Source organism: Ciconia boyciana, chromosome 7 (assembly GCF_034638445.1).
Source record: "Ciconia boyciana chromosome 7, ASM3463844v1, whole genome shotgun sequence".
NCBI lineage: Eukaryota > Metazoa > Chordata > Aves > Ciconiiformes > Ciconiidae > Ciconia > Ciconia boyciana.
In genome coordinates this window covers 42,262,214-42,792,693 of record NC_132940.1, presented here as the reverse complement: position 1 = coordinate 42,792,693, position 530,480 = coordinate 42,262,214, and the positions used below count along the sequence as shown (strand labels likewise).

General features: G+C 43.8%; 9 protein-coding genes across 27 annotated transcripts; 5 read left to right on the top strand and 4 right to left on the bottom strand.

The window, feature by feature from the left end:
- Positions 1 to 98,051: 98,051 nt before the first annotated feature.
- Positions 98,052 to 314,866, top strand: GPC1 (glypican 1). Its single transcript, XM_072867073.1, has 9 exons — positions 98,052 to 98,793; positions 205,603 to 205,761; positions 287,145 to 287,536; positions 303,734 to 303,899; positions 308,409 to 308,539; positions 311,654 to 311,773; positions 312,533 to 312,666; positions 313,839 to 314,014; positions 314,517 to 314,866. The coding sequence occupies exons 1-9, from the start codon at positions 98,637 to 98,639 to the stop codon at positions 314,729 to 314,731; spliced, it is 1,650 nt and encodes a 549-aa protein (XP_072723174.1). The 5' UTR covers positions 98,052 to 98,636; the 3' UTR covers positions 314,732 to 314,866.
- Positions 314,867 to 326,037: 11,171 nt separating this feature from the next.
- DUSP28 (dual specificity phosphatase 28) lies at positions 326,038 to 327,906 on the top strand. The gene is made up of 2 exons (XM_072866487.1): positions 326,038 to 326,506; positions 327,455 to 327,906. The coding sequence occupies exons 1-2, from the start codon at positions 326,159 to 326,161 to the stop codon at positions 327,587 to 327,589; spliced, it is 483 nt and encodes a 160-aa protein (XP_072722588.1). The 5' UTR covers positions 326,038 to 326,158; the 3' UTR covers positions 327,590 to 327,906.
- A 345-nt stretch (positions 327,907 to 328,251) lies between these two features.
- Positions 328,252 to 348,140, bottom strand: LOC140653860 (claudin-19-like). Of its 3 annotated transcripts, XM_072866484.1 has the most exons (8): positions 348,007 to 348,140; positions 345,889 to 346,055; positions 345,093 to 345,204; positions 343,236 to 343,511; positions 334,283 to 334,447; positions 334,055 to 334,136; positions 331,144 to 331,254; positions 328,252 to 329,773 (listed from the first exon to the last, which is right to left on the bottom strand). In XM_072866484.1, exons 4-8 carry the CDS (start codon positions 343,453 to 343,455, stop codon positions 329,674 to 329,676), a joined length of 678 nt encoding a protein of 225 aa, XP_072722585.1. In that variant the 5' UTR covers positions 343,456 to 343,511; positions 345,093 to 345,204; positions 345,889 to 346,055; positions 348,007 to 348,140; the 3' UTR covers positions 328,252 to 329,673. The 3 variants fall into 3 exon arrangements, with proteins under 3 accessions (XP_072722585.1, XP_072722584.1, XP_072722587.1); XM_072866483.1 differs by having other exon boundaries at positions 345,093 to 346,055; XM_072866486.1 differs by lacking the exon at positions 345,889 to 346,055 and having other exon boundaries at positions 348,007 to 348,081.
- A 110-nt stretch (positions 348,141 to 348,250) lies between these two features.
- On the top strand, positions 348,251 to 361,334 carry PARL (presenilin associated rhomboid like). Its single transcript, XM_072866480.1, has 10 exons — positions 348,251 to 348,462; positions 348,560 to 348,755; positions 349,024 to 349,164; positions 351,741 to 351,789; positions 353,593 to 353,688; positions 355,084 to 355,233; positions 355,736 to 355,806; positions 357,168 to 357,269; positions 359,092 to 359,189; positions 361,008 to 361,334. The coding sequence occupies exons 1-10, from the start codon at positions 348,416 to 348,418 to the stop codon at positions 361,123 to 361,125; spliced, it is 1,068 nt and encodes a 355-aa protein (XP_072722581.1). The 5' UTR covers positions 348,251 to 348,415; the 3' UTR covers positions 361,126 to 361,334.
- A 4,941-nt stretch (positions 361,335 to 366,275) lies between these two features.
- Positions 366,276 to 383,249, top strand: MAP6D1 (MAP6 domain containing 1). 3 transcript variants are annotated; one of them, XR_012043253.1, is made up of 3 exons: positions 366,276 to 366,879; positions 367,129 to 367,471; positions 378,215 to 378,282. XR_012043253.1 is itself a non-coding variant. In XM_072866482.1 (3 exons), exons 1-3 carry the CDS (start codon positions 366,377 to 366,379, stop codon positions 381,159 to 381,161), a joined length of 648 nt encoding a protein of 215 aa, XP_072722583.1. In that variant the 5' UTR covers positions 366,276 to 366,376; the 3' UTR covers positions 381,162 to 383,249. The 3 variants fall into 3 exon arrangements, 2 of the variants coding, with proteins under 2 accessions (XP_072722583.1, XP_072722582.1); XM_072866482.1 differs by lacking the exon at positions 367,129 to 367,471 and adding an exon at positions 381,135 to 383,249 and having other exon boundaries at positions 378,215 to 378,332; XM_072866481.1 differs by lacking the exon at positions 367,129 to 367,471 and adding an exon at positions 381,084 to 383,249 and having other exon boundaries at positions 378,215 to 378,332.
- A 915-nt stretch (positions 383,250 to 384,164) lies between these two features.
- Positions 384,165 to 438,431, bottom strand: YEATS2 (YEATS domain containing 2). 8 transcript variants are annotated; one of them, XM_072866466.1, is made up of 32 exons: positions 437,751 to 438,214; positions 437,114 to 437,223; positions 433,893 to 433,990; positions 433,693 to 433,785; positions 430,378 to 430,620; positions 428,060 to 428,175; positions 426,682 to 426,843; positions 424,870 to 424,981; positions 423,273 to 423,317; positions 422,036 to 422,222; positions 420,098 to 420,337; positions 418,034 to 418,192; positions 415,689 to 415,792; positions 412,959 to 413,066; positions 411,716 to 411,889; positions 410,239 to 410,497; positions 409,279 to 409,440; positions 407,629 to 407,741; positions 405,650 to 405,805; positions 404,745 to 404,918; positions 403,143 to 403,341; positions 399,983 to 400,114; positions 399,605 to 399,703; positions 398,459 to 398,570; positions 397,121 to 397,194; positions 395,941 to 396,020; positions 394,752 to 394,953; positions 393,052 to 393,278; positions 391,795 to 391,869; positions 390,291 to 390,364; positions 389,271 to 389,408; positions 386,216 to 388,190 (listed from the first exon to the last, which is right to left on the bottom strand). In XM_072866466.1, the coding sequence occupies exons 2-31, from the start codon at positions 437,211 to 437,213 to the stop codon at positions 389,300 to 389,302; spliced, it is 4,188 nt and encodes a 1,395-aa protein (XP_072722567.1). In that variant the 5' UTR covers positions 437,214 to 437,223; positions 437,751 to 438,214; the 3' UTR covers positions 386,216 to 388,190; positions 389,271 to 389,299. The 8 variants fall into 8 exon arrangements, with proteins under 8 accessions (XP_072722568.1, XP_072722567.1, XP_072722566.1 ...); XM_072866467.1 differs by lacking the exons at positions 386,216 to 388,190; positions 389,271 to 389,408 and adding an exon at positions 384,165 to 384,356 and having other exon boundaries at positions 437,751 to 438,215; XM_072866465.1 differs by lacking the exon at positions 437,751 to 438,214 and adding an exon at positions 438,326 to 438,431 and having other exon boundaries at positions 386,216 to 389,408.
- A 2,673-nt stretch (positions 438,432 to 441,104) lies between these two features.
- KLHL24 (kelch like family member 24) lies at positions 441,105 to 464,624 on the bottom strand. 7 transcript variants are annotated; one of them, XM_072866474.1, is made up of 9 exons: positions 464,423 to 464,624; positions 461,433 to 461,545; positions 458,487 to 458,554; positions 456,894 to 457,881; positions 451,597 to 451,781; positions 450,295 to 450,413; positions 449,179 to 449,367; positions 448,572 to 448,760; positions 441,105 to 447,376 (listed from the first exon to the last, which is right to left on the bottom strand). In XM_072866474.1, the coding sequence occupies exons 4-9, from the start codon at positions 457,811 to 457,813 to the stop codon at positions 447,176 to 447,178; spliced, it is 1,803 nt and encodes a 600-aa protein (XP_072722575.1). In that variant the 5' UTR covers positions 457,814 to 457,881; positions 458,487 to 458,554; positions 461,433 to 461,545; positions 464,423 to 464,624; the 3' UTR covers positions 441,105 to 447,175. The 7 variants fall into 7 exon arrangements, with proteins under 7 accessions (XP_072722575.1, XP_072722578.1, XP_072722576.1 ...); XM_072866477.1 differs by lacking the exon at positions 464,423 to 464,624 and adding an exon at positions 463,635 to 463,721; XM_072866475.1 differs by lacking the exon at positions 464,423 to 464,624 and adding an exon at positions 462,895 to 463,625.
- Positions 464,625 to 480,320: 15,696 nt separating this feature from the next.
- Positions 480,321 to 501,999, top strand: KLHL6 (kelch like family member 6). Of its 2 annotated transcripts, XM_072868568.1 has the most exons (8): positions 480,399 to 480,531; positions 480,611 to 480,686; positions 485,785 to 485,950; positions 491,505 to 491,954; positions 494,381 to 494,618; positions 497,954 to 498,156; positions 499,093 to 499,306; positions 501,012 to 501,999. In XM_072868568.1, the coding sequence occupies exons 3-8, from the start codon at positions 485,789 to 485,791 to the stop codon at positions 501,311 to 501,313; spliced, it is 1,569 nt and encodes a 522-aa protein (XP_072724669.1). In that variant the 5' UTR covers positions 480,399 to 480,531; positions 480,611 to 480,686; positions 485,785 to 485,788; the 3' UTR covers positions 501,314 to 501,999. The 2 variants fall into 2 exon arrangements, with proteins under 2 accessions (XP_072724668.1, XP_072724669.1); XM_072868567.1 differs by having other exon boundaries at positions 480,321 to 480,686.
- A 6,110-nt stretch (positions 502,000 to 508,109) lies between these two features.
- On the bottom strand, positions 508,110 to 509,168 carry GPR148 (G protein-coupled receptor 148). Its single transcript, XM_072869102.1, has one exon. The coding sequence runs from the start codon at positions 509,166 to 509,168 to the stop codon at positions 508,110 to 508,112; it is 1,059 nt and encodes a 352-aa protein (XP_072725203.1).
- Between the last annotated feature and the right edge of the window lie 21,312 nt (positions 509,169 to 530,480).

Here is a 530,480-nt window from a genome sequence, read left to right as displayed (position 1 = left end):
CAGGTTGGGAATAGAGCTACGCTTTGTTCCCCCTGTGCTGTTCAGTCATCCAATGTGTTTTTCTGGTTGAAGTGTTTTTAAGAGCTGTTGAGGGGTTCTGCAGCCATGTTATGTAAAAGAGCTTTAAAGAGCAATCTGTTTCTCTCACTTAAACTTCCCCTCAACCCACACACACAGGTGCTGATTTTGTGGCTGTAGTGATTCCCCTTTAGGAAGGGTTATTTAGTGATACAGTTAAAACACAGGCAATAAATTTTAAAGCTCTCTGGGATAGTACGTAGCCTTTGTCAATGCCCTCTTCTCATTATCTCATATGTGTTGATTTTGTTTCTCCTGCTTAGAGCAAACTTTGTGTTACAGTGTATTTGGGGGACAAGGTGTGACACCAGGTTTCTGAGCACTGAGTGCTAAAGGCAAATACTGATCTGATGGCACCCTTAGCAAAAGTGTGTATGTTGGCTCCACGCCCTGGTCATATTTTTGCTGTGCTTGGTATGTTATGAGTGGTGCCCCTGCAGTTTCAGTGGGCTCTGGTGGTAGTCTCTTTCCAGCCCTGGGTGTTGTGCAGACTTGCCATATACTGTGAAGAAGGTGCTGTCTTCCCACATGAAATACCTGCGTTTCAATGGCTTGGTGACTCCCCAGTGGAAAGAGGAATGCACCATCAGGTCTGAGTGGTCCTGTGGTGAATTGGATCATGTAAACACAAAGATGGCATAATTCAGTGGCCACAACTGGGGAGCTTTGGTGATTTTGTGTGTGCATGTGTGTGTAGGAAGAATGAAATGACGTGTCTAAGTCATCACTCCCAGGAAAATGTGGCTACAGGATGACTTTTCATTTGGTTAGAGATGTAAGCAGGGAGGCAGCATATGTGAAAATTTTACTTGTTTGTTTTTTTTTTTCTCTCCTCTTATTTCTGGCATACAAACAGGGAAAATCAATATAAGAATGCCTGGGTGCATGTAATTCCTGCTATCTGATTTGATTACTTTTTTATTTCTAGTGAAGAAACACTTTCCTCTCCTGCTCTATAAAATACCATCTAATGATCTAATGCATATATTTAAAGCAGTGACTAGGTAGTTCTCTGCAGTCTCTCATTTGATGACCATCAATTTACTGGTCTAGCTTTCTGTCTCTGGTGTAGCCCAACACAAACTGACTGGTTCATGGGTAGTTTAAGCAGTAAAGAGTGTGGAAAAATCCTTATCTTGACTCTATTTTGTCTGTTTCTGTGCCTAGCTTCTGGCAAGGGACTTCGGGACCTTGTCTCTCCACAGTGTCCCACCCCGGTTAATAGGAAAGACTTCTGATATGAATACAAAATCTGCAAACTTAAAATTCACATTCTGCAGGACACCTTTCTGAACTAAAGGAGATTGCTTGTACCCTAATGGAAGGTGAACATCTGGTTTCCTGCTGCCTTGTTGATGCTGGGGGACTCAAGGACTCACAGTTCAAGTGCAGGCGCTCTGTTGTGTGGCTGTTGAGAGGTTTGGGACATTCAATACTTAACTGGAGAAGGCCCTGAACAACCAGGTGCTTTGACCAGGGAGCTGGGGAAGATGATCTCCTAAACTATTCTGCAAGATCCAGACTGGATCTAGAGTGGGATCCTGCTGAGCGAGGAAAGTTTTGCCTGAATTGGGTACTGGCGCAGACGGGGGATTAAAGAGCAGAGGCCATTAGACAGGGAGGTCTACAAGACTCGGCCTGCTCCCCAAGGGTCCGGTCGAGGAGGGAGGGACATCCATTGCAAAGTGCGTAATTCTGATTCTGCAGTTTCAATGATGAGAGCTAAGGACGTTGTACCTACTGCTGGTGACTTCATTTTAATCCATTGCCACCATCTCCTCTGCTCGAATGCTGGCAAAATCTACTATACTGCTGACCTGTAGCAATTGCTGTTTCATGACCTTTTTTTCAGTGGATATAATTGCTAGTTCCATCCTACATTTTTAGAAATCATTTTAGTGTTACTAAGACAGTGGTTCCACCTCTTAAAAATGACCAAGGGTTATCTAGCCATCATTAGGTTTAAAAACACCATTGCTAAAGGACCAGTTGTAATTCTGGGAGAAGATTGCACTTTCCCAGGGTGCAGTGATGTATAAAACTGGAAGAAAGTTCATTGTAATTTTAGTAATTCTGTTAGTGAACTTCATCTGCCTGCAAAGGTGTCTTCTGCTGTTAATCATTAGGTCATTAACCTTAACAGTACTTCTTGGTATGCAGTCTGCCTGAGCAAAATGTGTCAGTGCATCTCTACGTCTAAACTCAGCAGAACTCCACAACTTGCTGACATTTAGTGAGGAGACATCGTGTTTTGAAGAGCAGGTAGAAAGTGTGTAAAAGTGATTGTGGATGTAGGAGTACTGGGTCTCTTGCGGTGAGCATAGTCCTCTTAATACTCAGCTCTTCTGCAGCCACAAGATTCATTCATTTAATCTGAAGCATCTTGAGGGAAACGAATGCAGGGACGTTCAGATCAATTATCACACCAAAAAAAGAAAAAGCTTGCATTTCTCTGGGCAATCTGTGTGCACTGTAATGTCAAGCTGTGCATGAGAATATGTTACCACAAAGGAAGGTAGTATGCTCTAATTAGCAGTCAGAAAAATGAAATACCAAGGTGTTATTTCAGTGACTAAGACCCAGACATGTACAAATTGTGATACATGAATGTTACATAGATGCACTGTCCTCTCTGAGAGATGCTTTTTCACAGGAGGATATTGCATGCTATTAGGCACTCATCACATGTGATTGTACTCCTTTTTTTGTAGGGTTCATATAAATTAAGCTTGAAACGGCTTTAAATGCAGTGCTATTTCTGTAGGTGTATATCACAAGTACAGTGGGATGGGAACTTTCCAAGAACACTTTTTTCCCCCCCTAGGAGAGGGAGTTTGTTGGGAAATGTCAGTTATGTCAAAACCAAAATGTTTGAGGAAACCTGGCTGTTTGACAACCTATTGCTGACATATTTGTGAGTTTCTAATAAAGAGCTGTCTGGTTTCTTGCTGCCTTGTTGATGCTGGGGAGCTGAAGGACTCATAGTTCAAGCGCAGGCTCTGCGTGGGGGCTGTTGAGAGGTTTGGGACCTCAGGCCTTCTGGGCTCTTTGATATGGGGTCTAGAAATGGGAAGGTCTGGGCCCCTCAGCTTCAATGTGAGATGGCTTATTCTAGTCTCCTTGGCAGAGAGCCTCAAAGGCCCTTGTTCAAGGTTTTGTCCTTCTCCTCTATGTAGGGTCCCACTGACAACTTTCAAGGACTTCTTATGAAGTCCCTCAGAGTAAGAAAACAAGCAGAAGCTGGGAGCAATCAACTGTTCTGTTTAATTTGGAAAAAAAAAACCAAACAAACCCTGTTTTGGTTTCTCTACTCTTCCCCTCCCCCCACAATGTCCTTAGTTCTGGATATTTCTAAATTTCTTTTTATTGTTCTAATTCAGAGCAAAGTCTTTCACAAAATATCAGAATTTCCCATAGGAAAGAAATCCTGAGTTTTTCCAGTCTATGTACAATGTCTTTGGGTTTGGTCCCTACGGGGATGGTGCTTGCAAAGGAGATAATAAGGCTTCAGAAGGCCACTAACTGGGCCTTTGCTTTTTAAGAACCATTTCTGGATCCATTGCTGAGATGAATTAGAAACATCAGAGTCCATGCTCTTACTTAATTCTCTCACAGAGCACACTAAAGTGGTCATTGTAACTGCATCCCGTTACCATTTCATATGTATTTCTTGATGCATGTGCTAGCCTCATTTGACTTCATTATTTCATCATAGGGATGTCTCATATTTCTCTAGATTTTATTTTATTAAACTATTTCTAGAATTAGGGTTCATACAGAAAAAAATTAAAACACAGAACACACACTAAATCGTTTCATCGCATTAGACCCTGTCTAGCTGATTTCCCATTGCCTGCCAGGTCTAGTACTTAATGATTTTAAATGTTGTTCTGGCCTGAGCTGACAGCAAACCTTTAGCTAAGGCCATTACATGTAAGCCACTGGGTAGTATCTCTTCTACAATGAAACTGAGCAGTTGTCTCCTTTGTTTCTGCAAGATATTTGCTCTCTGTTTTGCCTGGTCTGCACAGATCTGGACTACATTATTTATGCTAGATTCACAGTATTCTTTGTCACAGGAATGGCTGCTAAACGGAGCTGACATTTGGGAAGGAGGAGCAAAGAGGAAACTGCCCAGTCCACTTTAATTACTTATTGACTCACTAAACTTTAAAATTTGAAAACCAAACAGATTTCTCAACAGTTATTATTAAGACCAACAATATCAGTTTTCCAAACTACATATACTTTGTGCAACAGAATATGTTAATGTTTTGAAATATTACTGCCCTGCTTTTACTTGGCTGGTAATCTTAAGAGGTAAATAGATAAAACATAGGTTGTATTCACTAAGGATAACTGTTTATGGCAATTTGATGATATTGTGTATGAGGTGTCTGAAATTACTAACGATTACAATTCATCCACTTTGAAGCCTTGTCTGATAAACTGTGTTTCAAGGGGTGCTAATCCATGTAATCCAGAAGAGAAGACAGAGCCACAGAACCAAAATTCATTCATCAAACATTCATTTAGTCTCTAGTTCAAGTTCATAGTACTGAAAAATAAGGTCCTCCTTATGTAAAAGTTTTTGAGTTGAAGACTCTGGAAGTATCTTTCTGATTTAGACCTCTGCAAAAATGAATGAAACTGTTCAGTCAAACCTATTGGGCTCCTACCCCTATTCAGGGACCACAGCGAGATGTGGGTTTGCACAGGGACAGTCCTAATGTGGCACTTCATCAGCAGTGCTGGCTATCACAGGGAAGTGTTGGAGGGGAGTTTCTCTCTGGTGGATAAATTCTTGACATGAGCAAGAAGAAACAACTACCCTGCTTCCTGCTGGATATAATGAACACCATAACTAGAAATAGGTTTGGTTGGTTTGATCTGTTACCTGAGGCAGGAGGAGATGGCACTGAGGAATGTCAGCTTTCAAATAAGCTAGGGCCATCTAGTGCATCAGAGCCAGCTAACGCCTTTATTAACCTTCTGATAGGTTTGGAGCAGACACACACACGAAAACCAGTGTAGGATCCATGCTCAGCAAAGGGAAAAACACTAAAATAGATGCTGATAAGCTCTACTAATACCTCTAAAGCATCAGTGTCAGACATACTCAGCTGACCCCCTGGAAGTTGGGTAGTAAGCGCAGTTCATTTCTGACAGGCTTGCAAAATCCTTCTGCCCTGAGAAAAAATGAGAAGACTGACAGCACAGTAGTTTCCTGAGAGACTTCTGTTGCTGCCATCCACTTCTCCAGAGGCTAAACTTTAATCTAAATGGAAGAACTAACTTTTCAGCCCATGCAAAGAAACCCTTCTGAGCATGAATCTTGGCAACTGCTCAACAGCATACAAATGCATTTCTAAATCTGCCTCAGTTCATCAGCGAAATGAGTAGAAACGTTTCAGTAGCCACTTGTGCAGGTTTATTTTGAAGAAGCACTGTACAGAGGCAACCAAGAGCATGGGCTATGCAAGTCCTTTTTTTCCTTGGAAACACACATGGGGTTTGTACCGCACCCTTAGCAGCAGCTGGACCCAGAAGGCTTGGTGTTGCCAGCCCAGTCCCTTTCCAGGCTTCTCCTCGGGACTCAAGAGGGAAGTATCTCTCCAGTAACAGGAGAAATGACCCTGCGGTTTTGCTGGTACTGCACTAAGTAAGCATGCTTAAGAAGTGTAGAGTATCTGCAGGCTCCAGAACTGATTTAGAAAAACTGACAAGTTTGGGAGCACAGTGCTCTCTGGCAGAAGGCCTACTTTTCAGATCAAGAATGGTTAGAGGCTGTGCAAGGGTGGATGTGTGACCCCTCACCACTCCAAGAGAAAACTGGGGAAGCATTTCTAATTTCTGTGAATAAATCTCCACTCCAAATGTTATAATGATTCACTGAGCACATGGAGCTGAGAGAATACTCTGGCATTGGTTAAAATGTCATATGTAGACAAAGCACGTCTATCGTGTGTCAGGAGCAGGAAAGAAGTAAAATAAAAATACTGCAATTGTTAAAAAGAAATTGTGTGATCACATGATGCATCACCTGTTTGTAACTGTAACTTACTGGCCTGCTTTCCTCTTCTTGCTTTGCAACTTTTGCTGATAAAGAGAAACATGCATTGCTCTCTTTAAGTCCTTACTAACACAAACATTTCTTCCAGGTGGCATGTGGCTTTTTACTTCTTTCTTGACAGCACGACTATCAATCATGGCACGTTTTCCTACGTAACTGTGTGTCTGCAACCCTCCATCTCTCTTCCGTTCACAATTACTTGCTGTGCTAAAGTACCAGACTTTCATTTATACTCTTGCTAACCATTCTGCCCACCAGTAGGAGGATTATAATAATTTATCATTTTTAAACCCAGTAGGGGTGTGTTTGACTTTTAGTCATTCACAACATGCATTGGAGCGGGATGAAATGAAACACTAGTGGCGCAGTTTTTCTCTACTCTGCAAACCCTCTAAAGCATTGGGAACAATGGGAATGAGCTCTTGCCAGGTGTGGATTGTTTAACTATAACAAGGGCATTATTTCACGGAACAAAAGATCTTAATATACAAGGTACTTCATTTTCTTCCATCTCAAAACCAGCAGGTGGGTGTTTGCCCTGTGGTTATTTCCCATTGTCTTTTGTGTTTGTTGTGAGGGCTTAACAAACGATTCAGCACCATGCATGAGAGAATGAGGGTTTTTAATAAGTACACTTCCTAAGGCCATGTCCTTTGTTAGCGTGTCAGGATTCAGTGTGACAAAGGTTTGTATTTCCTAGGTGCTGTCTGTATGGCTGTACCCCTCTTCTGCACTTGGCAGTGGTGCCGAGAGCAAGCTGCCCTCCCGCAGGCCTCGCTGGTCAGCTCGGCTCACTCACTACTGCTCCAGGCACCTAATCTTGTGAGACTTTGAGCTGTGGTACTGAATGGCTCTAGGTCTTGAATGTTCCCCCGTCCAGCCAAGTGATTTGGTCAGAAAAATAATCTATAGAGAAATCATAATCTTTTGCATAATTTACCTCTGAAACGTGCCATCCTTGAATGTTCGTGGGGCAACTTAATGATAAAGCTTATTAAAGAAGCTGATAACATATGCTGAAAAACCTGATATAGAAGCACAGTATACTGGAACAATGATTATTAGCAGATTGGTTCACACTTTTTGAAAGGTTTGTTAGGGAGAGACTAAAAAAAAAAAGTAATAATTTACAAATTATTTACAAGGGGAAACATAAACCCCATTTTTCAAAAGAGAAAAAAGGAAGACCTGGGGAACTACAGGCCAGTCAGTCTCACCTCTGTGCCTGGCAAGATCATGGAGCAGATCCTCCTGGAAACAATGCTAAGGCACATGGAAAATAAGGAGGTGATTGGTGACAGCCAACATGGCTTCACTAAGGGCAAATCGTGCCTGACAAATTGGGTGGCCTTCTACGACAGGGTTACAGCATTGGTGGATAAGGGAAGAGCAACTGATCTCATGTACCTGGATTTGTGCAAAGCATTTGACACTGACCTGCACGACATCCTTGTCTCTAAATTGGAGAGACATGGATTTGACGGATGGACCACTTGGTGGATAAGGAACTGGCTGGATGGTCGCACTCAAAGAGTTGCAGTCAACAGCTCGACGTCCAAGTGGAGACCAGTGACAAGTGGCGTTCCTCAGGGGTCAGTATTGGGACCGGCGCTGTTTAACATCTTTGTCAGCGACACGGACAGTGGGATTGAGTGCACCCTCAGCAAGTTTGCCAATGACACCAAGCTGTGTGGTGCGGTTGACACGCTGGAGGGAAGGGATGCCATCCAGGGGGACCTGGACAGGCTTGAGAGGTGGGCCTGTGCGAACCTCATGAAGTTCAACAAGGCCAAGTTCAAGGTCCTGCACCTGGGTTGGGGCAGTCCCAAGCACGGATACAGGCTGGGCGGAGAATGGATTGAGAGCAGCCCTGAGGAGAAGGACTTGGGGGTGTTGGTTGATGAGAAGCTCAGCATGGCCCAGTAATGTGCGCTTGCAGCCCAGAAAGCCAACTGGGCTGCATCAAAAGAAGCGTGGCCAGCAGGTCGAGGGAGGTGATTCTGCCCCTGTACTCCGCTCTCGTGAGACCCCACCTGGAGTACTGCGTTCAGCTCTGGGGCCCCCAACATATGAAGGACATGGACCTGTTGGAGCGAGTCCAGAGAAGGGCCACAAAGATGATCAGAGGGCTGGAGCACCTGTGAAGACAGGCTGAGAGAGTTGGGGTTGTTCAGCCTGGAGAAGAGAAGGCTCCGGGGAGACCTTATAGCAGCCTTCCAGTCCCTGAAGGGGGCCTACAAGAAAGCTGGAGAGGGACTTTTTACAAGGGTATGTAGTGACAGGACAAGGGGTAATGGCTTTAGGCTTAAAGAGGGTAGATTTAGATTAGATATAAGGAAGAAACTCTTCACTATGAGGGTGGTGAGGCACTGGAACAAGTTGCCCAGAGAAGTTGTGGATGCCCCATCCCTGGAGGTGTTCAAGGCCAGGCTGGATGGGGCTTTGAGCAACCTGGTCTGGTGGAAGGTGTCCCTGCCCATGGCAGGGGGGTTGGAAATAGATGATCTTTAAGGTCCCTTCCAACCCAAACCATTCTATGATGAAATACCTGAAAAATGTTCTTCCAGGTTCAGGTCTTTAGCACTCTGTTTATAATAAACTGTACAAAAGTAGTATAGGCTTGCAGTCTGCTGCTGCTCATGTAATAAGCTTGCTGAGTCATGATTTTCTGTTATTACTGATACAATAGAATCTATAATTGGTGTTTCACAGATAAGTGTGAGGAACTTGCTACTAAGGATAGGCTTTCTTTTCTCCTTCCTTTGCCAGCAGGTTGCTCCAGGTGTACTCTGTAAGGGAAATGGGCAGTTATGGCAGCACCAACACAGCATTTTGTTTTCTTCCAGTTCATCCTCTGGTATCAATCTCTGGTTCTTTAGAGGCAGCAATCGGCACATGACACTTGCCTTGCACAGTGTAGGGGGAAACAGCACAGTATTGAAGAGATGATGATACTGTGGTAGGAGGGCAAAGACACAAGGAAGAACTCCTCACAGGAAATCCTCTGTGCTGTTATAATAATTGATACAAATATTAGTTTCTAGCAAGCTTACTGCATATTGTATTACACACCATTGACAAGAGTGAACAAACAGGCACAAGCACTCTTCATTTCATGTGGTATTTGTCATTGCATTTGGTAGTCAGGGGTAGATACGGGTGATGAACCCCAAAGGTGTGTATTTTTTTTTTTTAACTAGGGAAGTACGTACAATTTAGCGTCACTTTTCTTCATGTTGTGTATTTGCTGTCTTGAATGGCTTATGTTGTCTTCCAGGTTGTGGTAGTAACACCACTGCAGTCATATATGAGCAGTGGTTGTAAGTGAGGCAAGGTCTATATGGAGAGGAAATGCTTTTCCATAGATCAAGTGGGAAAAGCAGACACTTAAAAATATAGTCCTTTCTACAGATCACTTAGCACTCACAGCTCTGGGAACATTGAACAAAGAAGATAACAGGCACTATTGCCAATTCACAGGGCTGGACATAGATGGAAAGGAGATCAAATTGGCACAAATGTTAATGGAAGCCATGTCTCCTGAGTCCCATTCATGTGCTTGGTGATTTCTCTTCAGTCTTCATCTCTAGATATGTGAGCAAAAGGCGCTCCTGACATAAATCTAGTTAAAGCTGAAACTGTTGAATTGATATAAAGTCAACTTTATTATATACTTCATTTCCAAAAATTAATGGTCAGGTATTTGCATCTTCAGATATTTATCCTTAAAGCACCCAAAAAGTAATAATGACTGATGAGACATATAAAAGGAGCCTGTCCTTCATTCTATTGTCTTTGGCAGTCATTTTTCATTCCTTCATTGCACACATGTATTTTGTGCCTCAGTAAGTGTGCAACCCATGTGGCCTTGCCAGATGGGAACTTCATAGTCAAAGTGATGAAGATACGGACAACGGCAAGAATTGTTAAGGGGGCTTAACGTGAGACAACAGTAGGTTATGCTGAAGCGGGGAGTAAAGGCTAGAGGAGATTTACAGATGGACTGATCTTGTTTAATATTTTTATTAATGGCATGGGTAGGTGGGAATACATATATAAAATTTATCCAAACCTTAGAAGATCAAAATATACAGGAAAAACAAGAGAACTCTAAGGACTGAACTAACAAAGTGAGCAGAAATTCCACAGTGTGCAGGGCAAGTCTGTGCTGTTAGGGACTAATAAGAATAGTTTCTTATATACTGTTGGAGCTCCATATTTGAAAAAGAAGAAGCAAGGCATAAATATATCAATTGATCAGAAGATGACTGTCACTGTGTGCGTGATGAATGTGAACCTAAAATGTCAGGCAATATTTTTCCAGTGGAGACGGGGCTATGCACAAGGTCCTGAGTTAACTTCATCTTAAACAGTGTGAATAATTCTAGTCATTTGTGTTCAGAAAGGATTAATTCAAACTGGAAAAGGTACAGAAAAAGGTTACTAGGACAGTGGAAAACCTGTCTTATAAGTGGAGACTAAGCAGACTTAGCTGGTTTACTTTGGCAAAATGATTGTTCTCTAAGTATACGCTGTGTGGTAACATCGGAGGCTGGGTGTAGAACCAGTTCTTTAAAAACACATAAGCAGGATCTGATGACTAATGTCTAGAACTTAGAAGAAAAACCTGGAAGTAGTAGTAGTGTAGGCATAGTAATACCAAAAACTGTAAATGAGAGAAAGCCTGATCAGTTTGTGAAAAGATTTTTGTAATGGGGTCAGATGCTATAGCCCATGCTTCCAATCTTGATATTATTAAAGGCCAAAGGAAGCTCATGGGATTTATTTTTAAATTATTTGAAACTACTGAGTTGTCAGGTGGTCCTGTAAGCCCTTAGGTTCATGAGAAGTCTTTGAAATAAAGTTCTATGCTTTGGAGTGAAGTCAGAATTGCTTTTAATCAGATTGCTTTTGGCTGTCACCAAAGACCTGCATGCTCAGATCTTAACTTAAAATTCTATTGCGCTGGGATTAATAGTCAGATCATCTTCTAAAGTCAGTTGGTATAATCCTCTGATTTCAGTGGAGTTATGCTAATTTCCAAGAGCCCCATAGTTTAAGGTAATGGGAATTAATGAATTTTATAGTAAGTCAAAGAAAAGAATATAGCTGGGGTTCCCTGTGCTATCTGGACGATTATAGTAGAGACTACAAATGTTTAAAAAAAAAAAAAGTACCTATCAACCTGTCATTATAGAACTTTATGATATATTGAAAACTGGGATGATATATTTAGAAGTCTGGGATTTTAAGTTGTCTTGTTCTAGGAGACTGTCGGCAAGAATCACAGCATCACAAAAGTCTAGAGAAGAAAGCAATAAAACAAAGTGGGGAGGGGACAGACCACACAGATCACATCTAACTTCTTACTTGCAATTATGCGTACCCTGTGTTCCTGAAAAAAAAATGTTTTGGAAAAAGGTAATCTTTAGTATGATAGTCCATAATGCAGACCTTTCAAATCTAAGGTCTTCAGGTTTGAAGATCATCATAGGTTTGAAAAGAACTTTCAAATCTTCAGAAAGTCTTCTAGAAAAATAAACCCAGGAGAATCTAGTCTGAACTAAAGTGTCCAGGTTTAACACAAAACCAGAATCACACAAAATCACAGAATCACGGAGGTTGGAAGGGGCCTCTATAGAGTCAGTTGTTCAGAACAATGTCTGATTGGGTCCTGAATATTTTAGAGGATGGAGACTCCACAACATCTCTGAGCAACTTGTTCCAGGGTTTGACCATCCTCACAGTTAAGGAAGTGTTTGGGTTCTTTTCTCATGTTTAATGGAATTTCTTGTATTCAGTTTGTATCCATTGCTTCGTGTCCATTGTTTCTTGTCCTTTCACTGAGCACCACTGAGAAGCATCTGGCTCATCTTCTTTATACTCTTCCATCAAATATATATAAAATCCCCGTGAACCTTCTCTTCTCCAGGATGAAGAATCCCAGCTCTCTCAGCCTCTCATCACGAGAGATGCTCCAGTCCATTAATCATCTTTGTGGCCCTTCCCTGGACTTGCTTCTTCCCAGGGATCAAGGTGAGGCTGACTGGCCTGTAGATCCCTGGATCCTCTTCCTTACCCTTCTTGAAGGTAAGAGGAAGATTTGCTTTCTTCCAGTCCTCAGAAAATTCGTCTGATCACTATGACCTTTCAAAGATAATTGAGAATGGCCTCACAATGACGTTGGCCAGCTCCATCAGTGCTTGAGAGTGCATCCCATGAGGTCCCATGGACTTGTATATGTCCTGTTTGTTTAAATATTTCCTAGCCAGCTTCCCACTACTGAGCATAAGTCTCCATTTCAACAGTAAAAAATAAATGAAAGCATCAAGTAAGCTGTTGTCCTTGCAGTGAGCTGACCTCACAGCAGTCTTTCTCCATAACTGTACTGAATGCTTGTTGGTGTGTGTTACATAGCAGTAGGCAGGAAACCATAGTGCTCTTGCACAAGAAAATTTCCCATACAAACAAGAATCACATGTTTCTTAGTGCCCATACATTCAACAGTATTCTTCCATGGGTAACTCCACAGCAAGACGTTAGCTATGTTTGAAAAATTAAAAAGGAACTTACTGGCTGAGAGATATAAATGTGATGAATAAAGGAATGGAACAACATGAGGGCAAAACATTAAAGGGATTATTTTCTTACATGCTCTTTTATCATTTTAAATATCTATATATAGTCAACATGCTGTCTGCCATAATCACCAACTAAATTTTCCTTTGATCAACCATGTGCATTTTTCCTTCAGGAGAGTCTTCTGACACCACTTCGTATTTTCTAGTATCTTTCATTGTTTTAATCTGCATTATAACTGGAGATGAAAAACAGGTAGTCTAAAAGACTGCCTGTTGCAGGCAACCTTTTGAGAATGCTAGCTGTAGCCTTGCAGCTTGCCAGACTTTGACCTGATATGGCTTTTTTTTTTTCCTCTGCAACTTCTGCTTATTTCTAAATCACATTTCAGTGCTGAGGTCTCCACATGCCTGCTTTGTTTCTCCATTGCTTGATTCAGCGTTTGTGGGTTTTTTGGATCAATATTTAAAAAACCCCGTCAGACTGCTGACTTACATACCTTGTAACAGCAGCAAGAGGCTCTGAAAAGGAAAGTAAATTAACTTTTATAGGTTTGGGATAGTGACTCTTGTTATGACTCACCACATGTTTTATCATGAATTCTGAGTCGCTGTGTAACATAGCAGGGAAAAGTAATGATAGAAATAGCAAAAAATCTCTAGCAGTCATACCTAAGGCCCTATATGGTGATTCACAGCATCTGGAGTTCACCTATCCCAAAATGCGATCAACAGATGATTATATTTGGAAGCCCTAGTCCCCAGTACGTCAGTATCTGCTACTTATTTTTCTCCCCTGACTCTTATGGATGGGGGTTTTGGTATGGCCAGGCTGCTCTAGGCTCTGAACCTGAGGGTGGTGAAGACATCTTTTGTGATGCCTTTTGAGTGGATGCAGGGACTTGTTCTTCTCCAGCACTGCTATAGCAAGTGAGGAGGTCATTTTGGGACTGCTGTATAAAACCCAGGATTGCTGAAGCACAAGGCTCTGCTTTAGCTTCTGCCACACACCTTTGTCCTCTCAGGCCATCAGTCAGGCTTTGTCCCATGGGCAAACCAGAATGAACAGTCTGGTTCACTAATAATAATAATAGGAAATAAAAGAGGTTAAAAAAAAAAAAGAAGAAAGCACTCTACCTCCAGTTTAGGTGTTAGTGCCCTTCTGTTAGGTATGGGAATGCATATGTGGCAAGGATTACCTTGAAGAAAATTATGTACAATTAGTTGTGTCAATGTATCTCAGCATTCTACGAAGATAACACATGTAATAAATCTGTTTTATCTTCAGTGAGAGAAATCCCTTGCTGGCTGTTCAAATCATCTTTTTTACGATTTTCCTTCTTTGGTATCTTAGTTGTGCAAGCTCTTTATCTACTTTAATCTTGCAGTAATCTTTCTGTGTTACCCGATTTCAGAAGAGCTGAGCAGACACCACTGCCCTGACTTCCTTCGGATGAGTGGCCACTCTGCACTGCTCCTGTTGGCACTGCCAGAGCATTTCACGGCACGCCTTCTGCTCAGACCTCTCCTGTGATCAGCAGTGTCCTTTTGCATTTCTTTCTCTCGCACCTTCTGGTTTGTAGCTCACTGCTCTACCAGTATAAGCCAGCAGGATAACTTTAGGTTTCTCCTACGCTTGTGGAAATAAATGGATACAAATGAATTGTCACTGATATTTTGCCCCAAAGTCTGTAGTCTCTAGTTTTACTGTATAGGATGTATTCATTACCTTGACTTTTCTTTCATACAGTGTTTCAATAGACTTTTGGTCTACATCATTCCAGAGGTAATGCAACTGACTTGTACTAACTAAACAGTCACGGGTTTTGAGGAGATGTTTCCAATACTTTAACCAGTTTGTCAGCTGCATTCATTGTAATGTGACGCTGCAAGCAAATACTGAGCAGCTTGTTGGTTTGACCACAGCAACAATTAGCTCTGAAGTGACTTTCATTAAGTATTTATGAAACTGAAATGTTTCTGTTAATGAAACACAACTGTAGCTTCTCAGGGAAAGATTGATGTGTAAGTGCTTTGCTTCCTATATGATTTAATGCATTCACTGACTTGTAATGTCTCTGACATAAAGAATAAAACAAGGAAAAAATAAGAAATGATAGAAGCAGCAGCTTTGAGCCCAGTGACATCTCTTAGGAGAATAACAAGCAATAATTGCCACTCCAGTATTTCAACCTATGCCCAGTGAGATGTGATCCCATGAGCTAATAGCACCTGGTACTTTGGCAGCTGGATGCATACCAGTTCTGTGAACCCAGCTGCAGCCTGGGCTTGTGCTCTTGTGCAAGGAAGGCCATGCAGTGGCCACCAGCCAGCATCATGTATTCATAAAACCATGCATCTCACAGCACAGCCTGGTCCTGGAAGTCACAGACATCATTTAATGGGCAAGGCCCAGAATTGCCATTAGAATTCAAGTAGTTACATACTGCTGGCAAAGGGAAAAGAATGCATGTAACAAATGAAATTACCTTTGGATTAATACTGAGATGCTGGGGTCACTTCATGGCTAGCATTTAGTGTTTAACAAGTTGTTTTTTCATATGAACATAAGCAATGGAAGGGACCCAAAGACTCTGGCTATCAGCAGGTCCCACATTATGATGAGGTATGGTAGTCCGGGGCTGTGAGCAGACAAGGGGCACAAGTCACAGCTGATGGTTTTAAATAGAGACCAGCTGAGAGAGAGAAATGGAGTAATGGAGTGAGTGGTTCACAAAGACCTGGGCAACTGGGACCTTCCCTAGTGGAAGAAGTTCCCTGTTTCCCTGGACTAATTAAAAGCACTGCTGCCTAACCTGGAAGAAGAGAGAATGTCTGTCTCTTTCTTCAAAGGCCAAGTTTCTCTGTGTCAATTTTTTGAATAGAGTCTGTCTGAGAGCCTGCGGTGGCTATGATAGTCAGTGCTTAGGCCGGCAGGAAGCAAGACTAGTTTATACAAAACCACAATGGCATGAGCTAGTTTTAACTTAAATGAGCTCAAACAAAGCAATAGTATACTCCAACAGCTTCCACCTTCCTGCTGCTTCTACAAAAGAAAAACCAGATGAATCTATAGATGTATGATCAGCAGGCATACTGGGGCTTGATCAGGTAGGGGTGTCTGTGCTGAACTTTGTGCACTCAATAGGCCTTTTGGCTTAAATGTGACTACTGCACAACTACACGCTTGCCTAGTTGGGGAGCTGGGTGACTTTAACTTTGCTTTCATGGTAATTTGTAGGAGTGTTTGTCCTTCGTCTGAATGGGAGAAGGGCCAGGTATCACTTTAGTCTTCTTACCCAATGGCAGTGTAGCCACACAGCCAGGAGGAAACAAGAAAAAAAAAAAAAAACAAACCTAACAACCCAACTGGTTACAGCAGTAAAACACCGGGTGGGTAGGTTTATCCTTTTATGAAGTTTATAGAGCCAAACATGGACTAGCAAGAAGGGCTTCACAGGGCAGAAAGTCACAGTTTAGTCAGGATCATTTCAGTTCTCTGATTTAGTTACAAATATTTCCTTAAGGAAATAGAGCAGTACCCAAGAAAGAAAAAAATTGGATTCAATATTAGTACCTTTTTTTGGTACCCAAATGATATGATTTGATAAATATTTCCAACATTCCTTGAAACACCAAAGCTATAAAAAGTACTGAATGCAAAGCAGAGGTCTCTAAAGTTATTAAAAATTCTTCCTTCCAAAAATAAGCAAGTAAACGAAATGAGAATTCAACCTGCATTGCATTTTCTCCTTTTAGCTTTAGGTAAATACAGCCAGAAGTTCAGTTCTCTATTTATTTGCAAACACTGCATAATAAACATAAATGTACTGCTGTTAAGAATAATAATGCAATGCTAATGATTCTGAAAAGCAAGAAGGGAATAAAAGAACCATCTGAAGGAAAGGGACAGCTAATTAGGCAAAGCAGGGAGATGAAAAGGGAGATAAGTACCTAAGAAAATTACACAGTAAAGGTGATTAAGAATAAAGGAATAGAAACTGTATGTTATATACTAGAACAGAAAATACAGAAAGTGCTGACAAGGATGAGCCATGAAAGGTGAACCTAAACTGCAAGTGTTAATTATTTGAAATGTAGCTATCCCCCAGTTCATCTGATCAGACAATCCACTGTTTTCAAAATAACTGGGGTGAGACTTTGCATTATAACCAAGAACATTGACCACAAATAAAAACAAGGCAAGCATGAAAGTTTTGCTTTCCATATCTGGTGCAGAGCCCTTTGCTGTCCTGACAAGTCTCCAGCTCTCACGGCTCCTCCCTCCCACCTACCTTTTGCATTACAGTCTCACAGGAGCTCCACTATCTGCTGTTCACTGATGCTCAGCCATGGTTTTTCAATCGTGGCCCATTTCCTGCAATGCAGTTGGCCAAGAAGGTTTCCATCTCCTCTTGGATGGACTCCCAGTAAAAGGAAATTTAAGGGATGCCACCTGGATCAACACATCTAGGCTAAAAATAGAAGGCTTTTCCATATGCGTGAGAGACAATGGTTCTCAGGCTGACAACTGCAAAACTAACAGTCCCAATGGATCAGCACAGGGGAAGCAAGGTTCCTAACAGGCAGTGACCAGTAGATTACATAAATTAATCATGATTTTAAGTGAATGTTTGCTCCTACTTCCCTCTGTACCACTTTTTCCATTGCCTTTGATGGAAATACCTTATTTCTGTTTCCCAGGCCTATAACTGGAAGAACACAGACAAATATAGGTATTATAGAGATGTTAACAGAAAAAATGTGATGCTGATATTGTATGTGGAAAAAAAAATGAGGAGTGCTCAAACCTTAAAAAAAGCTATTAATTCATTTTATTAGTAACCATAAAATGTTCTAAAAATTTAATTTTAATGCTTTTTTGTGGTCAGCAATAAAAATTGGATTGCTTTCCATTTGCACGTAGTGAGATTGGGACACTGCAGTTTGTAATACTATGTCTGCTAACTGAGAACAAGCTCCCTTCATTGTAGTCAGTTGCTACAGAGTTGTTGCTGAGGAGCAACACTTTTTACTATTGCCAGTGAATGCCTCTGATTGAAGGAAGTTTTAATCAGAAGTTACATCTTGAAAGGAACAGTAAAATTGCAGAAGTTCAGCTTTTCCCTGGGAAAAGCTCTGGCTCAGCTGCCTGGAGCAGTGACGAGAAGCTCTGACTCCTTGGGTGTATTGCTGTTGTGTGCAGTTACAGGGATTGCCAGATTTTTCTCCCGAGGAGGGAGTGTCTGTGCAAGTAGAGCAGTATCCAGATGTTATCAGATACACAGAGGTGCAGAGAGCAAACAAAATATGAAGTAGAGCCATACAGTGGCACTGTTTCATGTGAAAAAAGTATCTTTTTTGCTACTGCTAATGACAGTGGTACATCTTTTCTCAGACTTGATTCCACTGATCATTCTTCTCTGGCTATCAGTCTGCTATATGTGCCCTCCAGTTTTTTGGCAGTAAAATGATTCTGACCAGCCACCTTTTTATATAATAATCACCTCTGAGTATTCTGAGCACCCCAATAGGGAACAATTGAATAGCCATAAGCACTCAAATGAAGGGGTCCCTGTGAACTATCAAATAAAACATCAAAAGATTAGGCCTTGTGAAAGTCATTAGTTGCTTTGGGAGGTGCATGCCACAGTGCATTGGTTTCCCACCTGTGAAGTAGTTAAGGGCACTGTGATATTTATTTAATATTTGTAGAGGGTAAAGTGGTAAATATTTTTAAACTACACTTTTCCCATCACAACTGAATTAATACTTTCCCCTGTGACAGTGCAAACTTGACTTTTGTCTAAGATTAACAGCATGGATACTCCATGTGTTTTAATACTACTTCATTTTAGCTCAACCAACCAACCACTATTATTATTACTTCAACATTTCTAACCAAATGTCACCTGTACTCCTTAAGCATGTCATGGTAATGAAAATTTAGTTGATTTAGTGATTAACTGAGTTGATTTAATTATCTTGGGTAAATAATATTATATGCTAATGTAAGGTAATTTATTTCTTTTTAATCTCTTAGAACCCTGTATGCTGCAATCAGATTCTTTAAATATTTACTGAAGCGCATAGATGTAATAAATCGGATAGAATTATTCTTGAGTGACATGATGCTAGTGCCAGCATAAGTTCCTTCTCTGATCATTTGTAGAAAAGATGGGGAAAATGTTCCTGCTACGCTTACAGATGCAGGGAAAATTATTTCTGAGGCATTCCCAGGCTCTCATTTATACCCACAGTAACTCATGGGCTGAAGTTGCCTTTGTAGTTGATGGGCCAGGGAAGCGGTCCCCACCACAGCTGGCCTCCCTTCTTCCCACCAGCATTCCCACAGCTACCCTCAGGCAGAAAGGAAAGCAGGAGAAGGAGAAGCTGGCTCAGGCGAGGGAAAAGTGGTTGGTGATGCAATGATGGTAGTGGGAGGAGGTCACACGATGCAGTGGGACAAAGTGTGATGAGGATTTCCTTTGGGAGAGTCCTGTTTGAAGTCGGAGCAGAAGCTCAGCTTCGTTTCTGGCTCTGCTGCTCCACCGACTGTCCTGACTTCCACAGACATGACAGAACAGTGTACGTCTCCAACCAAGTACAATATATTTGAGTCTCATTGCATCTTGCTGCATTTTATTTGTGTTAAAATTTATAAAGAAAATGAAATATTTACTGCTCTAATAAATGCAGGTCTTTGGAGTCTCATAAAAATTCTCTATTGATTCAGTTCTTTACTAAACTATTATATGAAACTGCTATAAAGATCCATAAAGTTTCTAACTACAAGGAAGCTTGTGTAAGTCTGTATCTGGCTTTTGTAGCATTTTGAATATAGCCATTGGAAACTGCATAGACATCTTGTTACGCAGAGTTCTGCATTTCTCAGACGTGTCCTGAGGGTAGACACTATTATGATTGGCTTCAGTTACAGCCTAAGCCCCTATTTTGAGCAAAACTATGGCAGAAGCTGGACAAGATCTGAACATGAAGAGTGACCTGCTGAAGGTTGTTCAGCACTCCACAGTAGCAGCTGCTGGGTGATGAGCTGTTCTAAAACTCAGACCATTTCAAGTAGGTACTTGCGTGAGTATCAAGCCTGTTTAAAATGCCTGTCCAACTTTATGGGCTGAATATTTGAAAATTTGACTCAACATCCACAGATATTTCATAGAACAGTTTCAAAGTTACTAGATGATATTAATGTTTTGTAAGGACAGTATTCTCAGAAGTAGCAAAACTTGTATGAATGTATTTAAGTACCAAGTTTGTATTTAAGTAGCAAACTTGTATGAATGTATTTAAGTAGCAAGTATGAATGTATTTAAGTAGCAAGTTTCCAAATATGCAGATGTTTGAAGTGTGCCTTTTCTCAAAAAATGGGTAAACACATTAAAAACATGTAGATGCCTTGCATTCTCCATAATGATGAAGTAGATGCTACCCTTTTTTCTTTCTTTCTTTCCTTAATGCTGAGATGTCTCTATTCTTCATACTGGAAAAAAGAATAAATCTTATCTACTGTCTACCATAAGTATCGAGTAACAGGTTAACCTAACTGAACAGAGAATACTAATAGCAATCAGAGTACATGCCTGTCTAAATTAAAAATATCACCAAATATTTATTTCATCGTCTTAAAAGAAATCATAAATGTTAGAAAGAAGGGGCAAAATAATGATAAAAATTCTTATAATGAATAAAATTACTGGAAAGTAGGACTGGAGATGAGATCCATTAAAATAAAGACATAATATTCTCACACAGGTACTAACAATATTTAGAAGAAGCCCTAAAGACAATAGTTACATCGCTAAACTCTTCAGATACTTTCATGGTTTGCCAAATGCAGGAAAAACCCCCAAACTGGAGAACATTAGCAGGATGTGAGACATCCTTAACTGCTGACTAAGTACTGATACGAACAACACAGTGCAATAATATTATCCTTACAAGACAATCTCTTAAGCTGTTCTATGCCAGTCTGTGCCATCAGACTGATAACTGACATTGTGAGCATTGGACACCACCTTCTTGCACTTGCAAAATGTATTCTGTAATTTGTACTCCTGATACTCAGGATTCATCAGCAGGCAAGATCTGAGAATGGTCAGCCTGTTCAGCAATGATGTCCACACAAATTCTATCACACTTGGTTGGATGTCAGGGCTGATTGAACATCCTGCTGCTACAGATAATTCATTTTCAGGCCTGACCTCTGAGAAATGTGCAACACGTGGTAAAAGAAGTTAAAAAATACTCTGTAATCTGCTACTTCTGAGGCAAAAGGGAGTTATTTAACATATATTAAGAGGTCATTCCCAGGAACTAAAATGGGACAGCTATAAGCCCATGTGCATTGCTTACGTCTTCGCACTATAATGATAGCTTATTGATATTTATATCACATTTTAAAGCATCAAGGTTCTTCACATTATTTATGATATATATAACTCTACAGCTCCATCCAATAATTTTCAGATATAACTGGATGCATTGTGGAAACAAAGCCTGGTTTCACATAGGTGTGCAGGGAAATCAGACTTGTAGTTGCTTATTTTGGGGGCCCAACAGCCAACTCACACCAGCAGATCTTTATAGCTGCCATATATCCTATTATTGTTGGATGTGGCTTATTTTTAATTTCTTCAGAGCAGACCTAGGCAGATTTTGGGCAAGTGTAGCCTGTGTTGAAGTTTTGAAAATGTTTGCCGGAAGCAGAAGACAGAACAACCTTCTGCATGCAAAGTCCCCGGAAGACATGAGCTTGGTTGGCCAGGGTGGGAAGTTAGAAGATGGTGATGAATGCTGGCAGGAAGTCAGAGCTCGGATGAGGGACAGCGGCAGCCACAAAGTCAATAGTCATGTCAGCACAAGTAGAACAGCTGGGACCCCAGCAGGGCTTGTGGCCCTGAAGTAGGGAGTCCAGCTGGGTAGAGATGGAGCCGTAAAGAGTCAAGAAATTAAAGTGAAGGGGCATTCTGGTGGGTACAAAGCCAGAGGGGAAGGTGTTTGGGAGACAGGGGAGTGGGAGATGTGGGACAGAAGCAATGAGGGGCTAAGGTGTGCAGGATATGGGAGGCTTTGGGGTAGACAACTGAAAGTCTTCGGAAGTATTGACAAAAAGGAGGGAGGTGGACTTGGGCTGGAGTAGATTTGGGACCAGAGCTCAGGGAACAGGAGATCTACACTGGGAGAGCAGAGGAGCTACAGGGCTTGGGAGACGAGCTCCCAGTGCGAGAGGTCTGGTGCTGCGGGTTATGAAGCACTGTGGGACATGAGGGTTGTAGGTATCACAAACTTGCTCCATCTGGGCATCTTTAACAGTGATGCTAGCTTGAGAGCAGGCACAGTTGTCCCTTCCACCCATTCCCCATGCTGCCTTCCCTGCCTGACGCATGGTCAGAGTGTGTGAACTAAAGCCCCACAGTCTGCCTTCAGGTTAGAATTGTGCTCTTTCAACATTCAGACTTTTATTCGACTTTAGGGGCTATTCTTACACATAGGCCTGTCAGGTTAATATGTAGTCCTTTACATCCACATTTCATTTTCTCTGAACAACAGAGAAAACTGAGTTAATTCACCTTAGCCCTTGGCTGCCTAAAGCTTTCAGGTACAGTATAAAATAACAGCATAAATATAATTTTACTTTTATAAGGAATTGCAAGCTGAATTTACAAAATAGTGATGGGAACTGGAAAGCTTTCTCTTATATCGCTGGGAAAACATATTTTTTCAGTCCAGGAAGCATGTATTTTGAATCGAGGGAGACAAAAGCAAATGTTAAAAAAAAAAAGTCTTTTTTAGGCATAAAGAAAACACAAAGCAATTATCTTTGTAACATCCTGCGTATAAAACACCTGTCATGAAACATTGAATGGCAGCTAGAAGACAAGGTATAAAGAAAAATTAATTCATTTTCTCTTCCCCTTCCTGTCATTTTAAACTGTTGAGTCAAAATCCGGCCCCAGATCAGAGGTTAGATCAGAGACGGACTTAGGTGCCTGACCACCACTGAGCTGCTGAAATCCGAAATGAAGAGTACTCTGACTGGGTGCTGAAGCTGCCTCTCAACACTTGCAGATGTACATTGTTTTGGCAATTTTGGGGGTAGGCAGGCACTTCTCTCGCATTTATTCCTCGCCAGGCTTCACAGACTGAGAGTCTGTCTTCCTTTTCTCAAAGGATCTCAAGCCTCAGAGCAAATCTAGTGGTTTGGTCTCAGCACCAAATACAGCTGACAAAAGAGGTAATACTGTTTGTTCCTTGTTATCCAGCAATTTAGTAGTCAGGGCATTTGCTTAGCATGCAGAAGACCTGGATTCAGTTATTGCTTTTGTTGTGCCACATGAATTTGTAAGTTTGGGCTACCCTGGGCTGTGTGAGGACCCTCAAGTCCTTCCACTCGAGCTGTTCCACTTTGCCTAACATAATTAAATATTAATTGGGCCAGACCGAGAGAGTAAATGACTTTTTATAGCCTGGCAACTAGGCCACTCACCCAGGAGAAGAAAATCTCAAGTCCTAGCAATTGTATTTTACAACTAGAAGCATAAAGCTATATTTAAGCATTTGAATGCTTGTTAGATTTTTTAAAACATTTAGATGTTGTCTGTTTAAACTTCACTATGCTAAGCCCTTTTGAGGACCAATCCACTTTATTTGGATGCCTAATGTAAGGACATATGCATTGAAGCTTATGGCTCCATTTAAAAAAACAAAACAAAAAAAAAACCCAAACCACCTTACACCTTTTGGCTGACTTTGAAGAATCTGAGAACAAAGTTCAGCTCAGTCTGATGCTGCAGGAGATGATTCACTTTGGAGCTTTTTCAAGAGAATACAGTGAGTTGCTATAAATCACTGCCTTAGTTACCCAGTTTGAAACAAGAGGGCTGCTATTTTTGGAAGCCTTGTTGGGAGCACTTATATTTCCAGACAAACCTTTTCTTTCATAAACTTCAACAAATTAAAAAATTATAGTTTCTTATAAGATTCAGGCCTACATTTCCTGCTAGTCTAAGTAACCATCTGATGGATTAAGGTAGACTTTCCAAGGTGTACACTTCTGCCAGGCATTGGTAGAGCTTAACCTACGAGCCATAAAACACACAAAAACCCCTTGTCCTGGTGTAACACCACAGCTGTCTCTGAAGTTGTGTTTGGGAGGAGTTTGTATCGCATGTGAATGCCTTCTTGTCTTGTCTCCTGCGCGCGTGTGATGAAGCAGTGTGAGCTGGCACAGGTAGTTGCAATGTTCAGGTTTATTACAGTTAAACCACATTCCCACATCCCCACATTAAACCAATATTACAGTTGATCACATACTTTTGATTCCTTGCAAGTTGCAAGCACAAGCTTTAGCTGTACAGAGGCTAGGTTCCACGGGCAGACACAGTGAGCACTCCTGTGGTACTTCGTACCCCTACTATTTCAATGTTGTATAGGATGAGATGACACCATCGCCTCTTTTAGTGACCCAGGAGCGTGAGGGTGTTAGGAGGTGACTGGCCTGGTGCAGCTGGAGAGCAGGCAGGGGGAGAGAGACTGCCTCGCATGCAGGGACCTCTGCCTTCGTAGTGGGAATACGTGCTCTGGGCATGCGCCGTGTAATTTGAATTCAGGATGTGAAAGAGCGACCAGCCCTGTACGGGGCTCCCAAACACCCAACTGTGGGACTGGGGGCCAACGGAGTTTTCCTTCAAAATTTAAATAATTGAACCAGCAATGTTGAATAATAAATGATTTTAAACATTTCATAAAATTTAGTTATCAAACATTAATTTTTTTAAACTTTCAGTATCTTTTATCTCCAAAGCATTTATATTCACTGTTTTGCTCTAAAAGCACAATATAAATTATCTCTTCACTGAAAAATACTTTTAACTCAAATGAAATATATAAAAACATAACTCCTCTAGTTATCCTAAGATAGATACAGTAGATGAAAATAGATAATATTTTTGTTTGTGAAATTAGATGCTACAATGTCTGCCTTTCTTTTTAAATTGAAAAACTGTGATCCTTGAAAGGGAGAGGATCTTGTTCTTCACTCTCAAAAATTAACTGGTGTTCATACACAATATCTAGGCTTTTTCAAGCATTCTGAATGTATCAATCACTTCAGATTTCTCATGATAAAAATCTGACAGTAAAAATAATGCTTAGTCCAAGTTATTCTTAGTATTTGAGAAATGTACAGACCAGAATCAAATGAGCTGTTAATTTTATGATTTCTCTCTTTAATAAAATGTACCTTATTTTGATACAATTAGGGAAGGCCTTTGCAGATGGACAAAATTACATGTCCAGCTTTTTTTTTTCTTTTGCTACATAGGTTTTTCATTAAAGATTCACAACAAGACAGACCTGAATAATTTACATTGCCTTAATTCACTGGGCATGATAGTTAAGGTAAAAAAGACCACAGTCATTCAGGCAACAGAAAGAATATGGTTCAGAAAAAGAGCTTTATTAAAGCCACCCTCTTTGAATAGCAGACTGTATGTGTGTATGTATCTACATTTTAATGTTGGCTCATGCTTGTCTGTTCTCTGTAGGTGGTTTCCAGTTTTAAGATGCTAGATTGATAGTGGAATTATTTGCTGTTTAATAAACTCTGGACCATTTCCACTCAAGTCAGTGGAAAAAGACCCTTTGGTATTTTACATCCTTGCCTCATGTTAAAATGAAGGTCACAGAGGAATGTACTCTTGACCCTGATGGAGAGAAACCTGTACATTTTCTCAGCGATTCTCACAGTGATTCATGACAACGCAGAGTACTTAACACAATATGGTTTTCAGACAGTCATATAATAAAATATATAGCTCATAATCTTCAACTCTATAAACATAGGTCACTACCTCGTGGGAACTCCCATGATTTAAGTCTGTGAATATACTGCTGTATATTGTAGATCTGACATGGCCCTTACTAGGACTTTTTCCAGAGGATAGTCCCCATCCACAGAGGTGAAAAGCTTAAAGAGTGAGATTATCCATGCAGTTGCATCCAAATAGTAGAAGACAGTTTTGAAACCCCACGAGAAAGCTCACTGCATGGTTTACAGCTAACATGGATGTATGGATGATAGCGTACATGCATGCATGCTCAGCCATGGACTTCTTTGCAAATCTGGTCATCAAAATGCTGGCTGCTGCAAAAAAAAGCAGGGAGCAATGCTGAAATCTGAAATTTTAAATTGAGACCTTAAAAATTAAACTTTATGATGCCTAATTGCTTTCCAAGCTTAGAGTTATGGAAACAGGACTGGAAACTTCTGTTTGTGCTCAAGTATTGTGATTTTCCCACAAAATGCACACTTTAATGTTGTAGACCATGCTTCCAGGTGCAATCATGTCTACAAAGTATATTTGTCAAAGTTGATATTTGATATTCAATGTGAAAACAGTGGCTAGCACAATCTCTTTAAAGCCAGTGAAATCATTAAATAAATGCCTTGACATACAGCAATATCAGTGCGGATGTATCTTGTAATCTTCACTGAAGTACATGGGAATATGTTGACATATTCCAAAAAAGAGCAATAGTCTTTTGCCTGAGATATGAGCTTCTAAATAAAAGTACAGCAAACTTGTTATTGGTGCAACAGTTTTGTTGTCCACTTCATACTGCTGATATGTGAATATAGCCAGATGCAAAATCAACACAGGAACAGGTTTCTCTTTAGCAAAATTCTAATGTTATTGAGAATACATCTATAGCAAATATTACAGCATTGAATGAAGGCTGAATTCTGTTTATATTATGTTAGTTCAAGTGTTAACTCTCAGATAAGCAAAGCTTATTAAAAATATCCTTTGTTAACTCCATCAGAATAATTATAGAAGAAAACAATAACAAACACATTGTAATTTCTCTGAAAAGTAATAACCCAGAACTTTGTCTGACATCTGAATTAGTTTATTGCAAGAAATTGCAAATGAATTGAAGTCAGCCCTTCAGGCTTCCTACTCTGAAAAGTTTGAAACAAAAAAATTCTTTCATAAGTCACAGGTGCTTTAAAGAGTGGTAAAAGCTTCAGTCCATATCCCATGTTCTTTAGGTCCTTTCAGCTTTCCAAAAAATAATTTCTGGATTTCCAGAAGATGAACCTCAGATTCTTCATCACATCGGATGTGGAACTGAATCAGCTAAAATCCTTGTGTTGTCTTTTTTTTTTTCCCGCTAGCATGTAATTTCTGTGTCAGCGCGTTTTGGAAGGAAATAATGTGCCGAATCCATAGTGGCTGAAATTGTTCTTTTCCATTGATTCCTGTGAAGTATTTCTCTTTAAAGTGGAAGGTCAAGGCCAATGTCTTCACAACTCAGTACCTCAATACTATATCTGTGATGCTTAGGGCTGAATCCACACACAGGACTTAAACCCCATAAATCTGTGTGCAGCAGCATGCAAACGACGTGCCTATGTTCCTTGTGCAACACGTGGAGAGACGCTGGGCAGCAGGGTTTGTAGGCAAGGGACTACCTTATACCAAATAAATTGATATAGTTGGCCAGTGGGCAAGTCATGCAACCCCTTCTTCTGCAGGATATCACAGCTGGATTCAGAGAAGTCTGCTGTGAATGTAGCCATAGGAAATGCCAAATCCAGGAGCATTTGCTGAACAGGGGCTGCCTCCTGAATGGGAGCGGGTGAGCATTTTGCCACCTCCCCAGTATTGCATGCCTCCTGCTGAGCCACCACGTTCATGCTGGCACCATTCATCTGTTCCCAAATCAGGCATCCTGCTCTTCAAAATTGCTGAGCGTCCAGAAATTCTTACTCATCGCAGTGGGAGCTGTGGGATAAGTGGTCTGGAAGATCAAGTGATATGTCTCTCTACTTGAAATAGCATCAGGAACTAGTTTTGAAATGCTTGTCTGAAATCCTGTTCTTTCTCCTTGAATGTGTCTGAAGCACTCATCAATTTAGGAACTTCTGATTCAGTTGATCAACGTACAGACAGTAATCCTACTCAGTACCATGTAAATCTTCCAGTGGACTGCTCCTCAGTCAGACAGTAAAGGTATGCAGTGAAATAAAGGTAGTGTATAGGAACACATTGGGGTTTTTTATTCACAATTCTCTAATGGGACAGTGTCTTTTCAATTCACTTGCCCTCCTAGCAGTCTGCTGCTGGATTGGCAGCCTGTCAGAGGACATCTCAAAGCAGACAGAAGCACTTACAGCAGTGGCCACAGACCTCAGTGGGTCTGACTGGCGTTCCTAGGGTTTCCCCACTCCTGGCTGCAAGACTGGGATCTTGAAAACTGCCGCTAGGCATGACTTTGGAAATCCCTCCTCAGTGTCCTGGTCAATGATATGTTTGGAGTTTTCATCAATTCAAATCTCTTTCTGTGGTAAAATCTAAGGATTATTTAAATAGGAGACTTTTAACTTTTTTCCAATGACGTTGTGTCTGTGTGTTTGTTTTAATGCAGTGGGAATTCTGAGCTCCTGTGAGCTGTAGGCATGTTTCTTGTGCTTTCTCCAGCAAGTTCTGATTGTTGTTGCTGTAATTGCTTGTTTCTGCAGGCAAAGAGTTGATGTTCTTTCCTTTCTCCCACTAACCAAGGAAAGTCTCTCCCGTCCATTAGCAGCAAAGAATACCATTTCTCCCACTTCCTGCCTTTTCTGGCAGCTGCAGACAAATGACTGTCCTGCTAATAGTCCCTCTGTTCCAGAGATTAGTGCTTTAAGCATGTGAGAACAATATTTCTCAATTTATTTTGATGGACTTTTATTTGTCAAGTTTATGGAAAACTTAACCAAGTCAGATGCTGTGACAGTCCTTCCAAAATCTTCTTTAACCGGTTCCAGTGAAGAAGCTAGCATTTGCTCACCACCCATAGTGTTCTTTCTCCCCATGCATCCTTGCTGGTATTTTACCCTTCCACCCGCCTGTTGTGGTTTAGCCCCATCCGGCAACTAAGCACCACACAGCCACTTGCTCATCCTCCCCCCTGGTGGGATGGGGGAGAGAATCGGAAGACCAAAAGTAGGAGAACTCATGGGTTGAGATAAGAAAAGTTTAATAATTGAAAAAAAGAGAAAATAATAAATTGTAATGAAAAGGAAAACAACCAAAGAGAGGGAGAGGAACAAAACCCAGGAAAAAACAAGTGTTACAACTGCTTACCACCCGCCAACCAATGCCCATCCAGTCCCCAAGCAGCAATCACTACCCCCTGGCCAACTCCCCCCAGTTTATATACCGAGCATGATGTCATATGGTAAGGAATAGCCCTTTGGTCAGTTTGGATCAACTATCTTGGCTGTACCCCATCTTCTTGTGTGCCCAGCAGAGCATGGGAAGCTGAGAAGTCCTTGACTAGTGTAAACATTACTTAGCAACTACTAAAACATCAGTGTGTTATCAATATTATTCTCATACTAAAATCCAAAACACAGCACTATACCAACTACTGGGAAGAAAATTAACTCTATCCCAGCCAAAACCAGAACACCACCTAACACCAAGCACACTGTAGATAAAAATATTTTTTTAATCTCTTTCTTCTGTGATACAGCTATTTATTCTATTAGAAAAAAGATTAACTACTAGTATATATCTGACCTGCAGCACAATTATATAGTAACAGAGGTGACTTAGGCAAGGAAATGTTAGGAAGTTCTCCTTCTTAACCATTTAAACCTAAACTTTTCATGCCTAAGGGACAGAAAAAAATGGGCATTAACCAAATATAAATTCTGGAGAGTAGAAGGAAGTTTTCACCATAAATGTAGTGAGTTTTGGGGCGGGTCCCAGTAGGATTAATGAGGGGGTCTAATTGTCAGGTGGAAAGAGATCACTTCATGAACAACATTATATGACGTGGTTGTCTGCAGAAGTGGGCTAGACATGGTGATGCTCGGTGATAATGGCAGTTCTGTTCTGCGAAGTCTCTGTTGATGGAGGGGTACTATGACAACAGCCTCTAAAAGCCATATTGCTTAACTGGCTTACATGCTTAACTCCAAGGAAGATTTATGGGGATAGTGGTGAGGAGAAAAGGTGACTGTGATTAGTTACTACTGTGAATTCCTGTGTGTGCATTTGGGCTTGCCTGGAAAGACTACAGGTATGCCTCTAATATTAAGCGTGCCAGTAGCTTTTTTGAAAGCAAAATCCAGACCCTATGGAAATCAGTTGTATCCTTTAAGTTTACGTAAACACCCAGGAGCTCTGTTCAAACCTATCAGAAAGCAAGAAATATCCTTAGGGGAAAGAGTTGCAGGAGAAGAGAAACACCGAGGACTATAGCAGTGAGCGCAGCAAACTATGCTCCATCCTCCCATGCATTGTCTCCCTGGAGTACGTGATGCCGATCCCCTGCGGTGTTGAGTGATGAACAGTGACAGTCTGAGGAATGAGACATCTTCCTGTGGCAGCAGAAAAATCAGACCCTGTGCATAAAGACTAATACTGACACCCTCCCCAAAATAGGGCAGGCAAAGTAGTGAGGGGCTTCCTACAGGGAATAACGCTATGCGGAGGCTAGATGGAGCAGGTCATTAGCGGTAGCTATCTATGTAGTGTATAATAGCAAAAAGCATTCACAAACATTTAATTAAAATGAATGTAATGGCTGGATTTAAGCTGTTATTCCAGAAGTTAAATGCCAGTTATAATGTGTTAAAATGCACAATAATCATTGCATAAATAAATATATTCATTGTTCTAATCTGTAACTATAGTAAAGTTGCATATTCAGTAGAATTGTGCTGGGGGCCCTAGCTTTCAACTGCTATTGCAAGAGCTGTCATCTATCACATTTTCTTGTCATGTTCATATTTTTGCTATTGTTCACTGGTTAAGAAGGAGGGGTTTTTTGTTTTCTGAGCAACTCTGGGAAGTAGGGAAGTAGAGAAAGTAGAAGCCAAAATATTAATGTTCTAGTTGATAATCCTTGTTAGGCTAAAAAGACAAATCTCTGGATTTTTCAGTCTGGGAAGTTAATTTAGACTCTAGAGTTTTGATTTAAAAAGGAAAGCGAAACCATTTGGACTCATTGTGGAGCCCACTTCAGGCTACAAGGCTTTGCAGGAATTTCTTCATGTTTCTTGCTACTTTAAAAACCACCTTAGATGTCATGCCTGTCCAGTCTGGCATCTGGTCTCCAAGAAGGGCTAACACTGTATGTGTCAGAAGATACATGTGTGTTGTGGTTTAACCCCAGCCGGCAAGTAAGCACCACACAGCCACTCACTCACTCCCCCCTGGTGAGAAGGGGGAGAATCAGGACAGAAGGGTAAAAGTGCGAAAACTCTTAGATCAAGATAAAGACAGTTTAATAGGTAAAGCAAAAGCCACGCACAGAAACAAAGCAAAACAAGGAATTCATTCACTCCTTCCCATCGGCAGGCAGGTGTTCAGCCATTTCCAGGAAAGCAGGGCTCCATCATGTGTAACAGTTAATTGGGAAGACAAACACCATCACTCCACATCTCCCCCCTTCCTTCTTCTTCCCCAGCTTTATATGCTGAGCATGACATCATATGGTATGGAATATCCCTTTGGTCAGTTGGGGTCAGCTGTCCTGGCCGTGTCCCCTCCCAAGTTCTTGTGCACCCCCAGCCTCCTCGCTGGTGGGGTGGGGTGAGGAGCAGAAAAGGCCTGGACTCTGTGTAAGCACTGCTCGGCAGTAACTAAAACATCCCTGTGTTATCAACACTGTTTCCAGCACAAATCCAAAACATAGCCCCATACTAGCTGCTATGAAGAAAATTAACTCTATCCCAGCCAAAACCAGCACAATGTGCTATACTTCTTTGTTAAAAATATTTAATTCTCAAGGTACAGAGTAAGTTACATGAAACTTATCTGCAGATGTTCTGAGGGTGTTATTATACAGACCTGAATTTTTAAAGGGAAGACATCAACATTTTTTTTAAAATATTTTATCAGAAAAAGCCACATTTAAGAAAGCAATTCAATGAATAAGCACTTCTGAATAAAGACCTGAACACCATAAACAGTCTTAAGCTGCTAAAATTCTTGGACAGTGCTGAGAAGTCCTCCCTGCTTGCCAGTTTCTTACATTAGGCACACATTTTTCTAAGGTTTCGTTCTTCCTTTGGGATGTAAAATTTATTATGAAGTGAAATTGCTGTGAAATGTTACATTATCAAAACTTTAATGAATTGTTTCCTGTTACTCATTAACCTTGCGGGTTTTGCTTTAACTCTGAACTAAGCAGTAGGCACAGAACTGTTCTGTTGATTCAAGATGCTGTAACATCTTGACATGGATGAGAATTAACCTGGTAAACTCTGCTTGGGTCTGAAAATGTTCCAGCTTTTAATCTAGTGAACCTTCAGTGAGAAACTCTCCTGTGAGCATCAAGCAATAAATGATAATGAATAAAATGTTCACTGGAAAAAAATCCCTAAGAAATGAGTGACTTGAAGTACATAATATGAAATATTAAAGAAATGTAAAGCCAAGTTAGCAAACGTTTTCCCTTCAGTGGCTGAGTGGTATGTCTCTGGCTGAGATGCTTTCCCTGAGGAATCTACCAAGACCATCCCCATGAATGCATGGTGCCACTGCCGAGGGGGTCCTACTTCAGTGCTGGGAATCATCTCCTCTCTTCCCCTTCCTACCACCACTGCCTACGGACCACTGACCATACTGGGGAATTGGGCTCTGAATAACACCTAGGTAACCTGAAGCTGACTCTGTCAATACCTCCCATCCCATCCTCCCGCATTCTCTATGCCCAGGGAAGGAGTGTTGTTTGTTTGGGGTCCCCACACCCCGAAGACAAAGCTGTCCCAGAAGGCACTTTGGAATGTTCAGAAATAGGCCCAGCAGCAGGGAAAACTAGGAGAAGAAGTGGACTTGAGTGATGGCTGCCTATCCCAAAGTAGAGCTTTGGTGTTTTTTAAAGAACTCTGCCAGACATAGGTATGAGAAGAGTGAGTTAGCACATTTTATGGGTCCAGAGAAAAATGGGGTCACTCAACTGTTTTGGCTATGTGAGCTCCTTCAGCACATCTTTCAGCTGCACCGTTTGTGTTTTGTTTCTTCCTGTGCTTATTTAAGTATTTGCTGACACACTCTTTGAAATGAATTTCAGAAATGGGCTGAAGACATCAGAGATTGTACACATTCATCTTTGACACAAACGAACAGTGTGTTTGACATACAGATACACTTCATGCACTCTAATCTAAGTCCTTTCCTGTATTCTAATTCTTAAATGGCAAAAGATCTTATGGAGGTCATTTCAGCCTCCGAGCATTGCCTGTTAAACTGGGGAGAGAAGGGAGGATAACATAAACAGTGTTCATCTGTACATGAAAAGGTCACTTAGAGAAATAGAGAGTTAAAGGCTTTATTTGAAGTTAAGAATTGTTCTATTACTGAGTTTTTTAAAAGAAAGAGCATAAATGGGCATCCCAGTTAACCAAGCTTGAGAAGCCAGATGGTCACCTTACCTGCACATGTGCCCCTCAGAGAAACGTGGCACTGAGCTGTGGCCACTGACACCACCCTTCAGCCCACACCTGCTGTTCCCCACTCTGCAGTGGGCTTTCTAGCCCCGGATCCCTGGGGGTGCTCTAAGCAGGTAAAATGAGAGAGGGGAACGTGACAGTATGTTATCCCCAGCCACTCCTGAGGTATATAACCTGAGAGCAGTCTGTCAGGGAGGTAGGAATGAAGATTTTGACCATGTGTAGTTCCAAAGGGCCTTGTAATTGATTGTGAGCAAGGCTGTGAGAGTGTCCCAAATCTAATTCCAGTTACTGCACTGCGCCCATCTAAATCCCCCCGACATGTTATTTGGATATTGTGCTCCCTTATAGATTCTCCATAAACTGCCAGGCAGGGCTGCTGCGTGCAGTTAAATTATTGCCGTACTGTAACCCAGAAACTGCCTGTGCACAGCAATATACAATTCTATACAGAGTTTGTTTTTTAACAAGGGAGGTTGTCTACATTTTTATGATCATATATGGGTGCCAGATCTGGGCATCTTCATTAATTTTACTCTGTCTTCTACTGAAGATACCATATACTGCATTTATTGGTTGTCCATTGTGATTGATTGTGACTGTGACTCGGAGTGATGTAGATATTTTTTTATTTTAATTCTGTGCAAGTCTTCATCCAAGAGAAGATTAGTTTTGAAGAACAGGTGTGCTGGAAGTGAAGCACTTGAATTTTAGGAGATTGGGAAATGGTGCTTTATTGTCTGAGCTCTTTTGTGTCTCTTCTTATCTCCACCTTGGCAGCATGCTTCTACTTGAAGGCCTGTCTGCATCATAACAAATTTGTATCCTCATGTCTTGCTCCAGACCAGTTTCCTTCCAGTTACTGATATTGATCTGATAAGTGCTGAGGAGAGATTTCAGAGTGCTATTACAGTATGTAGTGACTGGCTGTTTTGAAGTCTTTTGTCCTGTCTTAGATGAGGAAGACTTCACCAAAGTAGATATCATGTCATCATATATATATATAGATATAGATGATATATTATGTATTATGTTGTCATAATTGGTTGTGGCTAATCAACAAAAGCTGCCATATAGACTTTAATCTAGGCCAGGAAAGAAAAGACCTCATCTGGCAAGAAGAAAACAATCAAATTCCTCAGGATATCCTTGAGAAAGCAAGAAGCAAGAGACCAAATGAAGAAGCTGAACAGCTTTAATAAAATTCAATATTATTCCTTTGGTTTATTCAAGACTTTGCAAGTAACTATCCAGGCTTAATGGCATTCACTGACATTATGACAACAGGAGATGTTCCACAGACAGAAAGGGGAATTAGAAGTATGCAAGGTTAACTTGAACGATGCTGCTAGTAATAAGCCACTGGAACTAGACTGTCACTCATCCTCTTCTGCTTCTGGATCCTGATTATCCTGTCAGTTGTTCATATGCTTCTGCCATCAGCTTCAGTAAGAGGAAGGTGTGAAAAAGATGGACAAGATGGTCATATATTTAAATCAAATATACTAAATACTGTAAATATAGAGTGTGACATGTCCCAAACTATGTATATGTCATGGCATATCATTTTACTGCTAAATGATATGACATGATATAGCCTAATGCAATGCAAAATGACACAGCCTAACTTCAAGTGCCATTTGATGCAGAAAGATGCATTTAAAGAGCAATGCAATGAATCCACCATGTATGATGACTTTTTAACAGGGTATCCAGCCTGCTTGTGCTTGGAGTTATGAAGCTGTTGGACTATCCCACTCTGGATTTCCTGAGGCTCTCGGCTTCATGACCACTAGCCTGTCTTGGTCTGGCTTATGGCTGGAAGTCGGTGCTTCATCTCACTGGCCTTTGACAGGGTGACATGTTTCAACTGAGTTCCAGAAGCTACTTATGATACATTACCATAATTAAGGTTGGATATACAGACTTTTTCCTGTGTCTTTTTTTTTTCCCCTCAGTTTTTCAAGCTCTTGAAAAATAAGACAGTAGCTAAGGTTTGCTGGGGTGTCAGTCCCACTCCTTACCAGCCAGAAATTTGACTATCCATCTTCCTTCTACACATCCCTTACATGTTTTCTTTCCATCCCATAACTGCAGGCAGCTGGGTTCTCCAAAAACCAGCGGTGGAAACAGAGCAGAAGAGAGGTGATACAGCTTTGCATGTAGAGGTAGAGGCCAGAGCACTTCTAGAAACACAGAGGACACCCCCCCACCCCCACCCTGAAAAAGAGTAGAAGAGTCTGCAGGATTCTGAACTGTTTTACTTTAACAGCAGCAAAAAGCACACAAATTGTTGTGTGCTACTTTGTAGTTAGCTGACTTCATTGCCAGGCTGTTTTTCTTGGTCTGGTACTTGGTGAGGAGAACTGCATGCACTGCACGTGTTCTGTCACGTCATGTCTCTCTCGGGCAGCCATGGTAACTAAAAGGAAAAAGACCCTAGTGACTTGTCCCAAAACAAACTTAACCAAATTCTCTAAAGCCAAGTGAGAGCAGGATTCAAAGCAGGTTTTTCTTCTGTGTATTTCAGGCCAATAGCTAGAACAAGACTCCCCATCACATATGGGAAGGCTAAGAGTTTGGGCTGCTTGGCAGAAACTCAAGAGAGAAGAAGAATTAAGTGTATTTTTTTTTGGTGAAGGTTTGAGATTGTTGTACAAAGGTTTGGATTTGAGATGGGTCAGTGAGGCTAATAAGGAAGTCTTAACAGAGTTTTAGACACTGATATTTTTCTAAGTGCTAACAGCCAGACAGCTTGGAAGAGGAATACTCAGTGGTACATGCTAACTATGAGATGTAAATGAGTCTTACAGTTCTGCCACCGTATCTCCCCAAAACTGTTATATGTAAGTTTACATCTATGAAAGTTAAAATTGTCAGCACGCATTTGCAAAATGAATATGAGCAAGCAAATTGCCATTCTGGGTCTGACAGACTAACTGAATATACATTGTTTTCTGGTAGTTCTCAATCATCTGCTGTGATGTTTTCATGCAGTTACTGTTAGTAATACGAGTGCTGGTACATAGTGATAATGACCTAGGACAGAACAATAATGTTTAAGAAATCATATGGAGAAAGTCAAAAGCAATCCCTACCTTGAAAATTTGTGTAAAGGTGCTGGAGATGCTGGCCACTGCTGTGTTTGCCTCCATCCTGCCCCTCTGCCTCCTGTGCTTAGGCCCTGACACTGTGCAAAATCACAGACAAAAGTCTGCTTTTCTGGAACCTCTCAGAAAGCGTTGCGCAGAGCTAAATACACATCACTGCTGGTTTTATATAAATTAACTGTATGTGGAAGAAAGGAACATGATCCCTGTTGTCAGGGACCAGCCTCGTTTCTGAAGCAATATAGCTACTTTTGGTCAGGACCACCAACCTGCGGGAGCCTGGGGCCGCAACCCTGCCAGACCTGGCCTCATGTCTCTGCACACAGAGCCAGTGTGCAGGTCCCAGCTGGGGGTGCCGGGGAACATGCTGTAGATGGGACAAATCTGGATGTCTCTAGCTGAAGCCTAACTAACTTCAGGCCTGAAGCAGAGTCAATGGGAGCTGCAAGACAGGGCTGACTGAGAGAGCTCCTGGGGTGTCCTTGTACCACTGTCTAGAGCACCAATGGTGAGCAGAAAGCTGCAGACAGCGCTGACCTGAGCCTGGAAACTGAAGATATGTAGCTGTGTATAGTATAACAAGGGAAAAGAAAAATGGAGACTGCCATTACAGGCAGTGCTTTGCATTTCCTCCTTTAAATGTCTTTGGCTTTATCCATCACCTACCTGTAGGAAATAGGAAGCAATGAAGTCTCGGTGGTATTTGCATCACAGACCAGGTTTGTTTATCAGAGTCTTTTTGTTTCCAGTGATGACCAGGAGAGTGCTTCTGCCTGCTGTAGTGTGGGAGCAGCCCTGCAGCTCCCCACTGCAACCGCGTGGCAGGGACGTGGTGTGGGTCTTTGGCCTGATAGTGGAGGGGGGGTTGAGAGGCCATGGGGGCTGGACTCCTTTAGCTTGGGTGCCTAGAAGCTGCAATGCCAGGCAGTAGTTTGAGTATGACTTGTGTAATGGGCTTTTTGGCTGTGATTGTTGCTTCTAAGATGTTTAATTAAGCCTTTTTTCATACTACTGACATGACAATTCTACTGACCTTCCATTTTTCTGTAAGTCTGTGTCCTAAATGTCCCATCTTACTACTGGGGTGTGCCTAGACCTATAGCTCATGTTGAGGGGGAGGTGTTTAAGTATGTGTTTTAGTGGATTTACTGTCATTTACTTATACAGTCCAGAGTTGCTGTAGACATCAACAGCACTAATCTCTATACACAACATTTGGTAAAAAAGGAACGGTTGTCTCCAAGTCTCCACAAACACTGTATTAGACAGTTTCTACTGGAGGGTAGTTTTAGTTGGAGCGAGGGAGGGGAGTAAGTCTTGTTGCTTAAAGAATGAGTTCAAAGACTTCCACTGAAGGTTGGGGACAGGGTGAAGTGTCCCTGAATTATTAATTCCTGCTCTGAGTAGGAAAAATTTATGTGCTGCTCACGACTTAGAAAAAATGTGTCTCCTTGGCTAACAGTGAACTCTAATAAGATAGAGCCTAGCCACTGTTGGCATGAAAATGGGAGCAGTTTTCAGGTTTGCTTCACACCTGACTCTTCCCTTAAATTTTGTTCTTAAACTCCTGCATCATTAACATGCAGTTAATCATTTGGCAATTAATTTAGCAGCCATCTGTCGTTTTGCATATTTTGTAATCTAGTAACAGTTGCAGCCATTGGAAGAGACCATTTGCCAATGAGTCTGAAATAATATGATGGTGTCAGTTCATTCCAGGCACAAAACAAACAGAGACCGCACTTTCATCCTTGAGAGGAACCTTTCAAGCGCATCCAAGAATTCCACAAGGCAAATGCCAAGTCTCTGCATCTGTGTCTCCAAACTATACTCAGAATTTCTTCCATTTCTTTTTGCCTCTAGGGATCCACCAGCCACAGTGTGTCTGAACTGATCTCTTACCACCAGAATCATCTGTGTTTTGGATATCTTTGATATCTTCGGCTCATCCCTCACAACAACTTCTGAGGTAAGACTCTAATTAAGGACTGTTGTGTCTTCTCTTGGAGGTTAGTATTCTTGTACTTCTGTGGCCTCTGCTTTGAGACTTTCTGACTAATGTCAAGGACTGAGCAAATTACTCAGAACTTCTTGTCAGCTATGTTCCTTTTCAAAAGTTTAATTAGCAGAGAATAACACAGTTTGAAATAAATGTAGCCAAACCAAAAGCCAGCTCCTGCAAAGTGCTTAGCTTGTTAGCAGTAAGGCTCTTAGGACTATATGTCTTTTGGAATGGTACAAGCTTAAGACAGTTAGCAGAACTCCACAACCAATGAGTCCCAAAACTGCTTTTACACACACCTGCAGACAAGCTAAAAATATAGAACATCTGGTATGTGTGTCTATGTATATATAAAATGAACTTTTTTATTTTTCCTTTGCATTGCTGCTACTATGTGGGCTAAACCAACATAATGTTACTAGCGTACTTCAGAACTAAATCAGTCCACACGTGATCATTTCTTTGTTCCTGGAGACTTAAAAGCCATTCTGCAGGACTCTGGAATTCTCCAGGACTCTGGAATAGGGACCAAGTACGTATTTTTATTGTTATCTTGTGATGCAGCAGGGGTTACTGTTTGAGTCACTTCAAGGGTTCAAAACCTCAGTGAAGCTGGTAGGAAAAGTTTAAAATAGATAAAAGAAAGTGCTTCCGTATGCAGTGGGTGGTGAACTTCTGGAGCTTGCTGCCATAGGATTTTGTAGAGGCAGACAGTATGAGCAGGTTCAAAAAGGGATTAGACATTCACGGACCAAGAGTCTATAAATGGATACTAAGAGGACTGAGCAATGATATAGCTGATAACATCCTTGATAAAACAACTTTGGGGGAGTACAAAGTAAATGGAGAGCAGAGAATGACCAGGTTGACATGCTTTCTCTCTAGATAGTTACCCTGTTGCCACTATCTGAGTCAGGATCCTGGGCCAGGTGAACCATCAGTCTGACCCAAGAGGCAGTTCCTACATCCTCATGTTGTTCATATAGCTTGCACTTGAGCAGTGCAGGTTTTCAGGTTCAGCCTTGGCTCTAGAGGTCCAGTCCTTGTCAAATCTGCAATCAGAAGTGGACTCTTTCTGGAGCCTTCTTGCTAGCACAAGTGGCACAGGCTATTTCAGAACAGAGCTAAGACATATTGGCTAGTCTCTGTAGGGAAAATGGTTACCTTGACTTTTCCAAAGGAGCTATACTTCATAATGCAAATAGCAAGAATCATTTCTCAGTGAGCCTCTTACTTTCAGAGGTAATGTATCTCTAGCCATTTCCATTAGTTCATTGTCCTTCCCCAGCGCTGTCCTTTGGCTCAGTTGCTTGGCTTCAGTGTGGCATTTGGCTAACATGCTCTGAAACATGTTCATCTGAAAGTGTTTGCAAGTATTAGCTATCTCTACAGCCACCTTTTTTGGAATTAACAGGACAAATCAAGGACAGTAAATGCCAAAGTAAAAAGCTTTTCTCCCCCTCATGTAGATACAATACACATCATTTATGAGACCTGCATATCCTGGATTTTATTTCCCCACTTGAATCCCTTCAGTGCTGCAAAATACTGCTTGCTTTGAATGGAAATTTTCTTCTTGCACTCCCATCGCTTCATACTGTGCATACTGTGGTATCCATCTCTGCTGTCTTTTTCACAGAGCTTATGCAGTCAGAAATCTCTGTTTAGGGTCAGATCATCAGCTGACAGACACGTGCTGCTCTGGCTCCACTGAAGCTATATTGACATTCTTGGCTAAAGAAAGCTGGGGCAGTATCTCTGAGAACACAATGTAAAGTGCTTCATATTTCTTTTGCTAGTTCAATGCTTGGAAGAAATCCAGCAAAAAACAATGTGAATTAAAAATGGAGACTACTTCTCCAGCACTCTCTGCATGCTGGCTTAGCAATTACATTAATTAACTGGGCATGCGTTTTTCTCAGTACAATGCAAACATCTCCCCACAAGCAACTTGGTGTTAAAATGTGCACAGTTAAAATGTGAAAAATCAGTGTTAATCTTGCCTTCTCATGACCCTGTCACCATAGCTGAATGTACTTTATCAGAGAGAGTACCTTTTACGTGACTACCCCAATAAAACTCGCACAGGCTTTCGGTTCTTTCCATTAGCTTGCTTACTGATTGAATTGATTTCATCATTTGTAAGGTACAGATCGAAGGCATCTCAGCACATATAACGCACAATGCAGACCATTAAGACGTGTGAAAGAAAAGCCAGCCAGTTCATACACAAACTCAGTATAGTAAACCTAAGAATGTGGCACAAAAGCAAACCCAGTAACTGTCAGAGAAACCACTTTGGTAGTAAAAGGGGGCTTCAGATATTTAGAAAGTACTGCTCCTAAAGCCTATTTAGGCACAAAGCATTCTTGTCACACTTTGCAACAGCCATGATTAAAAACTATTTGAGGGTAAAAGTGTTTTCTGGTATTTATCAGTGGGTCATTAACCTTAACAATATCAACATTTCAATTGTCAGCAAGATTAAAAAAGCCCATTATAGCAAAATGAGCACATGGTACATAGAGATATTGGAGTGCTGATGAATTACTAGCTCTGCTCAGATACAGACTTTAATATGGTACAGCCTTCAGTGTAGTGAGAAATAGAGGATGAATTAATTGCTGTGTGAAATATAATGCTGAAGAGTTAGAGGCAAACTAAATGAGATGGTTTAGCACATGGAGAGACTTACAGGTTTTATCCACAAGAGAAAGAATATACATCAGCTTTTAGTTTCTGTAGGTGACGCCAGTAATGTTGGTGCAGAGAAAAGCAGACCTGAGTAATGAAGTCCATGGATCCAGGCCCTTATTTAGATTCAGATGAGAGAAGGAGTCCAGACAGGAAACAGGCTGATTCCACGTGCAGGACCAAGCAGAGGGACACAGGGACAGGGCAGTGGGTATGAAAGAGGAGAGGGTCTGACAAGCAACACTCTACTGTATCTACCTGGTGCCTTGTTCATGTGATTCTAGATGAGGATAACCGAAAGGACCACCTGGGCCTCTAAATTTTGGGGTTGGAATTGAGTGGATGACATGCAGAATTTAGGTCCCATATGGTAGGCATTGCTACTTGTTACCTGGCAATGCATTGTATGTAAAATGTGCTGAAACCTGCTGTGTAGAGAGCCATAGGTGCAAAACTCCTCTCAGAGGAACAGTCTTCTCATTTCAAAGCCAGTGCTTTAGGGTGAATACAATGTAATGGAAAGCTCAGGGGGGGAGCAGGCTGTAGAAAGAGGGGTGGTTGGGACAGGAAGGATAAAGGCTCACTGTGTGTTTCCATGATATGTTGAGGTAGAAGGGGGACCAGAACCTTGCTGTGACAGGATCTTTACCATCCTCTCAGTGGCAGAGCCAGGAAGAGCTTGGTTGGAAGGAAAGCCTTAGGAATGACCTCTTTTCTGCATCACAGGCCACATCTCCATTTGCCGCATGCTTTCACCAGAACCCTCCTACGTGAGGGACTCTGCAGGACGCAGAGGCGCCAGACTGCTTGTGCGCTGCAAGGTAAGAAGGACCAGTAAACAAGGTCCATGCTGGCAGCCCTGCTGGCTACAGTGCAGGACCACCAACTGTCTTGCTCTCTAGTACAGCTTCTAAGTTATAAAAGTAAAGATATAACAGGAGCCTTTCAGAAAGGGTTTTTGTTGCTCTCTTTTCCCTCTGCTGGTTATGTTTCTAAGTGTGTGTGTACATGAGAATGCTGTTAGGGGTTCATTTATTCCTGTCAGATAACTTTCATTAGTGTAATAAAATTCCACTGTCTGACAGCTTTTATTTCTGGATTCTGCATTGTCATGCTTTTCTGAGGTTTTCTTCTGACCTCTAGGATGTATAAGGTGGGTGAGAGACATGTCCAGTATTTGTGAGCATCTTAGAAATGCCAGAATTCAAAAAGCCTGGCAGTTCCTGTCTGGTAGATCTAATTTCAAGCTCTAGTAAGACCATGGAAAGACACTGGAGATCAGCCCAGAAGGCAGCAGTAGGAGCAGGCTGATGCTCTTTTTTAAAGTGAAGCATCAATGCAGAGATGACCGGAAAGGTCAGCCACAGCTAACAATTACAGATCCTCCAAAAATGGGTGGAGGTCTGAGACCCAGAAGCCTCCTCTTCCCATTTATATTTTCTTTTGGTCTGCTACCAACATAGGCACCCAGTCCTTTCTGCAATAACAGAGACAAACACATGCTCTACTAAGGAAACTTCAGGGACAGAGATGGGTTGGTACAAAGCTCTGTTCAGAAAAGCTCTTGTACAGGGAGGGCTGACATACTTATTTATGGGTTTCCCAGATGAAAACAAAAGCATATGCAGACCCACTGCAAGGTGTCCTGCAGATGTGTAGTAGGTCTGACACTTTTTGAACGGTTACTGTGTAGGATTTACTCTACCATAATCTGGGTACATGTTTAGCATGTTCATGGCAGTTCCAGTGAGACCCAGGAGAGGACTGTGCATATATGCAAGGGCACATGGCTCTTACATGGCAACTGTTTGTGCAATCCAGCCAGCTGGAGCTATAGCTCTGATCGAGCTGCTGTTCCTACTCCAGCCATGGCTGGAAACCTCAAACAAATAGCTAGTGCTCAGAGGGAATGTACTGAAGTGTCCTTACATACAGTGACACCTGCTTCTCCTTTTCTGTTACATGCTCTCCTCCTGTCGCAGGCCCCTGTTGGAAAAGGGGTAGTCATCTCTCCTTTTCAAATAGCAGAGGTTTCCATATGAGACTGTGCAGGTATCCTGAAGTATGTCACCTGCTGCAGAATCATAAACACGTGCTTTATATTGGGCTATAAGAATAAAACCTGGCTTGAAAACTGGATTGTTGTGAATGAAGAAGACTTGTCTTGATATTAATGTGGTTTCTGGTGAAGTCTTACTCATAAAATTTAATTTTGAAATGTTTTGGAGTTTATAAGTGTCTTTTGGCTGCTAACTGGCAGAAGGGAAAGAAACAATTAGAAATAAAAGCAGGAGGTTGATGAAGATGATGTCTAGTGGAAATTACCACACTCACATGAGATCCATTCTTGCCTAACATGTTTTCTACAAATCTGAAACAGCATTTGGTGGCATGTGAAAGCATATATGATGCTAGAGTGGACTTGATATGGATACTACTCAAGATGAAGCAAAGATACAGCAGCAAGTACAGGTACTAGAAGTATGACCTAAATGCCACTGAATAAGAATCTGCTTGGATAAAAGCCATGGAGGGCATCTGGGAGGAAAAATAACTCCAGACACAGAGATTCCGTGGCATGGAGGGAAGTAGATGTGCAGTCCAAAAATGATAGTGGACAGCAAATTACATGAACTTGCAGTGCAATGCAAAATGGCAGGTAGAAATGTCAAGGCAATTGTCAGCTCTGGAAGCACAGACAACATGTCATCAGAGCACGGAGGCAATAGCCTTTCTCCATGTATGTCCAGGAGGAAGAAGAGTAGCTATAGGAATGTTAATAGGAGAAAGCGTAGGCAACTCAAGAGTAATGCCAAAGACAGGAACAACAATTAATGGGCTAGAAATATATTTTTATAGTTAAAGAAAAAAGATAGTAAAATGCTATGTGGCTTTAGTACTAATTTTCAAGTAGTAAAGAGAACTATTTGGTAGATTCTCCTGCCCTACACCTTTGTAATTAACAAGACAAAGCTTGGAGCTTGTACATATCCATAGAGTCTCTAAAAAGACATGGTATCAGTGCCAGCACCTGCTGTAAATGAAGCTGGAAGAGGCCACACTTTAGGTTAAGAGAAATCCTTCATTTCTGAGGATTATAGGCCAAATTCTACTCTCTTCACATCCCTGCATTTCCACTAAGGTAAATCAATTTGCCCAAGGAGGTATTAAATGAACCATTCTGATTTATAACAGACAAAACCCTTGATGAAGGTACCATCACAACAATTAAAAAGATTGAACAATTAACAGGATGGATAATTGAGAGTGTAGTATCTGATTGATTTATATATAAATGTATTGTTATGTGTCAAAACATTTATTGTTAGCAATACAATATTCATGGCATAGCATTGATAATGTCCTGCAAACTACCTGCTATTCAAACAGTGGCCATTTATCACCTGGCAAGATGCATTGAATCATATCTCATTAAACAGTTTGAAAATATTGTTTAGTGTCCTCCAAGATGCCTGAATAGTTATTGTCAAATACTTCACTACCTTTGCTCTTTGCACATCTTGAGTTGCTAAAATTAGATTGCTTTAACTTAATGACTGCTTGATCCACCAATGGAAATGACTGAGTGGATCCGATATATGCAAATGGAAACACTCTGAACAGTTTTCTGGAAACAAAAACTTTTTTAAAGAATAAGTTTAAGAATTGTATTGGGAAAAGTCATCTTCTCAGATTTCTCTTGCTATTTTTGGTTGACTGGAAACAGAGAGGAAGAAATAAAAGAACAAAAGATAATCGGGAGGTGTGAAACCGAGTTCCTCTGTGATTATGTTTTATAAATATTTGATGCTACCCTCTGCCTGAATGGAGCTTTGTTTGGGGGAATCAGGTGGCAGATGTTTGGCTTTACCTGATACCTACTTTGGCAGCACGTTTTACTTCCCTGTTTTGCATGACATGGTGCCAAAGCCATGTCTTGTATTTATAGTGTTTTGGGGATACCAGGCCAGATCCAAAAGCTGCAGAAGTGACAGGAAGACTTGCATTGACACAGTTGGCTTTGGACCAGGTTCACTCTTGCTGTTTCTCTGAGTAAGGAAGGGACAAATGCTATGCTTTGCCATGTGACTATTTGATGAAAAATACTGCTTCTCATCTTTACCATCTCTCAAATTGCAGAGTGCCATCCCTACCATAATATCACATTTCTATATTAAGACTAAAAACTTACAGAAAGTTTGTACTTACATCTGTATGTTTTCAAAGTAAACATGGAAATCTGATCATTTTAACTACAATGTAGTTTCTGTATCAGCTACTAAAATATTTGTATTGCTTTTGTATTCCCACTTTTGGACTAATATTGTTTTAGGTACTCTGTGTTCATAATGGAGGTGGTCATTCTTGCAGAGAGCTATGCAGTGCCAAAGAACATTGCTTAGTGCTATTTGTTAATGTCTGCTGGCTAGTTAAGCACCACTGCAGATGTACGGTAGCCTGAATTTGCTAGAACTTAACCTCCAGAAACATGTCCCTGCTACCATAAACAAAAATGGACCAAAATATTCTTGCTCACAATGAGCTATAAGCCAGTGAGGAGAGCAGGGAAGACAGGAGAGTTTTCAATATCACAAGTGCAGAGTGGCACTGCTTGTTCCATCAACATTAAATACCTTGGAACAAGAATTGTCATTTGACAACAACGACCTTATCTGTCATAGTTACAAACCTGTGTGCCATACTGTACTCTAGCAAAAGACAAAAATACAGGAGCATGTCTGTGGCCATTCCTCCTCAAGTTAGCCTGATTATGGTCTTGTGTGGGTTGTAACTTTAAAAGGAAGAGCTGGCAGCAAATGAGCCGGAGTCACTTGCAGGTTTTTTTTCTCACAAAGCCTTCTGACCTTGAAAAGCCTTAAAGCTGCATTCCCCATGAAAAATAACTTCTACTTAGTGCTGAGCACGTGTATTGCTGCACAGACAAATAGACAAATAACAATGTGAGTACATGCCTTGATCATTTATCCTCCTCGGAGGGCCATAAACCATGAGTAAATGCAACAAAAGCAGAAGATTAATAGTGGCTGCATAATGCTTTGCATTTTTCATAACGATTCTCTACAGATAGAATCATTAAGTGTCACTAATTGGAAGGCGCATGTTCTGCAAGGGGGCCCAATCCTCCCTCCAGTAGAGTTGGAGGCCAGTCTCTTGTTTTCATGTGGGGGAGAGCAGGAGCAGGCTCCTCAGGAACTGCTAAGACTGCTCTTAAACAGATGCCATAATTCAGGCAAAGGCTGTGTGCAATGCGGAGAAAACCCCAGTAGCCTGCAAAGATGGTACCAGCCAGCCTGTCTGGTGCAGGGGCAATTGTTTGCAAACCCACTGGTGGCTATTCAGGCTTGAGGAGAAATAGAAGGTTGGCCACAAGCCAGCTGCTGAATTTAACATGTATTCAGCTGAATGACTGGGCTGGCATAATAATATTATTCTGCAGTGTCCTGCTGATCTCCTTCAGATCTTCTCCCTGGTTTGTTGGCTGCCACTGATGCTTGTACCCTGTGGATGCAAGGGTGCTGTGCGGGAAACTGCTGGAAAGACCACCTACCCAGCATTGTCCAAACATTGTCCAAAGCAGCAAGTATGCGCAGGAGTACCCCATACTGATTGTCATGGAGGGCTGTACAGGCCTGGGAAAAACACTTTCATCAAATTTTAATCAAATTTGCTTTGTTGCTTAAATTGATTTTTTTTAAGTCTTACATACAGAATAAGAGCATATTGTGTCCTTTCTAGTGCTCTAACTCTGAAATTACAAACCTGCTTATATCCAGTCTTATGCCAAGTAGAGGTACCCAAGCTACCTCCCTGGAACAGTGCTGTGTTTGGGCAGGAAGCTATGCCAATGCAGCTGTGCTGCTCCCAGTGCCCAAGCCGATTTGCCTCTTTATGTGCAATCTGGATGTAGCGTATGGGCTCAGAGGCTGACTATACAATTGGGTGCTCCAAGAGGCAAGCTGGTACCACACCCAGCACTTCAGAGTCCTCCATCAGACCTCCCATGCTGAGATGATGATGAGCCCAAAAGCCATGAGCTCTAGTTTGAGCTGGCCGCTTGACTTTTGAAATTGCCACACACACACACTGCAAGGCTGTTCCTGTTGCCAGCTCTCTGAAATGTAAAGCTTAAATTGATTTGGGCTATGCTGCCAGAATTTCCCCAAGTGAACTCAGAGAAGGTCATCTTATACACATTTATCTAAAAAGCTGCCTGGTGGTGTGGATCTTTTTGCATTTCCCCAAAGCCAGACTACCCGCATCGTATATCCCTGCTCACATTCTCCATAGCATCGTTTAGTGTCTCCCCACTCTTGTGCAACTCCAGGGATCTGTCCTGCTCCAGTCTGAGAATGACACTGGAATGGCATCTTCTCTGCAAAAGGGAGGATATGGGACAGATGGAGCCACAGGAGAGAAGAGGGGAGAGCATATGGGGCTTTCCAATCTCTTTCTGTCTGTACCCTTCTTAGGTAAGTGGACTTTGTCCCTTTCTCTTCTCCTCACTCCTAATGAAAACCTTTTCTTAGCTTCCTGTGTCCTATAGAGATCCTGGTTGTCTGTTCTTCCCAAGGAGGCAGGAAAATAAGGAAGGCATCTTGTTAAGCTAGGTAAGGCTCAGAGGAACGTCACTCTGCCAATGGCTCTGGCGATAAACAAGCCCATTAGGGAAAAGCTGTCAGTGCTTTAAGTGCCTCTGCTGACCAGGCATGTGCTCTTTTACTAGTTGCTTTACCTACTGCTAATTCTCTTCATCTCTCCCCCTTTTTCTGGCTATTTGTACTCTTGTCTCTGTGCAGTGTCTTGAACACAGTATGGTTTCAGTCTGGCTTCTTGGCACTGCTGTAATAAAAGTATTTCTGTTACTAAGAGCAGTCAAATAAAATCCAGCAGGCCTGGGACATGAACATTTGTGGTCACTCTCAAAACCAAAACCAAAGTAGCAGCTTTGTTCTTTTCAGACAGATCATCAATTAGGGCCAAAATCGGTAATGTGTCAGTATGACTTACTGACTCCAGGCTGCTTTTTAAAAAGCATCCAAGACTCATAGACTGTTAGTTGACATGATATGGATATATTCATACAACATTTACCCTGCAGTTTTTGAGAAGCTTCTGAACTCTCCAGGATGACTAACTTCAGAGCTCGCTCTGTTTACTGTTTATTTAGTGGTGGCAGCAAGCAAACCAATTTTCCTTATGTGAGGCAAGGATTTGAAAGAAAAGAATGCAGAATATCACAAAATCCCATCCACTTAAGCTAAGGAGAGTCATAGCCTATTCAGAGAATAAACTGAACATTCATTACTAAACTGGGGCACCAGGTACTTCTGGGGTAATCAGAGATTATCGCCTCCAGAAAAACTGCATCTGAAAAGAGTGACTGGCTGCCAGGCAGGCATCTCTAAAGGGAAAGCAGCTTCTCTGCTGCAAACCAAGGAACATATGCTCTTCCCTCAGTGCTGTATTGAATGGTAAAGAAAAGGAGCAGGACTTTTAGTAGAGCTGCCCTGACACAACAAACATACATTTGGTGTTCAGTGGCCTGGCACAAGTGGAAGAGTAGGACTTTGATCGTAAACATCTGAAAAGCTGTCGACGGAGGCCACCAATGCACTATGGATCAGAGCTTGAGTGTACTGCTAGAAAAAAAAAATCCCCTCCAAACCCCTATTCCTTCTTTATTCAACATCTCATATTCTGTTATTTAGTGGTGCTCTCTCCAATTTGCACCACTTCATGTTGGGACTTGCTGAAAACAAAAGGAGAGCTTCAGAGAGCAGATTTCAACTAGTGTGTCATATCCAGGCAGGTTTCCTCGAAATTAACTTTTCAAAATTTCTTGGCCTGGCTGTTCCACTCATTTACTTCAGGAAGAGTCTACTAGTGCCCATGTCCCCCACGCAGATCCAGGAGACTGAGAACCTTCCTCTCCTTGTTGCTTGTTAATACTGTACCTCTGCGAGCTGACAGCTACATCTTTAAAAATAATCTTTTGCCAATGAAGTTTCTGGACTCTTTCTGAAAATCCCTGCCTATAAACGTGAATCTATTAGAAATGAATATTTGAATCCTCCTCTAGGCATAAGCATAGTAGGCTCTTTTCTAGGTAACGTGTTGTCGGGGTCAGGGAAACAGCCATTACCCCATGGTTTTAATTTGCTATGTGTCAAAGCTCTGGAGAGTCAAGGTGGCTGCTGCCGTCATTAATGGAAAAGAATTTCAGACACTGAGGGGTGATAAACCAGAAATGATACCCAATAAGTAAACAAGTCCCCAAAATGATGTGAACTGGAATATGGGAAATTAGGAATTGACATGAAAGAGCCTCGGGGAGCAGGGGGAAGACTTAGTTGGGCTTGATAATGCAACTGAAATCAGCTGAGTAGGACCAGCAAGAGGATTTGCCTTCTGAGGGTTTGTTTTTCTTGCTGCATGATAGAGTGCACCTGGAGCAGGAAAGGGTTTTGTCTGGCAATGAGGAGAATGGGTCACACCTGAAAACTCTGGCTTAAATTTGTAGCTAGAATGGTAGTGCTGTATAATAGACCAAGATGAGGGTGAGGTGTGAGGCTGTGGTTCCAGGTTCTTAGGAATTTGGAGTGAGGTTTTTCTGCAATCTGTCCCTGTCTGCCCCAAAGAGATGTGATTTATAGGAGCAAGCATCATAGAGATTTTTGTGGCAAAATGTGCACTGTATTCTGAAGGTGTTTTGTTGTCTGAAGAGGGCTTTTTGAGAGTGTTTTTTATATCTCTAACTAATTAAAACATGGCTGAAAGTAAATTACTAGAAGTACAAGTATGATTAAAACTTAGTGAAATTTTATGAAGTAATTAGAATGGCATTCATAAAGCCAGTGGCCAGATCAAAAATGCAGTTTTATCCAAAACACATCTGCTACATCTTTTCTTATTAAGCACTTTGACCTTCTACTGTGAACAACAGAAAGTTTGGCAGGTGATATGATGTGCTCTAGTCACAAAAAAAGTAGGAGAGAGTTGCAATAACCCTGGAGCTCATGGAGTTTTGCTTCCAGAGAGCTTGTTACGGTTTTCACTTGTCCCTATGAAAACTTTGCACTGAGGTCAGTTTTTATGTGAGCTCAGAAAGAAAACAACCTAAATGGTCATGTATGCATGTCCTTTCCATGGCTAACCTGGTCTCAGGCTTATCCTAAACTTACCTGTGTTCTTTTATCTAGTTCAGACACAAAGAAAGCCTTATGTGCTTCAAGACTTGTTTTCTCTTTTTCTGATAAACATTGCTACCTTTTTCCACAAACTTTGCTTCATTAAGATCTTCTTTAAAGATAACAAAATGGCTGTAAATGCAGTTATTTCATGCTATATGCGAGTAGGCCAAAGCCAGCATTAGCTTGTTGCTAAATTATGCCATAGGTTGTCTCTGTGTCTCCTGTCTTTGCAATGCCATACCAAAATACAGTTTTCTGCAGAAGGTGGAAGTTTATCACCTTGATCTGTGAGTGTGGTGGCTGGCACCACAGGAGATGGAAGGGCACCAGTTCTATCAGATGATGGAAAGGCTCCTGTGAATTTTCTTTAGAGCCTGTGAAGAAGGGGAGATATTGCAGTGGGGATGGAGTGAACTCTCAGAGTCTAATCAGAAAAGGGTGACGTTGCTAGAAAAATGTGGATTTTTTTGTGTTTGGGTTTTAACATCAAAGCTTGGTGGATGGCAGGGTTGTTTTCAGCTGTCTCCAACAGAGGTAGCATGCTCACAGTTCCTCTCTGCCACTGTTCTAACATGTAACCCAACCATGGACAAAACTAGAAACTGCCTTCTCGAGTTAGACAATTAAATACTTCAAGTGAAGCATAGGAAAATTATGTGGAGACAGATCTTCATAAGGGATTCTTGAGCAGGAGAACAGTCACAGGTGAGGTAGCGTGTACCATGGCATAGGGCATGCAGCTCTTTTCCACTCTGTTCTCTCTGTGTGTTGCCAGCACAGTTGCTATTACACGGGTATGGATCATAATCTTCTTTCCCTTATAGTTCAAACCTTTACTGGTGACAACTCTCCACTCTGTGGACATCCCTAACATTCCCATCTGAAACACCTTATAGAGGCTCTCTGAAAGGAATGAAAACCTATCCTGAAAATCAGATCCTTGTCAGAATAGTTCCAATTGGAAACCCCAGACTGTAAGCCACATCTGAAGAAAACATGGATGGTTTCACAAATAAAAAAATGATTTTTTAATTTTTTTAAAGATAAGACATTGAATTAAGTAGTACCTTATATAATATGGTATATTTGTATTAAGTCATTGCAATCAGGAAAACATACTGATTTTTTTTCCTTTTTTATTCTCTATGCAAAGCTTCTGCTAAGAGAGCTTTGCTTGGCAGCTTAGCTTTGCATGGAAATGGGGTGTGGTGACAGTACAAAGTTTCCTTTTCTTTTCCAAGTATCTATCTGGCCCAGGGAGACCAGTGCAGTCCTTAGACAAAAACACATACCCACCCTTGTCAAGCTGTCAAGGGATGGAACCCAGCCCTGCATGGTTGCTTCTGCTGCAGAGTCCTCCGCTAAAGGTGAGAGAGAGACTGCTGCTGCTCAAAGGCTTCAAAGATAACAAAAAATTTGGTTTTCTTTAAAACACTTGAGTCTGATTTGATTACCATTAAATTTTCATTTATGACCCTATGCTGCAGAAAATGGCATGTCTTGCATTCATACTTGAGCAAAGATCTTGCTGCTCTGTGTAGAGATGCCTTGAGAAGGGTCTGGCATGCAGCTATATTCATCTGAAACAGAGATGCTTTCAGTTAGTGTCCTGCAAGTACAAGCTAGCCAAAACATGCCTGTCTAGATCATTGCCTAAACTAACGGAGCAGAGGCTCAACCTGCAATTAAATCTGTTGTTAGTCATGCTGTGGGACTGCTTGATAGTGGCTTTGACTCCTGTTACAACAATAGGAAATCAGAGGGACTAAGTGTGTTTCAGTGTGGGGTTTTTGGGGTTGTTTTTTTTTTCTTCTTCACCATCTGCTTGATTCCTGTTGTAACCCAGTCTGCTGTCACCTCTTCCTGAGATATGTCAGAAGCAGTTCTGGCTTTTTTTTGGTAGTTACAGAATCAAGCAAAATGGGACCTCCTGCTTTGCTGGTGTTTGTAGGTGCCAGAGATGACTGTGCTGCACACGGATGTCTCTCCACTCTGCAGGCTGGTGCCACGTTGCGGGTGTCAGCTCCTGAAAGCAGAGTCGCCGTCTCACCACAGTCCGATGTTTGGGCCAGCTGGTCTGTGTAACTACAGGTGCTGTGTGGCCATAGCTGTGCTGCTGTCGGGTTGTGCGTGAGCAGGACCAGCACTGACCAGTGTCCTGGTGTGTGGTGGTGCCAATTCCCAAAAGCTATGCTAATGTATAGCAGTTGCCTCTTAAAGGACATTAGTTAGGCAGCAGTATCAGCATCTTAACAGTGCAACTTTGCTACCCTGAGAAAATGCATGCATCTGACAATGGGATGAGCAAACACAGGGTTTACTATGTTTTTAATAGTTCTTGTAAATGAAACAGCCTGGCTGAGATCTTAAAACTCAGGTCCTTATATTTAAAGGAAAATTCTTTTATTATATTCTTCCACAGTCAAGAAAGTCAAAATAGTCACACCACTGCTCTCTGCCTTTCAGGCTCTATATGAATGGAGAGGGAAGGAGAGAAGCTGCTTGAAACAAAGATATTAATGGCTCCAAAATGTGTCTGAACTGACTCTGCTTGAATCCCGTTTTGAGGTCCTTCAGATCTATCATTGGTATGCCTTTCTATCAACTTCAGTCAGATCTAGCTGTAAGCACTGTTTTCCAACCCTCATCTGCAATTTAGGTGCCGCCACAAAGAATGTATGAAAGGAAAATAGAAGGAGGAGGACTATCCTTCTTCCAGAAATTATTTCATATGTGTTTCATTACCATAAGGCATCAGGGAAACACGGGAAATTTTGGCTTCAATACAAAGTGCATTCAAAATGCATCATGAGTCTTTGTTAACAGGTGACCACAGTGATATTGATCAGTGTTTGATTTGTTTTGCTGTTGTAGCAATGCTTTTCTGTGCTCCCCTGAACACATTTTTTTTCCATTTTACTTTTTTTTAAATTATGGAATCATTCCAGGCATAGAGTCCCAAGGTATTAACATCTTTCCAGATCCCAACCTCTTCCCATTAGTATTAGATGGTGAATTAACCAGGATCGTGCTTGTTTCTTTGCTAAAGCATTATCTTACGAGTTGCTTTATTTCTACCAGTACATAGGTCTGTCTTTGGAAAATAACATGGTGGCTTTTTATTATTTTTTATTTATTTATTTATTTATTTACAAGTGAAGAAGTCTGTAAAGGTGTAATCTGATTTGGCATCTTTGTCTGGCTTCATCAAAGCAATTATGGCTATAATATTTATATGGCGAAATGACAAGGACTAGACATCACTCTTTTGAGATTACCATATTCTTCCAACAGCAAGACTCTCCCAGAATTTATTTTCATGCTATGCATTGTGGCAGGTGATAGGTGTGAAACAAATAAACAATCTGGAAGAGATTGTTCTGTTGTTCTATAGAGAGAGAATACATTCTGAAATGGTTATCTTGGAAAAAGTGAAAACTCCTGCACAGTCTCTGCAACTGCTGAATAAACCCAGCTGCAGAACCTCACGGAAGCTGTTAATCTCTCATTCTGTTTAAGCTTTGATCAAAAACTTTCATTCATATTCAGAGGTAATATCTTATATACCAGTGATGCTGAATGTACAGCACTGTATGTTAAATCATTCATACAGGTGTAGAGATAGTTACCCTTAAGGATAGTCTGGGTGTATTAAGGCTTTGTTTAGCATCTGGAAGCAGCTCAGGGTGAAGGTAGCTTGTTTTGCCAGCAGCAGTGTCATTAACATGCAATCTGTTGGAAAATGTTTATCAGCTTAAAAATAAACTACAGCTTATAGTTGTAGTGAAGTGGACCTGCATGATTTGTATGCATTCAAAGCTGTTGTCTTGATTATTGATTAAAGCACTGTTCCGTGAAAGCCAAGTATTCAAGAGAGAACAGTTGTGGTTGTGGGGGTTTCTTTCATTGGAGAAATAGTAAGGAATTTTTTTCCAAATTTACAACGGTGAAACTGAGGCAGAACATGTTCGGTATCATGTTGACAGGGTTAACATGGGTGGCCAGTGGGATCTACAGAAGAACCAAATCGGATGAGACACCTAATTCTGTAAAAGCCAAGAGAACCAGAAAGCCATTTGAAGGCCTTTTCTAAAGGTGTTAAAAAATAGGCCCTTGCCAAGTGACTGCAATTTTTGTAAACACATCTGAGCTAGCTAGCAGAAAACATGTTTCCAGCTTAGACTGAAAATCCCACCCAAGAACCTAGACATAGGCTTAGGTTCTCATCCCAGCCAGTGCCTAAATAGATAATGAAAAAGCATAAAACGCTGATGACAGTGCTGAGGTGCGTGGTTCAGGCATATTTTCTGCTGTAAATTACTTCTCTAAATGTCCTTGCTGTGGGCAGAGGTGCAGGCCAGATGACTGCTGCTGACCTGAGTCTCTTCCTGCAGTACCACATGTGTTTCAGACCCACTGCTCACAGTGACTCCTGCAAGCTTCTGTCACAGGCTGTTGCAAACACTCATCCTTCCTGAAAGTGAAGTGCACAGGTTTACTATTACTCTGTATTCCAAGTGATCCAAAGTCTTGGAAAAAATGTGGTGGAAAAATTTTTTTTCCATTCCCTCTCTTTTCCTTTCTCTGTGCTACTGAAAAGGAAGGGAACATTCTGAAAGCAAACATTTTTCATTTCTTTTGGTCAAAATTACTTTTAAAAGTAATTGCAAAGAATGTTTCACATTTTTGCCTAAAACATTGTTGTTCTATCTCTTCTTGCTTTTTTTTAACTGTAAAATACACATCATTGCATGGGCCAAGATACACAAAAAATATTAGTTCTTATGTTACCAAAGCTTCTTATTTTTTTAAACAAATGTAAGTTTTGTTTCTACTTAACTGGTAAACACCCAGTCTGCTGAGGCTTCAAATAATCAACCAGAAACCCCTTGGAATACCAAATCTCTTTACCTTTGTCCTTCAGCAAAATCTTACCTATTCATGTGAACAAGCTCACTGGAGTTCCTCAGTTGTCAGCCAGCAGGAAAGTCTCTTCCTTCTCCTTGTCTCCATGTGTGGACAGGGAAGCACTGACTAGGACAGGACTGAGGAGATTCAGCATGGTCTGCTGTGTCTCAGAAACATAGTTTTCCTTGGAGGGAAGTATTTCTCTTGCTTGTCTTGCAAGGGAAGTGCATCCATTTGGTAAATCATGCCAAATCCTCAATGTCTTGCATTGTCAGTAGCATTTTAAAAAAAATAGACTTGAATCAGCCAACACTTGGAAATCCAGAATGACAGCTAGCCAGGCTGTTAGTTGGTACACAATGAAGACAACGGGCTTGTGTAACCTGAGCGTGTGAGCTCCTGCTTCTTCCACTGTGCCGTGAATTTCCTGGTCACCGTGCGTAGCTCCCCACATGTTGTTTATCCTTCCCCCGGCCCATGGATGGGATTGTCTTGTAATCAGTGACAGACGTGGGGATGTCTTTCTGTCTCTTGATCTCAGGAGGGAACCGTGATGGAAGGAGATGAGACTGCATAATTTCTGGCTTTAGACAGACAATGATTAAGCTGGATGGCTAAAATAAGATCCAGCCCAGGCATACTGTTGACAGCACTCGGAAAAATTCCCAGGGACAGATTCCAGCTAACCCTGGTGCAGCCTACCCACCATAACTGCAAGTCTAGCTGTTAGCAGCTCGAGATGTATGCAAAGCACTGAGCTCTCTCATCTCCTTCATTTTTCCCCGGATGTTTATTTTGAGTAGCTTTTTCCTCTTATACATGTCTGGTTCCACATGTTCCCTTTTTAAAGTCAACGTGAGGTTCCAAATAAATCCCTGATGCAACTGTGACAGCTTCACTGAACTTCGTGACAACTGCGCCGAGCTACAGAGCGTGGTGACTTCATTGGAAACTACAGCAGGAGGGGGAAGCTGTGAAGGAAAAACAAGGTCTAGTTTTGAATTCCTCTCACTGTATGCTTAGGGCATGTATGCAGAGATACGAGGGAAAGTTAATCCACATTAATTTCTGATGTAAATTACTTCAAATGCAGGAACCTAAACTTTGCAAGTGAAGTTTCCTAAAATTAATGTTGTGACGCTTCAAGGTTGTTTGTTTTTCTTTTAAAGTGTTTAGACAGCATGCTTAATGTAGTTTAAATAATCAACTGAGCACCTGTATCATTGTCTACGATGGGCTCTCAAGTTAGTATGGGACCTTAGAAACAATACAGGTTTGTGTATACATAAACATTATACATGACAGTACTGTCTCTGGGGACTAAGCATAAAAACATGTGTGCTTGTTGTGTTTAGGTGTGATTTTATCCATAGGATACGTGGAATTTTTTCCAGGTGTTGGTCCTCCCTGAGTTTACAGTTGCTGAATTTCAAATATTGGCAATCGATGACTGAGCCTTTAATTTCTTTCAAGGTCAATCTGTGCTCTTTCTCTGGGGAAATCCTTGCAAACAGTTTTAGGGCTATAAACTCCAGTGATGAAAGTCCATTGGTTTTAATGGAGTTGTGTCAGCAGGGAACTTGGCTGTTAGATTTGACAGAGCAATGGAGACGGCCTGATGGCAGTAGCTTCTGTTGTCCCTGCAGAGGGGAATGAGGACATGGATGATCTTCTTCAAAAAGGAGTGGGACTCTTTCTGGATTCCCCATCCAGAGCCTCAGAATGAGTTTCATGCTGCTTCTGTATTTCTCTGCCGCAAAAAAAAGTAACTGAAGTCTAGCTAATTCAGTTAAAATATGATATTCAGGAACTGAACATGTGAGTGTGAAATCAGGTGTCAGCAGTAACATGCTATAACATGCAGCACGTAGGGCAGAACGCTGTCCTGGCTTTCCCACGAGAAGGAGAAGCAGGGAGTGTTGGGTTTCTGTTTGAGGAGCCCAACAGTAAACACCATCCTTTCTCTTTTGTGCTTTGGTATTGAACTGTATGCTCTGACTTAAGATATGCCTTCAGAGAGGACTGCTGTACAGTATATATACTGTACAGAGATATACTGTACAGATATATATATGCTGTACAGAGATACTATACGCAGACTAGTTACAGCAGTGTTCTTAGTAAGTGGGGGTCTACTCTGCATCTAAGCTGACACTGTGCTTTCTGCTACTGCATCAAGGCTGCTCCTGGTTTCCACCTAGATTATTGAAAATGGCTGGGGTATATTTACGCTATACTTCAGTCTGCAGCACTGAGACATCCTCACCCTCCTGGCCCTTATCAGTATGGGGTTTGCACACTGGGATTAATCACAGCCTTGGGATCCTGTGTCACAGAATTGTTCTCTCAATCCCTGCTGTAGGAACTCTGTAGATCAGCCCCCTGGGAACAGCAGTCTAGATATCTGTCATTCTGCTTTAACACTGACAGGTTTTTACAGCCTTCTGAATACCTATGTCCTCCTCTTGGTTAGATGGGTGCCTTATACCTTGAAATGCAATAGACTTCATTGTATCTTTTTATTAAGTACTCCAACTTAATCCTATATAATTTTTATGAAATAAAACTAACAACTAGACTACAGTCCTATTTAATATATCTGCATACTTATATATAAGTTCCTATTTGTAGGTGTCTATATTCTAACTTAAACCCAAATACATGTTTTGCATATAGTTTACATGTAGGCATATGTACATAAAATCATACATGCATCTTGTATGGAGAGTATGTGGAGATATCCACACTGTTCAATGTGTTTGCCTGTATAAAATATTTTAAAAAATAAATTAGAATATATTTCTCTGTATAATTATTCTGTAATACTGGTAGGTTCTAAAAAGGATACACCCTGCCAAAATTATGTAACAAGATGTTTGACCATCCTTCCTAGACCATCCTTCCTAGACATCTTAAATGTTCCGCTATATTTGCAGAAAAGCTAAATGAAGCAGTGACCTCGCACCATCACCAGTGATCCAGAAAGCATGAGATACAAGGTATAATCTCCATATGCTTTAAGTTAATATGGGTACAATCACACATGCTTTTCATGCACATATGTGCATGCGCTCCTCTAAACTTCATTCTGAAAACCTAGCCATGGCTGCATGAAGCTTCTCCATCTTCATTTTTAGTTTTCTCCTGAAGGCTGAGAGAGTGTAAATGACTATTTGTCTACATTAATTGAAATAAATAATATTTTTCCTCAGGCCCTAGATGGCTTTAGACAACAAACTGATATCCCTTCCTATATGAGGGATAGTGCAAAAGGGCAAACAGTGTTTGCATAATTTTCATGTGAAATAACCCCAGCTGATGTACAATCCCATGAAACCTCTTAAGTCAAGTAACCCCTACCCCTATATAATCTTGAAAGATTCTATAGAATCTTGAAAGAATCAAGATTCTTTGAAAGAATTCTTGAAAGATTCTTGAAAGATTCTTGAAAGAATCTCAAGAATCTTGAAAGATTCTTCTGTTGCAACCAGCAACAGAAAGGTGCAGCAAAAAAGCAACTGCAACCTGAGGGCATAGCAGGTGGCTTTATGTGAGTGAAAGGAGCTAGATTCAGTAACGTTTCTACTGCAATGTCTTAGAAATTATTTGTGCCAAATATATTTTCATTAATGTTTATTTTTATAAAAAAAAAGAAAATCCAGAAAAAAGTAATATTTTTGGGCCTTTCAAAAAGCTGCCTTCATTTCTCCTCCTTTTTATTCCAACTGAAAAATACTGACTTGGCCCAGTCAGAGGCTGGGAGCTGCGTATGTTTTTTGCTGCATTTTCTGATAAGCTAAATCCGCTAATGGTAGGTAACACTGGGAGAAAATTAAACACTACTTCTGTGAGAAATGTAAACTCTAGCCACTGACTATATTAGCAAACACTGAATGATAATAGGTTGCGGTGTTAAAGCATCAATTAAGCTTGCTGTAACGAGTGTTTATTGCAAATCAGGACCACAGTCTTGTCATAGAAAAGTACATGAGGATGTTTTTAATTAATAGAATAATATAGTTATGCCTTAAATGAAAAAACACTTGTTTACTTTTACAGGAATAACTAAGTGCAAAATAAGTTTGAATGTGTGTGTTCAAGAGGAAAGGAGGCTTTTGTATGAACTGCCAAACAAAATTCCTCTACAAAATTCTTACTTGTTGAGTTACTGAATGACTGTTAGAGAGCAGAGTCTGATAAGCACTTAGCTGAAACCTTCCCATAAGGAGGAAGGAGGAGAAAACAGATGCCCAGATAACTAGAAGCGTGAAAAGCGCATACAGAGGGTCAAAGACTGTCAGGACAGAGAAGAAGAAGAGATGCATGGTCTACCAAATGAGACCACCTGTCTGAAGTGGCAGAACAGATTGTAAAGCACTGGCAAAAAAAGACATGCTAATACTTATTACTTTAAACAAAGAGTGTGGTGTAAGGAGCCAAAATAACAGGGAAGTGAAGTAACTGGGGGAGAGAAGGTGGAGTATTTGACAGCTATTTTGTTCAGTTTAACAAAAACAGATGGTGAAATGAGAGCTTTACACGGAGAGTGCCACTGCACTCAGAGGGCTGCTTCACAGGTCAGCAGTTGCCCATACCTCAAAGGTAGATCAGCAACTGTGTGAACATGATTACTCAAGGACACCGGTCCTGCCATGAAATCAGCATCTTACAAAATACTGTATTTTGGGATCTCTGTCTTCAGGCTTTGGTTCAAACCATTAAAGCAGGTGGCTCTAGGTGTTTGGAAGGCCCTAGTCTCTCTCGATGGGTAGGGTGACTATCTCAAGCTGGTCTATACTCATGTTACGTTCAGGAGTACAGCGCCAAAGCAGGAGAGCTATGTTTTAGTCCATGTGCTGAGAAGTAAAGAGTGCCTAGTTGGTAGCTGAGCAGCCTTGCTGAGCTGGTGTGGAGACCTACCTCTGATATGAGCTGTGCTAGGCAGGAGGAAGTGCAAGCTCCAGCCAAGTCTCCACTGCCAAGGAAGCATTGATCATCTGCTACACAAAGCACATTGACAGCACTGCTAGGGGGAGAGGAAGAGGATTTTAGGGATATTGCTTCTCCTTTTCTGATCTTTTAAATGTATCAGTGAGTCTGGTGAGTTCGATTGTACTATCAAGATCTTGGATTGTGGATGACTGCTAGCTCTTGAAAGGTTCTTTTTGCTGAAATTCCTGGTACTTGCTCTTTACTCTGACTCCAGTTTAACTGCCTTGCCTGAATCACTGAATAACTAGCTAATAGCCAGGATGAACTTTGTGTCTTTTTAAATGCTTGTGGCTTTCGTGTATAATGTAATATGATGCTGTCCTCTGGGACAACGTGGGAAAATGTAAAAACCAATTCCATGTGCATGTTTGCAATATTAGAAAGGCAGCTTGACCAGGTTGGGCAGGCTTGGATTCTTTTTATAGTAGGACAAGTAAAACAGACTATGTTTCTCAAACTCTTTGGATTAAGGATTTTTTCACATGAGTAAATATTTATAGAAGTTATATTTAATGGTTTCTTCACTGTAGAAAGATGGCTTATTTTATTTTTTAATGAGCCTTCTACAAACAGAGACAGCTTGGTAGACCCAACTTTCTCCTCATTTAACCATGTATATACCAAGGTAAACAAAAAAATTCCAAAACCAACTTCAGTTCTGGCATTCTCAATCGCCTAATTAAAAGTTTATATGGATATTTAGGTAGATATTAATTTAATTACACACCTGACTTTTGCTGCATAAAGTAAAACTGCATGCTTCCTGAATGCAACAGAAAATACTTTCCCAGAAGTTCCTCAGACAAGGCCAACTTCTGTCTCACTGTTCTTACAGAAAGGAAGATACTCAAGTGCTCCTTTTGCCAGGTTATTAGTGATTTATAGTGGAAAATGTGACTTCAGGCACCAGAACTGTAGAGTCATTCAAGGTCAGCTGTGGTGCCAGTGGTGCATGTGGCAGCCTTTGTCCCTGCAAAGGCATCAGCAATGGGTCTGGTCCCAGAGCCCTTATCATGGCTCTGAGAGTCTCCTCCACATGAGGACCTCAGTCACGGCCTCAAATTCTTCCTGCACATCAGGAAGCAGTTTGCTAAGCAGTATGATCTTGATCCTGCAAGATGTCTGAAGCTACAAGAGAAGAACAAGCACATGGACCCTGTCCCAGTGAAAGTATGAAGAAAAGTGACACGTGGAGGAAATACAGCCAAGCCTGAGCTATGCTCTTTCAGAGTTAACAGAAATAAGTCACAAGATCCTCGCATGCTTACTTCCCTAGTCATAAATAGTGAAATTAGACATTTGTCTGGAGACAAGAATGTAAAAGTGATCCTCAGCGCCCTGGGCATGGGATCATTCTGGTCCTGAAAAACTTTAAAAGGTTCCTCTTCATTCAGTCCCAGTTACTTCTGCCTATCTGAACACAAACTTCTGCAGCCTCTTCCCAGGCTTCTTGTTTCTGAAACAAAGCCATTTCCATTTAGAGCCCTCCAAGCCCCATCCACCATAAGCTTTTCTTTGACCTGCTGGGTGTGGACAGGTTTCCCCAGAGCACACTGTCCTGCCCACCCGCCCTTTACCAGACATGGTCCACAATTAAGCTAATTAAGCTATATGCAGGATTAGGTCTATAGGGCCAGATTCACAAAGGGACTTAGGTGTTTGAAATGCGAATTAAGCTGATTATCAGCATATCACTCTCATTATACAGTCTTTGAAACTTTCATAGCCTTGTGCTTGTGCACATTTCCTCTCGGAGAGTTCCTGTGTGCACAGGGAGGGAACAGAATTCCCTTTATGCTGTTCCCTCAGTGAGAACTGCCCCAGGGCGAGTCCTGGGCCGGGGGTAGCCAGCCCCCACCTCACCCATCCAGTGCTCAGAATATATGAAAAGCTATCTTCCCCACAACCCTGCAACAGGCTTTGCTTGCTCAATGTAGTAGGAAAGTCTGTCTAAACCGTCTTGTTTCACACCTTTATGTACAAAGTTGTCAGGGAACAAAAGACATTTTTGTTAGCAAAGGCTCACAGAGCTTTTCTTTCATGTGTGACAGATGCTTTCAGAATCCATTTGAGGGAATCTGCATAGTTGATACACAACACCAGTGACCCAGCCTGAATGACTTAAAGTCTTTATTTTCATCTCGGGTGGTTCAGAAGCAGCCAGTGGAATTTGTAAGGCTCCATTAAGATGTTCAGGTCTTCAGGCTCTCTAGCAATGAGGACCATGTGAATACCTGAGGACAAATAGCCTAGGTTTCATTAGCAAGATAAAATCCACAGGGTGAAACATGGGAAATCAAATGCAATGAGGAAGTGATTGTGAGCTGGTTATGCATAGTGTCAGCCACAGCAGGCTGAAGAATAATAAAAGGAGGGAAAATAATGAGCTCTAAACTGCAACAATTGCCCTATGAGCCTTGACTGCTGCAAGACATTTCCTTCTCTCTGTCAGTCCTAGCAAGGGTTGGCAAGCCTTTTAATAAAAGGCCAACATGGAATTTTTTTTGACAATGTACACGGTACAAAGTGTTGTTTCTGTCAGTAGCATGTTGTATTACCAGTCCCTCTTCAGATCTTCATCTTCATCCAGGCATAAAGGCTTATCCCAAAATGAGGAGAACTCAGGTGGATTAGTTTCCTCTCATTGAACAGAAAGTATTTGAATTGCCCAGGCTATGAGCTTGGTGATTCTGGTCGAGGCTTTTGGAGGTGCTGTAAGTTTCCCAAGGATGAGATATAGATAAACACTACAGGTTTCATTTTAAAGACATTTTACAGATCATTACTTTGCTCATTAATGGTCCTCTCTTTCATTCTCTGATTTTTCTCATTCCCTAAACCCCATGGATCACTACAGTGTCCATGCCTTAGTTTCCAGGGTATATGGGATTGCAGCCCTTATGGGCTGGTGGAGTTCTGCTTGGGGTCCACAGCAGGGCCTGGCCTTCCAGAGGACCCCCATAGTAAAGATGTCAGCAATATTCAGGAGGGACTGAGTCTTCTGAAAATAATACATCCAGAGTCATGCAATACTCATTTCCAGTAAGGTGGTGAGAGTCACATTACCAGATTTATCCCATGTTCAGCTCCCTGAGTCACCACAAGTCATTGGATGAGTTGCTTATCCTCTCTGCGTCACCATGCTCCATTTAAATTGGGGATAAAGTGTAGTATTTCTTCACCTGCCAGAAACTCTGGCTTTGCACTGATGACTTTATGTTCTAAAATAGTGATCAATATAAGCACTTAGCATCTCCCACCTTCCTGTGCAGTTCCTGGTGTCTCTGCATGACTGGCTCATGCTGGGCACCCTTAAGAGATGGGCTGTGAGACCACTTAGGTTGGATCCAGTATGGCAGGTCCCAAGTTCTTGAACACTTTGCGGCAGCACAGCGATCATACCTGTTCTCTGTCAAGTATTAGCACGGTAAGCAGTGCCAGTCTGGAAGACAATATTTGTTCCCTTTCCCACTCTAGTTTCAATAAGGTTTCTAAACATAGTCATAGATATTCTTCTGTTCCAGCTCTCTGTGTAATTACAGAGCAAAGAAGCATGTCTTTCAGATAGACTGCACTTTAGGGGAAAAAAAAAAAGCTTGGTGAAGTATGGAAATCACATTAAAAATGATCATATCGGTAACCATGAATAAATTGTCAGCACCATTCAGCCTAGCACTATAATCACTATAAAGCATGTCGTGGTTTAACCCCAGTTGGCAGCTAAGCACCACACAGGCGCTCATTCACCCTCCCCCTGCTCCCGGTGGGATGGGGGAGAGAATTGGAAAAAAAAGTAAAACCTGTGTGTTGAGATAAAGACAGTTTAATAGGACAGCAGAGGAAGAGATAATAATAATAATAATAATAATAATAATAATAATAATAATAATAAAAGAATGTACCAAAGAAGTGATACACAATGCAATTGCTCATCACCCACTGACCGATGCCCAGCCCACCCCTGAGCAGCGATCACTGCCCCCCAGCCAACTCCACCCAGTTTCTATACTGAGCATGACATCATATGGTATGGAATAGCCCTTTGGCCAGTTTGGCTGTGCTCCCTCCAAGCTTCTTGTGCACCTGGCAGAGCATGGGAAGCTGAAAAGTCCTTGACTAGTGTAAGCATTACTTAGCAACAACTGAAACATCAGTGTGTTATCAACATTATTCTCATACTAAATCCAAAACACAGCACTATACCAGGTACTAGGAAGAAAATTAACTCTATCCCAGCTGAAACCAGGACAAAGCATTTTAAGACACATTTATGTTTAGTGGCTGGTAAGAGTGAGAAGCTTATAATTTAGCTCTGACAGATGCACTAGTAAATGCCTCTTTAATAGTAAATGCCTCTGCATTATTTGCAAACTCTGTTGCCTAAGAAAGCACAAACATACATGGTGTATAGCTGCTTCAACAAGCCAGATAGGTTTTGTGCAAGTGAATCCAACAAGAAACAGTTACAAATCGGATACCAGAAACAAACCAACAAGGGAAATGCGAAGCCTGAGCTCTGGGTTTCAGGTCCTCACCTGACTCTTCCCATTGGTGAAGAAACTCGAGCCCCTCTTCTCCACAAATGGGCAAGGTGTGTTAAACTCCTACAAATAAATTTGTACAGCTCTGGGACAGGCTCCTCCAGACATTGAGAAACCTCCCAGCTCCATATCCAGTGGGATGACGCACTCCAGGAATTTGCCAGTGCCCCCTTGAGTAACAAATTTGCCTTTGCCTGAAGGAGCGGAGTGATGCTATGCTATCTATAGGTTACTAGAGAATCAGCTTTATCGTTTTCTAAGGGAACATAGATTTGCAATAATGGGGCCAAGTTACAAAGCAAAAAACCAACAAAGCATGTTATCAAAGTTAATACTGAATAAGAAAGATCCTCTTTAACTTCTGCAGCCCTTCAGTTGTTTATGAGGAGGCTAATTAGCCGTTTGAACCTAGTCCAGGGTTAATGTGTCCTGGAGAATTCTTGAAGGAATGTCTTTCCTACTCTTGTTTGAAGTTGGGTCTGTGCTACCCAGACCACAAGATGATTTGCTCTTTTCTATAAACCAAATGGAAAAATCCAGCTTTGTTTTCTTGCCCATTCATGATTTTTGTGTTTGGAAAGTTAGGACATCATATGGCCATCAAGACGTTTGGGTCCTTTTGTCTCCTCCCCTAACATTTTGATTAATATACCTATTTCTAGTCTCTTACTAGATTACATATTGGCTTCATCTTTGTGCTTTTTCTTGTTCATTACTGGAGCCTTCTGACATAGTAGCAAGATTTTATAAATCTTGTATCAAAACGGTTTATAATTCTACCTGCATTTTAACAGGACAAGTGAAATTTACTACTAGCGATCTGTAGAGTTCAAAAACACTTTTGAAACATGAAGGAATTAAAAAATGGAGATGACACCTCTTGTAATTTTCACAAGATCACATTTAGAGTCACCATTGCATGTACTATACGGGAAAATGTGTTACTTTGGCTAGGAAACACTGAATCTGTGTAATTCATTGTTCAAATCTACTGCAATATTAGTCTAGATTCTTGTATTAACAAAAAAAATTAACTGTGAGTAAATGGAATTAGTGGATGATACAGTACTTAATGCAGAGGTAATAATAAAACTTCCCTCATTAGTGCAGGACTGCTATAGCTTCTTAATTGATTTTAATCGGCATTTAATTAGAAAATGTGAATCCCCTGTGGCTAAGTCATATTTTACACTATTCCAAGGTAGACTATTATTTCTTTTCTACAAGTGGCATCCCGATTTCTGGTTAGGAAAAATATGAACTCTTGTATTTGACTCGTGACCTTTGAGGGTCTCATGTATAGAGATTGTACGTTGTAGACTTGGGCTGTTTATCAGCTCTAAGCCTCTAAAGGTCACCATCACCTGTCTTAGTAAAGAATCAATTTTTCTATCTCAGCTTTTACTCTGGAGTGGAGTTTCCTAGTGCTGAAGTACCTCACAAACCATTGTACTTATACAGCATGTATCCAAGTATTTCTTGGGGAAATAATCCAAGGACTCTGTGTTCAGAATTTGTGGTAAGAGGCAGACAAAAGTTTTATCATTTATGAAAGACAGAATACCTGTGAGTCCATATATTGAAAGCGTGGTGAAAGGTACTCAAATGAAATACCATATTGTTTCAGCTCCAGAAAGAATGCCTTGAAATAGAGAGGGAGAACATCCTACTCTTTGAATGAATAACACAAAGAAATCCCTGTGCTAGGATGATATGAAAGTTTTATTGCATTCTGGATTTTCAATTGTGCTGTATTAAACCATATTAATATTTGGTTTTTCTAGGGCAGTCAAAAATCATTGGTAGTGATGAATTTCATTTACACTAGTGCCAAATGATCAGCCTTAGTGCTCCAAGGTCCGTCAATCATTCCACTCTGGTGGAACATTTCTGCCTTTAAGGCAAATGAAACTTTTTTCTCTCTATCTCAAGTGCAGATAACTTATGGGACAAACTCACTAATAGCTCATCTTGTGTGCCATGGCTGTTGCCCTATGATCCATCAACATACCTAAAATGAAAAGTGATTTCCCTGGAGACAAGGGGTAGAGCTGCTCACAGCTTTTTTGTGTACCTGAATGTAGATTCTCTAATAAGCAGCCAGATCAAGCAAAGTCTCTCTATCCAGCCATGCTGTGGCTTACTAAGAAGGAAAAAAACTCCCGGAGTCTGATCCAAACCTGAGTATAGCTTCCTGGAGATCTTGATTCCAATGGCCTTCAGAACAGCAATTTCATTGAGTCAAATAAAGACAACTGTGAAGCCAGCTATTCAGATGAAAAGTTAGTAGCCAGCCTTTCTCACCTCTATCCCAAGCTCAGACGGCTGGCCACATCTTACTACAGGTGGTTTTTAGCACTTCATTGTGGCTTTCATCTAAAAGCGTTCAGAATAGTCATCACATCAGAATAGCCCACCACTGGAACAACATGAGCTCACACTGAAGCAAAATAGCATTTAAACAAAGTGACCTCCAAAAACATTAATCCTAATAGTCCATTTTGTAATGGGAACCTACAGGATTATTGCCTGAATTGTGGTTTTGCTGCAAGCTTGATGTATGGTGTAGATTTCTTACAATCATTTGCCTCAGTACAGCAAAGGAGAAGACAGGCGTGGCTGGCCTTAAACTCTTTGCTTACAACGTCACTTCCAAATAAAAGCCTCTGACACTTTGGTTTCTAGCTTTGTTTGGCACAGAAGTGTGACTACAGAGATTTTTCAGTGACATTCACTCATTTTATTTTTCTTTTAATATTGCTGTTCTGAGATTGGTCATATATTGAACCTTGAGTAATTATATCTGTCTGCATGGTGTATTTAGCCTTACAACACAAGATGCCTTTCTTTGCTCTGTGTCATTTTTTATTGCTTCTGTTCTGAAGCCTTTGAATTTAGCTCAGACTTTAAAGCTGAAAGCTGTTCATTTCTGAAAGGTAAAAATGAACAAAAACTCCTCTGAAGCTCACTAAATCAACATATTTGTTTGCAAACCAGCACCAACAAAAAGGTTGCTAAAGAGACCTGCTTCTTTCCGCTTCATATCCTTGCTTTGTGCTACGTGCCAGTCCTGCTTTCCCTCTTTTAATTTCTTTTTTAATAGTACGTCTCTGTTTCTTCTTTTCCACCTGCTATTGCACTTTTCATCTGCCTTCTGTCTTTGCCTAAGTCTTCTATATCTCCATCACGTTTCTATTCCAAGGCACCTTCCATCCTGAAGATAGTATTTTTTGAGAGGACATCTAGTAAAATATCAGCAGACTAGGTTCTTATATGCCCCGTAATGGTGTAAATTAGACATCCTACACAGTGAGCAGGATTTACCAGAAGCTATATTCTTTTTCAACTAACATTTTACTTTTGTACTAACCCACTTAAGCTGGCAGAAATAATCCAAGTGTAAGGCACAACACAAAGTGTAGTTGGATCTCAGGCTGGTTTAAGTGAGGGAAATACTGTAAATCCACTCCAACAGGTTGGTTGTTTTGGACTTTCACAGAGAGAACATGACACACTTTTGTGTCCATCTCCATGATGCTTCGATGAGCCGAGGTGCCTAAATCTGAGTTAAATGTAATCTGCAGTTAGGAGGTTGTTGGTGTCTGGAGAGGCAGTCTTCATTTTGCATTTGTATTAACGGTTGTGTGTGGACATCATTAGGCATTTGAAAGCACTTTAGCGCTGGTCTAATTATGCTCTTACAAGGGGCAATGGTAAAACTACTGTTGACCTCACTGGAAAGAAGTTTGACAAATGCCAAGTAGTTTTAAAAATCCCAATTAAGTCTTCTACAGTTGTCCTGCTATTCTGGAGCCTTAATGAATAAGGATGCTAAGAGCACTACTTAAGGCCGTTTTCAGGCACCTCCTGCAGTGATGGCTGCTGCTTTTGCAGAAGTTGGAGAGTTAACATTATGCAGGAGTTGCACTAAATGACCTACCCCTGTTTACGCTCAGATTCTGCTTAACATGAGACATTTAAGATTTACTTTTTAAAATGCTTATAAATGTAGTTTTGTGGTATGCATGTCTAAGGCGAAGTTAGAACCGCACATCAGTAGCATGTTGTTCTGCATCAAAGACAAACAGGCATGAGAAGCATATGGGAAGTTGAACAAAATCTGCTCTTGTGACAAACTTGTAAAGTGGTTGCTCTCCACGTTTCTTAAAAAATTAGAATCTCTTACTAGCCCAAATTAGAAAAATGCATTATGTTTGTATGCAATAAAATGTGTTTGTCTTTCTTTGAAAAATCTATTTATAGGCATTGTCAATGGCAGCCGTTCAGCCCACTATCTAACTGCTACCTGCCAATTTTCTCTTTATGCTTCTATTAACTGAAGCTTTGCCATTCACAGTTTATTCTAATTCATTTTTAACGACAGTAAGCCAAAGTCTTTTGTGTCAGTACTTGTGAGTTACACCGAAGCACTTGAGTCAAACTTCATATAGAGGGGGAATTTTTTCTTTTTCTTTTTTTTTTTTTAAATGCTGAGGGATGATTTTTGCAGTGGTATGTTCTGAGTATTAGGATCAAGACTGGTTTCAGAACACAATGTGTCAGTAAAAATAAAGTTCTGCAATCTGCATTGCTTTAAAGGACTTTGACCCTGTCCATCTATGAATAATTTCTTGGTCTCAGGGATATTCCTTCAGTCTTTTTAGGTAAGGGCTAAATAAAGGTTACTGTCACTTTTACTGAGGCAAACCTGTGTATTTCTGAGATGACTATTTGTGTTTCTGTTAAAGTTAGTGCTATCTCAGAGATGTTGTTCAGCAGAGTTAGAGAAATGCTTGCTTTTGTAATGCATATTTTTAAGCAGAGTTAGTTGCCACTTCTCCATCCATTATCTCTCAAACTGTGTATACCCACACTGGCTTGGCTTTAGGAAAAACATTATTTGTGAAATAATGGCTTAGGAAAAACATTATTTGTGAAATACCATTTTCTGTTATGTGTCTCAGTAGCTAGTGGTGATGCCTGTTCTGTGTGTGTGAGGGGGTAGAGGTGAGTGCATATTCATGATATTTAGTTGATTCATTTCAACAAACTTGGCTGCATTTCCTCCACACGGACAGCAAGTCAAAGAAAGATGTATTTAGCAAGAGGCATCCTCCTTAAATTAAAATTAAAAACTATAAAAAGAGATAAAACTTTAAGTAAGACGGGAGAAACAATCCTATATTGTTCCAATGAGGTTGAAGAATAAAAGAAATGAAGGCTCAGTATGAATGAGTTCATAACAAGATCTAGCACCTTGCCATATTCTTAGAGCTGTTCAAGCGTGTTGAAGGAGAAAATGTAGTCTTGGGTCATATAATGATATTACTAGGTGCAATATGCATTAGTGTCCAAGGGAATTGTGCTGTTTCTGCTAGGACTGAATTGTGTACTTCATGGGGGTTTTTTTCATTGCTCAGATGTGCAGATAAATGCAATAGCAGAAGACTGTCAGAGAATTTACAGTAAAATTATCAATGAATATCAAGACTACAAAACCTCTCCTGTTCTGATCATATTACCCTGGAGCAGCCAGGAGAAAACAAATGTCTACTATAGCAAAATGACTGCTCTAATTTCTACTTTGATCTAGTGATAGATATTTGAAAATTATTATATATTCCTAAGCTGTAGAAAAACACCACTTCAGTTAACCCCGAAAGAAAAGAAAGAACCATAGGTGAAAACACAGTGGACTCAAACAGAGAAATGAAATTGATGTCCTGGAAAATAAACACAGATGAGGGAATCCTCTCACTGATGGGTGCCCCAGAAAGCACAGATGCGTAACATGCTCGAATATTCCTTTATCCCCTCCCCCCTTTTTTTAACCTGAATTTTATTAGTTCTGAGTATGAGATTATATTTCTTCCTTCTCTGTACTGAGGGTATTTGTAGAAGCACAATAAAAACACAAAATGGAAATGGAGAATCTACTGAGGACAGGTGACCTAATTTATGGCTTTATGTCCCAAGTCTCACCAGAATGTCCAAGGATAACATCAAATAGCTCACAATTGCTAGTTATGAGAAAGGTTGGCAGGGAGACCTGAAATCTTTTTATTAGACCAAGTAATATAGCTGTGGGGGAAAGGAAAAGATCTGGAGGAAATAAGACCTTCTACAAGTTCTTTACAAGTACATGTTTTGGACTGTTGGAAGATGCATGTCTTCCTGACGAGACCATGTTTGTTGTTACCACGTGAACCTTCCTAATTACTATTAATGTATGCACAGCAGCTTTGGATTATTTATTTTTTCATGTTCTAAGATTCAGGGCCTTGAATAGACCTGACTTCCAGAAGATGGGTACCTGATAATTTTGGGGAACATATGCTAAACTTTGATCGACACAATTTGGAGTGGGTTTGTCAGAGTTGATGGAATCAGGTCAGTGTAGTAGTGCTGGTTGAGGAACTGGCCAATATACAAATACAGGGGAGAAATATGGGAAATGTACAACAGTGAGTTAAGAATCTGTTGTGAAAATTTGTAGTTACATAATTTAAAGAAAAAATTATCTGGAGGGAGGGAGAAGGGAAGGCGATGTGTCCTTTTCAATGAAAAAGAAAACTCCAAATCAACACTGAAAAAACAAATGGCAAGGTCATTTGATTGCAAATGAATAATAGACCAGCTAAGACAGGCAATTGTGTGCTTCCATTCTCAAGAAAGCCATTCCTTCTGGCAACCAACCATCCAAACCAGAGACTGGAGTCTTATTATAGTAGGAAATTAGTTGTTCTGCTGACTTCACGCATGTAGTGAATTGGCTGCAGAACTTCTACAACAAAGTTCTTTTAAAACAAGTAGCAAATTGCACATTAAATTCGTTAATATCGTTAATATCTTAGGTTAATATTGTAAGCAAAGACCAGGTTTGTGACCGCCTGAGGAACCTGAACATCTATAAGTCTATGGGACCTGACAAGATGCATCCCAGAGTCCTGAGGGAACTGGCTGATGTAGTTGCCAAGCCATTCTCCATGATATTTGAAAAGTCATGGCAGTCAAGTGAAGTCCCTGGTCACTGGAAAAAGGGAAACATTGCACCCATTTTTAAAAAGGGTGGAAAGGAGGACCCTGGGAACTACTGACCTGTCAGCCTCCCCTCTGTGCCTGGGAAGATCATGGAACAGATCCTCCTAGAAGCTATGCTAAAGCACATGGAGGACAGGGAGGTCATTTGAGACAGCCAGCATGGCTTCACCAAGGGCAAGTCCCATCTGACCAACCTAATGGCCTTCTATGATGAAGTGACTACATCAGTGGACAAGGGAAGAGCTACGGATGTCATCTGTCTGCACTTCTGTAAGGCCTTTGGCACGGTCCCCCACAACATCCTTCTCTCTAAATTGGAGAGATATGGCTTTGGTGGGTGGACTGTTCAGTTGATGAGGAACTGGTTGGATGGTCTTATCCAGAGGGTAGCGGTCAACGGCTCAATGTCCAGATGGAGATCAGTGACAAGTGGTGTCCCGCAGGGGTCCGTACTGGGACCAGTACTGTTTAATATCTTCATCAATGACATAGATAGTGGGATTGAGTCCACCCTCAGCAAGTTTGCAGACAACACCAAGCTGAGTGGTGCAGTTGACATGCCTGAGGGACAGGATGCCCTCCAGAGGGACCTGGACAAGCTCGAGAAGTGGGCCCGTGTGAACCTTATGAGGTTCAACGAGGCCAAGTGCAGGGTCCTGCACCTAGGTCGGGGCAACCCCTGATATCAATACAGGCTGGGAGATGAAGGCATTGAGAGCAGCCTTGAGGAGAAGGACTTGGGCGTACCAGTGGATGAAAAGCTGGACATGAGCTGACAATGTGTGCTCACAGCCCAGAAGGCCAACCGTATCCTGCGCTGCATCAAAAGAAGCATGACCAGCAAGTCGAGGGAGGTGATTCTGCCCCTCTACTCCACTCTTGTGAGACCCCACCTGGAGTCCTGCGGTCAGCTCTAGGGTCCCCAGCACAGGAAAGGCTTGGACCTGTTGGACCGGGTCCAGAGGAGGGCCACAAAAATGATCCGAGGGCTGGAGCACCTCTCCTATGAAGACAGGCTGAGAGAGTCAGGGTTGTTCAGCCTGGAGAGGAGAAGGCTCTGGGGACACCTTATTGCAGCCTTTCAATACTTAAAGGGGGCTTATAAGAAAGATGGGGACAGACTTTTTAGCAGGGTCTGTTGCAATAGGCCAAGGAGTAATGGTTTTAAACTAAAAGAGGTTAGATTTAGACTAGATATAAGGAAAACATTTTTTATAATGAGGGTGGTGAAACACTGGAACAGGTTGCCCAGAGAGTTGGTAGATGCCCCATCCCTGGAAGCATTCAAGGTCAGGTTGGACAGGGCTCTGAGCAACCTGATCTGGTTGAAGATGTTCCTGCTCATTGCAGGGGGGGTTGGACTAGATGACCTTTAAAGGTCCCTTCCAACCCAAACCATTCTATGATTCTATGAATATGCCTTACAGCATTCAGTTATGTTACTACTGGCAGAATGCACACAAAATATGGAGTTTAGGTATAGATTTAAACGTGTTAAATTTGACTCTCAAATTAGATCGATTATGTTAGTATTAGACAAATATTATCTTGAAAGGACACAAATACAGTAGTTATCAAAATAAAGTACCAACCAGAAAGATTGATGTAGCATGCCCAGGCTTGGCTGACTAATGTACTGAACTTTATCAGGATACCCCGTGCTGGTTTCTGATTTGTATGAAGTGATTGCACTGTGTGACGGCAGCAAAAGTCCCAAAGATCTGATTGCAAAGATTAGTAAAAGACTCTGTATTATTAAACTACTGTCATTCTTCCTCGTTTTTCCACAAACACGAAGGAAATATATTTTGAGATATAATAAGAAACAACACTTACAACTTCTGGTTTCCTTTGCTGGGAAGTTACAGGATATGCCATAACTCTCAGTGTATCAGGTGAATGTGAGGTAATCCATGTGGTAACACAAAATGCCTGCTGAGAGAACTAACAATAGACCATTCACTAAAAAAGCACCAGTAATTCATACTAGAGTTACACTGGGTTATAGGCTAGTTAAAAGCCTGGTATAAGTTAGTATATCTCTAATGGTATCCTAATTTACACCCACGTTATATGGCATTTAAAGCTATTTACAGTATAAGCATTAGTTTTTATAATTTGTCTAGTCAAAGGAGAGATTCTCTTCTATTTTGCTATGTAAGTGCTGGTTTCAGCATTTGCCGAGAGAAGAACAGTCAGGTCAGCTTTTCTGGTTGGAAGCTGTTGTTCTGTTGAAAGTAATTGCAGTTTTCACAATAAAATGTTGTATGTATTATATTAAATGTATTCCTATACTCTTGTATTGAGCAATGGTGTAGTTAAGGATATACCAAGGATTTCCACTGTAAAAACCAACCACCTATTCTGAAGGCTTTAATATAGCTGTAAAAGCTGATTATACATTGGAGTGTGAGTGTAAAGATCTTGGAGAAAGAGCTCTTTAGCACACATAAAAGATATCTCTATATAATGGCTTATAAACATCTTCTCTCAAAACCTGACAATATTGAAGGGAGATGATGAAGAGCTACTCAAAAATCCATTTAACTGATAAGCTGAATGCTCCTAATAACTGAATTTCAGGCACTACAGTGAAATAAGTGGAAACACAGTCTGAAGCAAGAGTCTCAGCCCTAAGAAATCCTGCCCTTTCAGGAAAATTTCTACACAAAGTGCGGGTTTTGGAGCTCATTTAATATTGATAATGTGAGCCCCTTGTGTACCCACAATTGGCACCTGCTGCCTGTCTCTCAGTGCCAGGTGCTGTAGGTGTAGGAGCCATGTAGCAGAGACTCCTGGGCAGCAGATCCCATCAGTCACCAAGAGATTGTTCGTCAAAATGGCACAAGTTGATTTAATTTCTGGATGGGAGCTGCACCTGCTTCCTGTTGGACAAGTGTGTGACCTAATGGACTGTGATGCTGAGGGTCTGTCTATGTCCACGGAGAGATCAGATCTAAGCTTGCTGTGCTGGATCAAAAGACAGAGGCACTTGTGCTGGTGGCTGGGTGTGAGCAAGCTCACGCCTGGACATGGGTGTTGGTTAGGCACTGTCGTAGAGGTAATAAGACCTGCTGGGAGAATGAGCTGAGTCATTCCCACACAGCCCAAGGGCAATGCAGTTAAACCAGGGCTGAGGAGCCACGAGAGAACTTCACCATGAGTTTCTTTCCTGCCTTGAGCTTTCACTAACTCAGGGATCTCTGTGTTGCACTCCATCTCATGCAGGAAAGATGTCCTAAGTCCTACAGAACTGCAGGTTATACACCAGGGTTGCTCTCATGCTCTCACCTCTTTGCAGTCATCTGTGATTTTCTTCCAGTACATTCACTGGCCATTAAACGTGAGCTCATGAGACCAGGAGGATACAAGCAAAACTTGGTACAGGATGTTTATGGAAAGATGGCTACAGGAAACACAACTAAAACTTTGGTATTTGGGAGTGTAAGCATCCTGCAGTGACACACACAGAAGAGATATTGTAGCTTACACCACACAACAATTACAGTTGACTGTTTTTCCACTACAAGAAGCATCACACAGGATAGTAGTGTCTGGACCTTGCTATGAAATAAAACCATTACTTGAACCCTAGAATTGAAGCTAGTATGTAGATGCTAGAGCTCATGAGCAAATACATGGCAGTCTCAACCAGAAATGATGGTCAGAAGGGCTATCTTTCTTTCAAATAAAGACAATTAAAAGGAAAACACTCAAATGGGGAAAAAAACTAAATAGAAACTGAAAGTTGTGTAAGAAGAGCCTTTTAGAAAGCTAGAGGGAAGGAAGATTACAATTTTAGATTCAAGGTTTTCTTGGTTCTGCAGTGAAGACAGCAATTAGACACAAGCATGTGTAGATGAGAATTCAGTGTATTTAGCTTATCAAAAAGAGGAGAGGGTAGAGTTGTTTAATGGATAGTGTCTTCATGGAGGGGGGGGAACCATCTAGTAAAGATTTCTTTAAATCAGCAAATAAAGACATAATGAAAACCTATTGCTGGAAGCTAATGGTAGAAAAATTTAAATTAGAAATTAAGCATGCATTTTTAGCAAGTGGGAGCAGTTCACCACTGAGAAACATTGCTAAGGACATTGGTGTTTGTGTATTCAGATCAAGAGTTTCTTCAGGATATGCTGCATTCAACAGCAAAATTTTGCATATAAAACAGACCTAGCTGGTGATTGCTAGATCCAATACAAGGCAGGAACTACAAGCGGGTGGAAGGAGTGGAAACCACTAAGTGCAAAATGAAATTAATTGCACCCTTAGAATGGCCACAGGGAGTGTGGGGGTGTGTGTAACCCCATGAGCTATGGGTTACAGCTTCCCCAGGGAGCCGTGAAGGACTTTCCTTCTAACCACACCAGTGGGAAACTGTACTGAGTTTCTCTGGACTGGAAATTGCTCTTTGCCTATCACACAGCAACCTCATTGCTCTTCAGTGTATCCTTTAGAGATTTTTTGGCAGTAGTTTATTCAGTAACTACAATTTTCTGCTTACCAATTTGGTTTCAGAACATGAACAAAAAACCAAACAGAGGGTACAGATGGGAACAGCAGCTGAACAGGGCAGGGTGAAGCTCAAGTGAGTGACAGTTCCTAAGCAAAATGCTCTACATTTCTTAAACTCTTGGATTTTTGCTATTCTGACACAGCCTGTCTGGATATAACACCGTCTGGGATAAGCTCTCCTTGTAGCAGTTGGTTATGTTGCAGAGAAGGAGCATTTTTGCCGTAAAGGCCAGTGTGAGCACTCTGCTTGCATGTTGCAGCACAGCCCAGTCGCCTGTGGCTCTTTCCGTAACCAGCTGATTGGTGTGGTCTGAGTTCAGTGATGTTCTGTATGAGCCCAAGGAGTCCCTGTAACCTGCAAGATCAGAGCCCAAGTTTAAATGTGCCATAACTGGGCTTTGTTTTCAAAATAAGGGGCTCTGCTTGGTTGCAAGGCTGAGCTCTGTGCTCGCCTAAGTTCGAAACTGCCTGTTACTCTCAAGTCCTACATCAGCTTCTTCTTGCTTCTGCCTCTTTAAGGGCTGGCCCTCAGGGCTTAATTTGCATATATGGTTGAAATAATTATGCATGTAAATTAGACATGCTCTTTTAACTTCATTGCATATCTGACTACCCCATTAAGGAGATTTAGGGGCACCTCTGGTCAGTGAAGGTGATTTAAACTAACTTGTTTCACATCATGGGAATACACTTTGTCTGTTTTAGCTGGGTCTTGACCAGCAGAAACATCTTAAACTGTTCCAGGTTTGTTCTCAGCTCATGTCTGACGGCTCCCTTAGGGCCATTATATTTATATATATGTATTTATCCATATCCATATCTATATATAAACTAATTTTTAATCTCGGTACACTTAGATAAAAAATTTCAAATATTTAGAAGAGAAGGGAAAGAACAAGTTTCTTGTGAGGAAAACTGAATCTTCCTTGAAGACTGAGCACTTTGATAATTTTCTGCAGCAGTTCTCTTCAACACCAGATTTTGGCAGAACATGATTGAACTAGGGCCTCAGGGTACAAATTCCGTTTCAGGAGTGTGTTGGAAGAAGCAGTCTGCCAGCACAAAGACAGAGACGGTACCTGCCATGTAAGAACTTGTGAACAGAAGGGGTAAGGTCAGGAGAAGGGGAGCATCGTGGTGTTCATGACTGGAGATGGAGCGGCAAACAGAAAGCCTTGGCCAAAGTCCCCTTTGAAGTCTGCGGCAGAGCCAGGCTGGGGCCAAGGCAGCCTCAGCATGGATGAGCGAGGCTGCAGGCAGTGATGCACTTATCTCGCCTGGTGGGAAAGCATGCTCTGTACAGGCCAAGGGTAAGATGGATTTTTCTGATTCTAGCCCAGTATTTCAACAAAGTCCTTTCCTGTCCCTGTATATTTTTTTTAAATATGTCTTTATTTTATCCTAGCTATGGGATTTGAACATTGGCAGTAAGTACAAATGAGCGTCTTCTTCCATGCCATTGAAGACCACCCAATCAAAAACAGTACCAGAGAAGTTGGTGTTATGTACATGCTTAACTTAATCCAGCACTAAACTTCAGCTACGTGCATTGCGCCTTTTTTGCTTGTTTTTAATCAGTGTCACTTATGTTATTATTTGAAGGTGACAGCATTTTATTTAATGGAGAACATTCACTTAATTCATTCTCAGTTTCTACAGTGCGTATGTCTGATGGTGTAAAAATAAGTTACAAATAGCATCATTATTAGTGAGTGTAATAACAACACACTATTTGCATTAATATCCGCAATAAGCCTGTACTCTATGAGTTAAAACCTTAAACACTGGAAAATTGCCTTGCTTCTTTCTTTTCATTACTCGGGTTCTGATGGGAGTGCATTTAGGACAGAGGAGGTACCAAAAGATCTTTGCGGTGCTTTTGCCATGCTCACAGATAGAAAGGCATCACCTACTTTTACTTTTGCAAAGCTGTTTAGTGATTGCCACTAACCTATTTTATATGAAAGCATAGCAGCAACAACAGAGATGACTTTTTTGTCATTCTGACTAGGCCTGCACAGTAAGTGTGAGTGGTAAAGTTTCTGCTTCACCACTGGTCTGGGTTGAGATTGAGGCTAGAGCAGTCCCAAAGAGGAGTAAACACTCATCTGTGCTTCTGAGTTAGAGCTCTGCTGATAGTAACTCAGTGACTCGTAGCACAGGGAGAGGGAGCCACGGGCAGCGCGTGGCAGAGGACAGCCCGGCAGCCCTGGCCCCACTGCCCTCGGCCCCTCTGCAGTGCCTCTCCATTCCCCTCCCTGCTCCGCTCCATCCCCCTCGTATTGCCTTCCCAGGGCAGGAGTGGCCCAGCTCCTCATGCCCAGAGCAGCAAAGTTAAACCTCAGGAAAAACCTGGAGCAAACTCCAGAAAAGGTAAAGATCTGCTTGGTTTGAATTGCCTATAAATCCCAGGGGCGATGGCACCCTGCAGCACAGTATGGTGCTCCAGAGCAAACCTTATGCACAAGCCATTAGAAAGGGAAGAAGGGGACAGAACAACTGGTAGTTTTGAGTAACTGAAGTACTTTTTGAAAAAGAATAATTTTTCAAAGTAAATTAAATATGAAACTTGCTGTGTCAATATAGAGGCAGTAAGAAAATAAGATACTGGTTTACACTGGTTTCTCTTTAAACCAGTGTAAGCATCTTGTCTTAAGGACATGCATTGTGGGGAACTGCAAATTCAGGTCTTAGCTGTGCAGTCCAGTTCTTTGGGCCCTATGACTGTTGATTCAAGTAATCCTGCCGGTTTAGACTGCAGGAGTTGGATGTCTGCTGAGCAAAATGTGGAGGAGAATGAACAAGTATTAACCTTTTTCTCAGGGGTCAGAGCACAATCAAAATGCCCTTCAACAGAAAGTAGCAGAATGAGATTAATTTTACATGCTACAGCTATGATTGTCCAAGTGTTATGGGGAAGGCAGGATAAATTCAGGCAGACAAGGTTTCATTAATTGAGGGAATTTCCAGGCTAATTTACAGGTGTTCAGGGACCTGACCTATTTCAGTTTGAATAATAGCTGATGACAGAGTTCGATATGCACCAACCTTCTGTTTAAACAGAGGGAAGAATTGTTTTGGGTTGGGGCTTCTTAATTAGTATTCCACAAATATGGCATCGTTTTGCTAAGCCAAGCTAGCACTTATTTTCTTGTGAGATTTAAACTTAAAAGAAAATCAGTGTATTTAACTTTGCTCTACATAAAAGATAAAAAACCAACAAACACAAAACTTGTGAACTTGTGCTGTATCTGGATGTTGATTTAAGTTCTAATCTGAATTAAGGAAAAAAACCATAAAAACTGTCAGATACTTTTTAGACACTTCCTTTATCAATTAAACTCTAATTTCGAGTTTCATTTGTTTCATGGACAAATATTTTGGCCATTAACTTTATCTAAAGTGGATGCTAATTAATGCTAAATTACAGTTCCTAAGGTACTACATATTATACCCACCTGAATACCAACAGTCACCCACCATTCATTGTATTAGTAAAAGGGAAACAATGAAAGAGAGGATGACAAGAAGCCAGGGAAGACGATTTCTCATCAGCTCTGGTCTTCCAGTTATTCATTGTAACTTGAAGTTACTTGCCGAGTTTTAAAATTTCAGCTATAATTTTTAACTGTAGGGATTTTAGCCTATTTAGAAAGAAATAATCTCAAGCCCTCTGGGGAATCAGTTAATATTTAATGCCATTGTACTCTGACGTCAAAATTTCGTGAGTAGGTAACCAAGAAATGTGTTTAGCTCACAACTTCCTTGAAGCACAGCATGGTGTGGAATACACACCTCTAATAGTGGGTTAATTCAACTGTTTTCAATGTCACTTTTCTCTTCAGTTAATACAAAACATTATGCTTGCCTAAGGTAACAGTGGCACTGAGCAGTTACCTCCTGGTAGCTGTTGTTTGTATTTCATTATAATCTTGGGTCCCCAACAAAGGTAGTTCTTCTGGTCCTGCATGCTGTGCAAATACTTAGAAGAGGAAAGACCCCATCTCTGGGATGTTTGCAGTCTCCTAGATGTAATCGAAAGGCAATCCACTGACTTCACAGATCTCCATAATAAGCTCTAAGTAGAGGGAGGTGCTTTAAATGTGTGGTCTCTCTCAAAACCAGGCTTAACCTTTAGTATGGTGCTGCCTGGCAGAGCCATCTATCCGTTAAACATTTAGATTCCCTGCTGACTGTTTTCCACCCATTTCCACCTCTCTGCTCTGGCTTCTCCTGGCTGTAGGGGGAATACAGTACCTCCCACTGACCCAAAACCTTGGCATAAATCTTCCTCAGTGTATGGGATTCAGCACATACCAAGTTTTAGAAGTAAACTTGTACTAATGGCAATCTCACTCCTAACAATCAGAGCAGTAGTAAAATTGCTATATAGACAGCCCCAAACATTACCATCAGATTAACAGTATCCACTATGCAAAACAATGCAAATTGGTTCCTGAGAATAACTTCTGTTCTCTGTACCATAATTTAAGAAACTGTTAAGCGTAGACAGCTCCTCTGAACGGCTTTTCTCCATCTCCTGGCAAAACATGCACATTCATGCCCAGTTCTCATATATTGCATCACAGACAATACATATGACTATGACTGAGGAATACAGTTTCTGTCATGCTAACTAGATCCCATGGTTCTTCCCAAGATACATAATCTTGGCATTTGTGAAATATTAAGTTTGTAAAGAATAGTTTCTTCTTTTTCTTCAAGAAATAGAGTTCAGCTTTCCCATGTCATTTTTATTGGTGAAGTGTTCATTCTCATAAAGGCTAATAATCTTATTTAGTTCCTTGTCTCCTCTGTGAAGTACATTTGCAGCTTCTTTAATCTTTTCAGGATAAACAAGCCAGCTAAATAATTACTGACAGCTGTTAGGTACTGTCTGTCCTATTAGATGTGTTAATCAAATTTTGTAACTGTTCAGAAACTTCAACATTAGCAGAACAACATAGTTTGGTCTTTTTTTTCACCAGATTTATCCGTAACACTGTTTAATTAATATTTTTTTCTACACAGTTTCCCAAAAATAACTTAAAATCTTGATCCTTCTCTTTCTTACACAATCATAGAAAAGATTGTGTTGGAAGGGACCTCATCTGCTCCAACCTTCTGTGGAAAGCAGGGCCTACATTAGGGACATTAGCTATCAGCTTTCCTTCTGACATTGCAGGTACGCACGGAGAATCCGGAGGGAGTGATCTCCATGCAAAATAAGGGCAGACTGCACAGTTAAGCAAGTTTAATACACTGTGACAACAGCACAAATGTATCCACAATATTTACACATACTTGGTGTATGCAATTGCAGCATGCTGCCGTTCATATCGGCTAGCAGAGGCGCCGATAGCTTTACAAGTTGACACAAAATCTCTTTTCTCTGTAGTGGTTATTGCCAAATTAACATCCAGATGAAAGAGTTTTATAAATTGGACATTAATTTTGGGAGCTTGTGCTTAAACTTTTAGCCCTAATGCAAGCAGAGCTTGCAATATTATCTCTTTGCATCTGTCTCCGTGTCCATGTATGCTGTTTATGAAAGTGAGTGCAGACATGGCTAAGAAGAGACTTCTGAACAGACACATATATACATATATGTGTGCAACCCGGTCTGGTAACAGTCAGACTTCTCATAGCTGATCCTCAGTACTGTAGCCTTCTAGGTAGCACCCCCATTCATCTTCCTCACCCCAAAACTACTGCTGTTGCCTTATGTGTTCCTTTTGTCTCGCTGCCTATCCATCCTTACCCACACAAGTGCTCCTGGGCTGCTGCTGTCCCCTCCATCCCCACGTCATCCCCAAACTTGCCGCTGGGTCCCACTGGAGTGAAACCCAGAGTGGCTCCATCTGCAAAAGGAGCAAGAATGGCATATCCCTTTATTCATGCAGCATCTCCTAGAACAGTGGGTGTAAAATCAGATTTTGGATTTAGGGCACAGCAGAGATTAATGGTATGGGTTCTGGCCAGAAAAATGTACTCTAGGCAGACGTGATGCTCTAATGGGTTTAGTAGAAGCATGCTGTGCATATGTAGGTACATCACCAGGCCAAGTCCCTTGTGCTGTAACTGCTGCTTTCAAAAGCTAATGAGACAAAAATGCTAATTTCATGACCCATCTCCTGGAGTCCTCACAGAACTCCCTCTCCCTTGGGATTAGGGAGTGAACTGAGATTTAAGGTCAGACTGCTGTGGAAGTGTTATGTGTTGGGCTGGGGTAGGGAAGAACAAAGACGGTGTTTACAGTGGGTGGCTGCTATTTATATACAGTGACAAAAATAGGTCCTCTCCGCATTTGTCCAGGTGTCCTCAGGCAGGTAGAGCACAAGGAGCCTGGGGCCTGAGCTGTTTCTGTAGTCAGATTCCTCTGCACTGAGGGAGCTGCCCCACCAAGCCTCCCAGCACTGTAATTCTGACAGCCCAGTGTACTGATGGGGCAGGCGCTGGGGCTCGGAGCCAAAGCCTCAAACTGTTCCCTAATGAGCCTCCAACGGCCCAGCAAAACTGATCTTCCACTGTCTCTGCCTGGTCCCTCATTACCATCACATCAAGTCGGATTTTCTCAGGCGCACCGGCCTTCCTCAAAGTCCTACCCCTCATATATCCGTTGCTCTGGCTCTAGGAAATAAAACAGAGCCTAGAGTCTATCAAATAATCCCAGCAAAACTTAGATTCCTCTGAGTCTAAACTAGTCATATTTCTATAACAGAGATCACAAAAAGGAGTAAAACTGGAATACCTGTTTATTCCTACATCATCTCAAGGAACATTAAATGTGAAATCAGATCTCAGGGTCAAAACCTGGTCACTGCCACTCATTCCACCATGACTTGTCAATTTTCAGCTGCTCCCGCAGGATCTCTGTGCCTCACCATGTCAGTTTTGCTGTGCTCCTTGTCAGCTTCACGATAAGGAGCAAGGGGGAAAATTGGCAACCGGCACACAGGGATCAGAGGTGGAATAAATTGAGAAGGAGTGGCAGAAAAAACATGAAGGCCTTGAAGCTCAAGAGCACTGAACAACCAACAAAGAATTAAAGATATATTAGTCATGCAGTTAAAAACTGCACAAGCTCTGAGACATCAGGAATGGTTCTAAATTACAGCAAAAGGTGAAGAATCTGTGACTATTGCCAAACAAAGGTAGAAGATCAGAGATGGTCCTAAACTGTAGCAGAAGGAAGCAGGAAGAGGCAGAAATGATGGTAATCGACTGAGAAACAGATTACAAGTTTTCAGTGAGCTGCACTGGTTAATACTAGAGCAGGAGCTGTGGGAAGCCATGAGGTTTTGCAGAATAACTGCTGTGTGTCTATCTCTGATTCCAGAGACATGGACAAAATTTTGGGAAGCAGGGAGTGAGTTTTGAGTACATAGTTTAAGCACATACTAAGCTCACGCTCACTAAAACTGTTCTGAAACCTGAGTAGGCAATCTTCTGCTGCACCCATTTCTTGTGTGGATCAGCCATCATTACGGCATCGCTCCTAGTAAAAGTAGAGGTTTGGTGTACACATTAAAGGGAGAAAAAAGTTAGAAGACCTCTGACTACTCAAAAAGCAATAGCCATACATTTCAGAAAAAGATCTCATCCACTTGAAAAGACAGTGGTGGTTATTTCAGTGTTTTCACTGTGGAAAGAGTAGCATCTGGGGGCAGATGAGATTCTGCAGCCCCCCATCCTACACAGCTCTGGCCACTGCACTGGAATATTCTGGCATTGATCTGCCAGCATCTGTTAGAACTGACATATTTTTAGATGTATGTCTGCTAGGGATTTTAAGACTTTAAGAAATTGAAATTGTAACACATCCCTGAATGGGCTTCTCTCATATCTGCTTCCCTGGTGGTTAAAAAAAGAAGTATCTCATCTCATCTGAATTGCTCCCATTCGAAGGTTTTTATTATGCCTTTCTCTCCCAGGTAATGAAGATGTCTGCTTTGAGAAATTCCCTCCCCACGTACACACTTAGCACTAAACTCACTCTTTAACAGTCTTGGGGATATGTAATGGTTGCCTGATGCTTCTCTCTGTAGGATTCTGTTCTTCCCAATTGTTTATAATTTTGCCAAACTGGAACCAGTTAGGTTGATTTTCCAGTCAGTGTTATTTTCCAAGCTAAATGACTGATTATGGCTTTTTTTTTTTTTCCAAGTTTCAGCCAAAATGATTCAGTCATGTGCAAGAATAAGCAGAGGGAAGCACATCTTTTGCTTTGTTTGTTTGTTTTTAATAGTTTAAAAAAAAAAAGCAGCCTTGACAAGCATTTGGAAAGGTGTATCTTTGTTGTGGAAATAAATTCCATGATGTTTTGAAGTGCTCTGATACCATCTTGCCATTTAAAAAAAATAATAAAAAAAATTAATTGTTCTGCCTTCAAAGCTGGGCTTGGTTAAAGTACAGCAAACAAGGCAGCATTTGGGGCCTTGCTGAGAAGAGCAAGGTTAAACCAAAATGTTGAATAACTACCCAATGCGGATGCACTGTCCATTTCATGCCCCAGCTGAAGCAGATGATTAATGCACCCAAACACAGGTACCTAAAGGCTATGGAAGAATGTGTTGCAGAGGTTATAGGTGTAACCATTCTGGCATTCGTATTTTTGAGTGTCTCCGTTTGACCCTTTAAAGAGTATTGTTTTCACATTGTATTTTGCACGTAATGAGCCAAACAGGTACACTTAGTCTCTTAGTGCTGGGTAGGTTTGCAATCTTTGAGACACAGCTGTAGCTCTTTTGCAACCCCCCTGCATCTTGCCAGCATCCTTTCTCTGAAGGATGGTACAGAGTTCCAGTAATGCTTGTGCGAATAGTTGCTCTGTAATTGCCATCGTTCCCGTGGTACATTTTATTGGCTAACATCGAGTGTATCTGAGGCCTGCTCCCGATGCCAAGGGTTTTTTAAGATGTGCTGAGCACCTCTCTGTCTCGCTAAGTTCAGCTGGTGTTGACAGCTCCAAATACCTTGCAAGAGTAAGCACTTGGCATATAAGGCAAGTGAGACAATCAGCATTTTATGCATGTCAGGATGTGATCATGCTTGTTTTAATTCACTCTCCAATAGGCTTTCTTGCAGAAAAACAGCTCTTGCACTTAATAAAGTCCATGCCTTCAACCAAAAGGCAGCAAGTGTAATTATAGATTGTTTATGAGCAGGCTTTTGCATGAGAGTTATCTTTTGCTTTAGCTATGTTCGTAACCTCTTAAATTTTAGATGACTCAAAATTTTCTTTCTTGTTCATGTAAAAATGTGCACCATCAGTTTCATACAGGTAATTGCATTATCTAAAAATATGGGTTCTTCACACGTTTTAGAAGAGAGATGCACTCTTAATGCCAGGTTAGCGTCACAGCCTGTGTGTGTGTACACATTTATGTATGCGTGTACATATAACAGAATTTTTATGATGGTTAGTGGACCATGCTGACCACAGGTTGAGCATTACAGTATTTTTGAGGTTGTGCCCTACCATAACGATGGGCAATGGGGGTGTGGTCAGTCCGTTAATGTGGGTTTCGTGCATTATCTGCTGATGAAATGTGAATGATGCAATATTGAAGGAGGAAATACTGGAGGAAAGGAGGAAAGGGATGACCATCTGAAGTGAAAATGCCAAGAGACATAACTATTTTACCCGAAATCACATAATCTGTCCCCACGACAAGTGTGTTGTATCGGACAACACAAAAGTGTTACACTGACATCCCACACACCATTTCTTTCCATGGAAGCATTAACATTGTTAGCAATAGACCCCTGTGATCAGTGAAAAATGTGTTGAGTTTAATTCTCCTTGGCACTGGAGAATCATTTGTATTGCCCCACCATGGCAAGTCTGTGCTAGCAACCCTGGCTATGAGTAGGGAGCATTTTATTATTTATCATCTTTAAGCATGTTCTTCTCTGGAGAAGTGCTGCTTTTAATGATAGATTTTTGGTGATGTGAATGTAAAATACATCACAGTTTCTGGTATCTTTTTCATTTTATGGATGGCACAGCTTAAAACCAGGAACATCAAATAAAATAACTACTGCTGAGAGTGAATAAAAGTTGGCAGGTATGGCAGTTTAAAATAGCCCTATTTTCACCCTAAATATAGCCTAGTTTAATTGAAATCTAGTGGTAGCTATGAGACAGCTGCTATATCAAAGACCAGCGACAGCCTGCTGAGGTTAAAAGAATACAGGCTGCCTATGTCTCTGCTGAGATAAAGTGGCATCACAGAGAGCAGAGCAGCAGATAGATTGATGAAAAGTTAAGTTTTTAAAACACTGATTTGTAAAGCCCTTATGCAGTTTTATTTATAGTTTGTTTGTCTCTGTCCTCCTAATAAAATAGGTTTCTGCCTGAAACCAGAAGCGCGATGCAGATCCTCAGTTGCTGTTAACTGCTTTAGCCCAGCTGGAAAGGAAGCCACAGATACAGTAAGTCAGGTGTCCCCACTGAAATTCTGCCTGTGTAGGAACAATAATAATAGAATTTCAACTTTTTCCATGAGAGAGTTTCTTACAAATGGGTATTTCAGCTCCATGAGTTCAGCTTAAAATCACCAGTTTGCAAATGTCACATGGTTTAGAGGAGAACCCCCAGTACCTTAAGGCGCAATCCTATGTTGCATATGATAAACTAAGTGATCTAACATCATGTTGTTAGTACCTCACTGTAACAGGACCATGTACAGAAAGACCAGAGATTTAATTCTAGGAAGGAATTGTCTCCATTGTCACAGGTGAAAAGTGGACATTTCTCATTATCCTGCTGCTTTCAATATTCTCTAACTAACAAGTACTGCTTTTAATTTCCATGCTTTCTGGTTATTATTATTTTTTCAGCCTCATACAGTCTAAACCCCAAACTCTCAGACTTATCCTCCCTGGTAGCTATTGTCATTCTTTTTACTTTCTAGTACTTAATTAATATTTGCCATGTTCTTACTAAGGTAAGTCCGTACTTTCTCATTATATGAAATTAAAAGTAGATGAGCTTAGTTCCCAACTAAGAGAAGCTTTAGAAAGATATAGGGCACCTTCATATCTGGATTTATTTTCTTTGGATTTCGATTCTCAGGAGGGCCCTTAAGACCTTCTATCAACCCTATCAATCAAATGAATTGATGAATCATTGAGTCAGAGCTATGGCTACAAGTGGTCCTGCATAGCAAGTTCTGAGGTGAGTTCCTGACTTGCTTGATTATTGCACACAAACAAAAACTCTCAATGGCTGCGGGTCACTGCTGAGTGAATATGAAATAAGGCAAGTGAAAGTTCATCCACCTCAGTTTTTGTGATTGCTCTTGGGAAAATGTGACTTCAGTTCCTCTTCTGAGCCTCATGCTCCCTGGACTGGCAGGATCAGGAGGAGCATTAGAAAGGCAAAGCAATCTGCCTAAACAGGAGAAAGAGCATCCTAACAGCAGCCCTTCTAACTGAGTAAAGAACAAAACCAGCAGGCAGGGAAAGCAGGGATATTAATGGAGTATGGGAGAAGAGAAGGATAATACACAGTGTTATTGGAGCGTTTGCACAGACATGCTAAGGGGTAACATCATGACATGGATTAAGTGTTCTTACGAACTTCCTTGAATGTCTGTAACTTGTGTTCTTTGTTGGCATCATTATATGTATGTCATACAAACAAATATCAATTTGGGAAGGGGAACCACACCAAAGACATTAAGATACCTCAGAGGGGTTTTTTGTATCCATTACTGCCCCAAATGTATTCCTAAGTATCACATCACACAAGCATACTTCTCTCCTCTGGACTGCCACAAGAGCCGAGACTGCCCAGACATTCACGGGAGGCTCCTTGCACACTTCAAGACCCAACAAAGGGGTAGGAATCTGTCCTCAGCATCACCACCCCATGCGTGCAGCCTCCCTGGAGCTAAGCTGCTTGATCTTAGGAAACCAATGTGCCGCTGCTGAGGCGCCTAAGTGCACAAAGAGCCTCACTGGGAGTCACCTGAGTTCTTAATGCTGTTGTTTATGTAACTGTAACTTTAAATGGTTTCAGATAACCAGATTAGTAAATTGAGACTCTGTAAAGTGTACATGAGAATGGGTCAGACCAAAAGGCTGCCTGTGACAATGGCCACTAGTGGATTTATAGGGAAGAGCATATAGCAGTGTTTCCACACTGACACCCTCTGAGCTTCCAGCAGTCTGTGCCTCAGGATCTCTCCAGCCAAGAGCAGTATCTGTACTTAATAGCTATGTAAAATTCCCATTGATGTTAAGGGGATTTTGTCTGAGAAAAGATTCCAGCCATCACTACTGAGCTAACAAAGATAATTTTGCAGTTTTTCTCTGCATTTGGCTATCTCCAATTTTGCTTTTCATATACAAAGCAACAGTTAAAAGGACATCAGAACTTCCAAATCCATATGAACAGAATGCTTAATCAAAACCCGTAAATGGAGAAAAAGAGGACTTTCTCTTGTGGGCTATGCTGCATCTCTTGAAGAGTGAGGAGTACATGTCTTATGCTACTTTTTGGAGGGAAGGATTTTCAACTCCTTCTCGATAGATAGTTTTGAACAGTTCATTTCACAAAACATTAGGAAGGAAAGATTTGGGGAAAATTGTATTTCTCTGCCTTAAAATTGAGTTATGGGCAGGGTGTTTGCCAGCTCATTTTTCTTGTTTGTGTGAAACAGACATTTGTGAGTTCTGAAAAATGAGCAATGGGAGGAAGGAGGAAATTGTCTAAGCCTACATAAGAACGTTAGATAGTATACTGGTATAATTTATAAGGACTTACAGACACTGCTGTGCTTTGGTACCCAAGAAGGCCATTGTGGACACACTGCAGGGTATTTTCACCTTGTGACCCATCAAGCCAATGGCAGCCATAGATGGGTCAACTTCTGTCTGCCTTGAGGACATGGGAGCAACAGCAGCTGTTATGTGAACAACTCTAAATTCTGATACTAGCTTTTGTAATTGAACTTGAGTTATCAGGCTGATGCTCAAGTTCATAGTAACTTAGATGTTAGTGACAGACTCCTTAATAGAGCCCGTAGCATGTATGAGGACTTACAGGCTCACTGCAAGGTCATCAGCACACTCATTCATGTAGTGGAGGACCTTAGGAGTGAAAATGGAGATCTTTTAGAATTATTTTCATAATGGTGGCTGCATGGACTGGAATGGTTTGGGGTTGATTTTTTTGCCAAACTCTTTATGCAAGTAACTAATTGAAATAACCCTGAAACATGGGGGGCCACTGTGAGAAGGACATGCTAAAAGAGCCCTGAACTCTATTCTGACTTTCAAAGAAATGGATTACAGCATTCTCCCTGGAAAAAGAGTGAGTACTTATGGCTGTGAACTGGTTTTGCAGCAGTGTGGTGCTAAGTTGCCTCCTGGGGTTAACCTGCAACAGGATGTCACAGTGGAAGGCAGGTTACAATTTTTTACAGGCAAGTACTTTATGAGCTTCTTAACTGAGGTGATTGTGTGTTTGTATGTCAGGAGAGTCAGGAGAGAGTCTCCTGCTCCCACCAGGCTGGAGCTAGGAAGGACAGGCAGGCAGAGATTGCAAATAGCTCTCTCCTCTGACACTGGATCAGTCTCTTTCTAAGCAGAGAACTCTATGGATACACTGGTATCCAGTACAAGTCTTCACTTGATTAAGCAAATGCATGCAGTTTATAATACTGTTTTTGAATATGCCCAAAAGTAAATTCTTCTCACTGGCCAGTAAGCTTTACAGGTGCCTTATACTTGGTTACCTTAGAGTTTATGAACCTTGTTAATGTGACAAAAACGAGAGCCAAGAAAGCACAGAAATAAAGCATTTTATTATGAAAATTTGGGAGGACAGCAAGGCTGAAGTACACTGCTTCATTATAGGAGCCAGTCTTTATTTTCTTAAATTCCAAAGACATGAGCTATGAAATAATAATTTCTTCTCTTATCAATTGCATGTTCCATTAGGAAACCACTTTGCCTTTTTCAGTTTGAGCAGCTATAGTTATGAAGGCACTCAGTGCCTAATTGCTTTGGTTTAATAACAAATTCTCATACTAAAGATATATGGTTTATATATATTGCATCAACAAATAATATTTGTTAGCTGCTGCTGCACTGGAGGGAAGAGGGAACACAGCATATTAGGCCTCTTGTGTTTTGCAAATCCACTTCTAAATCCAACATTAACATTTTCAGGTTCCTTTATAAAGGAAAGGATGCTCTGTTTAATTTGGAATCTGAAAGATAGTCTCCATCAGACTGTAATTATTTTTATTTACACCTAATATTGGGAAGAAACTAATAGAGTCCTCTTTTGAGGAAAAAAAAAAGAGTACTTTGTGGGTTAGCAGTCACTGAATCACTTAAAGCCAGAAAATCTGGCCCTTATTTTAGTCTCAAACCTGAATCTGTGTTAAAATCTTTTGAGGGTGCAAACATCAGTCTAGAGAACACCGTGGAAGTAAATTTATTATATTGTAAGCTTTTTTTTTTATCTTTTCCTTTAGCTCTGACAGGGAAAAATCAGGAGACTGGGAAAAGGAAAAGAACAGTGTGGGCAGAGCAGAACACAACAGCCACAAATAATCCAATATTTCATAATTTAATTTCACATTCACTAGACTGTGGAGGCATTGCAAACTGTGGGGAGAATAATCTAAGAAGGGTGTTGGCTTGACAATGGTAACATCAGAAATTAAAGAGGTCTGGCAGCTTTCTAAAAGTAAATGTGTGTCCTTCCTTCTCCCTCTCTTTCTCTACTCAATATAGATTAAAGTGACCTCTGGAGATAAACTGTACTGAACCCCCCCAAGTAGTTCTGCAGTGCAGTTTTTATTTGTACAGTATGTGAAAGAAGAGTTCAGATTAAATTCCTGGCCTTTCAGAAAAGTTTGTCTGTTCCTTAAAAAAAGAAACAAAAAGAAAAAAGACTATTTTATTTTAACGCCGGAGCCTCTTTAGTGGTCCCATGATCTCATGAGTTCTTTGGCTGGCCTGTGACCTTTCAACCTTGCACTACATGTTTCTTTTCTAAATTAGCCAGTGTTGAGACATCAATGGGGGAATATCAATGTTATTATAAAAGGCATCATTCTCTCCCAAAAATGTCAGTGTGAGTGAGTCATTGCACCTAACTGCTTAGCTTTTGTGAGGCAGCAAGGAAGATTTGAAAGTCTGATCCAGGGTCCCCCAGTCCACCAACTTCTATTTAAAATGCTTTAAAAAGCAATGTCCCTGGCATCTGCTACAATAGAGGCAAAGGAATTAAGCTTTGCTCCTTTAGCCACAGAAGAAAAGTCCTGCCTAAGGGAAAACTATATATGTGATGTAAAAACACATAGCTATTACAAACCATTTATTTTCAAGGCTATGCTCAAAAGTAGCACTGTAAAAACAAACCAACCAACAAACAGAAAAACCTTAAAGAACTAAGTGTCCTGGCGAGTTCTATCATTTCTAACACCCAGTGTCTCTGCATCTCCTTGTATTCATGCTCTCTGGTTTCTAGCAGGTTGAGGAAATGAAATCAGATTAAGAGCTCTATTTTTAATCTTAAGAAGATAGGTTTGCGTTGTCTGGCATCTTGAAAAATCCAACACTGGATGTTTATGTGGTCCTGACCAAAGAAAACAGTACCCAGAGAGACAGTAACATTACATGAGGATGTTGGATTATAAGGGTGCTGAATCCTCAGCCAGGATAAACTGAGGTACCTTCACTGGCATCACACTATCTTCTGAGGGCTTGGCCTTTGAGCACCTTTAAAGTTATGTAGCCATAGTGGATTCATATACTGTCTTTGTGTTGCAAAATACATAGATCTTGAAATTAAAAACATGCTGGACCAAATAGATCCCAGCTGTAACTCTACTCATGTGTACAGTTACATCAGAAGTGAAGCTGGCACACACCAAAAAAATGTGTGTCACCTAGTAATTATCTTCTAACAACGCAGAGAAAAAGGCATGGGAAGGACACATTTCCAAACTCAAAGTCAGGTTTTCTCCTCTGTGTGTGAAAGGCTGCTGAACATTTGCTGTTAGCTACCCTGCCAGCTAGCTGGTGTTTAACCCTAGTTTACCTGCACCTCTGCCTGACACCTCCTCACCACTGGGTTTTTTGTTTAGCACAGACAAAGCCTGGAGTGTGAGAGCCTCTGCTCACAACTAAAGGCATTTGGTGCTTTTCAATACCAAACTGAAACGTTGTCAGTGTTTCCTCATAGTCAGTTTCTCTAGAAAAACAGGTTATGTGGTACCTAACTGGATGTGAAGGAAAAAATAAACACTTGAGCAGAACGTATGATAATTGTATTAGTTCATCTAAGTGCTTTAGTCTGTAGTGTTTAATGTAGCAACAGCTGAGGATAAAGTGTCAGCTGAGAAGTTCCATTAGCATTGCCAGATGCCTGTATTGCGACTCCACGTTTCTTTCTTCATGGCTGTAAGTTTTTTTCTTGCAGAAGTCTATGAGATGTCTGTCCCAGTTCCACGTGCCTTGGACCAATGCTCAGGAACGTGCTGTTGAGCTAGCGTTCACAGGAACAGAGTATGTTCCTATGGGCATTCTTCTTAAGCCAATGCCCAGAGACTGATGACAGTGAGAATGAGGGGAGATTTATACTTGAAAAATCTCTTTCAAAAACAGTCAACTTCTGGATATAACCTCTTGAATGACAGGAAGTCGTCCGATTGCGACTTTTGCAGGAAGTAGCAGAAATCTTCTACATATCACTGTAGTGGCATGCTGAAACGATACATTTCTAACCTAGTAATTTTGGGACCAATTTTGAGCCATTTCATACTATCGAGCTACGCTCTGCTTATCAAACATAAAACAGATTCAGTGTTGTGTCCATATTCTTTGTTCACTGTTGCATATGTTTTGGGGAGCTGGGAGTGGGAAAAGCTTTATTGAAAGCCATGTCCAGAAAGGATGAAATGTACTTCCTGGGGCAGACCCAATTAGCAGCAGCTTCTCTAATGAGTTTATGGCATTTATTTATTTTTTATCCTTTAAGACTTCTTTCTACTGGGAAATCTCTGACTCATATATAATACAAGTACAGTCCTGCAGGGTGGAGTCATTTGTAAGAGGTCATTAAAGCAATACATTCCTTTAAGTCACTGCTGTAAAATTGGGTTGTTCAATTCAAAATATAGCACAGAGTGGCAATTACCTGTGTTAGCCAGATTCTCTGCCTGAAATTATTTAGTTTTTCATAATCTCCCTCTGCAGAGTACTATCCACACACGGGGGAATTAAGCGTTGCATTTAAAGGGAACTGGTCTGTTCCACTGAAGGGTTGAACAGCAGGTCAGCCGAGCCTCGGCGTGCACTGCTACACTTGTCCTCGGTGCAGGCGCCCTTCCTCTTTTCTTCAGCAGCCAGAATTGTGATCGTCCTTGCCCTGGGACAATTCTGGCTCCCTCAAGACCTGGGAAGGATACATCTATTGAACAATATTGTTGATTAATTAATCTGGACACACAAATCCCAACAAGTCTTAGCGTTTCTGTAAGGCAAATGGCTTCTTACAAAGTCAATTGAGATCAAGCTGGATTTGTCAGTTGCACATAGATGTCCCAGCCATTCAAAGGGACTGATCTGATATTTTTGGTGACCAAAACAATCAGACACACGCTTCCTGTGCATGACAGAAAAGCTTCACGGGGGAATGTGCGCAGAGGGGCGGAGGAGCTGCCGGATTTCTAATGAAGGAGGATCCAGTGAAGAAGTAAGCAGCTGTAGATAGCAAGGTGTAATCTAGTAAATCCTCTGAATAACTTAATTAGATTTGATTCAGCAAAACACATGTCCAGGTTCTGCTGAACACCAGCAAACGTTGGGGGGGCAGGGAGCAGGGGGAGAGCTTTCATGAGTCTTGTAGGAGACAAATATAGCAGAGATTAAAAGAAACCGGCAGAAAAGGTACTGAGGTATTCCTACTTTGATGAAGATTTTTAATCTAAAGATGCCAGATTTTCTGATGTTTCCGCAGAATCAAAAGTAACAAACTGGCTAAGGGAAAGGTACTGAGGGTTTCATTACATGACATTGGTGAGAGGGGAGAAGTTGTAGCCCACTTAGGTTTTGCCCATCTCCTTTCCCTACCCGCTCCCCATTCTGTGCAAGCTCTGTACTTGATGCATAGTGAAAAAGGTAGAAACACCACTGAATTCAAGTGGGAATGCTCTATTCTTTTTATCTGGCATACAATGCCATTTGATAAGGTTATCTGGTTTTTTTGCTGCTCTGGTTTTGCTGTCAGACTCCAGGTTGCTGTAACTCAGCATAGGTCCATTTTGGAACCAGCTGGAGGTCTGGTGCACGTAACTGAGTTGCTGCCTGTACAATTCTTGATTTGCATCAATATGAAAAAGAGAGGCATGTCCACTGCATTGCAAAACTTTTGGAAAGCACTAGAGAAACAAGACATCTCTGTGAAAGTCGAGGTTGTACAAAGCATCTTTTCACTTCTTTTTTTTAAAGGGTAGCTTTCCCCACTTGTGCCAGATGATTTGGCTCTTCTTCATCATTCTTGCTTCTTTATAATGCTTGGATCAGCTCTTCAGTGGGCAGCGCTTTTTGTTAGGACTGTCAAGAGGTGATCTCCACAGCAGGATGGATTTTCTGTCTTCCTCTGACTATCTTGCTGGCTGGCTGTGTGCTTTTCTCCTCCTCTGCATTTTGTCTACTCAGCTTGTGTTTTACTGTGCTTTTTCCTATCTTCCCCAGCTCCAGCTCTTTCTGCCCGTCGCTGGACAACCTTTTATTCACTTTTTGCCAAGCTCCATCCTTTTAACTGAGAATGTTCAGAAAGTGGATCTGGTCCTCAAATACACACAGAAGACATCAAATTTATAATGCATGCCAAAATACATTTTCATCATGACACTTCGAAGATGTTTATTTCAATTTGCTTAAAATGTACCAAGCCCAAATCCTGGGTGTGCATACAAACTTTATCACCGAAATGAATAGATGTGCCTCATAATTAAGATTAGTTTGCTCAGGATTGGATCCTGTATAGACCTGCAGATAGCTTCTCTGTTGAAGAGCTTGTATCAGCTTGGGTTTATTTTTAATTTGTCTACCTATAAGCTTCTCATTATGATAGTATGTGAGCATCTCACAGGCAGGTGGTCAGATAAGAAGCACTCTTATCCCTATTTAAGAGGTAAGTGATCTGATGATGGTCACTTAATCACAGAGGTTTGTGGCAGAGCTTGTACTTCCCGTTCTAGCTCCTGAAATGGGCTTGGGAGCTTGCAGTGTGATCTGTGCTGGCAGTTGGTAGCCTAGTGTTTCACCATGGGAATAGCAGAGTGCATGTGAATAAGCAGAGTGCGTGCTGCGGTCTCTCAGGATTTTATCAGGAATGACATGACTTTAGTCCCCGCCGCAGGCACTGTTGTCACCCAGCTTGGGGAAGTGAGATGTATATGAAGAAGGGAAATACTTCTGTCTGTTAAATGATCTATAGCTCAGGGGATGGTTCACAAGGCCAAAACCCAAGGGTTTCAGTCCCAGTTCTTTCCCTGTCAGCAGTTAATATTTCAGTGCACTTCAGCAGCTGTATGATTGTGGAGGGCTTCGTGCTGCAACCTTGGGGTGCAGCCATAGCTCACAGAGCTTCCCCAAGGTCGCTTCAGGCAGAGCTGGAAGCAAGCCCTCGATATACAACAGCAGCAAGCATCCAACCCCAGACTTTGAGAAGGGAAAGAGAAAATTAGGTACTACTTTGGTCTCCTGTGTCATCCCAAGTCATTCTGTAGCAGCCAGACCAGATAAGAGGTTTATGAGTCAGCCTTTCTTCTCTATCAAGTACTTTGTCTCTTTGGAGTTTGCATTCCTGGAGTTCACTCCCCTCAACAGACCCAAGTGAGAGCATTGTTAACTGTGTAAGTATTGGATTTTCCCTCTAGTACCAGGAGGAGGAACCAAGATCCTGGTTCTCCTGTAGTCCTGGAAATATGTCTTCTTATATGGATTCCTCTGGTGCTTGTTTTCTCCTGTTACCGTAGTTGGATTAATTAGATGAGCTCTCTGACATAGGTCTCCAAGTAGCATGTTCAAAACCTGGGGTGGGGAAAGGGTTATGGCTATAAAATCAGAATAAATATCCAGGAGTAAAGGCTGAAATAACCTTGTGCCACATAACATGCTTGGTAACCTGTTATGTGTGTGGTACTCTTGCATTTACAAAAGAGACTCTTTTTAAAAACAAGGTGAGTCAGACTCTACATCATCCGTGGCAATTTTTTTTCCACATACTTCCAGGAACAAGACCCATTTCCATGCTCCAGAAAGCCTGCAAAGCGAGCTCCAAGCTGAGGTGTACCAAGTTTTGGGGAATCTGCAAGCCTTGAGTTTCTGACCTCTGCACCACTGAGAGATGCAGGAAGAGACCAAAAGGCACAATGTCATGTGTAAAAGAATTAAGATTTGGGGTGTATGGGGTGTTTCTGACTCACAGTTTTTAATTTTTGGTGACGATGTGTCACCTTAGCCATGCTCTTCATTACAAAATTCTCCCCGACTTTGCAATTAGATCCTCTTAATCTGCTCTGTTGTATCTCATAGGTTAATTTAATTAGGAAGATTTCACTGGAAATCATTAGGCGATTTCACAAGAAAGCAACAGCTTTTCCCTAGCGCCATCCTTCCCCTTCCTGGGGCTACTACTTTGCTGTCACTTCTTCCTTACTCATTCCTCAGGAGAACAAGCAGTTCTGAAGCAGCAAGATGAACAACCCAACTTTCCCATGTATTTTTGCATGTCTCAGTGACTAGTCCAAAAGGTACGATCTCTGATAAATTTTGCTGGTTTTGGGGGGGACCATGGTGGTGGTGGGGTTTCTGTGTGGGGTTTCTGATGTCTAGTAAGGTGTAAGCTCACACAAGTGCTTCAGCTGAGGCACAGGCATATTCCCTCTCCTTTTTCCATAGAAAACAACTGCTCTCAGAAGACTCTGAGAAGTGATCTCTGGGTCCTCTATCCATTGTGAAACGTGTTAGATACTGCCCAAAAACCTGAGAGCTGATTTGGGGGGAAACACACGGGCATTACCTTGACACACAGGTGATCACAGATGCCTCAGTTCTGTGGGAAGCAGTCTAAAGCGTGGCTGGCAGAGCTGCAGAGCACCAGTTTCAGGAGCTGGCAGGCTGCTGGAGGAACTAAACTCCAAAGCAGAGAATCTGTAGTTGAAAATCGCCTCTCTTCCCACATCTGCTCTTAGAGGGGCACTTTCAGCCTCCCCAGGACCTTGCTGGGATTCCCAGCTCTCAGTTAAGATGCCTTCTACTCACCGGTCTGGCTAAGTGTTTTATAAGTGAAGTCTTCTATGTGGTTGTTTTCCCAGCGAATTCAGGGAAACTCGGAGTCTTCAGGTTAAGCACCTGGCCACGACGCCGACAAAGATGGGTTTAATGCCCGTTTTTCACTGCGTCCTTCCGGAAGGACGCCGTGCGACCCCCCACTGCCCCAGCTGTCGGTGCTCCAAGGCTGGCTGAAACCTGCCCGGGACAGGGCTGTCCGCGCTGCCGCCGCAGCCGGGACCTCCCGTCGCAGAGGCGGGGTAGCGATGCTCCTTGCTCTCGGGGCCGGGCCGGAGCTCTCCGCCCGAGCCGCCCCGCGGCGCCGGCACTTGTGCCGCCCTCGGTTTGCCTCGGGGCCGGGCCGGGCCCGCGGGCGGGCGGCGGCGCCCGGCGCTGCGCAGCGCCCGCGGCGGGGGCGCGGGGCGGCGGCGGGGGCGGAGCCGGGCCCCGGGGCGGGGGGCTGCGCCCTGCGCGGGATTGGCGCCGGGCGGCGTGATGCCACGTCCGGCGGGGGAAGCCCTGCCTCGCTCGGCAGCCTCCCTCGCCGCCCGGCTCGGCGCGCAGGTGGAGCGGAGCGGGCGCACGCACGGGCCGACCCGCCGAGCCCAGCCCAGCCGAGCCCCGCCGCGGGAGCAGCCCCGCTCCCCACCCGGCCCCGCCCCGCCCCGCCCCGCTCCGCTCCGCTCCGCCCGGCCCGGCGGCGCCGCAGCCGGCAGCATCGCGGCGGGACTGCCCGGGGATGCAGCCGCGCTAAGAACAAAAGCCCTCTACGCGGTCACGCTCCGGGGCTTTAAAGCGGCCCGGCCCGGCCCGGCCCGGCCCAACTTGGATCTCTGCCCCCTCCGCCGAGCCGCGGCGACGTCCGGATTGAACTCCCCGGCGCCTTCCCCGCACGCCGCGGGCAGCGGCAGCGCCTAAGACCCGGGGTTACCCCGCCTGCCGCCCTCGCCCGCTGCGCGCCATCCCGCCGGAGCTGCTCGGGGAGGGGGGCCGCGCCCCGGACCCCGCGCCCCCCGGACCCCGCGCCGCCCGGCACCGGGCCGCCTCCCCGCCGCGGGACCTTGGCTTTGCCCTTCGCACGGCAGGTGGCGGGGCCAGCGGGGAAGGATGCGTTTCTTCCCGTGGGGATTTTGGCTGCTGTGTGTCGCCTCCGCCCCGGCTCGCGGTGACAGCGGCAGCAAGGCGAGGAGCTGCACCGAGGTCCGGCAGCTGTATGGGGCCAAGGGCTTCAGCCTCAGCGGCGTGCCCCAGGCCGAGATCTCCGGTGAGTCCCGGGGAGCGCGGTAGGGCGGTGGGGAGGCGGCCGAAAGCGCGGTTTCCCCGGGCCGGAGAAGCCCGCGGGGCCGTTGCGATCTGGGGGTTCCCCGGGCTCGGCTCGGGGGTGCCGCGGGGCGGGGGGTGCGCCCGCGACCCGCCGCTGGAGTTTGTCTCGGGTCGTGGGCGGCCACAAGTCGGACCCAAGAGATTTCCCCGAGGGCCGGGCACCCCCTCTCCCCTCGCAGCACCCCTCGTAGCCACTGCCCGGGCTGGAAAGGGTCTCACGCCATCGGTGGCGATGCGAACGAAGCTGTGAGGGGGGGGGTGATCGCACCAAGTGTGCGGTGGTGGTTTTCTTTTTTTTTCATTGTCTCGTTTCTTCTGTTTTGAGTACAATTGAAACGGTTCCAGGGCTTTGGTTCAGAACTCGGGATAGTCGGACTGTAATGGGTTTTGGTGTCGGAGCTGGAAAATGCCACAAGGTTATGAGAGAGAAGAATTGATTTTTCTTAATCTTCTTTTGGATGGGAAACAAGTCTGTAAATGGCATTTGTCAGTTGTTAAAAATGAAGCGGGAGTAAAATGACCCTGTGTCAAGCGTGTGAAGTGTAGAGGAAACCCGAGCAACCTACATCAGAGTGTGTCCTCTTGCCTTCATTCTGGTTTTGGACAAATCTTGGTTGATTTTCTCCTCCTTGCAGAAAATCGCTGAAATACCAAAGAATATTCAAGGTCTGGTTTATGTTGGGTTGTCTTCCCCCCCCCGCCTCTTTCTCTTCCTTTTTTCCTGAAAGCCTGGGGGAAATATGCTGAGGTATTGTGGTTTGGTTTTTTTTTTAATTCTCGTCTAAGTTTTGATACACCAACTTGTGACCCATATCTGAGAGCTTTCTCCTCACTTGCAGGAGCTTCCTCCTTCAGACAAAGCATAAAACATGCAGGCGTACGTGCCAAAGCCAACCTACAGGGACATCCCAGTAAAACTGCAGTTTTACTGTAGTTCACATCTAAGCTACAGAATGCCTTATGTTGAATATTTCATTGTGTAGTTTTCCAGGGAAACCAATTCATTGTCTAACCCATGAATGGAAAAGGCTGGACCATATAAGTGTCTCATAAATGTGAACAAATTAATATTTTCTTTGTCAAGTTGCAACCAAGAGTAAATTTCCAGAATAAACTGAGCGATCCTTGAAGTTAAACACTGGGGAATTTCAAAATCATTTGAATACCACTATTAATAGAATAGTAATTCAGTTGAGGAAGAAAGTGGCTTTTTATAAATTTGCATCTAATTATTACAAATGTGAATACATTAGCAGTCACGTTTCAAGTGGAAAGTTCTTGGAAGACTAAATGCTTACAAATACTCGTGGAGATGGCTACAGCATTGTATGCAGGGCTAGTACTACAGGGGCAGTCATTCAGGATTGCGTGAACTGTGGTTACAAGTATCACGTCTCGCAGGTTAGCAGCAAGTAAAGCGTCTTGTGCCTGCAGATCATTGAGATTCAAAAAGTGACAGAGGACATGAAGATTTCTAGGAACCAGGAGTTTTGTTGCCTACTGTTTGTTGCTACGAGCATGTACAGTGGCAGTCTTAAGCAACAGTAGTTAAAATTATAGTGTCAAACTGAGCATCTCTGGCTGTTACCATAAACACGGAAACTCTGTAGATAAATGCTATAAAAACTTGAGGAATACTGCATGGAAAGTAATATGAAGACGTACTTGGGGGAGGAAGATTCCACACATAAACCTGCTGCTGATACTATTAGCCTGGTATTTAAAACAGCTAACGGACTTAATGATTTTCATTGGTAATTATCGTGCGCACCTTCTGACCAATATATATTCAGGAATGCCCATTTTTATTGCTGTAGTATGTACCCAGTACAGTTAAAACATGGATGTATGTTAATACTAACCTCAGAAATGTTCCTAATAAAGTATAGTGTTGTGTATGCTTTTTAGCATTTGTGCAGGTTAGTGCAGGAGTTCATGCCAGTTTTCTTGTCTCCAAAAGGAAGAATCTCGAGATCCTCCTGCAGTATCCCCACATGTAATAAGTACAGGATCATGCAGCTTATAATTCCATGTTTTGTGGAAATATTCAATCATCACTTAAGGCTGGTTTCAACAGCTTTATTTCAGCTTGCTGACCATGGGGGTTGTAATTGGTTTGTAGGGTTCTTGTCAGATTACACCTCACTGACACCTGTAAATGCCTACACATCAATGAACGACAACTTTTGGCTAAGTTAGAAAATGCTGATGAAGAGGGTTCAGTGGTGGCTCCAGCTGGACCTGTGCTGAGGTTTCCTGATGGTGGCCTTTTCCATGTTGTCAGTGATGTTCAAGAGCTACCTCAAGAACCACATTTTTGTCTTATTTCTGAGCCCTCCAGAGGCAAAAGCCCTTCACTTGCTCCCTCTCCAAGGGAATCTTGCTGTTACTTCTCTTCCCATTGCTTGCCCTGAAGCAAAGGGGAAAACTAATTTCTTAGCCTCACGGCCTTGTCTCCAAAGTGGTGCTACCATGCTAGGCTGACCTTGCTCCTGTCTGCTTTGAACTGGCTCCAGGCGCTGCTTGGTGTGTGTTGCCGTCACACCAGCCTGGCACCAGGAGCCAAACCACACGCTGCTTGCATCCCCAGAACTTGACTTCAAAAGGAGTTTAGTAAGCTTCGATGATGCAGGCTCTGATTCAGGCTGAGATGGCTGTGTTTATGTTGGTTTTAGAACACTTATTGCATGCTTTACACCTTCTAATCTGTATTCTTTTGTTATGATTTAAGAGGATTATGAGTAATATAAAGTCTCCACAGCTCAGCAGAAGGTAGTCCCTGCTTATGACTGTACAGATCAGTTAGAGAAGCAGTTGCACAGTTATTAGCTGGCTAATAGATAAGCATCTGATTCAGGGAGACTCTTGGCTTACCAGATTTCTCATGAACCACCTAGACAGGGGTTCCTGGTTTTTTGCTAGTGTTGTACAATGCCTTTAACATGTCTAAGTGCTTTGAATGTGTCGGGTACTGTTATTAAGTGTGTTTAGGGAATATGCAAGGTGTTATATCTCACTACTTTGAAGTCAATGGCAAAACTCCCAAACATGAAAGAAACGTCTGCTTGTAATAGTAATCCTGACAGACAGACGTGCACCCAGAGTCTCTGGTGAAGATCTGCCTAGAAGAAAGTTTCTAACGCTGGAGGAAACACTCCCTACTCCTTGGGTTTGGGGAAGTTATGACACTTGCTTCCATAAGACGTACTAACTTGAGCAAAATTTTCCTGTGTGTTGGAGTGTTCCTGCTCACCGGCTGGATGACCCGCACCCCTTTTCTGTGATTGCTACAAAATATGGGCAAACAGTTTGAGAGCTTCCAGTTCTTCTGTTTCCTCTTAAGTCTTCTGGAGGTAGCAAGCCTCAGTTCCTACTTTCTCACATTCTTGCTACCCAGACACCATCACCCCATCGTGGGTCCCCTACTCTGGTGACTGAGGGAGAGGGGTGCCCTGCTGTAGGTGTACTTCTTAGTGCCTGTGCTAAGGGCTGGTCTTCTTAGGCTCACAGCATGGTTTGTGACAAAAGGGGGCGAGCCTATGGCAGAAAATATTGCGCTTTGGGGAGGATATCCAGCTTTCTCTGCTGACTTGATGGATTACTGATGTTGGATGGGTGACTGCTCCCCAGTGTCTCGAGCAGAGATAGTTCTTTTGTGTACTGGAGAAGACTTGAGAGTTGGATGTGCTTGGACCTTGCTCGCTGTTTGGGCTAGGCTTTTGCTTTGGTTTGTTTATTATCCAGATTAATCCTTCCTAGACTTGGCTCGCTGCTGGGTTGAGTTTGGTGACACGGGCGATGGTTGTAACACAGCGAAAGAAGAGGAAGGCACAGAAAAAAAACAGCTGGACTTTGCCAGGCCATATTGCTGCTCGTCCAGTCACGTATCTCACGAGTATGCCTCCCTGGTTCCCTAGCTGAAAGGAGTCAGAACAATTTTTTTTAATCTTTTGGTCCTTTTAGGCTGCATAATCTGGTTTTGTAATGAAAACATTGTCAAGTGTATGTGTTAGAGCCATTTGGAGGAGCGTTAGCTAAGTTGAGAACAGGTCTGGCTACAGGATGGGACTTGATGAGGCTCTCTGGGTTTTATTACCCTCTTCATACGCAGTATTGGAGGGCATTTTAACTTCTGGCAGTTGCAGTACAAAAGGCGTAAGTGCAAAGATGGGCAAACCTGCATCTGTGGTATGAAAAATAAAATCTGGGGCTCCTCCACTCCCAAGGAAAAGTCTTTGTCCCTTAATTGAATGGGGACACTGTTGCTCCAGCACTTTTTGAAGTTGTTGTTATATTTGGTTTGTATTTACTCAAGGCAGACAGGATTTCTCAAGGTTAGCTGCTATATGGTGAACTCCCAAATGCAGTATCAACCCGTTTACGCTAATGAATTTGTTAGGGGCAAATTGGAATGGCCTTTGTAGCCTGCTTGGTTTAGAATGCTATTTCTGATGAGGCAAAACACAGGGAATTGTGCCTTTTCCTCCATCTGGCAAGTACATTGGTGCGAATGTTAGAGGAGGCCATGCCTGAACTGTGTATCTCCATTTCTGTTTGACTTAAAATATACATAGAAATTTACATATTTTACACTTGTGATTGATTAATTTGTGACTGCAGAATGTGTGCATACAAAACAATTATGAAAATTAGATTTATGGAGAAAAATGGGCTCCCTCTAGCGGTTGGTTATGGGACCAAACCGGCGTCTCGGAGGAGCCTGTGTCTTCGCAGTGCAAGCCAATGCTTACCTAAGCTATGCCTGCAATCTGGAAAGCTTTGCACTTAGATATTCTTTAGAGTTTTGTGGTGTTGACATTATTTTTAAGAGAATCTGCCTTTCTGTCACTGTGATATGGATGACTAAGCTCTCACCACATAATTATCCTTATCAGCTGTGTCTGACAAAACTATTTCAACAGCTTCTTTTGTTGGTGAAGCAAAAGCCTGATATTTTCTTTTCAAAAAATTTGCATGCATGTATAGCTGGAGACACCCACCACCACCACTGTGTGAAACTGTAGAGCTCACCTAATCTCTCCTTTTTCTGTTCTTGCCCTGTAAGTGCCCCACTTTGTTTAAGAACACATGTCAGTCAATCTCTGCATATGCCGGATGGGTTTGATAGATGTGTGGCTTTTGGCAGGGATTGTGAAACAGTTGGTTTAATGTTCTATTGCTTTCAGTACAATTGTCTCACATTGAGGAGACCGGATAGATATATTCCTCTGAGTAATTTCAATAATTAAGTGTGCTTTGACTTAACCAAAGGCAGGAAGGGAGCTGCTAACTTGATTATCAAAAAATGTGTGTTTAGAGCCAAAGGTTTTATTTTCCTTGCAGGTCACAACAATGATAACTGAAAACAGAGGCCATGGAGCACCTGCCCATCAGCAGCAGCTGAGCACAGGCTCTGCACCCTACCCACTGCTGCCCATCGGACTAGGAAGGGGGGGGTTAAGTATCATCTATTTTTATTGCAGCATCAAATTGCATTAGGCACAGCATGGAAAGTGAAGGCAGGATAAAAGGATGGCCCCAGCCTCAGAGAGCTGTTGGTCTGAGCAATAATTCTGATCCTGCTGGCTGCAGTACTCTCAGCGCTGTGTGGCTGGGGCCAGTACTGCAGTTTTGGTCTCCTGGCAGCAGCTCGGGTGTTCCTGTTGCTTGTTTTGCAGGATTGTGGAAGTGAGGAGCAGGGTAGGTGGGAAGTGGGATTGGCAGGTGTCACTGGCGTAGGGAGAACTTTTGTATCTGCTTTCAGCATTCAGCTGGAAATATGGGCCAGGAATTTCAGGGGAAAACCAGTGAAATAAACATCCCAATTCTGTGGAAATCTCCAGGCTTCCTTGGGGGAAACGGCTTTAATTTGTTTGCTGCCCTGACCCCTGGTGAATGCAACATTTCTATATATTGGGTTTCTTTCTTTGTCCCATGAGGCGCTTTTGCATACATCTAGCAGGCAGGTAGCCTTACAGAGGGGATAGTGTCAAGACAGCATGCTGCTCTGGCATACGGTTGGCCCTGCCGCCTCTGCCTGTCTTCTGTAACAGGGCATACGCTACCTCCAAATGTGATTGCTTGCTTTCCTTGAAGCAGGAAATCAGCAAGCAGCATCCAAGATGGTATGTGCACGTGTTGCTCTCCCACTCAGAGAAGCAGTAACAAAAGTCCCCGCAGAGAGTTGTCTTCAGTGTGGCATCCTGTCCTGCAACGGCAGGGCGTCTCCTGCTGGAAGCGCAGCCAGCTCCCCGCACTCAGTGTGCTGCGCAGCTGCTGTGTGTAACAGCAGGGTTTGGCTCTAACTGCATTTGATACATGCAGAGGTCCTCCTGTATCCCCTTGAATGTTCTGCGCTGCAGCAGGCATGTAGCAAACGTGTAGAGTCACCTTTTTGGCTTTTCCCATGGAAGGACATCTCCTTAGTTGAGTGTTAATTCAGAAAGGATTTGGACGTGCTACTTCTGGTTGCGTGACAGTAAAGCTGAGGAGGGCACTTGACGCTGACTTTCTTTTGCCCCTTCTGAACTTTCTGCATAGATTGAGTCTTTCTGAAAAGCCTAAGTGAGTCCCTCCTTGTTTCCAACTGTATAAGTTAGGTCACAGTTGGGCCACCTTTTTCAATGCTTCTCCAAATACTTACTACCAAGCACAGCTGTGAGAAGGAAGGAGAGGTTCAGTGGGCAGCTTGGTGGGACAGACACACCACCTGCTTGGGTGGTGGCCTGGAGCAAGTCTATACAGAGTCTCTTCATCTTTAAATCTCCCTGGAAAAAGTCACATTCTTGCTTTCCTGTCTGTGGAATGAGAACGAGGGTTGACAGTGTCTTCCTGGCAACTGTTACCATAACTCTGCCCCATCGTGATGGGGAGAGACCTAAGGAAGGGAGACCCTAAAGCTTGCAGGAACCCTTGTAGCAGTTGCTTGAAGATTATTCCATCATGTGTTGTACTTTGTTTGCACAAAGTTGCTGTAGCTGCCATTGCATTAGGACATTGCCCCTCAAAGTTACAAAAAATAAAACTCAAAACTCTGTGAAAGCAGAAAATTTCCTTTTTTCCCTCTTAGCCGTGAAGGACAGACTGCCCTCTCCTGTAATGTCTATATACCCTGACACTTTGTTGCTCAGAATGTGTTATATCCCTGACAGGTGAAACTTGTCTTTAAGTAACATTTGATTCCCAGGGAATCAGGTTACCTCAGTTGCCAGATTGTTCTGCAAAAAATAATGAAGCTTTAGACGGTAGACACTTAAAATGCTTGTCTATACGTGACAGAGCTGTGAGCTGGGTCAGTCACTCCTGTCCAGTAATGTGTTCCTGTTTTACTTGGAATTCTTCAGATATGGAAAACTTTTTCTTGTCTTTCTTACAGTTCAAATAAGCAGAGTGTGCTGTGACAGTTATTCACAACGCTCTCGCTCTGACTTTTAGAAAATACATGAATCACAATTGTGTTGACTGTACAGAGATTATAAAACTAATTTAATTTTTTGTGCCTTTTTGTATAGAGTGCACCATGAATCAAAAGTACAGAATTACCCAGCTGTTATAAACTCCTATGCTAGCAACATGAGTAAAACAATTTTTTAAATTGCCATGCATTCTTCTGAAGTATTAAAAAAAGAAGAAAACAAAACCAAAAAAGTTTTACTGTGGTTTCAGGGAGCAACACAATAGTACTTATGCAGACAGTCAATCTTTTATATGACTAAAATGCAAATACTCTATGACAAATAGTTTTGGCTTGCAAAAAATTGGTATTTTATAGGATTGTAAAACTATATTGTATAATTTAGTTGGAGTGTTTCCATTAGTTTTACCCAAGTCTCTTGCCTTTTAGCTGGAGCAGACAGGCATATTTCTAAAATATGAATATTTTAGAAATTCTTTTAGTTGTAAATTTTGTTCATAAATAAAAATACAATAAAAGCACTGTCAGAAATTAATATTAATTTTACATTTTTAAAAATACAGATTAAAAGAGGCTACTTCAGTCTCTTCTGCTCTCAGTTCATGTTGTTGCAGTAAAGTTTGCAGTGATTTGATTGTATAATTGATCCTGAAGTGAGGGCCACGCATAGTGTAAAGTGAATTTTGTATGAGTGGCAAAGCAGGGGGCTGCTGTATTAGCATCTCTTGTCTATTCCTGCTGTCTCCCCAGATAAGCTGAATGGTGGAAATTGGGTGCTGTAATTACCACGTGGGTCTGGCAGGAGGGAGGTCTGGTCCTAGTCCCCATCTGGATGCAGATTTTCACCAAGAAGCTGGAAAAGCCACTTCACTTTGCTCTTTGCAGCAGTTTCCTCTACCGTAATCACTAAATTGGAATGAGAGCTTGAATAACTCATGGAAAGTTTGGTTTATTAAACTCTAGTCCCTAGATGTAAGAGTGCCTTAAAAGAGAGCAGTGGTCTTCTCCCCTGATGCGGTTGCTTGCTGTGCACAGCTGCATGAGTTTAAAACAGTTGTATAACCAGTTTAGATTTTACAAACATCTGTTTGGCTTTGTGACAGAATCCCAAACAAGCCCTGCAAAAAACCCCCTCTCACTCCCCTTTCATTTGTGGGAGGTCTCCTAGTGGCTTCCACGTTGAGGAGGCTGGTATTTTTATTAGAGAGGCTCTCTAAGGCCAAACCATAGCTGGAGACTCATCTGCTGTGAATTTGAGGAAGGGCTGCACAATAGTGGGAACCCGTGGGTAGAAGTCCCATTGACTCAGCCGCAGGCTTCCCGGGGCCTATGCCCCATCCTGTCTGATGGTGGTAGGATGCCACAATGTCCCAACTGCTTGTGCTTTGGGGGGCTGGTGCAGAAGAGAGACTGGGGAGGTCAGAGAAGTGTTCCAGTTTGCCTTTTGCCTTTCATCTCCAACTAGCATGTCCCCTAAATGAATTTAAGCCCAGATAAGCAAAAAGTTATATGATGTTATATAAATATATGCATGAATCTCTGTAGCACATCAGGTAGTGGAGTCCCTGCATGGAGTGCAAGAGTAGGGGAAACCCCCCTGTTCCTCAGTACTGTCCTTAGGTCAGTGATCAGGTACTACATTATGTCTTCCCAGGTGAGTTTGTGCGTTTGTCCTCTTTCTACGCTTTCCATTAAGTTGATTTAGAACAGTGGCTGTTGGACTTGCTGTGTCTCAGGAAGCTGTATTTGATTTTATTTGATCAGTTAATAGTAGACAATAACTTCATTATCTCTGCTACACACTGACGTTAGGGGCAGAAAAAGTTTGGATGTGGGAAATATGGCATAAATTATTCTGTGTGCTAGAGTTTATATGGGGTGATAATATGTGGTACCACTTATTAGATGCATTAATGCAAGGTGGTCAAAATGATGTTAGATGTGGAGGGTTGGAATTAGGTGTGGGAGAGCAAAGCAGAGTGTTGTAAATTCCTCTTTAGGTTTATCCGGCAAGTGTTTTACTTGACTAGTTGCAGAGTATGAGAAGTGAGCCAAATCATGCTAGGAAAGGACTTGTTTAGGTAACCGATGTCCAACCTCAGGCATGTGATGTGCTGGTGGCCTACTTTTTGCTTCTCTCTCTGTGAAGGTTCACAGCCACTCCTTGCCGTGATGACTATCGCTCTCTACAACTCCCTGAAAGGAGGTTGTAGCGAGGTGGGTGTCAGTCTCTTCTCCCAAGTAACGGGTAATAGGACAACAGGAAATGGCCTCAAGTTGCACCAGGAGAGGTTTAGATTGGATATTAGGAAAAATGTCTTCACTGAAAGGGTTATCAAGCACTGGAACAGGCTGCCCAGGGAAATGGTTGAGTCACCTGGAGGTATTTAAAAGACGTGTCAATGTGGTGCTTAGGAACATGGTTTAGTGGGACTTGGCAGCGTTAGGTTTACGGTTGGACTTGATGATCTTAAAGGTCTTTTCCAACCTAAATGATTCTATGACTCGTGGCAGGTCTGCTCTGTGCCTAAAATACAAACTTTTGCAGGTGCATGGTGGATATATGCTGGGCTTATGATGGATGACAGCATTGTCTGGCCATGTGCCCTGTGTTCACAAACACACATACCTGTCATGCAACTGCATAAGTCATCTGTTGGGTAAGATGTGATACCTATACTTTGATGTAGCATGCACCTTTGCTCTCGCAGTGCATAAGGAATCATTGGTATGGCTTTAAATGTATCCTTAAATGGAGGAATGACTCATCCCAGTCCAAAGCTGGGGCTCTATTGCTTTACTTTTACTGTTGGTATAAAGGCAACATGGGCATCCAGAACAATTTTGTGTTTGAAAGGGATAGAGCATACAGCTATGTCTCTTTGAAAAGCTGACTGCTGCTGTTCTATGAAATAACACCATAAGAGAGGTTATCGTTTATTGCCAAGAAACTGGAAGCAACTCATGGGTTTTATATATTTATATATGTGTGTGCCCCTGTACGTGGGGTGATAGCTCCGGAAAGGGAATTTTGACAAGCAGCTCTTGAGCCCGTGCTCTGGGAGATGTGGACTGGACCATTCTCTGCTTTGGCTGGAGGAGGGGATGTGGCCTGTTTTGGGCCTGCTTCTTCCTAGTGCTGCTGGTTCAGTCCCAGCTGTGGAGGGGCTGCTCCCATGGCAGCTTGCTTGTGCCACTGTCCCTGTGGGATGAGATTTCCCTGCCTGAGCTCAGATGTGCAGCAACCTCCCAAGATGCAGGTGAGCAGTTACATACAGATCCATGCTTGTTGCTGACACATAACTGGTTTGTCCCATCCTGGACAGCAGCATGGAGCACAGTTTGTTTTGCCATATCCACATGTACTGTGCTGTTCAGTTGTGGGATCACTTAAAGCCCCAAATATCTCCATGCCATGCAGATGCCTTTCATATCAGGATGGCTGCCTGTCGCTGAGTGGACTCATTTTGCTGCTGTGTAGGATAGTACCTTCTGGGGAAATGTAAAACAAATGTTAATAGCACTTTTGCAGAACTAATTAAAATGAAATTTTCATTGGTAAATCTTCACACGTGCCAGCAAATATAAATAAGCAAAGCTTAAGTTGTGACTTTGCTCTTGTTAAAATAAACAGAGAGCAAATACCTTCTGACACAAGGCACATTTCAATTGTAAACCAGGAAAGAAAGCCACTGTGTTTAAATGCAGTATCATTTCTCCCACTACCCTGGATCACTGTCTGGGGGCTTGAGTTTTGTCTTAATAAGTAACACTGTTGCTACTGTTTGTGTTGCACTGAAGCAATCTCCTGTCACAGTCATAAATTAAATATTTTTCTCTGTTACTAATACACTCTGTGATAGGGTTTAGGACTTAAATTCCTAAATATATCTGCTGATGTATGGGTATCCAGCAACATGGTGTCTTGTGTTATCCTGCTATCGCTGATATATTTTGAGCATGTTACGTCACTCAGGCTGATCTGGCTATCCTTTTTGTCAGCTAGAGAAAAAGACATCTGAAATGCCCCTTTCCAGTATTCTTTACGGGAGCAGTGGTTGCTTTCAGAGCCCAGTGTGTCTGCATGTGCTGAGACCCCTGCAACAGCAAACTTCCAGAAGTGGTGTGCAAAAACAATGTTCCTGTATTGTTTTGTAAACTGAGGGATGCAGGGTTTGTGTAGTTTAAATGCATAAAAATACAATAATCGATTAAAGAAAATTAACTATTTGCATGCTTTATTAAAAAAAAGTGTGGAGTGCCTTACACCCTTCTGTTCAGTGCTTGTGAGACTGCCTCTGGAGCATGACGTCAAATTTTGGGCTGCCCTGTAAAGGAAAGGTATGGCTATACTGGAACGAGTCTGGCACAGGCCACCAAGATGGTTAGGGTGCTAGAGTATGTGATGTACAAGGGGAAGCTGTGAAATCTGGGTTTGTTCAGCACTGAGAAGTAAAGTCTAGAAGAAAGAAGGCTAGGGGAGATCCCATTGCTGTCTGCAACTACTTAATGGGTGGGAACAGAGAAAGAAGAGGTAGACTTGGGTGCACAGGGGCAGGATGGGAGGTGGCAGACACAGGTTGGAACTGGGGAAATTCTCATTTCATACATGGGAAAACTTTTTCAACATGAGTGATTGAACACTGGAACAGGAGCCCAGAGAGGCAGTGAGACTTCCATCTCCATCCTTGAAGATATTCAGAGTTTGAGTAGACAGGGCCCTGGGGCACCTGCTCTAGTTGGTCCTGCTTTGAGTGAGGGGTTGAACTAGATGGCTCCAGAAGACCTTTTGGCTTAAATTATTCTGTGATTCTGTGCAAATGCTGCCATTTTGCCATACATAGACAAATTGGGTGTATGTGTAGGTAAAGCTCTTTCGTTAATGAAGGTCTTCAGAGGAGTAGGTGTGAAAGGAAATCCTTCCAGTACTGCTATGTAACATTTGTATTTTTTGAACTTATTTATTAGTTTATGAAATATGACATCTAGTGAAATCAAAGAGAAGCAATGTTCTCCTACATGAGTAAAAACCTGTGCTGGTACTCCAGAGATCTGAGTTCAATTTTCTGCTCTGGCACATGTGTCTGGCATGACCTTGGGCAAGTTGCTTAATCTGCCTGTGTCTCCAATCTCCATCTGTGCATTACTGTCTTCAAATGATAATATCTTGGTTTTGTAATTTGTCTTTAAATTATAAAGTCTTGGAGTACTAAGTCTCACTATTTCTCTATATTTCACTATACAGTACTTAGCACAATGGGACCATAAATCTTCATCAGTCCTGTGATACATGAATAATAAACAGTAACAGCATAATTTAGGGCCACATTCTACCTCTATTCTCATGATGTATAAAGACGGGGTTTTTGTTGATTAAAACGCTATGCTGTTCAACCTAACAAAGATACATGAGCCTTACTGAACAGATTTTTACAAGCCTGTTGGCTCTTTTGGTTTGTTAGGTTTTTATTTTGTTTCGTCATTACTCATTGATTGCATGTATCTAAACAATTTGCTTGGCAGATCAGGGAATAATAAATTCCTTTAATCTGTATCTCTTTCAGTTTAATTATTGTTAACTCATTACTTAGTTCAATGGATAATGAACTCCGTTCACTGTGTGGTGGAAAAGAGTTGGACTACAGAGAGAGAACTGGATTCTCCGGTTCTTTTGAAGATACAAACCAAAATTGCAGAGCCACTGAACATTTAACTCTAGATTAGACTGAAGGTTACCAGTAGGCGTACCGCTATTACCTTTGCAGGCTTGAATATAGGTTAACATTATTTCAGTTGGTTCCATGCCTGGCATTGCATTACATTTGTTGCTTTATTTTTAGACAGTTAAGAAACCGGTGACTACTATGTAGACAGCTATTTTTGTCTTGATTATAAGACAGTGTCTAATAAAATCATATGTAGTACAATCCTAATTATTACAGACAGACTTTACATTTGCAACTGTGGTAATACTTAGTGTGTTAAGCTACTTCCTGCAAAGTTTAATAATGTGTTCAGACCTTCCCATTTCAGCTACAGCCAGGGGAATAAATACTTCATTCAGTCAGGGGTGCTGTGGTCTCTAGTGCCACACTGCTGAGCATGTGGGTTGTGTTCAGAGATTACCCATTTTTCTTGTTTCTTCATCCTGTAATTTGTGTTGTTTTTTCATCATAGAAGACTCGGTGAACCATACGTAGCAGGCACTGGCTGTCCCGCCATGTTGTGCCAGTGGCAGCTTCTGGGACAGCGGTGGTGCTGAGGCGGCTGTTACCAACCCCAGAGAGTACGCACAGGTCAGGGTCACCCCATCGCTTCGCTTTCACGTCAGCAACTCGGTTTGGCTCCTGAAGCCAACATCTACTGTGTCGCATATAACACAAACTAAAATACAGCATTATATTTTTAAACACCTTGGTTATGTATATTAAGCTTTCTTCCTAAGACTGAGGAAAGCTAGACACCAGAAGTTAGAGGAGACTAATGTACCAGGGAGGGGAGCAGGACATGTGGAGTCACTCTAAAAATGAACAGCAGATTGTTCATCCGTTGCTGCCTGCTCTTACACCCTGGCAGGCTGGCTTCATGCATGCCTCCCTCAGTTCTGCAGCTATTCACACAGGAATTTGAAAGAGAGTAAAAATACTACCAAGACTTTCCCCTTATCACCAAGGCTGAGACTCTGGAGCAGACCATGAAGCCTGCAAACCCAGTTGCCCTTGGTAGAAATGTAACTTTCCTATCAGGATATTATCAGCTTTTTCAGCTAGACTGAAGTAAAGAGAATAGGGATTTCAGTGAGAAATCATGCTGAATGGCTTCTGAGGGTTTGGCAACAAGTCATGGAAAGGTTGAGTATGGCTATATGTCAAAGATCAGTGTTGAAATGTTTATTATGGGCTTGCTACTGTATTCAGCTCAGTCATTAGGAGAAGACAGTTCATGGCACTCTTACTGTCTGACCATTCTCAGCACAAATTTAATGCAATGCACTTTCTTGCAAAATAAAGAAGGATGAAGAACCTGGGTACCCTAGAATACTAAGCTGCTGCTCTGGAGATATTTTTCCACTCCTGGGGAAGGAATTGTTCTTTGCACAGCGTCCCCCACAAAAGCCCTCTTAATATGAATGACATTACCCGCATTTGTAGAAAAAGAAAATGACACTTGCCAAATTTGCAAATCACAGTTTTGTTTCTGTCAGCTTTGGCAGTTACATGGCTTCTGGTAACGCTAATGAAGGCAATCTGCTTTTAATTTAAAATCCACCCTGAAGAAAAAAAATATCTGGCAGTTGAGGGATTCGGCAGTGTCCTTGTGTGAAACTTCTCTTTCCTTATTTTCTATGGTTTGCTTTAGTCGAGGAGAAACTGTTAATTAAAAAATATTCCTAAAGTAGCCAAATATGCAGGAATGTACTTATGCAACAACTACCTGTACCAGTTCTGCAGTAAATCATTTCTTTGTTTTCATTTGATGAGCAATTCTAATTAACCAAATAAAAATACTGCTTACGTTGCACTTGACTCATCATGTTTGCTGCTTCTTATCTGATTGAGGGACCAAGTATGGCAGGTTTTGTTTAGATGACTTTTTTGGATTCAGCAAGGCCAAGGTGGTCAAGTGGCACAAGGAGGGGATAATGCCCAGAGGAGGACTCTGCCTGTGGAGCAGTTCCTCCTGGCTGGGACAAGGAGGCGGGGAGCATCGAAGGCTACAGGCTCTCCCGAAAGGCTTGCCTCGGGTCTGTGCCTCCCGTGGGCACAGAGGAAGGAGACAGAGGAGCAGGGGGAGACAGCATTGCTCAGACCACATTTGAATACAGTTTCTTTGAAGGCATTTTTCCTTAGTTCAGAAGGTGCTAGACCAAATCATGGATCCAGTCGGCATAATTTTGTGCTTTGCACAATGGTAAATAGTCTGTGCTTGGAGAATAGTGTAAGGAGAGTGTTTCTGTGTGTAGAACGTGCATGTGTACAGTGATGCTGATATGGTCCTGCAGCAGAATTGTCTAGAAATGATCAAAATGCACGTGTTGCTTGCTTCAGCCCTCAGTCCTGCCCTGAATCCTTTGAAGCAGTTCAGAGGAGCTGCAAGCAGGAGCTACACCATGGTATTCTGCCTTTTTCTGCTGTACAGAGCTTAGGACATCGTTGGAGCTGTAGAAATTTGGGGATTGGGCAGGAGATGTCGGAATACTTCTTAGCAAGTTTAAAGCGATCAGACTGCCTGGTCCACAACTGTGGTGATCCAAGTACAGTATTTTCACAGCTCCCATTTCACAAAGCACCATCAGCTGCAGCCTGTCTGCCAGCATCTGGAGCAACAGAAATTATTTCATATTTTGTTTTTTGTTGTTTGTTTTTTTAAAGTACATAAAGATAGAGAATTGTCTCTAGCTTTAGGAGGACCAAAGTAAACTCTACTGTAGAGTTGTCTTGAGCTACTCCATAACTAGGGTAAGCATTTACAATGCCAAATGATGAAAGCATTTTGCACTTTATTGGATTGTAGTGGCTTCTTCAGCACTGCATTTCATGTGTGCAGGAAGGAGAGGTTTGGTTTGTTTCACAAATATTTCACAATTATTTGAAATGTATTTGTTCCTTTTTTCATCATAAATGAAAAATGGCCAAAGCTGTTAGGCCTGTAGCTTATTACCCTTTCACACTAACACTTGTTTTGAAAGGGATGGGGAGCTAATCAAAGTGCTGATTCGACCTGAGGCAGAGTATTGCTAGCCTTTCTGTAATATAAGGAATTATTATAAGCCAATAGCTGGACCAATTTTTTCTACCCAAAGTTTGGACGTCCAGCAAGAGTCCTGACTACTCTGTTGGTGCTGGGGGGCAGCGGCTGGTACAAAGGGCCATAGCCACAGCAGTCTTCAAACAGCTGAAAAGCTGGGTACAGCGTTTCAGGGCCGCACAAGCAGTGCGGTTTGCTCAACAGCTCTGACTCCATGCTCCCATCTGCTTTAAGGCTGTACCAGAGGGAGGAAATTCTGGTCTCATTGTTTCCTCTGGGAGGATTTATCTTGGAATTTTGAAACCTAACTTCCTGCTCCATCCCTAAATTTAAATCCATAGTTTCTGACTGAAGACAGAACCGTATGTCAGTGAAGCACTGGGGCACAGCCATCCCCTGTGTATTTATAATCTACTGTTGCATTAGGAGTTTGCTGTAGAAACAGGAGCCGGAAGAGGAACCAGCATGGCAAGAGGAGTTGTACAGGATGCACGCTTGGGCTGTGGTATGCTGTCCTGTTAAGGGGCATGCGATTAGCCTCTTCTGTGCTTGGCGAATGAGTGCTGGGAGTGGTGGAAAGATGGTTGGTGTCTAATCCAAAGGTCACCTGAGGTAATCCAAAAGCACTGTGCTGTTCCGTGGAAGTCCATGGTCATGTTTTCAGAAGCAGCCATAGTCTGAAGCCTTGCTACACAAAGGAAGTCGCTTAAACAGAAGGCTCACCACCCCAGCAGAGCCTTCGTGAGACTGCAGGCCAGTTGCATCTTCCCTGGTGACCTTGGGGAGGGGGCAAATAATCTAACAGATGGAGAAAATGCATTCTTGTGATTAGTGGGTGATTGGCTCCTCCTAAGCAGAGAAGGTCTGTTCTTTTAATTAATTAGCTGTTTAATATGTTTGTGCAGTGGCATGTCTAACTAATGTGCAGTTACTATGAATACGCATACAAATGGTAGTAATGGGTGCAGATGGCCATAATTACCCATGTTGATTTCTGCAGTAATCACACATGCAACATATCAAGTTGGCATAAAAATTGACTTGTATTGGGTGATTTGTTTTCCTCCCATCATTGTGCATGAATGTGCTCGCATGACCACCCTCTGTACACCTGGATTCCCTGGACTCACTGCTGGGCTGCACCCACCAAGCTGAGACAAGGCTTCAGATTTTAACGTGTGCACAGAGAACTCAAGCCAGATGAAGATGACTCTAACTTACGTTTTCTCTGCAGTGCCCTACACCTGGTGCTTTGGACTACATGTTTTGCCTGATCATGGTGCAGAAGCAGGGCTGCAGAGCTTCTGAGGGTTTCATATACCTGTATGCGGTGTCTGGTTGGCCTTCACAGGGCAGCTGGTTCTCGCTCTCACAGCCAGGCCTAGGAGTGGTGTGTCAGGGGCTTTGATGCCCTGTAGTTGCCTTGTAGGAACGTAAGAGATGTCTGATTAGGTCACCTCACGGTCTGTCTAGCCCTACAAGCTGTGTCTGATAGTGGTAGCAGAAGATGATATTTAGGAACAGAGTGTGGCTGTGGCACCTTTCTGAAGTCTCTCACTTTGTACTCCCAAACACCCACAGTTTCTGAAGAGAGGGTATCGGGGGGTACATCCCTGTCCAGTCCTTTACAGACCTTTTGTCCATGAGTCTGTCTAATCTCTTTTCAAACCTGCTGGATATGGTCTGCCTCCACAAAATCCCATGGCAGCAAACTCCATAAGTTCACCTCCCACTATGTAAAGAAGCACTTTCTTTTGTCTGTTTTAAACTGGCAAAGCGCTTGAGCTTGCATGGCTGCTTTTCACTCGGATCGTCTGGCCAGATGAATCTGTAAAAGGGCTTTTATTAATAAGCCCAAATGCTAAGGAGGAGTTGTATTCCAAAGACAATTCAAGGTTTCGGGAAGTGGTCACACCTTCTTTTCCCCAGGGGATACCCAGAAGAAGGGTATCCTACAATATCAGATAGTTGTAGTGGTGCAGCTTTAGAAAGAAAATCAAGCTGCTTTGAGTGACTTGAGGACCTGGGAGATCCTGGTTGGCAACAGGAGTGGGTGCTGCTAAAACCTCTTTTTGCTTGCACACTGAAAAGTGCTTTCCTGAATTGGATGATGGGCTCCCTTCGAGCCTAGTGACTGAGGAGCTAATTATCCATGAGGCTGAGTTCTACTTTGGGAAATGGCAAAGACAATTTAGGGGAAGTATGCATCAGAAAACATTTCTGGGATTGCGAAGCACTGCTCCAGGTATAAGCACCGAACACCATTGCTCTGGGGTAGCTCAGCACTGAGGAGAAAAAGCTCTAGAAACTGCTGTCGCTGTGTGCATTGCAGATCCAGAGGGAAGCAAACAAGGGAAAACTGCCGGCTGCTGCCCTTCACCCTAGAGGCGGCTCCGCTCCAGTGGTGGGGTGTGTGCATGTACCTGCCTTGCAAACTGCTTTGGGCAAAAGGCTCTGTCAGAATGAAAGACCTATGGATAATTCATGTGTCTGCACTTCTTTGTGGAGTGGCATTAATCTTTGCATCAGGAGACTGCTGCTTTGTCTCCTAGGGTTAAATCTTGAAGGTTCTTGATGGCAGTTAAAAAGCTGGGGGTACAAAGAGAAGTTTAAAGAAGCCTTGTAAGAGAAGTTCATGTCAGGGAGAGAATAATCTGAAGACTCTGTGCAGTGTAATGCAGAGCTGATCTTAGGCTGATGACTTTAATGTAGTTACTAGTGCAGAAAAGAATTGTAAGTACTTCCAAATCCTATGGCCATCCTTTCTTTCTACAGCAAAACCATCTCTTTTGTGATCAGTTTTTTTCAGGCTTTTTTGTTTTTCTCTTAGCAGATACGGGCCCTGTTAAATATTTACTTTGCAACCAACGTTTTCCCTATCTGGTTAATTTGGTTTGGGACATGATTTCTTGGGTTTTTTGAAGCTTGTTTTGTTAGGCTGCTGGGTAAAGCCTTCCTTTTTTTTTGACAGCCTTTTTACGTGTTCTTTAAAGCTCTTCTTTGATGTGAGCTCAGAAACACAGATCTTATTCTTTTTATTGCTTTCCCCTGTCAGTTTAAAACCAGTTATGAGTACCACAAACTATTAAAAACAATCTAAGCTAAACTCTCAAGTGACATTCAGGGCCTGAATAAGAGATATTCAGGCCTATCTCTTATTTTCAGGACTCTGTATAGAATAGACTTTAGTTTTGAGGAAACAAGAAAGGATGCTGCCTGGTAAAGAAGCATGATTGCAGTGGCTCAGAAGACTGTTTTGTAAAATTCATCTGCAAAAAGGCAGAGCAGTGCGATGTCCTGGTGAGTTTAATATACCAAGAAACTAACTATCCGTGCAGTCACGGATACCGAATTTCTGAATTTCTGAACTTCCTATCCTGAATTTGTTTTCTACACTAATGTAGTTGATCCTTTGTTGATAATTGAGTTACCTGAATTTATTCCTTCTTCATCAAGAAGCAATAATGGTCTGGTAGGTTAGCTCATAGGGATATGGAGTTGGAAAGTACAGCTGGGTCATGAAAACCAGTCCTCTAATATCTCATGCAGCCTAATGCATGAAGGTCTGCTAAACTACCTCCATATGTCCCCAGACACCACTAGCTGTGAAATGCTGCAAAAAAATAATGAGGAGATGGCAGGCGAGATCAAAAGCATCATGGTGTCTCAGTATATGTTAGAAAAGAAACTGTAAAGAAGAGCTCCCCAAGCTTTTTATCTTCCTTTGTGAGACAGCAACTTTACAGTTCTAACGGCCCGTCTCTGCCACTCGATGGGGCAGAAATGTATGTTGGTATGAACTAAGTGAGGTTTTATCACTTGTCTTGTGTGGTAATGGTGCTGCTACTGTTTTTTGCAAATAATACCTGCCATCCTGGAGGCAGGTCTCTACCTGGAGTACAGCGTTCTGACAGTCCCTCATCACGCACACCAGACAGCATCCCTGGGCGCCCAGGGCTGTCCCGGTGCAGCCACCTGCTTCCACTCTGACCTTGGGCTTCTCACTGTAACCCACCCAGGAAACTTGCGGGCACAAGTTTTCCCATTCAGGTCAGGACAGGCCAACTGCATTGGATCTTCGGTGCTCTATGGGAGTCAGATGAGAGTAGGAGAATTAAAGGATTCTTGGTTCCTGTGAGCCTTAGTAAAATAGTCAGCTGTTTCCAGACTTTCGTCTGTCAAAAGTAGCCATGTCTGCCAGGTCCTGAAGCTGTCTAATTAGTAATGAGAACTGGTTGAAATACCTTGGAGTGGAGGACAAGAGGGCCAAGCATAGCACTGGCAAAAGGAAACCAGCTATTAAAACTACTAGTAGAAAACTTGGATGTCTCCTTAAAAATAATTTTTCTCACTTCTGCAGACAACTCTGACATGGTAGTGCAAGGGGCTGGTGGGAGAAAAAACAAAGGAACCTACCACCACCTTCTAACTGCTAACTAAATGAAATAATTTAAAAATGCCTTACCTTCGCCTTTTTCAACACTGTCATAATTTAAATTAAAAAAACTTATTTTTTCCCAATATGTAATTATGTTTAATTTTTTTTAACTGGTGGTGTACAATTATCTAGCATTGCTCAGAGGTCCCTGATGTGCTGGGAAAGCCATGTTTCGCTAGGAGTTCACTGCTCAGAGGTGCTGCTGTAGCTGTGAACAGCAGCAGCTGGGCTGAACTTGGCTGGTTCAGGGCTCTGGCAGGCCAAAATAGTGTCTTTTAACTCTATCAAATTGAGTTTCCCTGTGTCCAAACTTTCAATAAGTGGGGTTTGTAGCTTTACCCTCAGAAGACCTGCCAAGCTCTTTCACCTCTTCCTTTTTGGTCTGAATTAACCATTTTCTTATGGGTAATTTCGTCATATTCCTTTTCCACAGCTGCCTGACAGTCCTTCACAGACATCTGCAAAAGCTGGAGTGTTTGTTTGCAGTAACATAAATGTTTGAGTTACCAAATCCCATAGGATCCTTTATCCTTTCTACTGAAAGAGGGGATACTTTGTAAGGCCACTTCTTAATCTCTGAGTCTGTATCATCCCCTGATGGCATATAACATTTTCTGATGGTTTGCCCATGCTGCCTTCTTCCAGCTTGGTTCCCATGGCCAGGTTTCGCAAAGTGCTTGGCACCCAGCGCCTTGCAGGAGGAATGGGACTCTCCCAGCAGCATCACTGGATGAGGCTACAGAAATGGGAGCAACGGGTCTGGGCGACTCTGACTGAAGCACCGTTGCCGAACCTTTCCCCAGTGGCCCATGTTTCTCTCTCAGCTGTCGCTCTCAGCTGCTTGTGGACACAGACAGCTGCTGTTGTCTCAGCGTGGGTTTTGCTTTGTTTTGTTTTAATCTGTCCATTTCATTTATGTGCCTGAATTAGAGCTGAGCTCTTTGAAGATCTAACCACTTGTTTAGATCCTTATGGGAGTACTTTTGAAAGTCTGGCCCTTAGCCTCTAAAAATCTTTGATTATAAACTCACACCAGATTGGAGAACGAGGTGTCTCTGCATGGTTTTTCTCCCTCCTCCCTTGCATTTAGCTGAGCGTCAGGATATCTGGCATTTGCTACATCAGAGGGCTTATCTATAATTCATAAAGGAAAGCTCTCTACCTTGTCCAATCTGGGAGTTAACGGTACCTTTTAAAAAGTGCTTCCAAGATGCAACTTGATCCTAGGTCCTAACCCTGTTGAAGCTCTCAAGACTGTCTGTCACCACTGTAGCCTCTGCTTTCACTTTGTTTATGTAAACACCAGCCTCTCACAAAGACACCAGAAGTCTAGACAAATTGGAGCTGCTTCCTGCATGTCCAGATCACAGCTTACAGGGCTTCCCAAACCAGCCGTCTGTCTGGGTTCCTCTCTTTTCAGCATTAGTTCTGCAGCATTTTATAAAGCCTCACGGGGGCTGCCCATGGTGCGCAAGGACAGTCTGTAAAGACCTTTCATCAGGACTGACAAGGTGAAAATCTGACTTGTAACATGCAGAGGTCAGGGTTCTGATTTTATTGAATTTAGTCATGAGGAAAGGATATGCACTAGTGGTTCTGGAGCTGAAAATCATCTCTCTGCAACAGACACATGCAGCCAGGGGTTTACAGCTTCCCTGGTAACTCTGAGCAGAGCACAACCTCAGTCTTCACGTTTTTGTTGCATCCTCTTACATACACACCTCTGTCAGCAATCAAAGCTCAGGCCAGGTGGGAGCTTCAATACTCAGAACAAATGGGGAAAAGCAACTGGGCTAAAGCCTCAGGGCTTCTCAGTTGGCCAAGCTGCAGCTGCTGGCATGCAAAGGATTTTAAGAGTAGGATTTTCAAAACCACCTGTGTTGACTGAACTGTTTCCACTGAAGATCCTCTTGACTTCACTGGAAACGGTTGGGCTGGGAATGAGTGCTTTTGCAATCCCAGTCCAACAGATACCTGCGTCCATTCACTTGGACCTAACTTGCAGGCCACTGACTGATCTTGCCTCATTCTGTCCTTTGAAAAGCTGCCTGTTCCTTAAAACCCAGTCTGGGGCTGTGTGTGTCAGTTAAATATAGGTAGGTCTCTTGTGTGACCTGTCTGTAGCAAATCCAGAGCTGCACTCTGCAGTCCCAGCCCTGCACCCAGAGAGACACAATGCACATATAGGAACCTGCAAATCAATGAGAATCATGTGTGTCTGACTCTGCTAGTGAAGCATCTTGTCAGCAATATAGAGGAACCACGAGACGCTATTAACAAATACATATACTACGTCACACAAACAAAACATTTTAAGCCCAAGTTTTCTGTATAGCCAATGTTGGATTCAGCGTGGGCTGCCCCAGTGTGTCTCGCCAAAGGCAGAGCCTGGCTTCACAGGGTTTGGTGTAGTGACTGCTTAGTGAGGCAGGGAGGCATGTGTTTGCCTCTGCTCCTGTGAGGCATCAGGTGTGCAGGATCTGCCCATGCCAGGGCTTCTGTCTCTGAAGATGTGCAGTGGAAAAGAGCTGAGCTGGGATTGATCTCGTACTTATGGAAGGGGAAGTGAGCAGTAGGAGTCTGGGGAAAGGGAAGGAGTGTGAAATCTTGACCAAATGAAAACTGATCTTTACAAACCACACTGCCAGGGATGGTGCCCTGGTGCATGGAGAAGAAAGGCAGTTCATGCATTTGGGTCTGTGCCTTGGGAGAGGGGAGTAGGTTTGCATACATGTGCATGCAGGCAGGGCTGCTCCCACGCCTGCTCTAGTAGCAGCCACCTGGCCGGATTCTGGCTGCGTCGTGCAATGGAAGTTTGTCACTATCACAAGGCTGAGAAACATGGACCGGAGGCTTCTGGCCACAGAGACGTAGTTGTTATTAGGACTGCACTCTTACCGGAGCAAACTGTCTGTGGTTTGGGTACGTGTGTGTATCCAGAGTGCGTTTCCTCTGCCCTGTTCATCAGTGACAGAGCAAAAACAAACAAACAAACAAAAAAACCAACAAAAAAGCTGTTCCAGTTCGGTACACATGTCTGCCAGTAAGGGCCTCCATTTGATCAAGCCTTTGTGGTTTGCAGAACTTGGCAGCTGCACAGCTGCTCCTCTCCTGGATGGGACGGAGCCATCACCAGTAATTTCTCTTGTGCTTGGGAGAGCCACACTAGGGCTGCTGGTCATTTCCTTCCTGCGCTGCTTGGCTCTGTGGCACACACCTGCCCTGCTGTAGGGACAGCAGGCTGAAAATTGGGCTGAAGTTGGGCTTGGTGCCACCTTTGTGGTGCATGTATGGAGGCAGACATCAGCGATGGGAGGAGGACAGCTGAAGAGAAGGGATAACCCATCAGAGCAAACATCTGTGTGGCTCACAGTCCCTTTCTCTGATGGACACCAAATGCAGGTGCTTAAGGAAGAATGAAGGAACAGGGTGAGAATATTGTGATCATTTGCCCTAGAATGCTCTCCCAGACTTGAGAGATCTGTGGCTTCAGGTATCTAAGGGTTTAACAGTCTTTTTGGACTTTCTCTTTAGGACTGTGAAATGAATAACACATTGTGTATTAAGGGAGTTTCAAGCACCTTTTCTGTACTACATCAGGGTGGAGAAACATAGCACATTGTTTCCTGCACAAATTCTTTCATGTGTCACAGAGTAAGTAGATGAAGAGGTCTGCCCATCTGAAATATCAGGTCCCATTTTGTCAAATGGAGCGCAGGAAGTAGCAGTGTAGTTCACATAGTCTTCTTCAATTTCAAGTCTCCTTGAATTTCATTCCTTCCAAGAGATAAATTTGTCGCAGAAAAGCTTGGCTGTTTCTGTATAGCAAGTGCTGTGGGGTGGGTGCTGGCTACTCACAGCCTGACGGAGCCAAGGCAGTGCAATTACACCTGGCAGAAGCAGTCCTCAGGCTCAGGAGAGACTGTGTTCATGGCTTTTAAGGGACCTCATCATGTGCCTTCCTGCTTAAATGGAAAGCATTAAATGGTCTTCTGTAGCCTAAAGGGGGAAATAACGATAGTCTCTTCAGGGCACCTTTGCCACATGCTGACTGTGTGACTTTATTACAATTCACATTTCTTTCATTGAGGAAATAGTCTGTCTGGTATGCTGTCATTTTGCCCCATTGCCTGCAATTATGATTTCTTCATTCACTTTCTGCTATTGAGACTCCAGTTTCTTGGAATTATTCCTTGTCTAATGACTTCTATTGCTAATTTAGTTCTAAGTGATCCCTGGACAGCCACAACCATAAATGTATGTAGGTGGCTGGGCGATTTGTCAGGGCTCTGCCTCTAGGAGATGCTTAGTTTCAGTACTTTACAAAGTACTTTAAATAGTTATTGTCTGTTTTATGTCTGCATTATAAAGCAAGCCTGAAGTATTGCTTTTTTCATTCTTAAGTCTAAACTTGTTGATTTCTATTAGCAGTTCCAGTTTTCTGGCCTGCCTGAAACATTCCCATAGGAACGTACTGGGCTCTGAGAGCAGACCTGATTATGCTCTGCATGGTGCGAGCTGCCCATAGGAGCATGCTCGCCTTTCGGCCACATAAATGTGTCATGGACCTGAGTGAGAAACATCCCTCGCACTCACTCTCCTGACTGCCACAGCTGCTGTGGCAGGCTGGTGACTTGGTCCTCCAGACACCTCTGGAAAGCCTGGTAAAGACTTGCCCCTCGCTGATACTATTTTCACTTTCTGGCCCTCAGCAGTCACCACACGTTACTTTCAAAATCTGTCATCATTATGCAGTTGAATTGACTAAATGTTTCTATGTCGGAGGTTCTTGTGTGGATCTGGGCTGCCTTTCTCTAATAGTTTAGCAAAACACAGAGAAACTCTTCTGGGAGATAATTTCAAAATTAAGTGTTTAGGAAATGTGCACCATCCAGAGCTAACAATTTTATCTGGAGACATTTATGCAATGTTTTGCAGACTTATTAGGACCTCTGTTCCCACAGGTCATAAAAACATTTGCTGTCTTCTGCCTTGATTAAGGTATTTATTTCCTTCTATTCCTCCAGGTCCTAAAACAGAGAAAGGGGTGTTGCTAGTGACCAGCAATAAGGATGAACTGGTCATAGCTGGTAAAATAAGATCCCGCTTCACTTACCTAGGCATGCTACAGGATGTAATTGCACCCGTGGAAGGAAGGAACTCATGTTGTTATACTTTCAAAGCTACCATCACGAGTTAAATGATATTTTTCACTCTATCATTGCCATTGCTTCTTTGCCGTGTTGGAAGCTCAGCGTGTTGGGGCATATGAATATTTTATATATGCATATATATATGTGTGTGTGTATATATCTCTCTCTCCTCATCAACTTTTCCATCTGCGAAGCATATCCTAAGAGACTTCAGAATGGCCGCTCAAATAAAGTAAGAGCAAAGCATTTGCTATCCTGTTTTGTGGTTGGGGAAATCAACTTGCTATGAAGTGGAATGATTTGCTCAAGCTTGCTTTGAGAGCTCAGTAGTCAGAGTTATGTTTCCTAATTTCCTTGATTTTCATTAATATGGTTTCACTCTTTACTGTGTTTTCAAGCTTTGTGAGTTTCTACAGATAAAAACAAGTGACACAGGATGGTCAGAGATAAGTGACTGATTCAACTAGGCTAAGAATAAAATGAGACTGTATCTGTTAAATAGACACCACAAAAATGTGATTTCTCTTTCCCCTTGCACCAGCTTTAGGCTTGTTTTTAATCTTGCTTTGTCTCAGGGCAGCAGCATGGTTCATGCTGGCCGTGTCACCCTACGCCAGAAAGGAAAGATTTGCTGACTGAATCCAGCTGCTTTCAAGCTGGAGACCCAGAAGTGGCTGACTGGGCCAGTCAGGCCAAAATGGCCAGGAATGCCATAAAGAGCTCAGCTGGATAAAACCTGCACTACAAATGAACATGCTGGAGTGCTAAATAACTGACATTGTACAGTTACGGTGGTGCTAATCAATGTTAAGTGAGAACCAGGTTTCATGTGACTTATAGTTTAGCATGAAATTTATTTTTTTAGTCCTTAGTGCAGAGCATGAATAGATACAACGATTTTTTGCTGACAATATCATCATAATCTAGGTTGTGTTGCTGGCCAGGGTTAGGACACTGGCAGAGCCTGAGCATTTTGTCAGTAAAGCCCTTTCCAGGGTGGAAATAGCAAAGACAACGTGAGAGCCTGAGCCACGCATGGCTGTTCAGCTTGGGCATCATCAGCTCTCTGGGGCAGGTGGCTGTAGTGCTTTTGTCAAACACCTTCTAGCTGTGGCTTGGCTAAACAGCAAGCACACCTTTCAACTGTGCTGGGGCGTTTGTTGCTCTGATGAAATGCCTTCAAAAGGTGAGTTGTACAGATGGCCCTTAGCAAGTCTCCAGGGTCACAAAGTGGTGGAGGAGTTGCAGTGTGCAGAACCGTCTTGTAAGCAAGTAGGCGAATTCCTTCCAAACGTGCCGTGTAGCTACAGTTGTCTCTGGTCGCTTTGCATTGTTGGTGTGAGGACAGGAGAGGAGTCAGGCCATTGGATCGGAAGGGAAGGCTGCAGGTAAAGGGTTGCATTTCCCATTGATTCTGTATTGTGCGGGGCACACATTAAAGTTGCAGTCTGAAGCTTGGCTGCCAGTCTTCTGGTGACCTACTGCCTGAACTAAAGGCATATTATGTCTCTCTGCTCCTCCTGGAAAGGTGGCTTTGTGCAGAACTTGCTGCTCTCCATCTGCAGTGGAGACAAGTGTTGGGAACAGTGGTAAAAACTGCACATGTAGCCTGTAGAGAAAGGAGGGAGACAAAGGTCTTTGTCAGCCTCAGATAATCCTCATTTCAGTTACCCTCAAATTACAGACAAAGAAATAATATACCACATATTCCTAGAGCGTGAGAAAAGCAGATCTTATATCAGCACAAATGCTCAATTCGTCATGTATCTTAATGAGATATCCCCTTCAGTGTAGCCTAGTCATTGAGTTGGTTCCAGCTGCTGAACCAGCACTTTATGAAATAATCTTTTAAAAAAAAAAACAACAAACACAAAACTGCATGTTTCCATACGTTCATATATCCACTACAATGTTTTTTAAATGGACCTCCAGGGCAGTACCTTGGTGGGAAAACATCTGCTTTTACACATGGACCTCTCTCATGGTGATAGCCATATAAAATACAGAATCATAAAATCATTTAGGTTGGAAAAGACCTTTAAGATCATCAAGACCAACTGTAAGCCTAGCACTGCCAAGTCCACCACTAAACCATGTCCCTAAGCACCACATCTACATGTCTTCTGAATACCTCCAGGGATGGTGACTCAACCACTTCCCTGGGCAGCCTGTGCCAATGCTTGACAACCCTTTTCAGTGAAGAAATTTTTCCTAATATCCAATCTAAACCTCCTCTGGTGCAACTTGAGGCCATTTCCTCTTGTCCTATCGCTTGTTACCTGGGAGAAGAGACTGACACCCACCTTGCTACAACCTCCTTGTAGAGAGCAATAAGGTCTCCCCTGAGCCTCCTTCTCTCCAGGCTAAACAACCGCGGTTCCCTCAGCCACTCCTCATAAGACTTGTGCTCTAGACCCTTCACCAGCTTTGTTGCCCTTCTTTGGCCACACTCCAGCACCTCAATGTCTTTCTTGTAGTGAGAGGCCCAAAACTGAACACAGTATTCGTGGTTTAACCCCAGCTGGCAACTAAGCACCACACACCTGCTCGCTCACTCCCCCGCGGGTGGGATGGGGGAGAGAATCAGAAGAGTAAAAGTAAGAAAACTCATGGGTTGAGATAAAGACAGTTTAATAGGTAAAGCAAAAGCCACGCGCACAAGCAAAGCAAACCAAGGAATTCATTCACTCCTTCCCATCAGCAGGCAGGTGTTCAGCCACCTCCAGGAAAGCAGGGCTCCATCACACGTAATGGTTACTTGGGAAGACAAACGCCATCACTCCAAATGTCCCCCCCTTCTTCTTCTTCCCCAGCTTTATATGCTGAGCATGACATCATATGGTGTGGAATAGCCCTTTGGTCAGTTGGGTTCAGCTGTCCCGGCCGTGTCCCCTCCCAACTTCTTGTGCACCCCCAGCCTCCTCGCTGGTGGGGTGGGGTGAGGAGCTGAAAAGGCCTTGACTCTATGTAAGCACTGCTCAGCAGTAACTAAAACATCCCTGTGTTATCAACACTGTTTCCAGCACAAATCCAAAACATAGCCCCATACTAGCTGCTATGAAGAAAATTAACTCTATCCCAGCCAAAACCAGCACAACAGTATTCGAGGTGCAGCCTCACCAGTGCCAAGTACAGGGGGACAATCACTTCCCTACTCCTGCTGGCCACGCTATTTCTGATACAAGCCAGGATGCTATTGGCCTTCTTGGCCACGCTGCTGGTGCATATTCAGCCAGCTGTCAACCAACACTCCCAGGTGCTTTTCTGCCAGGCAGCCTTCCAGCCACTCTTCCCCAAGCCTGTAACATTGCATGGGGTTGTTGTGACCCAAGTGCAGGACCTGGCACTTGGCCTTGTTGAAGCTCATACAGCTGGCCTTGGCCCATTGATCCAGCCTGTCCAGATCCCCCTGCAGAGCCTTCCTGCCCTCAGGCAGATCAACACTCCCACCCAGCTTGGTGTCATCTGCAAACTTACTGAGGGTGCACTTGATCCCCTCATCCAGATCATTGATAAAGATGTTAAACAGAACTGGCCCCAATACTGAACCCTGGAGAACACCACTTGTGACCAGCTGCGAACTGGACTTAACTCCCTTCACCACAACTCTTTGGGCCCAGCCATCCAGCCCGTTTTTTATCCAGTGAAGCGTATGCCCGCCTAAGCCATGAGCAGCCAGTTTCTCCAGGAGAATGCTGTGGGAAATGGTGTCAAAGGCTTTACTGAAGTCTAGGTAGACAACATCCACAGCCTTTCCCTCACCCACTAAGCGGGTCACCTTGTCATAGAAGGAGATCAGGTTAGTCAAGCAGGACCTGCCTTTCATAAACCCATGCTGACTGGGCCTGACCACCTGATTGTCCTGTACGTGCTGCATGATGGCACTTGGGATGATCTGCTCCATAACATTCCCTGGCACCAAGGTCAGACTGACAGGCCTGTAGTTCTGTGTGGGGTAGAGAGTCCTTCTGATAACGAGGGAAGCTCTAAAGCCCAGAAGAGACAAGCTCCTGGGTGTTCAGGGGAATGACTCGTGTGTGTAAATTGAAGCATTGATTTAAGAGCTCAAGGATTTTAAGGCCAGGAAGATTGTCCCCGTTTCAAACTGTGGATTGTGTCCCCTTTGAGAGTTGCAAAAAGATTCAAAGTATAGTGGGCTTTGAATTATTATTAATAGCCTCATAAAGTGGTTTGTTTAAAAAAGCAAAACAAAACAAATAACCCTTACCAATTACTATGAAAAGAAAACAAGATAAAAATCAAAATCAATAAAAGTTAAGTGGTTGCATACACATTCTCTTTCTTACTTAAGTGCTGATCGTGAAATTTTACCCATTGTTTCAGCCTTCAGTGGGTTTTATGAAGACAGATGAGCTATGAAGCAAATCAAGCTTTCAGGAAGTTTGATAAACTCTGCCTTTTTTAATCACCCTGCATAGCTCCGGGTGTAAAATTTACAGAGAATAGAGTTTGTAGGTTCAGGGACTAAGTAATCATTTCTCCTGAGTTGTAGAGCAAGCCCAAGAGAGCTGTTAGACGTCCTAAAATAAATAAATATTGAGCCCAAGGGAGAGATGAGTATGTAATTACCTGAGGTCTGGCTTTTGTGTCCTCTCAGAAAGTTAATTTAAACTTTGGATAGCTGAAAGCGCTCTGCAAGAGGTGGCACCAGAACATTGCTGCTGCTGCCAGTGAATTTGTTTGATGTGGCATTTTTATCTGTCTGCTTTTTGACTAAAATCCACGCACATTAGGAAATCGCATGGTTTAGAGGGGAGGCATATGTGGGGTTTAACTAATAGTTGTGACAGTGAATGACAGGAAAGAGGAGGAGAATAAATGGCTAGTTCTGCACAGCCTTCAACCCAGTGCTTATTTCAGTTTGCAGAGCAATTTTTTGTTGGTTGGTTGGTTCGTTCGTTTTTTGCTTGTTTTTGTTTGGTGCTGATTTACATCATTATGCTTGGGGAAAATGAACACGTGATAGCTGGGGAGAATGAGACTTCAAACATGTTCAGTTAAAAGCATGATACAGTAGCATGATACAGGTATTGAGTACAGAAACAAAAAATAATTGTTAGAGATGAATTTTGTGGTCAGGCCTTGGGAGACTTGCTTGACCCAGTTACTCTTCACACTGTCTCACATTATCATGAGCTAATGCTGTCTTACCTTGGAAATCCCATTTGCTTCGGTGGGGTTGCCCTCATCTTAAATTCAATAGCACATAGGGAGGTCACGAAGCCCACTGTATGTTTATTTTCAGTCTCTTTAAAAACAGATTTACTTGGCAACATACAAGCTGATTCCTCGTAATTCTTATCGAAGTCTTCTGACTGCAGAAGTCAGCCCAGAGTTGAAGATCTGAGTAGAGGATTTCAGTGTTGGATTTTCTTTTTCTTGCTGTTTTAAATCCCTTCACCTTCGCTGTACATGAGGACGGTCCTGGCACACACAGGAGCTGGGTCATGTTCTTTGGTTGCTTCCTCCACTTCTGTTCAGCCTTCCATTCTTTTTAAATTTTGTCTACTTGAGGCCAGTAGCAGCTGTAGCTTTAGCCCAGTGTGGAGGAGGTGGCAATTTCTGTATATTGGACATATAAATACTTCTGATCGCTTTCCTAAACATTACAGCAAGATATGAGTAACTGGTGTCATGATTCGTTACTGCTGTAGCTTTTGAAGCTATGCCCAGGTCTCCAAATCACATAACACAGCAGAGCTTGGCTGTAACAGGAACCACTGCGGCTCACGAGCAACGTCCTTGGGGCAGGGAGCCATGTCTGTCCTATGCACCTTTGGCATATGTACAGTGGGATTCAAGTTTATACTGGAGCTCCTAGATCTTAGGCGGTTAATAATAATAAACCAAATCCTTATTGGTAGTACTCCACACGCTCCCAGTCCTATAGGGGGGCTGCATACAGCACAAATAGCTGAGTGCTGTACAGACAAAGCGAGTTGGGTGGCTGTGAGGAAAAAGAGGATTTTGCCCCAGGCGACCAAGTACTGTGTGGCTGGTGCTGAGGCTTAGAAAAGCTGCATGATTTCTTGTGATATTTAAGTGTGTGCCTAGAAGGTGGCAATGGGTGAGCACTGGATCATCTTTCAAATGTACCACATACAGCGATGCATACAGAGCTCCACCAGGCTGATGCTTTTCTGTTCCTCATGCTAATCCCATTTACCTTTTGGACAGCAGAGCCCAGCACTCCTAAACCACCTTTAGAATCCCCGCATTCAGAAATGTTGCGCAAGATTTGCCCATTATTTTTTCTTTAAGCTGCTAGGGTTTGGAGATTTTCCAGAGATGTTCTTGTAATTTTGGATGTGAATGTTCTGTGCCAACGAAAGGGAAAAGGTCAGTGAACCTGCATTTCTCTTTCAGCTACTGAAACAAGTGGCAACAGTCCAGTACCTCAGCAATGATACTCAGAGGAGGATGTTATTTTTACCTTTTTGCATTTGCAGAATTGCCTTGATTTTCAGAGGAGGTAGCTAAGTCATTGTAAGCAAGGAGCTCAGATCCAAACTGTGCTTCTTGTAACTGTGCCCTGTGCTGTCTTTGGACCATTTTTGGGTTATTACTCATGAGGTTTGTCTCTTTTAATCCCTTTCATTGCTAATGGAACTGTATTAGCACTAACTACTGTGGGTTTTATCTTAGGCTTGGACACATCCTAAATCACAGAAAAATATCAAGAAAAAACCTGGTAAGAACCCTATATCTCAACAGGACTACCCAACAAAACTGTGTGAGATTGCTTATTTTGCATTTTTATAATGCATGAAATCATCTGAAGTTGCTCTGAATTGAAGACAAAACCAGAAATGTTTGTGCTGTGAAAATACTTCTGTTGCTCCTATTTGGTACAGCTATTAACTGTTGCACCTGAAGGCCTACCTGTAAAACTTGGAGGAATAGCTCCACAAATGCAAGTGGTTCCACAGTGTATCCCCCTAGTTTCAACCACATGACTTGGAGTGGAATTTTGGCACCTAACTTCCAAAGACACCTAAGAAAATCTCGTCTTAGATCATTAGTTATTGAATTGGCTGTTTTACTCCGTATGCATACCTTCAGGACTGAAGAAAGTGAAGTGCACATGTTTTCCTGCACAGATGCTCCTGGCCCTGGTTGGTACATGGCTGTTAGAATCTGGCCTGAATTTATAGATTTTTAAGGCATTAACTCCTGCAGCCTCCTAATGCTCTTGGACCTTTTTGCATACTTTCCGTGTTTTTATAAGTAGGGAATTTGAAAGTGTTCTTAAATTGAGTATTAGCCTTTGCTAGTGCCTCTTGCACCTGAAAAACAGCACCTAATTAAATTCAAGTTGGCAGTACCGAGTTGCATAAAGCCTTCCTTTTAAAATGCACTTCTTCCACGAGGTGCTGAACTTTAAAGCACTGTACACAGACATAGATACAAAATGTGAGAGGTTATAAGTCTAGACATAATCACTGTACATAACCATGTAGAAGTAAGGGCAGCTCAAAATGTGTTCCTCCACTGTATGTACCATTTATGACTGTTCAGTATTGTTTCTGCTTCAGTTAAAATTAAATCTCTCTAGGGAGTAGACAGTATCATCTTCTGCGTCTCCACTGTAGAAGGCACACTATTGTGGTCTATAAATAATAACTGTTTATACAGTGTTCGCCTTTAACCTTTCCATTCCCCTTGCAAATAAATAACAGTATTGCTGTCTTTGCAGTATTCTTTATATTAAGCATAGGGAGAAATAGCATTATTTGGAGAAAGGTAAATTGCAGCATAAGGGTGTAATATATTTAGTGTGGAAGACCACTGCAGTCATTTCTGTTTCTGGTTTATAATGAAGGCAGACTAGATTTAAAACCCGTGATTGATGGTTAATAGAAAACTATTGCAGAAGTGCTCTGGTTAAAATACACAATTTGCATAGATCTCTCTGGACACTTTCCAGATTTTCATTTTAGGAGGCACTATTACTTCTCTATCATTTTTTTTTCCCTGGCATCCTTCATTAGAACATAACAAGGTGCTTTGCAGCAAATATCACTCATCAAGTTCATGCCCAGTATGAAAGTGCACAGCAAATACCCGACTTCAGCTCCAGAGGCTGGTGGTAACTGCACCAGGATGCTGATACAGATCTGCTGATACAGATACGGACATCCCTTTTTGCCTTCTTCATGGCCCCCCCTTGGAAACCAGGCACCTAGCTGAAGGGAGTGCACTAAGGCAGTGACACTACAGAGTGTGAGATGTTTCTGTTCACTTTAATTGTAAGTAACTAGTACTGATGATCGTAAGCCTTCAGAGCATGTCCTTATGCAGATACCAGCATTCATTGCTACCTTATCCCTCATCTCATCTCCTTTTTATCTATCAGTTAGGGCTAGCCATGGCCTGTGACAGTGAATTACTTGTATGCAGGAATCTGTGCCTCGCACATCTGGCCTCTGGTTTCTATTGCCCTGTATGCTGTGGACCTATACAGTAAATTTCCTTACTGATTAAGTGGAATCCACAAGTTTATGTTTCTTAAACTTTCAGGAGTTGTGTTTCTTCCGTACTTTTAGGAGTTGTTATTATAATCTTCATTGCCAACTAGAAGAAAGTCACCCACCTGAAGATGGGAGGCCCTGAATTTGCATGGGAATTTCCCCTGCCATTCAGTAAGCTTTATGGGCTATTGCTTATATGGTAAATACCAAGTCTATAAGGTCTTTATGTCAAATACCCAGTCTGAATCTGAAAGCAAATGGCTGAATGATGAGCTTGCATTTCCAGGCTTCTCCATAGGGCTTGGGAGTTGAAGAGGACTAGTAAGTGATACATCTGCCCTTTCCACCTACACAAGCTGAGCTTTGGAAATGTTTAGTGTTTAACCAAATGATGATACACCCGGTATAGGGAATACTTGAAATACTGAGCAAGTATTAGCTCATTTCCTTTTGCAATAATGCTGGAGGTGGGTGGCCAAAATACGCTTCTGCACGTGGAATTTCTGCCTTATCAGAGAAGGTGAAACTGCAGGACAGTCCTGGCAGTCAGAGTTGGACTTCGGAAAGCTGATCTGGAGCTGATGGGACTTAATGCAGTTCCTGCGAAATGTCATACAATACACAGAGAGGTATTCCCAAGGCCAACTTCAGGTATTTTACACAGGCCAACCTGTTTTTGGATATTCTTGCTCTCCAGGTTCTGATCTGTCTCTATCACTTATATAAGGAGATTAGCCTCCTACAATGGAACCTTAAAATTTGTCACGGTAAATTTATATTTATGCAAGTGATGGTACTGTATCTTCATCCTGTACTTAATCTGTAATGCTTTCAGTTTGACTTACTTTCTTACCCGTGAGAATGAAGAGTAACATGGAAATCTTTTTTCATTAGGTTCCCGCATATGTTGTGTGTAATGTGGCTTGCACAGTAATTTAAATGCAAGTATAAATTTGGTCTCCCAGGCATATTGGCTTTTGAAGTCCTGAAATTGCTGCATCTCTACCCACATAGAGCAATCTAACCCCCTTGGTTTGGAGAAGGTTCCTTGAGGTATTTATCCAGAGGCTCCATGTAGCAGCATATAAAAAGGTTTCTGTTATTTACCTTCAGTCTGACCTCTAAAGACCCTTATTCCATTTCCCAGAAAGAAACTTATTCACTGCGGTAAAGAAGTACAGCTTCGGCATCCAGTCCCAAATTACCTGAAACTGCACAGGGGGAATCCTTTTGCTGAGTACTCTGTAGTGCCTTGGTCCACTAAACAGACTTGGAGTTAAATAGACTGACTGTCTTGCTCTAAAACATCTGCCCAAATAAACTCTTTCTTTACAACCAAGAGCAATCTTTCCTCACTGGTTGTATGTTACATCCACTAGCAGTAACGGCAACTACACAGAGCAGTAGAGAGGTGTTTTACTTTGAATTCTTGGAACAAATGTTGGGAATTAGTGCTTGCAGCTCATAAATAAAATAGCTTTATTTTATATGCAACTCTATTCATTGGATCAGATGTCTAAAAATACATGTGAAAAAGGTAACTGGTGGCACATACCCAGTTTTCTGGGGGAAATTTCCATTAAGTTGAATAACCACATCAAAATCACAGTGGAGAAAAGAAACCAAGAGAGCTAAGAAGTGAAAAGAGAGAGGTTTTTGAAGGCAGTTTGGATGCAGTTGGAGGATTGATGTGGCTGACAGATAAGAGGGCTGTTCCAGGCAGCAGAGGTAGGTGATGGGGGATGCTTTTTTATGAATAATGTTAAAGTAATCTGAAGGGACAGGATAGAGAGTAGTGAGGGGTGAGCTGGGAGAATGAGAAACATGTTTTGCATTGAAAACAATGACCCAACTTCCACTGAGCAAACAGGAGCTTCCTGCGTATGTCCAGAAGCTGATTTGTCAGCTGCCGCTGATGGTAAAGGAGTGGAGGAGAAAACACTTTACAAAATACGTAATTCTGCTCTGATGGTTAAAACATTTTTCTGCATTGCTAAAACTGCTTGGTGTGGATGGAGGAGAGTTGGTGACCTTTCAAAGGGCCTCTAGTGATAAGCTCTGTTTAAAGGTAGTTTCACTGCTAGTAATTAGTTGACAGTATGCAGCTGTGATAGTAGCACATACATGTAAGCACATACAAAATAATATTAAAGATCGAAGTCTGGCAGGAAGAATAAAGCAAACAACTGTTCTTTCTCTTCCAATACATGAGTTAGGGAGCACTGAATGAAAACAACTAGGCGTCAGGCACAAAACAAGTTAGTTGTGGGTTGTTTCTTCCCCCCCCCCCGGCGTGGCTAAGTCCCAGTTTCAAGAATCAAAATTCTGGTGCACAGGATGGTATTTTCTTGCTGCTATAAAACTTGTAGCGAACTATTAAACTGCAGCAGCATTTCATCCCTGAGCTGCCTGCACCTCAGTGTTGGATGAAGTGACCTGGAAAGACAATGTGTATTTTATCTTGTTAAATTCATGAAACACTGAGATGGTTTTTGAGATATGAAGTGCCATGTAAGTGCAAGATATGATTATTTTGGGGAAGGTGCTGTGAAAAGTGGTCCTGATGTATATTAGTTCACCTGAGGGCAAACTGGACTTCTTAAGGGAAATGAGTGGGTGCAGGAGACCTTGAAGTTAGTAGTGTCGGCAAAGGTCATGCTGTAAAACACCTGAAACCCTTGAACTGATGATTGTGCTAAATGAAGCGCTAACTCTTGATGATGCTGGTGCACAGCTGCTCCAGGAAAACAAGTCTGCTCCCTGCAGAAGCCAATAGTATTTGATTTAGGTTTTTTCCCTTCTGAGACTCTGCTCCATCCAGTGCTTAGATGAATTGAAGTGACAGACAGGTAAGAGTGCAGTGCATTCATTGTCTTTACATAACTTTTCGTCTCCTCCCCTCCTGGTTCTTTGCAGCTGGATGTAACGTGTTAGTGAACTCCTGCCTTGGCAGACTTGATCAGCCTGCCTTCTGCCGGGTTTGCCTAGCTGGCTTTAGCCATATTCATGCTTGTAGTAATCACTCTGTGCTTGTGTGATAATGCAACAGGGTGGCAGTTCTTCTGTGCTTTGCCTAAAATCAGATTTTAGACAGACTCTTTATCTTCTCAATGGCATCTTTAATAAAAAAAAAACCCAACCAGCTCAGCACTGAAGCAAATAAGGCCTTCTTTTACACAGAAGAGGCTTTGTTTTTAAAGCTGTCACATAACAGGCAGGAACAGAAGGGCACCACTGGCTAGGAGAGGAGAAGATAACAATTTCTTGGCTCAGTGAGTTGTACCTAGGAACTTTTCAGAAAATTGCACTAATTTCCTTCTAACACCCAAAGCAGTGCACTTCATGCTGACACATAGCTTGAAATGGAGGTTAATAGTACCAGATGTTGGCTTGTATTATTATTAATTGTTTGTATTACAACAGCACTTGGTGGCCTTGTTCAAAGTGAATGGTGCTGCATGCATTTCTGCTGCAGCGAAAGAGGCAGTCTGGGCCTTACCTGCTGAGCAGAGGAGGTGGGTAAGGATGACAGGGGACACAGAAATGCCAAGATACGACTTGCCCCAAGCCATAAAGCAAGTCATTGGCAGGGCTGGGAATAGAAATCACTTCTCATGAAACTCAACAGAAATAATATGTAGGTGATACCAGTTTTGGCACTTAATCCTGGTGTAGTGCACTGGTTTATAGGTTTATAAAGTGTCCTGTTTGATCCTCTTTAAAGGTTCGATATCTTTAATCTCGGTGTCTGTGAGTTTATGGGGAAAGCTGGAAATGGAACAGGAAAGCGTCAGTCTCTTGAATTTGTCCTAATCCCACAGGTTACAGTAAATCGGTGGTGGAAACATATTGCATATCATGGTGCTATGCATGACTGATCAGCTCTGTCCTTCAAATGCTATTAACTTCAGTCCAGTGAATCTATATTCCTGTATGTTGAACACAAAGCAGTGCTGGCTGAGGGATTAGGGGAGAGTATTTGTTCTCTAATCCTGAATGTTTATAAATCAGTATTAATTACTTTAGGTGCTTTTAGAGCATTTGCATCCCAGTTTTTGTAATAATTTCGTGATCCATCTGGCTAATAAAAATACTTCATTGCAAGAGAAGAAATAAAATCTGTCGCTGTGAAGTGTAAGCATGCAGATCTTTTGCTTAATGGGGGCTAACTGCTGCTGTTATGGATTCTGATAAGTTAAAAATAATAGTGGGGCTAGCCACATCCCACATCACTGTCTGTAAACCTGCTACATAGATTCAGCCCAGTCTGTGGGGGAAGAGAAGAAAGCTGAAGCCAGGCCAGTGGGGCCCCCCTGTTTCTAGGAGTGAATTTATACCTTCGGTGCTTTTAAGGGTGCATGTTTTTTTGGGGGGTAGCGGGGGGGCTTTTTTGGGGGGGAGAGGAGGGCGTTGAGCGATAAGGCACAGGGATATCAATGGGAAATGAGCACCCTGCAGGGCTCGTCGCCTGGCTGGCAGTGGCGTTGCAGGCACTGTGCTGTAGTGGAGCAGTGCTGAGGCTTGGAGTGTGGGGGGAAACAAAGACAGACGTTATCAGTGGAAAGACGATCCTTTGAAGATAAGCACAGTGGTCTCAAAGCAAAGAAAAGGGGGCTTGGCTGGAGCAGGAAATCTTGCTCTAAGCATTAGCAGGGCTATTGATTGCCCCAGATTCAGCATTTAATCCTTCCTTTAATCACAAATCAATTCCACTGTGTGTTTGAGTTTTTTTAAACTTTTCATGGAATGCTTCAGACTTCAGAACAACGGTGTACCTTGTGCAGGGCTTTGGGGAATTACAGCCCACCAGCACCCTGACATTCCGGCCACTTCAGTGCAACCAGAAAAAAAAATGTTTGGGGCAAGCACATCTATCGGGGCTTGCTTTGTTTGTGTCTTTATCTTGGAAGGAATGAATCCTTTCTAATAATTTGTCTCCTTAAAGTCTTTAATCAACTTGGGATTTTGCTAGAAAGAGTGTTTGTTTTTTTTCCTTTGATCTGCATTTAGCTCACAGAATACATAGGCTGATGTGGGTTACACTCCTGCCTGCCTAATGCTCAATCTTCTGTGGCAACTTCTTGCATTTAGTCCCAGAGCTTAGCTTTTGGGCCTGCTGAGAAACAACAGGACTGCAAAATATCATGAATATGTGTGAATGAACGTGGCATGCTGCTGTATTTCCATCATCTCCATGTTTGATGCTGCCCCAGTTTTTCCTGGCATTAAGATGCATCCATTACAATTTACGTGGAAGTGGTGGTGTTGAGCCTGCAGAGCACGAGCCTGGGTCCCTGTATGTGCATCCTGCTGGCTACACATCTGCTGCCAGCAGAACAACTACAGTTTTTTAGGGTGCAATGTATTAGCCTGCTGATAGCTGGCTTTTAGGATCTTGCTTCTAATGCATTGCTTAGCAAATATTCATTACTCTTTTACACTGATTAAAATGGAAGGGACTCAGTTGTTGTGCATGTGTCACAGAAGTGCTTTATAATGGCTAAATAATAATCTCCACAGGAAGAAGAAAACAGAATTATCTGAGAGAGAAGAATTTTGAAAGCTTTGGTGCACTGTCTTGTTCCTAGTTAAATGTATTTTATCATAATATTTAGGGCTATAAATCTGACTGTAACAGAATTATACAAAGAAAGAACTGAAGCTCAAGGCTCCTGAATTTGACTTTTTTGTTGTTTGTTTGTTTGTTAAATACAGCTAAGTTTTTCTCTTGAAGTCTTGGAGCTGCTCAGTGGGACAGGGGGATTGGTGGCCATGTGCCCCTCCCTGGCACCTGCACACCGCCGTTGCAGGGAGGGTGTCTTGCCCTGCTTGGAAGGGCGTACCAGCCTTGAGCACGTGGGGGCTTCTGTGCACCGGTGGCTGCAATGCTGCTTTTGAGCCTTAAACTGCAGCGCCTTAAACCTTAACACAGCATTTGTGTGTCTCCCTGCCTTTCATCACTCTGTAGCATAAATGCTTTGTGTGATTCATTACACTGTCAGCCTCATTTGAGGCATCTTTCAAGCCCACTTTTATTTATTAGTTTCTCATGAACTGTTTTTAACCACTCTTTTCCATGATGGTAAAATATATCTGCCTATATGCAGACAAAGGCAGGGGAGAAAGTGAATGCAATGATTGGGTGTTAAGAAGGGAGGGGTTTTTTTATTGCCATGGTTTTGACAATAGCACGTTACTCACAAATGGAACAGCCACTGCTGAGTTAGAGTTGCCCCGTTGTAGTAAAACTCTCTAAATTTTACAATGCTTTATGCCATCATCTTTATGCCACGTCTATTTGGTGACATAATTTGTCACCTGCTTTTAATATCTTCCTTTAGTCTCCTATACCACAGTAGCAGACATGTTATTTACTGGACAAACACTAGTGTTTCTATTAAAATTATGTTCGAGCATAACATGTCAGTGGAGGGAGAGTTATAGATGGGTCGGGGGGACTTTCCCAGATCACTTTTTTGGCTGGTGGCACAGCTGAAATTTGGACTGCTGTCCCTCAGTTATAAAGCAAGATCCTAGCTGATAGACCATGTTCCCTGAGAATCAAAGGTTTTGTTGGGACTGTAATATTACTGTAGGTTTGCATATTTTCTGGCTTAGTTTTAAAGAAGATTATAATCTCTGTCTTGTATCAGGCTATGGACTAGCCTTTAAATGTCAGTATTGACATCACTGGACATGTCCTAGCCTTTTCTCATTTTCCACTTTTCTGCCAATTGTATCTGTACTTGTCATATCACAGTGGCTGGCATAAGGGACACCTAAACAGGGTACATCCAGGTTGGGGAATGAGTTTGTTCGGGCATGGGGAGGTTGTTTTGTGGTTGGTGTGGGATTTTTTTCTGCTTTGTTGGGTTTTCTTATATCCAGCAAATACTTTTTTACATACTAATGCTCCCTTTAGCTGTTGCTTACTCAAACCCTGAACCCCTGAGAAGGTGGTTCTTTCAGTATCTAACCCCAAGCCAGTCAAGGTCAACAGGACTCTTGGTCTTGTCTGTAATGAGTTTGATACTGTCTAATCCTGAATATTCCTGCACGCGCAGCTCTCCTAAACAGGGTAATTTTAAGAAATGCCAAATTGACCTTAATATTCTCTTGTTGGTCAAGGTTTTCCATTCATTAATGATTTGTCCTCTTCTTCCAGTATTGCTTTGATACTGGAAGGCTTGCTGGAGGAGAAGGTGGGCTCTGAAGACAGGATATCCCTGACATAAAAATAAACACACAAGATGGAAAAAGAAACCATCTTTAGCAATTAGCAAAAGGAAGAATGTGAAAGGTGATGAATGGTGGAAGGTATAAAGGGCTGATTTTCAGCTACTGAATTATTCTGCTAGCATGTGGTACTGTGAGAGAAGCAGTGTGATATATGAAAATAAAAACATTGACTATCTGAGCTGGAGACTTTACTTCTGAAGCAGAAAGCTAAGGGCGCCAAATGCTATTAAATTTTAATGAGATTTTAGATACAACTCCTTGTGTGTCACTGCTTGAAAAACAACACTTGAGACTGATAACAGCAGAGAGCCTGTGAGTTAACACCTGCAACCCAGCATGTGGCATGTGGCTTTCACAGCTGAAATATTGGGCGCTCTGGAAGGCGCTTTGGTCAGGAGTGGTGGGAAGCAATTCCTTCGGCCAGGCCATCAAAACTGCTGTGCAGTTGCTTTTGCCGCCTCCGAGCTACGTGAGCTTACATGGCATGTGGGGCCTGTCACCATGAGAAGGGGAGGGCTACTGGAGTCACTGTCCTTCCCTACCCGACTCTCTCTTCCAGCCCTCTGTTTCCCAGATGCCCTTGAGCAGAGTGGGAAGGAGGCATTGAACCCTAGTTGTATGTGAACAGAAGAGCGAAGCTTTGGGGTCTTTTTACTACTGTAATCATAGCTTGGCCAATAGGTAGTATTTCAGGTTTTGTTCTTGTTTATGGGGAGCGGAGAGGTGTGATCATACCTTCTTTTCCTTTTTGGGCATGTTTTCTTAACAAGGTGCTATTTTTGCACCAGGCCTGCCTTTTTTTCTGGTGGTTGCAAGAACTGAAGTGTTCCTCCAGTCTTCAGGTGTAGAAAGTGGCATAATGAGAATGATATTATCATTCAAGTGGATGAGGTTTGTGAAAACACCTCTATTTTTAATAAGTTTGCAAACAAGCTTTTGTGAGGGCTGAGAGGAAGGAGAAGGGGGATAAGAAAGCTAAACTATTTCAAAACATCACTTTAAAGGCTTTAAAGTACCAATACTTATTAATTCCTTTGGCATGTATTAGAATAATATTAATCCTGATGAACTGAAATGGTATTAGTGCAGATGTCATAAGTACTTCTACAGGCATTCAGCTGTAATTTAGCATCAATTAACTAGACCATTATTTGAAAGTGTTATTTTAATACATTAAATTTCCCAGTGTGTCTTCAGGCAGTTGCTAGAGCTGCTGTTAGCTTCTCTTATCACTTTCCATTTTTCTTTCTAGCTGTTGTTCCTCTTCTCCTTTACTTGACAGTGTGTGCTTCACACAGCTACAGGACTCCTCAAGGGTGGCTGGCAGTGCAGTTTCATGTTCTGCTTAACCTAATTTAGCTGCAGGAAGCTGCTGCAAGGCACGGTCCTGCCTCTCTCCACATCCCCTCCCTGTATTCTCTTTCCTCCCTTGTAGGACATCTGACACTTCAAGAGGTAGGACTTTGAAAATTTGAGAGCAACTTTTGGTCAATTTTGTGACCTTAAACATGTCCTCTGGGCCACATAGCTGCTGCTCAGTGCAGCACCGTGCTACAGGTTGTGTAGCCAGTGCCTAGAAATGTGGCATTTGTTCCTGTCCCTGCTCAGAGCTGTGCGGAGATGCTCACTTGAGTGCTGGAGGCTCTGTAGCTGTGCTACTGCCCTGCCATAAGGGGCTGCATGGCCTTGCCTGTCACGGTGCTGTGACAAAACGTCTGCTTGTTCAAGAGCTGGCAGGGGAATGCCTGTGCCTCCAACTGCAAAACAGACACAGAGATTGCTCATTTTATCTTCCTGATCTTGGGGAATGCCCTAAAAACAGCTTCTGTCTTCAAAGATTGACTCTTATGATGTAGATGTAAAATGCCCAGTACAGCAAAGCCCTCCCACAGATTGTTCAGGGTTTCTGTACATTTCTATAATACAAATTAATATGATACTGGAGAGTGGAACAACCTTTTTCCCCATATAATATATAAGAGCTAATCTGCAGTCAGTCACTGCTGTGGGGTAGTCCACTGTTTTGCATGGAAGAGTTTGGGGTGTGTTAGTAGGTGTTTTCATCTCAAGAAAAAATAGCTGCTGCCTTGCTCTTTCCCCACAGCATGGTAATGGACATCTTGGCTGGTGTGCAGGGGAGTGGGGGCCGGGATACACTGCGGAGGGCAGAGAGCCCTGCGGTCACCTGCACTGGCGCTTGCATCCATTTTCCTGGGGCTCATGACGCGTCCTAAGGAGCCCGATGAACAAGCTCCTGCCGCCCCCGGCAGCTCCCACCTAGTGAGCCGTATTTCAGCTCACATGCAACATGTCAAGACAGGCAAAATTCCCATTTGTAAAAAGTGCTGTTAACAAATGCTTTCTTTAACCTCTGCCTCCAGTTTGCTACTCCTGTTCACTCCCTCTGGAAGACAAATTTTTGTGTCCTCTGTGAATGACCTTAAGGGTCTACACTAGTGCCTGCAGAAGGCAGGGAAATGACTTTATGGAAGCAGCAGCCTTTGGGTCTGGCTCTTACCAATGGGGACAGACCTCTGTCTGTCTGTCTCACTCATCTGCAGCAGCATTTCTACTTGCATTGTTCTGTCATGATACAGAGACACATATTTTGGACTTAAGAGTTCTATGATATCTTTTCTCCCAGCTTTACTGATCTTTGCAATCTTCTGTGCTCTTTCCAAGTAATCCAGCCAAAGACCGTAAGCAGGGCTAGGTTGGCAGGGGAGGTAATAACCAGCTGATAAGTTAAGACCATATAGCTCCGAACCCTTTCCTTGCATATAAAGTGGAAGCTCCTCCTACACTTCAATCAACACCCTCAGTATTACTACAATTAAGACTGGAAGCAATTTCTCTGCAGACCAACAGAGGCTTGAGTGTTAACAGGCCATGCCAAATATGCAAATTCAAAATTTGTGAAACGTATGGCAATCACTACCAAGACCTCCTGATTTCAGTAGGACCATCAAAATCACTGAATTCAGACATGTCCTGTACTGCAGTATGTTTTATTTGTTGTACCAGATGCTTTTGTGAGACTGGTGTGGATGCGAGCAAACAACTGAAGAACTCTGAAATCACTTGTAGAGGATGGAAATACCCATTTACTAATGGGAGAATATTTTCACCAAGCATCCACACCATCTTACTCCTCTCAGTAATAAACCTCACAGGAGAGCAATGAAATAAATATGTAAATGAAAATTTATAAGTCCACTAAATCTCTGATTTTTAGTTGCAGTAAAGATGATGGGGTTTATGTCACAGTAGGGTTCTTCCCCCCCCCCCCCCCCCCAGTTTCCTCGTTCATCCCAGATATGTGAGCAGTAATTGTGGGTCTCCCTCCTCCTGTTCCACAAACACTTTTCTCTTAAACTAGATCAGAATAAGTAGTGTTCTTAATCTGTACTTATCTTAATTTATAGCTTCAGTTTTAGACTTTAAGGAAGACCTGTGACCATGAAGTTTGTAATTTTCCATCAGTCTGATAGTGATACCTCTCCCTATGGTGTGTTCCTGCATTTAGTTATATTTCACTTAGTGCCAATGTTATGAAATTTATATGCTGTATTTTTTCCCTTTTAAGCAGTCAGAATTCTTTAAAGTGTTTTGCAAGTCGTCTTTTGCAAAGAGGAGATGATTGGTGTTGGTATTTTTGTTCTCTTCCCCCCCCCCCCGTCCTGTTCCCTTTATAAGAACATCAGTTCTGTTGGACATTGCTTAACCTCCGTGCTGTTCATCAGGCTGGGACTTTGATCTGCCATCTGGCCTATGCATTTGACTGTGTTTTCTGCACAGTGATGTGGACTGAGATGCTTTTAAAATGATGGCCTTTTGTGTTGTTTTGCATGGATATCTAATCAGTCATTTAGTAATTAAACCCCTATGAGCAATGCAATGGCTTTTCTTTATGCATTTCTCCTTGGCTTTCATACAAGCTTCTGTGGTGTTTTTGCTGAAGTATTTTAGATTTCTTTTGGTAGACCAGCAATATCCGCTGTCAGTAATGTCATGCCTCTATCTCCCTGCCTCAGAGGTTTCTCCTGTTGGACTTTCATAGCCAAACCGGGCTGACATCACATCTTCTGAAGATTTCATCGCAGTGAGGTCAGAGTCATTACCTTCCATCTTTTGCCTTTGTGAACATCAAAGAGTTGCAAGTCCCAGCAAGTGAGGTCCCAGGGAGTGAGGTTTGGTTCAAGGTTCCCACAAGTCCGGTTGTTTTTCCTTTGCAAATTGTATCAGGAGTCTTCTCAGACATCTAAACTGAGTAGCGACTGCTGTTTGGCTGTCCTTTTGACCCAGCTGCTTCTGTGCTTCTTGCTGGTGCCTGTAGGTGCTAAAGCAGTAGCTGTCAATATAACTCATGCTTTCTGAGAATGGAAAATTCATATAGTGAAACACTGGGAGCTGACATGAGTGTGGAGATCCCAAGTGACACCTACTACCCTGACTGTAACCATTGGTTATGGCTTTCAGAAATCTGGAAGTAGCTCAAGTGATCAAGAGGTCAAACCCTGGCATTTATGAGGGCAATGTGTGCACGTAGATCAGTATATTATATAAATATGTCAATACCTAAGGCACGGGGTGCAGAATTAAGGGATTTCCTAGCTTTATTGTTTGAAAGCAGAACTGATCTTTTGTTCAATTTCTGATACATGTAGTCAGTTGAGATATTATTTATTTATTTGTTTTGACATTGGGCATAGGCGATGCTGCAGTGCTCCCTGGAGATGTTCAGCTGCCTCTTTTGTTCTGTTCAGGTTTTGATATTGCTGTCACTCTGGTTTCTGAGTACCTTCCAACCATGTGTTAAGCAATATGACTAGCATATGTCTCATTTAATTTCTTTTCCGGTCCTTGGGGATGAAACTGGTTTGGATATATTTTGCTAGTTAAGCTTTTTTTTTTAATTTCTCATTTTTAATGAGCTACAGATGTGGCCATTTAAGCAGGTAAAATTTGACCAGTTGCCTCAACAATGTCAATCTTTGCTGTGCATCTGGAGAGTTGCTATTCCCAAGGGTTAATCCCAAGGCATGCCAAATGCCCACAACTCCTCTTACCTTCAAGAACAGATAGTGTGTGCTTGACGTGTCTCAAATTCTGCTCCCACACTTTATACCACCCCACAGCCAATTTACTGAGATGCTTTTATTATGCAACATTCATGATATGTAAAACTGCATGTTATTCTGAGGGCTTGTTACAGTTCATTGGGGTGAAACCAGCTATGAATTTTTATCCTTGAAGGACTTGTGAGGCTGCCTATCCTATCCATCCAATTTAGTAGAATTGTACTTTCCTCATTTTGTAAATGGTGCTATAACATGGACTGCAACTGACTGCTTGAAAATACTTGGGAAGATAAGCTGTGTTGTGGTCCTGTGCATGTGTCTCAGTTCAGCTGTACACTTATGTTGTCTTATTTACAACAGTCCAACAGCTTTCAAAGTTCAGTTGTTAGAGCTTTTACAAACAGAAATACACGTATACTCTGTCCAGCCCAGTGAACAACATTTTCCTTCAACCCTTTGTAGTAGAGATTGCAGAGTTTGAAGTTATGTTTTAACTGCTTACATTATAGTGTCAGGATAGACGATATCAGGAGAAAATAATCTCTTCTTGATAAAATTTGCTGCCTCATTGATACTTGGCTTGAAATAGAAGATTACAGGGAACTGTGCAGGTCTCGACTTTGTGTTTAAACATGCTTGTAATCAGATGTCTGTGTTGAGGGAGAGAGCTTGGGTGGGTGTAGGTCACTCCACCTCTGTTGTTTGCTATTGCATTATGGTAGCTTGCAACTTGTTAATTTAAAGAAGATCACTGAGCTGTTGGCTCTCTGTGGTTGTTCTTGCACCAATTGAGTGTAACCCTCAATACAGAGTCACATCACTGGCACTTCTCTCAAAGTACCCCTGGAGTCATTTGTGCATCTGTTACTTACTGGGGACACGTGCGGTGGTTTCCCCCAACTTGCCCTTCAGTCAGTCCCCGTGAATTGGCTGATTCCTGCCAGCTGCAGGCAGGGCGGGCAGCCTTGAGGAGGGCTGTGGGGATGGAGACGTGCCCAAGGGGAGCAGCGCAGGTGTGCAGGGTGCTGGGGAGGAAAGCGTGGAGGTCTTTAGGCAAGGCTCTTACTTGAAGATTTGCTTGGTGTCACTGAAGGAAGGAGAAGGGGATTTGATGAGAAACTGGCATGTACAAGCAGGGAAGGACAACACTAATGATGATGGCCAGATGCAATGCAGTGCTTGGGAGCCAATTTATGTTTTGGTTATGATGCAAAGCCATGAATGTTTTCTCTGGACTGTGTAGTTATGTAAACAGACTGCAAGGTTTCTCTAGAGGCAGCTTAGTTCCAGTGTGTGTTTGGTGCTTACTCACAGAGCGCTCCAGGAGCAGCATTAGGAAGATGCTGAATTTCAGTCAGCCACAGTGACTTTCCTTCTTGTTTGTGAACTAGATCAGGGTCATGATGTAAAGGCTCTGAAGATGACAGCTGATGCTTAGTCACATAGAGGGGTCTGAATTTGCAGTACCTCTTTGTGGTTGGCCACTAGATATATATCTGCTGGAGTACTTCTCTGAGCCCATCACTTACTGACACAGAATTTAACTGAAAACTGAGCTGTGGGGTGGAGAAATGCTCTTCACTCACTTTACAGAAATGAAGCACAGATAAGACTCTGTAGGGGAAGGTTTTATAATGAAATAGTTAGGACTTAGCTCCTACTGTCTTTACACAGATCAAGTTTATGTTTTGAAAATCTCAAATAACTTGCTGCTATTAGGAGGAAATCCCCTCCCTGGAGCTGTGACTTGTACCTTTCTGTCTTTAAGATATCTCCATAAATGCATCAATACATCAGCTAAACAGACACTACCTGTGGGACTGTGCAACCACAGAGAGCTCTGCCTTTTGGTCTCTCCCGGGGTCTGGGAGAGCTCACCAGTGTAGGCACCGTAGTGGCTTCACACTTAAGACAGAGGTTCCTCTCTGCACAGCCTAGAAATGCATTCAGAAACATTTACTGCGTGAATGGAAGCACAGGAGGGAGGAGAGCAATTGATTAATAGTCTGCATACCTGGGAGACCAGCACCGACATAAAACTGTCGCAGACTTGGGAGGAACCCGCAGCACCTCCCTGGGGACTTCTCGTACCAGTTTCCTGTGGTCCCATCAGTGCTGTTAGCTGTGTGAAGGGGCACATGCTGGAGTGCTACAGAAACTGTGCATTTCACATGAAGTCATTCAGTCAGTATATCCTGGACTGCTTTCTTTCAATCAGTGTGTTTTAATGACTCAAAACCAGACACCTTCTATTTTGAGATATGCTTGGCTTTGCAATATGTAAGCTGGAAATCAGTTGAATTTAGCAATGTTGTCTATGGATATGCCGAAGGAGGTTGTATTTTATTTTTTCAAAGGATGTGATTAAGAGCATGTACTTCAATTAGTTTAATGGTATCTTCCCCCCCTCCCCCCCCTTTTTGGTTCAGATTTCTGGTTTAGGTGATATCAAAAGATACCACCTCAGATTTAATTGGAACATGTTTTGTTTTGGAGAGGTCATTAAATGCTATTTCCTACATAGTGATACTGTTATTAGGCAAAACTCATGTTGCAGGTGCCTTGTTAAGGAAGCCCTCCTCGTCAAAGAGCAGTTGTGGAAAGTTGTTGGGGATTACATAAAGCGGCAATATCCATGCGCCTGGAGGCTGGCAGAGCGCAAAGCATGAAGAGCAGTCCAGATTTATACGTGTGCTTAACTGTGTGACTGATAGCCTTGTCATAGCCATGCTGTGACTGGGATCCGAATGGGAAATTTTTGTGCTCTGCTGCTATACATGGATCCCCATGCTGATAACTCATGAGGTTTCATCACAAGCCTGATGACGGGGAACATTTGGTTGCCAAGAGTGGGGCTTTGTGAGAAGTTTGACTCCAATTTAAAAAAACACAGCCTCACACAATAGAAGACATAACCTCTTCATGATAAAGAGGAAGAGATAAAAGATACAACCCAAAGCATGAAACTCTGGAAGGCACATGCAAAAGGTGTATATAAACCATACAATGTTTTGGTTGTTTGGGGTTTTTTTAGTAATTTCTTTAAATCCTGTGGTTGGGGTGCTCTAGTTCTTTTCAGGGTCTTGAAGGGGAGCTTTGTTTTTTGAGTTTTTTTTTATTTCTTGGGATCAGTCTTTCTGAAATACCTGTCTATGTAAAGGCACATCCTGGTGGTCTCCACTGGACTCATTCTCTTTCCAGAAAAACAATTGAGGGATGAACAAAGCTAAGCAGGAGGACAGGGTTCAACCTGATGGATTCAGACTTCGGTTCATGTGCCCTTTGCCTCCCGTACCAGAGGTGGTTATGAGCTCAGCATGTCAGTCATTGATGCTGTAAGCACCTGAGATATGACAAGGCAGCGTGATAGGGACACCGTCACTCCGAGCAGCAACGTGTCACCACAGCCATTGAACTATGTAGGCACGTTGCCATTGTCTTGCCTTAGAGGAAACCCAACCAGTGGGGTGGCAGGCAGATGCTCCCATGCTGTTTGCACTCATCTCCGGAGTCCTGCCTGATTTCTCTGCAGGACCTAGTCTGAAACAGGGCGGTTTGGTGTCCTTTTGAAGAATCAGCTAAAAACACTCCCCTATCTCATATCTTGCTGATTGTCTATATTTACTGAATAGAGAAATTCTCATTATATTCCTCTGGTTTTGATCACTGCAATCAAGTGAGGATAACTTTAAAAAGAAAGAGCAGTGTCATGCACTGCTGAACAAATAATGAGAGACTACTAGATGGGAATAATGGGTGGTAGGAGAGAGAGAGTTTTGAAAAAACCTGGATTCAGGAACTAAGTAGATTTAATGAATGCTATCTTTCAGAACTCTCTGACACAGCATTAAACAAAAATCTTCATCTGGCATATGAAATAAGCAAGAATTTCCTATAAAAGCCCATATAGAAATAGAGTTGGACTTTCAGATTATATGCCTAGACTTGACATTCTCCCTTCATTCATTCAGACTTTCTTTTATTACTGCGTGATCTTACCGCGAACACTGCTGAAGTGGGATCTGCCCACACAGCATATTGCAGCTTCAGTGCCGAAGGCAGTATCAGCATCCATCCACTTTCATATCTGAATTTGTCTGGGGGGTGGGGGAATCCCTTCCCTTTTGGATAGCAGATGTCAGTCTCCTACTCTCCTGCAGCTCCCAGAAGTGAACTCTGCCTGGCTTGTGGTGGAGTACAACATGAAGAAAAGGTTCTCCCCTGCAAGCACAAGATGATAAATAAACGTACAGACCTTAAACAAACTACCTTGAGCAACATTAGTGCAGACCTCTGCTCACCGGGTAGCAAATGCCATATCAGGTTTCTCTGTCTCTTCTAATGTTTTACACTCAATTACAACACCTTTGAAATAAGTGCTTTGCTGAAGAGCCGCAGATGCTTCTGTCTTCAGCTGAAGAGCTCCTCCGGCTCTGAGCAGGATTTGGCAGAGTGTGTGCAGCACGCAGATGGCTGAGGCCACTGTCGTTACTGATACAAAAGCTAAGGGGGGGGAAAGCTTTGGGCAGTTGGCAGTGCAGTTTTGGGGGGCCGTGTAAGAGCCTGGAAGTTGGGAGGGGAGGAGCAAGGATTATTGGTGCTGAATAGAGATGCAGTGGCAGTCTTTTCCAAGTGCTTTGCTTCAGGTTACCTCCCACCCTTGGCACCTGGCACCCATAGGTCACTACTGTGACAGCAGTGGATTTTAAACCACTGCTGGTTGCTGAGGTGCATGTGCTCCCCTGCAGAGTGGGTCATACTTTGGGAAGGCAGACAACCTCTGTAAATGAGGAGAGGGAGCAGGCTGCAGGCCAGAAGAAAAATTTGAGCGCTGGCCACCTGCCTCACCTGCCATCTTCCCTTGCAGCCTGGCTGGTCCCAGCGCTGGGCCAATGCCTCCCTCCTACCAGAGGGACTGCAGGTACCTCCTGGCACCACCCCTGGAGCCAGCAGACCAGGGCAAACTCTGCTGGTCTGTCCTAGAGCTCGCCCTCGATGGGGTCCTGCAGAAGGGTAGGGGTGGTGGGGAGCGGGTGGGGAGCAGGCATGCAGCATGGGCAGGTGGTGGGTGACCACCAGGACGCAGGTGGAGCAGTCCTGGGACACACAGGGAACAGAAGCCTATCTCGGCCCTGGCTGTGCCAGGGCCTTTGCCCAGCTGCTTCTGGGCACAGGGGACTGATTCCTTGGGACCAGTGTGCCAGGCTGCAACAGCCCTCTTGTAATGCCATTAACTGTGAGCACCAGGCAGGCTGTCGAAAGGCCATGAATCGTAACGGGTGTTAGTCCTTGATGGGTCTGTTGGCAAACTGGGAGCCACTGGCTTGTTTGATAATCTCAACTATACCCCAAAGACTGCTTTCTTTGGAAATGAGAGCAGATGATGAGAGTAGTGGTGGCCCCACTGGCACATGCAGTTCAGAGCTTGCACCAGAGCAGCGTACTCGCAATGGCTACTGACCTCCAACATTTCAAGAGAATAGTAACTTGTGACTTAAGGTGTTGCTGTCATAGCTTTGCTCAGAACATCATGCTACAGCCCCACAAGCTTAATTTTGGTATTGACCATTCATAAAGTGTTGCCACAGCCTGTATCTGGAATACAGCATGCTCATGATCACTGCTGTTGTGGTGGTTGTGGGTGGCAGCGGGGCTGGGGTCTCCTCGCTGGCCCTGACCCAGCCCCACCAGAGAGCTGGGATCCTTGTGGCCCTGTTCATGGCCTGGCTCTGGCACCGGTGAGATGCCAGGAGTGGAGCAGAGCTGAGGCACTTGCCCGGTTCTGCCTCACCTATTGAGTGCCAGATTCAATCTGCACTCCTGTGTGCTTCCCCCCAAAGCCAGCCCGTTGTGCCTTCTTTGTGCAGGTTTGTCAGAAGAATGTCCCCTCCTCTGGGGGAGGGGAGAGGGAGAAAAAGGGTTTTGTGTCCTTTGTTGGATGGACAACTGCAGCCTGATGAAAGGAGCCATGTCCCCGGCTGTCTGCAGTCAGCCTCCAGGACCACTGCCCAGCATGGGGCGTGAGGGATTGCAAGCCTCCCGCACTTGCCCTCAGACAAACCCTGGCGTACCAGCACTTTGGGAGACTATTAATGCTCCACCAGCTCTGCTATGATTTATAAGCTGTTTTGTGGGTGCAAAATTGCAGATCCGCCAGGAAAGGTGAAGCTTTTTCTGGAATGGCCTTTGGCTGCAGTATTGAATGGGAAACCCTCAAAGCACTGTGGGTTTGTTCAGAGAGACAAAGTTAAGCATGTGGCAGACGGGCATCCTTCCCGAGTGGGCTGCTTGCGCAGGGACCTCGCTGGCCCAGGCAGGCTCGCGTCTTCCCTCCCAAGGGGCAGGCTCCACCTTAGAAGACGAACTGTCTGCCCTGCAAAATCAAAAGGAAAAGGCAGAATTCGTACCTGCAGGGTTTGGGTGTTGGGTTGGGTTTTTTTCCCAACTTGTAACAAATCATGCCCCGAAGTGGTGAGGTTCTGCATCTGCCGGGCTAAAATTACCTTGTGATCTTAATGACTTGAAGTTTTAAAAATTAAATTCCAGCAGCAATTGATGTGGCAGATGTAGTTTCTTCAAATAAGGGAGAGATGATGAAAAGTAAAGAAGGGTGAATAGATTATTGTTTTTATTAAAGGTATTATGGAGGAAGGAATTCTTCTCATGAACAGGCTTTCTTTTCTTATTCCCATCCTCTCAATAAATCATTGCCATGGTGTCAGTTAATACTGTTTGGGGATCTTGCTCAGGAATGTTTTAAATTGGAAGAAAAAAATTCATATAACAAAACAAACTGTCTCTGCGATCACTGTAAGGGTTACTGTAGTTTAGAGAAAGTAAAATATTTACCATCTGATTCACATAATAGGTAAGATAAAGATTGAATGCTAAGGTGGGGAGAATAGCCCGAGGGCACAAGCCGCTCCTACCAATGCCAGCTGGGATTAATGAACGGCTTTCGCTCCTACTCGATTTTCTTTGCTTTGTACTTGAAAGTCTTTGCTGCAATAACTTCAGACTATAATTAGATTGACTGGAAAACTGAATTATCTGCAAAGAACTACTCAGATCACGAATGAGGTGCATGAGCTTTATTTGTCCACCCTAAGCGTGTGTCACCTTCAACAAGCAGCAAAATAATTCCAGCATTTAATAAAATAAAAGAAAGACATGTCTTAGGAAGTTGGATATAAAAACACAGCAGTATTAGTCTAGAGAAAGACAGAGTGTCATGGCTTCTTCAGCACGACAGACTTAAATGAACGGCTTTGATAAGAGTTTTTGACTGGCAGCTTGATTCAAAGAATAGCGTTTACCTACCTGAAGTTGCAGCACTTACTATAGGGATGAATAGATTTCATCGAACATTGTTCTTTGAACTTAATTAAGCAACAGAAAACCCACTTTCTAGGCTTGTAAGAACAGCAGTTTTGATTATCATCTCGGTTTCTTTTTAACATGCATATTTTTTCATCTCGCCTTTATATTTGATGTAATGCTCTCATCGTTTTAGTAAAGTGTGATAATGCTGTTAGACAAACGTGTAGGGTCTGAGCACCCCTGTCTCTGGCACTGTCATTAAAGGCATCTGATGTCGCTCAGCAGCTCAGGAAGATTGACCTGTAACGCGAGTGCTCTGGAAACTTTGCAGATGCCTTTAGACACTACCGTAGTGCCAAACTCCCACAGGCTCTGGGGAAAAGAATTGAGTTTGAGGCAACTCAACTAAATGTCCAGAGCAGTCCATCTTGCAAAGCCATGCTCCCAAAACATGTTCCCTAGGGAAGCTTTGCCCACAAGTAATCCAATTTTTGTTTGAAATGAGCTTGAGTTGGCTACAGAGCTGTAGTCTACCTTGGCTTTTCTCTGACAGCAAACAGGAGGGGGACCACCAGCCTTTTAAGCCTGCACTGTGTGTTCCCCTTCACCTTTGCCAGCACCACAACTGGTAGGATTGCATGAGAATTGATTTGCCTGAAAACCCCCTTTTGGGGAGGGGGGTAAGTTGTCAAAGGGGAAGCTGAAAAATAGGTTTGACCCATTGTTTTCCTGTGTGTTGGGGTAAGCTGGAGGCAGGCCCCAGTGCTGATCTTCTGCAATGTCTGTCTGTCCGCAGCTCCCCGCCGGCAGCACAGTGTAGTGCCAGCACCACTGCACTGCTGCTGACTTGGGCTAAGGTCTCGGACAAGATCTGGCAAATAAGGGCAGGAATTTTACAGCTGGATAAAATGTGAAGTCTGTAAATTTAACAGGGCTTGCATTTTGGATTACAATGGAATAAATTTCCCTCTTAAAAGGAGAAATTGTCTCACTTCTGATTTTCTCCAGTGTTTTACAAGGTTATGAAGGAAACTTCTGAGCATGTTTTGGCACAGTTCATATTCTGTGGTCTGTATTCAGAAGATCTTTTTTAATTTCCCTCTACAGTTAACTTTCTCTTGGGGCATCTCCCCTGGCTACCTTTTTTGTGTTAAGCCCCTAGGAAGTTGGCAGCATTCTTAGAACTTCAAATGCATTTGTAGCAAAGGCTCTTGTTGGGACATATGAGTGTGATCAGATGTGAGACTGAATTTGACTGACTTCTCCTCTTGAGATCCACTTACCATCAGTTTAAATGAGACAAGTTGTCCTCCAAAGAATCCTTTGAAGAGTTTCTCTCGCATGTTCAGATGAGGTACCTGAAGGAGAAAGAATTAGCTTGGTGGCTGGAAGCATAAGGTTAGCAGACATATCATATGTCACTGTGGTTTGTTTTTTTGGGGGGTTTTTTGTGAGGGTGGAATGCAGGATCAAAATTACCTTTGCACAAAATTATTGTGTGCTTCACCTTTGAAGTTAATGCTTTTCTTTGGCTGCCATCACAAGTGTCCTTTTAATGAACTAACCAGTGGCAATATGGGCACCCACGTGCTACCCAACCGAAGGCAGCATTAGCACTGTGTCAAGACTGAGGTCCATGCAACCTGAATTATGTGGCGTATGGCTCCCTAATGCAAACAGGCAACCTGGCCTTTGGGAAAAAAAGAGAACAACACAATCTGTAGGCATCGTGGATGTCTGTATTGAAGAAGGTGACAATGATGGTGTGTTTTGTAGCCTAGTAAGCACCGGCCACTCCTGTCCTCCGAGGAGGAGCGGGGTATTGAATGCACTATAAGTGCATGGTTTAGGGGGCTAACACCACTAGTGAGCCTCCCCGCAGCACATGGTTATGAATAGCCCCGTTCACTTCTGGCCTCTTTTGGACTCTGTGTTTCCTATTCTCTTTCGGTCCAAGTTCAAGTATCAAAAGTCAGCATAAGTTCGTGTTACTATTTTACCACAGGAGTGTTATATCGTTATTGGAAAATAATAAGAAATACAGGGGAATAAGGCTCTCTCTAATACCTGCTTTCCTTTAAGGGAGGCATCAGTTGTTCTCAGAATGTCTCTCGTGAGTCTACTGCAATAGTCTTGGTCAGTGTTCTCTTACACACCTTTATAAATCGTCTAGTCACTATGCTTGCTGAGCTTTCCCACAATGTTAGTTTTTAGAGTTTGCTTGATTCCTGTAGGTCCCCTGTCCCCTTGTCTCCCTGTCCTCCATCTTATTTGCACTCTCTCTCCTCTCTGTGGTAAAGCAGAAACAGTGAAACTCTGGTAATAAATTTTTAGTCTCTTATGAACTGCAGCAAAGTTGAAGGAATTAAAATAAATGTGGAGAGCAAAGACCTGTTTTCTCAGGAGGCAGTAGTAATATGCTGCTCCTTCCCATAAGTGCAGTGCCTTTGGGTGCCTATGGAAATACTGGACTATTATGCCAATTTAACATGCTTAGCATTAAAAGTTGAAAGAGAGGGCTAACCTCAATATCCATAGGTTTCTGGCTTGCCTTCAGCCACAAAATCTGCTTCACTTAAAGACAGCCCATTCCCCACCCAGCTGTGGTAGGAAACCTCAGTCCCCTGCTTAAACATGAGTGTCATTGTGTGGCTTCTTTTGAGAGCACACTGCAAACAGGAGTAATTGCGCAGAGGCGGAGAAGCACTAAGCTCAAGTTGTAAAGTCCTTGTAGAGGAATGAGCTGAGTGCTCCATCTTAGTACACCAGCTAGCACTATGGGACCTGACCCGTAACTGGGGTTTCCTAACAACAATTAGTCACTTTAAAGCCTTTCTCTTAAAGAACTGAAATAGTGTGGAAGACTTAATGAAAACAGAAAGGAATAAAAGTCAATGGGGAAAAAAGGCAAAGACCAAGAACTGAAAGGGAGTCTGTGCACTAGGGGAGTGCAGGGGAGAATAGGAAAAGAAATGAGATGAAGAAGAGAAAATGAGAGCGGAATTAAAAGGAACAAAGAGGTGGGTAAAAGACAAAAGTGGGAAAGAATTAAAAAATGTGAGCAGGAAAGTGTAAAGCTATAGAAAGAAAAGCAGAGAGGTGGGCAGAGACCTTACTGCCACGTGTGCTGTGTACCCCCTGTGTGGTGCTCTACAAATAACGTATATAATAAGGTCCTGCAGACAGGCAAATTGTGGCTTCCTGCTGCTGTGCATTAGGTGATTGTAGTGTCCTTGGTTGAGACCCTGGAGGCTGCTCAGCAGGTAACGTGCTGTGTTGGAGCAGAACAGCACACACAGCGGAACAGTGGGTGCTGAGGACCAAATATCCACACTATATGCATTTTGAGGGCTTGTACCACAGGCTATTTCTGGCCTGTAGACAGAATGCCTGCCAGCAATGGATGCGTTTCTGATATGCTCCTGTGCACATCTCTTAGTTTAGTTTCAGCCGAAAGGAATCCCCTTCCTGTGCTGTGTGACTGCCATAACCTCGTGAGCCAAAGTGTGGGGAGTGGGGATAATGGGGAGATGGTTTCTGAAGCGTGCTTGTCTACAAACTGCAGTTTTAGCGTAGTCATACACTGAAATACCTGTTAGAGAGCTGCGATTTTCCTTAACTCATTTGGATAAAGCAATTGGAATTGAGTCTGCAGGTATTGGATTTCTCTTCATTTACATACCTCAATAAATGTGGGACAGAGAGTTTAGGACCCTGAGTGTGCTGAGTTGTCATACTGTTTCGTACTTAAACCACTGCATTAATGCAGGATAGGTGGACTTTCTCCATCGCAGGATCAAGGACCTGCTTTAGGAAGAGGTACGTTTAGGGACAGCGCTGAACACAGAGCATCAGATATGACTGAATAACGTGTAGTGTAAATGGCCTCTGCGCTTGCCCACAGCCCAGTGGGAGGTTCAAGTGGGGATTGAACCTCTCACATTAGATCTCAAGTATCGGTCCAAAAGTTAGCTCTCTTCAAGCTGGTGGACATTTCCCAGTTGCGTATGTGCATGCACTATATTGCAGGCTGCATGAGTTAGTTTCTCTCCAAAGGTGTCTGTTGCTCAAACCCAACAAAACCAAAAGTAAAGAAAGAATTCAACCTTTGATTAGTATCAGCTTAGTCAGGTGAGGGAAGCTGGCCTAAAAGTGGTATCTAGGCCTTTGGAAAATTACTTTCTTAGTATTTGTAAGGTGGTAGCATATAAAGTTCCCAGCCACATAGGCCTTATAAGATTTTTCTTTTTTTTTTCCCCCCCAAGTAAAGGGTGCTGGGGATACATACTTCTAGAGCTCCTGGACCAATAGTTTGGGAATGGATTTGTGTACAGCCACCCTCAAACATCTCCAGATTCACTGCCCACTCCCCCGCTCTTCAATTTAACTTAGGCTTATCTTAGGAAATAAATGTTTGAAAGCAAACCAACAAATAACACTGTTGTGTAAAAATTCTCTGGAATGAAGGTTTGTTTTTATTTCTGTGGGTGTGGAGCCAGGGATCAGAGGCAATAATATTGCCTGTTATTTAAGATTCTTCATTTTGAGAATTGCCCCAGTTCACTTGGTTTCTAGTCCTTAGAGGTCACTGCTATTATTTTTACATGGGTTTTTTGCATAATATGAATAAGAAGCTAAGGGCCAATATTGTGTGTTGGGTTTGTCCTGGACTCTGCCAAATTCATTTCCTGTCCTGGTCATGACTTTTTTTTTTTTTTTTTTTTGAAGGTTATTGCAAGTCAGGTCACACAGTCCTGTCTCGTTTCTTTCTGATGGGCCTGAATAAATCTCTCCCAGACTGAGAGGTATAATGACTGCACCCAGCTCACTTATCACCTCTGCCTGACTAGCTCTGTAATCGTGCGGGACAGCAGATCTCCAGTGAATATTGGATATTTGCTTCCTGGGTTCCCAGTGTGTTTGATGGTAAGAGTCAGCGTTTAAAATGGCCCTCTCGAGCTTCATGTCCCATTTCCTCCCAAAGTGCCCTTCTCTCAAGTGTATTAGCCTCTTCTGGGTTTGAGGCGTTTACTTATTCAGTGGTTTGGATCAGATTTGGCTGTTTATGCCAAGTACAGAGCGTCCGTGTGTGCGTATGTAGGAAAAGCACCTCCGAACTATTGATTTGCATTTCTGTGAGCCCCACTTTTCTCTTACAAACACTCTCCTGTGTTTGTGGAATGGCATGGAGAATCAGGGTCATCTCCAAGCGAGATGTAAAGCGGTAGACAACCCACCTCACCTTGCGCTAATTGGCCTTCACAGTGACTGATTTTATGGAGGGGTCAGGGAGCAAATGGACAAGGTGATTATATATTTCATAGGCTTCAGAGACAGGAAAGACATAATAAGACCCGTGGGCCATATTGATTTGGTGCGAGACTTTGCTATCTTTTTAGCTCCTCTCCAGCCCAGTTCTAGCTAGCGGTTTATTAGCAGTACTTTGGGGACACTATTGTGTTTTCTAACACGTCGCAGCACTACATTGCCTTGATACTCAGTCTAAATTTACTTCCGTTGGTTGTTTTCATCATATTTTACTTCCTTATAAAACCTGCTATTCCTTCTGAGCTGTTCTTGCCTCTCCTGTGAGCCAGCCCAGTTTCCATCTGGGACATGCTGTAAGAAAGCAGCAGCTCATGGGGTCCTGCACCAGGCTGTCACCTGCGTTTTATTGATCGCTATTTCAGCACTGGTTTGGTGGGTTGTGACATTGGGGCTGGAAACCTAACAAGAGGCTGCTCTGGTTAGGTGGCATTACAGGCGCAAGATGCCACACTGAGCAGGGATGAGCTAGTGAAGATACATCCCACTGCTCTTCCTGCATTTCCTCCTTTAATAAATATTATGGGGGCAGTTCACTGACAGCTGTTTCGTATTGTGCTGTACGATTAACTGCAAAATACTCTGCTGGCCTCTGTTCCTCATTTATATAGAGAAAAGCAAACTGCTAAGAGCACTCTCTGATTATAATAGTTCTGAAAATGAGTGTGTGAGGGAGTGCTACATCCCATAACTGCTAGCTTTTAGGTACCACCATGTTTTTCTCATCAGACTCACTGGCAGGCACAGCTTTAGTCAAAGCCTTCCTGCCTTGACAGCTCTCTGCTCCATCCCTGAGAGAGGGAGTATTCTTCAGCCGTCAGCACAATCCTGCTGTCATGCTGGGGAGCAGCAAGCCCACAACACAGCTGAAACTCTAGGAACTGTACTAGGTTCCTAGCAAAATGCATCAAAAGTGAGGGAGATGTTTATCCTGCTCTTTTCTATGGGTGTATAAATATATATATGCTTAAAATACCGATGTAAGGTGCTCTCTTCTCTGGCTAAAATATACCCCGTTCTGGGCTGACATAAAAGAAGTTGTTCATTCCATTGCTTGAATATAAAAGTGCTGCTTGCGTTCAAGAACTACAGTCTCTGGTTTGAATCAGAACCAGATTGCTGGTGACCAAAAGTTTTGCAGTATAGCAGCTGTTCATCTGCATCCAGTATGTGCTCTGAATTATTGACCCCACTCCAGTTTCTAGTGGACAGCCTTCCACATCACAGAAGTATCCAGCTGGTGGTGTTACTGGTAGCCTCAGATGGCTACCAGGGAATGGATGAACCTGGAGACTCGGAAGCTTCTGGGCATCAGAAGTGGTCCGTTTGGATCAAAGTTACAGTGGAGCAGTGTGGAGTGTTTTGATTTGATACTGCCTATGATGTGTGTGTCCTAGGTATCAGTAACTTTGCAGTTAATGTGCTGCCAGTACAGATCTAAGGGGAAGATATTTTTAAAAGCAGTGACTAACATGTCAGACTTCACTATTAAAAAACCTTTATTGTATTCCTAATATCATTCATCTCTCCTGCACTCTTCTCTAGCAGAGCTCACGCCAGCCTTCAGTAACCTGAGTCAAGTTCTCATCTGGAGGTCCTTCCTACACCCCAGCCCCTGTTAGGGGAGATCGTGTTTAATGTTCCCCCTTTGGCTGGATGTTAGTGGGTCTCTAGCAGTTTCATGAATGCCAGCTCATTCCAGGAGAGAGACGGCTGAAGCTAATTTTATTTTATCTGTCTCTCAGCAGTGGAGTATTTCTCAGTGAAAAATGTGTTGTTTTGACTTTCTGTCCTTCCGTAAATTCCTCTATGGTTAGCTTTCCATGTTGTGTAGCCAGCCTCGCTTTGCGAACATGCATGTCACAAATGGGCCATGCTCTGTGTAATTACAGTGCTGCAGTGTCTCCTGAGCAGTCGGGGCTTGGTACTTCCAGCGCTCTGTGCGGCAAGGGGTTGGGGGGACAGGGACAATCTTTCAGTGCAGTGGGACTTAGTACACAAAGAGTCCATGATGCTGCACAGGCAGAGTGGAGGAAAAGCAGCCACTTCCACTTCATTTTTTCATTGTCAGTGAAACTAATTCCAGACCCCTGATAGAGGAGTCTCAACCCTTTGTTCGTCCTTCTCTTTTTTTTTTTTTTTTTTAAGCAAATCTTAAGAAACATGCAGGCACCCACACACATGCACAGTTAGATTTCAAGTCCTAACAGGAAATGTGTAATCTGCTTGAAGATTAAAGTGCCAAGTGCTTCTCTTAAGATTGGGAACCTGACACGGATGTGATTATGAATTAGAGATTGCTTTGTGGTATCAGTGGGGAAGAAAAATGAATGTGAAAATAGAAGGGTACAGACTTGCTGAGTTCTGCAACCATCTTCAAACAGATACGGGAAGTCTGGAGGTTTTGGATCTTAGGGGATATGTGGAAGTAAAGCCAGAGTGTTATAAGAACACATTTTTCACTTTTGCTAAGATTTTGTGATAGGAGACAAATACCAATTTTGGATAAAATGTTGCAGAGCAGATGTCTGAACATGTGTCCTCAATGCTGAAGGTTAAAGGTGTACTAAGTAAGTTTTCAAAGAGAAATTCCTTACTGCTGCAGCTTGGTGGGAAAAAATGAACCATCCCTACTCCCAAAGCAGAGGTAGCAAGAGAAGATATCTGCATCCTAGTGCAGACAGATCTGCTGCTTTTTGAGGAACAGAGTGCAGCGCCTGCCAGATTATCCCAAGTTTACTCCTACTGCCAGAAGAAGTTAAAAATAAACCTTGTCAAAAAGCACTCCAGCAGAGTAAAAGGTTTGTTACCTGGCTTACAAGACTGGAAGCAAAGAAGCAAAGCGGAGAGACAGCAGATTAAGGTGCTCTCCCTGGTGACAGCACTGCTCATCACTCCTGGATGCTGATCCCCATTGCTGGACACGTGCCCGGCTGCCGTGCCATGCTGTACCCAAGCGGTACGGCTAGAGCTCATGTTCTGCCACTGAGCATGGCTTTCTGGAGCGAGCAGCTCTCTGAGCTTACTGGAGCAGTTTCCTAACTACGCCCTTAGTTTATAAACTGTACAAATACCTTAAAAGTAACCCCTTTAATTTTTCTCCCTTCCCATCACTCAGAATAGTGAAAAAATGTGCTTGGCTTTACATTTCAGAAAAAATGAAGTAGTCGTAGGCTTTCCTGAGACCAAAGATAACTTTGGTCTGCAGAGTGATTTCTGTACTTTTCCTGTTGGAGCTCTGCCTTGAGAGCTGGGTTTCCTTGCTGTATGAACAGGCCATCAGTGCTCATCTGAAAAGCATTGCCTTTGCCAGGCTGCTCTTAAGCCTGTGATGTGTATTAATAATTTCACAGAATCACAGAATTGTTGGGGTTGGAAGGAAGGCATCTCTGGAGGTCGTCTTGTCCAACCCCACTGCTCAAGCAGGATCACCTAGAGCAGGCTGTCCAAGACCCCATACAGATGACTTTTGAGTATCTCCAAGGATGGAGACTCCTAGGCAACCTGTGCCAGTGCTCGGTCACCCTCACAGTAAAAAAAGTGTTTCCTGATGTTCAGACAGCACCTTCTGTGTTTTGGTTTGTGCCCATTGCCTCTTGTCCTGTCCCTGGGCGCCACTGAAAAGAGCCTGGCTCCATCTTCTTTGCATCCTCCTCTCAGCTATTTGTATGCATTGATGAGATCCCCCCAAGCCTTTTCTCCTGTAGGAGTGATCGCCATGAGGCTGACCACATCCTCCTTCCTGGCATGTAAGTGGACTTGAATGTGCTTGATCTTCTTACTAATATCTTGATGAACTGGACCAAAACCTAACATGATGCTTAATTCTGTTGTGTGGGAGAAGGGCCAGAAAAAAGGGAAGAAAAAGTCCTTCTTTGTTTTTACCATGGATTCGGGTCTCGTCAAAGAAGCCTGGGGCTGCAAGGTCTGAGAGGAGCCTTGAGTATGGCAATGCTATGCCAGAGGCTTTTGCCACCCTTATAGTCAGCTGTAGGGCTCTGAGTTTGTGTTCTTTCTTTTAACTAAGATGTGTTTAGGTTGGCAGAAGCCCTTTTCTGCTGATCCACTTGGTCTCCTTGCAACGCCTGCCTGTCTGCTCGGTGGCAGTTTGGACACGCGATTAATGCAGGAGCGTGCCTGACACGTGCACACGTACGTGTGCATGTGAGCAGGCACCTACAGGGTACATGCTGACCCTTCACACCCCGACTTATCACAGCCTCTGGCGTTTTATCTCACAACACGCACATCGCGTGTGCGTTATCTTAATGGGATTCTGTTTCCCTGAAACTCTGAAGTGCTGTCAGGCTGTTATGTATACAAAGGGTAACAAGCTGTGCTCTCCCCGCTCAGCCACGTTGGACATTGCAGCATAAACGTGGTCAATCAGAAGCAAGGATTTTGTCCTGGCTGCTTTGTGGAGCACCAGCAGTGAGGGAGGGGAAGCTGCTGCCTCCCTGTGCAAGCAGTGTCCTCTGGCAAAGCAAAGCTGTTCTGTTCCCTGGCCCTGAAGGTACCTTTGAGAAATAAATTTTATTACCCAACCAGGCATAAGCATAAGAAAGGTATTTCATTATTAGTCCTTCTGGTTACCAGGCTCCCTAAGAGGTCTCCTGCTGTATGGATTATATATGGAAGAGAGACTGATCTCTGCAATCTCTAGTGTGCTCTTACATGAGGGGTTTCTGGGACTGCCCGTATTAAGGGTTGAGAGTGGATAAACAGTCTGTGGTAAAAAAAACCCAACAAACAAATAAAGGAAAGGTTAAAAGAATAAGAATATCTGTTTCTGAAAGAGCAAATGTATGATGTAAGGCTGCAAGACAGTTTCTCTTGGTTTCCCAAAAGAATTAAGATCGGCTATAGATCTGCAAGGAAGGAATCATAGAAATAACATTTAAATAAAGAATTTGGTTCTCAGCCAGGGAACGGCACTCAGGTTTTGGCACTGGTGCTTCTCATTTAGCAGTGACAGGCGGCATATTGTACCGTAGCTGTTAACAGCGGTAGGAAGCTAACCCGTGCGTGAGCTGGAGCTGCGAGAAGGGAGGAGTGAGGGAGAGCTGCAGGGCTCCCTCGCACTGCTCCTGGCCAGGTGGCTTAATTTGGCTGTGGGGAATTAGCCTTCATGGTGGCACTGGGCTCAGTGTGGCAGTAATTTGCCTCCTTGTAATGACAAGGACAGCCCCTAGATAAGTGTATATCCCTGATCTGCTCTTCTAGAGCAGTTTGCCTACCATGAACTTCACTTAGGGGTCTTCTTTCTCTTGGAACACGCGTGCTGGCTTGCTTTATTTTGCACTTTTGGTTTTTGCCTTCCCTCTTAGCCCCATTGTGTTCCTGTCCTCTTTCACTCAGCCTCCCCTGTAATCTGAAGCAATCCTGAGCAATACCAGGCAGAGGTGAGTCCTGCATCGTGTTTGGTGTGGCTATGATCCATCCCAGGTTTGGTCTTTGGGGCCGTTCCTGGCCACCAAGTTTATGTCAGCAGGGCTCGTTGCTTGCTGGATCACCCCGGGATGGGCTGGGTGATGGGCAGTGGCCCTTGGCAGGAGCAGGCTAGCTCTTCCTCTTGGGTACCTTCCTTAACCGTGGCCCCCGGAGGCTTGAAAACCAGCCAGACTGCACTGCTTGCCTCATGGACTACAAGGCACCACCACCATAAACTCGCTCAATACCAGGGGAGATCTGGCTGCTGAATCTGTCCACTTCCTCCTGTTCCTTTTGGCATCACATCTGGGAAAAGCCAACTTTCTCACTTGCTGAAGAAGGGCTTTAAATTGATGACTGATGTGCATATTATTGCAGCAGCTCCCTTCCGCTGTTATGTTCCACTATTTATTCTCATAAGGGCAGGATGAACCCAGTCAGTCCCAATAATAGAAATGTCAGAGGCTGCTGAGGATTTGCTGAGATAAATGCTTATTGGAATTTTAACATGGCAAGAAGCATCAGTTTTGATAGTAATTTCCTTTGTGGAAGAGCTTGCTTGATTTCTTCTTATTCAGGTATGATTTTGTACCATCCAGGCTCCTTTATATAAAGAGTTTGAAATGTAGAATTTTTTAAAAAATATATTTAAAAAATTTATCAATATTGCAACATGCCAATATTAGTTTGCTGAAGCTGAGCTCCAAGGAAGTGCCGGAGCTGCTGTCACGACTGTTTTTTTTTCTGTTTGTTTGTTTTTGTTTTTTTTTAACTTGGAGGGTATTTATTTCCAGAAGCAACAGCATAAATAATTACTGGGATTTTCAGAAAATATTTAAGGAAAACAAGAAATGTGTCACACTTCAGGCCTTTATACCTTGATTGTATATGTGAGAAAATTGTTGCATTAAAATAGTTTCTACTGTTGTAAGCTTGCAGCATTCGTTCTTCCCTTAGATGCCCATTGCAAGAGCACGTGGTGGCAAGGGAGGTGGTTTCTGGGATTTTTTTTTTTTATTCTTTCTTGTGGGGTTTTTTTCCTCTTTTTTAAGAGACAGAATCTATTTAGAAATATAAATCCTAACGTCACAGCTTCCTTGCTGCAAAGTAAAGCCAACCTAGCAGTTGTTGTTTTATCAGCTTACACGTTTGGAAAGCGAGTACACAAAGTTTTCATGGTAATTTGTGATGTTGGAGTAACTGGAGAAGCAGACAAGGAGACAGAGTATCTGCCAGAGCAGAAAAAAGCCGATAAAGGTGAAAGAAAACTGATCTCCCTAGACTGGTATGTACGAGTAAGATCGGCTTAAGGCCAAAGTCAGTATCAAGGTATCACACTTCAGGACTAAACCCACGAGAGAGATTTTTAGGATAGCTCTATCAGTTTTCACTGGGTTATTTTTAGGGTCCTTCTAACCCCGACATAGAGAAGCCCAGGAGTTCCTTGTGCAGGTATATGTGCCAGATGAGGCCAACGGAGCTCTGTTGCTTTTCATCCTCTTTTTGAAGGACAACTCTGGGGTTTTTTTTTCTTGGTCAGGCTGCTTTGTGGGTTACTTTAGTGAACAGGAACAGCCTCACCCCTTGGTAGAAGATTTCCAGGGAAATCCTGGAAATTTTTTTTTCTCTCTGTGATTTTTTTTTTTTTTTTAAGTGTTTGGACACAGCTATGGAAACGATCATGTTAAGCAGCTGGGGCACAGACCCACAGCATATGCTGTGTAATGCAGCGTGTGCAACCAGTTGTGGAGCTTCTGTGGAAACTTCTCTATCCCTAAAGCACTAAAGAAAAACAGGATCAGTTTTGAATCTCTCTGATATATGCTAAATCTCCTGCTGCTGCTCTGCTTTTATTGCATGGGTTTCGCTCAGGGTCTGTGGTGTCCCTGATGTATGGGTAGTTCGTGGTGGCAGCATCTTTGTATTCCTTTGCTTGTCTTTCCAATGAATCCTGGGGAGCTGAGCAGCCATCCGTTTCCAGTGATCACAAGCATTTCAGTGTCATCCTTCTCCTTCCATCTCGTTCCCCCCACGGCCCCAGGGTGATTCTTTGCTGACGTGCCTGCAGTGGCATTTCAGCTGCCAGGGGACGTAGGTCCTCCCCCAAGCTTGTGCTGGGCTGATGCATCCTGACAACTGATGGTGGGCTTTGAAGTTGCTGCCCTGTTTGCAGAGGTCGCTGCCTGCCTTGGCTTTGTCCGCAGAAGGTTTGCACTCCTTCCAGAGCTTGCTGCCGCTGTCTGAGCCTGCTGCGGGAGTGCCTGCCTCAAACCTCTGGGCTGCTGTGCTGTCATTGGCATCCTCAGGGTCTCCACTGCCCCCATTACCTTTTTCCTGATTGAGCCCAGCATGCCCACTTAGGGCATCTCAGCATTTGCGCCACAGTTCTGCACGCTAAATGAGGCTAATTTGTTTTGCACTTTGCTACCTAGCTGAAGTGCTCACTTGGATGTGAAGGTTAAGTTGCATTACCAAAGGATTGATTTTTCATAGGCTTACAGGGGAGACATACTAATCATTTGAGGATTTTTCTGCACATCTCTCCACACAAGCACACCTTAATCAAGGACTCACTTGAATGTAAGAAGTGCCTTCATTAAAAGGGCTGGCATTTCAGAGATGCCCTTTGCTTAATTCCAGTTGTCTGCTTAATTAGACATTTGAGAGTGCTGTTAATTGATTGATGAACAATTAAAACAGCTCCAGCTTCTCTCCTGACTAGGATGCATGCAGCAACTAACCCTTCTTGTCTTCCCCCCTGGGAATTTGCTCTGCAGTTGGTTAGCTGTTACCTAGCCTGTTTTGGTCTGTAGCTGTAGAAACACACAACGCAAACACATTAGAAGTGTCTCTAAATAAACACACATTAATGTTCTGGGCTTGTCATGCACTCACAGCCACAGTTACACTCTGGGAAAAGAAAGGTGGTACGGGAAAAAGTAAAAGCTGCAGAAGCCAGGGTTTTTCTTCCCTAAGATCTTGCATTTGCAGTTCCACATTATATTTTATAATTAGACTGAGGGTCATAGAGTGTTGTGACAGTCATGCCAACTATAAATTGCCCTTTATCAAAACAGGGGGGAAAAAAAAATCTGAGTGAGCATGTATTAATTAACTCTGGTTCAGGCTATCCGTGACTGTCAGCCTCACCCTGATTTCTATTGCTGGGTGTATTGTAATAACCCTTTTCATTTAATATTTAGAATCCCCGAGGGATTTGGCAATTTGGAGACATTTAACAGATGAAGAGATGGCATTAAAGGGAATGTCTCAGAGGGGAGCTCGCACAAAGTGTATGTAAAGCCTAGGCTCGGTCCTGCCTCAGGATGGCAGGGGCCAGCAATGGCCGCAGCGGATGCTAATGTGTGCGGGCAGGTTGTGGCTGGCTGCCCCGGGAGGAGCATGCGCGGAGGGATCTAAGTACCCCGGGCAAAACAAGAAAAAGCCTCAATTAAAATTAAGATTAGATAACAGAGAGAGCAACTGCTCTGTGAAGTGTGCTCTTCACAACAGCCTTGGGGGCACTTATTCCTTCCTTCTCCCACACGGCTTTGTAACAGAGCCCTTTGCTATGAAACAAACCCAGTTGGAAGGCTCTTGGCATTCTTCTGGAGAAAGCAGTAGGCTCCTTGCCAAGCTCTGAGGAGCCCCTCTACTTCTTTGGGTCGTGTCTGCCTGTGCTTGTAACGATGACCTGCAGCCGCCATATCCCGGCCTGCAGAGAAGTGAGCTGGATGTGACCGACGTCTGAAGTGTAATGCTGGCCGGGCTCTCACTTGAGCAATGAGAGACGCCCTCTCCTGCAGGAGCACACAGGGCGCTCGGCTGCAAGTGGTCAGGGGAAACCACATCACTCCTTTGTGCCTTATTTCTACTCAGCACACCTTTGTGGTACAACTTACTTCCAAGGCAAACCATGCTTTTATGTAGGGGGTGGGAAACATGGTTTGTGTACTCCTTTATTACCCTTACTGTGCTCTGGCCTCAGGTTTGCAAAAGATTTTGCTCCAATGATTTAAGGCCCAAGGAAAAGATATCTTGTATGCTCATTATTGCCGTGTCATGATACGGAGGGGAGCAGAGACATGGGTGGAGACGGGTCATAAGAAGTCTTGGGCAAATACACCGCAAATTCCTTGGAGAAAAAATGAATCGAGGAGCGCGTGGCCAAGCAAGGTGGGGAGTGCAGGGCTCCAAGGGGCTGGTGGAAATGCGGGCACAAAGGGTGCGAAGGAGCAGATCCATGTGCTCTGTGCTGCAGTGAGCAAATCACGGTGTTCACTTTGGTGAGAAACTGCGGGACTGCCAAGGTCCTGCCCTGCCCATCAGCGTGTTTGCAGGAGGAGGGTGCTGCGATGGGGAGTGAGAGAGGTGAGGCCTTCAGTGCCAGAGGGGGAAAGTCTGTGGCCATGGGTCTCAACAGCAGTGTGGGCAGGCCTGCGTGTCCTGCCTGCAGCCTCTCTGCAGGCGGAAGTGTGTGTGGACTTGTAGCAGTTTTTTGGGGGGGTGGCTGGAAACATTGGATCAGCCTGGCCCCATTCCTGCCTGACTGCCTCCCCACGGGACTGCCAGATGTGCTCTCCCTCCCTGTTCCCCAGGTGGTTAGCTTTCCAGTTTTCTTACAGATAGGGTCTTTTTGCTAGAAATAAAAGTGTTTTTAAGAGGTGAGAATGTGCTGGCAGACATAGAGGGCAGGCTTGTGTCAGTTCCACATCAGCAGCTCAGTAGCTGAAGAGCAGAGGACACAGCTGAAGGGTTGGGCTGGTGTTGGGAGAAAGGGCAGGCTTCTCCTCCTTAGCTCTGCGTATTTTTATAACTGTGTTTCATATGAAAACAGCATTTGCAGAGTTTTCCACAAAGCCTTGCTTCTGCAGCATTCAGACTGCCCTAGCACGCCTCTGGCTCCGTTCCCCAGAAGATTAGAGGTCCTTCCATCTTTGACAGTAGTGTGAGACTAAGTGAACTATTTGTTCTCCTTTTTTCCCAGCAGTGAAAACACAGTCAGCCACTGTTCGTGTTACTGCCTTTATCTCAGTTTTCGTGTGGACACGCTGTGCTTTCCTACTGCAAGATACGTCACATGAAGCAGTTGTCAGTTTGGGAATAGCTGTTAGGTTTCAACACAGCTTGTAAGTGGTTAGAAAACCATTGCCTCTACTTTATGCTATGACCCTATAGCTTCAGGGGGGTGTCCCTGTTCCCTAGAACCTGTTAAGTTTCCTTTTAATGGCTTTCTTTTCTACAGGATGCTCATCAGTGATTCTTAGCAATTTGTTAAATTGGCCTACATGATATTAAAAGGCGGAGTGGGTGGTGGGAGACTTGGTTAAAACATTAAGCAAGATCAGAATATGTTTTAATGGATTTCCATGTTCTGCCAGATGTGATTGAAGTCACTTTTAAGTGGAAAATAAATACATCCACCATTTGAGGAAAAAATCTCTCAAATATCACAATATTCTTGTTAAAGAGAGGAAGAGTATGCTCTCAATGACTGGTCATAGGTTGTGATATTACAGTCTGAGCTTGTCTCTGTACAAGGTAAAAGGAACCATCGCATTTAGAGGTGTTAATTGAGGACAAGTAACTGTGCACAATAATATGTGCTTGTGCTGGAGCCCCATTTCAGTGCCTGGATTTCCAAAATCTCCTGAGATGCAGATGGCTTTCCATCATGGCAAAGCTGCCATGGGAATGGCCCTTCCTGTGGCCCTTGGGTAGAGTCCCCTGAAACATATTCAGAATTATGAATGGTGTTAATGTTTAATTCATACTGTTGAAGTAAATCTCCTCATTTGGATGAACAGTGCTAGAACCAGTTTTGACAGAACCCAAGTGCTTCCTCAGATGAACAGACTTCCCCCTAAGTTTTGTGTAGTTTTGCAGATTGGATGCTTGATAAGATAGAGAGTGAGCAAAAGTACTGGTGGTTGTTAGTAGCTCGCTGCCAGTATGAGATTTTCTTTTTTCGAAAAAGGAATAGATGTTGATCTTGTACCACCTTTCTCTGTCAACAGACTATCTTCAGTGCCCTTCTAGCAAGATGACAAATATCACAGTGGATATATTTTTGATCTAATTATATGGTGCCACTTCATAATCGTGGAAAGCTCATTTTTTGGCTTAATACAAACTCAAGTTGCAGTGCTTAGTGCAGCAGTGATAGTGCTAATAGAGTCAACAAGGGCAACTTTGGAACAGAGCTTTATTTATTTGGGCTTATAAAGTGGCTTATGCAAAACTAAGGAATGGTTTTACAAAGCAGTTGTCACAGACTAAATGCCAGATTCCCCAAACATCTGTTCCAAAAACCCTGTTAAATTCTCTTTCCATTCCATGGGGAGAGCCTGAGAAAAAAACAAGCAGACCTTTCAGTATAAGCTAAAGGAAATTAATTGCAGACTAAGGAGGAAGGGAGTTGAGGTTCCCAGGAACGCATCCTCCTCTCATTTTTGCTATGGTGAGCTGTTAGCTGGAAAATTCCAGCTGCCACAGATGTAAATGGACAGAAAACTAGTCTATTAAGCACATGCATCTTCCAGAAGAAAATCATTTAGTTAACCTGTATGTAGATCAGAAATGTCTAATTTATTAAGACAGACAGACACCCACCCTCACACATGCTCCAAGTGAAGCCAAGGTGCCCAGTTGTGCTTGCATGCGGATATTGGTGGAGAGGCTCTGAAAAGGTGTTTGTGAAGCTAAGGCCAGAGCTTAGTCCCATGCATCACTCTGGTTTATGTAGGCACGTGTCCTTTGCTTTCTGTTTAGCTGCACAGTTGAATCACCAGTCTTCATTCAACCTTTTAATGGTTGTACTTGCTCTTTGATTCCCTAATTTTCTGAGAATATAGCAGTAAAACCCTCTATTATTTGAACTGAAATGGACAGATAACATGTACAGTGCATACCAAGTGCAGGTCAGGTGGTGCAACCTAGCCAACTGCTGTAGAGAAATAGTGCATCTAAATTTTCTAAAATCTCTCCTCTTTTAACCCCTATGTCCTAGAGTATTTTTGGAATTTAATAAACAGCATTAGTCTAGTAAACTGATCCAGATAGTTCCTTTCTCCAGCTTCCAGCTTTTAATCATAGTCTGTTTTCATGTTAATAAAAGAGCACGTTATATAAGTAATTTCACTAATATTAGCCCTAGGCTTCTCGTTGCTGAGAGTTTTGTGGTACAAAGCTATTCTCTGAATCCCAAAGATATGTGTAATTGTATGATACACAATTCAGCTCACCATATGCACTTTATATAATTGAGAAAATCTACTTAATTTTATCCACTATTAAAACACAGCTTTAAATGAGAAATGAAACTAATTAATACAATGGACAATTCTTCCTGACTCTAATAAACTCTGTTTGTGTTTTATTGGTATCAAGCAGGGTTTATTTTATTATGGAACAATAAATATGGCTGAGCACCCAGCCATTTGTCAGTGTAATAAAGGATGGACGTAATTAAAAGAGCTGACTGACCAAATAAAGTTAGAAAAACAAACAAACATGCATTCATGTCTTCTTAGAGATCTTTGGTAGGTGTCAAGTCATGCCCCACTTACTTCGATAGAAGGGATAGGTTGGGTACTTCCAAAGCAGCCTGGGTATGGCAGGAAGGACCGATGCCAGTAACCCCAGCACCAGCTCTTGCTTTGGTCTAGTGCTGGGCAATGTGTGCGGGTTCATGAATCCGCTGCAGCCTTCCTAGAGCTGGCGTTTAGGTCTTTATTACTCCAGCAGGAGAGGCGCCTGCTTTAGGCTGCTGAGGTTATGGGTTTGGCCTCATAGATGAGCTGTTGCTTCCCAAGCAGTACTGGATCCATGCTCATGTCCAGTGCTTATCTCTATAAGCATTTATATCACTCGTAACTTTCTGGAATCGGGGTTTTTTTTACACCCAATTATTCTTATGCTACAGGATCTCCTCCTAGGTGGTAGTCCAGGCAAAAGTAAGAATGGGTATGATCCTGGACTCGGGATTCAGCAGATAAAACTCCTATTGATATTACTATGAGTCAGATAATGCCCACCATTTCACCTGCCAAAAGTTGTATCAATCCAATGACATAAGGAGAACAAAGTATTAGGTGTCCCTTGACCCTCTGAGGTTATAAGGGCCTAGGACTATGTCAATGTCCCATCCAGTTCAATTACCACTAGACTCTCAAAGCACTTTCTGTATGGCAGGGAGACCAGACAAAAAGAAAATAAATCTAGTCCTTCAAATGCTTTCTCTGCTTTTGAACCATCTTTGGAAAGCAATCAGCATGCAATGTTGTCGTTACCTGGTGGATCACACAGACATCCCCAGGTACTCTTGCACAATACCTTCTATCTTGAATATCTGATCAGATCAATATCTGACTTTGCCCCAGACAATTTTTGCAGTTTGGTAGAAGTGGAGTTTGTCACACAGGCTGCACGCGAGTCACAATGTACTTTGCCAGCAGCAAGCAGAACAATTTCTTGTAACAACCTTTATCTTTAAACCCGGCCTGCTGTTCCCGTCGTTGGACTCCACAATGAATTACTGGCTTCTCTACATCTCTCCCCACGTGTGAGTGAGGTTGGTGGCTGGGGTGTGCTGAGCCTGGGCACACCGTCAGCTCTTGCTTCTTGCTCTCTGTGTGGAGAACTCAGCATGGGATAGCAGATGTGGGAGAAGCTGCTTACGTTTCCCCAGATGGCAGATATTTGAACTTGGGGATATTACAGAGCTACATTTGTTTGTTGACCAGAGCATGGGTTGTGCTGTGAGTACAGAGCTTCCTCTTCGCTTTACCTTCCCCTTCAGTTGCAGATGGTCACCTGGGTCCCAGGCAGTGACGCTGAGCACTGGCTGTGCCCAGTGCAGCCCAGCTGCCTTCACATGCTGAGCTTAGTCCCAGTGACTGGTAACTGGTTTTCAAGTTTTATGTGAATCTCTTGTTTCCTAGGCTGGGGACCTGCTTGCCCTCATGACAAATATTGCGCCTATGCGTGGGTGAATGTCTGAGTGATGCACACTTAACTGTTCTTATTGCTTAATTAAACAATTTAATTAAGATATCAGTTAAAATACTTCTCAGTGTTTATCTGCAGTGGCAAGGGGTGCTGTTTCTGCTACTTAGAGTGAACAATACACAGTTGCTTCTCCTGTAACAGTAGGCAAATAAAAAGTGTGGTTGATTACGGTCTGAAAAGTTTTTCCCAATAAATTAATTTCCTTCACTTCATTAACTCTGACTGGCTACCAAGGGGGCACTCTGAACCCTTCTCCATGGAATATGTTTTAATTTTGCACTCATGGTCATGACAGGCAAATTTACCTCTCAGTTAGGAACTCATGTAACAAGATAGTGGAAATAATATCTTTGGCTGAAATATGTTCAAAACAGGTTCACTGTTAAGAAAACCCTCAAGTAATTCCGTGCTTGTTATTAAGGCAGTAAGAAGCTTAAACAAGATTTCAAATCTATATTTGACCTTTAATTTACCTCAGCAAGGCAGAGCTGAATTAGCATCGTGCATCTAAACACAGATTTTGATTTCCAGAATGATGAGTGAGCCTTGATATCATTCTCCAATTTCACAAGCCGTGTTGTAGAAATGAGAAATGCTTTTTTTTTTCCAGTCTGCCTGTTTGTGGAGTAAATGTTAATGACATATTTCCCTCTCTTTTATGGGCTTTTACTTGTGAGTGCTAGATCTGATCCCTTGCTCCATAGCTGTACTCACTTGGCATATAAATTAGGATTTATAACAGACTTTAACTCTTCCAAATGATTGTGGGGTCAGAGGTGACTGCTGCTTTATGGTATGGTCTCAAGCACAGAATGTTGTGATGTTTTAGTCCTGGTAGGAGAGTTTATGATATGAGCTTCCAGTGGTAACACAGTTTTTAGGAAGAAAATAATTCTGTGCATCCTGGTGGCTCTAAATAAGAAAAAGGGCTTTGCTGAGCAATATGTACATGGCTGGCTTAAATCTTTGGTACCCCAATGAGGCCTTTAAAATATGTGACATTTGCAGGGGGGTTGGTCACAGTGATGATGTGTGCATGCTATGGAGAGCGTTGTCCATGCAGAGTGGCCAGTTCATTTGCTCTGCAGAGGCACTGGAGCAATCTAACAATGGGAACTGCAATACGGTGAAGAATAACTTCTTTCTTCTTTATTCATTAAGGTAGCCTAGTATTATTCCAGGCATAAAGCTTGCATAAATAAATGGAGTATAGCTCAGTCTCACCCCTCTGGTGCACAGATCCAGGAGTTCATAAGAGAGGGGTTCCCTGCACTGGACTTCCTCTAATGCAGAAAAAAATAGGTTGTTTCTGCAGGTCTAAAGTGCATGGGACAAGGCATTACATGTAGGTCTCAGGTTATGGGATCCTTATGTCTCCTGACATATTTGTGCAAGCCAGGAGAGTGAGTGAACACTCCTGTGGGTTTTTATTCTTTTTCTCCAACTTTTCTGTTTTCTGTTGTAAAGTGGGGAAAGAAAGGGATTTGTTACACTTCTGAAGCCAACATGTGTCACAATCACGTGCAGAGAAAACATTTGCACTTTCTAACTTGCACATGTGTAATTGCTCTTTGTTAACTTTCATGCAGTTCTTTAGGTAGGGAGCCTCCCAAAAGGTTTCTTGACATAGCAGGAGGTCCTTGCCAGAATGAGGGGACGTGAATTTACTCTAGTACATACTGGAAAAATCATGGTACTGCAAAGGTAATGAATGCAGAGTCTTTTTACCATTCTGAGCTGGGATTTCCAAAGCAGTTAAAGGCATGAGTTACGTGCCTCACGATGCTGGTTAGCTAGACAGCCGACTCCTTTCAGTGCCTCTGAAAAGCCAAGCAATAATCTCCACACAGTACACTATGAAATATTTTGGGCATATTTTAGTCCCATCCTTCTGCCATGGCCACCTTCCCCTTTACTTTGACTTCCTTGTTCCTCTATTGTTGCCTTCTGCTCTGTTCCTCATCTGCTCTTACTTACTCATTGGTTTATTCAGTTACATTTATGTCCCTTTAAAGTTGGAGGAATTGGAACAATTCTTGTCCTGATGGTGGGCTTCAAACTATGCCTCTGACGGAGGCCCCAGAGCAGGAGCGTTCAAAGTGAACTTTCAGGATTGTTAGTGCCCACTTGTCATTGCTAGGATGAGGATTGAGGCATCTGAATCAGCTTTTTTGATGCTGAAATAACACTAGGATAGTGCATGGCTTATGTTCCTAAATGAAAATAAATTCTTGGTCATAGCTTACCTGAAAAGACATTATGATGGCTTTTTCCAGAATAGAGCAGTACTGGCAAGAGTTTTGCAGAACAAATTTTGCTTTTGCGTCTACCTTATTTGCAATGTTTGTGAAAGACGAATGTTCCACTGGCTGGAAGAGTGGCTGCGGTCACCCCAGCAGCAGGTCCCGGGGCCCCAGGGCATGTGTGTGTGCCTGGGTGCATGGGGAGTGGGTGCCTCACCTGGGCCGAGAGCGAAGGGCCGAGGAGGGAGCTCAGGGCAGTGCCAGCAGATTCCCCAAAATGGTGCCATCCAGGGCACACGCCAAGGTACGAGGCAGTAGAGCCAGCTTAAATGCTGTAAGCAAGAAAAGAAATGTAATGCAGTTTGGTGCACGCATCAACACGCATATTTTGTAGAGCTGATTTGTGGGCTGTTTTTTGTTTGGTTTTTTGGTTGGTTTTTTTTTTTTTTTTACCAGGGACAAGGAAATTGATACAAGGGAGCTAGAGGTGGCCTCTGCGGAGGGTTTATCATGAGAACTTAAGTGCAGTGATAAGAGTCCTGCTTCTGTCTTCATAACTCTTTGGTTTAATTCGCCAGCCTTGTGGTTTCTCTGAGCTTTTGTTTAAGAACTCAGGAGGATGTGAAAGTTTATGTAGCCAAGCATAGAGAGGTTTTAAAAATGACTTGCACAGAGAAAATCCCTTAAATATCAGGAGCAGCAAACCCCACAAGGATGATCAGTTTTTTGTGATTACTGCAGCTTATTTGGGTCAATGAAGAATGTCTGCTTTTATTCAGAGAAACTGTGACTGGGGCATAAAAAAACATTGCAAGGACTGTTAAGGGATTTTTAGGTTCCTTATGATATGTGAGGAATACCCAGGAGGCTCTCAGGACTTTTTTTATTATTCTAATGTTGTTTTTTATTGTGCTTGGTCTTTATATGGAACACCAGAACTGTCAATGCTTCAAGCTCTAATTAAGTCGAAGGCAGTTACTGAGCTCAGCAGAGGGAAATAGTACTTTACAGGTGGTCACATTAAATGATCCAGTGGCCCCCTTCTGGTCATAAAAATGTAGGATTTTTTTCCCATTATCCTCAAATGTAAAATATGCACTGAGCTCTTTGTTAGGCTTTAAATCAAGCTACAGAAGGTGCTGAAAGCAAACCCAGAGTTTTATACCAGATTATGAGAAGTATGAAGAGAATGAAAACAGGAAACAAAGCATGTCTAAAATAAGCCAGTGTCTAGCACAAGGGAGCTAAATCAGTTTAATATATTGTCAGGCCTGAATATAATACAAAGCGTAGCAAACCGCTTTATGCGTTGCTGGGCCTTCTGCTTGCTGTATTGCCCTGATGTTCTGCATGACATTCACAGGTGGGTCTGTGTGAGGTGCCATGGGAGCCTGGTAAACGCAGGAGATTCGGAAACCTTCTCCACTGCTGGGATGGCTCGTTACCTCAGTTTTTCGACTCTTGCATGGTGTCACCAGCAAAACGTTCTCCATGCAGCAGTGTGTTATGTGCCCAGGAGAGCAGGACTTGCCCTGCAGCTCACGTGGCTTGCCACGGTCCCCAGGGCCATAGAGCCACAGGCACCCCGTCTTAGAAACTGCCATCATGAGCATGTTCTCCTGGTGGGGAATGCAGCAAAGTGCTCAGAGCGTTGAGGACTTTGTCAAAAGCACTTAGAGCAGGAGGACTCCCATTAGTTTTTATTAGATACAAGCGAGTGCAGGACTTTGTAGAGACAGTGGAAGTCAGCCAGGGGTTGGGGCTGCTGCCGCACATTGAGGTTAGGAGTCTTATGGTTCATCCTACTCATTGGGTCCGTTTACACTCCGTAAGTAAGAGAGGGCTTTGATTTACGAGCCTGGCAATATAATGCCTTTTATGGGGCATAGAGTCTCATTAGGTTTAAAGATGGATTGCATTTTTGAGGAAATACTTGGTAAAGGTGAAGTGTATTCGTAGTGGTGTGTATGTGGAGACTGTGGCTCTGTGAGGCTGAATGGCGAACATAAGTGACAGAAAGAGAAGTCACCAGGGTAGTTTAAACCACATATGATTTAGCAACAGCAACAACAAAAAGATCTGAAACCGCATACACCAGATTGTTGTTAGCTCCCAGCTATAGTAAGGACTGACCAAATATATCTCCCACCGCCCTGAACTGAGGCAGCACTGTCCCTGGTCACTCAGATTTACTTGCCTTTTTTCCCCCATGAGTCTTTTGAAAGGCTTGGTTTTTGTTCTGTGCAGCTTACAGGCTGTGTAAGAAAATGTAATCCTCTTTTCTTATTACATCATTATTGTCTTGCAAGCTATGAGGTATGTCCAGGCATGTATGTAACGAGCCAGGCAAACTGTTTTGCATGAACTGTGATGGCACCATTGAGTCGTCCACTTACCCTGGAGGGGCTTTAGTCCATGGTGGCACAGGATGGTTTCCTTCTGTACTTGCCTCTTACCACAAATGGCACGGCTGGTATTTCTGCTTGTACTGAGAGGTCAAAGACTTTGCTACTTTAAAGTAGCCACTAAAATAATGTTGACTGCAATCCAGGGTGCGAGCAGAATGAGACTCCACCAGTGATTTGGTCTGCGGACAGTGGGGACAGGTCACAGGTGTTTACAGCTGGATTGCTGTCTAGCTGTGACGGGTCCCTGGTGGTGTAGATGGCAGAAGGTTGGCCTCTTGCAATTGCTGTGATGGGTAATAATTTTGCCTTCTTCTCCCCCTTCTCCATCTGGTAATAACCTCTCCACTCAAGAGAGGCTCAAAAAACTGAAAGGCATGTTTAATCTATTGTTTAAAACCCTTTGCAGGCAGTAGGTTTGTCCCTGCATTGGGGTGTTTTGGCAGAGACTTCCCTTTAAATGTAATGGCATTACCTTGAAGGCTCTGCGCTGCCCTGATGAGAGGCAGCACACAGATATTTCAGGGAGCTTTTAGAAATTGGGAGGGGAGGCAGGAGAAGAAAATGCTGCACAATTGTTTGATGTGCTGATCAAAAGATAAACTAGAATCAAATTAAACCCCAAGGGTTTGTACAACCTTGCTTATGTTTTATGCAAACCCTCCTGTACCAAAGGAAATAAAACACCGTTGCTTTTCAAGGCAGATGGGGTGCAAATGATGAACAATTTTCCCCTTTTTTATTCCACTACTTACGTTGTTTTACAATTTCTCCTTACCTGTACCTCTTCATTTCTGATCATTAGGAATATGGATATGGCACTTGCTATTTGTTCTACCACTTTGAGTCAGGAACACAGGCTCTTTGGATAGTTTAAATTGGCATAGCAGTGGGTCTATGTGCTGATTTACAACACATGAAGGTTTGGCTCGTGGTATCCCTTATACTGGAGATGGTGAGCTTTCTACTGTCTCTTGCTAATGCATGGTATATGCTCAGAAATATGGCATGACACTTAATAAAGAGAACAGCCTTATACAGTATTTGTGCTCTCTTGTTCTGAAATACGTTCAACACTAATGTAACCTGCCCTCTCCCTCCCAAAACTGAACAGCGCAAACAGGATTGGGTCAAGATCCACGCAGTGGATTCCCCATCTCATTGCAACACCTGGATTTCACTGAGGTTTCCCCCAATGTAAAAGGTGCTTGTACGACAGAGATGACAGTTTCTGTGAAGTCTCAGTGCTGGAATGAGCCATGAAAAATCCTTCCTTTTCCTACCTCTGGACTTCACAGCCTGCAGGGCATGTGTGTTTGATTGGCATGAGGCTGGGTTTGTGTGTCAACTTTGTAGACGCTGCAGCAGAAACAACAAATTCTCCTCGTCACTTCTCTTGCGCTGGCTGGAGAAATGGAGCCGTTTGTCTCTTGGCTTCTCATCAAAAGGCCAAAGGTGCACAGCAGGAGGGCAAGGAAGCATTAATTTTATTCCCTGAAATGAAGGGGAAATTAAAGAAGTGGACTCTGTCACAGGCAGAGACAAGACCTCAAAATATAGCCAGGTATTTTCTCAAATTAAACACCTCTCCAATGTTCTAGGTCACCTAAAAACACACAGGAAAGCATGTTAAGAAACAGTTCATCTCAGGTATGAACAAGCCCCAAAATATCTTAGAACAAAAACTGACAGTGCTGCTGGCAAACCTGAGGCCTCTTGTAAAGCAAGAGAGTACTGCTCTTCCAGCTCCAAGTACAGCAAGTCCTCCCCTGTTCTCTGGTGTGTAGAAGCAATCCTGGGAACCGGAGATAGTCCTGAACTGTGAGACTGATCCTACCAGCAAGAGAACTTTTGTTTTGTTTTCTTCTGATCCTGCAGTTTTTGAGCAAGCAGAACTCCCCAAAAAGTTGGTAGGTGACATATCTGCTGGCAGGATTGCATGTGTGAGCAAAGATGCTTGTTTGGCCTCAGCTGGACTAAAATCACCAGTGAAGTCTGCACAGAGCCTAGAACAGCTTTAAGTGGTGACAAGTACTGTCCTGTCCAGGCTCAGATTAATGGCCTGAGAGTGAGAGACTTCATCTCCCATTCCCAGTCCCATGTTTGGCCCAGCAGTGTGTTTTGCAACAGCAAAGACCATTTCAGTGGGCATATTGGTGCTGGCTACCCTTTGCTTATGTCTTGTTTGCTCTTTAGTTAAGTGTTTAGCTGTGGAAGTGAAACGAGGAGATACCTTGGCTCATACCAGGAAAGCCATATTGAATTTACAGGATGGTTTCTGTCTCAAGAGCTAGACTTCCAGCAAGTCTGCTCGTCTCATGTTTCCAAATAGCAGGAGTCAGTGTTTTCCTTGGACAAAGGACAATAACAAAGCCAGTCACTGCTTTCAAATTTCTGGTTCTTTATCTTATCATGAAGTAGTGTAAGATGGTTTTATGAAGGTGGCTATTGCCATAACTACTGTGATCATTTTACTTGCTTGGCTGTATTCCTGGCCTTTTGTCTTTTGGTAGCTGGCTAATGAAATACTAAAAAAGCTGCTCGTGGTTGAATCCACAAAATGGCAATAAAGTGAGTACGTAGGCAGGGTTCTGAGGCACTGTCTCATTTTTCATGATACCATGTTTATCTCCTCTTTAGTGAAGCCAGAATACCCTATGCTTGAGAATTCCTCTGTGCTTGCCCTGGGTGTTGTACTCCTCTAGGATAAACACACTCTGTAGTGCAGCTAATACTCTCTGACACTTTGGTATTGTAGGCTTTGCATCTGTTAAAGCTGCTGTGGCTGGGTGGGTGCGATGGACATGAGAGGTTAAACACAGATTATGGTTTGTAATACAGTGCAGCAAATACTGGATGCAGGAGACAATCCTCCCCTGTGCTATTAGTGCCATTTCTTCCCTGGGCTGTGATGCTGTGGGGGACATGCAGAAGCGCACTCTTTGGTATGGCACTTCCTTTCCAAGCATCTGAGTTTGTTGAGTGTATTTAGAAGAAAACATTAGATGAATGAAAACTGATGAGAGATGTAAGGGTCTGAAACTGCTCAAGACTGTCAACTTTAAACTGTTTTTTATCTTTAAATTGCATTTTTTTAATCTTTTAAATTCTCACTGCCATGGCAGTCTGTGTACAGACGGTGATAATATGGAAATGCTGACATTCACAGAACCTTTTTCTATCATAAAACTTCTGTATAAAGATGGAGTTTTGAGATTCTGGAGCTGGATATACTGCATTTTCCTGTCCTGTGCAGATGGCCCTTCTTTCTATGTGCCTGTCAGTCATAGCACAAGGACTCACAAAGAAGAACAGCCTGGTGGTTAAAGGGCAAATATGAGATGCAGGAGTTGTAGATACAGTTTCTGGCTCTGTTGCAGACTTGCTGCATAAACTTAGCAAGTCAGTATCCCTTCTGCACAGAGCTTCCTTTGCCTGTAATGTCCAGTTAGGCTGAAAATTCTTTGGTATGTGGGAAGACATTTTCCAGAGCTAAGAACGCACCACTGTACATCCATACAAGCATGCAGCCAGAACCCATATTAGATTGATGGCTGCTGGCAGTAGTGAAATAATTGCTAATGAGGAGTGAGCACTTCCCCATCTGTCTTCCCTCCCAGGATCTGCCCATAGACACCCTTGGAGCAAGTCTTGCAAGGACCAGGCAGTAGCCTGGCTCCTTCCAAACCATCTCTCACCTATCCCTTGTCTCTCTAATACATGCCCAGATGCAAGGAGATCAAAAGCTCTTCCTTGGCAGTAGCATGGAGGAGGCTTGCTCAGGATGAGCCTTTGTGTAGAAGTCTGTGACAGCAGAAAATGATGCAATGCAGTCTCTTTGTGTTTGAGCAGACCTTACACATACTCCTCTGCAATAAGATAATTAATGCATGCTAGCTATTAGCAAATGAGGGCCAGTTGAATTGCTCTGGCTTACACCAGCCAATTCACTGTATCAGAGCTACATCCATTAATAATAGGCTGTTGCTTTTGTTACTGTAATTGAAGGTTGGATTTGGGCCTCACATCCAACCCAACTCACCTGACTACCCTTGACTATCACTGTTATTAAGAAAAAATAAAGATCTTACCAATCCAGGTGTTCCTTGAAGCAAGTACAGGAATGAATTTTTAAAGCAACAGCAAACACGCACTGCTGATGGGGCCAGACTTCCCATACCCATGACTTTCTGCTGACCTTGTTTCTCAGCCGAGACACATACATGGTGTCCACTAGGTCAGCCTGCTTATTCTCTGGAACAGGCAGGTTATTGATATCTACAAGACTTGTGCTCTTGTAGCCTTCAATAATCTGTCAACTCACAGGAGCAGAGCAGACAGGCGTAGGACAGGGAAGGCATGATGGAAACCAGGGCTTGGGAGTCTGCTCACCAGTAATGAATAGAAAGAAGGCCACAGAATGGGAGTCCGTGGCAGAGCTCAGGCTTTTCTTTGGAGTAAGTTGGGGGTTTTGCCCTAGTGTAAGTGGTGTGCCAGCTGGCGATCTGCTGCTTCCAAGTGGAAGGTGCAAAAGAAAGAGTGCTTGACAGGGAGTCAAGTCTTGTTTGAAGAACTTTGTGTGCTTCACACAGGAGAAGTAGGGCGCAGAAGTTGCCGTAGGAAGGAAGACACCATAATCTTTCCTTTGGACTGCAAATCTTGACATTTCCCAACACAGTGTGTTATGTTTCAATTTATGTTAACCAGTAGTTTTAAAAAGTAAAAAATCCACTTCTTGGGTGTTGTTTTACAAATGGTGAAGCACACAGTGGTTTCAGTGAAGTATTTAATGGTCAGGAGTAAGCACAATTACCTATCAACTGTTATTCTCTTTTGGAGGGGTAAATACAGAACACAAGACCTGCAGTTTAGCAGGGATGTGCATCCTGTCTGAACTGAGGTGAGATACTGAGATGTTGGTAGCTTGCAGTCCCTCAGGATGGCACTGGCTATATTGAAAGAGAAATGATAAATTCACAAGGAAAAACAGTGTAACAAGGATTCAACTTTGCCATTGGTGTTTGTGGACTATAGGACTGAGTTATCAGGATTGCTGGTTGCAAAAAGCAGCAGGATATGGTGTTCATACAGCTGAATTTAGGTGGGACACATTTAGCCTTCTATGTCCAAGCCTGTGCTACTAGACTGCCTGCTGCATCTTCTCTGTTGTTGGGTTGTAATGGTGTTTGACAAGGATTTTTCCCTCTGGAAAACTCTGAAGAACTAGGCTTTCTTACACATTCATGGAGATCATTTAGTGACACCAGTACTGGGACCCTGGTGGAGTTGAAACAGCAAATGAGTAACAGCCCTCAAGTAACTGCCTAGGTGCACTGCCGTTTTGCAGGAAACTCTTTCTGATTTATTTTAAACAAGAACAATTTGTAAGTTGCGGTTCATTGAAACAGTCGATCCTGAAGAACAGTTCTGCTCTGAAAAATGACTGTGCACAATAGATGTGCAGGTAGGCTGTACTAAGAGTCTGGCTTACTGAAGTTATGGCCAAAATAAGCAAATGTTGCTGTTGACGCACGGCATGTGTTGAGCCTACTGCAGCTGTGAGAGTGAGCTGGTTTTGTTGCTTTTTCTTGCATCTTCAACAAAAGGTTCACCCAGTTCCAGTCAGGAAATGGTTCAACTGCACTAAGCCTGCTGAAGCTTTTGTTTAATAACTAAGTATGTATTGGAGGTACTGGGGAGAAGGAGCCCCTGCAAACTGTCTCCCTGGATTCTCCAGATCCAGGCTGAATTTGCAAGGTAACTAGTTAGGGAAAGAATGTAACAGTCAGCTGCATGCATGCGTACGTACATGCATACATATATAGAAACATCTCCTCCCCTAAGCCCACTGCAGCAATAAGGCTACGACAACTGGAATCAATGGGAAGGAGGCTTGGCCCCAGTTGCTTTTCAGCTGCTGCACATGTGAAACAGGAATCACTGGAACACAATAAGCATAAGGCTGCAAATAGCAGTGCATGGCAGGTAAAAAACCTGGTAAGGAAGGCAACGGCAGAAATGTATTCAGCACAGATGAACTCTGTTCAGCACTTGGCAATTGGAGAATGCAAAGGACAGCTTTCACAGTGCTGGGGGAGCTTTTGGGGACTGGGAATTCAGCAGGCAGGCTGTCTCACTCCTTGCCACTTGAGTAGTTTGGATGAAACATGAAAACACACAGGCTTAACTCCACAGCATGCCTTTTCAGCTGAACAAGGGCTCTGAGATTGCTCTCGCCGTGGTCAGCAGGGGAGAAGAGGAGAGGCTGAAAGCAGTGGGGAGGAGGATGAAGTGTTGGTTCTTGAACTTCTTTAGTTGCCGTTGCACTGAATTGAAAAGGTGTTTTGAAAAGGTTCCTGGCAGGTACTCTCAGGCATGGCTGTGTGTGCTGCTGGAAGGGAACTGCCAGGCAGATCATCTGAGCAGAATTTATTTTCGTCAATAACCCAGTGAAAAGAGGCAATGGGAAGAAGATGGTGAGGGAGGCAAAATCTTTGGAAACAAGTGGTGTGTTTGATCTGCAGTATCTGTCCTGGGCTGAATGCACAGGATTGTGTCTAATCTTGCGAGCAAAGCAGTTCTGGCCCTCTCCAGAGCTTGGATGGGAGGTGGAAAAGAAATTCCAGATATTGTTGGCACATACCAAGGAGTCTCAGGGGGAGAACTAGACCACAGAAATGAAGTAAGTCAAAAGATAGCATTTTGGGTGCTGTGGCTTCTGCAGAGGGGTGGTAGGAAAGGAGGCATACGCTGTAGTCTGGAGTGCCCTGTCTAAACCACCTAAGGCTTTTCAGACACTTCTCTCTTGCTCTTGGGTTGTTGAAGCTGCAAGTATATTAAAAGTCCATTTATTGACCTAAATGCTCTCTCTACATGTAAAATAAATTCCTTGCTTTATATCAAGCCAAAGCAAAAAACTTACTAAAACATTTAGATATGCAGTGCAGCGTGTCACGCACAAGAACCCCTGTCCAGTGGATATATGCTCTCAGAGCTGTTCCTCAAGATAAACCTAAACAGTAAATAGCAAACTGTCCCTTCTACATCTATTGCACATTTTCCCAAAAGGTAATTTAGAAGGAACCTTGAATACCTTTTACTGCTAATGGTAGATGATATCTTAAAAACAACCTGGGCTCAGAAAACAGTCTGCTACTGTAATGTCAAGAATACTGGTTTTATGACTGCTTAAACCAAGCCAGTTCGAGCTAGGAGCCATTGTACTGCGTGTACACTATCTTTGCAACATGTTGTAATACCTACAGTAGTTTGTGATTGTCTATTGTATATTAAAATACTAAACAATAGCATAAAATTAATACCAAACATGTTTGGACTTCACATCTTTCCCTCCCATACCATTCACACTCTGTTAAGACCTTATGAAAAATCCTAGAGCAGTATGCAAGGAAAATGCTCCTTAAATCAGAAGACCCATTTCAGCTGAATTAAGGAAGTAAGGTAGAAAATGTCAGTGTCAGGGATGCTTTATTGGAAGGCTGTTGCCCCCCGATCCTCTTTGGTTATGACTGTTCACTCGCTTAGTGCACTTGCTCTGCCATGAGAGCTGCACTCGGATCGCTGAGGCCACAGGTGCTCTCCAGCCCTGCACATAGCCAATACTTGTGAGCTGTTAGATACCAAAATGCACTGATGGATTTTGGCCCAGACAGTACAGGCTCAAAGTGCTGAGGGTTTTTTATACCCCAAGGAATAGGGAGAATCTCGTTTGGAGGTGAGCCAGTGTATAAAACTGAAACCGCTGGGGAGCAGTGCTCTCTTTGCCAGGGGAGTAGCAGCCAAGTTTGTGCCAGAGGACAGTTGCAGGTGGCTCTGTGGCTTCACTGTAGGGCAGGGACTGGCTCTGGGGCTGAGGAGAGCAGCAGGCTCAGTGCTGGGTGCTCGGGGAGCTATTCCTCCTGTGCCTGGGCTCTCCCCGCCTGGGCTGACGTTGCTGCCATGGCTCTCCAAACACTGCCTGCTGGCTCCGCTGGACCGGGCGGCTCTCCACCCCCATCTCTTCTTCCTTTCCCCTTTGCATGCCAGTGATAGCATGGCAGACAAAGACAAAAGCGTCAGCCACTCCTTGTCAGGGGGAGATCAAACACAGCCTTGTTATTGGGAGGTGGCGTGCCACAACTCGCAGAGCACCAGTTGCTCGCTCATCTCCCACACGCTGTCAGCGACTGAGCAGATAAGAGGACAGGAAGATGCATTGCAGAGACTTGGCAGTTGTTTGAGGAAAGTTTCAAGCTTGTCCAAATGATGCAGAAAAGCCACTGGGGCTTGCAGCATCCACCCAGGGTGGAATGGGGAGCGGGAGGGTGGGTGAGGAGGGAAGCACGCTTTTGGCTGGCTGGATTTGGCTCTGTGTGGTGGGTGATGGCTTCCTTTGATCCTGCAGCTTGACGTTCTCTCCCCCTGAGCAACCATAGCTGCTTGGCTCATTGCCATGTGATTTGGGCACAGCAGCATGCTTATAAAGCTACTGCTGTCCTTAAAGACACCACTTAGCTCCCTGGTGTTTTCAAAAAGGCTCATGTGGTGATTTCACTCCCGTCTCAGAGCAACATCTGCCATTCTGAATCAGTACAAAACCAAAGCCCTTGCTCACTCTGGGAGCTGTGGCACCCCTGCAAGGCAGAGGTGTGCTGTTCCCCCACCATCTCTGTCCCCTCTACACATGCCTCTCTCTGGGACTGCCCTGTGTCCTGGCTTGGAGGCACAGTTTGAAGCATATTGCAGCCCCCTTCACGCTCAATGAAGATATATTTTTATTTCATCTGAGGGACCTCAGTTGTGCTCTCTCAGCATAGCTGCTCGCCGCCTTGCTCTGATGGGAGGGAGGAAGGTGCTCCCTGTGGGGAACTCGCATCTGCTGGGATTCTGAACATGCAAAGCAGAGGTGCTTGCTGGGGAGAGCTGGGAGCTGGAGCCCCAGGTAGGCTGGCAGCTGCTGCTCTGCTTTGTTCTGCTGCACATGGCGCTCAGTGTCACAGGCTCGTCGCCCAGCCAGTGTGTTTGAAGCAGAGCTGTCAGAAGCTATGTGATGGCCTGCCTGCACCCCCTCCCTGGGGTTCACCTCCCTTTGTTTCAGCCTCATTGTGCACTGCCTCTCAGCCTCCTGCCCGCAGCCCTGAGCGAGCACCTCTGTTCTGCTGCAAAGGGAGGAGGCAACTGCTCAGGCAGGGCTCTCCATGGGGCAGAGATGCTTCACCTGCTGATGCATCACATCCTGAACTCGAGAGGCGACAGGGTGGGAGCCCGAGTCTTGCTCTGCTGCAGAGTCTACAGCTGGCATGAAGAGCGACATAGATATTCAGCATTTTTTTCCCCCATGGGTACCTCGTTATTCTCAACAGAAAGGGAATTTTAAAAGAAATCCAGCTGGATTTGTAAAATTAGAAGCATGGGAAAAAGGGTGCAGAAAGATGTCTGCTCCTGACTAGCACATGCTCTATTTTGATCATTTACTACCAGATTTTCATAGTTACTTCCATTGTCTTAACTTGTTTAGTTTGCTGCAATAAGAGAGGCTCTGAATTTTGGAAGGCAAGTTTCAGCACTTTTTGAAAACTGGGCCTCTTTAAGATTCCTGGCGTTAATCACTCAAAATAACAAAAAATTACTGAAAATATTAATCAGATTATCGTAATAACTCAACACCAATGGCCACAGTGAACAGGAAGATATCCAGACTAAGGGCTTCCCTTATGAGTCACCTATCCTGACCTCAAGAGACATATGTTTGAGGACTTCCATGTTTCAGGGCCATTCAGCTGCTGGTTGGTAGCAGTAACTGCGTAGTGTCCTGAATTTGAACAACACAAGTTTTCACAGATCCAGTTTCAGAGTCTTGAGCGTGCTCTGGAAGCAAGGAGGCAGGCAGCAGCCGCTGCTTCACAGTGGGGCACATCCCTCCTACAGGAGATGCAAGAAACTTTGGGTGAATTAGAGAGGAGACAAGGTGGGTCTCCCCTGCAGCATGTTCCCAGCCCGGAGCTCTATTGTGGTCTGGTCCCGGTGTGTGAATGCGAGCAAAGGTCTGTCTGGGTCCAGCTGTCGGCTATCAAACCCATTTTAGCTGACACTGAACCAAATTTGCAGTCACTGAAAAACACGAGGGATAAGTACACGAGCTCAAAAGGCTGGGCTCTGGAGCTAGGCTTGCATTTGGTGTTAGTCAGGCCCTGGGGGAAAAATATCAATGACCAGTGGGAGGTATAAACACCAGATACCACTTAATTTACTGGCACAGAGGTTCATGGTCTGGGAGCTGAACCAAAAGAAAAACAGTCGCTGCGCTGCTGGGAAAGACAAGGGTTATAAGCTCTTGTAAGGGCCTCCCACAATCTTACTTTCATCAGTTAGAATAAAGAAAAAATACAGCCTAGCTGACAGCAACCCTTTACGGTGTGGGAAACAAATAGTGATTGCAAGCAGGAATGACAGACGGCCCAGAATTGTGCTTTCTAGGTCTGAATAGAGCTGTTAAGCAGCATCCGAAGGGCTTGAGCAAAGGTGATTAAAAAGGATGCTATCTCCCAACCCTAGCAGGCTACAAAAGGTGTATTTTTGATGGCTAAATCCTGAAACAATTATGGCCTAGAGTGTAGTCAGGTTCTTTCTTATCTTTCTGATGGCCTGCTGGTAAAATCTGTTTTCTTAAACAAGGCTTGTAATGTCTAATACTTCCAAGGAAAGATGGTATTGTGGCTCCTATGTGTGTGGTGGTGAGGATCAAAATAGAATCATAGAATCACAGAATCATAGAATGGGTTGGAAGGGACCTTAAAGATCATCTATTTCCAACCCCCCTGCCATGGGCAGGGACACCTTCCACCAGACCAGGTTGCTCAAAGCCCCATCCAGCCTGGCCTTGAACACCTCCAGGGATGGGGCATCCACAACTTCTCTGGGCAACCTGTTCCAGTGCCTCACCACCCTCATAGTGAAGAGTTTCTTCCTTATATCTAATCTAAATCTACCCTCTTTAAGCCTAAAGCCATTACCCCTTGTCCTGTCACTACATACCCTTGTAAAAAGTCCCTCTCCAGCTTTCTTGTAGGCCCCCTTCAGGGACTGGAAGGCTGCTATAAGGTCTCCCTGGAGCCTTCTCTTCTCCAGGCTGAACAACCCCAGCTCTCTCAGCCTGTCTTCACAGGTGCTCCAGCCCTCTGATCATCTTTGTGGCCCTCCTCTGGACTCGCTCCAACAGGTCCAGGTAGTTAAAATTCCTAGTGTGCCTTTGTGAAGCTGCTTATCTATGAGACAAGGAAAAAGGACAGATGATGGCAAAGAAGTTTGAATGGGTGGAGTAAGGGATGTGAGAGAAGAACAGGCTGCTGAGAAGAGGAAAGGCTGGCTGAATGGCACAGGTCACTGTAACACAGAGCTTTCCCAGCAGCAAAACATATCAGGAATTTAACTGGTAGGTGGTAAAGCTACAAGGGACTGTGATCTTCTGGAGTGCCCTCCTGCATAACCCATACCATAGGATCACTATACATTAATTCCTTTTTTAAGGCAAAGCCTCCCCTTTGACAGCCGATCTCAGCCCCACACAGCTGAACAGGGAGAGGACTCCTGCTGGAAAAGGAGCCGCGACCCCTGCTGTGAGGGTCGTTTAGAGGGAGCTAAGAAAGCGTATGGAAAGGGGAGCTCAGGTTGGGTTCGGTGCTGGGTCACAGAGATCGAATAGGCAAGCGCTCTTTGGACTTGGTCTTTCTACTCACTGTGCTCAGGGGCATCCTGGCCTGGTAATTCCTGATACATTGGGGTTTTAGAGAAAATGTATCTACATTTCTTTCCCACTCTCCATTTGGTCGGATGAATATATGAGCATAGTAGAGAGTTTTTCAAAGACAACAGAGATCCATCAGAACTGACATAGTGGTGTGGGTTTGTTGGGTTTTTGTGAGGTTTTTTTGGTGAAGCATCCAGGGAAGAGGGAAGGAGTAGGATATTTCAAAATGACAACAGTCCTGAAAAGTACAGTACTTCTGTTGCATTGCAGGCTGCTCCATTTGGCTTCTCTGAATACAAATCGGCAACAAAAGTGGAATTTGCTAGGAATTAAAGTAAATAATATGAATAAGGGACACATGGAAAATTGCCCATATTAGAGTGTGAGAAGGCTTTGAGATAATTTTCCTGTCCTGAAACTGTTTTACTGGTTTTGTTTTCATGCAAAATCTTGGTAGCTTTGAACTGCCTCAGGAAGTATACGCTAACGTGTTCTCGTGACCCTTGGATACCTTTATTGAAATACCATGTTTCAGGCTGGAAAAAAACAAACCCTAAAATCCATCTAGAAGTCCACATCTTCTGGCAGGCAAAAGCATGAAATCATAATACTTTTAGGACTTGTGAAGGAAGTTCATCTTTGCCAGTATCTTTAATTACAGAGTCTGAAGGGTCATAGCTAGGAACTAGTTGGCGATTTGGCACAGAATATACGAAGACCACCTTGGAGAAACCGTTGGTTCAGGCCAGTAATGTCTAAAGAGCATCTTACTTGCAGCATGCTTCACTTCTGAAAAGTGGCACTTTGTTCAAGCTCCTGATATCAGGCCAATTGTGTATAGTGGTTGTGATTAAAGTAATTGAGCAAAAGGCTTTGCCTGTGTTTGGACAAACCTCCCTCCACTGCTCAGAAGAGGGTTGATGGATATGAAAGCTCTTCCCAATTTGGCTAACCTGCCATTAAACACACAGGTGGGTTACAAGAGTTGAAAGCACTGGGGGTCCAGTCCTTCTGCCTTTGAAGTCAGTGGGATTTTTGCCATTGACTTCAGTGGGAGCAGCTTCAGGCCTCAGGTGGGCAACAATCTGAAGTTACTGCAAGTGCTTTGCATCATGTTGAAAAGGAGCTGGATTTCTAACAGCAGCTCCTCTGCAAGGAGATCTGATCCATTCCCATTTGTTCCTCTTGTCAGGTGCTGCCTCAGAAGTCAGTAGTTCCGTGTCTGCTGGCTTTAGGCAACCACTGATCAAAGTGCAGGTTTTGTTATTTGTGCACCCTAATAAATATCTTATTAAGGCAGATGCAGAACTTTGTAAGCAGAGAGAGGAGCCGGTTTCAGTGAAAGGTCGTGCTGGGATAGAAGCAGGGATGTTTTCTCTGTGTCCCTGGTAAGCCAGGTGATTGCAACGTGCTGCAAGGGAGGTGGGGACTTTGAGGAAATCAAAGATTTTGGCTCACAGGATCTGTGGAGTTTAGAGCATAGCTGCAGTACTGCCGCTCCAGCACTGCTCGCTTACTCGTCACGAATGTGGGGAACCACAGGATCAGAGTGAAAGGGGTCAAAGACGAGGAAGAAGGAGTGAGTGGGTAATCTGCGTCAGTGAGAAGAGCCTGTGAAGGAACAAGAAGAGATGACAGTCAAACTGCCAGTCCACCATGCGGTATGCTCCTTCCTGCAGTAGTGCAGTATGGTCCATAGCTGATGAGCCATATGTGTGTGAGGACATGTAGAATCTGTTGATTACAGGAGACCAGTCACGTACCTTTCGTAAACGTAACAGAGAAGTCTCAGGGTTGAATTTCAGAGACAGGACTGAAAGACAGGTGGAAGACACGGAGTTTGTTTTATTAAATGGTTACGTTCTGTATGCCTAGGGAAGGAGGGTGATCTGGAGTGCTGAGGAAGCTGAGGGAGCCAGTCGTACTCAGAAAGGAGGAGAGGGGAGTATTTCATAGCAGGGGAGAGGTATCTGCTGCCGTCTTCCTCCTCTAGAGAGGCCGAGTGATGGGCATCACAAATCCCAGGGGGGCTCTCGGCAGGAATGGGACAAACATACTCTGCTGATGGTTGGAATTTGAACTAGATCAAAAATAGACAGTGTGTGAAGTGTATTAATTAAGGGGTTTTCAGCTGTCACAGGGAATGAGGATGCAATTAAAGGTGCAGATCTTGTGGCACCCTCTTATTTCTAATGCTGGGTAAGTATAGTTGACTGCCTCTCTCAGATCCTGATGGGTGTGTTGTCCTGATTCCCAGATGAGGTGCAAGAACCTCGCCTACAATCTATACCATTGCCTGACACCCCCGCCAGGGAGGTGGACGGGTCATAACATCATGGGAAATGGAGGATGAAAAAGTCCTCTGAGACCATGTGGTCTCAGCAGATACAGAAAGAGTTGCTCAGTAGGGTATATTTAGAGCTGTTTGCCCAGCCTGTTTCTAAGCATCCCCAGTGACAACACCTGTTCCTGTGAGATTTCCACTTGGATTTTCTCCAGTGCAGGTTCACTGAGGCTCACCGTGACTGGCATTCAAGCTGTGTGAGCCCATATGGTAGGAGAGGAGCAGTCCCTCAGCAGTACCCTGGGAAGCTTGAAGGCTGGAACATGACTTGCTTATAAACACCAAAACCAAGAGAATTGCACAGTGTTTACTTCCATGAGTGCTCAGAGGAGCAAATCCTCTCCAGTTTCCTACCAAATTGGTCAGTAAGGGCCACATAGTTAGCGGGTGGGAGGCAAGCAACCTGCACACAAGTATGATTGCTCTGCAGAACACGGTCTTCTGCTGTGGGAGCCTTTGCTTCTCTGTGGGTACTTGGTTTTATGTCAGTAGCTCAGAAACAAGCCAAGAGGTGGGCAGGGGCAGGGGAAAGAATGCTGCAAGGCATTGCTGGAAAATATATTGATCGTGGTGGTAGTCATAGTGTGATTTACTTACTGGTCAGACTGGTATTAAATTTTTCTAAGATCTTGCAAAAAGAGAAAGTGCTTTTGAATTACCTTCATGACTTATGCTGATAGTGGCCAGACTGGTGAATGTGTGGAGGTAGTATATCACATCTTTAAGAGTGCCAATAACATTTCCCACTTACTTAACTGAATCTGGAAGTGGAGTTGACTTGCAGACTTAATAAAACTGATTTCTGAATCCTGGGGATGGTCCCTTCTTTCTTGCTAAGACAAGAAAGAAAAATTTGGTGACAGTATTATCGTGCCATAATGCACAAAGAATGTGGTTAGTCAAGAGCAAAAGCATCTCAGTGAGCTCAGAGAACAGAGGGATCAAAAGAAGATGCTGTGGCTGCTTGCCACTCTGACTGGGATCCTGGGTTTGGACCTAGTTAAGTACCTGGGACCTGATGTAAGAGATGCACTTCAAAGCACCACAAGATTTCCTGGACGGGAATAACATACCTACTTGGATACACAGTATCGGGAGAACTCCGTTCAGGTTTTAGAAGTTGCATCTTTTACTCACTGGCCCATGATGTCTTTTACGGTGTCTGCAGAAGACTGAATGCTTACATTCAGGGGAAAAGAGGTGAAGAAAAATAATTGTGCAGTTTGCATTTAAACTGAATTTGCTACTTCTTAGCAACACTCAAGTGAGAAAGACCCAATAACCAAAATGTCAAGAACGGACCTTTTTCAAGTTATAAATTCCTGAAATTGCAGAGCTTTTACTTCAGCCATCTTTATGCATTTAGCTGAGTGCTTAATGAATTACAGTTTCTATAAGATATTCCCTAACCATAATGATATTCTATGGAGACCAGTTACAGCATCGTTATCATCTCTTACTCTATGAACATGTTATGTCAGGTTAATAATGGTTGCAGTGGGAAAGCATGATCCAGCCCTCTGAAGCCACAATCTTGCTAACATTCCCGTAAATGATTGAAGCTACATGAGTAATCTTACTGAGTTCATTTGCCTTTTAATTTCTAACTACCACCTTGAAAAGCAGATTCAAGTAGTATATCTAGGAATTCTGCTTTGTACTGTTTTTAAGACGTGGCCGGAGTTCAGATCCTCACTGCAACATAAATACTGTGGTTGCTACAATTTGTAGCAGAGATAAGTACTTTCAGTCTAAAATGAGACTTTTTCTTTTACAGTTTTCACAAATCGTAGTGGTCAAGGTGGTGGTGTATCTGCTTTCCTCCCAATCAGAAGAGATGGTGTTGCTTTTCTAGTCCTCTGAAGAGTGCATTGGGATTGCAGGGAGCTTGGTGGCAGGTGCCCTCAGGAATGCTGCATGGTACATTGCAAGCACTCTCATCTTTGTCACTTCTGCCAAGCTGTCTGAGGGGAAGCTCACTAGTGCTGGGGTGGGGAGCTCCAAGGAAGGCATGAACATTGCAAGGTGTTAGAAGCTCAGAGGTGGCCCAATTTCCCATATGCCAACATCAAGGTCCAGGAATACAGGGTTTGAAGCATGGTGGTGTTACACAGCAACATCTGTTTCACTAAAAAATCAAATTGCCTGGATAAACTAGTCTGTTCTTTAAAAACCTGTGCACCAAAGATGTTGGTATGAACATTCAGACCATTCACAGTGATCCAGTTCCAGACTAAAGCTTGTAAGCCTTCAAGCACACAGTTTTACATTGTTTTTTCCAAGCTGGGTAACTACTCCACCACTCTGAGCTAGGACTGCACTTCAGTTACCTTCTGATGTGTGCTGCTTGTGGCATGCAGTGACAACCAGGCATAGTGCCCAGAGACTGCTGTACCTTGCTAGCGTGTGGTCCATATGTGTGAAAGTAAATCTCATTCATATCCAGGGATGCTGAATCTCTAGGATGCTTCAGCCAGAGCTAGTTGGAAAAGAGCAAATGCATTCTTCTGATGTTCTTACGAGTGCAAACAGCAGTCTGTTTCTCTTGAGTAGTTGAAAATGTTGTGGAAGGCTCTATTTAATATTGTCTGGGATAAAATGTCCCATCAAGATGTTTCTCCTGTCCCTTTCCCTTCCTCATGCTTCCTCTCAGTGGTCCCAACCATGCCTGTGTACATGCTGAAATGTGAGCCCTAATGGAAGAGCCAGGTAGGTGGGGAGGAAGCAGCCAGGCGGGCTTAGGGGCGAGTCCAGCAGAAAGTAGTCTGTTCTAATCCCTGAAAAATGTTATTTCAAAGAAAGAAAGATGTAAAGAAATCTAACAGCTCTATCCTGTGAAACGTAAACCTATCTTTGGCACTAGATGACCATGCAGAGTTTACTCTGAATGTAAAGGCCGCTTAATGCATAGCAATTAACACCAGAGATAGTAATACCTATGAATACATCCAAAGGAAAGTTAAGTTGTAATTGTTGTGGGAATCACCACTTCAATTTTTTAAGACTTCTATATTTGAAAATCCCCACTAAATTGATATTTTTGGTCCCATTAAGCACACAGAGACGTGCACAGAAACCAAACATCAAAGAGCGCACAGAAGTGGGTTTTGTTTCTGAGTGCTGCCACAGCCTCAGAAGTAAGAGGGGAATTGAAAGTGAGGAAAAAAAAAATCTTTAAAAGGTCTAAAAAAATAATCCTTGCTCTAAAATTTCTACTGCCAAATTTCATCACAGACTAATTCCTTGCAGCTGAGCTGCAAACCTCTATGAAAATAGGGGTTTACAGTGGAAACACTGACTAACTATAGCTATGCAGTCCCATGAATAATGATGCTCTAATTATGCCTTATGATTTACCAAGACCTGGTTTCTGTATAGCTCATGAGCTTTTGCTGGTTTTGGGAGCAAGGTCTTTTTTTCTTGTCTGTGGTTTGCTTCCTTTTGTTCGTATTATGTTGGCACATACTTTTTGAAAAGCTTTTCTCTGAAGGGAGCTGGGCAGACAGCTATGATTAAGTATGAAATGATTGGGTGAGCTGTTTGTCAAAGTTATAAATAGGATACCACACAAACCGAACACTAATCTCGCTGAAAGACAGATACTGGCAACATTTCTTAGTCATCTGTTCCTGATGCTCAGGGGAGAACAGCCACACTTCCATTAAGTTTTCAAACAGAAGTTGCCTAAAATAAATTTCTCTGGTAAAATTTTGGGCATATGCACTATAAGCCACACTGAGATCTAGAAGGGCATTGGAGTTTTAAATGTTCAACCCAGTTTAAACCTGGTCCTCTGGGTCACCCCTCTGTGCTGGGGTGAAAGGTGATGGTTTGACTCTTGTGGAAACAGAAATCTGTTCATGTGACAATTTTGGCAGGACCAGAGTGGTGCCCTCATCTCCTCATACCCCTGGATTAATTTTAAGGGTAGAAGAGGAGCTTCTTATGGATATCCATTGCATCTTTGGGTTTACAGGCACCTTTCTGTAATCTGCTTTTGGAAGGTCAGATGGAGGCATAAAAAGAGCGATGGCAGAGGTTTCACCTACATGCTTCTGCAACCAGAAGTGAAAGGCAGCATACTGAATTCCTTCTGCTGCAGATCTCTCACATGCAGTGGCCAGAGGCTTCTGCAGACTCCAGCCTTGATGTTGGCACTCGTCCGTCCAAGTTCTGCATCAGCTGCATCAGTTTTGTCGAACTGGAAGTCTGCAATTTCCTGTTCCCACAAAATGACCCCATACTTGTCATTTCCTTTCATGGTGGCTTAAATTGTAGGAAAGGGCTCCACAGTTGTTCAGCACTTTTGCTGCCGGCCAAAACATTCATGAGATAAATAAAGCAAAGCAATAGCTGAAGAAGAACTGAGCATTTCTGGGGCTGACAAAAGCTTCAAGTTGCAAAGTGAAAAAGCCCACAACAACCAGAACTTGCCCCTCCAATCCTGCACCTTCCCACATCCCTGCCAACACATACAGCAAAGAGTTTTAGATGAGGTATAAGCACTCCTAATTTATGGCACAAGCCAACAACTCTGCATAGGTAAAGTCCTCTTAAATTTTTACAAAGATCTAAAAAAGGATGATCTTGAATTTGTGGCGTTCAGACAATTCGTCACACGCATCTTTTTATTTTTAATTTTGAAAAGTGTACACACATTTATGGAATTTAAGATTAATGAGTGTCATTAAACCTAATTTCTTACATTTTTAGGCATAGGCATTTTGTTTTTGCCAACTCTCAGAATCAGATTCAGATCCAAGAACTTAGTTTGTTTAATAACTATTTAAAGACAAGGGTTTTTGCAAACTCAGGAGTAATTTTCATTCTTACCAGCAGAGTGGTTGAGGTTTTATAGTTTGTTTATTTTCCCTTGGGAGATTTTTGTTGCTAGAAGGCACAATCCTTCTTGGATGCACACATCCTCCTGCAGGAAGGGAATGAGCCGCCCCTGCAGTCCCCAGTGCTACCAATAGTGTCCATAGATGTGCTCAGCAGGAGGAGGCAGCGTGCAGTCCTCACTTGGGCGAGCTAGCAACCAGCAGTGTGGCTCATCAAGGTGGGCAGCTGTGGCAGCCCACTTGTGCATCATGCCCAACCTCCTCCTCTGATGTGGTATGTCGTGCTCATCACAACATCCTGCGAGGGTGGCAGAGGGATAAGAAATAGGGGGTGCCTTGCAGGAGCCCAGTGTTGAGTTTGTGTCTGAAACCCAGAAAGATAATTTTCATGGTATTCACACCAGCATCTACTTCTTGAGCAGCTTTGCTGGGGTTAGAAGGAAATGTTCTCTAAATGCTAATTTCTCCATGAGAAGTTAATCCAGGTTTGTTCTTTGCACTGAAATGATTGGGACTGGCCACGAGCACTCCCCATTCTTGAGCAACAATCTTACAAGCTTGCTGAAGCTCCTTAGTCTCTTTATCCCAAAACAGCCCAAAGTGCAGTATCACCATTTTCCTTGCAGGGCTTCAGCAGGGGGACTGGAAAAGCCTTTTGTTTTTGACCAAACCCTTCCTCAAGTTCCTGTCGTGAATTGTATGAATTATTGCCCCAAAGTTTTTTTTCTTTTTTTTTAAATGGAGAATAAACCAAAAGCCTTCACCTTTTAAACCTCTTAATGGGAACTGCATCTTTAATCCTCAGTTTACTACCAAGATTCCTTTTCCAGTCTTATCATTCTGGCAGCAAGCTGCCAGGGCACGGGGAAGAGCTGACAGTTTCTCCAGTAGATATTTTTCTGAGAAGAAATTGAAAAAAAAGATTCTGCTTAGTGAATTGCTTTGCCTCTTATGTAATAACATATTTATGTTGTTATGAAGCCTCCAATGAAGCTGCATCTGATAAGAGTGATAGGTTTCCAGTTGGATCTTATTTTAGATTGCAGCAAAGTGAGGATAAAAAGTCTTTGTTCCAAGAAGAAGCGGGGGGGAGAACCAAAACATCTGGTGAGAAGCTGACATGCTCAGGACAACTCTGAAAGAGGTTGATAGTGATGGATTACGACACACAACTTCAGTACGTCCCCACAAGTGTTATGTGAAGAGACAAGATAATTCTTCCCTTGTCCAAGATTCTTTTTAAGAGTTTTCTGTTTTTCAGAGAAGGGAAGAGGAAACAGTGTAACAGTGAAGTCCCTGTGTGTTTCTCCATGATCCTTGCAACTGGTCTAGTCTGAACTGAAGGCTTCTTTCAAGATTGATTTATTTGGAGAGTGCTAACTGTAGACTATGTCCTGGCTCCTCTTTGAAGCCTTTCATAATGAATCATCTTCTTTCCTGGAGCAGAGACCTGCTCAGGAGCTCCCCAGTGGTGGGTCCAGTGCCCAGAAGAGGATCTGTCTGCAGAGCGTTGGGTTTTGGTGTGTTCAGTCTGTTCGACTAGATAGAGGTCCTTCATTGCTTGTGGTACGTGTGGATTTGGCCCTCATTCTTTCATTCCTCTCAAACCGCTAAAAAAGATATTTTCTACTGCAAATTATAAAGCGTTTCCTACTTTGTCCTTAAACACAGGCTTGGATCATTGCACCCTGTGCTGATTCCTGCTGCATGTGTGCAGCTCGGAGTCAGAGGCAGAGTCAGGCCCACGTAGCTAAGGGCAGATCCAGGTCCTGAGTGAGAAACTGGGGGAGCAGAGTGACGGGAAGGGGTGTTCTGTTTCATTCAGAAAGACGCTCCCAAAACCCAAAGGAGCAATGCGTGCGTGAAGTGCTTTCATGCAGATCTTTTCAGTAAGAATCAAGTCTGTTGTCAGCATTTGTGACATTTTCTCTGTTCCCTTCCTTTGGGCAGTTTGCCACTGTAACATACGCAGATGACATTCGGATTTTCAGATCGTCATTTCTTAAGGCACTCTTATCTACTCTGTACTTAATAGTTTTCCAGGACATGGAGGTGGCTCTTTCTCCTCTGTTAATTAACTTTTTTTGCCCATGTTTGCCTGCCTTATAAATTCCTCTGACATCAGGGTCTAGGATTAAATAAATTGATACCACACTTCCAGTGTGTGAGCGTGACACTGAGCTGACAGCCTTGGAGCCTGAAGTATTTCAACATACGAACAGAGCAAATACAGAGGAAATTCCTGCTCAGCCTCCCCTGCACCCTCCCGCCTGGCTCCTGACTTCAATGGCCTGTGTCGGTAGGAAACAGGGCAGTCCCAAAGCCCTTGCACCCATCTGTGGTTTTCTGCTCCAAGAATGCCAGTTGTGATATTTCTCAGAAATACCTGTATCTGTTCACTGTGTCAGGGTTTCACCGTAATGCAACTACAGAACAGTGCTAACCTGGTAGGGAGCCAACTCCATGCAGTAGCCAGATTAAGTCGTCTTACTTGGTTAACAGTGTTTTGATAGCTTATTAAATCCTGGTAGGAGTAGAAAGGTGAGGAGTGGAAAGAGCAGATCTTATGAATTATCTGCTCTTGGTTGTTTGCTTCTGTTGGTGTAATCCTGGTCTGAATGATGAGCTGTGGGAACAAGCATTTAATGTTTTGCTATTGTCTTGTCTTAAACACGTGCATTGCTTCAACAGAATAAGCATATTCTCTAGCTGTTTTTTCCAGTTTGCTGCTTTTATCACTGACGTGGAACGTAGTGCTTGTTTTCTTTATCTGGAACAAAAACATTAGTTCATCTCAGAAAGCACAAGCTATTTGATCAGCCGTCAAATGGTAAGGCGTTATAAAACCTACTGACATGGGACAAATTCAGACCTGTGGTGTGCAGCTTGAAAAGACTTCATGCCCTTGTTATCAGTCCCTCGAGATACCCAGCTACTCCCTCAGCAGCAGCAAAGAGAAATAGAAGTTGGTTGTGCTAGAGCCAAATCCCTCTCACCTTCCTGAGGCCGGGAGGCAGCAGCGATGTGTGCGGGGAGGCTGGCGTGGATGCAGCAGGTGAGATGGCGCCTGCCTCTTCCCCGCAGTCCTCAACATGTGAGCTGTGACAGTGCTCTGCGGTGGCCTTGGGCTGACTGAGGTTAACCTGGGTCTTGCTACGTAGCACGCGCTGAGGTCCATGAGGTGTTCCTGCAGGGTGCTGGTGAAGCAGACAGCTTCTCTCTGGCTCTCCTCTCCCTCTTGCTGTGTTAGCTCCCAGTCTGGCTTGTTCAAGATGCCCACCCAGTCCATGGCAGGGCTGGTTCCTAGCTACAGCCTGCCACTGCTGCTTCTTATCCTGAGGGTGCTTCTTGGTATGAAAGTGCAGGAAAATCATGATGTGACATGAGTGCAGCCCTCCCTCATGACCGTATTCTGCCCCTGATTTCTTGACCAGCCTATAGCCCTGCCCCACCATACATATCCTCAACCCATGGTATCGCTAAGACCAGGGAGAACATGGCTCAGTGCATTTTGATCAAAGTGTGAACGTTTGCCATATAGTACTTAATATTCAGGCCTGCTGTGACTCCCCTGACATTATGTGCAAACCGAAGCCAAAAAAGACGATACTCTTAATACATAATCAGAAAATAGAAGATATCATATTTTGCTGACAGCTGACTGCAAATCAAAGAAACAGGCTGCACAGTGCTTAGCTAACACCTGCCTTTGCAATATGGGAAAATTCCTGATTTGCACTCTCCTTAATAGAGCAGTCTGGTAGCTGGTTCAGTTTGATGTTAGCAGACACTATGAGAGACCAGCTGTATGCCCAGACACCTTACACAAATATTATGGGGCGTAGGTGTTTGGAAGCGGCTTGTCAGCTGATGTTTCTCAGTGCATCTAGAATGAAAAGGGCATGAAGAGCTCTTCCTAGGGCAGTCAGCCAGGAAGCATCATGGTACTAGTGCTAGAGGCTGTGCTGTCAGTTATTTATCAGCATGTGCTAAATCATGTTCTCTTTAAACATACATATTTCAAGAGAGATGGGGACAGGAACACCTGAAGCAGGAAAAGCTGGGAGGCATGAGGAAGGGGATTTACTTTCATTGCCCTACCTCTTTGCAAGGTATTTTTAACATCTGTACCACCTCTAGGCTCGCCTTTGCACCAGCTGCAGACACTCTGACATGGTTAAAAAAAAAAAAAAGAGGAAAAAAAAAATTGTCTGAACTACACTGGTTTGTCCTCAGTTCCTGCCTGTGATGATCATTAGCCTGGATGTGATTTAGGTGTGAAGAGGGAGAGGCCAACAGATGGTAGTGCCTACCAGGGACAGTAGGAGAGGACTGGAGCTCCCTGGCTGCCAGGTGCTCTCATGCTCACTGCCCGTACCTGGCCAGGGGCTGTGTCCTGGTGTCCCTTGCCATGCCTGGCAGGAAGGTCTCAGCACTGTGGGACTTCAGCAGGCCTGATTGTCTGAGACATGTCCACCCAGAAACCCCTGAGGAGAGGGTTTGGGCTGTAGGTGTCCTGGTATGGCAGGCTGGACTGAGACAGCCGGGGGTCCATTTTGGTCTAGGAGCATGAGATGAGTTTATGGAAAAGTTTGGAGAGTGAGTGGGAGGAGGGTTACAAGTATGAGGGAAGAATCATGACGGATTTATCACAGCCTGAAATAAATTAACCTCTGGGAGGAATGATTTTGTAGTAATTTGCATTTAGATACTCTGACACATCCAAATAACCCCAAACCTTCTGCAAACATTGTAATGAATTCAATCTCCAACATCCTGTGAGAGGGATAGAAATAGCACTATTTACATGTTTAAAGGAGCCAAGGACTCTTCTCTCAGTATTGCATTTTACACCCCTGGGACCGGCCTTCTCTCTTGTTTTCGTGTCTACAGAGCCTCGTGGTGGGGTGAAACGCAGCAGCAGTGGACAGCTAGAGAGCTTTTCTGAACTCAGTTAGCTGAGATCCTGCCGCGGTGCGTTACACCACACACTGTGGCTGCAGCGGTTCCCGGCATAGCCCGTGGCATGTGGGCCCAGAGCCGAGGGGAGCCTGCGTGGGCCAGGGCAGTGAGGCCGGAAGCACACAGGGGAAGAAGCAGGGAGCTGAGGCCCCTCTCAGCTCATGTCAGTGGTGGCTGTGGGCAGGGCTGTTCCCCCCGCAAGGACCCTGGCACAAAGCAGCCCAGCTCCATCCCTGAGGGGAAAGTGGTCAAGTGGTTTAATAGTCAGCACTCTCAAACGCAGTAATGAATTTGATAGCCAAAATGATCTGCTAGCCCAGCCATCTGAGAGGGTATTTGAAGGACAATCCAAGCCCGTAGCCAGGCAGTGTGATATTTTCTTGTCATCGGCCTCCTGCCTATTCCTTTCCACTCCAGGGCAGTTAATCATAAATGAGATATTTGTTCGAAGGTGTTTTCATGCATGCTGTGCCCTGTCTCCGTTTCTAAGAGACCGTGAAGTCGGTGGGTTACATCCCACCCTGACTTCGGCAGCCTTTGCAGGAGAGCCAGCTCTTCCAGGGAGACCCAGATTGAGCCACACATTTTGGCTGCCAAAGGCTTGGGCAAGCCAATAGTTTTCTGAAGGGAAGCCGAGCATCCCAAAGTGCATCTTCTCTTACTTGCAAATGTGTCTTAGATCCAGAGTGCTTAGGGCAGCACGGAGCTGGTATTAGCTGAGCCATTGAATGCACCCTGGGCACCTTCCATGCTCCACTGCCAGACCTGCTCAGCTGGGAGGTTGCAGGTTAATGGCTGGGGAGAGATGGCTGGGTTTCAGTTACAGACTTATATGGGATGGTGTAATTCTCTTTGGGCCTGACCCAGAGTTGGCTTGAGTCACTGGGAGTGTATCTGTTATCTTCAAGAAGATTTGGAGCAGTCCTCTGCTTGCTGCTGGTTTGGCTTCTGCCATGCTCACTTGCTTTCTGTAAAGCTCTTCCAGGGGCCAGGAGCATGCGCTCTTGAGCAAGCGGTTAGCAACATGTCAGCTGTGTACAAGGGGAAATTTCTCTGACGCAGCAGTGGAGAGGAGAACACACACTGTCTTGCAGATTTACTCCTTGTAAAACACCTCTAGCTCTCCATAGATATCTGCAGATAATCTCCTGCCAAGTGAACCTGGAGATATTTATAGTGCAGCTTCAGCAATGACATAACGGCAAATTAGCAAACAAATGAACTTTGAAATACAAGGAGAGCAAAAATACGGTCTAGAGTGCATTTATTTTGGAGTCAATAAAAATAGGTTAAATAATAATAGTGAATGTTTCCAGGGTGGGTCAGGTTAAAAAGCAAAGAAAGCAAAGCATTTTCGTAGTGCTGTAAGACTGTTTTATGTGCACTGAGTTTGAATTACAAAGACAAATGATAAAAACTTTGCTTCCCACTGAGATAAAGTGCTGTGGTGCCGAGTACCACACAAATGCCTGCAGAAAGCTAAGATAAATGTTGCTTCAAAAAGGATTGAAACTGCTCTGAGTTCAAGCATTTAAAAAAGTTTATATTCAGTTCACAAAGTTGTGTAAAATTAAGCAATTTTAGCTACGGGTGTGACCTTTCCCTTGCTTTCTGCCTTTTTTTCCTCTGTTTCTTTCCCGCTCTGTTCCATGGTGCCGGCTGCCTGGAGGTTATTTGAAGCTCTGCTAGCACAGCAAGGTGTTGGACTGATGCCATCCTGCTGAAACACGCTCTCTGCTTTGCCTGGGGTGGGACCATGGAGGTTTTTGTCTGGTCATGTCATGTTTTAATTAGCGTGCCTCACACTTCTGCTGCTCCTCGCTGTTCGTCAGGGAGCTCAGGCGCAGCATGGGGCTCTTCCTCCCTGTCCAGCTTCCTCCTGGAGGCAGGCCCTGTTCTTCCCCAGAGGCAATCCCCACACTTTCCCCCTTTCTTTCGTTTGTAAAGCATGTGCAGGGGAACCCGTCTGACCCGCAGATGAACATGTAGGTGTCTCCTTGCTGGGGCAGCCACGTTTGCTCTCCCTAATTCCAGGCAGGGCTCCTGCCCGAATCCTGCCTCTGGGGGCAGGAGACCATTGCGCAGCCAGGTCCTGCTTACTGGCAGCAGGACAGAACATGGGAGTTCCCCAGGCGGTCGGTTCCCACTGCTTTATATTGGTTTACCAAAACAGAAGATTTGTAAAGGGTTGTTCTTGGCTTAGCCTGAACCTGCAAGCCTTGGTGGGTAACAGTGCATGGAGAAGTGGCGGGAATGCTCGTGCTTTTGTGTGCTATCGAGTGCAAGGGCTCGCAGGTCCAGGACCTCATCTGCAAAATTCATCAGCACTTGAGCTGGTGGTGGTAAAGGCAGTCTTTGGGAACCATTGGGATCCTTTGGGATCCATTTCCTTGTTTATAGGCCTTTCAGAGAGGCCGGGCACTGAAAAGGCCTCACTTTATCCTGTGGGCACCAAAGGCAGCATGGAAGGATGCATACCACAGTAAAACAACTGTCAACAAAACTTCGATCCTCGTCAGAAATCCTGTGGTGGCAGAAATTGGATGGAAGAGGCTGGACAAGAAGAAAGTTTTTAATTTGCCATGACAGGAAACAAAGCTGTGTCTTGTCAAAAAATTATAGCTCCCTTTTTCTGCCTGTCTGTCACTTTTCAGCAATCCTCACGATGACTTTCTTGTACAAATGCAGCTTTACAGAAATGAGCTCAGGGAATGAATTGCAACAATCTAGTTTACGAAGGAAGGAGAGGCTTAGGCAAGCACTGTAACTTAAATTGCATTTGGTATGGGAAGCATTGAGCCACATGATGTTTATATTTGACTCTTAGTTTGTATATTGAAGCAAGTTGCTGCTTTTCCTATTGCTTTGACGGTGTGGTGCAGTAATGTTTGGGTACTCCTGAGGACTAGGAGGGGGGTCCCGTGGGATGGGAAGCCATGGGACATGCTGCCCTCCCTGACGCTCTTCTCAGCCGGGAGCACGACACAAGCCTGATGATGGGAGTTATTCTCCTACGAAGCTGGTGAGCAGCAATTTCCATCACATAGGCAGGAAGGCTTCTCTGGTGCAAATGCACATGATAACCTGTTTTCTAAGGGCAGGCTCACCCCAGCGCCCTGCAGAGGTTGCTCCAGAGCCATCTGTGAGCAGGGACCCGAGGGCCAGCAAAATGCATACTCATCCTGAATGGCTTCTGCCTAAAATACATCAACTACAGAGCACTCCTGTCAAAACTGCTCTTAGTCAGGCTACTAATGACATGGCATTCACAAGGGTAGGACACATACCCAGTTTCAAAGACCCTTTACCCTAAGGCACCCATTTGCTAAGGGCTCTACGCTGGAAATAGCTAAGAACTTTAATGGGAAACTCTGGAGGACTGTACACGTTCAGGATTTGAAGCTGTCGAGACACACAAGATAAAACACAATTTTAAATAATGTTTCAGCTCAGCTCTGACGTTAAGACAGCAGTCCTGTAAAACTGCCAGCAAAATCATTGGCAATCCCAATCAAATTATGTTAAGCACGGTATCTTCTTTGTAATTGGTTTATCTCAGTGGACGCTTGGAATAAGGGTTTTTTTTATTCTTTAAAAAAAAATAGCTCTGATGTTTGATTTCATTCAAATGAATTTTCATTGCTGGGTAAGGAGAAACGCAGGGTGTGTTTGCAGGTGGATGTGTCTTTGTTTGTAAGGACTCATAAGAACTTAAGCAATTATTTTTAAAATGTTGCTGACTCTGCCTATGCATACTCTTACTTCTCCACAATAAAGAGATTGCAGAGGGCAGGAGGAGCTCCCATACTGAAGAATTTTCAATTCAAGTCCTCTTGAATCCTCTGCCTAGTCCTCTTACCTTTCCTGTCCTTTCCTATAGCAAAGGGTATATTCAGTCAGTGATTGTCATAGCAACCCTTTTTTGGGTGGTCTTGTCTCTTTCTGGGAGATAAATTTTTCATTGAAAAAATAGGCAGATTTCAAAATGTGTGGAGGGGAATTAGTCACTCAAATTCCACTGGCATTCAGCACGTCTCTGTCTTTTGAAAACTTCTCACTAGTCTCACCTCTCTGGCTATAGAAACACCTTCTCAGGATAGGTTCTTTTGGGGAGTTGATTGGGGGCAGGGAGTGCGTTGGAGTTTTTTTCTTGATGAAGTTGTTTCAAAAAGTTGTTCTAATATACATGTTAAGTCTAATGAGGATGACTAATGTGTCATTTAATCAGTGACTTCCATGTCTTCTGGGATTCTAGGCAGAGCTGGATTCTAGGGCAGACTTTGAGCAGGAGGCACTTGTATTTCCCTCTCCTTGGCCCGTGTATGAATTTTATCTACTTCACTTTTCCTTCCCTCACAGTCAGCAGTGAGAAAATTTGTACCTGCATTCACACCAACCGCTGTACTAATGCAGGATAACTCAAATTAGGGGGTAAACATGTAAAGCCTGATGCAGATCCAGGTTACTAAGGAGCTGGAATATTTTTATCCTGAGGTTGTCTGGGGTGAAATCCTTCCTTTTCCAGACCTGGCCATTCAACTACATTTTCTCTCATTTTAGGGGAGCACCTGCGAATCTGCCCACAAGGCTATACCTGCTGCACCAGTGAGATGGAGGAGAACTTTGCAAACAAAAGCCGAAGTGAATTTGAAGCCATGATGAAAGAGGCCGGTCGCTCTGTGCAGATGACCCTAACAGCACAGCACAGAAGCTTTGACAGTAAGTAAACCCTGCTCGGTTCCCCCCTGCTCAGGATCCAGTCACTTCTTAACTTTCCAAACACTGTTGCAGCCAGAGATTCGTGTTCGACACGCCTTCCTCTGCATCTTGCTCAATAATTTGCGTGAAATGTTGACCTTCAATAGGAATTGTACCTCTGGCAGTGTTTTTGCAAGACCAAGTCATTTTGAGACCTCCATTTCAGTGAAGCTATTAAAGGAGGCTGGCAGGCACTTGTACCAACAAATTGTGTACCTTGGCACCGACACAGCTTTTACAAGCATGGCGTAATCAGGTCTTACCACAGCAGCATAACATTTGAGGTAGTGACGTAAAACTTGGCACTATGCCTTGAGCTGTAAATTGAAGAATATGGTAAAGGTGACTGGATAGCCCTCAGTAGGTGGGGAGGGTTTAAGGAGGTATGGATTTTTCTTGTCCTTTCCATATAGATTGCAAATGAAAAGGAAGTTAGTTCACAATTAGACACAACTTTCAGCTTCATACAAACATCAGAAAATGTTGTACAGCAGTAAAGGTCTTAGAGACTGTGGTGCATAAGATCTTGTGGACAAACATACTCTCCAAAGTACAGTATCCCTCCTAACGTGCTAAGCAAAGGCTAAGGATGGCTCTCTTACTTTTATTATTCCCTGAAGAATCCATTTTGCAGTGCACGGTAAGCCTCAAGGTCTGAAGGCCACTGGAAATAAATGGTTTATTGGCAAAATTGAGATGACCTATGATTCAGAAACTGTATCCATTATCAGATTTTGAAGAAGGTCAGACATTTAGAATCATGGTCCTCCTAACTTTATCAACAGTCATCATATGGAGTTACCGTGAAAAGAATAGTAGTTGGGGAAAGAAGCTATAATAGCCAGAAAGGTGGAACTGGAAATTTCAAGCAGTAAATAATAGATCTAAAGAAATAAGCCTGACCTTCAGGGAGCTGATAACCCAGATTAAGTGCTTTTACACTAAATAGAGAGAAAAGGCAGTGCTCTGCAAAATGCATTGTAACTGTGTGGCCAGGGCTGACCACAGCAGAGGCATTCCTTTAAAAGCTCAAAATTAATTTATTTTCACCTGCCTTAAAAAGTGATAATGAGGATTTTCAAAAGAGCCTGACAATGCTGGTTGCTCAGACTGATGTGTGAGTGGGACCTGACATAGCTGCCACTGAGCACACTCGCTGACCTCTGAAATCCAGCCCTTCACAGGGGTAAATGCAGAACATCCACCAGCGTTGGCACCCTCTCCCTCCACTGCCTGTTGCAGCATTGGCTGGTATATCTACTCTTTATTTTTGCCACAGAGACTCAAAAGAGCATAGTTCTACATCTGTCATGTAAGAGAGTGCAAAATTTGATGGAAGCTTTGAGGACTATATTGACGAGCAGAAATTGCCTAGTGAAGAACTGGTTTAGTATGAGTGATGTTTTGGTGCATTAATAATAGTAAGCAAAACCAAGTGCATGAAAGGGGGATGCTTGCATTAAGATGCCAATTAGAGCTGTAAGGGTTTTCCTTTTTTTTTTCAAAAATAAAGCTTTATTTCTGTGGTGCATACCCGAGTTTCTTTTAAGTATCGAACAAAGTAAGTGTTCAATAAGCCAAGTATTAATTTAACAGACCATAATGCACAGATCATTGGTGTTTTGCAGTGGGAATAACCTCACTTGAGCCCACAAGGCCAAGAAGATGTCTCCCGCCCCCATTATACCTTTTTAGTTTGCTTAACTACCCTTTCAATCAATATAGAGTTTATAATTTATGCAATATGTGATTTAAAAAAAAAAAAAGTCATCATATTGTGTCTAAGTTTCAAGCATGACTTTACCTGTAAGCAGTAGTATTATTTTTTCTTTAGCTACTGCATAGATACTTTAAAATTGAGGGAGTTCTGGTGATGGGGCAGTGGAATCACCTCAGCTCCTGCACAATGCCATAGAAACCACACTGTCTTCCAGTTAATGTTATTAATCTCACACTTAATGACTTTTTGCAGGTAGCGCTATTTAAAGCTGTTCAATAAAAGAGTTTTTTAATGTCAGATTGATGAGTTTTAGTCTTTCTGTCACCGGATGCCTGGTTTTGCTGGATTTCCTTAGCAGCAGCTGAGAGTGCAGGTTTTGGGGTTGCAGAGGTAATCGATGCACAGCTTGTCGTCATATTAGCCGATTTTGTTTGGCCTTAGGAGGATGTAGTGGGGGAGGCTCCACTGGACAGGGATGTCCAACCCTTTTTTGTAGTATTTGCAGCCTGGAGATCAGATTATTCATATATTCCCTGCTAGCAGGTGTGGCACATTGAACCTGAGGCCTGGAGCTGTCCTTTTTAGATTCATCACAACAAATCTTTCTTCTGTCATCTCACCACTGATCATGGCAATAGTCTCTACTTGTAAATTGCTGTGAAGCTCCAGCTAGAAAATAGCAAGGCCACAGCAATCTGCCCCTGAAGTAATATTCTCCATGCTAGGGTTCAACATTTTGCTTTGGAGAATAATTCATCGTTGCAGGTTGTGGTCTGTAAAGTCCTGAATTGTCAAAGCACGTCCACTCTGAGCTATGGCTTTGTCCTGTTGCAAGGAATTATAATCTCTTGTTTCAGTCTCACTGGCTGCTTTTGGGGCAAACACTTTGTGGCCAAGAGCAGAGTGTCCTTTATCTCATACAAAGTATTTTTAGAGAAAATATACTTACGATATACAAATAACATACGATAGGTACAGCCATATATTCAAAAGTGATATATGCAGAATAGGATCTTGTGGTTTGATTGCTCTCTCTGCATAGTGGAGGACACATGCCTTCTGGGATGCCCTTTCTCCAGGATCTGCCAGGGCTACTTTTAAAGTTTAACAACCTACAGTATTGCTTAGCTGCTTACTAGTGCACTTGTTGTTTTGCTTTAGTTTACTATAGTTAGCAGGATTTGCGGGCATCAGATTTGAGCTACACATGCGGTCTTTGGCTTGCTATTAACCTTTTAGCTGAAAAGGTAGTATTTTCCTCTGCAACCAATTGGTTTTAATTTAAAAAAGAAAAAAAAAAAGCACAGACCATGAGTGATGGGAGCATATGCTTTTGATAAGTCAGTGTTAGGGAGGACATTGAGGTCAGAGTAGTGGTATTTCATTAGTAGGATTATACGCACAAATTCTTTGTTAATTCTGATGTCCCAGGGCTCTTGGTCAGGGAGGGAGGGGGGTGTAGTTACCTACACCTGGGTGCACAGCCTGTGGCAGGGATCTGCTGGCGGCTGCTAGGTTGGTTTTGGTCAGAGTTTATTTGCCTGGAAAACTGTACATACCCCACACTTTAAAAGAAAAAGGTGAATAATAAAAATTAAAATAAGATTGGGAGTCTTGGAGGGAGCTGGGACAGTCTCTGTTGAGGCTGGTACTAAATATTGTTTTAAAGATTCTACCAACATTATATGTGCCACAGAGATTTTAATTGCAGAATGTCCTTGTTTTCAAACTGGTGTCATCTCAGTGGATGGGAAATTTTTGGTATCTGTTATTGTAAAATGAAATACTTTGACAAGGAACTTTGTTCAAGCAGGCGGTTTCAAGAAACTGATGAGAGCTGCCTGTTGCCCCCCCTGCCAGCTGCAGAACAGGAGTTAGCCAGTAAAATGCTTTGGTTCTTGAATTGTGCTGAGAGCAAGTTATAAACATTTGGCAGGTTTGGGGGAGACTGCTTGGGAAAATGAGCTTTTTTTTGCATATCACACAACTGTATGTCACTGTTGCACAAAGTCATGGACCTTTCGAACTCCTGTCCTTCCAAACGAAACTTGTGCCTCCATAATCTGTTACAGAGATGAGCCTGGAAAAACCTCTGGACCATGCAGGAAAGGCCGGAGGAGTGATTTGTGATGCCTGGTCAGAGCAGGCACATTCAAAGCCAGTGCAGCCTGGGATGGCAGCACGGGTTGGGGCTGCATGGCTGGCAGAGGGGTCAGAAAGAGGGAGCAAGAGGAAGTGGTGCTTAGAGTGACAGTGAGGGGCTGCAAGCAGCAAGGAACAAGGCTGTTTTTCTAATCTTAATGAAAGCTCACTTGTTGAGAGTCTAATCCTTGTCTGTCTCTCTCTTTTTTCCCTTTTTCCCCACTTAAATCACTTTTTAATAATACTGCAATGTTGTGCCAATCTTTCCTTCCCAATCATTTTGGTACACTTAGCAAGCGCTCCTTGTGTGACTGCTGACCTTTAGCTGTGAGCCAGGAAATCTGTCCTTTCAGAGTTGTTTCATGTTTTCAGGAAATATCAACAAGCCGAACCAAAAATCTTGGCTTTTATTCCACACTGCACAGTCTAAAAACGATTTGTAGCTCTCGTAAATTCTGGGATTTTTAAGATGTGCCGGTCAAATGCAGATTAAAAATTATGTATTTTATAGATGGCTGCTTATTGGAAAGCTGATGTCACATAAAAGCTTTCATAATGTCCAGTGTTGGTAGCTGGAAATTGCATATGCTGAAACACAGACCATGCAGATAATTAACATTATTCGAGAGTTAGTTTTAGACAGTTACATATTTCTTATGAAGATGAATCGTTGTTTTAAACGTTACAAGGTGGGGAACATCCTAGAAGCTGTTACACATTGATGGTTAAAATTTTAGAGATTTCTAAAGGCCCCTTGTTTAAAATTCAACCAAATGTGTCTTTGTCAGGGGATCAGGCTTATTTAACCCACAGTATCTAGGGTTTCAGCCCCTAAAAGGACTGTTTGGGGAGAGAGGCATATATACATATATTTATTTACATATAGTGTGGATGCTTAAGGAAAGCTGATCAGGAGGCTGTGGAGTAAGTCCAGCAGGCAGAGCTCTGTCCTACCCTGCTGACTTTAAACCTGGACTAAAATCCAGACCAGAATCTGAATTTTGCAGGTATTTTCTCAGTTGATGATAGCATGAACCAAGCCCTGCCAGCCTGAAATTTTAAAGTACCCAAATTTGATGGCTCATGCACCAAAGGATGTGTTCTGAGAGATGTGGGACTACTCTGTACAGAAAATGATTGACAGAAGACCAAAGCAATGATTATCTGGGCCACGGGGACTGCAGTACCTGTGTCCCCAAACGCGTTGCCCCAACATAACTGCTCCGCACTTCCAGCGTCCTGCTGTCACCGCTCTTGGCTGTGGGTGTTTCGCGGAGGCATCACGTGGTTTGGGTTTGGTGAGGTGCTGTCTAAAAGATAATGTGTTTATGTAGAAACAGGAAAGAAATCTCCAGGGGCTGGTTGTGCCTCAAAATATGGAAATACTGCTGTGTTCTGAAATAAATTCCTTTGTTTCAAAGGTCGTGGAAAGGAGCACTTCTGGAGTCAGCAGTGTCCCTCTGGCAGTCCCAGCCTGTGCTCGGTGAGCTGGCTGCCTCCCACCGCCCCTGGCATCGGCACTGGCTGCTCCCTAGGGCCAAGTGTTTGAGTTTGGGCTTTAAATGTATTGCTTTTGATCCAGAAGCCCCTAATTGGCTGGGAACACTCTTTTTTGTGGTAACTCCCCACTCTGGGGCTCTGCCTCTTAAATTGTGGTGTGTGGCCTCAGTTGGTGGCCTTGGCCATGGGCTCAGCAATGCGGGAGAGCACTGACCTCCGTGGCATCCTCAGGCAGACGGGAGGTGGCAGCTGGTCCCAGCGCTCTGTGGGGCAGCAGGCTCAGCCGTCCCTCCGGGTACGTGGTGGGGACATCAGGATAACTTCCACGGCTTACCTGATGTTTGCCTTTCCAAACACCAGTCTTTCATTGGCCTTCTGCTGGTCTCATAACTGAACATCTAGTATCAAGCAGTGCCTGTGCACAGGCATCTTTTCCAAACTGAAAAGTATAAACTGACCCAAAACACTTCAGCCCCCAAACAAAAAGCTAGTAGAGTCAAGGAAACTGAGGAAGAGGAGGGGAACTAAGGGGAGGAAGGTGTTTGAGATAAGCAGGAAGCTTAATGATCTTTTTGCCTAGTGAGATGACAAAGAAACAGGAGGAAAAGAAACCCGGGAGTCAATCACTTTTGCTAAGTAAGTGTTCATCACATGCACTGCATTTATCTGACAGGCCCGGGGTACCCTGTTTGGCAAAACCGCACTACTGAAAGCACCGTTAATTGTTTTGTGCCCCTTCCTGCGTGGCGCTTGGGCAGAATCATTCAGAAGAACCCCAGTTGTCCCCCAGCTTTGCCCCTGGGACACGTTATCAAAAGTACTTACAAGAGGGGCTATCAAAGATGATTCCTTTGGTTCCCCTGGACTTCCTTCCCTTAGGGTTAGTTTTGGGATGAGATAGAAAGAGAGAGAACGTCCTTTAACCTGGAAATAAAAAAGCAGGGTCCCAGGTGGATCCAGGGCAGAGAAGCAAATAGGGGGGTTCCCTTGGAGGCCTCCTTAGGAGGAAGGCAGCAAGCACCCACACTCGCCTCATTCCTTGTTTCCCCCAAGGAACTACCTTAAGAAAACCCCAGTACGAGGTAGGATTGATGCTAGTCCGGCTGTCACTGCCCGGCAATCATGCTCCGCAGAAAGAAGTTGCTTTCATGTGTGGTTTGGTATTTATGGTTTTCTGGAATGGGGTGTGGTGTCTACCGAGGCGCATTCCTGGGCTCAGCAAGATTAATCCTGACAGGTAGCTGCCTCGGGGAAGCAAACGCTTAGGCTCACCTGTAACAGCTCCAGCACCTGGAGTTTTCTCTCCCCTTACAGCCACTTCTCTTCACATTTAATCTGCAAGGCTCTGTTTTGTGCTGCAGGGTATATTGCAATGTACGTGCAGCACTTTGCTTAACAGATGGCATAGGCACAATATTCTCTTTTATAAAAAGAAAAGAGAACAAAACAAGGCAGTGGCAGTGACTGGGATGAGAGCACTGTGCTGCGGTGCCTCCTGCAAGGGCTTACACACCCAAAGAGATGAGCTGCTTCATCCCTGCAGAAGTCAGATTAGGTAGAAAAGGTAGATGAGGCATCTCGGTTTCAGCAGCTGTCACCATGTTTTGTCACACACTCAAAAAAAGCTGCCTCTGAGTGCTCAGAGAACAGTGAAATGCGCATCTGCTTGGGGACGTAAAAGAAAGCACCTGCTCTTCCGAGATACTGGATGACACAGGCATATTTTGTAAGAAATTAGTGATGTCCAGATAGTCATTTCAGAAGAAAGTGTTGGCAGAATTTATTTTAACGTTCAGGAGTCAATGCACGAATCTCTTTGAAAACCTCTGATTTCACAGAGTAAGCAGACAAGCAGCCAAACTTTTATTACAAGCACTGGATGTTGCCTTCAGTGACTAAAGAAGCCTTACACCCAGATGGCCGGATGGAGGTCAGAGCAGTGAAACGGGAGATGAACAGCTGAGATTTTTTTGCATGGCTCTGCAGAAGAACCTGTGTCTTGAACCAGTTTACGCTCAGCCATCTTCCAGCTGGTTTACTGGTTTCCACATGAAGCAATTTTCACCCTTCAGCTCTCTGATGCTCAATGTTTCTCATAAGAGGAAAATACTAGGATTTCCTGGGCTACTCTTTTTGCAAAGAAATGTAGGTGCTCTGAATCAGCTCTTGAGTTGGTAATTCCCCCCCAGCTTGGCATTTGCCAAGAATCATGCCTCTGTTCCTAGCCAAGTGCTGAGGTAATTTGGGAGCATCAAGGGCTCCAGCGGCAAGGTGCTGTCCCTGCTTACAGATCGGCATACACAATAAGCTTGAAAATAAGCTACTGAAATATGTGGCATGTCCTGACATAGGAGGTTGTGTTATTTTGAGTACTTCAAGTTGTCTGTTCTCATTTGAGATGATAGAAATACTTTGTTCTCTCTCACCAGAAATGCTTGCAGCAAACTGTTGATTCTGCTTTATTAGTTATTGGCATTGAAGTAGCACATCCGTAGAGCCAAGAAGCTGCTTGTTACTGTAATGCACTGCAGGGCATCCTGCCTGTCTGAGACTCAACCTGTGGTCCAAGGACTTTGTTTAAAAACAAAAAACAAAACAAACAAACAAAAAAACAGGTTTGGGTGAGTAGACTATGGAGGGAAGAGATGAGTGGAAGGTCATATGATAGGTTTGTGCTAGAGATGGGAACAGAGCTCAAGTCCCTTGGCTTTGGGTAAGTTGCAGAAGTACTAGAAGTCCCTCTAGTTCATAAAACGCAGTGACCCTCTTCTGGTAAGAGAGCAAAGGACATCATGTCATTCCATGTCTTACAGGGGTTTATCAACCAAGACCTTTCCATACATTCATTCTCAGCACCCCCAACTTAAGAGGGAACAGGCACTGCCTATAAATGCTCATTGGGTCATTGGTACGAGTGGTTTTTTGTATAAGGCCCCTTCCAAAGTGGAAGTAATTATCAAAATCATGAGGGGGGTCTGCAAACAACTTGTATAAATGGGGGCAAGGGTGTAAAAGTTTTTTGGCATCTGGTAACCTGTGTGATTAGGAGAGTTGGGCTGATTTTTAGAGTGTAGCATGAGTACCAATGGGAGCTTGAAGGTGCTCTGTGCCTATGAAAACTAGGCTGAGAATTGATCTATCTACAGGGAGAGTCGAAGATAATCCCTCTTTGCGGTAGAAAGACGGTGAGTGCCTTTGCTGAGGAACATTTCGCCTTTGGGTCACCTTTGTATTTGCTATGGCTGCTTAAGGATGCTTTACTTCTCCCTCCCTTTCCTATTCTTATTTAATTTCCTCCCTTCAGACCAACACAGCTTCTTGCATTTAAAAGCACAATTAACATGGTGTAATATGTGCAGAGCTTTTTCCAGTGCCTCACTTCCTTTCCAGGCTATGCCAGGGTATTTTGATTCTATTTCTTGCATTTTCTGAAATTAGCCAGGTTAGAGGGAAAGAAAACCCTCATTTTACCCAGCAGTTCTTAGCTACTTCTGAAGAAATTGGGTACTGTTAAGTCATTCTCATTAAACCTGCACATTTGGCCAAGACACCAATGAGCTGGGTTTGTTTCACTGTAAAGAGAAATAGAAATCAGAAAACCCAACTTCCATAGGACTTGATTCTGCAAAACGTGAGTCCATGAGGTGCTTTGAGTCAGTGGAGCCATGGGTAGGATACACTACGAATTTTGCTTCAGCTAGATTGCCATCTTTAGGAGAGGACATGTAAAAATGATAGTTTCATCGAGGGCCTTTAAAGATTTCTCTTTAGTAATACTCCTTCCAATGCGCTGCTATCCCAGCAGGACCCGTCCTTTGGAGGAAGTTGCTCCACATTGCTCAGCGATGATTCCTGCTGACAAAGGGGGTAACATCAGCCCACGCTTCACCTGAAGGCCAGCATGAAAGCTGCCCATACAAGAGCCCTGGTAGGAAAACAATGAGGATGCATTCATTAATAGCAAAAATAAATAAAGATTCATTTTTTCACTCCAAAGCACCTTTTTGTCAATTACCTAGCTTTATTTTTGCACGTAATGCTGGAACTCTTGTCTCCATTTGTCATAGCTACATCTCAAAGAGGGACACATACATTTCCACGTTGATTGCTACACCTGCTGCTTAAAACAACAACCATAATCTCTTTCCCTGGCTTAACCTGCGAGAGCTGCTAAATGATAGTCTGAAATAAAATTAAACAAAATAGGAAAAATTACCATAAAGCAAGCCATGAAAATTGCTTGGATTTTCCTTCTTACATGAAGAATGAGGGCTGTGATATTTTTCAAAGCAGTACAGTCCAAGAGCATGAATTCACTGAAACTCAGTGGTTTGGAGATGCTGATTAAGGGAGAGGATCAAATATACAAAGAAATATATATAAATCTATATCTATGTGCATATGTAGACAGGTGTGTGTATTTCAGTTGAAATGGGGCAAGCCCTAATTTCAGGAATTGCTGTATTCTTTATAGGTGTTACTGAGAATGAGTATTATAGTATGTTTACATGTCAAGAGGTAACAAGCTTGTTAATTTGGCTTGGGAATGCCACAAATATCTAGTTAAATGTGAATGCTCAGTTGTGGTCTCCAGCTGTTCTTAAACAGAAATGAAGCTCCAAATGAAGGAGAAATCGGATACAAAAAGAGGAGCAGCTTCACTGTGAATACTGGGGGCTTCAATCTTTTGGTTTTCATTTCCAGTAGTGTTTCGCAAGTAATGCACTGCGGAGCACCCCAGTGGTGACTGTCTCTGCTCTGCAGGTTCCCAAGCTGCATGGCAATGATAAAAATAAATAAACAAACCCAGTACCCCCAACCTCCCTCCCCAAAAGCCCGAGACAGCTGCGAGCTGGGGATCAGACTGTCGGTTAATCAAGGCTCGGGGAAATAACGTTTGTTACAATTTAAGATTAGTATCAAGTCTGCATTGGTTCAGCTTTTGACACACTAGAGATAATTGAGCGGCTTCCTTCAGCCCCAGCAGTATAGTGATTCACTTGTAAAATGCAACCTCTGTTTTAATGCTGCTAAAAATGAATAAATTGGTCCTCAAGGACTAATGAATGCCAATAAAAGTATTGCGTGGCAGCATGTAGTAAACTTGTCGTGGAGGAAATGGCTGGAATTTACTTTCCTGAGAGCAGGATTTCAGCTGTCTTCTGGTGTGCCTGTCTATGCCTGCGGCTCTGCTCCTGCCCTCCCAGTTGTTAGGAAAAGCAAGGGCTTAGGTGGAAATATCCAAGAATAATATATAGCCATAATTTGTTTGCTTTGTGCTTTATTTTTGACATCTGAGGGCAGAAGTAGAGCATCCTGTTTGTGTTGGTTCACTGTAAATCAAGGACTTGTATGTATCTTTGCTCTCCAATTTTGGCTCTCAATTCATAACAGTAGAGAGGTAGCGTTCCTCCTCCTCCAACGCTCACTGCTTTGGCTGGCATCAAGAGCCCAGGACCACCGACTGATCTTCCTCCTTCACACTTTCAAGTGAATAGGAAGGCTACGCAGTTGGCTGTACCCATGACAAAAAACAGCCAGTATTTTAAATGTTGGGCATGCGTTTGCTGCAGCTCAGAAAAGTCATGGCTATTTCAAACCTGAATTTTGTCCAGCTTGAGGAGCTCTTTGAAAGGAATATAATTGTTCTTGTTTCTGCAGGATTTGGCTTCCTCTGCTTTTTGTGTCTGTTGCAGCAGTTTTTAGTCAGGTTGGAGAAGACATGGTTGAGCTAAGCCAGGCGAGCGTTCCTATTGTCCCCTCGCCGTGTCGAGCTCCTTGTAGGTCGCGGTGAAGCCCAGCCCGGTAGTGCGTTTGCCTTCCTGGTAGTGCCTGACCTGTCACCATCAGGTCCGTGAACTGGTACACAGTTCAGCTTCTGTTTGACCATGTCTGCTGTATGAAACAGATAAGAAACACTAAATATTTTCGTGTTCGCATAGTCCATCATGAAAAAGCAAGAAGGTGAAAGACTAGAACTGAGATTTCTTGTGCAGTCTTAATTTGTGCCTCCCTTTCTGGCACAAATAAACTATTGATGTTCACTCTTTGATGATGTGATCCTAGACTTTTTTTTTTTTTCTCACAGGCCTCTTGCCTCTTGCAGGGCATATGATAGATTATGTCTGCTGAATCATCATCATTCGTTGGGTAGCGTGGTGCATTATTTACTGTACAGCAGCCAAATCCTGCACTCAGTACATAATTATTAATTTCCTCATAGGCTAATTAAAGATTGTATCATAATGCACACACATCAGGGAGCTGAATTAAGGTTTCACCAGCAACTTGAATTTTTTCCTTTCCCTAAGTTATGGGGATGTTTGACTTTGCAATTATAAGACAGAGTTGACTGTAGTCTTCGCAAATCTAATATAAGGCCCCACTTTCACCCCAGAGATTCTGGTTTGTGGCATCAAATTGGCAGCAGCCAGTTTGGGAGCCCAGTGCTCTGGCAGCCCCCCTCCCCGCTTTGCGGAGCAGCTGGATGTGTGCCACAGGCCTAAGAGGTGCAGAGGGAGCTGCAGCCCCGAGCAGAGGGCCAGCCTGCCTCCCTCCCCATGATCACCACCCGCTCCAGCATGCCGCAGCCCAACAGCTTCTGGGGGAAAAAGAAAAGCAAAGGCAGCTAGCTGGTCCTGTAAAGCCCTGACTCCTTTCCTTAATCTCAGCCTTAGAAACAGTTAACGTGTTTGGCTGATCTTCTTCCCCAAAATTCATCTTAAAGCAGATGCCCAGCATGGAAGATTTGTGTAAGATGTGTAAGGTAAGTTTGCTGCGAGGTGTATAATTACAGGAGCAGAATAGTCCGGGAGCTTTTCAGTCTGCTCATTGGAAATTTGCATCAAGTATGATTAGTTAAGTGAAATCTTTAAAGACCTCTTTATTTGATTACCGCTTTTTGTTGTTGTCTAAAAGAGAGAAAATGACGTATTTAGACAGGAAAAGCTTTAGAGAGGGGTGATCTTTTTATTATGTTTCTTTGGTGTTTGGCACAGTGTGGTTGAGAGCTTCCAGCACTGTAGTAAATGTGCATTGCCAGTGAAATTGTATTTTTGTACTTCAGACATCACAGGTGAACTGATACAGACTCAAACTGTTACCTACCAAAAAAAAAAAAGCTTTTCTTTGTTGTTGCCTTTAAACTGTGATAAGCATTTCTGTTGGAGAATGAACAAGTGCTTTTTTGCATTTTTTTAAGGTAATGCACAGTAAGTCTTCAGTTGATTAGCAGAGGTCCTGCGTAGGATGGCTGTTTCATTACCAAGAGTTTAAGTGAGCTATAAATATATTTTATGTCCTTGCACAAGTTCAGAGTACCATGAAATATAATTAAAGGATTCTGGGCACTGCACACATAGGAGCAACATAGGAAATAAATGCTTGACCTTTCTTACCTTTGGTCACCAGTAAGCAATTGCTCTCTATGCTTCCTGCCTACATTACTTACTGTTTTGGCTTAAATACAAGAGGAAAATGCCTACTGAGAATGCTGAATGAACATTCACAATTCAATAGTTCTTCCATCTGCATTTTTCTCTTCTTTAGAAGGTGCAGTGGAAAATGCCAAGCTATTAAGAAGCTAACAATTACCTTTAATTATGTGGGCCAGCTTTGGCTATGAACGAGAAAGAGATTTGGAGTCTGTTGTTATTTCCTTTTATTTCTGAAAACAAAATAAGAAATGCTAATCGAGACATTCTATACAGCTGAAGCACAGTGTGTCTGAAGCAGTTCTATTTTATTCCTAGCCAAGGAAAACACCATACATGTATCATACCGGAGTAGGATCTGCCTGTGGATTAACATCCCTGAAGACTTACTGGGAAGCTGACTCACTGAAGAGCCTTTTCGGTAAAACTGAGCCAAGTTTTGACACTGAATAAGTTGATGTAACTGGTTTAGGACATGGCCCAGTGATTTTCAGGTTTGCACTGGGGAATAAAGCTGTGACAGACTATATCGTTCTGAAAGAAACCCAGAAAATTAAATACACAGTAACAAATATAAAATTTTATCTCTCGGGGCCAAAGAAAATAGAACAAGCCCTTGTCTGCTGTGTATAAAACAGGGAGAGAAACCATTGGTCAGTGGAGCTAATGGAAAGGAGTTTACAAGATCCGATTATCTGTTATTTGAGTCTGTAGTTACTGAGCTCAGAGGGCAAGCCTGTAGGGCTCACAGCCCTCTCCTTACAATAGCTGCACACCGCAGTTTTCTCTAAGCTCTTTGGAGCCGTTTTCTTGACTCGTTCTGAGTGCTGGTAGGGGCTGCCTGCGCAGCCTCAGAGCTGGGAGCTCTTCGGTCAGCAATGCTGAGATCAATAATGCTCCTGGAGGAGCTGGAAGTGTCTGCAGCAGCAGTTTGGGACACTTTTGCTGGAGGTGTTCACAATACAGAGTCAATAGGCACCTGCCTCGTGCATCTTCAAAGGGAAGGGAGGAGGTAGCCAGCATGAAACGTGAAATATTTGCTTGCTGTAAACCTATACTTGCTGCCCAGATAACAGCTGCCTCAGGAGTGTGCCTGGGTGAACCGAGGGTGGAATATGAGTCACCCCGAGAAATCATCTCATCGAACTGAACTGCTGAGTGAACAGCAATAGCAGAAATAGAGCTGTGGGAATAAACGTCTTTATTAGACCAGGGGTAAGCATTGTGGCAAGAATTACTAAAGAAGGGATACGTGTAAGGCCATTAAGTGACTGCAGTGCCGGAGGGCAGTGATCCTGGTAGCCACTGCTCTTGCTTCAGCATGGGAGCTGGTGGGGCACAGGAATGGGGAGGAAGTGCATGCCTCAGCCTGCACTGAAGGGCACGGCCAGGCACCCCTGTTGGGGGATCTTTGACTTCTCCCTGCAACAGGCAGAGATTAGCACCACCAAAAAAAGGCTACTGAAACAAACTGGCCTGTCCTCACAACTCCTCTTTCCCTGGTATCTCTACTCTTCATTCCTAAACGAGTAGACACGCTCCTAGTCCCATGGCCCTCCTTGTAGAGTGTAAAGCCTCCCTTCTGTTTAAATAAACATGACACATGGCAAGGATCTGATACAGAAGCTGTTGAAATTGCTGGAGGGCACTTCCATGGCCACTGAAGTGGACACTGTGGATAAGGTGAAAAACCGTCTCGAGACAGGTGTGAAGAAGCTGGAAAGGCTGAGTTTTAACAGGCTATCCCTCCTGGGTGTCAGGGCTGAGAATTTTGCTGCTGTGCCTGCTCCACATTTGCAGATCAGAAGGATTCTCTGTGGAAGGTGGCTCTGCTTTGAAGATGAGGGTAGCTTAACGCCAGGAGAATATATAAATAACCTGTAACCAGTAACACTTGCACACCCTCCATTAGAGGCATATTCCTGAGAGCACACAGAAGGGAGATGTTGGCAGACAGCAGTCAGGAGGAAATAGCCTGATCAGCAGCCGTCATGTTTGGACATCTAGGGGATAGATTGCGGTATATAGGCAAAGAGAGAAAAGGGATATTTCTTGCAAACATGAAAAGCACGTTTAAAGGAATTAGGAGTGATACAAAGAACTCTGTCAGCAGGCACAGTTTAGGTTTGGTCTTTTTCCATTTAAAAAAAAGTATGATTAATGTTCATTAAAAGGACTAAAAAGATTGGAATCTGTGCTGTTGTAAAACTTGCAGTTCTCTATTGTGCTATATATTTTAATAGGACAGGCATTTGAGATAGCGGGCGGTATCTGTGCAAACCACAAACCACAATATGGGTAAAATGCTTGCCTGCCAGACCTGAGTGATGGGTCACAGCGTGTTGACTGAGCACTTTCATCAGGGTAATTGGTCTGTTTGATATTTGTTGTGTTCTGCACCAGAAGCTTCCCAAGCAACCCAGGAAGCAAGCAGCCACCAACAGCATATTTAAATCTTCTCAGGTCTCTTCTGTGGTCATAGCGATACAGTAAATCTTGCTAATTATTTCACTAGAGTTTTGTCCTCTTTGTATGTAAACCCAGACGTTTATCTGTAGAGTTGCAGATTTAGGGTATTTCGTAGTAGTGTTAAACTGGAAATAGGGTGCATTTTCTCTATAATTCCAGAGATTCACAATGAACTGAAACAATTTGGAATCTGAAATCAGATACTGGAAGTTCTTTTTCTTCCGATAATAGAAATTCACTGTGTCAAGCTAAACTGATAAAATACTTCCATTTCAGATTGCTGCAAACAGGCAATTTGGGCAAGGAAGCAGTCACACTTTGAACTCCTATTAGGAGTAAAGTTATTTTTCAACACTGTCAAATTAGCAAAACTAATATCCAAGGAACAATTTGTAATTTCTTATTTACAAGAATTGCTGATCTGATGAACAAGACTGCGTTCAGGCTCTGAGGGACTACCACCGTGTAGCATGTTAACATCTTTTAGAAAAAGTGAACAGTGCAAGTCCAAAAACCCGATATAATCCTTTATAGAGGGAATTCTCATCTTCATCCCTAAAAGAGTTCTCATCATCCCTCCTACCCCCCACACATATGGAAATGTGGTTGTTGTGTTTGTAAGCCTAATAAACCCCCCTGGTTTTAACATCCTAGAGTACCTCAAGTTCATATAAAAATCCACCTAACAGGCTCAAGACACTTTTCACATATGGGCTAAATAATAAAACATTAATTTGAGTCTTGAAATAGATTTCTTTTTTTTTCTCAGCTTCCACTTTAGGGAATTTAAGTGGTCAATTTCCAGACAAAATTCTGTAGCTTAAAGTAATGAGCATCAAAGACTGTCTGTTTTTAAGATGTTGAAAGAAGTTGAAAATGTTGAGGTAGTTAGCTTTGGATGATTTAATACCTGGCTTAATTTAAATCCTGGAAAGATTGAACTAATGTGTATCTTAAGAGGTAATTGCTTTGAGGAAGTGGAAAATACCGTCTCTTCTTTATTGAAAGGCATGTGCCTGTGGCAATTAGGTAGGAACGGTATTTTGGGGTTACTCTGGGCTCCTTAGTGACCATGGAGGAAAAAATCGCATCTTCCTGTGGTTGCAGTAAGAAAAAATACTCCGCCCGTGCTGTCCTGATGAATATTTGGCCACTAAAGGTCACAGTGCCATTGCATCAGGAGGCCAGGGCGCTTGTGGTAACCCACCCAAGGCAAGAGGTTGAGGGTAGCTGCTTGTTTGACCATGAAGGTGCCTGTATAAGGCCCAGTTTTGAGACAGTGAGATTTTGTTTCTATATGAAAATTGTGTACTCTTACTTTGTGTCAGACCTGTTTGCTTTTGGGAAGTTTGACGTTCGAAATAGACATCCATGTTTATAAGCAGAGTATGTTTAGACAAATTCCCAAGCGCGGAGGGCGGGAGCTACGCTGCTCCTGTTGTGCCATGTGGGTAGGTGGCTTGTGTGTTTTGTACATCTGCTGCTCAGAATTGGGCAGAGAACTGGTGGAGCCCTCCAGGAAAGATGGAAATTTCCTTTATAAGCCGGCAGTGCTGGTAAGGGTGCATGTGTACAGACACTGCACAGCCACACAGCCCTCACCTAAGCACGCTCTGCTTTGCAGAAGCAACTGCTCACCAGTGCTTCTGCAGAACAAAGCCAGGTGCAAAGGGCAATAAAAGTCTATTTGCTGCTCTGAAGGGAAAGAAGTCAGGAGTATTGAGCTAAATAAGCGATTTGGTAGTTATTTGCAGACTTTTATGCAGAGCCTTTTGAGAGAAAACTGAGCTGGATTAAAGCAGAGTATATCAAAGTGGTTGTAGCCAGTGTATGCCAGCAGCTGAAAGCTTTTAACAAAGCTATGCATAGACAGAAGAGAATAAGAATGTCATTTTTACCTTATCTAATATCTTCATCCTTTAGCAACATAATACTAAATCAAAAAGGAAAAGCTGGTCCAGAAATGAGCCACCCAACCTAGGTAGTGAGACTCTTAAGAGTGGTTCCCTGCTTCATTTAAGATGTCCTTTGTGATTTTAGGGACATAGTAGAGGCTCTGAGCCAAAAACGCCATGGGGCAGTTAATCCTATTTATCTCAGTGGCAGGCCCCTAAATATCTCTGATGTTCTGAGCGTGAGACTGTAATAGGACTTTCCCAGCTCCCACAGGTATTATGAAGATAGATAGACTAAAAAGGTTGTCTCGTCCCACTCGGTGGGTTGCGAGAGGGGTGAATCTTTTCGATTCCCCGACCGTTTGGGTACCAACAAAGGCCGAGCTCTGCTCGGCAGAGCCGTGTGGTCGGTAGAGTCACGACAATGACTCAGAGGAACAGTCTGGCCAGCAACTTTATTAACTGGCGAATTCCACAAACAGACAAACTTAACGAACTGGCGAGCTCAACGAACGAACGGAGGCGATTTGGCAATGGAGCTATTTTCCGGGCAACCCGTAATAATTTATCCCAAACTTGCATATATTGGAAGAGTAGAGGGAGAGAGAAGCAAGAAAAGGAAAGGAGAAGAGAGGAGGAAAGAGAAAGAAAAAGTATCACCACCCTTGGATCCCGCGATGACGATGACAGACGTGACAATCCTCCAGTGGTGGTCGTGCGCGCGCTTCCCTTGGAGGGGGGCATGTCTTTTATAAACTAATCCCCGCCTCCAGGTACGCCCCTTCAGGACTTACATGGTTCTTGTTCTAGAAAGTTCTCAATCTTCTGCGCAGGCGCTGGGGGGGGGTGGGGATGGGGGGTGGTGGGGGTGGTGGTCACGAAGGTCTCTCGGGTGGGTGCAAGCCCCTTCCTCAGATCAACTGTGTGATCTCTGGCCGTACATGGTAAGGTCCGGCAGAACCCGGAACCGCGTGTCCTCCGACGCACTCTCCGCGTCCCGCATGTCCCGCTCCCGCTAGTAACAACAGCCATATAAGTACCTTAAATGCACTTTATTATGCACAGAAGGAGTAGGATAGAGGAAGGATAACATTGTGTGTTAAAAACAGAGATTGGCTCTATTAAAGAGGAGCAGTTGAGAAATAAGCAATAGCCCGGAGAAATCCGTGTTAAGAAGCATTTTTGTAGACATGTCTTTGCCTCATTTTTCTTTTCTCTCATTTCTCTTTATTCCAAAATTTAAATGAATGACTATTTCTTTTCAGAAAGCCCCGAACCCAGAAATTAGACTAAAAACTTGCCTGCACATAATGAGGGAGAAGCCTTAAAGTACATCATCGTAACTCCAAGAGGTAATTTCCAGAGCTAGATGGTCCCACATTTGTAAATGTTCATCCTTCAAAGCCATTCACTTACTGCACTTGCCAGGATTGTCTGGCTTACTGGAACTTTACAGCACAGAAATATTGGTTCTTCTCTGTCTAATTTTAGACCAGCATAACAGAGCTAATGTACTCACCGGTGTCATTGCTCAGTACTCTGCATCCCCTCTAAAATCAATGGGCGTTTGAAGGGAGGCTCAGGACAGCCCAAGACAGGCACAGTAATTACAACTGAAAGACATTTCCTAGGCTTTGAAGTGCTTGCAATGATGATATTTGTAAATGGATTTCACTCAATGTAAGCATTCTGGGAGGATGAAACTGCAAATCACTAGGAAATAAAGCCTTCTATATTCTCAACATTTTGAGGATATTTTGGGTTAAAAGGCTGACAAACTTAGGCATTAGGAAGGAAACCGTATGCAGTCAGGCCTCTTTACGCAGCAGTGCTTCATGGGGCACTTTTCTGTCTTGCTTCCATGTCCTCTGAGGAATAATGAAATGAAGAAGACATGGAATTTAGCGTTAATTCTGGAAACAAAACCAAGGGGATTTTAATATTTTCATTTATATTCACTTTTGGTAGCTGTTCAGCTTGCTGTAAATTACATACAATTCTATCACTCTATAGCCTTATAAAATGGAGTGATACGCAAAGATTTGCAAAGAATCCACAGCACAGGCTATATAGACTTTTTCTTAATAGATGCAGAAATCAAGCCACAGTGAAGGTGTCAAAAAATAGCCCTTGAAATATTTCCTCTTCTAGCTTGGAAAGTAATAACATTTCTACTGCTGCTAAGCCCAAGCCTGGCAAATATTTTTGTGTCATTAAAATAAGCATTTCCCAATGCTATTTCCTTCCTGTCACACTGAGTATTGGGCTATAATTCTCCCCACTGCTGCTTTTCTTTGTGAGTGGGTGGAGGAGGCTAGACAGGCCATGGTTTTGAAGGTGTGCTCTTAGCCCTTGTGTCCTGGAAGTGTACAGTTTTGCTATAGACAGTTTGGTGGTGGTATCTCTTTTGCCACTCATTTGAGGTTATATATCTTTGCCTTTGCAAATAGCCCCGTGCAGCCAGTGGGAATAGTTGTGTACTTAAGGCAAACAAGATTTGACCTTAGAATAATGTAATAGCAAATATATGGGTTCAAATTGATGGCCCGGTGGATGGAAGTACCAAGAAGTACCTACAACAATTAGTTGCTCATGGATCAGAAATTTCATGCCCTGCAACCCTCATTGTAATCCCATTTCTTTTTTCACATATTTCAAGAGAGGTACCATTTCATTTACATTAGCATGAATGATGAGTGCTAATCCGAGATGACAGAGCAATTTAAAAATGGCACTAAGTTGCTGAGGTAATATCTAAAATGTGAAATGTCTCATTTGTAGGAGAGGTGAAGATGACGAGCTTAACTGCACCCTCTCTCAAACTGGTTTTATGCCAAGGCAGGTCTGCTGATTTTTGTAGAGCCCATACTCTCTTTGTACTGGCTTCAGTTCAGATTAGAGTCAAGGTCCAAATATCACCTTCTCCACAGTAGCTCAGCAAGGTGGGTACAGAAACTGAGTGCTGTATATATGTCAGCAAAAATCAAACCAAAAATGTTAACAGGGACTTCACCCTTTCTTTTCCTAGTGACAGGTAAGATAATTTAGGGTGATCCAAGAAAAATAAGGTCTCTTAAGCAAGGTGGTCTGCTTCCTATCTTCTGAGAAAGGGAATGACTGCTGTCCTTCTCTTTGAACACACAAGTGACACTGTGGCACAGCTGGCATAATTTGGATTTTTAGGAGGATGTGCAACTTTTTTCATTACAGGCTCCACTAAATGATCTTGGCCGGAAATATATGGCCAGATGGCATTAGAGCTGCTTTCCCTATAAGATTACAAAGTGCCACTGTTCACAATCTCAGCAGCTGAGAGATTATAAATTACTAGCACAACCAGTCATTGCTTTTTCAAGCTCATTTTCTTGATGCTTGGGGAGTCTTTAGGTTTCTCATGATAGTATCTTCAACTTAAATATGTCAGGTTTTATTAGTTGCCTATTTTAGCTTTCAAAACCCACCTCTTCTTTGTTGTGAAATTAGTGTGATGTTGCATCCTCACGTTTTACTCTTTATGCTTATTGTCTGTCATCTGTGGGCTTTCTCCACTTCTTCGCCTTCTTTATTGACTGCAGTATGTACTTCTGACCTGTGTATTGACTTAAGTGAGTACGTTTAGACTTTTGCTAGCCGTGAAACATGCTGTGACGTTCTTGTGTGACAGATACACCAGCGAAGAGGCAGCAGTGCTTTCCTTGCTGTTTGCATGTGCATAAGCAATGAAGGCACATGATTTATTTTGGTCTTTGTCCATCTTGGGTGCTAGGGTGTCCTGACAAAGTAATAGCAACCTCTCTGCAGCCAGGAGGTGTGCGAGTGGAGTTGGGGATGTGCCTGAGCAGACGGCGGTGAGACGAAGAGATGCTCATTAATCCTGGGCAGTTTCTGGGTAAGAGGGGACAGCAGTGGGGAATAAACCTTGCTGGATGGTATTTTTCAGATCATCTTGGAGTATCAGCTGTTATTTTAGTAGGCAGTTCTATTAAATTAGCCCAATCTATCCACATGACCCTGCTTTGTAAGGCCATGGAAGGCAAGGATGAAAAAACTTTACTGTAGATTCCTGGCTATGTCCATTTTTTGAAAGTCAGCTCCAGAAGTGTTATGTGATCCCAGAGAATCAGATAAAGAAGCTCATGGGGTGAGTAAAAGAGGATTTATGGGTGTAACCTGTACTTTGGAGGGACGCCCTCTGTCCCTCTGCACTTCCAGTGGCATACCAAATAACACTGAGATTTTCTATGGCGGGTGATGCAATTAGTTTGTCTTACAGGTTTAATAGCACCAGTATTTTGCAAATGCAGTGTTTGAAAATATCTGCGTCTGCTGGAATCCTTTGAAATGGAAATGAAAAATACTGCATTTGCTGGTCCGCTAACCCTAGTTAAGTACAGAGCACAGTAAGTCTTAAGCAAATGATTTTAGAGGACCAGAAATAGGTTTCTCATTAAGCATTCCAAAGAATGTTTTGCAGATACGTATTAAAAGACATCCTCTATCTATACACATGTTTATTTATTGCCTGTAATTTTCTCTGCACCATAACTCTGCTTGCACAGTGCAGCTAGGCATAAATCTCATTTTTAGGAGCCCTGCTCATGTTATGTTTCTTGACTTTCTATAATAACAAGAAATGGGATGCTTTGAGATAATCCAAACAAAGGAGTGTGCAATGTAATGCCATCTAGAAGAGTTACAAAGGGATCATTACTGCCAGTGGACCTAATGACTGAAGCCTGATCGTTGTTGTGATGTGAAGGTGACCTGAATAGGAAATCAGTTGCAGTTGTGTTGGCCAAAATGCCCATTTGAACTCCAGAGCAAGGTACAAGGATCTTAATGTGAATGAGTATTAGCTTGGCCAGCATTCAAGAGAAAGTACTGTCCTGTCCAGTGCATGGCTGTCTGACCAGGGCTTCTCAACGCATCTAATGTTCAAAGGTGGAATAGAGTGGATGGGGGAACAGTGTACCAGAAGAGGGAGGAGGTGAGTGAGAACAGACTACAGAGCTGGGCTAGACCAGAGCCAGGATGGGCAGAGATGTTGTAGATGGGGGTGTAAGGGTCTGTTCAGAGATGAATCCAGGAAATGGGCAAGAGTGGCCCTTGAGTCAGAGCCACTGCTGAGTAAGTAGGTGCTGCACTTTTTATCACCATGGTGTTATTGCTATTATTGCTATGGGTATTACTGTGCGTTAGGCGAATGCCAGACTCTGAAGGGGGTCTGGCCCTAGTCTTCACCCATGCTAGCCCTATGTGTGACTTAAGGCAGATCCTAAGTAGAGAGAAGAAAAACAACCTTTAAATTTGCAAACAGTGATTAAGTCTAGCTATGTTTGAACTGATTATGGAGGGCAAAAAGGAATCAAAGCTGGGATTAGAGGCTTAGCAATCATGAGTGTATTCCTGGGCAGCTACTGCTCTCTCACAACTCTGTAGCACTTGGGTGTTGCTGTGCTAGTATTATGGCATTGTCCCAAGTAAACTGCAGAAGTCACAGTGGCTGCACCCAATGAAAAAAGCATCTTGGTGGTTCTTGGCTTCTTGATGCTCTCCCATCACAGCCTGCTGGAGATAGACTTGTTTATTTCCTAATAAGCTTCTGTATTACATTTTATTATCCTCACCATGTTAGGCTGATTTCTGCCTGCTGTTGAATGTGAAGGATTGCAATTTTGTGCACAGGTGAAATTTCAAATGGCTAGAAAATTTCCTTGACAAGATAATGCTCATTGGCTGTGCCTGTAGCTCACGGGCCTGCTATATCTTTGCATTAATATTTGTTACTTTGCATCTAGAGTTGATCTCTCCAGTAGTAGCGTGGAAAATTTGTTGCCTCTGTCTCCTGGACTCTCAGTGCCTTTTTCTATTTAACTAATGAACCATAGACATTCCCTTGCCAGGAGAGATAAGGTTTGTCTTTCAGAGCGTACTGTGGAGCAGATCTTGGAGCAGCCTGTGTTAATGAAATGCTGCGGCTGTGCTCCCTGGCCAAGGCCATGTGACTACTGCATCGGAGAGCACATGAGCTCCTTTTTAGGAAAGCATTTCTGTTTGGGGCAGCCTAGGATCATGGGCGTAAATGGCCCATGCCAAGATTTGTTAGCGTGTAGAGGTTCCCAGGCTTCATTTGCCTGCTACCCTCATTTTAAGGTAATTAATAATTGTTGCATTTTGTCTTCATTCTTTTCAAGTAGTTCTTGATCAAAAAAAGTATTAACAAAAACTTACTAAAAGAATTTTGCTTTAACAGGTACTTGCCAATTAATGTTCTGTGTACATGTATTTTTACATTTTGAAGAATATTAGCACCCAGTGTTTCATGAGCTGTATAGGAGCTCTCTGAAGTTGGCTTGAACATTTTAAAACATTACTTAAATAGGATGAAGAATCTTGAAAATAAGGTTTGTTGTAAGCTTTGTGTTGTTGACTCTCATACCCTTGCATGTCTGTTTTTCAAGCACCATTTTATAATCTGCAGTAAGCCCTGAAGGGTGCTTAGTTGTTATGGTTTGACTTAATATGATCTAAAAATGGCTAGTAATAAATCCAATCACTTCCATGTAAAGGAAATGTAGGATTGGACTGGTGGAGCTATTATACCTCACTCGGGGGAAGAGCCAATAAATCCAATATATTTGTTCAGCTCCAAAATATCTACCTTAATTTGGTGCAAGGGGGGAAATTAAAAAGCACAAGCCTATATTTTAAAGTACACTACACCAGTAGTGGGAACCACATCTTAGCTTGTATTTCTGAGAGGGGGGGAGGGAGAGACCAGTGGGATTTGGTGTGATTAATACTGTACCAGGAATAGGGAAAGTTGAAAGGAAAACAGAGCCATCTCCTGAAGGCTGTTGATCTCTGCTCTGGGCTCCTGGCCAGTCTAACTGTCCTCTGAAATGACTGTAATTTCCTGAATTATACAGAGCCAAATTTCCATTTTTGAAAAGGACAAATTAGGCCATAGGAGAATCACTTGTCTTTACGGCTTGTGACAAAGTGCTCCCAACTTAGAGGTTGGCCTCACCTTTCCTTGATTTTATAGAGCTCTTACTGGCAAGTACTAGTCTTGTTATGGTTTAATCAATATTAATCTCAGTTGGAAGGATACTTCTGGTTGCTAATTGAGATCGGGTTCAATTCCATCCCGTCATATTTGCTGTATAATTATTAGATGCTTTACATCATGTCAAAAGAGTCTTGGCTAATAGCATCAGTGTAACGTTCCCATATGCTGGCACAATGTAGAGCACAGAAAAAGCTTTTGCGAACTTGTTGCTGTCTGTGCAGGGTGTAATTCACTGGGGTTCTCCAAACTATGGGAAGGTTCACAAAACCTAGCAACAGCTATCCTGTTTCTGTTCAGCACATGTAGATACTCTCTCATTTATAGTTTAGTTCTTCTAAATACTTAAACATGACGGTATGGCTGAATAATTCTGATATGTGGTAAGTACATTATACCCTATTCTGTGTGTTTCCCTTCGAATGAGAAACAGTTCACTTCGGGAGAAAAGATAATTGACCAATGCTACCTCTAAAATATCTGTGATGGGAAAGATGTATATATAAGAAAAAATATCCACCTGAAACCATTTCTTCTCTTCTTTGAAAAGGAAAGATCCCTGGGGGTATTGCACTGATCAGCTGTGTGCACACCACATGCAGCAGAGATCATCCACGTTACCATTATCCAATCTCATCTGACCATCTGTGTATCACAGGCAATTTTATTTTGCACAGGTGCTATTGAAGAATTTACTTACATCTCAGTAACGTTTGTTCCCCAGGCTGCACACGTGTTCCCACTGCGGGCGGCTGCACACCCGGCTGTCGGCTACTGCCCCGCTGCAGGATTTGCTCCCCTGTCCCCATTCCCGTCCCGGCTCTGGCACTGCATTTCTCAGGAGCGCCGCCTGATCCACGGCAGCTTTTTGTGGATGGTTCAAACGCCTGCGCTAGCTGTGCGGGTTCGGGAGCATGCAGCAAAGCGGCTGTGCTGGCGGGGCCCGGGGCACCTACTGGGCAGCCACCAAAAACCCAGGCTGAAAAAGCTGTCCCCAGGAAAGCTGCTCCCTGCATAGCTTTGCATCTTTGTGCTGTGGTTTGCCTGAAAATATAAAGATAATCGTGTTAAGCTCCCATTCCTGGCACCAGTCTCTTTAATGCCAGTGGGACTACTTCAGCCCCAGAAGATCAGGGCCAGGTTTGGGAAAGAGGCGTGTGAGGGAAGGAGCTGGTGGGGTTTGTGTCCATGTTGGGTTTGATGCCCTTGACTGACGTGTGCGACATTCCCATAGGAAAGGGAGTCAGGTCTGGGGCAGGGGACTATTAGAGTCAGGGAAAAAAAGTAGCTGTTCCCTCTGTTCCTTCTTGGTGTCCCGCACTGAGAGTGAACAGCATTTTACAGGTTAAAAAAATTGGGGCAAACATCAATGCATGGAACTATTTCGGTGGGAATTGGACGGTTTTGACAAGAGTGAGATTTATTTTTCCCCCTCTTTGGCACAGCTGCCTAACTGTGGTTCTGCCAAGTGCTGAGTCTGGCCTCTGACTGACAGGTTGGCTCTAGCCAAAATGACTGAGATTAACCCAAAAAAGGGAGCGATTTGTGTCATCTGTGCAAAGCTGGATACAGCATCAGGCCTGCGGGAGCCTCTGGACATGGTGGGTGAAATGGGGCATGAGTGCCAGGGCTGGGTGGCAGCCGGAGGCAGCTTTCAGGTGGGAGGACATCGCCCGGGTGCCACGGGCAGTGGTGCTGGCATCGGGGTTGGATTTGCTGTTCAAAGAGCAGCCTATGGCTCCTGGGGAGCCTCGCTGCAGAGCAATCTGGCCGCAGTCTTGGGGATGCACACGTGTATTTTCAGAGCTGTATATTGCAACATGTGCAAATTTATTAGAGCTTGTTAATTAAAATTACTGTGGTGAGTGCTTGTTACTATATCTGACCAAAAAGCCTCCACAGACAGTTAAAAGAAAAACCACCAAAACCCATGTTAGAGTAAATGCAGGTTAGTGACTAAAATGGGGTATCTAAAAATAGTTGCACTGCAAATAAATTTAGGTATTTATGTGGTGGAATTGCTGCTTTTTTTCTGCCTTTCGTTTTATGGGTTTCATTAAAGATTTTCTGGTTTCTTTTTTGTCATATATATTTTTTTTATTCATATGTCCAGAATCCATTTTTATTTCCATGATATTGATCCAGATGTACAGCAGACAGCATTGATTTCTGCTTGTATGTAATACATACACATTAGCAATGTTATCCACCTCTGGGAATAGTGAGAACCTGGCTGACTGTGGTCTGCAGGATAGAAGTGATTTTTCTAGGATGAAACCTAGGTGTAAGAAGGGATACAGAGTGTAGGATAGGATTTAGCTCACCGGTACACAGTATTGTAAGTGGGAATATCGCAACCGATTTCTAAATAGATCCACGTGAAAGACAAAAGAGGGTGGAAAATTTAAACTTGGAAGAATATGGAAGGGAATGCAAATGGATAAGAATATCAGGACAAAGAAATGGCATTTCAGAAGAAGCTTAGGAAACTAAAGAGGGTATAAAGAGGCCAAAGGATCCTTCCTCCAGCATCCTCCCAGCCCGCAAATGTTTCTGTGTTGTTAGCTCTTTACTGAGGCTGGGCATGTGGTTTTTTTAAGATGTGGTCCAGACCCCATCACTCGGGTATGACCAATGACCAGACTAAGAGGCAAGGGAGAGCTTTTTTTTGTGCTTTCACCCACAAAATCCTGGCATGTCTGGGCTGGGCTCACCCTTCCTGTGATGAGGCTTTCAGTTGTAGCTTGTAGAGCGACTCAGGTCATTTTTACCCTCACAGTTAATGTGTGGCTTAATCCTCCTTACCTTCTAGTCACTGGCTATTATCACGACTTTTTTCCTGTCTACAAATTCCCTGTACTAAGGGAATTTGTAGACAATTCCCTGTACTAAGTTGGTTTGACAGGCTGCACACAAGTTATTGTCTTCCTTTAATTCCTTACAAGTCAAACCCCATGTCAGGCAGGGCACTGGCATCAGGCTGGCAGAGCTGTAGCTGCTCATTTACCTTCCTAAGAATTTGTACAACATTCACAGTTTTCTTCTGAAATTTGTCCAGTGTTTTATGGGTTACTAAAAGTAACTATAAAAGCTACAGCAGTTTTAGCACTCACAGATACTGTGTAGCTGTAGGTTTTGGTTTTTTTAAATGTGCTATTTCAGTTGTTACTGTTTTACCTTTACTGCTGGAGTGAGAAATATTTGGTCATCACCCTGTGATAGCACTGCATTCATCTGATTTTTTTCTAAATAGTGAGCAAATTTAATTACTCTCCCCTTTGTGTTATCCTTGGCAAGTCTGCTAATTCGGCATAGAAATAGCTCCATGTAATTGTGAATGTTCTTTTCAGGATCCTTAATTTTTTTCTTAAAATCCTTCTCCTTGTCCTTTTTGCTTCTGGCTATAGATTCTCCTCCATGCTGTCCTCTGTGCTGGAGCATGGGCCTGTCTGGGCTATGAAGAGCACAAAAAGTGTTCTTCAGAGGGTCTGTAGAAAGACCACTTTGGAACACCTGTTTTATTCAGGTCATGCTCTCCTTCTTTTACAGATAATTATTATTTTTAATAAGCAGCCACATAGAAGAGACAAGTAAGGAAATTTCTCACTACCAACTGCAAGGAGGACTGGAGAAGATGGTTTCCTAAGGTCTCTCCTATCCTGTGTTGCATCTTAACACTAACTTTGAAGTCTATTCTGTCAGAGGTTTTCAGTTCTGGGACGCAGATGTGTAATGCTGACAGACTGCATCACTCGCTGTGCGTGACGCTCCTTGAAAGTTCCTCCAAAAGGCAAATTCCCCAAGCCGGCTCTCCCACGTGACAGGAGGGGAAGACCGCCTGTGCCTTGCAGAAAGCCCCCGGTGCTTAAGCAGGAAGAAGGGAGGTGCCCGTTCGCTTTTAAGGCATGCATTAAATATTAAACAAGGTTTTACTGTTCTCGTGGTGTCAGAAGTAAAGACAAGCCCTAACCAAAGCCTCCAGGATTGAATGACCACAGAACTTGAGAGAAGTATGGCTATAAATACCGATTCTGTGGTGAAGCTCAGCACTGCTTAATGTGAGAAGTTGGGTGGGTTGGTGCTGGCGAGTGCAGGTAGTCCTGTGGCCCTTCACAAGTGTTTATCTTGAAGCACTGGGACCCTTTGAATGAGAATATGAGAAGTGTTTGTGACTGTGTCTGAAAAGATGTGGAGCGTAGGCTTGTCTTGCAGCTATGTAGTGTTTAAAAATCCTTATTTCTTATAGTACCCAGATGTGTGCCAAGCATTTCACAACACAGGTAACGCTGTACTACCTTCCCTGGAAGGACATGCTGTGACAGTACAGGAAGACAGGGTGGATGCAAAACATAACAAGAGAGTATCTGTCAGATAACCTCGTAGCTCACTAGAGCTCCGCATAGACATGTACGCAGTAGGGAGTATGTTTTTGAAGAAACAAAATAAATTGCAGAGCAATGAGAGAGGGAGGAGAAGAGGACGGAGGAAGGGAGCAGTGGGGGAAGAAAGTGCGAGACAATTGTGAGAGGAACAAACATCGCTTTGAGGATTATGTGCCTTATGCCTTTTGCAGGGTTTTCTAAGTTGCCTTCAGGCTGTTCAGGATGTGCAAGAGAAATCGAGAGATCAGAAGTGGCTGGATAAAAGTCTGTGCTTGGCTTCCTTCATCACTAAGCACACTCTCCTTGTTTGAGATGAAAAACAAACATTGGGTGCGCAACCTGCTGTTTACAAGTCTGGTGGATCTATTCACACAGGGCTCTTCTTGCAGCCAAGAAAAGGCTTTTTTCATGGCTTCTTTTTAAGGTTTCTTGTTATTTTCACAGAAAGGATAAATGTGCAATCTAAGTAGGGCTGAGCAAATGACTTGGGAGCATGGGCCTGGAAAGGCTGGGTCTCCAGGATGGCAGATGTCTCTGCACAGGGTTTCTGAGACAAATGCAGAGCAGACCTGAACCAGGCAGGCACTGTGGGTGCTGCGGGCAGCCCTGTGCCTGGGTGGAGAGGCTGGGACAGCCGGGCGCAGCACCTTGCCCATGCAGCAAGCCATGGTGGGGCGCAACACTGAGCTCTGCAGTGATGCGTTTCCAGGATCGCTGGATGCCTGCGTGCACCATTCTGGCCCCATCCCTGGGACATGGTGTGTCTTGACGCAAACAGGCATGGTGTTACGATACAACTGGTGGGGTTTAGAAGTCCAAATAATTTCTTACTGCAGTATTTCAAAGCATGGACTTGATCCTTGTGTGGTGGTCCGTTTGTAAAAGCTTGCTGCGTGCCAGGCGCATAGCCTGTATTTTCTCAGGTGTGCTGTGTGAGCGCTCTGTCAGTGGGTAGGACTTCTCCTGGAAGCGTGTGCTATAAATATACTCTAAAATTTAGAGCTGATTATCAAAAAGAATTGAGAAAGAAGTAAGTTTAAATGTAGGCAGTGCTCACTTCAGCTGTGTCAGCTTTGTTTTAAAACTGAACTCCATGGGCTGGGGAGTGTTTGCTACCACTATTAGTGTTTCATAGCAGCCTTTCATTGTCAGGTGGATTTTTAGTCTTTATTTGCTGTTCTGATTGTGTTCCCTGTTCATGCCATTCATCACATTGTCTTTTGAAGAAGAAATCCCGATATTACATGTATTCTCGGAGTTGAAAAAAATTATTAATAGCTGGAAATGAGATGCTGATTCAGTTTCTAGTCCTCCTGTGAGACATCAGACAGCTAGGTCTGAGGAACCTTTCCTGGCACGAGGCTGGATGGGACAAGCCTGGTGCAAGCAGCCTGCAGCCCCTCAGCATTCAGTGGGTGCACGGCAGGTACAGCACAGGGCTTGTTTGTCAGAAGTGTTTGCCATTAGCTGCCCACTTGGAAAGTAAGCAGATTGAAGCATATTAAGCACTGCTTTTTGGTGGTCATTTGACAACAGGCATGAATTTATGGAATATTACAGTGAACACAGGGGAAAAACTGCATCAGAGTTTTCTGTAAACATATTTGTCCTTTCAGCTGCAAATTGAACATTACAAATTTAATTGCAAATTAAACATTTGGGCCAAAACTCAGAGTGTTGTTATTTGGAAGTGGTGCCAGGAGCTGTGAGTTTCCATTCTTGCTGGCTGGGCTGCCTGCTGGGGCTGCGAGACTCCGCTGCTGTGTTGCAGGAGCAAGGAGCATCTTGCACTTTGGATGGAGCACAAGGATGCGCTTTGACCAAAAACCCACAGATGGGATGGTGGACACAAGGGAACTGAACTACGGGTCCCTCTCACAGGCTGTCCAAACTGAAATACCTCAGGTTCAGTCCTTCCTTGGAAAACAACACTTTTGGCAAAATGCTTTTCTCAAAAGCATTTTTCCAGCAATACAAGTTTCTGTAGAAAATGTTTACCATTCTTTCCTATTTCAAAACAATTTGCCAATTAAAGTAATCCATACTTGTTATTTAATAGATGGTAATGATTGCACCAGCCCCAGGCAACATACCCACGGACTGTCTTTAATAGCAATAGTTAGTTGTGTTCTCTTAGTTATAAACTAAATAATTTTTCTTCGTTATGATAACGATTAACAATAGGACAAATTTCAATTATGACAGCAAATCATTACAGAATATTAAGATAAAATCAAGCTAAAACGTGTTGTAAATAAGAATCCATAACTTATCAGAATTGCACGGGTAATACGTTATTGGATTTTTCCCTTAGTCCCATGGCAAAGAGAGAGAAATTTTATTAAATGTCTTTTTGCTTTTGAAAACTTAAAGTTCACATTGCTTTCATTTTCACTAATAAATTCAAGATGTCCATAGTAGTTTAACTTGAAATGAATTTGGTTTATTGCTGAAACAGAAATTCCCCTGGGAACGTCTCAGTGGATTAGATATATGTTGGTTATATTCTTCCATGATTAAGTTTTTATTGATTTTTTTTTTTTTAAGTCAGTCAGTTTATGTATGTTACTCCTCATTGCCCACCTATATTCTGCTGTACTGCCCTTGACATGTCAAAAAGGATGATATGTATTTAATTTACTTGGTTTCTGAAGAAGTTATTAATTGTTGTTTAATACTCTTGAAGGTATGCTAATTTGGGATCTAAAATAGATGGTATTTTATCCAGCAGGATTCACCTAACGCTGCTAATCTGCAGAAGACAGACATAGTAGCCTGTTCTTTCCCTGTCCCCTTTCTAAAGTGCAACAAAGAGTAGGTGTTTCTTTTTTTCTTATGCTGTTGCTGTAGCCTCTGTGGTGGTGCTGCACCACGAGAAGAGATGGGGCTGTCTGTGTGATTGTGGGTGGCAGTGGGTGGCTCTCGGTATGTATTTTCCAGTAAGGTTTGGTCCATGCTAGGAAGGGATTTGAAACACTGGCCAGCGTTCATCTCAGTAGAAAGAATTCCTGTTTTGGTAGATAATGATTAAAGTAAGCGATGGTCAAGCTTGTTCAAGGGGAAAAAATAACTGTTACTGTTATAAACATGACTTGTTGCTGAGGTGCTGAAATCCAGACCCGCAGAAGCTGGATCAAGTATAGAACATTTTGCGGGAGTGACCCATCACAGTACTGCGTACTTAAACACAAGAAATACCAGGAGGAGTCAGATGTTTCTCTGTGTTTGATTTAGATAATCGCTATTTGTCTCCACTGGCTGAAATTATTTTCTTCCCAAGCATGTGAAATAGCTAAATTATCTTTTTTTTCCATCAGGTCATGACTCAGTAGCAAGAATTTTCTGATCGCTTTTTTTCATCCCCACCCAGCAAAACTCCCTGCTTTGCTTCAGCACAGAGATAAAAGAAAAGGCTTTAATCATAACAGCGTCACACCTTGCATTTTGCAAAAGTCAATCAGCTGCGCATCTCCCCTAGCGGGAAACATCGCACAGCATGAGTACAGACCCTTCAAACACAGGGTCAGCTTCTGGTTTGGCTTGCGTTTTTTGGTGGTGGTGGTTTGTTTTTTCCTCTGGAGGATGACGTCAGAAAAACTCATAGGTGCTTGAGCAGATCAGTGATCCTAATCATCTCCATCACATTAGATTTAGAGGGAGGGGGAACTGGGAAGAGATCTGCCCAAAAGTACAGTAAAATCCATTTTGCTAAGAAGAATGACCATTGGAAATGCAGATATTGTTTTCCTACAATTTGAAGGTCATTTTCACACTGCATGGAGATTTTCAAAATGCATCCATGTATAACGCGTTGCCTGTTAGCATTCTGCTGTTGTAACTTCATATTGATTGTCCTCTGCAAAGATTTTTAATAACAGCAGTAACATAAATTCACTTAATGTGAATAGAGGCTAATTAAGAACAAATGTGCTGGTCGTGTTAGGAAGTTATTTATCACTAATTATGTACCCTTCATCTGTGACTTGCCATATATACTCTCATCCAAGCTGACTCTCTAAAAAAGCCAGCCCTACCTGTAGGTGTGTGGGCTGCCTTTCCTGCAAGACAGCCAGGCCGTGCTGAGGAGGAGGAGGAGGAAGGGGGCAGCGGCTGTGGCTGGGGCAGCCCAGCCCCTGGGTGGGACCGGTAGCGTTTGCCAGAGGAATCCAGCTCCGCTGCGAGAGCTGGGGGAATCTCCATTTCTAACAAGAAGCCCTTTCGCAAACTTTCCCATACTTTGGCCCGGTAAAACCCCTGAGAAATGTGCACAGATGTGCCTCAGCCCACTGTGAATATCACTAAGTGATACCCCGGAGTGGCTGTGTTTTGACATCATTATACTTCAGCCATTTTCTCTCTGTGAGTCCTTTGCACAGCTGAGAAAGAGGGGTTTATTTGCAACAGGGCATTGCAGAAGAGAATTTTAAATGTGCCCACTTGAGCATTCATATTAGTGTTAGCATTTCGCTGCATCAAGAGATACTGCTTGACAAAAACTTCTGAGGAGCCCTGGCATTAGGCAGTTAAATGGTTGAGAGAAGCATCCAACAGTACTGCGTGCAGGCAGGGCCACCCATGCTACGCCGTGACAGGGAAACAGGGCAGCGGTGGCATGTTTGCATGGGACGGGACGCTGCTTAACAGCAGCACGAGACCAGCGTTTCTCATGCTCTCACAGCTCAGGCCGTGGGTATCATGCAGAAGCCTGAGATACAGAGTCTAAACCCAAGCACTAGCTGTTACCTCTCATCTCCTTTCGCTTGGAAAGGTGCCTGTGCCAATGTAGCTGGCCCTGAAAGGAGAGCAGTTACCTAGTGCTGCTGTTCCACCACCTTTCACTGCTTTATTGAAAAGCTCCAAAACCTTCTCAGACCCTCTCATCCAACTTGGGGAACTGAAACTCCCTCCTGGGGCTGGAGAGACTGACACTCTTTGGAGCTTATAATATGAAGCAACAGTTATTCTTTGCAAACAGTTTGTGAGAAAGCTCATAAAATGAAAAGAGCCCATGAAAATCATTAGGTACCTTCAAATAAAAGGACGGGACCTAAGAAGGATCATTAATTAAATAATTGTCTAGTGTTTTCTTTCTGTAACATGCATATCCATCCCATATCACAAATTATTAACTTAAAGCAGATTTTCTAAGGGAATAAAATCCATTGTTTAGCTTTTCTCATGAATATGCTTCTGTTCTTGGGAGGTGATGTATTATTACAACATGCCTTTTGCTGTAGACTTCTGTATATTGGCTTAGAGTGGAGAGATTGTATTTGCTGTTGAAGATATGCTTTATCGTGAGCTCTGTCCTAACTGTTCTAGGATTTCCCATTGTAATGGGGAGGTATTGCATTTCATGTTGGAGAAAGCACCATCGCAGGCTCAGCAGCTGAAGGGAGCTGGCTCACCAAATGAATTCTTGAGGCTTTCCCACCACAGCTGTATTGACAAGAAATTAAGTTCGGGTTTAAACAACACTGTTCTGTTTTCAAGGGATGATATATAGTCACTGGTGCAGTAACAGAGTGGTATCATATTGTCCAGTGAAATCCCTTAGCAACTGATTCAATATTTACAGAAAAATAGTTGGGAAGGTGGAAGCCAAAGCTGCTGAATGACTGACAGCGCCCCAGCTCCAGCTTGCAAAGCTCTTCCCTGTGGGCTGTTTTGCACATTGGATCCTCAGAGCTTCTGGGAAGGTTTTCAGAAGTGATGATTCAATTTATTTCTTTTTTTAACTAACATTTGTTTAGTGCTTGAAGCTTGGCTGGCAGCTGCTGCTAGCATTTGAAGCACCCTGGAGCGCACGTTTCAATGACATGAAGTGGGCAAGGCTGTTCACTGGAGACTGTTGTACGTTGAAAAGCTCAGGTCTGAGGGAAGTGTTCAGCGTCTGCCTCTGACATTTGCCTTAACAAAGAAGCACTGTTCTATCGTAATAGCCCAGAAGACCATAATAATGTTTCTCTGATATTTGAGGCTGCTGTTGTAAGGGGTTTCTCTCTGTGTAGTCTTCATGTTGGGTGGGGGGGTGGTGATGGTGTTAATTTTTTTCTCTTTAGTGGAGGTTAGAAGGTGGGGACCAAATTTCCCATTAATCCACTGGGACCTCAGCCACTGGTCATGTTTTAGCAGGCTGTTAAGATTTATTGCACAAACCATTCTGAAAACTATGAAGAGATTTGCCATGCATTTCAGCATCAGAGGAGCTGTGGGAACGGAAAGCTTGACATTTAGTGCTGAGTGACTCCCATAAGAAACAAACCAGTTTCTCCAAGTAGATGAGAGCTTCTGCACTGGTTGAAGGCATTCAGCGTGTTCATCATCTTGTGCTGTAACTAGCAAGCCTGTTAATTTTGTGATGGGAGCCCAGCTAGGGTCAAACAAACGAACAGAAGAGCTGAGCTGGGGAAGAGGAAACCTTGGGAGTCAGCAGCTGAGGCAGCTAGAGGGGCACGAGCATTTTTTAATATACTCTACATTAAATTTAGTTCTTTTTGGAGGTTGTGCCCTCAGAAATGTTCAGGAATGGTGCCAGAAATGTGATACATAAATCCTACCTTTCACCACAAACTGTCTTCCTTGTCTTCCCTGTCATCTGCTTGTATGTTAGTGCTGTCAGCGCTTCTGCTTTTCTTACCCTCCAGTTTGTTTTCTTTCTGGCCTAGTCGTCTTTATCTCTTCTCCTCTCCTAAGCTTTCTAAGTGCTTGTCACTCTTTCACACCCCCCACCCTTGCAACCCAAGAACATGATATAATTCTGCTTTATCTGATTTCTCTTTTGTGATGTCTGGCTGAGGCAGCTGTCAATAATCCACTTCCATCACAGTGTTCAAACTGTTGGATACAACAACCAGGCTTAAGTTTTGTATTTCTAAGTTTATATTCTGTCCAGTCACTTGGACTTTGAGCTCTTTCCTTACCTACTGCTTCTGAAAATGCATATTCCCCATTATTATGGGCTTACTTGCAGTGTCGCAATCTGGAATCCAGGAGGAAAAAAATAAATTAAAAAATGTCAAATGTAAGTATTTAACAATAAAAGTGAGAGTAGAAAAAATATATAAAACTTTAAAATTCTCTGTTTTCTAAATGCTTTATTTTTGTACTTATCTGTTTCAGTTATAAGAGGCTGTAATTTGGTTCAGATGTGCCTGTTTTGATACTGGAATTTGACTGCGTTTTTAATAGCATGACCCTGTGTAGGCTTGAACTTTGACAAAAAGAAAGGTTGTGATCTTATCGTGAGGCTGGAGTAATAAAGGAGATTAGTTCTCTTTCCAAACCACATCTTGCTAGATAGTGGAAGTATTTGGCCACATTCAACATTCAGGCTTTTCAATCAATTGTCCTTGATTGCAACCTCTTTAAAAATGCACTGCAAGAGTCATCTAGAAGAATTATTGGTTTACTTTTAATGCACATGGAAGGAAAAAAACAAACAAGATAAAATATTTTTATTAGATTTGTTTGTTTATTTTGGTGTATGTGCTTTTGATTTCATAGGATGTTATTGAATATGTGTGCCATGTGTTTCAACAGGCTGGCATGTTTTCTACCAACTCTTTAGCCGGTGTAGGTTGGCAAAGGTACTGGACATCAGCAAAGCTAAGCTGAAGATTGGCCCGGTGATCTGAGCAGTTCCATACAGCTGCAAAAATTTCTGCTCCACGCATATGGGGAGAAGGCATATTTTTAGGCTTGTCCAGCTGAATACCAGCTGCATTGATTTTGCTCCAACTTTCCAAAAACAGAGAAGGTTGAATGATGAAGCAAAAATAAAGCAAGGCAGGAAGGCTTGGTCAACCAGAAGTACGTCAGGCATGTTCTGTTTTGTCTCTCCCATAGTCTCTGAAGAGCCTTTGCTGTTGCATGAATGTTCAGAGAGGGGAATCAACCTGTGCTGCCCTTGGTGAAAAAGCCGTGCATGTGCCTTCTGCCTGCCATAACTGCTCAAAGCAGGAAGCCACGTTACTCGTGCTGCTGGGAAAGCAGAGAGAGGTGGGAAGCTGGCATGGAAGAAGTCGTCTGAGGTCTCCTTTCACAGAGATACGATTTTCTCAGGAAGGAGAGAGGGTCAGTGTCTCTCTATGTGCACTCCCATGGGCCCATCCTCAGTCACTGGCCTCTCAGAGGATCAGCAGGAAATTGGGACCATTCCCATCATGGCCATTGATGTCAGCATGGTCTTGGCAAGCTAGGGCTTGCCAACCGTGGCAGCTGCCAGGCAGTTTGATGCTTGTGCATGCTTACGTATACTAGCTGAGGTCCTCACTCTCTCTCTGCTCCTAAATTTTTATGGGCATTTTATGAACAATTGGAATATAAGCATTTGGTTTGGGAAACATACTTCACCCTTAACTATAGTTCCAGGATGCCAAGTTTATCAAAGCATTTGTCCCTGTAACCTTTTCTATTCGTAGCCCTACTTTCATTTACACTTTCAAGTTTGCAAACCACCACCAGTATTAATGACTGCTCCTGCCAAGCCTCATAGGGTCTGGGAAGCCTCCATTTCCACTCACTCTTTGGTGAGTCCTTGGCATCTTCTCAGCTATTCTTCAGCTCACACCTTCAGCTATTCTTCAGCAAGGCTATTCTTCAGCTCACACCATAGCCGATGGTGAACTTCTCGTTCCTCCTGTGGGTGCCAGCTCCTTTCAGAAACCTCGTCATCGAAGTCACATTGCTCTTTTTGCAGGGAGTGGAGGCTTTTCAGGTTGCCACTGCATTAATAATGTGCCTCAAGCTGAGCAGATTGAGCAGGGATGTTTGTACAAATAAAAGCAACATGTCCAGAAAACGACAATTTCCAAGAGCAAAAGGTCTGTCTAAAAACAGGTACAGTGTATGAAGATGGAAGGTTGAGCATCAGAAATTAAAAGTGTAGTCCCAAATGCTGTGTACAGATAGCATTGATTCTGCTCATTGGGTAGCATCTACATAGGTAAAATATTGAGAGAGTTTTGACACAAGTCAGAGTGCATTGCTAACCTTGTTTTCATTGAAAGCTGGTTCTGTGCGGGTAGGAGCATAGATGTGTTAGAGAGACCAGTGAAATGCTTGCCTGCCATGTAGCCTGCATCTGGAAGGACCAGTCCATCATGGGAAGAGCTGCCAAGAGCCTTTACTTTGCTGTTCTCCCTGTGCAGAGGGGTACAATGGTTCAATGCATTAAGCTGCTGCTTAAAGTTGTATTTTTAAATCGTTTGATGTTTTTAAACATCACGTTGCCACATTACCTTCCAACTTAAAACCAGTTTTCTTGCTCGAGTATCCTGTGAAGTCAGAGAGAGGAGGAGAGGAAGGCTGTTGCTCGCACAGTACGTCTTGTTGATGTTTGACCTGGCAACACGCTTTCCGATCTCTGCAGTGATTAAAGCCCATGCTGCACTGGGAACCAGATGTACTGCTGAGCTGTATCAGTAATACAGGGGTCTTTGCAGGGGTCTCGTACAGCTCCCCAGGTCAGGGCTGTTGGCAGAGGGAGCTGGCTCACCACACAGTACCCAGCGGCAGGGCACAGGGCTCTGGGCACCTCCCACAGGAGCTGCGTGGAGAGGCTGCACACTTGCTGGGGTCTATGTAATTTAGCCAAGTGTTCCTTTATCACTTCCATTCCTTAGAGGGCTTTTCTTGGCACTTCTGTCCATCCCTCTCTAAAGATACTGGGTCATTTGGGGGAAAATGCCAGTTTCAAGACCAGCCCTGATGAAGGCAGCTATTCTTGGCTGTTTGAGAAATAACATAGTTTTTGGTTATAAGCACTGTTCCCTGGAGCTTTTTCCTGAAAATAAAAATAATATCTTTTTGCTAAAGATAACAATGCACATTTCCAGGAGAAATATAGGTCTGATGTGTTTGTTCATTTTCTTAGAGAGTAAGACGCCTGTTTAAAAGCCTGATAACCTCCCCAAAGGAGCCTCGACTTCAGTGAGTTGACTCCAGGTTTTAAAGAAGAGGGCAGTGCAGCCTCCTGAAACAAGAACAGGTCTTGTCAGCCTTGTGGCTAAAGACCTAGTTATTTTTGGTGACTGACTGTTCCTTTCCATCGTGCAGGGTGTTTTCAGATATTACTGCACAGGACAAATGACTGCAGTTTGCCATAGGTGGCACAGTGTGGATGGGTCAGGCCTTCTCTCTAGCTCAGGAAAAGCAGGTTGGGGCGCATTGCCTGGGCTCGCAGCCAGCCAGGGCTGAGGTACCCTGGGGCTGGGGTCCCCCGTGCTGCTCCCTGGGGCTGCACCGGCAGCTGGGAGAGCCGCTGCCCACTGCGCCGCAAACCCCAGGGAGCAAATGGGTGGCAGGAGCAAAGCCAAGCCAGGGGCCAGGCGCTTTGCCGGGTCACAGCCCAGGCACAGCCATGCGGGTCTGTACCACTCGCACCACACACAGGATGCATGTGGTTAAGACAGAGAGAACAGTTTGTATGAAAGGTGGTCTGAGGGGCAAAATAAGTGCTTATGGAGCAAAGGAAAGTTGTTTTAATTGGGAGGGGAAGGGAAGGGAGAGGAATGTAAAAACCACACAGACATTCCTTTCCCTACAGGGCTGCCAGTCACCAGCCTGTTCTTCAGGGGGAAAAACTGCACCTTTGGAAAGGGATTTGAATAATTAAATTACTAGTTAGTGAGACCCTACGGGATTTGGGTTGGTAACATTTCCTAGCATAAAAACTGTCTTGTTGAGAGATTTTTATTTTTGCCCCGCTGGGATTTTTTCCTTTGACATGTCACGTCCAGCTGCTCCTCCAGATGGAGTCGAGGGAGCAGTCACCGACCCCCTCTGGGACCAGGAGAAGGATGGGAATGATTATGCAGGAGCCGCCATAGTGCAGCTGTTTGGCTGCAGACACGCGAGATGCTTGGGCTTCCTGGAGCTGCTTGGCTGCCCACAGCCACAGCTCCCACTGTTATCACCAAAAGCTTAGAGGCCTCACTGGACGGCAAGGCTGGTTGCTCAACAGCTGGACACATGGCTTGTGGCCCCTTGGAAAGCATGCCTGTTTGCCAAACCCCAGCTGGGAGGGTATTTTTGGAGGCATAATATTTTTGCTGGCTCTCCTGGGTTATGCTGTATTCCAGCTACTCTTAGGAAAAACAGAAAAAAAAATGAGGAAACTATGAAGTTCTAGAGATCTTTCCTAGATGCTGCTCATCTTTTCCATAGTATGATTTCTAATGTGGAGAAGTCAGTAGGATTCCGTCTTTCTGGGGAGTAGGAAGGGATTTTACCTAGAGCATTTTCTGTTGTTTTAACTTCCCATTCGAGACCCAGTGTGGCACACGGGGCCCAGCAGGTGCTTGCAAGCCTCCCTCGCTCATCCAAAGGTCATGGTTGGTTTGACAAGATAGCACAGTTCTCCTTCAACTTGATCCTGCTTCATCCTTACGGTTCCCAAAGGGCTAATTTCAAGGTAAAACTTCTTCAGAGTTTGATATCAGTTTTCACCCCTCTAGTCTTTACTTTTAAAGGCTTTCACTTCGAAGTATGATAATAACCTTTCTACCATATAATATCGATACACAGTTATACCACGCTTTATGTATCCAAGCTAGCTGACACTACATGTTTCATATCATTCTCTGCACCTTCTGGGAATAGTACCTCCAGCCCTGAGAGGCTTTCAGAGGCAGAAGAGATACCACTCAAAATTGTGCTTTTGCATCTGGGTACATGAGGTTTATACTGAAAGCCAAGACACAGTGAAAGGGATGAAGGCAAAACAAAGCTTGTGGTGATCATCCAAGCTTCAAAGTCAACTGGCTTTCCTTTTGCATTCCCAATGAGGCTGGAGCACATGGAGCTGCTAAGCAGCAGGGTTATCTGGGAGTTACTGGGGTAAGAGCTCAGGCATTGGGACTCAGTCTTGCAACCTTTCAGACATTAAATAGTTTTTACTCATTCATATCTCCCCATTACATTCTGTGGACTGAAGATGACTTCAGCTGGAGACAAGCCTTAATTACAGAGAGAGACCTGAAGCCTTTAGGACTGTGATGGACTTACTCTCTGTTTCTAAGTCTTTTTCCCTGGCATTATTTTCTGCTTGAGTTTGATTCCATTTTCTGCACCACTTCAAATTTGCCTTATCCAGACTTTACAGGTACCTTTCCCCTTTGATTTAGCTTGACTGTAAATCAAACATGACCATGGTTTCTGCTTGTAATGCTTTTGCATGACTTCAGGCCCAGTCTAGCCTGTATTTCCTCTCTCTGGCATTGTAGGCAGGAGGTTCAGGACACATTAAACCTGTCCTTGCTCTGTTCCAGGCTGCCACGTTTCTAGTGTATTTCCTCTCCTCCATTGACACAGTAGTAGATTGTTTTCAGGTCATTATGATCCTTCTTCCAGCGTTGCACCATATCAATAAAGTTACAGAAATAGTTCCTGGTGTAAGACACAAGATTCTCACCTGATAGGAATCAACCATGCTCTGCTGAGATCCAGCGAGCTGCACCCAGCCAGGGCACCGGGCTCCAAGGCTGGAACTGCGCAAACAGGGTTGAATGTAGTGAGTGTATGTGAATATGGACACAGATGGTACAAGAAGCTCAAAATTTCCTTTAGCCAAAGGCACTTGACAAACAGGACAGCTTTTCTCAGCCTGTCTCGTAATATTTATGCATTCTACATATGTGAGATGTTCCAAACTTTCATCTCCAAAATAGCAGGAACAGAATGAGTAGCACTGCCAGCCAAAGGAAAATTAAAGTAAATCCCCAAAGAAGTGATTTATAGCATGTAAATCACTTACAGTAATGAATGTAATCCCATCGAACAAGTTCCCTGTTATAATAACTTAACAGTCATCTGTTGATTTTTATATCAGATCATAAATACAGTCTCTCCAGTTTTATAAAAGCATTTATTCACAAATGATGTTGAAAACTGTCTGACAGAATAAGTCTCATCTTCTACATGAAGGGCAAAGCTCTGCATTCTTTTTAAATTTTTAAGTAACAAGAGCTTGTGAGTCTGCCCTTTCTGCCTGCCTGTGATGAGAACTGAACTGGCTCTGTAAACACCATCTCCACAGCACGGTTCTCTTGCTGTGAGCTGTAATCAGTGCACATGTAATAAGATTGTACGACTTAATGTGCAACAAGTCGGTGAGCGCAGACCCATCCTGCAGTCTTCAGCAAAGGGGGTGGGTGGGTGTGGTGGGCACATAAGTAATTAGAATGCTGAGAGCTACAATTAGAAGTTAGATATTTATTTTGCAGACTTTGCTGTGATGTGCTAATCCCTTTCTTAGTACAGAAGAATATTTATTTTCTTCTGTACTTAGTGTTTAGCTTTGAAATTGTGCAATAACATCTGCTGGTGACCACAGAAGATGTTATAATTCTGGTATATCAATTGCAGCTTAGACTTCATTTGAGACTCTATTAGAGGCTCTGGGTTTCTGTCAGTTCTCTGGTTCAAATCAACTTTTTTCCCTCTGAAGACCCTAGCCCTTAAGGCACTGGATAAAAATCTCATATTTTTGGTGCTACGCTAATTAGTTATTTTAATGAGCATTTAATTACCTGGCTGCCTAAAACACTGTTTACAATGTCAAGAGAAAACTTCAAGTAAGAAGAAGGAAAAACAATTTAAACAAAATAAGAATGCATCCCCAGTTCCTAATCGAACGGAACGCAAGCAAGTTGTGAGAGTTGGAAATGGGATAACACTTGTGTGGCTGTTCTGTCAGCTTGTTTTACCGCACTTAATGTGGATGCAGAAACACAGAGATCTCAAAAGAGCAAGTAGGAAGAACAAATACAAACAACATAAGGAAAGCAATGTGGATGTGTTTGGATAAATGGGCAACAAGCGGTGATTTTTCTGCCTGTTTCTCTGAACCCAAACTTTTGAATAGGTTTCTGTGCAAACCAGGAAGCCAGTGGTTGAATTTTAGTGTCTGAGGGTGTAGGAACCTGAAGCCACAGCTCAGGCTTCCATCTGCCTCTGAGATGTGTTCCCCATCACCAAGTTACATAATCAGTCTTAAGAGCGTTAATGATTTGTTTGTTTGCCTTTTTTTAACCTTGATTTTTCCTTCAGCAGTTCCTCTTGCATATTTCCTCCTTTTTCACTCTTTCTCCTGTATTTGTCTGTTTATAAAGTTTTTTAAAAGTGACATTTTGAGTATTAATGAATGGTATATGTTCATATCCATCATATGATAATGGACAGCATTCAGGATCTGCTGGATGTGATCCAACATCCCGCTGAAGTCAGTAGGAACACTTCTTTTGGAGGGCTTTCAGTTAGACCCCTAGCTGCGAATGTGGTCTGCGTTTTCACAAAAAAATGCTGAGTAGCTAACTGTGGCTTGTTTCATTCAACATATTATACTTTCTTCTATATCTGTTACATTTCTTTCCTTTCTTGACATGCATAAAGGACCTTCATTGTGATTTGGTTAATATTTCCTTCTACTGCCTTTATGTAAGACAGTGTGTGCGATGCAAATACAATTAGAGTGTATTCAGCAGAGTGCAGGAGCGCAGCGGCATTTGGAATTACATATGGGTTTTGTTCATTTCTAAGGGCAGGTTGAACATTTTTCATGGGCATTTTTTTCTGTGCAGCAATTACAAATCACATTTTGCTGAAAAAAATAGCCTTATCTTGAGGGTGCGCATCATGCTGAGGGAAGTGTCCATAATCCGCTGTTAACTTAAATGGGTTCTGCCATGAATACAGAGTTTATTTTTCTAAGTTGATATATAACAAACTGATTCATCTTGACAGACTGACTTGTATAGCAGCTCATCATCCAGTGGTTCCCACTGTGGCATCACTTGGGTTTAATTATAAAAAACCGTTTTGAACGGTTGAGAATGGAAAATGTTGGCTTAAGTAAAGGCTCAAATCCCAGAACATCTCCGAAAAATTAAAAGATCTGAGCTGACATGGGAAGACTCTCATGCACAGAAGTGTTCCTGACATTTAGACCTCACTGATCATCTGTTACACTCCCAAGAAGCTTTTTTAAATGTTTAGATATAATTAGTTTTCTCAACTGGGTACAGGGAATGAGTTCTGAAGAGAAGTCTGATGCACAAGCTGAATTATATTAAATACTGTGAAAAGTAAGTAATTTTAATGAAAGCAACCAAGAAGTGTTACTCCCTACTATGCAGCCCTGTGTGCCCTTGGCTTTCAGCGTGGACAGTGTTCATCTGGCAAGGGAGCAAATTCCAGATTTCCTGCTGACAGAAGAAAAAATACTAAATGTTGCTGTAGGCAACTTGCCATCACACATTATTTCTTATGAAACATGTTTTTGTGGTTTGATTTTTGAGTCATACCATTTTTAAGGAACATGGAGGGTGTGTCAGGGTAGCAGGACTGGTACTTCGTGTGAGGCTCACCAGCACACCGTCAGGCTTCACACCAGCTTTTTTTGTTCTATCTGTCTGTCACTTGCCTATGGCTTATGAATCACTTGCTTTAAGGGCATTTTATAAATCCCCCACAACAGATGTCTAATACTAGATTTAAGTATAACAGGGGTTTGTTTTTGTTTTGTTTTTACTCTAATTTGTTTTTCTCAGTAGCTTTAGGCTTAGCAAGCCCGTTAATTATGCATCATCACCTGGAGGCTCTTCTGAAGGTTACCACAATGCTTTAGTCATGGCTTTGAATGTAACATATGCATTATGTATGTAAGCAGTCCCAAATCCTGGCTCTTAAAGCCCAAATACTTTGTTTACTTATCTCTTTGTATCTATGTGTATGTGTATAGGCAAGTAAACCAAACAGCATGATGTATATGAAGTTTAAAAAAGAAGAAACAACACCAAAAGCATATACCATATTGGGAAATACGACTCAAAATTAAATATTGATATGACCAAATCTTTCTGTATTTGCACAAAACTCATTGAGCATTACCAGCAAGGCCAGCACTGGGACTGTAATTTTACTGCTGCTCCCCAACCCTAAGACTCACCTTGGCCAACCTACACTTGCAGCTTTGTATGTAAGGGATGTCTGGGTAGGTTCTCAGTCATTCTCTTTTTCCCCTTCACCAAGCAGCTTTTATTCCTGGTGCTTTTATTCCTGTCTCACCAGTTTTTGCTTTGCATAGATAGTTAAGGTAGACCTGTCAAAAGCATCAAGCTCTGCTATAGCGAAACAGGTCAAGGAGGAGCGCTGGTGACAGCGGTGCATGCTGCGGGCGCCGCTGTAGCTGAGCACACATTACGCATGCACGGTCACAAACAGGTAGGCTGAAGATCTCAAGAAAGCTATGTCAGGTCATGGATAAATTATTGCAGATACATAAAACAATAGCTGAAATTAACATTTTGCTATTTTCAAAGGTCACTTTCAGTTGATCTTTTTTTAACTTTGCGTACCTTGCTAGATTGTGAAATGCAGTGTGAGTAGGTATGAAACGGCAGTGCTTGGGAAGCATTTGTAGTGTTACTAGCCAGGATTTTGGAGTGAGTCCATTATAGGGTTGTATTATGTATTGTATATTCAATAATCTGCCTGAAGCGAAAATGGTATATATGAAGTTTACGGTCTGCCTTTAGCTACTGCCATCTCTGCTTTTGTTTGCTGGGTCTTAAAGTCAGCCCTAAAAAAGCTTTTTATACAGGTTAGTCCACTACTTTCCATCTGAAACAGTCTTTCTGTAGTAGTGACCTAGTAAGAAAAAGCCAGGCCTTTGTGATTTATGAGCTGATTGCTAGTAGTGTCATATCAGTAAGGCAGTAATTTGCATGACTTATCCAATGTTATGTGGAAAAATTGTAGCTGAGTGTTAAAATTGAATAAAGGTACCTTTAAAAAGTAGGGTAAAGGAATAAATAATTTCCAGCACTGTTGCCCAGTCCTCAGAAGTGGTTCTCACCCAGCTCTAAATTTACATTTCCCTTGACAGAAACATGCATAGGTAACAGATGAAAATGGTTGATTTGCTGTTTTGGATACAGTAGCAATTAATTACAGAGAATCCTACTATTTTGTTCAGACCTGCCTGTAGCAAGAGAAGACAAGGATGTTCCTGTTTTGATTTGCTGTCATTTATGAGGTTTCAAAAGGGAATGGCCCTTCATTTTCCATTTTCTATTCAGGGTAGCCACGGGCTGGTCCCTAAGCCACCGATACTGGAGTATACAAATGTTATATAGAAGCCCATTTTCCCCCTAAACAGAAACTGAAAAATCACCGTTTTGCAATACCCTGATAATCATGTACTGCTCTGACACCCTCCGTCTCACAGGCTCATGGTGCTCTGGTGCCTTCTGAAACTACCCCAGCACCACTCCTTTATAAAGTCTTTATCCTTTGGAGTGGGCAAGCAGAGCTTACAGACTTGCCTCTCTGTGGCTCACAGGCAGCAGCAGTGTTGGGCAAAGCCAGTTAAAATCCGAGTTAATGTAGTGGGTCTTGTACCTGTTCACTGGGGAGAAGACAGAGCGTTAGCTTCTCTCTATGCCTGCTGACAAATTGGCATTGAAAATCCAGTAATGTCAGAGGAAACCACAGAGCCTGGCAAGGCAAGGATGGCGTGCAATCAGCAGCTGCAAATAGAAAAGACTTGATGGTGTTTGAGGGTTTTGGTTTTATAGAAAAGGGCACAGATTGGAAGGGGTGGCCCTGGTGGCATCAGCGAGACTGGAATATGTGTGTCGGCCTTTCTCAGCAAAACAGCCCCTGGTAGTTTCCCCAAGTGAAATATGTTTCAGCTTTTCACAGTGCTGCAAGGTGGTAAATACTCGGTAATAAACAAATGGGAGTTAATTTGTTGGAGGGACTTAGTTAGCGTTGGCAAATCTCTATTGCTTCTGAATGGCTGAATCTCTTTTTTTAAAAAGTCAGGCAGTAATTTGGGTTGGTTTCAGCTGAAATTCAGCTTTCTGTGGGCAAGTGCTCTGCATGCTGCCCAGGGATGAGCCCGAGTTTCTGAATTACATGTGGCAGCCTCCCACTGACTATCACTGCAGCCAAGGAGTGTCTGGAAAAGCCAAGGAAAAATATAGGTTTCTTTCACTGGGCTCCAGAGGAACTTGACAAAAAGCCACACTTTTCAGACAAAACATGGAGGATTACATCAGTTCAAAAGCATGCCACGCTGAAACCTCCAACACAAACCAGCTGACTTAAGCATGGCAACATATCCGATTGCACCTAGATTATAGAGCTGTCATCAGCTGTGGCAGGCTGCAGCACTGTGAATATTTCTGTAATGACCACGGGCACCAGTGCTCTCAGGTCTTAGAGACAAAGGGGGCTTGTTTGGGAGGGCAAAGAACTGTTGAAGAGGTGTAAGGATGAAGAAATGCATTTCTGCCATTCCTTGGCACCATTTGCCGAGGGGTTTTTTTTCCATTCCTTGGCACCATTTGCCAAGAAACTACAAGCACATGGTTTTAAAAAAAAAATAAAATAAAAAAAATCCTTCCAGAGAAAATAAACGTAATTGACTAAACATTCATTCTGTTGCTGAGAGACTCCGTAACAACAGGAGCTGAAGAAGTGCCTATACAGAGAGTTACAGATACAGCACTTATTGAAGCTTCTGTTTGAAGTTAGTAGGTGCTGTATAAACATGGGATGAAGAGACAGTCCTCGGCCCTAAAGGCCCTAGGGGCAAACGCTCATCTGAAAGACAGGGAGCAATCACAGCATCACTGATGTTTTTGTAGGATTTGTATGGTTCAAAAAGAGCTCATTCCATGCATGAGAGGAATTACATGGGTGCCTGTGCAAAACATGCCTTCCATTAGTTCATTCTGGATGCCCAAGTGCTTCAGACAGGATTGCTTCAGAGCGCGATCGTGACCCTCACCTCTGCCACTGGTGTCTGAAATATTCCACTGTACCCTAAAGAGAGAGAAACTCTCTGCTCTCTGCTAAACTCCTGGACAAACGTTTCTCCACTAGAGCTGCTCCTACCCAATGTGTTTCAATGAGCTTGGTTGAGAGGTCCAGCTCTCTAAGGCTCCTACTTGTGTTACACTTGCAGTTTGATAGCAGGCAAACTGAGTGCTAAAATCAGTTTGATGTAAACTAAGGAGCATATTCTAGCGCCCAGGAAGATCAACTGTTGGAACATATTTCTGAGAGGACCAATGGAGTCTATTTTTCATATACCCTTCTGGAAGATATGCATTACCAAAATGCAAGTTATGGCACTTCTTGTGATGCAACTGATGAAATTTAGCTGTCTCTGATGTTAAAAAATCTTGGTCAGCCTAGATGACCCACAGGCACTTTTGGTCTCTCTAGCTGTGGAAGCATCATGCAAGTGGGGACATGTATTTTGTTGTTAACAGCTTCTTCTCAGAGATGCCTTACTTTCTAAAATCCAGATTAGTCCATGAGACTGACTGGGTCTAAGGGAGTTGTGTCGCAGGATAAGGGTAATGTAATGATCTGAAAGATCTTGCTATTATGGCTATGGAGGCAAGTGTAGCAGCTCTAATGGTTTCAGTTCCTGCACAGCCTTGAGCATTCAAACCCATGTTATCAATACAACGGGGAGGGCTGGTTGCAAGCCGGATCCAAGAGATCCTTGTTCTTTATGAAATATGCCACAGGATCTCCAACTTTTACCATGTCGGCTTCTATATGATGGAGACAAACTTCCTTAGCAGGGAAATAGGTGCTTCTCCTTTCCAACAGCTACTGAGCCCTGTGGGCTTTGATTTATATGAGCTGGTGTTCTTTGAAGCTTTTCTTCTCTGAGCAGCATTGCAATGCTTCCATGATGCATTGATCTCATTTGTGGAAATGCAATTTATTACTGCCATCAGCTTTTGAAGAAAAAAAAGGATTGTTCTGTGTGGGGCCCCATAGATTAGGTCAGTTAGGGAATGCAGAAGATGTCTCCTGAGGTTTATTGAGAAAATTGAGTGGAGCTATTAAATTGATGAGCAATCTACTCTACCAAAGCTATGTAAATTCTTTATCAGCAGCTTGTGGTTAGCTCCTGTACAAGATGGCAGCACTAAGTAGAATGAGTGCATTGAGTGGACCCCATCAAAACCCCAAGAAAGCAATTCTCATTTTCCTGGCTTAATGACCAGTTATGTTGTACTGCAATGTGAAGCATTGGTGTACAGCATGCATTAGCAGATACTGCGCTCTGGGTGTCACTATTTTTTAGTAGGAGCAGGAAGCTGCACAGGATGGAGCTGGTAAAGCAGAGCTGAATCCCACAAGTCAGGCTGAGTCAGACCATTTTCTCTATGAGGCTGGCAGATTTCACTTCCATGGAAGAAGAACTCCCTGGTTGTGTTTGCAAGTATGTGTCTTTGCCATTTTTATCAGGTGGGAGAGAGAGTCTCAGGGTGTGACTCAACCGAATCTCTTTGTGCTTCTTGAATGTTAGGTGGGACCAAAGTTCCTGATAGGTGGTGGGTATATAATAATAAAACTGAGAGTTTTCTGTCTTAGTGGACTGCACTGAAATTTTGTTGAGTATTTGCGCAGAAGCAGCTTGTTGAATGCTGCTAACCATGCTTTGCTGGTTCTGTTGCGGAGGAGGAAACCCCTCTGAGCAGCAAAAGGGTTGCTTTATTGGGCTGTGATGCTGGTTTGTGGGTCCTCCCCAGGAACACTGACTGCAGATTGAGTAGAGGATGAGGAGTGTCAAGCATAGAGGAGACTTGTCGGTTTTGGTGTAAAAGTCAGATATTTTTAACTCAATCAGTTCATGCAAAGTCTGGGATGGAGGAACTGTTTGAGTTTTGTGAAAGAGTAAACCTCATTTGAATTTCATCTCTGGACAAATTCATACGCCTTTACTGAACTGCCTGCTGGCTTTTGGCATCATGCCCTCAGGACCTCTGCGTATATTTATTTGATTGATAATTTGAAGTTGACTCTAGCTATTGCTGAGTTGAAACACAGTAACACAAAGAATAGCAACAATAAAGTTAATGTCAAGGCTCTTTAAGAATCATATAGCAGACGCTCAGTTACAGAATCATGTTTCTTAAGATAGAGGTGTACGTATGTAAATTGTCTCTCTTTATGTCTATAAGCAAGTTTTCACGTGGTTTGGGCAAAACCTTGGCTCAGAGGTAAAGTATCTTACTCAGTAGGGCTGGAGATTGTATGTCAGCTGCACGGTTTCTAACATGTTCACACTGGTCACACTTGAAGTTTCCAGCTCATTTCTTTGGGGTTAAGTTTCTTGAGGCGTTCTCGTCTTCCCCACAGAGTTCCCCCAGGGCAAGTAATACTTTGCAGTATGTGGGAATTGAAGTGATGTGTCTTCATCCAATGTTTTGTTAGTTCCATTGTTTGTATGCATTGGATTGCCTAGGAAACCATAATAATCTTGTTAAAATAAAGATTTAATCTTTCTGCGGTCTTGGGGCTAGTTCAGAAAGCCAGGCTAATACTGGCTGCTCGTCACAGTTAGAGAACATTCATTTAGACAGGCTCGCTTTCCGGGGAGTGAGCAAGCGCCAGCATCCCGTGGCCCTGCCATGCAGAGCTTATCGCAGGCAGCTGCCCAAGGCAGCCCTGACAGTTGCTTTGGTATAGCAGAGGCTGGGCACCAGAGGCTGGGCACCAGGACGGACCAGCTGCACTGGGCAGCCAAGGCCGGTGTGCAAGCCTTGCCAGCAATGCCACAAGCAGATGGAGAGAACCTTGAAGAGAGCCCTGGGTTAGCATCTCTCTTGCAGGACTAGCACAGTAGTTTGTGCAGTGGCAGCTCCCATGGAAATAGAGCCATCTGCAGCAGTCGCCAGCTGATAGCCACCTCTCCTAACCTCTTCTACTCCCAGGAGAACCAGAAGTGGAATAAGCTGCATTTACCTGCATTTTCTAGGTTATGGCCAGCTTATTTGATATCTGAATGGGCAATGCACTGCCACTTCTAAAAGCTGTATTCTGCTTAGTGTTTCCGCAGTTGCATGCGCTGTTACGTATTTTAGCAAAAGAATAGGCTGGCCTCTCCTCCTGCTCACTGGGAGATCCCACTGGTGTAGGCTTTCCAGGAGGGAATCTGCTGTGGCCTCTATCATCACCACAAGACTGTCCCAGTGGCTGGGGCTGGTGCTGCCAGATCCATTATCTGCTGCTCAGGATACTGAAACGCTGTAGCTGTCTGTTCCTCCGTTCTTGGTCATAGCTTTTAATTTTGGATTGTGTTAGGTCATTTGTACATATGTAGTTAAGAAATAAAAACTAAAGCGCCGACCTCTGTTGACATCCAGCAGCTCCTTCAAACAACTCCATCCTTTCTTCTCTTCCCTGGTTCTTAATTTGCACTTTAAAGAGCAGGCTGTTGCTCGGAAGGCAACTGAGTTGCTGATGGAATAAAACCTGTCACAGTTTGAAGATAATCAACAAAGTTAGTCTGTGAAACAATTTCTAAGATATAAACAAGATCAAAGCACTGTCAGATGTGGACACCAACAGACTAAGCTTTGATAATTTAATCTACCAAATTACCAATTTTAAGGCATTTGATTTGTTATTTCTGCAAATTAGGGGCTAGGCGCTGCTGTACTTCCTTAGTTTTTAATCTCTTAAAAATAGAAGAGATTAATGCTGGAGGAGTGTGCCACTCAGGTGGAGTGATGCTGGTTAACCCTTTCTTTAAATATTTTTAATTGCAATTTGCTGTTTCTACAGCCAGGGGTTCGGCTACTTAGACTATGGGACTCGCTTTGAGAAACCTGGTCTACTGGGGGCTGATGGGGTGCATCTGTCAGAGAAGGGGAAGAGCATCTTCGGTCATAGGCTTGCCAAGCTGGTGAAGAGGGCTTTAAACTAAAGTTTCTGGGGGAGGGGAACCTCAATCCATCCCACTCCTACCAGTTTGAAGCCAGTGCCAGCAATAGATGCCCAGAGCCTGGAAAAGGATCACAGGTCAGCAGGAGAGCACCTGAAGAGCAGCACAAAGGAATTCCAGCCACTCCAGCCAGTAAGTCAGGTTCATCAGGGGCCCAACTTAAATGCCTCTGTGCAAATGCACGTAGCATGGGGAATAAACAAGAGGAGTAAAGAGGCATGCACGCCTGCAGGGCTATGATCTTATTGGCATCACGGAGATGTGGTAGGATGGGTCCTATGACTGGAGTATTGGAATGGAAGAATGCGGGCTCTTTAGGAAGGACAGGCAGGGGAGATGAGGACGGGGTGTTGCCCTCTATGTCAATGACCAGCTGGAGTGCACGGAGCTCCGCCTAGGGATGGATGAGGGGCCAACCAAGAGCTTATGGGTCAGGATTAAAGGGAGGGCAGGGACAGGTGACATTACAGTGTGAGTCAGCTACAGGCCATCCGACCAGGAAGACTGAGCGGATGAGGCCCTCCATAGACACATAGGAGCAACCTCACGTTCACAAGCCCTGGTCCTCATGGGGTACTTCAACCACCTTGATACCTGTTGGAGGGACAACACAGCAGGGCATAAGCAATCCAGGAGGTTCCTGGAATGCATTGATGTTAACTTCCTTCTCCACGTGACAGAGGAGCCAACGAGGAGAGGTGCTATGCTGGACCTTGTTCTCACCAACAAGGAGGGGCTGGTGGGGAATGTGAAGCTCAAGAGAAGCTTTGGCTGCAGTGACCATTAAATGATGGAGTTCAAGATCCTTAGGGCACCAAGGAGGGCGCACAGCAAGCTCACTACCTTGGACTTCAGGAGAGCAGATTTTGGCCTCTTCAGGGATCTTCTTGGTAGACTACCATGGGATAAAGCCCTAGAGGGAAGAGGCGCCCAAGAAAGCTGGCTAATATTCAAGGATCACCTCCTCAAAGCTCAGGAGTGATGCATCCCAACAAAGAGGAAGTCAGGCAAAAACACCAGGAGGCCTGCATGGATGAACAAGGTGCTCCTGGACAAACTCAGACACAAAAAGGAAGCCTACAGAGGGTGGAAGCAAGGACGGGTAGCCTGAGAGGAATACAGAGAAATTGTCCGAGCAGCCAGGGATCAGGTTAGGAAAGCTAAAGCCCTGATAGAATTAAATCTGGCCAGGGATGTCAAGGGCAACAAGAAAAGCTTCTATAGGTATGTCAGTGATAAAAGGAAGATTAGGGAAAATGTGAGCCCTCTCCGGAAGGAAATGGGAGACCTGGTTACCTGGGATATGGAGAAGGCTGAGGTACTGACTGACTTTTTTGCCTCAGTCTTCACCAGCAAGTGCTCAAGCCACACCACCCAAGTCACAGAAAGCAAAGGCAGGGACTGGGAGAAAGAAGAACTGCCCACTGTAGGAGAAGATCAAGTTCAAGACCATCTAAGGAACCTGAAGGTGCACAAGTCCATGGGACCTGATGAGATGCATCTGTGGCTCCTGAGAGAACTGGCAGATGAAGTTGCTAGGCCACTATCCATCATATTTGAGAAGTCGTGGCAGTCTGGTGAAGTTCCCACTTGACTGGAAAAGGGAAAATGTAACCCCCATTTTTTAAAACGGAAAAAAGGAAGACCCAGGGAACTACAGGCCAGTCAGTCTCACCTCTGTGCCTGGCAAGATCAGGGCGATCCTCCTGGAAACAATGCTAAGGCACGTGGAAAATAAGGAGGTGATCGATGACAGCCAACATGGCTTCACTAAGGGCAAATCGTGCCTGACAAATTGGGTGGCCTTCTACGACAGGGTTACAGCGTTGGTGGATAAGGGAAGAGCAACTGATCTCATGTACCTGGATTTGTGCAAAGCATTTGACACTGACCTGCACGACATCCTTGTCTCTAAATTGGAGAGACATGGATTTGACGGATGGACCACTTGGTGGATAAGGAACTGGCTGGATGGTCACACTCAAAGAGTTGCGGTCAACAGCTCGACGTCCAAGTGGAGACCAGTGACAAGTGGCGTTCCTCAGGGGTCAGTATTGGGACCGGCGCTGTTTAACATCTTTGTCGGCGACACGGACAGTGGGATTGAGTGCACCCTCAGCAAGTTTGCCAACGACACCAAGCTGTGTGGTGCGATTGACACGCTGGAGGGAAGGGATGCCATCCAGGGGGACCTGGACAGGCTTGAGAGGTGGGCCTGTGCGAACCTCATGAAGTTCAACAAGGCCAAGTTCAAGGTCCTGCACCTGGGTTGGGGCAGTCCCAAGCACGGATACAGGCTGGGCGGAGAATGGATTGAGAGCAGCCCTGAGGAGAAGGACTTGGGGGTGTTGGTTGATGAGAAGCTCAGCATGGCCCAGTAATGTGCGCTTGCAGCCCAGAAAGCCAACCATATCCTGGGCTGCATCAAAAGAAGCGTGGCCAGCAGGTCGAGGGAGGTGATTCTGCCCCTGTACTCCGCTCTCGTGAGACCCCACCTGGAGTACTGCGTTCAGCTCTGGGGCCCCCAACATATGAAGGACATGGACCTGTTGGAGCGAGTCCAGAGGAGGGCCACAAAGATGATCAGAGGGCTGGAGCACCTGTGAAGACAGGCTGAGAGAGTTGGGGTTGTTCAGCCTGGAGAAGAGAAGGCTCCGGGGAGACCTTATAGCAGCCTTCCAGTACCTGAAGGGGGCCTACAAGAAAGCTGGAGAGGGACTTTTTACAAGGGTATGTAGTGACAGGACAAGGGGTAATGGCTTTAGGCTTAAAGAGGGTAGATTTAGATTAGATATAAGGAAGAAACTCTTCACTATGAGGGTGGTGAGGCACTGGAACAAGTTGCCCAGAGAAGTTGTGGATGCCCCATCCCTGGAGGTGTTCAAGGCCAGGCTGGATGGGGCTTTGAGCAACCTGGTCTGGTGGAAGGTGTCCCTGCCCATGGCAGGGGGGTTGGAAATAGATGATCTTTAAGGTCCCTTCCAACCCAAACCATTCTATGATAACATAACCGTGTGCTCGGTGTGGTTGTTCTGGATAGGTGAACACACGGTAGCTGCCTGGTGCAGTAGAAAAGACTCGTCGTGGTTTTCACAACTTTTCCCTTTGGTTTATATTTTTCTGGCTCATATTTTTCTGCTCTTACTGCTGCTCTCAGCCCAAGTGGGTACATCCTGCATTTTTCCAGTCTTCATTTCAGCCTATCTCTGTTACCTTCAGTGCTTCTCCTCATTCTCCTTTCTGCCTGTCCAGTCTCATGCCAACCTCCTGCTTCTACTTTTTCCACATCCGAGAAAATCTATATCCGCTGCCCCATATTCTCCTGCCCAAGAGGAGTGAGCAAGGTTTGTGTCTGTGCCAGAGTGGGTGGAAGGAGGAAGAGGAGCTGTGCAGGTCAGTGGGTGGGATCATCACAGCCTTGGGGAGAGGAGCTGTGACAGGTGAGCAGTGCTGCAGGAATCAGCTGGGGTCTCAATAGCCATCAGCTCAGCTCTGCAGGGCGTCCTCCAGCATAGCAGGAGGCACTGGGTGGACTGGTGCCTCTCCAGTATCCACTGGAGAAAGGATAATGAATCTGGCACTGATAAAAGCTGTTCACCTTATGCCTCTGGGTGGAGGAGGCTGGATTATGGGATGGACAAGTCTGTGCGTATGTATTTCTGATGGGATTAAAGAGCTGGTGTTTGACCTGGACGCTTCCCGTGCTTTGGGCGGTTTGAAAAACCTCCCCTGGGGAAGGGAGGCGTCTTCAAGTGGCAGAGAGTTTTCTTTTATATAAAATAACAGAGAATACGCTCTCATGTTTAAGTCTGTTTTATTGTCTATATTTGCTCAGCCCAAATTAATTCAGCATGTTTTCAAGCCAAGAGAGGCTAGATGAGCCCCACCAGAAGTCAACAGCAAATTTGGTAGTAGATACATTCTTTTCTTTCAGCAATGAAAACACATTAAACATCAGGAGGAACAGCCTCCGGGGGGGAAGTTTTATCCTGGAAGGGAGACTTGGAAGAATTTCTAACCTTGGGGCAGAGAGCCTGGGAGAAACAATGAGATGACACATCTGCTGCTGCTGCTCTGCTCCCTTCCCACTATCCTGAAAGCTGGTGTTGAAACACTTTTTCCTCTTCTGCTGACAAGTGCTTATTATGGCCTGATATTTGGTGAGAGACAGTTTGAAAGTGAGCATTTTTGTTTCTCATTATCAGTGCAGGCCTTTTCCCAACTGCGTACCATCCAGCACCCTCCTACCAATTAATCCACTTGGTATTTTCATCCTATGCAAACGCTGCCGTTAGGCGGTCACGGGCTAGCGCATGCGTCACCACACAGCTGTGGCCTTGCAGAAGGACAGGCACCAACACACTGACTTCTTTGCACCAGCTCACAAAGAAAAAGGAAATTAGTGCATCCTGCAGTGTTGCAAAGGACACTGACCTTTGAGCAATGCTGTTTTAACTAGGGATATGGCCTAACATGCAGCCTCCTGCCATAAAACCAAGGCAAGTGGTGTGTTCAAGGAAATAAAGCATTCCTGCCAGCAGGTGCATCAGCGGGGATTACCTGGCCTCCTTCATCTGCTCCTTTCACCAGTCTTCCAATTAACAACAGAGGGCAGAAGAACCAGGGATATATCACAGGGGAAATGTGGTTCACTTTCCTCTTAGCAGGAACAGGACAAACCTGAAACAAAGCACTTGTTCAGGACAGCACCTCTGTCCTCACATCACCGTCCCGAGCTGGCGCCTCTGTTCGTACCAGCTGTTCAATTTGCCCACCATCCTTGCAAGCAGAGTGGCCCAAGGACTGACTTTAACCACTTCACCAGAGTTGGCAGGAGGGGATTCTGGGGGTTTTTTTGTTGTTTTAAAAAAACAGGTGGTTCACAGGCCTTTAGAGTCTGTCTCACCCATTCAGCAAACACACATAAAAATAACAACCCTGCTGGTTTTTGAGATCCCGAGGGAGCTGCCTGAGCTAAAATACAACACAACAGTAGATAACGCTGAAGGAATGCATGGAAGGGTTTCAGAACATGAAGACGAAATGATTAACCACCGTGGCTGATCGTCACTGGAATCCGGCAGCCTGCAGCTACATGCCGAGCTGCTGAGTTTTGTATCTGAGGAGCTGCAAATTGTGTATTGGCTGAATGATGGAGCTCTGCTGCAATGTCATCCCTTGGTGTGGTGTGAAAACCTACTGCCCATTCCTTCACAGCAATAAGAAAAATGAATGCCCAGACATACCAGCTCAATTAGCATTCAGCTTTCCATATATTTATAGCAGTAAATTAACCAGAGATAAAAACCTGAATACATTTGTTTTTATATCAGGATCCTCTCTCACACAGCCATCATGCTGCAGAAAGTTTCCCTTCGTTCATGCCTGGAGGGGCGGACACCGCTGGGGGGGACAGAGCCGCTGTGGGAGTTCACGCACCTGTGGTTTTATGGCTGTGTACGACAGGGAATGCCACGTTCAGCTGCAATGGCAGTGGCAGTGTTGCAGGTAGAATGTAAATGACTACAGTTAGCTGGCACGGGGGTTGGTCATGTGATTTATAGTCCCATTAATAATAACCATTTATTTGTTATTGCAGTATATCAACAGTGCTGCAATCCATCAGGTCTATACCAGACGTGAAATTATAGATTATGGGTGTGGAGAAAATTGGAAAAGGAGGAGGGAACGATTTGTAAAATCTCCTGATCTTACACGTATAACAAATTTTATTGAGGGCAGTTTGGTATCTATTATTTGCTGTACGAAAGCAGCAATATACCCTTCAAGCCACTGGCCCTTTGAGCCACTATACCTTTTGTGCTTGCCACTGAAAACCTTTTCCCCACGTTGCTCAGGTTTGACATACAAAGCCACACCACACATAAGCATTCCCAACAGCAGGTTAGTTAATGTTTGCCTCTGGGTGGAGGCATGCGGAGGTGCAGCGCTGCCATGGGGCTCTGCAGGATGAACCCTGATGAATGTAGCTGCAGTGATCCCAGGTGTCCCTGCCCGGTCGGCAGGGAGTTCCCAACCCCAGGGGAGTTTCACCCTGCCAGGTAATTGCCGGGTAAGAGATGAGTTTGGTGCCAGGGTTTGGAGACTGGACCGCGGCAGTAGAAGATGGGGCGCAGCATATGAGGGGGAGTGCAGGGCTTCTCGTGGATCCTTGCTTGTACCTGCAGCCTGGGGGCTGCTGGCGCTATCTGCCAGCAACGCTGCCACTCAAGAGAGCATCCCTGATGGACATGCCCTTCTTCCCTGGGCACAGCCTGCAGCCAGCAGCTTTTACATGCTCTTTGCTAACACGACTGTACAGCACACAGCACGGGTCCTTTGTGTCTCGGGGCTTGTTTGGTCCACGGTATCTGTAAGTTGTGTTGCAGGCACAAGCAGAACTGCAAAGCCTTCAAGTGCAGTGTTGCCTGTGACTGCAGAGCTTGCCACCTGCCTGGGTTAGAGGATGCAGCAGGGCATGGCCTGGCCCCTGTTTTACCACTTCTTATATAGCAGCTTGGAGACCTGCGTGCAAGGGCCCTGTCAGCAGCATTGAACAGTTAAAGTCAATGCTACTAAAAATTACCTTTTAAAAAACTGCCTCTGAGGCGTTCTGAAATGATTTAGAAAATGTTTACAACTGTCTTTCATGTTAAAACCAATAGCTGAAATACAAACGCTGGCATTTCTAATATCCCCCACAAATAACCCACACACACCCCACAAGAGTCATGTCACTGAAATATTACAAAAACCACAGCAGGCAAAGACAAAACAAAAGCAAAATACAAATGAAGGCCCTGATCCCACAAAGTTCAGTTCTCACAGCTAGTTTAACTGGTGTGACCTCTCCCATTGACTCCTGGTAAGACAACTAGCATGCTGCAAATTAAGCACAGGCACAGATGTTGTTCCTGAAAATGTCTATTTGTGGAACAAATTATTTATAATAGGAAATGGCATCTGTGTTAATTTAAGAAAAGCTATATATGCACCAAGCGAGGATAATGGGTACTTTATAGTCTAAACTGGAGTGGGACTCAAGGTGAGCTCCTTGTGTGCAGAGCGGTGGCTCTGCAGCCCCGGAGAGGCACGGATGAGTTACAGCCTTCCTACTTCTTGCCTTGAGATGCTCAGTCTGTCAGTCTATTGCCATGTCTATCCCTCTTATAATTTTAGTAGAAGGATTTTTTGCATCATCAAGCCCCAGACTTGCCTTTTGCAGCTTACGGGAATATATTAAATGTAAAAGTAGAAATCCTATGTGATAACCCTGAAATTCTTTTAGGAATTAATGGCACTCAATTTAGCCTTGTAAGACTATGGAACAGAAAAGAGGAAGGAGCAAAACTCCAGCAGTATAGGAAGAGAAGTTTCATATTTTAAATTTTAAAAAGATTTAAGGTCTTTAAATCCAGTGGTTTTAGTTAGAACCCTCTGCATGCTTTCCTAACCTCAGCTGGGGATCGTGTTGACTCCTGAAGTTGCAGAAGTTCATGAGCCTTAATGCTAAATTTTGCAACACCTCTGACTGCAAGCTTTGCATTGCCAAGGAGCTGTCATGCAGCTTGTGAGCCACAGGACTGGAAAGCTTTTGTCATAGCCATGAATCATTATTTTTTCCTCCCTCACAGAAAATTCGGACATAAATGTGGTGTTTGTCAGGGGCTGTACTTCAAGCGTTCACTTCACTTGGTAGGTTGTGAGCCTCATCCGCCACGTGTGGACGCTGCATATGCTCTCTGCGGCCCTTGGGACAGAGCAAGGGCTGCGAGATTTAGCCCTTTGGGTATGGTTTTTTACTATTATGCTGTTGAATTCTAATAATTAATAGCTTACCAAAAGAAAAACCTTTAAGAAAAATATGAATGCTGGTTTGAAAAGTCATGGATGTGTATGCACGATTTAAATCAATAGCTTTTTCTTATTAATAGAATCACAATGAAGTAATCGGAAAATTCAGTATTGCGATGAATTGATATTTTTCATATCAAAACAAATGGAAATCCTAAAGGCTGATTGGATTAAATTGAAGAAGCCAATATTACAGAATTTTTATGTGCTTTTATATGTGGAAATTCAGTGTCATCTAATTTTTGCTGCTTTTTGTGCAATTTCATGTTTGTTGAAACCAATGCTTTCCAATCTTCTTCTCCTTCCCCTGGGATAGTCCAGTGTTAAAACCCTAAAACACACATAATTTTTCAGTAAAAGCAATTACTGGTTTTGCTTTGTTTATGGTCAAGATCAGCAGTACTTGATAGCCTACCTAAATTATCACAGATTTCTATTTTTATGTAGTGTGATATTATTGGAGAATCAAAACCCTCCACTGCGGCAAATGACTCAAGATTGCAATAAATACTCTGGACGAAGAATTCTACTAGATGTTCTTCATCCCTTCCTCTTATCTGCCAAATGCTTCCTCAGGATTAGTGGGTTTTGTAGAAAAAATGCAGAAAATGGTGCAGACAGCAATGATCCCTCACTTCTGCAGTGACTGCTGCTGTGGGGGACTTTAGGATGGTGCTGGTTGATGTTGCTGGAACCGATGAACACCACTGCCTTCATCAGCATCTGGTAATGGTGCGTATTGTCATGGTTAGGGCTAAGTGTCGTGCCAAATGGCATTCACTTCTGCCAGCGTTGAAGGGTTTGGTTTTCTGTGGTTCTCGTTGTAAAGCTCAGGTCTTAACAGCCAGATGGCACCAGCCGCTATTTGTCATGACTGCAAGTATAGCAAGTTGGTTGGGGGGTTATGCAGTGTAAAGAGGACTCAAACGTCAGCCTGGCCCAAAGCACGGTCTCAGCAGCAAAATAGTTGCAGGTTTTGCAGGTAAGAGGCTGTGAGGTCTGTGGGCTGTAAGATGGTACAGTGCTCAACTGCAGCCCTTGCTAGCACAGCACCTCCAGTAAAAGCACGCAAGCTAAAGGTTTCCCAGTGCTGCCTCCCACACCCAGAGAGCTTGTAGGCAGGAGCAGCAGGCTCTGGGGTTTAATGGGTCCTTGGTGGCAATTTCTGAGCGCTAAAAAGCAGGTTTGTATTGGAATAAGACCTTTGAAGTTAGAAAACCTGTGGTGGTGTGCACTTTTATTTATGCGATAAATACACTGTGATTTTTATATTCAGTGACATACAGTTGCTTAAAGGCCTCTGAATTGCTGAAGAAAACTAGTTTAATTGAAGTCAAACATGAAAATACAGGGCAGAACCAAATCCTACTTTAGAAAGCAATTCAGTGTATTCAGCTGACCTTATTCTAGCAGGGGTTTTATTTTTAACTTTTTGATTATGGATTTTTATAGTGTCACATCAACATAAAGGGCTTTTCTTCACAGCGAGAGCAGAACAGAGGAAGTCCAAGCAAATGAGATCCAAAGTCCTTCAAGGAGGCAGTGGTAAACATGTTCTCAAAGATGGAAAAGTTCAAATATAAACTAACTGTGCTTGCTGTAGGGAGAGAAAAGAATACAGTAGTTTGATTATATTTGAGAAGACAGCTGGTTGAAGACCAAAATCAGTATCATTATCCCCAAAGTCAACCACAGTGATATTTCAGAAACCCATTCAAACCTCATGGGGCACAGACAAACAGACAAAAATAAATCTGGTGGTGATAAGTCAGTGTTTTAGAGAGTCCTGTTCTCTGGTGTCTGTTTAATGCCAGACAGCAAAAGTCCTTCAGATCCATTCAAAGCCATATAGGGAGAAAAAAAAGGTGGGGCAAGGGGGAAGGAAAGCATTTGGAGGGATAAATTTCCATAAAAGCTAATAATGAAAATAGCTGTGATTGTTCAAGTGAAACTCCCAGGCAGGCAGGCGCTTGGCTGGGTTTAGGGATCTGTGCAGGATTCTCCCCACCTGGCTGCTACAGAGAGCCCAAGGAGCCTCTCCCTCTCCTCCATTAGCACTGTCTGTGGCTTTGTGTCCTTAGGAGCTTCAGATAAAATTAGTAAGGAGGCACAAGTCCTGTGTTCAAGCTACACTTTTCAGCTAATTGTCATCCTGCTAATGAACGCCAAATAGCTTTGCTCATAATAACAATACTTCAGCATCATGCTCTAAGTGTCAGCTTGAGTAAACCTTTAAAACAGCCTATTTTAAGAGGATCAGAAAAAGGAGTGCTATTAGATCAAACCAAGTGATAGAAATGCTAAGGGCTAAAAACATTAATTAGACTTAGTTAAAACTTTCAGTAATGCAACTAAAGTTAGTTACAAAGCGCACGCTCAGCTTTTGATAGCGTGAGTATTCTCCAAGTGGCCTCATCTCGATGTCTGTCATACAGCCCATGTATCTGGAAGCAGAGGAGCAGGGAGGAAGGGCATGGCTTTCTCTGGTTTAAAACTGAACACACATTTCTCTCTCCCACCCTCACACTGAAGCACAAACTGTTCCTGTGGCTGAACAAAGTTGAAAATCCAGCAGATATTCCTTCCCCTTCCATGGTCAGCAAGGAAGTCTAACACTACTTAGGCTTGTACTGGGCTCCGGCTGCTTTGGCGGAGAAGTGTTCACACCTGATCACTGGGATTTGTGCTGTTGGTGTCAGTGGCTATGGACCTGTCAGAGACCAATTGCCCCGTACCCAGGTGCAGAGCAGCTTCACTCCACACCTCTGCTGTTGTATTTACAGGCAATCACAGGTGACATTTGTTCCCAGCCACTTGCATTCAAGGTGCTTTCCCATGCAATTTGCTGAATTAGAAATATGTCAGTAAGAGTGTAACAGGTCCTGCCCAGCCTTCAAGTTTAGCTGTTAGACTTGAAAAAGTAGTACTGCATAACTTAAAAAAAAAAAAAAAGATAATCAGAAATACGGTCTGCTTTAATGTTGCTACAGATTATTTCAGTCTAAGGCAGTTCTTTAAGGAAACAGCTTTTGCTTTCTCATTTGTTGAGGATGAATTGGTACAGTAGTTCCCAGGGCCATTTGTTCAATAGATCTCTAATAAATAAGTTGCAGCTATTTGGCTTCTCTTTCTTGTTCTGACTCATTTTAGCTTCCGGACATGCAGCTCCATTCTGCCAATATTTTATGACTGGTTTTTCTATTATTATTTTTTAATGTATTGTGCAAGTGGTTTCATGAGCACTAGAACTAATGAAGTCTCTTTTTCTAGGGCTTTGTATTTCATGCATAATTGACTTCCATGTCAAAGAAGGTGTAGGATCCCACTGAAGCTTTTCTTGAACTTAGTAGGTTTATATTGGCTGTCTCCTGCATGCGTTCTCTAGGAGTCAGTAAGCCGAAGGCTCGCTAAGCCTTTCCCACACAGACAGCATGCTGAGGGTCCCTCTCCTCTCCCTGGCTTGCTCTTCCTCATTTCACAAGACTGGTAGGAGCTGTGTTACTACCCATCTCGTTCCCTCTCTCTCTTAGCGTTGGTTTGAATCCGCCAGCACATTCCAGCTCCATCCTAGAGGACAGACCAGTATAGACAGGAAACCCAGCTTTTTTTTTTTCCCCCCTTCTTTTTTACCTGTTCAATCCACTTGCACAGATTTCCATGTGCACATACGGGCTTCTGTGACGCTTTGTCTCGTTTGAGAGATGCTGCAACACATTGCACCCTGTCAGCTATGTGAGACTGCACACAGAAAACCTTACCAAGGAGCACCAAAGCCTGCATCACAAACTGAACAGCTGCAAAGACCTTAAATTACTTCTTCCCTGTTGTCAGCACCACAAAGCAGCAGTGGTTTGTACCACTGTAGGACACTGATTAAAGAAATTGAAGCAGGAGCAAGCTTGCAAATGCCAGGGGTTTCCTTCCCCAAGCATTTGTAATGAAGGACAGGGAGATGGTCCCAGAGCATAGCATGTTAATTTAATTAATCGAATGGGAGACTGAAGATTGGGGGTGAGTTTCATCTCACCTCAGCTGAGGCCTCCAGGTGTCTAATCTAAGCAATTGCCTATGAGTCACTGAAAAGAGACGTCTCTGTGTTACTGGTAGAACTACCATTAGGTGCTGAAGGAGGACTCGGACAGATGGAAATCATGCAAAGCAATTCCTCTGTTTGTTATGAGAGAACAGTAACAGCAAAAGATCAAGACAGCAATGTCAAATGCTTTGAAGGCTGAAGGTTTGGTTATCCATTGTGTGAAATGAGTGGGGTCTCTTGTCTTTGACTTACTGATAGTGGCACACAAGTGCCACCCCTTCCTCATGGTCCTTACTCTTTTCTGCATGAAGAATCCAGTGCCGTGAGCCCTGGAGCGTATCAGAGGGACACAGGGGATTTCTAAATGAAGTAATATTGCCCTTTATCTCGTTAACAAAGAGTTGAACTGCTTTACCCTCTTTAAAGATAGTGGAGCAGCATAAACAGAAAGTTGCCAAGCATGTAGCTGAAATGGGAATTAAAAATGTAGGAAATCAGCTACATAAGTTATTCGTTCCATGCAGCAGTTAAATGGTGTAAATGGGGATTTCAGAAAAGGTACTGTGAGAGCATGCCCAGTCAGGGGGTTGTTCCTCCCCTAGGGTCCCTCCGGCCAGCAGCTTCTACATCTGTGGTGTTTCAGGGCTGGGAGCACCTCTTCAACGTTGGGAAAGGTCTTTCATTTTGCTTTGACATGTCTAAACTGCACAGAAAAGTACCTGATGTCCTTTTGGAAACCTCACAGAACTTAACCCAAAATTGGTTCCTCCAGACACAAATGGGCTTACTTGGATGAAATTCTCTGGGGCATGTACATCACTTGACCACTAGTATTTTTTCCTGAGCACACCAGAAATTTATATGACTGTTTTATAGTCGGCAAGTTAAAAGCAGACTTCAGCTGAAACAGCTTGGGTGGGCCATTGATCTGAACCCAGATGGAGCATCCTGAGGGAATCAAAGGTGAATTGTTGAATTACCCCCACCACAACAGGCCTGGAAAAGTCAACATGTAGGATAGGTTCTCCTTACCAGAGAGCCCTAATGAGGGTACTGCTCAGGTTGTCCTGTTATCTATTGCCTCTGCCCAGGGCTGACACTAAGCTGCATTTATTATCATTGCAGTGGTAGTATAAGCCATCTTTGTAGGTTTACTTGGGTTCATGTACATGCAGAGGAGATTTTCAAGTCTCACTCACCAGTGTGTTTGTAAAGAAAAGGCTGCATCTGTGTCACCTGGACAAGCTATTAATGACTTGGGTTATAACATGGTCTGATTCACCCAGTCTGAGTTCATGTTCAGAAAGCACATCTGCACATCATAATCTGGTGGTGTATCACACAGCTTTTCATTAACAGGAGATAAATAAGTTGCTATCCCAATTAAGTAAATCACTGAGTTTCTGGGTTATGGAAGATCCCTGGGGATACATTTAGGCACAACAAGGTCACACAGGAGGGGATTCGTGTCAGAAAGAAGCTTCTGGTTTAGGGGAACAGTGCCAGAAAGAAGAACTTGTCCAAGCCACGGGTCCTGGTTATAGCAGGCTGTGGGGTGCCTCATCCCCAGTGAGCCAAGCAGGACCCAGAGGTGGCTCTGGGGAGCAGTGCGTGGCTAGGACAGTGCGGGTTTGCTGTGGTTTGGTGGGTCTGTGTACTGAGCCTAGCAACCAGTTTCTTAACTTTCTTTTCCGAGAGAATAAAATTTGCTTTGATTCTTACCTCAATCTTGACAGCATCGCAGGGTAATTAGGATAATGGCAATTAGTAAGGTGCACCCTTGCTTATGGAGGAAGCACCAAGGTTATCTTGTGTGCCTTCTGCCCCATGAATGTTTTGTGGTTCTTCTGCTACCCTAGACATCTTGTTTATTTTTTTTCATGTCCACCAAATGGACTTTCGTTTTTCTGTTTTGATCATCTTTTGAGTCTATTTTAGTCTTCAGCATCCAGGACATTTTGTAACAGGGGTGGGGTTTTCCATAATTTGTCTGTTTGAAATACTATTTCCTTTTGTCTGTTCTAAATCTTCTGCCAGATCTGAGATTTCTCTGGTTGTCCCCAAGCGTTTGTGGTAAGAGAAGGTGAATGACAGCTGCTTGTCAACATCTCTGTGCATCCTCATAAATGCATACTAAATGCATTCATTTATCTAGCTGTTTGATGAGGATTTCAATCTAAATTCACTGGAGAACATTTAAAAGAGGTCAGAATTTATTAGTCATGTCCAATTCACTGGTACAATGTATTTGGGATAAAATCTGACAGGAAAAAAAAAAGGAAGGTTTGAAGTTGGGTAAAGTGGAACAAGCACATGCTTTTAACAAGTATCCATTTCTCCCATACTTCAAACTTGGACCTGAGCCAGAGATGCTTCAAAAGCAGCAGAAACCCCAACTCAGGCAAGAGGAGAGTGCCAGCATCTCAGAGTAACCAAAGCCATTTTTTACTTATTTTAAATGAATTTTTAAAAAGAGGGAGCACATGTAGTTTCCTCTCTTTTTTTTTTTCCTAAGTGTAGCTGCAGTCAGAGTGTGGTTAGCATTCCAGTTCTCGGTTAATATTTTCTTTAACACGCATTTTTGATCTCCATTCTGTAAGCATGATGACAGCCCATGGCGGATGCAGATGTTTTCAGTCATTGATGTATCCAGCTGATAGTCCTGAGAGGCACAAGGCACACAAGCAGGTTGCCTTCCAAGGTTTTGTAATGCTTGCAAATTCTAAGGTGATTTATATTTGAATCATATAAATTATAAATACATGTATTATACATACATCTTAAAATGGAATTAGTGAGGATGTGAGACGAGAGACATTTTTCAACTTCTTGCAGATTCTTTCCCAAGTCTTCAAAATTATATTTCCTCCAGATGATGTTCTGATGAGGTTTAAGTGTCTACAAATACTGTGCAGGTGACTGCTGGACTGTAAGTCAGCCCTGGCTGAGGGAAGCACACTTGATCTGGAGGGGTGGGACATCCCAAGCAGAAATTGGTTTCTGCTTTGCTTTACTTTAGCCCCTAAATAAGGACTATATTTTTTTCATGGTGGTAACCATGAACAAAATATGCCACACTGGCCCATGTGGCATCTTCACTCTGTGCGAGCACTACAAACCTCGCACAGAATGGTTTACAGTGCTCGCACAGAGTGAAGATGCCACATGGGCCAGTGAAAAGGCTGATGTCTCCTGTCTGTCCTGTTCATATAGAGTGAAAGCAGAGGGTGCAGAAGTGACCACTAGCCATGTATTTATAGATTGCTGCTGCATTATGCACCACTGTCAGGTGTAGCCTGTGTGGCTGTCCACAGGGATTTAGCCACATTGTTGGACTGCAAACATTCACTCAGCTACTGTGCCTCAAAACAGTGTTGGTGAACAGCTGAGGGACGGAGGTTTTTCAAGCCATAGTTAGGACTGAACAGCAGCTTCCTGCATCATACAGTTTTCCAAAGCAAATAGATTTTGTGGCAGATTTTCCATGCTGGTCACAGTCATGATGAGATTTTACTTTAAAGACTTATACACAAGTAATAAATCAAACCAGTAATATGTAGCATGTGTATAGTCCACAAACAAACGAACGTATGTTTTGTACCCATTTATGCTCCTTAGAAAATATATTTGGACATAACCGAAAAAGGCCTAAATACTGGATAAGATCTTCTGTGAATCTCAATGAAATGCAGTGAAATCAGCTAGTAGTAACTCAGTGGTAGTACAGTTATCTTTACAGCTTAGGTGTCCATAGCTTGTGGTGTCTCAGTATTTTGACTCATTCAAGGTTTGAATTGATCTTCTTCATAAGGCTTTCAACACCAAGTCAAGGCTTGAGCTATTGCACCTCCTGGTCTGGTACCACGTTTTCATCCATCCATTCAGAAGAGATGACAGGGCTGAGTGAAGTCTTAATACTTGTTTGGTTTTCTGTGATCTAACATTCACTGAGTGATCAACCACATCTCCTTGGCTTAGAGCCAGTGCTACCTGGGGGTCGCAGGTGGGCTCCAGCCAAGCAAGGCTCCTGAGCTCAGACAGACAATCCAGTGGTTTTATCCCAGCATGGCTATAGGCCAGTATACACTTAACAGCCTTCTGAAAAAAAAAAAAAACAAAACCCAAGGAAAAAGAGGTAGGTAAGCTAAGCTTAAATCTCTCTTTAGGACTGCTTTATAAGTGACTTTGTTTTAAAATAGAAGTAGTTGAATGATGCTCAGGATTTTTGAAAATCAAGCTGTATCTAAGTTTTTATCATTGGACAAAGTGAAAAGTTAGCAATGTTTAACAAAACAGGTGCCATCAGGTGGGAGGGAAACTAACATATGCTACTGGATTTATCAGTGTAATATCTGCCAGGGAACATTAATTCCTTTTCCTTAATGATTGATAAAATTTGCTTCTTTTGAAGCAGGCACCTAAAATTTGGGAAGAGGACACACTTCTCTGTCCTCTGGGGAAAGAAGTACAATGTGGCTATACCTTGTATAATCCCCATGCATTGAAGGGCTGAGGGAGTGCTGTGTTACCCACCATCCTTCTGACTTTTCCTAATTTCTGAAAGTGTGTTGTAATGTCTTAATATTATTTTAGGGTAGCTGTATATAATATAGCCATATTTGGGCTATATTAAAATAGCAATTGATATTAATTTGCCTATTATTCAAATAACAGACATGCATATTATTGTATATGTGTACGTTCTTAGCACTTCCAGCTGTCAGATACACATACATATTGCATACTTTGGGGTGCCTGTTAACAGTAGCTGTATTCTCTCATCTTTACCTGTTTATCCTTTTCATACTGGTTCCATGGGTGGGAATGTCATAAGCAAATTATTTTTACAAAGAGAAAAGTTCCTTTCTGATGGCATTGAAAGAGAGAAAACTAAAGATGAAGAGCTTTATACAGACTTAGATAAACTCTTGCAATAATAACAGGGGAACTTTGCCTGTCTATAATATTGTCCACACAGCTGGTAATTACTCTCCTCCGTGTTCATTTGGGAAAGCCCATGTGTTAGATGCTCAAGATACTTAGATACCTAAGGACCACGTGTATTAGATACTCTATACTGCAAAAATGCAGTGGCAAGCATAGATTCAAATGATCTAATCAACCCAACAATAAGTAGTTTGTCTAGAGGCCGTTCTGAGTGGAGGGCAACACTAATGAAAAAGATAAAAAGCCGAAGTCACTTCTGTCCCACTGCCACAGTGTGAAGCCTACAGCTTTTGAAAACTTAAACAAGGAGTTTTGATCTTGAAAAATATGCAGTGAGGATGCTTGAGTGCGTATGTCCCTCTTTGAATGTGGAAAGTGTCACAGATAGGCACAAACCATGGAGTTTTTTTCTTCTACTTTTTTGCAGAGACAATGAAATGCATTTAATTTTAAAGAGATAATAATTTGCTGATGTTTTTCTCAATTAAAATACTACTGCAAAGAGCCTGACTTAGTGTCAGATTGGTTCAAGATAATGGTATATTTTATAAGTAAGGAAGAAGTTAGAGATGTATCAAAAGCTGTAAAGGCTTAATTATTTTCAACCTTCAGCAGTGTAGATTTGAGGCGAGGGAAGAAGGCTGAGATGTTGTGCTCTGGCACGTTAACGTGCAAAGTGGCAGCTGTCTGGCGCTTGCTGAAAGAGATAGAAAGTCAAACTCAACCTCAGTGAGGCTGATGGGGAGGGTGTTGCTGGAAATGTGACAACCTGCACAGGCATCTCCTGAGCAGATCCATTGCTTCCTTCATTCACACCATGTCTCTGCAGTTTGTCACCAGCCCGGTACGTGGGCATGCAGCCAGGGCGTCGGGAGGTTACCTTGGCCTTCTCCCTTTTATCTGCAGCTGGGAGAGCACATTTCTCTGTAACCGGCTGTTTATTTCAGGTGGAGGAAAGGAACACTTTTCTTTCTGGAGTGAAAAATACCTCTTCTGTATAGGTATGTACTGTGCATTTATCCAGGGTGTATATCACACCTTTTAAAACTGCCAGCAACCGTCAATATTGTAAGATACTTCTGAGTTTATTTTACTGTTAGACAAATCGAGCCCTTCAGGTCTTACTGAATAAACCTGGAAAGCAACAGGCAGTATTAGCAATTACTTTTACCACCTTGCATGTTCCTGACAGTGATAGCTATGATGCTGGTTGGTTTGCCTTTAAATGCAGGCTTTCTTAGAGAAAAAAAATGAGAGTGGAATTCATCTCGCAAAATTTCATTTATCCAAAAGTTCAGCCTACTCTAGCTTAGTTATCCCAGCTCCTACTACAGTCCGTAGAGAGAGATGAGCAGCTCTAAAGAAGAGCTTAGCTCATGCTAAAGAGGGAGGTGCCTTTTCTTCCTTAAGTGAGGACTAAGCTGCCAGATCAGACTTAACTCCTGTTTGATGAATCCAACCCACACGCCTTCCCAGTCCATATCTCGCAGAGAGGTTGCACTGAAATCTGTTTGATAAGAGCCTGCTGGGGCAATACTTGCAGTTCATCATTTGCTGCAAGTCTACAGTTGTAACACAGATACATTTAGAAGGAGCCACGATTAAAATCCCTTGCCAGCTCAGATCCCAGGAACACCCATGGGGAAAATAATCTTAAGATTCACCTCTTTCACATATTTGCTTATCCCACCCTGGATGCAAACAGACCGAATCCCAAGGTGGGAGGGCAAGGGCTTTCAGCCTAAAGCAGGTTTCCTCGCAGAAGGACCTTGCAGCACAGCTCTTCGTTCTCCACCAGGCAGGCTGGAGCACAAGGCTCCTCTGCATGGAGCGTAGGACCTCAGACCACAAGAGTCTTCTCAGCTTGATACACTGGCAAAAGGAGCCTGTGCTGAGGAGGAAAAGGGTAATGGCAAAGAAAATGAAAGAACACAGTTACTTTTTATAGATAAGACTCTTCAGCTTAGCAAAGACATGGAGGTATGATAGAGGTCTGTGAAACACTTAGAGATGGCAAATAAGGAGTGAGTATACTGTATTTCTTGCACTAGAAGGTTTATGGCTGTTGTACTGTAGAGATTTAAAACCAGTGCAGGGAAGTACTTTTCCCCAGAAAATATAACTAAATGTGGGGCTCATTGCAAGAGCCCAATAGTGTACCTAAGCTCAAAAATGGTCTGACAAGTCCACGGAAGCTGGTGACCAGCAGTGACTCTTGAACATTGAGGCTTGGCCAGGAAACCTTTTAGTGGATGGGTTTTGAGGGGTAAGATCATGCCTTGTCCTGTTGTTAGTGCCTTTCCTAAGTATGCAGTATTGCCTTGCCTCTAGGGTTGCACGCTTGCCTGTAACTCCAGACTGTATTGCTTTGGTATGACCCAGTGTAGCCTCATTGTATTTGTCAGAGTATCCAGAAAAGACATGCGTTTCTGTGGCTTGTTGCACCATGTTGGATTATAGGCTTCAATCAAAAAAAGGTTTTGAGAGATGTACAGGGAACAGGGTTGAAATGTGATGGAGACCCACATTTGAGAAAAACATGTGAAAAATCTAGCCTACATGCACCTTGTCTTTCAGTCTCATATGCGGACACAGAGCCACAGTCGCATACAGCTTTTGAATATTTCCAGCCATGCGTGTGCGAGGGGCCATCTGCCTGCATGCACCTCTGGAGGCTGTTTGACCTTGTCATTGCACACACAAACCTTGGCACACCTTAATAGCTGACTCCTGCTCAATCATTTCAACCTTTGGAGCACGGCTGCGCACACAGCACGCGTGTGCTTCCACATGTGCAGCCCAGAGCGGCTGCCAGGCCGCCCTTGTCCTGAGCACCCCTCCTCCTGCTCCGGGTGTTGCACTGCAGCAAGCTTCCTAACAAGGAAATTGCAAGCCTAAACAATAGAGGAGCTACCCAGGCAAATGGTTTGGATGTCAGCTGCGTTATATTTCGCGGTATTTAATATCCTGGGGTCTGCGAGGGTGTTGTGTGGCGCCTGGAATCACTTTCCGAGCAGGTGCGTGCCACTTGCTCCTGCTCCCTCCTTGCTGTTTTTCTGCCAGGCAGAAGGGAATACCACAGCAGGCTTGGGCGCTCCAGCATGGGGATGCTGTTAATGCTGCAGTGTACACATAGGCTTTGCTTATATGTCCTGCCAGGCATACAGACTATTTAGTCTGCTTTGCCCCCCAGCCCCAAGTGACTTTTGTCTTTACAAAGTTGTTATATGACCTTAAATTCAGAGGTGTCTTAATGTTTGCACAGATCTGTTTCCGAGGGACATTAGGAAGGTAATGCAGAGAGCATCAGGATCATCAAGGTCTAGAGTGGTTTCTTCACTAGCTGTGTTTTGGAGGGAGCTGCTGCTGGGGCTGGGGAGGGTCTCAGTGGCTGTGCTCGTGACGCCCAGGCTTGTCGCTGTCACCTTGGGTGGCTTTCCTTGGGCCCCCAGTAGTTGTATGGTGCTCACCAGGAGGACAAGCAGAATATCCATTTTCCTGCTGTTCCTCAAGTGAGGGTCACCTCTTACCTCTGGGGAACTTTCCAGACAGGGAACATCCTCCACTACCTTATTTTGATAGCTGGATCCAGTCCTGCTTGCCTTAGATAAAAGCAGGCTATCTTGGCAAATTGTAGAAACAGGGGAGGGGGAATATGCAGAATAAAAAAAGAGATGCAAATAATTACATCTCTCTGCCATTCGAAACAGTGTCAAATGGGCACAAGCTTCCATCATAAAAGTATGTAAATGTTATCCAAGTCTTGGCAGAAAAAGTGCACTTTCTTTGGAGTGACTGGCAGTGCTTCTTCCCTGGGTCTGTCACTAGCAGAGCCGTGTTGCAAAACAAATTTTCATGCAACAGCAATTTCTTTTGCAGGAAGAAGTTTCTTTGTTTTCTCAAAAAGCTCTTTTTTCCTGAACAAAAGAAATCAGCTGTCTGATGTATATCCCAGTCTAAAACCAGTTTAAGGTAGGCCATCTTTTGCTTTTACCCAAAGTCAGCTATTGTAGAGATTAGGTCAAATCCTATATAGCTACCTGCTTTCACTGTTGCTCATGGCGTGTCTGTTCTATCAACTATTCTCATCGCAGGAGATTTCAAAGACATTTGCATCTGTGCCTTGAGTAGTTAATTAAGCTGAAGAAGATGGAAATTAGTAAAGCAGTTATCAGGTGAAGGACTTGCTAAAGGGGAGGTAGCAATACATTGTGTTGAAAGAAGAGCTCCTGGGCTGGAGGGAGGTCCCAGTTGTGGTTCTCAAAGACAGGTGTAGAGCCCAGCCTGGTTAACAGCCCCATTAAAGACCAGCACAAATGATAAGAAAGGTGTTCATGAAATTAATTGATGACACAGTGCTGGGAAAAGTTGTCACTATTGAAAAGAATAGTGGATAACCATGACGACCAAAATAATAGAAATAGGGTGAAATTCAGTGTTCCAGAGTGAGGCATACAGCTGGGGACTAATTGGTTGGAAATAGCAAAGGAGGGAGTTGGGGACATACCAGTTGGTGGCAGAAAGTCTGTGAAATGCTAGTGTGATGCATTCCTTAAAAAGGTAAGTGCAGCCCTTGCAGTATTCACAGTGTTATTTCCAGTGAAGAAAAGATGTTCTTTGTAGTTCTGACCACTCACAGTTAAGAAAAGTTAATGCCAACCAGAAGAGGTGAAGAGAAGAGACAGTGGACCGATCAAGAGGACTGGAGAGTCTGTCAGGTGTGAAGGGGGGAAAGTACCTTCGCTTTTGTAGCAAGGGAGCATGGATGCCAAGAAAATATGGGACTTTGTGTATAAATATCTCAGAGAGTGAACACCAGGAAACAAAAACAACTATTGAAACTATAGGACCACATTGGCAAAGACCAAATGAATAAAGAATGAACTTAGACCACAAATTAAGAAAAGGAGTCCACCCATCTGAGGAGATGTTCTGGACCAGCTGTTTAGTAGGAGCAGGGAGGGCAAAACCTCTAACTGCTCTTGTGCTGGGCACTGAGCAGGCCTAGGAGAGTACTAAATCGGATGATTGCATGGCAGAGCTGGCACTTGTCACATTGACCCACAACATCTCTTCGGTCCTATGTTCCTACACTGTTCTCAGCACCCCCCGAACACAGAGTGCAGAGGAGAAATCAGGTAAAGGTATTTGGCTCCCCATTAAATGCAAAGTGGGTCTTTGGAGAGAATCCTAAAAGTTCAGAAGTTGTACTACCTAAAAGCATCATAATTCTTGCATACTGGCACATTTGTTCACACTGTTCATCCTTTGGCTTCTAGGTAGAAGCTAATTTTATCTCTATTTGTTTGGGCTTTTTTGCAATCTGAGTCTTGGTTTCTCATGATGCCTCTTAGGTCGCAGCCACCAAACAGGGGCGATGTGTAATGTGGGACAGACATTGTAGAGGAGAGTGATCCAGAATACGCAGGGAGGGACTGCATTCTCCAGGGTGGATCAGGACTGAGGAAACAGCTACACAAGAGCAGCTGTTTCACAGGAGTGTGAAACATTTCCCAAGAAAAATGCCATCAGGATTGCTATATGCAGGGCTATTTGCATGTGGAGCCTAAGCACTTGGTCTCACCACGGTTATTTCCTTTGGCAGCGCCCAGCTAAGGTACAAACCGGAGCATATCACTGCTGTTGTATTGATATCAGCTCTTCAGCACAGGCATGGGTAGCACTTAAATTAATAATGAGTAATAACAATTTTATAAATAAAATATCACCATACTTGCTGAAGTGAATAAAAGAGACATGAATGCATTAGGTTTGGATTTTAATGGCTTAAATCTGTTGCTGAATTCTTCTCTTCCAGTAGTAGTTTGACTGCAGACAGCATTAAAACCAACTGGAGAAGCAAATTGGTACTGGGATGTGCAGCAGTGTATTAAATGGGAACTGAGCCCAGGAAAATACTGTGCCTCAGACTGACAGGGCTGGCCCTGAGAGGGAGCTCTGCTCTGGTAGACATTCCCATGCTATTTCTTTCCCTGCTTTTACTGCTGTACAGGACAGCACAGAGTCAGCTTATTTTTCTCTCCTGTTCTTAGTCCAGTGTTCTTGAAACACGATAGCGGTGTTAATGGTGAGCGTATTTCACTTGGCCTCCCTTCAGAGCTGCAGAGACACTCCATGGCTCTGGCCCTGCGTGAATTCCACCACAGGCTCTTGTGCTTGCTCAAACTTGAGAAATTACGATACGGTATTTGATACTACTTCCTCCTCACATTTTTGCCCCCACCTCCGGCTGTCCTGGCAGTTTATGGCTGCGCTACAAGGCCCTCAGACCACAAACCTAGCTCGCCATGCAAAGCTGTCCAGCCAGCAGGAGAGTTTTCATCTTGCCCCACTGCTGAAGAACTTTTGTAGCATTTGCACAAGGCCAACACTCCTGCAGCTGTAGAGCATTGCTGCACTACATGGTTGCAGCATAAGTTATTAGGAGTTCCTGCAGGGACTACTCAAGGCTTTTCAGAAGCATAAGCAAAATTGAATTTTGCTGTCCCAGGGTGGAGCAGTCTGCTCTTAAGAAAAGAAGAAGTAGGGGAGAGCTTAGAGCTGGAAAGTGGAGGCAGGGCAAAGCCCTGTGTGCTGCTTCTGCTGCTCCAAGGAAAAGTGAAGGGCTGGAGGTATCACCTGCCATGGGCTTCCTTCCATCTTGAGCCCTGCACCCTGACGCCTTTCCCCTCCTCTTATGTCTGACTTCCAGATGTAGGTAGAGATGGTTGCCCAGAGTCCTCACCAAATCAAATCATCCAATGCTAAACCTGCCTTTAGGAACAGATTTCTTCTTAAAATCTGATTTTGGAATTAATGGCATCATCTGAGCCATGTGTTTTCCTCCCTCATCTCCTCTGAGCTGGTACTACTCTTTTTCCAGTTGTGCTTGAGACTTTTTGTACTGCAGTTTTCTGCTTAAGGCTTTAATAATATTCAGATTGATAGTAATTCAGTCACCTTTCTCCAATTCTCATATTTTTTCTAGTATGCCTCTAAAATTTTATGGGTTTTGAAGAAAGTCAGATCTGTTGCATGCCCAAAGAGTATTTGGATGTTCTTCCTTCAGTGACCTCTTCATTCCCCCCTACATCCATTCCCACTCCATCATTATATTAGTTGAAGAGATCGCAGTGTGTTCCAGATGTTGAGTGATCAAATGGTATCAAAGAGCTTGAATAAAGTACTTGGTGCTGGGGGGGAGGCGTGAGGAAGGGGGAACTCAAAACTTTCCATCTTCAGAGACAAACTGCTGGTCCCTGCCTTGCTGTTCACAGCTTCCCAATTTGAATCCAGAGTTGTGAAAATGTGGAAACTGTGAAAATATGAGCTGCGAACACTGGGAAGCTGTGAAGCAGGGGAATGGGTGGGGATTTACAATCTCTCTCGAATGCAAAGGTTATAGATTCTGGTTGAAAACTTAATTCTCTGAGAAGTAAGTTTTTGTCACTACAACAGCAAGAGAAACAGCAGCCAAGGTTGCAGAATTGTCTCAGTTGTAAAAACCTTTCATTTCTTTGCTCATAACTTTCTGGCATTTTTGTATTTGAGGCAGAAGTTTTTCAGACCTGACCTCTGCCAAAAGGCAAATTTCATTTGAGCAAAGCCAGTTGTCTTGCTTCTGAGCTTGGAAGTGAGAAGCAATAATAATAATAATAAAACAGACTCCCATTTCTTTTTTTTTTTTCCTTTGATTACTTTTGCAGCAAGAGTGTGAAAAGGGATGTTTCATGTAGGAACAGCCTTGACTGAGGAGCTGTGCCTTTCATTGGCCCAGGGAAAACTGAGTTTCATTTGTCTGAATTACTGGTATTAGAAAATCACCTGCTGGGCTTTGCAACACTGCAAAGCCCTTAGCAGGCAGCGGTGAGGAAGGACTCACCTGTTCAATGGCTCTTTGAGAAAACTTTTTGAAAGAGGGGAAGCCCAATCATGGATTTAGCAGGTGACTCACAGGAAGGTATCTCTGGCTAGTACGCTTCCGTTGTAAAATTTCTGAGGCTGGCAGAAGCTGAGAACATCCGTGGTTTTTCAGCTTGGGTCCAGAAAATACATAACTGCTTTCTTGTAACTCAGAGTGGAAACAAATGCATTATTTCAGAGGAAAGCTGGCCCTCTGCAGAGCCACCTCAGGTGTTTGTGTACCTGCTCCCAGGGATGGGAGTGCAGTAGTGACTCCTGGAGCAAGCGAGGGCTTTAGAGCTCCAGCGCTGGCTCCTCATGAGCCCTTTCCTTCCATCCCTGCCATTCCCGAGGCTAACGAAGCCATGTGCTACAGTGCATGAATGCAGACATAGGTTGAGCCTGTTGCTGCTAGCTTGGAGAACGTGGTGTCAGCAGAGCTCAGCGGCCATGGGGATGTGTCCAGCATGTGACTCGGATGAAGCTGCCTCCATGTGCTCCTTCCCTGCCTGAGCTAATCACTCTAATTGTCCTTTGGGAGGCAGGGCAGACCCAGCAGTGGTGGACCAAGTGGGCGTTAATAAATCCAAATGGACCCACGGGGTGGTTATTTTTAACTTCTTATAGAAATATTGGGACAGCTGTATTATTAGAGGTTTCCAAAACACCCAGGTTACCTAAGGGTCTCCTGTCCACCATGGCTACATGCTTCAGGCTACAGGTCATGGGGTGCCTAGAATAAATAATTGCTTCTACCTGAAATCAAGAAGGACAGATGCCTAAACTGTGGTTCAGCAAGTTGTTTCATCCTGAGGCCCTGCACATCCTTAACCTGTGACACATATCTAAATACGTTAAAAGGTTGGATGTTAGTAGGCAGGGGGTGTCAAGGAGAAGATGCAGTGTTAATTTGAGATACCTGTGCTAAGTGAACAAGTGGTGCAGGCTGAGATTGTGAGGACCAGGGCAGTTAGCACAAGCTTCTGTGCATCCCTCCTGGCAAACCCCACTTCTTAGTGCCTTCTAATGCTGCAAAACGTGCACTTAAATTCTCTGCCAGGTCGGCTATTCATCACAAACGCATTGAGGCTTAATTGCTAATTAATTTTCCCTAGATAATGTAGATATATTTTTTTTGCACAGTGCGTGAAATCTAGAAGAACTTTCTGAGAACCGTCAACAAACAAGTTGACTGTAATTGGTGTTCTCTCACTTAGGTGAGAAGTAACAGTTCATCAGCTCTTAATTAGCTTGGACTTTTTTGAGAGCAGTTTCCAATTTTTTGACAGAAAGATATACATCTTGCTTCTCCTGTAGCAATACAAAGAAAGCTATTTTACCTTGAATTGACAAATCGGGCTCCGTTTGTTGGTGTTTTCTTCCTCCTGATGGTGAGTGCCAAGCTGCATGTCGTACCTGGATTGCTGAGCAATTTATTCAGTTAGCGTTGCTTGTCACAGAGAAAAGAGCACTGATTATACAAGAAAGAGTTTGAGCTCAGTTTAATTAAATTGTGAATGGGCAACCAGCAGTGCTTGGAGTGATACATTAAGATACAGAGCAGCTTTAGATATCTCATCAGCATCAGAGAAACTTTGGGTTTTGTGTCTGTTGTAGGTGAATGCCACTTCTGTTCATTGTACAGGTAGGAAGGCTGTGGCAACAGAAAAATGAAGCCACCTCAGATTAGTCAGACCTGAAAAAGCGTCCTGCTAGGATGAATCGTCTGTCTGGCAGTTATCTGCTTGGCTTGTGAGCCCCTTCAGGAGATGCTGCAGGGCAAGGTGACCATGCAACAAGAAATGGTAACGCTGCAGCAGGATCGGCCCTGAGTCAGCTCACAGCAGTGCCAGACCAGGCGGGCTGGGAGCTCGGTGCTGCAGCAGCCCTGACGTGGGCTCACACTGCTGTGATCTCCTTAGCCCAGGCTCACGTGCAATGCTGGGGCGGGAGAGAAATGCTGGATGAGAAGCTCCCAAGTTGTAAGTCATCCTCTTGCAGCCTCTCACTTGGCTGGGGTAACCCAAATTTCCTAGAAGTGGGTGCACACAACTGCTATGCTGGGGACAGAGCCATGGCTGTTAGAGAGGATACTCAAGAGCTTTACAGAAGCAGAACAGTCTGCGTAGAGGCCAGTGAATCAGGGTTACCAGGATGAGTGCTATGTATGTGCCAGTAACACTTGCCAAGTTTTAATTACATACTGTACAATTATTCAGTGTAGATGAGGCCTTTTGGTAAAAGGAAAGCTCTCACCTGTGTTAGCACCCTGCAGATCACAGTGATAATTTTATCATAAGAAAAAATTGCCATGTGCCGCTGTCTTTGGGACTAGCGATGGCTGAACTGTTCAAGTGGGGGGAGATACAGACTCAAATTAGTTCCTTGGGCAGGGATGAGAGGCCGCAGGCTTTGCAGAAAGCTTGTCCTACCCTGGCAAAGAGCTCCCCTCTGGCAGCTGGGGCAGGGGAACAGGAGTTGGGACGTGGGCAGTCGGGCCACGGGGAGAGGGCAGGGGTTGAATCACCCTTTGTCTTGAGATTCAAGAGGAGAGGCTTTGATAAGCTCTGTTAGCACATGCTGCAGGTGTTTCTTCTTATTAAACTGAGGTCCTTTAGCAAAGTACTTTTTAATGGGATCAGCTTTTGATTTTTTTCATATTAGGAACCCCTCATTAGAAGGTAATTTTATAGGTGGCTTAGGTGCCTGTAGCAGCCCGCTGGCAACACACTTACACTGGTGTCTGTAAGAAGAAATCAGATTTTAATAGGGAAGATGGACAAGTGCATGCAGATCAGTCATTTGAGAGATGGAGAGATCCCAGTACAAATGTTTGGAGATACAAACTGCCACCCAGGTCAGGTTGAATAAGAATAAATTTCTTTCAAAAGTACACTTGAAAACCACAGTTTTTATTCAACATTTTAGATAACACTTTTTTATTTTCTGCATAAGTGATTAAACCAAACTTCTGCTAAGACCTAGTTTGCTCACAGTCTTTTAAAAGCACTTAAATCAAATTTTAAACTATTAAGCAGTACATGATTGTGGCTGGAGGAAGCCAGGCTATTAATGCTCAGTATTGGTTTGTTAAAATACTACAAGAAGTTTCAGTATTAGCAGCCTGTGTATTAGCAGCCAGTATTAGCAGATGCAGAGGGTGTTTTCACTTGCTTGATCTGCTTGTTGAGTTTTAGCTTCACTCAAATCTGAGAAGCCAATGAGAGATTATTAATGTAGGAAAGCTTGTATGGCCCTTCCAGTCTGTGAATACAAACAAGACCCATGGAAATGAGCTTTACTAGTTCTAAAATTTTAGAGGTGTTTAATTGTAGTCAGTGCCATTCCCTCAAAAAATACTTTAATAAAGCTTTGTACACGCAATATGCGTTTTTCAGAAGCTTTTCTTTCTTTTCTTATACGCCTAGCACAGTGAAGTTAATTTATATACCTAAATACATGCTGTTTGATTTTAATTGAATAACGGTTTCCCTCCAACTAGAGCTTATCATACATCACCAAAAAAACCCCCAGTAATTTAGATTTAAAGAATAGTATAATCAGGTTTGCTTCAAAAAGGCCCTAAAAAGTACAAATGTAATTGAAATGAAAATGATTATTTAAATCATTTTTCCTCTCACTGACTTAAATGATGATTAAAGTTGCTTATGTAAATCAATAAATTGAATCAGGCCAGTACTGCTATGAGTTCCTCACTGAGCAGTCTCAGAGAGCCTGAAGGTAGCTGACAGTCAAGAGGATGGAAATACCTAAAGATGTTCGTAAAGGAGGAGTTGAATCTGTCATCTTTACCCTGCTGTATGTAGCAAGAGAGTCGCATTTCTGTAACTTCTACGACCACTGAACCTAGGGTGTAAAACCATTTAGTTGTTTATACCTAAACAAAAGCAGGATGCAAATCCAAATAAGCAAATGGGATGAGAACCTCGAACATGATAATGTTGGCCTCAGTTCAAAAATACTCAAGCACAACCCTGTCTTTAAATACATAATAAGACATGCCTGTACCTGTCGCAGCACGTGGGACTCTGGCACACACTTTACGGGCTGTGCCTCAGAGCCAGGGTGGCTGCAGTGACTGGGGCTGATGGGGACGTCTCTGTGAAGGGTTGGCACCATTGCCAGTGGCAGCCCTGCTCCATCTCACCAGGGCTTTGGAAATAACGTGTTGGAAAAGAAGCATTGGGGCAGGAAAGAAAGGCAGCTCAAACAAGTTGCACTGATTTCTCCAAAGGCAACTTCAAGTTGTACGGTGGATCATGGTGTTTTTGTGTCGGTGGGGATGACAGCTAGTCCAGGTAAAGCCACGTCCTCTTCAAGTAAATGTGCTGCCCCAAAGAAGAGCTCGTGCCTGCAGAGACCTTGTCTTTGTCTTTGACTTGTGCTTTGTGCTTCAGCCATGTGTGTTGTACTGGACTTCCGCTGGCTTCCCCAAATTATCAGTGTCTCAGCCAGGAATGGCAGGGGGTGCGGGGGGAAGTTCTGTTTCAAAATTGAAGAAGTTGCAGTCTTCTCCAGAAGAGCCCTCACTTTTGTGTGATGGTAAGAGCAGGCGATGCAGGAGGAATTCCAACCTTTGACATGATGAAATGGAAGACTTCAGGTTATCTTCTAGACGAAATCTTTATCTTACTTCATTCTGGTGTGGATGCTAATATTGATAGACTAGTCTTACTCTAACAGCAGTCATTACGGGATAGACTCCATTGCCAGAGCAGTATCCAGGCCTCCTTGTCTGTTTACGATGTTTTCTAGTGATGTTTAGCGAGTGCCAACTTCTGTGCCAGAAGCAGCTGGTTCTTGATTCGGGGTTGAGTGTCTCATAAGGCATCGGCTGACAATTGTGGCAAGTTATGGTATATGTCAGCAATGCCAGTTGATGCGTTCTGTAAATAAAACCTGTGAGTAACACTATGGCACCTTACACGCTCAGAGGAGAGCCTCAATTTTGGTTCCAGGTGAGGCTGCCAGAAGAGGTGGAGAGGCCCAGACCATGGTGCTCTGACACTGGCACTGGGGGGTTCCTCCTTCAATCTTCTCAGCTGAGGCTCAAGACTGAGAGTGTGAGTAAGGTTGGTTGGAGGAAAAGCTCTGTTAGGGCCCCTCTCTTTTCTCAAGGCATTTGGTTGTGCTGCCAAACAGTGCAACCCTGTTGGATTCCTGCTTGTCCGACTGACGCATCACCATCTCCTTTTTCTTCTCTCTTCAGGTTATTTCCAGGATTTGTTGAACAAGTCAGAAAAAGCCCTTTATGATGCTTTTCCAAGCATGTACGGAGAACTGTACACCCAAAACATGAAGGTCTTCAAGGACTTGTACAGTGAGCTACGCCGCTATTACCGGGGCTCCAACATCAACTTGGAAGAGGCCCTCAATGAGTTCTGGACACGCTTGCTGGAGCGGCTCTTCAAGCTAATGAATCCCCAGTACCATATCACAGATGAGTACCTGGACTGCATGGTGAAACACGCAGAGCAGCACAAACCCTTTGGGGAAGTTCCCAGGGACCTGAAGGTGAAGGCAACCCGAGCCTTCATCGCGGCACGCTCCTACGCGCAGGGCTTTCTTGTGGGCAGTGACGTGGTCAAAAAGGTGTCTCAGGTATGTTGGGGTTCTTCCATCTTCTTCATCCTCAGATTGGCAGGAGCCAGTCAACTATGCTGTTAGGGAGAGGGGGGTTTATTTCCCCTGATGTTTTCATGACAAAGCAAGCAGGTGTTTTTCAGTTTTATAAAACAAACTGCTTGAGGGTCACCCATCAGTGGAAGGGAGCAGCAAGCCTGGACTTACACAGGCACTGATAGCACAGAAGAAGCGAGGTATAACTCACCACAAATCAGTCTTTACCTCATTTTAACCTATGCAGCAGAGTGCCAAGATGTCAGTTGCCCAGGTTGTAAAGCTGTTCTGTTGCTTGCCTAGGTTCCTCGCGCTTCCCTGGCAGGGAAATGGCATGCCTCTAAATCATACTGCCTTATTTTCTTCCTTGATGGTGATATGATGTAGGGTGTGCAGAGCTGACCTGCCATGAGTGTGCTGGGAATACACGCAGAGAGATGCATTTTAGCAGTTGGTGATGGGATTGCTGTGTCTGTTTATGTAGCCGTGTATATTTGTACAGCTTCTGTGTACAGAGAGGGTGAGTTTGTAAAGTGCATTGGGATCTTCAGGGTTGAAGGGTGCTATATAAATGTAAATTAACGTGACTGAATCCAGGATTTGAGGAGAAAGGAAATTGGCTGTATTCTTTACTGCAGAAGCAGCCTTTCAGAGCCAGAAGAAGATGATTGTCCTGAAACAGGATATTCAGGCTTTTCACACAGGTAGCGAGGAGAAAATCCATACAAAAAAATTACTTGCATACTGCATGTGGAGATGGCAATCAGCAGGTATGAGAATTAGGGCATGATTAAACTGTGAATGTAAAAATACAGAATCACAATTAATTTCCTTGGAAGGTAAAGCATGGTAATGCGTAGCAGAGGACAGTACTATTTGATGCAGAAATCCAGACTTTGATCTCAGGAAGAAACATCAGTGTGGTAACAGTGACAAATGGTTTAATTTATCAATGTGGAACTATAAAACTGTTCAGCTACCCAAAAGCCTTTGTACATCTCGTTAACATCACGCTCTCCTGACACTTAAGATAGATAAAAGAGGAAAATGGTGTAATTTCAGGGGGACCAAAGTAAAATATTTTTCATAAATCCTCTGAATGGGAGAGATTTCCAGCTCAATGTGCGTGATTCTGCCTGTAGCCGAGTTTGGTGCGTAAAGCAGGCTGGCAGAGCAACTGCAGTCATGGTATCAGCAGAAGGGAAGGACCTGAGATACCAACATGCAACATATTTTTCCCCTACCTTCATGTAGGCTTCTGACCCATTGGATTTTGATTCCGGTCCCCGCCTTTCTGAATTCTCCTCCTTCTCTTGGCATCACTTATCAAACGGGATGTGGGGTACACAACCAGTCACAGATCCTCCTCTTCCCTCTGCCTCCCCCCAGCCCATTCCTCCAGGATGGAGGGTCTTCCAGGAGGGTCCCAACCATTCTTCTCTCTCACAAGAGCCCTCCCTGGGGTTGCAGTTAACCCTGCATGTTGCTGTTGTAACACAATCTGTATGAACTGAGTTGGGAAAACTCAGCAAAGCCTCCCTGAGAGCTGATTTTGTAACGAAGGCCAAAACTGGCCCATTTCCCCTGTCTTCAGGAATGGGTTTAGTACTTTAGGCAAGAGGGGGTGAGAATGCTGAGGTGGGAAATCCATTTTATGGATGCCCTGGTAGCCCTCAGCTGTGTCTAAAATAAAAGGCCTGGTTTACCTACTTTCCTTTACTAGATGTGGATTTACACTAGTGCCAAATAGATGTGATGTGCTGAATGCAATCCACAACTGGTGCTTTGGTTTTAGTCATTTTTCATGTTGCTTTATACTTACAACATTAGCAGAAAGTGTATGACTTCTATTAAGATCAGAGACTGGGATTTGACTTTCCTGTCAGCTGGTAGCAGTGGTCTTTAAAAAGAACTCTTTGAGCTGAAATTTCTTAGGGAGCAGCAGTGAGTGTTTTGGTCAGGAAGCCTGTGGAAATGGACACATAGAAATAAATTACCTAGCTTCTGCCTTCTGAAAAATTAGATTACTTTGGGCTTACTTATTTGCAAATCCCAGAAAAGCTACTGGTTTCTATTAAAACCCTTCTGGTTTCATCTGCTCACACACTTCCAGTTCAGTGTTTGTCACCTGTATCCTATCGCTGCTTCAGGTCCTCGTTCAGAATCTGCATTACTGGGCATCCTAGAGAAAGACTGGTGCTGTTTGCTAGATTTTCTGGCTGTCTTAAAATGGGGAAGAGCCTGTCCTGACTGAGCTACAGGTGGGGATTTTTTGAGATATCTTTAATCCCTGCTGCCTCTCCGTTGTGCCCAAGCGGCGTTTCTTCCCCAGCCTCCAGCTGCCTGATCTCACAGGAAGCCATCACTTCGGGCAGCCCTTGGCCGGTGGCTGGTGGGCACGCAGGGATAGGAACAGGAGCGGTGTGCTGGGAGCAAGCACTCTGCATCCTGCTGGAGATAAAGAGTTTGAGGGCAGCTGGGATGAAAATGGCAAAACCATTTTTCATCTTTACTGCGGTCCTAGCTTTTAAGGCAAAGACACCCTGACAGACTGCAGGCTCTGACACCAAGATCTAAAGCTTTTAATGCCGCGGTTCCTGCCACCAACCTGGCCCCACCCTGAAAGTGGTGGAAGCGCTGCCATCTGCACGGTGGCTGTGGGAGGGGGCCCGGAGGGCCTGGGGCACATGCACGGCTGGCGTGGCTCTTCGCAGCCTGGGCAGAGCAGCAGGGCTGGGGATGGATGTGTGGGTTGGCACCCTGCCTTGGTACAGGGGTGTTAGGGGTTGCCAATGTGCCACACGTGAGTGTGGGTGTTTGGTCAGCATCTCTGTGTTCACATTCAGGTTGTGTGTTTCTGTAGCTATTCTTTTGGCACAAATTGCAGGTTTTCATTTAAGTTGCATGATGCCAAGTGCATTTTTCATCATCTGCGTGAAGTAGCAGCTACCAAAACAGCAGCAGCCACAATATCTCTAGTGAAGGGCACACAGAGAAGGGGCTCTCCCAGGGATGCACACCTCGTGCTGTGTGCCAGGGCAAGAGAGAAGAAATATCCCAGTTTTGTTTAGGATCCTTTTCTTTGGTTGTGAGATTGGCAGCTACCCAAAAGTAGCATTTGCTGCAACTCTGAGCTTCATGTGAACAGACGAAGACCTTGTGCTGGGAGACTTGCTGCCTGCCAGCTGCTTCTCAGAGATCCACGCTTGGTGCGACCAATTGCCGTGTTCAGCAACGAGAGCAAGAATACACTCCTGTGAAATACATGGTGTAGGTGAATTGAAATACTGGGCGAGGGGGGAGCAAAACTGAGATCGTAAAAATGTCAAGGGCTGAGAGATAACCCCTTATAAAACAAAAGCAAAAAATCCTCAGAGAGATGCAGCATGATAAATAACAAAACTAGTGAGGATATTCCTGTTTATTACTCACATTATGATACTGCTCAGGCATCTAACTCTTAGGTCAGGACTATTGCACAGAGTGCTGTGGGGACAGGTAGCAGAGATGATCCTGTCTGCACCAGGGCATCCAAAAGGGGCAGTGAGACTGTGCACAGGTCTTTGCTGGCCTCCTGCATCTCAGCGCCATGCTCATACTTCACTGACGGACAGGGAGGAGAGCTGCCCTGTGCACATCAAAAAATGTCCAGAGTCCTCAAATTCCCCTCAGAGACCTGACAACCTGTGAATCTCAGGTGAGAGCACAGAAAAAGTAAAGAAATAATGTTCCATTTCCAAAGGCAGGGAGAGGAGGTGTTTTACAATGAATTTTGCTCAAGAGTCAGAAAGTGAGTTATTAGGACAATTTTTACTTTGCTGGATCTTTGTTGCTTCTTGCTCCTGAATTTTAAGTTTCCCCATGATAGCAGGGATTGATATGAAGCAACACCAGCTACGTAAGTAAGAAACACTTACTTAAATAATCAATTTTAATAGTTGTTTGCATTTCCTTTTCTCAGTAGATGTTCTTAAGGCTGATCCTCATTTGAGTTTGAAACAAAATATGATTATTTTCTTTACTAGTTATAAGCTTTTTCACTAAATCCTGTATTTCATTTTACTGATGAAGGTCATCTATCGATACATTTTTATTTAAGCAATACTGTGTCTCACAATACATTTTGGCCTCATTTTTTAAACTTTTATGTTAGTATAAGGTAAATGGCAGCTTTCCTCTTTACCATATGAGTAATTTTTAAACACATGGTGGGTCAAGCTGCATTTGGATAGGAACTGAATTCCAATTAAAAAAGGCCCAAAAATAGAATTTTTATAAATGTTTTAAATAGTTAAGTGAATGTGCTGGACACACACGGAAAATAATGTTTATCTAAACATCCTTTACATTTCCAGCAAGTCAATAATATAACAAAGACAGTGTGGTCATTCCTGGTCCTCATGTCCTTTAAGATTGTAGCCATTTCTCATATGCCACTTTTTTTCCATAGCTTGGAAGGACATAGTTAACTTCTGTCTTTCAGCTTCCAGTTGCTTTTTTGGGTGAGGCATAAAATTGATCTGACTGAATAAAATGAAGTGAAGAATATAATCTTTTTCACACACTTATGAAATCACTGTGCTAAAACAGCTCGAGTGCAGTGAACTGCTGTCCCATGTGCTTGGTGACACCTCTCCATCCTTTCAGTGGCTTATCTTTATTCAGAGCATCAGCAGCAAGTACATACAACCATAGATACCATTTTATTTCATTTAAAGGATTTCACTTTTGTAATAAAATTAAGCATTTATCTAAATTGGCCTCCTCTTCATCCTGAAAAGACAATCTTAGTGTTTGTAAATAGATGTTATGAGAATGTTATTCCATGGCACTGGCAAGTGGCAATATCCTCATATGAGCATGTTTATTTCCTTTTCACTGGATGTTATCCCACCTCTTGCTTTGGAGCTGTTCAGTTTTTGCATGGCAGAGGTGTGTGTTCTTGTGTTATGACGATGACTTGGCGGCAGGATGCCATTGTGCAGAGACTAGCTTTGCCCCAAGGAGCCATAAGGTGCCATAGTAAATTATCTCTCCATCTGGGAGAAGCTCTCATCTGGGACCTGCTCCCACCAAGGGAGGTAGCATTTTCTTTCAGGGAGATCATCTGTTTGCTTGCATGGGATTTAATAAGCCTCCCACCTTCAGACAGCAGCTACCTTTACCTATAGACAGCTCTGCTTGGTAACATACCATTCGTCCAGGAGTCCAGCCTCAGGTCTGGCCTCCCCTTTAGAAAAATGAGGGGAGGTAATGCAAGACGGAATCCTGCAGGATCTCCGTGTGGGACACAAGCAGGAGGGAGCAGCGGGTCCCAAGGGTGCTGGCGTCACCGGCAGGGATGGAGGCGGGATGCAGCTCAACACAGCCAGGTACAAACAGCAACTGCTGGAGCGTGCTGGGTTTTTTTCTTTTTTTTTCCCTACTGTCATTGCAAACCACCAATGGGGCTTTCTGAAAATGAGCTGGTCAGTGCCTGTGCTAAAAGTTTGTGCTGCTGCAGACCCAGCAGCAATTCATAGGTTGGAAATGCCACAAGCACCCTTTGCAGGTCTGGCTGTATTCAGGAGGATGAGTTGAGAAGCCTGTGGTACTTCAGACACCCCTGCCTGTAGACACCATCTTAGACTACAGGCTGAAATAAGGTCTTGCACCTTCAGGGACTAGTTCCTGCAGCGGCTCCTGTGCTCGCTCCCTCCTGCCTGCGCAGAGCCTCTGGCACCGCAGGGCCTGCGGGTGCGGAGGGCTGGGACATGCCCTTCCTTGCTGAGGTCAGTGTCGCCTCTGCTGAAGTGTCTCATGTTTTCTTGGCGAGCTGTCCCTGGGCAGTTTTTATGTGGGATTGCATGGCTTAAAACGTTTTAGATCTAAGTCCCAGTCAGCCCGATTGCCTCTGCAAACCCAGAAGCTTAATATCCTTTTCCCTGAACTGGCTGTGCTCGCAGACGAGGGATGACAAACGACTTTGTACAGCAGCTCCTGCAGCCCCACACTCACCCCTTGCAGCCCGCTGCTCTTTTCCAGCACTGCTGCATGTAAAGCTAGGGAGAGAGTTTTGCAGTAACGTTGGAATTTGTTTGGACAGATTCAAATCGAGCTGAATGGGGAGCATGCAGTCTTGAACACATCCTTATGTATTTCACATATAACTTTCCAGTATGTCTATGCATTATTATGCATTAAGTCACAACCCTTCAGGGATAAAAACCCATAGGTGTTTTGAATATAATAGAAATAATGCAGGCAAGTAGATATATGTCTCCCATATTTACCTGGTGGTTAAAAGTCAATTGAATCTAGTTTTCAAAGGATTGAAAATTGTACCAGCTGGAAATAACTGTTTCAGATGAACAGAGCAGGGAGTGTGTTGAATAGGCAGGTGGTGGCTTGCAGTATTTTCCTCCAGGGGGAGAAGAGCATGACAGCACTGTCTATCCACATGAATCTTCCTCATTTTAATATTTGAAGGCAGTTAGGCACGACAGAGGACTCCGAAGGCGCAGATCCTCCTGGTTAGCTGTGGGTCCTGCCCCACAGGTCTGGTGTGCCTCGCAGGCTGTACTGCCTTCTGGAGCCATCATCACTGCCCTCTGGAAGTGCCCTCACCGCTGCCTATGGAGGGAGACAGGGCCAACTCTGCTCCCTGTTTTGCTGCCCCAGTTTGGCTGGATTACCCTAACCTTCCTTTTTTTTATGTTTTTTTGGCTGCTGTGCTGGCCATTTGGCTTCTGTGCTGGCGGGGATGGACCCAGGCAGTCTGTCTGGCCTCAGGCTTAACAGCAGCTCTGGTTTGCTGGAGCGCGAAGGGCATGGATTTGACATCAGCCTCCATGCTCTGTGTTCCTCACCCTGTGCTGAGCTGAACACAGCGAAGTGAAAGCGAGAGGGTCACCAAACTGCGGGGTCGTCTGTGCCCTACCCCTGCCACCGGACCCTAGCACAGCCACCACGCAGCACTCTACGCCTCCACCCCGATCGCTTTCTGATCCCTGACAGGGATTTGGAAATATGCTTGATGTATCTTGAATGATGGGCTTGGTGAGGCTTAAAACTCACCGTGCTCCAAGGACTCATGGCTGTGCATTTGCAGAAGGAGGATGCAAAATAATGACTGAAGTGATTATACAATTCATTAGACTTTGAAAGAATCATATTTCTGTCAGCCCCGCAGCTGTTTCTTTAGAGTTTTATTCTGAAAGATTGGAAAGCTTGGTTCATTTAACACACATCAAGGTGCTAATTACATCAGGGCTGGTATAAACATGCACAAGGCAGCTGCTGACCATGTGGTGGAGAGAGCAGGGTCTGCTCCCTCCGCCGGCTCCCCCATGCCGGCAGAGGGCTGGGAGCACCTGCAACTCCCGCTCCTTTCACGGGGGAAATTAGGTGCTGTCAGCCTGGTGCATGGAGCAGCCATGGCCCTGATTTCCAGCTTGCACACATGGAGATGCAAAGAACAGCACAGCCCTGCTTTTTTTGGTCATAGTATTTGAGGGTCCTTGTGTGGGGAGACTGTAAAAATGAAATGTTTCCTAACATGAAATTGCCACGTTGCAGATATCCCTGATCACAGAGCCGGCCAGCTCCATGGCAAAACACAAACTTGTCCTCCCGGTACCGGCCTTGTTATAAAAGGGAGGGCAAGGCTGGCTTTCTGAGCGTGTTCCTGGGCTGCCGTTCATCCCGCGGGTGGCTCAGCCACACTCCTCACCGCTGGTCTGGCAGCAGTGAGGAGCCGCTCCCCTGCTTGGCCTTTTTTTGTAGCTGCCGTTCTTCATACTGACAACTTTATCCCAACTGTACAATTCCAACTGAGGGATTTGGGGTAATTGGAGTGGCTCTGAACACCCACCTGCATTTCCAAGTCCACACGGCCTGACCTGTGAATTGAAGAGCTGACCTATTTTCTCTTCAACACTGTCCCAGAATGGGTTTTTCACAGCTGGCAGGAAAAACTTCCCTTACTTCTATCCCTTGAAAATATGCATGAGAGGGTAAGTGACGGTGCTACAAATGCCTCGGCTGCAGCTGCCTGCGTAGCTGTGTTCAGCCCCTGAACCTGTGGAGGTCTCCAGCTATAGGTGCTTTCTGCCTCTAGCTGCCCAGGACACATGCCTACCTCTAGAAAGCTGCCTGCTATCTGCTGGCTTTAAAGCATCTGTTGGTTTGGAAACTTAAGTTGCCTGATGTCACTGGGTTTAACTGGTGCTTCTGGAGGTTAGAATGGCCATTCAGACAGTAAGTCCTTCTACCTGGAAAAATACACCTGAGAGTTAGCGCAGGCACATTTTTACATATATCTGACGTGTCTGGAAGTATTTTGTGTTCACCCCAACCATCCCCGCATCACGCCAAAACCACAGCCAGGTGCTACAGGTCCCCGTGCCCACCTTGGGTCTGCACTGCTCCTCAGAGGCTAGAGCCATGAACGGACTAGGAGAGCAGCTGCATGGCAGGGATGTGGTCCAGCTCGGTGAACACCAACACCATGCTGCAGAGAGCTCCCTGTGGGCCAACCTCATACTCCCTTGGGCAAAATTTTTAGAGGGGACAGAGCCCACAGAACAATACCTCCACTGACAGCATTAGGGACTAGCTCAGCCTTCTCCCTCCATCAGCCAACCTGCCTGTGTCCCCATGACAAGCTTGGGGGGTTGACAGCACTTCCAGCAGTCTGTATTTTTCACCCAGGCCTCTTTCTCCATCCCCAGATCTCTCCCCTCTACCTAACCCTGGTTCCCCTGGGAAACAAGGCACAGATGGCTCACAGCAGCCTGGGGGTGAATATGGAAGGGGAGGGGGGGTAGGAAAAATACCAGCAAGAGCTCAGCTTATTTTATTGGTGTTAAATGCCTTTCAGATGTACTTAAAGACCCCTGAAGGCCGAGGAGTCCCATCACATTGCAGCTAGGCTGCAGGTTCTCATTTGCTTTTAAGCCAGGCTTCAAAAGGAGAAAGGATTTGGGGTTGGGTTTTTTTTTCTTTTTTTTTTCTTTTCCTTGTTTGAAGTGAGCACTTCAGAAGCAGCATCTGCAGCTTGGCTGCAGGTTCTGGGTGCCAAAGGAGCTGGCCACCTCCTGATGGGTGCAGGAGGAGTCCTGTGCCAGCTGCAGGAGGAGCAGAGCCGGGCTCACCCCTCGCAGCTGGCCGGAGCCAGGCATGCTGTGCCCGAGAGCTGGCAGCACAGCCCGACCACACGCCATGCTGCTGCAGTAGCAGCTTGATACTGCCACTATTAAAACAATTTTCCAGATGCCTGTGGCTTCCTGAAGCTCAACCTTTCTCCAACGCTCAGGAAGCTGGGAGGAGGAGGGAGGATCATCGCTCGATCAGAAAGACCCTGTAACTCCTGGACATGATGTACAGAGCTTGTCCCAGCACTAGTGCCTCTTTGGTCGCTGTTCCCCAGGGCCCTCCTCTCTGCATCCCACACTTCATTCTTTGGTCTTTCCAGCCACCTTTTCAGGAAATAATTGGCTTGGATAAAGAAACGCTTTTTGGAGTGAGGAGGGTGTAGCTGCTTTTAGCTAAAAAAGACAGAACACTTGTGAAAACTCAGTAACATATAAGACTCATATCATCACTTCCATGGTCCTTTCTGTGCCATGATGTTACTCAGGGTGTTTCAGATGCTCTTGAATATTTTCCAAGCAGTAGGCATTAGGGTAACAGTAGAAAACACGTCTTTTCTTTGCACCTCTCTCTTCTTCTGTGTGAGATGTCAAATGAGGTCCCATTTCAGAAGGGTAAAAAACCTCCCACTATTGTAGTGGTCCAGATTCAGAGAGGTCCAGGGTCAGGCCAAGAGGAATTGCACCTTTCTTCTGCATCCCTTGTGACTTGCACCAAAGCTTACGCTGAGAAGAGGTCTACAAATGAGTGGGTGTTTTTTGGAAAATCAACATATAACCTGCATAGGTGCTTTAGTGGGAGAAAGATAACAGTGGGTCTGAGAGAGAAGGGTCCCATGGCTCTATAAAACGTGCTTTTGTTATCTGTGAGCATGTGTATCTGTGCAAAGATGGGTAACTTGGGTTGAACATGCAAATCACAAGTTTGATTAGTTCTTTAAAGGCAGAGAGGAAGGACAAGAAGGCCTTTTCCTGTGTTCTGGAAAAATCTAGCCCGTTTTGACCAGAGTGCTACCCTGCTGCTGTGTGTCCTACAGAGATTAAAGCCCTGGCCATCCCAAGAACTGTCTGCACTCAGGTGTCTTCAGTCCCTCAAGTGTCTGTGCAGGGGTGTCTCACCTGTTTGAGCTGAGTGTTTTCCCCTTCTACAAGTAGTTTCGCCTCCATGTGTCTTCGCCTCAGAAAGTTTATAACAACTGTTCTGAAGTTATGTTTTATGAAGGACAACTTAGCTCTCCTCAAATGTGTCTCAATGCAGGGAGACGGAGTAGGTGACTGCTTGTTATCCCTGAGCCTCCAGTGTTTCTGTAATTCTCTGCTTGGAAAGCATATTCATAAAATACATGGCAGGAGCTTTTTTTTTGTTAGAAGCCTTTCACACTGAATGTTTTCTAAATTGGCTGGGGGGTGGCAAGCAACCCAGCTAGCGACTAATCCCCCAGCCCATCCTCTCAGCAAATTGCTTGCGAAAGTCATTAATTTTACTGTAATTGATTTAACATTGCTCAGGAGGAGGAAAAATTAGGGAAACCAGTGCTACTCTGAATGCTGAGAATTATGTGCTCTTAATTTTCTGTCATATTATCTCCACACGTGCCCGTTCTCTGCTGGCTGCTGTGCAAACGCCAGTGCTGAATAGTCGCTCGGTGAGCCCCAGCTCAGCAGTCGCATTGGGCGGCTGTGCCGTGAGCTGTGCAAACCTGCAAGCAAGCTCGAGCTCCGTCCGAGACATGGTACAAGAGAGTCTGCAAAGATCTTTTGCTCTGGCAAAGCACTTGCCTCCAGCAATTCACATCTGGTCAGGTGGCTCCATCAACAAAGCATGGGCACATCAGGCTTTGGAAAGTAGCCATGGAAAAGCACAGGGCTCGGCTCTTGCTACCTGATGACAGTCTCCTTGAAATATCAGCGCTTATGGTGGACTAGGGCTTTTTATGAGGCAGCCACCTGTTCCCATTGCATTATGTCATTGCTACTCGAATCAACTACTGTATTCCCAGCTGTAAAGTAAGTTTAATTAAAATGAGTTATTGCTCAATACCGATTTGTCCCCTATTTTGGGTTTATCTTAGAAGATAATATTTTTTCCTTATTGTTTCATCACTGGGCTTACATTTTAAGGGACTGTACTCACTGATGTCACTGGGATGAGAATAGAGTATTTGGATTTTAGCTGAGCAATGACGTAGGAACAATGTATTTTTAAGCTGGGCTTAGCTTTATTTTGCATATTTATTTATACCTCTGACAACAGAATGAGGAGCGCCCTGGGTCCAAGCCATATCTCTCAGTAATTTTTTTTTTTTTCAGATCCTTGGAAATGGCTTCTCCAATGTATTGTGCATGTTCTCTTGACATCTTAATGCAGTTTCTAGGTCACTGAGCTAAGAAAAGACTATAGGTGCCACTAAAGTTAAAGGAGAACCATGTCTCCTTAAAGGAGAATCAGCTACAGGCCGGGCCAGGTTGATGGTACTTAGAGAAATCAATTATTGTCATGTAGTGTTTTCATGCTGTGCCAGATCATTTAAAGATGAAGAAATTATGTTAGCTTTCACTCCATCTGCAGGAGTTTGCATGCTCCTGCTTTCAGGCCACCTGTGATGAATAGAGGATGTTGCTTATTGATCTATCAGTTATTGCAAATCTGCGCTGGGAAGCCAGAGGGGCTCTCCATCAGGTCTTAGCTGGCATCCATTAGCTATTGGGCAGGGGGGTAGGTCCTAACGTTTCAGGTTCTTTTAAAGGCTGAAGGGTGAAAGCAGAAGCACAAGGAAGTGAAGATGTCTCAATGTGCAGGTGGAGGTCAGTCTTGACTTTGCCAGCCTGGAAAAACTGCTTCGCTCTTACTGTGGACGTGTTTATCTGGAACGAACTGCCATGGAGGGCGCATGGTCCCACGGCTCCAGCCTGAGGAGCTCTTCTCCCCAGTGACACTGCTGGAGCTGGCTGTGCCTGGGAGGTGAGCAGGCAGGAGAGCTGCAGTGCTCTCCGGGTTGTGTTGCTGTATCCATACAGGGGAGGGAACCTCAGCCCCTCCTAACTGGGGCTGGGATTCCCCTGTGTGGATACAGCACAACTGAAAAAACCCTGGAAGTTTACTTCAGCAGACTAATCCACAAGGACTAAGAGATGTTTGAAGGACTCCATTCCTTAACATGCTGCAAATCCCCCAAAGGGATGGTGCAGGATCAGGGCCGGGAGGGGCTCTGGGAGCCCCAAGCCTTCGCTCTCCTCTGCCCTGTGTGGAACAGAAGTCCACGGGCTGGGTGGAATGACAAGGAACTGAGCTCTGGCCAAGCAAAACATGCAGAAAATACTCTCTGAAATTCCTCTTCCTGCCCTCTTATCCCTCTGTTCTCGGTTCACCTCTGCAGCCTGCCTTTTTACAGGAAGAGTGCTGCTGCCAACAGGAGAGGTTTGAGTCATTCTTTGGGGAAAGGGAGTGGGGCCTGGCCTCTTCCACCTGTAAAAATTAACTTACCCTTTTTGCCAAGAGATTAAGTTGAATAGTTGGCACCTGCCAGATTCAGTGGAGCAACAGCTGGTGGTGGATGTGTCACCTGCTCGTCTTCAGAGGAGAGGCTGTGGGGCAGGGGAGCAGGGGCGAGGGGTGCCACCTCGCCAGGACGCTGCAGGCTCCCTGTACCTGGGGCATCGTGGCCCTCCACTGTCCTCCAGGAGACAAAGCCACCTTGCGAGAGTGACAGGCTGGCAGTACACACGCAGCTCCTCTCTGACATCCAGAAATGATCCTTACTGAGGTGCCAAAGCAGCTTTTTTCCCCCCAGACCCTCAGGAGCTGAGCCTGAGCCTCAGGCGCCATTGTCACCCAGTGCTCTGCCTGCACCCGCTGCCCCAAGGCAGGTGGCAACAGCCCACAAGAGCTGCATGGCCAGGAGGCGGCTGCTCTGTGGCCACCGGCGTGGACACAAGCAATGTAGCTGGGGACAGGTGGTTTTGGCTGGCTGACAGCTGTGGAGAGGTCAAAGGGAGGTGGGTTGCAGGACGGCAGGCAGCTGTCTGCATCACGGGGAGCCTTGGCAGCTGCCCACGCTCACCAGTCCTGCCGGAGGCCAGATGGAGTAGGTGGGCACCAAGGAGCAGGCCCCCGCTGCCACTCCCCTTCTGCAGCTCTGTGTGGTGGCAGGGCATGGGTGGCCCTGCACGATTACTCTCTGGTGGGCGAGGGAGTGCTGTGCTCAGGATGTGAAGGTCCTTTCTGTTTTGTCAGAAAAAGACAGGCACAAAAATAAATGCAGAGGCCAGGATAAATTCTGCAAGCAGAAATACTTGTGAAATGCCCACTGGGCCTGTCACAACCTTCATTTAAATACGGGCTCGCTGTGGTCACCTGGGTAGCTCCATACAGTTGCTGGGTTTACACCGTACTTTAAAGCTAAGCATGTTGGAGATGCTTTTCTGAGCCAAGATCTGTTACTTGCCTCTCCCGGTGTCCGCCGTGGGCTCTGGCCGGGTACCAAATAGCTTTGTTTTCTAGCTGCTGGTGGCTGTTCTCTCTGCCACTGGATGGCTGGCCCGCACCACCCCAGGGGTGTTTCCTGTGCAGGCGATGCTGCACTCCCGCTTTCCAGCCAAAGCACTTCAGCTCCCTCCACTCCAAAAGGCTGCGCAGTGCAATCCTGGATGTACGTGGGCGCAGGCAAACCATCCTGCTGCTCCCTAGTTCTCATCAGTACTGTGGAAAGCCCCACGTTTCAGGCCCAGCTATGTGACTCATTTGTGCCGCAGCTCCCAGGATGTTGCAGCCCGGTTTGTGCTGTGCAAGGCTACAGTGCTCCATGGCCACAGCTGGGTAAGCTGGGACGAGCGGTGACAGGGTGTGCCAGTAAAACACGGAGACAGAGTTTTGTTCAGGACCTGATTGCGCAGGATACATGCTCTGGTTGGAGCTTCACCATATAATTCATCTTCGCAAATGCTCTGTCTGGGGAAGGAGAGGTCGCAGCTCCTTTCCTAGTTGCATCTTCTGGTTTCTGTGTAAATGCACTGGTTTCGGAAGGTCTTCAGCTACAGCCTGTTTTAGTGTTCAACGCCTGCTGTCTTTTCAGTCACTAGTCAGTCATGGTTATTTAAACCCTGAAATGACTGTTTAGGGTTATTTAAACCCAGAAATAAACTATTCTTTTGTTTGCCTGTCCCCCTGCTTTGTTGCATCCCCTCTCGATCACCGAGGCAGGAGACGGCGGTGCCTTCGCCGGCTTCTCCCAGGGATGAAGCGTGTGGCACCCGTGCAGTGCGGCGGGACAAAGCCTCCATCTCCTGGTGGCAGAGCCGCACGGCAGCCGGGTGCCGGTTTCTGTCTGCCGGAGTTGTCCCAGAAAAGAGGCAGGAAGCTCACAGAGGAAGCGAAGTGAAGCCTTGGCGTGCGTGGTGTTTCCAGCAAGGCTCAGCACCTCTGCCCGTGGTGGAGCCCGGCCTTTATCCGCAGGCATCTCAGGGGTTGTTCTGGCTGCTAAGGCAGGAAAGCAGTCTCCATTTGGGTTCTCTCTCTGAGACCTAGAAATTTTTGTCCTGGTCCTGAAGAAGGTTCTCATGAGATTATTTTAATGCATTCCTGCCTGATGAAGCCCCAGCACCATGCAACATCTGTTTTCCAAGGCTGACTGGAAGTGAGGTGCTATCGTGCAGGCAGTTTCAGGAGGGGGGAAGCTTAGGGATTTTCTCTCTTAACCTCTGATAGTGGGCTCAGCATGTTCACACACTCCTAAGGGTACCTCAGAACTGAATCTTTCTGGAGTCCCCCAGAAGAAACTTAAAAGCCCATGTTCGAACTATTTTTCACAAGTAATAAAGAGGTCAGGGCAGTTCTTAGCATTGCAGCTGCAGCTCGAGGCTCAGGGATTTTGCCATGTCGAGATTTGCCCCTTCCATCACTTTTCCCCCTTTGGGCTCCTTGTGAGTGCCTAGTACCTGCTACCAAGGGAGACTTGCATGCAGACACTTATGTTTACTTTTGTAAATGGTTTTAAAAGAATGACAAGGGAATTGCAAATGCATCTCAGTAAAAATAGAAAAAGACAAAGGAGAAAACACTTCAGCAATAAGACAGAGGAGCACTGAGCTCTGCCGGCATCTCTGCAGGGTCTGCCAGGTTGTTATGCAGACCCTGCATAACAACCCCCAGCTTACACTGACAGTCCCTTGCCCGTGGCAGTCGGATAGGGACAGTTGTCCCATGGCCAGTGGGCTGAGGGGACTTTGACATGCTGCAGAGGCTGCAGCACTGTTCTCCGGGCTCTGCACATGCACTGGCTCTGTGCTTATTGGACCAGGATGGTTTAATTAAAGGTGGCAAAGCTGCCTCCAGAGTCACCTCTGCAAAGCATCGACTGCACGTGCAGTGCCTGTGAGCTGCTGGCATGGCGTGTGTTGGCCCACATCACCGGCTGCCTGCGGCTTCTGAAGTGCTTTCAGAGAGCAATCACTTGCCAGTGTCAAGTGCTATCAATTGTATTTTTGGAATTATTCAAGTCTTCCCCCAACACCACCCTCCTTTCCAAAGATGCCAGCTGAGGACTTTCCATGTTCAGGCCTCCACTGTGCATTCCCCAGGAAGCCGGAGATGCAGTTTGTGGTGGGACACCTGTGTCTGCCGGGCAGTGGCAAACAAACCCTTCCTACAGGAACGACACGGCAGTGGCACTGATGGCAGAGGCTCCAGGGGCACATGTGCACCATGTGTCTGGGTCACAATTACAGCCGGTGGACAGCCCAGGCTGTCCTTGTGGCCACCAAACCTGGCTGGAAGGGGGATGGTGCTCACATACAGGTTTTTCCCAGAACCCTGGCTTCAAACACAGCCCAAGGAAATAGCAGCTACCTCAGAGGTCCTGACCCTCCGACAGGGGTGACACCCAAGGAAGAGAGGCAGTGAGAGGGGAAGCAGCTTCCCCAAGGCCACACACCCGGGGAGCTGTGCTGCCTTTCAGATCACACCAAACTCCTTCACTCCAGGGAAGGGAAGAGTTTGCCCACATGCCCACCTGACCAGCCTGTGTGTCTGACTCTGATCTGTCTCCCCCAGGTATCTCTCAGCCATGAGTGCACTCGCGCCATCATGAAGCTGATGTACTGCCCACACTGCCGGGGCATGTCCAGCGTGAAGCCGTGCAACAACTACTGCCTGAATGTTGTGAAGGGCTGCCTGGCCAACCAAGCGGACCTGAACACCGAGTGGAAGTACCTGATGGGTAAGATGGCCTTACTCTGCTGCAGCACAGCTGCCACTCACAGCAACTTTTGAACTCTCTGAGGTAGTGTTTGACAACTAAAGAAAGGACCGTTGGAGGCTCTTTTACACCACAGTTTCTCTGTCCGTGATCTGACGCCTAGAAGCTATTGCAGGACATTTTGCTGGGCTTTAATACCATTAGAAAGGATACTTCTAGGCTGGCTAACAAGAGCTTAAAGAGTTTTCATCTTGCCTGTGCTCATTTGGGATTGCCCACACTTTGCATTCAAGTAATTCTTCCTTCCCTCCCAAGTGTTGAAGCTTAGGGTCAGATCCTGCCACCTGTACACTGTCAAAGCTGCCTCCTCATCTATACCAGAGCACTTGTGAGAGCACAGAAGCACTTGCTGTCCTCCTTGGGAGGTAGTCTAGAAACTAGTCATAAACTGTTTCCATGGGTGGAGAGCAAAGGGATCAGAATTGCATACTTCTAAACGGGAAGAGATGTCTTAAACAAATACATGGGGAGGGAGAAGTCACAGGCATCACCAGGAATGGGAAAATTAGGCTTGTATTTTGAATAAGGAAAGAGCTTATTTCACTTTTGTTTTGTCGTTCAGCTAAGATGATGGGTCTCTTAAAGTGGGTTGTATGTGTATAGAGAGATTGAGTTTAAAGCCAGAAAGATCACTGTGATGGTGTGGTCTGATCTCCTGTGCAACACAGGCTGGAGAACTTCAACCAGGCGTTTCTGCAGGAAATTCTGTGTTGCTTGATCAGACCTGGGCATCTCTTTTAAGAAGTCCTCACGTGTCACTCAGCTGTTTTTCCAGAGCCTGTGGCTCCTGGTTTAAATGCAAACTGCTGCTGAGAGTGGCTTGTGGAGCTGATGGGCATGGTTTAAGGCTGGTGAGGGTCTGTGTTTAGAAAGTGGTGTGTTTGTGTTACAGTGCACACCCTCTCCCCCTCTGCAGTCCATCAGGGGAGGTTATTTGCAATGGTAAAGCTCTCACTCCTCCTTGTGCCCACAGAGCATCACCCAGCAAGCTCCTCTTTCTCTCCCAGGTTGTACATTTAGACCTGGAGTGATCTGAGACCTGAGGGAGCCTTGACGTTTGTCTGAGCTCACGGAAGGCAGGCACCAGGGGAGATGAGCTTCGGGCTTGGCCTTTTCCCTCATTTTGGCTCCTGCTGCCTGGCCAGCAAGACTGCCAGCTCACTGACCAGCTGCAGCCCGACAGGCTGGCTCAGACTTGATGTGTGGTGGTGTTAAAAATAAAAATCCCACTGAAGCTCAAGGAGCGTCATCTGCCTTTCAAGGGACACTGCAAAATAAATATTGAACGACTGCACATAGAGGCCAGTGCGCTTGCTCGGTGAGGTGTTGGCCAGCTGCCCACCTTGTGCTAGGGGCTAATGAACCAAGTGGCAACTTACTGCGGCTAATTGGAAGTGCTCCCCATGAGAGCAGCTTGGGAGGCTGCTGTAAAAGAGGGGGATGAATATTCCCTTCCCCAAGGGTTTACACCAGGATTTTGATGGCGCTTTGGCCTTTCTGACCAGAGCAAGCCAAGTGTTACCTGTCACTGCTCTCCTGGCAGGATGACTGCCTGTCTCCTGAAAGGTCAATGTACAGCTCTCCTTGATTGACAGAGAGGCAATTCCGAGTGCATTTTGCGCTTATTCTGGCTTCCTCTTCCCCAAGAGACACTGTTCTTGTCAAGGGGTGATGGCTAGGAGCAAATTGGAGCTTCTTTCAAATTGCAGTTGGACATTTTAGTGTCAGAGGTCACAATTTGATCAAGAACTGGAGCAAGACGTAGAGTCAAAGGTAGCAGTTCACTGGCATTGTCCGTTCTTCACCCTTCTCCAGGCCCTTCTGTGTAGCTGGAGAGGATTTTGTTACACTAAACACAGACTTACTCTTTCAATTTGACAGATTAGGGCAGACCAAATTAAGGGAGATTTTTATAGTAAGTGGTTGAAACATAATTTATCACTAATTTGGGGGTGCAACCTTTGATTTAAATGTCTGTATCTCAACATTAGTGCCTCTGCAAGCTAAAGTTGTCTGCAAAATACAGTCTCAAAGATGACACCACAATCCCTGAGTGGCAGCAAAGTTAAACTGCAAGCTCTTTAATGTTGCAGGAGATGTTACTTCCCAGAATGCAAAACAAATTACCCCCTTGTATGGCATGTTTAGCTTTAGAAATCAGCGCTGCCATACAACTGTGTTGCAGGAAAAGATAGCACATTAGCTTGGAAACTGTGGCCCTTGTTTCCATTCTTGCTCACGCTAACCAGCAAAACCTTTTTTTTTTCCTTGAGTGCTGAAAATAAATACATAATTTTTCCAAGCTGTGACTTTGCATGTTGTTAAATCCTATATTATAGACCTGAGCAAAGAGTATTTTGTGATCCATGCTCCAGACTGGCTGAGGTTTGAGCCCTCCCAGTTGTTTTTCTAATTGACTTGTTCCCTTGCTCCTTGCTGGCTGGACCTGCTTTTGGACTGTGAGCCCTGTAGGCATAATCTGGTATCTTCTGTGGGTTTGTTCTGTCCCTCATCTAGTCCTTGCCCAGCTTGGTCATTGTCTGAGAGCTGTCAGGGTCTGAACATCAATCATGTAACAACAGAGAGAACATACTTGCTGGGCTTGAGTGTGCTGTTAAATTGACAACAGTAGGCTCAGGATCAGGCCTTCGTTATTAACATACTACCTCTACTGTGGACCTAGCATTGCTGTACAAACCTCACCCAGACCTTGTGGAAGTCATATGGGGTCTTTCTGCCAAGTCCTGCTGGCTTGCCCGGGCAAGGGACTGAACACTTTCCTAGCAGATTTGAAATGGTGGTGGTCCCTCGTTGTGCCCCAGCTGGCTGGAATCCTGCTTGAAGGAAATTTGCTGAGCGGCTCAAAGAAAAATGTCAGTCCTTTAAAGCAGTATCATGGGTGACACATACACACTGTGGGATGGTGTAGGTTGAAGGACATGTTTTACTGATATTCTGTTGAACTGCCGGGTATAATTCACCTGGTGGTTTCATTGCTCATGAATAATGTCAGCAGTACAAACTCATGCTGAATAAGCTTTTCTGCAACATCACACCATCTGCTGTGACAGTCTTCTGCCAGGCTGATGGGTGAGGTATCAGGATTTAGAACAGAAGAATTAATCACTCCTAATGAATAACTCCATTTACGAACTGTACCGATCTCCAACCTAGACCCTGAGATTTGACCCTGTTTGTGTAAAGAAGAAGAACTAACATGAAGCCATCACACTTGTTTTCTTCCATGTGGTGAGGCCACAGGAACGGGAAGCTCTTTCTGTTCCAGATGAGCGCAGGCCACCCCAGCACTCTGACAGATCCCTTGTCCTGCCAGGAGGTTTCTGGTGTTCCCGGGGGGACACAGACCACACTGGAGCCATCTAAGGTCACACGTAACTGAATGCCAAGTCCCTAAATGCCGATGAAGCTTATGCATGGCCTGGCCTCCAGCCTACTAAAGCACAAGTGGTAGGAAACTGAGGCAGCAGCGGCATAGCTGTGACTTTCAGAATTACAGTTTTTGACTGGCAAAGTCAGACCTGGTTAAGATCCCATTTTAGATGTCCAAACCCACTTTTGGCCCTGCCCTGAGATCCTATTTAAATCTCACTGGACACCAAGGATGTCAGTCTTCCTCTGCAGTGGCATTCCCCAGTGCCTCAAGCCCTGCGAGCATATAGGCTGCCCTCACTTCAGACCCAACTGGAGTGCTGAGAAACATCTCTGGAGGTAGGCAGAGGTTGTTAGTTTTTTGTAAACCAAGCACGGTCCCAAAGCAGCCATGAAGGCAGGAGCTTCCAAACCAGGCAGGAGCATTGGGACACCAGAGTTTTCCAAGATAAGAGGAGCTGAGAGCAAGAGACACTCCTCAGTCACTCCCTGTCCTGTTTACCAGCTTAGTTGTGGGCATTTTGGTCTCATCCTCTGCCTTGAGAGCCTGGTATTTCCCTGGCTGGTCACGTGTTGTCCTTCCAGAGATGATGGTGAGAAGAATTACTCCTTTTCTCATTCCTTCACTGCCACAGAAGCTATTGCACACATCCAGTACCTTTGACACTTTGCTAACCCCAGTCCTCCCACTTTGTGCTGGCTGCAGTGCTTTGCTGAAGATACACAGTGAGTTAAGAGGGTTAGGTCCAAGTATTGCTATGCATTACTTAATATTTCAGCACCAATTTTCCATTTTTCCTTTCTGTAGCACCCCAGGAAATGTTGGCACTTTGTGTTTCATTTACAGGAGGTGATGTCTGTTCCTCTGCCACTGAGCGTGGCTTTACCTGTGTGCTGGGAAGGAACAGCTGTCCCATGCCAGAGGAAAACGAGCATGCACTTGGGCAGTAGTGAAAATTGAGAGATGTCTCCCAACAAGCCTGCCAAGAGGCCAACAGCTTATCCCACTCAGCATGAGCGTGATCTTTAATTTGGTTTGTACAGAGTCTGATGAGAGATGTCTCTGTCTCGTTTTACTAGATTCCCTGGTTGTAGTGGCTGATCGGATCGATGGACCATACAACGTAGACACTGTAATAGGGACTATTCACATGAGGATCGCTGAAGCTATTTCTAACTTGCAAGAAAACAAAGATTCGGTCACAGCCAAGGTAAGAGCATGTGCCTGGGCCTGGCTGAGGATATACCATGGGTAATTGCCAGGACCAAATGTTTTTTGTGCTCACTATTCAGCTGAACTAAAGGAGATGAAGGATGAAAGAGATCAAATGCCCACTCTTTTAATGATAGGAAACCACCCATCTTACACAGGCAAAAACCTTCTCAAGTGTTTCCAAATATTCCTCCCTGCCACATCCAGCCAGCCTCCTTTAGGTGCAGACACACAAGGTGGGACTGCATATGCAGTGACTGTGGGAGGCTTGGTGCCATTTGCTGTCAGGTGCTTCTGTGTCTGAAGAGTCCTGAAGTATTTTGGCTGAGCTGAGGCATTTAGAGAAAGTGCACAGTCCCTAGTGACAGAAGGCAGCTGCTTTAACCTGCCTTGGGGTGATGTTCTGCAGTGGAAACACTGGGCTATCAGGTTGTATCTGTGGGACAGAGTTGCAATCTGGCAGTCCATCTGGAGAGTATAAAACAGGCTCTCCTGATGCTCATCTATCTTCCGAGAAGTGTACCATGAAGATCTCTTCTATTGGTCTTCCATTTTTAGTATATTTATCCACTTAACCACAATCACCTCTGTAGCTGCAGGTAAGAGAAGCTTTGGGAACAAAAACAGCCCTCCAGGGCTTCTGCTTTTCCCCAGACATTCCCCCAGTCCTGCAGCTATCCCTGTTAGGGCAGAGATGCAGATGAAAGGAGCGGGGCAGGTCCTAACTGGGTCTTGGAGAAGGGAAGGGCCAGAACTATTGCTTAGGTAAGCAGGAATTCACTGGCGCACGTCAAAGCACTAACAGCAGCATGCATCCAAGTACTTGTTTAGGTTTCTTTTCTGACATGAAAAGCCATATTCTTTCTTCCCTTGTTAGATGAGACTAAGGTTGTCCACATAAAAGCAAGCCCACTATGTGGGAAAACATGGCATCATCTGCAAAGAAAGGTGTTTCTGAGGGGCATATAGTAAATCTGGTAAAATGAAAAGGAGTAAAGAGTCTAATTGGTGTTCGACTGGAGCAACCAAACATGTTTGATAAGCTTCTCAGTATGATCTGGTGACCAGGTAAATGTGGCAGTCTTTGGTGGCAGCACTAGCAGCAGAGGTCAGGAGCTGCAAATTGCTGCAGCTCTAAGCTCTGGTTTTGAGCATGGCAAAGTGATCAGGTAAAGGATATCGTTGTCAGATGAGCTCGGGACTGGCCCAGGCCAGTCCTGGGAGTCTTCTCTCTCAGGGCTGAGAGCAGCAGGCTCGGGCTACAGCTGAGGGCTTCAAACATCACCAGCCTAGAGCCAGGGCACTGTCTGCCGTTTGTGAGAAGAGCCAGAAGTGGCCCTTGGACCCAGTGACACCCTCAGTCATGGGTTCTCCTGGGATCTGGGGAAAAACTGGAAAGAAACATTTTTGGTACTGAGCCCTGTGTTCACTGCACTGTGGGGCACTCTCCCTGCTTCCTCGCACTCCCCCTCGCTCCCTCTGGCTCTCTGATGGATTTCAGGCAGCAGGAGCTATCAAAGGCTGCAAACGTCTGTTTGCTCTCATTATGCAGGAGACTATTGATCACCTCAGTCTGCAGCACACGTGTTCTCCCCATCAGTAGTGGGCATTGCTCACCTAAAGCCCTTGGGCTGGCAAGAGGATCGCCTTGATACCATGCTGTGCTGGAGCTGCTACAAGAGCCACTGTCCTGTAGAGCTCCCAGGGCTTTTATCTCCTGAAAGAATTGTCTCCTGTTAACAACAGTAATAGGCCAATAAGAAAGATATGGCAGCGAAACCAAAGTGGTTTTATTTTGGTAGAATCAAGTTGAAAATTCTCTACATGCAGTTTTCAAGATGGGGCTTTTTGCATGGAGCAAAGGAACAAATTGGCTTGGTGCTGAACTGCCATAGTCATTGGATCCATCTGGTCAGCAGGACAGTGCACCCCAGGAGGGGGTTTTCTAGGCTGAATGTCCCTCAAACACACCAATGAGACCTACTGTCACTGAAGGGACTCTTGTCTAGATTAGGACTTTGCTGATGGCTGTCAGAATCCACTAGCAAAAGCATTCGGCAGCTGGCACAAGCTGCGTCAGCAGTGCTCCTGTCTGAGGTCTTGATTTCTCTGCTTTAAGGTGACACCACGCAAAGTCAAATTTATCGATAGCTTCTGACAGCACCCTGGTAACCACAACAAGCTTGGAGCCATCTTTTTAAATCAGATGGCTTTCTTTGTAAAGGCTGGTGTTTCCTGAATCAAATTGACAGTGCAAAGGCCCTCTTGACCTTTGATGCTTCATTAAATCTGGCTGTCCAAGCACTCCTTCCACCAGCCACAGTGAGGCTTAGTTGCCTGAGCACTGGCTACCTGCAGCGAAGGTGTCGTTGCCTGGACTGGTCATGCAGAGACTGGGAGAAACAGGCGCTTCCATGGCACCCTTTGACTCCTCCTAGAGGCAAAGTCTGAGGATTTGTACCTTCAAAGTGCTTCTGGTCTCTGGGCAGGTATGGGCAGGTAGGATGATGGGAAGTACCCAAAGTTAGGAGGTAAATCAGTTTGGCTTCTTCATTTGCCCCAAAACATCCAACCGGACAGATTCTGACACACCTACTGTCTTTGTACTCCCCCAGTCAGAGGGGGCATTCATTTGCTGAGTGTGGGTGCTGATTGCAAGAGTCATTGGAGTAGTCCCACCTCAGTCTATTGTCCAAATCAATGAAGCTCACATGCTCTGCAACCTTGAAGCCCACACCACTGGTGTAATGAGTGTGAGCAACTCCTATCTTGTTCTTCCCAGAATTTTATTTTTCAATCATAATAGGAACAGATAAAATTGCTAGAAATAATTTAATATCAACATTGGTGACTCACGCAAAAACATGTGCTAATTTTGTGTTAGTGCTGAACATTTTGCTTGATAGCAGTAACCAAAACCAGTTACAGTGTGCTGAAAACACATCCTGGCACAAGAGTAACCTGACCAGAAACTAAGCCAGAATCTTGGAGATCTTGCAGGTAGGAAAGATAAACATACTTAAGAAGAAAAAAGAAAACATAACTGTGGAGTGCTAATTAATTAAATAAATAGTATCAAAACACAGGATAGAGAGTTTGGTTTGTTTTTCAGGTTTTCCAAGGCTGTGGAAATCCCAAAATCAGCACAAAAGGCTCCAGCACTGAAGAGAAGAAAAGGCGGGGGAAGGTCACATTGGAAGCAAAATCCTCTGCACAAGCACTGGAGATGCTGGTGAGTTTGCCCCTGAAGCTCCCTCCCCACCGGTGTGCCAGGGCAGGTGTGCTGGTGCGCTGCCTCCCCTGGGAGCCCTGGGAGCCGGCCGGTGCAGCACTGGCTCCTGCGGGTCAGGGCAGACCACCCCACAGGCTGCTGAATTGCCTTTGCTGGTGAGTCTGAAGAAGATCAGATCAGCGAGTGCTGGTGTGACCTAAGCAGATCTGATCTTGCCTCGGCACAGGGTCAGGGTCTAGGTTGCTGATAACCAATTTCTCATGGATTTGGTGTCAAACTTATCTGAAAAGGCTCCTTGCCATTGGTGTCATTGAGCCTCAGGCAGTCCCACCTGGATACTGGGGCCAGAGGTCCTCCTCCATGGAGATTTTGGATTCTGTGGACGATGAGCTGCGGGATCTGCCATGGTCCCACATTTCAGAGGCTCCTCACTCACAGACACCTGCCTGTCCCACCCTGGCAGACCCCTGCTGGCTCCCACCGAGGCTGCTTCTCAGCATTGCCCTCATAGCCGAGAAGGTGATCTTCTCCTGGTTAATTTTATGGTACCAGAACAGTCCTTAGCATGTAACCTTCAGCCTTGGATGCTTGGGTTGACGGCCGGTCTTTAGGGGAAGGTTGGTGACACATTCCTGTCTGCATAAAAACAGACTTTGTGATGGTAAAACAAACAAAAAAAATTGGCAGAATCCTGGTCCTTTCCACAGCCCTGGGGTGCCCCAGAGCTCTCCTGGCGCTGAGCATGCTCTTTGTTTACAGGTTTTAGATGCCAAAGGGAATCTGACAGCTCTCAAGACTTACTGGATCACCCTGCCCAGCAGCCTGTGCAGCAAAAAAGTAATGGCCAGCTCAGTGGCAGATGACAAGTGTTGGAACGGGATGACCAAGGGCAGGTATGGAGAGGGTCAAGGTGCTAGGATAGCACCGTTCTTGGGTGAGAGAGGGAGGGTTTGATAAAAGGCACTTATACATCATCTCAGCCAGCCCCACTTGTTCAGACGGACCCAAAAGGTCTGTCCCTGTCCACAGAAATGCTGCATTTCCTGAAAAACTGGTACCTGGGAATGTCAAGCCTGTTGTCATTTTGCTCTGTGTTCCAGGGTTAAGCACTGAAATGCATTTGCCATGAAATAACTGTGTAGTTTTGTACTAATGAAGCAGTTTTGCAATTCCATGTGCACTCAGAAGGCAGAAGGGCTGGATTTACCTCACAAACTCCAGAGCTGTTGCTGAGAATTGCATACACGTCTTTCTATCCTTACCTGCTCTGAAATGCTGTTCCCTCATGAGAGGAGGTACCCGGGTGACATCAAACAGCTGCAGAAACACCTCCTACCCATGGCTGATGGTTAGAGGATGGCTGTGAGGGGAGATGGGCAGCTGCGGACCTGCTGGGCTGGTCTCTGCGAGCCTGGAGCCAGCACCTTCAGTTCTTCCATACTTCACATCGTTGCCAGCAGTGCCGCAGACCTGCAGGAGCAGATGGGCCAGGGCACTGCCAAAGGGAGCAGCGCAGCTCTGTTTGCTGGTTGACAGCTCCCAGTTAACTGAAGCTTCCCTGGGGACCTGTCTGGTCATACCAGGCTGGGGGTATGCAGTTGTCCCAGGGTGTCAGTCCCCACAGGGTTTAACCGGGGCAGGGATGAAGGTGCTCCTCAGCCTCCCATATGGATAGAGCTTTTCCATAGGGGAGTGTCACTGTGGTTCCACAGGTACCAGCCTGAGAGCAACCCCTCAGCCCCGCGCACAGCCTTTCCTGTAGGAAACCCCTCCCCATGCTGGGACAGTGATGCTGCAAGGCCACCAGCCACCTCCTGCAAGCTGAAGTGGCCTCAGGGCAAGCCCCAGGCTCTGATGGGGTCTGGCCATGGCAGCATAGCTCAGCCATGTGTAGAGCTGGCTGCCTCGCAGCAAACACCAGCATATGGAGGCTCTTTGACAAGCCAGTGCCACTGACTGCAGCTTCTCTGGGGTTCAAGGAGGCTGGATTATCACTGGTGTCTGTAACGGGGAGAGGTGAGCTTAGCTGGGGGGAAACATCTAAACCTGTTGCTTTCCTTCACAGTTACCTGCCCGAAGTGATGGGGGACGGCTTAGCTAATCAGATTAACAACCCGGAGGTGGAGGTGGATATCACCAAGCCAGATATGACCATTCGCCAGCAAATCATGCAGCTGAAGATCATGACAAACCGGCTGGGCAACGCTAACATTGGGAATGATGTGGATTTCCAAGACGCAAGTGAGTTTAGTAGAACTAGAGAGGTCCACGGCAGGCGAGAGGGGCTGAGCGGTCAGTCCTGGCAGCCTGCATGGGCCTCTGTGCCGACGCTACAGCTGGGCCCTCACAGCAGAGACGGGTTGTGGTGACCTGGCTTTTGGCTCAGGGCTGCAGAGGGTCTGTTCGAGTGCAGCTGTCTTGCTGTGGGGTCGCTGGAGGCTGTGCTGCTCTCAGCACCTTACTGAAACCTTGGGCGCTCTCTCCAGTCCCAGCCCAGCCCTGATGACGGGGCCACTGCTCCCGCCTGCTCTGGAGGTTTCCAGCTGCTGCAGCAGCAGGTGGTTAAAGTCAGCTGGAGATCAGGTATGGGCTTGCATCCCGCAGTGGGGGATGCAGAGAGGAGAAGGTGGCCAGGGCAGGGCTGGTGGCCAGAGCTCCCCGGGGTTGCAGCAAGGGGAAGGCACGGACATCACCCGTAATAAGGAAGGCAGTCGGGCCTCACTCCATGTTTGTCTCTGCACAGGTGATGACATGAGTGGCTCCGGGAGTGGGGACAGCTGTCCTGATGACGTTTGTGGCAAAAGACTTTCTAAGAGCACCAGCACCAGGCAGCCAGAAACGCACGCTATTCCTAAGCAGTCTGGACACGGCATCAATGGAGCCAGCAGCAGATCTTTGCCTTCTGCCTTCCTCCTCCTTTTGGTGGCTTTCATTGCCACGCAGCACTTGTGGCGGTAACTCACTAGCACAGCCAGGAAAGAGACTGCGGCCGAGGGCTTCACTTTGCCAAAACCAACCAACCAACCAACCAACCAACCAACAAAAGGACATATTTAATTCACCTTGGCAAAAAAAAAAAAAAAAAAAAGGAGGGAGAAGAAAAAGGTTTCAGTTGTTTGCTATTTCTGGCAGTGCTCGAGCTGTTTTCTTCTTTCTTGGTCTCTTCCCCAATGCTGGGCCCTTCTTTCCGTACCTCATTGTTTTACTTTTGTTATTGCCACAAACTGGCTCTCAGGGCTGAAACAAGCCTTTGCAGAGAGGCCTCCGGGGGGAACCCCGCCAGCCCCTCCGAGGGCAGCTCTTCTGCTGCCTCCAGTGGAATATGCAATTGCCCTGATCTGTTACCCAGCCGCTGGCCAGAGCGCTGCTTACCATACCGCTGCCGAAAGCACGATGGTGCTGAGAGCAACGCCACTTCGTAACACGGAGAGACTGAGATCGTCAGCACTGTTCAAGTGCTGCATTCAGGGGCTCTTTTGGGTTTTCCTCTCTACTTCCTAGGCAGGCAGAGATGGCCCTTCACTTCCAGCGGCGTACGTAGGAGCATGAGCAGGTTTGGTGGGTTGAACTGAAACAGTTTGGCAGTGGCTGTTGGACCCAAAAACGCAGAACTCCCTTTTTCTTTGGAAAGGTGACAAGTGGGTTTCTTGACTAGAGCTTGTAGCTGACGACAATTTGAAATGTAGGTCTCCTACATCTAAGTGACGGGGAATGAGTGTTAGGGGTTGGGGTTTGGGGTATTTTTTCTTTGCATGCTAGTTGGAAAGCCATTTTTTACCCAAGTAATAATGGTCCAATTTCTACCTGCAGTGCAGTACCGTCGTAGGTAACAGATGAAAATATGCACAGTGGGATTCTCCACTTGACAGACAGTTGTGCTGCCTCCTCCTCTTCCTCCTCCAGTCCTAGCCGTGGATGGGAATCCCCTTTTTTTTTTTTTAGTAATAAGAAAGACCAGGGACTTTTTACTAACTGGAGCATTGTGACTGGTTGTGAGAGCTCGCACCGGGCACATGCGGGAGTGACCCCCCCCAGGCAGCTGCCTTAGGGCAGAGAGGGGCTGGTAGCAAGTAGCCCGGGCAGTGTCCCTGCCCAGGAGACTGACTCAAGGTAGCACCTACTGGGGAGGACGTGGGGACAGGACATGTTTTGTTTGGGATATTTTTGCTTTTGGTGTTTGTTCCTGTTGCATTGTAGGTTTTTAAGTGAATCCCTGCTTTCCCTATCCCTTCCCCATCCTCCCACACACCTTCCCTAACCGCAGGGATGGGGTGAGACAGCAGGTCAGACACCCGCCTGCAGCTCCATTTCGGCTCAGGGAAGGGCCAGGCTCACCCTCTGCCACCCCATCCCACCATGCACCAGCCTCTGGGTCATGCGGGCAGCTGCCCTAACCCCAAAACGTGTGGTGGGGTGGACTTCGTGCCGGGTTTTGAGACTAGGGGTGATTGGTGAAAGATATAAATATCCTCACGTAGCTGTAGGAGTGTCTGTGCTTGTAGGGCTGTGTGCTTCGGGGCTTCCAGAAGGCTTCTGTACCTCACAGGTATGGCAAGCATCGTCTGGAGATGTAGGTTTAGCAGATGTTATAGATACAACACAGTCACTGTGACCAGTTGGGCCAAGAGCGTGCCCAAGGGTTGGGCTTCATTCATACGGGGTTGGGTTTGAGTTTCAAATGTGTTTGTACTGCGGGCGAGAGAGAGGGCAGAGGTGTATCTATCTCCTACTTTGCTGGTCTGCACAGCACATGTTTTGAGCATTTCTCCTCTGTCCTGCCAGAGGAGACATGTCTTTGGGCTGAGCAAACATTATGGGGTTGGGGTTTGGCTGTTTTCTAAGAAAGGGGGGAAAAAAACATTTTTAATATTAGCAGTTTCTAGAACGTGCAATTTAAGGGAAAACGAGAACATGAGCAAGCTAATGCTGACAGCTGGCGCAGGCGGGCACGGAGGGAGCTTGTCACCTGCCCTCCCTGGGGCAGGGGTCCCACCAGGCGCTGGGAGGCAGCAGTGGCTCCTGCCCACCTTGTCCTGGGGCCAGGTAATGACACTCGCAGTTCGTCAGACTAGGCAGAGATTTTAGGCCAGCTTTGACTGCCTACTCCAGGTGACAGTGACTGATGTTACTGACTTGGTATCCTTCCTGCCTTGTATTCGCCACCTGCTGATCAATCTGGTAGGGTTTCAGAAATTAAAGCCAGGATGCTGGACATTGGCTAAAGGACAAACACCACTAGACCCATCAAAACCCAGGAGTGGGTAAATACAAGTCATGGATTTATACAGATTTATTTACTTCTAGAAATATGGCAAGTTCCACATTTTACTGCTCTAAAGAGTTCCTGTCTTTTTTTTTCTTGTTGTTTTTTTTTTTTTTACCAGAATTGCCAATACAAATTTAGCCTTGAGTTACAGAAATCCCCCCAACCAATCCTGCAGAAACTTTACATCCAAAGAAAAAAAAAAAAAAGGAGAGAGGGGCATTAAAACATTGTACCCTCTTCAAAAACCGGTTGGGTTGAATTGGAGTTTTAACACATGACTGCCAAGATCAATGTTTTGCTTTGCAGAATGGGAGATTGAAAGGAAAGTCCTTGTTGTTTCCATTTCTGTGCAGTTAGTGTTTGCTGTCAGCCTGCTACCCTCAAAAGCTTTTTACGGGCCCCAGGGGGAACACACCTTAAATGGGAAGCCAAGGATTTACTGATTGTCCAGTTAATATTTTAACAATTTAATAGCCCAAATTATTGGTCCTGTTATGATAATAAAACCCAATAGTCCAAATTAATAAGGCAAAGCCTCAAGGATACAGTAAAAACTGTTTACGCAGGAGAAGCCCTTCCTGATGCCTTCCCCCTTTGGCTTGGGCTGAGCTCACACTTCAGTCCCCCTGGGCCCCGAGGGCCCCTGCCTCAGTCCTCCTGGAGCCGAGCTGGGGGTCAGAGCAGCATCGGTAGCCTGAGGTCTGCGCGGACGGGCGAGGGCAGTGCCGGGGGCTCTTCCCCCTCTCTACCAGGAGGTGCATGATGTTGGTGTTGACGCTTGCTCCCTCCTCGGCCCTGGGGCCACTGGGTTTATTTTGCATACCTTTTCACATGGTCCGCCTACGCTGCTGCTTTTTGTCGGTTCCCAGTTATTCGGTTTTTCTGTTCTCTTTGTTGTCCTGAAGCGGTTTCCCTGACCTGCTGCAATTTGGTGGCCTGGGGCTGCGCTCGGCCACGCCGCCTTCTGCTGGGGAGCTGAAACGGCCAAGTCCCCCCACAGTATCGACTCGGTATCGCTCTAAACTAAAGCAAACCATAGTTACCCGACCGCTAGACAACTGCTGGCGTGGCTCAACAAGCTGAAGTCAGCCCAGGTCCGGACAAGCCCCGAGCCTGTGCTTGGGCTGGCACAGAGCCTGGGGCCTTTCAGTGCTTATAAATTACATTTCCTGAGCTACTGCCTGCTCGAAAACATTGTGACAAACCTCCCCAGCCCTGTGGTGGTCACAGGCTGAGGGCTGCAGCCACGGCAGGGGCTGGCGGCTGCCATGGGTTGGTTACATGAATGGGGAGCTCTGGGAAGGGGTGGCTGGGGAGGAACATTGGCTTCGGTGTTACCAAGATGATGATTCGTGGTGTTCTGGTTTGAAAAGGCCTCGTACTTCACAGGGATGCGGAGGGGGGTAGTGGTCTGGAGAAGACCCCTGTCCCTGGAAAGGGGAGAACCAGAAATAGTGGATTTCCAAATGTCTCTGTCTTTCGGCCTGCTCTTTTGTGCCATAATGTGTATGTTTTAACTAAGGGCGAGGGTCTCAAAAGGCTTTGAGAGCGCAGCTACTTATCATTTACAAATGACAAACTGCCTGTTGTTTTCCGGTGGGCTTGGTAGGGGCTAAGGTATAGCAAAAATATCTAAAGTCCACCTTTGCTTTAAACAGATGCATTTCTATCTGCAGGAGTAAGAATTATTTCACTTATTGGCATAGCTGGACAGTTATCTATTTCTTTCTGTTACCAAGGTACTTGTAACTCTCTTGCACTGTTTATCTAAAGTTGAAATATGTTCTTTGAATCCTTGTATAAATAAAAAGGCTGGAGACTTAAATCTGTATTTACAGGGCAGTTTTATTTTTTTTCCATTTAAGCTGAGTTTGGAGTTTTCTTTCTTTTTCCTTGTTAAGGCACAGATAAAGGCCAGGTCAGGAGTCCCAAGGAATGAAAGCTTGCTTTCAGCCACGGCGTTTGTAATGGGCTGATGCCAATGTTGGCACTGCGGGTTTGCCTGCATTCAACCCTGTGTAATCTGGAGGAACAACTGCTAGGGTTGTATGGATGTGATGTCTGTGGAAACAAGGTGAACCTGACTTGAGTCATCGAAGCAAGTATGCTGAACGTTCTCTTTCTCATAGAGACGCACAAAAAGTCATGGCATAATAGTACAAGAAATCAGAAATACCCTTGGTATTTGTCATTGCAAAGTGTTGTGCTAATTATTTACCGTGGCATTGTACTAGTGCAGCTGTTAGCAGGGTTAACAGCAAGCGAAGCAGTCGGCCGGCCTGTCCCAGTGACGTGGATGTTTAATCTCGAGCAAGCGCCTGAGAATGAACTGATGCAGCAGAAAGGTTTGTGCTTCAGCTCTGCACTGTCCAATTCCAGAAGTGGGTGAATGCAGGAGTCAAGGTGATGTGTCAAAAGCAGCTCATGAAGTGTCTAAGAGAGACTTGATAACTGGAAACTGCTAAAAGTGTATCTGCCTGGAAGCAAATATCACTTAAATTTAATAAATTGAGTGGTACCCTTGAGTGAGTAGGTATTTCTTTAGTTTCATGTCCTGCAGTTACAGCTATTTAGGCGCCACATGCACACATTTATATACATACAGACGAGTGTAGAAATGTTGGTCTTCTCCTAGGCAAAGTTGTTTACAGATCAGTCATCTCCTTTGCCTCCTTTGTGTGATCTTAAATAATGGCCACTGAACACCGTATGTTTGCAAATTCACTGCTAAGAAATTGAGATGGGGTGAGCACGATACAAGCTCAGCTCGGCTCCTCCTTCCCTGCAGCCACACACAGCCCTGCTTCCCCAAGAAGGGGAGGCTTCGGGGAGCCTCATAGCAGCCCTTTACCTACAAGGAGCTCACCAAGAAGACGGGGCCAGGCTTTTTACAGTGGTGCATGGCAAGAGGACGAGAGACAGCCAGTGTAACTGGGGCTGTTTGCACAAGGTGTTTGCACCATTCCCCAATGGCAGCAGCACGAAGACCAGAAACCCCCCAGCAGCCCCCAGCAAAATCTGGACGGAGGCACCAGACGTTTTCTAGCCAGGGGATGAGACTGCTACCCTGCAGTTCAACCGTCTTCTCTCAGAGGAGGCAAATGTCTTCACTGCCAGGAGATGGCATTTGCATTTAGCTTATAATTACTTGCCATGTAACGGTAACTACCCTGTTCCTATTTCCTCCTCTGCACGAGGACACGATACAGGGCAGGCTGGTGGGAAGGGACAACCTTTCAGGCATGAAGGACCGTCTTCAAGTCAGCTGCAGGCAGATAATTAATAAACATTGGTAGCCTCATAGTGAGGCATCATGAGTGCAGAAGCAGTGACATCTCCTGCTGCTAATGCAACAGCAATGCCGCTCTGGGCTGGTGGCACCCAGGGCCCTCCTGGACCATTGCTGGGGTGAGCTGCAGGTAAGCCAGTCTCACCCCGGTGAGTCACACCAGGCACGTCTGGCAAATCCCAGAGCAATCTGCTGGGCTGCTGCCCCCCATAGGGATCAGTGGAGGGTTCATGCCACATCGAGTGATGCCACATGAAATAAAGAGCACGATTTTGGTAACAAGAGCAGCTGTTACGGGCAAACTCAGCACAGAGGGTACTTTTCCAAGGGAGGCATGTTTTTGCCATGAGCCATATTCTTTTAATGGGATAATCCCTCTAAACAGATTTTGGGCCACACTAAAGCCAAGTATGACACACAGAAGCAAATAGCAGGCACTTGGGAAGGAAAACAAGACAGTGAAATAGGTTTTTCTACTGGTGAGATGTGATACTGCGCAGCAGAAACGCATCTGAGGAAGTGATGGGGATCCTTGGGCCCCGCTTGCTCCGGACGAGGGGCGGAGGGGCTGCGCAGAGCAGTCAGCTCAGCCCCAGCTCGGTGCCCCTCCGGAACGGCTGCCGCTCCACCCTGGCCGGGCACATGCCAGCACCCAGCCACCGCTGCTGGCACCCAGGGTGAGGGAGGGGGTGCCGGGCAGGGCGGGGGGGGCCGGGGCAGTGGGGAGTCAGAGGTGCCGGGGCACAGTGAAAGGGAGGACGAGGCTCCCTCGCCCACCAAAACCGCTGGGCACAGCCCAGCCAAGCGGCAGCCACGAAGGCAGCACCCAGGTCCCCATACCCCAGTAGCCTGAGCTGCAATGAATTAAGATGAATCTAAGATGAATCAAGGGGACACATGAAAACACTGGTATTTCTTCTATTCTTCTTTATCATAAAGCAATAGCAATTTAACTGTACAAAGTAAGGCCATCACAGCCTAAACAAACTTGCTCCTTCCTTCACTTGCCACTTACAATTTTCCCAGTAATTTCCACGAGGCAGGTAACAAGCTGAAGTTGCCCATTAGGAAAGCAGGGTTGCTGTAGAAAGGCTGCTTGCAGAAAGGTGACTGCAAGCAGCCCCTCCACGGGCAGGAAAGGCTGGGGAAGGCACTACTGATGCTCGACTAGAGGGCTGGGCTGCTTCCGCAGCCTTCCCCATCGCAGGGCCTGCGGCACCGGCACCTCCTCCGGGCAGCCCCAGGGCTGTCCCAGGCAGCAGCAGTGAGCTCCCCGCGCCTGGTCCTGGGAGACGCGGTGGGGCGCAGGCCAGGCGAAGTGCAGGGGGACACATGGGGCGTCTGCCCCGGCAGACAGCTGTCAGGACCTGCCAAGGCAACACGGGGCCCCTGTTGCATCAGCGCCCACCCCGCAGCACCCCAGCCCCGACCTGCTCTGTGGGGCAGCCCCTCACTGCAGCCCCCCGGCCGCTGCCGCCAGCACGGGCTGCTCCCTTCACCATGGGGAGGGGAGGGCAAGGGGAGGCAGGGTGCTAGCCCAGGAGGCCCCTCGGGGAATGGCTGAGCTCCCTACGGCCCCTTGCCATGGGGAAGCACCCTGCCAGCAGGAGGTGGGCAAGGATGGCCTTCTGGGACATGGGCTGGGGGGGCCCGCGGTGCCAAGTGCCACCGCCCAAGGTAAGGCTATCCACGGCCATTGCAGGAGAGTGGCCGTAACCCACCACTGCTGCATCGCCATGTCAGGACACCCCTGCACGTCTCCCCATGCAGCCGAGCGTCACGAGAGCGAGACCTGGCACTGCACTGCTCTCCAGGATGTCTCCAGTCAGGCTGGGGCAGCTGCAACCCTCCATCTGCCACCACAGCACTGGTCGCAGTGAGCTGAAGAGCTGGGGGTGGTAGGCACAGTGCATGACCTGGCTTTTGCTTGCTTCCCAGTGAGAGCTGCCCTCTGGGACACTGTGGCTGCCTACGTTCAACAGCAGCTCCTGCTGCACAAGGTGGGCTCTCACCCTCCTCCCCTCTCTGCCCTGAGAGGCTCAGGAGTCGCTCCTGGGCCAGGGACTGCCATTACGCTTCCCCTCTCTGGGAAGCGGGGACCTCATCCCAGGACTCCCAGCAAAGGGAGGAATAAGCCTTGCGCAGGTGTGGTCCATTTCCCAGTCACTGAAAACCCCTTGGATGCCCTGGGGCTGAGGATGCTGCTTCTGCCCTGGCTCCAGCACAGTTTTTATGGAGAGTGCGAGGACTTGGCAGCTCCTCTCCAAAGCTCTGGCAGGGCAGCTTTAGTGCTTTCCCTCCAGCCAGTCCTCACCTTTCTGCCTTTCTGTTTCCTCTGCTTGCAGGGCGTCCGAATTCCTACCCTCAGCTCCTTTGACACTGTCTCTGAACAAGTCCAGGTTGCGGACAGTGACCTGACTGGGCAGAAACCTGTCTTCCACCCGGCCAGGAACCTCACTGATATCCACTGCCTGACAGATGGCAAGGTGTATGTGCCAAGTAGGACCTCCAGGTAAAACCTCACCACCATGGCTGCTGTGGGGGGGTGCAGGCTCCCCCACTGCGTAGACAGGGTGACTGGACATCTCATATCCCAACCCCCAGGTTGGAGAATAGCTCACACTTCTCAAAAGCAAACCGCCTGCCAAAAATGGACCCTTTGTGTGCAATGGTGCAACAGCCAACACTCCTGAAAAACTGCCCAGAGGGAGACAGGGCCCTGGGACATCCTCCACCGCTGGCTCCAGCCACAGCTCAAAGCCGTGTCACCTGTAGTGACACATCACCCAAGAGCCTTGGGGCTGCTGGCACTCCATCGCAGCCTCCTGACAGGCGGCTGCAATAATGGACCCCCCCATCCTTCTCATGTGGTTTTCCAGGTGGCAAAGTACTGGAAACCCTGTGGTAAGCTCAGATAGCTGTGGCCACCTTTGTATCTTCTAAGAGAGTGGTGGGGTGCATTCAGGACACCATTTCCCTCTTCTCCTGCTGCATTGGGAAGAGACAGACCATCGTGCTCATCCTGAGGGATGTAGGCATGCTCCTCATTGAAGACACAGGGGTGCAAATGAAATACTACCATGACTTTCTGGAAATGATGACTGAGAAGGACACCATGGAAGAAGCTCTGTTGAGGGTAAGCGTTTTGTTTCTCCTCCACTGCTCCTCACCCTTTGAAATCCTACTGCAGCACTTCTGCCCTCACCACTTGCTTTAGGCCAGCCATGGGGCAGCCTGGGCAGCCCCTTGGGCTGGATGCGACCTCCAGTCCCACAAGCTCTCGCTCTGCCAGGCACTTGCCATGTTCAGTGCCTCGTCCACACCGAGGATGCCACAAAGCCTGAGCTTTCAGCTCAGCAAGAACCAGTCCCTCCTCAAGCATCCTAATTGCTGCCCTCACAAAAAAGCTGGGCAGTTTATAACATGGCATCATGTCTGTGCTAAGCAGCACCTCCTTGTTAGAAGGGTGGGCTAATGGTGATGAGAGAGCACTTGTGAGGGTTTCAGAGCGGCAGTGTCATCTCGTGGCAGTGGACAGCCAGCTGCCTTGGTGAGCACAGAGGTCACCTTCCCAGCATCACCTCTCCCAGCCCTGTGCTCCTCTGCTGCAGGTCCCAGGGATGCTGGACATGGTGATAACTCACACAGCAACCGCAGCTTCTTCCCTGACCTACTCCGGCTGCATCATCGTCTTTCCAGAGTATGTGCGTGCCCGTAGCCCTCGGCTGATCTAGCTGGCAGCTGCTCAGGTCCCATCTGGCTGCGCTGGGCTGCCAGGGCTTGCCTGCACAGGCAGATGCTGGGGACTGCTGCCTTCAAAGCAGTTGTTCCCAGCACACTCCTTGTCTGCTTTTGCGACTATGTGTGGCATCATACAGGGCCCACAGGCGAAGGGCTGTCGGCTGCATCCCTGGCATGCAGTCATGCTATTAGGCAGGACTCATGGGCCATGCAGAGGAATTCAGGCAACACTGTCTTTCCACCATGGCCTGGGATGCTCTGCTGGGTAATGACGTTTCCTGGCGTCCTGGGGGTACAGTGTGCTCTGCTTTGGACGCCAATGGCCTTCACAGCAAGGCCAAAAATGGCTCTGATGAGTGCTGCATGCTGCAAAGGGGCTGTGGTGCCTTGGGTCATGTTGGTGTCTTCTCCTTGCACCAAGGTTTGAACTGGAGCATGTCCATAAACCACTGCCCAGGGACCACTGCAAGGGCCCAAGAAAGCCCACCGATGAAGGCAGGCAAAAGCAAGAAGAGCCTCTGCCACCTCCCAGGCGGGAGGAGGAAGGTAAGGCAGCAGCTGGCTCCTTTCCACAGTGCGGGGGAACTGACGCATGCCCGTCTGATAAGGAAAATCCCCAGTGGTGATTGCAGAAAGGCTCCTCGTCTGATCTGCAGCATCATGGCCTGGGAATAAGGGTGTGCCACAGAAATGCTGAGCTGGGTGAGAACCAGTGCCAGGGAGGGCCTGAAAAATCCCAGAAATCGTGGCTGCAGGAAAACCCAAGGGCCCCCCCAACATTGCTGGGGCGGGCAGTGTCAGGGTGATGCTCTCCTGCTGAGCTTTCTCCTTTCCGACTCCAGGGACCCAGCCAGCAGAGCCTTTCTCCAGCCAGATGCCCTGAGCCCTGGGCAGACGAAGTGATGGGGCAGAGGAACAAGCCCACAGGCAGCTGAGGCATGTGCCAAACAGCAGGAAGGGACGCCGTGCTGTTGTGCTTATGTTAGGGAGCTGTCTCCCTTGGCACCAGAGCCGGCATCTCTCTGGCAGGCTGTTATTGACAGGAGTGATGGCAGGTGTGTGGCAGGTTGGCTTCCCCTCCATCCATGACGGAATAAAAGCTCATCCTCGTCCCTCAAGGCTGATTCCTTACTGGCTAGCATTGCATTTCACATGGGCCCTGCTGCTGTGATAGTCCAGGTTCATCTTCGTGCCAGCAGCAAATATTGGTCGCAGGCTCCTTCTTGCGTCATGGCCAGAAAGAAAAGTGTTCAAGAAGCTCAGCCACACGCTCAATCTGCCAGGAAGCGCCTGGTACCTGTGTCCAGCCCTGCAGCACCCGCCTGGCACCAGCTGATGTGGCGTTCCTGTGGCTGGGCCCTTGGCCCCATCCCCGCCCGACCTTCACAGCTTGAACGCATGTCCGCACGCTCATGCATAAGACACTCTCTGCCCTGGCACCACACCAGCAATTTTACTGAAGTCCAGAAAGATTAGCGCTGCCATATCTAGCTAGCCTAGTAAATCATTTTCTGGCTTCTCAAAAGATGCTTTTGTTGTAGGTGAGGGGCAACTAGATGATCTGGAGGTGAGCTGGAGGTGGTCAGATCAATATCACAGCATCGCACCAATACCGCATCAGTGCTGACCCCCAGCAGCAGCCTTCCTGTGAGGAAGACCATGTACGGCACGTGTACATGGTGTAGTGGTGGTCTTGGTAGTGTTAGGTTTACGGTTGGACTTGATGATCTTAATGGTCTTTTCCAACCTATACGATTCTTTGATTCTGTAAGACAGGGGTTTTAGCTTCTTGTAAGCAGCTGCTGAAGGGCTAGGGACTGTGCAAATCCGATCCGTTTACGAATGGCCTGTGGGCTCCGGAATTGCGCTTAGCTCTTCAGCCGCGACTCTCAGCGCCCAGCAGGCACTAGGACCTGCCTGAAGCCTTTACACCCGAGGCTGTTCAGCGGGGACAAGCGCAGCGCAGCGCAGCGCAGCGGCCCGGACGCGGGGCCGGGGCAGCAGCCCGCACGCCGGTCCCGCGGGGGCGGGCGGGCGGGAGCGCTGCGGCGGGGCGGGGGTGCCGGCGGCGCCGCGGCCTCGGCGGCCGATGCCGCCGCTCTGCAAGGTCACCGCCTCGCTGCTCATCGGCAGCGCCCGGGCGGCCTGCGACCAGGAGCTGCTCAGGCGGGAGGGGGTCACCTTCTGCGTTAACGTCAGCAGGCTGCAGCCGTTCCCCGGCCTCCCGCAGGTGCGGGGCATACGCGTACCTGTGCTGGATGACCCGGCGGAAGACCTGTACCGGTATTTCGAGCGGTGCAGTGATGCTATAGAGGAGGCTGTGAAGAGCGGTGGGAAGTGCTTAGTTTACTGTAAAAATGGCCGCAGCCGGTCAGCGGCCATTTGCACTGCTTATCTGATGAGGCACCGAAAGCTCCCGCTCAAGGACGCCTTTGAGGTATTGTGCTTATACCCGGACTTATATTTAGACATCTTTTGGGTGAGAAATGCAATGCTTATAATGAATAATGGTGATTTCTCATAGAATTGTTTTGGTGTTCTCGCCTGTTTATTAGTAGTGTTATAGATATTCAAGATTTGAATAAAATGCCACTGTAAGTTTTTTCACACCGCCCCCCCCCCCCCCGCTTAGAAAAATAAGGTTTCAACATGAGGGTTTTGGGGCAAATATGGTTACAAATGCAAATAGGCTTTAAGCACTGGTAGCAAAATATACAAAAGCTGCTTGTTTTGTGAACATTTTCCCCTATCATTTGCTTATTCATGATATGTGAAGTTAGGGACAGACATAAACCAAATAAGTGAAAAGGAAGCAAGTACGTGCAGAAATTGTTTTGCAGGATTTGCTCTTATCACCTATTTGACAGCTCAACACAGCAAAGAAACATAATCTGTTAGGCCTGCTAAATAGCTAGGGACTAGCTAGCTACGAGTAACAGCATCTCAGTTTTATTAGGAAGCCCATCCAATACATATGACTCATGCTTTACGGTCTTTTGGTCTTCACCCATTTGGTAGGTATGTCACTAAAGTCTCTAATTTAGACAACTGTTTTGCTCAATACTAGACACAGGCATGCAGATATGTGACCAAGTTTCACTCTGTCTTAAAGATGAGTGGTGTCACCACACTTTGTGAGTCATTCACATTTCCAGCAAATCCAACAGCTCCTTTTCATGTCTCACCCACGAATCCATTCTGTAACATGGACCATATGCCAGGAGGTCTTAACAAGCACAGAGTGAGGTCAGCTCACCATAATACACCTGTTTATTATTCCATAGCAAAATCAAAACCAAAGTAAATCCTCTCAAAAGTCTCAGAGGAAGAAAGCGGTTGGCGTGATACCTTCCCTTGCTTCTACAATGTCTCTCTTTTTTCCTAGATGGTGAAGACTGCCAGACCAGTAGCAGAACCCAATGCAGGATTTTGGTCTCAGCTGCAGAGATATGAAGAAGATTTGCAGATACCAAAGCAGTCTGATCTGCTGAGCAAAGGACTTAAAAATAGCAATGTGTGAAGATGGTTTAAAGAGAGTTAAGTGGTTTGCTACAGATATTAAAAAAAACAACCCACCACTTCATGTATCACCTATACATAAAATGCCTTACTCCCCCATCTGAGTTGATGGTTCATCACATTCATTCAGAGTGTTACGTTGAAGGTGTGTGGGAAAGGGGCAGATAAGCAGGGAGAAACAGCAGAAACAGAAAATGGTTGGAAGGACTGTAAACAAACCAGTGAAAGGCATGGTACCTTCAGCATTTATTTTCCCCTGACACTGAATACAGTAACAATGTATTGAACGAATGAATGAGTTACTACATAGGGATTTTACTCTTGTTTTTTAATTAAACTTCCCAGTGACAGCACTAGAAGACCTGATGCCAGACCAAGGAAGTTCTGAATTTGTCGCTCCCCTACTGGATCGTAATTCATGTTCATGAGCTGACACAACCTTTGGTAGGAAACCGACACTGGAACTTCTTAGTCGCTGCCTGAGCTCTGCATTTTCCTTACATTCAACTAGACCAAAATACCATCACAAAATTACCTAAAAATCCAGAGGACAGAATATACAGACGATGGTAAAGAGTTCAGCTCCCGCCATGCAAGTTGTGCCTTTTCGGCTTTTGAAATTATTCTCCAAAATACCAAAGGGATGATTTTTGAAAGAGTAGTTGATAGTGGAGGGAAAAAGATGACATGGGCAATCTAAAAGTAATCCTCACTCCTTTTAGCTCTCCTTACTAAGTCTAGCAAGATCTATCAGTGCCCAATTCACGCCTTAATGTGTCAGTTTAAAAGTCAGCTGTATCTGTATGCAAGCAACATGGCTAAATCGTTTCTGCTAAGACTGCTTGCAGGTTGCCCTGTGAAATTGTCTATTGGGATACCAAGGAAGCTGCATGAAGCTTCTAAATCAGACAGCAATTATGTTTATCCTAAGACATTAAAAGTAGAGACAAACACCAAGGTATTTTGTCGAACTGTATTAATACATTTGTAATTTAAAAGGGACAAGTTATGAAACCTGTGAACCTGCAGTGTGAAATTCCATTCCACGTTGCTCAAAGCATCTGTACAAAGTAAAGTTATCTCATCGTCATCTGTCTAAGTGCTTACACAAGGCAAACATATGCTTCCAGCAGTGGAGTAGTTTAAGGCAGAAATTCTCATGATGGAACAGTGACGGAGAATTAAGCCACTGGGGAATTACATGAATTAGACAATTCACATGCAGTAGAAGTTCCCAAAGTTAAAGATTGCTCAAAGTTAAAATAGGATTATTTTAAAAGCTGAAAACATAGAAATAAAAATAAAAAATTGAGGCTATCATCTTCTTAGTTATCACAAGGCATTTTTGCACCAGATGCTTTCTCCACTCCCAGCTGTGTTTGGTTCATTCTGTATCGTTTATCTTTGGTATCTGCATTACAACCATCAAGAAATTTGTTGCACATCTGCAGATTTGGAGGTGAGTGGTTGTTAGGGAATTTTTTTTAGCTTTTATAAATCTTTACTATCATACATAATAAGAATTTCAGTATAACATGAGACTTCAAGCCCACAGTATGTAGACTATAGCCTTATTAATGGCCAGGATACCACTCATCAAAAAATCTGTTTCAGTCAGTCTGTGGAATAAAGTTTATTCCCTGTCAAAAGCTAAAGCTGCTAAACAAAAGTAGGAAGCAAAACATTAATGAAAACACAATACATTTCTAACTGTGAGGCGTATTAACTTGCAGTCAGCTACAGCATATCAGTTCCGCATTTTTGAGTCAGCTGAAATAGAAACAGTTGCTCTTGATTGTCAGGATACACCGCACTCTGTGGTTAAATTTTACCAGGCTTCTCGGCACACAGAAAACCTTCATGCCGCAGGATTTCACATCACAGCATTTTCTGTAGAAACCTATTTACATTTGAAAACCATTCCCGGAAAAACCATTCCTATTTACATTGAAAACCATACCTCCTCCTTGTACTGCTCCAAATTAAGATGAAAGATTGCAACTTGGAACCAGAACCCTGGAAGTAGTTCACTTCTTTATTTGAGTTCATAACCTACTAACGTTACAAGTGATGTAAAAGACAAGTTTAGACATACTCCTTGTTGCTTATGACTGTCTCAGAGTTTTTGGTATAAATGTGCTGCTGATGAGCTGCCTGGCCTGCTGAATATGCGTATTTGTTGCAACTGTAAATTAAGAAAAAAAAAGATACAAAATAGTAGGTATTACACACACGTCCACAGTTTCAGATACTTAGGAAGTTACTCATTTAGGTCTGTATCCAACCCACCGATAGACATACTTCACAAAGGTGCAGAAATTGGAGGCCTATTGTTCTCATCAGTCTTGCAGTTAAGGAGAAAGAGATGGACTCTGTGACAGGCAGCACAGCTATCTCTCTCAACCAGAAACACATTCTGGATTCCTAACCCACGTCTGCTCTTACTTGAGGCATTTTAGTCAAGTCCCTAAAGCAGAAAAGAACCTAGACCTTAAAGACTTTGTGCAAGCGGCAGTTTTTAATACAGGAATCAAGGTGATGAGAAAGGAAAACAGAGTATCTTCAGCCAACCCCTTCAGCTGTCGTTCATCATGTTGAACTTCTATTTCATACATCAGTTTTACCAGCTTGTCAAGACATTTCAGGATATTTGGGACTTTGTATCAAAGTATGGTGAGTGAGATCTAAAGCCCAATGTGGTTGGTGAAATATTACCATAAAACTTAAATGGCTTCAGATTAGGCCATGGAGTATCAGAGGAACACTCTCACTTATTAGGTGTTTTGACATAACTTTTCTAAGATTAAATACAGCAGCAGTGAGCATGCTTCTTCCTTCCATGTCAGCCAGTACAGCCTCCAAGCCATTTGGGTTCTTCAGGGTACACATGGACCTCTGCTATTTCTGACAATTTCATCCCTCTCCTTCAGAAAGGGACCTTCTGTATGTGTGAATAATTTAAGATTGAAAAAAAAATCCAGGCAAGGTTAAATATTGAGGCCAGAAATCTCAACTTTTCTGATTTGATGTGCAACAAGACATTTCCATAAGGAACAAGAAAAAAATCATGTGCATCTAATGATCAATTGGATATGCTTTGGGAGGGAAAGGCCATTACACTTTCTGCAAATTAAATGGCATTTGAATATTTTAATAGTAGCGAGTATTGCACAAAAACTTGATTATAATACACTACACTCTTTGATATACTTTTCTTTTGACAATAGATAGTTCACTCTTTCACTGCACATTTTCATCATGTAGATCTTAGAACCATCAGCAGTACCCAGAATTACCAAATACTAATTATAGGTGACCGCTGATGGCAAAGTATCAACAAGTATACTATCTGGGAAGTATAAGTATTTGGTACAGCATCCCTCGCCATCACAAGTCTGTGACATGCCATAGCACTGAATTAATAGGTACAATTTCCTGTTTGTACTTTAGATGGCTACAGATTTATACCAAGGGGTGAGGGAGAGAGAATAGCACACAGATAGAAAATGGTATATAATTGACAGCTACTATTTCAACTGACAAATCCAAAATTACCTGTAATCCTGTTTTTTCTTCCCTTTGCATGAACAGGTCAGTAAGATCCCACCAAGTGTACAAAGAACAGATCCAGCCCAGCCTAAGTACAGAGCATCTCCCAGTTCATACCTGAAACATGAAAGATTTTATGGAAACAGCATATAACAGGATTACAAAGCCATTATTTTAGACTGAGACATAAGGTGCACAAATCATGCAAACAAACCAATTCTAGTCTGCATAGAAATCAGGTAACTGAAAGGTACTTCAACAGATAACAGAGAACAGATCTGGCTTTGTGTCTGTTCAATAAAACTCTTACATGTATATTTAAGTGCTCTGCCAAATTAGTGACAGGACAGAAAGTACTAAGCAACACAAAGATAAGTAGCAATAAATACTTGCATATATTTAATAAATTGTTGATAATAAATGATAATAATATACCTTCTGTGCAGCCACGACACTTATGTTGCCCTTGTATTGTCTGTGCCACTGAAGTAATTTTGTGAACCTGAATGATTCGGACCTTATTGTCTGTGTCATGAGAAAAGGCTGTGTCATGACATGTCTGTGTCATAGAAATCAGTTTTCTATGGACCCGACGCTAGATCACCTACAAGTAGCTATTTGTATAGGGCTAGTTTTCAAACTTACGTATCCTAAAGAATATTCAGCAGTCTCTGTAGCTATATGGCTGAAATACATTTATGAATAGTCCCAGGTTGAAAAAGAATAGTTCCCCATTTTACTGTAGAAAACTACACCCTTCAGAAAACCCCCTAGTCCAGTCCAAGAAATTCACTGATAATGAATTTGACCCAAAGACTAGACACAACTGAGCCTGGGAAAGTCTGGCAGGAGTTTTGCAAAAAGAGGCAAACAAGTTTTTATATTCAGACAAAGACTATATCCACAATATGGCTGTACCTCTGTGGTCTGAGATAACTAATATGAGAGCAAAATGTGTGTCATGCACTGCGTAGAAGGTATACTGAAACCAGGTATGTGTGTTTTCTTTCCACTTGTAAACACAAAATCGTTATTTAAAAGTGTTGACATTTCTGACTCCAGAATTAATTGGTAACAGGAAGGTTTCAGAGGTTTACACAGGTTCACTGCTCTCCATGTTCTCATTGCACATTGGAGCCGCAAGGTCTCCACTGTTTTAGGCGCTTTCCAAACAGAGAACAAGGAGACAATCATTCTCTCAAAAAAACAGGAGTGCAAGTTGCTGGAGGAATACTAAGGAACAATCAGAGAGCGTTGCTCAGTGCATGAAATTGTCTCTGCTCACTAGTTACCTATAGACAGGAATGCTGTAGACGTCATACCAACGGAAACTATATAGGAGGGATCTGCAGAACTTAGGTTGCCTTCACAGCTGTATGACAAATTCCTCTGAGAATTAGTAGAGGTTAACTTTACTAATTTGCTGAAGTCAGGCAAAAAAATGCAATCTGAAAAACCAGATTTGCCAGTCTCTTAAGAGTGAAGATCAATACTGGCCTGCAATTGAATTTAAACCTGTTTCACAGAGTCCAAGGAGCACAAACTTCCTCAAGAGCATGTCTGGCTTTAACAATTATCAAAGTTAATCGACTAAGCACTGCTTAGTGAATCAATAGTCTTAAACATGAAGTTTAGATATTAAAAAAAAGATTTCTTTAGCTACTGAATGCAAGCCATCTGGTAACTGATTAACATGCATTGATGTTGAAGCCCCAAAGCTATACCAGATAACTATAAAACTCGCTAACTATTCCACTAACTGAAATTCTTTATCAACAGTTGTTTCGGTCCTCTAACGTATTTATTACCCTTCATATAATTCTCTCAAGGGGATATAAAACAACAAAAAGCATTCACAAGTGCAATTTCTTTGTAAGTGCTTGTTTGAAAACACAAGGAAAACTGACAAACATCCAAAGCAATTGCTTAAAGTACTTTGATTCATAACAAAGCACTTTACCTCTGACTTCCCTGAACTGACTCTCAGGAAGAAACTTACAAAACACTTCAAAAATTATCCTAGCAACTAAAGATTTATAGTTTACTGATCTAAAAATCATATACTTGGTAGAGGCACTGGCAAATTATAAATGTCCCCTTTTCCCCAAACCAGCTCCCTCATGTTCCACAGACAATATATTATGTTTCTGTCTCCCTTTTTTCCCCCTTTCTGAAGGAGAGGCCCGGTCACCTCCACCCTTGTTCCTCATTGCTAAATCTATTGACCTAGATAAGGTGCCATTAAGCAGGCATTTGGGTTTGAAGACTGTTGCTTTTATATCAGACAAGAATAAGGGCTTTTATACCTTGAAACTTGTTTGTGCGCAACAGTATGAGCTAATAGTCCCACAAACTTTGCCTCATTTTAATTCATAAGGCAAACAAATGTTGAGCTGCTAATATATAGTGAAAAATATTTTTTTACTTCTTTAAGACAAGCAGCACACTTCAATGACATTTCTCAGCTATCTGCAGGTCACTAGTACGCAGTTCAAGCTGGTTTCTGTATGGTTTTTTCATTTGCTTGTACATCTGAGGCATCGTGTTCTAGCCATAACTAGAATTTTGTACCTCTTTTGGTCTAAATGCTGAATAAAATTAAGACTTTTATCTTTTCTTCTTCATAGCATTGAGATGTGCACTTAATTGAGTCTCACAAGAAAATGTAAACACAGTACAGAAAACCCTCAGATGTGAGATTGATATTCCCCACACATTCACTAAACCTTCCCGAAGAGAACTCTCCTCCCTCCCCACCAACATCGCTGAGGTGAAAAGATTCCCTGAAGACAAATTTTTCCTCCTGTAGGATTGGATAACGGGATCCATCCAGGTTCTGAAACTCTGGAGCAGCTGTGCTTAGTGCAGCTGACTGTAACATATGATGGAGTTTGGTATGACAGACCTATTAACTTACTTGGTGCCAGCATACAATGGGTCAAAAAATTGAGCAGTAACCATCGCAGCATACCAAGAAACAGCCACCATGGAGCAGAGACCTACCAGAAAAAGTTTAAAAAGCACACAGGTGAATGATGAATGGCAGTAACAACTTTAAACCAAGAACAAGTGTTCATTTCATTTAGGCTAGCTGTAAAAGCAATAAAAAGTATTGATAGCATTCTCATTTCAGCCTCAATATTACCTCCTAAAATAAAGAGAAATCCTCCCGTGACAGCAAACTTCATTTTTCCATCTTCATTGCTCAACCCAACGTTTGTGCACTTCAAACCAAGCAGCGAGAGTACTGTAGCTATGAATCCCAAAAGGATGGAAGCAATCATCAAGGCACGGCATGCCTGAATATGAGCTGAGTAAGACAGAAAAAGAGAAAACAAATCAGGATCTATACAGAAATTAAATTAATCTTGTGCTGAAAAAATAAAAGCAATTAGAGGGAGTGACAAAATTAACAGGAGCAGTAAGGAGTGAATCTTGTCCAACTTCGTTACTTGGTTCAGAGAAGCATCAAAACCCTAGAGTGTTTACCCTTGAAGTCAATCAGATTTCAGAGTTGAACTACATTTACACTTTATAAGCTCAGTAAATCCTCTTGGGGCTTTAGTAAACCCTGAAAAATTATAGCAAGCCCTTCATAGCTTACATCTTCAAGTTCTGTGAAAACGCATAGGGATATATATGGTCATTTACAGGAGCAGAAATAGGTCTCCTACTCACAAGTCCTGGTGACTTCCTTACACCTGTACAGCTGAGCACACAGGACACCTCTGAACTCTGGGTCCTAGCCAAGGTGTGCGGGGCTCTGGCACTACAGAGGAATCAGAAAAATGTCCTGGCTTTGCTACTTCCAGTGGGAGATGGGAAAGAAAGTGCTCAAGTTAGCAGTGCACTTTAAACTCTGGGTCGGGGATGAGCAGATCCGAGAGCTGCAGCACTCCCCTGCTCCCTCAGACATACTCCTACAGAGAAGTTACAGCTGGTGTGGGCACGTTAGGGAATTTGGTATGCTGATGATTCTGCATCACTTAAGCTCCCAGTCTTTAGATTTAGGTATCGATTGCACAAAAACTGGGACCAGATTATTAACCAGCCTAAGAAGAAAGGTCAGACACGGACTTTGGGCTCCTTTAAAATGGCACCCTGGATTTGGCAGGTTCCAGGTCAAATGGCACCTTTGTTATGAGATAAACATGCCAGGTGTCACCAATCCAGCAGGTTTTGGCTGATAACTTTGTTGGACCCAATGATCTTAAAGGTCTTTTCCAACCTAAATGATTCTGTGATCCTAAACATGCCAGGTGTCACCAATCCAGCAGGTTTTGGCTGATAACTTTGTTGGACCCAATGATCTTAAAGGTCTTTTCCAACCTAAATGATTCTGTGATCCTAACCATATATCAAAAGGGTCTGAACTGGACTGCATCTGGACAGTCGCATCGTTGATGCTAGCATTCAGGCTCTTGCTCCCTGATCACCTCCATGGTAACCTGCTCACTAGCTCTGTAGTGAAGTGAGCCTGTAATTCTCCAGACAACAGAAATCATGCACAGAAGCAGAAGGCAAAGTGATAGATTCACACTCAGATTCAGCGGGCTGTATAGATTTATGTTGCTTAAGAGTATTGGTCCTGAAAGCTTGAGAGTTATCAAAGACAGTAATAAGCAGTCATGAGATAAATACACAGAATTAGACGATGAACATTGTTCGAGGAATTAATGTTTTGTTAAGCACTAATTTTAAAATTTTCAGGGGAAAAAAAATACAGACAGTAATAAAAGTGAAAAGACCTCTCAAAGTACTATTAACAGTTCAAGTTTTTTGCCTGCAGAAGATACTGTTAGGACAAGCACTCCACTCTGACGCTGCTTTCTAGTGTGGGATCTTACACCGTGGCAGCAGGAATTACCCATAGCAGGGATCCAACAACTTACATTTCAGGTCTTTGAGGCTCCTGCAGTATTAGATGTGACTCCCCATATCTTTCCAGGACAAACAAGCATACCCTCAAGCTAGCTGCTTGCAAGTCAATGGCTGTATTATTTTAACAGAAGAAATTTCATACCATATCCTCTTTGTACCACAATACGATAACCTCAACAGCCTTAACTGAGGAGCTTACTTCACAGTCCAGAAAGCTCAATTTTTTGTTGTCTTTATCTTAAAAATTAGCTTATTGAACAAGATACAAAGTTCATTTTATCAGTCAATATTAATTGTAAGAAAGTATCCCAAAAATCCTGTAATTGAAAGAAACACCTATGGAACCCTAAAAAGAAGGAAAAAAAAGGAGTTTAATAAGCATTTGGTAGCTAACTAATTGCTTTATATCAAATGTTTGATCTGGTTGTGACTAGATAGATAGTGCTAGCTATACGTAGTAGCCAGTCATGGTTTCAATCTTATGCAATATTGCTTTTAAAAAGGTCTTCACTTCAAACATTTGTGATGTGGGCTAATGGCTTGCTGAATTCAAAAGCTTTAAATCTGTTTAAAAGAACCAAGTCTGGTATTTCCCATGCACAAAACAAAAAACAGAGGTATACCACATAGCTCAGCTGCCAATAAGGAAACCTTCACAGAAAATCTTTATGGTCCTTCTGATGAGAGGTAACAAAGACACTTTTGTTTTTCTTTTTTTCCCCTTCCCCCAATCCCTGGCATCTTCTGCTGCAGCAGTTTCAGCTAAGTTTCTAAACAGCAATTTGAAACACACCTAAACTGACCTTGACAAGTTTTAGTCTGCCTTGGCTCATATCTGCAAGCGCTACAGACATTTCTTGGAGGTCCCACTGTTTGCTCAGCCCTCATTGCTACCAACCCCACTTTCTTCCTCTTTCCTGGTTTGCCCAACTGTCCTCTTGACTTTTTCTACAATTCAGTGTCTTCTAACTTGTTTCTTTTTCAGTTCTCCTTTCTAAAACCTTTTTGTCTCTACAATTCTGCAAGCTGCTTTTCCCTTCCCCTTCCCCCTGCCTATTCCCCTCAAATATACTGCCATCTTCTCAACAGCATAACTGATCTTCTCTTCAACAGATCACATTTAATCTTCACAAATTCACTTTTAGAGCCTGGCCTATTCATTTACTTTCTGTTTGGCCCCATTTTTTTCCTTCCTGCTGACTCCATGTTGTTATCTGCAATTCTCCAGGAGCCTTGTGGTGCTTGCCTTCCTTTCTCTTTCGCTTTAGCACATCCACTCATGATGCATTTTTCTGCTCCCCCCTCCCCAATTTCTTTAAAACCCACTTTTTTCTCAGCAGCTCCAAGATGCTGACCTGATGTGCCCCCATTGCCCACATCCACACACATGGGAGCTCTATAACACTCTCAGAGGCAACACCACGTGTAAATACATCAATGACAAGATGCTGCCTAGACTCAGTAGCAGTAAGTTATGAACCATCCCTTGAAGTGGTTTATACATGAGCCAAATGCACACTCACATAAGCACTCTGCAGAGGATAATGTCCGATGGACATGATCCTGCTATTGCTGAGTCTAAGAAGTTTAAATAGGGTGATGTTCCTCTTAATACACACATGCATTTTAAAACCAATTGTTAGATAACACTGAAAGATGAAAAGAACATATTATTCTCTAAATACTGGACACAGTTTCAGAGAATTGCTACGCTACTGTCAGAGCTGGTCAACAGCATCAGTTTATTTCAGACTGAGAGAGAAAGTGAATTTAACATCTCATTCCCACTAATCCTATATTACACATTCTTCAGATTAGGGGTATCCTCCTACCTATTTAGTTTAGCCACCTCCCAGTGTAGATTCAACTAAGTAGGAAGCCATTTTTATTCTGGGATAAGTATCTACATACTGAATTACTCAAGATTAATAAAAACTAGCTTCACTGTCTATAAACTTGCTTACTATGCACAGAATATTGCCTTAGTTGAGCATTTGAGGACAATCCACAATTCTGCTGAAGACTGATACAGAGTACAGGAGCCAGCAGATCTAAATTTCCTGATATTTAGAACCACATCCACCAAGACATTAGTTAACAAGTCCTGACAAGTATATTAATTTATAACATATACTCATTGTATAACTTATACTCATAACATAATGTTATAATATGTATAACACATACTCATTGTTACTAGTGACTCATTGTCACTACCACTTCTTAGCTATAAATAGTATTTCCTACCTATTATATGAAAAAACTCCGGCTACAGTACATTTGCTATCAAGTATTGCAAAAGAAGGCCCATACAATAATTCCAAATAAACATGGAACTGTCATAAGATGTGTTAAAAAATGTCTCCTACTAATTCCTCCCACACAATGCTAGAAAAGAGATTACACCATATTTAAAATACCTATTAAAATAAATGCTTGATCGAGCGACTTAATATGCCTTATTTTATAGCCTCTCCTAATGTGCTCAACACATTCGGCTGCTTAAGAGATTTTTATTACTTCAACCCACAAAGTCCTTCTTGGCCAGGTATTTTCCAGTAATACCAGATTACCACAACAAAAGTCTTACTACTTTTTTCCAACAAATTTTTAAGCAATATAAACAAGACTGTGCAAAGTCACATACCAGGCAGTGCAAGCATAGAGTCAAATTCTCTGCAGTTGGATATTCCAGTGCTGTCTTCTGCACAGCTCCTCCACAGGTTTTCAAACAACGTAGACGTTGTGATCACACTACCATGTACACTGGAGACTTTCCAGTAATTATTCGGCAAAGTAGCTCCAATAATTGCCCACCCACCCAAGCACAAAAGAAAACCAACAATTTCCAACACAGCAGTCATGCTTGTGAGTAGTAACAGTTAAATATCCCTATAATTAGATTACAATCAAGTGAAGCCTTTCAGAAGCCTCCTTGCTGTTTTATCTCTGGGTTTCACTCCAAAATGAGGCTACCTTTGCTCTTTGCTCAACCCCAGAGATAAGGCTTACAGTGCATGACAATAAGAAGTGGGAGCAGTTCATGATAAAGACACTAACATTAAAAAAAAAAAATGACAATATTAATTCTTTTTCTAACGATAAGTGACAAAATGAGCCTATTCTTAGTCTCAGCCTAGAAAGTCCAGTCAGTATTCCTACAAAATATCTTGTAAGAGTGATAATATTGGCAAATATGTTATTTCTGTCTCTCCTCTGAAGTCAACTAGGGTTTACACAAGATTAAAATTGTTTGTAATTTTATTATTGATCTCAAATCAAAAAGCTTTACTGTGTTATTTTCTTGATGACTGAAGCATAAAAAATCTTGAGAACAGGAACTTTATTCTGTTGCTAGAAAATTTAGCACATTTTTTTAAGTTATTGTCATAAGTAATCCATAGCAACTGTACTGCCAGTTTCTTTCAGGAAGGTTAAGTCTGTGGATGAGTGGTTTCCATTAATATTTTACAGTCTATTGATCTATAGTTAAACACATTCAGTCTTAAAAATAGTCCCACTTACACTGGAATACAATTGTAACAATGTATGTTTCACAGATATTAAATATAAGGGAATGAATGAGTCAGTGTGACAGACCTATCTCAAAAGGAATAAAATGATGAAGGAAAACAGCTATATGAAAAATAATACATATCAGCTGATTGTATCTGTTTGTCAGAATGTCTTAGTATTAAAAAAAATCTAGGCAAAGTAGAATATGTTAAACTTGGTTTACTTGCTTCTGCTCTTGACTAGACAAAATCATAGACTCAATTCACATCACTCACTAATGTTAATACCTTAAACTGCCTATGTATCCAACCAGGGTTAACCATCTCTTGCAGTGATAACCTGCTCTTATCTCCAGGAAACGGAGTCAGAGTTTCTTCATAAAATAATCCTGCTATGATGCAACATGGTAACAGATTCATGGCATTTACATAAAGACTACCAGAAGGATTAGCTATTGAGAGAGTCACAGCTTGCCCATAACAGGTATCTGGGTTTTTCTTTTTCAAAATTCACTGGTCACTTTGAGCTGATGCTGTAGGTTGGTGGGCTCAGCTGCAAAAGGATACTACAGTGCCACCATGACATTTTTGCTCCCTTGGCAGCCAAGAGGATCATTGCCATTGATTTAAATAACAACAGATTTGGCAGCACAGCTAGTGTGATCCTGTGCAGCTCTGTACTTGCAATCTTTTAAAGAAACTAGATGGTGTGTGGTAAGAATTGATCTTCTTGGGTGACTTTTATGGAATTCCCTCCTTCTGCTAAGTCAGCGCAATTTGAAAAATGATGGCATAGTAAAATGAACACACTGTACCAGTATACTGGAGTATCTGCATCCCATTAAAAGCCCTTCAAAGAGTTTCAAATTAATTTATCCATACACAGGTGCTACCCTGGTGACCTCAGCGATCACTTCTGCTGACAGCACTTTCAAAGTTTACTTTAGTTGGGACCTTGAATCAAGTGTCCCCAGATTTCTTACTGCTGCCAAGGATAAAAAAATTTTTAAGAATTCCATTTTTTTTTTTAAATCTCTTCCTAATTAAGAAAGCTATTTCAACAGGTAGTCATAAAGCACACATGTAAACAGAAAAGACTAAACTGCAGACCTGGAATGCATGAGTTTTTCCTATATGGCAACAGGCATTTTAATCATTCCCTTAAGGAAATCACTCTTCAATGGTGTTGAACAACATAGGGTTATTCTTCACCAAATTTCATAAACTATGGTTTGGTAAGTGATGGACATAACAGCAGATGCTGCTCTGCAGGAGGTTCAGCATCAGCAGAGTAAAAGAGTTGGTGTTGATAGCTTCACATCACCACCATCCACGACGTGGGAGTTTTCCTTCAGAGTTGCTCTAAACCGGTCAAGCAAACTGAACACCCATCAATGGCTGAAAGCCAGGAGGTGCGTTCCTGGAGCACATTTCCCTGCTTTGCTTCATCCACGAGGAAACCAATTTGCACACTCCAAGACCACTCCGCAATGCAAACCAAGTGCAGTAAATGGGAATAATTGGAAAATTCACTACGAAAGTGTACTCCTGATGTAAGTAAAATGCTAACATTGAGATGCCAAGATGTGACCATATACGACCATAGCAATATATGACCATACAGAGAAATTGCTCCTAACCCCTCTGAAATTCTCAGAACAGAGCATATTTGTGTGTAATATGGTTGAGAGAGGGTTTACAGGCAGAAATAGTATTTTTTTAAATTAGATCAGCCAATACAGTTGTGAAAAAAATACTGACAATATTAACACCCTAAACGTTTGATCAACATGAGCTGTACTTTTTGGATCACTTCTGTAGATTTGTTTCAAGACCTAGGAATGCTGACTGAGCACTGTAGGAAGAGAAACAGCCTTGTGACAGACAGCAATTACTCTCCAGGCAGCCACATGACGTGCCCGTCAGTTGGCATGAGGAACTCCATGCTGATTTTAGGGGGGACACAGTTCTTTGAACAGCTGAAGATGATCCACTGAGCCCTGCCAACCAGGGGTCCTCTCTTCCAATTATGGGGGCCATGGGAAGGGAGGGAAGAGAAGCCTGGTGAGGCAACTGCTTCAGTTCACCAGGAACTCTTCCATTCCTGGCGAATATTTTCTTTCCATGTTGGGTGTAATGAAACTGCATTTAAAAAAAAAAAAGGAGGCTGTCCCACATTAACTCTGCTTGTCTCCATAACAGGGCTGAAACATCTGTTTCTGCCTGTTACACGAGGCAAGGCAGAGCTGCCACACCATCGTAAGCATCTGTGCCATCTTGCTACCACGTACAAGAACTGAAGGATTGTTGGCCCCATCTTGTCACTCTAATTTCCAGAAATCGTATCTAAGTTTCTAGATGAAAATTAGGCATCCTGGTGTCTACATAGAGGAAGTCTCGGAGAGGAGCATTCTGATGCTGGGTACCAGAACGGTATGAAAAGCTGCCATTGTCTCTGATGCAATGAGTAGAGTTTTTAAAATACTTGGAAGGATATGATTAGCCTCCTTTTGAGGCTATAAATTCTGGCTTCATTACGGGATGCTGATACTTATTCTTAAACTGGCACCATCATTATGAAAGCAGATGAGGCCACCGAAGTCAGGGCCCTGAGGAAGAACCACAAATATGCTGAATCTTGAGAGTTAACTCTTGAGAGTTAAACTCTCACATTTTAGAGATCTCCTTTACAGTTAGGCAGTTCTGACTTCAGTGGAGTCCATGTCTGTATCAAGAAAAGCAAGTGTTCATAGTCTGTGAGATGTGGTATTTGTAAGTTTTGAGCACTGCGCATCAGGAATAAATCAGCTGGAAAGAGTCCAGACAAAGCAATGACAGTAATCAGGGATCTATAAAACAGGGAAGGCTTGAAGAAATTATTCCATGATATAACTCATAACGTGACTGCAAAATACTGAAAGTTGTAAAAGAATAAATGCAAAGTTCTGTTTAACATAGAAAGCTTAACAAAACACCAGTTTTCAAAGGCTATACTGTTACTGTTTCTACACTCAGTTTTCTGAGGAAAGAACTTAAATGTCAGTCCTTCCTGGTCCTTTACCATAAAAAACATATTTACAGAAAGATATTTTTAAAATCCAGAATAATCCAAACAAATAATTTTCAGTCCCTACAAAGACAATTCTCTTTCTATTTGCAGATAAACTACCCTGCTAGCATGGTCTACCTCAGAAAACACAAAAGCATCAGTTGCACAGACATATTTTAAGCTGGCCACCTCTGAGACGTTCCAGAAAAATACACAGATTTAGCACAAAGTATCAAACAAGTTCTGGAATATCTACGAAGCCCGGTCTCACACCAAAGCACAAACAAGCACTAGCACTCATTGACCTGTGATCTGCTTGTAGTTAAGAATTAGGCCAAGTAAAAGGATACTATTTCTTCCAAAACAATAAAAAAAAAAATTCTTAGATTCATTGTATAAGACCCATACCTCTATACCAACACAACAGAGATGGCAATAAAGCCACAGCAGTTACTGAGCTGAACTGCAGGGTGAAGCATATGGATTTCACTGGGGCCCTTTAACCTGCCTGGAAGTACTACAAGACAAATCCAAATAATGGACCCTCTGTGACAACCACAGTATATGCTGTCCAACCGCGCTAACGTGCTGTCCAGAAAGAAGGAATAAAACTACATCCCTAGATTTTATATACATATGCCATGTGCACTTACTGTCTGAACTCAGCATGTAGGGAAATCTCTTGCACTGTATTGATCCAAAAGCAGTCACTGCACAGTCCATCCAAAGACCTTCAGAAATCCAGTCTGCAGTAACTAGCACTGTTGCAGTGCCCGAAATTTTCCATCTGTTAGATGTGGTAGTAACAAGTAAAATGGTCAATCCTGCTAAAGCCGGCAGCAATGCACAAATTTGTAGAGAAGACGACGCCATTCTTCTGACAGAAGTTGTTTTCAAAGAAGCCTCCCAAAATTTCTGATATTAGAAACCTGTTGAAACAGTTTATACACATACAGTATATAGAGTTATCTTTACACAAGCCTGACCTTTACGAAAACATAAAAAAGATGCCTACCTACAAAATAATTTATCACATAAGGGAATTATAGAACTGGAATCTAAATCTCATTAAATAATTTGAATACTTAAATATTCTATGACATCCGAGTATTTTCTTAGGAACACTTTCATTACTGTACATGTTTACCACAAAAAATACCAACAGAGCAAAACCAGAGGACCCAGCTGAGAAATTCTGTAATTCGAATTTGCCATGTTTCATCCGTTCTTTACTTGTTTGCTAACTCAAAATTCTTTTAAAATAAAAAATATCAAATGCTTTAATAAATTATTCATCTCCCAATTACAATGCCTATCACTACAAATCTAAAACAAAATAAATTTTGATACTCACGTTTACGATATGTTTCTAACCTGTTTCATCTACCTTCCTGCTAGACACTAGTGTCAGCACTTTGTGAGGACCAGTTTGATCAAACAAGTGAAAGTTTTGTACTCTTTAGGACCTTTCTCCCCATTCTAAAAATCAAGGACATGGGGGCAAAGCTCTGCCCGACTGTTGCACAAAGGCTCAGTCAGGCATGGCTTTTTGCTACAGCAAAGTTTCAGTGAAATGGACGACAGATAAGAAATTTACAACAAAATCATGTAAATTAGTACCAAAGATGATCAGATTAACCTGGCAACCATTGGCATATAATTTGCTTTGTCAGTGCTACTGAGCTGCCCATGCACCATCAGACTCCAAAGCAATACAGAAAAATATTATTACAATTTTTGCAATGATTGTTTTACTTGAAACTTTTGTTGTACTTGTCACCAAGACACTGTTTTCATGAAAGGAGGCCTGTGTCTGTATAAAACAGGCAAACAATTGAAGACAGGATTTGTTTTAGGATGCAGCCCACACTGTGAAGGAATATGCAAGTTTTCAGCATTAAAAAAAAAAATAAATAAAAGAAGAATTCAAGCCTCCTCCCATAATCATTAATTTTACATGACTGCAACACTCAGAATTTGTTTGCACAAGGAAAGAAGGAGTAAGTTTATTCCACTCTTAAAAATGTGTATATTCCACTATAAAAGTTTAATCTCACATTGAGGAGGGAGCATTTGTCTCTCAAGTGATTGTGTAACCTCTTCAAAACACACATAACTGTCAACAGAGAATATCTGAAATAAATGATAAATTTAAATTAAGCAACAAATTCAAGCAGACTTCACACCACATGGGCAGGCCAATAATCCAAATTAATGTTTCTGCCTATTACATAGGTATGACCCATGCAATCACAATTCATTCCTGGCAATAAGGAAAAGAAGATAAAACTATATGCTCTGCACCATCACTATGGGTAGAACATATGTCAAAGTTGTAAACACAAAATTCTCATTAAAATACAATAATTTAAAATATCACAGGTTTCAAAGTGAGGAAGCTTGGAAACTAGATTTCACAAATACAGAATAACAACCTTCCTCCACCCTGACCCAAATTCAACCATGTTATAGCAGGACTACAAATACCACTGTAAGAGTCCTTCTCTCACCTGTAAAATGACTGTCCCATACTAATGCACGTGTTGGAGGTGATACAACATCCATGAGCTCCTCACTGTGGGCGAGTATTCCTCAACAGAGAGGCACATGTGTGATCTGAATCTAGATGGTGACATTTCAATTCAGTACACAGGGACATGTAAAATGGCAAGAAGCATAAACTTTGATAGCATGGTGCACGATGGACCAACTGAAAGGTGTTAATTTTCCAGATTTTCTTCAGACAAGCATGCAAAGAAGACCTTTACTACTTAGAAAGCAAAGCATGCAGTGCTGGTATTCGAATCCTTAGGCGCTAGGGAGTGGGTCTGGTGTCTCAGTGAGGATTGGGAACTCGGTGATGGGTCATATATCAATAGGCCATACAAGGCAGGAGCAGAGAGCCCTAGAGCCTCTCCTGAAATGCACATTTCCAGTGGGTAAAACAAGGGCCAGTGAAAAAAAAAAAAAACGGAGAGGTGTGTCTCTTTGTTTAAACAAATCCGTTTTCTTTATATTCTTTATATTTCCCTGGCAGCATTTAAGCCCTGCAATCAGTAATCAGTGTAGACAGACACCCATCCAGTGGATCACATAAACAAAACTGTGATTTCAGACATGCCCCGAGGCAGGACAGACCTCCCTGGCTCCTGGCCAAAGGAGGTCTGGCAGCCCGGGACAGCTCTGCACTTTGCTGCTGTTGTTCCTCCTCTCTTTGTCTTCCTCTGCCCCAAGGAGCCATTTTCACTCATCGCTTCCTGACCCTGCTGCTACTACGCAAAACCCATGGGACAGTCCAGACGATACCTTATTCCCTCTGGGCCGCCAGTCATGCAGAAGACTGCAGTCCCCATGCGATGGCAGTGCTGATTTCTTACCACTCTTGTAGTTTTAACAATAAAAGTGATGCCACCGAAATGCATTGCTTTAACAGGGTAAGAGTTCGCTAATAGAAACCATCTGCAAAAGAGAAGCTTTCAAAAGCAAAGAGCTTGTTAATTCAACCAACACCACATCCCTCCTCCCCTTTCAACATGTACCACGTAAACCCTGCCCTTCAGGACTTGATTGTACTAGTTGCCATATGCTGTCACTGTTTATAGATTTGAGATGATGGCACAACTAATAGCAAATAGCTTTGCAACTGTCCAAAGGAGAATGACCATAAAGCAAAACCAAATAAATACATAAAGTCCAGAGCATCATCCCTCAAAATTGCACACATAGGCTATATACAACTAAGAGCTGTCATGTGATAAAAAGAAGCCCTGGGGGAGCAAAAAGATCACCCAAAATGTATGTGGTTTGAAAACAGGACAGAAAGGGTTAACAAAGAAAAATATTTAAGTCACTTAAACAAACAAATCACTCCTGATAATGTTTCTGGAAGCAAAAACAAGTGATAAAAGTGTCTAAATTGGAAAGTTAAAAAACTCTTTTACTTTTTTTTCATTTTGTTACATAGAAAAACAGAGACAGAGCATTGATTACAACACTGGTTTCATTTACATATGTATATATACATTTTTAACATCAGCAATATATGGCTTTGAACCTGCTAATTGTTTCTTAGTTCAGGCAAATTCTGAGGCTGACCCATGGCCACCAGTGCAATCAGAAAGAGATAAAAAGCACATTTAAATAGAGTACTAAACCACTTAGAGCAGCCTCCCACCACAAGCTTACAGAGGTTTCCTCAGGTCAGAGTCTGGCCTTTAGGTGAGAAGGCAAACTCTTTCACTACTTGTTAAAAAAAAAAAAAAAAAGAAAAAGAGGAACAATAGTAATTCATTTCTTCTCCACTTCCAATGATTTGACTTTGTAACCGTGCTCCTGAAGTTGCCATAACTTATTATTAGTCTAATCAGGCTTAAAGCTACTTGCAATTACAATATATAGATAATTCTCATCTTGCTATTAACTTTCCCTTCACACAATGAACTACAGAATAATTTGGGTTGGAAGGGACCACATTGATGCCAGCCTCCCGCTAAAGCACAGCATCAACGTTGGGTCAGGTCGCCCAAGCCTCGTCCAGTCACAACAGAGTGGCCTCCAGTGCTGGAGACAGCACAACCACTCTCCCATGGAGTACCTTCCTCACACCCATGCAGAACTTTTCCTGCCACAACACGTGGCTGCTGCCTCTCGTCCTCCCCATGCACCTCCAAGATAAACCACTATTTATTCAGCTGCTTGATTTTGGCAGCTCTGCACTCTTGATCCCTGGAGGCCTAACCGTGACTGGCATGTAGGCCGCTTGGCTGTCCCATTATTGTCTCCACAGCAACACAGATAACCAGAAAGGTGCATGCAACTTCTTGAAGCTTACCAATTACACGTTATTTTCAAAGCAAACACACCTATTTTCTTTTTCTATTTAATTTCAGGAGGGTGTCGATGTTTACAGCACTGGCTGAGCAGGGACTGCTCTCTGCCAGCACGACTCCTCCTCACCAGCCCTGCAGGGAGCCGCCAGGCCGCACTGCTGGCATGAAGATTGTGCCGGGAAGAGCAGCGCAGTACCAGAGACTGGGAGCCCCGGCCGGCAGCGAGGGGACCACAGGACACCTGGGGGCACGCGATCCGGGCAAGGGAGAGTGTGGCGAAGAGGCCTGAGAGGAGGCTATGGGGCAGGAGCCGCTGCCTCGTGCCTGGTCAGTCATGCGCAGCCCTTCACTGGAGCAGCCCGATAGTGAGGCAAGGTGAGGCCGGGTGGAGGAGCAAGGTGAGGAAATGTGGTGTGGCATGATGAGGTGGAGCCTCATGGCAGAGCAAGGCAAGGCTGAGGCAGCAGCCCCAGCCTCCTCCCTGCCTCCTGGGCTGCTGCAGGCTGAGCTTCAGGCTAGGAGGAGACAGGCTCTGTCTATTCCAGAAGGCTTCTAGAGAAAAGAATGCATTAAAACCGTGGAAGCCCCTAATTACCTGGCGCCAGCCCCACTCGCCAAGGCGGCCCGGGAGGTAAAGGAGCTGCCACACTCATCATGGCGGCCAAGGGTGTCCCACGCCACGCAGCGCCACTCTCACTATGGCGGGGCAGAGCCAGGATGACCCTCTCCACATGGCGGCCGGGGCGGGACGTGGGCGGATCCAACCCGGCGGCCGGCAGCAGCCGCGGCGCTGCCGCAAATAGCCGCCAGGGCACGGCGCCGGGAGCCCCGCGGGTGCCTGCCGTTGCGGAGCGGTCCCGCGGCGCTGGGGAGCCCCCAGCCGCCCCCCGCACTGAGGGTGATCGAGCGGCTCCGCCGGCCCTGCCGCCGGGCGCCCAACGCCGCGCCCGCAAGATGGCGTCTGGCTGCCCCGGAAGTGCTCGGCGCGCGGGGAGGCGCCCAACATGGCGTGGCGGTGCTGGGCCCGCGCCTGGGGCCCGCGGCCGCACAGGTACCGCTGGGCCGGGCCGGGCCGGGCCGGGGAGGGGGCGGCTGTGGGTGAGCGGGCGGTAGCGGCGGTGCTGATGGTCCGGGTCTTTTCCCCGCAGACTGACGGTGCTGCTGGAGCAGCGACAGGGTTTCCGCCGGGCCCGGCCGCGGCCCGAGGAGCCCCCTGCCGCCGCCGCCGAGGCGCGGCCCGGCCCGCCGCCCCCGCGCCGCAGCCTCTGCCCGCCGCCGCCGCCGACCCGCGCCGGCCGCCCCTCGCCGCGCCGCCTGCTCAAGCCGCTCCTCTTCGCGGTGGGGGTAAGTGGCTCCTGCGGGCCGGGGGTTGCCGTGTCCGGCCGGGGGGCAGCGGGGTCGGCAGGGAGCCCCAGCGCGCGGCTCCGTGGCGGGACCCCCGTCTGTCAGCGGTGCCTTAGTGCCCATTGACGTGCTAGCATTGCTCCACGCTGAGCAACTGGGAATGGCGTGTAGCCTAAGCCCAGGGCGAGCCTGGCTTCCTCAGACGAAGCCACGCACGGACTGTCCTCGGGATGGTGCGTTCGTTTTGACTTTATCCGATATCGCCCAGTTCACAGGCTCTGCCTTCGGATCCGCCGCCATCTGGCAGTATGAGTCGCTCAAGTCACGGGTCCAGACCTATTTTGAGGAAGCTCGAGCAGACTGGTTGGATAAAATACGGCCGCAGAAGAGGGGGGACTTCAGAAAGCAGGTACACGGAGCCAGGCCTGGCCTGTTCGCACACGGGTGGGTCCCCGCGGAAGCATAATACGTGACCGCATCTTTCCTCTGGGGTAGGCACATCTGCAAGCACCACTTGTACAACAGGTACTTGTCCAGTTTATGCTGATTTTTAACTTTGAAAAATAATAGGTTCTCAGCAAATTACAGTAGATGCATTTCCTTACAAGAAAAACTAATAGAATTAGTTCTAGAAAACTGTAACTCACAATATCACTGCAAAAGCTATACTGGAGAAAAATACCATCTTCAACCTGAAATGCAAGGAAGAGAGGTCAGTAGTAGTAGTTTGTATATCTAAACTAGGTACCTTTAACTTTTTCACTATAAAAAAATTCTGTTCTTGCTATGTCTAAGCATTTTCAAAAGTGAACATGAACTCTGAAAGAGGACAGAGCTAGCTTAAATTCTGAACCTTAAACATAAATTTTTTTAATGCTCTGGCTTCTGAAATGCATTCGCATTTTTAACCTCTACTTCACAAATACGAGGGTTTAGAGGGCTTTTTTCTTTGAGAGCTGACGTTTCCATGCAAATACTTTGGAGTTTGGGCAGTAAGAACGTAAGTACCATGACACTTGTTATAAATTTAGTTGATGTCCCAAAAGTGTCAGTCATTTAGTTTTCAATTAAGTGTGTTTACAACTAAACTAAACATGCATGTATGTTTTACATTTGTTTCAAGGTTACTACTGTGGCTTGTGATAGACCAGGCTTGATTACTCTTTCAGGTCTGCTTATCCAAGGAAAGTAGGGCTGAGTGTGGAGCTGGAGAAGCACGGGGTCCTGGGTAGGACACAGAGGAGCTGTTTTTGTAATGTGTATTGTGTGCACTGTGGTGGTACTTTCAAAATGGTCATGTGTTGTGGGTTAACCCTGGTGGGCAGCTAAGCACCACACAGCTGCTTGCTCACTTCCCCCACAAACCCCCAGTGGGATGGGGGAAGAGGAAAGGAGGAATAAAAGCAACAAAACTTGGGGGTAAAGATAAAACAACCACCAAAAAATTGTTTAATAAGTGTAGGATAAGTGGGAGAAGAGAGAAAAAAACAAAACAAGTGATGCAAAGGCAATCACTCATCATCATCTTCTATGGGTAGACCAATGCCCACCCAGTCCATGGGCAAAAGATGGCTAAACCTCTTAAAATTCCCTCTTTTCCCTTTAATTGCTGAGCATGACATTATATGGTAGGGAATATCTCTTTGGTTAGTTCGGGTCATCCTCCCAGTTGTGTCCCCTCCCAGGCTATTGCGCACCCCCACTCTATTCACTGCATGGCCAGAGTGAGAAACAGAAAAGGTCTTGATGCTGTGCAAATGCTGTTCAGCAACAGCTAGAACATTAAAGTGTTATCAGTACTGTTTTGGTCAAAAATCTAAAACACAGCACCATGTATGAGCTGCTATAGAGAAAATTAACTGTCCTAGCCAGGCCCAATACAGTGTGCTTTCTTGCTCGGTGTATATGAACTGCAGGTGAGATTATGATTGCCACTTAATATTTTAAATAATTCTGGTTTTATACTTTTGTTTTCCTTCAAACCTGAAGAGGAGGATCTGGTGATTAGCTATCCAAAAAATAAAACAAAACTGCCCTGTTGTTAATAGGCTTAAACTCCTAATCCCCATCTTCAACTGCTAAGTTCTATTTTTAAAAATTAAGGATCCTCCAATAGCTTCTGAGGGCATCTACTTCTTGTATTTTAGAAAAATCATGTTTGTTTAGTGTTCTTATACTGGAGAACTTTGTAGGAAATACCAGTATCTGTATCCTGTGCCAGAGAATTAAACAAAAAAATGCAATGAAGTTGTTACTTTGATATCAAATAGTGAATTATTTGTTTCATACAGCATTATTTCCCCCTGCCTCCAATCTACAGATAATTTTTATGACATTGTCCCCATCAATATGGTTGGAAGGTCATTGAGCTATCAATAAAATATTTGTCCAAAATGTGATTCTGAAAGCTGAGGGCTGAGGAAGGGAAAGGGGGGTAGAACTTGTCTGTGGGCTGACTCAAAATAAACTTTTTCAGGGGTTTTAAACTTGGAGGAGGGCTGGGTGAGCTGGACGCAAGGGGGAATGGATTCCACATCTTGTGAGCCACCTCTGCAAAAGTGACCCTGGCACAAAAGTGGAATCTCTCAAAGGTGGGTGGTGTGATGTTAGACAGCATTAGGGTGAGGCTTAGTCGAGGCAGGGTTTATGCTAACTTTGTCCAATCTGCTAAAGTAAGCATTATGGGCTAGATCCTTGTTTAGCACAAGCAGAGGTAAACCCATGGAGTTGCGTAAAAGGATATAACCCCATTCTTTTTGAAGAAACTCTTCATCTATGTTGGGATATTTTATGAAAAGGAGGGTAGATAACTATTCTTGAGTAAGGAAATGCCAACTTAAAAAGCTAAACCAGTCAGAAATAAAAAAGTTTGAAACAGATTTCAAACAAATGCTTTCCATTCTTAAAAATGTAGAACCTTGTGTGACTGTTTTTGAAATTGCAAATACTCTACAGTGGCACTGACGTACAACAATTCCGTTTCAGGTTAACAGCTGGTGGAATAACCTGACTGAGGGTCAGCGGACTGTGACAGGTTTGTGTTAGCTTACAAGTATTAGACATTCACAGGAAGAGAAATATGGCAAACAGGTACAGTATGTTAAAACAGATGGCTTTCATACCACATTTAGGTTGTTAGGCACGAAGCATGTGTAAACTTACACCTGCACATACACTATTTCTGCTACGCTTCCTTCTCACAAACTGTTTTTTGTATGCATTAAAAAAATTCCTATGCTTCTGTGTGAGAGAGTATGGAGGATTAGCTAGAACCTTCCCCCAGCAACATGTTTTCTCAGGAACTGTGAAAAACAGCAAATGCTTTTAGAAGGAATATGAGTATATATTCCACTGATACGTGGAAGTAAAACTCCCTGATAATTTTTTGCTATTTTACATACATAGTATTGCAAACAAGAAGCAACTATCTTGTGAGCTTTCCTTTGGTTATGATGTAGTTTTAATTGGTTAGTCTAACATCACTTGAAACCCCCAAGATAAATGTAATGTGTGGAGAGAAATTGATGAGAACTTGTTTAAAATCTAAATAAAGTAGCTAAGCCATATCTGCTCTTACATATTCTACATGCTAACAAGTCCTGTCAAGAAGTTTTGTAAAGTGCTTCAAAATGCTCTTTAACATGCAAGCCAAGTCATGATACAGATACAAATATTGTATTGGGGCAGGGGTGAGTGAAGATTCGTATACTGTAGTCCCTAGAACACCCCTCAACATCGAGTTAATCTGACAAGCAATATAAATTCCAGCTGGTGCATCCTGATCCATTCAGATACTTAACCCCGATTGCCATAACAAGATTGGGCTTACTGTGCTGAAATTGCTGAGGGTTCTGTAACATCTTGGTGTAGCATGCAGGGAAAATATTTCCTCTAATAAAAGAGCATGGTGGAATAGGATGGAGTGACAAAAGAGATCTATTAAAATTTTGGTTCTGGGATTTATGTATCATTGTTTTTCACAGTTCTTACATTTTGTTGCAAACTTCAAATAGAGAATAATTATGTGACATTTACCATTCTGTAAAGGAAGCACAATTATTTTCCCCTTTAATGTTTCTATCTATTAGAAAACATTTTAAATACCTAAATGCTTGGATAGAAAAAGTGAAGGCACTTTAAACAAGAAACAATAACTTTGCATCATTATGTTTCTAATAATTTACATTCTTATTTAAACTGAAATAAGATTGCAATAAACATCTGTGAAAGCAAACGCACAGCTTTTTACATCTTGCAAAGGTAACTATGCCTCAGCAATGCCAACTCAACTTTTTATGCTCGACCTCTAAACAGTATCTTTACAATTACCTCAAAACCAAACCTTCCCAGAAAATGGAAGGGATGTGTACTGCATGTCTGTATGCTTCCCCTAGCTTCCGTGCGCAGTTAAATGCAACCGTGCAGCAGATTGGTGAGATTTGGGAATAAGCAGCTAGAGAGGCAAGAAATGAGACCTCTTAAGCTGGCTCGTTTCGTTGGTCTACAGCGGAACAGAAGTTTGAAACCATAGTTTGAATGTCTTAAGTACAGATTTTCTGGATTGTTGCATTCATTCATTACATTGTATGTTGAAACAGTTGCAATTAAATGTCATATTTCTGAAAGGCTTCCACTATATAAATATAGCTTTCAGTATTTTTCTTTGCTTTTTCTAAACTCTTTATAAAATAAGCAGTGGATACTGCTTTTAATGAAATAGTGAAGAAAAAGTTTGATTCTTGTAAGCTTACTTTTGAATGCTTGTTTACAGTAAGCATTATGGCATGTTACATTCATAATTTGCTTTTATACTGTTTTTTTTTTTTTCTCTTAATAGGTATTATAGCTGCAAATGTGTTTGTATTCTGTTTATGGAGGCTGCCTGGTATGCGACGGATTATGTTTACATATTTCACCTCAGATCCATCCTCCAGTAAGTGAACAGTAATTTGGGATGTAGTAGAACCTCTGATCATACTGCAAAAGTTTCAGATGGCACATAGCTTACTTGCAGCTCCATCACCCACAAGCAATCTCAGTCATGCCCAAATACATCATTTTGTCTAGACAGAAAAGAATTCTAGGGGGAAAAAAGTTAGAAGTAATGGATTAAGAAAAAAAAAACCTCACTGGTGCTTTTCTAAATATTGTGACGTTGAAACTGTTGCCTGCTATCTGGCCTTTTACTGCATTCAGTGGGATGCAGCTCCTGCCTTTGTAAAGGTGAAGAGGCACTTCTCTAAGTGATATCGCTGCTTTCCTGGACAGAATGCTAATCATGCCAGTCTTTGGGAAGGAGGAGAATAAATCGTACTATGTAATGCTATTCAAAAACTAGTCTCAAATGTGATTTTCTTTTTTTTTTCCTTCCTTTAATGTTCTGTGGGATGCAGATAGAACAGTCATCAGTCACGTGCATGTACGCTTTCATCAATAGACAAGCCATAGTCTGTATGTTATGTACGGAGTCCTTGTTTCAAAGCTGTGCTTTGGGTCACATTAAAAAAAACCAACAAACAAAACACAAAAAAACTTGGCTTTCACTGTGTGTGAAATGTTTTGAAGAGGTTAACTTAAGAAAGCAAGTTACTAGTATTTAATGGTAGAGCAATTAGTTTTCATTTCTGCAGTAGAGAAAAGAATTGAAAGGATGAGCCAAACAAGCGTTAGGAGAGAACTTTCTGCTATCCTCTTAATTTCTGCTGAAAAAGTGGAAACTCAACCAATTCCCCACACACACTCCAAAGCTAAAGATAGCTGTTACTGAGATCTAAGCATCAGTCACCCCAAACACTCCTGTTTTAAATAATGTTGACCTTTAAACCTGCTAACTGGCTTTTTTGCATTTTCAAGGCTGCTGTTTCAGTGAGGAGCGCTAGTAGCATTTTGAAAAGAAAATGAGTTTTTCTTTGAGTCCATCTCTGTAGCAAAATAATTTTATATAGATGCTCATATAATATATTAAAAATCTTTAACCATATATGTACATAAATAAAATCTCTTTTTTCCTTTCTGAAGCATAGGAGACATGTCATAAGACAAATGTTTTATATGAAACGTTCCCCAGTAGGTAATTAAGACTTTCTAAAGTAGCTGTTTGTACAGCTTGCATATCTCTGGGGTATATGTTCTACCTTGCAAAAGGTATTGCATGGAATTTGAAATTTGTTACATTTCTGGGTTTATTACATAGCTTGTATTTGAGAATTCTAAGCATAATTAGCCTATAGCATGTCTTGATAAATTTCTAGTCCGCATGACATGTAAGTTGAAGCAAATTAAAACACTCTTTTTTTTTTTTTTCCCCATTGTTTTTCCTCTTTTGTAGGAGCCCTGTGTTCGCCCATGCTGCTCTCTACATTTAGTCACTTCTCTCTGTTCCACATGGCAGCAAATATGTATGTTTTATGGAGTTTTTCCAGCAGCATCGTCTCTCTTCTGGGATGTGAGCAGTTCATTGCAGTGTATCTTTCTGCGGGTAATGTTAAATATATATATATATTTACAACACTTAAATATATATTCATGCAAGTAAAGCATGTACATGGTTAATAGATGTATTATGACAGATGGCCATCGTTCAGTGCCACACATGTTTCTATACTAACTGCAGTACATACTTGCTGTCGTACAGAGTTTTGATGAGTTTAGGATATTTGGCTTCAAAATATCATGACAATACAAGTATCTGGTTTTAAGTCATGCTTAGCTACCAAAATAAAATAGCTCTTAATACAGCCTTATGGGAGTTTTGTGGGAAAAGATGACAATTAATTCAAGTTAACAGACACCACCACCCCACCCCCCGAGGAGGGGGGAGGGGAAAACAACAAAAAAACCCCAAACAAAAAACCCCACCAAAACAAAACCACACCACCTACACTAGCTTCTTTAGGAAGATGTATAGATAACATTGTTGTACTTTCTGATGCTTGTCTGCATTGCTGGCATTGTTTCCAATAGTCATTTTTCCTTTTTAGGGGTTATCTCCACTTTTGTCAGTTATGTTGCTAAAATGGCCACTGGAAGGTTTGAACCATCCCTTGGAGCTGTAAGTATCTCAGAATGAGAGACCTTATAATGATCTCTGAAGCCATTTTCAAAGCCTGCTGTATTCTTGAACCTGCTTAAAAGCCAAGAATATATTTGGGATAGTGGAAACTAGGAAAGTTTACCAAAACCAAGTAACCAGGCAGTGATTCCTGTGCAAGAACTTGCCTATTCTTCAAATATGTTAGCTCTTTTAGTGGCAGCCCAGAACTAATGCCACTTAATGCTAGTGGCTTGTAAATGAGTACTTAACAGCAGGACCTCTTGTCACTGAGCAGATAGTTCAGCTCTATAACTTACTTCATAAATGTTATTGCATAATTGTGTATCACAGTGTTCTCTAATTGAAAATAGCATACTTTAGAAAGAGAGAATGTAATCAGACAAACAAAATCAGCATGTGATACTAGTGGAAGTTGTAGGGCATACTGTGCAGAAAGGGCAACACTCCTGCCAAAAGTCTCACAGTATAAAAGATATGAGGCAGGCTGAGGAGGTGTTGTGGTTGTCTCTTCTTTACCAGTACTTTTAGTAGTAGAATATTTTAAAACACTTAACTTGCTATAAGTTTGAGGCTATAACTTAGCCATTTGCCAAGTTTTAAAGGCTTCTTAACTTACTTTACTAAGTAATTTTGGTAAAAGCCAAAAGTCAGATTCTTACTTTTCAATTGGAATGAAAAAATCTGTTGAGCAGTCCCTAAGTTAGAATTTTTGGTAGTGCTGTCTATACATTGTCCCTTTATCTTGTGAATAAACCTATATCTGGAGCAAATTACTTTCCATTAGTCTTACTGATCTGAACTTACTGACATTGCCACAGGTTGCATTAATTTACTGTATTCACAACCTTTCCATTGAGATATTTCATGGATACAAAAGCCCGTGGTCAATTTGCCACAGACCAGGGAATTGCTTGTTTCATTGACAAAAGATTTCTTGTCCTTGTCCATCTGTTATTTTCCTTGTTTTGGTACAAGCTTCAGAATGATTCCCTTCATCTGAGATGTCTGTGTTTGATTAATATATGTTAGATTTCTAGGGTTTACTGGGGGAAAAAGTACATTAACATAAATTGTTATCTTAAAAATTGGGGGGGAGGGAGGGTGGTATTTCTTAATTATGTAAGAGTATCTGAGGGGTACTTTTTCCAGTATTTATAATTTCAGATATTGAAATTAAATACTGGTGCTTTGTTTTATTTTTATTCTGAACTTTGCTGTGGTGCTTTATACTTTGAGGTTTACCACAGAGTTGCATTTGAAAACAAAAGCCAAAAGGAAAACAGGTTCACATGCAGAAAAATGAATTTTCCCTTATGTAACAACTCCGCTTACTTTCATGTATTTTAATGTATTTCCAGTCAGGAGCTATAATGACTGTCCTTGCAGCCGTATGTACAAAGATGCCAGAAGCAAAACTAGCCATCATATTTCTTCCAATGTTCACATTTACAGCAGGAAGCGTAAGTGCCTTTGAACTTCAAAGAAATCCTACTCTTAAAATATTTTCCCCATACCTCTCCAGTATCTGAGCATGTGCCCTCTTCATTTGTTTTTCTAAGCTGTTAAATTTATTTTGAAAGACAATACAGGTCATAGAAGTCCTGGAGACTGATTCTGAATCACTGCAACCTAGCATGGTCATTACACAAGTGTGTAGTGAATGTAGAAGTATCTTAAATTCCATCCTCCATGGGTGCGTTTCAAATCTGATACTAAGAGGTGAAAGAAGTTGGGAGGGACTCAGGTTCACTTGTCTGAGGAAACATGCATACACATACTGTTCTTTCTGATAGGTAATATTTTTAATAGCAGCACTTGTTACAGGCTAGTCTAATACTGATACAATCTTTTTGAAGAAAAGCTTATCAAGATGGGAAAAACAGAATTTCACTTCTCAAGGAAAATAACATTCCAGCCTGGGAGGAATACCTGCCCCCTCATTTGGATACCATCTTTTGATGCTTTTAAGAACACTGTTGGGATTAGAAATAAACTACTGAGGCTTTTCTTCATGTGTAGTACCAGGACTCCTTTTTTGTTTCATTAAGTTCTTTTAAGCACATCCACTACCCCATTTAAGAAAAGCTTTTCATGTATATCTTGACTTACTTTAATAAATCAGTCATCTTTGGTCCACTACTTTAAGTTGTTTTACTTAAAGCACTTTTGTCATTTCAAGATCATGAGATTTAGTATTTTTTGTAAGTGAAGCTTACAGATTTGAACAAGTGTTCTTAGATGTAGCCTTCATGTTTTCTTGCACTTCTACTTGAATGGACCTGGGTTTTTTGCATGCTACCCTTTAACTGCATCTTTCCTAAAAAAGATGGCCAGGGTAGCAGTATTGGCAGTGCCATGAAGAAGTACTCATTGCAACAGTAAAACAAGAGCAACATTGGCTATCACAATATAAATGTTGGAATAATTTTAGCCCTACGTAATTTTAGCCCTACTGTGTAATTGTATTTCTAAACTTTATGTACTCCTTTAGCCTTATTTACATATCCTGTTTATTTTAAAAGCTGATTACAAGTCAATGTAACAATATAGCTGCTATTCTAACACATATTTAAGTAAAGAAATCCTACTTAAAGTAGCATTTCATCCTAACATTAAATCTGTTGGTCTTTTTGGAATGAGGCATTTAGTAAAATTTTGCATAATTACACTTACGGCAGCTGGTGTCTCCTGAGGATGATATACCATCGCTTATGCTGTTTCTGGCCATGGAGTTGTTCACTATCATCCTGATTTTCCACCTTACAACAGATGGATCTTTTAGGAGAGCATGGTGGTCAATTTTTATCAGATAAGATGACAGAGATGCTGCCCCACATGTTCCATCCACTAGAAAGTTGTGTTTGGGAGGACAGATGTACATAAACCTAAGCTATGTCAGAATTAGTGAATGAGAATGTTGCAATTATATATTTTGTGGTGTGTTTTATAGCATGTACTCTTTCAGCTAACTTCCTTTTTTATTCTGACCTGAGTTTGGAATGTATGTGTAGCTTTAGAAATGAAGATTGGAAGAGACTGAGTATTTGAAAAGGACACATTCCTGCCCTGCACTATTCTGTAGCTGCTTATGCCTGTATTTTGACAGCACAGTACAGCTAAGGACTGAGTCTGTTGTTTTAAAACATTTTTTTTCTTTAACAGTGATTGCTTTGATATAAAACTTGTGATGTTTTTTGATCCCAAATTTTTGCTCTGTGCCAGACTATGAAACTTTATATGCTGTGACTGATCCTGTCCATTCCATGTTTTGTTCCTTTCCAGGCTTTAAAAGCCATAATTGCATTTGACACTGCAGGGCTTGCTCTAGGCTGGAGACTTTTTGACCATGCTGCACATCTTGGGGGAGCTCTCTTTGGAATGTAAGTCTGTGTTTAACTCCTGTTTGTTTCATATTTAAATTCATCCTATATTTTTTCCTCTTATCTCTGAAGCATGGGGGTTTTTTGGAAAGTTGTCTTAAGTAGCATTGAAGACAACTCACTGTTATCCTTGTAGTGCTATAAAATTGTGTGGAAAATACTGTTAACATGCTTAGAACTGAAAGAAATTGAGCTGAACTGCCTTAGAATGATAGCTTAGGTGTTGGGTTGTCCTGTCACCATAACCTGGGCTGGCTGTCTCTGTCCAGCACGTTGAAGAGAGTCACAAGGCAGAAAAGATTCTCACAAAACACAGCATGGACAAATTAAAATAACTTTAGAATTAAACAGCTAAGAAAATTTCCTTGCCTCAGTGTTTTTCCTCTAATTGCCAATTTAGAGAGCGCTACAGAGTTACTATAAGCTCAGGCCAAATTCCTTTGAGCAGCCTCTACTGCTGTTTCTCAGTGTTGCTGCATTGTCTTTGTGTGGAGCCTTCCTAATTGGGAAGAACTACTAGAAACCAGTTTGTAGGAAACAGTTCTGCATTGTTCCACATTTGAACTACATTACCTAATGAGTTTTTCCCCTTCTACCTGATTGCAATGTTGTCTTAATCTGTACACTTATTGCTAGGGGCATTTTTAAACATTTTATGTAGGCATTTTAAAAGCCTACCTGAGATTTAACCAGGCCAGACAAAGACCAGGTGGAGAACACTTATTTTGGTCTACAAATTGGTTTGCCTTTGTTTGCTGTTTCTTGGCTTTGGTGCCAGTAAGTTCTGTGCTGGCACAGTCTCCTTTTCTCCCCTTCTCTGGCATCACAAATGCATTTGATACAGCCTTGCTGATTCATAACTACTTTCTGCCATGATGTATCTATATCAGCTTGTTCATTATAATGCAAATTCACATATTATTAAAATAGGGTAGCAGTTACAGTAAAAATTGTCTTGAGTTGGCAAGTATCTTGCCTTCCTCACCTACATATGTTCTACTCTGATAATTTTGGTCACTTCATCCTAAAAGAGGGCCTCTATTTAGGGCATATGTTGAATGGACAAAGTATTTTCTGTACATTGCCTCACAGACAATTGTCTGCTTTGGAAAGTGGCAATATGATTTAAAGGAATGGACAGTTTACCTAGCGCTGGCTAATGGCTTATATAAAAGTGCTTTTGTTGTTCAGAACTCAGGTGTGAAGTTAGGCTTGTGGGAGAACCTTCAACCTATTTCCATGCAGTTGCTTCCCCTCCTGCCTCTCCTCTTCACCATAACCTGCCTTGCTTAATCACTTACTTTGATATTCATATATCAGCATATATAGTTCTCTATTAATATAAATTAAGCTAGAGCACTTCAACAGGTTAAGTCTTCATTTAGATTTTTATAGAAGAAAACTCACTTTGAATGGAATGTGGCTGTTCATTATGGGCAGTTATATTTACATATGAGAAAAATACTTTTACTTGGTGTTGTCAGTAAGGATTAGCACAAGCAACAGCACTGTTTTAACAGTCTCTTAAATGGAAATAATTTTTTGCATTTTTTTATGTAGAAATCATGAGAACATGAAATTAAAGGCATGAAAACCATTCATTCTCAGGACTGAGATAAGCAAGAACACAAATAAGTTAACTATTAGGAGTCAAGAGAATAAGTGGCTTACCTGCCACTGCTACTTTCCAATAATGTTGTTCTGCCTCAGTTTACCTTGTCTCCTATACTAAGCATTTGGGTTACTTGATTTTAGTGATCAGCCTGTTCCTCAGATACAGAGAAAAGTTGCAGTTTTAACTAGTATTTTCTTTCTCAGGTGGTATGTGACTTACGGCCATGAGCTCATATGGAAGAACAGAGAACCGCTGGTGAAAGCTTGGCATGAAATGAGGACAAAGAACACAGGAAAAGGAGGAGGTGGAAGATCTAACTGATTCTAATCCTAGAGATTCCTTGTGCCCAAGTGGTATATTACTTGAAGTGATGGGATTTAATTGGTTTTGAAGGTTTTTTGCTACTCCACACTAAGCCTCTAAGGAGCTGAAGTTTCTAGTGTAAACTACAGTTACAAAAATGCATATCAATAGAAAACGAACTCTGACAAAGGTGGAACAATAAAGGTTTTTATCCTATTGCTCTCTGAGGTAACAGTCTGCATTACATTTTTTAAAAGAGGAATAAAAAAAACCTTTCCAATGAAGTGACCAAAAGCTCTGTCAAAAAACTTCAAAATGGGGTAAAACTGGTTAATACTTAGGAAGATAAACATTTTTGAAACTGAGGAAGTTAATGGATCACACATCCCCCTAATGTCTGCGAAACAACACTAGGTGCTATCCTAGAAGGCACGCTTTAGACAGATTGGACTCAACATAAGGCTAATGTGGTGAAGTTCAGTGGTCTTTATTGTTCAAAAGATTGGATGAGATAAGCCAATGGTCTCTTTTGATCTTAAACTTTAAATACATTAAGCAATACTGAATTGTTTGCCAAAGCTTACATGCTGGTTAATGGTCCAGCTTTGTCAGCTGTGGCTTATTCAACATACATTTTTAATTTCTATCTGCTTCCAAGATGCTGTGACATCCTGTTAGAATTTACTACAATGATATCTTTTTCATAATTACGTGCAGTGGAAGAATGACTTGTACTGTGGTTTTGGATATTCTACCATGAGTTATACTGCCTTCTATATTCTTTCACTACATTAGGGTTGGGTTTTTTTTAAGTTGTGCTGTATTGCTAGCTTCCTTTAATGTTTTTCTAAGAATTTTAAAATGAACATTTGGTTCAGAATGTGCCAGCTCTAGAAAAATGAGCAGCTTCAGCAATAATAGATGAGGTGCCAGAGATCAGCACCACTGTAACCAGAAGTAACTACTAAAGTAAACCTGAGAGTAGTACCATGACCAATGTTCCTATTATACAAATAAAAACAAAAATTGGATGTTGGGTATGCTACTTGTCCTGCAAGGATGACTACCAAACCCCTTGGCAAAGGGCTGCCCAGATACAAGCTGGTGGGTTCAAACCCTTAACTCTTCCCTGTTGGCTGAATTAGTCATTCCAGATAGATGGACTAACTTGCCAAAGAACACATTGCATCCGTAAGCAGCAACTTGTGCCTTTTTACTTTACAACAGTGCCTTGCAGAAAATACATTTCCTGTAAGGATAAACAATACATAATGCTAAATGGCACCAGTTGTAATAAATGATGGAGTACAAAATTGCTGTAAACTCCCTTACTGCCACAGGCTAGTGCTCAAGTCTAATTTTTTTTTCTCCCTTGGAAAAATGAGACACTTGAGGATTTGTTCCTTTAAGTGCCTGTTGACTTAAACATTTAAAAAATGAAAGAGTTGGATTCCTTTGCTCTGCTCCAGAAGCTTTCTGTTTCTAATCTGTCACTTCTCCTTTCCTACTTCTCTGATACTCAGGACAAGCATGTTAGTTTTTAGGGCTCCAGCCACAGCACAGCCCTGCCTGCAGCAGAGGGCAGCCCGATGCACTGCTGCCAGCAGCAGCTGCCTCCCGCAGAGGCAGGGAGACACCAGCAGCATCAGAAGATGGCCACTGAACTGGCTTGTCATAAGGGAGTATTTCATGCCAAAGAAGCTCAAAAGCCATAGCTCACAATATTTTGCATGTTGGTTTTACACCTTCTGAACACTTACCTGTTGTTTTTGTCCACTTTCTTTTGTTTTTTCCCCTTATTTTCCTTGCATTACCTCTTGTCCGCTCAACAACTTACCTAGTCTCTTCAACACTTTGTATTTGCTGAGGGTTTTTTAGAGATCCTGGCTGAAAGCAGCAGGGAGTAATATTGCAGGAAATGCAGTGTATAAACCCTGAAGGGCATTAAATTTTACAGGTCTAGAAGAATAAGCCAAGGTTACAATTAAGTTCTTCACCATGGTAGCCAGTGCCTACCTCAGAATTTGGAAGTCATACCCCTGTATTGCTTGCAGAGACTGGATTCCCACTCTTATGGTTTGTTAGACCTGCTAAGGCAGTGTGGTATTGCTGCACCCTTTCACCTTGCAGGAAGGGTGCAAATGAGCACAGAGACATTTTCAGGCTGACCCTTCGGAGGCAATGCCTGCACTTCTGCTGTATTCTGAGAGTTGCAGGGGCTCAAAGCTCCTGAAAAACCAGCCTGGAACTGCCAGAGAGGTTTGGAAGTCACCACCTTTTCAGTCAGTGGCTGTGGTGTGAGGATCTCATACCTAAGCTTCTTCACCTTAACTTTAGGCCTAACAGTATTCACCCCGCTAAAGGCTGTTCAATGCCTGAATCTCCTTCATTTGTAGAAACCCTACAGATACAACCTTACCTATGTTAAGTACAAAAACATTCATGTGGCCAAGCAGTGGGTGTCATGTCACTTTGGACCTGAGCCTTAGTGCAGCATTGTCTGCCAAAGGTAAAGTATCTCTGGTCCAAAATGACTTTCAAACTGCAATAAGAAAATCAATAGTCAGACAAGGAATGGCCTGGAGTTATGACAGCTCACTAGAGTAAATAAGATAACTTTCTAGCAAGCAAATGCTCTTCTTGCAAAACCTGTCATCAGTATAAGCCAGTATCTCACTATTCAGTCACACCTTTGAATCGCAAAGAAATTAGAAGACTTAAAAAAAAAAAAAACCACAAACGAAAACAACAACAACAAAACCCCAAACCCAGAAAAACGAACAACAAAAAGAACCAGCCACCTAAAACAAAACTAACCACATGGAAAGACTTTTTTTCCCCTTTTCAAAGACCTTATTATTGTGAATAAAAATACAATGTGGTAATTATGTGGACACTTGGCAGAGACCGCAGCTAGTGTTTGTGTAGGAAAATAGCAGTAAGTATAAAGTCATGGTTAATCATGTAGAGACACAATCCTTCAGCCCTTTTCAATGGCTTTAAGAAAGTCTGCCGTGGCTTTGCCATGTTTAAGGAATATTTTGCTTCAGTGTAGTGATCTGCTCTATGGAAATGTCATTTTAGTATTAGAACAAACTGTTCGAGCTTTCAGCCCCCATTCCTGGCAGCAACAGCTCTTTTGCTTTCTGATTGGATGGCTTGCCTCTGACTGACTGCTGCAGTATGTCCCCCTCCCCTCCGCCAACCCCTTTTAATCATGATAAATCTCTTAAAAATGCAGACAACTTTTTAATCTCATCCAGCTTCTTCTGGTTTCCCTGTCTGAGATAGCCTTTGTGCCAGTTTCTTCCTTACAAGCTAAGACAAGCAGCTGCTCAAAGCATTCCCTGATGCTGTAGGTGGGCTCTGAGACATACAGTGCCAGAGCTGAACTCAGTACTAGGAAGCGGCAGGCACAGGGAGAGCCGAGACATCCGATTTATTCTCCAATGTATTTTGCTAAGTCAGGCCTAGGAACAAGGATCAGAGCATCATTTATACTGTGCCAGTGATAACAGATGATAAAGCAGATGTTCTGTTTTCTCCCATGGCTGTAAAATCCGTTTCTCTTTACCAGGGTGAAGTGTTGTACATTTCACCCAAATACGATTTTTTTAAAAAAGTTACTACGTAGAGCAGAGTAGTTCTAGAAAAAAAGAGCAGCAGAAAATTAAGAAGTGTCTCCCTGTGTATTCGTAAAATTATGTTTGTGGATTTTTCAGGCAATGAATGAAACGCAGCGTCCAATATCCCACATGTTGTTGTGTCAAGACTTCTGTGTGGGACCAAAATGTTGTTACCCGAAATTTCTGAGTCTCCTTGCCCTGACACAGGGTGGGGGGGGTGAAATCAAAACTGCTAGTAGCACCAGCAAGTGTCAAATCAGATATTTAGGACAACAGGATCATCTGCAAAGGAATTTCTTTCTATCCCTCGATAACTGTTTCAAAGAGAGGCCAAACACTCAAGGAGAGGTTCTGCCTCAGCCCATATCCACATTTCTAGCCCTCCTCCCCACCAGAAGCAGGTGCAAATCTGGATTTAAGTGCTAATACACTACAAACTGCTCAGCTGAAATACAGCAGTAAATCTTAGCTTTCCAAGTTCCACTGCATAATTAATTTCTTATTAGATCTTATCAGATAACCACCTGTACCTAGATTACTACATTCTAAAATGAGGTACCTATGTAGTTAGCCTTTAAATAGATGATTTTCTAATAGGCAGCATCTCAGTTTATCTGCACGCTTCATTTTTACAGCCTTATATTTATGTTTCATAGTTTGGTGACCTGTTGGGAGGTTCAGCTTCTTCTGTAATAACACACTGAATGGGGAATTGTGGAGGAACATTATGGCCTGTAGCCACTTATTACATAAGATGTCAAATTTCAAAAGCCAGCCTTATCCCCGATGTAGTTCTGTCAGCTTCAGGGATTTGCACCAGGACTGTTTGGTTTTGAACATGAATGTACAAAGAAAAGCTGTGGTTTCCAGTCTCTGGCAAACAGTAAATGATGTGGATCATATATTACGTATATAATATAATACAATACATATACATTTGTCAACAGGTAGTATTTTAAAAGCGAAGTGGTTAAACCCTTAACACCCCCACCTCCATTCACGTTAAGTGAGGGGGGTTTTGCACACAGCTATCGGAAAGTAACATTGGAAAGTCGCCGTTTCTCATCAAGATCACTTATTTTATAAATACCAGGTTTCGTATACCGATGCTTTCCCTAATCATAAATGGTTACGGCTAACTCGAAATTAGAATTAAGCAGGACTACCCAGCGAGAGCAGCGCAACATTCCTCGCGTGGCCGATGCCTGTGGCTGGACGCGCTACGGAGCGTCCCGGGAACAGAGAGAGGCTCCTGACGCGCTACAGCAGAGGTCCGGACCCGAAGGCGGCCGAGCCGGCACCTCTTCGAGGCGCCCCGGCCGCGCCCAGGCAGCCCACCGCCGGCCGGGGCCTGGCGCAGCGCAGCCCGGCGCAGCGCAGCCCGGCGCGGGGTCCGGTCCCGGCGGCTTTTCCCCGCATGGCCGCCAGCCCCCGCCGGCACCGGCGGCTGCACGGAGCTCCTGCCGGCAGCCCGGGTCACGTGTGCGGGCCGTAATCCCGGAGAGGGGGTGTCGTTACCGGGGGAAGGGGGCGGCGGGAGGAGGGGCTGCCGCCGATGAGGGCTGAAGCCGGGTGCGCGGCCGGCTGCGGGCGCCGGAGCCGCGGGCGCCGCTGCGGGCGAGGCGGGGGCTGCGGCCGCGGCCATGGCCTGGCCCTGCATCAGCCGGGTGTGCTGCCTGGCCCGCTTCTGGAGCCAGCTGGACAAGTCCGACCTCTCCGTGCCGCTCACCATCCACAACTACTCGGACATCGAGGAGCAGGAGGACGGGCCGCCCCAGCGCGGCGGGTCCCCCCCCCGGGGCAGCGCCCGCCCGCCCGCCCCGGCCCCCCGCCCGCGGGACCCCGCCGCCGCCGGGAAGCCGGGCGGCCGCAGGAAGGGCCGGGCGGTCGCCGCCGGCGAGCCCTTCGCGGCGGAGACCCAGTACCGGCGGGACTTCAGAGCGTGGCCCCTCCCGAGGAGGGACGCCTTCCCCTGGGTCAGCGCCAGCAGCGGCGGGAGGGACGGGGCCGCCCCCCAGCCCGCCCCGGGCCGCGCCGCCTGCGCCCTGCCCGGCGGCGGCGGGAGGCCGGCGGCGGACGGCTGCGGCGGCCCCGAGCAGCTCCGACCGCGCTCGCAGGCGGACGGCGGCCACACCACCTCCTACAGGTAACCAGGCCCGGGTGGCCGCCCCGCTCCCGCCCCGAGCCCCGGGGGGCGCTCCCTGCCGCGGGCGAGGGATGCTCCTCCGCAGCGCGGGGCGGGGATGCCGGCAAGCGACCGCGGCGGGGGGGGGACTGTAACCAAGGGGAAGAGGGGGGACGGGGCTGCCGCCGCCGCGCCAGCGGGCTCAACCTGTCGCCAAAGCCGCGTTTGCTTTTGGGAGTGCGGTCCTTACAAGCGTCGCTTGTTCCCCAGGCGGGCGTCTGGCCCCGGCCCGGCGAGCTGCCTTGGCAGCAGAGCCTGCCTCGAGTACGCACCGCGGCCGCCACAGCCGCCAGCTGGGCCGCCCTGCGTTTCCGAGCTCCTGCCGCGGTTGAGAGAGAGAGAGAGATAAGGGAGTAAGCCGGGGTGGGCTCCGTGATGCCGTCCCTAGCGCAGCAGTGCCTTACCTACCCACTGCTGGGAGACACAGGACTTCCGACAGCTGGAGCTGCTCAGGACCCGTCCTTACTCAACAGTCGCACTGAGCTGCGCTCCCCGAATCTGTCAGTGCCATCATCTTTTTCCCTTTAAAACTCCTGGAATGCCAACGTTCAAGGTGAGCCAAATCATTGCCTCAAAGATTAGTCAGACATGAAGACGCAGGGGATATATCCCCCAAAATATGCCATCTAATGGGTAATGGGAGAGTCACAAACCACCTTTCCCAAAGAGCCTTTAAAAATTATTAAGTGACTTCTATGTTATTAATGCCTTCCTTTCCCTGTGATCGGTATGACTGGTTACAGACACTTGTTTTCTGGAACAAGGAATCGGATGCACCCAAATTCAACCCTTGTTCTCACTGACATCCACCATGGGAGGAGAGGGGACTTCAGCTCCTACAAGGCTGCTGTTGAATATTGTGCCAGTTTCACCTTGTTACCACATGCTCCCTCATAATGATGTTTGGCAGGTTTTAATATACCTATGAGGTATATTAATGGAGTAATTATTTTTATTCCAATAGAATCCCAATCATTTAGACACTTATTACCTATTACGTACCTAGGAGACATTTCTCTTCATAATTGCAATTCATTAGATTATTTATCACAGCGCTTTTAAGACAAGCACGCTGGGGGCCCTGGGAAGGATTACAGGCCTGCATGGGAAAGCGTATTGCTTATCCCACCCCTCCTCACACAGGCAGCTGCCCTGGTACTACTGCAGTTAACATATGGACTCTGGAAGGATAACTGCAGTGCTTGAATTTATGCGCTATTTTATCCTTTGCCACATCTCACAGGACAATCAGAGAGCGATGATTATTTTTGAAGAAAAGCACTTTTAAATTTCAAAGCAGCACAGGAATTACTTCAGATAAACCTGCCTAGAACAAGACTAGCGAGGTTCATCTTTCAGAAATGCATCCATCTCTGCATTGTTGTTGAAGCTGCCACTGCTTCTTCAGCCTGACTCCAGAGGAAGGGTGCATTAGCCTGCATTAGAGCTGCAGCTTCCCTACAGCTGTTGTAACGCTCAGCAGAGAGTCACTTCTCACACCTTTCTTCCCTCCAACTTGTCTGTTCTTACACAGGGCTCTCAACTACTGTCACAAAAGAGCAAGAAGTTTACAGATCACACGACAAAGCACTGGCTGGGATCACATACCAACATGCAAATCAAAACAAATTTTACAAAAATTAAGACTTAAAGGTAGTCGAGGAACTCCTCATGGCTGACAGGAGAACCAGTGCAGGATGAGGATGGAGGCACGAGCCAGGGCAGCCACACCAGGACAAAGTTCTCACATAAAACCTTTAAGCTGTTTGAAGGCTATGCAGTACAACTAATGCAGAGAAGACTATACAAGTCAAACCACTTTTATTCCAGTAATTCCCACAGTTTCTTTGAGTTATCACCTAGTACAACATTGCAAATTTAAGAAATCCCTATACCACTGAGCACACAGGAGTCACAACAAGCAGCAGGAGAAAAGTCCACAATAGCTTCACAGGCTGCAAGAGTCTATTTTGATTTAGATTTGTTGCCTTTTTTTTTTAAAGGAAGACTAAGCAGGTACTTGGCGGAGTTACTCACGCTCATTTGCGGTTACACTTGGGGCACTGGGTTTGTATTTGGTAGCTTTAGCCATGCCAAAGCCCCAGGAGCACTCCCCTGGTCTGAGGCAGGGAAAGGGTGATCCACAGCATACCTGCCTTCTGTGAGCTGAACACTCACAAGCACAAGGACATTTCCACTGACACCACTACAGTTCAGTTCTCCTTTCCTCTTACCTTATTTTCCAAATGCAGCACTGCAGTCTGCAAACATTTATCTCATCTTCAGGCAGTAGCTGAACAGTACCATTAAGGGTTGATGTTCTTCATCTTCCTCTCTGACAAAGGCCAGAAGACCCCTACTTGTGCATTGAGCTGTCCCTCAGTGGCTACGCACAGCTCCACTACCCCCTGCCCCACCCTACAAGAAGCAGGGACCTGCCCCACTTCTTGTAGGCTGCACCCACCCACAGGTGAGGAGGCAGCTGGGGAAACAGGAGGGGCAGATCAGCTGTGGTAGAGGCAGAGCAAGGGGGTTTCTGTTACCTGGGGCAGCCGGAGGGTGCTGGGCCCCGAGGAGAAGGTTGGTGAACCACATAATATCTTAAGGGGGTCTGGGAAAAGGGAGAGTGTCCCCTGCACGGAGACATGCAGGCAGGGACCATGGCAGGTGGATGGTTAGAGAGAAGCAAAGGTGTGGAAAACACACACATTTTTTGTTAGACACTCTCATTTCCTTGCTAGGGAGAGCCCTGGAGAGATTCCCCCTTTCCTGCTGTTGCAGGAATATCAGCCTTTCCCTGTGGCTCAGCCCTGCGAGCAGGAAGGGTGGCCCTGAGGACCAGGCTCTGTGTGTGGGGTCAGCTGTGTCCGCTCTCAGAAGAAATGGGTCTTTTGAGTCCTGTGTGCTACAGGTGCTTCAGCAGGCTCTGCACCCAGCCAGGTCAGGCATGCACCACGAGGCTTTTGCTGGTAGGATCGGCTGCTGCCGTGTGGACACTGCCAGTCAGCACTCTCCAGCTGTAGTTTGTGACTTTGTCAGGTCTCAGCAGCTGGCTGGGCTTGCTTAATGGGAAAGACAAAAGATCTGAAGGGAGGGAAAGACTGGCTTGAACAGGACAGTGCAGAAAAGTTGGCATTGATACATGGTCCACTCCAAGCTTTTAATGGCGGTGGTGTTTTTTCTTGCCTAATTCTGTAAGGTGTTGGTAGGGGGTTTTTTAGGTTTTGTGGTTTGTTTGTTTCTTTTTAATTCAGGGATTTTGACTGCGTGGTTCTACAACAGCCTATTGCATGTTTGTTTCTGTAGAGCACCCAAGTGTGGTGGTGAGTCCTCTGTAACATTCAGCACTGTTTGATATGCTTTTGTGCATCAGTGCACTGCTCCCGTTAGATTTTATTCTGCAAGTTCCTACTACATCTGTCTCTCTGCACTCTTTTTTAAGCACAGAAGGAAACTCGGCTGCATACAAACCTGGCTGTACGTGGTGCAGCCAGCCAGCCTGACCTGGCATTTACCAGAACAAAATAAACCCACTCCCAGGATCAGTGACCAAGACAAAAGGACCAATCCCATTCCTAGTGACTTCTGATGGGAGTATTTCTATGGCTAGAAGAAAGATAGAGGTAGAGGGGGTGTTGGAAGAATACCTGTTTCTCTGAGGAAGCAAAGGTATTTTTAATTTTGAAATAATAACTCTGTATAAAGGGTGGAAGGACAGCACAGCTGCCTGCCCTCCAAACTATTGCTCTGTGTCCCCACATCTTTGGGGCAGCTCCTGTCTCCAATCCCTGATTTCGGCTGGAGTTCTGCAGGCTCTGAATAAAGGCAAACTCTAACTGGGCTATATGGGGGGAGCTCAGGCACACAGACCAAGGCAGATTGATACAAGCTGCACTTGAAAGGCTAAAATGGGATGTGCTCCAACTGTGAAAAGATCCTGGGGACTGCTGCAGAGGGTTGCAGTACGTTACACCGTAGTGATTCTGGAGGAGGCAGAAGGAAGCGCTTAGCGGCCCCCTCTGCACCTTCCCAAGGGTTTGTCCTTTGGGGTCATGGAAGTGGCTGCTTGCTTTCAGCAATAAGTTGCAGGTGCTGTGTACTTCTGACTTTGCACACAATTAATTGTAGTACTAGGTCTTGATTGCATTTAGCAGATATTTTAGAAACAGATAAGTGCTTTACTTAGCTCCCTTTGACAGTGGATGAGAGAAGCTGATGCTGTCAGCAGGTATCTCCAGCTGGCTCTGTTCTCTGGATGTCGTCTTCTTGTTAGAAGGCAATGGGGATGAGGGCACAACCTCTCTGCCAGGGCTGGTATTGCTGGGCGGAGAGCCCTGTTCAAGGCTCAGCTGTACTTCTTTAAGTCACTTCAGACCTCAGTTTTCCCTTTGGTAACCTGCCAGTTTCTGGAAAGCACTTCAAATGTGTAAGTGAAAATCTTGCATCAGAGCTGTGAGCGATTGTTTTGCCTCTTCTTCCCCCACCCATCAGCTTTGCTTGTATTAGCACATGGAGAAGGGGGAGGGTGACTGCGAATTTCTGCACAAAATCAGAACACCAGCCCTGAACTGAGGCTAATCTCTGCAGTTGGTGTTTCCACGCTCTAGGTGTTTTGAGTGGGCGTGAGAGTCAAGAACACCCAACTTGTTTGCAGGTGGGAGGCACAGCAGTAAAGCAGACCAAACTGAGGGCCTTGAGATCAGCAGGGTTTCCTGCTCACCCAGAGTGAGCAATTTTGTTTTGTTGCTTTGAAGAAAAGAAAATGCATAAAGAGCTGGGGTCATTAAGGAGAAAGAGCCTGATGTGCCATTGCTAGTGCTTTCGGGAAGAGCAGTGTGGAAGATCCCTTGGCAAACTGAACTCCCACCTTCTTGTGTGAGCATGTGCTGTTGCACTGTGACCAGGAGCAGAGACGTGCTCCCCACCACGGGAGATCCCGCAGAATGAAGGGGAATGACACTTCTCCCATATTTTGCTCTCTATAATATTCACCTGCCTTCACATAGTGCTGGTGCAGAAGGGCAAGGTGAACTGTGGTGACTGCTTCACATTGAAAAGCACCTTATTTCAGCTGTGCAGAAGAAAACCGAGAAAATACCTGCACTCATGTTCAGCAGAGTATGGGATCACAGCACACACCTGAGCTGGCACAGTTAATAGTATTGTGTATGAGGAGCTCCATCCTTGATCCAGCAAGATATTTAAACACTTGCTTATCCTTAATAATAGGAATAAAGCTTTTATAATCAAGGCTTACAGTTATCTTTACATTCTTAAGTATCTTGCTGCTTGGGGAAATTAATACTGAAGCCCCTGAATTTTATGCTATTTAAGAATTAAGCTTGCTTGGTGCAGGCGTTGGGATTGATCCAGAGAGACTTGCTGTGCGCTGCATAGCCTGGCTGGGGGAAGGGAGGGCTTGGAGGGGGACAGAGCTATGGGAGGAAAGAGTGAGGGGGGCTGGAAATAGTGGCACAAGAGAGGACGTCTGTTCTGCAAAGTATGCTGCAGAACTGAAATGGGGAAGATGCAAGGCTGTTGCATAAAGACAGGAGGAATTTCCTCCACTCAAAGTACACCCAAACTTATGTTAGAGGAAGAGGGGAAAGAATGGGAAATGGGATAATGACAGAAGTCAAGACCCTAAGACCTACCCACAAACCCCCATTCACACAGTTCCAATAAGAGGGAAGCAGCTGCCTGTTCTATCACACCACTCTGAGTGCTCCTTCCTCGGGGATCTGTCTGTGAGCAGAGCAAGCCCCCAAAACTCACCCCAAGACAACAGTTTTAGGCCTAAGGATTTTTTCCTGGCATTTCAGTCCAGTCTTTTGCTGTTGCTTCTTTCCTGTGAGTTATGAGCAGCTCCAAGTACTGCCTGACCTTGCTACAGGTGAGAGCTGAGTCAGGAAGCAGCCAGGTGTCTTCTGCTTTCCTCCTCTGTAATTCCTGTGTGCTGGTCTCTCTACCCCTCTGCTATGTCTTTCCTCTACTCCTCTAGCTTTTTCTCTCCTTCAGCCTTTCCTTTCCCTCATTTCTGTCCTCGTGCTATGCTCTTTGGCTGGACAGGGGAATGGGCACAATCTGCTCCTGTGTCCGAGACTTGGAAGGGCCTCCAGCACCCCACCGGTGTCTGACATAGCTCAGAGGAAAAGCAGTTTAATGGCTCTGCTATCCAGGAGGGCTCCTGGCTTTGTCCATCCCACAGAGCTCTCACCGCTGCAGCCATGACTCATGACATTTGCAATCCTCTGTTGACCAGGAGCTGCCACAGCACCCTGATCTGTGCAGGTCTTTGCCATAAGCCAACACAGCCTGTCCTCTGGGAGAGCACCACTGGCTGCCCAGCTCTGCCTGGGCAAAACAAACTGTCCCACCTGAAGGGGTGGCTGTGCCAGGAACCTGCCTGAGCACCTGCGAGGAGCTGCATTGCAAACAGGGTGCTGTTTCATACCCCATCACCTTTTGCCCAAACCCCTCACACACCAGTCTGGCTTCCCCAACAGACATCTAGAGTAGTGTGTCCTTTGAAAAGAAAATAACAGAGACCCCCAAACTGTGCACGCTACTTTTCTTCTGAAGGGAAAATGGGACAAATGTTCATTATGGTGCTTAATTCTCACTGGTGTACCAGGTATGAGAAGGAAGAGGGCGGTGGAAGAATAAATTCAGACTAGCTCAGAGTTACGTTCAGCTATACAGGATAAGCCTTTTTCTCTATTTCTTAAATGAGAAATGGGATTGTAGTGCAGTGGCTTCAAACACCACTAATAATTAATCACATGAAGCAAACCATGACATAAAGATGAAGTACTAAAGTGCCAACTGTGATGGCATTGGTGGCATACTACGAGGCAAAGGAATACTATAAATACTGAAGGTAAATCTGGCTGGAAATGGCAGCCCCAGCATTGCAAACAGCATGATCAGTATTTGATTTCCACCCTCTGCCTCCCCACGCCCAGTAGCAATGTCCTCCATCTCAGTAAAATCAAAAAGCTTTCTAGGTTAGATTTTCACTAGGTCAGTGAAATCAAAAAGATTTCACAGGCAGCTTTCTCTGCAAGGCCAGAAAACATTTGTGGAGCACATGAAACTGGGAAAGAGCTGGAGGCAGCACATGGGCTGTCAGCCGCATGGCTTGCAGCACCCAGCACCCTGAGCTGCAGCAGGCAGAGCTGGCAGCAGCAGCACGCTGTGTTTGAAAGGAACAGAAGGACCAATCCTGAATCCATCACTCCAAAATCATGCCCTGAAGTCTGTGAGGCCACATGGTGAACTGTGGTGAGAGCCGGTGGGAGCATCCCCTCCACTTGACCCCCTGTCTAGGCTGTTCGACAGCCCTGGTACAGGTGATCCTGCTCACCTGGGGAGGGAGATGGCACACAACCACCAGCTCAGTGAAACAGCTCTCTTCAAAGCTGGGCTTCGTAGTAACCCTCTGGTAATTATAGTCTAACACCTTTCTTGTTTCTAGCGTACACATTAGCTGTACTCCCACTTGCTCCATTTCCCGTCGCCACTGGGGGGTTAAACTGTCCCCGCAGGACACAAGCCTCCTGGCTCCCCACACTGCATTGCTCCAAACCTTCCCCTCCAGACAACGCATCCTGACACATTACAAAAGAAGAAACATCTTTGCCTGGGCTCTATTAACCAATTACGAGAAAGAGCAAAGAAATCATCGACAAATCAGTGATTTATGTGATCAAAGCAGTTCCACAGAGTAATGGGGCAACCACCTGCAAAAAGCTTTTTCTTATTCCTTCCTAGAGCGAGTCAGATGTAAAGCAACAGCAGTACGCAAAAAGCAGTGCTTCTCTTTTGATCTCTACTTTTTTAAAGCCTTCCTACAACTCAGGAGGCCTTTTTCTTTCACAACCCCAGTGCTTTAGTACTTCTGAGTACCACTGGGTCATTTCTATTTATGGAGATCAAAAATCTCACCTCTAGGTTGGAACAATGGAGAGCAAAACAGAACCTAAAGAGAGCCTGGACACTGAGTTATGGGCCTGGAGCCTATTTCCCCTCCACTGCAGGTCCTTGCAGCCCCAAAGTAACCTGACAACTGCTGCTCTCTAGGGATGAGGGGAGGAGGAGGGGTACAGCAGGAAGGATGAAGATGACTATTTCCAGCAGCAACAGCCAATGTCTCTTATGTTCATCCCCAGCAGCAGCTGGATGTCACACCATGCAGGGCTCTCTCCTTCTCCATGCCATTTCTGTAATTTCTTCTCCCACCATGCTCTTCTCTTGCTAATAACTGCTACTTGTGTGATCTTGGACAAGACACCACCCACGGTGACAGACATGGGGAAGAGCGGGAGAGGCAATGCACCAGCTGAGCTGGACCTGACGCTTCGGCTTCCTCAAGCACAGGGAGCAAACGTTGCACCAGGGAGTACGAGGGAGGAGACAGTCACTAAATCTTGCCACTTGACATCTTAAACTAAGTAACATTAAAAAGAGGTCGTTCCTCTTCCCCAGGCTCTGAGTAGCTCACGCATTTTGACTCCACTTATGTCTCCATGACTGATTTCTAGTCAAGTCAGCAAACTGGTATTTGGGCTTGTGTTCCTTCTGACTCTTGGCTCTACAGCTGGAGATGAGTGCCTGTGTCCTGCAAGCTGAAAGACAGAGCGAATTTAGTTAGCTGTACTTTCTGGACCAAAGGTTATAATTTTAATTTCTTGTTTTGTTTCAAGTACCCCAGCTCCCAAAGGGGACAAGTCATCTCTGTTTTGCCCAGCTGTTCCCTGTGGCTCAGAGTCCTGGGTTCACCCAGGAAGAAATGCTGGGTCCAAATAAGAAATGCTATTGTGGATCTGAGCCGTGACTGTATCTGTCCTCACATTTCTGTTTCTGTGAGTGAAGGCAGAGCATTCCCTCATTGCATGTAGGTGCCTCGAAAATACTTTTGGCTATCCAGGCTGAGAGGAGAACAATTTGTCTTCCAGCCAAAAGGAGGGTTGTGAGATCCAAAAGGGCTGTGGTTGGGGGCCTGCCAAATCAGCAAATGATCTCCTATAAAGCAGTGAGACAGCTGGCTGCAGAGACGGGTGGCACAGTCGTTCATTGAAAGCCAGGGGCACGCTCCATTGCAGCGTAATGCAGTGGGAAGACTAGCCGGCATGGGAATGAATGGTCGGGAATCAATGCCACCAGCATCCTTGAGGCAATCCAGCTTTATATGAGGTGGCAGGTTCCAGTTCCTGGAAACTGCTGGGATGTAATTGATGGCTTTGTGCCATTTTGCTGGTATTTTGCCCAGTAGCTCTGTGTCCTCCCTCTGGCTGCGCAGCAGAGCAGAGCTTAGATTTAACTCCGCATTCACACGCGTCTGGGATTCCCTGCTGAAAGGTTGCCTTCTTGGGGTATCGCTTGGCCAAAATCACCTTTCTGCAAAGGTGCTTCCTTATCCTGAGGTGCTAAAGCAGCAGGAACTGCACTACCAGCACTGGGAGAGCTGTGCAGGCACTTAACCTGCTGCCTGAGTGAGCTTGAACAGCAAGATGCAGAGAAGGCGGAAGGTGTGGCTCAGAACAGTGAGAGCAAACCGATTATAGAGAAGATTTGCAGTGCACATAGACAGCCCTGACAGGGGCCTGGTTTTGCTTTCTGATGGGCAGGAAGCTCTTCTGTAGAGCAATGTCTGTTACTAACTGAGTGGATTTAAGAACTCGCTCCACCTCCACTCAAGCTGACAAACTGCTGTCAGCCCAGCTGTGGGCTTTTGCCTGTTTCCTTGTGCTTGCACCCGCACTCATCCACCCTGACAGGAGGCCAGTGCCAGCAGCTAATTCAGTCAAGAAACAGTAACTTCATTTTTTTTAGAATTAATTATGTTAGCATGCTGGTTTCTCACTAGCTTAGATGCAGTCCAGGGTTGTACCCTGTATCTACAGATCAACCAAGAAAAGAGGCAGCATTTTAAGGCTGAGTCTACGTTTAGAAATCAAGCATAAACCAGGCAGCAGATATTTTGGTAATATACTAAAAGGATCAAGACCAAACTACACATTCTAGAATAATAGTCCACACTTATACACACAAAATAAGATTTTTAAAAGAAGAATTTGCAGCTACTATCAAAATAGGAAATAACATGCTTGGAAAAAATGAAAATTAGAAAGGCTGTGACCACTGTGACCAAAGCTAAGCTTGGCACTTTAAAACACAGCCTATTTCCCTAGCCTGGACATGGCTCAGGAGTCAGTCTTACCCCTCGATCCTGTGTATAATCAGCTAGTAAAATTCAGTTGTTATTTAAATATGCCAGGGTACGAATGTAAAATTGTCACAGCTTCGTTAGTTGCCTCTCCTTTTGCTACAGAAGCTGCCTGAATTGGTTGCCAGAGATACGTACACAAGAAGAGCAGACTTCTGTCTTCTCCTGAGAGCAAACAAGCCAGCTCGGCTGGCTGCTACCGCAGCATCCAGAAAGTCCTAATGGAGAGGGCATTAGTGAAGCCTGTTTGTGACAAGAAGTACAGAGAAGCAGAGGGAAGGCTGCGGAAGGGAGCTGGCAGCTGAGTTAAGCCAGACCCTGCTATGCTGTTCTTCGGTGCTCTTGAAACGTGTGGCCCCTTTCCTAGTGCAGTCTCTGCACCCGTGTCTGACATGTCACTGCTCCTAGAGTCAGTCAGCCAAGTGCCATCTTCTCAGACATTATCACACGAAGTCAAAGCACTTGCCCCCATCTCAAGGAAAATGTCAGTGGAAGCATCTGCTAGCTGAGATGGTGTCTCCCTTCAGATGCATTTCAGACTGAGTTGCCCCAGAGGCACAGCACAGCACACATTGGCAAACGTGCCTGCTGTCGAGAGAGCTAAAGCCAAGCAAGGGAACAGCAGCAGCCTCCCTCCACATTCGTGAGGGGTAGGCACTCGCAGCCCCAGACCAAGATGTTTTACATTCTAAGTGGCCAATGAGTGAGCCAATGTTTTACATTGTACTGGGCAATGAGCTATCAAGCAAACAGTCACCCTGACTTTTTCTTATCCAAGAGGAAAGCACCAAGCATCCCCGGGAGAGAGCACATTTTGCCAGGAATAAAAGAAGAGTTAAGTCAGGGCAGCCAGTTAGCCCAGTCTATGCCCTGTTGCATCTTTCAGCCCAGGCTTTCTGAGAGAGGCAGGCCTCTAGGCTCAGTTCTTCTTTTATTCTCAGTATGCCTTAGACAGGTTCAATATTATGAACCAGCCCTGTCTTCTAGCTTTGCAACCACTCTGAGCAGAAGTACCCTGTGAGTATGTTGTATTTTATGGGTTCTTCTGTCTTGACAATCTCATTTCAGGCAAGAGTATCGCCCATGGACTGGAGCAAAACCATCCAAGCCTATAAAGACAAAGCAAGGCTTCATTATCCCAGAAGACCATTTTGTTCAAGAGACAAGCTACAAGGCAGATTTTAAGGTAATTAACATTTTTTAAAATCCCAAAGTCAATGCGAGTAAAGCCCAAAGTATGCATCAGGAACTCCTGACTTGTTATTGCTGTGATGCCTGTAGAATAAAGCCATGTTCTTATTGACCACTCTTTCATCACTGCCCATTAGGTATGTGACTATCCCTTGCTTTCAGAGAGACATGCTAGAGAATGTCATACTGTAACTTATCATAATTCAACCTGAGACCAAGATTTTAGACAGCATGACAGTCAGGAAGTTCAAGATTTGCAGTTCCCTCAGTTGGATACCTTACGTACAAGGTGTGTGCCATTCTCTCTCTCTGCATAAGGTGCATTTAACACCCTCTGCACACACTCAGAGCGGTCAGTGTGCACTAGCGTTAGGGCTGTAGCACGAGATTCAACCTCTGGTGCTAACATCAACCACAGACACAGGTGTTCGCATGGGAACGTTTGCAGATCACTGCCTAAGGAACAGCACCTACCCAGACAGGACAAAACTCCCCTGTGCTGGTAAGCTGCAGAAGCTGCCCCCGCTACCAACACCAAGGATGATATAGCTGTGGCGAGCAGCCGACCCGCACAGCTCTTGGGTCTCTGAGACTTTCTTGGGATTTTCCTGCGAGTTTCTACAACCCTCTGTACCGGCCTAAGATTGTTTTCTTGTTGGCGAAATACACCTAAGCATTACTGAAAATCCCACGAGGAAATGTTCTCTCTGTACTCCACGTTTTCCCTGACAGGGCCCCACACACTCCCCATCCCCTCAAGGAAGGAAAGTGCACACCGACGAGGCTCTGGTTTAGCTGCTTTTTGCATTAGACCACCAAAGAGAATGGCACTTCACAACCAACCACAAAAGCCGTTCACAGGCTGCACCAAGTGACTCGGAAAGCAGAGGCGGGGCCGGGGCTGAATTCCCCAGCCGCAGCATGCCATGCCATTAGAGCTAATAGCAGCTACTCCAGGGCCACATGTAAAAAGTAAATCTTTGCCTTCGAGGAGATGAGGAAGAAGTGTTTAATCAGCAGACAGTCAAGTGCCTCCTCCTCAGGGAATTGCTGGCACACTGCTGCGACAAAGCACACGATGGGTATATCCAGCTCCACTGAAAGTGGGACAGCAGCCTCAGGCAGAACAGAATTTGCAAACCTCACCAAAACTTCCTCCTTGCTCTGAATAGTCTGGGCTGCTTACTGAGATGCAGCAATGAGGACAGAGGGTATTTAACCCTCAAACCTTGTATTTTTAGCCTTGTATTTAATCTTGTATTTTGACCCTGGAGGGACAAAATACAGTGTCTTCCTATTTGGCAGAAAGGATGCAAAGGCGAGGGTCCTAGATGAACCCCTCAGAGTCCCTATCCCAGTTCTCGAGGAAGGGAAAGAGAGGACTGGAATCCCAGACACAAACACACGCTGCCAAGGACACCACACTCTGGACCACGTAAGCAAAGGTCACATTTCCTGGAACCTCAGGGTACCACCGTGGCCTCTCTTGCAGACAGCATGGGAAAAGTGTAGTCTGGAATGAAGATGGTGCTGAGGAGCCACCAGTTCAAACCGAAGTCAGACTCTCCCTGGTTTACACTTGGCCATTTGGACTTTCCCTTTTGCCTGAAGCCCATGGCTTTGCCAGACGCATGGAGTCAGGTTTATGTTGTGTCCTGACAGCCTGCATGTAGGACTCACTGCTGGTTCTCCCCAGCTACTGAGCTGTGCACAGGCTGTTTGTGATGTTCCTCTTGTTCCTTAGCGTGTCAGATGCATCCCCAGAGGAACGGAAAAATCAGAACAATGCAACAACAACAACAACCAGATCGATAGCTTTCCCTATACTCTCTTTGCCTGTGGTCTTGCTCTTCTTTCTCTACTTGGATGGTGCCATCAGAATACTCAGCACCCAGCAAAGCTTTCCACCCTTTCATGTTTTATGGCCAGATTCGCCCAGCATCCTGGGCTGGATGCACAACTAAGGCCAGTCCTGTTTCAAATCCTTTGGGTTTTAAGCATTAAGGAAGACACAAGCGCCTAGGTGTCCTTCATGCTGAAGCATGAACAGCTACAACCACAACAGCTACATATTGGGTGAAATTCTGACTCCACAGACATCAGAGAGAGCAACCTCTGTTATCTCTACCTTTTAGAGGAGTTTACATCCTTATCAAAGTCCTTGCAGTTTCACAGCCTGGCATGGCCACTAACCAATTTTTCTCTTTCGGGTACTCCAGGTCTGTGCTTCTGTTCACAGAACTCATAGCTTGTGGCCCCATAAAGCATTACAGCAGAGCGTTTTGATGGAGCCTGGCTGGCATTCTCCAAAAGGTTAAGGACCAGACACACACCACTGTAATTCCTCTCACTTAAATCCAGCACCAGTCCAGCGGTGAATTTGTTGTGGTGTTTGTAGAGCATATGCCAGCGGGGCTTTGTGAAGAGAGCAGCTCTTTATCTTGCAGAGGCGTGTTCCTGCCAAGGCCTGCCCAGCCATGGTTATCCCCCATCACACCACACACCTCAAGGTCCAAGGGCTGGGTTACGACAAAGCCCCTCCTCAGCGGCGCAGCATCACACCTGCCCTTGAATCATCCTGTACGCCAAGGCCAGTCTTGTCAACACCCAGCCAAGAGCTAATGGTTGTCGGGTAGTGGCACAGGGGAGAGCAGATAGATTGTCACAACGCTCCAGACCCCTCAAACTCTCCAGACAGTCACACCCTGTGTCGCACTAACGTTTCTCTCCCCCCTTACCCCAATAGATCCCAGAGGTGAAGACCAGGTTCTCCCCCAACCCTTCTGCTGTTTTCCAGGCACCGTCACGGATCCTCAACGTGTGAACCTGGACCCTCCTCATACCCAGGCAGCTTAAACGCGGCATTTCTGTTAAGATGTATCACTATGCAATTTTCATGAGGAGTGTTAAGATCAAAGAACTGGTACTATCAAAAGCAGCTCCAGTGATTAATGATATGCACACACACTTTTTGTTAACACAACAAACCGCAAAGCGCTCAGTCAGAACTGGCAAAACACGCTGCAAGGAGTGACCTAGTTTTTCACAGGAGCAGGTTCATTACTATGCCAGCTGGTGTCACATTAGGAGATTGACTTTGGGCAGCAAAGGCAGTATTGCAGGCAACATCCCTTCGCTTAACTACACAGGGTGGGAGGGAAAACAATCACAAGCGGGATGGATAATTAAAACCAAAAAGAGTTTTATTTAGCAGCACCCCCTAAGTAGGTCAGCGAAAGGCAGGGAGTGTCTGGCTGACTTCTGAGCTTCTTGAGGGGTTTTGGAGATAGGACCTCAAATGGCATCACAAGAAATCATAGCATCAAAGGGGCTGGTCTGAACTTCCAGGGTTGTTTTAGAAGCTAGAGGAAGCCAGCATCCTTGAACTCTAAAATAAAACTGGCACATGCAGTGTCTTGGGGCTTTAAGGCTGGAAAGCTGGATATTTCCAAAATTGGTGGGCTGACGCAGGAGCAAGAGGGGACTGAACTTCGGGAGACAGCCCTGACAGCAACGCACCAGCCTGGCTCGGAGAGGATTGCATGGACAGAGTCAGCTAAGCACCTACCAGACTCCAGAGGATCTAAAATATTTATGTAATTTGTATAGCTGTTAGGGTGAGTGTAAATACTGTATATGGATTTTACCTAAAGCACTTTGTGATCCTTTAATGAAAAGGACATGCTTATACTTTTAATAAATATTAACTCTTTGCATATGCAAGGTGGAAAATATTGCCTTGAAATTCCTAAATTATTGCCTGTATATTGGTAATGCTAATGCTAGGAACAACCAGAAGCGAATGTTACTTAGAAACTCTTCTTAAATAAAAATGTAACGTAGAATGTAAGACATCCTTCATTTTTAAGATAGGCCATTTTAAGTGTCATTATTCTAAAGCCGATTTTTTTTAGACTGGTGTGTATTTAACTTTTGCTGAGGTACATGTGTTTTAAGAAACCATTTTTAGCCTTTGTTCATTGAGACTGTAGTGGGTTTACAGTTTCTATCTCAATGACTTATGCAAGATAATTAGTCTACTGCTTATTTCATGGTTTTGCTAATTATTTGGGGGGAAAAAAACAAATAGAAAAAATTTTACTTTATGTGTTTGAAACATATGAATGTGTTGGCTAGAATGAAAGGAAACGATCCTCAGACTTGAACAGTGATTGGATATTCATTCATCTGTAATGAAATGGACTTTAACACAGGAGGATTTTTTTCTTAATGTTCCTGTTAGCTGAAGTCGAAGGCAAATTTAATGAATTTTGGGGACTCTGCAAACACGTATGCATTGCTGATAATTCCCATAAGAACAATTTTTGAACTGTTGGCAAGTGGATTGTATTTGAAATACCTGCAGACAGCATCTTCTCACTGCATTATGTGAGAATTTAACGGTGCCACCTCTGTTCGTTACACTAGGAGGACCGAACACAACCACGAGAGTAGGTAACAACTGCAGTAAGCTGCGTTTGGTTGGGACAAGGGATGGCACTTCCCACACTCATCCTTGGATGCAGAGGAACATACAGTAATACCAGTGCTTGCCAAAATAATTTTTCAGGAGATTCATTTTTCAGGAAATTAATTTGAAACATTCAAACTGTACTAAGGGTTTTGCATGTTAGATGTTTCTAAGAATTCAATCTGCTTGTTTAATCTCTTTATAATGTTTTTAACGGTTTTGTTCAAACAATTTAAGTTCATTTCAATCCTGGAGTTTATTAACAGCAAAAAAAAAAGAAAAAAAGAAGAAAAAAGGATAAATTATCTATTCAGTCTCTCTTCTTAATTCACTGTATTTCTTAAAAAAAAAAAAAATCAACCCCGTTCTAAACAAACTGGTAATATAATAAGCTTGTATTTTATCAAATGGACTGGATTTAATTTAATAAATTAAAATGTATTTTGGCTATTGGTTCTTTCCCAAATCTTTTTTCGTTGTAAAACATAACCCTTGGGTATTCAACCTTGCAGGATAATTTGTCACTGCATTTCTCTCTCACACAGCTGCACGTACAGGACAGCACAGCACACAGGACACCAAGCAAGGTGTCATGGAGATGCCTGACTGCGTTCACAGCCATCAGCAGTCAATTCCTTACTCCTCAAGCTTATCTGCAGGCACAGACCCCCAGCAAGAATGGCTTCCAAGGCTTCCAAGGCTTCCATTTCAAGCTGTGGCCTGACTGCTGATTTGAAAGCGCAACTGCTTTCCAAAGGAAAACTGTTGCTCTGCAGAATTCATAATCACTGATGGGATTTTTCCCAGACGTTTTCAAAGGGAAAGCAAACTATTCAGCAAGCAGTCCATCAACATGAAGGGGAAGGGGGGATGAACCAATGATACCCTTTGCTACATTCACTATCAGGGACACAGAGGCTAGATTACTCTGATGCAGGTGCCGTGCTCTCAACACCCCCTTTCAGCAGTGCCTGCAGTGTGCCCTGTTAACAGAAAGGGACAAGCAACTTGTGTTTCACCTCAGTTTCACTCTGCCATCTCACACAGATAATGGGAAAATGGTGCTAGCTTTGAATTTTAAGAGAGGCCATCACTTTACAGTTGCTTCCAAGAAAATTTTAGTGAGTAAAGGTGCCGAAGGTACAACCAGCTTCCCCAGATAGCGCAATGCCAGCTCTTCTAGCTATGCCTCAGAAGACTTCCAGGAGAAAGCCAAAGGCTCGTGAGCTGTTGCCTGGCTCCAACTACAGGAGGGATGAATGGAAGGACAACCAAGCAGGTACTTACCACTGCAAGGGACAGGGCAACGCAACTGGCTGCTGATGTCTGCAACATACCTGTTTCTGCACAGAAAGTGCTTGCCTCAGCCAAATCAAAAGGCATCACACCAAGTTCCTCTGAAGAGGGCAAATCTACACAGGTTTTGCAGGCTCCAGGGAGTCACGATGGTGGGACTGCTTCCAACGCTGCTCTCACACTAGTATTTGTCTTCCCAATTGCTCTGGGTTCACATCCAAGTCCATCAAGGCTTTCCAACTGTGAATCACACTGCAAACAAGGGTTATTAGACACATAAAGAAATGTTCTTCAAAAGGAAGGTTTTGCACCTGAAGCATTACAATTTACTACCTATAGGGTGACACTGAACATGCTTGTTCCGTTCCATCTTGCTGACACCTGGCCTGTTGGGATGCTGAGAGTGAGTTTTGTGCCAGCTGCATCCACTATGCCAGGGAGCTGTGAACATCTGCACTTCCACGTGTGGGAAATACTCCATTACTCAGGACAGTTCTCGTTACCTGACCTTGAAAAGTTCACAAGCAGCGCATTAATGATTTGCCTGCTTTCATAAACTGCACATTTCTCTTTGCATTGCACTAATTTCTTGGAGGGTGAACAATCAGCTGCAAACCTATCACCTTATTCATACCGATTTTCTCTATCTTAGCCACTGCAGTAACGTACAATCCTAGGGACCAACCCCGTTTACCACAAATGGATGTTGGTGCCATGTAGCCCAGAGAGGCTGCGTTTGTTTTCAGGGCAGAGATAGCACAGAAGGGATGGACAATCCCTTGCTCCTGGTGGCACAGGCTTTGGTGTGACCAAGACTGCACGCAGGGACCCAGACGCACCGCTTGCTCCTGCGCCAGCTCTGCATGCAAATGACTTCATTTCTAAAGCGGATGGTCCTGCACCTTCTGGGCACACTGCACCTGACCACCACGCCCTGGAAATGTGTTCACGAACGCGAGGGGCAGGGCTGCAGCAGCCAGGAGGGGAGGCATTGTGGTTAGCATCAAGGCTCCAGCCCACAGGGCGCAGTCAGCCTTCCTTGGCCACGTTGTCGTCATTTGGCTCTGGCAGCATGAAGGCAGCGCAGTGTGTGCTCATTTAGAGGAGGCACTTGTACAGGATTTAGTACAAACAAGAACAAGTTTTGCAGTGTTTTGAAAGACAACGGAGCATTAAGTCTGCTCACAGACACCTATGATTCCTCCCCACAGCCTGGGGAAAATGGAGAAGTTAACTTTTCTTACTTTTTTTCCATTCCTTTTTGTATTGGGTGCCTGTGCCCAGGTGGTGGCAGGGGGGCTGTGGCGTCCCTGTGAGGAGAGGCCGGGGCTGCCCCGTGCCAGACATGGCTGGTTCCAACAGCCCCCAGGCAGCTGAGGGAGCTGAGCCCCGCAGAGGAGTCAGTGGCGGCCCTGTGAGGGCATGCTTAAGAAAGGGAGGACGAAGGGCCGGCAAAGAAGGGACTGTTAAGGGCAACTCCCCAGTCCCCTGCACCTCTTGCAGGGGGAAAGGAGGTGGGAGTCAGGAATGAAGGACTGAAGTAGAGTCTTAGGAAAAAAGGGGTGGGAAGGAGGTGGTTTATTTTTTTTGTCTTCGTTTCTCACCATCCAACTCTACTCTAATTGGCAAGAAGTTCAACTAATTTTCCCCAAGTTGAGTCTGTTTTGCCTATGATGGTAATTGGTATGCGACATCCCTGTTTTTATCTTGACCCATAAGCTTTTTCATCTTATTTTCTCCCCTTCCTCTGCTGAAGGGGGGTGAGAGAGCAGCTGGGTGGGCATCTGGCAGCTGGCCAACATCAACCCACCATGCTTTTCAATCTTCCACACAAACCAATTACTTGCTGTTTAAACAGGCTGCTCTGGAGAATGAGAAGTTGGAGAAGCTAAGCTTGCTGAGCTCCTGGCTTTCCCTCCCCCAACCTCCAAAGCCAAGAGCTTTTTAAAATAACTAGAAAAGGGAAAAATTACCTTTTCCTTCAGATCAATTCCACAACTACCAATTTTTATCCAGAATTAACTAAAACATTCTGAATATACAGAGCACACAAAAGTCTGTGAATTTGGAGAAAGTTCTTTGAGTGACAGGTGACAGTCAAGACAATCCTATCACAGCTAATAAAAGAATTTATTGTAAACATACGTATCTTACACAATTATACAGTATAATACAGATAACATGAAGGATTTAAACACTCAGCATTACAAATAGGCGCAATATTTGTAAAGAGATCTTTAACTTGTATCAAGACTCTTTAGAAAGCCAGAGAAATATACCGTAACATTTCAACACACTGTATCAGCTGTAGCATTCCACACACACCTGAATGGGTGCATGAAATTCCACCACTTTTAACTTATCTCCAAGCAATTCCCACAGGAACTTCTCACCAACAAATTTTTCTCCCACCACTTTTCAAAATTCAAATAACTTGTTGCAAACGTTTACTACATCTGAAAGACTAAACAAATGTGTTATTTTCTATCTGCTTTTAACAGATTTTATTTTTCTTCAGCAAACTTTATATTATTAATATAGCATCTCCTAGGAGAATAACCTGTGGTTGCTCAGAAATGTAGCAATAGATCTCCACTGCAAGAACCCCATTAAGAACAAGGGGCATTTACCTGCCTGCTTCAGGGCCAGGTTCAGGACTCATTCTGAAACTCCATTCCTCACAGAAAAGCAGGACACAGGCAAGGAAGCCACAATTTGCAAACAGATGCCCAACAACGAGCTCCTGCATCCTCAAGAGCTGCTCTAGGCATACCAGAATCCCAGAAACTAAGCCCACAAGAGACGGGGGCTGGAAATGCATATGTCATTGCAGATCATAGCACGACTGAGTTTGCCCAAAAGGCTGTTCCCACACAATCTGCAGGCTGTCATAGCAATAGTGACAGATATCTTGAAAATGCCCTTCTCTTTTGTAAAAGCTCTGTACAGGGGTGCCTGAAAGCAGTATGGACTTTGAGTTCACTACAGCCTACAAACAAAGTGTGGGGCCTGCAGTTCCCCAGCTACCTGGATTTCTCCTGACCCTCAACACTGAGCTCAAACATAATCACCACTGCTCGACTCCTTCACACTGACCTCAGCTGAAAAACTAATGTCAAGGCTAAGCTGTGCACTTTAATTGTGCAGGCAGTCCTGCACTCAGCTCACCCGAACAAGCCAGGATTATCTTTTGAATCCAGAGCATCTGAAACGCCCTTTCTAGGGGGCATTTAAGTCCTTCTCTGAGTGCTGTTGGGATTTCATCCATTGGTCCCATTTCCTAGATTCAAGGGCCAGGTTCTGCCACTCTTATTCAAGTGAACTGTAACTCCCTGTTAGCTCCGATGAACCGAGGGGGGCTTATCTGCAGACCCTAGTTTTATTTAAGGTGGAGAAGACAGGCAGCATCTCACCTGAGGTACAGAGTACCTTCATCAGTTTAAGAACTGCATCAAACCTACACTACTCTCCTTGGAAGCCTGAAACTACCCTCTAACTGAACCGTCTTCCACAGTTCCTGCACACTACTGGAGTTACCACCACCTGTCTTCTAGCCCCAAAAAAGCACCAAAAGATAACATTTTGAAGATTTCTGTTCCTACCCCAGGCCAGGAAAAATAACTGTAGTTTAATGTTTATAAAAGGCTTTGTATTGTCAAAGCACGGCACCAACAAGAGCGAGGCCTCAGTACACCCCTGTGAGGTAGGTATCCTGCTCCCCATGCTCAGAGATGGGGAAACTGAGGCACAGAGTGATTAAATCAAAGGCCATGCAGCAGATCAGAGATCCAGCTGAGATCAGCGCATTGGAGGTTCTGGCTGTTTGACCCATGCTCCACCGACATGACAGCACTGCCTCACAAAACAAGCACTCTGAAAGCATGACAGTCCAACAGGAGTCCCACCAACTTTACAACAGGCTCCCACCAAGCCTTTACAAAGGCTTATTCACACTACTAGCAAGCACCCATGGGGCAGGACAAAGGGGTGGTGGATGTGGGGTGGTCAGGATGTTGTCAGTGAAGCCTTCTTCAGCGAAGTGTTGATAGCCAGGCTGCAGACATGTCTCCTACACCAGTGATGTTCCTGAGACAGGTAAGTGCTGGGGTTAGTAGCAGAACTTCTTCCTGCAGTCAAGACATCAGAGGAGCTCCCCACAAGCAGCAAATCTCTGATTTTTTGATCCTATCACGCCTCTCTGTGTTGAGCAGAACTTAAGCCAAAGTGGTGCTGCTCCCACAGCACTTCACAATCCAAGCTGATCATTAGCGAACGCTATCAAAACATTGAGACTTGTACAACACAGTTGTACAGCTGGTCACCTGCCCTCCAGCACACTCCAAACCTTCTGGCAGCCTGGGGAGGCACTTGCAGGGCAAGCAAAGGGTTTCAGACAGTCCAAGCCCACAAACAGTGAATACTGTCTTTGCTCCTCTCCTTTCCCATGCACAACAAGTGGTCAGTCAAATCTTACCAAGCCTGACCATGGGCTGTTCATCTTGCTTGAGCATGTGCCAGTCTACCCTTTCTGAGGTGGCTAAGAAAGGTGACATCTGACACCTCCTCTAAAGAGGCAAGGAATTTGGTTAGGTGACACTTAGCTGAATAAGCTAATGATAAGCCTACCCAGCTGTGACTTCCGTCACATACATCATGCTCAACCAGGACTGGCAGAATTTGTTGCAGCCATCAGCCTTCTGCTCCCCCACACTCAAACCTAACCAACCAACCCACCCATCTACTCAAATGACCCACCTTTAAAAGCTGCCTTTGACTTTTGTCATATTTGTAATGCCAAAGCAACTGTTCTGCCCACTGCATGGGGAAATCAACTCATAGGTAGACTGCATCAAAAAGCATAATTTCTTTTCTTAAAAGAAGCATTCAATCTCATCAATACAGCTGTCTCAGAGGGACAAGGCCTGTGCAATCTCTCACAGCTAGCAACTCGATGCAAACTGACAATGTTTGTTCAGCCACTGAACATACACTTACCAAGTAAACACTGACATTTAACAACTTGATTTGGAACAGAGCATCATTTTGTTGCATTAAGGTGCATCTTTAATTGGAGGTAACAATCTAGTAGCCCAATGTTATAAATGTATATAACAGTATCCTACAGAAATACTGGATTTGTCAACCCAACTGCAGTCATAAATCCACCTTTCCTGTAGCATCTTCTCTGCTCTATTTCATTGTTCCTCATTTAGTATCTTCATATGTTTGTTTGTGAGGAAGTCAAGAAAGGGAATACTACAGATGGCTTTGTGAATATTCATCACTGTGATCTCTCTTGGAGTCCTGCAGGGAATGCATCAGAGATGCTATTATAATACATAAAAAGACACATGTCCCTAAAGCACCAAGTAAATAAGTTTACTAACAGGGGAAGAAAAAAAAGGGGGGGGGAGATAAATCAAAAAAAGGATAAAAAAGCAAGTGTTAGAGCAACACAGGAAAAGCATTAAAATGTCACAGCACAAAAAAGCCACTCTCAAATTACTGCAGGAAACATCTTGGGCACTAGGACAGGAAAATCAAGTGCTAAAGTATTAATTCTTGGACTTCTATAGCACAGAATATGTGTATATAATTCTATATATAACATATATACATATGTTTAATATATATTATATAAATATTTGTATATTGCATACAAGTAAATATTTAAACTAAGCATTTTCTCATAGTGTTGGGTTTTTTTCCAATTTCAAGCTATCCCAAATCATGGTGCTGAACAGAAATCAAAATGTGGCCTAATCGTTACCATAAAAATAATTCAGTATCTGAGCCAGAAAAGAGTATATCAGTAAAATAAAGAAGAGATTATTTAGGTTGTTTAAGTTATGTCTGGCCATGGGTAAGTTGTCTACATGGTAATCTGAGATGGACAAGACTGAGAAGGTTCTTCAACATGGCTCTGTAGAAACAGGTCATCTGCCTTTGAGTGTGGCAACACCAGAGAATCCTGCCTCAGTTTTTAATGTTGTCTATGTTACCACCCCTTTGCAACTATGGAGCTAAGAGATGACAAACCCCCTCCCCCTAAGGGTTGGATCTTCCCAGAATATAGTTCATAAATTCCCTCAATCACGTGGTCTGAGCTAATCTGACTAAATTCCTCAAGCAGTTCAGCCCTCAGTTGCTGGCACAAATGGTCTAAGAGGAAACAAGCTGCTGTACCTGTTGTGAGGAGCTGTCTGGTATGCCACAGCCAGTGCTTGCCGTAGGATATCACTCATAAGCTGTTCAGTGGCCTGTGACAAAAGACAACATTGGGAGACAGATTTAGGGAAAGAGGAAAGGAACATGCTATTTGCTCGAGTATCAGTGTAAGAGCAGCCGAAATTTGGCTCACTTCAATCCTGAATTCGATCAGCAGGGGGAAGTTCAAGATGCCCAAGTGAGTTTTACCGGCACAGGAATAAGAACAGTATATTCAGAAAAAGAGAGCCCTATAGATGCACAGACCTCAGACTGTAACTGCCCAGTCTGGTTTCTCTCTGGACCTGCAGAACAGTATGTGCACAGCAGGGTGGATCCAATGTTCCAGAGCCTGTGCCTCAAAGAGCATTTTAGGGCCCTGCCTCTCACACACCAGAGCTTGTTTTGTACATGGCAAATTCCAGATATTCTCCTGGGAGCTGGTATATGCTTGTTAGCCACTCCCTGTGGTCCCTAGGCTTATGACACTTTCACAAAAACCTCCCAGCCTGGACAGCAAGCAGACAGCAGCCGTATGCCCTACACACTTGGCTTAATCAATGTTCAATCAAAAGCTAATTAAGGCTCTTGGCTTTCTGTGCCTGTATCAAGACTAGAGCAGAGGTTTCTGGGATGTTCAGTCAGGAAAGCTGGCATAACTACATTTTTTTATAATGGAGCAATCTGATGGTTACAATCTGTGTCTACAAATGGATGTATCTCTATCTGAGTTCAACTATGATAAGTAACAGAGCACAGCAGAAGTGTGCATGCACGTGCACGTGTGCCCTGGAATTAATCAGCTTTTGTAAAGCTGATCTTCTGATAAGCAGCAGTCTGTACAAACAACCCCAAAAACTGTCTTTGGCTTGAAACACAGCAGAGCACAGCTAAAAATAATCCACGTTAGCCTTCAGTCCAAATCCAAGAACTTCAGTTCCATGCCATTTAAAGCTCTGGTAAGAAACGGTCTCTGTTTTTCCAATATTGATTATGATAGATAAATAGTTTCTCATACAAGGCAGAATTGCTGCTGTCTGCAGGAATTCAGCAGTCTGCCAGTAGAGACAGCCCAAGCAAAAAGGAAATGAACAGTATTTAGGAAAAAATAGCTAACCTCTTATAAAATAATCAAGTCTTACAGAACTCTGGCAGATTTCCCCCTTCCAGTTCTGAAGGGTAGGGCAAAGTAAGGGGTACTTTCAAAGTTACAGAATGAGTCAGGATCTTGCTGGAGGTGAGAATCTGCAAATCACTATTCTGTGTCCAAGCCAACAAATCAGTTAGAAAGCTGGAAACACACAAAGAAGTATAGGACAGTCTTTGGTCGGCTATATATCCTTCTATACCTGCACCAAGATAGACATCAGACTCCACATCTCCTGATTTGATAAATGCGTATCAATAAGGACATTCAATCTTTTTTTATACATTACTGGGTTAATAGTTACAGAAAAGTTCTTAACATGAAGCAATTTCTTACCTTTAAAATCATATCTTCTATTACTGATGCATACACATTCTTTTGTACCTCAGCAGGCTGAAAAGAAATCCCTATCTATAAAATACAAGAGAGAGAAAAAAATTAATACATCAAATAACACAACCCACGTTTTGCTGCAGATGAGATGAGAATGATATAACAGAAACAATCTATTACAAAGGGTAGTTAAAAACCAAGCAAGCAGACACTGCAGAACTTTCAGGCAGTGTAATCTCAGGCTTCACTTAAAAAAAAAAAGTCTGGAGAAAATTAAGCTTGACCATTAGAACAGCCTGCAGAAATGCCTCAAAAACACAGAAGAAACAAAAGCAGGTTTTAATTTTTGTTTCAGAAAGTCCACACAAAAACCAGGCTGCATTGGGTATCTCTGGATTGAGAACGGAAGCTCCATTTTAAAACTGTACATATATTTAATCCATCTATTCATAATCTTCCCTGCACCTACCTATGGCAACTGAGACCACTTTAAACAGTGCTCCTGGCACAGAAGTTCCACATCAAAAGAGTGTTTCATCCCCCAGTCACACTTTCATCATGCTTGTGCCCTTGCCACCTACATAGCAAGAGACTAGATACACTGCAGAACCAAGGTACTGTCCCTTGATGGCAGCATTTGAGGTGGAGACAGAGATCCTTTCTCCCACAGCTGCTGCATGCAAACCCCTCCCACTGCTCCTGTGTCTGCTGGTACAATGGTGAGCACTCTTCCCTACAAGCTGAGTCAGTCTCCTCTCTTTCCTTCCTGCTGCTGTGAGAGAAGACCCCCCTCTCCCCTTCTTTTACCCTAATTTGAATAGGGGAAGAAATCCAAGCAGTAGAGAAGTTTGCTGTGGTCTTAGCTTTACTGCAACTCCTTTTCAAGAGCTGCTATTCAACAGCACTGCTCCAAACAATGAGCCCAAATCTTTCATGTGATGGAACAGGAAGAAGTCAGTGCCAGTGCTCCTCTTCCCTCATTTCCCCTTACTTCTAGCCTTCCAGGATGATTTTTCTGGTGCTAAGCCCTGCAACACAGCTACTCTGAAATGACCTCCCGGCTGCCATGCTTCACTTACTCCTGCCAGCACTGGCCAGCTGAGTGTCATGAGTCAGAAGGTTCAATTTTTCCAGGGCATTTATAAAAACTTCTATAAAGCATCCAGAAGCCCATATAGATGAAGGAAAAGCAACTAAATAAATGTAACACCACAATTATCTTAACAGCAGTTCTTATTAGCTTTATGATTCACTTATTACCTTCTCTGCAGTGTCCCTCACGAACTCTGATGCAGGCAAGGAAGCCAAATAGAACTTCATCTCCTCTTGTTTCTCCTCCTGTTCTTTCTTAATGTTTATTTTTAATGGCTCGCTAAAGTTGAGAATATCTACTTCCTCTTCGTGTTCTGGTTCTCGTTTCAGAAATTGCTGTAGTTCCTCTAGTTTTCGGCACAGCTCCTCACCACTGCTGTAAGATGAAGGGCATTCTGAAAAAGAAGCAATCAATTAAACACATGATAGGTTATGGAAAGCTGTTTATAAACAGATGCACACTCAAAATAAGGTAATTGGAAGTTATTTTTGTAGTTCCTACCAAACATAAGGATGAACAGAAACGCAAAGATTCATTAAGAGCCTTCTAATTATACCTTCATGACACTCGTAGTCCTCTCCCTCATCTGCTCCTACACCAATGAAGAGGGCTGCATTTCAAACAAAACCAGGCTAATGTAAGTCTCCTAAACATTCTCACAGAAGCTTTTTGACAACTGGCAAAGCAGTCTGATGCTCTTCAACTTGGTTGGAGAAATGGAGTTTTTACTATGTAGGCACCATGTAGCACTAAATCATCTTTTACATTGTTACTAGTATTATCATGCTTTTTAAGAAAAATCAGAAGACAGATTCGCAGTGGAATTACAAAAGGGTAACCTCTTCTCTGCATGCTCGACACGAGCCAGTAAAACCTTTTGTGGAAAGCTAAGCAATAAAAAGATTCTTTTCGTCAAAGACAAACACAAATCTAGTTATTTAGATACGAATATTAAAAGGTGGATGTAGGCTTCCTTTCCACCTTCAACAACTGCAGTGCAGGACCAGACTTAGCAAAGAATAATCAAATCCATACACTTCTGTGAAATACCTTAAATCCCTGTATGATCAGAACAGAAAAACATTTGGCTTTGGGAAAGGGATTATCTGAAGGTGAAACAAGGGAGCTTAACGGTGAAGAATGGATGAAATTAAAGAGGTATATTTCATACATACTAAAATGGACTGTGGAGATCCCAGAGCTATGCCTAGTACAATAATGTAGCAGCTATAATAACAGAATATGAAGCTTCACATGGGCCAATTCACTTCACTTTTGGAGGTAAATTAACCCCCACTAAGCTCCACGCTGCCGCTGCCAGTTTTGGGGTTTTTTTTGTACCTGAACTCATTCACACTGTTTGCACAGTAAGTCTTTTAATAGAGGCTAAGCTTACCCAAGGGCAGAACTGTCATTAGTCCCTATACTTTGTGTGCCCATTTATAAATGATTACACTGTGGGGCAAGAATCATCTCTCATAAGGTTTATCTACACTGAGCCTCCAAAGGCCCCAAAGCACAATAAAATCCCAAAGAGGCCCCAGAGAACATCAGGATTGGTATGGACAAGGGGCAGCTTCACTTGTAGGCTTGCCCTTAAGATCTCCAACTTCTGTTATTGCAGAGTGAATCAAGTTAAAAAACAAATAAAGTAAGAATCTGCTTCTCCTGAAGCAGCAGCACATGTGTGTGCATGCACACAAGATCTCCAACCTCTGTTATTCCAGAGTGAATCAAGTTAAAAAACAAAGAAAGTAAGAATCCCCTTCTCCTGAAGAAGCAGCACGTGTGTGCATACACACAGTCTTAAGCCATTTAACAAACAGCGTCTCTGGCAAAAAGGAGCTTTCTGTCCCTCCATACTCACCTGGCTCACTGTCTATCTGCGTCAGCACGTCTTCAATTGAGTCTTCATCATTCCGCAAGGTCTCCGGGTCAGGTGGAGTGTAGCCATGGCATCGACACCAGTGCACCACATGCTTTGTTTTCAGGGGTGTAATGTTGTGAAACCTGGGGTGTTTCTCTATGATTTCTTGTAGGATCTTTCTCACTGTCATTGCTCGTTGCCACTGTGACAAACGAAAGGGAAAGCTCATCACACTGGCTAAAATGTTTAAGGCTAGACTATGGCCCAGAACAATAATCCAGGTTGCAAAGAAAACAAAAGGAATGGGATTTTCTCAGGAGTCAGAATGACAAGGAAAAACAAATGTGGAAGATGGTCCTAATCGTGATATTAGGCAGCTGTAGGCAGGTCATTTAAACTCTGCTTTCTCATCTAAACAAAACCTCAAGAAAAAAGGGACACACATTTACAGGGGCCCAGACACATTTGTCTTGACTTGAATTGCCTCGTCTCCCAAGTAACACCTAAGATGGCATAGTGCAAGAAATCCATTAGAGCAAAATATGCTGCTCAAAATTTTGGTTGAACTCTTCAATCATTTAAGTTGGTAACAGCAGAGGGAAGTTAAAACTAATCAGTTTTAACATCTTCCCTGTAAAACTCCATAGCAAGATGACAAAACTATGAAGAAATAGGGGGAAACATAACAGCCAGAACACAAAAAGGTCCAGATTAACTGAAATACTTATCTTTAGTGAACTGACAATCTATATCAGCACTATCATTGCTTATGTCAGATCCCTCAATTCTCTTCCTACAGAAAGCAGACACAATCCCATGAAAAGATGGACAAAGTATGTTAGGTAAAACTCCCATGACTGTAATATGCCACAGAGGAGTGATGAAGATAAAGTGCTAACAGGACAGCTTGCAAAAATTCTGATTTTGAAAATGCTTCAAAAACACCTTACTTTGAACCAACCAAAAAATGACCTTTAGAGTCCCTTCTGCTTGAGAAAGTCTCTGAACAATAACCTGGATCACTACCTGGACACAAATCAGTGCGTCTTGCAGTAAGGAATGCTTCCATTTAAAATGCAACAGACTGCTTCAGAAAACAAATGAGCCAACAACAAGGAAGGTTCCATAATTCAGAAATCCTTCTTGTGTCCCTAATGAATGCTTATGAAACACAGGAAGAGAGGATTACCTCGGCTGCTCTCCTCTTCCCAATATTCCAGCTATAATACTGTTCCACTGAACTGGCACAAAAAGAGCTTGCATCTTCACCTAGAAAACACAAAGCCAAAAACAGTATTAAATTTTAATATGTGAAGTAACATAAATTCTGGTTTTGATGTTATTTAGCAGAGAAGAAGAGGGAAACGTGTTTCATGCTCATAGGATCAAGGACTGTAACTCTTTACAAATGCTGTGCTCTCTCTGAGCACAGCACAGATACATGCAGCAGACACTTTGGGTTTTGAATGCACAATCAGCATCTCATTGGTCAGGATATACAGACATATGTGGCTATGGGCTGTTTTAAGCCTCTTCTTCCCCCCAAAGCTGTAATGATGAGATCTGTAAGTCTGTCTTAGTGGTCAAAGTCTCTTCCTTCGGAAAACATTTTTTTTGCCAACAAATTGCAATATAAAAATGAAACAGTGAAAAGGTTTCCTGGCAAAAACATGAGGAGGGGATACGAATCCTAAGCAACGGATTCATGAATGCTACTGTAGGCCAGAGAGCTGTATGTAATGAAAGCTTTACTGTGCCACCCACTCCTACTTTGCTCACTGCTTATCTTGAGAGGGTCTGCTCTACCCAGTCTCCAGGACCACTTATTCGAAGTGCATTAGTTACCAGAGAAAGCTGATACATTTCCAGCTATGTACATGAGTAAGAGATTCACAATTATAAAGTACCACAAAAGATTAAAATGTTTCTCTGCAAACCATCACCTTTCATTTAAAAAAAAAGGCAAAAACCCCAACAAACACATTCCAATGCTGAGCTATGTTATCATATTTGCAAGGATTTCTGAAACTCTGGCATTAAATTAAATTAAATTAAATTAAAAAAAATAAAAGCACATCTATTGAGGACAAACCAGGGAAAAGAGGACCTACTTGCAACCATTATGCAAGGAAATACAATGTATTTCTAACCAAAAAAACCAGGTAAATGTTAATAACTGCTGACAACATACTTGGCTTTATTGGAAGAATCTGATTCTAAGCATCTTTAGAATAACCCTTGGAGTAAGCTCTCTAGGAGGATGGCTTCATTTCATTTTGCCCTTTAATAATTTTTGTGGCCACAGAGTATACAAGGCATTCTGTTGATACATTGAAAACAGAAAGCAAAGCTTTTCATTTACTGCTTACTTTTTTCAGCAATTAATGGAACCTTCTTCACTATTGCTGTTAAAAGCTGCTGGATGTTCTCCAAATATTCTATACTGCAACGGATAAAAAGAATCACAATGAAGAATACTGTTGGAAGCAATGACTCAGATGCAAAAGGTTTCAAAATCACTGCATGGTTTAAAGTCCCTAGCCCCAAGGCATTATAGCAATACTAGTATGAGGATAAACTAGTATGAGGATAAGCCCCAATCCGGAGAAGGTGTTTCAAACAGCCCTTCCACTTGCTGAGGTGTCCACATCTGAAGCTGTATTTGTCATGATGAAGAAACTGAAGATAGGCTTTTTTGGGCAGGCTTGGAAGAAATCCCTGCATCATCTCACAATCTGCAACACTACCCCGAGGGATAAGACGCACCTATTAGTGCAGGCTGTCCCAGGAGGAACATGGGATATTGCATGGGAAGCTTTGTACTTACGTGAGTTTAGCTAAATTTTACTTAACCAGCCATACTGTATTTAACTGGCAAGAACTGTATTTTCCATTAGTTATTTTACAACTAAGATAATTTCCAGTGTGCAGTGACTTAAAATTTATTCCCATCTCCTACACATACTCTCCATCAGGGTAATGTCTGCAGAGATATGTCGGAATAACAAAACTTTTCAAAACATGGAGACAGGAAAGTCAGCCATTGGAGGAATCAAGAGCAGAAGAAACATCCTACACTTTATAAGAAATATGCAGAGAAAATTCTGCAAACTGAGTTCTGGTGAAAAAACACTAACAAGTACTTGCAAGAGCATCACAAACAAGGCACTGGATTTCACAGCGTCCAGTGAACAAATACTCCAATGATCTTTATTATTTGATTCCAATTCTGAACCAACACAAACCTCATACTAAGTAATTACAGAAGTATATGAGCCTTACAGGACTAAAGAGGCAAGAAGAGAGACAGTTCTACTTATTTCAGATGCCCCTTTTTTGACCTGCATTTCACTGGGCAGTCTGACCTCAGTGAGGACACACAATGACAATGGGAATTATACAAACAGTGGATTATAAAGAGGTTTTAGCAGCTTGAGATTTTAGCAAACCCCAAAACAACTGCAATAATTCTTTTCCCCCTTTCATGAGCCCTGCATACTAATCCATTTACAAAGAAAATATTGCAACACTGTCTGAAACAAACGCCAGGCAACAGAATTAGTACTGATACAGCAGTGTATGGGACAGAAGATTTTATAATGTATTTCTAGGTCAAACTTAACACTACTGCACGTATCCCTAGAACCTCCTCCTTTCCCCCTGGTATTTCAAAGATCAGAAATCCTTATAGAGAAATGAACAATTACTTGATAACGTAATTCCCAATTTCGGAGCTCTCTTCTGTTTTTACTGCTGCTTGGCCTTCTTGGGTACCCACAGAACTGCAGTTTTGTCCTGTTGAATCAGGCTCCATCTTAACTTCAAAGAAACAGAACACATTTTAAGAGACAAAAAGTACCAGTCAGCTTGATAAAGAATGTCTTGCAAGACTCCAGTAAGACTAAGGGTCTTATATAACATCATTTAATTTGTTGTTTGCGTTCTGATTGTTAAGCATGAACAAATCTAGCCTTCAATTCTGCTGCAAGAAAGCCACCAGAACATGTGTCGCCCCCCTCCAAATCTCAACATGCTCACATCTTATCATTTTTAGAAAATTTGCATTTGCATAACCAATTGCTGATGTTTTGCATGCCTGATCTAAATTGACCTGCCTGCAAATGTACGTTGGCCTTTCTGTAAACAAAGAGCTGTAGAGAAAACTAATAACAGTTTTAGCAAGAAGTGACATTTCAAAGTGAGAACTTTTCTGAAGACATCACTGATTTTGACATCAGTGAACTTTCTCACATTTAGGACAGAACTCTGGTGAGACAGGAGCAGGAGGGACAGAGACATTCCCAACCCAGAACAGCCAGACAGTCTGGTCATTGATCTGGGATGGGAGAGATGCATGACAGTTCTGCAAGAACTGGACTCTGAATATCTCAGCTCTGGTCTATGCATTATTCTGGGAAGTACTGTATGTACATCTTTCCCCTGTCTGTGCGCACACACACATGCTGTCTACATCTAGTGCTGCTGGAAAGCATCCTCCAGTACATTTCACCATAGTCACTATTCTGAGGACAGCAGTAACTGTGATTAAATACATGCTGCTCTGTGCATTTCTGCAATGACGGATTGAAACAATGAACATTTAAGGTACTCATGGTAGCTTTCTAGAACATCCTCATTTCTCTCTGTACTTGCTTATGCTTTGGGATTTGTTGAGGGGTAAGTCACTGTTAATTTCCTAGTTCCCAGATGCCATTTTTACTTGATTTAAACCCTCCTAACAATGGAAATAAAGGAACCCACAGTCACAGGGTCTACTTTCATAGTCAGGCCACTTGCATAAAGCAGCGCTAGCTTATTTCTACTACTTATCTTACTGAGAAATTCCTTGTTACCTTTAGTGATGGATGCTGTAGAGGAACTAGGGACAACCGTACTTGCTGCTGTGACAGCTGTAATAGCTGAAACTTTGCTGGTAGAAAGTGACTGTATCACTGGAGAGGAACAGAAAAAACAAAACAAAACCAAAAAACAAACAAACAAAAAACCCACAACAAAGAAAAGAAAAAAAAAATAATCAAACTTCATACACTTTGACAAATAACCATGTTCAGAAGCAACACAGTGTTTGCAGCACAAAGTTTAGGGATTAATTTCCTTGCTACATTTTCTTCTATCTCTAACTTTGGACTATGTATGCCAACAGTGACCAAGAGCTACCCTGTGTGAAAGGGATTTTCAAACACCATCTGTCATCCTCCTCTGCCCTTTACCTTTGTTCATAGGCATGAGTATTGTCTGAACACCTCCAGAAGCTGTGTTTACACCGAGCTGTTTAAGCTGGCTGGGAACTGTCAGAACAGCCTGCTGTGGACTAGACTGATTTGAGTGGATTTTTAGCAACCCTGCAAGAAGAACGGAAGACAAAATGTTAAATAAAACACACCATTTTGTTTATCTCCAGCTACTTCTCTCCCTTTCTGCCTGAACCAGGATGGCATGTAAGCTAACACTGCCACCCTCTTAACAAGCCACAGTTCAGTGAACTGTCAGACAAGTTTTCACTGACACAAATGATTGCTAAAATACTGGGGTGCTGCACCACAGCGTGCGCAGTATTATGCGCTGCACAGTGCTCTGGTATTTGTGAGGCAGGTTTCCTAATTACCTAAGTAACCTTAAGTAAAAGCTGATGTAACACAAACCTTTCAACTGAAGCAGGCTCAGCGCAGAGTAAAACACTCTTGTCAGAACAAGAGCTTGTGCTCAAGGGTCTGGTAAGCCAGTGACTGACAGCTCTGTTGTACTTACACAGCCACTCTCACTGAGGTACCCAAGTGCCGCACACACCTCTGCAATTCAGCTTAGCAGCATCCGCTGCAGTCAGCAGAGCACAATCAACCATGTTTTAACTAAGTGACAAGCCCGAGGCTGCACAGCAAGTCTGAAGAAGGACATACCTGAACTGAGTGTCCTCTGTCTTCCTGTAACATGCACTGACTACATCCATAAGGATGGCTAATCAAGCTATGAAGCATATTAAAGTGGGGACTGAATTAAATCACTGATTTTAGTCAAGGCTAAAAGAACAAGCAGAACATTCAGAAATTAACACCATTATCAATGGCAGCACCCAGTAACTTCGGTGGAAACCAGAACGGCTCCAAGCTGTGCCACAGTGCCACGGGCGAAAAGCACTCACCACCTCTCCACCAGCTCTCTCCTCCACAGTAATGACACCTCAAGCCACCACAGCCAGCACTCTACCACTGTGATTTGGGCCTGTGTCCATCCTTTCTACTGCTAAAGTGGCTACTTTCAATATAACGGTATTCAATCTACAGTTAACTTATTCAGATTGTGGAAATTTAATAGGCTTCTATTTTAGAACATTGCCAACAGTACATTTCTTAGTTTCACAACAGTAATTTTATACTCACGATTTGTTTCAAGATAAAGTTTCCATTTTCCTCATAATTTATTATTCTTGTGTAAAAAACATAACTGCCTTCCAAGTACTAGACACGCAAGGTCTGGTGAAGATACTTCTTGGTTTGGAAGATGCATAACACTGTTCAGTTAGGCTTTCACCACCAGGCAAAAAGGCTAACCTAGTATTACCAATTCATTTTTTAAACGTTTTAGTCTATTTAAGACTCACTTAAATAAAAGCCCATATTTTTACAATTAAAAATCTGACTGCTACACATCTTGGCAAAACCTTTTCTTCCACCTCCAGCCTTCTCAAACACACAGCCCCAGGATGGCCAAGCTCCGTGGTGGTGGCTGGCTCCCTTTGATACACTGACCGCCAGCAGTTCTTCCAGGGATGTTAAATGGTGAACCAAAGGTCTCTTTTGGCACAGAGGCAGTCTCCAGCAAGCAATTAAATGCTCGCGGCTTTGCAAGTCTCTTCCCAGAACAGTTTACCACACTTTGAGAAAGTGCATCATTTAAAAGTGTGCCTTGGGGGATGTCCCAAGTGTGTGATGCACAGATGTGTTGGGATAGCACAGCAAGGGACCCAAACAGCAAGGCAAGTAAGAAGGGACATTTTCAACTAACCCTATTAAGCCTGATGGGTGAGACACACTGTTCATTGCAAAACAATGGGAAATTCTGAGATTCTTTTTGAAAAGTTGCCTTTAAAAGTATGAATCTCCAGAATTTTAACAGGGTTTTTTTTGGTGTGATTTTTTTTGTTTGTTTTGTGATGTTTTTTTTTTAAACATCAAAATAACTGCTTCTTTTGGGATTCATAATGAAGTCAGTGCCTCACGTTACAAAAAACAAAAAAAACCCAACACACAACCAAAAAAACAAAAATACACACAAACCCAAAACCTAGATGATATTCTCATACCTAAAGGGCAGTCTTAATCTGAAAGTTACTTAGAATTTCCTACAAAATATTTTGATTTCCTACAAAAAACCCCTTGCTGCTTTGATGGCAAAGAGGAAAATACTCAACTGCCTATTGCAGAATTGTGGCAGTCACTTTCAAGCTCTGTGAAACAGAGTGATGAAAAAAGGAGGAGTTTGGAAGACTGTGTATGTAGGAAACAAGAAGAGTTTCTTTAAAAAGGCACTGTCAGAAGTGCTTTAGAAAGACACTGTCACTTACTTTCCCTTTTCTGTATTTGTACTCTGTTTCCACTTAGTAAGAAGTCACTTCAAATGAACAGAACATGCCAGCAGGTAAATTAGGAGTCAAAATGAAAATTTCTAATTTTAATCCATAAACTCAAATTAAACCTGTTATATTTGCTCTCCATGATACAAAAGATACTGAAGGGCAATAAAACTGAATAAGGAAAACTCCCCCCTACATAAGGGCAGTCCATCTTTATTATCTCTTCTTTATTAACTTGAAACATTCCAGATCCAATCTACCTCACTGTATTTAATGGATTTTGACTTCAAAGCCTTCAGTTCCCCCTAATCAACATCTCTTCTCCTTTCCAAGCCAAACAGAGCAGATGCAAAGCCTCAAAGCCAAATTCTGCTCATGCAGCTTCTCTGACTTCAGCGGAGTTTCACTTTCACAAACTAATAAAAGTCTGTAGTATCACTAATACCTTGATAGTTTCAGCATTCAGTGGCACACTGTGTTCTTGAACAGGTAAAATGCATCTTCTAATGAGAACCTGGCAGGAAAACTAAAATCCCTCTCCAATACCAATGGACAACTCGCACTGTTATTTGTAACAGATACAGTCAATGCGCTCATGTGATAGGATGCCAAATTATTTACATATCTCTTTGGCTAAGCCAAAAGTTATGCTAATAAGGTATGCTTTAGAAAGCATGACTTTACTTTTACACATTCACAAATGCAGGTGACTACATTCTTCCATTTACAGTGAAGACATCTAAAGAACTCACACCTGGATTCTAACTTTCTATAGGAAACGCATGAAGGGAGTTTAATACCTGATACTGCAGCTTTTCCAGTCACAGGCGTTGGTGTAGTCATCAGAGAAGCAACACTTACAACAGTAGAAGTAGCAGTCTTATTCACTACTGATGAAGTAGACTGGCTCTGGCTTATACAGATTTGGTGGTGTTGTCCAGATGTCTTTGCTGTAGGAGCTCCAGAAGATGATGAACTGGAACCTGCATTGTCTATTTGCTGCATAAAAGAGGCAGAGAGCGATAACAAATTCCTTTTCATGTCATAGATGATTCAACAATAACCACAATGAGGGAGTATCTACAAGTAGAAAAACCAAATGTCTATTTATCTATCATTAAGAAGCAAGAGGTTCTCAAGCACGTATCCAAAAACCCATATACAATGACGGTACATATAGAGTGGAGGCTGTTTCAAGCAAAGTGAAACTGTGCACACAGGAACTGCTACCACAACTGCTTTGATAGTATCTGGAGCCAGGCCCCTTAACTTCAGCAAGCAGCTAGGCCTCCAGATGAGAAATTTGACCCAGGAATGTTTCTTGTTTCCCTGCTGCTCAGAAGTCCAGAGGTATCAGCAGAGAAATGGGAAAAAAGTTTGAGATAAAGAGGCTGTATGGAAAATTTCTCTCTGCTGCTTCACTGAAAGCTGTAAAAACAGTGAGTAGCATTTAACTCAAATTTTAGCATCTTCACCTATGTATGCTGCATATGCCAGCATTCAGCCTTCTGAGGGCAGTATGGCATCAACTCTACGCTTGTTTAATCTTTGCCTCTCCACAGGCAAAAGCAGCAAGGCTGGGGGAATGCTCCCAGTGAACTATACAATGTCCTTTTAGCTGCCTCCTTCCCACCCCGTGAACTCCAAGTCCACTCCAGGTGGAAAACCTGCATCAATTGGATACATGGCTTCATCCACGCAAATGTTTTACTTCCAACCTCACTTGATGCCGAAGCACCTCATTCCAAGGCTGCACTGTTATGACTACCCCAGGGTGGAGAGGACTGACATCCTTTGAACACAATCAGGACCGAAGGACCATGAACCCGGCCACTGCCAGCCTCTGAAATCTGTTGATGGCAGATTGGGTGCTAAGTGTTATCCCACTAAGTGTTATCTTGTGGGATAAACTTAAGTACCGTGGAGAGCTTGTGATCTCAGAGGAACAACCTACAGGCTAGTTACTGCTGGCTTTCACTGGCCTGCTGGATACAGAGCTTCAGGCATTTCACATTCTTCTGTAAATTCTTGTGCCAGCAACAGATTTGGTGCTTAAAGGCTGTGTAGCCCAAAAATCTGATCTGTATGATTGCAAAAGCTGTTTCAGATAAAACCTTTCCTGCCTACCTGAATTTTAACAAAATTAAAAGCAAGACAGTGCAAGTTTTAGTTTCTTTTCTCCCCTTGTTTCTTCACAGATATTACTCTGTGCCAAACAGCAAACAAGCCAGCAGAAAGAGAGTTGTGTGCACTGCACTGGAACACAAATAAGAGCAGACCCGCCAGCAAAGCTGACTGAAAAGAATACCACCAACAGGGGAAAAAAGCACCAGAAGTCCTTTCCTGGGGATTCTACTGGCTAGTGCAAAATTTATATTAATATTGGCAAACTTGTTTCTCACCTGGGCTACCCCGTTTGTGGGAAGGGCCATAGCAGGAGCAGCAGCCGTGGTGATAACACCTCCTGATACTCTCAGCACAGTGGTGCCAGGTTTGGAGAGCTGGGACGAGGCAGGCACTGATTTTATGGACCCATCTGATATTTTCATCAGTGATGTCTGTCCACTGGGTGCAGCCTTTGAAAAAGAATTCAGCATAAGGAAAAAAGTGTATTTGTTTGCATTTTTTAAAAATGACTTAAAAAACCCCAAACACACAACAACAAAACAAACAAGACAAATGTTTTTTATATTACTGAAAAATATTTTCAAAAGACTTTTGAAAAAGGCCAATTGTGGCAATAATAGCTAGAACAAAACTATCACCTCAGAAATCAACTTTATCAAACTGTTGACTTTGCAAAAATATGTCTATCAATCTCAAATTTTGGATGATCAACTACAAGTACTCTTGGGGAGTTTGAATTTCATAGGGACCACTTGGTAGTTTTTAAAAGAAGGACATTTGAGGGATACCAAAACCTAAATTTTTAAGAGCTTTAGTGGGTGACCCATTTCTAAAGTTCGAATATTTAAGCACATTTTTGCACCTGACTGTATTCACTTCTCTAATTCCATTTCACGAAGAAATCCCAGAGCACATTTACAAACTAGCAACGCAAGCTTACACATAACACACTTTGAGAACAGAAATAAAGCTGGAAAACTGTGGTCCAATATCTGCATATGAAAGTAGGCCTTCATGTGCTTTCCTTATCATAGTACAGCCAGCATCATAACTGTACAAAAACTAAAACCAATCAAACAACTACAAAAGGAAAAGCGTTCATAATGTGTGGCTGTGGTTCCTATACTTTATCTGACAAAATGCTGACTGGTAAGAGAAAAACACATCATTTGCACATTACCTGTGTAAACAGAGCTGTTTTCTGTCCAGTTATCACTTTCAGTGCTTGTCCTTGTGTGGAAGATGCTCCGACTCCTACATTGCCCTGAACAACTGAAGCTGGAGTCAGCTGCTTCCCAGAACTCTGAGGAGAAGGCTGGCCGACCAGAAAGGTGCCCTGCTCCAGAAATAAGTTAGGGAGGTTAGCACTTTAAAACACAGTTTAAAGTCAACAGAAATCTAGGTGTCAATACACAATACAAGCCTGTAGCTGTAATGCAACACCAACATTTCATCTTCTAAAGCAAGGCACTGCTAATTACAGCTTCTGCACTAAGAGCTGGACACAGCCTTCTCGGTGCAGAACACCACTTTCTGATGCAAGGGAAGGGGTGAAAAAGCCACAGTCAGTTTCCTGTCTTGTCAGAGGCATCCACTACAATTTAACGCGCTTTATGCTCTTTAAGTTTATTCTTTGTGACAAATGCTGCTTAGCATGCAAGATCAGAGATGCTACTGCTGGGCTAGGCAAAAAAAAGAGAGAAATCGAGACATTCTGTCACCTTCTCACTTCAAAATGTATTTGGTGTCCCCCCCCAAGGTTATATATTCAGAACTCAGCATACAGAAATCACAGCGACAACTGGAGGTGTGCACTCTAATAACTTACCACCTGAGACCTTGCCACCCTTCCTGCTTCTCATCAGTGTTCAGCTGCTACCCTTCAGAGGCTTCATTCACCCACTATCACACATGGACTCCTTCACACAATCTTCTGTTTTCTCATTTTTCTTCCTTACTCAGCTTTGCCCTTTCTCTCCAATAATCATAGAACAGCAGGCTGGAAGGGACCTCAAGGATCACCTGGTCCAACCTTTCTTGGCAAAAGCATGGTCTAGACAAGATGGCCCAGCACCCTGTCCAGCTGAATCTTAGAAGTGTCCATGTTGGGGAATCCACCACTTCCTTGGGGAGATTACTGCAATGGCTGATTGTTCTCATTGTGAAAAATTTTCCTCTTGTGTCCAATGGGAATATCCCCAGGAGTAACTTGTAGCCACCACCCCTTGTCTTTTCCATGTGACTCCTTGTAAAAAGGGACTCTCCATCTTCTTTGTAGCCACCCTTTAAATACTGGAACACTGTGATAAGGTCTCCCCTAAGCCTTTTTTTCTCAAGGCTGAACAAACCCAGTTGTCTCAGCCTTTCCTCATACGGCAGACTTCCCAGTCCTTTGATCATCTTTGTGGCCCTTCTCTGGACCCTCTCCAGCCTGTCCACATTTTTTTTGTGTAGTGGGGACCAAAACTGAATACAGCATTCCAGGTGTGGCCTGACAAGCACTGAGTAGAGTGGGATAATGACTTCTTTATCTCTGCTGGTGATGCCCTTGTTGATGCAACCCAGCATCCTGTTGGCTTTCTTTGCTGCAGCAGCACACTGTTCACTCATATTGAGTTTGCTGTCCACCAGGACCCCCAAGTCCCTTTCCACAGAGCTGCTCCACAGCCGGGTACATCCCAGTCTGTGCTGCACTCCTGAATTATGTTTTCCCAGGTGCAAGACCTTACATTTGTCTTTGCTGAACTTTATAAGGCTCTTGTTACCCCACTCTTCCTCTGCTCTCCTATCTCTACTGCTTTTCTCCAACTCTTATACATACTACTGTGTAAGATAACTCTTCAACTCTGTTATATCACCTCTTGTTTTGGAGACCCTTTGGAGACTGTGTCTCTTCTCCACCCACTGCCTGCCCTGGTCTTACTCAGTGCTGCTTTCTCAGCCCACAAGGAGCCATGAGGGTACCACCCTGCAAGGGGAGGTGAGGGGCAGAGATGTGCCAATAGCAACAGCAAGTGGTAAAGCAGCTGGTTGTTAGAGAGGATCTAGATCCCATAGTCCAAGAATGTTTCATGTATCACAGAACCACAGGATATCCACAAATTACCACTGCAGTCTGAAATGTAGATCTGCTTCAATCAAGATGCTTACACCACTGACCTGGGGTGTCTGCTTCAGGATGTAGGATGTATAGGTGAGGTGCTGTGACAAGTTACTGCTTGTGCTTTGGGTTCCTCCTCCTCCACTATTCGTAGAAGAACCAGACTGGAGACCTGTAACCAGAAGAAAAGGCTTGACCCTTTGGTAACCAGAGACTGTCAGCTGCTAAAGCATCCCTGTATACCACAAGTAATTGAAAACACTTTGCAAGATACTTGCTGCCACATGTTTTGCAGCTGAATAATATTATTAGCCAGTACAGCACAGTTCAGATGTGCTGCTGCACTCTCTTATAGCTCAGCAAATGCCATGAACGAAAGGAGCTATGGGGGAAATAAGGAGGACTGGTGGAGGCTAAGCTCATTTCAGGCTGTTTTGAATTTTCTATCAAAAGAAGAGATGCTGTCCAACAGATGAACAGTCTTTTCATCAGTCTTTTGCAGGTTATGAATCTGCAGCAAAAGCCCTAGAAACACTCTGAATTCCACTGGCTTCTTAATTTTACTTTTGTTGGCTGTGCCAATGCAATTTTGTTAACAGAGTATTAGATCATAGATACCAAGCAGTGGTAATTTGCAGTGATACTTTGATATTGCTCTGCCTTCAAAAAGAACAGCCTGGACACAGACTTTTTTGCAGTCTCTCATTAAGAAAGAAGGGTAAAAAAAAAACCCTTATGGCTCTGTCATAAAAGTCACAAGTATTTGCTCTTCCTCGAAGCCTGTGAGATTATTTCCTTGTCAAGATTGGAATGCCCCAGCTGCCTCTCTAAATCTCAAACAATGGGGCTCCCATCACAAGTTCTACAGCCCAAAAATACCTTCACCAGGAGTATCTACTTTTTCAGTGACACATACCAGCAACATGGCAATAGAGTATTTACAACCTTATATATTAAACTGGATAATACCTTTTCCTCACTGCCAGTATTAGAACTGGGAGCAAAAAGTTTAGACCCAATCCATCTCCCATCCCAACCTCCAGCCTCAAAAGGAGCATTCTGGAAAAGGCTCACAACAAAATTCCTTATCTACACAGACCAAAACCTACAGTATTCTTTCCCTACAGCAAAAGTACACTATAAACAAAGTATCGCCCATCGGAATTATTTTAGCAATGTTATTCTCCAGGTATTTCACAGCAAGTTTGATTCACAAGCCCATTAACAACAAAGTGTTTCTGCTGGTCTCAACAGCTTGGGGCCAAACCTTGTATCAATATTCAAAAAGCTTTCTTTCCCTCATTCCAGATACAGTATCTTGTCCTTTTCAAATTTAGTTTATTATGTTTCTGGTTTCTCCAAGGTGTCATGCCATTACTTACTAATAGCTTTCACAACTGCATTCAACTACAGATCACAACGAAGAGTTAGACAGCCCTTCGCTGAATTTTGAGGAAAATTACACTGTCTGCTTTCAGCACAGAGAGAAAGACATTGAGAACACTGCATGAAAAGCAGTTTCATCTAAAACAGAAGACACTTGTGAGACCTCAGTCTTAAAAAGCACCACATACTGTGTTGTGAACAAAGAAACCCCATCCGATTAATGACTTCCACAGTACAAGGATGCTTTACAGCAAAAATACCAAATGTATTAATTATGCAGTGATTACATTATTTAACTCATTAGATTTCCCTGCAAGACTAACTAGCATTATTTGTGGCTCGCAGTATGGCTCCTTGGGGTATCAGAAGCAGTTTTCCTTTCCCAGAAGGATTCTTGCTGTTGGTGGTGAGGTACAGTTTGGTGCCTGGTGGCAAGTTTGCCAGGTTTGCCAGGTTGGTGGCTGGTAACTGCAGTGTGGCCATCACTAGAAAGAAAGAATAAAAAGAAATAAAACTACTGCTTGCAGAAGGTAGTATGCATTGAAATCTGCACAGGATTAAAGTACTAGGAGTGACATGCAGCTAGCCTTTGATAATCCATACTTAGCTGGCCTAACTGCAGATTAACCCCACCAGTGATGCACAGACACTTTTTTGAATAGGTCTGGGGGGGGGGAAAAAAAAAAAAAAAAAAAAAAAAATCTCTCTGCGTGCAGTACCACTTACGGCTGCAGGCCAAAGCAGCACAGGCTTACTCCAGTCCAGAGGCCACACAACACCTTTCAAACAGTCCAGAGTCTGAGCTAACGTGGTCAGCTAAAGCCAGCTGTGTGCAGAAACAGGCAGGGTACTTCTGCCCACAATCCCATAACTGTAAGAACTGGGGAAGATGTGAAGATGCAATAAGGACAGTTTGGCTCTTGTTGGTTGGATTTATGGGGAGCCCTTTGAGCATGTAAGAACCACGATGCTGGGCAAAAATGTGAGACCTGGCTCCACGAAAGTCTACTAGGTCTCTAGCACATTCCCCAGCATATCTGTCTGATATCCACTCACAGAAGACTGCATGTTTTAAAGTACTTGTGCTCCCTCTTCCCCATTACAGATAATGAGTTAACATTTTCTTTATTACTAATCTCAGTCAGCCTGAATTTCCCTACAGACCTCTCTAGTCATTTGGGAGTTTTTCAATCACACATAGTTATTTTGCAGTTGAAGAAATCATTATAGAGCCCCAAAGTCTACCCATCATGGCCTATTAACAAGGTGTAAAATTACTCTACCTGAGCCTTGAGATGTACTCTTCTGAGCACCTGTGGAAGAAACTTGCGCCTTTGTTATAGTCTGCACAGGCTGAGCAACAATTGTCCCTCCACCTCCACTCACGATGGCTTTGGCTACACCTTGAGTCACAACCTGCTTTGGACCAACAGCCTTTGCTACTGAAGAGCTAGATTTTGCCACAAGTATCTGGCCGCCACTGATAGCCACCGCTTGTTTCACTGTTGACTGTAAAGCAGAACCAACTGGAACACCAACAACCTGCAACAAATAAATACTGTATGATGTGTGGCTGGCAAGAGCAATCTTGTGAATTCTAGCTGGTACACTTCCTCCATCTCTAAACATTTGAGGACACTGTATACATGCCTAGTCATGTATAAAAGCTATTCATTAAGAAACAAAATTAAATTGGCAACAGGCCAATCCCAAATAAAAGATAAACTGTCAAACACAACCAGGATTTCAGAGCACCCACAGAAGATTAAGTACATTCAAATTACAGGGCACTTCCATTTTTCTTCTGATATATAAGAAATGGCTTAATTCCAGCTGAAGATAAAACTTGTCTTGGCAAAGCACAGAGATCCAGAAATTTAGTTTCCACACATTCATGGGAACAGACTCCCTGGGAAAACTATGGCTCAAAGCAGAATCCACAAAGTGCTTCAATTTTATGTGTTGACAATAACTGCAGGCAAACATGAGTGTGTATACCTGCTCAAACAGGCAAATAAGGCAGTAAAAAGGACAATGAACTGTTGCAAATGCAAATATATATTTACTTATGCAAAAGTGAAAGCTCCTTATGTAGTGTCTTGTGCTTGGCACATGATGTGACTCTATCCAAAATGGAAACGGGCAAGAATGGAGACAATTTCTGACACATCTGTCATCTCGTTGCTGCACAGTTACCGGGCCTTCTCAGAAGCAGCATCACTCCTGTCATAGGAGCACTGCATTGGCACAGACTCCTACAATAAAACACTTGAGTTGCCACTCAAGTAGGACTGCTTCCACCTCATGCTAGTTCTGGCTCAGCCTCCACCCCACTCCCTATTTGTCCTGTTCTTTTTCGTTGCAGGCCTGCAGTCCAAAGAAAGAATTTGCCTTCTCTTACAGAAAGGCTTGGATGAGTTTCAGCAAGAGCTGGTGATAGCAGCCAACTTTCTAGGTTGACAGGCTCCAGTTCAAAACCACCCCCACCCCACTATTGCAATGGATTAGATGGAAGTGGGAGATGTTCTCTGTACACAACAAAATGCAATAGCACCTGCTTACCCTGCACCCTTCTCAGGGACTACAGGTAAGCAGGGTATGAGCCACTCTGTGCACATGGGGAAACTAGCTACCCATGGTGCTGCTGCCTATGTCTGAAACAGAAGCAACCCTACACCCTTGAGAGAAGCATGACGTGTTGCAATGAAACCACAAGAAAGCCAGCTTGCACCACACCAAAGATGCCCAAGTGCTTCATACCTTAGACTGCACTGTCCCCTCGCCTGTGCTCACGACCGGCTTCTGTGGTGACAAGGCTAACATGTGGCTCCCTTTTACAGTGACATACTGCTGCACAGAGGTCTGCGTGGCTGTCCCTGTCACTGGTAGTTGAGGTTGCTGGGGCAGCTCTCCCGGCTCCTGCTTTATTATCACCTTTTAAATAGGAAGAAATAATAAATAATAAGAAAAGCAAACACCTTAAATCACTGGGGATCATTTCTGGAACAGCCTGTCTGCAAGAAAGGTCAGGCAACAGTCAGTAAACTCAGACGTGGTTCTTACAGGTAGACTCTCTAACTCAGCTCCAAGATGAGGGCTACTCCCAAAATACAAATGTGTGTGTGTGTGGGTGTCTGTATTTACAAAGCATTCCAGATTTGAGAGGTGCTCATAGAAATTACAGAATCACAGAAATCGCTAGTAATATTACAACTACTAGTCATACTAACAATGGACGTGGCCAGACCTGACCTCTTCAGGCCCTACATCTCAGGAGCATCTTAAGGTTTCAAATTTCTAAGCACTTTCCTGCTCCGAACATGTTCTAAACCTCAATTTTTTTTCTATCCTGCAAAATTACAACTGATGTTATAGCTATAGATATTGTAAATTATTATAGCTGACATTATTCTCTTGTGTGTGTATTTTATGTTTCTCTGTGACAGGCCCTAAATCTAATCGCTAAGATCAATGACTTAAGAAAGGCTGGGTTTTTTGCGTTAGATTGCTGTAGGTACTGTAACTGGTAGGAAGCACTCTTCCACCTTTTACTTGGATCACCTAATATTGCCAGAAACAACTTTAAATTCCACATGGTAACATTTAAGGAAATGTACTCACAAGTGGCAACATCTGACATTCAGAAATCACTACAGCATTTTTTAAGAAGCTCCTGATAAATCTACTGCAGTTTACTTTTACTGTATCCCACTAAAAAGTAGCTTTAAAAAGGTCAGCCTCAATACAATAGTGATTCAAAGAAAAACAAGAAAGGATGAAAGAGGAGATAAAAAGAAAGATCACAGGAACGGTAGAGCCACAGGAAAAGAAAAGAAAACAAGATACATTTTTTGAGAGGTGCGCTAGAGAGCCCTTGGCAGCAAGACATACTGGTTCCAGTAACAGTTTTATATGCACTGGAAGTTACACAGTTTGTGGCACAAGTCAGCATGAAATGGCATTACTGAGCTCCTTATCCCAGCAAAAAAGCTGAGAGGAATACCTTTGTAAAAGCTCCAAGTCCTCCAGTGACCGATTTGGGGCTTTGCACCTTGGAATGACTCCCAATGGGACAAAGGGGTGGCATAGTGGCAAACAGAGAATCCTCCTGCTGCAAATAGAAAGACATGGCACAAAAATCAGTGAAATGTCCAATACAAGAAATAAAACAAGTGACTGCTAATAAAGGGTAGCATGGACTATCTGCACAGTCCCAAATTACCTGTACAAATAAGCCATTTCCAAAATCAGTCCACACTTAAGTAAAAGGAGTGTAACACACTTAATACAACCTATAAAGCAAATTTTATTCGGAAAGTTACATCTCCAACAGCAGTAACCGTTTCTTACCATATAATACACAGGTGAAAGAAATCAACTCATGTTCCCCCACCAACTTTTTTACACAAAGCATTTCAGAGCTGTAAAATTAAGGTAGGCTGAGGGTGGATTTTATCAATGCGTATAAATACCTGATGGGAAGGTGTAAAGAAGATTGAGCCAGACAACGCTGAATAGTATCCAATGAAAGGACAAGAGTCAATGGGCACAAATTGAAACACAGGAATTTAACTCTAAGATTTTTTTTTTTTTTTTAAATTTAATGGTGATCAAACACTGGAACAGGTTGCCCAGAGACGTTGTAGACTCTTCAGCCTTGAAGATACTCAAAATCCGACTGGACACATTCCTCAGCAACCTGCTCTTGTTCACCCTGCTTTGAGCAGGCGAGTGGGATGGGATGATATCCAGAGGTCCCTGCCAACCTCAACCATTCTGTGATTCTATATATAATCTCAGAGAGAGAAGACAATCTAAGAAGAAACAAGTTACGGGGTGGGGGGGGTGGGGGGTGGGGGGAATGTTCAATTTAAGTCTCCAAGCAAAATTCTCTCAGATGAATTTTTGCTCTCCTATAACTAGAAAGACCTAATGGCACACAGTCTTTCCAGGCAGAACTCACTATTTGGCAGAAACAGTGATGCTACCTAACTAAATGGAGTAAAAAACATTTCCACACCTGCAAAATCATGCACCCAGCATCCCTGGATCTGAGGCTGGTAGAGAAGTCAAATGCATTTGAGGAAGTTTGTTATGGTTCTGTTTTGTTTAAGTAAAATAATTGTACTCTTTTACAATCAATGTGAACTCCAAAGCCATGGTTTCACAGTCACTTGGCCCATCCTTGGGTTGGATCGTGACCAGAAAGCAAGCCCTCAGACTAATCTAATACTGCCGTCTTCCTTGTACTGACACATATGGCTGAAAACAGATTCACTTTCAACCAGATTAGTTGTCTGCTCTGGTTGACCACATCGCTGCACAACTGGTAGCCAACAGGGGGAGGTGTAAAGACAAGGCTAGAGGCATAACCAGTCCTTTCAACAGCAGCCTGCATATCAGTCATTTTAAAGTGGCTGAAGAAGCACAGCCTTAAGTCATTAAAAAAATACAGAGAAAACTAGCACATAGCGAAGAGATGAAAAGTGGTGAGTTAAGCACAATCTGTAATATCACACTGAATTATCAGACACACCCTCCTCTTTAAAGAAACCATAAAATTACAGCTTTTCCACCAACCAGAAGACATAAATCAAAATACATTTCTGTTTACAGAGCTATGATTTATATATATATATTTTAAATATCTTCAGTTTTTAACTTTGCCCTGGAAATACAGAATTCAACTGTTACTAATGACCTGTGCCTACTGTGACTCATTGAAAACCTTTCAGAAAGAACTGTCCCAAATCAGTGAAAAATAAAGACTAATGAATGGTTTTCAACATAGTTAAGTGAAATCCATCTGAGCAGACAGGCTCTTAAAAGCTGAATAAATAGCTGCACACCTAACACTTAAAACACTACTCCAAATGAATTGCTTCAGATGGCAATCTTCAACACTTTTTCCCTAACAGACATAGGAAGCATTCCAGTTCCAAATGTAAAGCGATTTGCTCTCTGCAGGCTGACTGGCAAACCTCCCCCACTCCCCCATATCCAGAATTAATATTCTTGTGACTTGGAGACAGGGAAACACTCCTGTTTTCAGCAGCACACCCCATCAGCTGCTTTCAGAAAGAGCCTCACTGACACCACTTGCCTGCCAGAAATATCCTTCCTAGCACAAGATGTGGGAGAGATTTTCTTTGAGACAGTTCGGCTCTGTACCTTTTGGGCTTTGCGGATCAGAGGCATAAACCCTATTTATCACTGTTTGTTTACACATTTGGCTACTCCACTGTTTACACAACTATTTTTCTAAATACAGGCAGTTGTAAAACCACTAAATGAGCTATTTTCAGGCTGTTAGGAGCAGCTGCTCTACAAAAACAATGAACAGAGTGAAGGTTTTGAGGTAGGCACCTCTGGTTTAATCACGTACTGTCACTAACAAAGTGAAGAAGATCAAAGTCAGCTAGAGAAGAGCTTTTTTGAAAGATGAGACACTTTGAGAGCTATGCCTTCCATGGATTTCCTTGTAGAAAAGCAAAAGAGCAGTGCCTTTAACAGAGGTGTAGGCAAGTCTAATTAGAGCTGCACAAAGTGACAGTATCATCTTGTATAACCACCATGTTCTCATATGGCTCCATCTGTTAGACACAGTAAACCTTCATATGAAACGACAACCAAAAAAAACTTGCCCGAAATGCAGCATTTATAATACTAAAAAGCCCTATTTAACAGGAAGCTGGATTTTAAATGGAAAGTACGCACCTAATGAGAACATTACCTTGACAACTGAGGTGACAAAACTGGTCCCATGAGTCTTTGATACAGGAGATCCAGTTCCGTGAGAGGCCTGACAAACACTGGTCAGTTTGCTGGTTGGGCTCCCTGTGTATCGGGAAATAAAGCAGATGTCAGGTGAGGGACAAGGAGCGGTGCCACTGAACACATGAAACCTCTTCTAACAAGAAACACAGCATTTCATTTTGACTGTGTATTCTCCATGAGGTCCGTCAGTAGGAGTTGGCATGGGAACAAAACAAATCCACTATCGAATTTCCACCTGCAGAATCCGCACCCCAGAGAAGGTACTCTCCACTCAGAGCTCTGTTTGCTGCAAGCAAATGGTCAGGCACCTTCCTGGGATACTGAAGATATCAGCTACAGGTGTGACTATGCAAAATTAGGACAGTAAATGAGCTGCCAGTCAGAACTTCTGCTGCAGATGTAACATCCTCCACTGCCCAGAAGCCCTCTGAACCTACGCTAGCCTTAGGCACTGGCACGGGGGAAAGCTTGGAGGAGGCTGGAGTGGGAGGGAAAAGGAAGGCCAGAAAGGGAGGGAGACAAAGTGAGGAGTAACAAGAGGAAGGGACAGAGTGAGGCAGGAAAAAGGAAGAAACAGAAATAGGGAATGAAGACATAGGCTCCTCTGTCTGTGGAAGACTGCTCTTGCGAAATCATCATACGGAGACGTGCACCACAGCACTGTCCTGACCCCCTGAGATGGATGGGGGTTCAGTGGTAAACTCACCCTGCATTATCAGAGCGCATAAACAACACTGTTGCTCAGCAGCAGTTTTGTTACTGCTGTTGGTTTGGTTTTAGTTTCATTTGTGTAAGATATGCCAAAGCCATGGATTACACACATGAAAACATGCTAATAGTCTCTCATACGGTTGTACAACGACCTGCACTTATATTTAAAAGTAAACGAGCAGCCATTTCTCGCAATAACGACATTTGGGAAGGCTGGTTTTCACAGAGCATGAAGTTTCAGATCTCACCCCTTGGATACGGGGGAAGTGGCAGGAGTGCAGGGTAAGGAGAGGCAGCAGGCAGTTTCTTCCAGGCCAGTCTGTACTTACATCACACTAACGTAGTGGGAAACCACACCTTTAGTGGCATTAAGACTTGTATGTCCAGACCATCTGGTGCATCTACAGATCCTATCCTCCATGTACAAATCTCTACTAGGAGAACATGAAAGTTACCCAAACCATGATAAACCACATATGCAGAGTAGACAGTGAGGCTGGAGGTAAAGAAGAAACAGAAAAGAAAAAAGGCAGAAAACCCCTAACCAAACAAAACCCCCCTATTGGTGAAACAGCTTCAGTGTTACCAGGAAAGCCCCAAAACATACTTTAAAAAATTCATCTATGATTATGATCACCCTACCAATTCCCTCTGTGACTAAGTTAAAATGGACATGACAGCTGTGTTCCCTCAGATAATAGGAGGAACCGTTATTACGAGAAGGATTATTGGACTTTCCAACCACGCCCAGTGAACAGTTTGCATGTTATATGGATGCTGCAGTTCACCACACGGCTCTAAGCATCCTTCCAAGATGCTGGCAAGCACACACGCATACACAAACAAGTGTTTTTAAATAGACAGCAGTTCTTGGCCACAAATCACAACAAATAAATGACTTTTGAGTGACCTTTCCTCCAGCCCTGACACAAAGATTACCAATTGACTCCCATACCCATCACTTGTCTCCTGCAGTTCAGTCCTCCCCTTGACCCTAGGCTTATGTCATCACTGAAGCACCAAGGGAATCCAGTTAGAGGAATCCAAACCAGCTGGAATCAGACCAGCTAGAAGTTGAGAGCAGTAACAGAAACTAACACAGCTGTTAACCTGGTAACCTGGGTCTACTCAACCACTTCAACACATCTAGAGCACCGTACACTGGAACTTAAGACTGATCTGCAAGTCACTGCAAGCTTTCCATGCTTTTTGCCCATATCCACAATACAGTCCTCACCCAACCACCTGTGCACTGTCTCTGTTTTAAATCTCAGTGCACCACAGTCTACATTACTTTATCCTCTTCCCTGTTTGCCTGCAAAGAACAGGCTCTCTTTGAAGAGGTATCTGTAAATTCAATTCGGCCTTACACTATGTGCTGTTTCCTAAGGGAAGTTATGTTAAAATCTGAGATACCCTTAACCAAGTTACACCAGCCAGTTGTGCAAACCAATAATACCTCCCTCTTTCTCTGATGAGTACTTTTCCATCTTCACAAGCTGAAATAGTTATTATACTAATCATTTTAAAGGGAGAATAAACTTGAATGGGTAAGACTAAGCCACTGCCTTCTGTGATCACACTACACACCTGTGCTTGTGGCTGCTGCTCCAACCATCTGTCCAGGCTTGTCCACAATAATATACGGATTATTAATGACTGAACTAGCAGAGCCTTGCTTCATGTGCACCGGAGTGGAGGTTGGGGTACGAGGTAGCGGAGATGGACTAGGGGTCGATATTGGAGAACCTTAAGAAAAAAAGTCCAATGCTTCTATCTTGTAAATGTTGTGAGAACATAAAAATATAGCAACAGTAGTACTTATTTAAATGGCTTAGAGAAGGAACATTTTTTTGAGGATGCAATTCCCAGCCTGAGCGAGATCACAGGACTTGGAGAAGGAAAGAGGAGACAGAAGGAAAGGAAAAGGCATGTTAAGCACTATGGCTCATACCTACCCTGGACATTCCCTGCCTATCAGGACAAGCAGGGTTCAAAGGGACCTTGAGAAGCCATCTAGTCCATCCCTCAATCCTGAGGGATGTTACCTAAATCATTCTCACTGCCAAGACTGATCCACCCAAGGAGATGAAGAAAGAGAGCTGAGCTCCTTGATAGGCGCTCTCTTTCCTTTGTGGAGCCCATAGTACAGGCATCCAGAGCCAGGAACCGAGGTCACATAAAAAAGCTGTGCGACACAGCAGCCATCAGACAGGCATGGACACTCTTGTCTCTTCACTGCTCTCACTACAGCAGAAGCCCTTGAAAGCAAACTCTAAAGTGTGCAACTTCTGGGTAAGAGGACCAGGAGAGAGAAAAACTAGAGAAGAAAAAAGCTGCATGAGGGAGTAAACAAGAAATGCAGAGAAAAGGACAGGCAAGAAAGTGATCAGAGAAACAGATGGCAGCAAGCACACTAAGCTTCAACTGCCTGTTAATCTGCTTTCTGGACAGTGATTGACAATTAAAGTGGAACATAAATGCTGATCAAATAAAATCCCCATGTCTTATAAACTGCTTTTGAAATCTGAAAGGGGTGACTTCTCAGCAGACAGCAGAGCCTTGGAAAAATATTTAGCAGGGAAACATTTAAATAGCAAAGATCAACAGAGAATAGTCCAAGGATTTTAAGAAAGATAGGATGGCCCCTGTAATTCTTGCTTTCTGGGAAGCCTTGGGAAAAGAAGATCAAGAGAAGAGCTTATTAAGAAAGAAGAAAGCACTTGGCATAGGTTCAAATCTAAATCAGCCTGAGTACAGTTTTAAGATGTCAAGGAAAAATATTGAAATTTAATAAAAAACACCAACAACAAACCAGGCACATTTGAGGAAAATTATTTGGGAGCAGATCATCAGAAACCACACAGACTGATAGCTGGTGCTTCATCCTCTCTACCCTGAACATGAGAAAATGAAGGATGTAACAGGTCATCTTTCAGTTTCACAACATGTGACATGGTGAGCTGCACATTAAAACCTTCTGATGTAAAAAATCATCCAGTGGATGGCATCATGCCCAGGCAGGGAAGGGACTATAAGTGAAATGAATAAACAGCACCTTGACCACATTTGGTTCGGAAGCTATCAAAAGAGCATCACATTGCTCACTGCAGTCAGCTGACAATTTTATCCAACAGAGGGTGGACTTTTGGAAGAGGAAGACCAAAGCTGTTCCATCTGAGGAGATATCACAAGTACAAGTGGGACCACTTGAGTCTACAATTTTTAGCCCTAATTATTTGCCCAATAATCAGAAAGAAAATTTCTTCTTAATCCATCCCAGTTGTCTGAAAGCAGGAAGGAGAAGAATGGCTTCTTCCCACATACAAATACCCCACATGGAAGATGTGTCCTTGCCTGGGCCTTTCTGTGGGTAGCAGTCCAGTTAAAGACTATCATTTTCATACTTAAAAGCACTGGTGAACAAGGAGAGAACAGCTCTCATCCTGCTTTTGATCTGATGTGAAGCATTTCACAATTGTATTTTTTTTCCTTGAACATTAAGAAATGTGTATAGCTCCTTATTCTAGAGTTTCCTACTGCCTGATGTTCAAACATTGGCAGGAAATCAGGGGAAGGACACAAAAAAAGTCCAACTGGTTCGCGCTCTTGTTTTCCAGGGTGAAGCACTCAGATAGGTAAACTAACATTCACCTGATACAATCTTGCAACTCATGGTGATAGGCTGGAAGGATTTTCCTGGCGACTCTGCAGGGCTTGGACTCTGACCTTGAGGCACTATTTTACAGCTAGCTGCAATAGGTTGAAAAGCTGAATTTCCATGAGAGCCAAAGGCAACTTTCTGTGTGGCTAACTTGGTGGGAGTCCGTTCTATCGAAGATGGCAGGGAATAAAACGTGGCATGTCTTTCGGTTTCAGCATTCCCAGGGAATCCTGATTAAAACAGGGAAAAGAAGAGAAATAGTTCTTAGGCTGAGACATCTAATTCCTTACTGTGCTTCTCTACACAAACAAAACTCAGGTACGACAAACACGCTCTCAAAGGAAGGAAGGAAAAGCAACTGGTGGGCAGCACTGAATGGGGAAAAAGTAGGGTAGGGGGTTCCTCCTGCACAAGCCTGTTGGATTTGTCCCTGAACAGAAGAAAAAAAAATGCTGCACAGCCTGTTCAGCTGTGGCAGGTGATCAGCCACTTCTTACACATTTTCTTGGAACAACCCCTCCATTGACCAAAAGCTGCTGGCAGTTTTGAGTGTCCTCAGTTAGGCCTCCACAGGACAGACTGGATCTCCTTCGCAGAGAATCTTGCAGTGTATTTTTTTTGAAGTAAGAGCACAAGGAGACCACCTACTGCTTTTTGACCTGGGTTAAGGAATCCACCTTATCGGATGTAGGAGGAGATCAATTAACTTGGAGCTGACAAGACAAGTCACTGCCTGTCAGTGTAAGAAAGAGGCAGATTTACTTCCTTCCTGTTTGCTGTAGCAGCGCTCACCTAAAGTTGCTGTGTATCTTCCTGTTTGAATAAAAAGCCTGTGCATTTAAAATTTGGTTGCGTTTGTCCTTTGTTGGCCACCAGAAAATACCGCATTTAAACGGTGGACATTCTTCTCGCTGAGCCAGAACACCGCCCGTGGCATTACGGCACCTACCATGCAAGAAACCAGCTTAAAGCCATTCCTTGAACACAGGAGTGTCAGGATAAATCAAGAAAGGCATCAGACCACGTTACATGCAACCCTATTTTGAAATATAAAGTTGCTGTTTCCAGCAAGTTCTCATACTAAAATGTGCAAACCACAAAAGACATCCTTGCTTCTCAGCCCAGTAAACCAAGGTCTATCATGTAAGCCTTGACACTGTATATTTCAGAAAATAAAGCTAACAGAGGCACAGTTTTTCCTACTTCACACAAACTAAAAATCAGAACAATGTGCCCAAGTGGCCAGCACTAGCTTGTTTCAGGCAACTCAAATGATCCTAAGGCATCAACTGGTGGCCCATTGCAACAGGCACTGCATTTCCTGATCTTACAGGGGAAGGTGAGAATGAGAGCATAACACGCACAGATGCCATCCCTCAGACAAACGTACGCTATGTCTTTTTCACTTTCTATTTTCAACACCACAGTTATGTAGACATTTTTTTTTTCCTCCCACATTTTTTTTCCTCCCACAGTCAACTCATCTTAGGCACCAATGTATATAACTGAACACACCACTAGACCAATTCCTTAAATCTATACAAAGTCCCCAAACATTCAGAAACCTAAAAAACCCTCTGAAAACAGTCTGCGAGGAACAAAACTACACGTGCTATTCAACAACCTTTTTTCCAACTATATCTGCTGCATAAAGCTCCACATTCACTATGTTTTGCAAAACAGAGACCACTCACAAACTCCAGCTTTCAAAAAAAACCCAAAAAACAAAAAAGCAAAACCCCCAAACCCAAATAAAACATAACAATTTCCGAATTGCACTTCACAGTACATTCAGGAAATAATCATCTGGGGTGAGCAAGGAGCAGGTAGCAGCGGCAACCTTTAAGCCAAAAGAGCAATTAAGAGAAGGTATCCAGAAGAGTTGAAGTTCCAAGAACTCAAATTTCACCAATAGGCATTTGCTTTACCTTTGTCCACAGAAGCGTCTGGGCTGGAGTCTCGCAACTGTTTAATTGGTGAAGAAGCTTTGACTGGTGCTGGGATACTCAATGGTAGTGGTAAAGATGTAGGAACGTCAGAAAGGTCAGACTCCGAAGACTGGGAGAAGAGATATTCCTCGCCAAGGGAATGCCTATGTAGCTCCACGTCCACTACCTTCCAGAAACCGGAGAAAGGATGACATTAATAGTTACAGCTAGGTAAAGACATAAAAAGTGAAAACAACTATGCTTTTTCTTTTTATTTTAATGTCTGGAAACCTCTCCCTCTCCTCCCACCTCTGCATAAAACTTCCATTCATTTCAGGGCGACTTCCCAGAGGTCCAGCAGCACCTGAGCTAAGACAAAAATCTTGCAACATTTAACCACCATGGGAAAATAGTACATCTCTCAGTCCATGGGGAAATCTGAATAGCAAACACTGTAAGGAATATAGAGCTCAGCTCCAAGCATCCCACTAAGGAAAGGACTGCATACCTGCTTAGGGACAGGCACAAAACTGCAGCTTGCCTTTTCTGATAAGGCCTTGAGAAACACACCACATTAAAGTACACTTTTGAAGAGTAGGTAATCACAGTAGTAGACATCTCACATTAATGTTTTCTCCACAGACTGAAAAGTTGAAATCATGCAATTTCACCATAAAAATTTTAATTCACTACAGTACAACAAGGGGAAAATAATAGAAAAAACCTTTAGGGATATAGCAAACTATGAGTTATTAATTCATTTATTTTATTTTAAGTTTTAAGAGTTCATTTTCCATGAAAATACTGAATCTTGACAGATGCAGAAACTTAGAAGTACTTAATATACTGCAAAATTTCAGCAGGGTAGTTGGGTGATCCCTTTAACTGAAATTCTTTATGTATGAGATCTGCAGCACATCAGAATGCAAATCAAAACATTTGGTACCAGAAGATCCACAAAGAAATAAGAATTAAAACTGTAGTACAAGTTAAGTTCTTTATGAAAGAAGAGCTGAAAACAGTCTCCCCTGAACTAGAAAGGGGAAAAAATGATGGTTGTCATGAATACTGACAAGGTGTCATAATAATTTCATTTAACAAGAGAGCAAAATCTACATTCCAGAAACTGTGAAATCAAATGGGTCTGACTCTGTCCTTAGTCCCATGTATCTTTTTCTTTTTAAACATCCTTAAGGGAATCAAAGTACAACATCCATCCCACAACTCATTGACTCACCGTTTCTGCACCAAGCGTCTGCAAGCCTGTGTAGGTCCTGTCCAACTGGGTAAAACAATACAATATATTAATCAGGGCAAAGCCATATATTAGCTAGAATTTACAATACAATTTGTTTGAAAGGGGTTGAATCTATGCAAGTTGAGCAGCAGTGCATCAAATACTTTGAGGCCACAGTGTCAGAAATCTGTGTACTCTGTTTAGTACCCTCTCTTCTGCAAAAAAGCCAACCACAACCCAAAGCCTACACTAAAGTAGAAAGGAGCAAAAAAGCTGAAGGAAATGAGATTGCTGGGGGGATAGAATTATAGAACGGTTTGGGTTGGAAGGGACCTTTAAAGGTCATCTAGTCCAACCCCCTGCAATGAACAGGGACATCTTCAACCAGATCATGTTGCTCAGAGCCCCATCCAAGCTGACCTTGAACACCTCCAGGGATGGGGCAATTGTTATTTCAGTCTAAGAGGAGCCTTTGAGGGGTGTCATTTTTCATTCCTGAAGTCAATATAAGGAAATAATAATGAGGCAGAAAATCCCAGAGGCATCTATTACGATACCTATAGAGAGAAGCTGGGTGCGACAGGCTACCGGTGCCCTGGAGCTCAGGGGCAGACAGGCTGCCAGCCACAGAGGAGGGCTCAGCTCACTCACATCACCTCACAGCTGCCACAGGCTCAGTACATGAACAACAAAGATTTGCTGATTCGAGTTCTTGTGTGCCACAGACTGGCTCAGTTTTCTTCTGTAGGCTGGGCTTCCTTCGCTGCACAATGTCCATCATACTGTTACCAATTTCTCCCCAAGTTCTATCTCTCCAAATATATTTTACTCATCATCTGCATTAAATGTCCCTAAGTTCCAGGGGAACATTTCCAACCTTCTCTGCTGTCTATATTTGGGGTTGCGATGAGGTATCTACATTAGCAGCGAATGCATTAATGCAGGCAGCATTTAAATAAAACTAATCATGTTGCTCAAAGAAACAGGAAACTAAACCAGCTCAGGGCTTAATTCCACTAACGTTAGGGACTACTAATTAAAAGGAAAACAAGAGCAATGGCCTAGTTTTGCAGGACTGCTGCATACTATAAATCCTCTTGAGTGTCACAGGACAGGTGAATGAGTTGAAAAAGAAAGCTTTCTTCAAAAGGAACAAGGAATGAACGGGGAATCTCAGCTCCTCCCTGCCCACTCTACCAACAGAGATAATCTCCAGCTGACATGCGCAAGTGCTGAAGGAACAGAACAGATATAGTAATCACTTTACCAACAGAAAGATAGCCCTGCAGCACCCTGTCAAGTTAAAGCCAGTGAGAACACGATAAAAATCTCAAACTGGAGGGAAACAACAGGTAAACGTTTTGCTGCTCTGAGCAGAATCAGTTCCAGCTTGTGCAAGGCTGGGTTCCTTGGCTACAGTAGGGCCTCCAATATAGCCAAGGTAAGAGGCTTTCCTGGATCTTTTTTGATTCTCCAGCTCGACTATTCATGTGCAAATAACCAGCGGAACATACATACAACAGAGAGAGGCAGAAGCACACACACATGCAGGAGAGCTCATTTAATTGCCTCTCTCTCAAATATTTTGTTCAAATACCTTCAAATTGTGTATGATATCGATCCTCTTGTTCTGGCTATCCTTGAAGTGTATTTGGACTCTCACAGGGAATTCTCCCCAGCCTCTCCTGGTCAGATGAAACGGAGGTTCTCTGGAAACAAATGGTGATTCACATTTTGGATGCAGAATTGATATAGCTTTCACCTACCTCTTTTTCAGAAAGCCAAAGGCTGCTTTTCTGACAACTAAAGCTATCTTCAGGCCTGCTCTTCACCACAGAGAGAATGCAATCACAGAAATGAGAATTTTATGGCTCTGGACAGCTGAAAACATACTTTTATTTTGTACAAGGGGACAGGGAAGAAAATGGCAAAACATTGTTGGATGAGAGCACATGGGAAACAAACGCCTTTGGCGGGGGGGGGAAGGCTGTGTAACGCCAAATGAAAAATACTTGTTTCCAAAAACCCCAAGTCAGCTCCTAGGACACAGCTGCAAGGTGAGTTTTCAATGCAGCATTTTGCAATCACTTTCTGCTATTCCCTATCTAGTAGCAAGAAGGCACACGCTTCATAATGCCAAGAGAACAACATAACAGACAACAAGGAAAAGCTAACTCAACCACTGTCATTCTCCAAGCTTAAAAAGAAGAGCATATTTATCTCTAACATTTACTGTTAGTTAGTTTGTATTTCAGCTTGTTGCTATTGTAAATCCCAAATGTAGTTTTGCAACAAAACAAAACGCAAGAGGTTTAAAGGCTATTTTTAGTCGAGAACATTAATGTTCACAATGACCAGGACTGTGCAACAAGAAGAAATCAACTAACTAGACAGTATTAAAACACGTGGCAAACAGCACTGACATCAGATACCGGAAACTGAGAAGGGCACAAAAGGACAGCAGTCAAGTGTAATTTAGTATGTTATACAAGAAATACAAAGGAGTTTGCTTTTGTACTGCGAAGAGTTACCTTCTCAGAAACATTAGTGAGCTTTACCAACACTTATCTCAGATATGCCTTTCTGGAGTTGCCCTTCAGTCAGTTTAATTTTGCCAGAGTTAAGTTGCCATTCTGTACCTAGGCAGTCTCCCCACCTTCCTCCAGGCAGGCAGCTGAATGTCCTGTGCAAAATAATTTATTTGGGAAGACACAAAGTAGTTTGAAGGCATCCTCCTGCTGTCTTGTCCAAAGGAGTAAGAATGAAAGATTGACAGGGCATTTCCCTTCAGCAGTCAACAGAGAACCGACCCTGCTCTTCTCATTAGGGGCACAGCTTTGAATACAGGTTTGGGAGAGGACAGAGAAGCTGCCCTGTTTCTGTAGCACCAACACCATTACACTGATGGGAAATTCCTTGAAGCATGCAGCCAATGCTACTGATCTCACTACAGTACAGAAATATTTGGGAGAGGGGTAAAACTTCTTGCCCAAATGCACATGTATCATGAATACCAAGGACAAAAGAGCTGAGACTCCTCTTTCTTTTCCACAATGGACAGGGTGGGAGGTAAAGAACACTTCTTTTAACAACAGAAGCCTAACCTGCAGAGTAGACAGTGTAATGCATACAAGAGATGCACAAACTCACAGAAATAATATGAAATGCAACAATTAAATTTTTTTTTCAGTAGGAAAATAATAAAAAAACCCCCTGTTTAGCACATTTGCTACATAAAAACTTATTTATTTTTACTATTATTTTGGAGTAAGTCAAGCCAAGCCAGAGGTTAAAGACAGACATGGAATACAAAACCAGGAAAAGAAGTTGCTAACTTTCTAAGAAACTTGGCATAGTAAGCCTGGCAAGCATAAAGACTGGAATAATGACTGGAATAATTCCTTATTACCTCACTTCTACCAGGTCATTAGGTTTGTAACTGGGATGGAGGAAGAACCAAACTTTCTTGACAAAATGATTTATGCTGGGTTCTCTCCGAGAGCCTCGGACATACACCATCCATTTATGGGTCGACTGATCATTTTCTTCTCTCTTGTCAGGGGGAATGTACCTGGCAAAGAAATTAAAAAACAAACACAAGATAAAATCCCAAATAGATAAATACCACAAAAAGTATTTCGGGAAAGATTAGGCAAAAAAATTAGAGATGGTAAAATGCCTATGTGCACCTTGTGCCCTGTATGGTTCTGCTCATTATTCCTTACACTGATGGTTCATCCAGCTCTTCAGAACTCCAGAAGCAGATACAGGTCCCATAATCTACTCTATGCTTCTAATATATTTCCTCAACTTTAGTGCACAATTGCCATACGAAATCTGTCCATTTAAACATTTGCTTCTTAATTAGGCTTAATTTTAACATTCTACTACCGTCAAATCCCATTCCCCCTCTTTTCTGAGATATCAAGAAGTCAAATCACTCCAGATCACAACATCAGCAACTCTGCTACCATAAATACAAAAAAATAACAATTCTTATAAATTTTTTAAAAGCTTCATAATCAATACTTGGTTCCTGGTCCAGGCTTAGGTAGATTTTCAAGATGCATTTCTAACACCAGTCTCATCAGCAAATGTTTGCTACTTTCTGTGCAAGAGGAAAAGACTGACTTGAGTAGTGCGAGGGTAGAGAGTTAAAACCTGGGCTTGTCCATAGTTTCCTAAAATTAATGCCTTTCTTCACTAATTTCCTCAAAGTTCAAAAGTTACGTATATTCACCTGTCTTACTTTTTTTTTTAAAAAAAAAACTAGAAATAAAAACTGTACAAATGAATTTCTTCAGACTATGCTGGACTTTCACAATTTTCCTCATTCTGGTGGGTTTTTGGGGGTTCTGTTTGTTTGTTTTTTAAAAAAAAAACCACATTTTCCCTATGGACCCACTGAATTAGCCATTAGGACAACTTGCTTTTCCAAATTTTCATGGAAAATCTTGGGATTTCTAATGGGTCAGAAAAGGCTGAAAGACTCCCCTTGAAAGAAACAGATCTTAAAGCCTCCATATATATATATATATGTAGGTTTTAAGGTAAAACCTTTATATATATATATATAAAAATAAAAATAAAGCAACTACTAAAACACCCGTTCCTCCCACAAAAACCTCATGCAGACACTCGAGGAGGGCAGCCTTGGGTACAGTGATTATTCAAGGGCAATACCTCACATTGTGACAGCCTAGAAATTTTATTTGTCTCCTAATTTTAACCTCCTATTCCATCTGATCCTGAAATAAAGGCCCATCCCTCAAACTCTGGATACTAACTTGGAGACGTTGCCAACCACAATCGTTTTCTTCACATAAAGCCGTGAAGTCTCATCATTTGACAGTCCGGCATTTCGTTGTCCTGGTTTTTGAGAGCTTGAAACACCCGAACTGTCCTAAGGGGAGGGGAAGAAAAAAAGGCAAACAAAAACCCAAACATTCCTCTTAAACATCATTTTGTTTGGCGCTAGAAAAGCAAGGTGGTGTTAAAAAAAGTAAACCTGCATAGTTAAATGAGGGACCGACAATGAATCATCCCTAAAAATACTTAAATTGCTATCTAGGCGCATTTAAGCAACTCAGGCATGCAACAATGATATACTATCTAGCCAAGTGTACACTGCATGGCTTAACTGAGCATACATTGCGTGACATACCACGGATCTGAGCCATTATTTCAGCTTGGGTTTCAAAAGCACTGCCACTGCACTATCTGAAAAAAACCAAGCATTGCTAGAGTGGCATTGTGTTGGCCACTAATCGGAAACCAAGCTAAATCTCCCACGAGTGGCTTCTGAAAATCTAAATCTTTCTCATTCACAGCCTCTGCTGCTTTGAGGGACTCCAGCGTTGCTTCACAGTGAAGAATCAAGGCTGCTCTTGAGACAAGAATTCAGCTCCAACTCAAAAGGGATAGCAGTCAGCCATATGATGTCACTGACATCTAGATAAGCCTACAAATCCACTGCAATTCTTGGGCATAATAAATCCAGCCTAAGCAACCTTGTAACATAACCTCAGCTATTAAGCAGTAGCCAAGACTCCCTGGTAAAACGATGACGTGACTGCCCACAGGGCCAATGTAGGCTGCACTGTTGTTTGCACAGGAATGAGAGGCTTTTCCATGACCCTGTTGGATAAAGCAGCTGTCCGGGGGACTGCTATTCTCTCGTGAACAACAGAGTTGGTGCTGCAGCTTCCTGGAGCATACTCCACTGAGCACTTGTCAGATGAGGGTCAGCGTGGGGAGCAGTGGATTCACTAGGAACCACTACATCTCCTCTGTTAAGTCAGTGATGTCCCAAACTGGAGCAAGGAGGCACAGAAGGCTGGGATGGCTCCTGCTCCTCATCATGCCCTCAGCCACCTCTGGGCCACGGGCGGCGTTGGCTGAAGATGTACCAACATGCTATACTCAAGCAATACAACTGCTCCATCAATGCCCCCAGTACAGAAACAAGTTATATTGGGCTGGTGGTTTATGATATAGGTGGGTCCACATTATATATTGTATATCTGCCTTCTGCTAAGGACCCTGGGCAGAGTTTCAGCAAACTGCAGCCCTGTTATCAACGCTGCTCAACAGAGGCAGAATCACTGCTCTTTCTGCCACGTATTATTGCAGCTTGTTCAGCTGCAGAACGTAGTCATATGCAATGAGATATACCCATCCCCAGTTTGGGTTAGAGGCTGTACTCCTCTGGCAGGCCTGACAGCTTAAAGGAACTGAAAGGAAACTGAAGAGTTTCATCTCACCTAGCAAGCTGCATTTCACCTACAGCCAGTGAGAGAGCCTCTCCAGTGGAGCTAACTGCAGCTGACAGGTGAAGCATTTCTGTAGCTGCATGGCGAGCCATAGAGGGAATGGATCCAGGTCAAAAATAACCCAGAAAAAAGTATGGGGGTACAATGAAAGAAGGTATTTTTAACCTGGGTCAGTCTGGTTCAGTTAACCAAACAGTGATATTAGCACAACAGCAAGCAGAACCACCAAAAGAAAACCAACTCAAACTATGCACCCGGGCTCTACCAGCTCATGCTCCCAGGGTGAGCTAATCCACTGGTGTCACTATGTTTTCTCCACAGGCTGCTGAGGAGGCCAAACCCCAAACTCCAGTGGTTCAACCACTCTAAGCAATGCAGTCCCCATGGGCACCCAGGGCCAGGCAGCAGCACTGCTTCTTAAAAACACTGCTGGGAATGATACATCTTGCTCTTCTCTCCAGGCTCTACCATTCCTGACCTGACTTCCCTCTGCAGAGCAAAACTCTTTGCTCAAGCTGTGAAACACCTCCTTCCCCAGAGGCTACCAACCGAGGCAGCGGCAGATAGCCAGGCTAACACGAATGCTATCACTGCTGCCTGGCTGACCTCTCTGTTGGGCAAGACCGAGTTAAGAGGAATTACCCAAGTTACATACACTTCAGTTAGCCTTACAGCAAAGCCAGGCTGAGAGAGTGGGAGCAAGTGGTTGGAGAGGGTAAGAAACAGATCTTCAGCAAGGTAGGTGAAAACATGAAGAGCTCCTGGTGCCAGCACTGAGTCCAGACAGAGCACACACCTCCAACAACTTGACCACCACTCAAGTTTTACTTTACCCGGCCAGTATTTCTGCTCTGTCTCTGGTCCAGGCTGTTTGTCAGCCGCTCATCTGCGTCCAAGTTGCCATTGTCTTTGTCCAGGAGAAAGTCATTGTGCTGAGAGAGCGAGTCACTCTCGGAGTGGTTGGCAGATGGAGTGTCTGAGCCCTGGTTAGCTGGAGACGATGATCTGGAGGGCGATTCCAAGAATTTCTTGATTGAAGGGTGATTAAGAATCGTTGCATCACATGGCCTGGTCCCCTGCAACAAAGAGGTCAGGCAGATCTGTCACTATTTCCCTGCAGCCCAGATAAAAACAAAGCTGTGCCAGAAGCAGAGCAAAAAGTCAACATATGAAGAAAGAGCAAATATTTAATCAGCTGCCTTGCAGGAAAAACATATGCCGCAGAAGATAAAAGCTTACAATGTTTCTACAGAAACAGGACCCCAAATTGAATCTGTTCCTTTAGACCTTTTGATCTCAGAAACCCACATGGTTTTGGAAAGGAGGACTGCAGCCTATTGTCCCTTTGGAAATAAGAGCTCCCCTTCCTGTGCAGACACCTACGGTCTTATACCATACGGAAGACCACAGCTGCCCGATTCCTGCAGGCAAGGAGGGTACGTAAATGCATCAGGCTCTTTAGTTTTGATACTGACTGGCAGTCTTGCCAATGCCTACGAGGCAAACTACACATATTAGCACCCTGCCTGCTCCTAAAGCTTAACGGAGGATAAAAAATAATGTGCTTAGGCATGCTTTCAAACTTTCCTCAAAATGGACATCTTAGAGCTAATCTTAGATCCTCCTAAACCTGCAAGGGGGAGGATGGACCATGTGTGTGTCTGTGTGTTTAAATCTCTTTTCTTTTTTTTCATTACTGTGACAAAGGCCCAATTTATTTTTTTTCCCTGCATTTGCTTTTAACCTCAGAAGTAGCAAGGAAAACACCCATCACTCAAAGCAGGTGTCCCTCGGCCACTTCTCCCAGCCATCAGTCCTCCCTGTCACCTTGGTTTGATGGTGAATCAACTGAAGGCAGCAGAAACACCCCTCTGCCAACAGCAGAGCACCGACGGATAAGCTCACTCCAGCTCCTGAAGCCACAGACTCACACTGAAGTTGCACTGACAGCTTTTCTTGCAGGCAGTACCAGCTGAAAGAGGCTTTCTTCTTCCCTGCCCAAACCACCCGGACCAGCCAGGCTGGCACAATTATTCAGGGGGAGGGGGCAGGTCACAAAGAAAAACAAATCAAGAAACTGATTTGGGATTTTTTTGTTTGGTTGGTTTTTGTTGCTTTTGTTTGAAGTTTTTTTTCCTTTTGTAGGGTTATTTTTAATCCACATTAAGTTCCCTGATCCAAAATTCTGCCAACACGATGGACAGGGTGGCACAGGGACAGATACCAGCGCCACTACGTAGCAGCAGAACTGCCCTCAAGAGGTGGTAGCAGGAGCGAAGTTAAACACTGATCCACCTTGGACTTTAGAGGTTCATTTGAGAGCTTTCTTTCCAATTGTCCATTAGGTAGGTGAGCAAAGCAATTACCAACTCTCAATACCTGTTCAAGAGCACGTAAGGGTGTTATATCCATAAATCCAACAGTGGGAGGACACACACAACACGACCAAAAAAACCCAAAAACCAAACCAAACCACCACTAAGAAACCTTTTTTTTTTTTTTACCTCTAGTCAAGTAAACTGACCAACACCTTGTCCACTAATTTGTGGGAAAACGTAATAAATTGTAATCATACGGAATCATAAGCCTCGAAAACCCAGCAGCAGGAGGTTGAAGAACTGTTTATATTTACGAGAACAGGTTAGGAATTTGCAAATCATCTTCCTAGAAGTTCTGGATTAAACTACAAAGATTCCCATTCTACCAGAAGCAGAAACAAGACAATCATTCACTGCCAACGGAGTCAAACATACATTAACCACACATTAAAACAGACAACAAAGAAAACTGAAACCAGTAACAATTTCAAAACAAAAAGAGGACTGATTTAGCCTGCATGCAAATCAGTACTTTTAGAAAAAATTAAAAATGCAATCGAAGACATAGCTACGCTAACCGTAAGCTCATAAAAACTACAGGAAAACTAAACAAAACAAGGATGCACCAGTAAGTTTTGTGAACACTTCAAAACAATGACAGAAGTTATTATTTCTGCCAACTGTGAAAATCAGCAAGGAAAAAACAAACACCCTGCCTGGCAGAACAAGTAAAGAACAGGGTACAGTGCAAGCTCTTGCTGACACATGATGACATCAGATAAAAGCACTTTCAAGGATCAGAACCCAGCTCACATTCTTCAGATGCCTACACAAAAATCAAGGGGGAAGGAGGGATCTCCAAGCCTCCCAATACTACCATAATCCTTCTCAACTCCAGTTGCTCAACTCGAGTTCAGTGAGGGAAAAACAAGCTGGATTGTTTTTGTTTTTACCCCCCTCCAAGTCTTCTGGAAATCACAATAAGAAAACAGCAGTAGCAGAGCAAGTCATTGCTTGGAAGAGAAAGTCTCATGGCACCAGAGTGAAGCCGAGGTTTGCAGCATCCATCTACATCTTTCCAAAATCAGCTCTTTACTGGAAATTCGATCAACTCCCTGAATTGAATAGATGGTAACTAAAATACCTAAACTGGTCGTGAACTGCATGTCAATTGGGAGTCTGCAGGAGTCATGAACAACCTGCAATTACCAGCCCATTACAGACAAGAGTGCTCAGAACCGGGGTTTACCTAGTAGGGTTTGGGTTTTTTTAAATCTCCTTGTGAATTTTTAACCTCTCTGTGATATCTCTTTGATTTACCTCCTGCTTCACTACTGCCATCAGTCTGTTCACCAAACCATTAACAGACTGGCTGCCAGGGTAAAGAGAGGATGGTTTCATGGCACTACCCGAGACTCAAGAAATCTTGATTTTTTTTTTTTTTTCCTGAGAAGTTTCAAAATCCATCTGCTTCCACTCTCCTCCTGTGAAATGAAAAACATGTTCCCCACTTTTCAGGGCTTTTCAAGGAGAAACTGTGCAGTGTGTGAGAAGCAAGGTGCTCTCACGCAAGAACTGATGAAAAAAGCACAGAGTATTTCAGAAACCAGAACCAAGTGCTGCTGAACTCAACTGCTCAGCTGCAAGTACCTGAGGCTTAACTGGTGATGCACAGGTCTCCTTTCCCACTGCCACCCCATTTGCAGATCATATTCCACCATTTCAGAAAACTGCATCTCAAAACCAACCATCACCTGAATATCCAGTGAACTACACATCTTCTTTAGCAAGTATTTCCTAAAGTCTTATTAATCCCAAAGTAGTTTTTACCTCTCCAGCTTTAAGGAGACCAGCAGACGCATAATAGTTAGCCACAATACAGGCACGCAGCTTATCCATCATCCTTCTTGCTTCAATCAGGCGCTATGAAAAGAAGAGGTAACATATAGTAATGGATAACCACTGCAGCAATCCCCCCAAACCCCAATACACCAGGATCTTATGTATTTTTAAGAACAAAACCTTTATACCTGATCTATAACTTCAATTTCATGTTCTTTACTCTTCATTTCAACTGCAAACTGTTCTTTTATAATTGTCTCAATCTTCTGCACAGCAACATCTCGAGCTGTACAAGGGCACACATGGAAAATAAAGAAGAAGGAAGTATTTATCTATTTGTGAGGCTCTATTTGAAAAAATAAAGATCAGAAATCATTATGGAGTGAGAATTGAAGGGATAGTAAGTTCAGCACACACAAAAAAAGGGAAGGATCATTTTTCTGCCAAAGAAAGTAGTTTGTCTTAACAAAAACCACATGCATCTTTAAAAGCTGGTTTATGTGGAGGGCTATTTTTTCCTTTTTAGGTCTGAGATGACAAATAACAGAAGATGGAGAGAACACGACCAGTTTGTTTACTTCTGTCTCAGTAAAGCTGTAAACACTAAAAGGAAAGCTCCAATGTGCTACAGCCAAGTGCAGTTATTGCTGCAATTGCGCAGGAGTATGCTGGAACACTACATGTATTTTTCTGCTGTATTTGGCTCAATTCATATCCAGGAAATTTACACCACATCATGCAGCAATAATAAGGCAAACTAATACTTCACATGTTCAGCACTGGCATGAAGCGCAGCCTGCTCGAGAGTGTCTACAAGCCTTTTTATAACCCACAAAGGAAACTACATTATCAAAAGCTAGTCTACCTTTTACAAAATCCTCTTCCAGCACAGCAGTCAAAAAATTTTAGCCTTTCAGCAGGAGTTTATTGACCTTGGTGGAAAGCATGTTGTTTAATATTTCAAACTGTGTGAATACCTTACTGCAAATCAGCGCCTAAGAACTAAATTGGCATCTTCTTGTGTTTTTCTAGAACATGCATAAACATAGGAACAACAATTTTTTTTACTGTACACCTACCGAAGACTTTAATATTGCCCTTCCTTTAAGTCACCTCCATTATATCAAGGGGGTTTAAACGACATCTGTTTTTAGTAAGTTCTAAACAAGAACTTGGAAAAACAGGAATTGTACTTCTCGAAGAAAGCCTGGAAAAGGTCCTCCAGCCTGTATGAGAAGCACAGTGACCCCACTGCAAAGCAGATCAGAGAAACAGCCTAGGTTCCTCTGAAAAAAATCTAATGTTCTTTCTATGTGGAATAGGAGGCAACAGCACCAAGACTTTGTTTTGAGCTTCAGAGGAAGCATTTGTTTGACTAAAGGGTACACATCTGTTTGAAGAGGTTTCTAATATCCCAATAGAAAGAGCAAAGAAATCAAAAGCAAGTCAAAACTCTGCTGGTATGTTCCAGCCAGCATACATAATTTTACTGTCTGATCAGGTACCTACTACTTACAGGAGTAAGGCAACTGATGCTCTATTTGCAACAGGGGTATCCTAAATATTTTTACTTATTTCCAGATATCCATATATATATATGTATATTCTAGGACCAGAAATAGTTCAAGCCTACATTAAAACAGAATTATGGTTAAATCTGTACGAGTACTGCAAAATTAAAAAACAGTGGGATATAATTTTCCTCAAACCATAAACATCATGCCTTGGAAATGCACATGTAAGGCTACACTTAAAATAAACGCAAACAGATTAAGGTATGAGATGTACAGTTCCGACAGGGACAACTACATCTCTTCCCGAGACTGATGCCATGCAACACCAGCATTATGACAATTAAAGCACTTTAGGATTTGTGGTTATATTACAGAGGCTTTTAAGAACACTTTATTTTCATGTTTTTCCCAGCTTAGCGTCAACCACAGTCCCTAATTAAGATCGTGTTAGTGAAACTTGTATACTTAAGGAATTCTTCTATCGAAAGTTGGAGATCTTCCATGAGAGGAAGAAAGAAGTCAGCTTGCAGGAATGACCTGAACATAAAGTTCACTTTAGCAAGGACAGTTTTCCAAGGCCCTAAGACTTTGCCTGATAATTATTAAGACCTTCTGAAAAGTTGTTTCAGAAGCAGATTAAAAACCCATCTGCAGTCCCTGGGACACTTCACCACAGAGGGTGGCAACTTCCGGCAGCCAGGCAGGGCACGCAGCTGGGAGTGGTGATGCTCTTCTGCCATGTCCAGCTCCAGCACAGCTCCACTGTCAGGGCCCCTAACCAACCTGGCAGACAGGACCTGCCCAGCAACACATTCAACCCAGAGTTCAGCTTCCTCAGACTTGTCCAGCTGTATGCCATCCTCCAAAACATCACCTGCAAAGCCATCATCTATCCCTCTCCAACTGGCAGCTCCAGCACCCTGCTCTGTTCCTGGATCTTCTTCAGATCCCACAGCCAGCTTTGGTTTTCTCACCTCCCTGTTCATCAGCTCCTCCCATCACAATGTTCTCACTAGCTGTGCTATGCCAAAAATCACTAGCCTACTCCCTGTCCCAGGGGCAAGAAGCTCTACTCTCGTTTGCCCAGAGACAACTGCAACCTGTCCCAGGCACCCTGCCAACAGGCTGGTTCCCGAAGCAAGCGTATCTGAGCGTGCCAAATGCAAACCTACTCATCCAGCTACTCTCTCCACTACACTTCTTTATCCACCTTTCCTTCAGTCGGGTAGCTGCTGCTCCTCCTCCTCCTCCCTTGCACCTTTCAAAACCCCTTCCCTCTCCCTAACTTATCCCTTCTACACTGCTCCATTTCACTTTATCTGCCTACTCTCGCAAACATCTGTCATCTTCCAAGAGCCAGTCTACCTACACATGGTCGTGGATTTCTTTCACCCCTACTGCAGGGTCATGGATTTCTTCCCCCTCCCCTGCGCCATGCTGTACTGCGACCTGTATCCCCCAAAATGTAAACAAACTGCCAATCTTTCTGGAAGCAGACTTCAACTGCAAAACAGATGAACAGGTTGGAGCACATCTCAGGATAGGTAACTGCTGGGAAGATGCACTGGCAAATACTTCAGCAAGCAACAGGACCCAAAGTGCACGGCTGGGGCCCTGAAGAGCTCGTGCTCTAGCTCCTATCATGCACCAAAGTCTGCATCCTCACACTGCACTGAAGCTCGGTTCAGCTAGCAGGTAGGAATGGCTCCAAGTACAACAATCACATCTTAATTTGGCTGTACAGAGGTATCACTAGCTCCCTTGCTCAATTTCTGCCCTTTGACTCCTTAGCTCCTACCCCAGTCTTTTCCTGACCTGTTTGCAGACAGCATGCACATCCACAGCATTTCTAATTCCACTTGGGAGAAGATGTCTTCAGTTCAGACAGCTCCTACCTGACTGTTCGGCTGCTTTGTGACGCTTGTTGGGATGTGTGACGGTGATCTCCTCATAGTCGGGGTCCTTCTCCGCAATCACTCTCTTGATCCCAGACATGTTCTCTCCACTACTCCACCGAGAGGAAAAACAAAAGCATTAACCTCACCCACAGCGATCTTCTGGGCAGGCTTCAAACCCTCTCCTGCAGCTGTGGGAGTCACCGTGAGGAACCTCCCAAAAGAGCTGGGACACTTCCTTCCCCAGTTGCTACAGATTAACCCACAGCTGCACAGCTCAGAGCTGCTCCCATTTTGTATGGTCCAGGAGCTCGAACTGCCTCCTGCTCTCTGAAGCTCACCACAGCCTGTGCATACAGCCACAGCAGTGCTGCAATGGCAAACTGCTGCCTGCTGAAGCAAAGCACACAGCCCCCTGTGCCCCACCGCCAGCGAGGTCTGCGCTGGCATCTGAGAGGACGCCCAGCTGTGGTCTGATGGGTGACTTCAGGAGAGCCGGGCTTCCCTCAGCACAGGCACCACCACCTCTGGCGCGCAGCATGCACTTGGACGGGGGAATGCTCGGCATCGCCGAGCCGGGAGCTCCAACGATCCGCACCCCAAATACGTGGGAGACACCGACGCACCGCGACCTCACCTGCGGAGCTGGACGCGCACAGGTGCCTCAGCACTAACCCGCGCCCTGGCTGGGCTGCTGGGGAGCGATGGCCGCCCCGCTGCCGAGTGACACCACCGCGCCTGGCGCGGGCTTTCCCCCCCGAAAGCTGCTTAACCCGAACCACGACTCTTCCCGTGGGAAGAGGCAGCGACTCCCCACCGCCTGCGCGGCCCCAGAGGCGGGAGGGCCCGGGCGCAGCACGGCCCGCCCGTGCCCAGGAGGGACGGCGGCCCCAGCCCCCAGCGCGCCCCGCCCGGCCGCCGCCACCCCCCGCCTTCCCGCCGCCGCAGGGCAGGACCCGAAGGCGTGAGGTAAAGCCGAGGCCGCGCCAGGCGCGGCGCTCCGGGGAGCCGCGCGGCGGCAGAGCCGGCCCGGGCCCGGCCGGGCGGTGGCAGTGGCGGTGGCGGGACGCCCCGGGGGCGCTGGGGGTGGGGCAGTGCCCGCGCGGCCGGGCCCACGTGCGCGGCCGGCGCCGCTCCCCTCCCCCCGCCCGCGCACACAAAGCCGCCGCGGCCGCGCGCTCCTCCCCCTCCCCCGCCCGCCCCGCCGCTCACCCGCGCTCCGCCGCGCGCCGCCCGGCCCCGCCTCCGCCTCCGCCTGCACCGGCCGCCCCCGCCCGCCGCCCCGGGGCGCTCAGCGCTGGCCCCCGCCGCCCCGGCCCGCCGCCGCTGCCGCCGCCGCCAGCAGCGCCGCCGCCGCCATGAGCGCAGGGCCGTGCGCCTGGCTGCCCGTCAGCGGCTGGGGCGGGGCCCGCGCAGGCGAACAGCGGCGAAGGGGCGGGACGGGGCCGGCGACCGCCCCGGGGGGCCCCGCACCTGCCGCCGCGGGCAGGTGCCGCCTCGCCGGGAGGCGGAGGCCAGGCCCTCCCCCGCCATCCCCGAGGCAGCGCGGGGCTGTCCGGTTCCCGAGTGCAGGAGCAGGGAGCGGGGAAGGCCCCTCGGGGGGAGGCGGCCGAACCGCGGTCGCTGCTGCTGTGGAGATCCGACGCGCCTCTCTCCAGTGTTGCGTGCGGAGGTAACGAACGGTTTGCGGGCAGTGATTTACCCTCAACACCAGAAAAAAACCGAGATTAGCGACACGGTAATGTTTCTGCTTAGATAGATTCATGTGTTGGCCTAATCCTGACCTAATGGCTGAAGCAACCTTATTTTATTAAGTAATGAAATTTGAAGAAGATACTTTAATCATCAGGGAAAGGAGCATGATTAGAAAAAAACCCGAAGAAATGAGCATGCATGGCCTGACTGAGACGCAAGATACCAAAAGCCCACAAGTGCAGCGTCACCTCACACGACTGGGGTGGTGGCCCCGGCCTGCCTTCACCTGTTGTGTGCAGAAGGCTTTTGCACTCGTCTCCTTACGGATGGGCTTAAAAAAAATCTTATATCGTACTTAGTACACACCGTATTTCATAGTCTCTCAAATCAGGGCTGAAACTGTCCAAATTAGTGTAGTTAGTACCACAGTTTGTGTTTGGTTTTGGCCAGATGGTAATACCTCTGTCAGGTGTGGCTAATGGCAAATAGTGCTTTGGTCTGTGGTAGTCCCATGGTTCACGCAGTGAGCTGCTAACCAGCATAAATTAATGTCCTGCTCATACATGTATTTGCAAACTTATTTATGAGGCCACTAATTAGCAAACATATGCTGAATGTTCAAGGTTTAGCCCTTAAAGTCCTCTTTTTTTCTGATTTCAGGACCACTACTACAACGGCTTTCTGACTTCTTACCAAGCAACAAATGTGAACTATGGCAAATCGATGGAGACTCTTCTTATACTCAAACTTTTATCATGCTCATCAGGAAAAGTATGTCTATAATGTAGTTCAATTTTATTTTCTTCCTTTTTCCTGCTTAATGGAAAGAGGAAGAGGAAAGAGGATTGTTAAAATATTGCTGCCAGCTGACTATGTTTAAAACTTAAAGTATCTTAAGATGGGCTTCCAGCCCTCAAAATTATTTCCATTGCTTTGCTTTGCAGTCTGTGGATTCCCTTTCAGGCAACATTACTTCTTTCAGGAAAGTAAACTTCTGCAAGCGTTGAGCTTGGTCATAACTTACTTTTGGCACCACAGCAAGAGCCACTTGGTTGCCGTAAACGAGCCTGGCCACACTGTAGAACTGCAGCAGACACTGTTGGCTTGCCAAGTTTTACTTCATGTTAGAAGGTATTTGAAAACCACTATGTATCTCAATAGTACAACATACAGACTCTCTCATCTCTGTGGGGGTAGGTTCAAAACTGTTGAAACTAGTGCAGCTACTTCAGTTCTCTGCAGGTCGAAGCTGCAGAACAAACATGAAAAGAAAGATGCAGCAGCATCACCATGTCTATTTAAGTAAGTTATATTAAAATGCAGAATGTCTGGCACCATTTCTACAAAGAGCTTCTCTTTATACTTATTTCTCTGTGTCAGAGAGACACAGAGTATATTGAATATCAGGGCCCCAGTGCCTTGGGCTTTATTTTGGTATATCCAGAACACCCCACATCTGAATACACCACACAGGGAATAGACTTGTGATACAGATTAGATCTCGGTGGGCTACAGGGCAAAGCTATGGAAACTGTATTTGATTGCCACAAGGTTTAAAATAAATGTTTTGGGGAAGAAGGCAAGACTAGGATTACGTGAAGGGCAAGTTCTGAGTCTGAGATCCAGAATGCACCTTATGAGGAAGAGGAAGCCAGGAGTACAGCTAATATTCCACTTGAAAATACATGAAAGATGGATGTAATCCATAAAAAATGGCGTATTAAACCAAATACTTTCTTCATATCTGTTCAACTGCAGTAGTACCACCCCATCACAGTCTGAACCCTTACCCTGCCATCTGCAAGGGGGACCTTGAGATGGCCAAGTAGCTAATTTTAGGAGAATAAACTCTCTATAGGATTCTTTCCAACCTGTATTGCTTCCAGTCACCTCCCTAGCATTATGTTACCTTTTCCTGATTTCCCATGCTGGTTTTGTCTTCCAAGTCCATTCATATCCTTTTCCCATTGCAATACCCAGGACTAACCAGTATTTCACATCCCACCCCCCTGCTTTATCATTTTTCCAGTTTTCTTTCTCTTTTAAGTTTACTCTTCTGCACAGCCTCCAGCTTGCCTTTATTCATGTCAACAGTAAGTTCCATGATGAGGACAGAAAGATGAGCAGGGAAAATACCTAGACTGGGAAACAGAAGAATGGATTGATGGATGGATATAGAGACTGCAAAGGGACAGAATCCAACAAGTTAAATGACCCAAAAAAAAAGAGGAAGTTTTCTCCTTGATCACCAAGCCCCACCCTGGAACCTTCTCATAACCTAAATAAAACACAGTGAACTATTCAAAAGGCAAATGTTTATTAGGTACACAGAACTTTAAAAAACTTCCAAAGAATTATGCAAGAAAGATACTTAAATATAACAGGTGTTACTGCAATTGTGCTACATTACAAAATCACTTTTCTACTGTCAGCACAATCTGAAGACCTTAATGTTATATGTGAGATAACGCTACACTGACTCTGGCACAGAGTAAGTGGTCTGCACTTTTTTTGTTCAAATGTCATTTGTGCTGCACCAGGTTGTTCTTGAAGACAAGATCAGCTCTTTGCGGAACTACGCCTTTTATGTTTCAGTAAATAAAGGAACTGGCAAGGAATAACGTGAACTGCCGTTTTCCTCAGCAAAAAAGGAAAATTAAAACCATTTCAGGTGAAGATAAAATATCATATGAATAAGAGTTCAGGAGGTAAACTGTCTTTCCATGGCCAAGCAGCTCCTATTAATCTGATTCCAAATTGCTACAGGTACACCAAAAGGAGAATGACTCATAGGTCCAGCATTTACACAGATGAAATTAGTAATAGTACATTACATTCAAGTCTTTTGATTTTGCTTATTGCCATGCTGCACCATATTATTGCTTCATATTAAGTATATTGAACAAGAGGTTCACAACTGACAAGTCTGAGTGTTCAGAAATACCATAGAGGCTATTGACTAAACCAAGAAACTGTACATGTTAAGGACAGGAAGTCAAAGACTAAACTCAAATCCTTTTGTCACCAAGGAGTGCTGGAAACAAAAAATAGGAAAAAACAAACAAATACTCATTTCCCTAGATTAAATCTGCCATAGCATTGTAATAATGGAAGCATTCTAGGCATATTCTAAACAAGAGGTTTAACTATTCTAGTTAATGAATAGCAAAATTTATTTATCTTAGAAGGACAATAGTCTGGACAGTAAGACTGATCCTAATAAAGAAAACAAAGTGGGAGAAGTAATCCAAGCTCTTTTTCACAATAGATAAAAATATAGTGAATTCAAGGCACAGGTATTTTCAAAATTAACACAATTTTCTTTGGAACCAATAATACAAAGTAAGCCATAATTACATTATCAACATGCTGTACACAGAGGTTTTTACATGCATTACTTACAACAGCATTATCAGAAAATGATCACAAAATTATTCACATGCACAGATGTGCACACATAAACATATGAGCATAGACAGCACTACAGTAGAAAAAAAAATTTCCTGTAAATAGAGTTCTTAGACAGTAATGTTATCAGGACTATATACTTTGAGTAACATGAATTTATGTGTAACATTAGTTATGGAAGACAGCTGATGCAAGGCCAGCATGCAGAGAATATGTGATTCACACATCTGGTTTGGGGTTAGTAGGAAGCTGCTTACCATTTTGTGGCAATGCTCATAGCACTGACACAATCATGATAAACTGACAGGGAGATCCATTTTTATTAATGCCACCTGAAATAATTCAACACTGAGGAAACTTGCGTGCTAGACATATTAAAAAAAAAATAAAAATCACTGTTTGGCTCCCAACCAGATAGCAAATTTCTGCTTAAAATCTCATCTTACCTTGTAGACTACTTTTCTGAGTATATATTGCTTAAATTTTTTTAACCAGGCGCAACAAACCATTTAATTTGTACTTTGTGTGCATGAGACTACGTTCAGATGAAAACATTCATTTTGCCTCACAGTGATCAAGTTTCTTAATGCTTTTGAATTGGCTTTTGGCATCTTCAGTAGTAGGAAAAAGCCACATATACTTGTCCAGTTGGGCAAATTAGGAAAAATGAACCTTTGGCTTTCTTGAATGTTGCCACTAGAAGACCATGAGCACATATGCATCTTTATCACTCCAACTGATTTCAGCGAGTTGACAAACATGAAATATTTTTACCACCTGAGTTTCAGCATCTGGAATTGCAAACTTATGAGCATCCAGAATGTCTCTGTTTCAGCAAGCCCAGTCAAACGCACAAACCCCAAACGCACTTCATTTCCTCCTGCCATCTCTCACGCCCCCCCATGAGTTTCTCTCCTGTCTCTCTTTGGAGCTGGACTAAGTTCACAGCTCTGCCTACCCACTGAGAGTGACAGCTCCAGCACATCACCGTGCCTTGGGCAAGAGGGAAACCTGAAGTCAGAGGGAGTGGGACTGCTTCTTGTTTTGTCCTTGCAGCTCAAATAAAACAAAAGCAGGATAAACTGAGTAATAATCTAAGATAATGTGCTGAACTCAGCTATTTTGAGGAAGAAGCTGGAACAGTCAGCAGTGTCCTTGCTCTCAAGCACAAGTGACCAACAAGCACAGGTGACCAAAGCCTTCTCTGAACCTCTGTCAAGGTGAGCACCTTCTCTTCCTCCATCGTCAGCCTCCCTCGAAAATGTGCAGTGTTAAAAATACCATTTAAAAAGCTTGAGTAAATTATGATAAGGGTCCATTTCAACATAAATCTGCATGAAAGATATCTGCGCTTCAGAGAGTAGAAACAAAAGCAATCTTTGACGAGAACTGCATTGGTGCCAATTAAAAAAGTATCAGTACAACTCTGGACCCCTGGTGCTAGAGTGGAAAGCACAGTGTCTAATCCTCAAAATGCATACCAGGTACATAGTATAAAATGAACCACCTGATGGTACAAATGGAAGATATTCCACAACTTATGCCTACTTAACCATTACCAAAAAGGGAGCCTACAGTTAAAACTAAATGATTACCAGGCAATGTTACATGCTTGATGGCTGTAAAATGAGGGAATGCATGGTGTATCTAAAAGCAGAAGGCTATAGGCAGCACTATAATGCAGTACTGGAGTTACCTATTCAGAACCTTCTTGAAGCCAGGCTGCACGGAAGCATCAATTTTCTTTTCAATTAACATATTGCTAAGAACAGAAGGATGTAACTCATGAAGTGGACCTCAAAATGGAGAAGGAAAACATTTATTCCCATTTCTTTTTAAGAGTGAAATATTTAAAAGGTAATTACCTTTTCAGTGGAGTGAAATATTACACAACTTTTAGAATTTGTTTTTCAGGTGTGACTTTGGAGATATTTGAGCCCTCTTCCCATGTATGGTTAGACTGAAGTTACATCTTTGTGCAGGTGTGTCTACTTTGGAGCTGCCAAGCCTATTACCATTTATGATGGAAATTTTTGATTATACTAGATGACATTAATAATTTTCTCTCCTAGCTGAGACAAAAAAAAAAACTAACTTGCTGCTCAAGCCCATAAGCTGCAAGCAGCTAGATATGCATAACAGGGAGAGTTTAAATCTTTGAATTCATCTATACCTAAGTGAAATGCATCGGAGAACAGGTGGCTCAGGAATGCGACTTCCAAATTAATGCATCCTTCTAGAAAAATGGTACGTTTTCATTAAACCAAAGTTGAATTGTTCTTTTCTAGTACATCTAAAAATAATTGTTCTAACAGAGCAGGCTGTAAGTGCAAATTATTTACAGAGTTAACAAGCAAAAGAAATATTCACTGCTTGTTTTAAGGAAATCATTGCATGAATAACTGCCATTTTAGCAATGCTCCACACATGTAACTGTTGAGCACTGAATACAGGTTCTCAAGAATTGTAAGCAGAAGTCTTCTTCTATATCTACATTTCTGCATTTACTGGTTCACTAAACACTGTCATTTTCAAAATAGTAGGTAACAGTACATAAATTGTTAAGAAGAGACAACTAAACTATAAAATGAATCTTCAAAACCATAGAAAGCAGTATCTTGTTATTTACAGAGTAGTATAGTATTATAAACACAGATTAAAAGATACCTATACATAAATGACATTGTTCTACACCTACAGAATAAAGAATGTTTAAAAACAGTTTAGCATGACGATTAACATTACAAGTCTTAATACAAACAAGAAGGAAATCAAAGGAAAGGAGAGTATTTTTCAAATTGCATATCTAATGAAGTGTTCCTATCATTTTTTACATTTTCATTTACAATGATGGCACAAATTATATACTAACACTGTATATAACATCAGTTACTAGGCAATTACCATTGCTATCAATGGACCTTATTCACAGGTACTGAAGTTACCTTTTCAAAGTAACACTTGGCAAGAAGAAACACAAGAAACTTAGAAAAGGATTAATTTATCTGATTCATTTGTTTTACATTACTGAGGGACTTTCTTTTTAGGGCAATGTGAATATACATGCTCAGGGACTGACTTCCTAATTACATCACTGATACACAGAGATTTGTATTTTATCAGTATTCTTAACATATACAAAGCAGTGTTTGGTATTTAGCCAGAAACTGAAGTTTGTGTCCTTTCCTGAGTTTACAAGTTAATGCATCACAAAGTGCAGCTCCCAGTGCTTTTTAAAAGTCATGACCATATGTTACTGAAAATGGTGACTCCCAGTTTGGCATAGCTTCACTGAGGGTCAGAATTTCCATCTCATGAAGAAATACTCTGGGTAAACAGATGAAGAAACTCCAGTGGAACAAACGACGTTCCAGAGATGGTGCTTGTTTTCACCCCCCTGCGCAAGCATGGAGACCAGAACCCTGAGGCCAGGGCTGTCTCTGCAGGGGCCTTATGTTTCTTTTTCTGCCCTGGCACTGACCAACTTCCTTACTGGCTGCTGTCCTCAGAATTCCTTTGAAAGGCAGTTCCTGAGGTTTTTGGTGATTAACAGGAAATTGGTACACAGACAATCCTATTCATTTTCCAACTCTCAAGTGCTATGTCAGTTTTTATGAACTTGTGCCTCAACTATACAACTCTGTAGTGGAAATAGAGCCTAGTACAGAAATCTAAGGAGGACTTAAAAAAAAAAGGGGGGGGGGGGGGGGGGAGAATCAAAATACAGGCACTTCCTAGGCTTCAAAATTAGCCAAGACATGTTATGTGGGAGTTACCTCATATGGCTACATGGACAGGTCCTCAGATATTTTTCTGGTGACAAGAGGGACCTTTCCAGAACTTCTTTATCTGTAGCCAAGCAGCTTATACAGTAGTTTAACTGTGCTAGAGTGATTGTCTAAAGAAAGGCCAAGAAATACTTGGTGGGTACTCTGCCATCTCTGCAGATGAGATATCCGAAAGACCAATTTATAAGCTGTAGGGTGCAACCCAAGTCCCCACCTCTATTATCAGGTAATTTATAATGTGATTCAGAAAAGCAGAAGAATCCAGAGTTCATAATCCTTTATTCCTTGAATAGTTTAGAGATACTTTGCAGTGAGCAAAGAGTAAACCTAGTAACTTTCAGACTTCAGCCATACTATTCAAAAAGTTAAGAACTGGGATTCAAAATTTGCTTTACAGATGCATGCCTACACTCCAGTGGTCACTAGTTTTCCATGTCACATAGCCTTGTACTTCTGATAAACATTGAGCAACACTATGAATAAGGTCCATAGCGTTAAGGTACACCATCATCACTGCAGTCACTAAACAACCAGTTTTTCCATCAGAAAAAAAGCATTCCTCAAAGATTCTAATATTTGTCCTATGTAGCTTGTTTGTTTGTTGGGGTATTTTTGGCGGGTTTTTTTTTTTTTTTTTATATTCCAAACCATGCATGATCTGACATAAAATCTACTTGGTTAAGCCAAGTAATGCTGTGCATATGAATTATAATTATATAAGCTTTTTAAAATTGTAGGTAATTATTCTAGATGATTCTTTGGAATTTACTTGCCTATGTATTTTTCCATTTGCAGAACCTGAAAAACCTTGCAGATATGACTTCTTAGGACACAGGCACAAATGCTTGTGAAGGCACTTTCCCCACAAAGCTTCCAAGATTTTAATTACTGATCACACATAGGGCAGATTTTCTGAACACTAGTACAACATACCATTACTGCTCTTGTATCAGAGCCCATAGCAGATATAACTGAACTCTGGTTACTGGATAGATTTGTAGACTTGTTTTGTAAGTTAAATTAACCCTTTTTCTAAAGGCACAGGATATCATTTTCATATGACACAAGTAGGGAAAGGGCATTTTCCCACTTCAGGAATCTTTAAAAAGCCTGTCTTGCAGCAGACGACTGGATCCATTCATGCCATCATCATCTTCTTTCAAGAAAAAAATTACAGTTTAAAGCCTTTTTCATTATATCTATGAATCGTCACACAGCCGTGATATGATACTGGCCTGGGCATGGCTGCTACTCCTGTGATAATGCCTGTTGCAGGGTCATAACAAAGAATAGTGTCTGTGGCTTCACCATTTTCTCGTCTTCCACCAAGAATATAGATTTTTCCATTACACACAGACATGCCACAATTCTCCTGTTTCAAAATACACAAAGGAATACATGATTATTTAAAAGACAAGACCTCAATTCCTGCATGTCTACCCCAGTGCAGAAGGACAGCTTTGTGACTACTGTTTGTAAACAGACTGGCCTATACTATTCCCTCCTGAAAGGGCCAATGCAGAAAGCACAATAATGGGGGAAAGCAGCAGCACAATCCTACAGAAAAGACTATTTCAGGTCTAAGCCTTCACTACACATAGCTCAGACAAGGGATAAAAGGGATACAATGGAATACAGCCGAACACTGTACCTACCATTTAAACATCTGGGATAAGGAAAGGAGGAGAAAACAAAGGTTTTCATAAGAGGGACCACAATAGGTACTATTAATGCAAAAAATGGGAACAAGGAGAAGTACCTTAGAGGAGTAACAGATAATGAGGAGGGATGTAAACAGGGAGAGGAAAAAAAGCCATAACTAAGAAAAGAGTGCATAAGAAAGACAGCACTATGTCTTACTTCAAACAAAGAGAGATAGGATTTTATTTCTTCCTTAAAAGCAGGCATGGAAAAAATATTCAGTTAAATGGAGAACACATATCAAAACAGAGGAATAGAGGGAAGGCCAGGAAAAAGAAGAACAAATTTCTGTTAAAGTAGATACCGTAGAGTACGTGACTGATGTTTTAAAAACATAGGGAAAATTAACTGATACACACAGTTTACTACCGAGGGGACGCATTTTTAAATTCTGCCCAGTGTTCCATACGTGGAAGTGATACAGCTCTTGCTGCTTAAGTCAGATACTTTTTTTTTTCCCCCCACACTGTAAAAACAGCCTTCAATATTTTTTGTTACATTGAAAGGCTTTATCTATTATAAGGAAATTACTATCTTCAGTCTAAATTAAAACATGCAGCAGAACTTGACAGACATCAATTTCTATACAATTAAAACATCATCCATCATACTGTTACACTGTTCTCCAACAGTAACTGCTCTCAAAGAGACTGGACTGGTTAACAGTGACACCCAGCTGAAAAGCAACTGGTTTAGACACGTCCTCTTCTGTGAGGTTTTGAATTATGTAGATGAAGAAGTAAAGCAATAATGGAATCAGAGATGCAATTTTAACAGGGTTAAAAAAGCGTATACTAATTTCATGCCAAGATACTAATGTAAAAAAATACCTTTCAGATGTCTATAGGCCTTTTAGTGTTAATTACCTGTCTGCTGAATGTATTCTGTACATGCATCCAGTAGTCCTCAACTGGATCATAGCAGTATATTGCTTTGGTAAGCCCACCAGCAACATAGATCAGATTGTTTAAAGACACAGCCGTAATACATCTTTTTGCAATAGGGATAGTTGCACGGAGCAACCAAGAATTAGTATCGGGATCGTAAGACTGAACCTGAAAACAAATACATGCATTTCAGATTAAAAGCCTAACTGAAATAATAACCTGGCACACCCACACAGGTTATTACAAGGAGAGCCAAAGAAGCAATAGCTCACCAAGAAAGTGAAGTCAATATAAATATAGGTCCATATATCAATAATGTCTATATATGCACTATATTCAACATTATTTTCCTAACACTCAGGTTTAAGAATTCACAGAACTTGTGAAGTCAATGACAGTATCCATGAGAAAGACCACAGTAGCAGTACATTATTGAGATAACTTTTCTATTCTGTATTTTTTGTATTATGAAAATTCCATACTCCATTCAGCAAAATGGTGAAAACAGATCTCTGTATGATCTGTTTTTAAAACAGCAATACTGTTTACCATAGATAGAAGATGCAATCAAATATAATTAACTGACCTTGTCAGAACACGTGTTGTCATCAGGACCACCCCCGATCACAAACAGTTTGCCAACACAGCTGGTGACTGCTGGAGAGCTCACAGCTTCTTTAAGGGGAGCCACCTCTGTCCATCGATTGGAAAACGAATCATAACACTCTACACTGCTGAGGCGGTTTTGCCCATCATATCCTCCAACAACATACACCTATGCGAAGTGATGAAAGCTATCATCATTTCATTTTTAGAGTAGTTATAACTTTTAAATATGAAATTAAATTAATTTAAAGCTGCAAGAATCCTAATTTGCTAGGTTTGTGAAGGGATACTTTCCTCAAATTTTTATACATAGGAGGAGAAGAATATGGTCTAAAAATAATAGGTAAAGACTCTCTGGAGAGTTCCATTCAGTCACATGTGGAATGCCACTGCAAACACATGTGAAAGCATACTGTTATTCATACTGAGATAGAAACTTCCTATTTGAGTGGCATTTGTCAAAAAAGGCACTTCTCTGCATTTCTCTCTTTACAGATTACATTCAGCAACAGCAGCAGCAAAAGTCCATCTGAATTGCTTTGCTTTTCTGTGTTTTACTTTTTTCCTACTTGCTTACAAAAATATTTCTTCCTCTCAGTTTGTAAACTTTACTTTCCTGTTGCTTCTCTCATATTTAAGAAGCATATTCCCCACAGCATATATTTGGTTAATTTCAATACAAAACATCAAATAAAAAAGCACAGAGCTGACATTCAGAGCAGTACCAGTTTCTGTTAATAACTGCATAAACTGTTGAACTTTTTACAGCACTTTTGAAGCACAGGCAAATCCAGATGCTTCTTTGCCTCCCAAAAAATTACTTCTTGGGGATAAGACACTTCAATGACAAAAACAACAGAAAACCACAAAAAAAATAAATAACTGAGGGGTAACATGATTTTCATGTCCACGGATAGTGTCTGACTGATGAAGAGCCTAATTGTTTAAAATATTGTTTTATTTGAAAATATGTATTTTTTAAATTATTTGATAGGAAATACAAAGTAATACTAAATATGTACATATGTTTTCTCCACTGTTTTCTTATACAGCAAACATTCCCACTATAAAAAAAATATAAATATATTTCTCTTACTTTACCAAGAAGAACAGCCATTTTATGACGCCATCTGCCTTTATTTAAGGAGGCAACTCTGATCCATATGTTAAGTTGAGAGTTATAAATCCAAACATCCCGGCTATTGATTCTTCCACCTTTAAAAACAAAAATATGCCAATTTGAATAAATTCATTATTGAATGAGAAATGTTAACTATTAACCTGCCCCTCTACAGTGGGCAATAAACACTTTATATCCTTTTTAGGTGAAATAAAGATCTATCCATATTTATATGTTAGACTGAAGGAGTCAGTTTCAGTGGATTTCAAACATGAAAACATACAGTAAGTTATTTTACTTATATTTGCCTTTCCCAGTAACATGTTGAGATCACATTAGATTATTTCTTGAGATTGGAATGCATTTTAATGACTTTTGCCCATGCTCTTCAGATTTCCTTTAGTGTCACTACCTGGATGAGACACTCAAAATCTTAACCATTTATGTGCCTCATGGCACATCCCTAACACTAGCTGTTCCCCTATTTGGTTCGTGCATACATCTTTGTTTTACATTTTGTTTCAGCGACACAGTTTCTACAAATCTGAGGAGACAGTTTCTTTGGTTAAACTAACACATGGGGCTTGGTGTCTAAATCATCACCTGTACCCTACACGCGTGCTAAAAGACTGAATGAGAGGTATTTAAAAACCTATAGCTATTGCTCATTTCACTGTAAAAAGCTGGTATAAATGATCCCCAACTCAGGTGCTAAAAGGAATTTGTTTCCATTTTACATTCCCACGATGAGAAGAAGTTTAAACTGTTTTTCCTTTGGAGTCTAGGCAGCCATACAATAAAAACGAGTCACCGGCAATGTACCAGCGCTGCAGTGCTCCTAGGCAACTGGTGTTTTTAACCAGCACACAGCACGTTCTGTAGCAGAGAAAATGCTGCTGGGAAAAGACTACTTGGGATTTTTTGCTTGTAATTTTTCCAACTCTTGCTGCAAACAGGCCACTACTGTATTTTAAAGCAGCATACTTAACAAGTATAAGTTAGGCTCTTTAAATACAATTGATATCCTGGAAGCAGCTGTAAAAAACTGCTGATTAATACCAAACAAAAATCCCAGAAAACACTTTTGTCTACAATAAGATTGGTTTGGGGCTGGTGTTTACCTTTTACATCAGAAAGTGACTTTCAGTTAAGCTTCTGGAAGTTCACAGTACAAAGATCTGTCACACTACTTTAAAAAACAAAACAAAACAAAAAACCAACCACAACCCAAACCAACAAAGAAAAGAAAGAAGTCTTAAAGTTTTTAGGATTATTCACCTGAAACAAGAATATCATTCCGTAGAGCACACACTGCATACTCAGACTTGGTAAACTCTGGAAGTTTAGCCAGTGACTTCCACTCTCCTGTTACAGGATCGTAGCACTCGGTATATGGCAAATTAAACCCTCCAACTCGTTCACAGCCTCCAACAACAACTATCACCTCAGAATAACCAGTTGATCTAAAAAAGTGAACACAGAAAATTAAGATGTAGAAGATATTTATTAGTACATGAAGGCCAAACAACATTGTCTTCCAAACTGTGTGAAAATTGAAAAGTTTACTATTTAGCATTAACCTCTACAGCAAAGAAAAAAGAAAAAAGTAGTCATTTAGCAAACAGTTAGAGGTTTTCACAGTTTCCAGCTGTCTCATTACATAGCAGGTTACCACACTGACAGGTGTTGTGTAAGTGGTGGAGTCAGACTGCACAACATTCTATGTAAAAATCAAATAATTAAAAAATACAAAAGCCCTTACTCTAATAATAATTTTCCTCTGATTGTGTACAGAGATACCAGAAAGAGAGTTCAAGCGAGGCCTGAGACAATGAGATGAGCAGTCTGTTTCACACTGCAACCAGACCCCATGTCCCCCCGACTTTTACAAAATTCACAGTACATTACATTGCTTAAATATTTAAAAAGTTTAAAATGTTTTAGTTTATTTCCTGAAAAAAAAAAGCTGAAGGCATATAGTCACCAAAATAAGGGAAAAGAAAGAGACCTTAGAGCCAAAGCACAGTTAAAAAAAGTAAAACACAAGCGTAGTGATAGAAGGAAACATTAAGGAATGCTGAAATAAAAATTCAAGCGTAAAACAAAAGCTAGAACTCAGTGTGAAAAAATTAAGCATTAAACAGTCTGCAACGTACACAAATAAGCCTTTAAATTCTATTCCACACTCTCATTCTCCTTCTACTCACCTGATGCTTCTGCATTATACATATTCTATACTCACAGCAATAACAAAACTCATTATATGTTAATCCACATTTGAACATAGAGAATCAACCAACCATCTTCGATGTGCAAATCAAACTATGACCGACTTGTGTTCCTTCTCTCAAATTTCTAATTTCTTGTAAGCATTTGTCAAAATCCTTTCTTTTCAGGGCATTTTTAGATTAAAGGATTTTGCACCGATATAGTTATTTCAAGGACTGCTGTCTATTATTCAAGTAAAACTGAATACAAGATCGATTTTATTTTTAGTAAGCCTTTTTGTTCCATTGTGATTTAACTTTGATCCTAATATGAATAGGCATCTCATTCATACCACTGCTGCATACTGCAGTCCTCTCTAAAAAAAAAAAATTAAATTGCCTTATGACTGTACTTGAGATAAAAGTTGCATGATCTGTCCCCAAATTTCTTAACACGTGAACTTATGCACATATTAACTTATAAATCCTGATGACATTTTCCCCATTTTGAAACATCAGGAATAAAACTAGTTAGCCCTTCTAGCTCCTTGTCACCACACACCACAGTTTAAATATACAATGTATCTTTCTACTCAGGGTATTTTGAACAAGCAAAGGCAATACTAAATGATAATGTACTATAAGACTATATGATGAAGATACGCATCTGAGGAAGCATACTTACGCACCTGAACTAGTCAGAAGAAACACTCTCTTCAGCTCCTCGGCTTTGAGGTGATGCTCGTTCCTGGTTTCTATGTATTTACTGTTACTGTTTTTTGCCTTTTTGAGGAACAACTCTGAAAAGAATCTCTCAAAGGATAAGAGAGGCGAAGTTCCTGTGCCAGCAAAGCATTACCCACAAAAAGAATTTCCTTAAAAGCAAGAAACTAATCTCATAATTTGCCTTAGAAGCAAGCCCAAATACATCAACTAACTGTATGTACGAAAGAGGTTTGTCTATTGATTACTTTCTAGATTAGGTCTCCACTTACTGAAAAGCTTACCGTACCAGATTATCAATCTTTATTTTAAAACTAAATGAACCAAAAATCTTTCATCGGAGAGAGGTCTTTAGGAATTGCTATGATGGAGTTTTGATCTTTAAACGGAAATCTTAACTTAGTACAGTATTTCAAATCCACTGAAAAAAAAATCCCAACATTTTAGCACCTATATAGCCACATATTCTTTCTTCAGTTAAGAAACATTTTCTCCAATACATTTTCTTGAAGGAATCTTGCACTGTAGAGTTTTTGAGGTTAGTTCCAAAACATTTTTTGCAAATGATGGAGGGCACATCAGTTTAAAAAAAAAAAAAAAATGTGGGGAGTACACAAAAAGAATATACAAAGGCTAATTCCAGAAAAGAACTAAGGATATATTTGAATGGAGATTAGAAAAAGCTGTGATCTCAATCAGTGGTACAGGAAGTCCTCCTTGTAGCCCTCAGAAGAAAAGAGTGTGAGCAGAATAACAGACGTGAGCTAAAAAAGGCACTAGAGAGATTCCAGAAGACGCTCTTGTCAGGAAAAGGTAGACAAAATAGAAGAGGGGGAGTGGAAGACAACTGACGCAGTTATCATATCCCATGCATTCCCAAGAGCAGGTTTCCAAGGGGTTCCGAGTTACACACAGACCTCTAGACAAAGTGAGAATGCCAACCAGCACAGCGTCAGCTGGACAGAAGAACTTTCAGTATTTCAAACAGATTACGTTCAAAAATGTTTTAAGTTTGGGAGACAAATTACCAGGATTCTGGTAAATCACTACTTTTTTTTGTCCTGTTAATTTACTTTTGGGTAGCAAATGGGTAACAGACAGAAATGTAAAGTGAAATAAAAACTCATCTCCTTGGGGTAAAAATAAGGGACTGCATTAAAGCTTTCTAAAGGCAACTAAAAAGGATGTGTTAAAATGTGTAAGTGTAATAACTTTAACTAATTAAAGAGGACACTCATATATTGTAATCAGACAGCTTAACAGGAACCATGTGATTGAAGAATTCACAGGTGTATGACAACGTGAAGATAATTCAAAGTATACAGTAGGAAGAGCCTGGGTTTTTTTGTATATGGAAATGTATTATTGCTCACTGCTTGATCTTGGCTTGAAGATTTGCTATGCAACACAACCAGCAGGGGACAAGAGAGACTTAAAAGGAGGATGAGAGACAACCTCAAGATGTCACTATGTCATTGCAAGTACACAACTGAAAAGCTCTTTCAAAAAGAGCTTCTGCATTCAACACAAAGAGCAAGCGATGACCGTTACGCCACATTTTGAACTTTTATTTACTTCAGGTAAATAAATAAATTAAAAAATCAATTGTGAATTGCAATCCACACTGTTCTTTTAAAAAAAATGGGTAGAACCCACTTCACCCGTAGGTGCATGCATACCCATACAAGGAATCACAATCAATTTCCAGAAGTTTCAGCAAGAACACTGGCGTGGGAATTTCTGATCCTGCAGCCTGTCTCCTTATAGAAACAGTTTATATAAAAAAGAAACTGGAGGAAGGCAAGAAAGAAGGAAAAGAGCTCTCCAGCATCCTCTCCTCTCCAAACTCCCCCCCAAAGTACCCAGAAGTGTGATGAAAACATAGCGGAAGGGGGGCCTGGTATCTGTTTTAAAACACAATGTCTTTTTGCTATAGGCAACGGAAACAAACAGGCAACAGAAACAAATGACAATAAACTATTCCATGAATGTAATATAGAAGAGGGGAAAAAATTCCTGCTGGGAGGCCAGCCAGTTTTTCTCTTTGTAAATTACTTTTCTTGTTCCTGCCTACTTGAATTCACAGTGCAGTTTAATAAGCTCAGCAGTAAACCCAACAAAACTCCCAAAATCCCAAACCGACCCACCACCCCAGCCTCAGAAAGGACCTGTATTAGGCAAGATACTTCATTTGCAAACTTGAATGCTACACTGAAGCCATTCAGATTCTCAAGTACATACACACCATGCACTTTGACAAAACCACTAGGTCTGAATGTATTTGCTTTCTTTATCAAATTGAGTAATAAACGTACAACAAACACCACACCAAATACCACAAGATAAAGCCCCCCTCCCCCTCCTCCCCAACTCACTCACGAAACAAGGAGGTCTTTGGTCCGAATTCCATGGTCCCTCCCTCAGGCCCAGACTCAGGGTATGAAATGCCTCAGGGTGTGAAGTTGCACCAGTTTTCAAACTGCCATGAACCAAAAGTTTCCAAAGACCCTCCATGGCAGTGTACAGCTTAGAAAACCTGGCAGCAGGGCTGCAAGGAGTTTAAGAAGAATTTCTTCTCTCACGGCAGGAATGAAGACTGGAAAGCCACTAATGGGGCAAATGCTTGCCAAACATCCCCCCCCCAAACAAACCTTTGACATATACAAAAAAAAATAAAGGTTCCCTCCACAGTCACTGTAAAGGAACCACATATGACTAAGAGTAAACAAAGAGGAGTAACTCCTAACACAATCTGTTTGTCCAGACTGGATCATTGCATCACCTCAATATAACACATGATTTTAAAACTACAGCTTAAATCAGCTGGACTTAACAATAAACTATCACGTCAACTATCATCTGGAGGTAAGGTTGTTACTGGGAAAGTATTTTCAGAAAAAAAAAATTAACCACCATTGCCCATAAACGCCACTAATGGACTCTTCCTCATTTCTTCTTGCAACTTCAGTCACCTATTTATGTAACGCATTATTAAGCAGCAGCAATTCTGAATTATTAAAGTGTCATAGAATAAGTATGAAATACTTCAGGAACTGTTTCATAATTCTTTAAAAATGCAAGATTTAGTTTCTTTACAGTTAAGAACCTGTTCTGTTGTCTACTGTCTATTACAATTCCATGTACTACTCTACCTGCAAGGTATTTGTGATGTAGCAAGTGAATGCTCTGACTATATATCCCCATCCACATCCTTTATAGTGTGCTGTACACTTACATTACTTTGTTATAAAAAGAAAGGTTGGGAAATGGAATGGTTTACCTGCTAGAGCACAGTAAGTTCTTTTCAAGACACTGCTATTGTATGAATTAACTTAAGAGCTCACCTAGCAAACATTTAACCTTTAGAAAACATTTTACTTGCAAGGTCATATAACTTCACTTACCTGAACAGTCATTTATTCCATAGCAATTAAAGTGGTCTGTGCAAAAAGACTCAATTACGTACATTTTCAAGACACGTGAGCTTCACGTGTTGTGGGGAAGTACAGAAGTGTAACTGTAGTGGTTCCAGAATGCAAAATAAAATAATCTGCAAGAGATTTTTTTCTGGGCATGTGTATATCAAACATCTGTACAAACTATGTCCTTCTCCTACAGAAATAAGGAGAAAAAAAAAATCCTCACCTGCGTGGCCTAGTTCTGGGAGACATCATCTCATTTCCAAGGATATGGTATCGCCTGGCTTCATGCAGCAGCTGATAGCACTCTGGGGAATTCTGAATCAGCTGGTCCACTTCCACCGTCTGAACAAAGTAGTTTGGGTGTAACAATGGGAGCCTGACATGCGTCAGAAGTTCATGTAACACTGGTCTTCGCAACTCAACTGCCCGGTACACCCAGCGCATGACAGCTTCAAACACCATCTCTTCCTTACTGATCACCAGTTCATCACTGCAAATGTAATCAATAAGCTCATCTTTCCCCAGTTCAAGGAATTCTTCATGCTGGGACACATCCTCAAATGTCTGCAGTGCAAAATTCCTGCACTTGGTGAACAGTGTCTTGAGCGAGTGTGTATCTGCAAAGCGCTGGATTCCCAGGCAATTGCAAGGATCCAGCTGTTCTTCCAAGAACTTGGCACAGGCGTCACGCAAAACACTAATCTGAAAGAGGCTTGATGTTTCAAAGAGATACTGCACGTTCTCTGTAGTGATTTTCACCTTCCCAGTGTATACATACTGTAAAAAGCAATCCATAGCTTCAGCAAAAATGCCATTGATCTCCACTAACATTTCTCTGCTTTCTCTATGATCGTTGCAAAACATAGCTCTGAAGTAGCTGCTGCAGGCTGAGAGAACCGCTCGATGGCAGGGAAACTCCCTTCCTTCCACACAGATAATAACATCTGTGAACAACCGGCTGTCTCGAAATTCATTGAAGATCTGGAGAATGCTTTCAGCATGGGATGATCCCGAGGAGAAGTCGAAAAACTCTGGGCCTGACAACGATTTTGGGTCCATTTCAAAAACTTTCCGCTTGGTTGCAGGGGAATCTCGTATCCCACTATCCTCTCTATTCAGTCTGCGTCCCAATATTAGTACCATTGTTACATCAGTTGGCTATAGAGTCATTGAGAAAAGTTTGCAGAGTTTCTCCTTCGCAGTGCTATGGTCTGAAAAATTAAAACGCTTCAGTATTCAGTCTGGTATAGTCTTAATTTCATCACAAGAATTAGACTAGATACTTGTTGCATTACTCTAAGAATTGGTATAATTTTTGACCTTTACTAGAGGTGACACAGTATTACAGGGCAAATTACCGTGCAGCTTGTGCAGGGCAATGCAGCATTATCTGCTACACTTTAAATACAAAATATACCCATAGAACAGGTGTCATGGATGGCAAGTTCTGAATGTCCCAGCACCACTGGCATTGTGTTAGTGTTCAAGATAAAGAAACCTGGGATCTTGGCTCCAGCAAATCACTTGACTGACAAAAGCCAAAGATTTCCTGGATAAAGACCTAGAGCTTGGGCTTTTCTCATTTTTCAGTGTAATCCTCATTTCAGCTGGAGCCTCCAAGTACTACTAGCCAAACAGCACTAGCCAAAAAGGGGGGGGGGGGGAGAGGGGGAAAGACTGAAATTTTCGAAACAAAAATTCAGTTGAGAAATCACTCCATTTTCATTATAAAGTCTATCATAATGAAGTCTTATAATACTAGTGTTTAATAACATTCAGTTATCTCAATGAATAACCTTGACCAGTAAGTTTTTACCTGTTCATTCCTAGCATCTAAAAATTAGTTCACTGGTAATCCAAGATTCAATTAAAAATGATTGTAAACTGCAAAACAGAATGAAGAAAGGATTACATTTGTTTGTGTAAAACTACTGAAAATAAGAACCAAGGGCAACTTACTGAGAACACGGACATCTCCTGTTTTCCAAAGTACTACTAGCAAAAAATTAGTAGCAAAACTTTTTGCTCAAACACTTTCCAGTTTCAAATACGTAGCATACGACATTCCCCCTGGCATGCAAACACACACTCACATTATCAGAGCACTGAAGTTGCAAAAATCAAGTACTCAGGTGTTAGCATATGCCAATACTAAAGTTTGTAGGTGAAGAAAATGCAGCTGATTTTGCAGACAGTGCATATTAGAGGTAATGTGATCAACCAGTCTAGCAACGATACGGCTTTTTGCCACTCCTAAGCTTTAAAATGAACTGGATGAACATCCACCAAAATATACTGAGGCAGGAAGAGGCTGGGCAAAATGCCCTCTTGGGTCTGACACAGGTATCATTCCAAATGCTTCTAATATTTATTTGTATGTCTAGAAGGACATGCACTGAATTATTTTAAAGTTTATAGAAATTTTTTTCATGCTTCCGAGATGTTATATTCAGTTTCCCTCATTCCCCAATTACACAGTCAGCAAACGTCAGCTCCTCACAGCAATTTTATTTCCTGACATGCTAGCGTCTTTAGAGCTACAATTACCCAATCCAAGTCTGGCTACATCATCCCTTAATATAGAACACAATGAACATGCTTTTTTTGAACAGGCTTTTCACATAGCACCTTTAAAAGGCACCATCTTAACAAAGAGCAGCAAAAGAACATGTGTTGTACATTTACTCATTGAGAAAAGAGGTTTTAAAGCTATCATTTTCCATATAAATTTTTTTTACACATATTTACAAGGTAGATTCTTGGTATGCCTCATTTACCCTACAAAATATTTAATTTTAATTAAAATAGGATCAGTTGTCACTGATGCCTGAAAAACACCGTTGCAATGAGCCTATCTAATAACTGATTGCTTCAGAGAGATTTTAACGAGGCATAAACAGTCTACTCTGTAGCTGATATTCTATCCAATGTATTTCACAACCATTTTACCCTATAATTACGCAGGCTGGATAAAAACCAAAACCAACAACAACCACCACCACCTCACCAGCTCTGTTGCTAACATCCTAACCCTTACATTGAACTTTATCTGCAATTAATTCCATACTACTCAGCATGAGAAAGTGGGCAGAAATGAAGCATCAGCAGTAGAAAAAGGATATGTAACACTGAAAATATAAATATAAACCCTAAAGGCTGGATTCCGGTGTCACAGATTTAAATCAGAATAATTTCACTAAAGCTAATGGAGCTTTTCCAAAGCAAAGCTAGCCTGAAATCAGAAACAAAACACTGACATATTGCATGAAAGGGCAAAACACTGCAACTAAGTAAAAAAATCTTCAAGATTAAATCTCTCTCATTATGCGAGAAGTTAAGTCTTAAGAAGACACTGTATTATGCAATCACTACTAAATGGAAATAAGGGCTCTGGGTTAAGACTGCTCACTGAAGGAAGCAATGTCTTTTTATGCTTGGAACAACACAAAATTATTAGTCAGCGAATTACTTTTTTTTTTAATGTCCCAATGGTTTAAAGAAATGGGAGACTAAAAAAAAAAAAATCCACGGAGCAAAAACTGATCAAGGGGATAAATATTGCAAATTCACAAATAAGAGAATGGAAAGGAAGAAGAATTACACTCCATTGCAGAAATTACTGCTTTTGAATATACTACACTTCCATTTCTATCCAGTTAATTACTTCTGTAGGTTTGTTTAAGCAAAGTAATTTTATAAGACTATCAGTAACACTACCACATGCTCAGCTCTATCAGACATACATATATGGCCTTCTTGCAAATCTTGCTCTGGCAATTTTAAAGTGTCACCACTTCCAGCTGCTTGCCCCATGTTTCAGCCCCAAAGCTGGAAAGGTAGAGGGGAATCCACGCCTGAAGCTGAGCGGCTTAGTGCACAAAGGAGGGAAACACTTACAAGAGGATATACCTATCAGCACCTTCCGTGTATATAAAGGTACTTACATGTGCCTAGAGACTCTGTATTATAAAGCACCAATCATTTAGAGAATTGAACATTGTGATATCTTCAGTAAATTTAAACAAAGCAAAAGAAAAACGAATTAAATTTTTTCCCCAAATGCAACTATTAGAAATTATTATATATATTATATTAAAAAAAAAAATACAAAATGCATTAGATTGCTTGCCTGAGCAAGGGTCAACAAGGACAGACCTTAAGCAAATCGGAGAGTCTACCCATTCAAAAAACTGGAAAGGAAAAACAAATCACACTTCCTATCAACAGGTTTTAAAAATGCTTTACAAACACAGATACTGCTCTGACATAGATGTTACCTGCACATGCAGATCTCTAAATTAAGCTGGGTTCACCAGAAGATCAGGTTCCTCAATCTATATCGTCTGTAGGCTTGTCTACACAAGATGTTCCTCAGAAATAATCTGACTAAGAGCCCAATTCAGAGGCCAGTAAATAAGGTCTATAAAATGTTTGCCCTGACACCTTCTATCAGTAAATCCTCCTATGCAAATTGCTTTTATGTTGCACTAAACTCCTCCTTCCTCCACTGCAACATCCTCATGTATTTTACCCCTCTCCCTTCATCGGCAGCTCTGGCAACAGCTAGCAACTTTCTGGCAGAGCTGTTTTTCTGTCACTTCTGCATCAGAGAACTCCTTTGGTCCGTTAGCAGAACCGACAGAAAGCAGCAGAGGAAACACGCAGCCAGGGTTGGGGCGAGGCCCTTCAGTAACACCCAGTCATCAGGTGTGCCTGAGCTCTACCTCCAAAGCTCACCCTCAGGGTGTAGTTTCAAGAGTACCTGAAGCTGAGCTGGGCTTCTGCCAGCGGAGGTGGCTTCCACCCTGCAGCCGTGCCCACCGCCGCCTCACGTCAGCACCAGCGCTTGCGAGCCGTGGCCGGATCAGCGACCGTCTGTAAAGGGAGAAAGGAGGTGCTGGAAACGGGCGGCTGCCCTGGGGAAGGGAAGGGCAGGAGCCACCAGCACGGCCCCAGCGCAGCCCTGCGGCAGCCCAGCACGCTCACGGCACAGGGACACCGCCTGCGTGGCCGAGCCCGGCAGCCGGAGCCTGCAGACGAGTCATGCCTAACTATTACCTGGCACGGTATTAGCAACAGCACCCCAAGGTAACGCAACCAAACTCAATAAAATAAGTGGTATTTTCATTCCGAAGCATGGGAACTGTAACTGAGGTTTGGCCAATTCTAGTTACTGTATTTGTGATTTCAGATAACGTGATCTGCAGATGTGCTTCATCTCAGATGTCTGGTTACCACAAGAGCCAGAGAAAAACTCGCCGTGGTATCTACTGCAACATACTGGCTAAACCACAACACGTGCTCTAGTTTTTTTCTTTCAAGGCGGGGGGGAGCAAGGGAGGAGGGAAGCATAACCTTTCCCCCCACCAAAAAACAAACACAGCATTTATTTTTCCTTCTTTGTGATATAAAAAATACCAAAAAGTTGTTGGTTTTAAAGGACTTAAGAAAAAAAATATTCTGGTTTTACAATAGACTTTGAGGATTTGAATGCCTTTAAGATGAATGAAGTCTTTCAGAATACTGAGTAACTAGTAAACAAGAATTCAAAGTGAACAAGCAGATTGACATGGTAAGGAGTTAACTGCACTGTACAAGTTATATTCTCATGTAAGACACTAGTTCGATTTAAAAAATATACTCTGAATGCCAAAATCCAATAGTAATCAAGCTAATGACACACACAAAAAAAGCCCTAAGTGCCCTCAGAAATCACCCAGCAAAAACAGGAACTGATTCGGACATGAGACTCATGATCATTAAGTAAAACAAAACAAAACAAAAACAAGCAGCATAAAGGAACACCTTTAAACGGTGCAGAAGTCTTTAGGTAATCTTTTTGTAAGTGAAAAGGTCACCTAAAAGGGCACACACCCACTGGAGAAAAAACAAAAGGCACTGCATACTATCATTAATCTATGAGGAAGAGACTGTGAAAAAGTCCACATTCTTCCCCCTTGGTTTCACTATCATTTTTACACATATTCAGATTTCGTTTAAAAAAACCAGAACAAGAGCCCCAGTCATTGCACAGATCCTGATGATGTGTTTCAAGGACTTCAAGGGGGTTCAGCCAACTGCCTGTAAATTTGAAACTGACAAACAAATCGCAGTAATCAAACAGTGCAGTAACAGCCAGGTTGATACCACCACCCAACGAGATTACTTTTACCTAAAGGAACAGGAATTTTTAATACGTAACGATGTGAAAACTGGACTAATACCTAAACGTGTGCATCTGAAACCGTGTGCGTTACCAAGGATCCTACAGAGCAAGGCAATGCGCAACACACAAAACAAAAACCGGCAAAAAAGGCCCGGGAATCCGAGGCCGATGACATCCTTAACGTGCACTCTGGATGCTCCGGGCCAGCCCTTCGCCCGCCACGGCCCGGCGGTGGTCCAGCACGGATGTGCGCAGCCCGCGCTTCCTGCCACCGGCACGCTGCTCCGTCAGGCGCTGCCGAGGGACGGACCCTGTCTATACTCGTGCCCCGGGAGCAGCTGCCGACACGCACGGCTTTGTCCCAAAGCATTCCAAAGGCGTTGCTACCCCTTTTTGCTATATAAGGGAACAAAACGTCATCCAAACTAAAAAAACCAAAACAAACAAAAAAAACCCTCCAGCAAAACAAACGAATTAAGGAAAAGGCCGGCGCAGAGCGGACGCCCGCCCGCGCCCGCCCGCCGGTTGTTTACTCGCGGGGCTGGAGGCGGCTGCACCAGTACAAAATGGCAGCACCTAGCGGGAGCGGACGAGGCGAATCACCTGTACCAAGCACGGCAAAACACACGGAAAACAACCGCCTCCCGCGAGCGCCCGCAAGCCCCACACCGCGGGTACCGGTGAGGTCGGGGTTTAACCCCGGTGCTGCAGCGGGCCGGCCCCATGGCCGCCAGGAGAACTCGGGCGCTCTGCACCCGCGGGCCAGAGCCCCGGAGACAGCAGCAGGCCGGGACCCACCCCCACCGAAGTACAGGGACCCCGCCGGGGCGGCCCCGCTGCGGCAGAGCGCTTCCCCCCGTCCGCTCCCTTCTCCCTCAAAGCGAACGGCCACCGCGGGGACACACAGACACGCGCGCGCGCGCGCACACACACCCCTCCCCCACCCCGACTGACACGGTGCGCATGCGCAGCGGCACCGCCGCGCGCACGCGCGCCCTCCAGCTCACCTTCACCCCGAGCAGCCTTAGCGACAGCCCCCCCCCCCCCCGCCCTGCCCAATCTCCGGGCGGCCCCACGCCGCGTCCCCGCCTCCCCCCGCATGCCCGCCCAATCCGCGGCCGCGGGGCCCCCCGCCGCCGCCGCCCGGGGGGCACGGAGGGGCGCGGGGGAGACCCGCGTTACGAAACCGCCGCGGAGGGGCCGGGGGCACCGGGCACCCCCAGCGCCGCTCCGCCAGCCGGGCCGGGCGCGCCGCACCGCCTGCCGGTCTCCGCTGCCCGCACGCGGGGGGCGACACAAAAGACACACACAGCCGACAGGTCCCGGGGTACCGGCGCTGCCAAGGGCCCTTCCCCGCCGTGGCACCGCCGCGGCGGTCGCCCCGCGCTGCCCGGCAGGGCCGGGGACACGCTGTCCCCACCGCGACGGCTAACGGTCCCGGCCGGCTCCGCGTCCTGGCCCCGCAACAGCCGCGCCTTGGCGGGGCCCCGCGCCCTCCCCGGGGGCTCCCGGCCCGCCGCGGGAGCCTCGCCGCCGCCGCCGCCCGAGCCCCGCGCCCCCGAGCCGGCCCGCTGCCCCGCACTCACAGCCGGGAACGGGCCCCGCCGCGCTGCGCCCCGCGGGAGCTGCCGCCCGGGGGTCGGGTCGGGTCGGGTCGGGTCGGGTCGGGTCGGGTCGGGTGGGGAGCGGAGCGGTGCGGTGCGGTGCGGTGCGCTCGGGCCTCGCCGCCACCACCGCCGGTCGCGCTGCCAGCGCCGCTCAAAACAAAGGGGCCGGCGGGGCATGTGACCTCCGAGCCACCGCACATGATGTCACGGCGGCTCCGCGCGGCCCTGGGAGCTGTAGTCCCGCCGCCCCGCCCGGCCCCGCGCCCCGCCACCGCCCGGAGGCTTCGGTCCTGCTGACGGACGGCGGGCCACTAGCCCGAGGGCGGCTGAAACACCAAGGTCTGCGCCAAATTTCGTCCGCGGCAGCGTCCCGGGAGGAACCGGGGACGTGAGAGCCCCCGGCACCAACAGCGCTGCAAGCCAGCAGCTTTTGTCACTGCGAGCCCCCACCATTAGCCTTGCCTTTGCTGGGACCATGGGGGAATACACAAACCCCGGTATTCCTGACCGGACCCTCATCGTGAGCATGCAAAAGTTTAAGGTGAGGAGGAAGCGGTGCATCGGGATGGCACCTTTCAGGGTGACGCTACTTTGCACCAGCTCTACTTTGCACCAGCCCAACCGAAAACCCTCAACAAGACCCATCTCCCAGACTAAAGGTCTAAAGACTAAAACACCGGGTCTCTGCGTGGCTTTTCAGTCTGCATGACCAAAATAGAAACCATGAGTGTACACAAAAAAATCAATCAAAAGAGGATCTTCATCTACTTGAGCTACAGCTTTGCCTAATTCATATCAAAGTTCCAACCGACAAAGCTTTTCACCAGTTCCTGGTCAACAGTAACACAAAATGGGGTGCCCCTTTCCCTGCTAACCAGAGAAAGGCAAGGTTAGTTTTAAGCTGGGAAGCGAAGAGCGCTGCTGTTGCAGCTGGAGGTCACAGTGGTGGCAGCCAGTCAACTGCAAATATAAAAGCAGGACCCTGGTGTCATTGCCGTGCGATTTCAAGAGCAGGTCTGAGCCTGTCCTGGAGCATGGAATTCACTTCATATCCAAACTATTTGGACACCAGCCCATGCTCCAACACAGGCTGATGGAACATGCCTGGGAGTATGGAAATTTATTTTTGCTCTGCCCTTTAGCTTAAGCAAACTTGTAAGTCCATAATGCAGAGTAGCGAGGCAAGGGCAGGGACATGCATGCTTAAATCAAGTTCATTACCAGGTACTAATGAGGCCTTATGCAACGTCATGGAGCTGATGTAGGCAGGTATCTGGCTGCGTTCTCCTTCCTAGAAGGATGACCTCTCTCTCCTGCCCCTTACCACTGAGGGAAAGGAAGAAATATGAATTCTTCTATTAGCTGCCACCTACTTTGCTCTCCTAAATGTTAGATATCAGTCCCAGGCATAATGTGTCTTTACCTTTTAGTGAATCTACACTATCTTCTGACCTCAGGATATTCCTCGTTTTGCCTCCTTAGGCCCTCCCCTGGGAAGTGTAAGAAGCCTTGTGCTCTTTGCAGTAGCTGACAGTGCTCCTTCACTGAAACTATTAGAAGAGCAGCACTTGCTTAAGACTCTAGGATTGATCCTCTCTGGAGCAAACCAGTCTCAGATTTTCATAAGCAAAACGAGCTCCGCTTTTCCCTGGGGTCAGGTGAACTGCAGCTTTGCAAAACAGTTAGAATTACTAATTAAAAGGCTAAGTTTCTGAAAATAGACTGAAAATGTCAATTGATTTTGGTATGTAAATTGTTTTCATGAAGATCTTAAAAAATTGAAACCTTCAACCATTTTCCTGCGGAGCTAAAACTCAGAACTGCTTAACAGATTTAATTAGAAGTGAGACCATTCCGTCAATTTTTCATCCTTTGGCTGGAAAAGCAAGAAGGACCCCAAACAACATAAACAGCAAAGAGAAAATCAACAGACAGTTCACCTTGCATAGTACGGTTGCATTGCAATAACTTGTTTCACCCACTGAATATAAAAAAGATTAATAACCTGAAGTGTTACTTGTTACAAAGACATTAAACCTAAAAAGTATATGAGCTAAGAGAAATGTTTTGGTTAAAATAGATCTCTTATCTGATATACCCTCTCTTCTGCCCCAGTCCTTTGAGTCTGTAACTCTTGGGGTCAATATGACTATGTAGAGTTCACTTCAGAACACATAAGTGGGATGAAAGGAATGAGTCATGGGAAGGAAAAAAATTAAAAGAGGGTGAAGATATCTCTGAATTGGCTTGAAGGAGCTGTCTGAAGGGAGTATGTTTACTCCAATAAAAACTGCACGTGGCAAAAATACCTTGTGTGAAGAGGGTAAATGGAGCATTTAAAAGGAAAATACTAATTAAAAATACTCATTGAGCAATCAATTGTTTCATAATGTGCACATGTATGCATGCAGTCACATCCAGGCACTTCCAGTTCTGAAAGCCAACGTCACCGAGGATGTCTGAAATTAAGGATACTTGAGTTGCTACTACATCCTATTGGTCTTCATTCCTCTGCTAGCAGGGGGATTGGCTGTTCTTTCTCAAGCTGCACTGAGCATTTCTCTCAAAATAAGCAGTTGTACACTGCCTGAGAAGCTGAAGCCAATTATTAAAGATTACTCATTTCTATAAAGCTTCGTTAATACTTTTTTAACAATGTAAAGTACTTGTAAAGCATTTAGGCCAATATTTTCTCAAGAGGTCAGTGATTTTGGAGATTTTGAAGGCATCTTCAGGGCACTGGAAAGGTTAAGACCTAAAATTAGAAGCCTGTGTGAAAATTTTGGCATGCATCTACTGATGTTCATGTGTTTTTCTGGTGGTGTTGAATTTGAATACCACCACTGTCGGGCACTTTTCAGACACATTTCAATGATGCGGTGTGCCACCTAAATGGGTCAGTGCATTCCTCCAAGTAAAGACATTAACTATTTTGGGAAGTCGTGTGCCAGTATGCTCCCGAGAATTTTCTTCTGCTGCAGGGAGCATCTTAACTCCTTACCAGATTTTTCTAAAATTAAGCAAAACCCAGATGGTTTTCAAGTAGTTCATACACACAGAAAACAGAACCAAAGCATGTCCATGATTTCTTTTAGTAGCTATTTACTGCTAGTGGACACCTATCCTAACCAGTCTGGGGAAGGGCTCGGAGCTGAATGAAGGAAGATATGAAGGTGAGCCGCAGCAACCGAGAGCAGGAAGCTGAAGAAGAATACGAAGGGAGAGGACAGTCTAAGCGCCACGTCCCTTACCCTGATTGCTGATCAGAGAGAAGAGAGCAACATTAAACAGTGAACGACATTAAAAACCCTGAATGCAACATGGGGATTGTGTCACTGGATAAAAGAGAGAATTCAGACATTTGAGTTAAGATGAGGATGAGTGCAGGCTAATGACTGACAACAAATAAGCAACATAAGGAGCGTTATGAAGAGCTGTGCAACGAATGGAGCAGAGATGAAAGAAATCCTTCTCAGCACAAGGAAGGAGAACAGATTCTGACGTTGCTAGAAAAAGTTTTAGTGGACAGAAAGCTTAAAAAAAAAAGGTGTTGAGTGACAACATCATTGCAGATCCTGACGCAAGTAGGCACAAAACGTAATGACAGAAGCCATTCAGCAGGATTACAAACAATAGTCAGTACTGAGCAAAAGGAAAGGTGACATTAATAGAAATTTGTGAGGAAGAGCAGAAGAGTGAGTTCAGTAACTATTGAGGAATTTGCTTTTTGAGCATGCCAGGAAAACACAGTAAGGTGCAGTAAGTGAAAAGGAAGAGGTGTATGGAAATAGAATTAAAAAGAGGAGGCTGGATTTACATGAAGATGAAAGTACAGCACAGTCTCTTCATGTGATAAAAGGCCTCTCAAAGAAATACAGAGAACACACCAAAACTTGCTAAAATCCTTCCCCTGACTTTGAACAGACTTTCATCATCATCCTGTCAAAAGCCCTGTGGGTCGCATTGACTTGAGCTGGTCTGCTGCGATAATCATCGGGTACAAGCGTTCAGGGTGGAGGGCACTTTTCCAGGACTGGTCCCTTTCAGCCTCTCCTCTTCCCATCACCTGTTTGAAATGGTAACCGCACCAGGAAATGTCATCTGCAACATAGATTGCTGCACTGGCGCTTGAATAGTGAAGGGCTCTGGCAAACCAGTATTCCCTCTCCCCAGACACCTTTTACTCACCTTTTCCATTTTCACTGCCTCCTGGCTGACTCTGTAGATCCCCCTTTCCTCTGGCCCTGCATGCTGCACGCCCTAACCCTTTGCTCGGGCTGGCAATGCTTCCCTGGGTGTCCGTCTGCAGCAGTGAGGCAGCAGGATGAGTGCTGGGGAATGAAATGGGGCATCCTCTACAGCCAAACGCCATGCTCATCCCTGCACGCCCAGTGCCGGGGCTGGGTGCCGTCCCACCGCCTTCACACTCAGTGCTCACTCCTGCTCAGCCGGGGAGACACCGGGATTGCAGAGAGTGTGTACTTGACCTATGCACAAAAGCCACCTGGCAAAACATCAATAACATGTTTACTGATTCGGCCCTGCAATTCGGCCCTGCATATACCCCTGTACACTTTGGTCCTTGCTTGGCCAGCCCATGTTCCTAGCCCATGCAAATCCCCTCTCTTCCCAGTCATCCCAGTAGCCATTCACCGCTGTAAGCGCCTCAGAACAAGGGCCATGCCAGTAGTGCTCCTGTGCAGAAAGTGTGTGTCTAGTTTTTCCACCCAGTATCTCCCATCTCCCAAGCCTGGGAGACGACTATGGGAGTGTAATTGCAGAGCTGAGAAGAATGAACGTTGCATCACTGCTGCTATAAACACTGAACTATTTCTTTTTTACAGCACTTACAGTATCGAGACACCATGAAACCAGTGCCTAACCAAGGGAGAAAGAGACAGAGTCAGCTGATGTGTGTCTGGTTCTTCTCTTCAGGGAGAAATAAGAAGCAAAGAAATAAAAGTTGTTTGAGCTGTTGTTGGCCACACAGGAGAAGACTTGAAGGGAGTTGTTCTTGCAGAATGGCAGACAGACGACCTGTGCAATCACTAACCTAGCAAAAGACTGAGGTAGACACCTGCAAAAACAGTTCCCCGAGCTGATGTGGCATTATTGCCATGTTCTCACCCAGCCCCGTAACCTCAAGCCCAACCACAGCCCCACAATTGTTCGCGTTAAGTATTTTCTCACACCAGTATTTTTTCACACATCCCTACACCACAGGCCTTCCTTTTATGCCATGCTGCTGCAGAGCACCCTACAGCAGAACTCCAGCTCTGCCCTTCAGCCACACTTAATACCTCTCTCCTCAAACCATTTGCCAATGCCAGGACCAATTAATAGGCAGGAGCATTGCACCTCTTCAGCTCCAAGACCTTCAGGCGTTTCACAAGTTAAATAAATCCTTCCTCCAACCCAAGTGACCGTGAAACGCTTTGTCTGCCAGTGAAGCAGAACACAAGGCAGGTTTCAAACAAACATTATTTTGAACTAGCATGTGCATGCCACTCTCCCAGATTTGGGAATCTCAGACTTGCAAAGCTAGCAGTGACCTCCACGCTTGCAGATCCATGCCACCAGCTACTTCTGGTGCAGTACACACCCTTCTGGGAATAGGCTGAGGAATAGATCCTAAGTTTACAAATTGGTTAGCTTGGACTAATACCCTTGCTACCCCAAATAGTGACTGTGAGACAGCAAGGTTCCAGCTGCAGGACCAGCCATCCTGCATGCCAAGGAGTTCCTCACACTGGTGTGCTGCTGCTGTGCCTTAGGGGTGATGCTTGGGCAAATCTCTAGATGACATTTGCCATCCTATAATTTTGGCTACCCCTTCACTTTGGTCATCAACAAAGTTTCATTAGGTAAAGTTAATTCAGGAAGAGTTAGTTCACCAGGAGCTCCATGATTTCTTCCTCCTCTGCTTGCAGCCAGATATGCTGAATGGCACAGCACCTGCTTTCTAAGACACATGCAGCTGCTTCTCCTGTTACCAGCACTGTGGTGCAAAGCAATTTCTCTCCAAGCTGACTGACAGGACTTCGCTCTCAAAGGATGGAGGAATCATGGGATGCTGGAAGGATAATTGGCAAGTCTGTCCTCAAATCCCAGGCTTCCTGCATGCAGGAGGGCAGCACAGAAAAAAAGCCCCCTGCTATCCAGAAATCACTGGTGGGACTCACCAGCTTGGCATTCCCAGCCTGAATGCTGCTGCCTTGTCCAAAAGCGGTGGCTGCCTTGGGCATGGACGGCTGGGGAGGGATGTGGAAACAGCTGCTGTGCCGATACAGCTGCTTTGGAGCGGCACCCAAAATCCCAGCCCAGATCAACACCCTGGTCACCCCCTCCTTTGTAAACAAGCTTTTGAGCACCTGCTCTGACATCTAAAATGGGACTGTTTCTGGACCTGAAATACTCCTACGGAAAAGAGTTGTGTGCTTCTCTAAGGAAAGATCTCCGCTCTATTAAAATGCTAAGCCAGACTAAAGCAACTTCAGATCACCGGTCCTGGACAAAGATTTGTCATATGAAGACAGGAAAGAAAATGGTAGCCAAAGTAATCCCAGGAAAAACACACTTAATGAAGGTTTGCAGATTCCAGTGCAGTAGCTAAATCAACACATTGTTTTGCCAATAAAACATTGTGAAATCTGCAGTTTACTCTTTGATCCTAAGCCTTCCCTACCCATCTATTCATAAGCAGTATCATTAGACAGAAATTATTGTAAAACTAAGATTGGTTAGTTGGTGAGCTTCTGATAATAAACAGATTGTTTTGTCATGTCACGGCTGGCTACTAGACTTTTCTGGCATACATCAATATGGTACTGAACCTTGAAGAGAAAATGTAAGAGGTAAAATATTACATATGGTATGATAGGCTTTCTTGGCCTTTTTTGTTAACATTTTTATGTATAGGAGACAATATTTTGTAATTTTAAAAGGGGAGGAGAACTGAAATGAGGAACAGGTCATTACTGTAGGCAGGAAGTAATAAAAAGGCAAATACACATCTCATTTCTTTAGATGTTTACTATATTTTTTCTTTCCCCTGAAATTAAATAAACTTGATAATGCCCGTCTTCTTGCTAACACAGAAACACACTAACAAGAGCATGAAATTCTGAAGCTCTTCTGTCTTTCCCTGGGGCAGATATCATGGAAATGGAAATTGCACTGGAATATGAAAATTCTCCATTCTCTTTTTAATGGGAAAATTAAATTTTTTAAAATCAATATTGATTGGCCAAAAAATTAAAGTAGCATTTCTAAAGTTAAAACTCTAAAATTAGAAGTGCCAAACTTTAAAAAGTTACCTGCTTTTTCAAGTCTAAGATGACTTTCGTCCCCTCTTTCTCCAATGTCACACCTCCAAAACTTCACACGTAGTCCGATGCACCTCCGCTCCCTCCCCGACGCTCAGTAACACTTAACACAGCCAGCGAGCTGGGCTCCACCTCCTGGCCCTGATACCAGCCAGCACAAGTATCTGTCACGGTTTCCAAATTCAAAGCGTTGCAGCATTCCCGAGCTCCTCGCCTGGCCTGGTGCAGCTGTCCCAATGCCCTACATTCCAGACAGCTTCCCTGATTGATTGCACAGCCCTGGACCTGACAGCTACCAAGGAGCTTTCACAGCACCTCCCCGTCGCTCCTGCCAGCCGCCAAGGTCTGCAGCAGTGACGCTTTAGACTCTCGGGGTATGTCAATACTGCAAGCGAACCAGAGCCTGCGAACTTGTGTAAGCACATCTTGCCCCGTGCTCTCGGAGCTTTCCCTGCACGCTCCTGTCCTAGGTACACCACAGCTGACCGGCAGCGTGGCACGGCCAGTGCTGGCTCCCTAGGCTCTCTGGGCTGCCTGCTGGCGAGCGAAGCCAGAGTGTACGTGAGTCGTGGTGTGTCCAGCTGAGGAGCTTTTGGCCATGCTCGGGCGCCCATCTGCAGGTTGGTCAGTGGGAGCCCGCACGGCGCCGGAGACTGCAGGAGGACCAGCCTGGACAGCAGGCTGGAGCCCTCGCTCCCCAGGAGCCTGGGGAGAGCAGAGCCTGGGGCACGTATTCTTACAGAGTGTGGGACTGCCTGGCCTGCATCACACGGGAGAAGGAGGCGTTGGTCTAGAAAATTGTAATGTGCTTTTCTGGCCACAGCTGCTAGGAATCTGCTGTATTCATAGACAGAAAGTTATAGCTGTGTTAAGCTAAGATTACTCTGATCAGCTTAAAAAAAAACTAGCAAAGGCACAGGCTCCTAACAGCATAACACCTTCAAATTCGGTACACAGGCAGTTGAAGCATACTCAGATAATTTCCCTTCCTCATCAGGAAATACTAAAACTTTTTCAGCACTTCCTCTTTTTATATTTTAAATCATTGCACTTCACACAATACGTTTATTTGCATAAGGATATTAACAACTCACCTATACTGTTTCTAACTTTAGGTCATTCATAATTCAGTTACATAAAATGCAATAACGATTTTTACTACTGGTAATAATTAGCAAAATGTACATTTCTACAGCATAATCTCTGCTCAGATTAATATTTTTCCACCTGCTCAGCTACTTAGCTAACAATCTGGCAACTTAATTCCTCCACAGGCTGCAGGTAGCTGGAAGCTGTGAAGTAGGGCTTATTCACGTTCCCGAGCTCCCTGGCTCACACCATACAGAGTTAAGATTAAAGACTCTTCCTATATAACTAATGTCAAATTGTCTTGCAAGCTGTCTAACGACGCTGCCTAAAGACCAGTTTCACACAAGTTTAGATTTCTTGCAAAAGAGGCAATTAAGACACGCTGCTGAAAAATTTAAAAGGCTTCATTTTTTAACATTATTTTAAAACTTGCTGAAACCTCAGCTGCTGTAACAATGATGCGGAACTAGCTGAGCACTATTATCGATTTTTTTAACCTAACGTTCAGGTTCATCAGACATTCGCCATTCTTCTCACTGTCAAACTGAAAGTTTAAAGGTTAGCTGTCAGCTAAACAAAATAGCTGTGGAGGAAAAATATAAACTGGAAATCAGACAGACGTATGTACTAGCTTGGTACAGGAGAGCACATGTGTGGAGGTATATTAAGTCAAATTGCACTTTGACCAAAAGGTATGTATTTATTTATTGAAAACATGTACACTTCTGCTTCTTTCCAGTTTGTTTCTTTCCCCCAGACCGAGCAAGGCTGAGCTTTCAGCAGTCAGCTGCCAAGGAGCCAACTGATTCTGCCCTTCATTATGTCAGAAAAGGAGACACAAGAATTAATTACATAAATTTTGGGTTTCCAAAACTCATGTTCCAAGAGTAGCAATATTTGCCAATGGCATCCTTATTTTTCGGATAATTAGACAAGCTAGTAAATGACCCCACGTCAGCCAGCAGCAGGAACTATCTCGTACGGTGGTCAAAAGAAATGACTGATTCTGTGAGTTGCTGTGTGCACTACGCAGAATGTCAACTCCCTCTTGTAAAGTGTCCTGCTCCCTTCCCCTGTTACCATCTGTGGCAAAAAAATCTTGTTTGGCTTCAGCCTGTTTAGATTGGGCTTCACTTGAACATTTTCTTTTGCTTTGGGTCCATGCGGGTTTCTAGTCTGATAGACTTAGTCCTGCAGAGAAGGAAACAAAGGAGCCTGAGGCTAGTCAGCAAGTGGTGTGGATACAGAGCACGCAGATCACCGCATTGGCTTTTCCTCTTATGGTCTTCTCAAGTGATAGGTTGATAGTCTTCACAACACGAGAAGGAAATCTGTGTTGCAAACTAGCAAAAGCCCATCACAGTGAACGTAAGGACCACACTGATTCTGGGACCAGCATTTCTAAGTTTCAGGCAGTCCAAAAACCAAAGCAAAATTCAGTCACAGCTCCGGAGCGTCACTCGGAGTGTGAACTCATCAGTTAGGTATGTGTGCACAGAACTGGCTGAGATTGACAAGCTTTAATGAAAAATAGAAGTCAGCATTGCTTTAGACTTCAGTAAGATCTGAGACTAGGTTTATTTCCCATGGTTTGGGGTCACACTGTCAGCATTTCACAGGTCCACTTAGCATATTCTATGAATAGACTCAAGAACTGAAGTTTCAGTCCAACCGATGTCCCTACCATTCATCAACATCAAAACACTAAAACACAGAGCTCCACATAATTCACTGTAGATGGCAGTTTCCTCCATTTCCCAGCTCTTGGCACGCAGGACAGCTCTCCTTCATTTCAAGAGCTACTTTGGTGGTCATGTTTATCAAGCCGTGGAACAAGTGCCTGCACTATAGTGCTATTACTTCTTACCGAGGCTGCATTTCTTATCTTGGCATGCTGGATGCCAGAGCCTGGCTGCAGCAGAAGATGGGGGTGCATGAAGAATACAAGATCAAAATATCACTGAGGACAACAGGCTTCTACTACTTCTAGCATGGGCCTAGTTCTTTGTGTCCACTTATGGAGATCAAAGCTATAATTTACTTAGAGGAAGAATTATTTGTGCATAAACAGCCATTAACTAATAATACAGAGAAGATGCTTTTAAACTCAAATGGGTGGCCCAGCAGCCAGCACTAGACAAGTGACCCAAGCACCTTGTTACTTACATAAACTGAAGCAGGAGGGAGTCTGATGCTGATGACAAAACCTCTTTGTGAGTAACACTGGCAAAATCTTTTAGAGAGCAATTCAGGACTAAGAAGAAAATGGGGCACTTCTCTCCTAGTAGAAACTAACTTTAAGAATCACATTTCTTTCCCTGTTTGCATACAACAGGGAATGGAAATAACTGCTGCTGTTTTGTTTGAAAAACTGATTATCTGGAGGGGGGAAAAGGGGAAGCACTTGTCTGTTCTCATGAAAAACCTGTAGTAGTGTAAGGTGTTGAGGAAAGAACATCCTTCTTCCAGGGAGAAGGAAAAGACTGTTCTGAATGGGGAAGGCTAGTTACAGTGCTCATCAACTACCGTGGCCTGCACCTACTGCATTTCTTATGTGTCTTACCTTCAGCCCCATCCTTAGGCTTCAGTCCTTCTGGTTTCATTTGGGTGCATCTCATCTTGGGCTATAAGGTCTTAAAATACAGCACTAAGTGATGTCTCAGCTTGTTCTGCCTGCAGCTTTGGGAGTGACCATACTGCACCCCCAGACTGCAATTCAGCTTCTTCAAGAAGAATAAACACTTATTTAAATAGTAGTCTTCCTCCACCACTCCCTCAAAAGCCTATGAGCAGGGGATCAAAGATTTCTCAAGCTCAACTGGCCCATCCACACATCAGGGTTAAAGCTTACTGACCTCTATAGCCAATAACACACATGGGAGTAATATGATTAGGATAATAACCAGACTTGAAATATTGAACCCAAATAATCTGGCATTTACAGTTTGGTCAGCTGGGACCTCTCTTTTACACAAGGTGAAAGCACAGTTTGGAGTAACTCATCTGGATTGTTAGCACAATGCTTGACTATCCCACTACCCCTAAGAAAACAATACATGGAAGCAGCAGTAATTCTAGAAACATCCCAGTGACTTAAAATACAAGCAAAAACAGTCTGAGTGCCAAAGTTGGGAAGATAATAAATGCAGCACCAGCAGAGCAACATTGTGATACTCTCAAAATAGGAGGTGCTTTTCAAGACTGGGGGGATGAGACAGGCCAACCTCACAAAATCATGGTTGTTTACTGACTTTGAACAACTGCAGCTGCCCAGAGGGATGTGAGAAGGCTCAAGGAGTAGGTTTTGAAATGGAAGGTGGTGCTGGTTCAGAAGAGGGAATACAACTGTGATGAGCCAAAGATGCCAACTTGCAGTTTATAGAAAATCTGATCCACAAATTCTGGATGTATTTTCAAAAACAAAGATCACATTTGTTTCCCCATAGCTAAAATAAGAACATGCTATTTTAAGCTAGTGAACGTTATCCCAATGTACTGAAAACACAGACAAAAAATCCATCAACTTTCCAGGCTTGGCAAGATTATGTCGGGCCTCAGCTATCTTACTTTGCACTGTGCTAGAAAGTAGCTCATGGTTAGATGAGCCCTGATATGTGTGTCCAGCTGTCCAGCTGCAGTCCCCATCTCTGCTTCCACACAAAGGAACCGTCTCCATATTAAGCAGTCGGCTGTGTGCCCCCCAGCAGGGTCCTCTGCATTGTAAGGCTTTTTCTGCAGTATTTATCGGGCTGCACAGTGAAAGTGATCATAGTGTTGGGACTTCAGGTAGAACTCAAAAACTTCTCAAGACTCCTCTTCTGCTGTTGTGGCCTCCTCCTGTTGGAGGCTAGCACCTTAAAACAGGCCACCTCAGATGAAGGAATGCTCCCTCCCACAACCATCAGGAAGTGTGTTGAGGTCTGAAGATGTAGCTGTCAATACGTTGCTGGGTGGCTTCAGCTTTGCAAGTTATCTGCTTGCTCCTAGGCAGCTCTGGTGATGATTTTTGCAGCACTGGGGGAAGTATAAGGTGAAATAGGCAACAGCAGCCACTTGGTCATGGATCATACACACCTGGAGCACCACTGGTGGTCACAAAATGGACATGATCTGGAATAAGAGGAAGAAGACAAACAGCAAGGATGCACTTTGTGGGAGCTCTGCAGTGACAGGACACTCACAGGAGAGTTCCCTTCCAGGTCAGAAATATGAAGTCATTGCCATCTGCAAGTTCAGCAACCTGCTCATTACATAGAGTAGGAAGTTTCCAGATTCCAGTGCAATACCAGGCTGGCTCAGCACCTTCTTTCTCTGGAAAACCTCCTGCCAGTCTTCTGGCCTCTTCCTTGAGGCAGCCACACGGTCCCATGTTTCTTTGCTGGTCCCTCTCAGACTCGCTAGTTCTTAAAGGCTCTGTTAGCTAAAGTACAAGGACTGTGGCAAGCAAAACAAGTAACAAGAACTGTCAGAAATAGGTTTCTATGTTTCTGCCTTTGTTTTAAGAATGCCTCAGCTCCTTGCTCTTGATCCATTGTAGGTGGGTGTCCCAGGTGTGATTTCTTCTGGCTCTCCTCTTAATCATGGCCCCATGTCCATGACTTTTCCCAGGGACTGCCTGAATCTTTCACTCTCCAAGATGGGAACCAGGACCCCTGGCCAGTCTGGGCAGATTCACCTGGCATGGTCAAGCTTTACAGTACTGATATGCCACAGTGATGAGATGCTGGTTTCAGGAACAGACAGTTGAAAATGGTCTGGTGTTGGCTACAGATCAACATTTATACAGGGAGCATGATCAATGGGTAACAGAGGATGCAGAGGTAAGGAGGTCAGGGCAGGGTGCAAAGCAGTCTCTGAACTCAGCTTGCCAAACATGTACAAAACAGAGATACATACATACCAGCAGTAGTCTGTGATGTTATATAGCTCTCTAAACTTACTATGTGACAGCAGTGGTGGATATACATTATTTAGCCAGTAATTCCAGCCAGTTTTCTCAAGCTGGTACAGAATCGACATAGGTCAATTCAGTATGTGTAAGCTAAAGACAATAGACAAACATGTCATGGACAGACAAGCCTTCAGCTCTTACCAGGTTAAGTGGTTCATTTAGCTAGCAGGTAATTCTTTAATGCAAACAGTAGGAGTGCAGCCAGAACAAGTTTCTAAAGGCCAAAAAGAAGAATGTATTTGGAAGCTGCTACCATAAATTAACAAGCTGGATTTGCCCCAGGATTAAATAATATGTTGCTGCTGCTGTCTTGGGCGACGGAGCAGCTCAGGCAACCAGCTCCCTGATGTTGGGTTTGTTCCATTATACTTGCAAAGACACAACATTCACCTCAGCGCTGCCCTGGTGCTTGTCCAAAGAATGAAACTAGCTACTACATATGCAGATTAATCCCTGAGCAAGGGATTCTGTAAATATTAGGCAGCCCTATAAAAACAGACCGACAGAAGAAGAAAGGAGGGGAGGTGCTTGGCAGAACAAAAAAATAATTTTAAGGGTTAAAAATACATCATATGGGTTGGCAATGGCACAGAAGAGACAGACTGCAAATAGTGATCACTGCTACTACTAGTCAACACTTGCTTGAGCTACTAAGGTCCTTTGTATGGTGCAGTTAATGGGTAGCACGCTGACAATACCACAGCTATCAACTGACCTAGTTACTGCAGGGTTTCCGTTCCCAGTGCTCACAGCCAATACAATCTTACTTCAACTTTCGCAACTATTAATGCTTTGTTTAAAGCTTCAGCAACTGGAATCAAGTGATCACTGCTGAATCTCAGCTTTCACTTAAACGGATAAAGAAAATATGAAGCTTCTCACCATCAGAGAAAAGCCTGATAAGATGAATTCCCTAAGGTCAAAAGTCATGACAATAAACAAAGAGAACCTAACCCAAGATAGGGTTAAATATTGTGATTTTAAAAGCACACCTGATATTTTTGAGGGGTCTCCTTCATCTTCTGATTGTATTCCTGGAGGAGTACTTGGTGGAAAGATGGGACTGGCTTTAAAAAAGGAAGCATTCATTACCAAAAGTTAGCACAAAAGGCAGCAGGAACACATTTACATCAGCTGGGAAAGAAAAAAGCCAAAGTCCTGCACAGACTACACAAAATTAAGAAAAACCCATGACAAGGGGGTAGGGGAAAGCAGGAGGGAGATTTTTTGCTTTCTTTCCTCTTTGTCATCCTATCCTATACAAGAACCCTCTAAATCTGTCTCTCTCTGAACGCCGCTTTCACCTCCCTCTTCTAAGCCAAGCTTCCCTTAACACTGTGAGTTCAGCTATAGAAGCTGGAGACAAAAGAGGAAACCAAACACACAATAAAAACATGAGGATTGGCCAAACAAGGATTCCTAGAAGTAAGTATCACAAAGGCAAGGTCGGTTAGCACTCAAGCTACCAAGGTTAGAGGTTAGCCCTGCATTCTTCTTGGGGGGAGAAAGAGGGGGTGTAATTTTCTAACTCCACAGCATGAGAGTTTCCTAAGTGAGCCAGGGGATTTACCCTGTTACTTTCAATAAGCTGTGTGGCTTATTATCCCAGTCAGCTTGGGTCAGCTTCTCATCTAGGCGAGGTCCAAGTAGATCCAATTCAGTTTTAGGTGAAAGTGAAACCTTCAGCCCTGTGCTCTATGCGCTCCTGTCATGCTGGAGGGTCAGCCCCAGTGCTCCCCTGCAGTGTCCCCACCGCCAGGTGCTCAGCTCACAGTCCCACCACCATCCACGTTTATCTTGGGGACTGCAAGTTAGATGTAGATGTGACGCAAGCTACCTCCAGCAGTGGGGTGGTGGGGATGAGCACGCACACACTGCTCCCTAGGCTCTCTCCTTTACCGTCCAGTAGTAGCCAGAGTTGGTGGCACGGCACTGGCTGCATGGACCCATGCAGGACATCACTGTGCCCAGCAGTGTGTCCTGAAGACCATCAGCTGCAAGATCTTTGATGCTGCTCCTTGTCTTGGAGAGAGTTACGCCAATTTAGCCTTAAAGAAAAGCCATCCAATGTTTGTCAGCTAACATGTCATGAGGGACAGAAACAGCCACTTGGAGGGCTTTCTGAATGTGTGAGCATATTATTAAAAAACAAAAATGAACCCAAAACAAGCTCACTGATTAATGATCACATACCTGGAAAAAGAAATTTTAAATAATAGCCTCTTCCCCTTAGCAGCCCAGCCTGCCCAGGAGTGACTTGATAGCCATATGGTGCACCTATCATTACAACCAGTAGATCCGGATAACAGCGAGGGACTGGCTTGAGGGTGGGAAGCAGGCCTTCCTTGTCACTTGTAATCTTCTCACATCCAGAGGCATCTTAAGTCCTTTCTAAACACGTTGATACTGCCTGAAATTCACTGAAAAAAACCCAGCCTTTGTTTGTGTTAACAGGATGAGAAAGTGCAAGGCTTCCTGTTATGTGTGTGTGACAGCTATAGATAAGCAGAGACCTCTGGACAGGAAATCCGCCCAACTTCTGCAGTGTGACTCGTCTGAAGCTTAGGAGCTCTTTTTAGATTGAAGCACCAACAGAATGAGACGGTGCTGGCCAGAAAATGGGGGACACGCTGGAGAAGAGCTCTGAGGAGCCCGAGATCTCTTTGGACAATGAGTGTTCAACGAAAATGGGGGACCTGGTGGAAGTCTCAAGTGGTGAAAAGGTCAAGTTTGATGATACGGGTCTCTCTCTGGTGCTCCAGAACGGCCTGGAGAACCTTCGGCTTGAAAATTCCCTTACAGATGTCATCCTGTGCGTGGACAGCAGGGAATTCTCCTGTCACCGAGTGGTCCTTGCTGCAGCAAGCAATTATTTCAGGTAAGTCATGTAAGAAACAAAAACAACAAACTTACTTTGCTTCTTAGGCTTGAACTGTAGATCTCCAAGGAGTGTAAACTGGGTGCTAAACTCTGCAAATTTGCAGTGAGTCTGTAATTCCTGACACCTTTCAGCTCTTTTTTTAAAGTTGGAAACTTAAGTAAGGCAGGTGCCAAGTTGTGGATTTGCCGGAGTTCTGATACCAGCACTCAGCAAGTCCGTTGGAGGCATGCAAAGAAACGGAGGGTGGTTGGCAGACAAGTGGATGAGAAAATGGTGTTTTAACCAAGTATCTGTAGCCCCTTGTATTGTCCCTTTGGGATTCAGGCAAAGAGGAATATTCATTCAGATCACACAGTATTTTTATTGAGATAGGAGTGGGTTTGTGGAACTCGATAATTTTCCCATTACTGTTCTGTGGTAAAAATATATATATTGCATAAAATTGTCAAGGAGGAAAGAGAAGGAATTTTCCATCTTTCCTAGGGTTACCGAAAATAAACTGCAATAGGAAATATCTCCTTGAAAGCAATTTTACCATTTTACCCCCTCCTTCTGGTCCTCTTGAATTTTTCATTCTTTCAGTACTACAATAGATAGTCTATCTGAGACGACTGACCAGCATGAACAAATTTTAGACACACAGGGGAACTCGGTATCGGTTTTGACACAGATTTTCCATTATCATTTAGACAATCACATTTGCATGGCTGGGATTTTTTTTCTTTCTTTTTTTACTGCTAAAGTGGTCAGATGACTGAATAGCTACAGAGGAAACATGAGAAAAAAGAACCTGTGACCACTTGTGACATGAGCAGAAAGCTAATTTTAATGGAGTCTAGTAAGCTTTGCTGGTAGTGCCTGGAAGAACAGTTCTGTTTTTATCATCTCATAATAGAGATTGTGTCTGTGAATATATGGAGATAGGTATTATTTCTACAGATAGACTATATATATATCGCATATGTGAAAACGTGCAACTACAAGCAGAGATGCCCAAATATTTCTTACCAGCATTGTGTGCAGGAAGAACAGATGCACAAATTAAAATCAGAATTAACATAATGATACTTTGACAAAAAAACAATTCCTCTTTCACTGTGAGGAAAGGTGCTGCAATCAGAAGGGACTTCAACAGTTAAAAACAGGCAAGACAGTTTTCTGCTAACTACTGTTGGCTGGTTTTCCACTGAGCCCTGAGCTACAGCCTGTCCCTTTGAAGGAAGGGGGATACCTGGCTGGAGGTCATCTCATCCCAAGGCAATTGCACACGTGCGTAGGGTCTGCCCCCCTGGGTGCTTGTGTTTGGCCTGGCTTCCCACGGAGTTGCGATTTATTATATCACACTGTCTGCCTGTCTGTCAGTGTTTCTCATCACAACTCTTTGGGTTAGTTTCAATCATGTTTGGCAAAGGGTGGAAATCTCAAAACTGAAGTTCCCACGAGTTGATGCAGTTCCCACAAGTTGATGGAGTTCCCACAAGTAGCTAGGCAGAGGAGGGATGCTGGGACTGGGACTCCAGGGTGCTCAGCTGGGTAATGAGCACTGTATCCTGGCCAGCCAACACATGCAGTGCCCAGAACCAGCCAAAGCGTGTGCTGCCTTTGCTCGGCTGGATATAGGCAGCCAGCACAGAGCTGAGTGTCCTGCGAGGGATGGCGAAGTGTGTGTGAGAGGAATAACGAGAGAGAACGGAGGGCTCAGGAAGGGGAAGCTGAGGTTACTGTGAAGAGGGAAAGGAGGACACAAGTCTGCAGGGAACTGAGCTTCACTAGTTCTGCTACTCACAAGGTGGCTTGTTTCATCTTGCCATAATTCACTAGAAGCTGCATGGGCCCAGAGAAAGAAGAAATTCTTAAATAACACTATTCCTGTGAGTACTTTCCATGCTATTATAGGGCCTCTAACACCCGTGCACAGGAGCAAAGCAAAAGGACCCTGTGAGTCATGGGCTTCATTCCCCTGCAACAGCATGTTACACAACCCCCTTCCTGAGCGTTGGGTGCCATAATGCAAGAAAGTAGCTGACTTAAACACAGTTAAACGAAGTTAACAACTTCTAAGCCTTCCTTCAGCATTGCTTAAGAGTAGATAGACTAGTCCTTCTGACACGTCCTGCATCTATAGACATAAAAGCATTAACTCTCCATTTACCTGGATGAAGGTAACAAAGCAGAGAAGAGAAATACAAGCTGACCAAGGTGGAGCACTAGTTCTTTACTCCTGCACTTCCCAAGGTAGTGGGAGAATGGGGCTGGGAGAGGTTGAAGCAGTATTTTCCAGAGCATCCTCAAACTCCAGCACAGTTGTTTGAAGTCAGGTTCATAATTCCAAGCACAAGCACTCCAGTGTGGGTGGATGCTTAAAAAGTGCTTCACAAACTGCAACCCCTCATTTATTTCATTGAGATTTCTCCCTGTTTTTTCTAAATTTACCCATTTTTAGGTATCTAAATTTGGCCCTGGGCCCTCACTTCAGATGTGTATTTCTTAGAGTAAATGTTGGTTCAAAGGCTTAGTTTAGAATTACACAGGGACAGGAACCAGGGAAACAGACAATGAAATTAGTAGCCACATCTGAAGGATTTAGAGCCCCAGAGAAAATAATCACACACCTCTCTGGGTAAGTACAGAAAAGTTCAGAAGCAGCATTTTAGTCCCCAGGAGAGCAGCTCAGCCTGATCAGTCCTGAGTGGCGTCAGGGTGTTCCCTCCGGTCAGCACACAGGGTGGGAATAAGGTCCACTCCATCTGAGCAGAAGGAAGGCCACTACAGGAGTCAGCTCTCCTGGATAGTACTGCCCTATTCAGCCCTGCCACCTTCTAGAGAGGAGTATGGGTGGGAGAGCATGGTGCTTTAGACGTGTGATTTCTGCAGGTTGCAGCCATGTTACATGAATCTGTACCCTATGAGATCGGGAGTGGATGGCAGCTCAAATGCAGTTTCACAGATTAGGAGACAGATAGGTGAAAGCAGTTCGACAAGATCCCTGCACAAAGCCTCCACCAGAATCCCGAGGCTGGTTTCTGAGCAGCCTTGCAATGGCGTAATGCTGGGTATCTCTAACTGACCTCCATCAAACACTCCGGCTTTGTGGGACGGAAGTGAGAGCTCTCACCTCCCCAACAGGGATGGTTAAATACAAGACTGGAGTCACCAGTTTAAGAGATAAAAGGAACAAAAGCAGACAACACCTGCATCCTACAACGGCCTATTTCTCATTCAGATGAAGCATTCGGCATCTATCAATCCCGTGCAATTGAAACGGCTGTTTTGTACAAACCTCCCTCTCCGCATTGAAGCCCCATTCCCAGGGAGAATGTTTTCAAATGGCCACTTGCCTGCATGGCCCAAATGTACAACAATCAACACTGCCAAAAGGGAGAGAAGCTAAGGAGAATCCTAGTCTTGCGCTCACTGAAGTTAAGGAGCATTTTGTCTTAATGCCTTTGAAATACTCTGATTTCAGTGGCAGCAGAAACTGGACCATGGAGCAGAGCAATGAATCAAAAGCCTCTAATGAGCTGAGATGAGTGAAAGGAAAATGAGAATTTTGGCTGAACATCTTTTCTGACAAGTAACTTCTTTGCCCAAGTTTCCTGCTCAAAAGTTAGGTCTCTTTATCCAAAAGGCAGTTTTATACACTGACATAACTAATACTAGCTCTCTCTTGCTGTAAAATCTGTGCTGCGGCAAGGAACTGGTAGCTCTTAGAGCAACGAGCAGCTGGTATCTTCCATCCATTTGCCATTCACCATGCCTAACTGCTTTGCAATAAAAAACTTTTACATCTTGGTTCCAGTAAGATATGTCAATCAGACAGCTTTATTCTGGCGCTTCTTTTACAAGAAAAGCATGGCCTAAGACTTTGGACCTCTAGCCACTTCCCAGGTTGCACTGTCCTGTCAACATTGTACATGACTAATAAAGAAGGGCTTGGTATGTAAAGAGTGCTTCTAATTACACTTTAGATCTGCACATGTTTTTCACCAACGCAGTTACAAGTGGACTCACATACTTCTCATCTGTTGAGCCAGATTCCAAATGATGTGAAATCTCACTCTCTAAATGCAGTGAACAAGACAAGACCGATCAAACTTCTAAATAAAAGCAAAAGCATTGGAAGAAATACTTAAAACTATGAATTGAAAATGCAGATGAAGACAGGTGTGTTTGCCTTGCAGCTATCACAACGCAAAGTGGATTTAAATAGCTGATTTATATCCCACATGAAATATCTGACTTATCTGACTAGTGCCAAAGGTGTGTGTGGCGGTTGCCTTTCAAATGCAGTTTTATCCACCAAAGAAGAGGTGGTATCAACATGCATGAAATCACTGCACTTTCTGGCTAATAGTAGTTCCAATTCATGATTATTCAAGTACTTCTCTAGCCAAGAGGTACCAACTCTACACTTCTACGAGAAGCTCCCAAAATTTAGCAGAGGAAAAGTCAGCCTCTTAATTAGACGAAAATCCATAAGCCATTCTCTCCTGGCCCATCCCTGGTATTAATGGGGTCACAGATATATTGGGAAGCCTAGAGGTGAGGCTATCAGACATGTGGATCTGGTGTGGCCCTCAGGGTTCAGTCTAAGCAGCATTCTGCAGCTTGGAAGCACAGAGGTATTGACCTTGCCAAGGGTTATATAAAGTACATGTGCTAAGTGTTAACGAAGTATGGAGAATGCCAGCAGCTTGGAGGTTTGGGCTTAATGAGCTGAGCCTGTACTCGAAACAGAAGGAGTAAGAGTCTGTAAGAGGCTGGCAGGTGAGACATCACAACTGCTCTGCAGCATCAGTCCAGACACAGAGCACTACTCAGGGAAGGTCCTAGCTGCCTTTTGCTGCCATGGAGCTCCAGGTCTACTGTAGCAGCCAGCTCTGCGGTATCCATCATGTGTGTATGCCTTATCAAACTCATGAGTAAAGGGGTATGAAAGCAACAAAAGGATTTTCCTTGTTACTTTGCTACAGGACTAATTGCATAAAATATGAAGCAATCGGAGTATTCTGTGTTGAAATCTATATAACCAAATGTTTTCAGAATGCCTCATCCTGGCTGGAATGCAGTAAAAGATAAACGTCTTTCTTTTCAGGGCCATGTTCTGCAATGATTTAAGAGAGAAATATGAAGAGAAGATCATACTTAAAGGAGTTGACGCAGAAACCATGAATATACTCTTGGACTACACCTACACCAGCAAGATGCTCATCACAAAGCAAAATGTACAGAAAGTCTTGGAAGCCGCCAGCCTCTTTCAGGTACAGATAACTCAAATGCACCGATCCAGTCTTGTTGCTCTCGCAACGCCATGTCTTACCCTGGTTAACACACTGCAAAATTCTCTGATTTTGTGGGTTCTGGAAGCATTTTGGTTCATATTTACTTACATTGTGGTAAAAAATTGCAGTCGCAGCCATGTACTGGAATGCTGCTGTGCTGGGTGCCATGAAACAGGCAAAGAGCCAGGCTCTGCCTCCAAGAGCTGCTCCCCTGTGCCGCCTGCCAGGCAGCAGGGTTGTGTTGCTGGGACAGTGCTCCCCAAGGTTCAGGTCAGCCTGCGAAGGCTGGTCACCCTCCAGCCCAAAAGAGTTAGTAGGCAGTGGCTGGCATGGCCAGCCAGAGCAGGAAGCTAACTTTGTCTCTCCCTCTCCATTGCCTTGAGATGGAGGCTCACCAGCCGCAGTTAGCATCATCCTTTGTAGGACTCTTGATGTAAAGGGTTTTAGTCATGACCTGGGACTTGTGGGAAGTCAGACTTGAGCAGCGTTACTCAGCCTTTGGTCCATGAGGTATTCACGTGTCCTGTAAATCACCTGTGAGGTCTACCAAATTGCAGTCCCTGGTACCAAGCTGCAAATTGCTAACAAATTGCAACCAGCATAACCTGCCAAGTGCCAATGTGTGTATGTGTGTCCAGTCTTTTCATTAAGGAAGGCAAGAAACACCTGACTCCATAATCATCGTGGTTCATTATGAACTTCAGATTCTTGAATCTTACATGGGAGGTTTTGCTCTGAAATGAACCTGTGGCCTTCGGGGTAATGGGAGCTGGTACTTGCTGTGGGGAGAGAAGGGAAAGTTATCACAAAGTGCTCCCCAAGGTAACTCAGAAAAGCTGGTGTAGCTTTAATGTCGCCTGGGGCTGAAGTGCAGTAACTTACTGACATTTTCAGCAGACCAATACTGCAAACTGGTAGCACTCAAAGGTTGCTTTTGGTTCATTTTCAAGACGCTTCTCTGTCTTCTTTTTGTTTTCTTCTGAACCTTTTTTCCTTTGGATCATTCCACAGTTGGTTTTTTTTTTCTGAAACCATCAAAGGTATAAACTTATGTTTTTTCCTTTCTCTTCCCTATTTTTCATTAAAATTAAGATTAAATTTGATTCCCAAGGCGGGTGCTTTAAGAAAACTATCAAACACTGTTAGAGTAATGATAAAATTGTGAGGGTGCCATGAGCAAGAACAGTAAACTACAAAAACCTAGAAAACCATGAATGTTCAACTAAAAGCAGTGATCTCAAGTTTTAATGCAACGGTCTTGGATACTATCAAGATTTATAAGGACTTAAAGCCTCACATTATACATGGGTGAGGTTTTTGGCTGAAAATGTGTTTTGTGTAAAAAAGATTTAGTAACTACTAGCGTTCTGCCAGCTTGTCTCTGCTATTTATGCCGAAGAACAAACAGAAACAGTTGAAAGAGTCAAATGTTTCATTTCAATATATCAACAGCTGAAAAGAATAATTCTGCAATTTACTGTAACATTATTGTTTGGGAAATCCTTTGCCTTCCAATTAATGACATGTGAGAAAACCAAATTCCAAATAGAACTTTTTTATCTGACTAGCAACAATTTTTGGCAGTGCCTCTTTTCAATCTCTCAGACTTGACAAAGAACCAAAAAAGAAATAACTTGCACAGCTCTAGATATTCCAATATAGATATTCCACTTTTCTCTAGAAACTATTTTTGAAAAAGTTTTACATAATTATGCCTTCCCTTAGTCCCTTCCAATAAGTTTTGACCAAATGCAGCCAAAACTGACAGCAGGAAGAGGTGGAAGAATTCAGAGAGAGCAGAAGTCCATGCCGCAGTGTGCTTTGTGCACAGAGATTTCCTCCTGGGGGAAGCAGGTGAAGGGTTTGGAACAGGGAGCTGCTGAACAGCTAAGCCTCACCCTGAAGTGACCCAGGCAAATTTTTTCCACCTAGAGCACAGTTGCAACATGAGTTCAATAGTCACCTCCTCTGTCTGGGCTGGCGGCTGCCCAGCCACCATGCTCGCAGGGCTGGTGCCTACCCTGGATCCAGCCCAGCACCCTCTGCCACCCACACTGCCTGCGGAGCAGCTCATCCTTTCACCTCTTAGTAGGGCCAAGATCTCAGCTGCTTCTCAGGGCTGTGGCAGAGAGCTCTGCTTCCCTCGTGGTAATTCAACAACAACCTTCAGACCTGTTTACACCCCTCCTGCCCCCCCAGGAACCTCTGTATTACCCCACTCCCTCAGCATGGCTTGGGTGAGGGGCCACATCAGCTGCTTTGGTGGAAGCAAAGAGATGGTGGGAGGGAAGCAAGCTCCTGAGCAGATGTAAAAGAAACAGTACTGTCGAGAAGGGCTGTGATGACCACTGCCATGGAAATGCCAGCTGCAGTGGGAACAGCGGAGGATGCCCCTGAGCAGCCTCACTCTGACTGCTCTAAGCAGAGGAGGGCTGCTCTGCGCTCAGAGCACAGCTGAAGCACCATCAGCCTGATGGCCTTACTGACTCCCAAAGCACCTCTCATCCATTTGTTAATCCACTTTTCATGAACAAGACGCTATAAGGAAAATACCTTGCCAATTATCTGAAAACCATCCTGTAGCCACTTAGTAGTGAACGGACAGGGTGGCTGTCGCAGGACAGCGGTAGTTACACTGCAGCCACTGCGCAATGCCAGCCAAGAAGGCATGATTTGCTAACGAAGGGCTTCTGGGCTGCTCCAGGTCGGGGATCGACTCAGGCTCAGAAAGCTGTCAGCTCCCTGGCGAGCCACCTGCAAGGGTCGGTGTGCCCCTTCGCTGCCCGGCCGGCTCTCTGACGTGGGGCTCCCTTGGGACGCAGGTGTTACTGCTGAGCTGGGACGTGCTGCCCCTGCAGCCACAGGCAGAGCTGGTGGCCGAGGGCAGCGCAGCTGCAGGGTGCAGGATCTGACCCTGAAGTGTGCTGCATACAGAGAGGGATTATGAATAAGAGCCCTTTCAACCACTGTTCCCTTCCCTTTCTGGGGGTTATAGCAGGAGGCAGGGCTGCTGGCACTGCTTACACTAGACAGTTCAATCAAAGCTGGACTTGAATGGGGAGAATAAATTTTATTATTCAGAGAGAAGGCCAAGTGGAGGCCAAGTAAGCATATGGGATGTCTCTAGCAAGTAAGAACCTGGATTCAAAGGGGTATTAGGAGAAGGACCCGGTTATTGAAGGAACTGTTCCCAGGGAACAGGGCTTTTAAAATGCCTAGGGTGGCATTAGGAGGGGTACTTACAGAAGGGAAAGAAGAAAATTTAGAGCTCTGCAAGAATAATCAGAGCAGATGAAGCAGAGGCTCAGGGATGTCTTCCTCCTGGGTGCTCTCCTGAGTCACCTGCTCTCATGGGACTGACTGAAGCATGCCCAGCAATTTTGGGGGATTTTTGGGGGGACTTTTGTCTCTAAATGAAGAGCGTGGTGGGGAGACAGTGTAGCATGGAGATGAGGAGCAGCAGCCAGGGAAAGTCCTGCCTTATATGCTCCCAAGTGGTCCGACCTCTCTGGTTAAGCCCTTGGTGGGGACCGTTTCTCACACCCACACCTTGCAGTTCCACATTCATCTGGCCACAAACACAGCTACCCAGCACAATCCGTGGTGCCCGTGTGGCCGTTAGACCAGTGTGCACCTCCTGGGAGAAAACCCTCTGGTGTCATCTCATGAGTCTCGCTCTTAACATGCTATGTATAAATAATTAGAGCACTCTACAGTGGTTAGGCCGTAGGCTGGTGAGAGCATCATTTTGGTGTCTATTCCCAGACTTGTGGATGACTTGATGAGTGGCCTTGGCAAATCCCAGATTTGGTTATTTGCATCTCGTTGCTGTCAACTTTTAAAGGGCTACCTGCCTCAGGTGTGAGGACTACCTGATGTTAGCAGAGTCCTTTCAGATCCTCAGGGAAATGCACTGGTGAGTTCAAAGTGTTAGCCTTGTGCTAGCCCAGAGAACAGGCAACATGAGCGTGGCAGGCACCGAGGGGCCGCCGAGCTCTGCTGTGGTGCCACAGCGTGCTGCTCACATATTTATATCACAACGGCAGCAACATATTCTGAGACCTCATGTACCCTTGTTCATCAGTCAGTTGCATTTCCCTAAACTCTTGACCACATCTAAATGTAAAACAGGAACCAGGTAGTCTGTACACAGCGTCTGCGATCACTCAGCTCTGGTAAACAGTCTAAATGTGTCAACATGACACCGCTGGGTCTAGAAGATTCTACCCTAATTACTGAAACAAATCTACATACTACAGTGTTTAAAAATGTTTCGCTTCCTCTTTGCCCCTAAATTACTGTTGTGCAAGTTTCCCCAGTGGGACAGAATGAGTTAAAATGGTTTGCTTGCTGACGCTGGATGGAAAAAGGACCCAAAAAGCATGGACGGAAATGCATAGCATCAGTTCTGACCCATCTTTCTGTATGTCACTGTTTGCACTGCTCAGTGGCAAAACCAACACGAAATACTGATGCCCTATCCATATCTGAAATCACAGAGGTGACAGAAAGCCCAGGATGAAGCACTGTAACTTATCAGTTCTACCCCAAACTCTTTCCCAGTTCCTGAATAATCACCAGCAGCCCAGCTCACATCGTACATAGTTCATGGCAAATGCCCTGCAGACATCTGTGGTCCAGGATCTGCACATTTGGGACCCTCAGGTGGGACTACTGTGCAAAGGAAATTAATGAGAATAGTTATGATGCCCTATTAAATGCAAACATGGGAAGTTCTTTGATTAAGCAGACTTTGTGTGTAAAATGCACATCTATGCTCTTTTGAACCAATGGTGATGACAAGGAAAACAAAGGTCACTAAAACCTCCAAAGGCCTCCCCCACAACAGACACTTGCCAGACAACCCTGGCTGTCAGGCAACTCAAAGATTCGCTGATGGTCAGTCTCTTCCTGCCACATTCCCCAGTACAGGACAGCATGCCCATACACGCTGGAGGGGCTGCTCTTTGGCCCAAACCTCCCAGACCCCAGCACTCATTTTCCACCATTTGCAAGGCCTCAGACACATTCAGAGTTTGGGTGGTGGGAGCATAAATGCAGACACTGGAGCCACCTGCACTCCAAAACCAGACTCTGTTCTAGTCGATCTGAGCTGACATGCAAGATGAAGGAGCGTAAGCACATCTGAAGCCTGGGGACCTTATTTGTGCTTTGTAACTCCATGGTTGCTAGTGCTTTGAGATCTCGTGGAGGGAACGGGAATGGTAGAAAACCCTTTACTTTTGTGAAACAAATAAAATTCATGACTGTCAGAGGTCTTCTGTCCTGCAAGAGGGAAAAGGAGCAATATGGATGCAGAGGGACAAAAAACAGTGGGAGGAAGAAATTTTCATTTCAGACTGCAGATTCTGGGAGATACCTGTCCTCATATGACTGATTTCTTGTCTCCCACAGCTCTTTGCTTTACTGCACGTGGCTTGGTTGGGACCCAGCCCCAAAGCTCCATAACTCTCCTGTGATACAGTCATACAAGTAACCGTTCTGTGCTTATACATGCTTTTTCTGTCCACAGTTCCTTCGCATGGTAGATGCTTGTGCCAGTTTTCTCACCGAAGCCCTCCAGCCAGAGAACTGCGTTGGCATCCTGAGGCTGGCTGACGCCCACTCCCTGCACAGCCTGAAACAACAGGTGCAGAACTACATTATCCAGAACTTCACCCAGGTCCTGAACTACGAGGAGTTCCTGGACCTGCCAGCCGACATTCTCTGCAGCACGCTGAAGAGTGATGACCTCTACGTCACGGAAGAGGCACAGGTGTTCGAAACTGTAATGAACTGGGTTCGTTACAAGGAGTCAGAAAGGTTTCCTCTCCTGCCGTACGTGCTGGAGAATGTCCGGCTGCCCCTCTTGGACCCCTGGTATTTCGTAGAGACTGTTGAAGCTGATCAACTCATTAGACAGTGTCCAGATGTCTTTCCTTTGCTCCAGGAAGCAAGAATGTACCATCTGTCAGGTAATGAGGTGAGTAAAAAAGGAAGGTATTTGCTGCTCTTTCTAAATGTCTCATGCTTCTGCTCAAAAATCCCATTGGAAGGAGCAGTACCACGAGGCAGAAAAAGGTACTCACACTGAAGTTTCACTAACTGGTGCTACTGAAAAGTCAAGGTGGTCCTCACCAGTTATCCTGATGATTTAGAGAGTTTAGAAGCTTTTGGGAGGTTGTTTTAAAATGAAGTGTACAGCTTCCTGTTTATGAACATCTGAGCTCGACCCTTCATACGCACACTTCCACAGCTAAACAAAGACCCCAGGTGACTTCCCTAGTAAAAAGGCAAATGGTGTTACTCCTGACACCTTAGCTATTATTTCTTAGCTAATTTTTCTTAGCTATTTCTCTTTCTCTTAGCTATTATTTCAAGTCTAGGAAAGGAAGAATACTTTTCCCACTAAACTGTAATGACTCGTTCAAACCTGAATATGTAACATCTCCATCTGTTACTTACGGAGGGAAATGTTTCAGAAAGAGACAATCTCCTGTGAAGAAGAAAGTCTCCTCCCAGAGGAGAGTTCTGCCTATCTTCCTCATTTGCAGAGGTCCCTGCACCCAAAAGAGACAGGTTCATCCTAACATCCAGTTGAGTCCTGTCCTGCCTGCTCAAGGTAGGCTGTGGTGGATCTCCAGTTCTTCAATTGCCCGTCGACACTCTTTGGAAAGTTAGGTATCAGTCACATCTCCTGGCCCAAAATATGGGGTAGAGGAGAGAGCAACCGGAGGTCAGATTTCACAACAGGAGCAAAGGTATGTGAGCGTGTGAGGAAATGTGTGTGTCTCCTCAGTCAGAGAGTCAGAGGAAGGCAGGAGGCCTCAGGAGCATGTTGTGGATCCATCGCTAACAGTGGATGTGTCACTGGCGGGGGGAGAGACCAAGGGCTTTTTGTGCCGGTGATTGCATAAGACAGTACACAACGACCCAGGACAGTGCCAGGCAGTCTGGTGGGCACTCCTCGAGGAAGCCTTGCCCCACTCAGCAGTGCTGTCAGGTCCACGCAGGACAGATAAAGGGAGCGTTGCTCAGTGTTGAGCACTCATCTTCAAAGGGGCAGCCGTCAGAGGCAGCCCTGCCAGCTATCCTCCCCGGGGCTGATGGCTGGCAATGGTGACAGATGGGTTAAAAACAGAATACTGAAAGCTGGCAAGTTTTAGGACAGATGTTTTAAAAAAATTTGACCAATAATTTACTAAACATAGGGAAAATACAAGATTTATGTCTGTGTAAATAATATTTTTTAATATAGATAAATTATGCCAATTTATAGAAACATGTTAAAAGTAGAAAGAGAAGTAAAACTGTGAGCAAGCTGCCTACTGTCACAGCATTTAAGCTGTGAGTCCACGGAGTGCTTCTCCAGGGCATGCAGAAGGTAACAACGGCAATTACTGCAGAGGAGTGCAGACCTCTCCCAGCAGACTTCGAGGGTCTGCGAATTGGCAAATGCCCTGTGATACAGCATAAGCAGAGGAATAACTTTATGTGCTCCCCACGCCTTTTGCACTGCATTTCTTCCAGTATGAAAAATTGGGAGGTGGGGAAGAATAAAGAAGGTTATTCCCTCTATCCTTCAGCATAGAGCCAGCATACCTCAGGACACTAACGCACTCATTTCCACTTGCTTGCATGTATTTCCTCCGCAAAACACAAGTTTCCAAGTACCCCCTGCATTCTTTGTTCCTGGTGAACATCTGCCTGGGAAGTTACTTTTTCCAGCATCCCTGAAACAAAGACCTGGTCAATAAAATGAGCCAACAGGCAGTAAATTAAGAGCTAACCATGTTTCAGAGCCTGGTGCTGGCTTTAAGTAAATCTTCTAATTTTGGCTTAAAATTAAGGCTTATAAGCAAAGAAACAAGTAAAAACCCCCACAGTTGAGAACTGTTGTTGCTTTGACTTTTTAATGTATCTCTTTAGGACAAATAATGGGAGCACTTATTTTCTCCTAGCACTAACTGCAGTCTTGCTCTCCCCAAGCTCCCCAGGGCATACACAAATCTTGGGGCCCTCCTACCTTGCCCTCACTCTGTCAGCCCAAATAAAACCTGTCCTTTTCAGCTGCCTCACATGCACCCAGCCTTGTCACTAGTGCTCACCTTCATAGCTCTTGGTGCCACCCTGGGAATTCTGGATCCTGGAAAGGATCCTAGCGGGGAGGCAAAAGCAACTAAGTCCAGTGTTGGAGAAATCCTGCTGAAAGAAGGGTACAGCAATCTCTACTGAATGCTTCTAGGATGCTTTCCAGGCTTTCAACTTGGAGAGCATTTGATAATTGGTTCAGCTGATGTAAGCCAGTTGTGATTTGCAAAACAGGTAATCAGAAAAAACATCACCAGACCTTTCTGTAATTGTAGGTGTAAGTGCCCTGTGTACTCACTCTGTCTTGCTTGCATTTAGATTATTACAGAAAGAACCAAGCCCAGGATGCACGAGTTCCAGTCTGAGGTGTTTATGATCATAGGGGGCTGTACAAAAGATGAGAAGTTTGTAGCAGAAGTGACTTGCCTGGATCCTTTGAGGCGAAGCCGCCTGGAAGTAGCAAAATTACCAATCACAGAGCAGGAGACGGAGAATGAGAATAAAAAATGGGTGGAGTTTGCATGCATTACGCTAAAAAATGAAGTCTACATATCGGGTAAGGAACAAGACATTGGGAGTGGAAGAGGGGAGCAGAGGGTTCTCACAATTATTTCCAGCTTTTATCGAGAGCATGCTCGAGGCAGCTTTAGGAGAATTAAGCACTACAGGTATTCCTAATGCTTTGGTTTTGAACAGGCTCCAGAGAAGCACTGGATGTGTGAGGACACAGCCTAGCCCTGGTTTTAGCACAGGATTCCTTTTCAAACAATATTAATCTATATGCATGGTTACTTGTGTGCAGCACCCTAAACACTCAGTGACTGTGATCACAGAAGGGCCCCTAGGAACAGTTTACCAAACATAAAATGAAGAATAATTGCTCCAGCATCTTCTTGTAACAAGTCCATTTGCAGCTCTACATGCCTAAGCAAAATCCTGCCAGAATCTGACTCATTCTGCAAGGATCAGTCAAGAAGCTGCAGGGAACAGTTACCGCTGTTTGGCTGCTACCTGAAAACTGCACTTTCAGGAGCACTGCAACAGCGCATCAGACAGGATTCCGGAAGTGCCCCCTTGCTAACAGCAGTCAAAGCCGGATGAAACCCAATGGTCCAGACACACAGCATGGGTCTGAACATAACATTTGCAGGCCCTCATCCTGAGAGCTTCAGGAGGCATATTTAACTTCCCACACAAATACAATTGAGCTCCATGTAGGGGTTTGATCCTGGAGCTACAGAGTTTTTACTTTGATTATCAAAAAGGTTAAACTCAAGCTTGCTAGTCAGTTTGACAGCTGGTTTTGATGGCCTGTCAAAAACAGGCTTTATGATCTCGTTCTGCTTTCCAAAGGAAAAGTGATAGCAAGCTGATAATCACTGTCATGTTACAGACCATGATACAAAGCAGTGCCTCCATGGGTAGGACACTTTTTCCCAGAAAATCATCCACCGAATTCTATGTTCACGTAAAACACGACAGCAGAAAGGAGGAGGGAGGGCTAAAGCGTGAATGCTTTGCTTAAGTATGAATAGTGGTCTATTGCCTTTATTCAAATATCTTCCATTGCATTCTCCCTTTTGGGAATCCACATATTTTTATCATCTCATTCCAATTTAAAGTGTATTAAATCTTTATCCTGGGATAAGAATTAGATTATTCCTTCCCTAGTTAGAAATAAAGGAGGTTTTGCCTTTCAGCCCACCATAGGGAGTTTCTTTTTACCCTGGCGGCAGACCCTCTGTTAAAAGTTAGCTGTAGAGGGGAACCTAAGTCAAACACCCTTGAGTTGAGAGGTCTCTTTTCCATTTGCTTTTAATCTCTTCCCCTTTCCTCTTTCTCAAGGTCACAGGCTTTTCACTTGCTCTTATTCTTGACATCTTTTCCAGTGTCTCCTCTCCGCTTTTCTTCTATGCTCTATCCAGGCTACCTCTAGGCCAGGCTAACACCTCTCCTGCTATGGTGAGTCTAAGCTGGCTTTCCTCTTGCTATTCTCACAGGTCCTCTTTCTTCCTTCTCTGCTTAATTTCTTATCATTGACTCCCTCCTTCCATTCTGTCTTAGCCTTTCTCCTATCTGCTTTTCACCCTTCCTACCCAAATAAAGAGCTGAGTGGACCAAAGTCAGTAGTTTCTTTCCAGCTAAACCAAATTATTAGTGGCTTAATCCCAATTAAACATCTACCTCGTCCTGCGTGTCCTTCTACTCTTGTTTTCTTTCTTTTAGTTCCTGTGACTTGGTTCTTTCCTAACTTGACCTCCACTCCCATATGCTCATTTCGCTTGGTATCTAGGTACAGTTTGGAGTCTTGCCTGCTCCTTTAGCATCTGAACAATAGGAAAGTTCTTTGCACAAGATTATGACTACTTTTAGATTGCAATTTCCCTGAACAGTTTAAATGCTTCGACTGGATGGACTGAAACACTACCTTTGTAGTGTAACTAAAAATGACATGAATTATCACTCATTCTGTTACTTTTACTAATTTAGTTACATTTTTTCCTCAAATTAGAAAGAACTGTGGTCTAGAGAAAGAATAGAAACAAAATAAACCTTCAGTTGTCTCAAAAATCTCTTCCTGCCCCCAATGTGCAGAAAATTCACCTGCCCGGTCCAGCACAGGCTCCTACCAGAGTTTCACCCTGTGCAGGAAAGAACAAGCTCATGTAAAAGGGAAATTTCAAGGGAGGGTAAGGGGAACACCTGCAGTCTCTCCGCCCCATTGTAACCATGAATGCTGCATTCAGGCCCTTCAGCCACTTCATCTATTTGAGTGCAAATAAAATTCAACGCATACATGTGAAAAATACTGAGACAAAAGCATTACAAACGACTCTTTCTAGCATGCTAATTATCTCCTATTCAATCTGCTATTTGGCTCAGAGATGAGCTCCATCACTTTGCAGTGATCTGGCTGCAGTACAGAATACCAATGAAGGCAGACACTTTCTCAATGGAATATGAATTCTCTTTTCAGTATATTCACCAGTGAAGCAAATGTTTAATCAGGTTGCAGATGATGGAATAAGCTACTCACTCTGTAAATGCGGTTTCAGGCTTAACTAGTTAATTTGTATTGCAGTTACACCAAAAATTATATGCAAACAAAAGTGCTTATTTAAAATACTGCTCTCTGCTTTAGCATGAGTAAAGATTCACTTGCAAGTCAGCTCTAGAATGAGTTTGCAGGGTCCAGTTCTGATCTTCAATCTGTAAATATGAAGCAAATCCAAGTCAGTAGAGAAAGAGATCAGAAGGAGAGGTACAAAAACGAGATCCCAGCCATATGGTCCCAAGGTTGAAGAGTACAACTTCTAACATGTCATGCAGGACTACTATTGATTAGGAGTTCAGAGTCAGGTCTTCTATTTTATGATGTAACCACTAGGCTAGCTGACTGGATCTACCCCGCGCAAACTGGCCGTTCCCCAGTGCAGGCCTGTCTTCAAGGGATTTGGCACTACTAACGGCAGCATCCTCCGCTATCTTATTTAAATCATGTTTGTTTGTTACTTCCCAGCACCCTGCAAAGCTCTGGTGGTGCACAAAAATCTCCTGCATATCACCATGCTGTGTGTAGCTGGTCATTCACTCAATATTAAAATGAAAGTAGTTGTGGCCTGGTAAAGTGGGGAACAGAGATTTATCTTTATTGAATATTTGGCTGTAGAAATTGTTCAGAGTTTCCTTCACTATTAAGTAAACTAAATGCAGAAATTTTCTTCTTGTATAACAGGGCCAGGCCATTGGTGTAGGTAATTGAGAAGCTAATAATAAGGACCAATTATTTATTTTCTATTGTGAGAGAACATTTTAAAATTTAAACATATTGGAGATTTTGAGTAAATACAAGCTATGCTATCATATTTACATGTGTCATGTACACTGCAGGTGGCAAAGAAACAAAGCATGATGTCTGGAAATACAATGCCTCCATCAACAAATGGATACAAATTGAGTATCTAAATATTGGGCGATGGAGGCATAAAATGGCTGTGTTGGGTGGCAAAGTATATGTCATTGGAGGGTTCGACGGCATGCAGAGAATCAACAGCATGGAAGCATATGATCCCTTTCATAACTGCTGGTCAGAGGTAAGATACTGCATCACATAACATTTTACTCATTTGGAACATTTTAATCAGAAAATGTTAGGACTTTGAATCATAAAAATTAACAAGACAGGAACTAGTACAACTCTTTTCAGTATTTGTGGTCTGTAAAAACCCTAAATATTTTTTCTGTAGAAATATCTATCCTTCAGAAAGTAAAAATCACAGGATTGCCTCCCAATCATTGCCTGTGAGATATCTAATGCCTAACTTTCCTTTTCTTCATTGGCTTTTAAAGCTAGTAGTCCATAAATCAGTGAGTAAGAACATAATATACATGAACCAGAGCACAGGCTGGAAACTACTGCTCTGATACATAATATATATATATAATGTGTATATCAACCTGTGCATTATATATGGTATGGGTTATACATTTAAGTTGAAAATATAGGTTTCAAGATAAACAGAATGGAAAAAACCCAGTTCTACTAACTGTACTTCAAGCAATGAGGATAGTATTAGGCAGCCAATTAATCCATGAAATTAATGAGATTAGGCATCATAATGGCAGATACAAACCCTAGTTTTTAGATGATACAAAGCAATGCAGAGGAATCTAACAATCACAGCTGCAAGTAGAAAGATCAGTACGAACAAGTTTCTTGTGGTTTTTTTCAGTGTACATAAGTATGTAAAGCAGATTTGGGGCATTTCTGACATTTCCTAGCTTTTGAATTGTTGACAATGTAATTTTAATAACAGCATTTGAACAGAGCATACTTTTATTAAGGGGTTTACAGTCTTAAGAAAAAGCTGAAACATACTTTTCCCTTATCCCTAGAAATGTCATCTTCTGAACCCTACTGATCATCTTAAAAGGGAAGACGGACTTAACCCACGGGCTCCCACCCCATAGGCATCAGTCTGACTACTTGAAATCAAAATGGTTACTAATGATTTTTTACGGTCACACAGGCTGCTCCCCTCATGGTCAATGTAAGCTCCTTTGCAGCAGCGAGCTACAAGAAGAAACTCTATGTGATCGGGGGAGGACCCAATGGGAAGCTGGCCACGGACAAGACTCAGTGCTACGACCCTGCGACCAACACGTGGAGCCTGAAAGCTCCCATGCCAGTAGAAGCCAAATGCATCAATGCCGCAAGTTTCCGTGATCACATTTATGTTGTGGGTAGGTGAAGCATTAATATTCCTTCTTGTCTAGACACAGCGGGGCTTGTTTCTGTGTCTTAGTTTTACCCACAAACTCTATGGAGTGTAATTAAATGGTCAGAGGGCTCTTCCTATTAAGCTTAGTGAGGGATGGGAATCCAGCACATTCACAAACAGTAGTGAAAAGTCACCAAGGCAAACTCCCTGTTAGCATGGTAGGTATCTTAGAAAGCTGCAGCTAGCCCAGAGACAACTTAAAGCCTCCTTAAAGCAACTTAAAGCGGTATAATCAATATGGTGCTGAGGTCTGGCATAGAGCCAGGGTATCACCAAATAGTAAATGGTGTTCTGAAGGGAACCTGAAGGGAGATTTATAATGTGCATGTGTGTGCACATATATATATATGTGTGTGTACGCACCTTGTATGCATGTAAATACCTTCTGCTTCTCCTCAGCACAGGGATTGACATCACCCTCTTCGTACAAGATGAGAGACAGAAAGAGAAGGCATGACTTCCGGGCTAGCTGATATAACTCCCGATAAAATTTGACACAATACTGCATTTACATTCATTCAGCATCTTTCACCAGTAAACCTATTGTTTCCCTATCTGAGAAACAAATCTAGTTCAATCTGGATAGAAATCAGCCCCACCTGAGGTTTAAAAGATAAAACAGCATTTGGTTACTGCATCCAAAGCAATCAAATTACTCAGACCGATGAATTACCAACTGCCAGATGAATCACAGTAACTAACGTGTATGTTTTCAGTCTGCTCCAGTTGGGAAATAAAACTTAAGTCACCTCACAGTAACTTGATCACCCCTGAAGTACTGGATTAGTGTTGTCAAAACCAATATTTATTATAACTACAATAGATAAATGCTCACTTTGCCAACAGGTAGGATGCCAGGCATTGTTGCAACTCATAAATAAGACCATGGCTTCAAGGTTTCCCCAGCCCTATTCTATACAGTTGAAGACAGACCCAGTCCCTGCAAATTTCAGAATAAGAACCATTCGGCAGTTGGTACTCTCAGGAGGGAATTTATTTCCATAGCCTTTCTTGGGTACTGAGGTATTGACTATTTTTCAAAAGAAAAGGACTCTGCAAAACTGGAAAAGTTGCACAGAAGGTTTCAAGAATCACTGCAGATTTGGGAAACATGGAGAAACTGAAGGTCACTCTCTGTTTAGCTTACCCATACGAAGATTACGAGTTCAGTCTGACAAACCCCTAAACGAGGAATGGACTTTTGAAAATAGCCAGCTCCAGGCAGAAGAAGGTTTAATGAGTACATGGACACTGACATTAGAGGAGTCAGTGAAACAATCATGTACCCATTTCTAATGGTGACAGCTTACCACACCTAGTCCTTCATGATCTAAGCTCTTCTAAACAGGATTGTATTTTTCTAAAGTTGTGTCCTTAGCTGAAGCAGCATGTATGAGAAAGGTCTGTTGCTGGGTGCGCTGTGCTCACACTGCATGACCACAGCAGTTTGTTCTGGCCTTAAATTCCACAGCCTTATGAACAATAAGTGGCCTTCTGCGGATCTGGCTTTCAAAACAATAAAGTATCCTGTGACCTTGTTTCTTCTTAGCTTTGGGGCATAAATCATTCATATGAATGTCAGGAATGGAGCCTTGTTGAAGCGGGTGGTTTAGTTAAAATCTCTTACAGGAATGGCCGGTGCAAACTGATATCCATTTCCTCTCCAGGTGGGGCAATGAAAGCACTCTACTCCTACAGCCCGGAGGAAGACACATGGTGCCTGGTGACTCAGTTCACCCATGAGAGAGCCAGTTGTGGGATTTCTCCTTGCAACAACAAGCTGTTTATCACTGGGGGCCGAGACGAAAAGAACGAAGTCATTGCGACAGTGCTGTGCTGGGACCCTGAAACTCAGAAGCTGACAGAAGAGTGTGTCCTGCCTCGGGGGGTGTCTCATCACGGGAGCGTCACCCTCAGGAAGTCTTACACGCACATCCGCAGGATTGTGCCTGGGGCAGTTTCTGTCTGACCGTAGGAGAACTGCAAAGAAACACAATACCTCCATGCCCCTGTGGCACAGACTGCAGTGATGATGTTTTTTAGCTGCAGGTAGCAGTGGATGGAAATACCGGCACTAGGGTCCTCTACAGAGTATCTGTATATATGCTCAGCCCTTGCATTTCCTCTGTACAGTATATCCTTAAATTATCTTAATTCCTTCCCTCCACAGAAAAACAAAGGGACCAGCTGTAGTTTAGTCCTGCCAACACAATACCTCCAATCAGGCAAAGAAATGTGATGTGTAGGTGGGAAATTTACTTCCCAGCTGTATCTGCCCTGAAATGTGCTTGAACTGGCTCAGCCTGGTCCTGAAGTTTGTTCAACTATTTATTGTGTTAAGTTGGATTTGCAGCACCTACTAGTGAAAAAGAGAAGATGCTTTTTGGAATGAAAGATTTGTAACTTTGGTGAAATGTAATGTCATTTCCTCCAAAGCTGTGCTTTTTTCCAGTGGTTGGCACATTAGATTAAGTTAAAACTGTTTTGTTTGTTTGTTTGTTTGCTTGAAGACACTTTGTTAGTTTTTCAGTTCTGCGTGACCAAAAAATTCCATCTCAGTTTGCAAACCTTGCTGTCATTACCAAGAAAGAGGGCTGCAAATATAAATGAACGCTAATCTGGTTCCACTGAACATTCATTGTAGCTGTTTTCTAATAAAGCAGACCAAAACCTAGTTTCCCTTTTGTTCTGTTCTGGGGTGGTTTACTGTTCTACCGGAAGGGCCTTTTCTCTCACTGGTGCTGTGGTGTACCGGTGCCCCCGACTGCTCACATCCCTGCCTCCGTCCCCACTGGGTGGCACTGCTCTCCCGGGCTTTTTCTCACGGGTTTTGATTTCCTGGAATGCAAACAGACAGAACAGCCTGCTGGAGAGAAAAACAGTTCCAGGTACTGTTCCCAGCCTGATTCCTGGGACCGTCACATGCTGTACCAGAAGGGGCAAATGTTCAACAGGCCAGGAGAGCCCGAGCCTCAAGTCCCAGCATCTGGGTCAGTTGTAGAGAAAGAAAAATAAACATTGAAGAGGTCACGCCCGGGACACTCTGGGACACTCTTGGCCAAAGGCTGGGAACATATTCCTGTCCCTCCCCCCCTGCCTAGTTGCTGGAAAAAGCCAAGTCACCATTAAATCAAGACAGAAAACACTGTGCAAAACAAATCTGTCCAAGCAGAGAGCAGTGACTCCTTCCAGCCCCTCTCCCTCTCTGTAATGTCTCCTTTTGCCTTATACAGTATTAAAAATAATAATTCTCTCATGTTGGGCTGAGAAAAGAACATGGGTTCCTGAATTTCAGTACACTAATGCCAGAGTGCTCAGCAGCACAGCAGGGCCCCAGACGGTACTGGTGAGTCTGCTGCAACCGTGCAGGCTGAGCAGGGCAGATGCAGCCCGTGGGGTAGGCGTGTGCCTCTCAACGGGTCTCCACCGTGTCCTTCCCTCAGAAAGACTGTGAGAAATCTTGTCTCTTCTGCAATTTCCCCGTGCCTTGAAACTCACTTCTATAATTCCAGCCAATCCCCACATTTTCTTACTCTTCCCACAGTCCTTCCATTTTCAACTATTTTTTTAATTGGTCCTCTTCCTTCTTAATGCTCCTGTTATTCTGCAAGGTGCAGCACTTCTCACATTTCCCGCTGGCCCAGATTGTCCCATCCTGCTCTACTTTTCAGAAGGCATGAAGAAATGCGCTCTAAAAAGAGTATTTAATTTCAAAAGGTTTTAGTGAAGAACAGTTACCAGCTTTGACTTGGCTAGCAGTACTGGCTGGTCTACAGGGACAGAGAAGGTGGATGAATGGGGGTGGTGTCCCTTTCCCCTTGAGGAGCTGCACTTCTGTATCTTTACCTGCTGCCAAAACTAATGATAGGAGCTGCTGAAGCTGACTAGTTCTTCCTACTGGGAATCATCCTAAAAACCAGTAGCCCTCAGCAGCTGGTTGCTGATTTTCTCCCTGCGACATCAGTAGCAAAACTTACATTTTTTTGCTTGAGAAAAAATAATCCACTGATTTGGAAAAACGTTGTCCAAATAAACTTCTAAATACAAATTCTTAACTCCACATAGCACAGACAGAAAACAACCTCTTGTCTCTCCTGTGGCAGTTCCCCAGCCACACTTGCAGACCTTGGGCAAGCACAAGCCAGACCATCCCTCACTGACAAACATGAGATGGCAGAACTACAGCTTGGCTCCTTTCCCTCTCCTAACTCATGAGAGTCTCTCAAAAACTCTGACTTTTAACAGGAGTTCATGAAGACTTGTTTTTATTTGCCTCCCTTCTCTTTGTACTTTTCAGATTCATGTTGCAATCTGAAGGACTAGAAGCACATTGAAAACCAAAAACATTCAGGATCAGTAGTTTTATGAAGATGCCAAAAATCACAAGGCTTGTGAAAAAATGGCAAGAACTAGCAGTGCTGTGCCCTCAGTTACCAGCAGCCAGGTGAGGGTTGAGACAGGAGACAACAGAAATCAAGTTTCAAGGAAACTTGTAATTTCCTTTTCCTATCATGGGTTCTCTCTCATCTGTCATACATACTCACCTCCCACAGGGAATGGCCACAATCACGGGTTCTGTCCAAAGGACGTACAGTATCTCGGTGTACAAAAACATCGACTAGTGAAGCAAAGAGCAGATGACTCCCTGCGGGAGCTGTGTGACCTGTCTCAGGGGCAGACGGTGCTGTTCCCCAGCACTGGGACACAGCCCTTGTGTTCTCGGGGCTGCCTTGAGTGCAACCAGGCAAATACCAGTTTCCTTCTGACTTATTACTATATTAAGCTTCCCTTAGAAAATGATACAGTCAACTGATGGAGCAGGAGTAAAGTCTCTAATATTAATTACTAAAACTGCAGGAGGTTAATTAGTTTTACTGAATAATCACTCAAATCGTTGCAAATGAACTAAACCCCAAATCCAAAGCTGTGCACTTGTTTACCTGCCTGGAGATTCTCTGTATCTCATGACACTGAAACTGATCTCATTTGAGGCACGGATTTAACTGCAGATTTAATTATTTCTCCAGTGCTGCATGGCACAGACCCAGCCCCTGGAATGAGGTCTGACTCCCTTCAGTCTGCAGGTTACAGACAGCAGTCAACTGCACCGTAAATCCAACTGAGAGAGGGAAGAGACCAGTGGTAAGCAAAGTGACAATATTGGCATAAGAAAAGAGGGGGAAAACTGACCAGGAATATATTTAGGCTATAAATTAGAATACCTTTAGTGATTCATGCTATTGCAATTTATTCAAGGATTACTGCCCCCAGCTGCCAAATCACATGTTAAAGTCAACTGCTCTCCATTACACTTTAAATTAAAATGCTAGGCAGGCACAGTGACATCCAAGAAGTTCACTTACATGACCTCGAAGAGGTCGATAGCTGGGCTCTGGTAAATAGTCTCAGTTTGAATTTCCAGAGCTTATCTGGAGACATCCTTACAAGGTTGCTAATCACTACAGCCATGAGGTTCTGGCAAATAAAGAAGCCTAACGATCTTTAAGACGAAACTCAAGACATTTATGAAAAGAATTATAGGAACCTAGTGCTTGTGATGTTGCCCTGGTGACTCCTTTGGTCCTATTCAGATAGATTGGGGAAATCCCCAAAGGCCAATGATTCAGGTGTATGGTGTGTTTCTTCTATGCATGCTGTAACATACTGCTTTTGTAACAAACAGCACAGTAATATTCCATGATAAGAAGTTGTCTACAAGCAGTGACTTAAGGAAAACTTACCTATCTAATGTTAAACCACCTTAAAGTGGATTAATAAAATATCATCAACTTGCAATGCAGATGACCTTTTTAGAATTCCATTCAACTTAACTAATTTCAGTTCAACGAATATCTTTCTTAGGCAAACACCCATTTTGGGAACAATTTCAAGGACATAAATAAGATTATTTTATTCATCTTTCTTAGAAGGTCATTTCCACGAAGCAGTGTTTTGTTTGCTTGGTCCTTATGATATCACTCTAAACAGATTTCATACATACATAAACTTCCCACAATCACCAATTCACTTCCTCCTTCTTTTGGTGTCCTTCTTTATGTCATCAAACTTCTAGCTGTCTCTAAATATATCCAGGGGATGTGTTCGTAAGAAAAAGTTACAGAATTGGCAATATAATCCTATCCGAGCCTGTCCTGGAGATTAACTTCATAATTGACAAAGGTTAGCAGGAAGATCAAATACTATTAACCTGCAGCTATTCAAAGTCACCTATGGCTGTATATAGAACTACCTTACTTTATACTATTTACACAGTTATCTTTACTACTTAGCATGAAAATTTACAATATAGGTAAACTTCAGGTAATAAAGCTTGAAAGAATATTGCATGGACAAACAACCTGTAAGTGATCAGCATCTTTGCCAGTGGGCACTGACATAAAGATTTGGCTCAGGATACAAGCGGCCTGGGGAGTTATCTGTACCTCTTCCATTCTTTATCATACGGCATGCTAAAGGGATTTAGCAGAAAGCGCCTGATCTAGTATACAGACATTTTCCGCATCCTTCCTAATGTTATGGATGAGTCCTGCTATAGGCTGAAACTAATGTCTTTATACAAACATAGCTTGTGTGCCGAGTGTCTATGGTACATTCATCTTAGAGAAAAATAAAAGCAACGAGTAAAAAGCAACTTTTAGGTCCTGATTTTTTTATTGGAGAGGATTGAGAAGAAATGTGGGAGTTTTTTCCTGGAAAACAAAGCCATTGCTCAGGAATTTACTGTTCCTTTGGGTCAAAATAGGGGAAGCACAGAACCATGGTTAAAGCAAATACACAATAATACAGTTTATTCACCTGCAGCAACTTTACCTTAAAGATGCTTTTACACAAGAAGTGTCTTTTAGAAGCAAAGCCTCTAAGATATCCCTGCTCAGTCCCACCTCGGAATTGGAATTTGTTACCCCCCTCAGTTGTGCTGACACAGCTGTTTGCAGAACATGCTATAAAACAGATCGCTGGGATAATCTCAGTTAAAATGAAAACAACACCACTTCTCTCTGGAGGGATAGTTTTAATCTGCAACCCCAGAAGCAGTTGTATCAGCAAACTGGAGAGAGCAGACACTAAAATGTGAGGAGAGTTAACAAGCAGTTTGGGAATGGGGAGAGAAAGAGATAAGCAGGAACCTCTCAAACAGGCTTCATTACCAAAAACCATCTCATGCAACCAGACACTGATCTCCTCCTGGCTCACACTTAGTAGAATTCTTCAGATGAGCGTGAAATTCCCAAAAGCCACATTCAGCACTTTCTGTGTATTGCTTTAAGCAAACAGAAGGTGGAGAGAGTCTGAACACACGCAAAATATTGCACAGAGTGAAATCAAGGGCCATTTTCTAATGCCTTTTTTTTTTTAAGTCCAATGTATTTTTGTATAAAAAGTAACAAATTCTAAAAATGCTATCTTTAGAAATACAAAAGCGCTTTTCTCAAGTCCAAGGAACAGCACTGCAATTTAAATTTCCCACACTGATATTTATGTCTAATGAAATTTTGGTTTCTTTAAAGGTCAGAAATACATTTCACTCATCTTCTGTAGGTAGGTGGCTGATCTGGAAACCTAAAATACTCTTACAAGATATCACCTTTCTTGCCCCTGAGTACATCAACAGGCTCTGCAGCCTCTCCTCCTGACCTTCCTAGGGGTTTCGTGGCAGGTACCCAACACCAGCTCTGATATGGTGCAGCTATAACCTGGGATCAGGCTGCTGGAGAAGATCTATGTGCGACAGACCTGGGAGATGCCTCAGCAGGGACTCAGGAACAGTGTTTACGCTTAGTCCCTCACCCCGGATCATGTCTGAGCCCTGTTATGGGTACCCTTGTGCCCAGCCTCACACCTCGCTGCTCCTGCCCTGCTGCCCCAGCTGCTGGGTTCAGCCTTGGCCTGGTCGCATCAGTACGGACCCAGTGGGGATTCAGGGCTCTGGGCTGACCCAGGCTCCCCGCGGCCACCCGCTCGGCTCAGCTGGCACGGGCACAGAGGCACTGCACCCTGCAGGGAGGCACTGCCACCCGCTGCTCCCGTTTTCCCTCACCAAGCAGCCCATCTCTGTTCCTCCCTGACAGCATCATGTGCTGGCTGCCCAACAGACACTGATCAAAAGTGACTTCCCATCAGACTGAGATTTTATAAAAATTCAGTGTTTTGCAGATAGTCAGACAGAATCCATACGGCAGCTAATATGCTAGCACCCTGCACAAGAGGAAGCACAGCGTTTCACTGAGTACAGCAGTTTCCAGAGGCACCTCTCAGTGTATGTTTCAAAGAATAGGACATTGGCTACCAACCTTGCAAGAATACACTGCAAGTGAAAGAAATAGCTGTTGTGTTCACAGCATGTTTGGGTAGGGATCTTCTCTGCTGTAGGTGACACTGTCAAGAGACCTGTGGCTACCCCCTTTGCTTTGCACCATCTATTTTTCATCTTCTGTTTTCCAGAAAGGCATCTGCCACATGTGGGTGAAAATGATCTTGATTCAATATCTCCTCCAAAAGATACTGCCCTCCCACATCAGAACAAAGCTTAGAATTTCATCCAGGGTAGCATTTGCTGTATTCTCAGCTGTGATGTGATGAAAGATCTGTGGCCTTCTGGCACCAAGGAGGCAGAGTGTCAGAGAAGACACGGGTTGATCACTTCTTCTTCAGATCACTTCTTCAGAAGCTGAGTGATTTCCATAACGTTTGCATGCTAACAAGGTATGGACAACTCCTCTGCTGTGGCTGTGCTCTGCGTTGGCTCAGGATGGTGATGGAGCAGGTGACACCAGGTGAAGATGCTTCCTCCTGACAATGGATTTGAGAGATGCTGAGATCTCTCTGTATCGAAGACCATACAGAAAAGGGAACAAAACTTTAGGCAGAACCATCAGGACATTGCAGACTGTCAGGGAGACCCAGATTCCTGTCTGCAGTCTGATGACAACGTTAATGCACAAGAACGATTCTACAAAAAGGGCCAGGAGTGGAAAGAAGTAAAAAAATAACACAGTGTTGTGCATTAAGAATGTTACACTGGCTCTGGAGCAGATGTTCTCCCATATACCCAATTGTTTGGTTTTAAAATACAGAATAGCGTAGCAACAAAATATTAGAGACAGGCAGAGAAAGATAACCGTGGTAGAAAGCCAGAAACAGAGTTTCACAGCATCAGTCCCATTCAGAGTTAATGTTAGTATTACTGGAACCGAGCACATTTCCAGGACACAGGGCACAAAGCTGTGAGTGCTCAAGAGCACCAAGAAGAAAATCCCAGGGAAAGCCACAGAACACATCCATAGTAATACAATAATTTTTTTAGTTCGTGAAGGAGGCAAAATAGCAATGTAGCGCAAAGGAAACAAAATAGCTATGCATGTGTCCAGGACTATTGCAGCAGCTGTGAACAATCCTCCACAGTAAGCCACTGCCAGCAAAAATAATAGGAGGACACAAGCTTCCTTTGGGAGATGTACATGTGCTGCATTGAGAGCAGCTGACAGGGTGTAGAACAAAAGGTATATCAGATCAGAAAGCAGAGCATTTCCCAGCAGCATGTACCTTGTTTTCTGACGGATGCTAAACCTAGAGAAGATCACAAACAAGATGGTAGGAATGATGAGGACACCTGCCATGAGGCAGACAACTGGAGGGATTAAAAACATCTTCATGTTTGTGCCTGATGGGTTGAGAGCCCATTCCTCCAGCAAGTAGTACAAAGAAGTGTCATCCAAATTTGAAGAACTGTTGAACTCTGTCTCCCTGTGGCGGTATGCAGTTGCATTCGCTCTCTTTATTAAAGCACAGCCAGAGAAGTCCATTTCCTTAGGATTTTGGGATGATTGTCTGACTTGGAGAAAGCAAGATCTTCTACACTGAGTCCTTAGAAAGGCAAATGAAGCAGAGGATGCAAAAAGCCTGTGGAAGCAAAGTGATTTCCGTAGCGAATTCTACCGGTTCTTCTCAAGTACAGAAAGTTGAAACTTGTAAGTGAATTCTGTGGTGCCAGAAGATGTTTTTGCCTAAAGTGGAAATTTTCTTTTCTTTCTGCAAAATCTAATGTTTAGAAAAGAGAATTAATCCTTGTGTGCTTTAAAAAAAGTCTAAATCCGTCAGCTAGCTCTTTGATGAGAAATGAATGCGTTGATCATTTTCAGTAATTTGAGATTGTTCTCATCACATTATCACTCCAATGAGGCAGATGAAATATTAGCTTGATTAAACAAATATGTGATGATACAGAACAACATTCCACGTGTACTGATGTAGGAGAGTCATAAATGTGATTGGGTGATGTTTTGTACCAATTTGTATGCAACAACACAATCGATCTGAAGTGATCAATAAAAATGGCTCTCAATCCTGTTGTAAAATTGTATCACAATGGCTCTAGTGAATGAAATTATCTTATTTATAGATGACAAACATTTTTGCTTCAGTGAATCAAATCATGTTATTTATAGACGATAAGCCTTCCCCTGCCTTTTCTAATGCATGATGTACAAACAGTGAATACCCATCTATTGCAGACTTACAGTCAATCTGAGAATTGTCTGGGATGAGTGACATATACTACAACGTACTGGCATACCCTACAGCAGACTTGGCGTTTCCAATGACAATTTGGAGACCAAATCTTGGTTTGCTGGCCAGCAAGCTGCTGGTGCACTGCTTTTACTATCAGAGCTCAGTGTCAGAGCTGGGGGTGCAATGAGAGAACTGTGAAGGATCTAGACTGCGGAGAAGGAACTCCTCATTTCTCCCAGGCATGGTCTGATCAGAAGAAAAGCTCATTTTTTTTTAATAGGCTCAACACTGGCTAATAATGCTTTAATTTTAATCAAAAAGACTGTATTGGTGCAATTGTTCATCATCTTGTGTGATGCAAAGTGGGCATAGCAGCACTATTTTATTTCAGGGTCTATGCCTCCTGCAGTTGCTTACCCCTGCGTACACCACACAAAGCAGCACACTGCTGCTACGACATCACATTACTTTGCTGTTTACACAGGGCATAAGTAGCAAAGACAAGAGATCTACAGAATAGGCAGCTTTGTCAACTCCCAGCTCTAGTTGCTCTTCTCACCAGTGGTGCAGGGGTATCCTGGAGCTTTTTAAGTAATGGTAAACATCAAAGGATTACTCCCAGTATTTGAAAAATAGTGTGTGCACAAGCCAAAGGTCTAATAAAATAGTCAAAATAAGTAGTCAGTGAAATCTGCTGGCTGCTCAGCACTTTTGAAATTATATTATTTACTTAGGTGCCTAAAAATAAAAATACTAAGTTCAGAACACCTTTTTGGCAGTCCTGACAGGTCTACCAGGACCTCTCACGTTCACCAGCATGGTCAAATCTTGTTTCAGGTATGATCTTCCTTCTCCTCTCAAGTAATATGGATTCTACTACTGACGCTACAAGAGCAGAGGGAACGCAGCTCCTTACTTAACATGGCGTTATTGTATTCATTATTTCCCCAGCACTACCAGCATATAGCAATGCAGCGTGCTTCCATCCGTGGGAGGCAGTGCATAGTCTCACCTTGCAGAAAGTCGTGCTCTGCCATGGACATGCTATCTCAGGGCATGCCAAGCAGACATCTTATGAAACTCAGCATCAGTCATAAAATCTTGTGCACATTTCATTTCCTTACACACTGATAGCTGGCATCCATGGAGCTGTATGTTAAGACAGTTTGACAGGCTGCACCATATGGAAAAAAGGCATAGGAGGAAAAATCAATGATAATTTTAAGCATGGCATATGATAATTTTAAGCACAGCATTTCAGTTGCTATGGTGCCTGGGTAGGGAAAACAGAAGGTGATTATTTTTGCTCACTCAATCCTGCATCCACTGAAAAGTGTGTGAACAATATTGATGCAATTATACATTTGGCTTCAGGATCATGCCCTGCATCTATCAGTGAGTCACACCACAGTTAATACCTTAAGTAGACAGTAGCAGCAAACACCCAAACTGTTGAATTATACAATTATTGCAAAATGGAAGGGAAGCCATGAAAAGTGTGCGTGAATCACCTCCAACTATAATTTCAGACCTCTGTTAACAGTGGAAACGTTTGCTGCCTCCCAGATCATGGCATTCCAAGGATGTCCTATTAATGGGCAGATTCTGTCATTTCCATATAAAATCACAACTGTATTTTCCACCAGCTGGTTAGGATTAAATGTGAACAAACAAAAGAGTTAATTGTCATCAGCTGCACACTTTTGGCTGCTAGCAAAATAAATGCAAATACAATATACAGTGATCTGATGGTGTTTATAGGAATGTCTAATGCCGCCAAGTATTTCACAGAGTGATGTTATACAGCACTGTAGTTCTGCAAATATATATCTCAAGGGCTTGTTGTTTATATATAGTTGTTCAATTAACAAATAGTTCTTATTTTTTCAGTCTAATTATTTTTCTTCTGATGCCTCAAAACAACATCCTTATAGCAGAGCTATTCCTTCCTCTTGGATAAAAAAGCTAGTTATCATGAGCTAGAAGTCCCAGCTACATCTGGGAGGGTAACAAACACTGACATCCTCACTACTGAAAAGTACAAAGCAAAAGTGATAACTCTAGCAACCTTCAACTGAACTACCTTTTAAAAATTCACTTTGACAGCCATGAAAGTGTAAATGTGAATAACGTAAGGTAAATAACGTGAAAGGTAAGTGAAGGTATGAACTTGCTAATTATTCTGCAGTAGCTGACTGCAGGTCCACTCTCAGCTGAGATCCTCATGACAAATGCAAAGTAGCTCATGACTCTCTCATTCAGCCTGCATGCAATGAGTACCACAGAGCCCACGAGACATCACAAGTTCACAGCCTTGCTTATCGTGTGCTCAACTATTCATCTGCTACAGCCTACAGATGGCAGAGTAAGCCCTATAGCATGAGCTTGGTCAGCTTTAACTGTGCTACTATAAAAGTCTTAGGAACGCAGGCAGGCTTTAGTTTTACAAAAATGGAAAACAACAAATAACTGGAAGACAGATTCAACCCCACCAGACCTGGGCAAGTCCAGCCAAAGCCACTCCCCTCAGATTTCCACAGGGGCTTATAACTATTCAGTATAGTTCTGATAGATTTAAAAATTTAAAAGGTTGGTGTCTTGGCACACTGATATACACCCAGAATAGGTGGCTCTAGAGAATATCTGGTTGTTGTCTCCTTTCATTTTCTTGAGCTTAGGAGGCATTTCCACATCTGGACCATTTGCAAGGGGATGGCAGCTCTGAAGACCACTCCTCAGGATACCGAACTTAGACAGCTCCTTGCCATTGCATCTCAGTGTTCAATATTTTGTGGTGCCAACCTGAATGATTCTCCTGCAATTTCCTGTAAACCTGGCCTTAATGCTCTAGTTATTGATTTTTTTAAAATGCTCTCTGGTAAATTTATGTTAGGTGGATGCACTTTTTACATATCTTGCTGATTCAGACCTATACTATTAGCAGCCCCTCTTCTGGCTCTTATTTTGGCTCAATACAGTCTGTATTGATTTTCAAACTGAATCACACACTGTTAATTACTTTACTCATTTCTGCTTCAATCAACATCCCACTGAAAGCTTAGTTATCTGTTGAGTTTGGGAGATCTAAGAAAGCATGCATTCAGCCATACTGAAGACTGTAAATCCAGCAAAAACTGTACTACGTTATATTCTGTTACTGACTATAAACAGGTATTGTCACATTGAACAGAAAAGGTCAGAAATATTACCATCTTACCATACCAACTACCATACCAGTAGCTGGTATGGACTTAACTATGTACACACATAGGGAAGCTTCCTATTTCACAAAGAGTTTAGTCTAACCGATTCAACAAGTCAACAAGCACACTGCTGCCATGACAGGGAAGCACCATACAAGAAAGGGAAGCCAACCAGAATAATGCCAAGATTTCCCCAGCCCTTCATCCCAAGAGACTGTGTTAGGAGGGGATACCCAGAGGAAGTGTGTGACTAAATTGCATGCTCACATTCACCTCTGAGGTTCCCTGGGTGCCATCATGTCACTGTCTCAGTATGAGCATGGAGTCTGGGACATGGCTGCCTGTTCCAGCATTGCTCACCAGGTCCTAGCCTAGAAAATTATACTGTGCTTTGGGTCTGCCCCAGAGACTGATCTGCCTGGTCAGGAGCCCAGGGAGAGCAGTGTAGAAAGGCCACCTCAGAGTTCATCACAACTCCTTGAACAAAGTGTTTTGGATGATACAGTTGGGTCCAACAAATCAACATTTTCACTGGAATGTTGTTTCATGGGGATATTTCCAGCCATGTTTAGTAACAGAGCCTTGAGCTCAGGAGCCTTCATGTGCTATTGCAGTTTCTTCAACTTCCTTCCAAGAATGCCCCCCTTTCCAGGCTTATCTAGGTCCAGAAGGCATCTCACTTGCTGGTGAAGCTCTCCCAGCTGTGAACAGCCAAGTGCCCATGAGCAGGCCAGCTCCTCCCAGCAGGGCAGAGAACCAGCTGCAGTTATTTCCTGCCTGTATCCATATTCTCACTCTGGGGAAATGAACTGCTGTCAGTGGAAAAAACAAGTAATCAGAACAGTTTAACTGTACTGTTTTTCTGGTTGAGCTTTCCCTTTTTCTTCTCCTTTAAATATAAAGTCAATTAAAAGACAACTTTTTTCTAAACCTCTAAGATTCCCTCTAAACTTTTCTGCAACCATCTTCCAGGTCAGGACTCGCAGGGGAGAGGTACAGCTTGACTGTCCTAGTCTTATTGTCCTAGTTTCCATGCCTCAGCTATCTGTCTCCACTTGTCTCCAGAACTATTGTTCAGCACCTTGCTTGTTATTTGCTATAGATAAGAGACATATGCATTGCTCTTTTAACTGTACAAAGTTCACAAATCAGGCATAGCAATTACTAAAGTCAAGGAAGTAAAGAAATGGGTGTGAAAACTAAGCTCAGATTACAATGATTTTAAAGGTCAAATGAAACCTGAAACAGAAGAAAACAGGGATTAGAAAGTGCTGGTTTGAAGACACTTTGATGAGGCGCTCAAATCAAAGGGAGGACATTGAGACAGAGACTGGGTGGACTCAGCATTAAATCCCTGAATCACTTTTTCTAATTCCAAATACCATCAGGCCACAGTGATTGCAAAGCCAAGGTAAATTTTGTACCAAATCTGCCTTGCAGGTGCAATATTGAGAATTAAGCTGCATGCCAGAAGAACAGAATTTTGGAATATTTGACAAATATTTCAACAAAAGGGTAGATAAGTAACACAACCAGAGGAAAAAAAAAAGTGCCTGTAAGTCCCAGACACCACTTACTTTCCTGCAGGTCACTGCTTGGCCCTGACTGCTGTGAGCTGCAGCTAGCAGAACTCACCCATTTTCATTTCCTGAGCCTGGCAAAGCAAAGCAAGACAGGTTTTCCTCCTCTGCCAGTGTCTCTTTCATGCTGAAAGGACCTACATGATTCATCCACTAACATGTTTTCATGTGACAAGCTACAGATATGACCAGGGATTTATAGCAAACAACTGCTAGCTTACACGGTCATTTATGGACAGATTCGTGGGACACCTAGAGAAGCCATCCTAGACTGTTTCTTAGATTTAATGATCTCTCCTGCCTACCTACTTTTCATAACAATGCATTTGTGAAACAGGAGAAACAGCCTACTAAATAAGGCCTATTTTGAAAATATCATCCTTCTTTCCTAAAGCAGTTTAATTTGTAAGGAACTTTCTAGAAGAATTTCAAACACTATACAACATCAGCGCTAACAGGAGTTACCTGCAGAAATCTAAGGCCTTAGGTAAAGAACGATACCATATCACTCTTATCTGAGGATTTAGCAACTATCAGAAGAGATTAAACCCACATTTAATATCACACAGAGTCATAAGCAGAACTAGAAATACATGTCTGAATTCATGGCTCCTCCTTTAAGTCAGGGAGAAAGCTCCTTCTCCTGAGAGGAAGCTTCTCAAATGGGGAAGCTACTTATATCCACTAACCTCCTAAGAGCATCCTTCCAAATCAGGCTGTCTGTCTTTCTGGTTGTGACTGGCACCGAAAATTTTCTGTCTCTGTTCTGTCTCATCAACAATGATCTCCAACATTGCCTAGGAAGGACTGCTGTAGGCAGGCAGAAGCAGAAGTTGTCTGGCTATGTCCCCGTCTTAACATGTTTTGTCTCGTATAACAGCCAGGCAGTACAGGAGAGGTTTAGCATGGTATTTCCTTGAAGGATGATTTGATGAGAAGGGAGACAGGTGGCTGGAGAGTGTAAAGTGCAAGATAAAATTAAATACCAGAAGAGAGATGGAAGGAAAGCAGTGTAGAAGAGACAGATTGGCATATACAGGTTTAATGGTGATGCAGCAGACAGGAGGGCCCCAGCCACAGCTGTACGGTGTCACAGTTCCTCCATGACAGCTGGGAAGCGTTCGCCTGCACTGTACAAGCTGGGGGCAAAGACAATATAGGAATCAAGATGGAAGGAAACATGCTAGAAGTGTAGTAGAAACAGAAAAGGGAGGAAAAAAAGCAGTGTGAAAGAAAATACATGTTATATCTTCCTATTCATGCCTTTTGATGACAGACTGTGAATGAATGGATACAATCTGCACACGGCATGGACTAGCACAAGGCACCATCCTGGGGAGGAAGGAACCTCACTGCCAAAGTGAAGATGCTCCTTCCCAGCTCCCAACACTGTACCTAGGAACGGCAGTCGTTCCCAGGTGGCAAAGACGCTGAAACAACATTGATTCTCTGAAATACCTCTGCCCACAGGGAGACCCTGACCTTATCTCTCACTGATGAAGCAGGTGCCAGGCACAGCCGCCATATGGTGGAGAGATTAACTGCCAGCATGTGCTGAATAAGAGTCACAATCTCTTATTAGCCATGGGGGGATATGCTCTGGGTTGCATACACAGTGCCATTCACAAGCTCTGTTGTCCCTTCCCTGCAGCTCCTTTGTTACTTATCCAGCACAGGTGCTTAAAAATTAGATTTTCTCCACATGAGGCCTCATTCTGCCTTGTCCTTGTAAAGGCTTTGTACTGCTCCCACTCATTTCCATAGCAATACCCTGTCCTCTCACAGGAGAGATTCAGACTTCATGGCAGGAAAGCAATGTTAGGGAGGGAGGAGGAACACAAACATTGGAACACAAATGCTCCGAACTTGTAAAGAAAAGAGATATTTGGGTTTTTTTAAGCAAGACTACCAGTGTTTGGGTTATGTAAGCCCACATCAGTCTCACTCTCCTGGTGACCTCCACAGGTCACAGGTCTTGTGATCACCAGGTCACAAGAGTGCACATCACCCCTGATATGCCCAGAACTTCTCACCAAACTGGCAGAGTTACAGCTCATGACAGGGAGAGATTGAGGCATAGAGAGAACATTGCTGAAGGCAGCCAACAAGCTGAGATCTTCACTAAACACAGTCAATTTTATTTCTAGTTTAATTATTTGTTTCTTTCTTCTCCAGTCAAAATTCCAGCTCATTAAAGGATGTGCATGAGGAGCACCAGAGAAGACACGTCCTCTCTTTTCCTTTGCTATTGTCCTCAGCAGCACCTAGAGCCAACAAAGGCCCTGTGAAGAAAGGTACATGATGAAGAACTGAGGCCAGATGCATTTTCAGCAATTTAACACAAATCATACTGAAAAGCAGTGGCAGAGCCAGAAATTAGAATTTAATCTCCTGAGTCTTGGTTCAGGGCCAACATACCCCACTCTCTTTTCAGTCTCTCTATGCTTTCGTAAGCATTGCTACACGCTAGCATGGTAGCCAGCTCCAAACTGCCTCTGGCTTGCTCAGATATAGCTCAGCTATCCACAGGCTAATGCCCATCCTGTAAGAGTTCATTATATTTACAGCTACTGTGGGCAACTAGAAAACAATTTTTCTAGCCCATTCTCAGCATTTTGCCAGGAATTTCTAGGTCCTTTTAATTGAGCTGTTTTTTCCTCCCATGAAGCAGCAGTTTCTTGCTCCAAAGAAAACATTTCAGTGCCAGCCCAGCACAACGCATAGCAACCAAGAGGAATATAAAGATGCACAAAACTGCTATAGGTCACAACAACTGCAAGACAACATATACAGGAAGAAAATTTTGTAATGCCCCATTTTAATGAGCCATTTTAACGAGCTGAGTTGAATCAGCACAGAACTGCACCGTTCCCCCCACTGAATTCCCTCAGCGATGCTCTGAGGCAGTTCAGGGGCACACACCCCTGTGCAGCTCCCATTCCTGGAAGTGCTACCTCCACTGGATGTTGTGGTGGTCGTCCCAGTACTAGCTGCCCCATGACTTCTTCCTCTTTCAAACACTCGGCTTCCCTGGGAAGCCCACAATATTCTCTTGTTTTTGGATATTTCCTGGGCTGAATTCAAACCAGCACTGTTACATCAGTGCCAGCTACAGCTCTAGCACAGCAGCTGTGGAATTATGTATGCCGTCCCCCAGGACACCACCTCAACCCCTGCCACTTGTGCCTCTTCATTGCCTGCCAAGTAGTGTGCCAATTTCTTCCGCATCAATTTCTGAGCTGAGACTGTGTCTCTACTTATTTCTCTCTCCTGCCTGCTATTAGAGATTGAAGTGATGGTGAAAACGAGACACACAATGCCACTTTTCATCCCCAGCTATCTGTCCTGAAAGTGTCCTACACTATTTGTGAACCACTTCGGCTCCTGTCAACACCCTCTGTGAGGCCGTTTCTGATATGCATCACTGAGCCCCACTTTTAGTCAAAGCAAACATACATCTAAGGCTGTCTCTGCTGTTGGCAGCCTGAGAAGCTGAGGAGTCAGCATAAGGGGACACCCCTGTGCTCCCATAGCTTCAAATCTACACCACTGGTAGCACAGGCTTTTCACATAAACCAAATGTTCTTGAACTCCCGCTGTCTGCTTGGGCTGACATAGGAGCTGCCTGCCACGTGGTCTACATTTGGTTTCACAGCAAGTGTCTCACATTGACAGTTTGCTAAAAACATTACAGAAGCAGTGACCTCAGCCCTGAAGTGAGGGAAATGGCATGTAAGGACAGACCAGAGGAAGGTAAGAGCCCTGGGGGCTACACCCCAAGCTGCTTACTGGCAAGCTTCCCAGTCCCACCCATCCTGTTCCCAAAATAGAGAGGTCTGTCCCATGATTAGCCATCAATAAACACCAGCTTGGGGACTTTACCCCCACCAAGAAAAGTCTTTCAACCTGCCAGAGGGCAGCTTGCAGTGGGTTAGCTCCCTCTTGGTCTGACTCAAGATAGGGTCCTTGGAGCCTCACAGGGTATCTGCAGGGATACAGACTTATAAAAAGGTATTTTTGTAAATGAACTAGAAGAGGGTCAGCTCCTCCTACCCACCCTTCATACTGTCCTGTCTGGTTTTAGCATGCTATAAATGACCAGCTTCTCTGGCAATTTATGCATAATCAGGACTGATTTCCAGCAAGAGGCCCAACAAAAGCAGCTCTGAAGTACTAAGTAATCCACTATTTTTGTTTTCAGTTAATATAGTAGCCTAGGAACAAGAAGCCTGTGTTCTTTGTTTAGGCACAAGAAGATCTCTAACCTGACAGCCGATCAGAGGTTAGGCAGCATCTAGTCTGCTGAAGAGTGGGAAGAAACATGTTCCTACACTCATGCACCTTATTTTTCTAAGGACCCCTCCTAATCTGGAAATTTTTCTCTGTTTTCATCTGCTCTGGAATTTCCTTCTTCTGCTTCCAGACGACCCTTTTCCTCTTCTCAGGGAAATATGATGCCTCAGGGAAATAGGATTTACTTGGTTGGGTTAGGTTTTTTTGGTTTATTTTTGGGGGGTGGGGGAAGGGTTCTTCTGTACAGTCCTGTCTGAGGAGCTGATCAGCCCAGGCCTCCTGTGTCTCCATGCAGTCCCAGTGAAGACAGCAACAAATGCAATAAGCCTATGTACAATCCCTTTGAATCCATGCAGAAATTAAGCCCAATATGAGAGGATGTGCAGAGGAGAGCTTATGGCTGTCTAATTCAGTGTGCTCTGGGCTTTTAGGCCAGACAGGGTGTGGAAGACACCTCCATCTGATCTGCTTATATTTCTGCACTATGATCTTTTGTGGGAAGTGGACATTAGGGGATTATGGCTGCTGCGAGCATCGCAGAAAAGCCACTAACGCTTCATCCCATGCTACATGCATTTTTACCCCTCCAGGCCAGAGCAGACAGGTTCTTGCTACTGGACCCCAGCAGAATTGTGACTGCCACCTCCAAGACTCACTTGGCATGTTGAGGTGCACTTAGAACCACATCTGCCTTGTAACATCAAAAAGGATGGGCCAGCCTGGCTTGGACTGGGAACAGTTTGGCTCAGGATAACCCTTTGTTAAACAAATCTGGCTGGGGCTTGGCTCTACTACAGTATGAGCATAACTACATTTATTTTGATGAGCCATGACTGTGTACAGGCACCCTTTTCCCCCAGACTCTACTCCCATAATTACAAAAAAGTTGGGTTAATCCTAAAGCTTGCCTTTTCCTTCACAAATTCACACTGGTAGTGACTCTTAAAATTGTCTTATCTGCAATCCACATGCCCACATCTTCTCAGCTTCTGGTTCCAGCCTTGAGGTTGTCCAGATTGTCCCTTTGTCCTTTTAAGACCTCTGCACTAACCACACTAATTCTTAGTAAGCAATCGAATCTCCCCATCTGTGCTTTTACTATTTCCCTTGGCACCATGGTATGACTCCTCTATTTTAATTAACTTGAGCTGGATGCCTTGTCAAGACTTAGCTGCTCTGATTTCTCATTATGTTATCATAATACCATTTAGCAACACCACTCTCCTCAGCAAGGAAAACTGATTCCAGCCCCTTGAAGGCAGCACAGTGAAACAAAGAGCACCCACCAGGGCCCACAGCAATATTCATTCACATTCTTGTTAACCTGCTGCATTTCCTTCCCAGTGAATGTACCAGTTCTTGCCTACTCACAAAAGCAGGCTTTATATGTTTTCTTATTTTGTTTTTAATGGTCAAGATCAATTAATTTCAACTTTTTAATCCCTCTGTGCATTGCTCAGTGAAAGCCCCTTACACATACCTTATTAGTGACAGTTTTAATTATTACCAACATCAGTTGTTAGTACCCTGCACCATTGTTTGCTCTTTTCCTGCCAAGTAACTCATTACTTCAAATTGTCCTGAGCCTGTTTCATATTTTGCAGCAGTTTAAGACCCAAAGTCCATGGGTCACTTCACAAAATGAGAAGGAAGACTTTTGCTTTTTTTTCAGTACAGACATTTCCAAACCTGCTTGGCTGGGATACCATTATTAGCAGCAGCAACTCAGAGGACAGCAATAGCACCCAGCTCTGCAATGGGCTATATGCACTGCACTGAGGCAGGACACAGAATTATTCTATCCCATCCTTTTATTGCAGTCCCCAACTGCTTCCTTACTCCAACCTAAAATACACACAGTCTCAGCAACACCTTACCTTCAGTCTCACTCTCTTCCTCAGGCCTGTTTCCATCTCTTAAATTGCTGTGTGGTTCCTGCAGGTGCTGTGAGTTGGCATTGGTACACAAAGAATCAAGCTAGCACTGGTGACCTGTTTTGTATTAACTCCTGGTCAGCTGCTTGGTGAAACTCCCTTTGTAAGCACCTGTGCACCAGCAGAATTACACACAGTCTCTGCTACACATCCACCATCAGGCTCATTTATAAAGCTCTGGAGTGGTTGTGTACCACTAATGGCATGTGAGTTGTCCTCTGGGAATAACTAGCACTGGAAAGAGCTGTGTGTGAAAGGACTTTACCTACATGGAGCTCATGGCAGGAAAATTAGACTTGTGTCAAGCATCCTGCAATTTAACACTAGGCAGCATCAGCAAAACATAAGCAGCACAGGAAGGTGTTATTTGGACAAACAGCAGTGACCTGGAGGAGCAAATACAAGGAATTATTCTCTGCCACACTCCAAGGAAGAGACCTCCAAAAATGGCATCCTGTTGGCTTGTCATAGGCAGAATAATCAGGGGGCATCTCTCTCAATATTCCTCGACCAAAGCCAAATCTGAGGTTGATTAATGCAAGTCTTTAAATTTTAATAGAGTAATGTCAGTTTACATCCTCTGAAAGTTTAGTGTTTTTTTTCCCCTTAGGAAACCTTGCCAGATGTAAAAATTTTAAGCAGAACAGGTGCAACGAGACAAATGACGAGGCTGTAATACCAGTGCTTTCTCTTTTGCTCATGAACATGCATGACAACCTCACCATCTTAAGTCCCAGATCTCAATTTGTTATATGTGGATAAAAAGAACATTTAACAGCCACTTACATAGCTCCCATATACGAGAAGGCAGGATTTTAAGCATACATATTCTGAGTACAGGTTGACAATAAAAAAAAGACAAGGTATTGTAATGTAGGTATTGGCTTGCAGGAATAGGGCTGCCCAGTTGCAGGACTGGAGAGGGCTTGAGTTTGGCCTACGTGAATCCTGGGACAGAAAGTTTGTTGACAAAGCTTAAAGTGAAATTCAAAGCCAAGAAACTGTTTCCAGGTTTGCATGGAAACATATTCAATGTTTGATGTGGAGGGCCATCTAGTGGAAGGTCTCTTTGTTTGCAACAACAGCCCAAATACAGGTAGTATTTTACAACAGTCTGAACAAAGGCATCTTTGCCTGTTAACATCTCAGAAATGCATTTTACGAGCTTTTCTTTTCAGACTGAAGGCTTCCCTGCTGAGACACTACAGCATCCGCAGGAGAGCCTTTGGAACAAGAAATCAAGCCTGTCTCGCTGCAGAATCCTTTGCAACAAAGTGTGCATTTCCTAAAATTAATTTCCTTTGACTAATGACTTCCTCAAAAAAAAGGAAACAACAACAAAAAACCAATCCAACAAACAAAAAAAGCACCCAAAAGCACAGTTTCAGTTTTTGTTCTCATTAATGCAAGTTCAAAAAAGGCTCAGTGACACTATCAGGCAGCATACTGCAATGGTGCATAAAGGCATTAGTATATATGTAACACTGTATCTCTGGTATTTGAATGAATTAATCAGATAGCTGTGCTGGCTGATACTCAGTATTTTTTCACAGAAATATTGACTGCTCTGAGTGAGATTCTCTGGTCAAATGACTGTGATAACCCAGTGAATACTACAGTCACTTCAGAGATGTTCAGATTAATTCACCCAGCTACCCATGTGCAGTGAGGAGGGCGAGAAGTGGGTTTTACAGCAGTTGTAAGGTTACCTATAAATCCCACTGCGAATCTGGAAAACAACTAGGGTTTCCAAAAGCATGGAAACATCTCTCATATTTAGGTTTTTACCATTTTATCATATTTTATTTACTACTGCATTAAAGCTTATAAACAATTGCTGCTTAGCAGAGGGTTTTTCTTCCCACTGGTTTACATATAAAGTAAATAGTTCAAGCACTGTAACAAAGCCTACTTTTCTGGGACCTTGTAATCTGTCGTTGATTAACTGCTTTTGGTATCTAAGATGTTTACCTGCCTGCAACGCTGCTTTTTTGATTTCTACGAAAAGCTGAGTTTCTTTTCCAGCCTTTTTCCCCAGTGGAGGTACTTACACGGCCCCTCTCTGCTAGCTTGCCACCTAGTTTCATGAAACCTTTAAAAAAGGCAGTATATTCTGAGAGCTCTCTTACCATCTCAAGTTAGGATAAACCTGGCTAATAGGTGTAGAAGCTATTCAATGGCAGGGACAAGTAGGCAGGTACAAACAACAAGATTTCATAAATCTTGCTGATCTGGAAATTAAGCTAAAAAGAAGTTACAATATTGTTATAAATTTTCCTGTTAAAAATGCTTTAAGAGTGTGCAACCAATTACTTCATTCCATGAAAGCTGACTTTGGATATCTATTTCTTCTTTATTATGAAGCAAATTAAAACACAGTTATATGAAATATATTAAATAAGAATATGCAGTGTCTGAGAGTGTAGTTTGGACTGCTCTCTAACCAATGAGCATCTTTTTATAAGCACAATACTTAATATATTAATACAAATTATGCCTAATTCAGCAAAAAGAAAAAGCCCAAAGAAGTAATGGGAACAATAAATCCTCACATTTTTTCTGTCTAGAAATATTTCAAATGCTTATTAAACAAGAGCTATTCTTCCTGGCTCCTTTGGACTCCACTTTCCTTCTCTTCTTTTATTGCACTGTATACTGTATTGCACTGAGTGCACTGTACACGCACCGCCCACAAACCAGGGAGAAGACAAAAGAGACCCTAGAGCTGCTCTGTGGCCTTTTGCAGCCCTCTTGCTGCAGCACCAACCGCAGGCAGCTCCCACATGCCACGGAGGCCCCAGCTGTAGCCGCAGCAGCTGGGCTCCCCTTCCCCTTCCTCCCATCCTTGGCCATGTCACCACACAGCTGGGCTGTCACCAGCGTGTTACCCACAGCTCTGAATGGGGGTGCTGGAGCACAGACAATGATCTCTCGCTGGGGTGTTAAAAAGCAGTGTCATTATGCCTGTTTGCTTCAGCAGTGGATCTGGTCTCCCTCTCCTCACAGAAAGGGCTGATGACTGCCATAGTCTGACAGGCATATCATCTCCATGGAAGGCTTTTGTCCTCCTACGAACAGCCGAAGATGAGAACTCTGAAATAAAACACACATTGCTGGTCCGCTCATCCCACACCCTTGAACACTGAAGGGATGTGACAGGCTAGCACCTTAACAATCAGAGATACATCAGACATTTCAGGTGAAAACAGCAGCACACATCAGGTAGATCAGGCAAAAAATTCACAACTTCAGATACCTGTTCAGGTGTTGAAGAAATATCTTCATGGGACAGGGAAAATAATATTATTATCAGAGAATCTAGGAGCCCTGATCAGGGTGCCTTGGGAGCCCTGTGCCAGGCACCAGGCACACACACTCACCTGGGAGCTGCGGCTGGGAAAGCAGGCGATTCCTCCCCACCTGGCTGCCCACTCCTCCCCTCACGGCCACGCAGCAGTGCTTGTGGGAAGAGGACCACAGCAGTTAAGGGCTAGCCTCCTCCCTGACTCATGTTTCTCTGCATATTACCTGGGCTCTTCCACTACCTATTGCAGCACCTTGTTATTTTGGGTAATTTCTAATTACTGGGGCAATGCTTCCCAATCTGGAGCAGACTAACCTGGGTTTGATCCGTGCTGGCATTAGGGAAAACATGTGTAACAGGAAACAGCCAAAGGCAGAGAAATCTGCCTCCTGCAGCTCCAACCAGCAGTACTGGCATTCCTGTGACTGATTTGCAGGGGTCTGCACCACAGACCCCCTGCCCTACACATTGTGAGGAGATGCAGCAACATTTCTTGTACAGAAAACTTCAGGCTAAAGCAACAACTGAGGAAATCAAGGTCCCCATCCCTCTGTCATTCTCATACCATTTCTGTGACAATACATGTACATAGGTGTGAATCCAGACTTCATTCTTGACTGGGTAACTCATTTAATGAGCTGAGGAAGAAGTTAACTCATTTTGTGTCTGGCTTCTGTCCATTTGGGATACCACTCTCAGTTAGCTCTGAATGGATCAGACTCTTTGAAACACTGTCAAGCTTCAAATGATTGACTATGTAGCTATGACCATGCAGTCAGCAGCGCTCCCCACTTCATAGTCTTTCATACACCTTCCACTCAAGCTCTGGGAACACATCAGTCTCCTGCTGCTTTTTTTCACAGTAAAATCCCAATGTATAAAGGGCTCCGAAGCACCTTAAGGTGTCTGATTTTCAAGAAGAGTTGGACTTCCTGTAAGGTGTTTCAAACCAGGTGCCTAGAAACAGAAGTATTTAAAAAAACACTTTCAGAAGTCCAGGTTGTAGTAGTGCGTCTGCAGGGCGAGAAATTGCCATCTCTGTATTAAAGCTTAAGAATAATTTCTGAATTGTTTTTCCCGAATGAAGGTGTCCTATTTCACAGGCTTACCAGCCCCCTCAACACACAGCAACAAAGAACAGAGCATCCACCCTACCGTAACACAGCACCACTCACATGGCCCCAGCTGAGCTTGGCTCCCAGCTTTCTGTCCTCAAACACACTGTTCCTCTGTCTCCCAGCCACCACACCACCCTGGCTTGCACTGGCACTTGGCTACTGGTTGGAAAATGGCTACTGCACATTTGCAAGAGAAATATGTAACAGTTTAATATGCTTGGGTACTGCCTAGGCATATCAGCTGGCTTAGAAACGTTAATAACCCCTTTGTGAAAAAAATCAAAGAGCTGGGAGAGATTGTTTTGTTGCAGAGCTACAGTAGCAGCCAAAGCCATGAAAGGATAAAGCCCAAAGAATAGTGCTCAACAAATCACCCCTCTTTAAATAGCCTGCCAGCTAGAAGACCCATAAAATACCATATTTTAAACCCTGCTGGTAATTAGTGTAGCTGCAAACCAAATGATGACCTTGGCGTTGTCAATACTTGTAATACATTAATGGAGCACTTCATCAGAAGCTGAGTTCTTTCAGTTTTACTGCTTTATTTGCTGTAACTGCAAAAATATATTGATGGTCGTATTTCGCTACCATAAGAGCCTTGCTTGTAATACCATACTCCTACCACAAACATAATTTAATGACTTCAAGGAACACAGTCAGAGGTTTCACCTTCCAGTTGTGATGGCAGTGAAGGCAGCAGCTGGCAGTAAGCTTCTGGAGTTAGCCACTACCACCTAGCACACAGGAGGCAGGCAAATAAGAGAAACACACACGGCCAAACATTATCTCTAGGTCTGCTAGCAAGCTGCATTTAAAAGTCAGTATTTTATTCTCTTCTAAGATGTACAACTTGCTGCTTTAAAACAAAATTTGCCTGTGACATTACCACCAACAATATAAATCCAACACAGATTTGTTTCTAAAAATGTATGTTTGATTGAGTAAATCAAACATAAGCATTTCTAACTGAATTGCTACCAACTGCACCACTGGTGATTTCAAAGGCTTCATTTTTCATCCATCTTCCAAATGTTCTTTTCTTTGCCTGTTTTAAAATACTGATTGGCAGATAAGTGGTATTTTACGTGCAGCAAGGTGCTACTTGTCACAGTTAGCAAACTGGCTGTAGTGCTCTTTTTCCTCGAGGTCCCACCAACTATAGACTCAGCCAAGAGGTTTCTTCCCTCAGAAGAGGATTTGTGACTTGGTTCATGGCCCCCATACCACCCATGAGGACTCCTTTGCAAGACCCCGTGACAAGTATGTTATCTGCTGTGTGACCAAGCCAGCGGCTCTGTGCAAGATACGATTTATTTTTTCACTGAGATATACAAAATAAAAGCATACAAACAGTGAAAAGCAGAAGTGGGAGCAGCAACCTGTCCTGTTCACAGCTCAGTATCCCCATCTGTGCATGTAGATCTCAACCTGCTGTGCTTTTTTGCTCACCTTCACTAACTTTACCTAATTAACTCACTTCTCTCTTATCTAGGTCTTTTTGGGTTTAGCCCTCCTTTGATCCCAGGTTCAGCATTTGAAGACTATCCCATTAGAGGCACTGAAATAGTTTCTCTCTCACTGATGGTCTCTCTCTGTTATTTGAAACTGTGTATCTATGGCTACTTCCATCTGTATCTCTTCTTTCAATTTCCTGACTGAGTCTTTAACAAAGCCTTCAGAGGACTTAATTGCATGTACTCAGGCAGAGAACAATATAAAATTAAGCAGGGAAACCAAGTCATAGAAAACAGTCATTAAAAATTTCCTATAACCTTCCCTGAATTCATCACACCAGCATCTTCCTCAGCAGAAGCTGAGAAAATTTTGCTTATAGGTTGTACTGGGATATCTGTGGAATAGCGCATTTTGCCATCCCCCACGCTTTATGCTGAATGATTATTTTGCCTTTGAGGCAGGGAGTGTCTGTTAATGACAGTAGCAGTTCAATAAACTGGAGGTATTCTCACCTCATCTGGACAGATGTCTACGACACACAGGCATATCTGGAATGGAAAAAGTTCTGAATACGTGCCTTGGAAATTTCTATTTAAACATTTCTGTGGTCAGGTCCCTGAGGTGTCATGTCCCTCCCAGGTGTTGTCTCTGTTCTCAAGAGCCTTGGAGATCTTCATGACTTGGTGAAACAATTCTTTGGGAATAGTTCTTCATAGCATTTAATGCAGCTCATTTTTCCCACATTGATTTTACAGGTAAGCATTTATTATCCGAGAGCTTTTTGTTTAAAGCAGAAAGTTTAAGGGCAGCCACTATTCTAACAACCAGCTGGAGAAATGTCCTCAGCATTTTCTTTTTTCTCAAAATCCCTTTTCATTCTCCTTTGAGGCAACAAGCAGTTCACAATCAGTCATCCATAGTCCCCAGAACAGCAATAATGAGAACGTGACCGGTCCCATCCTGGAGGCACTCAGGACTCCTTCCTGCTCTCAAGGGCATCATTATTGGCACTCCGAGGGCTGGCTGGTAGGCAGGACAGCCAAGTGTTTTAATACCAGTATTGAAAGGGGCTCTTGCAACCCTACCTGCTCCACCTCATACCCCTGGCAGCAAATATGGCAACAGTGCCTCACAGGGAGACAGGCAGGAGATGTTGAGGTGGAATACACTTACAGAAATCCGTGGATAAAAATCCTTCTATTTCCTTTGCTAAGTACTGATGTTATTAACAGCAATTCACAATCCTAAATTTTGCGGCAGACACTAGCTCACCAAGTGACTGAGAAAAGAGTAGCAATTAACTTAATGTAAGACCTGGGAAGCAGTCAGATAAGTAGCAAAGATTGTTCTCTTCAACCTAGGCCAGTCTTCTGCTAGCAATCTGGAGAGAAAGAGCTCCATATCCCATTACCCCTTCTCTATGACATGCAAAACCAAGAAATACTGATAAGAATCCATGAATAATTAAGTTTAAGCTGATGTTAGCAAAAAGCTCATCCAGATTGGGGATGTTAGACTCTTCATTAGTTCACTGGCAGGAAATAGCCTGGGTCAAATTCATTCTGTAAGTAATTCCTTGGAAACAAATAGAGCTATCTCAGCAAATGGTTTTGTTCTGAGTCTCGGGGTTAAAGAATCTGCTACATTCTTCCATGACAGAAAATTAAAAAATAGTACAGTTTGCTTTTTGTGAGTTGCTCCTGCTAATAGTTGTCTTCAGTCACTTGATGCAAACATTTGCTACCCACACTGGAGAGATGCCGGCTTCCAAGTTCTGGCAGGCTGGGCCTGCTTCATCTAGAAACTTCCTCCCTGTGTTTCCATACCACCCCTTATGGGGATTTTCCTTCTCCTTTTCCCAGTCCTCCTCATTGGATACAAAGGATCCTTGCTGCCCTACTCTTGCCATGCCAGGGACTGTATGTTCCTTAGTCCCTCTTCTCTCAAGGGCCCTCTTCTTACTTCCCATGCCAAGGGCTGTGTGCTTCTGCTAAACAGATGGCAGCTGTTCCATGTGCCCCTCATTTACAGTTCTATGATTTCCCTTCCCTTTTATGCCCTCTAATGCCCAAAACAATTCTGGATAGACTGAATTAATCAGAATTAATCAGAGAGGATGATGAGATTCTCCAAGAACCAACCTTTTGAACCAAGCTGATCAACAGCCACAGTGAAATAGCCTGAAATGAAGTGATAGCAGAAAAGGATAGTTCAGGGAACTACAAGTTGAGAACTACTTAGGAAGAAAATAAAGCTCTATTGCAATGCACAAAGGCTACCATGGTTCAGCTGCTATTCAACATATTGTGCATTTACCAGTGCATGCAATGAGATTGTGATTTAGGCTAATGCAGGCTATGGCTATGGATGGCTATGGCCATGGATAGCTATGGCTATGGATGGCCAATGGATTTAGGCCACTTCCCTTGATGAAGGGAAATAAAAGGCCATAAAGATGGACATGTTTGTCCATATGGACATCCTAAAGTAAACATCCTAAAACTTGGAGTTCTCTCATTACAGGAGCTGCTTTACCTGAGTCACCATGAACAGATTTGGGTATCTCGTCCAGGTCTTGAGTGACCTCCTCTAACTCCTCCAGCAAACGGACAACAGGTGCTATTTGTTAGAAACAGGGACATCCATATGAGAGCTTTCCCAGTTCCTGAGGAGCAGCAACAGACTGTCCTAGAGACAGCAGGTCTGGGAACTACCTGAAACGCCACTGGAGCTAAGAGCTCCTCCCTGGACAGATTCTCTTCTCTAAATCTTTGAGGATGGCTTGTCTTATTGAGCTTGAGTTGAACATGAAGTAGGCTTCAAATGCAATTTTAAGTGCTCTCTGTTGTCCATTTCCTTCTCCACATATGGCATATTTGGGTACATCTTTCTGATGTAACTTTAACTTTAATGCCTACACTTCAGAGTTCAGAAACTCAGCTCAGAAATGGGGTGCATGAATAATTTTCAAATAAAAAAATCTAAGTGCCTAGTTTTGCTAGGTTTGCTCAGACAATACCAACACCAGCCATTAGCCTTGAATCAGCACCAGAAGTGACCTCTGATTGACTCGCATGTCTATCAGCATTTCTAACAAGCCTTGGTGTTACTTTGAACAAAGGACTTCAAAGTTTTAAAGGCTCCCTGTTTCCAAAACAGAGTGCACAAAGTGGAGGCTCTCAAAAGCAACATCACTGCAGAGCAAGGATGTACTACCTGAAAACTTGGTGGCTTCATATACCCATCATGAAGAAAGGTTTCCTCCTGTATTAATACAAATATTTCATGCAGAATAAAAAACATCAAATCTCTTTCTAATTAATGTATTTTCTCTCATGATTGGTCTTGATCTACTTGCCAGAGCTACTAGGATTCACCCACAGTTTGTTCTTTCCTCCCACCGGTCTCTTGGTGAAGTCATACAAGGGCTTTCCACTTGTTGCAGGTTGGACTGAACCTGGGGTGTTTTCCAAAATGTAACTTTCCAGTCTCTACCATCAGGGACACCTGAGTGGCTTACTGGCTGACACTCAGAGCAGGAGCACTCTGTTCTGCCTCCTTTAAGGTTAACTGGCTGATTTTTCAGCTTTAGAAGCTTAGACAGCACAAAAGTTTAAGCTCCTTCCCTCCCTCATCTCCAAGGTTCAGCTAAAGCACATTGTAAAAAGGAAGATGATAACAGGTAGCAAGTTAAGGTTTTGTTCCCTTTCTGCTGTCAT

Coding starts and splice junctions, on each gene's coding strand:
- GPC1 (XM_072867073.1), top strand. CDS start 98,637: ATGCGTTTCTTCCCGTGGGGATTTTGGCTGCTGTGTGTCGCCTCCGCC. Junction 205,762..287,144: donor ACAGCACAGAAGCTTTGACA/GTAAGTAAACCC, acceptor TTCTCTCTTCAG/GTTATTTCCAGGATTTGTTG. Junction 312,667..313,838: donor AACGGGATGACCAAGGGCAG/GTATGGAGAGGG, acceptor TTTCCTTCACAG/TTACCTGCCCGAAGTGATGG.
- DUSP28 (XM_072866487.1), top strand. CDS start 326,159: ATGCCGCCGCTCTGCAAGGTCACCGCCTCGCTGCTCATCGGCAGCGCC. Junction 326,507..327,454: donor CGCTCAAGGACGCCTTTGAG/GTATTGTGCTTA, acceptor CTTTTTTCCTAG/ATGGTGAAGACTGCCAGACC.
- LOC140653860 (XM_072866483.1), bottom strand. CDS start 343,455: ATGGCGTCGTCTTCTCTACAAATTTGTGCATTGCTGCCGGCTTTAGCA. Junction 334,137..334,282: donor ATTTCTCTTTATTTTAGGAG/GTAATATTGAGG, acceptor TTTTTCTGGTAG/GTCTCTGCTCCATGGTGGCT. Junction 329,774..331,143: donor AAGAAAAAACAGGATTACAG/GTAATTTTGGAT, acceptor CTTAATTTACAG/TTGCAACAAATACGCATATT.
- PARL (XM_072866480.1), top strand. CDS start 348,416: ATGGCGTGGCGGTGCTGGGCCCGCGCCTGGGGCCCGCGGCCGCACAG. Junction 353,689..355,083: donor CACCTCAGATCCATCCTCCA/GTAAGTGAACAG, acceptor CCTCTTTTGTAG/GAGCCCTGTGTTCGCCCATG. Junction 359,190..361,007: donor GGGGGAGCTCTCTTTGGAAT/GTAAGTCTGTGT, acceptor TTTCTTTCTCAG/GTGGTATGTGACTTACGGCC.
- MAP6D1 (XM_072866481.1), top strand. CDS start 366,377: ATGGCCTGGCCCTGCATCAGCCGGGTGTGCTGCCTGGCCCGCTTCTGG. Junction 366,880..378,214: donor GGCCACACCACCTCCTACAG/GTAACCAGGCCC, acceptor ATCTCATTTCAG/GCAAGAGTATCGCCCATGGA. Junction 378,333..381,083: donor GCTACAAGGCAGATTTTAAG/GTAATTAACATT, acceptor TTACCCCAATAG/ATCCCAGAGGTGAAGACCAG.
- YEATS2 (XM_072866465.1), bottom strand. CDS start 437,213: ATGTCTGGGATCAAGAGAGTGATTGCGGAGAAGGACCCCGACTATGAG. Junction 407,742..409,278: donor GCGAGCCACAAATAATGCTA/GTTAGTCTTGCA, acceptor TTCTGGTTACAG/GTCTCCAGTCTGGTTCTTCT. Junction 389,409..390,290: donor CAGACAGCTCCTCACAACAG/GTACAGCAGCTT, acceptor CATTCCCTGCAG/GACTCCAAGAGAGATCACAG.
- KLHL24 (XM_072866474.1), bottom strand. CDS start 457,813: ATGGTACTAATATTGGGACGCAGACTGAATAGAGAGGATAGTGGGATA. Junction 450,414..451,596: donor GAATGATATTCTTGTTTCAG/GTGAATAATCCT, acceptor TTGTTTTTAAAG/GTGGAAGAATCAATAGCCGG. Junction 448,761..449,178: donor ACAACACGTGTTCTGACAAG/GTCAGTTAATTA, acceptor ATTTGTTTTCAG/GTTCAGTCTTACGATCCCGA.
- KLHL6 (XM_072868567.1), top strand. CDS start 480,427: ATGGGGGACACGCTGGAGAAGAGCTCTGAGGAGCCCGAGATCTCTTTG. Junction 491,955..494,380: donor ACCATCTGTCAGGTAATGAG/GTGAGTAAAAAA, acceptor GCTTGCATTTAG/ATTATTACAGAAAGAACCAA. Junction 494,619..497,953: donor AAATGAAGTCTACATATCGG/GTAAGGAACAAG, acceptor TGTACACTGCAG/GTGGCAAAGAAACAAAGCAT.
- GPR148 (XM_072869102.1), bottom strand. CDS start 509,168: ATGGACTTCTCTGGCTGTGCTTTAATAAAGAGAGCGAATGCAACTGCA.